This window comes from Equus przewalskii, chromosome 7 (assembly GCF_037783145.1).
Source record: "Equus przewalskii isolate Varuska chromosome 7, EquPr2, whole genome shotgun sequence".
Classification (NCBI taxonomy): Eukaryota; Metazoa; Chordata; class Mammalia; order Perissodactyla; family Equidae; genus Equus; species Equus przewalskii.
In genome coordinates, this window is record NC_091837.1 from 66226152 (window position 1) to 66651244 (window position 425093).

A 425093-nucleotide genomic window follows, 5' to 3' on the forward strand; every position below is an offset into this window, starting at 1 on the left:
TGTAGGAGCAATAGGGTAGGTAAAGAAAAACGGCTCTCACTAACTAGCTAAGGGACCATATGTAAATCTCTTCCCATCTTACCTGCCAAATGGTACAGTAATTCCCATCCCACCTCCTCACCCAAGTAATATAAGGCTCAAATGAGACAGATTTGAAAAGGATTTAAAAAATTGAAGTAGAGACTCAAATAGAAATTATTAAGACGATCCATTCTCCTTAAACTCTGGTGTCTTGCCATTCTTCCATGGCAGCTGCCACTACACTCTTGTGGCTTCTCTCCTACAGTGGTGGTGGTGTGCAATAGTGTAATAGTGTAGTGCCCTGGAAAGAACAAGGGTATAGATACTATAAGACTAGCCCTTCCTAAGTGAGTGACCATGGCAACCCATTTAACCTTATGGACACTGTCAGTATCTTCCAGCCAAAGACCACCAGAAACACACCTGTAGTTAACCAGGTTGAGTTTATTACTCTTTGCAGCAAAGGATGATGCACATCATGGGGAACTCTGGGTCATCTCAGTAATAAGGTGTTAGAAAGAACCTATTATAGAATTTGAGCCTTGGTTGGGTGATATGAGAGAGGGTCTAAAGAAATAAAGGTTGACTGTAGATTGGATGCTATCAGAAAGCAGGAAAGAGTCTATGATTGGGTATCTTAATAAATCTTATCTATAGTGGGAAGAAGGATAAATCTATAACTGATAAAGAAGTAGGACTCACTCATTTTCGGCAAGAGAGGGGCGTGTTTGGTATTTGTGGGTGGCATGGTGAACTTGTTTTTGTCTACATCTAGACAAAATTATGAAGTGGCCTTGCTTCGTCTCACTTTATCGTGATCTCAGAGCAGCCTTGCCTGAGGTTAGTATCCTTTGGGATTGTTAATGTCCATCAGGAGGATAATATGACCTAGCTGTGAGTGCCAGGCAGCTTTCAGATGTCAGAGGCTGCTCTTTTTTGGCTCTCAAAATTAGTTCAACTATTTGTTAACCTCCCTGAATCTCAGCTACGTCATTTAGAAAACAGAAATAACAGCTCTTCGCATTGTTGTCGTGGGTCAAAAGTGGTACTATTTGTGAAAACGTTTCGTCCAGCTCTGGTCTCCAGGACCTATGACCCCTTGACATTGTTGAGTTTTCCTGGGCTATTAGGCCATCACCTCTCAGAAGAGACATTTTACATAGAGCTTCACAGCTTGAGTCCTCTAAGGAGGCTGCTCTTGAACCCTTCTGATAAACCTCTCTCTGCTGCTGAAGCCAGCCAGTGTTCTGCACTTGTTAGACAGTGAGTTCTCTCTTCCAGCAGCTGGAGCTGGGCTCTCTGACAAGGCAGAACCTAGCAGAACCTAGCAGGCCTGAATCCATCTGCCCAAGTCATGCAGTTGGATAGTGACCCTTGGCACATATTTGGTTAATAAATAATTGCACTCTTCAAATTAAGACATCATCGGATGTTGGATTTGGAAGACATTAGACATATTCTTGACCAAGCTTCTTATTTTATAGTTAAGGAAATTAAAGATCAGAAAGGAAAGATCTCCTGAGTTTAGTTTTCTGTAGTCTCCTGACTACAGTCAGCCCAAACAGTACAAGCCATGAAGGCTCAGGACTGGATCTGATACATTCGCTTTGCTTTTAGATCCTGGCTTGAGCCAACTGAGGGCTTCAGCACTTGAGTAGATGCTTTATTTTTTTCTTTTTTGATGTATCTTGAGTGTAGCTCCTAGTGTTTCAATAATATGGACTATAAACCCCTCAAGGGGTATACTGGCTGGAGACAAAAATTGTGATTTCAACTCAATTCAAGCAAGTAATGTTTGGGAGTAATACTTGTGCTTGATGCTGGGGATATGGACAAGAATTAAATACAAGCTCTACCTTCAAAGAGCTTTCGCTTGTATAGGGAAACAGAGCCCACGGCAGGATGCATGGAGTACTATAATGGGGGTCAAGGGATTTCATCGTACCTGAAGCTGTAGGGGAAGACTTCATGCAAAACAGACATTTATGCTGGGCTTAGTCTATGCGGCTTGGTATGAAGTACATCTAGCTACCACCTTATGTCTTCCAGATTCTCCACAGTGCTTAACTCTCCACCTGACTTTTGTTACCTGGAGACCTAATGAATACATACCCTGAATTATAAGAAAGAACCATACAGCCTCATAGGTCAGAATGAGGTTAATTCAGGTGTCATTAGTCTCTGAAATATTTGCAGTTTAGGACTAATCTCTGTATAAAGAATTTATGAAAGTTCTAGGCACTTATTAAATACTTCTAATTGATTAAACGACACCAATATTTTCAGATGTCTCTTTTTACACTTTATGTAGCTCTGTTGAAAAGAGCTGGGAGATATCCACTTGTCCTATGACCATGGTGGTCTTGCATAATACATGGCAGAGAAAGGGTTTAGTTTAGAGCTGCCAATAACCTTTAACATTGCCTAGTCCAGTGATGGCAAACAGTTTTAATCTCAATAAAATCTCTATTTGGTTGATAGCAGTGTTTCAAATGCAGTGTTGAGAGGGACCCTGAGTCTAATTCAGTAGGAAAGAGCACTGTGACCTATTAGCAATATGTGCTATGGGCATAGACTGTCTGGCTTCATTTGTGATACACATTTGCCTTCTCTGATATATTCCAATGCCTATGTTTTACAGAAAAGCAAATTAAAAACTAGAATGTGATTTGTCCACGATCACACAATGCATTAGTGAGAAAAATAGAACCAAGACCCAGGTCTTCTGATTGCAAGTATACTGCTTTTCCCATAATACCATCAAGCTCCCAGAAGCACCTGGGAAGTTCTATGTAAGCTTTCTGTGGAAAATAGAAGAAATTGACCCATTGTATACTAATACAGCACAGCCCCAGGTAGAAAAATTCAGTGACCATATGGGCCATATGGTAGCTCCTTCAGCTCATAGAATCCCAGAGACTAAGAGTTGAAATGGGCTTAGCAGTCATCCAATAAAACTATCCAGCCAGTATAGGATTCTTTTCTACAGCTTCCTTGATGGTCCTAAACAAAATATTGATAGAGGCAAGATTTCTATTTGTTACACTTCCCCTCCCTTGCCTTCTCTACTTCTCCTCAGTCTCCTGGGGCTCCCTTCATGGGCCACCAGGTATTCAGACCCCCATGATGCCCTCGATCCAATTTAGACCTTTCACTCAGGCTTAATCTTGCCCCAAGTTGTTCCATAATTCAAAATGTCTAAACCACTATCCCAGCTAGATGTTATAGGAAAACAATCTGAAAAATATCCTTGGGTGGCTGCCGTGGGCTCTGCTTTCCTAGGTTTCCTTATTTCCTACACTTCTGAACCCATCTTTTCCCTCTCTTTTCCTCCTTGCAGCCCCCAAGAGGCCTCTGAAAGTGATGTGAGGTGAGAAGGATGAGTGAGGTTAATCTGAGATTCATTTACAGGATGGATTTGAGAAGGACCAATATCAAGAGTAAATCTCCAGACAAGGAGCAAGTTGAAAGAGCCAAGGAGAGTCCCTGGGTTGTGAAGTGGGGGAAGAGAATTGTTCTTATATACGTAAGACATGCTAGCGTAGGCACTACACAGGGAACTAGAGATTGGACATCAGTTACATTTGTTTGAAAATGAGAAAGCTGAGACTAGAAGCCTTTGCACTTTCTCTTAAACCACTGGGACCTTACCCACCGCACTGAAGAGGAGTAAGAGCTTGAGGGAGCCATATAGACCCTCTGCTCTACTGGTTGTGATGTGCTTTCTCCACCTCCAGCACTTGGTTTCACCTTCAAAAGGAAGAGCAGCATGGAACCTTCCCAGGACCAGCCTGGGAATCCATGTACAAATCCTCTTGCTGTAAAGTGAATGGATCAGAACTTTGCTCTCTAAAGGGCTTCGTGGCTGTAGGATTTTTTTGTGTTCCTAGGTGGGAATTAGCCCACAGGCTTCATAAAGGAAACATTCTCCACTTTCGTGGGGCTGCAGAGGATGCCCCAAAGTTACCCCCAACCTGCCTTGCCCTGTTTCTGAATAACGGGATGGATTTAGGATCGACTGTTAGGCGCTGCTGCCCTCTGCTGGGTGGTATGTAGCCAACTGCCCCCACAAAGTACTCTGTCCACCCCCTAGCTGCCCAGGCACTGCCCTTGTGTGTCCCTGTGGTGACCTGTCTGGCATCTCATGTTCAAGTGGAAAACCACAAGGAAACTGAGGACTCAGGAGGGTGTGTGTACATGTGTGTGCTGCAGGGAGGTGGGCATGTGAGTATAAACCCAAATGGCCCATTGTCCTCAGTTAAATGAATGCTACCCTATGACTTGAGGGAGACCTTAACCGAGGTCTCACTCAGCAGAAAACCACGCACTGGTTACCCATATAGTGGCACCTTCAAGCGAAGATGACCAGGGGGCTTTCAAGCTTCATCTGCCTTTTGTTGTCCATGAGCTAAAGCACAGAAGCAAAATGGGAATAATTGGACGGCAGGGGAACATCAGGATATTGTAACTGTTCTCCTTGGAGATGAAAAGGGAAGCGGAAAAACATCTGCATGCTGAAATCTGCTTCGACGTGCTAAGTGGGCCAGGAAAACCTGCAGCCACGAAGTGGGGCTAATTTACTGCTCTAATCACCAGCATCCAATCTGAAGCCAGACATTATCTTAGAGTACACACCAGTTCCAGGTGGCGCACAGCAAATGTTTGATTAGCGCTACCAAATTCCCTGCAACTTGATAACGCTTTCAAGTGTGCAGGAATCACAGGGCTGCGCCCCGATGGAGCTGGGCTGCTGCTGGCTCCGCAGCAAGCTGTTTGCCATTGGGTCACGACCTTCCTAAGATGCTGAGGTCCCAGGGTGCTGAGATGCTGGATTTGCACAGGCAAAGAAAGGAACTCAGCAGGGGTCAAGGGAGATGGATTTAGTCGATGAGGAAGAACCCAAATGTTTCCAGTGAGGCTTGAAAAATGGAAGAGGGGGAGAGTGGGAGATTAAAAACTCATGTAGTATCTGATAGGTGCCAGGTGCCAGATATTTTATATACCATTCATCCTCACATAATAGTACATGGTTACCATTACTATCTGCCCATTTTGCAGATGAGTGAACCGAGGTACAGACAGTTTAAGTGACTCACCCAAGATATCTTAGCTAGAAAATCATGGAGCCATAATTTGAACCCAAGACTGACTTAAAGGCCTTCAAAGTAAATGTCTCTGAAGAAATAGAGGTCAAATAAGGTAATACAGATGTTAGAGTGGTCTAGGTGTTTCACAGAAAAGTAACAGGAAGACTCTAAGTCAGTCAGTCGGTGGCTTCAGAAAAGATGGAAATAAATTGACTTAGGCAGCTGACAACTTCACTAAGCGCCTGCCACCTCCCCAGGACTGTCTTCAGAGCTGTGAGTGAAGCAGAGACATGGTGCCTGCCCTCAAGGTGCTCAGGGTCTGTTTGGAGAAGATGAGACTGTTTGGCCCAGATGTGAGGGGTGCTGCAGGGTTCAGAGTTGAGAGCTGCACTGACAAAGAAGGATGCTTCAAATCAGCAAAGACAAGTATAAGCCAAATTGTGGAGGCAAAAGTGATGGTGGCGAGTTGTTCTGGGGTAAATCAAGAGGCCCAGATGAGAAGTCACATCTGTGGAGCTGGAGTTGGTTCAAAAATTGCAGCTGGAAACTACTTCTGGCTGGCTCTTAAAACCCAAACTAAAGGATCAAAAGTCTCATGGAAATTTCATATCCAAAACTCATAGATGGGAGGGGAGATGGTATTAAAACTGAAGAGAGGACCAGGGTGGAGTGAGGATTGTTGACAAGGAACTCAGTTTTCGTGACACCTGGAGTTGGAGCTATTTCCTACAGTGTCTTCTAGAATTCAAGGACCTCAGGAGGGTCTTGGAAAACCAGGGCTAATCACAACCTCATAGTCTGAAGACACACCACACCCCCGAATGGACCCACACATTACATTGCGTCTATACCTGGCTTCTCCCTATTCTTCCTCCATTATATGTCACCTCTCTGGGTCCCACCCCAAAAAGGTGTGCTCCCTTCTCAGTGGCAGTGGGCACAGCTGCATTAACAGATAAACTGAGTCTTGCTAACACATAACCCATTCAGCTCCCTCTCCATTCAGCAACTACTAAGATGCCTGCTTTCAGAAGCAGAACGCCTCTGTGGTTGACAGCACGGACTCTGGGGTCAGGCTAGGATCTGAGGCTCTGCAGCAGTACCAACTGGCTGTGGGACCTTGAGCATGTTACTTGACCTCCTGAGACCTCAGTTTCCTCAACTGTAGAAATGGGATGATGACAATATCTACCTCCCAGGGACATTGTGAAGGTTGATGGCAATAATGAATGCAAACCCCTTCACACATAACCAGGCACATGGCGAGCATGTGCAATAAGTAGCAGCTTATTATTACTAATATGATTGTGATTCACTAACAATTTTTCTCTATGAACAGTCTATGAATGTCAACCCTCCCTCCCTCCAGACCTGGGCTCAAATTGTTTCTGGAATGCTGTTGTCTGAATTACTATTTTTCTCTAAACTGGGCGTGACCCGATTGCCACTTCTTCCACTGGACCTTCACTGATACTCTACACATTGTGGAATCCATGAGAATTTTGCTATCTCTCCCTTAGAACTTTCTTCCTTATATTATGGTCATTTATGTCCATGTCTTATTCCGGTCTTACAGGGATGAGCTTCCTGTATCAGTCAAAATAGACTAAGCTATGCTGCCGCATCAAATGACCCCCAATCTCAAAGGTTTTAAACAGTAAAAGCTTTCTCTCACTCATGCTACTGTCCATCCGCCGAGGGGCTCTGCTCATGGCAGTGACTTGGGGGCTAGGCTAATAGAGCAGCCACCGTCTCATACTTTGCTGGTCACTGTGCATAAGGGAAAAAGAGCCCTGGAGGCTCTCACACCAGCACTTAAATGCTCCAGCCTGGAAGTAACACACATGACTTCTTGCCACAACTCATTGGCAAACTAGTCTTATGCCCCGCCCCCAATACAAGGAGGCAGCAGATGCTACCCTACCACCTGCCTCCTCATCCCCAATTTGAGGAGAGCCAGATATTGGTGAGAATGAGTGATGACTACCACACTCCTGGGAAGCAGAGGCAATCTCTAATACCACTTTGTACCACCCTCCATGTGCACCCAGCAGTGTGCCTTATACACAGTAACAGGACAGTAGGAATCTTTGCGTGCATAACTGAATGACTATATTAGTTCACAATCATGTTCTCTCTCCTAATGAAGATCAATGCCTTAGATAAAAAATCTCTTAAACACGGCTGGTAGAAATTTCAGGTATCCTCAGGGCAAGTCAGAAGGGATGGTATTTGGGGACAAGCCACAATTTTGTTTCCCTCTTATTCACATCATATGTTTTTAAATGTAAAAAATTCTATGAATTGCTATGACAATCAGTAACTGAGAAGGATTATTTTCCTTCAGGAAACTGATTCACACATGAAAGGGCATTTACACACAACATAACTGGAAGACAAGCCACAGCTACTTGTAGAAATTGCACAAAAGCTGGTATATACTGTGTCCACAGGAGGAGCCGAAAAATAGGCAAATCCCCATGAGGTCAGGTTATGTGAAGGAGGTCATTCCTGACCTGATTTTTAAAGGCAGTGTGCAGCTTGGGAAGGCTCAGAGGAGGAAAAGATCTTCTGAAGCCCACCTCATTCATCCTTTGAAGAAACCATGAACCTGAAATAAGGCCTTACTTTATCACTGAAGGAGAATAGTTTCACTCCTTAGCTCTTGACAAGAGCTGTGATAATTATTTGAGAACTTCGTCCATTCATTTCTGGTGTGTTGACTTCAACGCCCCAAGGTTGGGAGTATCTGGAGTTGAAAATTTTTGTATGTTGAGACACAGAATCTCTAACCCTTCATCTCCACCTTCCCCTGTCATGTTACCCAAGAGAACGTGAAAAAGTAGGAATTTTACCCATTCCAGAAGCTAGCTAGAAAGAAGAGCATCCTGGCACTTGCATGAAGAAGAGCTGCAGATCACAAACTCCTCCACTACAATCTACGAATAGAGAGGGGCCATACAAGCCACAGGTGCACACAGATATGTGTTTGCGTGTGACAGGACTGTATAGCCAAGGGGTTCTTATACATCCAAATGTGGGTTGGCTCCTTCAAGGAAGGCATTCTGATGTGCTAGAAGCATCTAATGAAGATTTTTTAAATGTTGAATAAATAATTGAAGGAAGGCAGAAGTAACATATTCACATATATAAATGTGTGCATAGAAATAGACTCACAGTAATCTGGCATGAATGAGAAAAAGAGTGAACCCTTTGAGAGGTAAAACCTTTTGATTTCAAATCATTTTGATGGAAATCTTTCTAAAACATGAGATAAGTGTGAGCCCTGGTATTTGGAGGAAACTGACCATCATGAAGCTATTTGCTGGTGACAAAGATCGTCTTTCCGACTAATTATTGGCTGACTGCGGAAGTTTGTGGCTTGAGTGATGGGACAGAATGTGTGCCAACTCCAGGGCAGGCTTGCAACTTGTTTTCTTGGCTAAATTTTGATATTGGCTTGATGCTTTATAATTTTTCTTTCTCATGAATATGGGCTACAGATTCCATCTTCATCATTTCTTGAACCAAGGAATGTAGCTCTCTTTCTCCAAAAGTAATGGTCAACCCAGTGGCCCAACTAAGGTTTTCTAAAATGATCGTCTCATTTTTCATCAAGTCATACTATTCCTCATATTCAAGGACTGATCATTTTTGCAGTATAATAAGCATTGTTCTTACAGTTACTATCAGGTTCCCAAATCCACTTCAACCAGCGTTCTATTTCCCTTGGATTAAGTTAACGAGTAAACATTGCCAAATTATGACCTTTTAGGGTTTTGCTACAGAAGGTTTCTCAAACAGTTGTTCAACTCCAGAATTAAAAGTTGCTTTCTGTTTGAGGATATTTGTTTACAGGTGCCAGAGGGCAAGACAGGACTCAGGCAAAATAAGAAAATTGGCAAATTTCTTTTGAAATTTTTTTTGGTGAGGCACACCAAACAAAGAAAGTTTGGTGTGCCTCGCCTAATGGTTTTCTCCTTCTTTCTAGACTTCTAGACTTTTTCCTGAGCTTAGGGCCCCACGCTCATCTCCATTCCAAAAGATCTATGACTTAGATCCCACTCTCACTCTAAAGAGTAAAAATGTTGACCCTGCTAAAAGATCTTTGCATTTTGACAGATATCCAAACTTTAAGCTGAAAGAAGGTCATTGTAGCATGCAAAAGCCCTTTTGGTGTTTGGGAGAGAGTTTGAGAGGAGGAAAGGGGCTATAGGTCCTGGAGCTGCAGAACACGCATGGTCCCTTATTTTTCCCACACATGAGACTGCAGACAGGACAAGTGTGACAGGTGTGCTTGGAGAAATCCGAGTTCTGGGGCAGGCACTGACACGCCCAGGTGATGCTTAAGAGAGACCTCTGTTTGTCCTGCTTCCTCTGTTCCTACGTGCCATCCTCTGGCTGGCCTTCATGAGGCAGTGAGCAATCTCAGGCAGTACCTCATCATTGCCTCATGTGCTTGCAGGGCTCTCAGAGCGGGACAATCAGGATGCACTAAGTGAGCTTTCAGTCCACTAAGCTTCCTGGAGAGAATGGCACTCCTTCGTGCCATCCACCCCACACCCTCGTCAGCGAATTCACTCATTTATCATTAAACGAATGTGCACCTTCTAAATGTCTGGCATTGTTGGACAAAAATCCTGCTCTAATGGAGTTGACATTTTATTATCTGAGAGATAACAAAAAAAGATGCACAAATAAAATAGGGTATATATAGAATGTCAGGGAAGAGGGTTAGGAGGTGAGTGTGAATGAGGGGTGTTATTTTAGCTGGAGTGGTCAGGTCTGGAAGACCTAAAGGAAATGATAACAATTGCTACATGTCACAAATGGCCACTGGGGCCAGGCACTGAGCCGAGCACCTTTCACAGCTCAATGAATGCTCCCAATAACTCAGTGAAGCAGTCAATATTGCTATGCCCATTTTACAGATGCGATAGCAACATTCAGAGAGGTTGAATACATTGTCCTGGGACACACAGAAAGAATTGAAAGAGCAGGATCCAAATCCCAGAATCCTAACCACTGTGCTGATCACCAACGTGGAAGGAGTGAAGACACCCAAGGCCATTTGGTCCCCTCAGGACAAGCTCTCACCAACAACCTCCCCCCTTGACATACACATGCTTTTCACCTATACTTGCTGGTGTCGTACTCTTTATCCAAGGGTTTAATTTTGTTTGAGCTATATGAATTCTCCTTGCTAAATGTTTAGAAAAAGGAGAATTGAAAAACCACAGTTGACTGGCCCCAGGTAAAATTCGGGCCAATGAAAGCCTCATTGCCTCATAGCACAGCGTGATAATCAATGTGCATAATGTTGACCCAAGTTCACTGTAAAATGTCAGAATACATTTAATAGCTCTGTTTAAGATGGGCCAAAGTAGAATAACACATGTTTAAAAGACTTCCACTAATATGGTGGGTGTAGACAGTATTTGCTTTGACTGGAACATACCATGCTTACACGAAGAATTCACTTATCTAAAATGCTGAAATAAGGTATCATTTTGTGTGACTATACACTTTATATTTACACCTTGGAACATATGTACACACATTTATATGTAAATATGTGTGTATATAGTTTCTCTGTCTCTCTTTGAAATAAAAATACACAATTAGAAAATCAAATCTTTATTTAAATTATTAAGATTAAACCTGTTTTCTAAGAGCACATCTGCTTTCTAATAATGTGAATCAATTTATTTTCTCTTTAAGCAGTAAATTCTTGGCAAATGAAGGTAGAACGTGAAAAATTTCTCTTCACGTCTCCTTCAGTATTCTTTCTACAGCAATACTTGACTGGAAATCCTCTCCTTTCCCAATGTCTCTCCTTATACCTATGTGATAATATTACTTAATATCAATTTTATATGTTGATACATTCTAGGGATATTTTGTATGCATATAATCTCAATTTGTATTTGAAATAACTTAAGAGTCTAAGAAGGCTTAAACTCCTATGTATCTTGCCCTCTTCTGTCAACCCATGCCTGAAATGTTGATTCACTCTCTTGATTGAAGGCTTCTCCTCTGCAGCACAAATTTATGCATCTATGCTCTCTGCAAGAACTGGCACATCAGTTGCTTTAACAGGAAATCCTTTGCAAGTTCATTTTTCTCCACAGAAAAGGTTGTGACAATAGATTGTCCCTGTGCATCGTGGAAACCCAAGGTCTGAAAAAAGCAACACTCAGAAACTTTTGAAGGTTTGCTAACTCAAAAGAGGGGGAGAGAGCTTGAAGCTCTTGAGAGTGACACAAGCACTGGAAGTGGAGCTAGTTCATCCACTCTGACTCAGCCTCTTCCCAGTTGTCTAGAGAGCACCCAGCTCGCTCTCTGCCCCACCCATTCGTGCATAACTCTGGCCTGCTTTGCAGGCTGGATGCACAACACTCACCGTTTTTCTCCCAGTTATCCTTACCAGAGCACAGCCAAGACTCAGTGAGTTCTCACTACGGGCCTTGCACCTTATAAGCATTATGATCCTATCGCATCCTCCCCTAAGCTCTCTGTGGTGTCATCGTCCCTGACTTACAGAAAAGAAAATGGAGACCCAAGGTCTTCCTTTCAGTAAGTGATGGAGATGGGATCCAGACTCAGATCTAAATGGCTCCAGGCTCTTAGCCCCTCCTCACCCTGTCTCTCAGATGGTCTTATTTCATTCAAGTTTGCCTTCTTCGGGAAGTTCAGGATTTTATAATTTGCCTTCTTAAAGAAACCAGAAATATTATGCACATTAAATATTTTATTGTGCTGTGATGCAATGATACTGTCGTAGGTCCAAGTATTACATAGGGCCAATCAACTGTGAATTGAAAATCCTTGTACCTACTTCTTCTTGTCGCTCTGTTATGTACCAGGCTGTCAGGGATCACTTTACACTGTCATCAGTTTGCTACTTTGGACATCTCCCTTCCTCTTAATTGATTTCATATAATTTGTTAAGATGCTGGAAATCAAAGAATCATACTCCTTTAAATTGTGTGTAAATTGAAAGTAAAGAGACACTGAATTGAGTCCTCAGGCTTCACTACAAATAAAATATATATGAGATTTGTAGCATCCTTTGCAATTCACAGCGTTTTGGTTATTTCAAATTTAGAAACACAGACTGTCAAAGTAGAAATTACTTATAAGATATTATCTAAGTTTTTGATAATGACCATCCTAGCAGCTGTGAAGTGATATCTCATTGTGGTTTTGTTTGCATTTCTCTAATGAGTAGTGATTTTGAGCATCTTTTTATACACTTTGTGGCCATTATACATCTTTTTTTGTAGAAATGTCTATTTAAGTCCTTTGCTCATTTTTTAATTGGTTTATTTGTTTTTTTGTTCTTGAGTTCTAAGTGTTCCTTATATATTTAGGATATTAACTCCTTATCATATATAGAGTTTGCAAATATTTTCTCCCATTCCACAGTTGCCTTTTAACTCTGTTGATTGTTTTCTTTGCTCAAATCGGAAGCCTGTGCACCATTAGTGGGAATGTAAAATGGTACCACCATTAGGGCAGACAATACAGAGGGCTTTCAAAAAAATTAAAAATAAAATTACTATATGATCCAGCAATTCCACTTCTGGGTATTTATTCAAAAGGATTGAATTCAAGATCTCAAAGAAATATTTGCATCCCCATGTTCATTGCAGCATTATTCACAATAGCCAAAAGATGGAAACAACCTAAATATCCATCAACAGATGAATGGATAAAGAAAATGTGGCATACACATACAATGGAATATTATTCAGACTTAAGAAAGAAAGAAATCCTGTTATATGCTACAACATGCATGAACTTTGAGGATACTAGGCTAAGTGAAAAAAGTCACTTTTTTTTTTTGTTCTTAGAGAAGGACAAAAAACTGTATGATTCCACTTACAGGAAGTATCTAAAGTAGTCAGATTCTTAGAAGCAGAAAATAGTATGGTGGTTGCTAGGGCTGGGGGCAGGGAGAGATGGAAAGTTGCTCTTCAAGGGGTCTAGAGTTTCAGTCATACAAGATGAAAAAGTCCTAGAGACTTTCTGTACAACAATGTGCAAGTGGTTAACAATACTGTCATGTACACTTGAAAATTTGTTAAAAGGTAGATTTCCTGTGATGTGTTTTTTACCACAATTAAAAAAACAAGACAGAGAGATTATCTAATCCAGCCTGTTCTTTTACACATGAAAAACTTGAGGCTTAGAAAGAGTAGGTAGCTTTCTCAAATCACAAAGCTAGCTGGGAAAAGAACCAGATTTGAACCCACATTCTCAGAAACCTGCTCGTCTGTATGCCAGAATTCTCACCTCCCTGCATCCTCCTCCCCCTGGAGAAACCCAGGAGCTGCGGGCTCAGACTCATCAGATCTGGAGTTGGAAAGGATGTGTAGCCACAGCCGTTAAATCAAACCCACTTCCTGACAAAGACATGTCACCCCAGACGTCTCTGACAGCTAGTCCACCAACTTCTGCCTGAATAAAAAGATGCGCTGCTCAGCCTTGGCAAGGAGCTCGTTCCATTGTTGAACAGTGATGATTTTTAGGAAATTACTTCTTATGTGAAATTGCAATCTGACCCTTACATCTTTCATTCATTTGGTCCCATCTTACTTTATGGATTAGCAAGGAAGAAATTATTCCTTGTTTCCCAATATGGGAGCCTTTCAAATATTTGGAGACAAATACGTTATGTCTGTATAAGTCTTCTCCGCAAGTTGCATTGAGTCCCTCAACCCATAGGTCATGTGTGATGTGGTTTCCAGATCTCCTCTCACTCTAACCATTCTGATCACCCTCTTCCATGTCAATGCTACTTTGTTCAGGCCCTTCTCCAGGTGCTACTCTCAGCACTGAATGCATTGTTATGGATGTGATCAGACCAATGCAAGCGTCCCCATCTCCATCTGAATACCACACCACTAATTGCAGGCCCTATGGGAACATTAGATGTTTGGCAAGCGCATCTCACAACCGGAGCATGAAGCCAAATAAATCATTCTTAATCAATTTTTATCTAACTTCTGGCAAATCAGCTCACCTACATTCCAGTTGTGCAATTTTGATTTTTTTAACCTGATTTCATATCTTTATATTTATCCTTATTGAAATGTATGTTGTTTGTTCTGCATCTATCTCATATACAGAGAACTTCTTGTCATTCAGTAGCTGGCTTCCCCATGTGATTTTATAACCCTTCCTTCTACATTTCATACAAGCCATTAATAAAATAAAGCTGCTGATCATGTCAGGGACAGAGTCCTGTGGAACTCTGCTAGAGACTTTTCTCCGTCCTTATGCTGGTCCATTAACTGACACCTTTGAGGTCGATTATTTACTCAGATACGTATTCGTACAATACTACTACAACACTGTCACCCATGTTGCTCCCCCTGCTTGTCCACACACACTCACAAAAATGTCAGAATTCCTTCTGTTTTCTTTTGCTGCCCTATTATTTTTTGTTTTATTTTTATCTTTGCTTATCCATTTAATGAGTTATTTGTAGGAGCTGTGGAGTGTGAAGGTAAAGACTACAGTTCTGGAGTCAACGTGGTTAATTTGAATCCCGGTTCCATGTCTTACTAGCTGTGGGACCTCGAGCAGATTAGCGAATCTCTCCAAACCACAGTCTCCGTATCTCTAAATTATAGAGAACGATAGGACTTAACTCTTCAAAGAGATATTTAGAAAATTGAATAAACTAATTTATGTAAAAAATCTTAGTTCAATGCTTGGCCCATGGTAGGACTTCAAGAATTAGTGATGATGATGATGATGATGATGATATAAATAAATCACTAAATGCAAGTTTATATTACTTTTGACATAAATCCTAGCAGAGGCTTTAGGAAGTATCATTTATTGAGGGCCTACTGTATGCCAGGAGTTTGCATATATAATCTCAGTTAATTTTCAAGAAAAAAGAAGTAATATTCTATGCATAGAATTCATTTTATATATAGGAAAACGGAGGCTCATGGAGATTAAATGAACAGGGCAAGGCCCATGTAGATAAGATAACAGAACCAAGGATCTAGAGGAGTTCTTTCTGAGTCAAAGTCCTTGCCCACCTCATCAACCTCTCTGCTTCCTGCTTCTCTGCATTGAGTGTGTGGCTGAGATTAAGGCTGGATGTTAATTTCTGCCCTAACTCAGATGATGAAGGAATTAAGATGGCCATGCCACTCCCAGGCTGTCTCAGGGGTCAGACCAGCAGGATCTGATCACGAAGCAGCAGGGATTGGATGGGCAGACCTTCAGCATAAAACAATTGTGGAGTATCTCAAAAGAATTGAAAGCAGGGACTTGAACAAATATTTGTATACTAATGGTCATGGCAACTTTATTCACAAGAGCCAAAAGGTGGAAATAACCCACGTGTTCATGCAAAGATGAATGGATCAACAAAACATGGTGTATACATACAATGGAACATTATTCAGCCTTCAAAAGGAACGAAATTTGAACACATGCTACAACATGAATGAATCTTGAGGATATTGTGCTATGCAGAATAAGCCAGAGGCAAAAGGACAAATATTGCATGATTCTACTTATGTGCTGTACCTAGAGTAGTGAAACTCATAAAAACAGAATGGTGGTTGCTAGGGGCTGGGGGGAGGAGGGAGTGCAGAGTTAGTGTTTAATGGGTACAGAGTTTCAGTTGGGGTTGATGAAAAAGTCCTATAGGTGGACAGGTGGTACAACAGTGTGAGCGTACTTAATGCCACTGAACTCTACATTTAAAAATGGATAAAACTTTGTGTTGTATATATTTTACCATAATAAAAAGTATATTTAGACACCAAAAAATAGTATAATGACACTTATTAGGTGCTAAATCTCATCTCATTTAATCTTCACAACAATCTCAAGATGTAGGTCTCCTTACTGCTGTCAAGTTTGAGATAAGAGCACTGAGGCGGAAAGAGGTTAAAAAAACCAGCCCATGTTCACACAGCCTGTAAGAGCTAGAGTCAGGATTTAAACTCAGTCTGGCTTCTGAGTTTATGCTCTTACTCTCTGAGCTAAAACTGGCAAAACAAATTATTGTTCCAGACTCTAAGGAGAACCTTGGGCTTTAGGCAGATGGGAGTATTCACAGGGCCAGGGCCGAGGCCCCCCGGCAGGCAAGTGTGTGCTCCTGAGGCCAGTTGCCCAGGTTGTGAGCATCTGAGCTGGCCGAAAAGGAGCTGGCTGACCCACAGCCCTTGAAGCCATCACCACACTTCTCTGAGAGGCAGGGTTTGGAGTTAATCTCCAGTTCTGAACGCCTCCCCAAAGCCTCATAAATATCCCAGACGTGGGAGACCCAGCTGGGGTCCATCGTGGAGAAGTCCATGTGGGTGAAATGCCACTTCCTTGGCTTCTGCTGTTTTCTGGCACAGAAGAACTTGGGAGGTTTCCTCGTGGTGGCTGATTTTTGTTTTTTCTTTTCCTTCCATTATTCTGTTTGATGGGGTTGTACCGGGAGGAAGAAGAACATATATTTTGATGGGACTATTTTTTTCTATTTGCATCCATTTTTTTCTACTTTTTCAGATCTTTCTTCTATTTGCTGCCACCCACACACTCCCAACCACACAGGAAGACAACTGGTGAGATTATGTTGGAGTTATAAAGGTTTTGACTGTGCTACTACCGCTGCAGAGGAATTTGCAAATGAGAGCTGGTGGCAAGAGCCAAGTGACAAAGCTACTCCATCAATGCTTTCCTCCATCCTGCCTTCCTTCCTTCCTCCTCATCCTCATCAGAATTGGCTGCAGCCCCAAAGGTCCTGTGGACCTGAGGCAGTTGACTCTCCTGTCACCGTTCATGGCCGTATCCCAGTCAGTTACAATTTGTGTTGCAAGGAGCTTGTCACTAGCAGTAGTTGAAGTACGGAAGTTTAGGGTAAACTTTTTTAAATGTAATATTTTTTGAAACAAGTTAAAAATTACAAAAGTTGCAAGAATAATACCAGTGATTTCATATACTCTTCATCCAGAGACCCCAGTCAAATTACGCCAAATGCTCCTTTGTGTTGATGTCCTTTTTAGCAAAAGGAACCCATCCAGGATGTTGGGTTACGCCCAGTTGTCACACCTCTCTATTTCCCTCCATCTAGAATAGTCCTTCAGTCTTTTCTTGAGTCTGGTGCTCTTGATCTTTTTGAAATTACAAGGCAGTCATTTTGTAGAATGACGTTTAAATGGAGTTGGTCCATTCCTTACTCATAATTAGGCTCAGGTTATGCATTTTGTGCAGGAAATCCCAGAAGTAGAGCTCCATTCTTCTCACTGGCTTTCTCCCAGGTGGCTTGCAATGTCACTTTGCTGCATTCATGTTGATAAGATGGTCACTTGATTAAGATGTTGTCTTCCACATTTCTCCATTATAAAGTCAATTTTTCCCTTTTGTACTTAATAAGTATTTTGTGTGGCGATATTTTGAGACAATGCAAAGATCTCGTTCATAACCCAAGTTACACCCACTGGTTTCAGCATCCACTGATGTCTCTCGCCTGAGTTAATTGTCACTGTGATGATCACTAAATGGCGATTTCCTAATTCCGTCATTCCTTCTACATTTATTAATTGATATTCTCTTGTAACAAAAAACTTTAATTTCTCCCTATCTTTCTATTCACTTGTTTATATCAAAATTGACTCGTAGATTTCTATTTTATTCATTGGCTCATATCCATTCCTATCATAATTTATTTTGATGCTCAGCTTTCTCCTACATTTGGCCAGCAGGAGCCCCTTCGAGAAGGCTCCTGTGTTCTTTTCATCCAGTGGTATCATTCTTTGAGCAATTCATTTGAACTGTACTTCTCCTGCCCCAGCCCTGGAGTCAGCCATTTCTCTGAGGATTCCTTGCTCTTTCTGGTGGAGAATGGCGGTTAGAAGCTAAGTTCTGGGGCTATATGTTCTCAGACCTACTAGGATGTTGCTCCTCTGAAGACCTCTAAGTTGACAGAACTTACTTCCTGCCTCCTTCAGGCCTTTACTGAAATGTTATGTTCATGAGCCTTCCCTGTCTGTCTCATTTAAAATTTCATCCCCTGACACCATCCCTAGCCTCAGTCCTTTCCTTTCCTCTGCTTTAATTTCCCCATCCCTTATCATCATATAATAGTACAAGTATTTTTTGTATATTTACTTCATTATGCTCCCCCTCCAAAAAAAACTAATAAAACATTGACTCCATGAGAGTAAGCACTATTTTACGTGACCAAAACAGATGAAAATCCTTGTTCCCATTAATGAATGTGAAAGACATACAGGAATTACCCAAAAATAAAGTTGAGGCAGAGTGTGTATAATGGCCCTAAGTTTAGGAAAGCCACAGCCATGCAGGAAATGGCAGGATGCTGAGGCTAATGGCTGAGGAGGGGAGAGAAGGGTAAATGAGGGCAGAGCAGCCAGCTAAGCCCACGCCAGCCAGGGCTGTGTGGTTCAGCAAAAAGATTTGATGCATTTCCTCATAAGTGCAACAGGAAGCCCCTGCAGGGTTTAAATACAGGAGTGACCTAATCTAGCTTATATTTTTCGAAGATTTCACTGGCTACTTAATGGAGGAATAATTGAATAGGGGTAAGATTTTTAGCAGAGATACTTATATGGAGGTTGTTACAGTGGCTGAAGAAGAGATGATGGCCTAAGGTGGTGGCAGTAGAATGACAGTATAAAATTTAGGGAATGTTTTGGAGACAGACTCTCTAAGACCACTGATGATGGGTTAGATGTGATGGGTAAGGTAGAGGGAAGTGTCAGTAATGATCCCCAAGTTATAGTTTCAAAGATAGGGAATAGAATCTGTACTTGTCTGGCTTCAAAGTGGGTCATCGTAACTGCCTTGACATCCCCAGATGGCCAGAGACAAAGAATAAGGCTATGCAGGTGGATATTTGGATTGAGCGTTGCTTCACAAAATCTGTCCACATTTCCCTACCTACCAGGGAGCCATATCCTCTCTAGTCAAAGTGAGGATGTATGTCTTCAACGCCTATGACAGAGGCCTACAGTCTCTTTGGTGGTCTTACAGAGACTCAGGAGCTGGCAAAGGAACCCCCAGGAAAACCCACAAACGAGGAATCACATTCCAGCCTTCTCACTCAACACCCCTCCCTTCCTTTCCTCCCGCAAAAATGTTTCTCTTTGTAATTGTCTATAAAAGATTATTGTCTGCATTTTATTTAATTATTCCGTATGAAGTAATTATGAGAGAATAATCAGCCAGTTCGCCGATAATAGACGTTTCATAAAAGAACACAAAAGACGCTAATAAAGGCAGAGCCAGCCCTCATCGCTGTATTATTAGTTTCTCTACATCTTTAATTTTCATACATTTTTATTGTTTGCCTGAAATTAATTGTCCATTTCTTTCCCCAATCATGTTTATTGCAAGCGGGACACTTCTAGATAGCTATTCCATTGGTGTGTTTATCTGGTGAATGTCCCAATAGATCTTGTCAATATTGAAATAACTATCTAGGAGTCTAGAAAGAAAAGGATCATGAAATCATTGTGTCTTGGTAGTCCACAGGATGATGGTGCAAGAATTTAACCACTCCCCCACCACTCCACCCCCTCCCGCTATCCTCTTTTTACAAATGAGGAATCTGAATCATTGAGAGGAGCTGCACAGCTTGTTGGTGGCAGTGATGAGACCAGAACTGGGATCTCTTGGGTGAATCCAGAATAGTGAAGCTATAGCAGGATTTAACTAACTTCAGAAGCAACGTAGCTTCCCATTATAGGTGTGAACCCTTTCTGAGGGTGGTGTCTGGGGCTTCACCATCCCTGAGGACACTATTTGAAAGCTTCTTCCTTCGACTCCTCATTCCTAAAAAGTTCTTATTATGAATATTTTAGACACTTCAATATCACCCAATAGGATGTATTAGTCTGATCAGGCTGCCATAACAAAACACCACAGACTGGGTGGCTTAAACAGCAGAAGTTTATTTTCTCACAATTCTGGAGGCTGGAAGTCTAAGATCAGGGTGTCAGCAGGTTTGGTTTCTGTATGGCCTCTCTCCTTGGCTTACAGATGGTCATGGTCACTTTCTCTCTGTGTGCTCACATGACCTTACCTCTGTGTTTGCAGAAAGAGAGAGAGAGAGAGAGAGGGGGGAGAAGGGGGCCACAATTCAGTCCATAACACAGAATAATAATTCAATTCTATCACAGAATCTCTTTGTTTTTTTTAATTTTAAACTAGTAATGGTAATAGGTACTTGGAGGCAACAGTGGTACTCTGTGTCTGTTAGCCATGGACACAGAGGTGTTTTTCAAACTTTTGAGATGGGTTGCCCCTGAGCGCCCTGCATTCCTGTTCACTCCTCCCCATGTGAGCTGGCCGGAGGGCCTGTGCAGTGGGTGCAGACTGGGCATAGAAGCAGGCAGGAGCAGGACACTCCACAACCTAGTTCATGGCCTCAGCCTTATTCACCCTGTGCTCTGGGTAGGGACCCTGTTTTATCTGTTCTCTTTTGTATCTCCAATGTCAGACGCAGGTCCTGGCACAGAGTAACCACTCAGTCAGAATTTATGTAAGCCAAGTTTGATCAGCTAACTCCTCTGCTTAAAATGCTTCAGCGGCTCCCAGCACCCAGAGGGTGAAAGCCAAAGAGGACTTCCATAACTGGACCAGACTCTACTCCTCCAGCCCCAGCACTTCCCACTTGGGTACTTGCCCCTTTCTCTCCATATCTCCATCCATGCCAAGCTTCTTGCAGTTTGTAGAGTGCCTGAAACTCTTCCATACATCTATGTCTTTGTTCATGATGTCCCTGCTACCTGGAAGGACCCCTCCTTTATCTGGCTGACTGAGTTCACCATCAGGACTCTCTCACCTTCTCCCAGTTTGAGAGGTCCTCCCATGTAGGGGCTCCCATTGCCTTCTGTCCAAATCCTTACCAGTGTTATATGTGTCCATTAACTTGTCTGTCCCCTTCCTTTAGGTATCAGGTAACTCTTGTATCTGTGTATTCCTACTATCTAGCACAATGCCTGGTACACCCGGAACTAAGTAGCCTAATGAATTATGACATTAACTTTTGCATTGTGTAATAATAAGACTGGATTTCTAATCCATAAATCGAAAGCCAGTGCAGCATATACCGATGTAAGAAAGTTTATAGTCTTGGGAGCTCAGGGAATTTGGCTGACTCCTGATTTCCCTCTTTCGTTCCTTCTTCCCATCAGTTGGGAGGTGTCTCCCTTATGTTCCTTCACACCTGCTGGAAAGGCAGCTTGAAGGGTATGATGCATAATTCCCAAATCTGTCAGAATCTCCAGGGAAACTTATGGTTACATATTCCCAGGCCACAGTCTCCATTTCTAGTGAATTAGGCTCTCCAGGAGAAACCACAATTGTTTCTGTGATCAACCTGGTGGTAACCACTGGTATAATGGAAAGAAGACTGAAGCTGAAGTTTCCACCTGGTCTGGCCCCTGACGAGCTGAGTCTTCTTGGTAAGGTCCTTCATCTCTTTAGGTTTTAACCTTGTCTTCTATGCATGTAGAGAGTGCAACTGGATAGTGTTTGTCAATCTTGTTTTCTTAGCAATGGAACAAAATCTTACACAGAGCCCAACACATAAAACAGAAAAAAGCGGGGTTGTAACGGTCAAGGATAGAGCCAACTTCCCACTCAGCCTCACTTCCACCAGCACTGTCTTGCGAAGTCCTCAAGGCACTTCCATGTGGGACTTCCAGGGCTCTTTAGCATATAAATTGAAAAATCCTGAACCAGAAGATCTATGTCTCTGTCAGTTGTGGCATTTTGTGACCCCATCGTCACAATGTGCTTACTTGGAGATGAGCCCTCAGGTTGCTTTCTAGGCAAAGTCTGGGAAGTTGCAGAACATCCCCCAGGGCAGGAGACCAGTCTGAGAATGTGCAGGGAACAGCTCCAAGAAAAAATACAGAAGGACACCCGAGACCAGCGCTGGAACTCTGAGATCCAAAAGGTGCAGAGAGAAGGACACGGGTGAGCTGACCATGTCTGTGAGGTCTAAAGCTAGGAGAGGTACAAGTAGCAAAGGATTGACAGAGAAGAAGAGCCCAGTGTACCACAATAAGAAAGGATCTGATCGTGCTTATTGCTGAATCCGAGGTCAATATTAAGATTTGTTCCATCTAATTCTTCTACATGGAGGCAATATAACTCTAATAAGTCCTTCTGACCCATATGGCTCTGTCTCAGGACAGTGTCATATTCAAAGAAATAAAATTTAATGACCAAAGCCAATTAAAAAAATCTAATCTATGGTGTTATCTTTGAGATTCAAGTCATAACACATAGCAATACTTATCTAAAACCTCCTTTCCTTGCCTCTCCAGCTCTCTCCCAGCTCCACTGTTAGGATCTTGCCGTCCTGGAAGTTCTTTGTTTTCTCCTACACTCTCCTGATTCTGCCCAACACCCAGATGAAAACCTCCTCATCTTGTGAGGATCTTGACCAGTTTTCAAACATATGCATCTCCACCTCATGGCTCCATGTTCATGCCTAACCCAGGCTTATTCCTGAATTTCTCTCCTTTCAGTTGACTCCAACTTGTAATTTTAACCCAGGTGCTCATTTAGAAGAGATGCTTTTGAAGACTGACCCTAGCGCAGACCTCTTTCTTGATGCTGAGTTTTGCTGTTGGACTCTGCTTGGTTTGGACTGCCCCTTTTGCCCATCCCACATCCACCCTGTCACCTTCTGTCCTGATGCTGAGCAGACCCATCCAGGCCCTCAGGAGAAAACTCCAGATAGATCAGTCTTAAGAGGGGCAGAACCTGAGGAGCCAGGTACCACTGATTCTTACCTCTCACTCCAAAGACTCTTCTCATAAAAGTTGCACCTCTACAGTAACTTAACCGCTGGTTTCAAAGCAAAATATTTGCCCTCACTTAAGACAATAGCAATAGTTACTTGCTTCATGTCAACTTTGAAAATCCTGAGTTCTTTTAGCTGGCGTAAGACATAGACCTGGCCCTGATGTACACCACCACTCTCTGTTAATGACTCAACCAACACACCACATGCCTTCCAAAGGGGCAACTGCAAGCTCTAATTTGTGGGTCTGCTTGAAGGAACTCTGCCACAGAAACAAATCTTACCATTTTAGCTCACATAATAAGCAATTGCAATTATGAACCTCCCCACGTTGCTTGCTTAATTATTACCTAGGTCAGGTTGAAATACATTTGGTGGAAATCGAGCTGCCTTTCTTTGAACTGAAGCACGAATGTTTTTCTCTTCATTGTTAATATCATTTGCTGGGGAAATCAAGCTGGCATATGTTTTCAGAAACCACCACTGAGATCATTTTTCTCTCTCTCTGGGGTAATTCTGGGAAAGAAAAGCCTTCAAAATATTATATTTGCCATACCCTAGCACATTCATGTCATGTAGTGCCTACAATTAATGAATGGTACTTTTGAGGATGTGAGTCATTACAGCAAAGCATTTAATTCCATTCTTCTCCAACGCACAGATTTAATCCACCCTGAGTTAAACTGGAAATGTAATGTACCTTCCCTGAATAGAGCTCCATGAGATAACATGGTGTGTCCGAATGACAGTAATTTTGCACATGTACATAGCAGCTTCCAGGCTAGGGTCTCCAAGAGTTGCTTCACACGTGGTAATTGATGGCACCTCTAAGCGTTACATTAAACATTTAATTGAACAGTTAAATGTGGATTAATGAGGCCATTAATTAATACAGCGGGGAAGTCTGCAATTCTTATCTGCAGACCACAGAGAGGATTTCCCCACACCATGTATTTGAAGCTCCATGATGAAAATTCAAAATTGTGAAGCTGTTGGGAGAGGGAAAAAAGAATGTGAAGATAGTAGAAATAGCACTAGGATGGCAGGAAAAAGACCCAGAATTTGGAGACTTAAGTTCAAGACCAGGCTTTGCTACTAATTAGCTGTATGACTTTGTATAAATCACTTTACCTCTCTGTGACTTGGTTTCCTTATCTGAAAAATAGAGGATGTACAACATTATCCCTAAGATTTCTTTTATTTAACCAACGCTCTGAGTCTGTGAATTTAACCAAATGGATTCTGTGAGTGGTTCAGTCGCTCAGCTATTCAAGTATCTATTGACTTCTGCTCATCAAACATTTGGCTCAGAGCTCCAGCCCCTCCAGTTGCAGCCCCTCAAGGGGAGGTGGAAGAGCACTGGCCTTCGATTCACAAGTCTTACTTTTTAATTTGCTGCTAGAGGTGAGAGTCCAGTGCACACGGTTCTCCATTCCTCATTCTTAAAATATAGGTATGATCTACTGCAAGAAGTTGTTTTAAGGACTAAATCAGATACTTTATATGAGAGCTAAAAAGTCAAATGTATATGTGAGCTACTATTTCTGTTTTGTTATCATGGCCAGGGCCACTGACAGCTAGCTGGTGCTGGGAGTCATGTCAGGGCCTGTGGCCACTCCCTCATTTCTCTACCGCCCTTCCCTTCTTCTCCTTGTACCTTAATGTTCATTCTTGAGTTTCTCTTTTTTCCTAAATATAGAGCAAACTAGGTACTGTCAAGCCTTTTGACACCCATAATTACTCACTCAACAAACTATTATTAAACCCTTTTGTGACTGTGGTAGTGAAAATGAAGCAGAAAGAAAATCCTAAAGTTCCATATGGCTGCATTGCTTTTTCCAAAGTATACTTAACTCACTGAGCTTCAAGGCAAGATTACCCTCCATCTAACCCTTTCCCAGAGGAGTGTTGCAGGATTCTTTTTAGATGAAAATGAAGAAACAAAAGGATTAAGTAGAGAATTGTTTGTGCTTTTTTTCCCAAATCCAGATGAGCAGTATATTTTAGGGAAGTTAAATAACTTTAAGTGAACTTCATAAACTTTCATGGTCAAGTCATTTGAGATGGTCTTTATATGAATTTATGAGGCACAAAATTAAAAGATGAGGGAGGCAGCCCCATGGCTGAGTGATTAAGTTAGCATGGTCCACTTCAGTGGCCCGTGGGTGGCGGTTTCAAATCCCCGTGCCTACTCATCAGCCATGCTGTGGAGGCAACCCACATACAAAGTAGAGGAAGATTGGCATAGATGTTAGCTCAGGGACAATCTTCCTCAAGCAAAAACCAGAGGAAGATTGGCAATAGATGTTAGCTCAGGGCAAATCTTTCTCGCAAAAAAAATTAAATCAAAAGATGAAATTATGTTCTGTAGAATTTTATTACCACATATGCATTATTGTATTACCTCATACGATGTATATGAATTCTCTCCTAACTAAATGTTTTATTTTTGACTATATTAATAACATATCTTACTAACTAATTCATTAAAAATGTGTTTATTGACCCTTACTATATGCCAGATAATGCACTGAAGAATATACTTATGTATATATATTTCTATATATTATATATACGTTTGATCCTTATTTGCAGATTTCGCCTTTGCAAATTTACCTACTTACTGAAATTTTCTTGCAACCTCAAAATCAGTGCTCACAGTGTTTTCACAATCATTCAAGGACCTGTGCAGAGTGGGGAAAAATTTTGGGTCATCCAATTTGCACATTCCCAGCTGAGGTGACACAATGAGATGCTCTGCCTTCCTGTTTCAGCTCTCAGACTGCAAACAAGTGTCCTTTCTGTGGTTTATGTAGGGCCACATGTTTTTTTTGCATTTTTCTGCTTTTTTTTGGTGATTTTGCTGTTTAAAATGGCCACCAGCACAGTGGTGAAGTGCTGTCTAGTGTCCCTAAGTTCAAGAAATCTGTGATGTCCCTTACAGAGAACATATGTTGCAGATAAGCTTCATTCAGGTGTGAGTTATGGCGCTGTTGAGTTCAATGTTAATGCATTAACAAGATATATTATATAAGGTATCTCTAAACAGAACAGACATAAAACAGGATTATGAATTGTTTGGTTGACAGAAACGTGACCAGAGGCTCTCAGGAACCTAACTCTGAATTTTCCCTAGGAGCAATGGCTCAGTATACACTAATCCAGTGTTTGCAGAAACTTAATAGAACATAACTCCCTCAAATAATGAGAACTGACTGTGTATATACGTGTATGTGATTGAGTTAAGTACTAGGCACAGACTATAGAGAGTTTGATTGGCAAATTTATGTATTTATCCTGTTAATCTTACCAGAAATTGCTAATTTAAATGAGAAATTCTGTTTTTATTAGAATAAGTGAAAACCAGTCTTCTCAGTCTTAGAAAAGAGTCAGACTTCAACTAAACTTCACTGTATTAGAAGCTCTGATCAAGGAAAATGTACAACAGAAGCAGAGTGAAGGGGATGCTCATGGTTCATTTTTGTGAACATGAACCAAGTTTGAGACTTCTTCATAGCATACAGATTAGGTTTCTCACACCCATAATGTAAACTATGTCACCACTCTTCTCTCATACATCACCCATCCACTCCACAGCAAACATTCACCCAGGGTATATTAGGTCCTGAGTACCAGAGATGACAAGTCCTTGTCTTACAATTATCACGATGTGATGGGCTCATAGAGAAATGAGGGAAGACCGCTGAGGAGAACTCAGTCTGGGGTGGGGGGTGAATGTCAGTAAAGGCTGTCCAGAGGAGAAGATGCTTGAACTGAGAGATGAGGACCAGTTAGCATGATGGCCTTGGTGGGATTCCCTGGTGCAGAGGTCCACAGCACTTATTCTGTGTGAGGCACCAGAACAGGCATCATGGGTGACACATAGGTGGTTAAGTCTGCATCTCATAAGCCAGTTTCTCAAGGAAGCTTCCCCAGAGACACCTTCCCATCCGTGCACACATATCCTCCCAACCAAGACTAGATCCGGATGCTTCCATAGAATTCCTTTCTCCTTCATCCTGGTACCTATTTGATTAACATCTGTCTCCCCAAATAGAGTTTGAGCCCCTGAAAGCAGAGGCCAGGTATTTTTGTTGTTGTTGTTGTTCACTGTTGCATCTCCCACTGCCTTAAGCCTCGCCTGACACAAACTGCTAAACACCTGAATGAAGATTGCAGAGCGAGGCCAAGGTGTTATCCCAAGGGTGACAGCTTTGCCAGGAGGTTTGGCAAGGTCAAAATATTGAGGGAGGTTTCTTCTGTATGGAACAATGTTTTATTTTGGGAAATAAGTATACACCCCATAGGTATTTTTATTGATCATGTTCTAAGCTTTTGTTGCTTAACTCTTTGACCTCATAATGAGTAAATTAGCAGTAAAGAGAACTGCAAAGAGAGAAAACAGAAAGATTTCCGGTCTTCTAACTTACACTTCTAAATGCATAATTTGGTCCCAACAGGTTGGCCCATGTTCTCAGCTCACAGTGAAAACTGCCCACATGGGCAGGGGGCTGACGTGTCTGCTTTTATAATCTCTTATTTCTAGATTTGAGCTTGAGGATCAGCCCAGAATCCTATCCCCAGAAGAATTACTTGCTTCTCTTCAGTCTGCTTAAGTTTCCTTGCCGTGAAGACCCCTTGTCTCTGGCTATGAGAAGTGAGATAGAGCACATCCAAGGGGACAGCATTCATGGCACACATCACAGGTGATGGTCAGGGTCAGGATGGCCAGGACGGCCAATCCTGAGATAGTAGAAGAATGCTGTGAGGCTGCTGAGCCAGGAGGCTTTGTCCTTCTCCTGTTTCTCACTTCTTAGTTGTGAGGTTCTTAAACTCAACTGCTCATGTGCCAGACAGCTAATGTCAGGAAGTGGAGCTGGCCAAGTGGAACCGTGGCAAGCCCTATCTGAAGGGGGCTACTACTCAGCTCCATGCAAGAATCTGGGACAAGGGTTGCCAAATTTTTTGATTTTTCAGGAGAAAGCATAAATCTGGCATTTCATCCTCAGCTTGTCAGTTTTTGTTGTTCTTATTGTTTTCCTGAAGTGCCTTTTGTCAATCATTAGGGAGAAGATAAAAATAAATAGAATCACACGCCCGTCTAAAGAGCCTAAGATCCGGGAGAAAGCTAAAGCTCATGCATAAAAAGATAATTATACACAATAGCTTATGTTATCTAATGTTATGTACAGAGAAAGTGTGTTGGGAAGTTTTATTAGTCTTTTTTTTAAGAGAACCCCCCTCTCTTTAGTAACAAGAAACTCAATTGTTTCCACGCCCAGAAAAGGAAGCTTTTTCTGCCAATAGGGTTTCTTCACTGAGCTTGTAGAGTTCTACAACTGCTTGAAGAATTGTGTTGCAATGAAGTAAGAAGGCAAATGAAGGTGGTTGCATCAAAGACATACCTGGGTTAAAATAGATTCAAATAATCGTACGTGCTAGCATTCTTCAGCTCCTTTTCCTTTTTATTCTTCCTCAGACCCAAGTCCCTGACTTCCAGTAAGGCATTCTTTCCTCTCCTTGCTTTTGAAGGAACAATCAGAATTTTAAGGTAGTGGCAAGATTCAAAATTCCAATGCTTTTACAAAACATGGATGCTCTTTCTCCGACATTGTCATTCAACAAGTTGATCAGAGATTTTCTGTTTCTGCCAATGCTGAGCCACAGTAGTTAATATGTGGGGTTCTGGAGCAACAGTTCTGCAACCCAGTCCAATTACTTCCTCTTACTAGCTGTGTGATTTTGGACAAGGTACTTAGCTTGGCCCCTAAGCCACAGTTTTCTCTTCTATATGTAAGGTAATAGTAATACTTACTTCTGGGGTGTTTTGTGAGGATAAAATGAGGTCCTACAAGTAACTTCACAAGAGTGAAAAACCCTGCAGGTATCCAAGAGAGTAATGTAAGAAAGAAGATCATGCATAGCTCTGTATGTGAAGCACAGAGACCCAGCCTGGCACACACACAAAAAAACACTTAGTCAAAGAAGTCAAGGGGCCAGCCAAGTGGCATGGTGGTTGGGTTCACATGCTCCACTTTGGGGGCCTGGGCTTCATGGGTTCAGATCCTGGGCATGGACCTATACACTGCTTGTGAAGCCATGCTTTGGCAGCATCCCACATACAAAGTAGAGGAAGATTGGCACAGATGTTAGCTCAGGGACAATCTTCCTCACCAAAAAGAGAGAGAGAGAAAGTCAATATCATTATTATCAGATAGGGGCATGAAAATGTCCTTGCTGTGGAGTACTGTGAGTATAAGGATACATCTGCATAATTTCTAATTTACTGCAAATGGGGCAAGTCAGTTTAGGCAAACCCACGTTTAGTATTATGTGGATGATGGACTTGGCCTGGCTACTCCAGGTCATTAGTTTCATGCCCAGCAATCAGCATGCAACACTGCAGGACTGAGTTGAGGTATAATGCATGTGGTCCAAGCCCCTACCTAGCCATGGGAAGTTCTCAGTTGGAAAGTGGCCTTGTTAAATAATAAACAATGGCACACTCAGAATGTTCCAAGATTTTTGGAATTCTAGAATAATGATTATGGGCAGAGGAGTCTTCTGAAAGAACCCAACAGTTTAAGAATAAAATTCCTTCTTTCTTTCCCTCCTCCCTCTCTTCTTTCTTTCTTTCTACCTATCCGCCCATGTATCCAATGGGAAATGAATCAAAACATTTGGACACATAAGCAATTTACGTTTTCAGAGGAAAGTTCATCCTCTACAAAATTATATAATTGCATCAATTGTTCAAGGATGCATGAGCCTTTCCATGTGTCAGGCACTGTGCTAGACACTGAACATACAATAATTGGAAAATACAGTCCATATCCTCAAAGGTCACATGGTCTAGGAGGCAAGGTTATCTTTGTAAAGCCTCAGGCTTGCCTTTTCTCCTCTAGAGTTCCTCCCATCCTAGTGCCTAGTGTGTTTACTTGCTCTCAGAAAAAGACTCTGATCAACTTCTTTGCACTAAAGTCTACATGTTTAATCTCTTCAAATCACAACAATGTCTGCTTTTTAAAAGGAGATGATATGTCTTAAACCACAAAGGTTATCTCAAATGATAGAATTTTAGGCATTCTTGAAAAGGTGGTGGAGTGAATTTTTATAAATCGAGTATATACTTGTTGATTCTGAGGTGAACTGCCACGGCTACCAAATATGTCTTGGTCAGGATCCTCCTTGGTCCACCGTGTACATTAAGAATCCACACATCCTGTAGGTACCTTTATCACAGACTAGTAGAGAGACTTAAGCTTTGGCTCAGAATTGAGGTCCAGGGGCAGAGGATGTGTTTCTGTCATCATTCTCTCCAATTTTATACAACTGAGCACTTCTGGTGTCGCCCAAGCAAACACGTAGTTTCTTGCACTCTTTGGAATGCCCCAACATGCGTGTATACGCGGAGGCTTGATCACATCCTGAATTGCCCATCAAAGCTCTCTAACTGAGCTATCTCCACTGTTGGATGGCATAAGTCAAATATTAGCCTTAATTTGAACTAGACCATTAATATATTAGACTTGTCTGTCATTCTTGATAACTTCAGAGCCAATGGCTCTCGTGTTTCCAAGTGTTAAAGAATTGCCACTTCAAAGGGTTCAACTCTTTTCCAATTTTTATTTAGAAAACTGATAATGATTGAAATAAGCCACAGGGGTCAAAGAGCCAGGTGGCCAGAGAGCTTATACCTGAGATGAGAAAAGCCTTACTGCCTGCTGGTTTAATAGGCTGCCCTTATTTCTAATGGGGCTTGAGAGGAGCTGAAATCAAGGCTGAGGGACTATATCAGAGCGATCTTAACATCGAACCACCTGACATTGGGTCTGTGGGGGATATTTCATCATTGTCTGCTTGACCTTTGGCCTCTTAGACCTACAGCCCATCATTTCTGGGAAGCAGTGACTAAAAAGCCATTTGTTCCCCATCGAATGTACCTGTCCTGATGCGCTGTCAACAGCTGTTTGCATTGCTAACTCTGCCAGAGGAAAACAATTGATGCCAGCAAACTCCAGTTTCTAACCACCTCTTTATTTTTGTCACTCCTGGTGCTAATGATGACCTATATTCTCTACCATAATGATTATCTTAAAAGTCTTTTTGGCTTTGAAGAGAGCATTTGAGTTCTAAGTGCCCGTATTGTGAAAGAATATAATATGGAGCAGTCTATTATCTTAGAATTCATTTGCCCATTTTTTCTTTTTTTGAGGCAGTGCTGTAAATTAAACCGCTTGAGTTAGCTTTGTAGGTTTCTTTTTTTTTTTTTTTTTTTGCATACACAGCAAGGATAACTACACCTCAGATTTATGAGCATTGTGAACAGGTTGCCATAGCAACCACTCTGGCTGCTCTACACCAAATAACCTTGTCATGTGAGCGTTTATCACAGGAACATCAAGGACTGGATTGCACTGTACGCTCTTTGGCTAAACAGCAGGATTTTTCTGAATAATAATTGGTCGTGGCCTTTTATTCCACCAGTCAGAGTTAATCATCCTCAGAATCTGAAATTAACCATAATGCATTCAAGGCACAGAGTGCAGTCATTCAAAAATTCTTCTTTGGAGGAAGAAAACTTTCCAATGATCTTTGCTCTTTGTTGTATATGACCATTTTTTTATTGTTATTGTCATTATTATTATTGGGAATGCTTAACAAGAGAAGGATGAGGATTTGGGAATGGCATATAGAACTCATTACCATGATGTAAGCAAAATGGGCATTTTGACTAGCCTATTATTTATGAGAAATAAAAGATATTTTAAACTGCCATCAAAACCAGTAGTTTTTTTCCCCTCTCAAATTACCTTTACAGGACATTTGATCGTTCAAATGGATTTTACTAGGTTAATTTATTTTCCATAGATTCATGTTTTACTACACACCTAGAAATTTCAATGTGCTTCTGATGTTGTCATATTAGAAGGGGTGTGAAGGATCAGTGAGCCGTCTCTGTGCTGACACAGCATGCACGTGTGTATGCACACATGCGGGTGCTTGTGTGCATATACATGAACTCACAAGATGGACCCCAGAAAGAGAATAATTACATCACGGGGATACAGTTTGCTCTCTGTCGCAGGCAATTATGTTAGAACTAGGGGTGGGGGTCAAAAAATGTCAGGACTGTGGTTATTCATCGGCAGAAAGTTTCGGTCTCCGAAGAGTCGCCATGTAAACTTCCACTAAGGATGGGGCCAAACTTCAGCAAGTTCACCAAATTGTAGTTTGCTTGAGCTATTTAACACTTCCCATTTTCAGTAAATGTCTCTCCTACCCCTTCTCTTTGCACTTCCCTAGTCCCAGAATCTTATTCCTTACAGGTTCTCCATCATCATTATTGTTGATAATAATCATCACACCTTAAGTGTGGCCTCCCCCAAGGATAGTTACATAAAAAAACCTAAACATTGAACCTCAAATGGAAGAATTTAATAAAGCAGTAAATAGTTTTTTAAAGGCTGGATTGAAGGAAGAATGGGCATGTTTTTAAATTGCTGTCAAATTATACCTTCCAGGTAGCCACAAACACCATCAACTTCTAAGATTCTCTTTTATGAGAAAGACCTGCAGTCAGTTCAATTAAATGAAGTTAAATGATTGCATTTGGAGATGAAAAGTAGCTATATTGAAAGATTTTGGATAAAGCTATTTAGGGAAATGGCACTGTCCATCCAGTATCATATTCCTGCTGTTGTCTTTTTGTGGTTCTCCCTTTGAAATAAGTGTATACGTGGGGCAAGCAGTAAGGTGAGTTTTGGAAAAGCAAGAACATACAGCAGCAGTGGGAACACAGCAATTCATTTATTCATCAATCATATATTAAGTTCTTTATAAATGCCAAGGACACTGCTAGGTGCTGTGGGGGAAGCAGCAATGAATGAGACTTGGTTCCCATCCTCTAGGTCCTTCCAGCTCAGAGGGAAGATAAAACATGTGCAGAACTTGGATAGTTTCTGCATTGTTGAATGAGAAACCAATCTCTTGTAAGTGAGTGGCATAAAAGTCTGGAGGTGGCATTGTCATGGGAGGACTCCTGTAGTTTGTGGTGTTGAAAGTGCTGGACTCCAGTGATGTATGGAACGCTGGTGATTAGAAGAAGAGCATTCCAGAGAGAAAAGATGGCAGCAGGCACAGAAAGCAAGTGGCACAAAAGTGTTTGGGGTGTTCTGAGTATGGTTAGCATTTGTTGGGGCTCCAGATTCACATCCATGAGTTGTGGGTAGAGCTAAGACTGGAAAGTACCTCCGGGCTAGATTTGAAGCATGGTAAGTGAGGTCACTTACGTATCAACCCAGGTTGCTTGGACATTTATTTGAATGGCATTAGGGAGTCATTCCAGGTTCCTAAGCAGGATATTAATCTGATCAAAGCTGTAGGAAAATTTAAATGAGACTGGGTGAGGAGGAGGAAGGAAGGTATTTTGGAAGTTTTTGCCTCACTTGGAGAGGTGGATTTAACTCAAGTCCCCATTCAACTAGTCTTTTTTGCTTATCATTTTACTTCTGGGGAAAAGAGAAGACAATCCCCTTTAGATGATGGTTTTGAGGGGCTGTGTTAGAGGTGGGCACAAGATGCTCCCAGGTGAAGCATCAGATGCACGGCTTAGCAATTAGGTAGATGGACAGTTAGGAGACTGCAACTGGTCATATTTGGGCTGGGCAGGCTGAAGTACCAAAGACACAGCCAGAGTCTTATCATTTGACTTTTTAAGTTTTAACAGGAGTTTCATGAAGAGGAAATAAGTGATCAATTTTGTTGACCAGTGCTCAATAAGTTGTGACCGATTTACCAATGAGAATTGCTGCTATGGGACCCAAGGGTGCTATAGTTAGATGCTAACAAGAGAAACATGTTCACACTGTTTGGTGGAGAATTTTCACAGAATTGTGTCTGAAATCCAGGGCTCATGAAGCACACCCTGCCCTGGATGATCCCCGTGGTTCCTCATGGCTCCCTCTGACCCCATTAGGGGACTATGACGTGTGTAGGTGAGGTTTAAAGTAAGACTAGAAGGAGAAATGATTCTCTCTGGTTCCCCTTCACTCTGCCTCGGTCTTGACCATCAAACTAGTGAGCAAATTTATATTGTGTTGTGATTCTGTCCTAGAAACTGTTCAAAATGAATTTTTTATCCCTTCTCCTTTTTCATTTTATAAGATCCATGAGGGCACAAAGCAATGTGTCCTTTGTGCTCTCATAAGAGTGGGCATTCTTCTTGCTACTAGTGCTGAGTATCAGGCTCTCCCTGGTTAGAAATAGCAGCTGTTTGGGAAACTATTATCTAAAGCTGCATAACAAATCTCTCCAAAACATAATGGCTTAAAGCAATAACAATAATTTAATGTCTCTCACAATTTCTGAGTATCATAAATTAGGGGCAGCTTGGCTAGGCAGTCCTATCTTGGAGTTTCTCATGAGGTTACAGTCAAATGCCAGCAAAGACTACTGTCATCTGAAGATTTGACTAGAGCTAGAAGATACACTTCCAAGGTGGCTCATCCACGTGGCTGGCAAACTGATGTTGACTGTTGTTGAGAGTCTTCACTTCTTCGGCACAAGGGTCTCCACAGGGCTGCTTGGGCATCCTCACAACATGGTGGTAGGCTTTCCCCAATTCGAGTAAGTAATATAAGACACTGAGCTAGAAGCCCTTGTGACTCAGTCTTAGAAGTCACACACCATCACTTCTAATGTATTGTATCAGTCACGCAGGACAGCCTGATTGGATGAAGGTGGGGATTACACAGGTGTGAACTCCAGGAGGTAAAGGTCAGTGGGAGGGGTCTTGGAGGCTGCCTACCACAGAAGTGCTGCGTCTTTGCACCTCATAAGCGGATGTGCGAGCTTCTGGTATTCAAAAGAGAAGCTGCCCTGTTTCTATTCAAAAAACTGGGAAATTTTCAAGTTGAGTGATACTCATTGGAGAACTGCTTTAATCTGAGAAAGTCTGGAATAGTGGTTAATAATGAGTCAAATTATTTTAAACATACATAAAAACAGTAAGCTTTTTATTTTAGCTTAAACTTATAAATAAGTATTTGTTTACCAATCCCTTCATGTAGGACCAATAATTTTTCTTTGAATAAAGGTCATCTAATTAAGCTTCTGCATCATCTTTTCCCGCAAAACCATTCCCAGAATACACAATTTACATTATCTAATTTTGGTATCTTTAAAGTAAAACAAGAACCTAAAATGTATTTTCCAAGCAATCTGAATGCAGAATTCATCCAGACCTTTGTAATTTTTGGCTAATCTCTTAGAGTCGTGTCACCTACATTCAGTTCAACATCAATTCTTTTTTTTTTTTTTTATCAACTTGCCATTTACTGACTCTTTCCAAGCAATCAACTTAGTTTTTATCAAAACAACAACTCTCTTTGCATTCATATTTCACAGTTTTGCATTATATTTAAATAAATTACACCATTACTACTGCAACTAGCATGAAAAGGTTTGGGAACAAACAATTGATTCTTGGGAGGCATCCAGCATAACAGGTTACAGTAGAGGATACTGACCTCCTGGAGAGGAGCTAGCCCCAGAGTTTCATCAGAGTGTCCTGAAGATAGGATGGATGTCATCAGTTAAGTGGTCGTGTGTTAAGGCAACATTTATGGTCACTATTTTTACTTACTTACATTTTTTAAAATATACCTATTGAAATGACTCATCTTTGGTGCTCCTTCCTCAAAATTCAAATCTGTGCAAATAATTGAACTGGTCTTGTAGCTTGTCAGCTAATCAGGGACTATCAATGAACTCACAATACTCACCTCACCAAGCATGTAGAAGAGGCCTGAAGAAGACATCGAGGAATAGGAAGATGAATGCTTAAGAGTTAGTTACGTTTGGCCCCAAAGCTTAGGATGACAATGCAGATCAGCTTCTAACACAGTGCTGAGGCGACATCCGGGCAATGAGTGCATCAGGGTAGGCTGCCTGGAGAAGAGAGTCTTGACTTTGGCCTTGAATAGGATATGAAATATCCAGTGGGACAGGAGCTTGTACTATAGAAGTGAAAATGAGTAGGGACAGTAAGAATGTTTGTGGAATAGCAAGGACAACACGGAGAAAAAAAGCTGAAAATGTGATCTCTGAGGGAAAGAAGAGCCTAAAGATTCAGGAGTTTTGATTCCCTGTTGGAAGCAGGGAGCCATGGCAGGTTTCTGAGCAGAGGAATAGCGTGGCTAATAGGTATTTGAAGTCTATCAGACTGACAAAAGACATTGTGTAGATTCAAGTGGTAGGAAGTTGGAGCTAGGGCCAGTTTGTAGGAGCTGTTAGGGTGGTTGGAAATAATGTGTGGGAACATCCTGACAAATGTAGAGTTTGTGGGCATAGAGATTTCACTAGAAAAAAATGACTGAATTTGGGAGCTAGAAAATAGAAGATGTAAGTAGAAGAAATGTAAATGAGTCTAGGGAGATATGAGAAATAGTTGATGCTAGTTGGTGCTGCTGACATAGTATGAAAATTTGGGAGGAGGAGCCAGTGTGAGTAAGGAAATGATGAACATGGATTTAGGCTGAAGAGGAGATGGGAGGGGTAGTGGAAGAGGACTGGTGGAAGGTTAGAGACACAGAAGGACAGGACCCAGGGAGTGGGGACAGAGCTGAAGGGGTAGATTCAGGAATTGTCCACAGCGCAGCCTGTGAGAGGCCCCAACAGTACACAGGTCAAACCTCTGGAGTGGGCCCTGCAGAGACAGGGAAGGCCAATGTCCAGATTGAACCTTGGCCAAAGTCCTTGCTCCATCCACTGAGCCAGAGCTTTTCATGACACAGAAAAGGTGATTAGAGGTGCTGCTAAGATCTTACAGCCTAGCTTCCTGCTCTTCATTTCCCTGTTCTCCCCATTTTGCGAGTCTTGTCCTCTGTCTTTCCTCTCTGAGTCTACATTTAGACAATAGGCAATTAGACTTTGTATAAGCATGTGCTTACATTCGGTCCAGTTTTTATTTTACTATCACGTATAAACTGAGCCTGGCTCCCTCAGTCTCTCATTTCCACCCTTTCTTTGCTCTCCTTTCCTAACTTTTCTACTGACTCTATTGCCTGAAATTTCTCCCTTGTTAAGGATGGGAAGCTCTCCATTAGGGTGCACACTCCATTGTGTCACACCTCATTTAAATATCTTTATCACTTTCCCACTGGGAAAAACAATAATTGATGGTGTTTCCATTTATCTTCACTTTCTGTGCTCCATTTGGGGAAAAGATGACAGTTTCAAATAGCTTATTTATTTTCCATCCAGCTTCAAGTTGTTTTCTAGCACCATCCATATAGGGACCCAGACTTCCCACAATCCCGTAATGTTTTATAACCAGTTTTACCATCCAGACACTGTATTATCATGTCCTTCTGAAAGGTGGTTATGTGAATTGTCAGAAAACAGGAGCTGAAAAACAGGGTTGTCTGGCACTGTTCGACGGTTGTCTCACAATCTGCCCTGGTGAGAGCCGTTTGCTCCAGAGCTCCAGTGTGGAGGAGCCACTGCAGTAGGACCAAGGGATCACTGAGATTTAAAAAGTTCTCATGCTGTGGCCAGCCCGGTTAAGTTCGCGCATTCCGCTTCTCGGCGGCCCAGGGTTCGCTGGTTCGGATCCCGGGTGCGGACATGGCACTGCTTGGCATGCCATGCTGTGGTAGGCGTTCCACATATAAAGTAGAGGAAGATGAGCACAGATGTTAGCTCAGGGCCAGGCTTCCTCAGCAAAAAGAGGAGGATGGCAGTAGTTATCTCAGGGCTAAACTTCCTCAAAAAAAAAAAAAACAAAGAACAAGTTCTCATGCTGAACTACAGTGTGCATAAGCTGAGGAGCTGCACTGGAACATTCTAACCAGAGGATTCTTTAGTGAGCATCTAGGCTATCTCACCCATTTGATGGGCAAAGAAACTGAAGTTCAGACATGGGATATAATCAACCAGAGACACATACGATGACAACCTCAGGACTGAAAACCAAGCCTTCTGATCGTCAAAAAAAAAGCTTCTTAAAAAAATTGTTTTGCTAAATACATCACAAATATGACATCCAGTATATCTATTCAACTGTCCTAAGTAGAAACAAAAACCCAAAGATGATGACATGCAGTAATTCTAACTTGATGTTTTATGTTGAAAAAACAAAGTGAGCAGAAGTCCTGGTAATTGGCATGCCTTCATCTCTTCCCCAGAGCTGGTGCTCAAGTGCTCCATTTTTGATTTATCTTCTTAGACTGCATCATTTCACCCAAGATTTATTGAGTTGAGGTGGAGTTTTTTCCACCCCTTATTCATCTCTTTTGCTTTTCTGCAAGACAGAGAGATAACTGGAGCTGAGTGGAGCAGCTTCTCCCCATCGCATTGGGAACTCAGTAACCAATGCCACTCTCGGGGCTGGCTTTCAGAGAGATGCCTGAGACGGTAGGGGGAGGGAGGGCACAGATTTCACATAACAGCATCAACTATGAATCCAGCTGAACCCTTAGCAGATAGGATTTCTTGTAATAAAATGGGGCTGGGAAGTACAATGTTTAAAAGACCTGAGGTGATATGCATTAAAAAGAACCCTGGACTTGGACCCAGGTTCTGGTTCTGACGTTGCAACCAAATAGCTGTGTGACCTTTCGGAGCCTCCATATTCTCATGTATACTATAAGGGGTTAGTTTTGTAGACTCAGAGACCCCGTCCAGCTCTAACATTCTGGGATTCTACAGAGACTTTGCATCTGGGAGATGGTGAGCAATGATTGCAAGGAACACGGGCCGGAAGGGGAATGCAAAGGAAAGGCTAATGGGAAACACATGGTGTGGACGACTAGAGGCAGGAAGACAGGGGTAGGATCGGCAGGCTCAGGGGCTCCCCATAAAGGCCTCACTTCTCCAGGGGCAAACTGTTTCCAAATCGCAACAGAGCACAGGCATGAAAAGTTGGACACTCATAACTTAATTGTCATTGCTCGTCAGAGAAGAGCAATTCATAATCATCTCCATTGACTTTCAAAACACCCCGGTGAAGTAAACAGATTCTGTTATTGTGCGTTTACACATGAGATCATGGAGGCTCCAGGAAGGTAAAAGATTTATTGTTTATGGGCTGAGTTGGACGAGACCCAAAATTTTCTAGATCCTACTCACAGGCCTTTTCCAACTCAGTTTGCTATAGCAACCACTTGTATTTCTATAAGACTCTTTACTTTTAAAGTGTGTTGAAAAACCATTGCCTTATTTTCATTCCACCATGGCCCTGTCAGTTTGGGGTACTACAAGATATTTCTCTTGTTTTAGAGATGGGGAAACTGAGGTCCAGGGAAATTAAGTGATTTTCCCTGAGTTTCCCATTCATTCAATAAACCGACATGGAGCACCCATGGTCCAACAAGCACATCCCAGACACGGCTGCCTGATGTCAAAGCCCATATGATCTCTCAGTGCCTTGACTGCACATCCAGTGCCCTTTAGGAGCTAAGATTTTTAGTGTGAAAATACAAGCTCTCGAAACAAGCTTCCAAATATGGCACGGACAAAATGTCCCTGCAATAGTAATATCCCATCCAAAAGAGAGTCCTCTCTTGTCCCCTTTTATTTTAGGATGGCTTTTCAGGCCCAAAGTTAATGACCTAGGAGATACATAATAATTCTTAGAGATATGGCAGGGCAATAATAACAGCTAATGAGGACATCAGGACCAGCCTTCAACTTTGATTTGAAATAAGCAAAGCATGTACCAAAGCTTTCCAGCCTCCCTGTGCTGTCTCCTCTACCTGCGCAACACCATGATTCCATAGCCTCCTCCACCCGAGAGCTGTATCCTTAGTTCAGTCCCTGCTAACCCCCACTGATGGATCACCGCTACGTCAATGGAACAAGCCATCACAAGAACAGACACTGGAAGGCCAGCCCTTAGAGATGGCTGGGAAACAGATGTCTTTCCTAGGAGAAGGCACTAAGATTCTCTTCACCTTTAAGAACAGGTAACATACACTCACTGGAAGTCCTCCAAGTACCTCCTAATTATGTGGCCTCTCCTGGAATGTACTGCCTCAGTCAGGTCCTCAAATATAATAGTAAGTTGTCCAGAACTTTCTAGTTGACAAACATTACGTTAACCTTCCACAGATCCTCAAAGCAATCCCAGTTTCCCTATTTCCCTTACGCATTTTTCTCTAGGTAGGTAACACAGCCCTGGTACGTTGTTTTAAGAAGGAGGGATGGATTTTACTTGTCTGAAAAACTGTGTGCTATCTCTCCACTTCAGAAATGGTGCTTCTCAACCATTATCACCCAGGATGCTCTTTGAGCCTCTGGAAGTCGAGGCAAGTTTATCCTGAGCCACCCATACTCCATTGTGTAGTCCTTTGTGATTACAGGACAGCAAGTCCCTTGGCACAAAAGGGAAGTCGGTGTCTGGGAAAGTGAGCCAAGTCAACTCTCTGGCTTCCTCCACCTCCACCTCTCTTCTTGCCTTTGGCACCACCCCTCTAAAGACCCCGCCTATCCAGCAGCAATCCCGCAGTCATGACCCAGTTCCAGTCCCACCCCTCCTCTGATTCTATGTGGACCATACCATACCCCCAGACTTCTCCCTTTCCTGGGCTATCACAGTCAGTCTTTCTATTCCTCACTGAGTGCCACTTGTCATTATTATCCTCAAATTGCTCACTAACTTGTCAAGTGTGTAATCATGACTTTTCAACTGGAGTGTAGGCTCCCTGAAATCAGAAGACATACTTCCTTCATCTCTGTTCCTTGCTATGATTTATGTTAGCTAGTCACATAGAGTATGTTAGTTGGTTTAAAAAAGTGACTTCCAAGTGGAGCACATGCTGACTTTAGACCTGAAAACACAAAGCCGAGCAGAGTGAACTAAGCATATATATACTCAGCGGAATAACAGCTCTTGAACAAGATTAGACATTTTCTAAGGGAAGCACGGTGCTGTCCCGGGGTCCTGGCTCTGCCCCAGGGAACTTGCATTGGTCACACATGCCTGTGTGAGGAAGCCCCCTCTTTGCTAATTCTGGACCACCCATCACAACAGCAGGAAATCTATCCATCTGCTATCCTCCCTCAGGGAATGACCACATTGCAACCATCTCCTTTCACCTCTTAAGATGCCAAATTTTTTCATTCTTTCTTCAACACAGAGTTGGGGAAATATTAGTATTGGCTGCGTTGAAACTGTGGGTCATTTTACCCAGTTAATAGTGACCGAGTCATTCCAAAATACCTACTTAGGAGGGACATAAGTAGCATGGAAATGGACACTCCACCCCTTTCACTGAAAGATTGTGGGAGTGATTCTTTATATTTGTCATGGGGGAAACCAAATCCCTGATCTGACATTCACTTAATTTTTCTTCATGGTAAAAGCTGTTGACTTCTCTTATTAGTGGGATTAGAAAAAACAGCACTGGCCTGGAAATCAGGAGGCCAGGCTTCTCACCCTGGCTCCATGCCCAAGACCTCCTCCCGCTGGTTCTTTCCATGGGACCACACCACTTGCACACCTGCTTGTCACTTAGTACCAAGTGATGGGTTCATTTGGGTGGCATGTTTCCTTTGAAGACCACCCAGAAGTTCCTGCTGACACTCGTGCTTTCTACTTAAAATTATTGGCAGCAGGGAGACCGACCTCTGAGGAACACGATGTGTGTGCAGAAAGGTGTCAAAGTTCCACCTGGAGGGTCTGGGAACCAAATTCCCTCCTACCTCATCCACTGATCCACGTGTGACCAGGAAAGTCCCTTGAATCTCTGTGTTTGTTTCTCTGTCCGTAAGTGGGAAATAATGATGCAGATAACCCCAACCCAAGGGTTTTTCCCAGGGCTCTTGTGAGAATTAAACGGGATTGGAAATGTGACCATATTTTAGAAGCAAAACTATATAAGGAAACAGATGGTTGTCAGAGCATCATTGTGTGTATTGCCAAGAGGACAGTCCAGGCAGGAGACCTGGCATCTGATTCCAGCTGGGCTGCCAACTATGTGATCTTAGGCAAGTCATAAGGTCTCTCTAAGCTTCACTTTCTTCATCTGTCAAATGGGAATTAAAGTAACTTCCCTACCTTTCACACAAGGGTGTAGTGAAGATCTGAAATAATATGTATGAAAGAGCTTTCACGAGTATACAACATTGAATTCCAGTAAGAAAGAGTTCACTGTCTTTAGCAAGTCTATCTGGCCTGAAGTCCATTCATTTCATGTAAAAAACCCACTCTTCTAAGAGGGCACCCCAGAGGGAGGGATTATATGTAAATTACCCAGCTACTGTACCTGTCCTACTTCTAGAAGATGAGTTATTCAACACAACGAGCACCAGCCTGGGAATTAAAAATGGAAGCTAGACATTTACAAGGAAAACTCAGTCAGTCTCTTGGGATGGCATATATCTTAACAGTATTATAACCAACTCAAACAGAACAACACTTTTCAAGGGCGTGGTGTCACTTCTTCGGACTGTTAGATAGAAATGATCCATGTTTAAGAAGCTATAAAATGGCTACCACAGACCATAACTTTAAAATAAAAAACCAGCTTTGCAGAATTGTAACTAAAGAAATTGTACACAGTATTGTAAGTGTTCAGGAAAGATGGTGCTAACATGAATATAAAGCAGAGAGCAGTACCACAGTGGATGCCACAGTAGTGTCAGGCGAAGGAAATCCTGGAAGGCTGGAGAGGGAGCCATCCCAGTGCGCTAGAGGTCATGGGAGCCCCCAGGGCACATGCCACGTAAGTTGATCCAGAAACATGGATTCTGATTGGAAAAGCAGAAATCAGGGGGACTATGCCAAGGTGACATGGTAGGTCTGGGTAGGGAGATAAGCAGAAAGGAATAGCAGGTTTAGTGACACAATGGATCAATCTCTGACACCGGACTTAAAAAGACCCTGCTCCACTTACCACCCCAAGTCAAAAGAAGGAAAATTAAATAAAACTTGCATTCAGGCTCTATTTAATAAATATTAAGACACACAGAAATTCAGCACCTCTGAAGTCACTCAGGATAATGGCTGCTGGTTCTTAATGAATAGTGGTTCATCACTAGTGATAGATGGTGGTTCTTGAGGAGCCCCTCAACTTGTCCCCTACTATTGATTCTAGATTTCTGGGAAGAGATGAGCATCTGTTGCTTTCCTGGGAGGAATCCATGTACTTTTCCTGTAAGCACTGAGCCCACCCTCTCACAAGTGCCTAATGAATAAGAGGACTGAGTAGCAGGTGCATTACTGAACAAGGACAAGAGAGGATCTAAGGGCCAAAAGCAGAATTTACTCTTTTACATATTTGGAGGAACACTGGCCCTGACCACAAAGGAAGTTATGTAACGGAGGACAAGGAAGACAAAGACAAAGATGTTAGAGTGCTAAATTTCTTGACATGAAGAGATGTTCACAATACATCATTAAATTAAAAATTACCTTATAAAACAATATACGCTATATATTTTCATTTTTTGCAAAAAGAAAAATACTTACTGGATGAATAAACACTGTTACGTTTTTAAAGGCAAAATCCGTCAAGCCAGGAGGCTGTAGGGAGCCCATGCTCCTAGCAAGAACCTGCCTGTGACAGCAGGCTGGCCGGGGCTAAGGAGGGGGAGTTGCTCTTTGCACAGTATGATTTAAGAGGTGAGGACCTGTCTGAGCAGAAGGCATCCCATCTGCCCACTTTAAGGGGGTCTCATAATAGCACTGGGAAAGACTTGAGGGAACAAACCTGGCCCATCATTCAATTCTCTCTTGTCAAATCTCTGTGATATGAGCCACAGGCAGCTCCTAGGACCCCCACTCATAGCTAGAGAGGTCTCTCCAGCCTAGCCAATCTCAGAATAGAATTAGCTCATATTTTGCATACGTTTCAGCCTCACAAATAGAATGTAGTCTTTGGCAAGAGTTCAGAGGGAAAGGAAGACAGAGTGCTTGAGTTTGATCTTCCAACTCAAGCTAGGGGTTCTGGGGCACCTGGAAGTATCCTTCTGTGGCTCCCCTGGGGTCCCTGAGTTCTAATCTCCACAGTGGAAGGACCTGCCGTTGTAGCCGGGTCCAGTGAATGTCTGCAATTGAGAAACCTGATACTCTTCACTCCAGAAGTTCTTTTAATCATTCCCTAAAGAAGCAGAGGTGCTCAGGTTGCTTGGGCCCAGTGATTTTTTGCAGGCTTCATGGAAACTCAACAATCTGCCTTAATTAACTGGCTGTACCATCTCTTGCTCCTCCATTCATATATTTCACACTCAGCCTCCATTCTCAGACACTTGTATGTTAAGCAATTCAGGTTTTGGATGGGCCTTTCTCTGCAACTTCCTGTCCCGTCAAATGTTTAATCAGTTCATTAAAGTAGAGTTGCAACTTTGGAAAAGTTCTTAGAAGCCATTTCCTCAAACAGTGTCATCTTTGCAGTTGGGGAAAACAGTCTTTGAGAGTTAAATAATTTGCCCAAAATCAGATAGCTGGTTAATAGCAGAGCTGAAACAAAAGACAAATTTCCAAATTACTGATCCAGTGTTCTTTCTACCACTTCATTCTAGCAGTTATATTTGTTGGACATTTGCTACAAAGGGTTAGAGAAAAGCATAAGGCATGGTTCCTACCCTCAAGACTATAAATCAAATTGAATAGACAACATACACAAGGGAAATAAGAGGGCTGTTGTGATAACCCAGATAACACTGACTGAGGGATTTCAGAGAAGGGAGAGAGCAGCGTCGATTGGAGTCATTGGACTGGCTCCGCCTGTGGAAAGGAACTGTAACATCAGGAAGACAAGGAAGAGAGAAACTTGAGAAGGCAGGTTGGAAAGTGGAGGAACTCAGATATGGAGGGCTTGCCAAGGGGGATGGGTGGGCTTCACATGGTAATAAGAAGGAATCTGCTCACTGTCCACCAAGACAGCGAGATTTATGGATCAGCGGAACTGACAGGTGGAAGGGGCACCGAGAGAGACCTGTCTGCCCTCGCCCTGTGTGAGCCCCAGGTTTAAGGAGGCTTCTCTGGCTGGGCGTGGATGACTTTGCAGAAGCAGGAGGGAATGGTCGGGGAGGGAGTTGAGGACCCAGGCATAAGGTCTGAAAGGTTTGGAGAAGGGTGAAGACAGAGGGGAGGATCTTACGTAATCTACTTCAGATCTCTAACCTTTTATTTGGAAACAATCATAGAACATTTCATTTGGGTTGGTAATCAGACAAGGCTTAATGCTGACTAGGCAGAAGCAATAACTCTCTATATGGTATAATTTATGCTAAAGCCTAACAGTGACCATTAGACTCTCCTCTTAAGGGATTTCTGGAGACAGTATATTTTGAAAGAATTAAGATGTTATATAAAAAATAGATATATTACCTGCCTAGCAAGTGAATGAGTGTGTGGTGTATGTGTACGTGTATGCATGCAACATCTGATTAATGAATGAATACTGGCCCACTGCTAACTAGTTCAGTGACCTTAGGTAATTTACTAAACCTCTCTGTGCCTTAGCTTCTTTACAGTGAAATAAAGATCATAACACTTACCTTGCAGGATTATGATAGGAAGTAAAAAACATAAAAACACCTCACCCAGTGCCTAGCACATAGTATGCACCCAAGTAGCGTTAGTTCTCTTTCTTCTTTTCTATCTACAATTACTTAGTGAGGAGTTGGGCTTGGGGGACACAGAAGGCTGGCACTTAGGATGCTACGTCAGTACAGTTAGAAACTGAAAGTCATGGGCAAGCAAGGGAGCAATCGTGTGTGCTGTGTGCTTTAGGCAGAGGACACAAGCAGTACCACAGGTCAGTGGATATGGTCTAGAGGAATGGGCCGCCGCCATGGTCACTCACCCCTAGGTGTCCAGGGCTAGGCTTTGCAAGGGGCCCCAGGGAAATCACTAGAGGCAATGATTCCTTCAATAAGATGAAAGAAATGGGAAGGGTGATCCTGGAGAGAGGAAGAAACAAACTGCCCTGGGTAGAGCCCTTGGCCCCTGGAGGGTTCTTGTCCTGCCAGCAGAGTCTCTTTTGTTAGCTTACTTGACAATGGAAGGCAGTACAATGCTAGTAAATGAGGCCACGCAACCCTAGTTTATGCAGTCAAGCAGGGAGATGAAAACTGGGCACAAAGCTTCATTGTTGAATATCATTCCCCCAGCAAGACAATACCTCGTTTGAATATTTGTTCTTAGTCACTATTTGTTTTGATTCTGAGCAGCCATTAACCTCCTACTATGTCTCCATCTTTTATAATAAAAATAGCAGTGTTCAGAGGCTAGCAACACTCCCCAGCAGGCACCCTCCCTGTGCAGGGTTCCGCATGGCAACGAAGGAATGAAAATGACAGACACTCCTGTGCCCAATGATAAGGCCACAGCAACAGGCAGGACCCAGGTGACTGTTTGAAAGAAGCTTCTAATGGAGCTTTTGGGAAATTGCCATTATGAAACCCTCCTACAAAGAAAGTAGCTAGAAGAATAAAAGAGTTGTTAATTAACAAGTGGCCCAGAATACTGTCGCTGATCAGACCATCTCTCGAGGTACACAGGTTTTTACAACCTAGGCAGTCAGCTGGGGACAAGCATCCTAATCCAAGGGGCTGATTTCTGTGCTAGAAAAGAGCCAGCGTGATCTAGGGAAGGCAAAGCCCAAAAGAAGTCACCAACTCCAGATTTTCTGTTGTGACCTAATGCCCAGGGCTTGACCTTCCATCGGAACTTGGCCTTGTGAGTCGGCTGTGGTGTGTTCACGGTTCCATGTTCTTCTTCCTCTTCTCCTCTAACCCCTCCTCATCCTGCCTTCACTCTCTGGAGATGTGCTCCATCGACTCTTCTCTTTTGCTCCTTCGGAATAAATCTTTACCTCCCTTGGACGCTATCCTTGTCAGTGTGGATGAGATAGACATGGGCTTGAGTCCTGGCCATACATTTATTAGCTAAGGGACTGCAGGCAAGATCCTTAACCTACTCAAGCCTCAGTTTCCCCTCTTGTGCTGAAGGAGGGTTAAATGAAACAATGCCTATAAAGAGCATAATGTAGTGCCTATAACAGAGAGTGTGCAATAGGCATCATTTTATAGTTAATAAAATCCTATTATCAATATAGTTAGCCAAACAGAACTATTTGCTTGTCCTTGAATGCAGTGTCAGCTTGCCTATGTCCATGCGGTTGTCTGCACTATTCCCTTATCTTCCTAGGCCGCCTTCTGTGATGAAAAAAAAAGTTTCGGTCACTTTCAAAAGTCATCTCAAATGTATATAACTTGCTCTCGTTCTCCAAACACATGTGCTCTCTAGGAGCGCTCCATACAATTTCTGTGGCACTTACCTTATTCTATCACACTTCTCCACCTTGTACCTGCTGCAGGATTAAGAGGATCTGGAAGGCTGGGAATATGCAATGTCAGCCCCCGATACGAGATCAATAAATGCTTGTTGAGTTGCATTATCTTAGAGTTTCCTAATATCTGTATTTAGGACTGGGAAGAAGAAGTTTAACTTGATCTGATTTAAATCAAGAACATGTGCTTCTTGTTTAAGGTCGCAGGACATTCAAACCCTGGGGAACAATGAGACCAAGGCTATGGAAGGGACATGGAGGTCCCGAATGGGCACTGAAGATGACGTAGTTTAAAAAAGAAAAGTCTGGCTTTTCCTCCTCTGAGAGGAGACAGGGGTCAGTCTGGCCAACTTCTCACTGCCTTTGGCTCACCCCCACTCATAACACTTGTTCCCTAACACCAGATGGTCCCCTCCACCTAACAGATCCTTGTCTGCATCTCTGAGGGGCCTTCTTGGGTACTGGGGACCACTCCTTTACCCCCTTATTTCTTCCATCTCTGAATCACAGGTGATCCCATATCTGAACCTCTCCCTTTAGCTTTGTGAATCATCTCATACTGTTCTCTCTCTCGAGCATGAGCCCTCAGGGATAGACACTGTGTCTTCACTTCCTTTATTTGATTTATGGACAGCCAAGGGTGGGTCCTTAAGAAGTATTTGTTCTAAGACTGATGGACTGAGAACTCCTCTTACAAATAGAGGTTGCCCTCAGTGATATGCAGAGACTTTTCAGTCTGAGGAGACTCTGAGATGTCGACTGTTAATAAGTAAAGAAAAAAGTTGTAAGACCGATTTTACATTTCGTGGACTAAAAAGGCTGATAGTTCAACTTAATTTCATCAGGAAATTTTGCAGAGCTTTTTGTTGTTTTTATTTGTTTGTACAATTTTAAGTAAGTTTAATCCATTAAACTGTTTTTTACATGTAGTAGCAGCAATGGAAATCTGGAATTTCTTGGACAGAACCAAGAGCCAGTAGGGAAAACCCAGGAGCCAGGGCAGTCCCGGGAATTGTTACATTGTTCGTGAGTTTACTAACTGGCAGCCAGCAGGCGATCGATTTTATTAAGAGATTGAAAAATAGTTTGAAAAAAACCCGTATGTGAAGATTTCAATCAGAAATAAATGGGCACTTTTTAAACTGCAATTGGTTTCTAAAGAAGGGGCAAGATAAGAATTGATAGAGGTGAACAGCTATCAAAACGTGGGGTGAAAAAAAAGAAGCAAATTGCCACCTACTTGAAGTGAATAGCTCTTATAATGTAATGGGTTTTAAACTTTAAAATTGTTTTTTGCTATGACATACATAAGAGTGGAAGTCGGGATTGAGAGCATTTATTGGTTTTTTTCCAATGGAAGATTGCCTGTTTGGTATTTGAATAATAATCTCCATATAAAAATATGGTAATGTAATTATGCTAACTAGTATTTTCTATAATTCAAGACTGTGTTTATAATAATATATCATATTTTGCAGTCAGGTAGGAATCCATTTGTCCCCTCCACCTGGGCCTGGAGATACGAAGAGGAACTTTAATACACAGTTCTCTGCAATCCGGTCCTCTCTGGAGTTAGCATTTCCTGGAAGGGGATACAATAAATCTTACCACAAATACCTTCATTGACCACATGCTGCCAAGCGGAGAGGAAGCTGATTCTTCCAAATTTTGCAGATAAACTTGCTTTGACCAAACTCGCAGATGGAAACATGCCAGCATGAGGATATTAGCCAAACTCAAAGGCAAAAGAAGTGAGAGAGTGTTTTAAACTACTTTGGAGAAGACAAATAGAATAGGTCAACTACATCTGTTAGGACACAGTATGTTATTGAGAAATTTATATGTGAAAAGTGAGTACTTCATCAGCTGGTCTTATCACCCACACAAGAATATACAAATTGTGAAGTTGTGGGTAGGTATGCACTCGATCGAGTCCTCTTTTCATTTGGCACTGTACTAAGAGAGTTTTGACAAGCCTAGTTCATTGTTCTTACTTTTATGCTAAGAATGTTAACAATTGTGGAGCCCCTGGAACCTTCCAGTGTAAGTCTGACTTTGTTTTGGAAAGCAAACCCTGAAAATATTCATTAAGGGAGTAATAGTAACCCATCGGGTAGCGTCTAGTGGCTTGTCCTAGGCTTCTGAATCAACCCTGCTCAGGTCGATAGCCTTAATAACTGGGATGAGGGTACTGAAAGCTACACTGTAAGTACAAACGTAAATATATTGAGAGGTGTGTTGCAATCCAAACTAGTTTTCATGGCTAGTACAATGGGCCAAATTTAACATTAAAATTTATAAGGCTAAATATAAATTCCTATATATAGGTTTCTCAAAAACTCACAACCAAAGAAGCACATCACAGGGAGACTGAGGCTAAGCAGCAGCATATGACGTGCCAAAGAACCTCGAAAAGCATTGAGTTACATTAATAGTATTACCATACTCAGAGAGAGGCAGGTGTTTGCCTCTCACTAAGCATAACACCCTTGGAGTTTTGCGTTAAATTTGGGGGCACCACCTTTTCATAAAGAAGTTGTTAAATTGGAGTAAAATGTCCAGAATGATGAATGAGGAATGGTTGAAAGAAATAGGCTGTTTATGTTGAAAAAAGAAGTCTGTTTTCAAATACACTTGAAACCAGATAAATGAGGAAATGGACTTATTCTGGGCGTCTCCAGAAAGCGGATGCAGTTCCTATACCAGCCTGGATCTATAGACAAGCTTCTCTTTGCTCTGACGACCCCAAACCCTTTGTGTCTCAGCTTTATTGGGGTATGATTGACAAATAAAGATTGACCCCTAAGCCCTTGTACCACTTTGCATTTGTCCTCACATCTCTATAGAGGAAATAGTGAGGGGCGGCAATGACGGGGCTCCCTCTACAGAGGGGACAGCTGGGAAGGAGGGGAATTTAGGGAAAAATCAGGTAAACATTACAGCTCCCTCCTGATAGGAAAAGAGACAAAACCCTTCCAAACAATCTTCATTCCCTTTCCCTCCATCACTCTTTTCTCCTCTCCCCCCTCCCCCATAGCTTCCCCCTACAATTCTTTTCTTTGCATATAGGAGCCTTGAAAACAAGGAACTGACCAGGAGAAGTGTGTTGATTCCAACCTCTTGTAGCATCCTGGGCGCCTTCCTATTTTCGTTCAATTGCAGTGACAGGTGATTTGAGGTGATGATAAATCCGTGCATTTAAAGCCTTGATTGCCTGAATAAATAGGTTGGATAGGTTCAGTAATTGGATAATTAAAGCAAAATGGAGATGCCAGTGGGGCCAGAAGCTGAGAAAATCAGGATGGCTGGAAATTTCACTTTGGAAAAGTCAAAACCCAAAACTATGGTAGTAGAGCAGGTAAACCAAAAGGTCCATCTTCAGAGCAAAAAAAAAATAGATGCAAAGGAGGAGGGGGCTTGATTCAATTGAACTGAGATGCAAATGGAAAGGAAAGATGCACTTGACTTCTTGGTGTATTTTCTCCCAAAGCATGTTGATCCCATGCTCTAGATTCCAGGTTGGGGCAAGGAACAGACAACAGAGGGTGGAGTCCTCTTCTGAATAGGTGCATCTTGCTACCAGACCCTCCCTCCATCTCCACGTTTGGGTGTGCATAAGGATGCACATGTGTACACATACACTCACACACACTCACACCTCTGCTTTGCTCTTTCTTTTCATCTTCTTCCCATTTTCCTCCCTTCCTTCTGCCCGTTAAGCATGGTCCTTGAGAGTGGTAGTTAGAATCCAAAATCTGTAAAAAACCATCAGAGAGGGCACCCACCAAGACACGCTGATACCATCAGACCACAAGGGAGCAGAAGAGAAACCAGGGCCATAGGGATGGCCTCTTCTTGTTTCCAGATGGTGGAAACCCACCTCAGGGAGATCAGGGAAATAGAGTCATTCATCCAGGACCCCACTGCCAGACAAGGAAGTTATTTTCTCTGGCTGGTAGTCAGATGTGCTCCTCTCAAGGAGCCAAGCATGCCCACCATCACCAGAGCACTGAGAGGGTCCCCACCCCATTCAAGCCTCCTATCTGGGAGCGGACACATCTGCTCCAGCCCCTAGCCACGCTCATTTCACATGGCCCCTGCCTGTCTTTTCCCCGTGCACACCAACCTGCACTGGAGGTGAAAGGTTCACCATGAAAAAAGAACTTGACCGCCACCCTCCCAACCTCAGCAGCAGCAGCAATTGGGCATTGAGCACTCGCTATGCCAGACACTGTGCTAAGTACTGTGTTTAATCCTCAAAATCATCCATTGTTTCCCATTTTACTGATGAGAGGATTGAGACTTGAAAAGGATAATTAACCTCTTAGCAGATAATAACTCCCAGAAGGAGAATCCACACTCATACTGGGAGCAAAAGCCATGCTCTTAATGTATGTGACCCCCTGCTGCCTTCCAAGGGCCTGGGAATCTTGGGTTATAAATACCCTTACACGCTTGACGTCTTATTGCCCATCTGTCTTCAGTCATACATCCAACAAAACATTTATTGGGCACTTACTATATACAAGTGACTATGCTAGGCACCGAAACTGTAGAAGTGAATAGCAGCATGATGCCCTCAAAGACATGGAGAGACAAAAATAAAGACTTCTAGTAAACATATAGCGTAATAAGTTCTTTGCCTATGGTAGGTGCTCAACGCATATTTGATTAAATAAAATCACTTGAATTAAACCTCCAAAATCAGTCTCCGAAGAATAGATAGCAAATCAGCATTTCTCTACACAATGGGCTGAGGCAGGTTGCAGAGGGGTGGGGGGAGAGGGGGTGCTTCTATTATGATTGCAACCACAAGCCTGCCTGAAAAACACAAGGAAATATGTTTGACCCCACAGCTAAGAGAATTCACCTCCTGTTATCTGTTTCTACAAATACAAACTAGATGGACAGAGTTCACAGGCAAGTTTACAGAAAGGCTCCGTGTGTGTACATACATGTGTGCTCATGCATGTGTATGTCCAAGAGAAAAGGAGATTTTCATGAAAGACTGATTGTTTCAGATGACTTATAATAGCCAAAGCGACTGTTTTAAGCAGATCCATCCTGCTGGAGGCTAAAGAATACCATTTCCACTCAAACAAGCTATAAATGGCATCACTTAGATTGGAAACTGAGTAAAAATATCCTAATGATCTAGCAAGAAAGTCAAAATTAAAGGTTCTTATCAGTCCTGTGATAGGAAAATAGACAAGAAAACAAAGTTCTAATGCCAAGAAGGCAATCCAGTGCCAACGAAGTTACCTTCGGGTAAGAATTTTCAGCTCAGAGCTATAAGGGACACACTTGCAGTTCGTTACTGCCCATAGCAGGCATTGGGCACTGCCCGGACAATTCCTCCTTTAAGTTTCCCAGTGACCCTCTGTAACCCCAGTGTTAGCTAGGGCCTCTAGCATCTCAAGATCGGAGCAAGACATTGCAGACTGAGCATTGAAACAGTGAAGATTCCTGGTTTCTTGTCAGATTTCAGCATGTCGTTAACCCGAGTTAGAATAGGAATTTGCTGTTCAGCAAAGTCTTCAGGAAAGAAACTACCGATTCTCATGCTGTCTGTATTTTCTGGGATATTTCCTTTCTGTTTTCTCTTTGAATAAATGTCAATAAGCAGCTATTCCTGGAGCATCTACAATGTGCTTGGCGCTGTGGTTGATGCTGGGGTGCAAAGATGAACACGGTCAACCTGGTTCTTGCTCTTCTGAAGCTTAGAGCCTAGTGAGGAAGAGATGCCAATGAAATCATTGTGTGTAATTAGCTAAATCAGTATAGACTGTTCTCTGCTCTGCCCCGCTAAGGAAAAACACAGAAGAGAGTTTTGCCTACACTTGGCACAGAGTTTTAAAGGAGATGGCACCCTATCCACACTAGCAAATATTGGCAGGTGGGGGAGGCACAGGAATCACAGCGTGGGAGAACCCAAAAGAGAAGAGACCAACTCCTGGGAGAGAAGTGGCACCAGCTCACCCTTTACACCTTCAGCCTTGCCCAGGCTCTGCCATGCACAGAGCGGTCCTTGGAGACTCTGTGCTTTGTTCTCACAAGCAAGACCAGTCCCTCACAAGGGATTATATTCAGCTTTGGAAAGCTGATTTCAGTGCCCAGTGACTGGGTTAACTGAATGTTTCCCTTCTCGATGAATTGCTTTGGCATCGTTTAAGCCCAGTCATAATATTGTGGCTCACAGGAAGCTAAAGAGCGACCTTTGTAAGTTGATCAAATCATAAAGCTAATGAAAATGGATGGCTAGGGCTTCTGAAGGGGCATGAATATAGGCCTCCTCCAGGCAGCTCAGCCTGAGCTCCTTTCCATGCAAACACTGTTGTAAAGAATTTTTTTCGAAGTCTTACTTTTCTTTCTGTCAGTCATTAATTCATGCCAGCCTCGACTAAATCCAGGAGTGTTTTTCTAAGGCTTTTGATGACACATACATGTACTGAATCCCTTATGGTTGTTGCCTAACACTCCATCCACCTCCAGCTCCCACCCCAGCCAGGTCTGTCAATGGACGCTCACTCCGAGACCATACCAGCTGAGAAGTTGATAGTCTGGATTCCAGCATCAACTCCAGACCTGGCTTTCCTCTCAGTCTTCACCAGCAGAACTGTTTTAGCTTATTAGAAATGAAAAAGGTTCTCCGGGCATCAGACCACGTGGTCACATTCAGTAATTCAGTGGGAGGTGAACCTAGTAGCCTATTAAGCAGCAGCTGAACATATAAGAGGACAGGGTCTGAAGACCACAGCCTAGAAAGTGCTTTCCCTATGTGGTAGGCAGAATTCTAAAAGCAAAACACACCTAAATGGATCACTTACTAGTTGCATGATATTTGGCAAATAAGCCTCTGGAAGCCTCAACTTTTTCATCTGTAAATGAGGAGAGTAATGGAAGCTACATCAAAGATAAAGCCCTTGGATCAACCCAGGACACAGAGACACTGTGCGATAAAGGCAAACAGTTTTTGCTATTGAGTCCTACATGAGAATCTGCCATGAATCAAGAACGATGAACATCTTGAGTCCTTAAGTCTCAGACTGGCATTGCCCTGAGAATTGGGTATTGCTTCCTGCTGTCTCTGGGAGAATAAATAACTTCCTATCTGAGGAATATCAAGACCACCTTGTTGACGCTGCATTATTTTGATTTCGTATTGACCTCCTTCCCTGTTTCTGGTTGCCTGCTTTGCCTGGTCTCAAGACTGGACTCTTGTAAGCACCTGCCCTGCTTCTACCTGGACTGTCCCTTCTGATGGACAATGGTGCCCTCTCCACCTCCACTTTTGCTCTCTTGGTCTGCATCCTAGTCATGCCAATGTTCTAGCCCAATGGGTTGGAAAAGTTAAGAGGGTCCCTTTTTTCAAATATAGTTTCACATCAGTTGGGAAATGCTGAGGAGACACCCTTTCTTGCAGAGATTCCAAGGATAAGTGTGCAAGGACGCTCCTGCTGAGGGGCACTAGATTCATATGATTTTGAAACGGAATCAAATCCAAGCTGGCGGCCATTTTGCATTTCACCACCCGGGGGTTCTCCTTTGCTCCACTCAGTCAAAACCCTGAGACAGGGATGCCATAGCTGCTGAGGCAGGACCACCATGGATCTTGGCTTCAGGACAGACGGTGGGGGAAAGCTTCTGAAGGTGGAACCGCTAGTGCTTAGTGCTGGATGGACGGTAAGATGAGGAGGCCCTGGAGGAATCTGGTCTGTTTGGCTTCAGTAAAGGAGCCAAGTTCAACTTTTGGATGTGTGCATGTGTTTGAAGGCTGCATGGATGGATACCAGGCGGCGAGAGGTCCCCCTGACCACGGAGACCAGGAATGAGGGAGCATTTTAGTTTTAGACTTGACTTTCCTTCCCAATCCTGGTGAATTTAGGAATTCACCCTCTCAGAAACAGTATGACAGCACACACTGTATTTTGGGGCCTCCAGTGCCTTCCCAGGGCTAAACAAAAATAATAAAACAAAATAAAGAAAATAAGAAGATTGAAGTGAGAAAATTTATTTTTCTAATGGCAACCCTAGGCATCTGATTTGGGGTTCTGCTAATTGTTGAAGGAGAAGAAATGTGGAAAAAATAGAGGATGTACCTCAGGGTTCTGAGTTAGTGGTGGGAGTGTGCACTGGGAAAACTGGCTGCCCCTCCCAGGCTAAGAGAGAGGGTATGTTACATCTGGCTTGTCATGGAGAGAAAATTGGCCTGTTCTGTCCTTTACCAGCACAGACTCCCAAATAAAAGCAGCAGAGCATGCAGAAGTAAATTGAAATCCTAGCTCTGCCCCTTCCAGCTGTGTGACCACAGGCAAGTTATTTAACCTCTCTGAGCCTCAGCCTTCTTGTCCGTAAAATGAAGAAAATAGTGCTCAAAGGCCTTGTCTTAGTTTTCTAGGGCTGCCGTAACAAAGTACCACAGACTGGGTGACTTAAACAGATAATTATTGTCTCAAAGTTCTGGAGGCTGCACGTCTGAGATCAAGGGGTCAGCAAGGTTGGTTGCTTGTGAGGCTGTGAAGAAGAGTCTGTCCCAGGCCTCTCTCTTAGCTTCTAATGGTTTGCTGGCAATCTGTGCCAATCCTTTGTATGGAGAAGCATCACCCAGATCGCTACCTCACCTTCACATGGCCTTCTCCCTGTGAGCCTCTGTCCACATTTCCCCTTTTGTTAAGGACCATAGTCATTTTTGACTAGGGGTCCACTCTATTTCAGTGTGACCTCATCATAGCTAATTACATCAGCAACAACCCTATTTCTAAATAAGTCACATTCTGGGGTACTAGGGGTTAAGATTTCCGCATCTAAATTGGGAGGACACAATTCCATCCATAACAGGATTGTTGTAGCATGACAGATATATAAAGTTCTTAACAAAGTCCCCATTACAAAGTAAGTGTTCAATAAAGGAATCCATTGCTACTGTTATTTTTTGCTAAACCTTCATTTACTAAAGATTTATCTTTGGCTGGGCCAGATGGCTAGATAATGTCGCCTCCCGTATACATTAACCACGTCAGCTAAGTTACTCAGGGCGTGTGTGTGCACCGGAGGTGGGGGTGCTAGGCTGCAGGAACTTCTAGGTTGTGTCCACACAATGTCGATACATGGGCCGGCCGTACTGGCAACTGTATGGTTATATATGTGCATGTTTTTAAAAGTATATGGGAAAATCTTTGCTCCAAAATCTAAATCCCCTGAAATTTAACCATGAGATTCATCTTAGATTAGCTACCAGCCACTCAGATCTCATTCTGAATGAGGGTATAAGGCATCAATTCTCTTTGCTTGAAAGATAGGACTAGAGAAGGAGGAAAAAGAGATCTTTCCAGATCCTGGGCCCTGTGGAGAGAAAGCAGGGCTAGTCAGCGGTACGAAATGCCTGGGAACATATCTGGAGAGTGAGTCACCTAGAAAAGGCGAAGGGACCCAGAGGGAGGCAATGAAAGCAATAGAGTGATTGTCACCAAATTTACCTCTGTCACAAATAAAAAAGGTTGGGCTCCTCTGTGAAACTGTCAGTGATTTACCAGAAGGCAGGCTTCTGTGCATGTGCTGAAGAACCCTAGACCCTGTTCCAGGGTTTTCTGTGGTGCTAGCAGCAGTCCTGGCGATAAGATGAGTTGAGAGCCCTGGACTGAGAATCTGGAGGCCGCGGTGCTGCCCCCTGCTCTGGAGCAACTTTGCTGTGTGATCTTGAACAAGATTCTTCCCCTCTGTGGGCCTCAGTGGCCTCACTTATAAAATGAGTGGCTGGACTCCTTTCTCTCCATGAACCCTGCTGGCCCAAAATTCTTTAATGTTCTGATCATAGCCTAGGCCCAGACCCAAAGTCAGTGAGAACGAAATTCTGCTGAGTTTTAGTGTCATGAAGGATAACGCTATCCTCAACTTAGGTTCCTTCCTGGCTGAACTCCTGCTGTGCTTCTGGAGCAGGCTTTTGGAAGAGAGAAAAAAGAAGGACAGATCATCTGTCTGTGCTAAAAAAAAAAGAGAAAAGAGAGTAAAGTGTCACCTCATGGCAAGCCTGGATCCGGCTTGCTCGTGCTCATCTTTGAAGCGTGGAAAGACACTTTGCCCGAATAGTCTGAGTAAATATGATGAATGAGGCTATTTGATTAAGCAGGATGAAACTGGGGAGCCAGTGTTCTCTGTGTTCTATTTTGCCTAATGGCTGTAATCAGAAATCACGCAACCATCTTTTCAAAAGTGGGAACCCGTGGCGAGGCTGCAGGTCGTTGTGCCTCTGCAGGTCTTTCGAAGAGCTCACGTCTCTCCTGGAGCCTAAGGGAGATTGAAAATGTGGAGGCGTCTCTGATGAAGTCTCCACCAACACCAACGTAATTGGATTGCTTTGTCAATTCAGTCAACAGCCCATTGGCTCATTTTCCTTTTGGAAATTTAGATTACATAGCCAGTACCTAGGACAGTGGCTGTCACCAAGTAATATGCTTCAAAAATATTTATTAAATGAATTAATCAATGAGGGAATGCATGAATAATGGACGGGAACCTTGTAGGTAGGGAAAAAATGTACAGGTGAATTTTTAGCTTTTCATGTCAAGTTGACGTTGTTTTTGATAGGACACAAGAGACATTTGTGATGTAGGACCCAACTGTTTATTCCTTAGTGATAAAAACAAAGAGGCCTACTTTTGCGCCTAGGTCTTTCCCTCACTTGCTGTGTAAACTTAGGGAAGTTGCTCAGCCTATCTGTGCTTCAGTTTTCTCATCTCTAAAATGAGGGTAATAATAGTACAAACCTAGCTCATCGGAATGGTGTAAAAACAGACTGAGATTACACATGTGAACACTTACTGCAGTTTGCGGCCCAACAAACTACAGGTTAAGTTAGAACAGAATAGATGTGGTCCCATGTGTGTACCACAGATGCACTAGGCAGTTGCCTTTATGGCACGATTTCAAAAGGTCAATGGGGCCCTTTTCTCCCAAATATCATCCCGCTGACCTATAATGTGCCTAAAATTCCTGCTCTTAGAATTTCCCTTGGGCTCAAGAAATGCCCAGAGAAGTCTTGTTAATGACATAAATTATGTGAGAAGGTGAACACATTTAGCCATCAACCACTAGTTACTTCCCAAACTTCAATCTACCTTCAACAGACAGGGCAGTATGCATAGTCATTAAAGCCTTGGCTTTGGTGTCACTCAGTTCAAATCTAGGCTATGCTATTTACTAGCTGTGTGACCTTAGGTAAGTTACTTAACTTCCCTGAATATCAGTGTCCTTCATTGTAGATGGCTAATGATATTTACTTCTTGGTGTTACTACGGGGATAATATGAGGTAACGTACACGAAACTCTTGGCATACATTACTCATACTCAGTTAAAGGAAGTGATTATTATTAATATACTTTTCTTCCGTTGAAGATGTTCATTAGAACGTTGTTGTGCACTGGATGGTTTTGTCCCTCCAAAACTTATATGTTGAAGCCCTAACCCCCAATGCGATGGTGTTAGGAGGCAGGACCATTGGGAGGTATTTAGATACAGATGAGGTCATGATGGTGGAGCCTCCATGAGGAGATTAGTGTTCTTAGAAAAAGAGGAAGACACCAGAGCTCTCCCTCTCTCCATCACGTGAGGACATAGTGAGAAGGTGGCTATCTACAAGCCAGGAAGAGAACTCTTACCAAGGACCCAACCTTGCTGGCACCGGAATCTCAGACTTTGAGATTGGAAAGCACAGAGGATTAGCGGAGGTCAGTTGAAACAGACATCTCTAAATGGAGTTCAGAGAGATGAATAAGATGCGATGGGAAATGGGGAGAGAGAAGGTCGTTCCTGCTCCCTTATGACTGTCACCATCTTCATGAGCCCCTGGCTTCCTGTCTCCTCCTCCTCTCTTTCCCATCCTGCTTCCTATCCACCATCCCCACCTTGGGCCAAAGGTAGCCAAGGAGAGAGATTTCTCCTCCTCCTTCAAAAACCTCTGTTTTCAGTTGATTCATTTGCCCCCAGCATTTTGTAGCTTGGGAAGCTGGGAGGCTGTTCCACACATCTTGTTCCCACCTGATCACACTGGGGTCACTCACTTCCCCTGGGAGATACCCAGGCTCAAGGAGGAAGTACCAAGCTAGAGAATCTAAGGGCACACAAATTCTAGTCTTTTGCTGGTTTTAGAAATCGTCTTCTCTATTTTGACTGGAACCTTGACTTGCCTCTTTGCCCCAGGACAGAATCGAGGCTACCGCAAGGTCTACACATCCAGATAGCCCACCTTCACTTTTCCAGGAGGAAGGCGGAGGTCAGAGAGGAGCAGGGAAAGCGACGCACACAAAACAGCCACATGCAGTACTATGTTTGTGTTGCAGCAAACGGTTAAACAGAGATTTTCTTCTCGTATCTTATTGAGATCATTTTATGACTCCAATCTCCAGGGAAAACGAGCAGTTTGCACATTTACCGTTTCCTATCAGTCGACCATCTGTAGGAGGCACCTTTCACAAAGAGCTTATACATTAACTGGTCACTTTATCATTGTAATATATTTGAAAAATCAAAAACCAGCTGTTATAAAGCTATAAACTGGAGACTTTATTACATATTGTTTATCATTACTTTAGTATTTGGAGATTCATAATGCATGGACTTTGAGATCTATCCGTATTGCCAAGGAGGCCAAAGTTTATTTCTCTAATAATATGCAAACGGAGCCTTTATACCAGATAATGAATAATCACTTTAGATTAAAGGCTGAATTTTCTTTTAGTGGTACTGGCAGTGCAGCCTTTTGCATGCAGTTAATAATTAATTTAAAGAATTACCACTTCAGTGAGCCCTGCTTACATTATTTATTAAGTGTAATTAAAGTATTTATTAGTCAAGTAATAAATGAGGGACAACCCCCAACACCTTAACAGTGTTGTAAAACAGTCACAGACCATGTTTATCTGCAAAGCAAGACTGAGTGTGACTCAAGTGTGTTAGTAGATTCTTCATGATCATTCTGTGTGTTATTGGTGTACCTCAACAACGGGTGCGTGTCCAGCATGCCCACCTGCTTCCATTGCTTCGTTTATTCTACAGAAAATGAGTGCCTTAGCTTTTTCTCATTGGTGTTGATTTGTATGTGTTGATTTAGAAGCAAAATAAAGGGGATTTCTTTGTTGCAATCTAACACCCCCAGTCTACCATGTTGCTTGCAGCTCAAAATGGTTAATCCAATATCACCATCCTGGAATTTCTTGAAGAATTTTCTGAAAGCATTACCAATAATTAAGATGACTCTATAATTCGCTGTCCAAACCAGGACAATTTTGAGAATGGAAGAGGGTGTTATTAATAATATGTAAATTGAGAGGGTTTTAGGCAAACCAAGAATGAACCTCCAAAAATTAGCATAGTCTTTATCCACCTAGCTGGGTTGATTTTATCAGGCTGTGAATATAGGAATCACCTTCTACGCCTGACTGCCACTTATCACATAAGGTTTTAGATAAGACCCTGGACCTCTGCCTTCTCTCAATTTCAGGCAACTTTGGGTTGGGCTGCCCACAATCTTCCCCAGGAAACCTTTCTTGGCCCCCCTTCCAATCAGAAATGATCACTCCCTACTCTAACTCCCACCACATCGCTTACACATCTGTTGTTGCATATCTCACTGGCTTGCAGCAACTTCATTTATGTAATTATTTTTAACTCCACTCCATGAAGAGATTGCAAACTCTTTAAAGAAAGAGTCGTACCGTACTTGCATATTTTCAGTTCCTCCAGTATTCTTATCTTGGTGCCTCACTAAAAGCAGGAACACAGTATTCATTTACAAAATAGATTTTATAGATGGGAAGCCCCATCCCTTGTCTTTTTAATCAGGAGAGAGGGTAAAATTTCACTCCAAGATCACTGACCAGAATCCATAACTGAGCAGATGAGCCTACGGAGTGGACATAAGCAGAGGAAGGTGTGGCCAGCAGGCAACCATCCCAAGGGACATTCAAGTCTGCCATGGAAATCACTTGAGAGTAGGATTACTTGCAAATCAATAAACAAAATCTCAAGGCCCACTTGTTAGACCAGAGCCTCATTGACTCTAGAGTATCACACTCAGTCTTTGTTCTCTAGACCCTCTATCTGGAAAGTTCTCCATCCTATGCTCTCTAAAAGCAAGGATAAAACCTACCAGAGTGTATACAGGTTAAGAGACTTTCCTAAGCTGACCCAAATGATTGGTGCATCTCTGCAAATCCTCCCTCTTCATCTACATGAATCCCATCTACCTCATATTCCACCTCTTCTCTCAAGCCTTTTCCTGACCACCTCTCTGGCCATTTAAAAATCCGCATTGTCCGCATCTCTCACTTGGATTCTTTGCATCCTTGGGTTGCATAAACCTCTGGCTCTCCAGGAAAGGATGATGCATTCTCCTTTTCATACTTTCCCCACAGTGCTGGGCACCCAGGAGGTACTAGACAAGTGAGGAAATGGGAACCAGACCTCTCCCACTCTGCCCTGAACCCTTCCTTCTCCTGTCTGCCTGCCTCCACCCTCACTCACTTCCCAGAATCCCACCTGAAGGGGACTGTCACTTATCAAAAAATACTACCATATTAATAAAGAAAGGAAGTGATGTGAGGTCAAAGTTAAAGGGGCTGAGCGGCATTTGAGAAAGCAAACCTGAAGAGTCAAACTTCATGTTTTAATAATAGCCAACACTACTGGGCCCAAACTTGTGGGCTTGTAAATTGATTTGTCTTTGGACCCCTTTACAGAGCTGTTTCTAGGCGACCGACAGGTTGGCCATATATCATGTGTGCTCCGGCCTCGTGCTGTGGCAGCCTGCTCCTGACCTCTTCATCAAGCTGAGTGCTGGGGCACAGAGAGGAGATACGCGATCGCTTACGGAAACACCCAGCTGGCGGCGGTCCCACGAACCATCTGCCTGTCTCGCTATGGTCAGACTGACTGTCTGCTAATGCCCCCTTCTCCTATGAGCCATTTATATATTTCTCCAGCCTTTTTTTTTTAAGTGGGAAACAAATAGCATTATTGGACATGCTCTGCTTGGCTGCAGTTGTGAATCACAAAGTTGGAAATCAGTCCCAGACAGAGTTAGACAGCACATTCTCTGCTTGGCCGGGGAGAGGTCCAAACTGCTGATCCAGGCTCATTTGATCTCTGATATTTTATTTATCTATAAATTTGACATGGCCCTGTTAGGAAACATCTTGCCGTTGTGCATTTTCCCATTCTTTTTGAGTTTCCAAAGGGAAGGGGCCTTTGCTTTAGTAGTAACCCAGGGTCAATATTTCTTCTCGACCTTGTCAGGAGGTAATCGGTGTAAAGACAATACAACGAGAGAATCATATGCAGCTGGTAGCAGCAGGGATGGGAGAGGGGTAATGGAGGTTTGACATAATTCCCCTTGGCTCTTTGCTATTTACCAAAGTCAGTAATAGATCACAAATACAGAGCAGTAAGGAGATCTAGATGACCTGGGGTGGGACCCTTGCCCCTCATCATTGTTCCATTCAACTAGGATTGAATGAGTTCCACCGAAGAGGATAGCAAATGCCTTCTGAATAGAGAACGCACAACTCCTATATCTGAAAGGTAACACTCCTACAGTCGGCTAATCACCCAATCAGCAAGTCAGTATTGACTTATCCTCTATGCCTATCTTAGTTTGAGTTCCCTGAGAAGCAGACCCTGAAATAAGGATGTGAGTGCAAACCATTTAGTTGGGAATTGCAGGTAACGTTGGAAGAGAATTGGAGAAAGTAATGCAGGGAAGAAAAGGCCGTGAATAAAGGGGCATCATTTGTTTAGCCACCTACTGCTGTGGGCCACTAGAGTCTGACTCTCAAGGAAACTCTGGGAAATGGTGCAAAACACATGACAGAGAACCATTTAAAGAGATGAGAGAGCTGGGGTATTTATACACCAACTTCCAAGAGTCATTGGTTTGAGGGCTATTGTTAGAGGTGATAACTCTTTGAAACTCTGGCCTGCCATAAATACAAAGAGCAAGCTTTCCCCTACTGAGAAGGAAGTATGGAGCATCTTCAGGCACGGAGATGCAGACACTAGCAGTTGTAAGTTAGCTGGAGCCCAATGAGGGGTCCAAGGAATATAGGCGGGGCCCTGAAAGCATCTACTACAAAGTTGATCCCTAAGTGAGGGGCTTCCGGGGAAGCAAGAGTTGGAGATACCCTTTCTATGTTCTTCATGCAATCAATTTAGAAGTATAAAGCTATTAGAAAGCAATCTAATAATCAAACATTAGGTGCCATCACAAAGACTGAGAAAAACAGAAGTTCAGGGGAAGGAAAAGTAACTACCTAACTATTGGGAAACTTCCATGAAAAATTTAGGATTAAATTAGAACTTGAAGAATGAGTAAGATTTTTTATTTCCCAAATTGGGTATAAAAGTCAAGTTGAAAAATAAATAAATAATCAAATTGAGACCAATGAACTCTTCCTTCCTGTTCATGTTCCCATTATCATCTTAGAGATAGTTATCGATATCTACGATTACACTGCAATAATCCACTTTTGTTTAAGTTACTTGGCATCTCAGTTCAATAATCAAAGAGGTTTGGATTAGATGACCTCTAAATTCCTTTCCTATTAGAGATTTTAAGAATCATGGGTCATCACTAAACTATTCAAAAGACTAGTGACATTCTATTTTGAAAGATCATTTTGCTGGAGTTACATGAATAATTACCTCCTGATTTATCTGTTTGCGCATTCAGCAAGTCAAATCTCAGCTAACCAGAACATTTTAGGATGCAGGGGCAGTGGTCATATAAAACATAGGGACAGCTGGGGAGGTGTCTGGTCACATGTCCCTTTGACAGAGGACTGGAAACATGTGTAAGACATGTCCTCAGCTGCTGATTTGACCCTCGATGGGGAGAAAGGCAGTACGTTGGTTCAGCTGAGAGCTAGGACTCAGAGAAGCCTGGGTTTGAACCCCAGGTCTGCCATTTACCAACTTTGTGACCTCGGCACTTTGAGCCCTGTGGGCCTCAGTTTCTCAGCTCTAAAATGAAGGTAACGTCATCCACTGTCAGAGTTGTTATAGGGATTAAAGTTAAAAGGGACAGTGCCTGTAAAGTATGTAGCCCAGGGTCTGAAACACTAACAATTCAATCCACAATGATAATGAAAAACAAGTGCATTAAAAAAAAAAAAAAAAAAACACCAAGTGCATTATTTGCAATTGCAAAGGGTGCATGTCCTGCCGGTTTCGGCATTTCTTCTTGCTTGATTTTACATGCTACACACTAAATCCACTGTATTAGTTCATACCTTGTGTGAGTGAGGTGGGAATTTGGTATTTCTGCTGGGTACCTTGCATTTTAGTCCATACATCCATTTTAAGTTGAGGACACGCAATACAACAGAAAAGGAAATGAAGGTACAGTAATGCCATTGAAATAAAGGTTTCTTAAAAAAACTGACGTTAATTTCATGTATTAATCAATACATAATCAATACATATTTTTCTTGTCATTTGCAGTTTTCTCTCCAACACTGTGCTTCTTTGTGAGTGTTGCTCCCAGGGCAGCTGCTCTGTGGTGCTGGCAGCAGGTCACAAGTCAAGGCCATCAGGGGCTAGGTTTGGCAAGACAAGAGCAAGGTCAGACATGTGAAAAACAGCCACAGGGCAAAGGGTAAGAGCTATGAAGTGTAGTTAAGGTCTGAGACGGATCTGAGAATTTCTTCCAGCAGCATCAGACATCATCGGAGATCAGGTCTCCAGCGAAGGGCGGCATCTTTCTCCTGTGCGGTGGTCAGGGGAGGCCCACTGCAGCCATTGCTTGGCCGGCAACCTGCCCCAGGGTGCCCACAGACTCACAGCCCAACCCTGGGCACTTGAAAAAGAAGTGGAGGAATTGCTCTGAGACAATGGGGGCAACCAGGACTGTCCCAGTCAAACCAGGGCCTGCAGCGTCCCAGCCCTGGGCGTCTTTTCCCTTTCTCTTAGAATCAGAGCCATCTATTCAGTGCCATTCTGCCTAGGAAGCCCAGCTCTCAAATTCTAAGATCCCACCAGCTGTACCCAAAGCTCCCTCTCTCCCAGGTTCTCTTCCTTGGGGATGGATGTCAAGAGCTCCTCGCTGCTTCTAGACGCGTCCATTGCTTTCCAGCACCCCCATCTCAGGGCTGGGCCTGAGGGAGACAGCTACCTTGGGCACAAAATTGAAGGAGGTGATGAAAAGCCCAATAATCAGGACAAATCACATTTCAATGCAATATTTTTAAAAAATCAAAATTCATGAAAAAAAAAATTCATGATGAGCAAAGTATCAAAATTTTAAATAAAGACAGGATTGGTAGCAGTGCTGTGCTAAGCCGTATTGGAGCCTGAAGCGAAAGGAAACACCAATAATACGGATCTTGTCTTTAGTTAAGATTTTGAGGTTTCACTCATTGTGGATTTTTGCATTAATTTTCACTGTTTTAAATATTATTTATCTTGCTGGCTGCGTTTTCTGGCACCTCCGTCCATGCTGTGGCTGAGGCTAGTGCCTCACTTGCCTCACCCTAATCCTGGCCCTGAATTCTGTGTAAATTAGAGTAGCTGCATTCACTGTGCCCTTGGTGGGAACCCGGCCTTGGGCTAAGTGCTTTATTGTTTAATGCAGACACTATCTGCACGAGGTAGGGAGTCCATCACACAGGCTCCATCTTCACAGTGCTCCCTCACTGAAACCTGCCCTCTTGGTCATCCAAAATTCCCAAGTCAAGTTCCACTTCCTTATAGAATAAAAAAAAGCTTAAAGCTGAAAAGACCATGGAAACATTCTAATCCTCAGCTTTCTTTTCTTGTGTGAGAATCCTAATGCACGTTAGTGGTGAAGTGACTGGCCCAGGGTCGTCATGCAGCTGCTTGGAACTAGCGTCCCTTCATCCGTTAACTCAACAAATGTTCATTGAGCATCTGCCACTTCCTCTGTTGTAGACACTGGGAATAGAGTAAGGGACAAAAGAGACAATGTCCCTGCTCTCATGGAGCTTACATCCTAGTGTGGGAAGGCAGTTAATGAACAAACACAGACACACATGTGCATCTGTCAGACGAGGATAAGCGCTATGAACAAATTGAAGCAGGGCTGGGGGAAAAGAGTGGTGGAGTGAGATGTGGGGTTTGATTTTATGTAAGATGGTCATGAAGAGATTTCTGGTAGGTTGCTTTGAGCAAACGCCTAAATAAAGTGAACGAGAGAGGAAGTAAGTGGGAAGGGGGTGGTGGAAGCTGGTTCTAGGGCAGTCTCTCCACTTTGGGAGACTTTGGGACTGGATAATTCTTTACTGGAGGGAAGGGCTGAGCTGCACATTGTAGGACGTTTAGCAGCATCCCTGGCCTCTACCTACTTGACACTAGTAGCACCTCCCTCTCAATTGTGACAACCAAAAATGTCCCCAGACATTGCCAAACGTCCCCGGTGTGGGGATAAGATTGAACCCTGTTAGAACCATGAGTGTAGGCACAGAACGAGGCAAGTGCAAAAGGTCCAAATAAATCAGGCTTCCTACAGCTCAGAGCAGCATCCTCTGCAACCTGTCGATCCCAGCCAGCCCTGAGCACCTACCACCTGCAGAATCAGCGTCACCAGACACACTGCTTGTCTCTGATTCATTTCGCGCTGGCGGTTGGCCGCCTTTCATCCAAGAGAGCGAAAGATCCTTGGGGGCAGGAGTCCAGCCTTCATTTCTTCGTATCCTGTGGCGGCCTGGGCTCTGTGTGCAGTGACTGAGTGTCTGCACACTCCCACCTGCTCCTCCACGGTGGAGAGGCTCTCCAAGGATCCCGGGGACTCAGGGCCAGCTCTGGAGAACACTGTGTCCCCAAGCCACAGCCCAGCCCATGTGCTCCTGTGAGTTGCCCTCTCCACATATTTAAGGCTGTGCAGCTTTCACACAGGGACGGCATGCGATGAAAGTTCACCTTCCACTCAATTAACCTTGAGAGAGAAGGTTTTTTTTTTCCTTTTCTCCCCAAGAGACTTTTTTTTTTCGATGACCTTTTTGAAGCATCTTATTTTCTGGGCAAAGAGCCAAATGATACACTCTCTCCCCAGCTGCAGGGCTGTTGCAGATTTTCAAAGCTGAGGTAAAGACAGCCTTTGGAATAAATGCAAGGTAGGCAGTGGGGTTGAGGGAACACAAGGAAAGGCCTTATTACTGCAGCTGAGATCTGCCTGGAGGGCTGGAGCCTTCGTGGTGCATGAGCCTGCAGGACCCACGAGATGCAGGAACCTGGAGACCTCAGGGCTGCCAGGCGCTCCCCCCAATTAGGGAGCATGCATGAATATGAATCTAAGAAATCAATTCCACTTTGGGTGAAAGTTGAATATTAATAAGTCATAACAAAGCACCTCTTGCATAGTATTTTGCAATATTGGAGGAGTTTTTTTTCATATAGTTAATCTCTTTGAGTCTTAGATTCAGTTATCAAATAAGACTGAATCTTATTTAGGGTTGGATCAGTAAGGTAGAATAAATAGCAATAGCCCTTTTTCAATGGATTTGTTGGCAATGGTACCCAAAAGCGCCGCCCCCCTGCTGCCGTCCCAGATGTACAGCATCTCTGGTGGTGGATTTAGAAGGGAAGAGCACATGCTTGCCTCTCTTTCTTCCCCTAGGGAACCTCCAAAGTCAACTGCATATATGTGCAGAGAAGAAAATAAAAGAAAGCACCCAAGCCAGCTCCATTCCCTCATGGGGCCTCATCATTGGCAGCTCTGGGTGCAAAGGGAGTTGAATGAAAGTGCCCAGGTTTGCTTCAGTTTTGCCCCCACCTCTCTGAGGCTCAGAGGCAGTTGGGAGACTTCTAGAATCCTAGGAGCATTGTTTGAAAGCAACAGGTGGGAGAGGGTCACTGGATGGTGTCTTGTTCCATGGGACCAGGAAGTTATGGCTGGGAGTCAGGAAGGTTGCATAGGTGGAAAAAAGCAGAAAAAAACTCATGGTCAAGAGCACAGTCTCAGGAGCTGGACTGCTTGGGTTCCAATCTGGTTTTAAAACTTACCATCTGCATGACCTTGGCCAAGTCACTTTACCTCACTGTGCCTCCATTTTCCCACCTGTAATATGGAGATCATAAGTGTAGCTACCTCCCAGGGGTGGGAGGAGAAGGAGCGTCCTGGATTCAGATGCTCTCCAAAGGGGAACTGAGTATCAGGAATCAAACATCACTGAAAGATGTGGCAAGGAAGCTGAGGACATGCATGTGCCAGCTGTCCTGGGAGAATGGTTTTGAGAGAAGTGCTGAGGAGCCCACGCGACGTTGGGGGTTTGCTCTGGATGTAAGACAGCCAGAAAGAGCCTGGACTGGGGGTTTCAGGCTCAGCCATGAAGGAAGATAGATGTAGAAGAGATGGCTGCCAGGGCGAGGCACTGCTGCCTCACCTCTACCATCCTGCAGCCCCCAGGGTGAGGTCCTCAGGCCGGGAACCGAGCATCAGGAAGGAGCTTTCTGGAACAAGTTTGCGGCAACGGGCATTAACGTAAAGGCATCTCTTAAGTACCGGTTCCTATCATTAGTCTCCATTTGCTGTCACAGAATGAAGGATCAGTGATTTGTGTTCCGTGAAAATGTTCTTCCCGCAACATTAGGAAAGGAGAGTTGGATCACAGCAAAACTCAGAGTGGCCCCACAGCTGCTGGGCGGGGACCCCCCCCGCAGGGGTGACACTCAGGAAGAGAAGCCCTTCCCTTTGGGCTGTGGGGGCCCCACAACCCCAAATCTTTTCACTCCCCTGCTAAAGAGTCAACTTTTCTTCCTAACGTTGTGCTCAAAATAATTAACTAGCCACACATTGATTTCACCAACTCGGCTGGCCCATCAGCCATTCCCGCCTCAGTGAATTACATTAGAACTGGAAGAAAGCTTAGAATATTTCTAGCCCAGCTTCCTTCTTCTTCAAAAGAACAAGTTGAGACCCAGAGAGATTTCTAACTCGCCCAAGAGCAAATTTACTAGCCACGTGACTGTCTTTGAGCCCCAGTGTCCTCATAGGTTGTGGAACTGTGACGGCAGAGTGGGGATAGAGTCACGTCGCCCCAAGTCTGGGTGGTGTGTGAAGTTACCCTGCCTCATGACCCTTCACAGTTCTGGTAAAGTCAGAAAACCTACAAAACGTTTGGTGCAAGTGGATACACTGATGTGCAGAAAGCTATACTTTGGGGTACAAATGACAGTAAAATAGGACAATTATATAATGCTGTCTATAAAATGCTGTCTACATAATGGGGGAGCTGTCTATATAATGCGGGAAGATCCAGTGACTGGGGCATTCTCTGAGATCCGTCTACACCTTCACAGGACTTGGGCATATTTGACCTCCTGTTTCTCTAGAGAAGGATAAACACTCTGTCCTCGTGGTGCCTTCACCTCCTTGCTTCAGATAGCGTCCCAGTTGGCCAAACTGGGAGCTCTCCTTGTGATGCTGCACAAATGCCCTATGTGTCTTCTCTGCCTCAAAAAGCTGTGTGACCTTGAGTGCAGCTGCCTCCCAGCTGTGCCCAGGTCCCTTGACTGTGAGAAGAGGGTGGTGAGTGGCTGGACTGAGGGCATATGGAGGGCCGGGGCTGCAACTTGCAACCTTCTATCCCCAGAGCCTCACCTGGTACCTGGGACAGAAGGCTGCTCAGAAAACATTCAGGAATTCAGGAATCCACAGCTCTTTCCAGTTCTGACATTTGGGGACTAGATTTGTCAGGTAGATGCTCTCATGTCGTGACCTCTCTCATTTTTAGCAGATGATTTTGATCATGGTTTAGAGGGAGGAGCTCCCCTTTAGAAGAACCTGTAAATGTGTGGTGAAGGTCCGTCCTGACCTGGCCATAAGATAAGAAAACTGAGCTTGAAGAACTCAGCAGAGATCTGGAGATGGTTGCATTCAGCCCCGGCATCTCCAGCCTCCCCTCCACTGTGTCTCCTTTCTCTCACCCTTAGCCAGTCCCCTCCAGGAATCCAGTGCCCTGATGTGCTCCCATCCAAGTCCACCCTCTTTGGTGAGTAATTCTGGACACTTCCAGCTTCCTTTAATACTCAAAACTGCTCTCTAAGACAGAGCCATTGGGTTCTGAGGGGTTGGGAGGGCATTTTCATGAAGATGTGAGTGATCTGTTACCTTCTCAAGCGTATTCTCATCTGACAGGAAGTAATGCTGCCTTAAACCAATGATGGTTCCAACATGGCGCCATCTCAGGCAACCGCCAAAGTCAGGCATGGAAGAGAAGGCTGAGGATCCTCACTGAGGTCTCCACAAATCACACGCTGACTTTTCATCTGCTCTCCCCACACCACCTCCATCTGTACTCTCCTACCACCGTCTTCCTATCGGGGTGCTGTCCCCACGCATACACATGGGGTTGCCCACCTCACCTTCGGACAGGGCCAGCCCGGAATTTGTGACTTAAGGGCTTCCTGACTACTCCTAACAGCCCTCACAATAGGAGAATTTTCCTTTGTGAAAGGTCCAACTCATGGGAAAATAAGATTGGGAGGTGTAGGCTGTAAAAAAGTGAAGACAGCCCTAACGAAGTTTACTCAAATCAACAACAGAGAATATGCACCAAGGAAAATATCAATAACATTTCACATATCTTAAATTAGCAATAACGGGTACTAATGAGTTCTGTGCTATTAATTCCATTCACCATCCCGCCCTCCCTGGAAACTTTTCGCAGTCTCCCTCCCCTGCAGCTTTAATGAGATACTTGTAAATTCATTTTGCTTTGTTGCAGAAACTACTTACCCTAAGAAGCATTTGGAATGTGTGGGCCTGGTCCTTGGGTGTCTTTAAGATTTTATTGGCTCCTGCCTCCTGGGTCTCGCTGTGTGACTTGGAAGCTAGAGAGAGAAAAGGCTTTGGCTCGCCTTTATTTAAATTATTTGGAAGCCAAATGGATGTTTCTCAAACCCTCTCCCAATACCTAGTGTCATAGGCCCTGGGCACCTGCTCTGATCTTTCCAACCAGATTTCACCTCCCACCTCCCTCCCAAAGGCCATCTGAGGCCAGTGTTATTTTCCCCAGTTTTTCCTTTGTTTTTCATGAGGAAGACTGGCCTCGAGCTAACATCTGTCACCAATTTTCCTCTTTTTCCTTGAGGAAGATTGTCGCTGAGCTAACATCTATGCCAATCTTCCTCCATTTTGTATGTGGGATGCCATCTCAGCATGGCTTGATGAGCGGTGCATAAGTCTGCGCCCAGGATCTGAATCCGCGAACGCTGGGCCACAGAAGCAGAGCGAACAAACTTAACCACTATGCCACAGGGCTGGCCCAATTCTTCTTTATTGTCCCCCAAAAGTTCATCCCTCTCTTCCACCTACTTTACCTGTATTTTCTATTTTCTACTCCACTCTTCCCAAGTCCTTCTGTTTCCTATTATTCCTGACACTGACAACCTGCTCCCAAAGGCTCTTGGTTGCTGAGCAGACATGCAGAGGAAATTCGGAGTTTGCTAGAAGTTTTTATTGCCTTAAGGGAACTTGCACGGAGGACGGCATTGCTGTGGTCACTTCTCAGAGAGGCTCTCTTGCATTAAGGGACATTGGAGAATGTGAGGATGAATCTGAGTGACAGGGTCATCTCCAGGAACCACCCAGCTTGGATGTAATTGAACAATTTATTGACGGAACTGCATTTCTTCCTCCTCTGCCAGGAGCAGCATCCTGAGCCATCCTTCAGCAGCAGCACACTAATCCACTTTTTTTAGGACCTACTCTAATTTATTTTTGGCCCTGGGCCCTATCCCTCAACTCTGCTAGGAAGCCTCACACTGATATTTGAGATCAAAGTGTCTAGAATAATTTTGGCTCTGTAAAGAGGTAGTACTGAGGCAAAATCCATGTTTGTAGTCAGAGGCAGCCTCACGTTTAGGCAGAACCCACTGCTACTTATGCGACACAACATGAAGGGCAACGAAAAGACCTTCAGATTCCACCCGAACTTATTTCTCTCACAAGTGCCTAAAATTACACCATGTGAGTAAGAATATATTTCAGTTGGGTAGCATTACTCATCTTCAGCATTTTTTAAAAGGCGAAAATCCAAAAGAAATTGTGACCCATCCATTCTGCATAATTGCTGTGAATTCATGCAAGATTGTTTTTCTCTCTGGGAAAGTCCGAGGTGACACGGGACACTGGAGTCAGTGCAGGTGGGAATGAAACAGGGAACATGAGGTGGGAGGGATGCAGAGGATGGAGAAGAAAGTGCAAGAAAGGAACTTCACAATTTCCCCAGGCACCAGTCTTACCTGCCGGAAACTCGGCCCTCTGGAAGCCCCCCAGAACACCAAGTTATCATTAAAAGAGTGACAAACCCCAAGCAAAACAAATCAATATTTCTGTTTTCATAAATCTGTAGAAAACAACGTTTCTTTTTCCCTCTTCAGCAGTTTCAAACACAGGGCAAATATTTTCATGCTACTCCATAAATCTGGAGTCTTTTGAACCAGAGGGAATTTCCTCTTCAACTGTCCCCCATAACAGCATCAAAAGGAAAAATAAAACCTCAGTACCAAAGGCATAGACTTTTAGAGCCAGCTGACCGGCTGGAATGGGGACCCGGCTTCCAAGGAGAGTCTTCTCCCGCCCATGTCCTGCATTCCAAGCAGGTGAGGGCCGTGTAGGCGGTGTAGCAGGGCCCGTAAATTCCCCAGTTTTAGGGCCCCCTGGTGAATCTGCCAGGCAGGACATATATATCCTCCGCTAGGGGCTGAGGGTTCCCAGATATACGATTTGAAATGGAGCCAAGGGAGAGCGTAGTCAGAGAGGTTGTTCGGCCTCAGTGACTTTTCCAGGTAATTGAAACGTATCCCTTTAAGGACTGGGACCGTTCCGAAGTTTTAATTATTTAGTAGGAAAGCTTTCTAAAGAGGAGGGTGTGCTTCCTGGAGAGCAGGGTTCTGGAAAAGCATTGGAAGCAGGCGGCTTGACATTGGAATCCCAGTCCTACACTTAAAATGTGAATAAATCTGCAGAGGTTCTGTGGGGTTTTTGTTTGTGTTTAACGTCTACAGACTTGAATTTCCTCACCTGCAAAATGGGATAATGCCTAATTCGCAGATTTTTGTGAAAGATAAATGAGGCACAGAGCAAACTGCTTGTCACTCACTAGGTACTCAATACGCGGTCTCTATTATTATCGTTGACATCATTATGATTGTTCCTCACTCTTTAAAACGAAATGTGCTGAATGGTCATTCACTTTTGTTTGCCTCAGGGGGATTATATTTGATAAATGTGTGTTTTCATAATGCGCTGTGATACGGAATGTCCTTGGGACCCCAAGAAGTATCCAGGCAGGTTCAGCCCCACCCCCAAAATAAACAGCCAGACCGACCTGCTACTACTCACATAGCGGCTCTGCTCTCCCTTCCTTCCCATGAGCCACGGATCACGAATTCACTGCAGAAACCTCTGACCTGGGTTCCCTGTAAACAGGACACACTAGGAGGCTGCTGGGTGGAAGGGTGGTTAGAAAGCCTGAACTCAACACCTGAGTGGACAGCTGCGTGGCCTTGTCCTCCCTAAGCCCCAGTTAGGGAAATGGATGGCAACGATGGTCCCGACCTTTTTGGGTGGAGGCAAGGGTTAACAGAGATGGCAGTGTCTGGTGCATTGTAGATGCTCAATAAATGACAGCTCTTATTATTAACTAAAAGCCACAGGCATATGACCAAGGCCATTCAACCTGCAACTTTACCCTTGACCCAAGAGTGAGCCATGATTTGGTCATAGCCAGGTTGGTAGAGTATTCTAGAACCTTTAGTCATCCTTTTTGCATACTTGTATTTCCTCTTGGGGTTTCCCACTTGATGAGTGAGGCAGTGCCACAGTGCATACAGGTAAATTACTACTGTGAGGCTGGGGGCGAGAGTCAGTAAACTCCTGGCAGGAAGTTCTCCAAGAGAGAGCACGTGGGATGCAGCACTGTGCACGCAGCAGGTACAGGGTACCCTGCCATGCAGTGAACCAGCGAATCAGGGCCAGCCCTCAGCAAAAGGCTCGTTGAACATGAGGAAGCAGTTTATGATAGGGCTTAGCTTCAGTGTTGATGAAAGGAGCATCCATGCTCAGAACCAATGAAAAGGCACAAATCAGCCCAAGGTGATTAGCCCCACCAACCCTTTTCTCAATAGCTCTAATTACCAGGATGCCTCACGAGGTTAGTGGACTGGTTAGAAGGATACACTTTTAAATGAATGAGATATCGAAAGATATTGGAACTCTAACAACTAGTGACTGAGTGACCTGGGCAGAATCATTGGTCTTTCTGGAAGATCAGCTTCCTCCCTTATTAAAGGTTAATTACTCTACCGTGCCTACCGAGCAGGAGCGTTGGGGTGCAGAGTAAGAGGGGTGCTTTATCAGGAGCCTGAAAACCAGAGTTCTTATCTGGCCTTTGTTATCAATCAGCTGGCTCACTTCGGGTAACTTTCTTAGCCTCTCTGGACCACAGATTTCCTAGCTTGAAAATGAGGGGCTTGGCATAAATAGCTTCACAAGTCCCCATCAGCTCTGAAATCCCATTGACTTCTGAGCTAGAGAGTATCAGGTCCTAGCTGTGACTCAGTTTACAGAACTGCACAGCATTGTATAAATATAAGATCAGCTCCTAGCCTTGTGGTACCAGGCACACTGTCAACTTGCAGTGAAGTCGTGTGGATGAATTACAATATATCAAATAAGGTAAATTCAAATGCTACCCTTTAAAAAAAGAAGCAAAGAAATTAAAAATTGGAATGTATGCAATATTAAATGGGGGGGGGGCGAGGGTAGGGGCGCTCTGTACAATTTACAATTTCTATTTTTTGCTGTTCATTCCTCCCCTCTGTGAAATGCTAGAAAGTCTAGAGGGACATTTGCAAATCTGCCCAATGTCAATTCCACTCGTAGAGCATTCCATCTTCTTTGGAGTGTGTGTGACCTTTGCCGGTTGTCACATCCTGGGCACGGCACCAAGCGGTCCTCCAAGGGGGCTGGCGTGGAGAAACAGGCCCTGAGCCGCGGGGCGGTGCAAGCGGCAGTTTCCGGGCCCTGTGCCAACCTGCAGATAATTGCCAGGAGCAGGAGAGAGGTGGTCAAAGTTGGCGGAGCCTGCCTCTGGCAGATAGATGGTCCCCTTCTCACCACTGCAGCAACATGGCAGTGAGAAGGAGAGCCGGGAAGCCAAACCGCAGGCAGGAGGAGGGGAGCAGAGAGAGGGCAGGAAGAAAGGAGGGAAGGGTCAAAATGAGAGAGGCAGACAGAAACAGACAAAGAAGGGATAGCTGGAGAAGGACAGAAAAGCAAGAGATGGGGATCACAGAGATATCAGCTAAAGAGAGAAAAAAAACAGATACACAAAATGAGACAGACGGAGGAGAGCCAGAGACAGAGAAATGCAGAAACAAAGGAGAGAAGAAGAGGACCCTTTTGCTGGCGTAGAGCTTCCTCCCATTATAAGCCTCTGGAGCTATTTGGGGGTTCGGTCAGAGAAGTGGAGCCTCCAGAGTCAACTGCACAGATGTGCCAAGGGGAAAATAGACGAAAGCACCCAGATCTGCTCCATTTCCTCATGGGCCTCATTGTTGGCAGCTCTGATGGCAAAGGGAGTTAATGAAAGCAGCCAGGCTTGCTTCGCATCCCAGATTTGTCCCATCTCTCCCAGCCCAGGCAGGGCAGTGAGTGGGCAAGGGAGTCTGTGGTGGGGCTGATCTGCCCTTCCCTTCCCTTCCCTCCTCCTCTGGCCCAGGAGCTGGAGCAGCAGTGGTGACGGATTGGCTCCAATGGGGGAGAAGCTGGCTGCTTGGCTGGCTGAGAGGTAACAATGCAGGGGGATCCTTAAAGGGAGTAGACGTTTGGGAAGCCACGTTGGTAGGTATGAAATGGAGATAATTGTCAGGTTGTAAATATCCGAGACCTCGACTGAATGGGAAATGGAGAGAAAAGTATTCTCCTGGCTTTCTAGGTACCCAAGACCTATCAATAACAGTCAACATTTACTGAGCACTTAATTATGTGTCATACCCCGAGAAAGTCTGTAGTTTTATTAGCCCCATTTTGCAGATGAGCCATGTAGCCATGTAGCCTGACACCACACGCTTGTCCCAGTCAGGCCAGAGTTTACTGTTTTGCACCAACATGCACAGATTTACTCGTGTCTGATAATATTCACTGGACATCCTCTATGTGTGAGACTTTCTGCTAGGACCTGGTTGGTGGGGAAGTGTGGTAGGTGGTGGAGAAGACGTGGCAGAAGGGAAAGATGATGGACAAAGACAAAGAGAGACAGAAAGGCTGCACCCAGAGAGCCTGCAGTCGACTGGGAGGGAGAAGGCATGGGCATCGGTAGTCTTATCAATACAAGTTGCAGAGGGTGAAGGCCGAAAGAATGTGCTGCGAGGGTCCACCAGAGCGTGAGATTTTTTCTGAATGGGAGAGACAAGGCCAGCCACGTGGCATGAATGCCACAGGAGCTGGGCCTTGAGGCATTACTTCAAACATGAGATTGTGAAGTGCGGAGAGAAGGTACCATCTAGATGGAAGAAATTGCCCAAGCAAAAGCACAGAGGATGCAGAAGTAGGATGCAGTCAGGGTAGCTAATCTCCTCCTTCACACTGGGAGGCTCTTTGAACAGTTAGGGGAATAGTAAGAGACAAAGCTAGACAGACTGGTTGAAACTGGACTGAGGACAGGGTTAATTTTGGCACGCGGAGGGGAGTGACTGAAGATGTCTGAGCAGAAAAAGAAAGGCATCCCAGCCATCTGCTTGGCCCTGTGAATGAATGAATGGCCACAGTCACTGATTCATTCATTCAAATATCCACTGTGCATCCACTGTGTGCCTGGCCCTGTCCAGATAGATGGTACATTGGCAAACAAAGCAGGCAGAGTTCTCTGCCTCGTGGAGCTCTCATTCTTGCAGGGACTCATGCCTTTTGTGCCTTATCTACCGATGATGGGACAGTGTCCACTTGGGTGGGATTTTAGGGTTTGTAAGCAGCCAGGAATCAACCCCCTAAGAGTCTCTAGTGCTGCTGTGTAAGGCCACCTCATCTTGGGCAGCCGGGGACACTACAAGTCATCTGGGACCTGTGATGGGAGAAGTCCCAGACAGAAGGAGTTATATTAGCCAGGACTCTCTTGGTTGCAATTAACAAATTAAACTGGCTTAAGCAGTAAAAGGTGATTTACAGGCTCATGCAGTCAAACTCCTGAAAAACCAGGGGTGGGAGCTGGCCTCATGAATAATTAGAATTGGGAATTTTAATGCCACCCATCCCTCAATCTCAATTTATGTTTCTCTGTGCATGTTATGTCGTTTCCTCAAATTGGTTGTTGTTGAGAATTTGGCATCAGCCCCTACAGCTTCATATCCTGACAGTTCAATAGCCAGACGGGAAAGTTGGCTTCCTCTGCCCAGCTCCTCTCTGACACATCTAGGGATGGACTCCGGTTGGCCTAGCTTGGGTCACATGCCCATCCCTTGGGCCAATCTGATAGCCAAGGGGATGAGGTTCTATGTTGCACCCAGGCTGGGTTACTTGTTCCCTTTATGGGTAGCAGAGACAGAAGGAGGGATAAAAATGATAGATATTTGCTACTAGGGTTGTGACAACTTAAAACCCACTTTATTTGATGGACAGTTATCCTTAGGGGTGACCCCAGCATCTCTCCAAAATACGTAATAAGAGGTCACTCCTACTAAATTGGTCTGGGGTATAAATATTACTCTCCACACTCCACCTCCACAAAGTATAAAGTGATACTATTGAACAATTTAAAGAAAGGAAAAACAGTATGACTGAGCTCTCCTGGAGGACGGTAAAGTGGATCACTCTACAGACATGGTGTGGGGGGGGGTGTTGGGAGAGAGGGGGCTTTCAAAACAAAAGCAGGTACCAGCAAGTTCCAGGGCTCACCAGAGCTGCATTAACAGCCCTCTGCCTGCGATCCCAGAGCATCAAGGCAGGACTGCCACTTCCTCTCCCACGCACCACCATCCCCACCTCCCAGCAGGGTTGGGCAACTTGGTCAGGAACAGTGCCTTCAGCTACAGGCTCTTCATTAGCTGAGAAGGCCGACCCTGCAGGAAATCCCGAGCTGAGGCACAAGAACAATTTGAAAGGATGCGGGAGGCATTAAGCCAGAATGGTTCTCCAGGGGGTGGCAGGGCTAAGTGGAAACTCAGGCGAAGAGAACCAAAGAGGGGACCGAGTGAGGCCATCATTCAGGAAAGAAAAAAGAATGCTTCCCAACAGGGGAGAGGGCAGCATCTTCATGAGGAAGGAAAAATCAAAGCAAAATAGAGAGAGATTTTAGCAAAAATCAATGTTTTAAAAATACACATTCAGAGAGATGTTCTAGAAACTTGGGGAAGAGACATAGCTTGCTCTGATATAAAGGACATTGGACTGGAAGCAGAAGCTGGGGGTCTGGCCTCTCTTGTACCAGTGATCCACTGACTTTATTTCCCCATTTGTAAACTGAGCTGACAATCCCCACCTTACATACAACGTGGCATCAAGTGAAGGTCCATTGAGACGATGGGTAGGGAAGCAGTTTTTAAAATAGTAAGCAACTCCATTGTAATTAATTAGGCTAGGTGAATAATGAGAAAATGACCGTTAGAAATTGGGTCACTGTAACCCTGAAAGGGAGGAGGCAGTGAAGGAAGCTGTCTAAGGCTTAGGACTCAGGTGAGCTGGCATCCTGCTAAATGCCACAGACAGAAGGAGCAGATTCTGTATCTTTTTAAAAAGCACATATGATTGCTGAGCATCTACTATATTCTCAGCCCCTTGCAAGATGCCAAGGATAATGTAGAAGAAGCATAAGATATCAGTCCTGAGGCTTCCTATCTATCAAAAGAGATAAACATGTACAAATAAGTGCAGCTTAACCAAAAAAGCAAATTTGCTATTTTACCCTCAAAACAAGTTTATTCCGGAATAGCAAAAAGAATTGCAATTTGGGATATGCGTGCTATGGCAGACCATTGGCAAACCCAGAGAAACAAAGGAAGAGGCTGCTTTTATAGAGGAAAGGGGGGAGTTGGGAGGGGCTGATTAGAAGGAAAGTCCATTGGAGGAGAGCGAGAGTTCAGGGTGGTGGCGACTTCTCATTGGCTGGGCTGTTGCCCAGCAGGCAGAGAAATCTTCCTTTCTCCTGATCAGTAGTAAAGTCGTAAACACCTTCCTGCCAGACACAAGAAAACCCTCTTCCTGTTTAAGGCAATTGGTGATGTATGATAGGGTGTGAGAGCTCCCCCTACAGGCCTTCCTGACTTCAGTTTAGTTGAGGGGTCCTTTATTCATTTCACAAACTCACAGCATGAATTACAATAAAAGCCAAGCTGCGATGTTGATAATAAATGTCAAAAGAGCTCAGGGTAGAGATCCATGGGCTGGCGGACCAGGGAGGGGTGCCTGAGCGGTTGCTCTTGGAGTGGGATTTGGATAGATAGGCAGAAAAAAGGAGAGAGAACATGAAGATAGCTAAAGTGCAGATCATGAAGGCCATCCTGACGGCATGTGTGCCTGGCGTGGTTGGAGGGATTGTCAGTGTGCATGGAACAGTGTGTAAGATGGGAGTGATGGACAATCGTTTTGGAAAAGGCATCATGTCCACTTGTAGAAAGCTTTGACACAAATGAAGAAATTGATCAAAAAGAAAAGGAGCCCATTGGAGACTTTGGAGCAAAGAAGCTAGCTTGACCAAGTGGAGCTTTAGGAAGGTGGATTGCAGGTGCAGAATGCTGAATCAACAGGACAGAGCAAGGCTGGTGGCAAGATACTCGAAGAAGAGGAGCTCAGGAGTGCAGGGGGCGATGGTCAGGTGGTTGCAAAGGAAATGAAAAATAATAGGGGAAGAGATGGCAGACTTAGTACCTAATTTCGTGCGGGGAGTGAGAGACGGTATGAAATAAAGATATCTTGGTTGCCTCAATCCTAAAGAACTGATTCAGTGATAGTAAGGTGTATGTGTGTACTAATTGTTTCCTGTACCTGGGGGGTTTGGAGGCAAAGAAGGCTTCCCAGAAAAGCGACATGTTCATGAAGTCATAGGTTACATCCACCTGCAGTTGGAGGTAGTAAAGAGCACCCAGAAAGAGGAAACAGTATGGGCCAACACAAATGCAAGGAGATGTGGGAAAGAGAACCCCCAGTTGCGGATATGTCACCGAACACATGAAGAGTAGGAGAAGGCTAGAGAACTAGGCAGGGGCCAGATCCCAGAGGAACTCGAACTTTATGCAGCAGATATGGGGAGCTGTGGAAGGATTTATAGCAGGGGAGAGACACTGTCAGATTTTCTTGTAGCTGTTTGTACAAATACAGGGAGTTGAAAAGTATAGATAATTCCAAAATTAAGTGTAATGCAACTCCAAAAGCATTCTCTGATTACTTTGAACGAAGGGAATTGTATTACTGTGGTCCCTTCCTATTCGTGTGTCTCTGCCTTTATTTTTATATGTACTGCGTTTCAGCTTAATAAATGTTGCTGCTATATTTTTTGGTGCATCAATACTCATAATATTTAGAGCATCACTGTAGATTACAGTAAAGTTCCAGTCTTTGCGTCAGTTACTGTTGTGTGCCCTGAACTCAAGCTTGTCTGATGCATGTCTAAAGTAGGGATCTCTAGTGTTTCTTTTGGTTTTTGTTTTGTTGGCTTGTGTGCCTTTGCTGGTTAGGACTTTGCCCATCATTTTATTTTCAACTTTGTGGTCACTTTGTTTTAATTGTGTCTCTTGTACACAGTATATAATTGTTTTTTTGCTTTGTAATTTAAACTGAGAAACTATTTCTTTCGATTGATACATTTTTACTTTTGATATGATAGGTACTTGGACTTAGTCTTAATATCTTAGTCTTTCTGCTTTTATTTCACTTTATGCTTTGTGTTTTGTTTTTTAATTTGGTTTATGTGTTGGTTCATGGTGATAGTTTAGAAAATGTTAACATTTTTTGTTCTTTAAGTGTTATCTTTATAATAATATACTTAAGCTTCTATATCCTTAGTTGCTTTTGACTGTCAGCTCTGCAAGATGATGAAATTTACATACTTCCTCCTCTCATGCCTCTCATTTTCCTACTCTGCCCTATTTTAGTTGATGGTGATGATGAGGAGGAGGAGGAGATTTCTGCTAATTTTAATTTTATAATTTTTAAATACATTTCTTTCTAATACTTGATTCATTAGCCCTAAGTGGTAACTTCTGACTGTCGGCTCCCTCCCACCTTCTCTCTTCCCTTACCTTCTGAATTTTGCTGGTTTCAAAGTTTTCATGTTGTTGTAGTTCATTAAAATTTATATTATTTTCTTTAACCATAATTGCCCCAGGTTTTTGCTTTTTTTAGTTTTAATCCTCAAATAAATCATGAAAAATTCAGCACCAGTCTTTCTGCCATAGCTTCTCCATTCTCTACTGGTTGGTTAAAGTTCAGCCTCTAGTTTCTTCAAGACAAGAATAAATCCTGGTAACTACATATCCTGGGTTATTGGATGTTTAGTGCTGCATTTGTACTTGAAAAGTTTGAGCATAACTTTTTTGTTTTAATTCTTAATGAGGTTTTTGTAAGCCTGGTTCTACCGTCTTCTAGCAGGACATGTTGTTGTAGAAAACCCTAAAACCAGCTTAATTTTTCCCCCTTGGTAAAGGAATTTTGCTTTTGGTTTTGTTTCTTCTTGTCTGTTTTGGTTTCGTGTTCATTCGTTTGAATGGTAAAAGAGTCTTCCTTTACCTTTTGAGTTGATATTTCTATGTCAATTTTTCCTGAGACAGTTTATGTTTTGGTTTTGGTTTGGTTTGGTTTGGGTTTGCTTTGTCTGTCGATTTAAATGTTCTGGAAAATGTTTTATAATTATATTTCTCCGAATATATTTTCTATTTTGTTCTTTTCAGCACTCTTCATCAAGTACTGCATTTATGCCTATGCATAGGTCTATTTGTTCTAGCTCATCTTCCATAGCTATCACGTTCTTTTTCTAAGCCTTTTTAACTGTTCATTTTCATTTTTTAAATTCATTCTATCAATCTTGTTCTTAAGCTACTTTTGTATTTTCAACAGTGTCTGTTTTCCTTTTTGTTGCCTCTGATGGCCCTAATTTTTGTGATGACATTATATTTCTACCCTGCTTCTTTCCTTTGCTCTGTTAGCTCCTTTTTTGTCACTTTCAGTTGTCTTGACATTTCTTACTTGACCTCTTTTTTTACATAAGTGATCTTTTTAATTAAGATTTGTTATTTTTTTAATTTTTTTTGTTTGTCTATGCTCATTTGCTTGGCACAGTTTCCTTTAGCTCTATGGCAACACAACTTGATTATGGGTTCTTTGTCTATTTGTTTCCTCTAATCATTACCTTCCTTTCTTGCAGTATTTTTGTAGAGCTCTTCTGATGGTTTCTTTTTTATTCTGACTCATATTTAACTAAAATAAGCTCTTTCTTAACCAGCTATTTTGCAGAGAGTTTATGGGGCAGAGTCCAGACTATGATAGCATTCAGCAGAGAGTCTCTCTCATTTACTAGGATGCACCTTATGGCACATAGAGTTGTGTGTATGCACGTGTGTACACGTTGATGCAGCCTTTACTACCTCCTGGAAGAAAGAAGATATTGGAAGTTGCGACATCAGTTCGTGTTGAACCTTTCTCCAACCTGCCTCTCCAACAAACTGCTTCCTGCAGAGATGGCATGCCTAGGTGTTTCTTTACATCACTTCCCTGCTTCTTGAAGGAGTCAAACAGGGTCCAGAGATGCTCTCACAGACAGCCCATTCACTGTACACCAGTTGTTCCCCAAAGGTGGTGCTGGTTCTGCCCTCTTTGATGAACTCTGTGCTCTACCAGCCTTGTCTGAGGTCTTTGGTAGCAGACACCTTTCATCTACCTGCCCCTGGTTGGAACTTTATGGCATTTGGCAGCCCTTCCACAACAAAGGTCAAGATTGCATTTCTGTTTTTCATTTTCCTTGTTGTTTTGGAATGAACTCAGAAAGAAGCAGTTAGGTCTGTCTTAACACAGCCATCTTAAAAATAGAAGTCCCTTTTAAAAGGCTGTAAACCTCTGTCTTGTTTCCCCTGAATCTCCAGCACCTAATGCTATATCTGGAAAAGAGAAGATGCTCAATAAATACTGATTACATGAAAGGAATAAATAAAAGAATGAACAAACAACTCTTCAAATGTAATAGTTGAGACATAATTGTCTTTATGGCTTCTCTTCCAAAGAACTTCAGCAACTAATTCTCCTGGTTCCTTCTTGCAAATGCATAACAAGGCATATTTCCCAGGGCATTTCTAATGGTTCAGAAATCTCCTGCCCACTTTTCTCCCATTTTTCGTCGTATCTTATCAGCATCCTGCTCTTACTCCCTATCTGAGCCACAGCAGAGTACCTAGTACACATGAAATAGTGAATTCTACAGGAACACTTTATATATAGTGTTGGGGATTTTTTTATAGTCGGGCATCTAGCCTCAGTTTTTATGGCTGTGTTCTGAATTTGTTTCTCCTTGGCTTACTACTATACTTGGAAAAGTTCTGTATTTTCTTTACCATGAGTCATCAGAACACTGAAGACAGAATGATTCCATTCTGCACCCTGTTTGGGTAAGGAATGGAGATATTCGTTCACACTTCCCACAGCAACAGGCCCCTGGGTCCCACAGTGGTCTGCACTCCATCCATATGCAGCCAGGGAGGAAGGACCCTTTGAGAAATAGAAGACTATAAGATATGGACACTCATTTCAGCCCTTGTGAATTCCATAGGAGTGTTCAGTGTGGGTGCGATCCAAGAAGGGTTCAACCTGGCTCAGTCAGTGGAGCTACCAGAGTTTAGGTTTCTCTCTGATTCTCCTTTCAAAAGAAAGGAGTCTTTGACTCAAAGAATCTACTTCGTAAGACCCTGAGAACAAAAATTATGTCTCATCTCAGACTACTCTTATGCCTTTTGTATGGGATATAATAGGCATTTGAGAAATATACATATGTTAATTTCTGATTTTCCTTGGGTCTACAGGTAAAACCAAAAACTGTCTTACTTGCTCAAAATCCTTCAGTGTCTAATCCCAGACAAGATTCCTCATTCCTTTTAGAGATCTTCAGAAGATGATTTCCTTTCCCTTCTTCCTTTGCCTTGAGTCATTCAAACTCCTCCAAGCTGCTCATTCTCTGTACCCTTCTCACTGCTGAGCTGACTGCAATTGGTGGCCCACACTTGCCCATGTCGATAGACATCGAGGCGACAGACATGTTGACTGCTTATGTTGTGTCCATGCTGGCCTGCAAGACTAAAATGGATAGGACAGCAGGAAAGAGAGGGCCCAGGAGAGGCACACCCATAGTCCATATTAGTATTCCTAACAAAAGCACAATGACCAACCATTTCTACCCACAGCCAGGAGTTTCCATACTCTTTCTTCCAGATGCCCGTTGACATCACCCATATAGACCACATCACCAAAGCAGAACTCCCTTCACCTACCTGAAAACCTATGTCCATCCCCACCCTACTCCTGTCCTGGGGGCCTGGATGGGTTTTTGCTAGGGGCACCAAGAATCCTGGTTTGTCTGGAACAGTCTCAGCTTACGTCTGGTGTCCTGTCCAATGGAGAATTTGTCCCAGTCAAAAGTGATTTTTGTATGATAAATTATATGTTCTCCTTAGTTTAATTTAATGCTTAATTTTCAAAAGGCAGCATGAGTCAGAATGCCTCCAGTTATAAGAAAAGTTCTTCTCTTCTTCTCAACTTTTAAAAGAATATTAGGACTCAGCAAGAGAATGAGGCATGGAGGGACCTGAAGTCCAGGCACACAAATGACCTGGAGTAGGTGATTGGAAAAAAGTTGACACTAGCAGCAAGTCCAGACAGGCTCAGAGAAGTTTCGTGTGAGGCTGCAGGAACAATCTATCCCAAAGATTAGGAGGGAGGGGCAGGACTCCAGGCTCAGAGGAGATATTTTGGGATAATGCAATCCCCAGGTCAGAAAGAAAGGCATTTATAGAAAATAGGCATTTTGAGTGGCCCTCTTTCGTTCTTCTTCGTGCCTGCACATTTCAGCCAACAATGCAGCAGTGGTTTCTCTCTGTTACTTCTTTCATGGCAACAACTCCAAGTCTTGTCTCTGGTCATAATGGTGATCTATGTATGCCATCTACCGTGGGCACGGATAATGAATCCTATTTTATTTCTTAATTAAGAATTTTAAAGTATCGCAAATTACTGCAATTAACATGGATTTTCTTCCTCATTTATTTACTTATTTAGATGCCTGAAATTGCACCCTTAGCTTAAAGCAACTGCAGGGTTCAGGGGCTGTTAAAATATATAGCATTCATTAAAATATTTATTCTTCCCCAACAGTGAAGTTGCAATTTGGAAATGGTGGTGATATCTATGTATGCAAAATGCTTCCAGAAAAACATATCTTTTGAATTCAGTCCATCCAGTTTGGTAATTCAAAAAGTTGAATTTATTGACAATGCTTTGTGTGACTGAAATAAACTAAGATTTTCAAAATATCCCATTGTTACATTGACTTCAACCAGTGTTCTTGCTTTCCTTCTCAAAGTTCTTGGGGCTCTGAGCACAATCATATTTTCAGAAGTTCAGTGCTCACTGAAAGATAACAATAGCAATTTGAGGGTGGTTGAATTGATCTGACTGATTTCAAAACAATAGTACTTTGAATAAACTGTTTAGCATCAAATTATCTAGTAGTTTTGAAGATTCAATCTTATTTCTTCATTCTTGGGATTTTTTATTTGGTTTTGGTTTTGTTTCTAACCAGTTTGCATGAAGACACAGCTCAAGACAGAGTGGTTGAAATTAACCAAAAATATGCTTCAGAAATGGAAACCCTTTGGTGTGGGCCAGCGGCCACTTGAAACGCCAGCCAGCAGGGGTGTAAATGGGTACGATCCCACGAAAATGCAACTGGGAAATAGCATCTCAAAAGCCTTAAAAGATGGAAACCTTTGAAATCCAGCTATTCCACTTCAAGGAACTTATCCTTAGGAAACAATGAAGGATATGTACCAACATTTAGCTATGATGACATTCATTGCAGTCCTGTTTATAATAGAAAAACAAAGAAAATACCAAAATCTGCAGCAAGAAAAGATTGAGTAAATTATGTTACAACCTTACATTAGAATAATAAACAATTATTGAGAACTATGTGGTTTGTATTAGTTGTCTATGGCTACATTACCCCAAAACTTAGCAGTTTAAAACAACAAACCTATATTATCCCACAGTTTCTGTGGGTCAGGAGTCTGTGGGCACAGCTGAACTGGGTCCTCTGACTCAAGGCCTTTCATAAGGCTGCAATCAAGGTGTGCTAATCATCTCAAGGCTTAACTTGGAAAGGATCCACTTTCAAGCTCACTCAAGTGGTTGTTGGCAGGATTCAGTTCCTCCAGGCCTGCTGGTTGGTGGCCTCCCTCAGTTCCTTGCCTCTGTTCCACTGCCCTCCTTTCTGTATGGCAGTTCACAACATAGCAGTTGGCTTCATCATAGTATGTAAGCCAGAGAGCAGGAGAGGGTGAGCAAGACCACAGCCAGATTCTTTTTGTAACCTAATCTCAGAACTGATATCCCACCGCTTTTGCCATATTCTATTGGTTAGAAGTAAGTCAGAGATCCAGCCCATACTCTGGTGGGAGTGGATTACACAAGTGTGAGGATGCAAGAGGGTGGGATCATTGGGAAACATCTTAGAAGCTGTCTGCCACATAGCTGAAGTTTATTTATTGGCAAAAGATATTCATAACATCTTATTCAATGAAAGAAAAGCAGATCACAAAACAGTATGTACAGAATGATCCCAGTTTTGTAAACTAAAAACAATAGCAAAATATATATATCCATATATATATAAATAGTCATGAAACAATCTATAAGGGTTCCATGGGTTAATAGTGGTTAGAGCTAATGGTGGGATGACAGATGAGTTTTATATCCTATTTCCTAATCTGTATTTTCTATTTTTTCTAGAACAAACATGTATTGCTTACAATTTTAAAATGAGTAAATGTTATTAAATTAAAAGACAAAGCAATTTAAATCCTCTACATATCTTTCTGACCTCCACTGTCTGTCTTTACAGGATTGTTCTTTGCTTACTACTTGAAGTCAACTAAATAGAAGTTCATCAGACCCTTTTAGAACACTTTGATCCCACCGCAACCAAGGAAATTGTGAGTATGTTCTAGAACTTGCGGGTGTGTTTGTGTCTTCTAAAACAACTGTTACCACCAATAATGCTACCATGGAAAACTACAATTATTTTTCCCCTCTGAGGTCATTAAGACCACATGGGAACTACGATTGACTTGAGAGAACCGGGTCCTATGAAGATCTTCTTCCCTTGAATCAGTGTCTTCCCAACTCAATTCTAGCTACTTCCAGACATGAGGTAGCATGACCATGTGTCCATCTTCTCTGCAAAATTCCAAAGGGATAGGTTCTACTTATATGCCAAAAATATATGAACAGATCTGACACTGCTGAACATATTTGCAAGTTTGAAAAATGAGAGTGGATGGGTGAGAAGATAAAATCATTAATAATCCCCACACTTTGTTTTCCTGCCTTGTGTCACAAGGAGGGCCTGAGTTGGGATGCTGCTGGTTCAGGGTTGGAATGACTTCTCCAGCAATGTAAATGTTATCTTAAGGTCACTTACTGATGAAAACTACTATTTTGCCAAACATAAAGTTACTGATTTTTTGACAGCAGACCAGCTGCTCTACACCTGTATAGAGCACAAAGAAAGCAGCTTAGTATGGGCAAACTGGTATCCATGCAGAGCAAAGGCAATGGTATCTAAGATGGCAGGGAATTAGAACCAGTTCTGAAATACTGGTAGGTCTCTTTTCATCAGGATCTATTGTGCAATAGCTGATATAACAGATAACACCCACATCATGGTGGTTTAACACAGTAGATCATTTTTCCTTCATATAAGACCCAAATGGATGTTTGTCAAAACAATGATTCAGAAACCCAGGTGCCTCCTTTCTTGTGGTTTCACTGTCTTCTAGGGCCTCTGAGTTTTATGCTAGATCTTTTGCATCTACCTGGTTGACAGGGAAGGAGAAAGTAAAGATGGCGCCCCCACTTCCTACCCACCTTGGCTTACAATTGACACACATCATATCCCATTGGTGAGAACTATTCATACAGGCCTCACTTTGATGAAAGAGGCCTTGGGTTAGTCCCTGGCTAGCAGTGACTTCCCAAAAATTCCACTCTGTGCTAGGGGAGCAGATATCATGGGCTCCACTAGGAAAATCATGGAGTTAGAAAATTCTCACTGAGGAAATTCTTAGTGGGCATTCATATATTGACCAGAGAGCAGGGATTAGTTGACCTAACAATGATTCCTTGAGTAGTGAATTGTTCTGCCCTATACGAAGGAACTTCTAATACTAACCACATACCTCCTTCTCACAATGAAGGGAACAAGCCACCGATAACCAGACTCTAAAGATTCAAGGGTGTTCTACACTGGAAATGCTAGGTGTGCCTGCCAATGCTGGAAGTCCACGGAAGCCAATGGGGTCTCAAGATATCAACTTTAAAACTGCCTGTCTCTCTCTCTAAGCCTTAGTTTCTTGTGTAAAATGACAATAAGAGGATCTACCTCTTAGAGTTGGTATAAAGCCTCAAGGAAATAATTCAAGAAAGGGCATGGTACACATTATCTCAACACAAGTGACTTCCTCAGCAAGTATCCACCATGAAAAATCTCAGAAGTACCTTACCAGCACTACCACAACTGCTGATTCTTGTAATATTGTTGCTACTATTAGGCTAAAATTGCAATGATTAGCACTACCACCAATAATAAAACCATCACCAAAACCATCTCTTCTCTGCAGTGCTTCACATTTGGGTATTTGACTCTCATTACAACCTTATAAAGTGGAAAGGAGACTCACTATTATCACACCCATTTCTTAGGGGAGAGAACTGAGCCTCATGGAGGCTAAGTGATAATGACCAAGATCACACTATAGCCCCATCAGAGCTACCACACGGCTCTCAAACTCAGGTCTTTTAAGTCAAAATTATACTATGACGCCAAATGTAAAACGGGATCTTGTTGGAATAAACAGAACCATTGAAGAGATCTGGTCTCACCCCCTCATTGTTCAGATGAGTTGGGGATGCCTCTGAGGATTGTTCCTCTTTGTGCCGCTGGCCTCAGATTGTCTTATCTCCTTCAAGATGAGTTACACTAATTGCACCTGGGTCTGGTGGTGGGGGTAGTGGTAAGTAGCATTGGTGTTGGTGATGACATTTTACAGAGGCCATCAGTACATGGCTTCTGGAAATTGCTCCAAGATACATGAGTGGGGTCCCAGGAAGGAGGAAAATGTGTCCACTCTGGCACATATGGAGACATCTCTAGCCAGTATCACAAACCCTAGTGGGGCAGGTGACAGACTGGAATCCACTTCTAGGTTTCTTAATGCTTTCTTTCTCCTTCATTCAACTCTTTGGCATTCTCCCATCTAACTTCAATGACTAATTCTTTCGTGACTTCATTCTTTCTATTGAGAGCATTTCCAGTAGCCTTAGGCCTGCAGTGTAAGGTCTTTGGAGACAATGTTTGACCGCGAGTTGGATCACTCCAACTGTAGGGAGCAGCAAGCTACAGTAAACATGGATCCCCATGTGGAGAGCAGCCCCCAGGCTCAGAGCTGCTGCTGGCCACTGCGATGATACAAGGGTCATTTAGACTCTGTAGGCCACAATTTCCTCATCTGTCAAATCAGGTGGAAGATGTCCACCCTCTCCTGCTCCCACACCTTCTTATGGAAATTCTGAGAACTTGGGGCTCAAACACATGAATAGACAGAAAGTGCTTTGAAAAGCATAACGTGCTAGATAAATGTAGCAGAGAGTCGTCATTATCACTGTGCTATTGCCATTATTATTTTGTGGTCAGCTCAACTTTTCCTAACAGAGCAGTTAATGAAGTGGCAGCTGTATTGGTTTCCCACTAGGAGGGTGAGCAGGCCAAATGAGTCTCTATTTTTATCCCGTTTGTGTCCAGTTGTTTTTTTTTTTTCCACAACCACTCTGTCTGGTGGGTTTATAAGTATTTTAATTACAGCAGCCTTTTATTATTCTTACTCCTAACAAAATTCAGGCTAAGGACATTTTCTAAAAATCCTAAAAATGGTGGATTTCCTAAAGACTGAGTTAACTTTCACCAGCAGCCACAGCACTACTACCTTTGATCCCATCTCTAAGTACTAACGAATTTTCACGAATTATTTTCAGCATAGCCAAAAAAAAATTTTTAATTATACCTGCAGGTCCACTAGTAGAGAGAAAAATGACAAAATCCGTTAGTCACTAAGCTTTGGTTCATAAATTGGTCACCAGCTGAGATGCATTTTTCCTGTGATCATTCATGAAGGAGGATCTAAGCAATCACAGCTTCTATTAGCATACCTATTCCTAAGTTTCATATCCATATTTTTAAAAAGTAATAATAATAAAATCAACTGTGGTCTATGTGGAATGAGACCTGATTGACAGTTTTCACATTGTCCTAGACTCAGAACTTAGGAAACAGAAGGAAAAGAGTCATGTGCTTCATCTTCACTGTAAAGCTAGACAAGACAGGGTCTGGAAGGAGTCAAACCCTTGATGTTGTGTGAACATGGGAGCAAAGCGAGCAGAGATCACATGGGGATATGAGGCTGAGATTGAGTCAGAAATGGTGTGGACCCAAGAGGAAAGGACAGACAGATCATGAATTCTGGGAACTAAGATCTAAACCCAGGTCAAAAATCCAGGGCTCCACCAAAACCATAGCCAAGATTTGGCCATTGGCAGAGGCTGAGGGCAGAGGTGGTAAGGCTGATATTGGTTTAGAAAGATTCCAGCAACGTCCAGCAGAGACTGGTGTTCAAAACGGTACAGTCCAACATCAGCCACGGAGGTGGCTGGAGAATAGGGAAGAAATCCTGTTTCAACAGAACTGAGGAAAAAGCAAGAAAGTAATTACCAAGGAAAAGGGCATTCTGTATTAGGTCAAGCCAGTGGGCTACAGTCTCGTGTCATCCTGCCCGTGATGTCATTTGGCCCAAGCCCAAGTCTGATCCTGGCACAGGAGCAACAGATGCACCCGTCATCTGAGTAGCAAAGTTAGAAAGATGCAGGGGCACTGCCGTATGCTCCTTCCAGAGAAAGTCCTTTCACACAACATCAGGACTGACATTTATGTTTGTTTTAACTGAGTGATATCTGCCAGGGGAGAACAAAGACTGAGTTGTTCCCACTCGTCAACCCCCGAGCCTCTCACCCCTCAAGTCAGTGCTGAGCTCACCATCTGCGTAAGGATAGCTCAGTCTGTTTGTCCAGACAGACATCATGGACTCCCAACCATCTCCACTCCTCCACACATCCAACCTGCAAAGTTTAAAGGAAAGGGTATTTAAGAAAAGGACTTCTGCATCTTCTAGAAAACTATGTAGACACTGTACTTGGTCAACCATACTTGTAGACAAAATGGGTTTGATTCTCCTACATGCCTAGACTCTAGTAGCGAGAGGAAAGCACTTCAACACAGTAAGATCCTTGCCTTTCGGTAAGTTCTTTTTCACATGTAAATATCAGCAAGAACACTAATAATAACACCTTCTGATTCTTCTCAGGGTTCACTTTTACCAAGCACTTTCACCTATATTATTTCTTTTGAATTTCACAATGCTATTTTTGGAGGGAATTATTATGCCCCTTGTAAATGTGGATAAATTGAAATTCAATGAGTTTGAGTGACTTACCTTAAGTCACAAAGTTAGAGTCTGAAATTGGACCCAGGCCTTATGAATTCAAGTTGCCTCTAAAACATTATCATGATAAGTCTACCTACCCCCGATAGAAGATCTTTGTGTCTCACAACCCTGGAAGTTTAATAGAAAGGAGAGTCAGGGAGGGTAGAGAAAGAAGAAAGCTGAGGAAAAAATGCCTGACTTTTCAGATTTTGTCTCAGGCCAGTCCTGAGATTCTTGTTCTTAACTCTTTTGGACTTCACCTTAGTGTTTTTAACCCTTCAAAGACGTCTCACAGCTTTATCTCCTTTGATCGGCTCAACAACCCTGTGAGGTAGGCAGAGCAGATATGACGGATGAGGGAATTCACACCCAGAGAGGTTAGGTGACTTGCCAAGAACAGATGGCCATTTGGTGGCAGAGTTGGAGCTGGAACCCCGATCTTTGGAATTGGAATGGGGACGGGATGGAAGAAAAGTACCTACTGAAAGAGGTGGGAAAAAGGTGTTTCATTAAAAGATTAATCAAAGGTCATATGAAAATAAAAGGGGCCAAGAATAGCGAAAAGAATTTTGAGAAATAACAAAAAGAAGAGGGACTTATACCACAGACATCAAACTTGATAAGACAATGTGGCAGAGGTGGAGAGATACAGGGACCAATGGACTAACCTAGAAATGCAGAAAGAGACCCACGCATTTTTGGAAACTTGGTACATGACGGGGGTGATTACAAATAAGTAGGCAAAGTATGGGCTGTTTGATACATACTGTCACAATAATTGGCTCATCGTATTGGAAAATTAACATTAGAACTCTATTTTATACACAAAATATTGCAGATAAACTCCAGATGGATTTAAGGCTAAAAGTTTACAAACTAAAACTTTTTAACTATTAGAAGAATAGGAAGAACAGGAAGATATTTTTATGTAAAATCAAGAAAGTGTTACTTAAGATTCAAAAAGAAGCTCAAAAGAAAAAGGGAAATAAATAGAATTACATTAAAGTCTAAGACTTCTATATGACCAAAGACACCATGAGCAAAGCCAAAAGACAAGTGAGAAATTTGGAGGAGGAGTCTGCAATGTATTTGACGCACAAAGAATTAATATCTAAAACACACGAGGAAAACACTACGATAAGTAAAAGACAAACAGCCCAATAGAAAAACAGGCAAAATATAAAAATAGACAGTTCCAAGAAATGTAAATCAAAATGGCCTATAAAAATATGAAAAGATGCCCTACCTCATTAATAATCAGAGAAATGCCAATTAAAACAAAAAGATACCCTTTCACACCTATCCAATTGTCAAAAACTAAGGGGTTCCACAATGCCAAGTTTTTGTGGGATATGGGCAGTGCCCTTCTGGAACAAGTGCAAATTGTTTTAACCCCTTTAGATGGTAATTTGGAAATATCTTGTAAAAGGGAAGATACGCATCTCTAAGACATCTGGTTTTACGTCTAGATATATGCTCTAGAAAAACTGATTCCCGTGTGTAATATGACATGTAAAAGGACGTTTATTATCGCACTATTTGTAATACTGAAAACTTGGAAGCAATCTAAATGCTTATCGATGGGACAATGGAAAAGCAGTGCATATTTCATAGCAGTGAGTGAGCCTCAGTGAGCTAGACACATGTATCAAGAAGGATGATTTTGGAAAACTCAAGTTGCAGGAAAAAAGATCAAATCATATTAATATGTCACTTACATCCATATTTAAAACATACCAAATAATACTCCCTATTACTTGTAGATTCGAATATATGTGTAGCGCTATAACACAGAGAAGGATCCATGCAAATTTAGGAGAATGGCTTCTTGGAGGAAGAGGGAGAATACCAGGATCAAAGACAGAGAGCACACGAGAGTTGAACTGAACCTATAATGTTTCATTTCTTTAATTTAAGGAAAACTATACCCAATTCAGCCAGATGTTAACATCATAACATTCTGTGCTGTGGATAGTGACTGTTTGATATAGTAAACAATTTGGGAAAGAAAAAGTTATTCACCAGCAGCCTCTCTTTCCTCTGGTGGAAATGAGAAGGCAGTGGGGAGCATGATTCTGCAGGAAACAGAGCTGACAGCTTTGAAAATTATTTTGGCTTTGGATTTGCACGCGTGCACACACACAGAGACAGTTCCACTCACGGGAACAGTGGGGTCATGGAAGAAGAGCTGCCAAGCATGATAGTTAAGGCAAAAAAGGGGCCCCGGGTCGTCCCAGTTCCGTCAAGGCAGGCTAGGAATTCTGTGGCTAGGAATAGGACCCAAGAATGACAATGACTTAAATACAAACAGAGGGTATTTCTCTCAACTTAAAAGAATTCAGAGGTAGGTAGTCTGGGGCTAATATGGGCGCTGCAAGATGTCACCGGGACTCAGGCTCTCTCTATCTTTCTTCTGTGCCATCCCTAGATACAAGAGTTCCATTTCCAAGTTTACTTCATGATCTGAGATGGGCATTGTTGCTCCAAGACATCCAGGAGGGAAGCAGGAAAAAGTGAGGATGGGAAGGGCAAAATAGTTCCTATTGGATCTCTGTACTCCTTTAAAAATTCTTTCCTGAAAGTCCTTAACTTGCATGGGCATTTTATCAGTCATCCCTAACCCCAAGGGAGGCTAAAAAGTGTTTTCTTTGATTCAATCAACAAGGAGCTCAGCTACAAAGTTGGGAGCTAAGGAAGGAGGAATGGCTAGTTGGTTAGCAGCTAGCAGTTGCTGCTACAGCCAGTAGTAACTCCTTGTGTGCCCATGAATGAGACCTTGTCTCCTCTGGACATTGCTTTCCTGTCCATGCAAGAAAGGGCATGGACTTGCTGATGGTTCCTCAGTGGAGACAATCATCTTTGCTGTTCACTGCTTCATACTTTGGCCAGACTTCTACTTGGGACAGTTATATTTGAAGCCCCAGTCTGTCCATTCACCTTCCACCACCATAGGGATAGATCTTAATTGAGCTGTTAACCTTTTCCTTCCTCCATAGTTCTGGTTCTGCGTTTATGCATCACACTTCCTACTCTTCAGGAATTGCAACTTTTCTTTTAGGTTTAGCAACTGCTAGAAACACCCAGATTTTAACTTTCCATCTCACCTCTATCAAGGCGCCCTCTTTTCTTGTGGCAGCCTCCTCTGAGACATCAATTAGTTAAACCTTGCAATAACCCAAAGTCACTCAGAGAGTCAAGACCAGCGTCAGGATTTGAGCTGGCGTTCTGATGCCAGAGAACCACTGTGCTATAAGCAGTAAACCACAGTGCTTGAATAAGAATTCTAGTCTTCCGATTCTTGGCCAAAATTCTCCTCTTTCAACTGCTTTATACCAGTTTCTTAGTTATAAATTCTGAGCGCATCTCCTTATCTTAACTTTCCTCTGTGCCTCATATCTATTTTTTCCCTGAACACATTAGGTACTTGATGAAGGTTTTTGATAGAGTATCTGAGCTCAGTGAGCAGGGACCAGCTTCCCCTCGTATGAGGCTTTGATGAGATTTGACTTGGCCCAATAAGGCCACCGCCTAAGAACTAAATGGAAACATCAAGCTGCCTCCTTGATCATCTGATTGGAAAGCCATGTTCCCGCCAAATTATGTCTGCAGAGAAGAAAGGCGAGTAGTTCTACGTACTCTCACTTTTTAAGTCAAGCCCTGGCAAGGCAGAAAGTGGGTGTACCTTGTCAGTGTCCTGTACTTTTTTCCCTAAAGTAGTAGTATGGAAAAGCTATCCAGGGACCAGGAAAGAGAGGGCTGGGTGACCCCTTGTAAAGCCAAAGTCAGCCACGTCCACTCTTCCATCAGGCAGAGTGAACTCTGCAGGAGAAATTACACACTCCCCAAGTCGGTGCCACTATGCATTCATGCTCCTACCCTCAGATTTGTTTGCTGTCCTTTCATGTGTTCACAGGCATACATCATCAACTCCACCAAAAATCAAACTACTACCTGCTCCTCTTTCAGATACCAACATCATCTACTCATTTGACCAAGCCAAAACTCAGGATTATCTCTGACTCCTCTTTCTCCCTCCTCACCATCACTGAAACAGTTACTAAACTGTATTGTTCCTATTCCCGTCACATTTCTCCAATCTGTCCACTGCCCTCTTTAAGTCTTGGCTTTAATTTGTTTCCAAGCTGACACCCTCCAACCAGTCTTGGCATAACAGAGCTGGAGCTTTCAAAACCATAATTGGATCATGTCACACACATAGCCTTTCTTAATGGTTCTCTATAAACTTTGGGATACAGTCAAAACTCCTAAAATAGAAAGCCAGGCCCTTCAATATCTGACCACTGCTTTCCTCCCAACTTCACTTTTCATCCCTTTGATTGCATGTTCCAGCCATGCTCAAACCCTGGGTTTCCCAAAATGCTTCATGAGCTCCCTAAATTGTGGACCTTTGCATGTGCTGCTTCCTCTGTCTGATGCCCTCCCTGTCCCCACCTCTCAGTCAATATTTGTCAAATGCATGAGTGAGTTTGGGTTCGGGGGAGCAGAAAGAAATGAATGACAGACAGAGGAAGGAGAGACAAAAGTGACAAAGAACCCAGGCATGTGGAAGGAGGAAGAAATTTTGACCAAAGTAAAAAATTTTTTTAAAAAATCAAAGACAGAAGTCTAAAAGCATTACTTCTAAGACCCTGTTGGCACATTTCTATTTTAAACCAAACTGAAGGCTACAAACTGCACTTGACTGATCCCTAGTAACTATTATAGAACCCAAAACACCACCCAGCCATTTGGTAACCCTACAGAACACAGTGAGGAGTTGAAGACTTGAGGACAGGTCAGAGGAGCAGTGATTAAAGTCAAGGCCAGGTCTGCACTCCAGCCTTGGGATTCCACCCATGTGTATTTCTGCTGGGACAGAGACCAACTTGCCTTCTTACTGAAGTGAGTCATTTCCACTTCTTCTCTCATCCTCTCCACAATACTCTGGGAAAGACACACTCATTAATAACTTTAACTCCAGCTCTTGAGGGATTTTGATCACTTATGTATCATGATTCATAAGACATGCCAATCAAATTCAGAACTCTACTGGTAGAATAATTAATATCTTCAATGTGGCAGCCAAGAGTCCAGAGAAAAGAATGGAATGGACATGTAATGCCTACGACATGAGACCAAGTGCAGCCCTCCCAGAATCTGGAAAAGCTCCAACTTACAAGTCTGACCCACTTGCAGAAATCTCAAAGGCCACCCAAAGGCTTTTTATCAACTAATATGAGCAAAGGCCAGGTGAGGCTCCCTGTGACACATCAGTTTCCTGAGGGGCCGTGCTTCGTGCCCATTAATGTTGTGATCTATTTCTAAGCCAGACAGCTGAAGTGGGAAAGATGAATGAGCAGAGGCCATTCCCATCCCTGAGGACAACCTGATCCCTAACAGTAGCAGCAGATGTGAACAAACCCAATTCTTCACACATATTTATTCAGTGCTCAGAGCCCTCTATGAGAGAAGTCTTACCCTTATTATATGAAAAGGTTGGAAACTCACAGAAGTTAAGTGACATCCCCAAAATCACCTATCTAGGGGTAGAACCAGAAGGTAAATCCACACTGAATATTAACAAAGGCTATGTCCTCTCCTACACTTCCCTTATTTTCAAACATCCACAGAACATCAATGTTGCGAGGGGTTTCAGGGGCTAGCTCACCTTACAGATGGTAGGAGTGAGGTATGTGGTGGCTGATGACAGAGGCGGAAGGTGAACCTGGATTTCTTGACTTCTAGTTCAGCTCTTTCCTGGCTACACCTCACTGCTTCTCAGACTCAAACAAGTATTAGCCTGATCGCCACAGCCATTCAACAATTTATTGAACAAATATGTCTTGAGCTTTCACGAAGGGCCAGGTGCTGTGCAAGCCAGTGGGGATACAGCAGGTTGAAAACAGAAAACATCTCGGTTCCCATGGAGCTCACATTCAACTGAAAAGACAAACATAAGCATAAATAATCTGTCAGGTGAGGGAGAGGTGTCCTATGAGGAATGATAAAGCAGAGTGAGAGAGAACAGCGAGGCAAGAGGGAGGTATATGATTTTTAAAAGGATACTCAGGGAATCTTTGAGCTTCCCAAACAAGATCCATTCTAACTTGACCTACATCTTGCTCTTGTAGGCACGTGTGGAACTGGGCTGACAATGAGCAGGTTAGACACACAGAACAGTAGGCCGGAGGTCCCCAAGGGAAAAGGAGGATTCAAAAGTAATCCCCAGCATGGCCCCAGTCTTGCCATGGGACAGTCCTCACACCTAGGGTAGTGGCTGCCACTTACCTTGGGAAGCAGAAAAGATTTTTAGATGTGGCCCTGTTCCCAGAGAAAATGGTCCAGTGGCTCAGGAGCTTAAGGAATATATCTTCACACTCTGAGAATAGCCAACCTTCGAAAGCCTCTGAACATCTTCTCTTAGGAAGGGAAATTGGAGGTGAATTTAATACTTGGAGAATTTTAGTGGGAGGGAAAAGGCCTTTGGATATGTGTTAGGATTTCATTGAAATGTTTCTTCATAGACTTAGGAGATTGTGTCTCTGGGAAAGGCACTAAAAGTACAATAATAGGAAGACTCTGATTGCACCTTAGAAACAATTTGGAATTCCATTCCTGTCCAAGGCCCAGGAAAAAAGCTCTATAAAGAAATTGCAAAATATAATCTATTTTATAACTATAAAGTGATGTATCTGTGCACTATGTAGTACAAGTTTTCCAAAAGGTTTAGCAATCAAATAAATCAACAACAACAAAAAAACCCATTGCCCTAATACATTTCTGTATTTTACTGCTGAAATCCACCCCTAGGAGAATTCCGTGTAGCTGGGGGCTTGAGGAAAGGCCACAGGGAACAGCTGGAGAAGCCCCTGGACAGCATCAATGCCAGTCGCTGGGAGACGGAGAGACTCAGAACAAGCTGGGAAGGGCAGTGAGAAGCTGCCAGATGCCCAGAGCCAAGAGCCCTTGTGCCTGGAGGTGACAGGAACAGCCTGACTGGATGGTGTAGCTTGCTGCTTGCTGTAGTGCCATAAGTAGTCTGCAGATGAAATTGGCAGGCAATGTGCGAGGAGCTAACACTTTCTCTGTATCCTCACCTCTCCCTCCCATCACCACTCCTGCTTCAGGAGAGTCACAAATCTATTCTAAAGTTAACCCTCCATCTCAGCTTGGGATTCACCCCCTCCTGTCTCCTAATTAGGCTCCTGCATTCTCACCTGGTCTCTCCCTTTCAGTTCGATTCTTCCTCCACAAACACATCATCACCCATTTTTAAGGGGAATAAAAAAAGAGAGAGAGAACTTTCCTTGGTCCTGCTTTTCCCCCAAGCTAACATGCCATTTCTCCACTTTCCTTAATTGCCAGATTTTAAAGAAGTGCTTCCATACGCTCTGTCTTCCTTTCCTCATCTTCACCTTCTTTAACACCTCCCAGTCTACTGTCTGGTCCCACAATTCCACGGAAACTTCTCTGACTGCCAGATACACCAATTTGTCAAGCCTTTGGTCTCAGCAGGATTTGTCACTGTGTCTCCATTGTCTGGACCCAACACCTTAAAACACTCACGTCCTTTGGGCTCGATGACCCTGTTCCCCTGGTCTCCTCTGAAGCCTTCTCACCTCCGTCCCAGTCCTGAGCCCCCCAGCACACCCTTAGTCTTCCATTGCTGGAGAAGAGACCAGAATCATCTAACTCACTGGATGTTTGGGGGTCACACACTGTAGAAAATCTGATGGAAGTTTGAAAAAATCTCCCCAAAATATGCTTTATATATACATATACATGCTATGCATATACATATACATACTGAAACATTATTTTGGGAGAAGGCTCATGGACTCCCTAAATTACAAGCCTCATACCCAGAGAATAGCCTTTTGTACAAAATGTAATATGATGTCATGTGATTATTCTGTGTTGCTTTTAAACCACATGTTTCTAGTAAGTTCTTGGCTTCCAGGCATACTATAATGGAGTAAAGCACTTTATCAGAAGGCAGAAGCCCAGGATTCCTATCCCAGTTTTCATACCTTAAAGGCCTGGGCAAGCAGCCTCTAAACCAAAGTTTCCTCCTCTGTAAAAATGGGCATTGGCATTTCTTCTCTGCCTCACAGGATTGTTGTAAAGATCAAATGAGATCAGGGATTTGAAAACATTTCGCAAACTTCAAAGCATAGCACAATGATTACCATTAAAATCAATTATTCATATCCCTAGAGATGCACCAGCAGGGTGCCAATATGGGTTTTAATCCTATCTTGAGCACCATGTCATGATTTGACCTGGGTCCGTTTCCCAGTTTATATACTGGAGACAATAATAGCTATTCTGGCTCCCTCATAGAGCTAGTATGAGTATCAAGTGAAATAATGAATGTGGAGGCACTTCGCAACTCAGCAAGACTGAGCCTCCTGCCATTTCTCATCCCCTTCTTTGTCCCTCTCCATGTGCATTAACTGAGTTCCACGAGCTCAACAGAATGAAGCTGTGCTCGCAGGAGTCCCACCGTGCCCAATGATGGAGCGTTCCTACAAAATAACTCTAGAGTCAAATTAGACCCCAGCGAGTTAATCACAGATAATGTAATTATAAGAAGCAGCAAATAAATTGATAATAATTAGCTACCTATTATTTTTAAAAGTGGAACTTGGAGAGGAAGAATATAGTGTGTGAGAAAGATTATCCTTTGTAGAAATAATCAATCCTCCTGGCCACTTGGCCTATATTTGAACCTGCCCCGAGGAGCACGAGTGTCTCTTCGGTATGCTGGGTCGCTATAAAACACTTTCTGACCTGAAATCCTGGCTTTATCCTGATTCATGAGTGTTTATAGCCTCTGGTAGGTGTGTCCAGGTTTCCAGCTCCCCAAGAAAGAGCATGGTTGATGGAACCACTGTCCCTTCCTTGTTCCCAGCCCTTTCTTCTGTATTCTACTGTGCCCAGCTGAGGTTCAGAGTAGTAAGGTTCAGGGGCAAAGGCATACAAACTTTCAAACTCAAGGTGGAGCCATCTCTGCCTTTTTACCAGGTTCTAACTGGTTTCAGAAAGAGGTGGAGGAGCCGGCCCTGTGGCGCAGCGGTTAAGTTTGCACGTTCCGCTTCAGTGGCCCTGGGTTCACCGGTTCGGATCCCGGGTGTGGACATGGCACCACTTGGCAAGCCATGCTGGGGTAGGCATCCCATGTATAAAGTAGAGGAAGATGGGCATGGATGATAGCTCAGGGCCAGTCTTCCTCCACAAAAAAAGAGGAGTATTGGCAGCAGTTAGCTCAGGGCTAATCTTCCTCAAAAAAAAAAGAAAAAGAAAGAGGTGGGATTTCCAAGGTGCTGTTGGGAGGGAGGGATAAGCTCAGGTGAGGACAAGCCAGGTCACTATTGGAGTCAGCTAACACAGCAAGAAGCATTCCTCACCGGTCTCTAGGCCTTGGAAGGTATGCAACTGGTCTTTCATTGCAGAAGTGAGGAGTGATGAGCATCTTGGGCTCCACGTGCACTGGGAGGAGAAGAAGAAAATAGGAAGGAAGCTAACATTTATTAAGCCAAGGACATTGTCCACATTATTTCATTCAACCCAATCAATAATACTCTCTGGTATGGGTTATTGTACCATTTTACGAGCAAAGAACCTGAGGGTCAGAAAGGCTAAAACTTGCCCAAGATCATACAGAGAGTAAGGGACAGAGGGACTCCAAAAGCCATGCTATTTCCTGTCTGGCAAACTGGTTCACCAAAGGCATCAGAGGCCATTGCAAGTAATGCACACTTAGAAAAAGACAGAGAATGACTCTCCAGTTGTGTCCCATTCAGTCATTCCTCCTGATAAAAGACTTTGATTATTCTATAATAGACGTATCCTATAGTTGAGCATGACGACTCCAATCTGAGGCTTGGGTCTGCCACCTCTCAGCTTTGTGAGCTTAACCAAGGCCCTAAAACTTATCTATAAAGTAGACATAACATTATCTCTCTGGGAAATGTGTAAGATGCTGTGTAATTGAAATGCAATAGCATTTGTGAAAGTGCTTTGTCTTCTGCCTATGCCATGCCACATCACCAGATAGAGAAAGTAGTACTGCCTCCATTAACAGGGCTGCAGGTGAAGACCATGTCCCTGGCATAGACACAGAAAAGCAAGGGCCGTAGAGGTCCCAGAATACTGGATAAGGATGAAGCAGGAGCTCAGAACACAGCTGATGTCTGATAATGAGTTATAAGGTCAGAGCAGGACTGGCAGTGACAATGAACCCACACAAACTGCTTAACACCTTCCTAGGATCAGAATGGTACCAGAGTTTTAGGCAGAGTAAAGTCTCCTATGGTTGGTTGGTCGGTCAAATGGCTTCTGCTCTGGGGAAAACAGAGTCACAGGGGGAGAAAGCTGGCACATCACTGCAGCTGGCCAGGGCAAGACTATCATGAGGGACGAGCTCCAACTCCGCTTTTTTTTCCTCATCCTTGGATCTCATACCCTGGTTTTATGGCTCTAGAAAAAAGTATAGGCTGTAAGTTCCTGGAGGGAATGGATTCTATCTTGAACATTATTGGATTTCCCGTAGAGCCTAGAAGAGCGCAGAGCTCAAATAAGCGGTCCACAAAGGCAGGATGCTGTGCCATCCTTCTGTGAGTTCCCACAGCTAACTTTTCCCACGATGAACTTTTGTTTCAGGCAGAAGACCCTGAAGGGCTTTTTACACAGGCAGATTCTCAAGTTCTACCCCTAAGATTCAGATTCGGATGGTGGGAGTCAGGCAAAAATGTACAGTTTATCAACCTTCCAGGTTGTTTCCAATGCAGGTGAAAAAAAATTTTATTGGGGAAAAAACTTTCAGAAACTCTCTGAAAGTCTATTATTTCACACACCTTCTTGTACTGAAATAACCTGTTTATGCATCTAACTCTCCCCACCAGATCATAAGCTCCTCCAGGGCGGGGTCTGTGCCTTCTCATCCTTGTACCTCAGAGACTAGCAGAGCACCTGGCACACAGTAGGTGTTTGGTTGGGCTCATCAGACCTGAAAGATGAACCATAAAATACATCTCATTCCTATAGGAACAGTTTCCTGTCTAAGGTTTTTGTGGTTGACAAGGGTCACTGAATGCCCATATATCACAAATATGGGCAAGAATATTGAATCATGGGATGCTAGAGTGATAGAGCTGAAAAGTACCCACATGCATTCTTCAACATCCATAAAGCAAAGGCACAACGCTGGATCTCTGCAATCGCTTGAATCTGAGAAACATTTTATTGAAGATCATCTGATCAATGTAATGCAGTGTACCTTACAGTCACTTCGTAGTGGAGAGGACTGAGGCCTAAAGAAGTTAACTGACATGCACAAGGTTGCACCACGAGTCAGTGTCAGACTCGGGACTCAGACCCAGGTCTCTGGATTTTCTGGGGAGTGCCTCCGTAAAACCACAGGATTCTGAGATGGACCTGTGTTTTTGGTTTACTTTTTAAAGAATCATCAACAAAATCTTTGCTTTTTTTAGTGACTCTACTGCTTGCTACAGGGACACTTATCACAAGAAGAAGGCATCATTTTAAAGTTCCCTGGACAGCTCTTACCAGGGACCTGGGCCATGGAAAGTCTTCCCCAGAGTCCCTTGGAATTCAAAGAAGGAAACAAAATTAGAGTTAATGAAATGTGTATTTACTGTTGACTGTGGCAAGCGTGCTTCTTTTAGGTCAGATTTACGATGCAGGGCCGTGATAATGTTTGTGACTGTTCTGTATGTTTTTAGGATTTGAGACCCTTGACTCAGTCCTGGGATTATTACTTAGAGGCAGGTTTTATAGGATTAGGGGTCAGGCTGCAATGGATTTCATGGAACAAGCTCTGAAAAGGGTGTCTCCATGTTATGTGCATTAACCAGAATGGAACTGGCCTGACCTCTGTGCTCACTGAGGGGGCTTCCCTTCCTCAATGCCACCTCCCTTCCCAGCCAAATGCTTAGCAAATAACACTCATGTGACTAACTCAATGTTTCGTTCTAATATGTCCTCTTTCCCTTTCTGTTCCTTCTATTTCAGTAGTTTGTCGTCATAACTCTCCTGTCTTAATGTTCTCCTGACTCCTCAGGTATTCCTGCTACTATATCAGGCTCTCTATGAGATGCATTCCTTTTAGTCAGTTCTCAGGCCTCATCTCTAGATTTTTCCCCTTATACAAACTCCCATACACTCTTTCTTGCAACTCTGCTTAAAATGCTGAATTACAGAGATGGGCAGACCCCATCGATAGTAAATCCAATGAGAGAGGCTGTGCCCCTTTCTTCCTTGTCCACCTGTGCCAACAATTTGAAAATCAATCTCTCTGATAACTAACCTGCTGATCTGCTGCAGCATAGTCAGCCTCATAGATTCAGAGTAATCTTCCCCATCAAAGACCCTTTGCCCAAGATGCTCCCCACACCATTGGGAAGTGGGTAGGACAGAAAGGATTGTGACTGTTTTGCAGGTTCTGAAGGTAAGGATCAGGGATCAAGCCGACTTACCCAAAGTTAGTTAGTAATAGAGCCCCTTTGAGAGCCATGGTTTCCTGTCTCCTGGTTTAATGGTCTTCAGTCCTTATTTCTCTCTGATCACACTCTTGCCATAGCTCAAGTGTGCTCACAAGGTTGGCTGATGTGTCCTCAGTAGGATGGAAGGGAAAGAGGAGGCAATCTTTGTTTTTATCTCCTGGAATGTTCCAATGGTTCCAGCTGTGGCTACAGTTCATGACTGCGGGGATTTTTTGCCTGTTTGTTTTCTTTTGAAAGATTCTATCTCTATTCCAGCAAACTTTCCAGCAAACAGTACTTTGGGGCAGCTGGGGAAGGGAGGGCTGTTCCTTCCCTGTCATATGTCCTTAAAATAACACAACGGGGGAGGCAAGCCCTCAGGGTCCCCTTGGGGTACCAAGGATAGCATAATGAATTGGCTAATCATAAACCATCCGCTCCTGAGTTCCAAGCGATATGGTAATGAATTGCCAACGCTCCATTCGCCAGACTGCAGCCATATGGTGAGGGATGGGACCCTGGCACATTGTAGCCATACTGTGGGTTTGTCTGCATAATTGTTCCCATCCTGGACCTTCCCATCTCTATGGCTGCTAATTAACATCCTGTTTAAGCTTCTGTTGTCAAAACTAATCATTTGTTTGTTTTATGCAATTCGACCTTTCTCTTATCTGGTTAGTAATAGTGACCATGAAGAAATGAAAATGCGTATTGAGTTCGTTTCACATCTTGCATTATCCAGTGGGTACTCATGTCTAGCAGTTCTGGCCTAGGGTAGCAACTTGATCCAGGAGCATATTAAAACCAACAAATTATCATCTTTCCCTACAGAAACGCAAATGAGGGTTCAATTCATTAATTTCCCCATTGTTCTTCCTGTCTGTGGACATTACTCTAGTTGGATTTTTTGCTATAAAATGTGGACTTTATGATAATAGTGATGATAATAAAATTAATTAGGACAAGAAGGAGATTCATTTATCCGAATAAGGCACCCTTTCAAATACACTATCCCTGTTGGTTGGAGGAGACGGTGAAATTTTGGAAACAGCAATGTTGGTTTCCTTTCTACTCCTCTGCCATTTTGTTCCCTTGCCTCTTTGATTGGTTTCCTGAGTAATTACCCATCTGGGGCTAGGAAGAGAGTTTGGGGAAAAACAAAACAAACCCACCCTGGGAGGACAGCGGAAGAGGATCTACCAGCGACAAACAGCAAAGCCAATTTGATTGGAATGATTTGATTAAGGGTTTAGGAGAACAGCTAAGACTGCCTGTTATTACTGGAAACTGATTTTCCTTTTATCACAACGTTGAAGAATAAGAGAAACTGGAGGTGAAGAGGAAAGACGATGAAGTGAGGAAGCTCCCAGGGTAATACTCCCCGAGAATGCTCCTGAGTCCCCCACTTCCTATAGGACTCAGTGGGAACAATCGTTCTGTTTCACAACTTTCTGAGTTTTCCCTGCATCCGTATACCACACCCTAGAAACAGACAATGTGTTAATTGCAAGGTCAGGCCGGTGTCTTATGTGGCATCTGGGACCTGGTATAATGCAAACAGATTTCCATATGTGGTCCCTTCCAGTAGTCCTCGGCCCCCGAGCACCCATACCACGTGAGAACTCGTCTTCTTGGGAGATGCTGACATTTTAATTGGAAGCATCTGTTGCCTTCTCTGTTATTTTTGGCCAGGTTTGGTTTATTTGTATGAGCCGCTGTTTGTGTACAGACCCGCCTACGTGTTTCACAGGAGGCAGAACGCAGAGCCTAGCTTTGCCTCCTCTCTCATTTTCTTCTCAAGTAGCCGACTGGGACATGTGACAGGGCCACTTGCCTTCACCCCAGTCTGTTCTCTGCTAGGCTTCTCTTAGCAGAATTGGGGGTGGGGAGAGCCAAGCTGAGAACAGAAAATCACCTTCCTGAGAAAATGGAGGTTTGGGGAAGAGAAACCTACCTCTTCACACTCTCAACAAAGGACAGTTCATCAGCCTGATGTGAAGCAGGAGCCCAGACTATGGCAGGACCTCTCCCACTGCTGGGCCCAACCAGTGCTCCTTGCAGCTCTGACTCACACACTAGCTGAAGCCACCATCCTCAAGTCTCCCACAAGCCTTGTTCCCACTAGCCTCTGACACCTTGCCCCTCACCCAGAAAACTCACGGTTCTTCTCTTCATCAAAACCCCAATCACCTGGGCCAGCCCGGTGGTGCAGTGGTTAAGTGCGCACATTCCTCTTTGGCGGCCTGGTGTTCACCGGTTCGGATCCCGGGTGCAGACATGGCACCACTTGGCAAGCTATGCTGTGGTAGGCGTCCTACGTATAACATAGAGGAAGATGGGCACTGATATTAGCTCAGGGCCAGTCTTCCTCAGCAAAAAGAGGAGGATTGGCAGCAGATGTTAGCTCAGGGCTAATCTTCCTGAAAAAAAAAAAAACAAAAAAACCTAATAACCTCCACAGAACCTTCCTATAGTTGGCTAACTGGCCTGGTTATACACTCAGCAGTGCTACCATCCGTCAAGAATGAGCATGTACTACTGTGTTTTTGCTGTATTTCGCGCTCTAGTGGGTTGAATGGTGGTTCCCCAAAGATATGTCCACCCAAAACCTTAGAATGTGAACTTATTTTGAATAAAGGTCTTTGCAGATGTAAATAAGGTAAAGATTCGGAGCTGAAACCATCTGGACTAGAGTGGGTCCTAAATCCAATGATGGAGGAGACAGAAAAAGGGATGACAGACAGAGACGAAGCTCATGTGAAGACAGAGGCAGAGGTTTGGAGTTAGGCTGCCACAAACAGAAGAATGCCAGGAACCATCAGGTGCTGGCAGAGGCAAGAGAAGATTCTTCCCTATGCCTCCAGAGGGAGCGTGACCTTGCCAACATCTTGACTTTGAACTTTTAGCCTCTAGAACTGTGAGAGAATAAATTCTTGTTGTTTTAAGGTAGCAAGTTTGTGGTAATTTATTAAAGCAGCCCTGGCCTAGGGTGGCATACTGTATAAAATTCTAAGAATGAGGGAGAATTGGAATCAGCCCTGGACTTGAAGCTAGGAACCTGACTTTTCTTCTCTGATCTGCTGCATCCCCCGGTGAAGGTCACCTAAGCCCCCTGGGCCTCAATATCCTAGCCTGCACATTGAAGGAGGCAGACAGGAGAATGTATCTACAATCCCTTGTAGCTCTAACATTGCATGTTTGTGTAAGAAAGAAAGGTTATAACTACATAGGAAGATGACATTGTAAGCCCAAGTGCCCACTGTGAAAAGCAGACTAAAAAGGCCATCATGGATCAGAGGAGAGGGAAGTTCAAGTGCAGTAGAGTCAGGGAAGGCCCCACGGAGGAAGCAGTCTCTGAGCTCTAGGACAGATTGGTGAAGGAGAGGAGCAGAGAGAGCACTAGAGACAAGGCACAGAGCAGCGAGTGTGAGGAGGTTGGATGGGTGGGTGACAGTGAGGAAGTGGGCCAGAAAGGACTGCAGGAGCACCACATCCCCACTCACCCAGAAGTCAGCCTTTGGTACTCTCTTCCCCACAGATAAGGTGCTAGCACCAAGGCACATACTTTTCTCTGTGGGAGAGATCGGGCTGCCCCTCAGTTCCCACACATCCATGCATTAAGCAAACATATATTGAACACTCATTGTGCACCCAGCAGTGTCCCGGGCTGTGGTGAGCCCAACCTCTGCCCTCAGTGAATGTGCAATTATATGTCGCAGGTAGATCATTGGCATGTCACTATATTCAGGGTGGTAGGTATTTTAGTCAAGAATGTACACAAGGGGTACCTCAGACTGAGTCCCACCTCAGTTTGGGAGGCTTGGAAATCTTCCCAGAAGAAACGATTTTAAGCTACCTGAGAAATGAATAAAAGTTGGCTAGCTGACAGGAACGAGCTTCCCCTTAGCTCTCCCTTGTCTGAGTATATATAAAATAAGGAAGCAGAAATATGCAACAAATAGGAACAGATAGGAACAGTAAGAAAATGCAAGAGGAATGATTGATTTGAAAAACATGTCCATCTGGGACCATTGGGCACAGGGGCAAATATTCCTGCACAAACAAGAGCCTTCCAGGTCCCACTCTGAACCTACAAGACAGGCTTAAAACAGGTTCACTGTACCCTGCTTTTCTCAGAGGTAAGACTGGAATGTTTTCCAGAAACACCATCATCCAACACGGTCAACAGAGGCATTTCAGCTCTCTGGAAAATTGATTTGGGTAGATCTTCTGTTCTGAGCTGGGGCTCTCCTCCCGAGTCTTCCTATGTTGACCTGTTGACAAGCCAGCCTTCATCTATGTTCTTGGTGTGAGTTTTCTCTCTCTCTCTCAGGCTTTGGAAGAGGGTCCTAAGTTCCTCAAAGGCAGGGCCTCCATCTTTTCTTTGCTTCCAGCCCACTCATAGGTGCCTAACCATCTACAGAGTTTTCCTCTAGAAATAGCCAGTGTTTATTTGGCGACTCTCCCTCCAACCTTCTGGCATCTGTCCATTGAAAGCTATCTGAAGGTACAGGCCTAGTAATTCAACAAGACTTCATTAGGACCTATTAGGTTCAAGGCATTATGCTCACACAAAAATGCCTATCCTCAAGAAGTTTACCATCTGTTTGTAGAAACAAGACATAAACACGTAAATGCAAACAGATTCACAAAATGTGAAGATATTTTGGGGATCACACATGACCTTTGAGTTCATTTCATGGGTAGCAATGCCAGCATCCTCAAAATCATTGTCTTCAGATCCATCCAAGGCCAAATGCTAGGATGGAGGACCCTTGGCCTTGGCTTTGGGACTGCAGATAGTCTTGACTCTATCCTGGAGCCTCCAGTATAGCCAGTGCTCTTGCAATCTCTTTAAAAAAAAAAAACAAGAAATAGAAGAAATAGAAAGAAAATGAAGACTCCACCTGCCCCTTCATGGAATACCTGCCCCAGTATTACCCGTTTCATCTGTGGAGTTGGCAGTGTCCATTGCATCCCTCTTAGTAGATAGAGACACAAAGAGGAGATGGACCATCTCCCCATCTCTGCCTAAATTCATCTCTGTCATGTCCTCCCCATCTCTCTCTCTATCTTTCAAGCTGTCAATACCTGCTCATCTGTCTCTCTCTCAAATTTTCCACAAGTTTCCTTTCTGTGTTTTTCTTCTTCACTCTTTCTCTCTTTTTGTCTCTCAATCTCTATCTCTTTCTGTTACATACGCACGACTATATTTTTTCAGGGAAACCCACTATGCTGGTCACAGTAAGCCCCAGTTCTAGTTTATTAGCATGGAGGAGATCAAGGTTTAAAAAAAGAGAAAAGAACATTTACAGGAAAGCCAAGATAAGGTTGTGACTGCATTTCAGGTCATTGAGGGGACAGAGAAGGAAAAATAAATTAGACAGAATGGAAAAGTTAAGACAAGGAAAGCTGGCAATCTGTTGCTCTAACAGCCACTCCTCTGCATTCTGGGCCCTCACCCCTGCCTCCCTTGGATTGTTCTCATAGAAGATGTCAGAGCCTAAAGCCTTCGAGAAGTTCCATTGAGACACATTCTCTTTGTAGAGGTGTCTGACTCCGGATCCCACGTAGTTGCTTCTCCTGGAACTCAGGGCATTATGGGTCATGGGCTGAGCCTCTGCTGCACAGAGGAATGAGCAATGCTCCTTCAATGTCGAGATGGAGGGGGCCTTAGAGAGGACCAGCCCCATCCTCTGCTTAACAAAGAAGGAACCTGATGCCTGGAAGGTAAGGTTGTCCAAAATTTCACAGTTAGTTGGGAGCAGAGCTGAACCCAGAACATTTATCCCCCACTTCCTCGCTATATTTCCAAGGTCCCTGCCCCACTCCTGTTGTTGATGGGTGACTTTGGGTGAGGCACTTAACGTCTCTGTGCCTCAGAGTTTTTATCTGTAAAATTAGGGAGCATGGAAGAGAGCGTTTCTGAGGGCTTCTTATAGAACATCAAGTGTTGTTTACAATTATTCTCACATTGAAACATACACAGGTCTGCATTTTACAGTAGTATAAAAATTCCTATGTTATAGAGCAAAAAAATGAGTCTTAGTGAGATTAAGAAAACTCCTTAACATCATGCAACTCATCAAGTTGGAATTTGAATCCTGATCCCAAAGATTTATCTAGTGCTCCCCCTACTGTACTTAGGATAGGCTTAGAGGAAAATAAGGAGGAGTATGGAACTGAGACCCAAGCTCTCTCACACTCCCAGGCCGCTTCATGTTGCTCTTGCCAGTGGAGGCAGGGAGCTGCCCCATGACCCCAGACCTCACCACCAATGGAGTGCAAAAGCAGGTTGCCTTGCCCACAGGAGAACAGCCTTACCCACTCTTTCATGGAATATCACAATGTCACATTCCCTTTTGCATGCTGGTCAGGGTCCTGCCTCCAGAAAGTGACCCAGGCTAGTGCTCCAACCAGCTGCAGAATGAAGAGGCATTCAGCCATGCTCCCCACCCTCAGGTGTCTGCCCCACCAAGAGACAGACATCGAGATGCCCAAAGCCCTTCTCAGAACAGGCAGATGATCTCCTGAAGCCAAAGAAGAAACTTATTTGGAAAGATGACAGCTCACTAGCTCATTCTCATCCTCCTTGTACAGCACAGCAGAATTTCCAGCTGGCATTTGCAAAGGCCATTCCCCCCACTTTGAATTCAGGACACTTCTCCACCAGCCAGTGCTCAGAGATGGCAGCAGCGTTAGAAATTTCTCTGGACACACACCTGCACACCAAGGCCTGTTATTTTTAAAGAGACTTCTTTTTTTTCCCCCTTGTCTCCTGGAAATCCAGTAGAGTCCTCTGCAGGGCAGAGGCCCAGAAGACAGCCCCCCACACCATATGATCTTACAGACAGCAGAAAGGTCCCTATTCCTGGCTCATGTTTTAATTCCCCTTTAATTGTTTACTGAGTCACTCCAAGCCAGCAGCCTCGCTCTTTCTCCTAGCCTTCTGCAGGGGACATTACCTGGGCCAGTCTGGCACCTGACACATCCTGGGCACTTGTTCATATCCAAAGTAGCACTTCATTATGTAGAACTTTGCATTCTTCTTTGACTGTTTGCTGCGTGAAGAACTTTTTTCAACAAGGATTTAGCTTCTGTGGAGCAAGAAGTATATTTGCGGCAGTAGATCTCTGAAACTCTAGGATTTATATAGCAGTTTAAAAATCATTTTTCAGACTCTCCTATGTCACTCATAGTGGTGGATCCTTTCCAGGTAACTTTTCCCTAGAAGATCATTGTCCACCATATCAACTCCTACCCTCTTTTAAGGTTCACGTCAAATATTTCTTCAGGACGTCCCTGGTCCCACGTCCTACTCCAAGTGGAATAAGTAACTCCCTCCTGTGCTTGCTCCCAGGGTCCTTTATATACATTTCTACTATTGCCTGATCACAGTGGTTCATATTTATCAGTTAGATATCTAGCTGTCTCTCCATCCAGAAGGTGAACCCCAAGTGGGTGAGTGCCATAACCAGGAGGAGCTTGCAGGACAAGCTGCTATCTTAGACATATGTGGTTGGGGGAAGAAGGAAGTTGGAACTAGGTGGGAAAGGAAAGGGAGTCTGATCCAAGTGTACCATATTCTCCCAATAAAAATTCTCTTATTTGTGGCAAGTACTGGCCCCTTGAAAGACTCTCCAATAAAAAGCTCTGCCTGGAAGATGAATACAGATCTCAAGGGGCTTGATGACATCACACAAGGGTCAGACCTCCATTACTATATCAAGGGTTCACTTTGGTAGACAAAGCGACACCACGGGAAATGCCCAGGGTATGCATAGTATTTGAAGACAGGTAGGCTGTGGCATCAAGGCACTGAGTCATCAATCTATTCATGGCAAAGCCTCATAGGAAGAAGGAGGTAGAAAAATGGGCTCTCAGCTCACAGGGAAGGAGCCTAGCAAGAGCCCAGTCTAGTAGATTAAGTTTGAGATGTTGTTCCAAGCCCAAAGGGAATTAGAAGGTTAGAAAGGTAATTTGAGGCAGGAGCCTGGATGCATGTATGGGAGCACATTTCAGGGGAAAGAGCAATGTTTAGAGACTATATATCAGGCCCATGGAGCGTCCTGGGCAACAGACTAATTCCAGTTCCCATCAGATGTTGAAGGTGAGGCTCCCAAATGAGTTCTTTTCCTCGTCAGGTGTAGCTCAGGAATTGGGGTGAACTGGACAAGCATGGAAGGAGTGGAGAACAGGGAAGCAAAGTCAGATGAGAAAGGGTCCTTTTTCAGTTTTACACCTCCAACACCCAGCAAACTGCCTGATCCATACTAAACAGTCAAGAGAAATTTGCTGGAGTGCAGTTTAGGAGTGAGAGAGGTTTCCAGATACCTTTCCATCATTTTGGCAGGTAACTCCCAGCTTTCCTCGCCAGGCCCTGCTTACTGGAACCCTTCGTCCAGTGCCACGGAGAAAGTGCAATTCCCCCTCTGCACTATTGCTCATTACCAAGAAAAATGACGGCTTGATAGTCTTCCAGCAAGAGAGAACCATCTATTTCATTTGGAAGTTTGGTAATTGATTAGGGCAATAGATTTTCTTCAGGGCAGCCTCTCTGGGAGAGTCTGGCTCAGGCACAAGATTTACATACATCAGGCTCACTCTGCCTTCAGAGTTTGTCTCAGAGGATGAGATCACAAGGCCATTACTGGAGTGGGTGGTGGGCTGGAAGGGTGGGGAGGGCTGAGTGGAATTCCCAGACATCATTTCTCAACAGTGAAGGCTGTGTCTAGTTCAGAATGCTTTCAAGTACTTTTCTGTCCGTAACTTTTAGGTAAATCCATTACCAATGGTTTTTCTACTCTGGGCGGTGATCCGAGCAGGTGCTTCTTTGAGGGTCTCTGCTGACCAAGCTTCAGTGTGGATAGGTCCTGGAAACTTACCATGAGCCTGCGTGGTGCCTAGTCAGAGAGGTGACCAATGATGGCTACACTATTCTGTGGCTGCACCACAACCTCAGTGAAGCGATATCCTGAGAGTTGTTGACCTTAAACAAATAGACAGCCAGTTATCTCTCCAGCAAAATTGAGTTTATTCGGGATCAGCAAAGAATTGCAATTAGGGACGTGCAAATCATAGGCAAATTCGGAGAGCCAAAGGGAGGTGCTTGCTTTTATAGAGCAAAGGGGAGTAGGGAGGGGCTGTTCTAAACGAAAGTCTGTTGGAGGAAAGAACAGTTCAGGATGGTAACGGCTTCTCATTGGCTGAGCTACAGCACTTCTCATTGGCTGGGCTGTTGGCCAGGAGGGGAGAGAGGTTTTCCTTCAATAATAAAATGGTTGTACTTCCTGCAGGATACCAAGCTTACTCTCTTCCTGTTTGGAGTAATCGACATGTATGACAGAGCGTGAGAGCTCCCCCTGCAGGCCTTCCCAACTCCAATTTGGTCCAGGTTTCTTCTATTAATTTCCACAGAGTGATATCATAGGAGTACTGTAGGGGTCAGTGGGGCCAACTTTAGCAAACACATGCTCTCCATTACAAACACCATATGGGGCGCATCCTGATCTTATATACCACCCCCAACCTTGACTTCTAACTCTCTCTGTGTGTTTCTGGGTCAAAACCTGCTCTTGCAAAAACTTTCAAACTTGTCATTTATCCCCCAAAATAAATCATTATGTTCTCTTTCCCAGCAGAAATTTCATGTTAAGCCTTATCATTAACTCTCTGATAAAGAAATTTCCAACATCATTGCATTAATAACATGGGGGAGGGGCCATAGGGAGGATGTATACCAGGGACAGAGCACATTTTGTAATACCATTGTGTAAGGATACTGCCTTGCTTTGAGTTACAACACCATCCTCTAAATTAGTTGGGGCCTATAGGACTCAGATACAAAGTTAACTATGATACATTTAATTATAGTAACGGTAGTTTGAATTTATCCCCAAATGCAAAGGTTGAAGAGTAAAAGAGTTTAGATCTTACCTATATATATATGTAAAGAATTGCTGGATGACTTGGGGCTATATTGACTGGCCCTAGATGTCTGAGCATTCTTCATAAGAGTCATGTCTGCACCCTCAAGACTGTGGCCCTGTAAATAGTAGGGACACAAAGGTGTATCTCTGGAGTTATCTGAAAAAATGAGATACTCATCTGGTCTGTGCCATTCTCACTGTACCTACTCAGACTCAGGATGGAAAAAGTTTCTCCTTTGACCAACTGAGGATGGACTCAACTTCCATGAGGACCCCACAGACTAAGAGAACATCTCCAACCCCCTTCTCTACCCAACACACACAGTGGTCTGCCTGGAGTGCTGAGAAACTGTAACCCTTTGTGTCCCTCCCTGGGTAGGTAGCCTACCCTTTCTACCTTATAGCTCCTAGTTTCTGCTAAAAAGTTGGTCCTAATCAGACTAATAGCATCAACCACAGATGAAAAAGATGAAAAAGAATTCCCCGAGGATGATACCATGGAAGTAGACATCTATTCTAATAAAATGTAAATTTGGCCTTGCTAGAAAAGTGCTATAGATGCCTTAGATGAGAGTTCTAAGGTGGACCTGACCTATATTACTTGTTGAGCAAATGGTGATATTGGGAAGTGTACCAGTCAGTCAGCAAATTTTATTGAGTATCTATGATGTGCAAGGCTAGATTCTATAAGAGATACAAAGATGAATAAAGCCCAACCCATGCCCTCAAGATTTAGGTGGAAAAACACACATAAAGTAATTACTGCAAATTCCCTATTGCTTACAGGGCGCTGAGGTAGCTACTAACATATCCATTAATATCCATTAACATGTTAATTGATATATTAATCAATGGATTTATTCCTACCCATCACAGCTACCTTCTTTCCTCTGTTCCCCAATTTATCAAAAATAGAAATGCAAGTAGCAGATTCAGTGATTCTCTTGAAACTCAATAAGAAAGCAATAAGAACCCCATTAAGCATCATTACAGCTTTTTCCTGGGGTAGGTTGAGGGGAACATGTTGACCAAACAGGGTTAGCACTCCATTCACAGATGTGTTAAGTTACCATGTGGTGTGTGCCCAGCACCACAACAGAGTGTGGCACTAAGAATTTCTCAATAAATATTTGTTCAATGAATGAATGATGAATTGAACGTGGAAGAGTTTTCAAGTGCTCTTAATACAACTAGAGATTCTGAGTATTATGGTTTTAAAGTAACTGCCTTAACATTCTGACTGTAGCATCACTGAGTTAAAATGAAATTTAAGGAATGATTATGGATAGTGTAAAAAGAGTGTAAATTTGCTTTCCAAAGACCTGGGTACTAGGCTTGATTAATACTAACTAGCCAGGTTGGCCTTGTGAGGGTCCTCTAATCTTTCTGCACCTCTGTTTCCTCATGAAGTAGACTGGGAAATGGAGAATAAGCAGAATCAAGAAGGGGTGTCGAGGAAGAAACTACGCAGGAACATCCCGCCATTGATGGCGGACACATGGGGCCCGAGAGCGCACTGGGTGAGATCACTGGGCTCGAAAAACAGCACATCGTAGGAAACAGGACCCAGAGAAAGGAGGATTTCAGACAGACTGTTCTTGGAAATGAAGCAGGGCGTGCTCTACATTCCTCTCTTTTAAGTTATCTAAGGATGAGCAGCCTCGCACACCAAAGTTACCCTGGCAACAGTAGGAAGGGATTCCCCGTTGTAAAAATTCAAAGTTGACAGGCAGGGTGAAATCTTAATAAGTAATTGAAATTAATCATTGATATTTTCCCTTAAATGCCCTTTTTGAAGATTCTCTTTATAAAACCTAGTATCTGGACTTTTGGGGGATGCAGGAGGCCCACCATACCAAATAGAAGGCTGTGTTGATGTTGGGGTCTGAGAGGAGAACACTAAATTAAACTCATCCAAAATATATTGAATTTCCCTTTTTTTCTTTATTTCCCTTTTCTCTCCCCACTACTTTCCTTTCTTCCTTCCTTTTTCTTTCAGCCAAAAGTCAGGCAGTATCGTAAAACAGAAAGGTCACTTGGGCAATACTTTGGAGAACTTGGTTCTCCTCCCAAATTTATCACTAAGATAAGTGTGAACCGGGTGAGGTCACTTTATTTCTCTGGCCCTCAGCATCTTCATTTGTAAAATGTAGAGTCTGAACAGATCCGTGAGAATCTGAACAGATCCATGATTTTTCAGACACTGCCTCCGGGACCAGAGCGGGGGAAAGAAAGATAAGAGATGGGATTTCTAACCCTTTATATTCACTGCTTATCTGTTTTACACAGGGGAGGAGACTCTATAATGGTTCATTTGAAAAGAACAAAGTGTTCTGTTTGCTTTTTAAAAACAAAATATTAGAAACCTACTGGGCTAGTTGATCCCAAAGGTCCTTTCTCACTCTAGGGCCATGGGTTGTACTGTTTATTGAGTTTCTGTCATGTAAAAGACGTGCTTGATGCTGTAAAGTAAAAACAGGAGATGTATAAGACAGAGTCCGTGGCTCCAAGGAGCTCACACAGCTCTGAGATTAACCATGGAGGTTAAATGAGTGTTGAGGGCAGTGAGGGACACCGTGCTCTGAGAAGAAAGAGATCAGCAAAGGCTGTTGTGAGCAGAGGGGTGGAATTCAAGTCGAGTCTTGAAAGATGGGCATATCTAGAAGAGAAGGGAGAACACGTTACAGACAGGAAGGGCTGTCCCTTCCCTCCACGGTCCTCACTGCATGCTATCTATGAGCTGGTACAGGGACACAGAAGTGAACAAGATCGGCAAGGTCCCTGCTCTCCTGGAATTTACCATTTGGGGACATGTGGATAACTCACCAAAGGACACAGTAGGCTTGGGGCCCAGCCCCATTTGGTGGGCTTGATGGTGACGACAGAGCTTTTCCCACGAGTTCATCTGACTCTAGTTAGCTGGGGGAAGGCCGCCTGAGTCAGCAGCAGGGCAGACAAAATTACCTCCCAAAGGAACTTCTCATGAGAGGCAGCCCAGGCTGATTTGGGTTGGCTGGGTTTCCGAGACATTCCAATATCTGCACAAAGGGCAGGCCCTCACCCCAGCCAGACTGACCTCTGCCTCGCCTCTCCCAATAGATAATTATGCCTTTAGGTCTCCAAAGCAAGCCCCGTTGTGGGTAACCCTTGGAAGTGACATGCTGTTTTCTGATGGGAATTAAAGGGTCTGGAGTAGCCAAAAGGCTTCTCAGCAGGAGGGTTTGTTATTATTTTAATTGTGGCATTAAACCTCAGGCTAGCATTACACAAACATGCGTGCTGCTCTCCAAGTTGCCGAATTAGCTTCCTTTGACGGGCTTTATCATGGCCACTGCCAGTCTCACCCGGAGGTGAGGGTGGCCACCAGTTCTTGGCTAGGAGTTGTAAATCCTGGAATTCGAGGAACTCCCTACCCTGACCTTCCCTCTCAGAGATTTCTTGCCTTTTGACTGATGCCTGAAATTCTATCTTTGGGATTTGGGGCTTTCTACCGAAGACTGTAATCCCTCTTTTCCCTGGAAGGGAATATTACTTAGGTTCATAGGGGTGCAAAAAATAGTTCACTGGTAACAGAGGACAGTTAGAGAACAAGCTGCTTGCTCAACAGGGCGGCTGCTATAAGAGTGACGTGCTTTGTTGTAATCGTCGTAGAAGATTGTTGAACTGAACGTCCAAATTAATAGCATATCTTAATATTGACATCTTCAAATGGATATCTTAACTCTAAAATAATAATAATAATAATAATAATAATAATAATAATAAAGAACACAGCATCTAGGTTTAATGTGCTTTCTACTCTATAATATAGAATAAGGAATAAGATGTATAACATTTTCCCAACTGCAATGCCATGCTTTAAAAGAGCTGTCACCCGCCACAGCAGAGATCACTGCTCTGGGTGACTACAGCATTTCTGAGACATCTTTGAGATACTCCATCTCATTTCACAGCTGATACAAATTGGATCCTTGTTCACCACATGCTACACACTTTAGCTTACGTATTTTATTAAATATTGTAAATTTTTTTAAAAAGTCTATAATAATCCTTTAAAAAAATTATACATCCATTGTTTGCATGTACCCAGTGTTAAATTCCAAGGTAACTCCTCTGCAATGGCATTTGTCTTAGTCATTTGTCATTCATTTGATCTATTTAACGACTCTCAAGTACAGTTCTAGACACCAGGATTAGGGGTGGAAAGAAAAGATCGCAGCCCACATTTGCAGAGTGGAGGTGAAATAGATGTATTAGTAAGTAAAACAGCCCTATAACTGGTGAGATTGAGTAGTAACAGTGAGAAACCGGAGGAAGGAACTCAAACTTCCTGGGGCCCCAGGAGAAGCTCCCCAGGGGAGTGGTTCAAGTTGATGCTGTCTGAACTCAGTCACTGATGGTCGGGGATTAAGACATTGTGACCAAAGCTCACCTTCCTTTGTGCTTTCACAAAAAAGATGGACAGTCCAGAGGACTAGAGCTGAAATTGTTTTCTAGCCCTTTTCTTAAGAAAAAAGAGCAAGCAGAGGGATCTCGGGTTGTTGGACACCTCTTCAGCAGAGTGCCACCTTTTCTCCTCTCAGGAGAGCAAAGCCACGGGCAGGCAAGCTGGTTTGCACAGGTGTCAGGGAAAATGAGATGCGTCCACCGTGCTTCTGGCAAACGGAGAGCCCCAGCTGGCAGGGAGCCAGCCCAGTGGCATGCAAGTAATATAATACACAATCTAAATGCAAACGTTTGGGGCCTGTTTGGGGAATCAATTAACAATAAGCATATACATCCATTTACAAAATAGCAGTGTGCTAGAGTATATCCACATTGTAATTGGAAACTAAAATAATACCAGGAGGAATAATCATTAAAAACTCTTCTCCAAAAAGCCAAGAATAATATTAAGAAAGTAAAAAATGTCGTCCATCTGCAGAGTTATATCCTTAGGGAGGCAGTGCAGAGAACACTAACAAGCAACTGAATCCATGTATAAATGAATTGAAATCCACGAAGGCGAAGAGAGGCGAGGTGGGGCACAGACTAAAAAAAATCTCCCTTGCAGATTAGTTACCCCCGAACCAGGCATAGTTCCATTTGATTGCTTCTTGTAGGAGATAGAATGTTCTGAGGCTGGGCATGACCCTCAGGGGAAATTATCTGCCCATTCACAGAGTCCCCAGTGTTAGTTCTGAACTTGGATCATCCTCTCCCACTTCCACACCCGCATGCCCACACATGAGCACATGCAGGCACATACACCTCACTCGTTAGCCCCCCATGGGGAATCCAAGACACATAATTCGCTGTTAGCCATTAGCTGGGGAAGTCTCTGGCAGAGAACTAATTGGGATAAAGAGACAGAGATGAAGACAAAGAAGGAGAAGAGAGATTATAAACCACAACCTGAGCACTTGGCAATCGAAAAGATGCCAAGCCACATATCTTCTGGCTAATGACTAAGAAATTAAGCTAAAGGCTCAGAGAAACCTCACTACATTGGGGTTTGCTCCAGGACCCGCTGGCCCTCAGTGGCCTGTGGTCTGGAAGCCCTACAGCTGAGAGAACACTTTGGGTTCTACCCTAAGGTGAGGTCTCTGAGTGAAGACTGAGTCCGGTGGAGTCCTGAGCTAGTAATGAGCACATTGGTGCCACCAAATACCTGGCAGTGGCATCAAGCTACTCGCCCAGCTCCCCTGGGCTTTAGCAGAGCTTTGCATACATGGATAGGGTCTGGCAGCTGCTGCCACCTTCACACACCGGAAATCACACCTGTGGAATGCTTAGAGCTCTTTGGGCCGATTGGCATGCCTTGTAGGCACCACATGGTTTAAGTTCCCAGAGGGTGGGAACTATATTTGATATGTCTATGGAGACTAAAAAGATGCTTTAACCATACTGTTAGAATGAGTCATTCAGACCTGCTGGACTCTGCCTAGCACTTCTCTCTCCATCAATGTGGATAATCGAGATGTGTTTGTTTGTAGAAGCCAAAGTCTGTCATCAAATAGGAATTGAGTCCCTACCAGGTGTAAAGCCCCAAGTGAAATCTCAAAAACTGTCTTCAGGGGCTGGCCTGGTGGCGCAGTGGTTGAGTTCACATGCTCTGCTTCGGCGGCCCGGGGTTGGCCGGTTCAGATCCCAGGTGCAGACATGGCACCGCTTGGCAAGCCATGCTGTGGTAGGCGTCCCACATATAAAGTGGAGGAAGATGGGCACAGATGTTAGCTCAGGGCCAGTCCTCCTCAGCAAAAAAAGGAGGATTGGCAGCAGATGTTAGCTCAGGGCTAATCTTCCTCAAAAAAAAAAGAAAAGAAAAGAAAAACTCTCTTCAAAAATATGAGCGTACTACATACCATTGTTGACAGATCATGTGATAGAGAGCCAGTGTGACAGGTGGTCCAGGTTGTGGGTCAGGGGGCATGCCTTAAACATACCCCTATATGCCCCACAGTGCCTGGCACAATGCTTTTACATAGTACTAAAGGCTGTGTTAGTACCTTTTAAATGATTGATTAAATGTATTTAAAATAGCATTTCTTTCTATTCTTTTTGATCAAAATTTATGGAATAAACTCTGCATGGGTGAAATGGGTGAAGGAGGTCAAAGGGTACAAACTTCCAGCTATAAAATAAATGTCATGGGGATGTGACACAGCATGGTGACTGGAGTTAATGATACTGTATTGTACATTTGGAAGGTGTTAAGAGAGTAGATCTTGAAAGTTCTCATCACAAGAAAAAAATTGTGCAACTATGTACGGCGACACATGTTAACTAGACTTATTGTGGCGATCATTTCGCAAGATATACAAATATCAGATCATTATGTTGTACACCTGAAACTAATATAATGTTACAGGTCAATTATATCTCCAAAAAACTCTGCATGTAAAATGAGTTAGATCTTTATAGAAAAGTGTTTTTCTGGGAGTATACGTCCTAAAGAGGTGTGGCCCAGCACACAAGAAGCAACGTGGCATCCTGGGAAGACCATGACATTTCAGCATCAGGGAAATTTAGATTCTAACATATCTAACTGTCCCAGGGCAATTCACTTAATCTCTGGGAACATCCATTTCCTCCCCCCTAAACCCAGAAGTAACAATTTACCTAATCTGTAGGTGACTGTGAAAATATTAGGGAAAAGTTTTAGTGAATGGCCAAGCCCCAGCAAATATAAACTGTTATTATCACAATTATGACTATTGCAGGAGGTCTGCTCCATTCATTTGAAAAGGTGACTTTCTCTTGCCCTGCATGAGTAAGGCCGCCATGTTTGAGTGCTTCTTCCAGGAGCTGTGAGGGCCCGCTCCTTCTCCCCACCTCTCCTCCGAGATCCTCTGGGAGCTGAACAGCTGGCCCAAGCAAGAGTGATGTCTACAACCAACAGACCCACCTGTGGGCTGGACCCACACCCTGCACCTCCCATCACCCCAGTACTTTATCAGGTGGCCCATCAACAATCATGTGTAGTACACCCATATTTTCGAGTCCCCATATTTTTTATTGATGTATAACATCATATTAGTTTCAGGTATACAACATAATAATTTAATATTTGTGTATATTTTGAATTGATCACCACAATAAGTCTAGTTAACATCCATCTGTATGCATAGTTACAGAAAATTTTATTTTGTGATGAGGACTTTTAAGATCTACTCTTAGCAACTTTCACATATACAGTACAGTTTTATTAACTATAGTCACCATGTTGTACATTACATCCCTGTGGCTTATTTATTTTATAACAGAAAGTTTGAATCTTTTTGACCCCCTTCACCCACTTCTCCCACCTACCACCCTCTACTTCTGGCAACCACCAATCTGTTCTCCGTATCTATGAGCTTGGCTTTCATGTGTGTTTGCCTCTTTTTTTTTCTAAGATGCCACTTATAAGTGAGATCATACACTATTTGTCTTTCTCTGTCTGACTCATGTCACTTACCATAAGGCCTCCAGGGTCCATCCATGTTGTCACAAATGACAAGATTTCATTCTTTCTTTGTGGCTGAATAACATTGCATGGTATATATATATGTACAGCATCTTCTTTATCCATTTATCCTTCAGTGGACGCTTAGGTTGTTTCCATATCTTGGCTATTGTAAATAATGCTGCAATGAACATGAGGTTGCGTATATCTTGTCAAAGTAGTGTTTTGTTTTCTTTGGACAAATACCCAGAAGTCGAATTGCTGCATCATACAGTACCTGCATTTTTAACTTTTTGAAGAGCCTCTATACTGTTTTCCATAGTGGCTGCACGGTTACATTCCCACCAACAGTGCACAAGGGTTCCCTTCTCTCCACATCCTCGTCAACACCTCTTATGTCTAAGTCCCCATATTTTTTAAGAGAGTTTTTGAGACTTTAGCCAGGGCTTTACAACTGGTAAGGACTCAATGCCTATTTGATGATGGGCTTTGCTTCTGCAGCAGCAGTGTCTGGATTGTCCACATCAACGGAAGGAGTAGTGCTAGGCAGAGTCCAACAGAGTTAAATGGCTCGTTACAAAAATATGGCTAAAGTATCTCTTTAGTCTCCAGTGTTGTGCCAAGGACTCTTGGGGATGCAGAAGACTCACCCTCAGAGAGTACCTAGGGTTCGGGACGGAGCACCACAAAGGCAGACTCACAGAGACTTCGTAGTGAGGTAAGTATGACCCAGCTCAAGAACCAGAGACTAGTGCAGGGAGAGGGTCAGAAAAGCTTGGAAGATTGGGGGAAGCAGGAAAGAAGAGAGGGGCCGTTGAAGGCAGGAATAGCAACCTTGAAAAAGACCACCGAAGAAGAAGCCGGTTTCTTTTTTTCTTTTTCTTTTTCTTTTTTTTTTTCTTTAACTTACTTTTCAAGGTAATAGATTTATGTGTGACATTACGTCTGGCTCAAGTGATTTTCAAAATTCATTGTATCCCCTAAACCAGCAAGTTGCAAAGTTTAACATGCATCAGAATCAGTGCGAGAGTGTGTTAAAAAGATAGATTCCTACAGAATCAGAATCTCTGGGCTTGGGGCCCCAAATTTGCATTTGTACCAAACAGTGAAGTGATTCGGGGGACTCAGGCTGAGGGAGACAGGAGAGGAGTGTGAGCGTGCTGATAATGAGGGGGAGGAGCATCACCAGACAGCAAGAGCATTCACCCAGAGCCCTATGGGGGAACTGGCCTTAAGCATCTCATGCACTCATTGAGCACATGTCTCCTTTGGGGGCCACGTGTCATGGAGGAAAGAGTGCTGGGCTGGAGCCAAGAGATGCGGGTTCTGATCCTGCCTTGACTGTTTCTCCCCTGAGTAATGTTAAAGCAGTTATTTACCTTTTCTGACCCTCAGTTTGCACATCTTATCACCAGAGATAACAATCCCCCTCATTGGGTTATTGTGGATTTCACATGGGAGTATGAATGCTAAAGCACCTTCAAAATGTAAAGAGCCGTAGGAACGCTGGCATCATGTTATGGGTATGATGTGCTGTGAAAAGGAAGCATCTCTTACCATTCGTCTTGTTATCCAAAGCAGCTAAGCCCTAGAAGCATAAACACCAGAGCCCATGAGGAAATGTCTAGCTTGCAGTGATAAACTTGAGAAGGTAGCCCTGGCAGGCCTGCCCTTAACATTTCAGCCCAGGGTGAGTTTTAACCCTGCCATCTTAGGTGCACAGCTTCCCAGCAGCATCCCTCAGTCCTTGTCTCTCATTCTACTTGAGATGGCCAGGACCTCGGGGCGGGAACAGTCCTACAGAACTCACTACCCAGAATGAAAATGCCACCAAGCACACTTAATTCCACACTGACAGTTCCCGGGAAACAAGCCTAGTCGTCCATCGTCCACTAAAAGAAACGGATGGTTTTGGTAATAGGACTTTCTTCAGGAAATTCCATTCACGTATTCTTTCATTCATTCTAGACCACAAATATTTATTGATTTTTTCAGTGTGTTTGTTGTTGCTGCTGTTTTGGTGCTGGTTCGGCTGAGTGAGGAGTTTTGTTTGCTTGCTTGCTTTCCTCGGGCTCTCATCTGATTTCCCAATTCTCATTGACGTGTGGGTCACCGGAAAATCATATAACCCAATGGCTACACCCCATTGCCTTGGGCAATGGAAGTCAGAGAAGCTTTCTAAAGAAAGACACCTGGTTTAGACAATCTGGATTGCTTGGGGTTCCCATCACTGCTAAATTCCAGTGCAGAACAGACCATGGCTTTGCACACATGCAGCCAAAAAGCTATTTAGAGTTCAAGTCAGGAGCAGTCCAAGCATCTTACCAGGACCCCATCAATGGTCTGCAGCAGGCTGTGGTCTACATGAGTCACTAAGGTAATGGGAAATGAGAGGTCTCCACTTTCCAAGTTGGCGAGGATTGTAGCTGACACTCAGTTAGAGGAAGGATTAAATAAATAAAGGGAGGAAATGCCCAGAAAGTCCCTCTAGCCTCCAACAGTACACTGGGTCTGGATACCTGGCCCAGACACCCTGCAGTATAGGGAAGCATCACAAAAGCAGGTCCCTCAGGGCAGCAGCCACCAGAGCCCCTCAGTGGCCACCTTTCTCTTTCCCCACCAAATCTTCCCTGTCTTTAGAGATCTGGCTCAAATGATGCATCCTGCCTGTGACCCGCTCCAACCCATGGCTGCCTCTGTCCTGCCATGGCAGGTTGCCTGGACCTCCGCTGAGGGCTTCCCTTGAGGATGTTGCTCCTCTTTTCCTGGAGCATCTGGGTCTCTGGTCCCATTTGTCAAGTGCTTACCCAACACTGGGCCCTTTGTACGTATTTTATCATTTAATCCTCACATCCACCATATGAAAAAGTCCTATTATCCTCATTTTGCAGATGAGAGATGCAGAGAAGTTAAGTATCTTGCCCAAAGCCACATAATTTGTAAGGGGTGGAGTTGGAATTTAGCCTCAGGACTGATTACAAAATTGGAGCTCTTTTGAGGACACTGGGCTGCATCTGACACATGTATTTCCTGGCCTTGGAAGGATTGGCAGTAACAAATATAAAGTGCCTGGGATGGACTCTGGTAATTTATAGGTGCTCAATAAGTGATCCTTATGACTAGAACTCTCAGCCTTGGGCTACGGGTCTTGATTGTTTACAGATCTGTCTTCCTCTAGAGCCTTGAACAGAGAATGTGTTTTATTCACTTTGTGTCCTCAACACCCCTGGTAAGTGTCTGGCTACACAATGCCTTGTGTTCATGAGGTCCTCAGTAAATGTCTGTTGAATCACAGTGCATTGCTCTGAACTCAACTTGGCCTTGAAGACCCTGCAGGGTTTGAATAGGGTGAGAAGAAGAGAAGACAAAGGCATTAAGAAGGATGTGTACTTGACCCAGTGTGGGAGCAGCCTAGCTGTAACCCAAGTGAGATGAAAGGTTGGACAAGACCTTGAAGAAGCTCAGAGAAGCCTGATCACCCAGGGTAGACAGGCACACAGACTCACTTCTTCATCCAGCCCATGGGAGAGTAGCAGGGAATAGAAGTATATGAAACATTGGCCTGTCATTCTTCTTAATTTGGGGGTCACTTAGAGAGTAGGTAAGTGATGTCCTGGTGGCAAAAACGAAGGTCTAGAAACGAAAACACACAGGTGTAGACCTAATTCTGCTAAGCCCTTAAATGACTCACCTGCCTTCACTGGCCTCAGTCTCTCCATCTGTAAAATGAGATGCATGCACCATGGCCCTGCCAGCTCCTGCATTCCATGATTCTGGGACTCCAAGTGAAATTTAAAATCAGAGTGCCTTTCCCTATGACTCTCCACAACAGTTGTTCTACAACAGTGCCAATTAGCATTCCATCAACTAGCAAATAACACCCACCCTGTGCTCAGATTGGTGTGAGTCACCATGGAAAATACAAAGCCCCTGTCCTCAAGGAGTCTACGTCTGGTAGGGAGACCAGAAGAACACCCCTGCAACCAGTGAGGAAGAGCAAGGTGGGGGCACTCCGTGCTCACCTTCAGGCTCCAGGTTTAGCAATCCCTGACTCCCCAGCTGTACATCCCTCTGAGCCCTGTACTGCAGTGAGGCTGGAGAGATTGGGGCCCCAGCCAGGCTCTCACAAAGGGGCTGCTAAAGCTTGACACAGGTACGACACGTGAGGGCAGCACGGCTCATAGGCCAAGACAGGCAAACAACTACCCGTGGTTCTTTCCTGAGGCATTCGCCTGGTCCCCAGTCATTCCTAAATTGGAAGGTGCCCATCCAACTGGCTTTCTAGCTGGTTCTTCAGGATGGCAAGGGCACTCCCTTCCCAGAGTCATCAAGAAAGCTCATTTTCTTCGATGGCCACTTCAGGGACAGGCTGGGTGACCCTTGGCTTCCACATCCATGGATTCTGTCTGTCTTCAGTCTCACCTACTGAAATGTCCCTGGTGATGCCTAGGCTGGTTCCTGAGAGTCAATGGGAAGTGCCTGGCTCTGGCCATTTTGCCTGTTCTCAAACATCTCCTGGGACTATTCCTGCCTTTCTAGACTTCAGCTCTCCCCACCTGCCCTACCTTGCACTCTGTGCTTCTAGGTACCAAATCTCTCCTGTCCTGTTTTTCGTCCCTGAGAGACCCTGTCACATCTACTGTGTCGTCTGCTACTCCTCCGTCTCCCTGCAAAACTCCAGTTTTAGCATAATGCCTGGCCATTGTTGGGACTCAGTAAATATTTGTTTAGTAAATTAATTAAGTAAATAAGTCTAGAACATTCAAAACAGATGGGACAGATGACTGAGGAGGTCAGGGGCTGTGTCTGGCTTTGCCATAATTATCAGAGAGCTCGGAGTCCTCTCTCTCACTCTGGCCCCCTCCCCACCTGCTCCAGACTTCAGGTACTTACATTTCCTCTTACATTAGCATAAGTTTTCATACATCCAAAGAGCTCCCATAGCCATTATCCCATGTGAAGGTGCAGTGTACAGTGAAAATAGCACAAGACTTAGATTGGAATCCTAGCTTCTGCCACTTACCAAACCTCATACCTAGAGCAAGTTACTTAACCTCTTTGCATTCCAGTCCCTCACACATAAAACAGGGGTAATATTTACTTCAAAGAGCTGTTGTCAGAATCAAACAGGAGAAAGCATTAACATGCCTACCCCAGAAATGGGTGCCCATGAATCCCTACACCTTCCCTGGGAGTCACAGGGTGAGCGCGACTGCCCCCCGCCCTTCACCCCCACCAATTAACAGATGAAGAATCCTGAACTGAGAGAGCCAGTGAATCCCTTGTCCAAATATGTGGCAGAACCAAGAAGAGATTGTGGCCTCAGATTCCGTCTGCTACCCCATCTGGTTTCCCAGGAACTCCCAGAGCCACAGCATATGCCACGAGGTCATGCTGTCTGGCTTGGAGCAGTGCACAGCATCAAAGAATCAGTGTCTGGTACAAGGACTGCCACCCATGAGGTGTATTTGGGCAAACCACCTGATTCATTCATCTGACTTTCAGAATTTTCTGTTTTTCAAATGGAGAGCAATGAACCCAGCCCAAGCATACGGGATGTTTTCAATGACCCAATTAGAAGATAAATGTAAAGTGTCTTAAATCATGCAAAATACCAGGCATCTATGCAGTATGGTTAATGTCATTTCTCGGCCTCCTGAAGCTGGAAGTCTTTTCCCCACATTTTGCCTTGCCCCACCCTCCAAGCCCAACCTTTCGATGAGAGACCTCTGCCCTTTTTTCCCACCCTGGCACTTGGGGTTGAAGGAGAGGTTTCTTCAGAATTTAGTGAGATTTCTAGTAGGACTAAATCAGGAGATTTACAGCATTCTGCCCATCTTATGACCACATGTGGTCACCACAGATGGAATAATTTGGAAATCCCCTGTCAGATGACTGTGTGTGTGTGAGAGAGAGACAATGTGAAAAAGAGAGAGAGAGAGAGAAGAGCTTCCTTATTATCAGGGGAAACCTAAGCTAGCCCCCTCCTGCCCCTGCCTGTCCTTTAAACTCTCCCTCCCACCTACCCAGCGGTTCTTTAAATGCAGTTTCTCTTAGTAATGGGGCAAACAGAAGAACTTGCAGTTAATCATAGAAATAAGCAAATAAGGACCTCGTGGGATCAGCCCTGGCCTCCATCTCCCCAGCTCCCTCTCCCAGGGAGGGTGGAGTGGATTGACTTGAAATGAATGAGTACAGCACCACTGGTGTAGCCGCCCTGCTTGTCTTGAGGAATGTCCCTTCTCCTACCACTTCCAAGCTTCCTAAGGATATGCAGCTTAGATATTCCTTGATTCCATTTCCCTTTATTACTAGTTATTAACTCCTTTGACTTACACTGAACATATGCCAACACCCTCGGCCCAGACCAAGACTTTTATTAAACACTAGTGATAAAAATAGGCTTATATCACCCATGATAATTTCAAAATGCTCACAAACTTAACTGACCCATTTGCTGTGCATTTCAATTAGTGGTTTGTAAATCTGCTGAATAATTATTTTCACATTTTAGATGAGACTCCTAAGACCGGGAGTGTATTTTCTGATAGTGTCCTAGATGAACTGTGGCCAATGAACACACCAAATGCAATAGCAACTCCAAATTTACAATTGTGCAAATTCAAATTGATGACAGATGTGCCATTTTTTATATCGTTGGTGGCAGCCATTTTGTTTCTAGGTGTTTGCCGAGGCACAATGGAATTCAAGCTGCATCTTGGGGCTGTTTAATATTGCAACAAGTCTCATCAAAATCAATCCACTAGTTCAAAGGATATTGTAAGCAAAAAGGAAAATCAAAAATGCTAAATGGTCAATAAAAGCATAATTTTACTTGGTTAAATGAAGAAAGAAGGCATAAGTTATCCAGATGTTCTTCACATGAGAGACAGCTTCAGAGAAAATGAACTAATGTTGTTGCTGTAAGGATTTGGGTTATACAGAGAGGATCTTTGGTGTGGCACACCTTAGCCTGCACAACCATTCTCTTCCCAACAGTGACCCCTCATGGTTCATAGTCACTGAGATTCCCTGTCCAGCTGAAGGGAATAAAAATTCCTCTTTGCTGGCGTAATCTGAGAGAACTGTATGTGACATGGCCAGCAGTCATTGTCTGGATGCTTTGACCCTGCGGTGAAATGTTCATTCCTAATTCTGGTGCCTAAGTGGGAGGCAGGCTCTTCTAACCAGTAGGTTGATGCCATCAGACAACCCCACCAATCAATAGACCCAGACTAACTGTACTTGCCACTGTGGGGACGCAGAGGGAAGAATCACATGTTATCTGAGTCAAGTAGCTTGTAGTCTACTTGGAAAGATAAAGAAACTAGCCAGAGAATCGAGTATGGGAAGCAGTGGGGCCAAACTAGAGCTTCAGATGAGAAGTGACATGGGAGTGAACTTGAGAGGTCATCTAAAAGTCACAGGTGGATAATATTAGAGAACTGAGCCATAAAGACGGGGAGGTGGGTTGAATATCTGACTGAGCAACAAGAGAAAGTTTGCGCAGAAGAGAGAAGAGAAATACATTGTGGACAGGCAGACTGGAACAAGTTTGCAATGGCCATATTGGTCAGACTAAGGGGGCCAGATTTTAACTTTCTCAATCTTTTGTGGTAATCTGGAGCAGGCACTTTATAGGCAAGGAAGGAGCTGCTGTGAAATTCCCATGACCCCATACAGAACACAAATAGAGGAAGTGTAATTAAAGAAAGAGGAATTGGACAGGAAGGAGATTCTTCAAAATCAGAGTAATAGATACTGGCTAGATAACAATGGAAAGTTATAAACATAAAATAAAAGCTACAAGAATCTCAAGGATGATCTGCCAAAGGCTTCACTTTATAAGTCGGGAAACTAAGGCCCAGGGAGGGGCATGTCTTGCCCAAGGTCACACAGCTGGTGAATGACAGAGCTGAGTTCTTTCAGTATCTTTTCCTAAGAATCCCCCAAGAAAAGAAAGGTTGGCTTTCTGGCCTGAAGTGGTAGATTTATCAAAGTTCTTTTGAGCAATAGGATCCTGAGTCTCTAGATGGCACCTCTGTGCTAATGAGATGCCACTGGCAAATCCAAGACTTGAGCTAATTAGGAGTAAAGTCACCTCTTGATCTCATTTTCCATCTTAAAAATCTTAACAGCACACCCACTTAGATGCCTTAGATGTTGTAGATGATGTTGGTGAGTTGTAGAAAATAGCTTAAGAGAAAAACAGGAAGACAAGGTTTCCATGAAAACTAGCAGTAGCAGTAGAATTACATAAATTGCCCAATTCAGACCTTAACCTATTCAACAATTTTGCAAGGAATAAGACAACATTTAGAGAAAAAAAATATAAATCTTAATCTTTTCTACAGACCCAAGGTATAGAAAGGACATGACATTTGGTGTCTGAAACCCAAGGCTCAGGTCTAACCCAGAAGTCACTTGTTGTCTCTAAGTCTGTTTTTTCAACTGTAAAATGGAGACAGCAATATCTGAATCACAGGATTGTGAGGATTAAGTGCAGTAACATATTTGAAAGTGCTTTGAAAAACTGCGAATTGATGTACAAATGTGAATGATTACAGTTCATGACTCTTCTCCACCACCCATAGCTTTCTCTCCTAAAAAGCTATTCTTGTGGCCAAATCAATAGCTCTTTCCAAGGAAAGAAGGTTTGCTTATTGAGATAGAGTCTCGACACCACCTCCAGGGAACATTGTCTTGTAATTAAGGCAGAAAACTCCGCGCACGCGTGTGTGTGTGCGCGCGCATGTAGACACACTTCCTCAGTCTCTCTGTGTCTATATGCAAAGACATTCTGATTTCAAGACATTCTGATTTCAAAAGCATCTCAGGAATTCCTCCCTTTTATCTGAAAAGCACAGAGGCCCACTGGCATCCTGACATCTTAGGACCATACTTGTTGCCTTATGTGGGTTGAGAACCTTGTAGCATCCACACTGTCCAGGAGCACTTACCCCACAGGGTCATAAATCACATACAGCTAACTGTATTCTATTTCAGGTCACTTCATTAATGAATTAATCATTCAGCCCCTAGGAACACCTTCCCTCCACTCCCAATTAAAATTCACACGCACACACGTACCCCAGACACATTTGGTTCTGTCAAAACCTGATTGGTTCAGTATGAACCAGAACCATGGAAGATATTGAAGATGCAAAGATGAGCAAGCCCTGGTCTTGGCACTCAAGTTACTCAGAGCCTCAAATCTATTCAGTTAATTGGAAGACAGATTCAATCTATGCTAGACATCATCCAAGGATGACCACCATCCTCTTTCCCTGTGTGCTTCTTTCATCAAGAAGTGAAGGCTATTTCATCTCCTCTGAGGCTGGTATGGTGACTTTCTTTGACCAAAACTGAGGCAAATTCTTGTGTCAATTCCAGGCCTAGGCTAGAAGCTTCCACTTTTGTTGTTTTCTGGGAAAGCCAGCCATCATGCTATAAATAACTTTAGGCTAGCCTTCTGAATGACTAGGTACCACCAATCACTAATTACTCTCTCCCTTGGAGAAAAAGAGACCACATGAAGGAGAACCAAGATACCAAACATGAGAATAAAGCCTTCTTGTACCTTCCAATTCAGCTATCAGTTGAATACAGCTAAGTGAGTCACTCCAGCTGACAACAGGGAACAAAAGAGCTGCCCAGCCCAGCCCTGCTCAAATTACTGACCCATAGAATCATGAGAAATAATAAATCTTTGTTTTATATTGTTTGTTACATAGCAATAGATAACTGAAACAGAATCAGTGGTAGGAAGATGAACATAGTCAAAATGGCTCTTTAGCCTTGTGCACTAAAAGTTTTTTTAAAAAGAAAATATCTCAGGGGGAAGGGGGGTAGGGGGTGGGCACAAAGGGGGAAGGAGTGCACCTATAAAATGACTGACAAATAATAATGTACAACCAAAATTTCACAATGTTCTAAACTATCATGACTTCAATTAAAAAAAAAAAAGAAAAGAAAATATCTCACTATGATCCAATACTCACTGATCATTTGACCATATACCAATACAAGTATTGAGTATATAACCCTTTATGAGGAAGCGTGGGGATTGAGGTAAATCCAAGAAACAGAAGTTGTGGTTCCTACAACCCAGCCTGGTACTTCCTCAGCCCTTAGATGGTTTTCCTTAAGAAAAAGTCTAAGTCTTCTATTTCTTTAGCCCCTTCCTAGTAAAGACATACATATTGTCCTGGGCACATAGAAGGTCATCAATAAATATGAATGGACTGATTTTCTAAAGTTTAACCCAAATGTCAATCCCTAGCTTATTCCACCCTCTCCTTCTGAAATCTTTGGCCCTGCCACATTGAGGCCTAAGACTTAAGGTTGAATTGGAGTAAATCAGCCAGCAAGAGAAAAGTAATTTTGATTTAACAGAAGAACCCAAAGTATAGAAGAGTAGGGTGAAATAACCACCTCATGTGTTATCTTCAGCACACCAATCCTGCGTGAGATTCCCTCTCCAAAGTTCTTTGGCTGTCTTGTGTCTGAGTGTTTGAAATAAAAGAGTTTCTGGAATGGACTTCCATAAGGACTTCAGTTTCTCCACATAGGCATAAAACCTTGCCAGGGTGCCAAAGTACACCCAACCTTCACAGCCAGGCATCATGGTTCACACTTACTGTTGCACAGAGCTGTCATCGATCCAGCACCATTCTCTAAGAAGGAAGACCCTGCCTGCTTACTTGGTAGGTTCCCATAAAGATTTTTGTTCAGTGAATCACTGGAAAACATGATATTGTACCTAAGTGAATTTTCCAGAATTTACAAAACACAACCCTTCAAAACATATTTTCTTTTCATTTATCAAATGTTTATTGAGCATCTGCTGTATACTAGGCAATGTGGGGACAAGGCAATACTGGGGACACCGAGATACAAATCAAATTCCCTGAGCTCCAATGAATCTCATCAATAATACATTTTTTGGACAATTTTTGTTGGCAATCTTCCTGACAAAAATTATTTCCCCCCTACTTTCTTATAAAGCAAATGTTGAAATCAAATGTAACCTCTTCTCCATAACCCATTCAACAGTGCAAAAATTTCATGAGTTACTGAGTTACATGAGGCTACCTGCCCTAGTATAAAAACATCCCTCTATTGCTATGTTTTCATGTTGGGTCTAGATAGTTTTTCTTTTTCACCCCAAACTATCAGTTTTATGTCTTCCTAATGCCAACGGCTCTCATAACCCACTTTCAGTTCTGATTCTCCATATCTAATCTTCTGTAAGCCTGGGCAACCATCTATGATTAAACATGTTGGAACCATGTACCAGACCAGAGTGAATAAAGTGCTGCAGGAAAGCCCGAGAAGAAAGGTACATGGGCTTCACTTGCTGCAAAAATTCTGTGGGAAGCAATTTCAACCATTTGGAAGGTTTTTGTACTTGCACACAGAGTCCAAGATTCGAGTTGCTACTAGTCTGGCCTCTGAATAAATAGGGTGCTGAGATATCATTTTGGCATTATTCTTAGTCAGATAAAGCGTTCAGGTTAACTGCAGCCAGAAGAGCGCCAAGTATTCTACTGCATAAAAGTTCCTGCAAGACTGGAGCCATTTCAAGTTCAGATGTGTCCTTTGAAAACTGATGGCTCTACTCATTTTCTGTGATCAACTTCAAAGTGTGTGTGCATTCCTGCATTTGACTGTTGTACCACCCTCCTTGGTGGGGGAAGGTTCATTAGAAATCACCACCCTTTTGTTTAGAGTCCAGAGGCCAAGGTCAGAGACCTGTTTCTGGAGAGGTCAAATGATGCCAACTGGCGAGCTGGAGCAGTGAGTTAATCTTACCCAGGGGTTTGCATTTGAGGCCCACTTTTTCTAATGACTAAATCTGACTCAGCAGTTTTATAAAGCCAAACATTCCAGACTCAAGAACTCAAATCAGGAAGAAGCTGGAAAAGGAAGAAACATCCTTGTTCAGGGTCTTCAGCTGTCATGGGCTCTTGGGTTTCCCATCAAGGGAAGAGAGAGGTGTGGTGAAATTGTGACTTTGCTCAGGGAGGCATTGTGAGTCTAAGGAAGCAAAGCTGCAAGTTTGGAGCTGGAAAAGACCTTAAGAGTTCATTCTGTATGCATTCCCTCTACAAATTCCACTGTCCGCTCCTCATCACTGCAGATTATTTCCTTACAAGACCTTGCTGAAGTTGGAGGAGTAATTCTACAGCAGAGAGGCAAGTGTTAGAAACAGGGAGCTAGAAAGGGCCCAAAGACTAACTAGTTCAAGTATCTAAATTTATAGATGGAAAAAATATCTGGAGAGATGCATTAACTTACCTAGGACAGCAAAGTCGGTTAGCAGAACTCAAACTCCAACCCAGTGGTTTTTCCACCATACCGTGTGTCTTAGTCAGCTTAGGTTGCTATAACAGAATACCATAGACTGAGTGGCTTAAACAGCAAACATTTATATTTCACGGTTCTGAAGGCTGGAAGTCTGACATCAGGGTGCCAGCATGGCCGGCTTCTTGGTGAAGGCTAACTTCCTGGCTTATGGATGGGCATCTTCTCATTGTGTCCTCGTATCTTACATGGTGGAGAGAAAGATCATCTCTCTTGTGTCTTTTCTTATAAGACACTAATTTCATTCATGAGGGCTCCACCCTCGTGACCTAATTACCTCCCAAAGGCCCCGCCTCCTAATACCATCACATTGGGGGTTAGGATTTCAACATGAATTTGGGGGGGACACAGACGTTCAGTCTATAACACCATGTAATACAGTTTTATGACCTTCTTCACTTTATTTCACCCCAAATACCTAAGATGAAGGCCTTGTAACTTTAATCTTTGAATTAACAATAATAACAATAACAATAATAAGTGTGCCCTTAAAACAATAGCATGTCAAGTCTCAAAAGAACTTTAGAGTTTATCTGATCCAACTCTCACATTTTACAGATAGTTGTTCAAGAACAAGCAAGGGAAAAGTTGGGTCTTCATGGAGGATGTGGACCTGGGTAAAGGGTTGAAAATTGAGTAGAAATACATAAAATTATAGATTTTAAAACCTCAGAGATCATTAGTCCTACCCTGCATTAGATGAAGGCGGACCCTAAGATTAGACAGGGGAACTGACTAGTTCATGATCAGTTAGTGGTAGAGCTGGTTCCTGAATCCTGGAATCATTATTCTCAGCCCTTTATGCTGTTCACTGTCCCACAGGGCATCTTTGTAGCCATTGATGGAAAGAAAAAATACATCCTTCAAACATTAGCATATTGTAAAATCTCAGTTCACTAGAATTCTCAGGAAATGAGGCATTCTGGTTAAATGAATTAGCTGGTTAATGAGACCCAAGATCTGTTCTTTGTCTGCAATTCTTGCTCATTTTCCCATCTGCTATGATATCTGATCCTTGGCCAAGGGGCAACCAGAAAGCTCTTCCTGTTTCTGCTCTGGTTTTTGGAAATCTTTCTAAAATGTCAGATTCTCACTTTCATTTTATACTCAGTTGAGTCTAGTGAACATCACTGGGCCATTGTTTGCTCATGAAGGATCTTGCTAACACTATATAACACTTGATGTTAATGACAAGACTGGGATAGATTATTTAATGTACTTCCGTTATTTCTGACAACTTTTCCAACTTGAGCTGAATGTGACAAATAGACAAAGACTCTGTTGAAAATGTAATTTGTTTCTACCTTTTTCTAGTCTGGAGTTTATGTGATGAGAATAAAAGTTAAGAAATTAAGATTCATTGAGTTCTCACAGTACACAGGCTCCCTTCATCAGTGACCATCTCGCTGAATGCCCCTCGCCACTCTGTGAGGTTGGTATTTCCATCCTTGCTTGTCAGTTGAGGAATCTGAGGCTTGGGGAACTTAAATAACTTGCTTGAGATTGTAAACATAAAGTGATGGGGCTGGAACTTGAACCTAACTCTGAGTTCATGGTTAGCAATGACTGTGCAAGGGACTGGGGTATATTTCTAACTGTTTGACTTTGAACAAAAGCCCCACTGTTAACAATCCTATATGGAGGCAAAATGGAAACATTTGGCGGTTCCTTATCTTTTGGAGGTCACTTTTCCTGCCTGAGCCTCAGTTTCCTCATTTATAAAATATGCAAGAAGTGAAACAGGTCTCTACTTACTAAACAGTCCTTATCCACAAGCATGAGTGCCTTTTCTTTACCTTAGTTGGACTTGGAAATATAGGCAGTGAAGGAGACAGATCAGTTTCTTGTCATCTGAGGACACTTAATCAAAGAGACAACATGGCAATGAATGAGTAAGTCAAGAACAAAAGGAGAAGATGGACTGTCTACATTTTCTCAAACCAATAAAATGCACATTAACTGTAAGTAAAGAAGCCAGATATTCCAGAGTTAAACCTTCAAATACAGGGATGCTAAGAGCATTGACTCCCTTCTTCTTAAGCTGTCCAAGAGGACTTCCTGGAGGAGGTGAGATTCATTGTATTGTGTGTGAGAGAGAAAACACTCTGAAGAGAGTCATAGGTGGTGTGTTCTAACAGTCTTCTAATGCTAAGGGAAGTCTCTGAGGCAAGAGTGGGATGGTCTTGAAGAAGAAGGCATGAAGCCCATGTTCATTTCCCAGGGCTGCCATAACAAAGTGCCACAAACTAGGTAGCTTAAAACAACAGAATTTTATTCTTTCACAGTTTGGGAAGCTAAACATCTGAAATCAAGGTGTGGGCAGGGTTGTTTCCTTCTGACGGCTCTGAGAGAGAATCTATTCCATGCTTCTCTCCAAGCTTCTAGTGATTGCTAGCAATCCTCAGTATTCCTTGACTTGTAGACGCATCACTTTAATCTCTGCCTCTGTCCTCTCATAGTGCTTTTCCCTGTGTGTCTCTGTCTTCTTCTTAAGAAGACAGTCAGTCATATTGGAATAACAGCCCACCCTTCTTCAGCATGACTTCCTCTTAACTTAATTACATCTGCCACAGTCCTATTTCCAAACAAGGTCACTTTCTAAGATACTGAGAGGTTGAGACTTCAACATATCTTTTTGGGGGACACAATCCAACTCATGACAAAATGAATAAAGCAGAGAGGCTGGATGTGAATAGTAGCAAAAGACCAGAGAAGTGAAAATACCCAGGTTTGCTGGATTATGCGGGCAGCGAACCTGAGGTATTCCTGGGCTGCCAAAGGCAGATCAATCAAATACATTCCCTGAGCCCTGGTCTCAGTAGGGCCTGTCACTGGATGCTGTGGGCAGGCCATCCTCTCATGTCTTCAAAGACCTTACAGTCTAGACCTTACAAAGAGAGGAACTGCATCCGCTCACAGCTATTCAGATCACAGCTCACCACAAAAGGGCTCTCCTAGGGTAGTCCTTCCTCCCTCCATCTACTGTCTACATCCTGCTCTCTGGCCATCTATCCCGCTCTGTCTCCCTCCCTCCCTTCGTTCCATCCTTCCTTCCTTCCTTTTTTCAACAAATATTTATTGATTACCATTATGTGCCAGGCATATAGTTCTAGGTATTCCGTTCTACTGGAGATACCACAATGAACAAAATAGAGAATAACAACAAAAAATCCCCACGCTCATGCAGCTTACATACTAGCAGAAATCGACAATAAGCAGTAAGCATAATAAGTAAATCAGGTAATACTTTCAAAGGTTTTAAGTTCTTTGTAAAGGGCGGGTGGGGCAGAGTAATGAGGCATGGGAGTTCAGGAGGTTGGGCTGCACATTTTCTTTCAGAGTGTGATGAGCTGACTTACATTTGATTGAGTTCACTGGCTGCTAGGTAGAGAGTAGACTGAGTGGCCATGGGAGGAGACTGGAAGCAAGTAGGAGGCCATAGCTAGCATCTGGGTAAGAGTTGCCACCAGCTGAGATGGGAAAACCTGTGGAGGAAGCAGGTTGAGAGAATGATCAGAGATCAGTTTGGAATGTAGGGCAGAGAGATAAAGGACACAGTTGGATATACAGTTCTGGAGTTCAGCAGAGAGGTCTGAGTTGGAAATAAAAATTTGGTGTCATCAACATATAGATGGTGTTTGCATTTGTTATCCATGGCTGTGTGACACATTATTCCAAAGCTTAGCAAACTAAAATCGTATTCATTTCCTTACACATTTTCTGAGGTCAGGAATCTGGGAGCAGCTTAGTGAAATGGCAGTCCCGGGGTGCCCTGGGAGCCCAGAGGAAGGAGCAGTGAACTCCAGGTGATTGCAGAGATTCAAGGAAACTTCATGGCAGAATATGGAGCCACTGAAGGGTGACCATGGGGGCGTCTAGAACAGCTGGAAACAGCTTCAGGGAGAAAGTTTGAGACCAAGAATAAGAGAAGCATTGTACCTGTGGGGAGGGTGAAACCAAGGCCTTCTCCCCCATCCTGGGCTTGGGCTCTATCTGTGAAGTGGGGTTATTCCCTGCTTCTAGAAACCCTCCTGCCAGGACACGCATGCTCACTGCCATAAGAGGTGGAGCCTCAGCAGGCCCAGCTGAAGGAGTTTATGAGGCCAAGAGCTGGGTGCACCTCCACACAGGTGGGAACTGCAATGGCGTGGTCTCCAAGCTGAGGATCAGATCAAATCCAGACCCTGCCTTTATCCTCACATCAGCCAGCCCTGCTGGAGCCAAGCCAGGCAGCCCCATCGATCCCAGACCTTGCAGGAGAGCCTTTGAAATATGACTGCCTCTTCCTGGGCCTGCTCCCCGCGCCCCCATGGTGTCATTTCCAAATCCATTACATTCCGATGGCTTTGGGATCTTTTAATTACATGTGACGAAGCCTCGCCGTTGCTGGAATTAGACGACCTGTGTTGACGATTTATAGGCCTCAGCTTTCACGCAAGCAGGGTAATAAATAACATGAAATGGGCCCTTCAGTATTAAAAACTTCAGAGCTACCCACTAAGCCATGACAGAAAGAAAAAAAAAAAAGGGTAAAAAAATTTAAAAAACAGTAATGTCTGTGTCTCACGTGTTTAAAATACTGTATGTGAAACAGAGAATGTCAAAAATACGGGGTGCTGAGCAATAGGCAACTCATAAAATTTTATCTCTGGTATGAGGATTTCCAACCACATAATGAGGACTTTCCTTTTTTTTTTTTTTTCTTTTTTTAATTCTGGGCAATTCATGCCCGATGAGGTGACTGACAGGGCAGGTTGGCTGGCACACCCATTTTGCTTCCCCAGATTTAATGACAGGGTCAGGACTAGAGGGGTAAGCCATCCCCAGCCCCAGGTCCCCATTTGATCTCTCCTCCTGGCCCCCTTGACCAGCCTTGTTCCCTTCCTCAGACCTTTGCTCATGATGGGCTCTGTAACTGGGATGATGTCCCCACTCCTTTCCTTGCAACCACATTTTCGAACTCCCCCCCAAACTCTCCTCCCAATGCCCAGAGGCCTCCTCTGACCTCACACGGCACCTACCCCAAACACACCACATTCAGGGTCAGTCAGATGCTGCCTCAGGCAGTTACCAAGCCCAGTGGTGCTCGTGGGCCTTATCTGTCTTGTCAGAGTGGAGGCTCTGTAAGGGCTGGGCCTGGGTGTCTTCCTTCCTTTCTTTTCCATCTTGGCACCTGGCACAGGGCTCAGCACATAGCAGAAACTCCACGAAGCTTTGTTCTTGCAATAAAGAAGCCAAGAATCAGGAATTCAGCTTGCTTCCAGTCCAAAGAGTCAAGAAATAGCCTGTGAAAGAGGATGCTGGAGGGAAGCGATGGGGCTAGAGGAGACGAGGAAATGCTTCATCTCGGCCCTTTGGACTGGGAGGAACAGGAGCCCAGGATACCTCAAGCACAGCGGGGCCTGCGCATAGGGCAGCAATACAAATGAGAGTTGAAGACTATTGGGGTTCAAGGCTGTTCTGGAAGCAGGGATATTTTGTGCCCCTCGGCAGCAGAGTCTTTGATCTTCTTGTCAGTATTCTGCCTCTCCCATGATCCCACTGTATGTATGTGTCCCAATCTGCTCCCAATACGTTATGAGCCCAATTCTGAGAACAGATTGGTCCACTGAAGTCACATTGCCCCTTTAGCCAAATCTCTCAAAGCAATACCCCTCATAGGTACCTGGCCAGCCTAGAGATAGGCTGTCCCTGGATGACGTACCCACCCCAGTCCAATCATCCACCTGGAAGGAACAGGCTTCCAGACACCAGCTTAGCTGCTCAGGTCAAGGAATGGACCAGGCTTGTGTCTATCAGGGAGCTGAGGAAAGACAGGCTTTCTTGGGGCTTCAAATACAGAACAGTTCACAGAAGAGGAATAACTTGATTTGAACCTTAAAAGTTGGTCCAAGTTTAGGTAGAGGTAATTCTAGACCTGAGAGTGTCTAAGAACCAGTTCTAGCACCGTCTAATGGCCGTTAGATGTCCAAGCTTCATAGATAAGATAATTTACATTTTCCAATCTGAAAGAAGAGAGAGAATTGGAAGAGGGCACAGAGGTACATGATGTGTGAGGTCATTGGGCTATCTACTTTGCCAATGGCTGATGCTTCTTGATGAAACATAGTCTCCTTAAGGACAGCAATCACGGCCATCGCATTTACTACTGTGTTCCCAGTGCTTAGAACAGAGTCTACACAAAATAGGTACTTACTTGTTGAATGAATTAATCACGATGAAAGGCAGAGACCTCTTCCTTGTAGGAGGGTAACTTCTTTGACAGATGGTAGGAGGTGCACCTATCCTAGGGGCTTGTTAGATGAAAGAGAAAAGGGCCTTTTGTTTCTGAGTCCCCCAGGCATCAACAGGCAGAAAGCCTGGCTTAAGTTTTCGGCTCTCTTGCCTGAAATAGCCTCCAGGACAACTCCAAAGGTATATTTCCCTTCTTAATAGTAACTTTCTAATCCCTGGGCTTGGAATTCCCCAAGGGCATGCCTGAGAACTGCAAGCAGGGGCTTTGGAAGTCCCAGGAGAACCCAGAGTGGATGGTCAGGGTCAAAAACGTTGTTACCAAAGACTGCCCCTCTTGAAAGATGGCCAAGGGGAAAAGAGAATCAGGCTAACTCAGCAACGCCAGTGTCTCAAGTGTAAAAGGTAGTAGAGTGGAATTTTGGGGAAGAATGGGGAAATGGGGAAATTTGATTTAAGACACAGAAAGCAATGTGCCACAGGACGATTCTGTGTGATTTGCGATTCTTCTTTTCTCCATGAACTTCCTGCAATGGATGAACAATGATAGTATCCATAAAGATGCATCCTGTTTCATATAAGAAAAAAAAGAGTTCTTGAAATATTAAGTAAAATATTTTTACTTTTTTTATTTTTACTAAAACAAAATGAATTCCCTTTCCCGTTGACTTATGTTACTAGATCTCATAGAATCAGTGAAGTAGTAGGTGTGGAAGGTATCCTAGAGAGTTAGGTTAAATCTCTTACTTTATGGATGAAGCACATGAAACTGGGAGCATCCATAAAAACAGTAAAAACATGATAGTGAGGTTTCTGCAGTGGGAGGGAGAGTTGGGGTGACCAGCATCCGCCATTTGCTCACTGTAGTGCCCTCAGAGGTTGGACATGGCCTCTGACCCCTGGGCTGTTATCTATTTAATATTTAATGTTATTTAATATTTGTTATTTAATATTTATTATTTAATATTATTTATTATTTAATATTTGTCTTTAAATTGACCCACATTTTTCTTAAAATTAGCCTTACCCTAATAATAACTATAGTATCAGGGTTTTACAAAGATGATAGCTAGCTAGATAGCTGTAGATACATACACATATATATATACATAATATCTATAGTATATTATAAAATATATTATTTATTTTATATCATATATATAACTGCACATCAAAATAAATATATAAACATTAAAATAGGAAATATTCATCCATAGATGGCCTAAAATCATCTTGTATACCACTAGTGGTATATGCTTGCCCTTTGGAGAGTACTAGACTAGATGATTATTATGACCTCTTCCAAAGTTTTGAGATTCTCTCTTTTCTGAAAACAAGTTTGGTTTTACGAATATTGGCTGTGCCTAGTGCATTTTCCCTTTTTCTCTCTACCTTCCTGAATCATGGCCCTGCTCAGATCTCACCTCCCCCGAAGGCTTCTATGCAGAAAAGAGAAAACATAGCAGACTTGAGATTGCCGTCTTTAGGAAGTCCTGCTTACAAGGTTAGCCTTTGGCTGGTGTCTGGGAACTTGGATTTTAGGCATGTTCCCACCATTCCCTAACTGATAAGCGTGGCTCCCTGCACCTAAACTCTATGTACAAACAATGTGGTTTATGCTGAACACCTGCTTCCTTCTGGGAGTCAGGAATTTTGGTATGTGCTAGGCAGAGGGTGTCTATGTGACCAGCCTCCAGTAAAAACCCTGGGCACTGCATCTCTAATGAGCTTCCCTGATAGAGGACCCTTCACGTGTGTTGCCACAATTTGTTGCTGGAGGAATCAATCATGTCCTGTGTGATTCTATTGGGAGAGGACTCTTGGAAGCTTGTTCCGATTCCCTTCAGACTTTCCCCATGCACCTTTTTCCTTTGCTGATTTTGTTTTGTATCCTTTCACTGTAATAAATCTTAGCTATGAGAACAACTATATGCTGTGTCCTGAACCGCTGAGGCTGGGAGCGGTCTTGGGGACCCCACCTACAGCTTGCTTCCATGGCCACTCCACCCTCCAATTCTCTTCCTGTTCTGAACCCCTTAAGCAACTTAGAGATAAGTGCAATCATGCAACTCTCCCCCTTGTTTTGTCAATTAACTTACCACTGTAATATCTGTTGTCTCTCTCCCATTCATTAATAAGCTTCTATAAAATCAGGAAGAGTTTCTTACACCACTTAAATTCGTATTTGTGTTTGTGTCTAATGATGTCTTATTCACAGTGATTATTCTAAGTTTCTCTTTTTAAAAAGAATACAAAACAGAACAATAAATGTTTTGGATACAATATGTGGTTACTGTAAAAATAACTTAGAAAATACAGAGAAGCAAAAAAGAAGAAAATTATAATCATCCATGATTCCCTACCCAGAAATAATCATTTTAACTGTTTGGTTATATATCCTTTGTAGTCTTCTTGCTAACCATAAATAGCTTTTATAAAAATGATATCAGGATTTTTGCTAGTTACCTTTTTTTACTTAATATATGTGTTCATGTGATTACATGTTTATCAGTAATGTCATTTTTAATGATTACCTAATAACTCATTATGTGTCCCAAACTGGTGACTCTCGAGCAAAGCATCACCTATAGACATGTTTTTTATGTGTGCAGCATAGTATTGACCTGCCCAATATTTATAAATAATACGTTAGAATTAGTTGCCCGTATCTGAATATTGGGAGACTCCACATAAAAGTCTGTATTTTCTGCTTTAAAAAAAAAATGGTAATGCCACATTCCCATAGGGCCACATGGATGGAGCTGAGTGGAAGCTGCCCTCTTTACATGGAGCTTGTGCTCTCTGTTTGCCTCAATCCCCACTGTGCCCTGTGGCCTCTCTGAAACTGAGGCTGAAGATCAGTTGCTATTTATCATCCTCTTGGGCTGATTTTCTTTTGCCACAGTCGGGAGAGAAGTGAAATATTTCTTGTACTCATATATCTATCAAAAGCTAGACCAAAAGGGACAAATAAAGAAGGCAGTTTGTTTCAACAAAATTGAAGAGAACATATTTTTGCAGTCCCCAAACTGTGTGCCAAGGAACTCCAGGGTGCCACAGTGAACCCATGAGGGCATTGCAAGATATTTTTAATTACCACGGAACTCACCATGAAACTCAATACTGTCAGTTACTGTGCAAACTACCAGCTTGAGGGAATTCAAAGTTTCAACGTTAGATCACACTGCATATGATATCATTGTGTCTTTACAAAGCTGGGTTTTCATTGGTTGCTGTGTTAAAAAGAAAGTACTATACAAAAACCAATGTGAAACAGGAAATGAGAGTGGAAATGTCTAATCTAATTCCAAGATGCAATTAATTGAACAATGTTCAACAGGTGCACACATCCCATTAGTAAATAATTATGATTATTTAAGAATTAAATGTAAATATTGTTTTTTCTTTCAATTTATGTGTAAGATTTTTTCAAACAGCTACTAAGTTGTTAGGATATAACTACTTGTTAATTTATTTAGACCGACATGCTTAAACCTAATTGAGGCACTTGTTTTGGCCCAGGGATGCTCTAAAAAATGTTACTGAGACAAAGTTTGGGGACCTTGGGCATATTTCTGTGGAACTAAAGGTATTGCGCTGACTGGTTTCACTCCTGCCTGACTGGTCTCAACCCACATGGCCACTATGTTACTAGAGCTTGTAACACCTGTCTGAGATACATCTAATGCCTATCCCCTGTCCCTAAGACATTTGTATTGCTTTTTACCATTTAATAAACAAAGAAGAGTATCTTCATAGCTAACATTCCCATACATTCAAGATTGTGTTCTTAGAGTAAGCTCCTAGGAAAAGAATTGCTGAATTAGATTAACCAAACTTTTAAGGCTTTCAAAAATTACTTCTGGATGGACTCAGCTTCATTTGAGAATCCCCAAGGCAGAGAAAACTGCCTGACACACAGGTGGTGCTGAATACGGGGAACTGAGTTGAATTGAATTGAATTGCATTGAAGCGAATCAAATCAAATTGAATCTCTAAAAGCACTGGGCTATGCTCTTACTTTTGTTTGCCTATAGTTGCCTCCACCTGCAACACGGGCCCTGGAAGCAGCAGTCAACCACACTGGAACAGGAGAGCTCTTGCTGTGAAGACGAAGCCTGTGACAGGTTCTTTAACAAAGAACCTCTCTGAGCCCTGAAAGGCTTAATAGTTAAGTCTGGCTTTGAAGCCAGCCCCATTTCAAATCCACCGCTGACTAGTTGTTGACTTTGAGCACATTACTTAAACTTCTGTGACTCAGTTTCCTCATCTGTATAATGGGAATAATGATAAAACCTATGTCTGAAGTTGTAATGAAGATAAAAATGAGATAATCTGTGTAAAGACTTTGCACAGTACCTGACACATTTTAAGCTCTCAATGATAGTCGTTAATTTTATTTCTTCTCCTGGATGCTTTTGGATGTCCTCAAACCAAGACCTCCCTGGATTTCCATTCCTTCCTACAGGCTGGCTGCTCTTTCTGTTGGTTGAAAATGTGGGGAAGACACACCAGACCATGGCCAGCCTTCTCAACCCAGGAACTAATCGATTTCCTATCATGGTCCCTGGACCATTTGGAGGCAACCTAAGCAGGAGGCACTTTCTAACCCCTTTCTGGTTTGGACACAGGCCAGGAGGTCCAGGGCTCCTTGTCCTGGGTAGAGGCAGCTAGCTACCAGAGCAAATAGTTCTTATAGGTACAAAGCCAGGAATACTGCCATCTGAGCTAAGCAAAAGGAAAAAGAAAAGAAAAATTGTTATCGATTTTGGCTTAAGAAGCGTGAAGGGTTTCTTTCTGATCTTCATCATGTTACGGACCCATTGCTTTGATCATTAGAGGGCCAAATCCACACCTGTAACTTGTCCTCTCAGGGATGATTTTTCTCGGGATATTTAAAGCCTGAATTTGTGTCCCTGAAATGCCTGTGCCCCTTGCCTCCAGTCCCCTCCTAGTCTGTCTCAGCCTGTAGTGATTCCTTCTCTGACTCCTTGGGTATCTTCAGCCAACAGAGAGTGGTGGAACGGGAATCAAGCTGCTCTAGAATAAACTAAGCCAGACAAAGGGAATGCCTGCAAGCCCCCATGGATGCTTGAATTCCACAGCCTACGTTGCAACTGATAGAGGTCTTTGTCTGAAACCCAGGAGCTGCCTCTGAGTCCCTGTCCTGCCCCTTGTGGGCCTTCTGGTGACAGCCTTGACCCTCAGTTTACTGACCTTTGTTAAGATGGGGATGATAACGTCTGTGAGATGATAAAATGAGATGACCTCCATGAAAGTGCTTTGTAAAATACTTATATAACTATGAGGAATTTTTAACTAAGAAAAGAAATTGAAGCCCATTGTTATTGATCTGGCCCAGATGACTTCTTGTAGAAGAGGGACTTTGGACAACAGAAGGACAGCATAGCAGACGGATCATGAGAAAGTCTCTGAGGGCCAGAAGGCCCTGGATGAGGTGGAAGAACAAAATGGTGGGTCTGGGGTGGACAGAGGAGGGTAAGACAGAAAGGTGAACAGGGTAGGAAAATGGATTCAAATAAGACTTTGTAGCCCAGAAATTGGAGACTTTTCCAATTAATTAATTATTCAAAGTATTATTGAGACACTTCCAAGGGCTCAGGCTGGTGCCAACTTGATTTCAGGTGTCAAGGAACACTATATTCTATGGGGAGCGGGATCGTCAAAGTCAGAATAACCAAAGAATGATCCAGTAGTGTAGTGAATGCAGGGACAGGCGTCCAGTGGGAGCTCTCGAGAAGAAGGAGGCACGCCTGACATGTGCTGTCATCCTAGGCTCAGGCTGAGAATGGGGGTGGGAGGTGGGGCATGAAGCTCCCAGAAGAAACTTTTGTGCCCCGTTAGCTTTTCCCAAGAGCGTATGAACAAGATTTCCTTCAGTGAGGGACAAGACCCCAAGGAAGAGTGATTGTAGATCAGGGGAGAAGAGTAGCAGAGGAAGCAGGCGAAAGAATCACAAATTTCAGAGCTAGATGGGGTGTGTTCACCCCCAATCCAGCACCCCAACTGTACACAGCTGAGGCTTACACAGCTGATGTCACCTAACCTGGAAGTGGAAAGGAGATCTCCAGTCTCATCATTCAGTGATCTTTCAACTCTTTATGATGAACTAGATGGAGCCAGGCTCAGGAACCTGGACTAGGGGGACAGGCTTGGATGGCATGCTGGGGCATCTGCAGTGGGTATTATAAAGGCCCTATACACCTTGACTAAGGTGAAAAGGGACCCCAGAGAGTGGAGAGAGAGGGCATTCTTGATCAGTCCCATAATGGTGCCAAATGTTGGCTTCTCCCATCTTTCTTCCTATGCTCCCAATTCTCCTTGCTTCACAGCCCGGATATGGGGTATATGTTGCAGCCTGAGTGGAAGTAAAATGGACCAAGGGCTGGGAATATGACCACAAGAGGCTCCTTCATCGTTCTCTAGATTGGAGTAAAATCGGAACTTGACTTCTGGTCTATCGAAGCTCTGCCTCCAATGGATACCTGGTGCCGGTAAACTCGGGCATCTCAAATGGAAGGCTAGGACATGCTGGGCTTGCAATTCATACAAACAACTGATATTCAGATGTGCTACAAGCATGACAGGGCCAGAGCCAGTCGAGCTGTGGGAAGCATTTGGGAAGAAGAGTGGAGCATCTGCCTTCTCAAGTCTCGCACACCACTTCTGCACGGCTTCGGCTCTGCCTTCCCCAGACGGGAGACAGCTTGTTCTGGAGACACTTGTAAACATGAAAAGGAAGAAGCAGGGAAGCAGAGGGGAAGAAATCTATTCTACCTCGCAGCTTTCTGTCTATACCCCAACGGAGCGAGAGTAATTTGTTATACCTAATGAGCAAGTGCCGGCTTATGTGGAAGCAAAAATGCCAGTGGGATGATAGGGCAAGTTGCTGTGGGAGACCAAGACCTCAGAGAAGTTTGTACAGCCTGGCAAGGGAGTCTTCACAGGAGGAAGGAGCGACTGTCTCCTTCCATCAGGGTGATAAGCACTTGCATTTGCACTGAGTTTTTTGTGTTTCGAGGCTCTTTAGCATCTATTGTTATAGCTGAGCTTCACAACCACCCCGTGAAGTGGGTAGTCTACTGCTCTTTTCTCTATTTTTCGGGTGAAAAGACTGAATCTCAGAGGAGTTAAAGAAATTGTCCAAAGTCATGAAGGTAGTAGATAGATATATCTCCAGACGTCTAGTTTCCAAATGCTTGTTCATATGCGTCTTATCACTCAACTGAGGGCAATGGGGGAGACTGAGGGATATCAACTATACAGAACCCTATAGAAAGAGGAAAATGGACAATTTAAGGTGAATCAAAGTCTCACTTCACATAGAGGAGGACAAACCGTAGACCTTGTTACCAAAGAGAAGTTTAAATAAATGCATGCATTGCAATTGGAGCACATGACCAAGGAAACCTGGGATGGGAGTCCCTAGGTGAGCAGGATAGGGGTCCTGCCCTGGCCCTTCTATCTTTCCAGGCCGACCTCTCAGCACTGCCCTCATCTCCTATGCCCCAGCCACAAGAACCACAGGTGCTCCCTGAACCCATCAGATTTTTCCTATTTCCATGCCTTTGGGTATCTTCTTCCTGAAACTTTAAGTTCAAATGTTAAGATTTTAAAAATCCTGTAATCAGTTCATTGCTCCCTCCTCTGAAGTCACATTGAAATGCTGGCGTGTCCCCCCATGTATCTCCTCCACTAGACTGTGAGCTCGTTGAAGGTAGGGACTGTGGTCTCTTCATCACTCAGTCCCCAGCACCTGCCAAAGGGCCTGGTACTTATTAGGATCCTAACAGATGTTTACTAATTGAATGGTTCCATCATCATCACCATCTTAATTTAAAGCACATTCTTGAGCACCTCCTTGGGCTGGTCATTATGTAGGCAATGGGGTGTGAGATATTAGCCTCATACTCAGGACTCATGGAGACCTTTGGCAAAGCAGAAAGAACATGTGCACTATATTGAATTCAGAAGATTTAATTAATACTATAGGACTCCAAGTATGGTGAAAATCTGAGCTGTTCAAAGAAGGATCTGAAGAGCCTTGAAGGAAGAAAAGAAGTTACAGGACATTCCAAGACTTTATTGAGGGCCGTTCTGGGCTGGGTTCTGTGGCAGCTGCAAGATTAACATGAGGCACAGTCCCAGTTGTCACAGAGCTGAGAGGTACCAAGCCAACACAGCTGAGGCAAATAGAAGTAAATGAAGGACTATGTGCTAAGGAGCTGTCCGTTTCTGCCATGGAGTTGTCAGAGAAATGAGAGCAGGAGTAATTAGGAAGACTTCCTGGAGGAGGTGACATGAGCTGGGCTTTGGATTATATTTAGATACAAGAAGATAGACATTCCTGGAATCAAAAACAGTCATGGGCCTAGAACAAATAATTAATCAATACGCCTTGGAACAAGCAACAAGGAGCCCTCAATCTATCCTCTAACCTGGGACAGGTTCCATGGCAGGCAGATAAGACATGAAGACATGACGGCTTCCTTTGCACTAAGACACTAACTTTTTTTTAAATATGGAAAATTAAAAAAAAAAGAATTCCAGATGGATTTTAAACACAGTGGGGAATTGGGCGGTGTGACGGCAGATGGCTATTTCAGCTGCACGTGGGTAAAAATAATTTCAACTCCCCAATACCCAGAACTGCTCTGAACTTGTGAAAACCTCTTAAAGAAAAGCTGCACTGTGATGCTCCAAGCACAGAGCTGCAACAGATGGGGTCCGAGGGCTTGGAGCTCACCAACAAGAAAATATCTACCGTGGCTAGAACAACAGTGCCAAGACCATTGTGGGGAAGCTCCTTTCTCACCAGATTCTGTCAGGGCTGACTCTTGATTTTAGCCCAGGCTAAGGAAAATTCTCTGGAATTTCTTCCTCTAGGTTGGGAGAGAGGAGAAGAGAAATGAGTCAACTTGAGGGCTATGTGTAGGGGCTGTGAGATGAAGACATCAGGGAAGCAGAAAACATCCAGAAGGGGATAGTGGTGAGTGTGTGCTCACAGGAGGGAAGGTGGCCCCAGATGGGGGCAGGGTGATGGCTGTGAAAGTTGACACTTCTGGGTGTCTGATGGGCTTTACCATGGTAGGCTTGGTTTTCCTACATTTACTGTTATCTACACTACATCCAGAGATGGAATAGGGGACCTATGTGGAAGCTCACTTTGTCCATTTGATGGCCACCTCTGGAACACTGATCTTTTGTCACACTCTGCTGTAGGGCTACAAGAGTGAACTGATCACAGGAGTGAGGGAGTCAGCCAGGACACTAGCGGTACTATGAATCAGGCATTCTAGAGGTCCAGTGCCAGGGAGCAGACAGAGATACTAGGTAAGGACCAGGAGGGCCGTATATCTACATCCCCTAGGAGATTAAATTCCAAAGGAATCATCTAGAACAGGAGTGGTTGACAGGAGCTGTGGGCTAGTTGGTCTCTGGTCCAAGGTCCAGGAGGTCAAAAGTGCAGGTGGGAGACCTTGAGGTGAGTTCTGATCCTAAACAGAAGCAGTCCTTTCTGCTTCGTCTAACAGGTCCTGGTGGTTAGCAACAGCATCCACTCATGATATGCATCATGGTTTCCTGGACAGTGTGGCTGGGCGGTGTGTTGGGTGCACATTAGCTAGAGGGGGAAACAAGTCACAACAACACAACAGAAAGGATGGGAACACACTGTGACATCAGGGGAAACTGAGTTCTGGAAAGGAATAATTTACTGTGTCTCACCCAGGTTGGCCTCCCTGAATGAGGTGGGATGAGGCGGGCAGGGCCACGGTTTATATACAACAATGATTCTCAATTACAAACAGAATAGGAAGGTCACTCCAAATGGATTCAAGGGAACCAAGGTCAAGACCAACCAACCTCAAAGAGGAACAAGTGACGGGATCTGGTTTAGAGTCTGGCTTATGGACTGGACTGGGGCTCAAGGGCCAATGCTAGCCCAAGAAAAAGGAGAGTGTGCTTTTCTTTTGTATTAAACTATTCAGGTCAAGGCAGAGAAACATTGACAAAGGATACTTCTGCTTTATTGGTTCAGAAAGAGACTCAAATGGCTACTTGTGTTTACATACAGTGGGAGGAAGGATGGTGCGGGCCTGAGGTGAGGGTTACTGCCCACCAAGCCAGCTCTCATATAGCCAGAGTCTGTGCCCACCTCATTCTTATCAACCTCCTCAATACTGCTCTTCCCTTCTCTTGCTCTCCTCATCCTTGTCTGTCATGTCCAGGTGAGCCTAACTTCCTCAAGAGGGCTCATGTGACCCACTCTGCTCCTTCTCACTCCCATTTCTTCACTCTATCTCCATAGCAACTGCCAACACCAATGATGTGTCATTGATTTCCCCCTATGGTCAGGATCAGCCACCAACAGGAGGCAGTGCTTTCTGCCCACAAATGGCAGTTAGGTGGATTACTGGGGACAGAGGAGGCTATGAGGTGAATGGGGAGAGACTCATGGTAATGTTGGTTGTGGGGTCAGCCTCCTCCTAAAGGCAAGTGAGAACGAGCAGTGCTGACGCGACCCAACGTGAAAAGTCAGGGAAAGATGCAGAGGGCGTGGCTGGAGCCTCCAGGCAGGCTCTGGGGAGAAGCAGGGCCTTATATGGCTTGTGCACGAAGTGGGGGCCTTCAGGCAGTGAGGAAAGGGGAGTACAGTCACAGGTCTGGAAATTGAGATTTTCTCAAGAGCCCCTGAGACTGCAGTAAGTATTATTGCATAGTATTCTTATAAGGGTTTGGAGTTAATTTGCATCTCATATTCCTTTTCATAATAGAATCAAGCACTTCGATTTTGAGATTTTTCTAGACAAATCCCTTCATCCTGTAGATTTAAAAATAAGACCCAGAGAAGTGAAATAATTTGTTAATGGCAGATCTGTGACCCATATAGGGCTCCCAGTACCGGGCTCTTGTCCATATATGTTCTTTATTATTAGTCCAGCCTTTCCTTGGACTTGAAAGATACAACAGAGGAGAGTGAAATGGGCCTGAGCAAATGCTCCATGCAACCCTGTCAGGTCAGGAAGGAGGGACATCCTCTTAACAGCACCCTTACCACAAAGCCAGGAGGGAGCATGGCTGGGCTCGTCCATCCCCCAGGCTCCTCTCCTCCCTGCATTTGTTTGGCTTTCCCTCCTCTTTTCTAGTCCCCCAGTGTACCCTGGAACTGGGGCACTCGCTCATGTCATACACACTGTGTGCCCATCACGCACTCTGGATTCAGCAGTGGACACCCCAGACTAAGGTCCTATTCTTAAGGAGCTGATATCCTGATGGGGAGACACAGACAAGCGCAAATAAATATGCAGTCAGGTGGTGTTGAGTGCTGTGGGGGAAAATAAGGCAGGGAGAAGGATCCAGAGTGCTGGGGGCAGACAGTGGCTGTTAGACGAGGTGGGGAGGGAAGGTGGCTCAGATGAGGTGAAGTGTGAGCAGTGACCTGGAAGGGAGAAGGAGACTAGCCATCAGAACAGCTGGGACAGGTGCCTTCTGGGCACAGGGTAGCAGCAAGTGCAAAAGAAGTGATGTGGTAGCTTGCCCGACCCATTTGAGGAGCGGCTGGGGGCCGGTGGCTGGGATGAAGTGAGCAAAGGAAAGAATAATAGCAGATGAGGCCAGAGCAGGAGGCCATGGCAAGGACTTGACTTTGACTCAAAGCGAGGTGGCAACCATGAGACTATTTAAGTGTAAGAGGACCTGGTGTCCTAAAAGGACCACCCTGGCTGCAGTGCTGGGGAGAGACATGAGGGAGCAACAGGGAGAAGTGTGCTCAGGCCATGATAGTGATCAAAGTGAGAGGCGATGGTGACCTGGATCAGTGTAGCAGACCAGGGGCTCCCAAACTTCCCAGCTCAAAGACCCTACTTTTGCATTAAATAACCTGCCAGCATGATAACAGTTACCATTTTAGTATCTGTTGAATGGGCAAACATTTAATGTCCATATTTCTAAATGAATCTACCTTGCTCACATTGCAACAAAATTTGCATACGTTCAATAAAGAGTCGTAGGAGGATGCATGCAAGTTGCATCGTTTGTTAGGTCTGCAGACTACACGTTCAATGAGTAGATCATTTTCAGACCCTCTCCCCCCATTGTGGCCCCAAAAATAGGCCCGTGATACTTTGCTTCTCTCACCTTTTCCGTTACATTGGCCAGCCTAAGCCCTATTTCCTCAAGCCTCTTTGCTAGAAGGGTCTGACAAGCTCCTGTGGGCTAGGGTGTCAATGCGCGATGATGGTAACTGAGCAGGGATTCATAACTTGGAACTGAACCATAGTTGAGATTTGAAAGATCCAAGCACAGCCCGAAATTGCAGGTAAAATACGGTGTGAGTGTATGCAATATGAGGTCAACTTCCATTAGATTCTCAAGGGTCCCTCACTAAGAAAAAGAAGGTGGAGGGGGGTAAGAGCCACAGTTTAAAGAGTTAGTCCTCCCAGTTACTATATATGTTTTAACAAACACTTTCAACGCTCAGCCCCAGCAGTGAGCACCACATGGAGGAGGGCAGACATTTTGAATCCGTAAGGCTTCAATTCCCCCCAGCAGAAAGATCTGCACAATCTGTAGATAAAAATGTAACATCTCTGATTTCAGAAAAATAACTTTCTTTCCCTCCTAAAGCTGGTCTTGGACCCTGCTTCTGACACGCTCAATATGAATTTGTGTAATGAAAAAACTGTAGTCATGCGTCGCTTAATGACAGCTTACATTCTGAGAAACGCATCATTAGGCGATTTCATCGTGGTGCAAACATCACAGAGTGCACTTACACAAACCTAGGTTGTATAGCCTACTACACACCTAGGCTGTATGGTACTAATCTTACGGGTCCACAGTGTATATGCAGTCTGTTGTTGATGGAAATGCCATTACGCAGTGCATGACTGTACAAGTGTTCCCATTTGAGAAACAAGAGGAAGACAAGATCATTCCAAAGGAACTTATGTATTTGGAGCAATAAATAAATAAATAAATAAATGATTCAAAGCCTGTATGCTACCTTTGGATAAATCATGCTTGATTTGAAGGTCAAGTACGTTAAAATGCCCTGCTTCACTGAGATGCATGAAGGCTGAAGCTTGTGGTACGGTAGAAGTATTTGCAGGGTATAATTATGCACCCCTTCACCATCCCCACTGCCTTCCACGTGATGTGAAACAATGTGTCACAGTCCCCTACAGTCAAAGCAGTAATTTACAAGAGTCAGCAATTCCGCAGGGCAGGTAGGCCGTATTTCAAAACTGGAAAGGGGGTTGGGGGGACTAAGAGGGGGAGCCAGCCGATCAATTTACAAAGATCCTGTTTCTCTGCCACTCTGTTGACCTTTCAGGCAAGACCTAATGCCAATTAGCTCAGTTATAAAGTCCATAATTCTTGTGGGGAAGGCCCTGTGTAGCACATGATCATTTTACAACGTTTGCCCTAATTTGCAGCCCCCAAACACGGACTCCTGGGGCTGCAGGGTGGGGGTGGGGGGAGTTTGTTGGCAAGCGATGGGAGCAGCTGGAAGGGATCACAGAGCACAATTACTGTCTGCGCATGGCCACATCTGGAAAACAGCTCCATGTTGGCTTTAAAACAGTATTAATGAAGAATGGAACCTTGTGCTGGGGAGGATGGGGCTGGGGGGAGGGGGCGGTGGGAGGAAGTAAAGGGGGGCGCCCTTCTGGCCAACTTGGTGGGGATGAAAAGACAACAAAGAAAACAGCAGGCAGGGTATAAGACCAAATCCAGGGAGAAGAGGGTGTTGACAGGAGAGGGGCAGCAGGGAGATGCTGTTACTTTAGGCAGAGGTCTCTAAACCTCATTTTTGCCATCTTCAAAGCTGGGCGTCCATGCAGGACTGGCTCTCTTTGCATTAACTGAGCAGACATTTGTCCATAGTGTGAGATTTTAGTGGTGTCCGGAAGATTCCCAGCTAAAAGAATATACCACACCAGGACCTAAATTCTACCACCAAGCATTTAGTCCTTCGGTCAGGGGTCCCTTCTTCTGAGAAGGACTTGAAAATGCAGATACACCTGCTCCTTTTATGATACCAGGCACATAGTAGTTGCTCAATAAAAATTTGTTGACTAGAACTGAATCGAATGAGCTAAATAAGTTGTTTTGTGACAATGACCAAATTAACTTGTATCTCTGATTTATCAGCTATAAGGGTTACACTAGACCAATGATTCTGAATTGTGAGGGCACAGGGTGGCATGTCTTTCCAAGGAGTATATCAAATTCCATGGGGAGGGGAGAAGGTAGCATTCACGGTTTGAGAAAGAACATGCAATAGTATGACATAATTTTACATCTGGAAAACCAGAGTCTGCCCCTAATACGAGAGACCTCTCTAATGCAATGTACAGAAAGAGATGCTCAGCAGAATCTTCCTGGCTGGTGAAGATTCATAAACTGATCTTAGAATTCAAAATGGGCACTTCCCACACCACCAAAAATTCAAGCATCTCTAGATGCCCCAGGGAAGCAGGGAAATCTATTTTATCATGGGTGGAACAAGACTGAGAAATTCAGAGCGGCTGAATTTGCGGCCTCCATTGAGTTTAATGGTCCTCCATCCAGACAGATCAGCCGCTTGGGTTCCCAAGAGCTAGGTACTTCTAAAGGGACAGCAAGGACAAATTGCAAAGAAAACAGGGAGTCAGGGAGGTGTAAACAAACTCGCCCGCTTGCTTTGTGCCTGTTCCTCTGCCTGCCCAATAACGCATCTTTGGCATTGCTTAGGGATATGGAGCACACGGCCCACCTTAGCATATGGTTTAGCATTTCCCTGAAAACCCAAGGGGAGACACAGACCTGTCGAGATGGAAGGATCTTATCCACCTCTACACCTGAGGCAGAAATTCTCTGTCAGTGTCCCTGACAGGGCACCCTTCATCCTCCATTTAGATACCCCCTGGAGATTACAGAAACTAAGACCTTTCATGCAGACCTGGGTTCAAGTCCGACCTTTGAGAGTTCACATAATCTTTTTATACCTTGATGTCCTTTTCCATAAAATGAAAATAATAGCACTCACTTCATGGGATTATCATGAGTATTAAATGAGATAATACATCTTGCTATGAATTCCCTGCTGCTTGGAATTCTAAATTTCTATTTGTGCAATGCAATCTATACGCATTTACGTCTGACCTTACATGCAACCTGTGTGTAGCCAGATTCAGGGTGGGTTGAGCATGTGTGCCAAAAATGATGTAGGCAGTTGTTTCTGCCAAGAGTTGACCCCTCACACGAAGCACCCATAGAGAGGGATGCTTGTCTCACTTTCCCGCTCCTGAGAGCACACTACTCCTACACCCTATTGCCAATATTAAGCATAAAAAGTTTACGCATTTAAGAATTCTTTGGATTGCTCCTACTGAAAGAAAGCATTCCTCACATATTCCAAATAAGCCCAAAATGATGTATGTGCAAACCTGAGGACAACCGGCTTCCTGCTACAATGCAGTAGAGCATCAGGCCCCACCCACAAGAAGGGCTCAGATAAGAGTAAGCAATGCTAGTGCAGGCAGCACCTTCACTGAAAGAACAATCCTCCTGGGTTAGGAAACCCTTATGCTCTAAATTCTCAGTTTTGCCCCCATGGAAGCACTACTCACAGAGTTGAACCTCTCACCCAAGTGACCATCCATCAGGTATTTGACGATGCTATTTTGTACCCTCCATCACTCTTACCCTCTTTCTTTACCCTACGCTTCTTTCTCCTTCCCTAACAGTTCCTGATGTAGGTCCCCTCAAGCCCTGCCACCCTGGTCTGGATGTTCTCTGTGCCACTGTCTCTCGTAAAAAGGAGGTGCATGCTCAGGCCAGGCTGCTGAGCCCCACGAATGTGTCTAAATTTTCATTAATTTTCCTGACAGCCCTGTCACACTGTGGGCTCAGGGACCATGGCTATGCACTCTTGAACTTCCTAAGGAAAAGACATTTGGAAGTAGCCTGGAGCAGCTGGGTTTGACTCACGCTCTCCTCTCATGTCCAAAAAATGTCCCCAACCCTACCTCTTTCAGGGTCCCAATTCCCAGCTTCCCTGGACTTGGATCATGGCCATGAGAAGGTCTTGCCTTCATAGGACACGTCAGAGGCCCCACATGTTGGGCCTGGGGTGTGTGAGTCAGCATCCTCCCAGTGCGGTTTCCTCCCCCAGCTTTGCTTGTTCTGTCTGGTGGACCAGCTTTCTCTCTGGAGTGCAAGGAGCCTCACCCACTTAATTAATCTAACCTGGAGACTATTCCCACTCTTACAGCAGGTTAGGCACTTAGGAGAGACCATCTCTAGACCCACATGAGTGCGACCCAAGAGGATGCCCTCCCCCCAACTCCCAGTTGGCTGTAAAAGAGTAAATTCACCCTGTGCCTGAGGATTTCGGTATTTCTATGTGTGACACAGGCATGAGCCAATCTGATTGTCCCTGGCCCAGCACAAGGTGGGCATTCATCAACACTCAGAAACACTTCAAGTATAAATATTTGTGTCATTCTGGATAACTCCCATTCCTGGCCCATCATCTACCTTTCTGCTTCATCTCCTATAGTCCCTCCTTTCTAGCCACTCTGTTTACTCACTTTTACCCAACACTCTTTGCCCTCTTGCTTCCACATCTGTCTTTCTCCTTTGCCAATCCAAATACTGTCCGTCTTCAAGGTTCAATTCGAGTGCCACCTGCTCTGTGAACCCCTGAGGATCCCGCCTTGAAGTGAGCTCACCCTCTCTGGACAACCATGTCTTATGACACTAGTATGCCCCTGCCTCAGATGGTATTAATCTCAGATGGTGTAAACTGCAAATCTGGTTTACCCCACCCCACCCCACCCCAATGGAGCCACAGGAGCTCCAATACTAGGCACAAGGCAGAGAAGGTGGAAACGAGAAAGGAATGATGCTGAGGAAGATAGCCTCTGGGGGACCACACTGGGCTAGGAACTTGTTTCTCATGAGCAGGAAGAGAATTTTTAGGAATTGAGGAGGTGTAGAACAGAGAAGAAATCAGAAAAGCAGCATCAGCACAGCAGGATTGCACAGGCTCTGCATACCTTCTAGGGAATAATAATGTCTAACCTCCTCAGTGAGGGCATATGGAGGGGGGAGCCGAAGCCAGGTGCTGATCACCTGTTAATGCTTGCACCTCAGCAAGCATAAAAAGTTCTAATTCTCCACGAGTGCTCATCTGGCCAGAGATACCAAGGGACAAAGTGTTACTTGGTCTCTAATGACTCCATCTTCCCAACCACTCAACAGATATGTTTGGGTTCTCCATGTGCCCAGCACTGTGCTGGGCAGATTAGGGAACACAAGAAATTATAAGCCAAACACAATCAGTGCCCTCAGAGAACTCACAGTGTAAAAGAAAAGATGAGACACCTAAACAGCCATGAGGCTAGGCCAGGAAGCCTGAGTCAGATGGAGGGTAGAGGCACCAAGCATTTGGGAGGTTAGAAATGGAAGCATGGTGAAGACCAAAAGGTATAGTTGAAGTTGAAACCCTTAATCCAGTGGGAAGATAAGATTTGAGTGGGGCCCTGATGACAGGGTAGAGTGGGCTAGAAAGCGAAGAATAAGATGTTAAAATGGGTTGGTATGCTCAGCTCTGCTCAGCAGAGAGAAGGTTCATGCAAGCCAGCCAAAGTGGGAGAGAACACCAGAAAGACCACCTGGTCAGTTTGTGGAAGGCTCCAGTGTCCAAATAGGATGTTCAGATTTTATCTCTCAGGGAAGCAGGAAGTTAGACATCTCAGACGGACAAAGGCCTATGGTATAAAATACATATGGTTCTCACTTTCTCCTCCAAAGCCTTTCCATCCTGGACTTGCGTCAGGGTCTCCCCTAATTACTTTACAATGATATTTTCATTTTCTAAAGAGGTGGTCATGGCACTCTGGGTGCCATTTGACCAGATTACTAACATCTAAGGGACTGCTTTGTTTCCCATCTCCTCCTTGGAATAGACTCAATTCTGGGCTCTGATTGGGGTACCAAAACCCACAGGATCCTTCATTTGCTGCAAGCATCAGCCCAAGGGCTCTTCCCTGGGGAAGAAGATGTTTGACCAGGCTCTCTGGCCTTCAGGGGATAAGGAATCAACCACATTGAGGTCACAGGTGGCCTCTGGACCACCTGTGAGCTCACGTCTTCTAGTTCATTCCTTCATCCATTCACTCACTCATTCATTTGCCTATTCATTCTGACTGGCCAACATTTATCTGGCATCTATTATGTTAGCCACAGTGATAGCATATTATTTGTATAGCACTTAAGAGCTGACAAACTCCTTCACACATTCTATTTATTTAAACCTCAGCAGCCCAGAAAATTTGTATCATCCCTTTTCTAAAAATAAGGAAGCTGAGAGTCAGGGAGGCTATATGGCTTTGTCCAAAGCCCACAGGTCCATAACTGGCCATTGCTACACCACTGGTGAGGACCCCATCCCTGCCACCAGGACCTCCTCTCTATCCTGGGCTGTCCCACCACCACCTCCTTTCTACCCATAAACCTCAGGTGTTTAGCCCAGTTACCTCTCTCCCTCCCAGCCATGACCTCTGATTCTCCTTCCTGAGCCTTCTCCTCCCCAGGACTGACTGAGGAATAGAATGCTGATTCCTGATGTCTCCTCCACCTTCCTGGCTGCTTCTGAAACAAACAATACAATTGCATTCTATGGGATCTCATCGGGAGACCCTACAGAAGAACCAGAAGTAAAAGCAAGTGATGTTAAGAAACCCTGGCTGGAGGTAGCCTGATCTCTGAAATGAGAATGAAACTCAGCCTCAGGTTCAGAGCCCTCTTCCTCAAAATCTCCTTATAGAGGGCCTCCAAGCTCTGTTCTCTCTTACAGTCCCGGGGTGCATTCCCACATGCCCCCACCCCTCTCCAGGAAGGATCTCTTTGACCTCAACTCTGGAAATTCTGAACAATGTGTTGTAAACCCATCACAGAGGATACCAGATTACTCTGTTGTTCTCACCCCCCTGCTTAGCACTGAAAAAGTCAACCTAGGTCCTTCTCAGACAGAGAGATACAAAGATATAGCATTGTCACTGTCACCAAGATATAAGCTACAGCACAGGGCAGTGTGTGGATAAAGTCAAGAGAAGAGTACAGATAAGAGTTCTGAGAACTAAAAGGGAATAGGGAGTCAGTGGGGGACGTGGATTCACCTGGGACAGTGGCTGGGGCCAGGCAGAAAGTTTTACGAGTGAGTCTGTGCTATAAAATTGAGTGCTGTAGGGAGGACATCCCAGGTGGGGAGCAGGTCAGGAATGAGCAAGGTGTGTTTTGGGGACAGTGAGGAGGCTGGCCACCATGAATCAATGGGCAAAGTGCCTGTGTAGGAACCAGCCAGCAATCTGAGACTTCACCTTCAACTGTAGACAGCAGAAGGCCCCTGGACTTTTCTCAGAGGTCATGCTTCCCTCCTCATGTTCCCTACCATCCAACTTAGTCTGGAGAAGCTCCCTGGGGAGGGTAACAGCAAAATCAATGGCTGGTTTACCTACTTCCAGGGCTGCTGATCCAGGCCAGCTGTTCCAGGGGCCAGGCTAGAGGTGGCGTCTATTACTCCCGCCCACATGCCCGCTTCCCTGGCCAGGCTGAGGTCACACGGCTGCAACTCACTACAGAGGAGGCTGGGAGATGGGGTCTGGGGTGGGCCAGGAGGAGGGGCATCCTGCCAATCCCTACCTCACAGACAGCCATGGACTCACCAAGCAGAATTAGCAAATGTTAACATTCTCTTACTTGCTTCAGATTTTTATAATGAGAAGAAAAAGTATCCAGAAGAAGTTAAAGAGTCTTGGGTCCCATTCCCCATTCCCTTCCCTCTCTCCCGAGAGGCAAGCCCCGGCACAAATTACATGTATTTCTTTCTCATCCCTGTGTTCACACATGGATGTATTCATATGGATCCATAAAGCGATATGTAGTATTTGTTTACATGGTAGTGAATCTTCCTAAATTGTATCTTAACAAACATATTGTTCTGCAATTTACCTTTTTCACTCAGCAGTTCTGTTTTGGGAATCTACATATATTGATAATTCACCTCATTTCCTTTATTTTAACTGCTTTAGAGCATGTCATCATATTCCACATTCTCTTTATCCATTCCCCATCAATGGACATTTAACTCAAGTCTTTTTTATTTTTTTGTCCTTTGTTTCTGTGCAAACAATGCTGCATTGAAGTCCTTGTACCTATTTCTGGAGGCGTGCAATTTATCCTCATGTTGTAGAGAAAATGTTGAGACCCTCCATTCTAGTCGAAATGCAATGACTCAGCTTCTGTCACATGCAGAACACCAAACTCAACAGAGTAGATAATGCAAAGGATGCATCCAGAGGGGGTCATGCCTTGGAGGAGCTTGCAGCCTAGACATCACTATAAGCCTGTGAGAAGCCTGCATGCTGCAAGCTCTAGGACAGTGCCCGGACAGCCCATATTGCAATTAAGAGATAACGTGCAGTTGAGTCAACAGAGAGGCGTTGAAGGCAGTGAGATGAAGTGGAAAATCTACATGAATATGACCTTGATAGGGGCCTCAAAGAAAATACAAGATTTAAGTGCTCAGTGGTAAGTGTTCAATGAACAGAGGAGAGGGCATTCCTCCTGGCAGGGGGAACAGCAGGAACAAGTACCCTGGGGCAGGACTAAGCATGGAATGTGAGCTGTCTAGTCTGGCTGGAGTGCCTGGCTGCGATGAGCTGGGAGCCGTTCTTCCATTTGCAAAGTTGAGCTCAGCCCCACATACGGGATGATGTCCATGTGGCCTGTTGCCCTGGGCAGCCAGCCCGGGTGGTATTTTTCCATTACTCTGAACAGAAAAGAAGTTCAGTCACTTGTTGATAGCAATGTGACCATTCAAGGAGAAAACAATTAGGGATGCTGACCTCTGGCCCCTCAAGAGGAGGGAGGGAAGGAAAAAATTCTCCCCAGGGGGAAGAGGCCGGGTGGGAAACATCCAAGAGGGTAATTGGTAAATATTATTGTTTCAGTCCGTGTTTGCCTGCTCTGCTCGGGTCCCTCTGCAAGTGGTGCCTTTAAATCACACTGTCTGACTTTGGCAGGTTTAATTGAGTCGCCACTGAAAAAGAAATTATCCCTGTGCTATTAATTTTTATAGTTCCTCGGGGCTTTTAAAACGTGTTTGGATTTTCTAGGTCTTTGAAAATGAAAACATTAAATTTTATTAAAAGGAAACACAGAGGGGCTGACAGGACCCAGCCAGGCCCTGACGAGACTCTGGGTAGAAAGGTTTGGACCCTCACAGGCGGTGCGACAGAAGTTTTGCCCCTTTTAGAATAAAAGTCAGGTGGTCTCCAAGGAGGTATGATGTCAACTAGACCCACATTCCCCACCAGCTCATGGTGGGTGCTGTTGTCAGTGCCATCCAGACCCTGTCCTCATGTCCAAACCATCTGCTGCCAGCTACAGGCCAAGGGAGCTCTCTGCAGGGCCAGGGGCTACGTGGGGAAGACCCAGCTTATGGGAGTCAGAAACTTTCACAGTTTAGGGGACCCTCCGGTAGAAAAAGAATTCAAAATTCAAAATATACAATCATGTTTGAAAGTGAAATTGTATTTACAGAGAGAAAAGAAGTCATAACATATTACAAATTTTGAAAAGCTGACAAATTCCACAAGCACCACAAAATCTAAAATAATTGTCTGACATGCATCTGTAATACTTTTTTCCTGTATTTTTTTTTTTGGCTGCAAACTCTTTGATCATCTCTTTGAATGACTATCATTTTTGAATATCATTTTTATAGAGAGAATACAAAGATGATTCAGTCTCTCCTCTAAGAAGTTGATCCAACTTTGTATTTTATTATTCACGGTTTGGAAAGGTTTCTTTCAGTCTCATAATTTGTCACTCGTAATGCCATGTGAATTTTCAGGATTGTTATCAACTCTGGGAAAACCTTTGTCAAGTATCTTTCATATATGAGCTATGAGATTTCAGGGCATTTCAACTTCTCTTTTACAGCGACAAATCTAAAATAGTCTTTGAATTTATGAAACTTACTAACCAGATTGTCATCGATGTCCTCATTGTGGTGGCACATAATGAGTTTTATGTTATCTCTGTCAACATCAGTATTTCCTGTCAAATCAGCAAGACATTTAAACATGGGGATTCTGATAAATTCTGTGTCGGTAATTCCCATCAAAAAAGAAACAAAATGAGTAGTGCATTTATAATTGTATTACTTTGCGTGATCGAGTATAATCCTGACAAGAGAGCACTTTCATTTTGACTAGGTGGTGACGAGTGCAGAATCCTCTGCTTTCAATTTCACTCACCAGATGATTGGATGAATTTCCCACCAACAGGCTTCTGGCTCTGCAGGTTATAGACCTTGTTTTTCTTCCACTCTCCCTGGACTTCCAGTTCCGAGCAGCAGAGACACGTCCGCTCAGGTCTCCATACAGCTTCGAAGGGGCTCTCGTGGGATGACACAGAATATGTCTGTGCAGTGAGCAGCAGGGCATTCCTGAAAGCTTGGCTCCACAGTGACAACTAGCAAAAAGTGAATTACACAGAGAAGCAACTACACTCCATACAAATACATCTCTACTAAATCCAAACCAAACACAGCCTCAACTCAACTGCCCCTTAGCTAGTTTCCAAAGTGGCCATTCCGATGCCACCAAAATGAGGGAAATATGACAGGGGGCAAGTCAGAGGTGAAAGAAACAGCGATTTTAACAGGTTATAGTTAAAGTCTCTTACATTTGCCAACCATATGAAAACACATGAGCATGTAAACACATTACACTGATGAGGGACCCTGAAGCGTAAGTGTCACTAGCATCATGGAAAATTCACTTCTGCACCCTGTGAAGGATCTGGGCGGGGAGAGGACCCAGGGCCTGGGGCTGTCATGGAATTAACTGCATCTGGAGAGATTAAAACAGCACAGAACTACACACACCCAAACTTGACAAGCAAATTGAAGGCTGACTCTGCGTAGAGCTGCCATTGAAGTTCAGACAAGCAGGTGCTGAGGGTGGGATGTGAAGGCCCAGGCAGGCTGGAGGTAGAACTTGAACTGGGTCTGATTCAGATGGTTGAGGAGGAGCTCATGTGTGTTCAGGTGTGTGTGTTTGTGCGCATATGCACATGCTTCTGTGGTGCACTGTGTGCATGTGTGTACTTGTGTGCCTCTATGTGCGCATGTATGTGTGCATATGTTGTTTGCACATGTGCAAGTGTGAGTGCATGTAGGGGGCAATTAAGGGATCAGCATGAAGTCTGCAGGAGAAATGGGCTGGCATCACTGTCGACATCCATCTGAGAAATGAGGATGATACAGGCCCAGGAAGGCGAGGTGACTTGCCCCAAGTTCCATAGGTGATCAGTGGCAGAACACAGAGCCATCTGCAGGCCTGCCAACACTTTGTCCAAGATGTCCTCCGCTGCACCACACACAATTCCAGTTTCTCTCCAGGGCTGTATCAGTGCACCCTGACCTGCTCTCCACAGGCAGAGCGCCCTTCTAGACACTGGGAGGAACGCAATTAAACCTGAGGGCTGTCCTGCCTTCTGAGGGTCACTCTGTTGCTACAAATCACCCAGCCAGCCCTGACTCCAAGAAGAAAGTCGCCTCACCCCCTTACCCCGATGCCTCAGCTCCAGCTCTGTCTCCATTTAAAGCCTCAGGCACTGGGTGTCAGGCGGGGAGATGAGGTCAGGGGAGATGCGCCCTTCGCTGCAGTGGCAGCGTGGTGGCAGTTGGTGTTCCACTTCCTTAAGGAACCGAAGTAGGTGCGGGTCATTTCAGTCGCAGAAGTAAGAACTCTAGATGGTTTATGCATTATTTCAGATGAGGAAATAAGAACGCAGAATAACTCAAACATCAGTTCAGGTAGAAATCAAGGAACAATAATAGTGACTTTGGACCTCCAGCCCGTACTAGGCACTCAGCAGTCTCAACTCTCTAAGGTCAATTTTCTAATCATGCCCATTTTATAGACAAGGAAACAGGCTTAGAGAAGTGAAGGAGTTTGCCCACGTCACACAGGTAGAAGTAGAAGGGCCAGGATTTAGATTCAGATAGTCTGATTCCAGAGCTGTGTCTTAACCACTATGACATGCTGCCTTCAATGGAAAAAGGCGGGTAATTCTCCCATAAGCATGGAACCTTGACCAGACCCCCGAAAACGTGTAAATGGGAACATTTTTAAACCCTCTAAATAGAAAGCTGGTGCCAGCCCTCTCCCTGCTCTCACCTCTCACACACACACACACAGATACACACACACACAAACACACCACATGCACCCAAAACATACATACATACAACACACACATACATACCCCCCTACACATACACATACATCAAACATACACACATACCACACACACACACTACACACATATAGACTACACATACACACACCACATACACCACACACACATACACCACACACGCATCACACACATATGCCACACACATATAGACCACACATACATACACCCATACCACACAACACACACACACGCCACACACATACACCGCACACACACATACACACACACAGCTCACCTACACACATATACCACATACACCTCACACATCCACATCGTTGCCTCCTTGACCCGGCCAGACTTCCTTCCTTGTGACTGTCCCTCCACCGACAATTAAGGCTCCAGCCAGTTGGTTGCTGGTCTTTGGCTCCTGTTTAATTTCCCTGAACCTTCACTACTTACAGCTTTTGCCTCTCGATATTTCAGAGGACTCAGGGAGGACTCTCGGGGGCGGAAGAGTAGATCTGCACTAACAGATAAGCACAGGGCAGTGCCGCCAGAGAGCACCAGCAGCTTTGCACAGAAGGTCAGGTTGGTGAGAGGTGCTGGTAAGGGCTCGGGGACAAGGTGAAAGGTTTTCAAAATGTGTGTGTGCGTGTGTGTGTGTAAGGTATTTTCAAATGACAACTAAGGTTGCCACCTTATGTGATCCGTGGGAGTCTGGTGATTTATTTCGGTGAGTATTTGAAGAGATCTAGAAGTGAACCATTCTATCGCTCCATCTCATTTTACAGCTGAGCATGTGTGCACATAGCATGTATGTGTGTGTGTGTGTGTACAACTCACAAGGAGAGGAAGGACCAGAGAGTTAGCCTGACACAGACTGAGGGGTACTTCTTCCAAATTCTCTTCGTAGCTTTGTTTACCATTGTTCATGCCAAGAAGTAAAGGCCAACGTCCCCCTCCCAGACTGAAGTCATAAATCTCAGGCGTGTGGGAACAGGGCCCACCCTTCCCAGGCAGAGATAGACAGAGACGCTGGCCCAGACACACGGAGTGTGGAAACTTCCACTGGCCTGCATTTGACCTCCCTATCTCCAAATTCTCACATCTTAAAGGGACCCCGGCTGAGAGAGCAAGCTGGCTGGAGAACCCAGATCTGTCAGCTCGTTTTGAGCTATTGCCCCTAAACAGAGAGAAGCTTCTCTAATTCAATAACTAGGATGCCTTAAAACTTGAGAAGGAGTCAGAATATCCCTTAAGTTCATAAGCCTGAGGTGATTTTCACTCTATTTCTAAAAAAGTTAACCCCCGTCTGGGGATTAGCCGGGTGAGTGTGTGGCACAGGGGGGATGTGGTGGGGGCAGCACTCCTAGTCATTAGCTGCCCTGCCTGGAGCCAGCCCCCTGCCTCTCTGGGCCTCCAACTTTGTTGACCACTGCATTGGAGAGTGTTGGGTTCAAAGTCAAAAAGGTCAGTTACCTCAACAGGAGGGCTATAATAAATGGTAAAACAAAACAAAAAAAAGCAAGTGCAGGTCATTTCATGAAAACAAGACCCACCCCAGGACTTCAGGAGAAGACCATGAAGATGTGGGAAAGGGCAGCCATGGTGTCTCACAACTGCCACTCAATATCACAGGTTTTGACCCAGGCTGGTCTTTCCAGTGTTCTTACGCTTAATTCACTGCTATCCAGCCAGCGTGAGTGTTGAGCTGTCCTTATCCATTCATCCAGATACTCATGGATATTCCCTGCACTGGGGGACTGGACCACTCAAGATGGCAGCATCAGTACCCCAATCACTATGAGCAGCCTCCTTTCTGTGTCTTACTACTTGTTCCTTATGTCCCTGTGATCCTTCACTTCCACTGCCACCCTCAACAAGGCCTTGCCTCACCCCGTCCCTGCCTGGTCTGCCCCAGGAGCTTTGTGGCCTGTGGCTACAGGGCTGTGCCTAGCTGGTGAGCTCTATGGGTGTAGCCAGTACATTGCTGTCTTGTGCCTGGGGCTGTGGCTGCTCAATATGGCACCTGTGCCAGAGAAGCAGGAGGCCCTGTCCGGCCTTGCCTTCAGAGAGTGTGCTGTCTGACTAGAGGAGTATGGCAGTCATTAGTACAGTTGGCTAAATCTTTATGATCCTTCCCCATTCAAGGCACATGTTATGATTACACCTCCTGCTCATTGTGGTGGGTGGTGCCACAAGAATGTTTCTGACCAATGAGTTGTGAGCAGAAGTGTCCTGTCACTTCCAAGCCAGAACATCTAATTGCTGAGGCAAGACTTCACAAAGCTTTCTTTTATCTTTGGCACAAGGACCAGGTACTTCAACAAGGCAGCTGTTTTGTCAGCCTGCGTCCCTCAAAGACAACATTGAGCAGAATCCAACCCCCACCTCCAACAGATCATGTCAGACATTTAGTATGAGCAAGAAATAAACCTAGGTTATTTTAATACACACAGATTTGAGGGGTTGTTACTGCAGCACAACCTAACCTACTCTGACTGACACAGAGATGTAAGCTGTACAGGTCTTGGACAAGATGAGAGTAATACGGGGCTGTTGATGGTAATATTCTGAATGTTATGCAATTGGTGGTAAATGCTGGATGCAGTAAAAGAAGAGGAATTTATTGTAAGCTGGCATGGCCTGAGAGCACTTCCAGAGTCTGAGTAGGATTTAAATGAGGTTGATGGGAGTGAGAGGAAATGCCCGCCTATCCCATTTCTCCCTAAACTTTGGGCATTTATCCCAGCCTAAATTGTACTTCCAACATTTCATTAGTTAGGAGGACATCAGGCTTCAATTGCACCCCCAGTGACCCCTTCTCTCATCCTAAGTGCGTTTTAACACACACCTTCAATCTTCTGTTTATTTCCATCTTCACCCACCCTTACTTCCAGTCTGAAGTACCCTCTTCCTGCCCAAATCCAATCCACCCCACCAGCTCTCAGGGACTTCACTCTCTCAATGATCCACCCTTCCCCTCTCTTGTGTTTATACCTCCCTCTCCACTGGGTCCTTACCGACAGCCTGTAAATGCTCTCAAATGCCCCCCTATTTGAAGAAAAATCATCTCTTAACCTTGAACGAACCACTCTAGTCTAAATGATCCATTAATGTACCAATTCTACACTTTCTTATTCCTTTAGAATACACAATGAGCTTCTTCCTTATAAAATAAAATTCAAGATTTAGGGATCAGATGCTATGAAAAGCAACTCAAGGTATATTTAATCCAGACTTCATATCTCATCCCTGACCAGTGTTAGCCATCTCACAAGATATCTGGGAATTCAATATTCTATAAAATAGGGATTTCAAGAGGAAAGTTCACCCTTGCTGGCTACATGTGGGTAATTAGGGATGCTGGAGGGACAATGGACCTGATTTACTGTGAAATGTGCATGGCATTATGGTAAAATAATCTGGTTTATTAAATAATCTGTCTGCAAAGAGTGCTGATCCACACCAATATCAACTCTAAATGATGGTGGGAGACAGAGCCCTGGGCTAGAAGTCGGGAGTTCCTGGCTTCCCGTCCCTGTCATCAACTAACCAGCTATGTGACCTGAGACAGTCACATTCCTTCTTCTGGCTTCAGTGTGCAGCCCACCCACCTCTACCCTTAATCAAGAGAATTTGACTAAAAGCCCTGCAATGGCCTTTAAAACTGCAAAATTCTTTGATTCTTTCTCCCTGTTCTTCTCTGTGCTAAATTATAGAGTTGTCAAGAATGAAGAAAGAATTGGAACTGTATCCATTTGTTCCAGATAAGCAGGAAAAAGTTTCTTTCATCTTATAGCAAATGTGTCCCATTGAGGAGGACCAGCTGGTGAGGGATTGATATGGGCTGGTGTGTGGTTAGCATCTCTTAACAGAGAGGAATTATAGAAAGAGCACAGCCCTCTGTTCTCGACCCAGCAACAATCCTTAGTAGCTGTGTGATCTTGAACCTGTCACTTAACCACTCTGGTAGCCCAGAGTCTAAACCTTTGGCTCTAAAATTCCATGGTAACCCTGTGGTCCCAAAATTCCGTGACATCTTACATGTTCTTAAAGACCCCATCTGCAGTCTCCTCCAACCCTCACTGCCCCCACCTTGAAATCAAGCCCTTCTTGGATTATATCGTTGGCACCTCACCTAAATGATGGATTCTAAAGCATCACAGCAGAGGTTCTTCCTTGCATCTCCCAAAGCTGACTGCCTGAGCATCCCACTCTAAGACCATCCATGCCTACATGTACCTACATGTACCTGAGAGTGACATGAGAGTAAGACAACAATTTAGAGAATTCATAGCTTACAAGCACTGAGTCCACCATATTATGGCATACAGTACATTAGTAACTTGGAATTATAAAAGTCTTAAAAATCATAGTCATCCTTTATATTTACATCCTTTACATTACCTTTACATTTCATCATTTACATAGTGTGTTGAAGGCTTCAAGTGGTGTGACTTCCATCAATTTCTTTGATCCTCACAACAGTCCTGTTCTGACCTCTCCCATTTGGGACCACGTGCCTTCAGCAGTGTAGCGCAGAAAGCCAGGGGCCTGGACCGGGCACTTCCTCCTTGAGCATCATTTGACACCAAGACCATGAACAAGAGCAGAGAGGGTGTTAAGGAACTTGAAGTTGTAAATAAGGTTTTCTTGTTTCTATACTAAACGAACATATAAATTCCAGAGTTTATTGTGTCTCTCGCCACTAGAATGGAAGCAACATGAGACTAGGGTCTTTTTTATTGTTGTTGTTCTTCATTGAGTTCCAAATGCATAGAATAGTGCCAGGCACATAGTAGACACTCAGTAAAATTTAGGTGAATGAATGAAACCACGTTGTATGTGAATTTTTAAGCTAAAACTTGAGACTTAGGGGAAACAACATGTCATCAAAGGCATGCCACTTTAAGCTCTAATCCTAGACTCCTTAGAGTTTATCAATTCATTTGTCTGTGCCTTTGGGACAATTCCTGAAGACCAGAAGTTAGGATATGATTTACCCCACTTTACAGAGGAGGAAGTGGGACATTCGACAAATAAAGAACATACTCAAGGATACACAACCCAGAAGGAATGGAGCCCAGAACTAGAACACAAGTCAATTTGACAAACATTTGTTTAATAAATTCTGTGTGCTGGGTATTGGGTTAGTTACACTTTTAAATACGATGGAGCCACAGGGACTCCTGCTCCCAGCTGGCTTTCTTTCCTGGCATCCCTGCTTTCTTTTCTCTTGAAAGCTGTCCATACCCAGGCCTGGCCCGGGGGTTCCCTCCCACCAAGACACTATGCCACAAAGCCCTCCATGTTTCCTTTCAGACTCTGATAACAAGCTTGCTGTCCTTTTTCAATTCCAAAGTTTTACTGGTAGTTTCTATGGGGCTAGAAGGGAGTATAAAAGATGAGTGAGGGTTATAAAGTCTAAGAAATCAGACAATGTTTTTACAGTTATGGTCCTGATCTTTAGTTCCTAACTCCTTGCTGGGCATTATGCAGAAGTGTTCAGATGCCCGCACTAAGAGTTCTTTCTACTCGATGGGGCCCACACCTTACGTTGTCTTTCCTGGGTCCATATTTTCTAATATGCCAGCGAAGATCACTCATGCCTGCCAGGCTCCCCAGCCTGCCAAGACCATGGCAATCTGCTCCATTATTTGAAGAGCCACCAAAAATCAGAGACAACTGACATCTGAAACAGCAGAAACATTTCCTGGTTGGGCAGAAAGTGATACAAGTTGTTGACATTGGTTGAACTTTATCTAAGACCTACAATTATATCTGCTGGACCCTCCAGGGGCAGCAGTTCGCAACCTTGGCTGCACGTCAGAATCATCTGGGGAGCTTTTAAAACATAGCCATGCATGGACCCCGCCTCCTCCACTAATTAAATCAAAATCTCTGGAGTAATGTCCAGATATAGATTTTTTTAAAACTCTCCAGTGGTTCTAATATGTAGCCAGGATTGAGAACTACCGCTATGATGAACTTGCTGCCTTTCCTCTGGGGTATCTGAAACTTTGTGGTGAAGCTAGTCTTCAAAGCTGTTAAGAGTTAATTAACACATACGCAGTTAGACTGGCTCCATTGAGCCAGCCAAGGCAGTTCCTGAGATGGGTTTCAAGGGTTCAGGCCTCAGACTTCCCTCTTCTTTCCTGAAAGCATGTGATCAGAAGCCCTCAACACATCACCAAGAGAATATCCCACTGACTTTAGAGAAATCTAAAACATGACCAGCAACACCTTGTGCTAGTTTTCTCACTTGGAGTTTCCATAGTCCATTGCCTACCATAAAGACCCTCTATACCTGGCCCCAACACTCTTTTCAAACTTTCTTCCACTATGTCCATCAACAACACCCAACTGCCAATAATTGGTCAACTCACTGTCTCCTTCTGCACCCCCATTTCAGTCTGTGTATCTAATCCTAGCATTCACCTACATGGGATGAGTAGGTGTGCCCTTCCCCACTATCCATCTCTCCCTAGCCTATCTTTAAGTCCCAACTCAAAACCCATCTTTGATATGCAGCCTTCTCTGTGTGACCACTCCAGCTCTTAGAAGGTGCCTCTTTTTCTGAGTTTATTGTCCATCACATATACCATTTATTCAGATACTTCAAATACACTGTATGGGAAAGTGTTTGTGCATTCCCCAAGGGGCCATAACACCTACATATGGCAGAAACCCAGATTTCTTGATTGTGCAATCCAGTGTAAAATAATAAGAACATGGGCTCCCTTGAGAATTCTGAGAGATTTGAAAAAGAATCCTGTAAGGATATGCATGCAGTGAATTATTTGATCTTTAGAACAACCTTGTGAAGTAAATATCATTGTGATTTTCACCATGTTGCAAGTCAAAAAGCTAAAAGGAGGGTGGTCCTTCTTTATCCCCAAAGATATCAAGACAGACAGAAAAACTGGCATGAGGGAAGTGAGACTTAGAATGAGTCACATAGCCTTTTAATAAAGAGCCAGAGCCAAAATTCAGGGTCTACACTGCCAGCTCAATGTTCTTTCAACTAATAGAGTGGTTCTCAAACTTTAGCATGCATCAGAATCACATGGAGGGCTTGTTCAAATAACAGATCTGGGCTGAGTTCTAGTAATTGCATTTCTAACAAGTTTCCAGGTGATGCTGATGGTACTGACCCAAGGACCCCAGGTGAGAACCATCGTTCTAAAATGCAAAGCATTTCCTTAAAGAAAAAAGATAGAAACAGGGATTTCAGACCTACTAGAAGAGATGTTAGAAAAACAAACCAAAGTCATACGGAAATAATAAGGAATAACAAATGACCAAACCTATTTATTTCAACATATGCTTGTCTATAAGAGTAATTTGTTATAAATTACAAATAAAAACTCAAATTTGTAACAAAGAAATCATTCTGATTAAGACTTCAAGCCAAAATATCAATATGTTTAGAAGGGTTGAAATAAATTCAGCCATGATAGATGCATAATGGATTAGAAATACTCCAATGGAATGATAAAAAAATGCCAAGGAGAGAATAGAAGCTGGACCACCTGAGCTCTTTGCAAATTCCTTTATGCAGGAGGGGATTTGGCTGCAAATCAGTTTGTTCCCTCCATCATTCTGCCCATCACTTAATCAGTGGGTCTTTACCGCATATCACTCTATACCATTAAACTCTGTTGGCCAACAACTGGAGTATGAAAGTAGCCCAACAGAGCATTCCTACTCACAAGAAACATGTCATCTAGTTTTAGATACAAAATCTGCAACTAAGAAAATTTGGAGAGCAAAATTGAAATTTTGTTAAAATTTAGTAGTAAGGAGGTTATATGAAGTAGAAATTAGGAAAATCAAGATCAGGGTGAGTTGGAGTAGAAGAAAATATGTCTTCATGGCCGTAATCCAGGAATTGGTACATGCCAGGGTTTCACTGATTAGTCATTGAACGACTGAGTTCAATTAGTCATTGAAAGAATGAATGAGTAAACAAAGTTTAAGTTCAACTTGAACTAGATCTTTAAAAATGAGTAGGATCTGGATGGATGGGAAAGCGGAGGAAACATACTTGAGACAGAATAAGTGTCATGAAGAACTTGAGAGGCAGGAACCTGCTCACTCGGGGTATGTGTGTGTGTATGTGTTTGTGTGTGAGTGTATGTGTGTAGGGTGAAGGGGAGTAGGAAAGAACAGTGAAAAAGTTTATGCTACCACACAGAAGGTTCATGGAGGGGAAGAGGATAATGGTGGGAGTCCGGTTTAGAACAACAGTTTGGGTCCAGAATTTTCCATGTCCTCAGGGCTCTTTCTGTAGATAAGAACTGCCATTGCTGGCTCATGAGCTGAGCAGGTTTTCGAGAGAAGCTAAGTTGAAAGCAATACCATCCCACTCTCAAAGGAGAAGCCTGGAGAAAGGCTGAGATCACTCCTGCTGACACAACAGACCAACGGCACACTCTGCCTCTGCCCTTTGCACAGACCAGCTCCTAACATTTGCAGGCCCGGGGCAAGAGTACATATGGAGGCCCACAGGAGCCATATGGCTGCATATGCCAGAGTTATAAATCAAGATAACAAATGTCAGAAACAATATGCTCCCGGGGCCGGCCCAGTGGCGCAGCGGTTAACTTCACACGTTCTGCTTCTCGGCAGCCCAGGGATCGCCGGTTCAGATCCCGGTGCGCACATGGCACCACTTGGCATGTCATGCTGTGGTAGGCGTCCCACATAGAAAGTAGAGGAAGATGGGCAGAGATATTAGCTCAGGGCCGGGCTTCCTCAGCAAAAAGAGGACTGGCAGTAGTTAGCTCAGGGCTAATCTTCCTCAAAAAGAAAACAATATGCTCCCTCCTCCTCTATTGATATATATATCTTTATATCAACCTGGGAAGCCAAGTTTGAATTTAGAATTCTCAGCTTTCTGTACTGAAGCTGAAGGTCTGGGGATGTGTACATTCCAGCCTCTGGCCTATGTGTCTCTTCTTTTCCCATCTTTGTCTCCATCCCACATTTTGAGGGCCTTGTGCACATGCACGTGAACATCCCAGACTATGTGTCCAAGCCCCTCCACAGCCTCCTGTAAATAGCCACCACTTGGCCATCCCTCAAGTCTTGGGATGTGCATAGCACCAGTGTGGTCTGTCCTCAGAATGATGCACCAAGGGGGAGGCCCATGTACCCCTGGAAGTGGGCTTGGGGACATTTGGTCAGAGAATTACAGATCCCAGGAACTCATGGTGAAGTCTAGAAGAGGACAGTGGGCTCCAAGTGAGCACATCTTCTTGGTCTCATGGGTTTCTTGCCCATGTGGAAGGCGTGGCTGGAGGAGAGTCAGAGTAGGGAGCTGGATCAGGAGCTCCTCTTGCTTGGTCTAAAGACTATTCAGCCCCCGAGGCACTGTGAGTCTGGATTCTACTATCACAGCCACCTCCAGCCAGACCCCTCCCTCCACACCCCTATCATTCTCTCCATGTTAGAAGTTTATGCCTTCCAGTTGGTGATGGAAGCGTCACTAAATCAAAATGCCAGCCCAGGCTCTCAGATGCACCTTTTGATGGAGAGCGCAGTGTAAGGCAAGCCAAGCCAAACAAAGCGTCCTGCAGGGTTTCACCTGCAGAGATTGTAGCCCATCCTTCACAGGCTCCCCTCCCCGCACTGCCAGGCATCCACAGATCTAGGGGCTCAGAAGCACATCTCATCACCTCCTTTTTAATCTCCATGTTAGCACTTGTGCCCTCCTTCAAGTGCTCCAAGGTAACTTTAAAGAATACCTCATTTTGCTTTCATTTTGCTCTGGCCTGGCCTTCCCATAAATCAGCACTGAGGCAGAACCTGAGAGGACTGGGCTAATCAAGGCTTCAATCTCGAGAAATGTTTAAATATAAATCAAAATAGTTGAAGGCTCTCCAGATCTTCAATTTTCTTTGAAAGCCTAGTTTGTCTTGTTTTCTTTTTTTCTCCCTCCTTTTTTTTTTTTTTTTTTTCTGATTGGCCATGCTTAGCTCTGAATTTCATCCTAGCGCCCCTAGAAATATTTCTAAATAGTTTTCTTTGGACACTGCACCAGGTGATACAGGAGGGACATTACTGGTCCTCTGGGTAGGCAGTACAAGCAGTCTACAAAGTCTTGCTAGAACTGGGGAAATTTCAAATTTCAGGTGTTAAATGATCCTAAAAAGGCATAAATGGCGATTTGGCAGTCAAAAGGAAGAAATTAGCAGAACCATAACTTGGATCATCCCTCCTGTTTCAGGTACCTATGTCTCTGTAACAAATCATCCAAACTTAGTGTGACAAAATGAGAGTCATTTGCTATGATTATCCCTCATGGTTCTAAGGGTTGACTGGCGGTTCTTGCCTGGGATCTTCCATGAGGTTGCAGTCAGAAGGTGGCTGCAGGAAGGGTCTTCTCAAAGGCTCCCTCACATATCTGGCAGCTAGGCTGAGGGGGCTGCAACATCTAAGGCTCCTCCGGCATCTCCCCCTCTCTCTCTGTCCTCTCTTCACATAGTCCCATTAGCATGGCAGCTTCAGGGTATCCAGATATCTTACATGATGTCTTAAAATGTAGGTTTTATTGTTATTCAGTATAGTGAGGCCAACAGGTCAGGAGACAATTGCCATTGAAAAGACAGTTTGTTATATTTACAGATCCCAAGAGGAGGGGGCATGCCATGCCATGGGGAGCCATCTGGGGAAGCACCAGCGTTGGTCAGGGGCTGGGAGAGGGGTGGAATGTAGCCAAAAGCCTTTATTGTATTTATCTGAGAAGGAATGGGTGAGGCAGAGTACACAGCTTTAGGATTGGCTAGTTTAAATAATTTCAGCAGACTCTGGAACATAGGGGCTGTCCCTAGTTTTATGAGACCTGGCCCTGGGTTGATTAGGGCAGGTGGATTGTGGCCCAGAATGTGAGAGCCCAATAAAGGGGGCAGTTGGACATATGGGTTCTGTATTGGTTAGTTTGCATATAAAAAATGCACTCCCAGGTGAGTTGTTTGCTATCCCTAGAAAGTGGCTAATCCTGGGAGAGGCAATCCCTCCAGGGTCAGCAAGGTGCCAAGTGTCAAAGCATCAAAATATAGAAAATAGAAAACATGGTTAATACACATGTTGGCTCAGGGCTCCAAAGGCATAATTCCAAAGCTACAGAGAGCCAGGTAGAAGCTGTATTACCTTTTATGAGCAGGCTTCAAAAGTCATGCAGTATCATTTATTTTATATTTGTAAAAAGCAAGTCACTAATGCCAGCCCATATCAAGAGGAAGGGAATCGAACTCCCTTTTTGATGGAAGGAGTGGCAAAGAACTTGTGAATCTGTTTTAAAACCAACATACCTTCCATAATGTCTCCACAACCTGTCATTAATGACTCATGGGCCCCTTTGCCATCCCTTAAAACTCAGAGGCCTTAGACTGGAAAGCTGCTAACTGCAATTGGCCATCTGTTAGCACCACATTTCCAAGCCAAAATGCTAGACAGGGTGTTGGGGTCAGAATAATCTTCAGGACCTCCCTAAATGGCAGGAGTCGAGGAGAGGAACTGTGATCCCAATGCCGTGAGTTACAGGAACCTGTCACAGCGAGGCTCATCGTTCAGTCAATGTACACATGTCAGACTCTCTTACACGTCCAACTGCAAGGATGACATAAAGAAAGGAGGAAACCAGCTCCGCTATCCAAGAACATGCACTCTGGTGGAGGAGAAAAGTCAAGAGACACTTAATGCAGGACATGGAGTTCAGACAAATGATAAACTAGGCTTTGGGAAGGAACCAGGGTAGTCTTCATGGAGAACATGCACTTAAAGGACCCCTCTGATATTGTCCCACGTGGTGGCAGCTCACGTCCACTTTCATGGTTAGCTCACTCCCTTCCAAGGCCCAGAAGCCTCTTTAACCCTGTGGGCCTAATCTCCTGATCTTTCCCACAAAATAATGATTCTCCTCCATTCCCTTGGACCATGCCATTCTCCTCCCTAGAAGCCTCTTCTCTTTCTCCTTTACCCCTTAAAATCTTGTCCTGATTTTAGGTCTTCTTTTTCCATGACCTCTTTTCTGACTATTCCCAATCAACCACTACCATCTCAACCACACCCTTAGGACATAGAACTTCTACCACAAATCTCATCACTGGCTTACATGTCACCACTTTTATGTTGTTTGTCATTATTTCAGACTTGTTGACCTGTTTTTCCCCCACTAGACTGAGACCATAAGCCACACATTCTGCTTTCCCTGAATGCCACCAACTATCTCAAGGCCCACCTTCAGCATACGGTACCTACTCTATGTATATTTTGGGAGCAGATGAGTGATGATGTAAGTGTAGTGGTTATCCAACTGTGTTCCTCTAGGAGTCCCCTCAGGGGCTACCATGCAGAGAAGAGCCAAGGAGGAAGAAAGGTATTGGGCTCTAGGCCCTGTGCCAGCCCCAATGGAAAGAGTGCTCTTTCAAGTGGTTTTCCATATTGGGACTCCTTACAATTTTGTTTGAAGAAAGGACTCGGTGACCAACCAATTATTGAAAACTGCTGTTCTTGTGGAAATGGCATTGAATCAGGAACTGAAGCTTTGGCTCATCAAGCCTCTGACTCCTCACCTATAAAATGGGAATAACTGCCATTTCTGGTCTACTTCTTTCACAGGGAGTATATCAGTTAGCTAGTGCTGCATAAGAAACCACCCTAAACTTAGAGGCTTAAAAAACAATTTATTTATCTCATAAACTAAAGATTGGCTGGGGACTGGCTTATGAGGATGGCCTTGCTCTTGTGTCTGCTGGCATCTGGAAGGTCAACTACCAGGTGACTTCGCTGAGTTTGCTCATGTGTCAGGGGTCTTGGCTGGGAGGAATCAGATGACTCAGGGTGAATCTTCCTCTGTGAAAAAAACCCAAAACAACAAAAAAAGTGGTGGAGGAAGGAAAGAGACTAAAGTCTGTACTTTAAGGGGAACAATGGGCAAGGAACTGACTTTCAAGATGAGAGAAGCAGGAAATTTGGAGGTCAAGAGAAAATTGCTGCTAGAGAGAGATTAAAGGCAGAGGAGAGGGGATAATTAGGCAGCACCAGGCCGGGAAGGAGGCAGGAGCTGGGGCCGTTCTGCAGGGCAGATGGGAGGAAGAGGCAAGTTGAGAAAGACAGCTGCCTTCCTTTGTCACAGCAGAGAGGCAAGGAGGCCCATCAGGACGATGGATGGAGTCCAGAGCCTTGGGGGGGGGAAAGGATGTGGACATTCTCTCCAGCTCCAAGCAGAGTGAGTTGATCATTCTGCCACTTGACAGCCTTTAAATTGTTTGCAAACAGCTATCACCATGTCTGTCCACCACCCCACGTCTTTCCTTCTTTTTTTTAACTAAGCATGCTCAGTTCCCAACAGGTCCATGCCCAATTTTTCCAGCTTATATGTTTGTTAGAGAATAGCTTGAGGGGAACATCACTGGAACCACTGTTGTGACGCTTAATCAATCCATCAGCAAGCACTCACGGAAGGGTACCAAAAGTGCAAGAGGCTGCAGGGGCACCCCAGTTCCACCTACTCCGTGGTTGTTTACTAAGCCCTTCAACTCCTATTATCTGTTGTCCAATTTGATTCTCAAAAAGTCTTGGTGAAGGAGGATAGGCAATATTATCCCCATCTTATGGACAAAGCAGTTAAGGTTGCCAAAGAGCTGAAATAACCCAGTGTCATGTGGCCCATTTGCGGGAGGGCGGCCATCACATCCTGCTCCTCCACCTACAGAATCCCTGCCCTCCCAGAGGTAGTACCTGTTTTAGAAGACAAGGTACAGATAGGAGGGACTAAGAGAGGCCCCCCAGCAAGTGCTTGTAGACACTCAGAGGGTGTCCAGGCTAGAGACTAATGAGAACCTTCACAGAGAAGAGGGAACTTTCAGAGTATTGAAGGACTTGAGGTGGCAGAAAGGAAACTGGAGGTGTCTCTAGAGCTGTGGTGGGTGTAGGTGATCAAGTCATCAAGGTGAGCAGAAGGAGGAGTCTTGGGGGCAGTTTGGAGGATAGATACAGAAAAGCAAAGCTGGAAAAATGAAGTGGAGGCCAGCTCCGGAGAGCCTCACTCACCCAGTGGAAGTGTGTGCTCTGTGCTCTGTCTGTCCCAAGAAGCCACTGGTGGTTCCAGGACAGAAAAAAAAAAAAAAAAAAAAGCAAGACAAAAGCTGTCATTTAGCAGCACTTTCTGACAGAGGTGGACAGTGGCCTGAAGAGTGAGCTACAGATGAAAAGGAAAATGGTCAAATAGAACGTGCAAGACGCCATCCAATTCAGAAAACCTTTGCTCTTGGCCCACTGATTTCTCAAGCAGCAAGAACCCCCCAGCCACAGAGGGATGATGAAAGGTGGGTTCACCATGGGCATTTGATCCAGGCAGCTAAGCCTCCACCTCCAGCATCTAAAAAGCACAATCCTTGATCTCAGAATGGACTGAAGTGATATTGAACCAGAGATACTAGCAAACCCCCGTGCTCCTGGTTTAGAAATTCTGCACTTTAGGTCTTAGTATCGTCAGTCATATCAGAACAAGAGTGTCAAGTACAGAGATGAGAAAGCTTTTATTTTTCCATTTGTCATACTGATCAAAGCCACATCAATAAAAAATAAACTTGTTTAAGGCTTATTTTATGAGAAATAGAAACTTTTCTAGTCACATGTTTAAAACTTAAGAAGATAAAACGTAAAATAATCAACAAATATAATAAACATTGAAACACATCGAATTTAGTCCAACTTGCTCGTTTTAGAGATGAGGAAACTGAGGTGCAGAGAAGGGCGGATTTTCCCAGGTCTCACAGTGAGCCTCTGGCCATGTACTCTTTCTACCTCCCTTTGCTGTAACATCAGCGTGCCGCTCCCAGCCTACTCTTGGCAACAACAGGCAGAGATCTTATTTCCTCACCACTCCGCCTCTCCCGTGAGACATAACCCTGGGAATTTCCTCCCCCCTTAGGGACACTCCAAATCATAAAATGGAGCCCCCAAGCTCCACACATGGAGTTTCCAAGGCCGTCTTCCTCCTGGCCCTTGGGAGGAGTGTCCAGTCTGATTTCCTCGCCACCCACCAAGGGCTGGCATCCAAACCACGGTCTCCTGCATGAAATTCCTAAGCCTGATAGATAAGGCTTTAAAGGTTAGATACTCTACGTTCTAATTTTCCAGTATTGGGACGAGACATTGGGAAGGGGAGAAGGAAGAAGAAGAGAAAATATGTAAGTAAGGCTTTTTAGCAAGTTATACAAAGCCTTCCTTGTTATGTTCCAAAATCCTCTTCCAGGCTTCTCTAACATCACTCCACTTTCCTGTCTCCCATGCTGTGGCAACCCCAAGCTACCTGGCAACTCCATTCTACCTGGAATGATCTTTCCCAGCTCCTTTTCTGACAAACTCCTATTCATCCTTAAAGACCCAGCTAAGCCCTTCCTCTCTGAAGACTTTCCTGTGCCTGCTACTCACCCCTGTCCAGGCTGTGCAGGTTGTCCTATTCATTGCACCCCATCTTTACCACGGCCACAGTAGTTTACCCCAACCTCTGTTCTATCACAGCTGTCACTCCCACTAGATCCTGAGTGCCACAAGAGCAGGATTGTGATTTGTTTATAGTAAATCTCATGGTCTAGAACAGTACCTTCTTACACATAGTACTTACTCAATGACTGTGGATGAACGAATAAATAAATAAATGAAACAATGCAAGTGCTAGGGGATGAAGACAGAAGAAAACACACAAAACTGCACTCTCAATCTGCACATCCAGGAAAGAAATCTTGGGAAACAAAACATCTAGAATAGAATGAGTGAGAAATACAGTGTGAGGAGTGGTGTGTTGGTAAACCATCTGTCAAAAAAAAAAAAAAAAAAAAGCCCTAATCTGTACCAATCTGTAGCACTTGCCAATTTCCATGGTGTAAAAACTTCCACTATGGCTGATTTCAAGCAACCAACCTAAACACAGAGCTGGGAAGAAAGATACACAATTGGCTCTCCTGAGCCACTTCCAGCATACTGTTGAATGCAAGCCATGTGTGTAATTTTAAATTTCAATTCTATGGTAGTCCCAGTAAAATTGTAAAAAGAAATAGCCAAAATTAATCTTAATAATATTTTAGGTTAACATATGCAAAATATTACTTCAACATCTAATCCTTATAAAAGATTATTAATGAGATATTTTACATTCTTGTTCTCATAGTAAGTCCTTGAAATGCCAGTGTGTATTTTACACCACAGCCCATTTCCACTTGGACTAGCTCCATGTGGCTAGTGGTTACCAGGATTGGACAGCACAGATCCAGAATCACAGAGCCAGAGCCACAAAGAAACAGAGTCACATAGCCATCCCGTCATTTTTAAGATTTTGTCAATGATGATTTTTAAAGTGGTGTTGCCTTTTTACAACTTCAGGCAGAAAGAGTGCTTGTCCCACAGGCTAGATGAGTTTAAGAGGAGGCCAGATCTGTTGTACCTTAACAAGACCTCATGCCTCCTCTCACCCATATCTGCTCCGTCAGGCTCCTGAGAGCTTATTAATTACCACACATTCTTTCCAGCTTTCAATATGTGAGATTGAAGGCAGCTAATGAACACCCAGCTGCACTCTTCCCTTGGCTCCACATGCCAATTTAGGTTCAGAAATTTCCCCCCATTCCAGGACTGCTCCTCCCATCACGTGACTCTGGAGAGTGTGGGGGAGCACAGGTAATGAGGCTTGATCTTTCAGAAGCTGGATGTGAATGGAAAGTGTTCAGAAAATCACCAGCTGATTAGCCAAGGAGGTGAGTTGCTGTGAGGAGCCTTGGGGAGGAGAATGTAAGGCCTTATTTTTGAAAGGAGAGTTCTGCAACTCTGAAGCAGTGCCCTGGGCATGAAAAGCCGTGGGATCCAGCTCTGGTGCTGTGTAAATTTCAGAAAATCCCTTAATGTCTATATGTACACACCAAGCTTGGTGTATGACAAGCTTGGTTTGCTTCTGTAATCTGGCGCTGAGAATCAGACAGCAGGTTTCTGAATGTAGAACACAATGATGTTTATGAAAATGCCCTGGAAAATGTTAAATGCTGGAATACTGAGATCAAAAGCAACCGACCTTCCTTAGTGAGAGATGCACAGACTGGAAACAGGAAGATCTGTGTTCTTTTCTTGGTGCTGTCAAAAATAGGCTATGGACAAGTCATTTTACCTCTCTGGGCCCTTTCCTTATCATTAGAATGAAACGGCCAGTCTAGGTGGCCAGTGTAAGTTCATTCATGTCATCCTCTACTAACACCCCCCCCATGACATCTCATCTCCATGACAGTCAAGCTCCCCCCACCCCCACCCCCGACACCATCCCCTCCCGTCTTCTTCTTGCTCTTGACTTCAGCCATTCCACCTTCTTGTTCCTTTGACCTTCACTTCTCACTCAAGTGATACCTTCCAGTGAGGTGATCCCTGACCTATTTAAATTGTAACCCCCTCCTTTATCTTATTTCCTTCATAGTAATTATCACTTCCTAGCATGATATATAATTTACTTATATCTCACCTCCCTAGAATATAGATTCAATAAAAATAAGGAATTTGTGTCTATTTTCTTAACTTGATATATCTCCAGTGTCTAAAACAGCACATAATAGCTACTCGAAAAATATCAGTTGAAGGAATGAATGAACTGGGACCACGCCAGCTCTAACGTTCTAAGAATACAACCAATTGATGAGCAGAGGGCAGTAGTATCTGAGATATAGAAGCTTCCAGGGCCTCGGCTCCAGCTGGCATCCACACCTGCCCTTGTGAGTCTGTTGAACTAGAGGGGATCTTGGAAGTCCTTTAATCCAGCTCTCTGATTTCCCAGAGAAAGAAATCAATCCCCAGAGAGGTGAAGTGGCTGGCCTAGGGCCACACAGCTAGGAAAAGCAGGTACAGATAGTGAAGATGAGAAGCTGTGGGAGATGGTCTCCACTCTCACCTGCCAATGCTAGTACTGTGTCAGTGCTGAAGACAACATGCAGAAGGAACAAACGTCCATCTCTTTGCAATCCTCACAGCCATTCTAGACAATAGGAACAAATGGCAGAAATATCCCCTTTCATAGGTAGATTCTGCTGAGTGGCCTAAGGGATACATTGAATGGCCGGGGAGTCAGGGGGAGAGGGGGGTTTGGGGGTATGGTGGAGTGGTCATTGAAAAAGCTGGATTGAGCCTTTTTTAATCTTTGGAAAGGGAAAAGTTGGGATGAATATGATATGGATGTGATAATTACATGAAATACATATAATTTGAATATGATAATCAATGACTGTCATTCAGAGGGATTTGAATTCTTCTACAGAGCTCCAGAAAATAAAATGGGGACCAGCAAAAGCTAGGAACAAGAGCGTGGTTCTGGACTCAACAGATTTCTGATCACTAGGGCTCTCTGAAAGTAGAGGGAACTGGCTGGGGAGATGGTGGGCTTGGGAGGACCTTGGCCCATGCTAGACTTCAGCCAGTCAGGGGCACTATTGAGGGGACCCCAGCTCTTCAGGGACAGTTGGATTGGATGACCACTGAGGGCCCTTCTAAGCCTGATATTCAGCAACTCCTTGTACAAGGAACTTGGCATTGAGTTCCCTCACTTTGAAACCAGAAAGAGTTTCCCCGTCCACTTGGCTGGAGGCATTCTCCCCAATGAAGTCATCCCAAAGGAAAACATCTAAAAGTCTTCCATCCCCCAAGGATGGGATGAGGATAAATGGCCTTAAATCATGTGACTTCTATAGGAACTGTGAAAGACTTTCCATATTGTAACTTGGAGGTGGGCTTCAGTTGCTAGAGGATTTTCTAGAAATTCCTCTCTGGGTGATCTCTGAGGAAAACGTGGATAGCCATGGACCTCAATGCTGTAGATAAAGCAGCGTGGAGGCAGGAAGATGGACTTCATGACCTCTCAAATTCCTCCCAGCCCATTCCAGCTTTAATTCTATGATAAAACCATTAGAGGGCCCAGAGGTGGTTTAGCCTCATTTCTCCCATTCTGGTGATTGAACACATTCTTTGAAACCCTATAAACCCGAAACCGTAATTCTTTTACAGCAGAGGGAAAGACAGGACAGTCATGCATGGTTTGGAGCAAGGGAGTTGCGGGGAGAGGTTAAAGGGACAGGAAGGTTTGTTTAGATTGTGGTTGTCTTTTTTCATTTGGGGTCGATGGGGGGGCGGGATGTTAAATGTGAAGTTTGATGACTGAACAAAAGCAGAGCGAAAGAGAAAAAAGAACGTGCAAAACTCGAACCTGCAGTTTTTCGATACACAGAAGGGAAACCTAAACTCCGCTTATTATGGCGCATATTTATGGCAGATCATAACATTAAATTACAACTCCGCAGCCTCGGCCAGGACTGTGAAGTTCTTCCCATGTGCTTCCAATTAAGCGCGTTTGAAGTTACTCTGGATATTTATTTGTAGGGGATTTACTGAGCAGAACGATTAAAGTTTGCTCTTGTTAGGAGTTTGGGGCTAGTTTTGGGGGCGGGGGAGATGGAAAGGGAGAGCATTAGCCAAAGAGAGAAAGGGGGGCTGCAAGGGCACCCCGAATGAATATATGTACATGTTTTAAAGTGCACACAAACACACACACACAAGAGCCCTTTGTTTTCAACAGGGTGCGAGTCCAACCTCTCTGACCGTGATTTTGTTTGTAGGAAATCCTTTATAATGCACGTTTAGTGTTTCCATATGGAATTCTCATAGGACATTTCCCCACACCACCCTCAGCCCTCCCCTTTTTTTATTTGGATAAGGCAAGAGAAAAGGGACTGTACATTCCAAAGATTCATAGTCATTCCGGATCAAATTCAATGGATTTTGGCAAGAGTTGAAAAACCCAGATGCAGGGCTTCAGCCTCCCGCTGAGCCGCCTCCAGCTGCGAGTGTCTGGTGGAGGCACTTTGTAAAATCATGAAAACACTATTAAATTCATGAAATATGATATACTGTCGTTTCAGACTAACTTTCCATTGAACTGTCCACGAAGAGAGAATTTGGTTAACTTGCCGAAGAAGGGGAAGTGGCAAGACCGAGGCAGGGTGGGGAGGCGGGAGATGCTATTGAGGAAAGAGGGGCTGGGAGTTCTTAAGGGATTGCAAATTTCCCGTGTCTGAGTATGAGCGCTCCTTCAGACCCCAGCAGCACCAGCCTTCCTCGAGGTTTGCCTTTTGTTAGAAAAGAAAGTGGTTACCATGGTTCATCTTCCTGTCAAGTTGCTGAGTATCTAACTGTGACCCGTCAGCTGCTGGGATGGTTCGTTTCAGAGCACAGGAGACTCCAGCAATCCCCGGGGGATCTTTAGGTTCTGCCCTCTTGTTTTGTAGCTGAGTGGCCAAGGGCAGAGGGAGAGAACCTGACTCACCCAAAGTCCAGCCGATGGAAACCCAGGGCTCCTGAGTCTCAATTTAATTCTTTCCACCAAAACTTGGCACTTCCCTGGATAACCGAGGTAGAGATGTTCATCGTGGGCACCGGCTGTCTCTGCCTCAGATCACAGCTGCTCATGACATTGTTTTTTGCATGAACTCATAGGCCCAGACTCCCTCCAGCTATGAAATGGCCCATCCTGAAGAAGTTGAATGCTCTTCGTTCATTTCCTATTGGACTATAATTCACATCATAAAACGATTGCATGTTTATTTTCAAACAGAACAGAGCGAGGACTCCCTGGAGGTGAATCGGTTTTGTTTTCTGGAAACCGCCAGAGGACTGGGCAATCGCAGGAGCTCACGTGTGTGTGCAGAGCTCGCCGTGCAGGAAGCCAAGTGGGGCCCTCCTTCCCCATATGTCTTGGCACCCTAGAGATCCCAAGCCCAGAGCTCTGGAATGGAAGGGTGCACCTGTCATCCATGCAGTGATCCCTGAAATAGGAATGCCACACCCTGCAGGCAGCAGCCTCTCTCACCCGGCCATGAGGGGCAGCTTCATGCATGAAAAACAACCAGAATAAAAGCTGACTTTGATTGAGTGCTTACAGTGTGCTAAGGTGCTGTTCTAAGGGCTTGGCAAGAGTTAAACCATTTCATCCTAATGACAACCCCACGGTGTAGTAATACCATTATCCCCATTTTGCAGATGAGAAAACTGAGACGGGTTGCCTAAGGTCTCCTAACCAACTAAGATCACATTCTTGACGAAAGTGACTGAGCCAGTATTTGAACCTCAGCAATCAGGCTCCAGAGCCTGAGCTCTCACACTGTCCAACACCCTCCCCACCCCTGAACACACAGACCTAAGTATCAGAGTCAGACACTGAGCTCTTAACTCTGCCCCTCTCACTCCCATTGGAGGTGTACTTTTTGAATTAAATGTTCCACATTCTCTCCTTACCCTTTTGATATGCAAATACCCCAAGTGTGGCAAAGGCATGAAGTCACTAATACTCCAAGCCAGGGCTTCTCCAAACTGTAATGGGCATGCAAATTCCCTAGCAATCTTGTGGAAATGTGGATTCTCATTCTGCAAGTCTGTGGAGGTGCCTGAGGTTCTGCATTTCTACCAAGCTCACACGTGCTGTTCTGAGCCACGGAGAACACTTGAGTAGCAAGGCCATTTTACCTGATTGCTTTCCTCCACCAAAAGAGGCACCCACAAGAAGGCATCTGCACAAGAATGCCGCTGGGAGGGCCAAAGACACTTTATGAACTCCACAGCAGTGACCCAGACCAGCCCTCCCGCTGCTCAGCAGTAGAGCCGCCAGATTTCCAAGCTTCAAGTCTCAGGCAGTGGGAGACCTGGGGAAGGTGCAGAGTCTTTGGGGCCAAAGGAAGTGCTTGATTGAAATCTTTGCAGCAGCTGGCAACAGCCAGGCACCACAGGAAGAGAGTCTAGAATCTCCACATCCCCGGCAGGGGCAGTAATGCGTGTACGGTGACCACTGGGGTCAAGAACAGTCAGCACCAATGCCTCTCTTACATGTTGGGGGGCAGGCTGCTGACCAAGAGGAGCTGACCCAGTGTGGCATTTTCCACCTTCTTGCTGGCGAGTTGGGGCAGACATTTAACCTTTCCGTTTCCATTTGTTTGACATGTAAAATGAGAAGATGACACTAGGTAATCTTTCAATCTCTCTCCTCCTTCCCATCCCAATCTACGAGTCTATAAATGCCTGTACAGTAAATAAACCTTCAGCCAACTGTCTGCACGTCTAAATATTCTGATGTGCTGTTGCCTACTCCACACATCAGGATATCAGACAGAACCCGTTTCCTTTCCAGCTGGAGGCAGAGCACCGTAAACAGAGCTCTCCCATGAAGCTGGGCGCCCCGTTCCCAGCCTACATCTTGGGAAGCAGAGGCAGGAGGTTGATTCCCCGCGGTCGCCAAGCATGCTGCCCGAGACTGGAAGGCGGGAGCATGGTCCCCAGGGCTCTGCTTCACAGCCAAAACACACCATGTTGTGTTCCTACCAGCTCTGAAGGCCTTACACGGCCAAGAGAAACAGGCGTTTGAGAGCGGGAAGGGGCAGCACTTGACCCCTGGCCTCCTCCGTCTGGCTCTCTCTAGCAAGAGGAGGCAAAGTGCTATGGCCTAGTAGGGGGCAGGGAGGCCCAGTAGACGGTGGTGCAACAGGGCAAGGCTCAAATCCTAGCTCCCACAGGTCTGAGTTGCCGATTCTCAACCTCTGTGACCTTGAATGTTACCGCGAGCATCATTCCTTGTGAGCGCTAGGAACAGAGTAGGCGGGTGATCAGGTGAAGCTCTTCCTTTGAGTGACTGTTGGTAATAAATCAGATGCTCCCCAGATCTGTTCTCCAATCTGACAGAGTCCAAAGGGACCCTTGGAAACTGCATTGCCAAACAACTAAAGATCCAGGATTCTAGACCAGCACTGTCCAATAGAAATGTAATGTAAGCCATCAGTATGTGTCACGTACGTAATTTTAAATTTTGGGGGAAAAAAAGTAAGCATATTACATTTAATAAGTAAAAAGTAACAAGTCCAATTAATTTTAAGAATTCACTTAATTTAGCCTGATATAACCAAATTAGTATCATTTGGACATGCAGTCAAAATTAAAAATTATTAATGATATGTTTTACCTTTTGTTTTGTACCAAGTCTTTGGAATTCGGTGTGTATTTTACATTTGCAGCACATCTCAGATTGGATTAGCCATATTTCAAGTGCTCAACAGCTTCACGTGGCTAGTGATGACCGTACCAAATAGTGGGATATAGAACAGAAGCCACCAGTGGGCACCATGCCAGCAGCAGCAACAAAAGCTGGCTGGGAGGTAGATGGGGTTTAGCCCTCCTATCATCTCCAACACCAGTCCCCAGCCATCCCGAAGAATAATACTGTTAATAACAATAAAATCCTAAGAATGATGTTCTTCTATATGGTGACTAGGTATTTCCTTAATCTTACGTAAGGGATGAAGAAAACTTCGCTCTTTTTATTGATCTTTGGCACTCGAGCTAAGTAAAAACTATGGGCTTGTTATGAACATGCAACTTTAAGACATTAACACTGCCCCCTTCCAGCCAGACTGTTGTCCCTAAGCTCCTTCGATAAAAAATTTCTGGAACTATGACTGACCAGTGGAGAAGCATCGGGCAGCAAGAAAGGCACCTGCAGGAGTCCCTCAACAAATGAAGTGTTCGGTGCTCTTGACTTTTTAAAAATGTGATTTGAATGACACAGGGCATGGGACACTGATAGAATAGACTGCATGGATGCAGGGTTTAGAACACAGAGTCGAGACATTAGGAGGCAGAGAGAATGGTTAATGCATATGACGTGGATTATTCACTACCAGAGCAGAGCTTTGAGAAGCACCGAGGTACAGACAGTACAGGCAACTCAAGCACAGGGTACCAGGCTAGAGGGCACAAGGATACAGAGTATTCGGAGCAGCACTCTAGCAATAGGGGATTTAAGTAGAAGATATGTCACAGGATATTGGACATTCCATACGACGTTCAAGGGAACCAGGGCATGGGGAGAGAGGAAGCAGCATTTGAAGAATCCATGGCCTCCTCCTGTCAGAAAATAGTACTGCAGGCTGTCTCCACTAGCTTCATGGCTTGTCCACCAAGCTTTCTTTGCAAGTTGCCGCTTGTCCCTCCCCTCCCCCCCCCGACACCCTCCTTTCCTCTGTCTTCTGAATTGATTATTGCCTCTGCTAACAGAAGGAGTCAGGACAGAGGGGGAGACCAGGGAGAGTGGGTTGGTGACACCAGGTCCCCACAAATCTTGGCACCTTACTAGTCTCTTCCTTGAAAAACTTGGGATAATATTTACTAGCCTGACAGACTGGAAACTGAGACAGACGTCTTCTAGCCCTAAATTCTGGAAATCTAGGAAACATGCCAAGAACTCTACAGCCTAAGTCTCACTATGACAGTCAGACTCACACACATGGACCTCATGGCTCACCACTACCGCCACTCCACCGCCCTTAGCAATGGTCACACCCCATCAGAACAGGCTCCTTCCAGGCAACCACTCATCCCTCTCCGTGCCATACACACACACGCACACAGACACACACATACCCAGACACACACACATAGACACACATGACTTCCTCCCACCTGTGTGAGATTTTACCACCCTCCAGAAATGAATGCTTCTTTCTCCAAAATATAACTGTTTCCTCTTTCCAAACGTTGCCCAAACTTTTAGTCTTCCATGAAAGCTTTCTGAATTTAATCACTCCAAAATCAGACCACTTCATTTATTCAACCATCTACTCAACAATTTTACCTACTTGCACAACCACGTTTTTAAACTACTTTCTTGCATTATAAAAATAACAGTATGCTTTACACTCTTTCAATGTGTTTTCATATCTTTTGTGTACTCAACATAACGTTATGCAAAAAGCATGATCTCATTAAAAATGAGCTGAAAAAATGATCTCCACAATGTCTCTATGAGGAATTAATGACAGTTAACATTTAGTTAGCATTTAACAATGTGGCTGGCACTGTGCTAAGCACTTTATATGTAATATCTCATTTCATCAATAACTCTATAAGGTAGGTATTACAGATTTAAAAAAAAAAAGGTGCGTCATAGAAAGTTCTAGAACACAAGGCAATCTAATTTCAAACCTCACACTTTTGCCACTGCACTAAACTATCTTTCCATTTAACTATTAACTAAACTGAAGCACTGGGTCATTAAGTGAATTACCCAAAGTCACAGGGTTGGGGCTAGAAACAGGGTCCTCTCCACTTCCTTCCATGTGAGAGACTCTGCTTATACAGGAAACAGCAAAGACTTTAAAGCCGGGCAGAGCCTCAGTTTCCCCTTCTGTAAAAAGAAAATAGTATCAAGTACATAGCAGGATTGCCGTGAGGATTAGGACCACGAAAGACTCTCACACATTTCCTGGCGTGGAACCAGGTATGCAGTTGGTGGCAGCCTCCAGCCTCTTCTCTCCCTCCCAGCCTCCCTCCCTCCCACACACCCTGCAGCCTGGCAGGCAGCATCCTTCTTCAATTCACCTGATTCAGTCCTTGGGAGCCAGCATCAGACTGAGCCGGCTGCCCCCAGCACATTCATGAAGGAGGTTTTTGCCCCCAAACAATCATGAAGACAGTGCAGAAATGGCATCACAAGGCCTGTGTTGCTTCTGCTTCATGAAGGTTCTCCTGCTGAGTGGTGCAGATTTCATCCAAGAAAAAGAAAACCACTCATTTGGAGGGGAGGGAAGCATCTGCTCCATGAGGACCTCCCCTACCCCTGTTCACAGGGACCCTCTCCCCTCCAGTGTTCCTCTAAACTCTACCTATGCACCCTAGTTGCACTCTCCTATCTCGCCGTGGTGGCATGAGGCTAAATTAATTAATGTGGGTAAACCATGTGGAAATGTTTGGCTCGCCAAGTGCTCTCGATAGGTTGGAAATACTATTGGAAGCAGTGGAAGTTGGCACGGCTATCTGGAACGAAATGGATCTCACCCCCAGGACTCTTGAGATTGATTTTGGTTAATGGAGGCATATGCAGATAGAGCAGGATCTGTGTTAAAAACATGGTGGATATATTTCAAACCCTTATTGGGGAGCAAGGGGATATTAGAATTAAAAGGAAAGAAAGACAGCCAGAATGGGCATTCTCCCGGGATGTGTTAAACCCAAAGGGAATTGCCCAGCAGTTGGACAAGAGAAAGAGGGTAACTTATAAAGTGAGGCGCATCGTGCTGGATTGGTTTGGATCTCTCTGCAAGGCAAGAATCAGTCCTATTGCAAGTGCGTGTATTTACGGGCACACACAAAGTGCACATATACATGCCTTCCTTCCCCAGACAGACTCACCTTTGCTACCTGCTATGGCGCTAGGCTCCTGATAAAGTAGGCAAGGGAAGAGGCCCCTTGCCTGGGGAGTGACATGGCTGGAGGAAACCAAGAGGCCTGCCTCAGGCAAGGGGCGGGGTTTGGTCCCCATCATTGCTATTGTATCAGTCAGGGGTCAACCAGAAACGCAGAACCGGTAGGAGATATATGCACATATATTAAGAGATTTATTACAAGGAACTGGCTTATGTGATTGTGGAGGCTGGCTTGGCAAGTCCAAAATCCGGAGGGCAAGCTGGGACTCTCAGGCAGAGGCAAAACTCTCAGGCAGAGAGTTCTTTTTTCTCAGGAAAGCTTCAGTTCTGCTTTTAAGGCCTTTCAACTGATTGAGTCAGGCCCACCCAGGTCATCTAGGATAATCCCCTTACTTAAAGACAACTGATTATGTACCTTAATCACATCTTCGAAGTACCCTCACACCAACATCCAGATTAGTGTTTGATTGAATAACTGAAGACTGTAGCCCAGTCAAGCTGACACATTAAACTAACTGTCACAGCTGCTCTGCCCTCCTCACCACTCAGCCCCCCACCTCCTCTACTGTCAGACCCAACTGCCACCCCCTGAAGTTTCCCCTCCTCCAGTGGCTCTCTATGGTCTCAGTCTCCAGGAATGGCCTGTGAGCTGTCTGCCAAACAAGCCCATCTAAACCTCAAACAGATCTCCAGGATAGGTTGCTTGCACATCACTGTTCACCACTTCTCAAGTGAGTTCCTGAAATGACCTTCTGACTGGTCTCCTCACCTCCAAATCCACATTGCCAAGACGCTATCTCTAAGCTACACACCCAGGCCAGCCCTTTCTGCGCTAAGACTCTTCAGCAGCTGCCCACAGGCTTTCTGGTGAATCGTGCACTCCTCAGAACAGCATCCAGCCTGCCTCCTCAATTGTCCACCTCATCCTCTTGGCTGCATTCGTCCTCTGACTTTACAGTTCCTGGAACTGGCCACACAGGCTCAATCCTCATCACCAAGGCCCACATTTTCCTCTGACTTTCACCCAAGTCTTTGTCTCACCACCTCTTACTCCCCATTGAGACTAGCTCAGAGCACGTGGCTCCCTGGTGTGGGAGGCCCCCTCTCTGGCCTCCCTCCCATGCTTCCCTCTGTGGGGACACTCAACACTCTGTGTCATAACCACCTGCCTCCTGTCTGCCCCGACCAGGAACTGATGAGCATCGCACCTCTGCCCGCCCCAGCACCCATCCTGACACCCGTCTGGCTCACAACGCGTGTCCCATAAATGCTGGCTGAATTCATGGACCAAATGTTTGCCAGTAAAATGATCCCGGCCCCCCCATGCTGTGTCACCAGCTCTGTCAACCATGCTCCTCATTTCTTCCTCTTCCCATCGTGGAGGGTGGAGGAGGGCTCTGTTTCTTCTCCTCCTCCCTTCTCTGTCAAGTTGAGAACTGTGTTGAGCAATAATAACGTCATGATAACTTACAGCGTACAAAAGTTATGGCTGAGGCAGCGGGGCCAGCTTCACGGACTGCACAGTCCAGAGGGTAGGGCCGGCGGGTGAGAAGGGAGGCTGGAGCCCTTCTGAGGAAGGAGCCGTTCACTCTGCAGGCTGCAGGCGGCCTCTGCAGGGTTCTCAGTGGAGGAGGGACAGGCTCAACTTACATCTTAGAAATGCCCTCCATTGGCAACACACGAGGAGGCGCCGCCGGGAGACCAGCTACCCAGCTGTTTCTGGGAAGCACTTGAGATGAGGGATGGAAAGAGTCAGGGACCCAGGGGAGATGAGGAAGAATCAACAAGGTCTAAGGATCCAAATCTGGGATGAAAGTGCAAAACCTGCCCATCCAGGCAGATGTTCAGACATTTTTAAAGAATAAACTAATTTATAGCCCCAGTTTTTATCCACCATTCAACAAATGTTATTTGAACTTGTGATTTGTTATGAGCCTAGAGATATGACAGTGAGTAAGATTCTGTCCCTGCCCTAGGGGCTTCATCCCAGTGGGAGGGATGGGCAGGAAATAAACGGGGATATGTGAGAATGTCAGGGGGTGCTGAATGCACTGAGGAAAGTGAGGAACGTCATAGGTAAAGGGGTGGAAAATCAGGGTGGGGGTGCTGTAGTTGAGAGGTGGCTGGAGAATGCCTTCCTAAGGAGGAGCCATGGCTAACCAGGGGAGGGAGTTCTAAGCAGAGGGAATGACACATGCTAAGGTCCTGGAACAGGAGTGGGTTTGACATGCTCTAAGCAGGGCAGGAGGCAAGGAGGAGGGCATGACATCAGAGATGTAGCCAGAGGCTAGAATGTGGAGGCCAAGTGGATGGCAGAAGGACTTTGGCTTGTGTCTGAGTGAGCTGAGATGTCTCTGGAGGGATCTTAAGCAGGGGAAGAGACTCATACTACATATTCAAAGGACCCAAAAGATTGCTCAGGCTGCTTAGGCTGGACTGAAGGCAGGCACAGGAGGAAGCAGAGACTGGTCCCACTCTGGAGGCTGCTCACATAACCCAGGAGAGACAATGATGCCTTAGGCTCAGCCACCTATAGGTGAAGGTGATGAGAAAAGTCAGTTCCAGATGCAACTTAGAGGTGGAGCTATTAGGAATTGCTGGTGCATTGCGGGCGGTGAAGGGTGAGAGAAAGAAGGGCTCAGGCAATTGCGTGAATGTCTTAGTCTGTTCGGGCTGCTGTAATGAAATACCACAGACCAGGTGGCTTATAAACAACAAACATTTATTTCTCACAGTTCTGGAAGCCGGGAAGTTCAAGATCAAGGTGCCAGTAGATTCAGTGTCTGGTGAGAATTCACTTCCTGATTCATACAGAGCCGTCTCCTCACTGTGTGCTCACATGGAAGAAGGGGGCATGGGAGCTCTCTGAGGTCTCTTTTATAAGGGCACTAATCCCATTCATGAGGGCTCCATCCTCATGACCTAAATCACCTCCCACAGGCCCCACCTCATAATACCATCACTTTGGGAGTTAGGTTTCAACACACGAATTTTGGGGGGACACAAACATTCAGTCTATAGCAGTAAGTGATAGTGTCTTTTACTGAGACTGAGGAGCCCCGTGGGGTTCAGAGTTCAGTCTTCAGAGAGGTGTGGGCCAATCAATATACGCTCAACCAGAGGTTCTGAACACATTTACATTTTACTAAATAGAACATTCTAGAAATGGACCATCCACACATTTGCACAGCAGTTTTCACTCATGTGTACCATGGAGACCATGATGCCAGGAACACTCCCAAGTGCCTTCTGATCAAAACTGACTTAGCAGGAGTTTGCTGTTCAGTGTGTATTTGCTCACATAGGTGACCTCTGTCACACCTTACCCATCATAACGTATTACTTAGAACCCCGTCTTCCCTGTTGAAATGATCTTTTGAGATAAACAAAAAGACATTTGAGACAAGGGAGCTTCAAAAGGAGTGGGGATAGGGAGGGAGCGAGCCTCAGCATCCTGGGATGAGGGTGACTCAGGAGGCTATCCCCTCCACCACATTTCTCTCCCGGCTCTCTTGGGTAGTTTCTATCAGCAGGGCCACATTATGATTTGTGGGGTCCCTAGGCACTTGGCTTTCATATGTCCCTTCCTCCATAAAAAAATATTAAAAATTATATTTTATGACTGCATCGGTATTGAGATGAATATAATGCAGTCTGGCTTATATGCATTTTCTCTTCTGATTTTAAAAGAAATTAAAGCGTTTTTGTGGGCCCTTAAAAGTGTCATGGGATCTAGGCACTGTGCCCGCTGTGCCCAATGGAAAGCCATCCTGTATATAAGAAGGAAAAGAAGGTGGGTCTGGAGTAGCAACGGGCATCAGGAGAGCTGAGCCCTGGTCATGACTTCTGAACAATAAACCAGGAGACCTCTGATCAGTGTCTCCACCTCTCAAGGCCTCTACCTCCTCCTCATTCCAAGGAGAGGCGAACTGGACCATCTCTCGGCTGCCTTCTAGGCAATAACTCCCAAGATTGTAACTAAAGCATACAGACCTCAAGCTTCATTTTTTAACTTTCTGACCCCAAGGGAATGCTCTTCCCCCCGACTATGATATTAAACTTGTTTTCCTTTTCTGGATCTCCTTCTCTCGTCAAATCCTGTGCTGGCATGTGCAGTCACTGATTTCCAAAAAGCGGCCATAAAACCATAATGAGTATGGAGATACCAACGTGAAAATGACAGAGAGAAAGCCATAAACACTCAAATAAATATATAAATATACACAAGTCTATAAACCAAACCCTGGAGGTATTTTAAACGCATAATGTAGCATTTATATCTCTTGCTTTGCACAGCAGAACTTTCAAAGGAAATTCATTTAATTCTATTGCTTACACCCCTAACCCCCATCCAGGAGCAATCACTAATAACCAGCACCATTACCGCCTCCCTCCTGATGGAGAGTTCATTTCAGAAACTCGTTCTTGAATTCATTAGCATGCTGGAAATGAGCTGAATCGCAGTGGATGTGACCACATGACAATCCCCCTGCTCCCTTCCAATTGGGTTCAGCGAGATGCCTGCCACAGCTCTGGCCCCGACCTGCCCTGACTATTGCAAAAGGGTTTACTTCTCAGTATCTGGCCCAATTTAAGGAAGTACATCAGGAGTTAGGAAGAGAGCAGATCATTGTTTTGTTATGAGCTTGCTGGATGGAGGGATCCCCTCCACAGAACATGACCGTGGCCCCCCTTTTCCAAAGGAACAGAAGCTAACAGCCACTCTGCACCTGCCACTGGGAAATGGACCAGAGCGCCAAGCACGGCCTACCACCTGGCTGTTCTAAGCGTTCTCAGGTGCTAACTCATCTAATCCTCCCCACAGCCCCGAGCTCCACTGGGGGCCGGCTACAGAATTTGTGAGGCCTAGTGCAAAATGAAAATGCAGGCCCTCATTCAAAAAGCAGGGGGAAAGTGAGTTAAAGGTCTTAAATATAAAACTTTTTAATTCTTCCTTGGGTGGTTCTCTCGCGCTCTCTCTCTCTCTGTCTCATTTTCTTGACTGGTCATGATTTTTTATCTGCTATTCAGTGATGCACTTCCTGGGGCTCAGAGATACTCGCCAGATGAGTGCAGACCCTCACAGGCACCCAGGGGCCCCACGCTGAGACTCAGCACACAGATAAAAGACCCACTGGCTGCCAGATTCTGTCCCATCAGCCATCAGAGTGACCAGATTGATGCTCCATGCCCGAGTCAGAGTGGAAGAGTTGTGTCAGGCATGTCCCCTTCCCACAAGCCCTCCACCCCAACCCACTGTGCATGGGTGACCTCCAAGAAATCGCAACCTCTGCACCAAGATGCACTTGGTACCAGGAATGGGCCGAGATGTTGCTGGATGCATCACCCAACTCTGACCCTCCCCATTGGTGCACAGGCATCTGGGTACACCTGTGCACAGAGGGTAGTAGCAGTCCCCAGATGGAGGGCAAGGAGGGAGAGGATAGACAGGGCCCTGGGCACCAAGAGGTAGGGAGTAGGTGGTCCAGAACAGGGGGAAGCAGTGGGAGGCAGGACTGAGAGTGAGCCCAGGATCCAAGCCTCCCCACTCATGATCCACTGTCCTATCAGACTTTACTTACAAGACAGAAACTCACAATTCTGAATAATTGAAGATATTTGAATTATTAAGAATTTCAAGATGGTGATCGTAGAGCATCAAATCGCAAGCCAGGGCCCTTGTGAGCACCGGCCATATGCAATTGCACTGGTCGAATGCCCAGGAAGCCAGCTTTGGGCAGATATTACCACTGACCTTGTTTTGCAGATGAGAGAACTCAGGCCCTGTAATTTGCCCAAGGTCATGATGCTGGGAAGTGAGGGCAGGGACACTAGGACTCGGACACAGTCATCTGGCTCCTGAGCCTCATTCTTTACCACTTTCCTATATGTCCCTTGTTTCACCAAACCTGGCTGCCTCCCCTCAGAGTGAACAGCACAATACAAAGTGATCTGGTAGTAAAAGCAGAAGAGAATACAGGCCCCAACCTGCACCATCATGCTGACTCAGCCATCCACTAGCTGTGTGACCTTGGGCAAGTCACTTAACCTGTCTGAGCTTTAGCCCAACCTGCCACATGGAGGCACTGAGAAGAAAAAAAAAAAAAATCATGGGATCATAAAGGTAGATTTATATAGAAACACCAGTGCCACCTAACATAGAGTACAAGTGACCAGAACCGTCTCCTTCCCCAGGCTTTCCCCCACCCCTTTCTAGGCAACTGACCCTGGCCCTGAATATCCAAAGAGGACAGTGTGCATGCTTTGCAGTGTAACTGCTCTGTGGCCACACAGTAAGAGAGGGACAGAGAGGGACAAGGTTGGACCAGTCCACCACTCAGGCCTCTTGGGGCTGTAATCTTTTCTGGGTCTAGGTACAATTGCTTTGATTTCATCGTCTTAATTTCAGGGTGGGGGGGTCCCTATATCTGTTCAGTCCAGTGGGCTAGCTCTCTCCATTAGTGATCCAGAAGGACCCCACAACCTGGCCTGACATCTGCACTACAGAGCAGATGTTTGCTGAATGAATGTCATCGGGGAAAAAGTCTGCATGATGTTTATTCTCAGATGAACTCATCAGACGGACCCAATAATAAGCATTTCCTTGAGGGACCCAAATCTACAGTAAGATGAGACAAAGTTGGTGACCCTCAAGCTTTAAAGTTTTTTCTGCTGAACTAGAGTGACGTATGCTTCCTTGCCCTTACCAAAAAAGCTTCTACTTTGGTGGGCCTAGCTGAAAGATCTGAACAGTCAGAGCCTTTGGCATCAGCCCCTGCAGCAACTCACACCAGGTGAGGGTACACACGGCCATACATGATACCCAAAGGTCTCCATCTTTCTGGAATCAGGGCCTGCTCTAGGGCTGCCAGTTCACTGCCCAGATCAAGCCAAACACATCCAGAAAATCGCCAGAACTTCAGCCAAGGAAGGTAATTTCATGAACTATCAAAAAGCCATAGAGGAGCTATAAGACCGTCGGTGGTTGTTACAAACATGAAACGAGGTAACATGTAAAGTGCTCAGCACAGTGCCTGGTGTATAGTAAGTGTTCAATTAAAATGTCAGTCCCTGATGAAATGTCGTCTCTCTTGGGAAGAGTTAGCGAGCCGAGCGATGTGTCACTCATTCCCTAGGGGGATTGGAGGATATTTGCCCCGGGGTGGGACAGTATAGGAGCATTGGACACTCTGATGAAGGGAGGAGGGAGATGGATGAAGAGTTTGAGGCAGGGCAGGGTGGCGGGAGCATAGGTGACCAAAAACTGGAGACCTGTCTTACCTACAGCATGGCTGTTCCATGATCTGGCTTTGGACACCTCAAGGACAGAGTTAGTGTAAGGTCCCCAGAGATTTAAAACACACAACTATAATAGGGCATAACTTGCTCTCTTCTGGAGAAACTCAGGTCCTTGCAAGAGACCAGAAGACATGAAAAATCACTCAGGTTCTTTCAAACACTTCTCCTCTTGGATCAGCTTTTTGTTTCTTGAGGCCAAACAGCTTGCACTTCCTTGTTGTAAAGTGCAGACACTTGAGCGCTTTCTCCAGAGCAAAAATCGGTTGACGTTCCCTGCTGATGGATTCAAACATTTTGACTGAACTCATTCAAATTCCCGTCAGTTTAGTCAATTGATGTCATGTCAAATATCTGTCAGCACAACCAGCCAAGTCGATTAGACACCTGGTCTTTTTAGTTAGCTAAACTTGTTATTTCCGAAAGCAAAAAACAAAAAATCAAGATAAAAATAATCTATCAATTTAGTTAGCAACTGACTAATAACTTCTATCCAAAAAGTACATTTTTGTAAATGACTTTGATTCTTTTTTCAGTGAATCTCCTAGATCAATCTGTGGTGCGTGGAGGGTGGGGGGTATTGAACAGATGTGTCAGCATGCTGAACAAGCAGGGAGGTGAACAGCAGAAATGAAATCATTGAAAAGATTCCATCAGAATGGCCACTGCGCAGCCATCGGCAGTAACAACGAGGAATGGGATCCTGCAAAAAGGCCCACAGGTAGTCCCTAAACACAATGATTTTGTGCATTGAAGACCATTTATCTATTCTTCCTTGAAATTCACCTTCTTGTCTTTTGTTTGTCCATGACTGAAAAGAAAATGGGGGGCTGGCCCAGTGGCATAGTGGTTAAGTCCAAGGCTCCTCTTTGGCCGCCCAACGTTTGCCGGTTCAGATCCCAGACACAGACCTACTCACAGCTCATCGAGCCATGCTGTGGCTGCATCCCACGTACAAAAAAATAGGGGAAGATTGCCATTGATGTCAGCTCAGTGACAATCTTCCTCAAGCAAAAAAGAGGAAGATTGGCCACACATGTTAGTTCAGGGCCAGTCTTCCTCACTAAAAAAGAAAAAGAAAAAAAAAGAAAATGGCTGTGATTGCCCAGAGAGCACTCTGATTTCTGCCCCACCTTGCCCAGCAACAATCAACAAGCTGATGGCAGGTTCACTGAACCATGAGGGTTGACGGTGTTTCTTGGGATAACTTGAATATTGACTTCTGCTGAATTAATTCTGAAAGCTGTGATTCCTATCCTACTCCAGAGGGTTACAATAAATTCAGTGTTTGCCACAGTCTATTTTAGACCTGAACTACAGGGTTAAAATGAGGTTCTTTCTTTGTCAAAACTGAAACCATTGACGCTGGCCACTGACACTCTTCTTCTCTGCCTTAACTCATTTCCCCAGCCTCAGCAGCTCACCACCTCCTTGCACACCCCCTCCCGGGAGGCCCAGGGCCCTAACACTGTCCCAGAGCTCTCCCTGCAAGGGGGATCTTTTAACAGACCAAGATTACTAAGGATATTTGACTCAAGGTGCTAACACTTTCCAAGGGTGCTTGTTTTCTAAAAGAATACCTGAAGAAGTCTGTGCTTAAGCCCAAAGGAATGAATGACTAATGGTATAATTTCAGATGCCAGGTAACTAGAGAGAGTTCAAGTGTCAGCAGACATGGTTTTAACAAAACGAGGCATTGTGAAGAGCCATCTTGCTTAGAGAATCAGACGTATTCACTCTCGAATGTATTCAAGGAGAATTAAGTGGCCCACTTTTGTCTGATTCAGATTTTCCTCTGGTCAGGTTTTCTCCTGGTCACAGACAGTTCCACAATGGGAAAAAGCTGATTATTTATTACTAGTCACTCACCACCTACAATTCACTTTTCCAATTTTCCTCTGTTGCCTATACAGTGCCACTTTGTCAGTCCCGGCAGTTTATTGACTGTGTTCTGATGGCTGTGGTAAACAAACGACTTCAAGAACGACCGTGGTGCAGAAAGGGCATCGCTTGCTGGGTTCTAAATGGTGGAATTGGTGTGTGATCCAATCGGTCCTAATGTCAGGAGGCAATGCACCATCTCGAGGGTGCAGGTTGTCATAACCTATCCTGTCAGTGACATAATTTTATAGATTTACCATTTTTTTTAATTCTGAGTAAATATCGGACAATATCCATATCAAATGATTTTGCATATAAAGTACTCCAAATTTTAAAGTCTGCTTCTTTAAAGCCTACTGAAAAATACATTGCACAGTAACAACTCTGCTTTATGAAGCCATTAAAAGCCTCGATAACCAAGGAGTCCACACACCTGCACTGGGCCAGAGAACAGATAAGGGATCTAGCCCGAGTCTATGCCCAGCTCAGTGGTCTACAAATTTCTTTATCGTGCAGTTCTACCAGAAAAATATTTTTGAGCAGGCACCTTCAATAAAGCACAATACACACTTAGGTAAACATCAGTAAATGTAAATCCTTTTTAAAGTAAACATCATAATTTCGACATTTAGGGGGGCCTAATTTGACATTTTTTGGCTAATTAGGTTGGCATTGCCTTTATTTCCTCGTATGGCTGGTGATGAGCTCACCATCAGAAGTGAGGAAGCGACAGCCCCACCACTTTCTTGTGACTTATTTGGGCTTATATTAGTCAATCTGTCTCTATAATCTGAAGTTTCTTTGCAGGAATCTTATTGACACACTTGTCCATTTTGTGTAAATCCTTTTGCACCATGGGAGTTCTAGAATGATAATAATGATATTAACAACCAATAAAAAGCACTTATCCAGGAAGTCTGGCTCCAGAACCTGCACAGCCGGCTACCAACCACTTAACCTTGCAATGCTGACCTTCACACATGGTACAAAAGTCCATATGTGACAAGTGACAACTTGAAAGACGATCTGAGCCAGGACACCTTATGTTAAATGGTGGTAATGCTTAATTTCCTTCTTAATTTTTTGATAAAAATGTACATAGAAGTTGTAATATTTTCTACCTGCACCCCAATGGACTATCTTATGTACCCCTCAGGATGAACACCTCACTTTGGGAATCACTGGTTCTAGCTTACTTTAAAATACAGCCCCTTCTGGAGAGGAGAGTAGAGAGGCCCATTGAGACCAAATCAGACTTTATGTCCTGCTCAGAAATTTTGACATCCCAAGGGCACTGGGAAGCATTAAAGAGTCTTAAAGAAGAGGTGATATGACCTGATTCGCCTTCTTACAAGATTATTCTGGATGCACCAAGAAGAATGGGTCGTGGAGCATGCATAGATAACAGGAGTTACAGCAGGAGGAATGATAATGGTCTGGGTTAAGGTTGCAGCCTTTAAAATGGGAAGAAGTGGGCAAATGCACAAGATAGTAAAGATTTGGTTATTAATTTAACTTGCCAAAGGTTAAACAGATGGTAGGCAGCAGAGCTAAATTTAGATTCCAGGCCTCCTTGCTTCAAATACAGTGATTTTTCTTCTGATTTACCATGTCGGAGAACACCTGGTCTCTCTGTTTTATCCTCCCCCAGGGAGACAGGTGATTGGGAGCTGAGTCTGGACAGCAGCCTGCAGTTTCCAGCAGGGCAATAAAGGAAGGCAACAGGAAAGGAAAAGCACAGCCTTCTCCAGATGTATTTATCTTTTCAGGATCCATGAGGGGGGCTCCATGAGAATCTGTTTTCTGAATATTGAATCCCATGGTGAAATAACACACTTCCCAGTGACAACAAACAGAAAGTCCAGGTAACTATTCATTCAAGTCTAGGCCTTAATGAAACCCATAACCCATCCAGCTGAAGGAGGGAAGGTGACAGGGAGGCACCAACTTGGGGCAAAGAGAAACAGGTTCTTGTAGCCACTTCCATAAAAGAGCCCTCATCTCTCTCCTCTGGGCTGTTTGAAATCCTGATTCCTTTACGCTAAAAAATTACCTCTTCCAAAAATCCCTTTCTAATTACCCCTTCCCTCCTGTACCCTGCCCCAATCTCCTAACTCTGGTTCCTTTCTAATGGCATCCATCAGTTAGGGTTCAGTACAGGAAACAGAAATTGCTACAGGTGTTTTAAGCAGAAAGTATTTAATACAGGGATTTAGGGGCTTACAAAATTTGGGGCAGAGTTGTAGGATGGAGCACTTTAGGTTTGGCCTTAATTACTCCTGAAACACTATAAAACTGATTTACCATGGGAGCTACCACCTCTGAAGCCACCACAGAAGCTATTAAGAACCCGTCACTGTATTCCAGGAATCAGGAAGCCAGAATCATGAAGTCACTGTAGCTATTGCCTCTCAGACTCCACAAAGCTGGTGGCTGAGCAGTGAGTGGCAGAAAATATCATATGTTCATGACCTTACTTTCATCAACAGCTAAAAGAGCAGGAAGTCTTCTGCTTCACTTTCACCTTCTAAATTTTTCATAAATGACTCTAGCTGACAAAGCCTGATTTTCTTCTAAAGCCCTAACTGTAAGTGATGCTGAGAAATTTGACTTTTAACTTTCCAGCCTGTCGGGTATAGTAAGGTACTCCAGAAAGAGGATTGGGCAAGCCAAGCTACAGGTTCCACCATGGGAATTTTCCAAATAATACATCCTATGTCATTTTTATGTGTCCAACCACCCCTCAGCTCCCAGAGGACAGGGATCATGTATTTCACATCCTTCAAGGCTACAAGCCTTGCAAATGAGAGGTCTTTGCTAAGGACACCCAAATAATTAAATGATGGAGCACTTTAACTTGTTCATACCTTCTTACTTTGCTTTCTGATTCTGTTCCTTCATTTAAGTGTTGTCTCTGTGTTAAACATCCTTGACAGGTTAGTACTTCTCAGGTATGTCCCCACAGAATGAGCCACAGGGCTGGGTATATACATTCCTCAATTAGTGGGTTGGTTTTGTTTCACAATTGATGCCCAGACAGAGTTTTTTTCCCCAAGAGATATTTCTGCCCCAAGAGGTTCAACCAATATGGAAACTAATTTCCTGCAAAAGTGTGAGGCCAAAAGATCTTTCTTAGATGCCCTGTCATCCCATTTCGGCAACAGACTATCTCCAAATTAGTAAGCAAGTACCTTCTACACTATTCTACGTGGTTGCTATGAGGATTAAATAATGTAACATAGGTAAGAGTACCTACCACATAGTGGGTGTCCAATAAGTACTGGTTCCTGTCTTCTCCCCAAGAACTTTTTCCTACATAAAAAATTATGCCTTTATGGGCTCCTGCTAAGAGACTGGCTAATCAGATCTTTGAAGAGGTATTAATGGCTAGTGTATTAGTTATCTATTGATGTGTAACAAACTTCCCAAAACTTAGCAGCTTAAAACGACCATAAACATTTATCATCCTCACAATGTCTTTGTTCAGGAGTCCAGGAGCAGCATAGCTAGGTCGTTCTGGCTTAGAGTCTCCAATAAGATAGCAGTCAAGATGTCAACCAGGGCTGCTGTCATCTGAAGGCTTGACTGGGTCTGGAGGAGCCACTCTGAAGGTGGCTGACTCACACAGCTGGTGAGTTGATGCTGGTTGTCAGTAAGAGGTCTCAGTTCCTCTCTATGGGGAACTCCCAAGGCTGCTTGTGTGTCACCATGACATGGCAGCAGTTTCCCCCGGAGCAAGTGACCCAAGAGTGCAAGGCTGAAGTGGCAAGGTCTTTTACAGCCTAGCATCAGAAGTCACAGACCTTCATTTCTACAATGTCCTACTGGTTACACAGGTCAGCTCTGTGAGTACCAGGAGGCGAGGATCATTGAGGCTGCCACACCTAATAACAGCCTGATATATTAGCTCTTCCAGTTACTGTAATTGTGACTTAGGAGAGATTTTGAATGTCACTATGCAACTTTGTGAGATATCCTTAGAGACATTTTCTCTCTGTCAACATTTTAGCTCTGGAGTGCATTCATTAAACACTCAGGAAATACGTGAAGAATGAATAAATGTGTCCTTCAAGCAATATATAGACATTCCTAGACATAGAGCAACTCAAGAGATAGATCTTCTAAGGGCATTTCTTTTCATATATGTGTATATAAATCATGTACTATGTGTAGTATTAGTGTGCATGATAAATGTCACTCATAAAATAAAATACAATAGAGAATTAGGAATGTAGAAGCTATGATGAAAGAAGTAGTGATGATCATTGAACTCCTTTATATATATACATATATATATATATATATTCTACATATTCTTTTTTCTCCTGATAGATAAACAGAGATAGAGATAGATGACAACTGTGAATTACAGTTAAAGAATAGAATGAAATGGTATAAACCTTGACAAAGCAAAAGTAATAATAGTAATAAAATTAATAAAAACTGATACAAGTATAAGAAAACCAATTTCCTATTTTTCTTAGTGAAGAGGCAATCAATACTACCTAAACATGAACGTGGAATCTTTTAAATGATACTGAGTTCTTAATTTTTTTCCAAAAAGTTTTTCTGTTTTCTTAGCCTTAAAGGATTATAAAGACTAAAAATATTTCCTGTGATGAATAAACATTTATCTGAAGTTTAGCAGCTTCTTTAGTTTCACTTTAATTCACTTTTCTTTTGTTAAAGTCACATAAAATTAAATGTCATACTTTTAATTTTAAAAAGTTAAGGCATGATCGTATTTCTAGAAAATTATTTTTGTCTGTCCATTTCTCTTGCCGCTTGTGAGTATGAGCAGAGACGTCTGGAAGGATAGTTCCCCAATGTTTATGATGGCCAATTCTGTATTTGGGAAATGACACTAAGTTTTGCTCTCTTCTTGTGCTCCTCACTAGTTGAAGTTTTCACAATGAATATATACAATCTTATAAACATGATAATGAGGAGCTTAAAATTAAAAGAATATGATTCTTGGGTGAGCATTACTGTCATCTCATTTTTAATGCCTATTCCCTAAAATGTCTCTAAGTTAGAACCTCAGAAGCCCTTGAGGATGTTATAGATGGGTCATCAGCACATTAGAGATGTGCTCTACCTGCCTCTTAGCCGAGTGGGTTAGAGTATAGACGATGCAGCCAAAGACCACAGGGTTCAGATCCCCACGTGAGCCATCTGTCTTCTCCCATATCTGTGATCTCAATCTGCACTCCTAACCAGAGCTGGACTCCTAGCAGAGACAAATCGCTGATCAAGGGGGTCTGCAAGTTCTGGCATCCTGATCGAATCCCACTTCTCAGCTCACAGTCGGCTGCATCAACCCGTGCATGACAGAATTAGGAAAATAACCCAAATATCAGCACAATCAGTATATGGAAGGAAAGGCCCTAGGAGAAGAGAGGTGGGCCTGTAAAGTCTGAAAAACAGAAAGAAACAGGGCTCAGGACCCCTTAACACCCAATTCAAAGATCTCCTGCAAGCTGACCTTAGGAAAATGAGGATACTAAAAATCTTCCTACCAACTGGCAACTTTTTGGTTTGCATGACTTTTTTCCCTAGTCCACCAGGGTTTCTTACTGAGCATTTTGAATGGGACAATCCCTGTCGTATAGGCTTGTCCTGAATATTGTTGGATATTTCACCTCCCTGGCCTCTGACAATAAATACTAGGGGCACCCCTCAGTCATTGAGACAATCAAAATATGTTCCCCTCATTTCCACCTCCATTCCCTACCTCTCAAGTGGGAACCAAGGCAATCCCACCACTGGGCACTTACAGTTTACCTTCTGGTTTCCATTAGGACAAGAAGAGCTTTTTCTTGCGCCAGTGACTGGCACATAGTAGGTACTTTTGAATGAATGAATAATATCCAATATAGGATCTGCTATGGAGATATTGGCATCTTAGGAAGATTAACGTTTCTAAATATTTATATCAGCAAATCCACTTTCATCAAATCCCTGGTGGTTGGAGTATTTTGGGCTTGTGAACAACCCCAGAGAAGATGGGAGGATAGATGCAGAAGCTGACACATGTTGACATCTACTGCATGTTAGGCAGTGCACTAGGCCCTTTGCATGCTGCCTTATGAGGTGGTTCTCACCATCCTGCTTCATAGATGAGGAGGAATCTGTGCCCCATGTGGCACCATGGTCAGTGGCAGCGCTGGAATGTGGCTGGACTCCCAAGCCCATGCTCTTTTGGTTCCATCCCATCTGACCGTCCAGTGGAGTTTGCTCATCAACACTCACCCTCCTTTCACTTGCTCTCGAGAAAACACATCTTCAGAGATTTCACAACAAGCTCAATTTATTTTCCAGTCTTGTCCAGACAAATTCCATGTCTTCAGAGTCTTGGCTGTTTAAATACAGCCAGCTTATCTCTTCCATTACCTCAGTCAAGCCACAGGGGCTTCAGAGGACAAGCATCTTGGCAAATGCCTTCAGCCACTTCCAAAATGCATACATTCCTTAGCACTCAACTGATGCAACCCCAAGTGGCTTCTTTGGGGATCTGAAGAAAGCTCATTTTGTAAATCTGATTAGGCATGAGGGCGGAGAAAGGATGGGATAAAACTGGAATTAAGTTCCCGTCTCCGTGCCAGGTTCCCTCTGGTTTTCCTTCTTCGAAAGCTAGTCCAGGGGTTGTCTATTTCTAAGTCCATGTTATGTGTCAGGAGCCACGCCCAGGGCAATGAAAAAATCTTCCCCGGTTCCTCTTCTGGGGAAGATTGTTGCTCCATCCTTCACAGGATTCCTGGAAAAGGAGAGGTGGTCGAGGGAGGCCTCACTAGGGAATCTGGCAGCTTGAAGGCTGTTTCCCCTTCAGAGCAGGAACAAATGGCTCAGGAGCCTCCATCTGTCTCCTCGGCCCCATCTCCTCTTCAGCTTGGTTTTGCTTCCTTCTCAGCACATCCTTTACCACCAGCACTTCAGGCGGTCCTACTGCGTTATGACTCTTCATTTTCTTTTCTCTCCTCTCCTCTTCTATCCATTTCTCCGTCCTCTTCCTCCCTCTTTCTTGTGTCTATCTATAATTCTCCAATCCTTCTACTTTCTCCTTCCTTTCTGCCAATCCCAACTATATTTCTCTTTGCATTATTTCCATGAACCAACCTTTTCCACTGCAGATGGGGCTTTCTCTGTTCATTCCTCTTTGATGTTGCACAAACTTATCATTTGATAACTTATAGTTTTTACTAGCACTCTCCATTCCTGCATCCTGCACCCCACTAGTCCCACCAGAGTTTATAGCAAGACTACGTGAGGACACCGTAACCAAAGTCGCCTATCTTCGGCTCACCCCAAAGTGGGTCCTGGCCTCTGTCCTCTTCAGGGCTGGGCAAATCACAACCCATGTGTGCCTCCTCTTTATAGGCTTGTATGGGCTTACAAGGCAAAGGTGAATATTCGATTCAGATATTTTAACAACTGGATGAGCCTCCGTCTCCATAGGTGGTGCATTTTTATTTCTGGAATTGTCCACCCCCTACATCTAGCTTCTTCAGGAGGATGCCGTGGCTACAATCCCTGAGCAGGGATTTAGCTTCCCTAGGCCAAGGCTCATGCTGGAAAAGACCAGGGCGTTTGCCACCTCCTTTCATCTGGAGATAGAAGATGTAAACGATATTTAATTGAAGTCATAAATCTAGGTTTTGTTTCATTCCGGGTTTGCTGTTGCTGAATCTAACCTGGGTTTGCTTCTTTACTGAATGCTTTGACCACTAAGTGAAAGTTGGGAAATGAATAAAGATTGTTCCCAGGCCCTCTCCCACCACACCGTCCCTCCCTTCTCTCAGCCTTCGTCACCCACAGCCCACCTCTCCGCAAACAGCACTGCCCCCTTAGACACCGCACCTTTGCTCCTCAGACCTGAATAAGCAGAAAAGCCACCTGGGGGGCTTGTTCAAATGCAGTTTCTGCTTCTGGGGGGTGGGGCTGAGATCTTGCCTTTGGAAATACAACCAATCCTCAACCTTCACCTTGAGTAGCAAGGGAGTAAAATGTGTGCAGCAAGAACAGAGACACAAAGATCTAGGTTAGTGCTTCTCACTCTGGGCTGCACATTAGCATCACCTGGGGAGCTTTTAACAATTCCAATGCCCAGGCTGCGTCCCAGACCACTTAGTTCAGAATCTCCGGAGGAGGATCTCAGACATCAGCATTTTTTAAAGCTCCCCAGATGAAGATGACCACGTGCCGCCAAGGTTGAGGAACTCTGCTCTCGGAGTTTAAAGGAAGGAGCAGTCACATCTGGCTGAAGGGAAAGGGGAAGGTGCTCTGAAAATAGCTTTGCCTCCCACTCACCCCATCGATTTTCCACCAGGCCAGGCTAAAAGGGTGGCTTGGGTTCATCATGTGCGAAAAACAGGTTATAAGGCCATATACAGTTTGGAAAACTATAGGAACCAGGGGAAAGCCACTGCTTGTGATGACTCCTAAGCATGTTACGGCATGCTGAGAAGCGATATCTAAAGACATGGAGGGTGGCGCATGCTGGATGCTGCGCCAGGAGATGCCAGCCCCCAGGGCCCCCTCTCTGGTGCTTAAGAAGGACCTAAGCTTTAACAGCAGCTCATTAACTGCCTCAGCTAACTCCCACTCAAGACCCCCATCCCCTCCAAACGCCCTCACTCTGTCTGCAGAAGGCCTTCGAAATTCACCTGACTCTGAGTTTTACCTGAATCAGAGGCTTCAGGGACAGCCGGATGGGATCTGTCCCAATTTCCGCACCCTCCCAGGGACAGCCCTGCCTCCTCACTCTACTCGGTGTAGCTTAGAGAAAATAAACATCTGTGCAGGGAGAAAAATTATCAAAGTTTCATTTAAAAGGAAGGGGATGGCTCAAGGGCCTAAAGGACATGTCAAACTAAATCCTGAGGGAGGTCAAGTGCAGAAGAACTATAGCCCTGACACAGGAAGGAGGGGTATATGCCACCCAGGCCACACACAGAAAGTCCCAGCGTTACGCCATGGTCCAGTTCCTAAAAGGAGTCACATGTTTGTACACCTCAAATCCAGAGGCCAAAATCCTAAACTACAGAAAGCCAGGCCCCTGGGAGAATCGAGGACGGGCTAGCCCACAGTCCCTGAGTGACAGGAGAGAGACGTCCTCGGGCCAGAGTCCAGGACCTGCAGTGGGGTCCGTGAGGCTGTTGTGGGAAGAGCCCAGGCCCAAGCATTAGGAGGCAGGGTCAGTCCCGCTCCTGTGTCAACTCCCTGTGTGACTTCGGGCAGGCACCCTCACATCTCTGGGCCTGCAAAACAAGAAGAATAGCTCCACTCTACCCCTCTCCCTGCACTGTGGGATCGTTCAAGCAAATAAATGCAGTTATAGAAAGGAGAGTGCTTTGTAAAGTATGATATATTATGGGCATGAAGGTTTAAAGCAGTGCAGAATTTGCAGAGTTCATAGGGTGGTATGTGTGCATGTGTGTGTGTGTGTGTGTGTGCACATGTGTGTATGAGTGCCTGTGTATAAGTGGGTATGTGTATGAGTGTGTGTGAGTATTGTATGAGTGTGTATATGCATGTGTCTGTGTATGTGTGTGTATGTGTTTGCATGTGTATGAGTTGGGGGGAGGGGGGGAATACTGCTCTGTGAAATAAATCCTAACGACCACCTGGGTCACAGGGGAGGTTGGAGAGCCCCCGGGCAGTCAGGAGGACACCATGGCAATGCTAGGGCTGGGCAGGGGGCAGCAGTGGGGTGGATAATGGAGAACAACAGACATGGAAGCAGAGTGGAGCTTGAGGTAGCCGTGGGGCCAGAGGAGACGGCCCGCCCAGAACAGGGGTGCACGGGTCAGAGAAGGTGGAATCGGCTGGGGCTCAGGTGCAGCCCCTAACCTGTGGGGGAGCGAGAAGAGTTGCTGCCTTCAGTGCCGATTAACTGCTCCCCCAAGTAGTCCCCACTTATGGGGAGACTCCACACATGGCCCCCAGGTGGTTTGGGGACACACCTGAAGCAGCCACCTACAGACTCAAAATGTCTTCCCAGAAATTTTTGTTTTAAAAATAAAAAGATTTGCATTCTACTCTTTTATAAGCCATATTTGCTTAAATATACAGCTAGCATTCTATATGATTTCCCATCAAGTAGAATTGGCATTCCAGAACACTGTGCTTCACTGTGCTCTGGGCCTTGGCCTCCCCCCGGCCCAGAGTGTCATACCCAGGGGTAATGTGCCCAGTTCTAATAGCGACCACTCAGGTGCTCGTGGAGCACCTCAGAAGCTTTCTGAGCTGTGGCGTGACCAAGTAGTGTTCTCAGTTAATTTATCCATCACCGATGGCAAGGTGAAGAGGAACTGGAGAGTCGGAGGTCGGGGAGACCAGCTAGGGGCTTACCTGGCCAGGGGAGGGCCTGGCCCAGAGGGGGAAAATAGACTGGGCCAGACCCAGGCCCTTGAAGGAAAATTTGCCTGCTTAGGATTGCTGTTGTTGGGATGTGGTGAGGCAGGGGCTCAATATATGGAACATCGAAGGGTCATCCCACTTTAAATGTGTCAGCTGAGAAGGGTGTGGCAAGACCCTCCGAATATCCTTCCAACTGCAAGCTACTGTCTAAGGAGGAGATTGGAGGAGGTCTGCTCTCTTGTCCTCACCCTCTCTCTCCACACAGGCTTCTAAGCCTTTAGCTGAGGCCCTGGTTAGACTCCCAGCTGCAGGCCCCAGCCCTGGGTTCTGCAGGAGAACCCAGAAAGATAGAGCCCCAGACACGCTGGCCACCGACCGTCTCTAACCCCAGACAGTCTGCAGATGGCCCAGGGGAGGCTGTGCTGCCTCCTGACTGCTGTCCCACCCAACCTGACCTCTGGCCCCAGTGAGTCAGACTCCTCTCAGCCCACATCAGACTCATTGGGCTGGGGCTGCCAACGAAAGCTCTGAACCTCCCCTAATAAGAGGCAGCACTCAGCCAACCTCTTACACAACCCAGCCCTGAGAGAGGCACCTCTCACCTTAGCCCAGCCGCCAGCAGGGCCCCTTTCCACTGTTCTCTTGCTCTATCTGTCTAGTGACCGGCCCTCTCCTGGCTTCATCCCCTCCCTGGCCTCCCTGGGGTATGATCCATTAGCCCACAACCTTATTCTGTCCCGATTCCAGCATCCACTTAGCCCCACACAGCTGATCATTCCCTTGCAGCAGTTGTCCAGCCAGGTCAGGGATGAGCAGAGCCCCTGGCCCTGGGACCCAGCCTGACTCAGCAAGGTCCTTTTGGAGTAATGTCTCTGCCTTTGATCCTGCTGTCACTGTGATCCAGTAGCAAGATAGCAGAGAGTCTGGGGGCTTTGTCTGGTGAGCCAAATTGAAGGAAAATCAAGAGGTCTGCCCAAGAGAAAGAAAGGCTTAGGATCAATCTCCCAAGTGCTCTCCTGTGAGAAAGGGACTCCATGTGTCTGTGCAGACGTGATGGACAGAACTAGAACCAGCAATGGGTAAAAGTCCTGGGGACTCGATGTCAGCTCCTTAGATCCAACGGTTTCTAGTAATCTGAGCTGTTCCCAATGAGAACAGCCTGCCTCATGGGGTCATGGGACCCCAGCCAACAGTCAGAGGTGCTAAAAAATGGATTCCGTCATTGTTTGAGAAAGGCAGAGAATCTCTCTTTTGGTCCTAACATTGTAGAAATTTGTGGGAACTCTCCTTTTCCATAATTGCATCCATTGCAAAGTCTTGCATAAAATTAATCAATTCAACAAATATTTTGGAAAACTTGATAATCACTTTTTCTGTTCCAGAACCGCTGTGACCTCAATAACTCAATTGGTTGGAAGATGACATAAATGAGGCCATTAAAGATGACCCCCGGATGACAGGGTCACTGGCCTACTTAAACCCAACAGGCCACAGGGAGGGAGAGAGGTTTGTCTCTGCACTAATTCACATGAACAACTCAAGAAAGCCCTCCAGTCAAAGGCCCCTTTGCACCCATGGCCACAGGAACATGCTAGAGAGGACACAGCCTCTCCCCATTGGGCATGAGCATGTTTTTGCATTGCTATTGTCTTCTAGAGAAAAGGAGAAGACTTTCAAAGTTGGTACAATAGAGTGGAAGTCATGTTTTCTAAATGTTGGAAGAAGAGTTGAGATCCAAATTTAGGCACTGAGAACTCTTCAAAGTCTAGCTTTGTCTTTCATTCCCTGCTGACACCTGACCCCATTGCCCTAGCAGGGTCCACAAGGAATTGGCTGGCACAAACCATGTATGTATTTTCCTAGGTTTCCTTGGCCTGGTGTGTTCTCCTCCCTCTTGTCTGCTCAGCCAAGTCCCAACTGGCCGTGAAAGCCTGGCCCCTTCTCTCCAAGGCTGGGAGGTTAGGGAGATGCTCTGTGCTCCTATAGCTGCCCCTGCTTGCCCTCTGCCATTGCACTTTCCCTCCTACTGCAAGTCTGTTCACTCCTCTCTCCCTGCCACTCAAACGTGAGCTCTCTGCATGTAGCTCTGTTCCTCCCCAGGAGTAGTCCAAGCGCATACAGTAGGTACTCAACAGAGAGCATTCTTACAAAGAGGATGGAAGAGCTAGTCTGTTTTGGGAGCCCCCTTGCAGGAACATTCCAGACCTGGCTTTTTGGAGAGATATGAGGCTGATCCAACCAGCCCTTTCTGTCCATATTTCTGAGGGAGAAGAGGAGGTGTGGGCAGCCAAAAAGAGCGTTTGCACGCCAAGCAGATAATTATGTGTTCTTGGAAGCAAGTTTAATGGACTGGCTCAGAGCTCAGCTGGAAACGGGCTCTGAGGCCTGCCGCCTTCAGACGGGACGTGGCTGGGGCAGGGATTTCACCATCCAGTTCTAACAAGTGGCCGACGCCTTATGGAAACTTTTGAAAGGCGTTCTGTTTCAGACCAGCCAGCTTGCCCTTCATCTGGTTGCTCTAGCCATCTTTCCCTTCAGTTTGGGAGCTCTAGCAGAGAGGAAACTAAAAATCACTGAGCGCCTACCTATGGGCCAAGAACCAAGTCAGCAATTTCACTGTCCTAAGAATCCTGCGTTGCTCTTTAAAGAGCGAGGAACTGAAGCCCACGCAGCCCCTCGTGGCAGAGAAAAGCGTGAAGCCGGGCATCTCAGCAGCCGCAGCCTGTGCTCTTTCCGGACACAGCGACCTTCTCTTTACAAGACCATTTTTGCTGCACGTCTCACCCCTGCACCGAAGCCAAAATTCCCCCATTTGAACAGGATAAACATTCCCATGGCAAAGGAACGCTGTGTTCCCCAGAGCAGATGCAATCACGTTGTTGCTGCCGAGGCTGTAGGCTTATGAAATAGAACACTAGGCTGAGGGCCTGGATGGGGCTCCAGGGCAGCCAGCCCTCCCCTCCATCCCCTAGCTGTGCCCGGAGAGACAGTTGGAGTAGCAGAAGGAACCCAGGACATGAAACTGGGGCTAATCTAGACTGTGCAGGAAAGCAAACCACTGCTTTCCCTGGGGCTCTGCTTCCTGTGGCCGTCACAAGGCAGGGAGCCCGCTTCAGAAAGTGCAGAGTTACATCATGTGAGAAACGGATTCTTGTCTTGCTTTCCTGGGCCTTAATTTCTCCAGCCATAACTGGGAATATTGTCTGCTTGCAGGAGGGACTCAAAGATAGAGAAGAAAGTGCGTTTTTGGAGATGGCTCTGGAGAGCACTTCCCTTACGCAATCACTCATTCTTTCCGTAATTCATTGAATACTGATTGAGGACTTTGTGTGGTTCAGGGTGTCTGCCAGGCAATGCAAATACAGAAACCAACAAGACAACAGGTCCTGTTCTTAAAGGGCTCATAATGCATACACGCTTTTCTCATCAAAAGAAATATAAAAATGTTTGAAGTCTCATCGTCAGAAAATAATTCCTGAATGCTGTATACCCACTCTCAGCAGCTGTATACTTGAACCGCATCACTGAAACATCATGTTTCCTTGATTATAAAATACACATTGTTCTCATATTTTAACATTTCTTAAATCAGGATGCATCTTACCCTTTTGATTGGCAGCATTTTCTTCTTTCTTAGTGATCCACAAAACAATGATACATCTTACAGTCGACAACAATGAAAAGCATTTGGAAAAAAACGTTATTTTTCAATTGACACTTTCCATGGAATTCACAGCAATTGAATTTAACACAAGATCTTTGCAGAACATTTCTAGTTCATCTAGATGTATGGTGTCACACACAGCATGTGTCTACATATCTGATTGCCCCTCACTTTTTGTCTGAATGGCTTGGAAGGAATCTGATACCAACGGCCAGGATGCTGTATCACCTCTTGGCCACCAGAGGGAGAGAGTGCATCAGAGAGAGACAGGTTCTCGGGCTGCTGGTTTTCACGCTCCTAAACTTTTCAGGCAGTCTGAAACTCCCTGAAACTCCACCTGCAGGGTCAGAGTAGAGGAAAAGGCTCCCCTCCAGAGCGGAGGCAGCGTCAGAAGGAGGAGTTGATTGGATCTGAATGATGTTTGCAGACCCATGCTAAAAATCAGCCATGGTTTAAATGCTCTTCTCCTGGGAATAAGGAGAGATGATGGACATGGCCGAGTTCTGCCTGAAAATGTAGGGCTGGTGGGCGGCCCCACACCCTTCTTAAACCATTCAGGACTCGAGACCCACAGTGATTGTCAAGTTCTCCAAGGAACTATTCCTACTCTAGCAGTTACCGTAGCCTTTCATCCTTCCTTCCATCTTTCCTTCTTTCCCTCTCTTCCCTCCTTCCTTTCCTCCTTTCTTCCCTCATGTAAATATTTATTTACTGAACACCTACTGTGTGCCAGACACTGTGCTAGGAGCTGTGAGATACAGCAGCAAACAGAACAGAGAAGGTCATTGTCCTTATGAATATTAAGTTCAGCTGGAGAAATAGATACTATGCAAGTAAATATACAAATACGTCTATCATTGCTTGGTGTAAAAAACGCTATAAGGAAAAACACTGGGTCCCGTGAGAGCGTGTGATAGGAGGACGTGGTCAGGAGTGGATCTGGGAAGGCTTCTCTGGCAAGTGATAATTCAGACAAAGCCTGAAGAAGAGTAGGAATTGCCCAGGTAAAGAGCGAGGGAGAGCCTTCCAGGCAGAGGCACCAGCATTTGCAAAGGCCCTGAGGTGGAAAGCATTCAATGTCTTCCGGGTTCTAAAAGGAGGCCAGCAGGGAGCCCAGAGACAAGGGGCGACAGAAGCATCCGACCGACTGACTAAGGTATAACAGGAGCTCGGTGATGCAGAACCTTACATGCATGTCAAAGACATATTTTTCCACCTGTAGCCATTGAAGGGGTTTAAGCAGGGAACAGACATGACTGGAACTGAGCAATACTATGACCATTCTGACTGCCCTGTACAGTATGGCTTGGAAGAAAAATCTGAGAAGTAGGAGTGTCCAATTGGGAATTATTGGAGATGTGGCAGGAGGTGATGGCAGCTAAATGGTGACAGGGAACATGAAGATGTATTTTAGAGATAGATTTACTGGCTTTGGAGAGTGGAAGAGAAAGGGAGTATTAAGTTTGACTCCTGAGATTTCTGAAGGAGCAGCTTGGAAGGGGGAGGAGCTTTTACTGGGATGGGCACCTTTGAGGGGGGAGGACAGAATTTGGGAAAGGAACATTATGAGTTGTTTTGCATATTAATTTTAAGCTACTTCAGAATATTCACATGCAAGTGGTGTATAGATAATTAAATCTTTGAATCCAATGCTGAAAACTAGGCTTGAAATATTAGATTTGGGAGTCATAGGCATATAGATGGAAAATAAAGCCACGGTGAGAGTTGAGATCACCTGGCCAGGAGCGTTGGTAAAGCTAAGATGGCCCAGAACAGAGCCTTGCAGAACACCTGTATTTAGAGAAGGAGCCAGCCAGGGAGAGCATGAAGGAGCAGCGAGAGAGAGGATCAAGTGTAAAAGCTACAGAGAGGAGAGTGTGTCAACTCTATTGAATATCACTGAGCGATCTAGTTTGGTTTTGCCAATGTGGAGGTCTTACCGCCAGGGCAGTAGTATCAGAAATTACTCCTGGGGGGCAAAAGAGAGAAAGGGACGTGCCAAGTGTTCATCTGAGGATGGCAAGCACAAATTTAAAGTGACAGCAGTCTACCCAGTTATGCAATTTTTCTCTAGCAAAGTTCAGTTGCTTGATGAAAGCATGGAAAAGATGGAAGGTTGGGTTTAACCTGGCTGGTATTTCACCACACGAGCATGAGAGTGGGAAGGAGGAAGGAGTTAAAACAAGTAAAATGATGTGCCATGAAATCTAAGTTGGTTAAGGAAAGAAGGGAAGATAGGGGGCTGGTGGAGCTAAGGGATTGAAGGCCTCCAGGAGGTGAAAGGGCTGTGTCAGAGGGTGCACTTGAGCAGGTGAGCTGAAAGTCCGGGAGATGGTGACCAGAGGAGAAAATCAGAATTTTGAGTTTTCATAGTTTGTGTGATATCAAGTCCATGTGGTGACCATGGAAATCCGTGGCTGAAAAGAAGAGGTGGAGAGGGGCACAGGAGATGAGGAAGATGAGGGTCTGCAAAGTCAGAGAACAGAATGATGAGTTAATGTCAGCGAGGCCGATGTCAATGCCTGGATATTGAAGTTGCTGAAAATTATTGGAGCAGAGATGAAAGTGACCCTTAGGAGCCCCTAACATCTTCACTGAATGAGAGTGACCAGAAAGTCAGCAACCCATCAGAGAGCAATGAAAGAGATGGTAGAAGTCTCAAAGAAGAGGGATTTCTACACAAGCAAGGTGAGTGGCGATTTGGAAGCAACAGTGAAGAACAAGAATTCCTCTTGTTGAAAGTAGGAGAGGAAAGAGCCGAGGGAAATGGTACTAATGTAGGGAACTTCAACTCCTTTGGAAGAGAATTCTGCAATCCTTTAGCCATGTTTGCAATTGTATCTGTAAGGAATGATGGTACCCATGCTAGGGATCTGCAATCACTGTCCTAAGATATTGTGTCCTGAAACTCAGGGGAGGAAGCATGGAGCAATGGGGAAAACTCTAGACCGTATTGAGAGGAGACTGTGTGCAGGTCCAAAACCTCCTCTCGAAGAAACAATAAAGTAAATGAAAACATAACTGGGCTGGAGGAGGCAAGCTCTCCAAGAAGAACGGCTAAGATAAGTGATAGGAAGGAGAGAAGTAGAGGATTACCAGGGGGCAGCCAGACTAAACCAGGAAACAGAGGACCTTGGGCAGAGGTTGTTCCAAAAGCAAGTCATGGCATAAACCCTGGCCCTGGGAGTGAAGCGAACAGGAGTCCCACATGGAGGGGGAAAGACCTCCAGCCTGGTGCACCCAGCTTCCAGTAGAATATACCAGACCTTATTACTGTTCCTGGAGAAGGAAAAGGCAGAATGAGTTGGAAAGAGCACTGAGGGCAGAGGGGAGAGAAGGGAGGCTAGAGGTCAACTGTAAGCAATATAGGCTCCATGGCAATTAAGAAAACAAGTTTCTCTTAGACTCCCACTCAGTTGGGAGACCTGTTCTGTGTATACACATGAAAAGGAAAATATACATACAACTAACTAGCACAGTAAGATAGTACAATGAACAATATGAAAGGTAGAGAAAAAATATTCAGTGACCAGGAAAAAAAGAGACATCTATTCTAATTGGATGGTCAGGGAAATCTTTATAACACAAATGGGCTTTCTTCTGGACTTGGAAGAATGGGCCCATTTTGAAAGTAAGGTCACATGGGTGGAGGAATGGCCCCAGACCTCTCTGGCGGCACAAGCTACTGGAACAGTAGGTCCTGGTGTCAAGACAGACCTCCTGCCTCCTGAGGCCTCCATCTAGCCTCAGCCGAGTGAGTCCCTTTGGGTCCTATCCTGACTCACCTGTTCTTTCCCTTTCCTCTCAGCAGTTACGTAACTGATGAACGACTACCCGCTGAAGGAGATGTCTGACACTCACAGCAGCCCTCTGCTGGGAGAGCCTCTTTCCAGCAGATACAAACTCTACGAGTCAGAGTTTACCAGCACTAGCTGTCCCTCAAGCCCCCAGGATACACACCCAGCCCTGCCCCTCCTGGAAATGCCTGAAGAAAAGGTGAGGAATGTCTCCAGGATGCCTCCCAGGTTGGGAAATGGGAGGAAGGATGGCGAAAGATGCTGCTTTCCCAGCTTCCCAATGCATGTGTTACATAATGCCGTGGAGGGGCCACTGCCCAGGGAGATTCTGCCCTCAGTCAATACCTGGTTATACCCGTGATCAGTCCTACTTGGCCTTAGATAGAAAATGTGGCTCTGTGTGCAACATGGTTTTAAGGTCAAGTAGGGAATGCACACACTCACACACCAGTCTTCCAACCAGTCCCCAAAATCTTTCCCCTTAGACTTGCCCGCTTGAATTACCCTATTGTCCCCAAAAGAAAGGGGCCTTCTTTCAAATGTAGGCTCTCAGCACTCCTTGAACACAATAACACAGAGGTAGCCTGGCTATAGCTCTTGATACAGTGGAGAGGGGTACAAGACTGCTAAGATTTCTTTTTACTGAGATGTAATTCACATACCATAAAATTCACCCCTTTAAAGTATATATTTCACTAGTTTTCAACATATTTACAAAGTTGTGCAAACATCACCATTATCTAATTCCGGAATATTTTCATCACCTCAAAAAGAAACTCAGTACTTGTTAGCAGTCATTCCTCATTCCACCCTCTCCTCAGCCCCTGGCATCCACCAATCTTACTTTCTGTCCCTATGGATTTGTCTATTCTGTACATTTCATATAAATGGAATCATATAATATGTCGTCTTTTTTGATTGGCTTCTTTCATTTAGCATAATGTTTTCAAGTTCATCCATACTGTAGCATGAATCAGTACATCATTCCTTTTTATGACCAAATAATATTTCGTTGTATGAATCTACCATATTTTGTTTATCCATTCATCAGTTGATGGACATTTGGGTCTTTCTGCTTTTTGACTGTAATAAATAATGCTACTGTGAACATTTATATAGAAATTTTTGTGTGGACATATATTTTTATTTTTCTTGGGTATATACCTAGAAGTGGAATTTCTGGATCATATGGTAACTCTATGTTTGACATTTTAAGGAAGTGCCGAACTGTTTTCTAAAGCAGCTGCATCAGTGTATATTCTCACCAGCAATGTATGAGGCTCCAATTTCTCCAGATCCTTGCCAAAACTTGTTATTGTCTGTCTTTTTTATTATAGCCTAGGTGAATGTGAAGTGACATCTCATTGTGGTTGTTATTAGCATTTCCCTAATGACAAATGATGTCGAACATCTTTTCATGTGGTTATTGGCCACTTCTATATTTTCTTTGGAAAAAATATCCTTTCAAATCCTTTGCCCATTTTTTAATTAGGTTATTTGTCTTTTTATTGTGGAGTTATAAATAATTCTGTATATATTCTGGATTCTAGAACATTACCAGAAATACAATTTGCAAATTATTCCTCCCACTCTGTAGGTTGCCTTTTCGCTTTCTTGATAATGTCTTTAGAAATGCAAAATTTTTAATTTTGATTGAGTCCAATTTATCTGTTTTTTCTTTGGTTTCTTATACTTTCAGTGTCAAACCTAAGAAACAATTTTCTTGAGCAAAGTCATGAAGATTTATGCCAATGTTTTTATCTAAGAGTTTTATAGTTTTAGCACCTACTCCATTTAAGTATTTTATCCACTTTGAGTTAATTTTTTTTTCATGTGGTATTAGGTAGGATCTAACTTCAATCTTTTACAAGTGGATATCCAGTTGTCCCAGAATCATTTGTTAAAAAGACTATTCTTTCTCCATTAAATTGTCTTGACATTGTTATCAAAAATCAATTGACCATATGTATTTATAGGGTTTATTTCTGGACTCTCAATTCTATTTAACTGATTTTTATGTTTATCCTTATACTAGTACCACACCATCTTGACTACTGTAGTCTTGCAGCAAGTTTTGAAATCAAAAGGTGTGAGTCTTCCAACTTTGTTCTTTTTTTCACGACTGTTTTATCTATTCTGAAACACTTTCATTTCCACATGAATTTTATAATCTGATGTTCAATTTCTGCAAAGAAAAGGCAACTGGAATTTTTATAGGGATTGTTTTAAATCAATAGATAAATCTGGGGAGTATTGCCATCTTAAGATTAAGTTTTCCAAGCCTCTCCACTTATTTAGGTCTTTAATTTCTTTCAAGGATGTTTTGTAGTTTTTAGTGTACAACTCTTACAGCTCTTTTGTTAAATTTCTTCTAAAATATTTTATTCTTTTTCATGCTATGATAAGTAAATTGTTTTCTTTATTTTATTTTTGTATTATTCATTGCCAATATATAAAACAAAATTGGTTTTTGTATATTGATCTTCTATCCTGCAACCTTGCTTAATTCATCCATTAGCTCTAATAACTTTTTGTGGATTCCTTAAGAATTTTCTATATAAAAAGATGTGACATCTGTGAGTAGAGATAGTTTAAATTCTTTCTTTCCCATCTGGTTCCCTTTTGTTTCTTTTTCTTACCTAATTGCTCTAGCTGGAACTTGCAGTACAATGTTGAATAGAAGTGACAAGAGCAGACATCTTTGTCTTGTTCCTGATCTTAGGGGGAAAGCACCTCATCTTTCACCATTAAGTATGATATTGTGTGATATTAGCTGTGGGTTTTTAGTAGATATTCTTTATTAGGTTGAGGAATTTCCCTTTTATTCTTAGTTTGTTGAGTGTTTTTATCAGAAAGATCATTGAATTTTTCAAATTCTTCTTCTGTGTCTATTGAGATAATTATGTGATTTTTGTCCTTTATTCCTTTAGTATTAACATACATTGACTGATTTGTATATGTTGAACCTGTCTTGAATTTCTAGAATACATCTCACTTGGTCATAATTGTTTTTATTTGTTGCTGTATTTGTTTTGCTGGCATTTAGTTAAAGATTTTCGCATCTATATTTGTAAAGTATATTGATCTGTAGTTTTCTTTCTTGTCATGTCTTTGTCTGGTTGTGGTATCAGGGTAATACTACCTCAGAATGTATTAAGAAAGTTTCCCTTCTCTCCTACTTTTTGGAAGATATTGGTATTGATTCTTTAAATGTTTGGTATAATTCACCAGAGAAGCCATTTGGACTTGAGTTTTTCTGTGTGGGGAGTGTTTTTGTTATTATTATTAGTAATTCAATCTCTTAACTTGTTACAAATCAACCGAGATTCTCTATTTCTTCTTAAATCAGTTTTGGTGGTTTGTATCTTTCTAGGTATTGATCCAGTTCATCTAGATTATCTAGTTTGTTAGAAGACAATTATTCATTTCCTTATAATCCCTTTCCTTATAGTCTTTTTTATTTCTTTAAGGCTGGTAGTAATGTCTCCCCTTTCATTTCTGATTCTAGTAATTTCAATGTTCTCTTTTTTTCTTCTTGGCCAATCCAGCTAAAAGTTTCTCAATTTTGATCTTTTCAAAGAACCAACTTTTAGTTTCATTGATGTTCTCTATTGTTTTTCTATTCTCTATTTCATTTTATTCCACTTTAATCTTTATATTTCCTTCCTTCTATTCGCTTTGGGTTTAATTTGCTGTGGTTTTTTTTATTATCTTAAAGTGAAAGGTTAAGTTGTTGATTTGAGTTATTTCTCTTTTCTTTAGCATAGGCATTTACACCTATAAACTTTCCCCTCAGCACTGCTTTAGCTGTATCCCATAAGTTTTGGTATGTTGTGTTTTTGTTTTCATTCATTTCAAAGTACTTTCTAATTTCTCTTCTAATTTCCAATATGATCCATTGATTATTTAGGAGTGTGTTTAATTTTCTCATATTTCCCAAGTTTCCCTTCTGTTTTTGATTTCTAATTTCACTCTATTGTGGTCAGAGAACATACTTTGTATGATTTCAGTCCATTTAAATTTACTGATACTTTTTACCAGTAAATTTTTTAAATTATTTTATGGTCTAATATACGGTCTATATTACAGAAGGTTCCATATGCACTAGAAAAGAATGTGTATTCTGCCATTGTTGGATGGAGTGGTCTATAAATATCTACTAGATCTGGTTGGTTTATAATGTTGTTCAAGTCTTCTATTTCCTTGTTGATCTTCTGTCTAGTTATTCTATCCATTTTTGAAAGTTGAGTATGGAAGTTTCCAATTATTATTGTTGAATTGTCTTTTTCTCCCTTCAATTCTGCCAGTTTCTGTTTCATATATTTTGAGGCACATATTTGTTGCTAGGCAAATATGTGATTATAAGTGGTATATCTTCTTAATGGATTGATCTTTTTTTATTATAAATTGTCTCTCCTATTCTATAGTAATTTTTTTCTTAAAGTCTATTTTGTTCTTCTTAGTATAGCCACTCCAGCTTTCTTTTGGGGGGTGGGGAGGTTACTGTTTGCATAATATACCTTTTCCAATCTTTACAATCTATTTGTATATTTAAATAGAAAGTAGGGGGTTAGTTTCTTTTTATTTTTATTTATTTTTGATTTTGGTAACACTGGCTTATAACATTATATAAATTTTGGTTATACATCATTATATTTCAATTTCTATGTAGATTACATCATGTTCACCACCCAAAGACTAATTCCAATCCATCACCACACACATGTGCCTAATCGTCTCCCTCCCTCCCCCTTCTCTCTGGTAAGCACCAGTCCAATATCTGTCTCTGTATGATTGTTTGTTGTTGTTTTCATCTTCTACTTGTGACTGAGATATTATGGTATTTTACTTTCTCCATCTGACTTATTTTGCTTAGCATAATACCCTCAAGTTCCATCCATGTTGCCAGAAATGGCCAGATTCCATCATTGTTTATGGCTGAGGAGTATTCCATTGTGTATATATACCACGTATTCTTTATCCATTCATCCCATGATGGGCACCTAGGTTGCTTCCAAGTCTTGGCTATTATGAACAATGCTGCAATTAACATAGGGGTGGTATATCTTTACACATTCGTCTTTTCACATTCTTTGGATAAATACCCAACAGTGGAATAGCTGGATTGTTTGTTAGTTCTATTCTTAATTTTTTGAGGAACCTCCATACTATTTTCCATAGTGGTTGCCAAAGTTTGCAGTCCCATCAGCAGTGTATGAGAGTTCCCTTTTCTCCACATCCTTTCCAACGCTTGTTGTTTCCTGTCTTGTTAATTATAGCCATTCTCACAGTTGTGAGGTGATAGCTCATTGTAGTTTTGATTTGCCTTTCCATGATAGTTAGTGTTATTGAACATCTTTAAATGTGCCTTTTGGCCATCTGCATATCTTCTTTGAAGAAATGTCTGTTCAGAATTTTTGCTCATTTTTTAATTGAGATGTTAGTTTTTTTGTTGTTGAGATGTATGAGTTCTTTATATATTTTAGATATTAACCCCTTATCAGATATATGGTTTGCAAATATCTTCTCCTAATTGGTGGGTTGTCCTTTCATTTTGTTGATGGTTTCCTTTGCTGTGCAGCTTTTTAGTTTGAGGTAGTTGCATCTGCTTATTCTTTTTATTGTTGCCCTTACCCAGATAGACATGGTATTTGAAAATATACTGCTAAGACTGATGTTGAAGATTGTGCTGTCTATGTTTTCTTCTGGAAGTTTAATGGTTTCAGGTCTAACATTCAAGTCTTTAATCCATTTTGAGTTTATTTTTGTGTATGGTGTAAGATAATGGTCTGCTATCATTCTTTTGCATGCGATTGTCCAGTTTACACAAGACTATTTATTGAAGAGACTTTCTTTTCTCCATTGTGTGTTCTTGGCTCCCTTGTCAAAAGTTAGCTGTTCCATAGATGTGTGAGTTTATGTCTGGGCCCTCAGTTCTGTTGCACTGATCTGTGTGGCTATTTTTGTGCCAGTACCATGCTGTTTTGATTATAGCTTTGTAGTATATTTTGAAATCAGGAAGTGTGAAACCTCCAGCTTTGTTCTTTTTTCTCAGGATTCCTTTGGCTATTGGGGTCTTGCATTGTTCCATATAAATTTTAGGATTCTTTGTTCTGTTTCTGTGAAAAATGTCATTGCAACATTTATAGGGATTACATTGAATCTGTAGATTGCTTTAAGAAATATGGACATTTTAACTATGTTAATTCTTCCATTCCAAGAGCACAGAATATCTTTCCATTTTTTTGTGTCTTCTATGTCTTTCAACAATGTTTTATAGTTTTCAGTATACAAGTCTTTCACCTCTTTGGTTAAGTTTATTCCTAGGTATTTTCTTCTTTTTGTTGCAATTGTAAATAGAATTGTACTTTTAGTTTCTCTTTCTATCACTTCATTGTTAGTGTATAGAAATGCAACTGATTTTTGTATGATGATTTTGTATTCTGCAACTTTACCATATTCATTTATTATTTCTAAAAGTTTTTTGATGGATTCCTTGGGGTTTCCTATTTATAAAATCACATCATCTGCAAATAGTGACAGTTTCACTTCTTCCTTTCCAATTTGGATCCTTTTTATTTCTTTTTCTGGTCTAATTGCACTGGCTAGGACTTCCAATACTATGTTAAATAAGAGTGGTGAAAGTGGGCATTCTTGTTTGGTTCCTGTTCTTAGAGGGATATCTTTCAGTTTTTCTCCATTGAGAATGATGTTAGCTGAGGGTTTGTCATATATGGTCTTTATTATGTTGAGGTACTTTTCTCCTACACCCATTTTATTCAAAGTTTTTGTCATAAATGGATGCTGTATCTTATCAAATTCTTTCTCTGCATCTATTTGAGATGATCATGTGATTTTTATTCTTCATTTTGTTAATGTGATGTATCATGTTGATTGATTTGCAGATGTTGAACCATCCCTGCATCCCTGGAATAAATCTCACTTGATCATGGTAGATGATCTTTTTAATGAATTGTATTTTATTTTCTAATATTTTGTTGAGGGTTTTTGCATCTATGTTCATCAGTGATATTGACCTATAATTTTCTTTTTTTGTATTGTCCTTGTCTAGTTTTGGTATCAGGGTAATTTTGGCTTCATAGAATGAGTTAGGGAGCTTCCCCTCTTTTTCAAATTTTTAGAAGAGTTTGAGAAGGATAGGTATTAAGTCTTCTTTGAATGTTTGGTAGAATTCACCAGGGAAGCCATCTGGTCCTGGACTTCTATTTTGGAGGAGGTTTTTGATTACTGTTTCAATTTCCTTACAGGTGATTGGTCTATTCAAATTCTCTATTTCTTCTTGATTCAGTTTTGGAAGGTTGTATGTTTCTAAGAATTTATCCCTTTCTTCTAGATTATCCAGTTTGTTGGTGTATAGCTTTTTGTAGTATTCTCTTATAATCTTTTGTCTTTTGGGGTGTCCATTGTAATTTCTCCTCTTTATTTCTGATTTTATTTATTTGAGCCTTCTCTCTTGTTTTATTGGTGAGTCTAGCTAAAGGTTTGTCAATTTTGTTTATCTTTTCAGAGAACCAGCTCTTAGTTTCACTGATGTTTTTCTATTTTTTTCATAGTCTCTATTTCATTTATTTCTGCTCTGATTTTTATTATTTCCATCCTTCTACTGATTTGCAGCTTTGTTTGTCCTTCTTTTTCCAATTCCTTTAGGTGCACTGTTAGATTGCTTATTTGAGATTTTTCTTATTTGTTTAGGCATGCCTGTACTGCTATAACATTGCCTCTTAGAATCACTTTTGCTGTATCCCATACATTTTGGCATGTCATATTTTCATTTTCATTTGTCTCCGTGTATTTTTTTATTTCTCCTTTGACTTCTCCATTGACACAGCATTATGGAGTAGCATCTTGTTTAATCTCCACATATTGGTGGCTTCTCGGATTTTCTTTCTGTAGTTGATTTCTAGTTTCATACCATTGTGGTCAGAAAGGATGCTTGGTATTATTTCAGTCTTCTTAAATTAATTGAGACTTGTTTTGTGACCTAATATGTGATCTGTCCTGGAGAATGTTCCATGTGTATTTGAAAAGAATCTGTATTCTGCAGATTTTGGATGGACTGTTCTATATATATCTACTAAGTCTATCTGGTCTAATGTGTCATTTAAGGCTAATGTTTCTTTATTTATCTTCTGTTTGGATGATCTATCCACTGGTGTAAGTGGAGTGTTAACGTTCCCTACTATTATTGTGTTGCCGTGTATTTCTCCTTTTATGTTTATTAATAATTGGTTTATACATTTAGGTGCCCCTATGTTGGGTGCATAGATATTTACAAGAGTTATATCCTCTTGTTGGATTGTTCATTTCATCATTATGTAGTTCCCTTCTTTGTCTCTTGTTACGGTTTTTGTTTTACAGTCTATTTTGTCTGATATAAATATTGTTACCTCAGCTTTCTTTTCTTTGTCATTTGCATGGAGTATCTTTTTCCATCCTTTCACTTTCAGTTTGTTAGTGTCTTTAGGTTTGAAGTGTGTCTTTCGTATGCAGCATATATAGGAGTCTTGTTTTTTTATCCAATCGGCCACCCTATGTCTTTTGATTGGAGCATTTAATCCATTGACATTTAAAGTAGCTACTGATAAGAATGTACTTATTGCCATTTTGTTATTTTTTTCTGGGTGTTTTAGTAGTTCTTCTCTGTTCTTTTCTTCTTCTCTTGCTCTCTTCCCTTGTGGTTTAATGGCTTTCTTTAGTATTACTTTTGGATTCCTTTCTCTTAATTTTTTGTGTATTTATTATAAGTTTCTGGTTTGTGATTGCCGTGAGGTTCATATATAATAACCTACATATAAAGCAGATTATATTAAATTGATGGTCTCTTTAATTTGACCTCTTGGTAAAAGCCTTACCCTTTTACTCCTCTCCTCCCACATTTTATGTTTTTGATATCATATCTAACCTCTTTTTTGTGCATTTGTATCTATTGCCCTCATATAATGGAAATAGATAATTTTAGTACTTTCACCTTTTGACCTTCATGTTAGCTTCATAGATGGTTGATCTGCTACCTTTATTGTATATTTGCCTTTACCAGTGATCTCATTGCTTTTCGTAATATAATTTTCTTATTCCTATTTGAAGTCTTCTCTTTTCCACTTAAATAAGTCCTTTTAAAATTTCTTGTGAGGCTGGTTTCTTCGTGACAATCTCCTTTAGTTTTCGCTTGTCTGGGAAACTCTTTACCTTTCCTTCCACACTGAATGTTAACCTTGTCGGGTACAGTATTCTTGGCTATAGGTTTTTTTCTATCAGCAATTTAAATATATCATGCCACTCCCTTCTGGCCTGTAAGGTTCTGCTGAGAAGTCAGCTGATAGCCTTATGGGGTTTCCTTTGTATCTAACTTATTGCCTTTCTCTTGTGGCTTTTAGGATTTTCTCTCTTTATCTTTAATTCTTGATATTTTAATTATATGTGACTTGGTGTGGGCCTCTTTGGGTTTATCTTGTTTGGTGCTCTCTGTGCTTCCTGTACATGGAAGCCTGTTTTCTTCCTTAGGTTAAGAAAGTTTTCAGCTATTAGTTTTTCAAATAGGTTTTCTATTCCTTTGTCTCTCTCTTCTTCTTCTGGGACACCTATAATATGGATGTTAGTACACTTGATGTTGTTCCATAGGTCCCTTAGACTGTCCTCATTCTCTCTTTTGAATTTTGGAAATTTTCAGCCATTATTTTTCAAATATTTTCTGCCCTTTTCTCTCTCCTGCCCTTATATAATTTCCATTAAGCATATGGTGATACACTTGATGGTGTCCCATAGGTCTATGAGGCTATGTTCATTTTTTCATCATTTTGTTCTCTTTCTGTTCCTCAGACTAGATAATCTCAATTGACTTATCTTTAAGTTTTCTGATTCTTTCTTCAGACTGTTCTAATCCTCTGTTGATCCCCTCTAGCAAGTTTCTTGTTTCCATTATTGTACTTTTCAATTTCAGAATTTCTATTTGTTTGTTTTTTATAACTTCCTCTCTATTTGTATTCCCTATTTGGTGAGATGTTATTTTCATACTTTCCTTTAGTTCTTTAGACATGGTTTTCTTTTAGTCCTTGATCATATTTAAGGTGATTTAAAGCCTTTGTCTAATAACTCCAATGTCTTGGCTTCCTCAAGGACAGTTTATATTGACTTCTTTATTTCCGTTGTTCTATATAATGTTCTTTGCATATCTCATAATTATTTGTTGAAAATTGGGTGTTTTAAATAACATAATGTGGCAACTCTGGAAATAAGATTCTTCCTTCTCCCTAGGCTTTGCTGTTGCTTGCTTGTTTGTTTGTTTAATGGCCTTTCAGAACTAATTCTGTATTGAATGTCATTTGTAGCCACTGAAATCTCTGCTTAGTTAGCTTGGTGGTGAGCTAATGATTAGACAGAGATTTCCTTAGATGCCTGGAATTGATAAGCCTCTCAGTCTTTGTTAAGGAGATCTGTGTGCATTGTGGAGAATATCTTCTACACTCAACCACGCAGTTTCCAACTCCACCTTAGTCTTTACTTCCTGCTTGCCTAAAGATTCAAACTCAGCCAGAGGTGAGCACTTAGGGACTTCTCAGGTCTTTCTTGAGCATCCACATCATCCTGGGCATATGCCAGCCCTGTGCATGCATGAAGTCTTCTAGATTCATGGGAATATGTCCAAGCTTTTTAAAGCCCCCTTTGGATATCTCATTCCCCAGTTTTTCCTTTTAAGCTTTTTTATTAGCCTATTGTTTTCCCCAACTGTTGTCTACCGCCTCAGGCACAATTTTTTCCAGTGCTCTCATTGCTTTTACAGAAGAGAAAATTTGGGGAGGTCATTACTCCATCATTTTCACTGACATCCTCAAAACATTTAAGTTTTGATGCAGGGAGGAGGTTGGAGAAATCCGTAGACTAGCAGTGTGCAATAGAAATATAGTGTGAACCACATATCTGAGTTAAAATTTTCTATTAACAATGTTTTAAAAAAGTAAAAGGAAGTAGGTGAAATGAATTTTAATAATATGTTTTATTTAGATTAATTCATATAAAATATATAATATTATAATTTCAATATGTAAGCAATATAAAATATCATTGAGCTATTTTACATTGTCTTTTCATACTAAGTCCTCAATATCCACTTAGAGCACATCTTAACTCATTAATTCACTAATTAATTCTCTAGCCACATTCCAAGTGCTCAATGGCCACACGTTCTATTGGCTACTAATTGGACAGGACAGCTTTAAAGCAAGGAGTCCTGACTAAAGTGTCCATTGATAGAAATGAAGGGGGTATGAACTTACATGGGGAAAATAATTTATCTTTATTTCACTAACCTCCGGTGAACTTTAGCATTTACTTCAATTATAAATATAGACAATGAACAACAGCCATATTAGTAGTACCTGAGATTTTTGTCATTATCACAGATTGGGTTCCCCTAAAAAGTTGACTTTGAAATGGAAATTTGCATTTAAGAAGTTTACTGGTGTATGCCCTTGGGGTCAATACTTGTAGAGGAATAAAAGTGGCAGGATTAGGCAGATGGAGAAGTTGGGCTGTGATGCAGTCATAATAAAGGCCTTAGGTGATCTGATGGTGAGTTCTGGAGCTTGGATGGCTCTATAGAGTTGTCCTGAGTTGGGGTGAGGAGGCCCTACATATTCACTTATTGCTACTTTGAAATTATAATTGCTATTGGGTCTACACGCCAATATGTATATTAAAGTTTTTTAAAATATTGTGGTAACTACTTTTCAATATAATTGGTTTTCTTTGTAATCTTATTTACTTTATTCACTTACAAAGATTACTCTGGAAAGAAGTCCACAGGCTTACGAAGCTGCCAAAATGGATATGTGACACAAAAGTCTAAGAAACCCTTCTGTGAAGAATGTGGAGTTGTCCTGGGAAGAGCAGGCCTGTGTAGGGCACTCGGAACAGCATTAGACAATAGATATGTGTCTTATGACCCTTTATCTTTATCAAAAAACCTAATAACCTTCCTTATCCCCAAATACCTCTGCTCTCAAAAAGCTATATTAATTGACATTTTGTCATGACCTCTCCTGAAAGAATCTCCGACCATCCAATGAAGATAGCCACATTGTGAAAATTGAAAAATCCAATGAAAAGAACAAAAGGAGAGAAAGAGAGGCAGCCGATCGGGGCTTTGCAGGCCAGGAGGGCATCAGCCTCTTCCAAGCAGTGGGCTGCATCACTGGTGAGATGAAGGAGTACAGGAGCTGGCTGAAAGGTAGGCAAATGCCTGGGGAAGAAGAAGCAGGCCAGCCAAAGAGACGGCCCTCCCTCTGGCTTGGACTGAGGAAGCTGCTGCCTCACTCACCCATGATGAGGGCTTTCCCAGTTGGGGTGTTCCAGCTCTGTGTTGACTCCAGTGGGCATAATGTACTCTGCTAACCTGGAATTCCCAGTTTCAGAATTCAATGAATTTCACTGATTTGGGTTGTTTGCAAATTCTTGACTTCCACATGCCATAGCTATAGGACAATCACATTAGCAACATATAAACCATTTCCCAAATAAGCTGAATGGTCATTCCTCCACTTGTTCCACAGCCATTTATTATCTGCCAAGAAAATATTGGCATCGCACTCCCCAGTGTTCCAGGGTTCTTTCCTTTTAACTAATTCTTTCTCTTGTGTTCCCTAAACTAAATGCTCCAACAAACACCCCTACTCTGGCCACCTCCACTCGCCCCCCACCTGTATAGGTTATCCTGGAAACTAAACCAGAGAACGAGGCAGAATGTATGGCTTCCCCCCGGGTCCTGACTTATTTCACAGCTGGGCTAAAATCATTTCTTTCTCAGCTTCCTTTCTCCAGACTGCTTTCTTTACTTCTCAGATACCAGCCCTCAATTGAGTCATACAGCACTACACAAAAAGAGAGTTTCCTTCCCTCCTCACCTCTTCCCTTGGACTAATAAATTTCCCCTGGAATGCCCCTGGGGCTTCCTAGCCAACCAAGCCAATGGCTGGAACGGCGTTAAATTGGTCTAGGCATGGTGTCTCAATCTGTATGGCAAAAACTAACACCCACTGAGGACTAATTGCTGGGCCACTCAGAGATTTGGGCTGGGCGCCAGGCTGAATGAGGAGAAATGAGTTGGTTCCTGCATCCTTGTTTGCCTTGGTTGCCACACCAACCACTGGCCCAGCAGGGAAGCGCAGGCTGGATCCTGCTGATGGCTCTGCCTGTCTCTTTCAGATAAGTCCTTGGCCCTCCAGTTTGTAGACTGGGTCCTGAGGGGGACTGCTCAGGTGATGTTGGTCAACAACCCTCTCAGCGGGCTCATCATCTTCATTGGACTCCTGATCCAGAATCCCTGGTGGACGATTGCTGGGTGTCTGGGGACCGTGGTCTCGACCTTAACTGCCCTCACCTTGAGCCAAGACAGGTGGGTCCCTCTGTATGAGGAGTCTTGGGATCTTGGGGCAGACAGGTGGAGAGACATTTACTTGAGTGATCAGCCAACCTCATCCTACGAACCAGCCCAAAGACTCCTGAGTACGGACTTTGAATAGGTCACTGGAGGTCCTTAGAGAATTAAACTACTTCTATGCTCACAACAAGTGATAGCACCAGGCTCCATTTGACTGTAGAGCCTTCTGGAAACACTCCTTCTGAGGCAGGTGTAGAGGAACACTTAAGTTGTTCTTCCCTCATGGAGCCTACCATGTAGTCGAGGGAGATGAGACTAACAAGCAAAAAATGTCTCAGAATGATACAAGACAATATACAATGGGAGTTCAGAGAGGGCAGATCACTAACTGTTGGGAAGATTACAGAGGGATGTCTTTGAGCTAGAAACATGAGATATGGGAGAGAGGAGGGTAGTGTGGGAGGCCGCATGGAGGAAAGGGAACAAACCTGAGCTCTGGGAGGCAAGGAGGCAGGCCCGGGGGAGGGGCCAGCTCTCCCACAGTCCAGTGACAATAACAACTAGCGTTTCATAGAAGTTGACCATTTCTTCAGACTGTGCTGTGTATTATTCCAACGGTTCCAAAATTTTCCTGGTGGCCAGAACTGATCACCTGGGGTGATGGTTAAGAAATATAGTTTCCCAGCCCCATGCACCCCTCCCTCCCTGGGATAGTCTCATTCAGCGGATCTGGGAGGAGGTGTTTTTAACAAGATCCTCCCAGGTGCTTTTGATGCTCAGAGAAGTTTGGGAATGCCCATATTCTTAGTGTTTTTCAATTTGGGGGTTGCAACCCATTTGTGGGTCATGAATTAATTACCAACAGCATTTTAAAAAAATTAAAACAATAGAATAAAATAAAACAGATTAGAGTAATTCATGTGTAGTAAAAGTAAATATTATTTTGTGAAATTTTTGTTTCATTCATATAGGGGTGTGTGTGTGTGAGAAAGAGAGAGAGAACTGGGGCATACTATAAAATATATTCCCTCCTTACTGTGGGTTATTATGAGAAGATTGGAAAGCACCATTGTGCCTTGTTTCACGTAATTCTTACTGCCACTTCACAAAGCAGACAGTGAAAATAATAGGGTCTACATTTTACAAGGGAGAGAAAAGAGACTGGGAGGGGTAAGGTGCTCACCCACGGTGCCACAGCCAGGGAGTGGCAGGGCTCAAGTTCAGACCCATGACCTACATCTTCTAGGCTGAAGGTCAGTGCTCTCCTTGTACACGGATGGAGTGGCCAGTGCGGCCAGAGGCCCCTTGGTGAGCCCAGAGCACTAGGCGTAATTAGAGTTGGTTGTGCTGTAACCAGCGTTGCACTTCCTCCAGGCCCCCCTGACCTTCCCAGATCCCATCGAGGTAAATCCGTGTGTCACCTTGTCTCTATGAGAAGCTGTTCATGCATCTCTAAGGAGGCCTTGGTGGACCACTTTGATTCTAGCAAGCTGGGAGGCCATTCAAGGTCAGATGGATGAGAAGCTGAATTCTTTCGGGTGCAGGTCTGGTGGGTGAGATGAAAAATGGGCTCTAGCCAGGATTTTGTGTCTCTGTTTCAACCAGTGGGTTCCCCACTCCTTGCTCCCCTTACCTACAGTCTCATGGGCAGCTGGCATAGAACTGGTCCCCCTCACAGGATCAACTCTAGTCTTACTGCTTCATCGCTATTTGCTAAAACTCACCTGGGGTGAACTCTGTCCAGCCCTCTGACTCCTTAGCTTTGAGACCTCAGGCAAGCCCTTCCCCCCTCGGCCCCCTTGTCCTCACCTTCAGTGAGCCAAGTTCCCTCCCACGCTGACAGTCTGATTCTCTGATTTTCCGCCCGACCATAATCTACTAGTAAACTTGCCAAGCCCTTCAAACAGTCGCTTCACAGACTTCAGTTTTACTAGGGAGATGCACAGCATGCCTGCCTAATCCTTCCAAACATCCTGATTAAGAATTCAAGACAAATATGCATCAAATAAAAACCCAACCCCTCAGCTTGGCTTCCAAAGCCTTCTCTGATGGGCCCCACCCCACCTACCACTCAGCATCACACTCAGCACTTTTGCTTCTGCCTGTCTAATCCTACCATTCCTTCAAATCCCTCCTCCTCCAGGGAGCCACCCCAGAATGCCCCAGTGCACTCTGATGCCTCCTTTCTCTCTGAACAACCACAGAACATACTCAGTACTGTACTGGATGATTCTCTAATTGCTTTCTGAGTCTTCTCTCCCTGGCTAGGTTCTAAGCATGTTCAGGACAGGGAGTCCATTTCACATGTTCCATATTCCACCATGGTGCCCAGAAAAGATTCAAGCTTCAGTCCTGATAGATCAGTACCATGTTCTACATCACAGGCTCAAAACTCTAGGCACCCTATACAACATTCATACACACACGTTCTTCCAAGGAGCCCCGACTTCACCACTATCGCCAACAAACCACTGACACGGCTGCATATCTTAGTCATAACCTCTGCCCCTCCTACTCCCCCACTCCCACTCCCCCTCCAGCACTCCCTCATTCTCCATCCCTACCCCTAGTAGCCCAACCCCACCCCACTAGCCCAAAGACTGGACTTTACAGATAGTAACTCAAGGTCAACAACACTGATACTTCAGTGTCCTAACGGAAGGTGGTCCTGATGAAGATTTTCTAGGTATCGGGTTGAACCTAATTTTCTATTTTTGTTGGCCAGGGCAGAGATGTAAGGTCATGAGTTTCCTTTTGATAGCCAAGCCCAGAAGCTACCAAAGTTTTGGAAGAGAAGAATCCTGAGAGGGGACTCTCCACGGAAGGGGCAACCGTGGAGCAGCCCTTAGACGTCCCCCTAATTTCACCTCCCCTGGGTTCCCTCATTTTGAACCCTGTACCCCTGTTACACCCAGCCACTGGGGCTGCAGGGCCTCCCCAGGATGGACCGACTGTCTTTGCTCAGTTCACCTGAAGCAGCTTCTATTAAAACCAAAAAGGTACTAAATTCTAACACCGAACACAATGGGAAAATATACAGAAAATGCAAACCACTTAAAAATAATGATTTTCCCAAAACACGAGTTTCTGCTCCTCAGGTAGTTACTCTAGTCCTGAGGAGATTCTGAACCTCAGCGGTCTTCCCCGCAGACCCTGTTCCCTCTCAGCCCCGTGCCTGTCTCAAGCTGCCCCATACCTTCCTGGCCTCCGGAACAGCTGAAGACCAGCTTGTCCTGAGCCCAGTACAAGCGTCTTCTCACAAGTGCCCCGTGCTCAGCTTTTCTTGTCGGAAACCATGTGGAGACTCTGTCTCTCCCACCCTCTCCCCGCCTCCCACTCTCCCTCATCCAGGTGAGCTGACCTCCTGGTCACTCCAGAGGTGAAACATCCCCACACTCCAGATCTAAGTCATGGCCTCTCCTCGGCAGGAACCCTCCTCTAGCCAGAGCTCCCTTCCTCCATCACAGGGCACCCATGATCCTGTTGCCTCTACCTTGCAAGAACAGTGAGTACGTGATAATATTTAATATGCACACACATTCATTCAACAACCCCTCACCCAGCACCTTCCATGCACCAGACGCTGTTGACCCTTGTCACACTGATGTCAAATGGACAAGCTTCAGCCCATGCAACGTACAGTCAAGGGCAGGAGGATAGACCACAGAACACAAAGTTCATTCTCCGGCAGGGGCCTTGCAGTTGGACTTGCCCAGTCCCTCCTTCATCTCACTCCTCTCTCCCCACAGCCAGCAGAGCTATTGGAAAGGCCAAGGGCAAGGTTTATTAGGAGCAGGGAGAGAAGTTTAGGTGCACAAAGGCTTCCCTGATGAAACGGAAAGAGGCCACAGACTCAAGCTTGGATCCCGCCACGCCTCTGGGCGGCCCCCTGCTGTACTGAGGGGAGGGGCAGCTGCGCATCCACAGCTGACTCAGCTCGTCCATGCTGGGCAGACATCAGAGGGAGAGAGAGCTAAAGTGCAGCGATTACAGAGGGCTGCACATAATGCAGCCAGAACACACTCTCTGTCTGCCTCCTCCTTCCGCTTCCTTCCTCCCTTCCTCCCCTCCTCTCAGTCTCTTTCACACATGCACACTTACACACACACACACACACACAACTTCAGATTTCTATTAGATTTCCATCTATACCTAGCAGTCTGAGACTCCTCTGAGAAGCAAAGGAGAGGTTAGACATGGAGAAAGCAAAAGTGTATAATTAATTCTAGACCATCAAGGGTAATCAGATGTGTGTGTGTGATCTAGAAAGGTGCTGCCAGCCTCATGACTACCCAGCATTCGTCAAATAAGCTGTCTATTTCCTGTGAGTACCAGGAAGGAGGGGATCAATGAGCACCACCAAATTCAAAGGTAAAGTGACTGTCTGTCACCCCCAGGTCCGCGATTGCCTCAGGACTCCATGGGTACAACGGGATGTTGGTAGGAATGCTGATAGCTGTGTTCTCCCAGAAGTTAGACTATTACTGGTGGCTTCTGCTTCCTGTGACCTTCACAGCCATGGCCTGGTGAGTTGCCTCATTCTCTCTGCCCACAGACCCACAGGGCCCTGAGGTGCTTGCGTCTTACACTGGGTGGGGACATGCACTGTCATGGGTCCCAGTGTCTTTATAGTCAGACTGATCTGTCTCACAAGACACTATGAAAATCCAAGAGTTCCATTGCAACAAAGGGGATCACTTTCAAATTTGGAATAACAGGGCCCCTTTAAAGCAGCCAAGGACCACATTTTTTTTAATTGTGCTGATAATCTTCCTTAATTGATAAGCCTCATAATAAAGGCTAACATTTATTGAGTATTTCCTCCATGCCAGGTACAGTGCTTAACAAGGTAGGGTTATTATTGTCCCCAGTTTCCAGAAGGGAAGACCAAGGCCTGCAGAGGTTCAGTAACTTGCCCCAGGTCATATCTGTAAAAGTGTTTGATGCCAGCATTCAGAACCCAGAGTCTGCACTATTAAACCCAGGCTCATGGGAATCAGCTATCCTGTGGCCTAAGCAAGACCCAAAAGCAGAAAACTCTCCTGTAATTGAATCAGAGAGATTTCTTGGAACAGCACGTCTACATTTAAAGCACAGACTCTTTCAGTGAGAAGCATCCATTGAGATCTGGCTGTGCAATCACCTCATCTTGAAAAGGAATAAAGAAGTCAAGATATTAGGAACAGATGTTCATTGAGTGCAGGGGTGTGCTAGCCTTTCACACATGGGAGCCTTGAACCCGCAGCAGGTCTGTAGAGTGTCCCAGTGGCAGGAAGCCTGAGGTGAACCCGTGTCCCCCAACCCCTGTACCCCACAACTCTCAGACACACTGAGTGATTTTTAACATCTCTAAGAAGTAAATGTCTTTCTTCAGTTTCAAAGTCTGGAGTTACTAAAAACAGTTAGTTTAATTTAGTTTAAGTACTGTTCCGTTACTTTTTAGTAGTGCTTGCAAATAAATTACTACATTAAGCATTCTGGGCTATTTATGTTTCTTCTTAGGGTTCCTGTCTTTTTTAATCCATTGGGACAAAAAGCTACAGCAGTCAGTTCTGTGGGGATTTCCTTAATGTCCCCCACATCCCAGGCAGGAGGAGTGGGGGAACTTGTCTTCATTTGCACACATTTGGTTTATAACTACATAGATTAAGTCCCTCGGCACAGCCTCAGCCTCATTGCACCAGCTGGCAGTTTGTCTACAGTGCCCCACCCCCACTTCCCAGTTTAAAAGACAAAAAACCATAGAGAATCTCACTGGGCTGAAGCCTGAGCTACCACTCCAGCAGTTCACTACTCCACTCATGTAGTCCTTGGAATCTCATCCATAAGGTAGGTATCAGTGGTGCCATTTTCCAGATTATCAAACAAACAAGCATTTGCTGAGTGCCTGCCATGTGCAGGGACTATTCTAGATGCTGGGGATACTTGTGAACAAGAGAGGGTCTCCGTATTCTTGGAGCTTATGTTCTTCTTGGCAAAGATGGAAATAAACTCATTAATTAATTAAAAAGTTCATTTTAAGAAGTGATCATTGTTTTGAGGAAAGCAAAATGGGACAGAGATTGGTTCCAGATGTGGGTGATCAGAGAAGGACACTTTGCAGAGGCAACATTCGAGCTGTCACCTAAATGATAAGAGGGCACCTGCCATCCAAAGACCTGGGTGAAGGATGTTGCAGGCTGAAGCAGCAGCTCGTGCAAAGACCCCAACTGGAGAAGTGGAGTGTATTCAAAAAACAAGACCAGTGGGCTGAAGCCCTGAATGAAGGAGCAGTGGCAGGGGTGAGGGCAGAAGTAGACGAGGGCCAGACCCTGTATGCCTTATAGATCCAGTAAGTCTTTTTGATTTTTATTACAATTGTGTTGAGGAGCAGTTAAAGGGTTTTAAGCAGAAGAGTGATAGGATATGGTTTAAATTTAAACAAATCGCTCTGCTTGCAATGTGGAGCGCAGATTTTAACTGGAGCAAGAGTGGATGCTGAAAGCACAGTTAGGGGTCTGCTGTAATAACCCACAGAGGGATGAGAGTGGTTTAGACCAGTGTGACATCCACTGGGGTGGTGAGAAGTGGTTGGACTTGAGGTATATTTTAAGGAAAGTAGAGGCAACAGAACTTTCTAGGAGATTGTGGAGTATGAGGGGGGAAAAGGAAAGAAGATTCAGTACACTCTTATAATTTGCCTGAATGCCTGGCTTCATGGAAAAGACTACGAGAAAAAGCAGGTCGGCAGTGGAAGACAGGATGCAAATCAAGAGTTCTGTTGGACAGATTAAACTTTAGACTTCCAGGCAGAGATGTTGAGAAGGTGATTTGGTATACAAATCTGGAAATTAGTGATATGTCAAGATTTGGAAGGCAGAAGCTTAAGGAAGATATTTTGTCCATGAGATTAAAGGACATCACTCAGGAAGAGAAGGTACAAAAAAGAGAAGACCCACGACAGAGCTGTAGGATCTTGTAGTATTTAGATGTCTGGCAGAGATGGGAAGAACCACCAAAGGAGACTTGAGAAGGAGCATAGAGGAAGCAGGAAGGAAATAAGAAGGTGTAGTGTCATGGTAGCCCAGAAAGAAAGTGTTTCAGTCCAGTGGAGGGGTCCAACTGTCAAATGAAGGGGGCAGGGAATGGCCACGGATTTGAAAAGACAGATGTCACTGGTGAACTGGACAGGAGCCATTTCCATGGCGTGGGGAGGACACACACCAGACCCACACTGATAGAGTAGGTTTAGGAAAGAATAGGAGCAGAAAGATGGGGATAGCAAGGATAGACAATACTTTTGAGAAGTGTTGCTGTGAAGGAGAGCAGAGAAATGGGGCAGTAGCTGAAGGGGACCTCATCTTAAAGGGGGAGGATTTTTAAAGGTAGAAGATACTGCAACATGTTGGATACTTATGAGAATGATCTGGAGAAAAGGAGAGATCGAAGCTGCAGGAGAGGAAGGAGAGAATTGCAGGAGTGAAATCTCTGAGACAGATTGGATCCCGAAGTACAAGAATTGGCCTGACAAAGGTGCAGGACATTTCCATTGTATGATAAAGGCAGAGGCAGAGGCAGAGTTTTGGGGAACCAAGCAGTCAGAGTGTGGATCTTATGGTTGGGTAAACAAAGCATTTCTCATCTTGTCATTTCTTAATGATGTAAAGCAAGGTGGTTAGCTGAAACTAAAGGGAAGCAGACAGCAAAGATTTAAAGAGAAAGGAGAAAATGTAAAATAGTTGTCTCAGCAAGTTGGAGACCTAATTTGCTGGGGATGTGTAGTAGGCTTTTCAGGCAGTCTTAAATGCCTGTTTGAGATTCATGGTCATTAATTAAAGGTAGACCAATCAACCAGATCATGTGATTTCATGTTTTGTCCTGCAGCTCACTGAGTGTGGGAGACGAAGGGTGTTAGGTTTCTAGGGTGGCAGGTCCCTTCCAGAAGAAACTGAAGCTAAGGGAGATTAATTACCTAATGTTGCTCACTCAGCCTGTAAGTGTAGGACTTAGGACTTGCACCTAGCTGCATCCATCTCCAAAATCCATGCTGTTTCCAGGAAGAGGGCAAGAAGAGAGAGGACACAAACAATGGAAGGTTCCATTTTCACGTGGCAGTTCCCAGAGTAGCTCAAATTTAGCTGAATCCAAGCCCACACAATACCTATGTGCCAGCCTCCTCCTAGAAGGTCAGATTTCTAAAGTGTTATCACAGCCCAGGACAATAGCTATTGTACATCTTGATGATGCAAAGGCAATACATGATATTTTATAAGGATTACATTTTGTTTCGTTTTCTTGATTTAAGAAACAAGGAAATGCTTAAATTATTTTATAAAGTTTTCTATTCAAAACAAGTTATAATACTTTTAAAATCTGTTTCTCAAAGCTGTAGCTTTAAACACCTTATTCTCAATCCCACATCAATGGACCACTAGAGTCTCAAGGGAGCCAGGAATGGTTGTGCCAAGGAGAGGAGACAATGGATGGCACAGTGGCCAGAGCTGATGAGATGGTGTAGACCTAAGGGTGATCACAGTGATTAACTCTTTGTCTCTTCCGTCTTCAGTCCAGTTCTTTCCAGTGCCTTGAATTCCATCTTCAGCAAGTGGGACCTCCCGATCTTCACGCTGCCCTTCAACCTTGCTCTGACTCTGTACCTGGCAGCCACAGGCCACTACAACCTCTTCTTCCCCACAACACTGGTGGAGCCTCCATCTTCAGTGCCCAACATCACCTGGACAGAGATTGAGATGCCCTTGGTAAGCTATCCAAGGGCAGATGAGTTGGGACCCCCTGATTCCACTGCAGACATTCTCAGTAACCAGCTTGTGGATTACCCAGGCTCTCAGCTTCCCTAGATGCATCTCCACCAGATTATGGGTCCTAGCAGAGGACGGAAAAGGGTCACTGCCACCTCCATATGTTCCTTCAAAAAACCTTTACTGAAGACCCAATGTGTGCTGGGCACTTTCTCAGACACTGGGAATACGCAGGGAATAAGACCACATCCCTGCCTTCGTGAAGCCTACACTCCACACAAGGAAACAGAATAATAACTGTACAGACAAGTGTTAAGCTGACAGTACAGAATGATGGGATTGAGGGAAAAATATTAGATAAGATGAATAGTTAAATGAAGGGGCAAAGCACTAAAATAAATATTTAAACTTAGGATTTTAAAGATATCATCAATCGAAGATGGTGAATTTTCATGTACTTTCCATATCAGTGGTTCCCAAGCAAGGGTGATTTTCCTTCCTGGGGAGGGCAAACAACTGCAGACATTTTTTAATTGTCAGACTGTGGGGGAAAGGGTGCTACTGGCATCTAGTGGGTACAGGCCACTGATGCTGCTAAGCTTCTACAATGCACAGGACAGCCCCTTCCCCATAACAAAGAATTATCCAGTCCAAAATGTCAATAATGCCAAAGTCGAGAAGCCCTGCTTTATAACCTATTATCACAAATGTACATATTCATTGATTCTACTGATCTCTAGGCATCAGAGATAAGGAGGTATAATAAAAATCTAACATAGGATTAAATATATAGAATTGTAAAATTTTGGCCCTGTTAATGAACATAGAACTAACAGCTAACACTAAAGCAAGTTTGTTACGTCTCACAGACTGTTGCAAGCCACCCTCATAATAACCCAATACTATAAGTACCATCATTATCCCCATTTCACAGATGAGAAGACTAAGACGCAGAGAGGCTTAGTTGCCCAAGGTCAAACTGCAGCTAGTGCCTCAAGTATTGTTTGTGAGATCAGACTCCCAAGCCCTCACCGCCCCTGTTGTCTAGATGTGCTTAAACCTCCACGTGGCCCTGCTCCTGGGGGCTCAGTTCCAGGGCCACCGCCCAGGTTGGGAGGACATCACAGGCCCTCCAGGGACAGCCACACTCTGAACCTGAACCTACCAAAAAAGGCTCCCCTGCCCCTAGCGGCAAATGCTGCCTCCAACAATGCAAAACCTTCATCAAGTTTTTGTCTTTTTCAAAGCTTTGTCTGGGGCTGGGGCTGGAGTGGGATTGGAGACAGGCTTAGGGCCTAAATCCAAGAAAGCGAAAAGACAGAGCTGTGCGTTCAAGGGAAAGCCCATCCTCTCAGATGGAAAACAGCTGGGAGCAGAGACAAAACTCTTCCTTTGATAGACTCATCAGTGATCAGTCATCTGGCAATTAGGCTCACTGCCTCAGGAACCCAGTCCGGCTGAGCCTGAGCCCTAGCCATGAGGCATGCTCCAAGTGACAGCTTCAGGGGCATGTGGCACTGCCAGAGAGAAAGGCCCACCGAGGCCCCCCACCCTCCCTGCACTGTGAGGCTATCCAGTGTGGTGTTGAGGAGACCAAAGTGGAGAGGGCCACAAAGAAGGGGCGCCTTTTGTTCATCTTCAAAATCAACAGTAGGAAACTGGTAGGACCCAAATCCATGTACCCTGAGGTCCAAGCTCACCCTCTGAGCTCTCCACCACACCACCGCTCTGACAACAGGCTCCTTTTCTTCCACCCATCCAGATCTGAGTTTTGAAGAATCAACACCATTTTGCTCCTTCTCTTTAAAACAATGGGGAGAGTGACTTTCTTTTTGTTTAACCAGCTTGTTGTTGTTACATGGGGATTATCCGGAGTGTGGAAGAGACTGGTGCTCAGTAAATTTCCACCGCACACCTGACTGCCTTTCACACCAGGGTGTCAGCTGTGGCCTGTAGAGCAGCGTGGTGGGGAGGGCAGGCCGCCCTGGGGTCACAGTTCACCAGGCTGAAATATGGGTCCCAGCGGAAGAGGCTTCATGCTAAACCCAGGCTCCATTCCAAAGCAGCTTGTTCCCTCATTCCTCTCATTCTTGACTGCTTGGGCTTAAAACCTTGTTCCCAGGTGGGAAGGTGGGAGTTGGGTTCCCCTCAGCATCCTGCATTCCTCAGACTTTGGGAAGTCATGGAATATTTACTGAGTAGATTTCCAACCTGTTCCCAACACTTAAGCTGAGTTCCCTGGACTGGTACAAAGTGTTTTCAGGGTTCCTTTAAATAAGATGGGGCCTCCATCGTGTCATTCCTTGCATAAGTCTATAAACTCTGGCCCAGCCAATGCCTGAGACAAGGGTGGAAAAAGCTTAGAAGCTCTCTAGGACTCCTCAAACACTATTCTCTAAAAAAATCAGACTGACTCCAGAATTACATTAAGTTGTTCAGAAGTACAAAATTTCATCCAAATGGAGAAAAGCAATTAACTCCCAACATCTACAGTAGATTCTCTGTAATCTACTGGTCCCCAAACTCTGTTGCACATTGGAATGCCCTGAGGCCCCAGCCATGCCCCATACCAATTAAATCAGAATGTCTGGGGAGGATCCAGGTATCATTTTTTTTTTCTAGACCTTTAAATCACTACGGTGATTCCCACGTACAGTGGCGTTTGGAAACCACTGAGCTCATCAATACATATTTATTAAGCTCCTATTATGTACCCAGTCGTAGAGGAGCTCTGTCCTCGAAGAGGTCATGTGACCTGGTAATGGAGAAAAGAGTTAGCAGAATTTTAAAGCTGGAAGATCATCTGCAAGGGCAGCCTCATCATGTTACATAGAAGGGCATCAGAGCCCAGAATGAGGAAGTGACATACCATGGTCACACAATGAAATTGTGCTGGAGCCCTCGACTTCAAGGCCAGTGTTCTCCCTACCTTGCCGATCTCCCTCTTTTCCTTTTTGCCCTCAAAGGACTACCAAAATGTGTCAACTCAGCTTGGGCAGAAAATCATCTGACATCACTGCCAATTTAATCATCTCCAATTCCAACACTGCCAAATGATGCTCATGCTCAGGGATGTTTGCACTTCGTGCTGTTCTCCAGATGTTCCATACACTACCTTTCTGCAATGCTAAGTGCCCCTCAAGAGCAGAGAAAGTGCCTCCTCCTCCTTCCCTGGGCCCCACAATCCCCAGGGTGGCCCTGAATGTCCAGCCACCACCAATAGACTAGGGGTCAAGCTCAGAGGCTGTAGCCTGGGCTTGACCACCAACGAACTAGGTGATATTTGGTCAAATCATTCATCAAAATAGCCTAGACTATTTCCAATATTCCTGAAATATTTCTAGGCTTTCAGAAGGTCTAGAGGAAATCTGATGCCCTGAAACCCCCAATGGCAGTCTAGGGACAAAGTGCCCTCTGGTCCCCTCAAAGCAGAAGCCATGTGTCCCTCAGAAGCACCCATGTTCAGCCCCTGTGTTGAGAACCCCTGCCCAGTTTTGCATGAGGGATGCTCAGATGCCTGCTAGGTGGTGGAGTGAGAAGCTATTTGTTCCAGCACATGCCTTCCCATGCTCTCTCACACGCTGGAGGTCACAGCCATCCTCCTGTTCCGCCCCATTACCCACCCAGGAATGGCTCAATCCTGGCCCTGAGGCCTGGTCTTTACATTATCAGCCCACACTCCAGTGACCTGGATTCTGTTGACTTTGCAGCTGCTACAAGCCATCCCCATTGGGGTTGGCCAGGTGTACGGCTGCGACAATCCCTGGACAGGCGGCTTGATCCTGGTGGCTCTGTTTATCTCCTCGCCACTCATCTGTTTGCATGCAGCCTTTGGCTCAATCGTGGGAATACTAGCAGGTAGGACAGCGCCCCCCACCCCTGCAGTGAGGACTTTGTGATAATTTTCCTGGGGTCATCTCACCCCACCATGGCAAATATTCTAGACTTATTATCTTTACTGGAGCTTTTAAACACTGTCAGGTCTAGGGACTTAATTTTCTCTTGCTTGAGTCTCTGAAGGGAGCAGATTACAGTAGCAGAGCATGCGGAGGGGTGCAAGGAGACTGACGACCTGGTTGGCCTGCAAACTGAACCCCTGAGAGCTGAGGTGTGGGGAGGAAGAGGGAACCCTGTGGTGATAGACAGCAGTAGCAGACCAACCAGGGGCATAAGTGACCCAGACGTTAGAAATTTGGGGTAAGCTAAAAGAAAAAACTTGTCTCAAAAGTTGAATTGCCATTTGACAATTGTAATTTAATATTTCTACACATACGAATATGTATGTATATGTATTTGCATATTTATATGCAGGTAGTAGAGTCAGAAATTGGAGTTGGGGGCATTGGGAATAGGAGCCTGTTGACTTATCCCAATGTTTTCCAAATACTTCTTGGAAGTACAACTTTAAAAACCGTTTTTATTTGGAAATAATTTCAAACATCTAAAAATAGTACAAGAGGCATCTATAAATTCTTTATCCAGACTCACCTGTTATTCACATCCCACCGCCTTTCTGTATCATTCTTCTATCTCCACATGTCTATACGTGTACATACGTACTTTTCCTCAACCATTTGAAACAGAAGTTTTTCAATTGAAATCTTTCTTGCTAAAAATGTAGCTGCTCTGGGCAAAGGAGTTGGGAAGGCCCGGAGTCCCTGGAAACAGTCACACCTCTGTGTGAGTTTGGAAACCACTCCTCTCTTCTCATTGTTGGTTTCTGAAGACTAGATGCCATTTGTAGAGGCTCCTTTGATGGGCAGGGCTAAGGGTGTGGGGGGAACAGCAGAAGGGAGGCCACCCTGAGTCCTGGCCCCAGCCACGGGGTCGTCTTTGTGCTGTGACCCAGAACCAACCAGAAACACCACATCTTGTCCCACAGCCCTGACAGTGGCCATGCCCTTCGAGACGATCTACATGGGCCTCTGGAGCTACAACTGCGTCCTCTCCTGCATTGCCATCGGGGGCATGTTCTACGCCCTCACCTGGCAGACCCACCTGCTGGCCCTCGTCTGTGGTGGGTATTTGGGACAGCTGACAACCAAGTCACTCTGCTCTTCCTTCCCCCCTCCCTTGGTTATGTGAAACCCCTGGTGACCACTAATCAGAACCGAGCAGCAGTGATAGAAGGACCAGTGGCTTAGGTCCTTAACCATTGAAGGATTTGAGATTCCTCCTCTATCAAATGGAATCACAACCACTATTAATGCAATTATATTTACACAGTGTTGTAAAGTTCACAAGGAAATCACACGTGCATTTCCTCATGTGCTAGTGGCAGCATTCTTGTTCTCAATAGCTCTTCATTCAACAGCTATTTGGAGGGCACCCTAAGTGCCAGGTCCTAGGGTAGGCACCGAAGATACAGTGGTGACCACACCTTCATGAAGCCACAGTCTAGCAGAAGAAGAAGTAATTATTAAGGCTGTGGTGTCTAAAAAGATTGTTAGAAAGATCCAGTGAGATGATGTACCTGGGAGAACTGAGGTCTCAGAAAATCATAGCACACCGCTATAGAAGTTTGATTTCCATTGAGTAACTAGAGAATGCGGTGTCCGAGAAGAAATCGGCCACAGTCCTTAGTGTAGCTGCTCCAGCACCACACTCTGTGCTTTATAAACATAGGGACTCACTTAATCCTCCCAAGATCACTACCTGCACAGACTGTCAGCCCCATTTTACAGATGGGGAAATGAGATTCAGAGGGGTGAATGAACTTGCCCTAGAAAACAGCTAGGTGTTCTATTAATTTCAGAAGCAAGATGCCCGTCCCTGCCCAAGAGTTTCTTCTATTCTCTGGAAACAGCAAGACTTTAATAAGCAAAACTAGAGACAAGAGAAGAATAGCATCCAGGAGAGATTTTCTTTTGTTTTTTCCCACTTATGTGTGGAGACTCTAAATGACTTCCATGTCCCTTGTATCCCCCTCAGCAGCCAGCCTGAGGCTGGGTGTGGAGACAGTGGCCTTAGTAAATATTTGTTAAGTCAAAAGGGCCAGATATTTTGAGGTTCAGACTGTAACTGTCTTTGCTCTTCAGAGAAGTGGCAGATTCCTGTGGCTAGAACCATCTTGGAAGGCTTCAAAGGGAGGCTGGGGTTTATCTCAACACTTTTTGGGTAGGATTTGGATAGGCAAAGTGAGGGGGAGAAGGTATTCTGGACAGAGAAACAGAAAGAGCAAAGTTCATGGGCAGAAGGAGCTTGTCTAAAGGGACCACGGATGTGGACGAGCTCCCCTAACTGTCCTGGGTGCCCACATCATGTAGTTGAACCCAGATGTCTGGCTCCTAAGGACCAGGTCGGGGACCCAATAAGGTCCAGCCCTAATGGAACTAGGTGAGAGTCCAACTGCATCATGGTCGCTCAGGATCTTGGACAGGAGGGGCCCTATCTGGAGCTCATGTAGTCTGACCACTCACTCGCCAGACAATCATCCAGCCATCCAGCCTGTGCTAAACCATCCCAAAGGTCAGTGTGGACAAACAAAAGATGCCTATTGACCCATGACTCTATGCAAGGGCACCATGGAAGTGGGGAGGGGATAAAAGGATAGGTAACCTTTAATCTCTGCCTTCAGAGAACACACAGTCTGGTGGCAGATGGGCTACACCTAACTGTAAAGATAACTAATCATGTCAGGAGAACATGCCAAATGTCAGAGTGTGGTACAGACCCTGAGGCTGCTGGAGAAAGGGTGCAACCCTGCTTTTGGGGAGGACTGGAGCTGGGCTCTGGAAACTGACTCTCAATGGTCCTTTTTCCTCCACAGCCCTGTTCTGTGCATACATGGGAGCAGCCTGCACCAACATAATGTCAGTGGTGAGTTTGGGTTCTCTGGAATACTGCCCTAAAGTGCCTTTCCCCACCCAGGGTTCAGGACATCTGGAGTCTTGTGGAAGAATCATGAGTGGGTTATGGTAGCTGGCACTCCACACAACACTTTTGTCAAGGTTTATCCAGGGTTTGTCCAAAGAAGGACTGACAACTGCATATATGTGCCTCGGGGGGAGGGTGGAGAGGGGTAGGGGGTAGCTGAAAGAGAGAGATGTAACCAGCAGTGGAGAACACGGATGGACAGATGGAGGTACCTGTGTTTGGCTGGATGTGGGAGATTATCCTTAGGCTGATTTTCATCTCCATCACTAAAAGATTCTCATTGTTCCCAGAGGTACCAACATCTCAAATTCTCAGACCAACCACTCTGATGTTATGAATCCAGAAACAAATGCCATCACTAGGGGAGGATATCTATCCTCAACCCCTATCACATCCTCCTCCCCAAGATTCCCCAGAGCCTGGGAACATTTTCAGACCCCAATGCTTGTGTTTCCAGGTTGGCGTGCCACCAGGCACCTGGCCCTTCTGCCTCTCCACCCTCATCTTCCTGCTCCTGACAACCAACAACCCCGACATCTACAAGCTCCCACTCAGCAAAGTCACCTACCCAGAGGCCAACCGCATCTACTACCTGACAGTGAAAAGCAGTGAAGAAGAGAAGTCCTCCAGCGGTGACTAACCAAGTCCAGGCAGATGTGTTCTTTGCCTGGACCTGGTGTCTGCTCCCTGTGGTCTCAACTCTGGGTCAATCAGCTGCAGCACTTACCTTCTTTGCCTCTCATTGCACCTGTGTGGAACCAAACACACCTGTAACTCTCCTTCCCTCGTGCTGATTTTCTCTCTCTGCCCAGACTGCCATAACTATCCATTGTGCGACATTAGAGGAAGTTGGTAATGGGCTTGCTGGAGTTAGAAGTAAGGCATGTGTTTTAAATGTCATCGACTTAAAACAAAACTATTATTTATATTTAGTTTTTTGGGAAGGTGATTAAGAGATGATCTTCTTGGCTTGGTTAACTAAATGAGAGATGCTGTAAAATTGAATTTGCTGAGTGGTTCCTAGGCAGACATGGAGGGGGTGAAAATTCAGGGGACACATGCAAAGAATTGAAGGTGCCATGCTGCACAGAGCTAGTGGCTGATGGGCACATATAGCTTTACATAAAAGAAAGGAATTTCATACTGATAGAGTTTTAAAGTCAAAACAAGGACAATTAGGACACTGAAAGTGTCTAAATAGGGAGTCTTGAACATTCAATGGTAAGAGTACAGGGCAAAATGATATTCCATAGCAGGAAGGAATTAATTAATTAGAACCCTATATAAGACTTTTATCATGAAAGATAAGCATTTCTCAGTGAAGGTCAAACCAGCAACTTTGAGCGGAGATTTCAGTTGAGGAAAGTACCTGAGCTCAGTGTGTGAGAAGCTGGAGAAATGTATTTCATTTTCCTACTTGCTTGTGGGCGTTGGAGGCCTTATGAGGTCTGTGCTACTTCAAACAAATGGTCAGCCCTCATGCTGGAAGAACAAACAGTGACCCATGAGTTTCATAACTTGGGTTCCCAAGCATGCTCATTAGCTTGCTTTCAGCCTTGAGTTATATGTAGATCAGGAATCGGCCAGCTTTTTCTGGAAAGGCTCAAATAGTAGGTATTTTTGGCTCTGGAGGCCTTACAGTCTCTTTTGCAAATACTCAACTCTGTCATTGTAGTGACAGTATGTAGAACTGACAGTATCTGAAAATAGCCTTAGACAGTATGTAAATGAATGAGCGAGGCTGTGTTCCAATAAGACTTTATTAAACAAGCAGCAAGCTAGATTTGGGCCACAAGCTATAATTTGCCATTCCCTGATACAGACATCAATATAATAACACTTAGGAGCTGGTGATCAACCTAATAACAGTTAGGAGCTGGTGGGCAATGGGCAGGCCCAAAAGACACCCCCAGTTTCTTTACAACGAACATAGCCACAAAGGCATTTACAAGCTGGGGATAGTGTGAAGATTCTTAGGAAAGCAAGAGTAATGTGACCCAAATCAGGAAGATCTGATCTGAGGCTCTTCCGGAGAATTGAAAGACCCAGTGATGTGCACTAGGGGGCGCAGTTTTAAACCAGGCCCTCCTTCCACATAAGCGTCTGGAAACCACTCCCAAGGTTCACCCTGCCCTGCCTCCTCACTCTGTTTTCCCGGCTGCCAGCAGGCACACCACCAAGGGAGAAAGAAAAAATTATGACCCTTCAGTGCAAGAGTTTACAGCAGGAAGAGCAGGGAGACCCAAAGAATTTCAGGATTGGAAGAGTACAAAGGCCAGGTGGTCCCGCCATCCTATGATAAGTGAATCAATCTCTTGTATGGAGGATGGGGGCTTCAGTTCCATGACAGGCTTACAGATGGGGCTCAATTACCCAAAATGGAGGGGAGACCCCAAGGTATTAACAAGAGATAACAGAACCAGAGATAACCCCGTTCATTCCTTATGGGCAAATGGCCCTAGGAAGTCCCCTCTCCTCTCCATTAGCCCTTGAGAATCTCCACCCAAGAATTGGATCTGGTGGGAACTATCTTCTAGCCATGCTTTGTATTGAATTTCCAGGAGAGGAGAACTATTTGGATTTGAAAAATCCTTTCAGCTCACCTAGACAAGATTCTCTCTCCCCATCTCTTCTCTTCCCACCCTACTTCATAGTTTGTCATTTACCAGGAACCACTTTGGTTACAGGTATCTGGGGGGTTTTTTTCCCTCCCAAGCTCCCACTTTAATCCCCATAGAAATTAGAAGTTAACTGTATTACAAGCTGCCAAACTCATTTGAAGACCAATGGATAAAATCTAAGTTATTCAGAAAACAGAAAAAATACATCCAGCAACTCTGGAAAAACTACAGGGCTCCAGAAACTCTATAATACACTGTGATCAAGATGGCCAGATATTTATGTACAAATAGGAAAACAAATGATCTACTAGTGTGGTATAAGAAAGAACTGCCTGGATGAAATACTGTTAATCACTGAATTATCTTGGCAACAGAAGTCATATAGGAGCGATGAAATGTTTAAAAATACATCTTTTTAGGCTCAGAGGCAGAAAATCAATGGTGTTTCCCAAATGTGGTCAAACAAGCTCCTCCTGGAGGTAGAACATATCTAATTAAGCCAGGCTGGTGGACAGATGTGTCTTTCTTGTGGGCATGGGTAAGGCTGGGACAGAAATGAAAATCCCCACCCCTCTAAGAAAAGTCTGCCCAGTGCAGATCACCCTGCCCACAGGTCATGGACGGATGCCCAGAGGGCCTGTGAAGTAGCCCAGATAGTCTTATGGGACTGGAGAGCTCCCTGGAGTGATCTTGACACACCTTTACCAGCACCTCCCCATCCCACTGACCCCCTGAATGAGTAGAGGCAGGAGCCCTAAACTTACAGATCCTCACCACCAACATGAGGTCGCATGGGAGCAGGGCACCAGGAGGGAAGAAGGACTTTGGGGCCCACATTCATCTGTTTTTCTACTATCACCCCAAACTACAGGCAGCTCTTAGTTGTACAAATGATAGTTGAACATAAATATTTACAGCTGAATATAAATAAGCAGTCATTAAGGAAAGTAGGAATATAAGTGTGGGGTTGGCGAGGAGGGGGCTCCAGAAAGGAAGTGCTATCTTAAACCCTGTCCCTATCACGCCTCCCCTCTCCCTCTCTCCACTGTCTCCTCCCCAAATCTTATCTTTTCTCCCTCTGGTGTCACCACCTTCCCCTCCCATTTTCATCTTCTTTCTACAACACTGAGGAGTTCTACTGTCAGGGTGAAACAGTGTTGTCCTGCTGCATCTTTAAATGATCAATCTTGAATCATCTTTCCAATCTCTTCTACGATAATTGACAGTCAATTTTCTACGTCTTGGTCAAACTTGGGTGTTTGCTAGGAAATAATCCATTTTCTTTAGTATTAAAATTTTGTTCCCATACTGTTATTCTTAATGTTCTCACAATAATTTTAATCTCTCCTGTTTCTGCGGCTTTGTCTCCTTTCTCATTTCTATTCTTATGTAATTTTGCTATCTCTTTTCCTTATCAGGCTTGTGAGGGGTTTGTTCATTTTATTGGCTTTTTCAAAGACGCAGTTTGGGATTTACTTGTCCTTTCTACATGTTTTGGGTTGTTTCCTATTTTATTGATTTCCTTTTCTTGTTTTCTCATGATTTATTTAAATTTTCATTTTTTTCTAACATTTTAAAATTGATGCAAATTTCTTTCATTTTAGATCTTTCTCCTTTAACAACAAACGAATGTAAGGCTATTAATCTTCCCCTGAGTACAGCTTTAGCTGTGTACTGTAATTTTTGGAATAAAGTATTCTACTTTCATCAGTTTTTAAATAGCTTGAAATTTTAGTTTTGATTTCTCTTTGATCCAAAGATTATTTAAGAATGTTTCTTAATTTCCAGCACGTAGGGTCTTTGGGTATTTTTTAACTTTCTATATCTAGTTTTATTGGATTATGAGCACAGACTATGACCTGTAAAATCTCTATTTTATGAATTTTTCTTCATAGCCAAGTACTTGATTGATGTTGGACATACGGAATGCAAAATTTTGATTTGAAGGAAATATATATTAAATTGATTGATTAATTTCATCATTCAATTCTATGTGCTTATTTATTTTTTGTCTATGAGATCTTAATTCTGAAAAGGGTTTATTGAAATTCAACTGTAATTGTATAGTTTTAGTAAATTCTCTTTACATTTCTAAAACATTTGTCATATATTTAGCAGCTACATTGTTTGGTGCTTACTCTGACTGTCTTTGATTCTTCATAACCTTTATCTTTTAATATTACAAGCTACACATTTTTATTCTTCTTAGTCCTTTTAACATCATTCCAATTTATCTGACACTAATGTTGCCACACCCACTTTCTTTCTGGAACTTTCTTATGCCTTTGTTTTAACATTTATCATTTCCTTTTAACTGTATCATTTTCTTTTAACTGTATTTCTTAAAAATAGCATAAAGCAATGTTTTATATTTAGCCTAATCTTAGTGTTTCTGTAATTTAATAACTTAACTTCTTCATATTTAGTGTAACAATCAATATACTTGTTTTATTTCTTCCGTCTTACTTTACTTTATACTCTTTACTTTTCATTCCTGCATTTGCTTTTTCACTTTCTTGATTACCAGTTTGATCATGTTACTATCTTTTTCCTTCCTCCCTTTGTTTATTTGGAAGGTCCACTATTCTTTTCCATTCCACTAGTGATTACTACTCCTTTCCCAACACTCATATCAAAAGTCTATTTCTCTATTATTATATAAAAACAAGATGCCAAATAGTTTACCCTGACAAGATGCCCCATTTCTCCAATGCTCCTTCCCCACCCTGAGGAATGAAAGCCTTTACACTACTTTCGCCATTCTCCTCCCCAGGGCCCCCAGCCTTAACATGCTTTTACTTCTCCAGTATCTCCCACTCCTAGATTTTGCTGAGATCATTTATCATTTTTAATTTTTTTCCCTTGCAATATGCCTGTTCTTTTTACAAGATTCCTTATGTAGCCCCTATGGCACACATTGCCAGTAATTTTATCATTGTATATTTGGAGTTTACTATTTATATTGGACATGTTACCTCTATTCTTCACCTCCTCCTGTTGTGCAATCTTTGCTCTGATTCATTTATCACTTTGTTCTGATTCATTTACTTATTTAGAACACTTTCTTGAGTATTTTTTTCAAGTACTATATGAGAGAATATGGGTGACATATTCTCTGACTCTTTGCATGTCCACAAAGTCTCTTTCTCCTGGCAAGTGGATGGGATTTTGGCTGGTTGTGGGGTCCCTGAGCTGCAGCCTTTCCTCTCAGTTGTCTGCAGGTGTTGTCCCTTCATTTTCTGGCTTCCAAGTGTTACAAATGAGAAATATGATATCTATCTCATTCTTTTTCCTTTGTAAATAACCTATTCTTTCTTTCTAGAAGATTGTAAATTTTCTTTTATCTTTAGAGTTTTGGAATTTTATGAAGCTAAGCCGAAGTGTGTGTCTTTTCTCATCAATTCTGCCTTTCAATCTGCAAACTCAGCTCTTTCTTCAGCTCAGGACCTTTTTTCTAATGTTTATTACTGCTTTTCTTCCGTCTCTTCCTTTTTCTCTGTCTGGAATGCCTATTATACACATGTTAAGTCTCCTTGATCTCTGCTCCAAGTTGCTTATCTCCTTCACAGTTTTTACCATTTGTATTTTTGCTATACTTTGAGATATTTCTTCCATTTGATCTTCCAGGCCACTGATTCAGATCCCAAGAGTAACCTTTCTTTCCTTCAATTCAACAGATAAGTTTAAATTTTTACTTCAAAACTCATATTTTTCATTTCAGAAAGTCTTTTGGATGAGGGCCAAAATTGAATCTTCATGTGTGCTTATATTATTCTTTTTGTTGTTGTCTATATCCTCTTGCTCCAGAAATCTGATACAGCTTCTGGTAACTTGTGGCCCCAAACTTCTACCCATTCCCCTTATTCCATGACTGATGGGCCCCTGTGTTGGTTGGCCAGGGCCACTTGCCAACTTTCATGAGCTAAGTCCCTACAAACTCTGCCTTGTGACTTGACCTCATTCACTCATTCATCCAGAAGACATGTATGAGGAACTATTAATATGTTACCCAGACCCCCACTTGACAACAATCCAGGAAAGAATCAGACCAGTTCCTGCCTTCAAGGAATTCATTTTGTGGGGATTTGCCTGGCCAGGTGAGTAGTCTCATCTGAGGTGAAGACAAGGATGGGACCATAGATTGCCTGAATCACGTAAGTCTTTCATGGTACCAGTTTCATTATTTTGAGTGAATTACATGGTTGGGTTGCTCTTCTGTTCAGGAAAAGTATCAAGCATGATCTTGAGGGTCCCAGGAAAATTTCTTTTCCTCTTCTCCTCTTGACCTCTATCTTGCCATTACCTGCTGCCGGTCATTCCCAGCTATCTTTTCAGTTTAAGGCTTTGGACCTGTTAAAATATAAACAGTCCCAGGAAGGCACACAGTAAGCATGATCAATCATTTGCATCTTAGGTTGAAGGGGTCATTTCTGAGAATAAGTTGGAAAAAAAGAAAGGAGAATACAAAGAAAAAAAATGGGTAGCACATTTTGAGAGTCTTTGGCAAGGGAGAGCATGCTGAGATGAGGCCAAACTGGGTGAATGAGGTCTGGAAGTTTCACCAGGAATGATTGTGAAGCTGTTGTGTTTAGCTTGGAGAAGAGAAGAAATGGCTGGAGCCATGGCTATCTGCAGTATGAGGTAACACATGTGGAAGAAGTCAATTTACTCAACATTAGTTCAGAGCACAGAACAAGGACCATTAAGTGGGAGTGATAAGCAGGCAGCCTTTGAATCAGTAGAGAATGGTGCTTTTTAACAATGGAAGTTGTCTGAGAAATAGTTGTCCTTTGAGACCCTGAGTTTCCTGCTCTGGCAGTGCAGGAGGAGGGGCTAGAGGCCTGTTGGGGAAGCTTTCTTTGGATGGAGGTAGACCAGATGGACCAGATGACCACTGTAGCCTCTCTCTTCCAATTCCAAGTTTCTGTGATTCTTTGGCCCTGAGTGCCTACATAGGAATGAGGGGGAGGCATCTCTGAGGTGGCAAAAAGTTAAAAACGTGGAGATAAAATGTACCAAAAATATACCATTGTTGCCTTTACAACTTTTCCTATAGCTTGACGAGTTAGCCATTTGGTCACTTTACCAAACTGCTCAACATGGGTGCTTATGTGGATGCAAGCTGAGGGGCCAACCTCATGTAACTGTGCCTTGTCCTTGATCTTCTCCTCCTTATCGTTCTCTCCTCTCACGGACTTCTTCTTCTCATCAGTCCTCTAAGATCTGCCCATTGAGAAAATTGATCTTCCTGGCTTGTATTAGTGGTTACATCAAACCCATGTGCCCCAGTTTGTTTGTGCTTCCTGTCTGAGTCTGAGCTTCATTTCCTTGGATCATAAAGGTTATGAGAGCTTGGGGATAGCTATAATCTAAAACCACTTAGGGGCTAGCAGTTTCACTGTGGGTATGAGTTCTACCCAATAAACCACAGTCTCATTTGGCAACTTTAAAGGCATTTACTTTTTTTTTTATTTAAGTTCGTAATAGTTTACATCATTGTGAAATTTCAGTTGTACATTATTTCTTGTGTGTCACCACATAGGTGCTCCCCTCCACCCCCTGTGCCCGCCCCCCACTCCCCTTCCCCTGGTAACCACTGAACTGTTTTCTTTGTCCATGTGCTTGCATTTACATTCTATGTGAGATTTTTTGACTTGCCTGTCTTTTCCTGCCTCCTGCCATTCATAGAAGATAGAAGAATCCATAGGGAACACTTCTGTCCCTAGTGGGACTAGGATTCCAAGGCCCCAAGGAGGGAAGCAGGGAGATTGCTAGAAAAGTCCTTTTTACCCTCTGTAAATTGATAACTGGGAGCCTCCAGCACCCTCCTACCGCTGCACAGTTGGCTGGAACAGAATGAAGGAAGAGAAGTAGGTCTTTGGAGAACTTATAGATCAGCTTGAATTTATGCCACATGAACTCTGGTCTTTTCCCTGGAGGAATCTAACCTCTCCAAGTTTAGCCCCCAGTGGTCAATGCAGTCCTCTTCCCTCTACAAGGCTGGAGAGGTAGAGTGGAAGGGAGCTATGAGCATTGGGAAGAAATTTAGTTCTGCAATGAATTCTGATTGACCCAGCCTTCAAAGAAATAGTCTGTAGGCATAGACAGATCTCCTGGGGAGCCATTGGTGTCTGAGCTGCAGCCCTCAGTAGGACCTGTCAGGGACAAGATTCGATATTGGTCTTCTGCCTTCCAGGATAGCACTTTATTGCCCCACCCTACATCTTGAGTGTGTGAAAGATACTACACTTCTAAGCACCATGGTTCCATTTGGCTCATGGAACATGTGTGAACTTCCTGGAGGCTCCTCAGGGTTAATCAATTCCTGTCTTTTCAAATTGGTTCCATGCTGTGTGCAGGTAACATCTCCCTGTTATTTCTAGGGTGGATGGATGCTTAGGGACCTGGAGGGAGCATGCTACAAGAAGTTGAGGATCCCTGAGGAAAGGCTAGAGCAAGAGGACAAGGGATGGGCATGCAGGGCTGAGCCAAGAGCCAGCCAGCCAGAAGACAAGGAAATGTGTTGTCAGCAGACAGCCATGGGCCCTAAATCAGCAACACCAGGGGAGGCCCACTGTCCAGCGAGCTGGTCTGTAGTCAGTTCCCCTCCTCCTCCTGGAATGTGGGCCCGCCTGTTCCTCCTCAGCATTGTTTGCTTTCCTTCTTCGGAAGGCCCTCCATGATCAAGACTCCTCTTTGGCAGTTCTGAAACACCTGGCATGGGGAAGGGGGCCTTTGACGTCAGCAGGGAGTTTGTCTACTCGGGTGTAGCTAATTTCCTTAGTGTGCAGTTTTGTTTCTGAACCTGGGTAGGCCACCTCATACCCCGTCACTGAGCTTGTGTGGAGGGGGGTGAGCAGGGAGGGTGGATATTTGGCCCATCATACTCACAAAGCCAAGCAAAACATGTTTGAATTTGGCCCCCTCCCCAAACTCCAGCCCACCAGACCCCATGGCCTCATGGGACTTGGGAGGGCCAATTTCCCTAATATATAGTGCTCAGAGTCCTTTCTGGAGGCGGGGGTTAGGTCATGCCCTTCTTGCTCTGAGAGGGTCCCGTGGTGAATCCCCAGAACCCTAGTCAGCAGAAGTCAGAAGGAGGAAAGATCTGAAAAATTCCACAGAACCAGAAAGACAGCATCTAGTATTGGGATTGTGCAGAAATTTCCATGGAGATGCTGATGGCAATACTGTTCCCCAATCTGTGCCCTGCCTGGAGGGAGAATTAAGGGAGTTTATTGAATTTGGGAGGTAAATTGGTCCCCTGAGGAGACAACACTTAGATGCTTGCTTTAAAGGCAAATACTGGAGCAAGAAGTCTAATGAGAGGAGTAACTGGCAGGTAGTGTCTGAGGGAGGACAGTGAAGCTACTACTAGACAGGTCTTGGCTCTGCCCCTTTAAAGGGCAAACCAGGTTGGGGAACCATGGTAGCTAAAGCCAGCCTTCCTGGGGGAGTTTAGCAAGTAATCTTTCTTTCACCAGAAAGGCCGGGGAGAGTGTGAGCAAAAAAGCATTTGTCTTTCCTCTCCTTCCTTCTCCATGGTACTCTTCCTCAACTGGAAGACGTGCACTGGGCATAGGGTTAGGGAATGCAAAATAAATTTGCAGAAATTCAGCAAGAGAATGGGCTGGAGGGCATGGAGAAGTGAAGGAGTTCAGGTGTAAGGAGAAGTCCAGTGCCTGGAATTGAGGACCAGAGACACCGCCCAAGGAAAGAAGCTTCTTGCAAAATCCTGATGGTCTAGTTTCCTCCAGCTCTGTGCAGGAAATCAAAAGAAGTCCAGGTAAGAGGTCCTGGGGGAAACAAATGAACTAGGTAGACCCCCTAGGCAAGAGGACCATCTGACTTTTCAAAGAAAGAGATAAAAGAAAGGCTGCTCTTTTTCTGTTCCTTTCTTCTGTTGAGCTATGGTGTCTTTGGAAGCCAATCTTGGGGCAGGAAAGCTTACTAAGAACTCCAGAGAGTTTAGACCCTGGAAGCTTAAAGCTGGAAGAGCTGTTAAATAGTTATAGTTCAAACCCCTCACTTTATACATGGGGAAATCACAGCTTGTCTAGGGACCTGTCAAAGTGATAAAAGAGCCTGGACAAAAGTCCAGGTGTCCTAACTCACAACCCTGAGCTCTTCCTGCTCATCTGGTGATGGAACCAGATAAATCTATCAGCCCTCAAAACCCCTTACCACCCTACCTGCCCACTGGAAGAGCCTTCATATTATTTGTCATCCTTTTCACAACTTGGAAACCCACAGCTCTAACACCAGCATGGTTTCCAGGGCAGCACTGTGTTAAGTTGAGCCATGGGAATGCTAATAAGGTAGATTTGAATACCTTCTTCCCAGGATTCATTACCTGCTGCTTCCTGGGTGGAGGCACCTGGTCCAAGCATCTTGGCCTCTCTCCTCAGGTTCTGTACCCCTTCGGCCAACATGCCAATAGAATTAATCCGTCTCAGTATCCACAAACATCTTAACATCCCAGCTTAACAACCTATCTCCCTGGAGCCCCTCTCTTACATAGCCATCTTAGATTACTGTAGACATATTCTGCATAGCTACAGAGAGTGGATGTTTCTGGAAGACAGATAGCTGTGCCATAAGGAACAACATTTCAGGATATTGACGTGATCTGATGAGAGAAGGGACAACCTTGTAAGGTATTTGGTCTCCTCCGAAAGTGGCACCAAAGGATATGAGCCTTGGTGAACTTGCGGAGGGAAGGCTATTCTGAGAGGTTTAGAAGTGCCTGTGGCCAGGCCTCTGCCTGCTATCAACACCCTGGCCTTGATATATCCCTTCTCTCAAACTTGTACAGCATCTACACCCCCCTTTAAAGTTAAAGGGAAAACATAAGTTTACTCTCAAGTGCCAACTCTGACTAATTGGTTTTGGTTTTCTGGAGCATGGTGTTAGGAATTCGGAGGCTGGATTGAAACTTATTGGGAAAGAGTGCTGTGATCAATTGGCTGTGTTTGCCATCGATAATGAGAGAGAGGTGCGGCAGGGAAGAGGATGTGGGGAAAAGGAGCATGGAATGTTGCCATAAGAGAAGAAGGCGGTGTACAATGGCCTAGATCTTTCCTTGACCTTTCATTGGGTGTCACAAATGTAATGATACACAGGTGTGTGGGGCTTTTTTTTTTTTTTGGTAACTTGTTACCCCTTTTGGGATATGATATAATTCATAATTTTTTAAATAAAAAAGTCACAAGTCCACTGGTATCATTAGGAAGGCTCCAACTGTCTATAAAACACCTACATTACAGGAGTGAAAAATCAAAACCAGGAGGTCAAAATCCTGGCTCCATAACTGACTAGCTGTGTGGCCTCAAGTAAGCCACTTCTCTCTGGGCCTCGGTTTCCTCCTGCCAGTGCCTAGACTCAAAGGTCACTTGATTATCAAGGGTTGATAATTCCAAGTCCTTTCATTGGGCTGGAAAGTCTTCATTGCATACTTTTCATGTGCATTGTAATTATCAATAGAGAACTCCACCATGGCTCTAACTTCAAAAGCTCTAGTCTAGAGTGCCTTCTGCAAATGAAATAGGAATTCAAAGAATGGAATAATCCATATGGCCAAATACTCAAAAGATGGCTTCACGAAGGAAGTGGAACATAAATCTGACCTTGAAGGGTGTATAGTACTTAGGCAAGAAGAAGAAGGAAGCACAGAGGGCCAGCGATAATGCCAGAGTGCCAAGGCAAGGTGTGTGTTGGGAAGGGAAAGGATGAGCTGGGTGACGAAGCTGGCCGTATTGTGGAACATCTGGGAAGCCAGGCAGAGGAGTTTGAGCATTCTACTCCTGACAATGGGGTGCCATGTAGATTGTTATGTAAGAGAGTGACAGAATGATATGGTCTAGCAGTTGAAACACAGAATGGATTGAAAAGGAAGGATTCAAAATCAGGGATATTGACAATATAGACACACAATTCTGAGGGTGTGGGCTGGAGTGGGAGCAGGCGGGGGAGAGTACAACTCTTTCTGGAGGAATGTCAGTCAGGTGTTACTCCCAGTGCAGATGAGGTGCTCTGCCATTTGCACTCTCTTTAACCTCATTTATAAGATTATCATGTGGTATCCGAGGCTAAATGAGGCACAACTCATTTGTGCTTAGTAATGTCTTCTCCACAGAGTGAGCCAAAGACACCAAAACAAAGCAAAACAAAACACAATCTTGGCAAGTCCATTGGCCAGCTGGTGAGCTGTGTCAAAAAGAAGAGAAAGTTTAAAGGATTCACTGTGGGCATGAGGACTCGCTTATCTCAGGATTACAGTGACCCATACCCCACTTCTTAAAAAATAAAAAAATTGGCTAATTAAGAAGTTGGGGCTTCCAAATAATTTATCTCCAAGTGCTGCCATGGACCTGGCCACCATCTTTTCTCTATCCATCTCTCCTACATCTCACCTTCCAGTCCAGATATATTAGGAAGGCTCAGGAAGACTTTTGAGTTTTTCTTGAATTCCCCGAAGGAAAAGGAGCCATTGCTTAAAGAGAAATGGATTCTAGAATACCTAATTAGGACCTTACATACAAAAGCAGAATTGAATTGATAGACCAAAAATAAATCCCTTGTGGGAAGTGAGGTTTAGAGAAATAAATCTGAGACTAGAAGGCAAGAGACGGAATATACCTGTATAATATCTACTCCTGGCTCTGCCAATAGCGGTGTGGTCTCCGGTAAGTCATTCCATTTCTCTAAGCCTCAGTTTCCCCATCTGTAAAATGAGAGGGCTGAACTGGATAACCTCAAAAGCCTGTTCTCATTCTAACATTCAATGCCTCTGAGAGTTTACAGAATGATCTTTGAAGATGTCAACTAAACACAACTTGACAGAAAAAGATAACACATTTACCACTCATAGGTATCCACATCACACACACTAATAAACATGCACACAGAGTAGCCTGGAAATTACCAATCACAGGAAAGCTCAACTCCAACATGGGGAGACATATACCCAAATTGTGGCCAAAGCGTAATCATGTAGAACTTGAAAAAAAATCATATTATACGCAATGTGTCACTTCAAAAAAGCAATTCTGGCTTGGTAGCTAGGAAATTGCCTTGTGATATGTTGGTGTGTCCACAAACAGTAGGTTGGAGGGATAAGAGACCCAAGGAGCTGGAGAGGGATGACAAATGGGTCTTGAGGGTAGGCTCCAGATGCTCCATTTGTTGGACATATGTTGCTCAAGTGATGTATGGACAGCATTGATCCACCTTCAGGAGACGTTAAAACCTGTTCGAAACCTGAGAAAGACAACTTGTAGAAAGTATATAGACGTGGACCTGTTTGAGTAAAGGTTGGCTTTCAGTAAAATAGACTAGATCATTTTTTTGCTTCTGAAAGATGTCATCTACAGTTTGGTTTGGTTTGGTTAGGTTTCCTTCAAAGAAATTGCAGTAAGCTTCAAAATTGTATTTGGCTCGTGGGTTCCTCTACAAAATCTTTTTTACCCCTGATGTTTGAGCAGTCGGCATTTTCTGTAAGTTAGAAGTCAATAGAGTCATGTGTTTTATGAGACACTACTCTCCAGAAAAAGTGTTTTTGAATATATCACTGGGCTCATGACTGTTCTTCCTTCTCTGAGTCAATGGGAGGAAAGCTTGCTGGATTCTTGCCTATTAAAACACAGACGGTGGCAATCCTGGAGGGCAGGGACCGTGCCCCTCAAATGGTCCTGAACGGCCCCCAGTGTGAAGCTACATGCACTGGGACACTTAATAAGGCTTGTTAGAGAAGGAGAGAGCAGTTCCTACATCAGGCGGGCATGCCGAGGGGTTACTCAGCTGCTAAGGTTTGCCCACAGATTATCAAGGGCAGAACATCCCAGCCCCCGTGCCACGGTGCACGCATAGCCTGGCCGAGGGCACAAGCCCCTTGGCCTGCTAAACAGCCAGCTGGGGCCTGGTGGGGCCAGAGTCCCTGGGCCCGGGCCCTCTGGCCATAAATGACACCATGTGTTTACTGCACCATGCCACACGCACAATTTTCTATGTGTGCCATGATGTTAGGGGGGAAAAAGTTGGAAAGAACACAAAAACATGACTTATCATGAACAAAATTTACTCTTGGGCTATAGAACACCCAGCCCCACCCCTTAGCAGCTTAGGGTTTTCTGGCCACACGGAATGAACCTACGTGATATCTTAGTAACCTAACCAAATCACATCAAGCAAGATCTCCATCTTCAACAGCTTACTTTCTTTTCTCTCATTCACTGAGTGCTTCTAGACACTTTTGCAGGATTTCTGGGTATCTGATTGGTTGGTAATAGATGGCCAAGCATTTTATCACCATCTATAAACATCCCGTCTTTTATTTAAGTGATACTGGAAATAATCACCTCTTACTCTACAACTCAGCTGTTACCCTTGTTAACCTATGAAAGACTATCACCTTTATTTCAATATTTATCAAGCATTTAACATTTACAATGAAATATCTTATTTTTTTAAATGTTTCATACCCTGAAATATCCAATGACTATTTGATTCAGAACTTAAAATCAGTAGTATAATGATCCCTCATTAATTTATTCAACAAATATTTCTGAGCACCTACAGTGTACCAGGCTCATGCTAGGTCCTGGGCGTGCCAAGGCAAACCGGTATAATCCAGGCTGTCAAGGACCCCACCACACTGTGAAGGTGACAGACAAGAACACATAACTGACACTTGGCTAGGTAAGAGTCACTGCAAGTGTAAAATGCCAGATGTGCACTGAAATAAGGAGCCATCCTGCCTGGGACAGAGGGGCACGTTCCATAGAGGGAAGTGGCCTCCCCAGGGAGGTACCTGATATGTGAGCACTGCAAAATTATTTTCTAGGGCATTCTACAAGCATCATCTCATCTTCATAACAATATGAGAAAGAAATGGGAGGTATCTCTCTGAGATATCTGTCATCGTTCTATAGGTTGAGTTTGCAAGGTCAGCCTTACAGGGTCTGTGTATTTCTTTCTGGGAACCATGCCTATAAGGGAGGAAACTGTCAATAAAATTACATGACTTGCCATGCAGAAATTAGTGACTTCTGATTCCCAGCCAGTGTTGTTGTTGTTTTCTTTTTCTCCTACCACACCAATGGAACATCTATTTCTAGAACATTTGATAGATGTGTTCATGATATTCCTGAAATTGCCTTTATCCATTTTGAAAGGCCTGAGAATCCGTCCCAAGGGTAGCACTAAATTGCTATCACCTTAGCTTTAAGTATTTTCACAGCCTCAGGAAATGTGTCACTTTATTCTCCAATCTTCTTCGTGGCATCTGTTCCCAACTTTCATTCTCAACTCTTGGCCAGCACATGCTGAGGGGCTACTCTCCTCCCGGGGGGTCTGCAGCCCAGCACTGCAGTATCACCCACGTGACACCCAGAACCAATACTTTGCCGCCTCTTCAACTCACCCCAAATAAGGACAAAAATGTCTTCAAGGGAAAGAAACTTTTAGTTTTTGTTTTTTGTGGCTGGGACATCAACTCTAACAACACATAGTAAGGTGGGCCCTGCCGCACGTTCCTGGGCTCTGAGCAGGCAGGAGAATGTGGGGTGCTAAAAGTGAAGGGCCAGGGCACGAATGGTGGGCCAGGCCTTCTGCAGCCAACTAGACAGCAGGAGCCCTGGGTGCAACTCCTGTGTGCCACGATCAATGAACTGTGTGTCCTGGGAGAGTTGATTTCTCTGGACATGAGAGGTGGAATGTGATCTTGAAGCTCCAAGCAGTTCTGAGTCTATGATACTAAGGTCAAAATACTGCTCTGCCCAGGGGGTGCCCGGGGTAGCACTTGACATATGAGGAACAAGAAGCAGCGGGCCAGCAGAGGCACCCTTCCAGCATGGCAGATGTGCACTAGGGATTGGCGTTACGGGAGAACACTCTGTTTTGTCAGATGATGCAATGATACCCCCTTGGTCCTTGTCCCCCTGGACAAAAACTGTCTGCAAATGTATCCTAGGGCAGGCTGAGATTTCTAGTGTCTCTGAAGCGTAGGGTCAAGGGGGCTTCTCCAGCCTTGGGAGGTATGGCTCAATGCTGACCCACAGAGAGGATGCTGAAACAGGAGCCTCTTCCCCATCTGGAGCCTAGAGGGAAGGGACATAGACACTTCTTTTGCCTTTCAACCTAAGAGTACAGACAAAACCCCTTTCCCTGCTCATACACGTCCCACACTCTCTGGCTTTTGGTCTTGCTATATTCTGAGCTTTGCTCAAGTCCCTTCTGCACGAGCAATGCGATCTACACCGGTTCTTTCAAACTCTAATGTGCACACAAGTCATCTGGGGATCTTGTTAAAAACACAGATTCCAGTTCGGTCCATCTGGGATAGGACCTGACAGTCCACCTCTCTAACAAGCTCCCTTTGACGTCTGTGAAGCTGGTCCAGGAACCAGATTCTGAGCAGCAAAGATGCAGAGAAAAGAATTGGGGGCTGAGAGGCACATGGTTCGCTGCTTGTAGGATGCTTCTGAAATCTTTCTGAGCCTCGATTTTCCATCTTTTGAAGATAACGATGCACAAATGAGTGAACTAAGAAAGTGTGCAAATGTAATAATAGTGTGAATGTTCTCCACTATTCCAGGTAGCCACTAAATCATCTAATTCCAGAGTGCACTGGAACTCCAAACAGAAAGTGTTAAAACTGCATACCTCGGGGACCACCAAATACTCCAATTAATTGACCTAGGTGGGCATAGGCGCATGCATTTTAAGGAGCCACCAAAGTGATCTGATGCTGTCGGTTCTCAGACCACACTTTGAGAAACCCAGTCCCAAGTGATGAGTGCTCTGCTCTCCCCTGTGTGGAAATTTAAGATAACAAGGTATAGCAGAGGGTTTCTTGTAGCTGATCACAGCTTCAGGACTCTTACTTCCCCTTGGATTGGTGCTTGTCAAACTTAATGTGCACAGAAATCACCCAGGGAATCCTGTTGAAACACACATTCTGATTCTGTCAGTGTGGGTGGAACCTGAGATTCTGCATTTCTAACAAGCTCCCAGATGAGGCTGAGGCTGCTGGCCCAGAGACCTTGAGTAGCAAGAACCTAGATCAGTGGTTCTCAGCCCAAGCTGAACATTAGAGCCGTCTTTTAAATGTTACAGGCATTAGAAAATTTTAATTTTTAAAATTGGTCTTGGGTAGGGTTCAAGCATTTTTTAATGCACTCATGTGATTCTAACGTGTAGCCAGCATTGAGGACCCCCACACACACACTCCCTGCCCCAGATGGAGGCCAAGGCAGTGACTGAAGAACAGGAATGGGCAGCCAGCTAGGGTCCACCATGCATGCCAGTCCCAAGTCCGGTTAAGTGGGTCTTAGAGTAGTTCCTTTCCGGTGAAATAAGGCAGCCTGGCTCATCCATCTCTTGACACTGATGGGAGTCTGTGATACGGTTTCTGCAGGAAAAGGGAGTGCAAGTTTTAGCAGGAGAAATAAAGAAGCTGGATGTTTTATGCAGACCCCGATGCAATTGCTACTGCAGCTTCAGACCACACAGCTCTTTCCTTTCCGACTTCCGCCTGTGATTTTTCCCGCACTCTCTGCTTGGCTCTCACAGGGTGCAGGCCAGGGTGGAACACTGACCTGTCTCATTTTGCCCCTGGCCAGGAGGCAGTGGGGAGCAGCCAGCTGCGACGAGCCCAAAGGCTGATGAGGGCTCGGAGGCCATGCTCCCCAAGCCCAGGAGCGTGTTCCACATCGAGTCATCATCCATTCAGAGGAGGAGCAAAGGTGTGCACTTCCTCCCCGTCTCTCTCGGGTCCTTGATTTACTCATGTCTAAAATGGGGACAATGGCAGTACCTACTTCACAGAGTGGTGGGGATACCCATGAAGCTCAGGCTCATTCTTATCACACCTGACCTCTGACCACAGCCACAGGTCCCAGTGTCTAGACTCTCCCTGGGTGGAGGGAGACTGGAGCCAGGACAGGCCATGGGCTGTGTAGGTCTAGGCCAGCAGGTCTCAAACTTGGCAGCACATTGGAATCACCTGCATCCCATTCCTGGAGACTCTAATCTAATTCTTCTGGGAAGAAACCTGGGTGGGCATAAGGACCTTTAAAACTCTCCATGAAATTCTAATTTGCTTCCAAGTCACAAACCACTGGTCTTGGAGGCAGAGATGAGAAGTTCCCACCTACAGCAGAGGTGGACATGTCAAGACCAAGGGGACAGTTGGAGAGCCATGGAGAGGAGGGGACTCCCAAAGGCCAAGAAGGGAGTTGAGAAGGCAGCCAAAGCTGAGCAGGTGGGGAAGCCAGAAACTTGCTTGGATTTGGAAGCTGAGCACATCCTGTGGCAAACAGGGAGGAGCCGGGGCAGGGGTCTCCCCAACCAGCTGCAAGGCTGGAGCAGCCTCGTGAAAAGCCAGGGCAGAGGAGCAATCTAATTCTGCCCTCAGACTCCAGAGAGGAGAGCCAACTTGCCCAGAGTCACACAGCTGGCAGTGGGCACTGCAGGGGATAAAACTGATCCCCGAGTTAGTGTCCTTTTTACAACAGCACTTGCTTCCCTGAAGACGCATTAGTGACTTGATTCCTTCAGTTCCTCTGAGCCTCGTCATTTCGTACCAAAAGCAGTCAACCCGGTGAAACGGGCCTCATGCAAGGTGGAGATAACTCAAGGGCAAATCTAGTCCTGGAGTTTGTCTTTGACAGAGGCCCCTGGGCGTGGTGAGGAAGAGAGCATGATTTGCCTCAAAAGGTTAACAGTCTCCTCCAAACATGCTCTTATGACAGTGATTGGGGGCTGGGATGGGGGAGGGCAGAGTAGAGAGCCCCATGCAAAGGAGCCTGGTGTGGAGGTTAGTTGGAATTGCTGAAGAGCTGGCAGGCAGAGAGGAGCTTCAGACATAGGCACCCGGTCTATCAGGATATCACACACCAGCCTCGAACTCTAGAGGAATCGTCTTTGCTTCCTAGTCTTCCTTTCAAAGCTTCCAAAATGTATTTGTTCTCCTGCATAGTGTAACTTCCCAACCACAGTGGCGCTTGCAGTCCATGCTTCTTCAAAAGCGGGAACACAGTGCCTTTGATGCATCCTTTCCAGTGCTTATGTACCATAAAATGCATGAATGCAAACTGGGAACGGCCAATTCAGGCTGAACCTTCAGGACTTCAGCACCAGCCTGACATTCTCACATTGACCACAAGAGGGAACCAGAGCATCAAGACCGAAACCTCCAAGGGCTCTCACTTTTACGTTGCATAAAACTGTACTGAAATTGTTCACCTTTAAAAGTAAACTATCCGGTAATAATGAAAAATATGTTTAGAGCCACGTTACAATAGTTTTTTAGAATTACAAAAACATGCCAAAATCTGTCTTAAGTAACGACACGGATATCACTTGTCTTACTCCAACCAGGGGCTGCTACTAAAATACCTAACATTCAAGAGACAAACATCCAAAAAAGAGACCAAAGCAGCCTGAAATCATCCAGATGGAAAGAGTCATAGTCAAACGCAAACAGGCCTTGCCCAGCTCAGTCGCTTAATACTTTACAAGCAGTAGGGTCCAAGCTCTTTTCTTTGCATACCTACCAGTTCTCTGAGAACTTGGAGAAAGAACCTTGAATTCAGGGATCATGGACAAGTCACTGCTTCCTCATCTGAAAAATATAGGGGTTGGGCTAAATCAGAGCTTCTTACCTCAGGTCAGTCAAGTTTCTGAACTCTCTAAGTTCTTGTAAAATGTCCTGTTTACATGAGGATGTGCACTTTTTTCCCCAAAGAGAGAGCCCAAATGGATTTGTGATGAGTAAAAGAAAAAGAGAGCCTTCAAGCCACAGGATGCCATGGTTCTGTGCTTCCTCAAGTGGAAAAGGAAATACTGAATATTCCAACAATAGCCTTGCAAGAAATTTGCTGCTAAGGTGCCCAGGTAGAGGTGTCCTCATTGATGATGTTCTTTTCTTCCACCTCCAGTGTTTGAAAAAGACAAGCACCAGGAGAGACAAACCAAAGACCCTTTTCCCTGTCAGTACCAGAAGCCCACGTTGGAGCTGCTGGTGAGTACTGAGCGGCCCAAAGCAGGGCAGCGCCCCCGAGTCATGAAGCCCGAGCAGATTAGAAGCTGAGTCTGGAAAAGACATCCACTGATTTAGGCAAACTCTTCTTGAATTCATACTTCCAGAAACAGAATTACGTGGGATAAAAATGTCCATTTTTCACAGTTAACTTTATAAAGTTTCATTTTCCTTTTATTTGAACTATTTATTATCTGTCTTCCTCTGAATCCCACATTCAAGCATTTAGGAGATGCGCTTATTTTCAAAAACAGAATCTTTGCATGTTTAATTTTATGCACAGATAAATTTTAAACACTAGACATGCTGGGGAGGGGGGGGTAATTTCTTCAGAAACGAGTGTGGTACAGTGGAAGTAATGGTTTGAAAAAAGAATCCAAAGATCTGTGGTTAAATCTCAATTCTACTATTTGACCTTGACCTTTGCAAATGAGACCCTCTCCATCCTTGCCTGAGCTTTCATCTGCAGGATGAGGATAAAGATATTGCCTTGTTTACTGCAAGGTTGTTGCCCAAATTAAATGAGGTAACATGTCCAACTAAAGATATTGTAGTCATTAGAAACACAGAGATGAGTAAATAGCAATTTCACTAAATACCAAATGAAAATCTTAGCTTGGTCCCTGAGCGAGCACAAACGTCACTTCTCAGTGTGAGAAGCACAGAATGTGGGAGGTTCTTGCCTGTCTCTTGTCCCGGGACAGGATCTGGACACCATGGAGGAGAGCTCTGAAATAAAGGTGGAAACGGACACTTCCAAGACCTCCTGGATTCGGAGTTCCATGGTTGCGAGTGGGAAAAGGATCAGCAAAGCCTTCAGTTACATCACAGGAGAGATGAAGGAGTGCGGAGAAGGACTTAAAGGTAGAGGTCCCGTGAGAGCAGCCCCTGACCCCCTAGAAAGGTCACATCCCATTGTCCCTCAGGAAACACATTGCCAGAGTTCTCTGCAGACCAGACTGAATTCTGCTTCAATGGTCTTTCAAAGATAGGAGTTTCGCTGTTAAGACAGACATACAGTCTCTTGGGATGTAAATATGATATGTGTAAGTGTGTGGGCTCTCGTTTCTGAACGTAACAGTTTGCTTTCTCAAAAATCCATCAGAGCGTTGCAGTCAGGCATTTTAGCCCTGGAATTCTAGAGCCAGTGTTCTAGAAAAGAATGCCTGCCTGTGAATGGCTTGTGGGAGAACTGAGTCTACTATTCCGGGAAATTCTCTTTAGCAATCTCTCCAGAGCTCAGGTCATGGGTGTGAATGCCCTCTACACAGCAAGAGGGTTTTCTTTCTGGATCCACCTTCTAGAAAATTCACGCCACTCTCATGAGGGCACAGACAGCTCAGGTTTGAAAAACAACCTAAAGACCACAACGAGCTGGCAATGGATCTGAAGAGTTTTCTGGGCAGTCAAATGCCCTCTCAGTTCTTGGTTTACCCTCTTCTGTGGCAGGTGGCAGCAGGGGGCTGGCTTCCTGCAAAACCACCTCGGATGTGGACATTCCCTCACACCTCAGGCCGGCCCACAGGGGCATCACCTGGGGCCATTGCCCCTGAGCACTGACTGACTCCCTGCCCCCGCTCCCTTTCAGACAAATCCCCAGTGTTCCAGTTCCTCGACTGGGTCCTCCGGGGCACATCCCAGGTGATGTTTGTGAACAACCCCCTCAGCGGCATCCTCATCGTCCTCGGCCTCTTCATCCAGAACCCCTGGTGGGCCATCTCGGGCTGCTTGGGCACTGTTGTGTCCACTTTGACAGCCCTCATCCTGAGTCAGGACAAGTAAGTGCCAGGAGACCCAGCGTCTGAGTGTGAGGCCAGAGGTCACTCCCTGTGAGGACCCATCGCCACCTTCCCAATCCTCTCCCTGCTTGGCTCCCACCTCAGAAACTCCTCCAAATAAGGACACATAACTAAAAGCAACCATTCCCTAATTATTTTGTAATAGCTCCATATTGTCTCCGGGAATATGACAGGTTGACGTCTTTGCTCCCCATGCCCAGAGGGGCCATCTGTTTGAAGGTGTGTGTAGTCAGGACCCTGTTGAGAAAAGTCTGACTCAGAAGGAAAATCAAGAAGGCAGCGCCCCTGCATTAGGCCAAGGGGAAGCCCCCACTTCACCAGCCCACCCGCCTCTCCCCCCAGGTCAGCCATCGCGGCAGGACTTCATGGCTACAACGGGGTGCTGGTGGGGCTGCTGATGGCTGTGTTCTCAGACAAAGGCGACTATTACTGGTGGCTTTTGCTCCCCGTCATCATTATGTCCATGTCGTGGTAAGTTTGCTTCTGAGGCTGTGGGTGCAGATCAAGGGCTGCCAATCTTTCTATCCCAGCTCCATGGCTGTCTGTCTAAACTCGAATTTAAGGGGGCATTTACTTAGCTTGCACAACAGAAATATCCACTGGAAATAATTACTCAGGTTATACAGTGACAGCACCATGCCAGGTGATATATATACTGTATCTCGTTACCTACCATCCTTGACTCTTCATTTTTAACATCTGAAAGGGTTTCTGGTCCTACCCTGCTGGAGCACAGGGACAGACATGGAGGCCCACATAGGTTAAGAGCCACACCACGGGGTCATATGGGTTTCTGGAAATCTCATTCCTCCTGCCCCCCGGTCCCAGCTTTTCCTTGTCCTTGGGACCCCTGACCAGACCAGGACAACCTCCCAGTGTAGGCTGAAGGCCCAGCCACCGGGCAGAGCCCTCAGCGTGCCAGGGCCCCGCTCCTCCCTCACCTCCAGACATTGTGGGGCGCCCTGGCCGTGAGGCTCGGGGCTCTCGGCTTGCTCAACAAACACTTGTTGAATGAATGGATGTGACTCCCTCCCCATCACTCCCCCAACCCGTCCTCTCTCCTCATGCCTGGGGATGAAGCTATATGACTCTTCAAGGGAGTTCTGACTCCCTGCCTTACAACTCCCCCCAGAAAGCCCGCCTTCTGAAGTTCTGAGCCTGGGCATTGACCCTGTCGCCATGCTGGGCACAGGCGGGAGAGCCAGAGAAAGACCTGCTCAGGCCAGGCAGGCTCGGAGAGGGTGCCCGGTGGGCCACTTTTCCCCAGGAGGGTACAGGGAACCCCCTGTTCCCACTCAGTCTAGTGTCAGGGCCAGGGGGCTCTTAAACAACATCTCTGTGCTTCTGCCTCAGCCCCATCCTCTCCAGTGCCCTGGGCACCATCTTCAGCAAGTGGGACCTCCCGGTCTTCACACTGCCCTTCAACATCGCTGTGACCCTATACCTGGCGGCCACAGGCCACTACAACCTCTTCTTCCCCACGACACTGCTGCAGCCTGCATCCTCCGTGCCCAACATCACCTGGTCGGAGGTCCAGGTGCCCTTGGTAGGTATCATGGAAGGTGGAAGGGCAGCGTCTGTCCAAACTCCATGTTTTAAGGTGGCATTTATTTATTTTGCACATCAGAAACACCCAAGAGTAATAACTACTAACTATTATATAGTGCAAGGAACTCTATGCACAGCACCACGTGAACCACCATCCTTTTCTCTTTCTAAGAGCTAAAAGGGCCATTTCTGGTCCCCTCATCATAGCACAGAGGAAGAAACCGAGGCCAGGTTGAGAAATGTTCCTGAGGTCACAGAGCCATCAGCGGAGAGCAAAATTAAGCCTAAAACTCCAGCTTCCTGACTTCTAACCTGGGTTCTTTCTCTTTTCCTTCTTTTTTTAAAGTCTTTTTGATGCTTTCTTCCAGTTTCAATCCAGTTTATGCTGTGTATTTTCTTTCATTCAGTCTCACTAAAGCATTAAAGACACACACATCACACTACCATCTCCTGGCTTGAGAAGTCTCTGCTCCAACCTCCATAGCTTTCCATTCCCCTGGCTGAGGCATGCTCACACTTTAAAGCACAGGTGTTCCTCCATTAAGAAATACATATATGACAGAGCTTTTAAAGTTTTTTACAAGTATTCTGTATAGAATGCTGGCCTCTGGAAATCTGCCAAGATACTTAATAAGAAGCTAGACTAAAAGCATTAAACCGGCATGGAGAAACGTGCCCATTAGCTGTCTTATCTAAGGGGACACGTTCTCTCTGAGGCCCTCCTCCTTTCCGTTACACTGAACGACCCCACGGGCCTCACTCTGAAACTTCATTATCGACGATTCATCATCTAACCACAAAGCCACTTGGGCTTATTGAAGGAACTTTCAGAAATAATGATGCCCGGTTTCTCTCAGCATTGCGTAGTATGCAACAGCATGGCAGAGTAGAAAGAGGCCTGCATTTGACTAAGAAGCATTACTATTTAGGAAGAGAAATATTGGCGTTAGCCCCTTCCTTGTTGATTTATGTGTGTGTGTGAGGACCTGGAAGAGCCAGAGGCAAGAAGAGGGGCCGCATTGGCAGTTCAGCTCCTTAGGGCTCCCTTTCACGGTATTTATCCAATCAATATCTTTCAAAGGCAAAATTGCTCTAATTGGTACACTATGGGGAGATGATATTAGAAAAGGCAAGTTTAAGATGTTTTGCATTCTCCATGCTACATTTTCCATTGAAAAGTTATCTAGGAATTTTGTAGAAATTAAAAAAAAATTGGAGAATCCTGTACAAATATTTCAGCACCCAGAGTTTCAGGAAAGAAAAATTCAATTTCTGGTGGTTGTCCTTTAAGAAATAATTTTCTGGCTAATTGAATGGATTATGGTAATGATTAATAAGTTTTGTCTTTTTGACCATCGTAATTAGAGCTTTAAGTTTGGGGGAAACAGGTGGTAACTGTCAGAGAGAGGGTCAAAAAATCTCAACAATTTTGAGTCTCCGTGTGTTCCTCTGCCGTTGTGGTCACTGAAGGGCCCCCCTTGGAGGACGGGGCCAGCAGGGGACTAACTTACTGAGCACCACTGCCTCTATATAAAACTCACTCGCTGGGGTTGGCCCAGTGGTGTAGTGGTTGGGTTCGCGTGATCCGCTTTGGCGGCCCAGGGTTCACAGGTTCGGATCCTGGGCATGGACCTACACACCATTCATCATGCCATGCTGTGGCAGCGTCCCACATGCAAAAATGGAGGAAGATTGGCGCAGATGTTAGCTCAGTGACAATCTTCCTCAAGCAAAAAGAGGAAGATTGGCAATAGATGTTGGCTCAGGGCCAATCTCCCTCACCGGAAAAAAAAAAAAAAAAAACTCACTCACCTGTCCTATCTTTCCCCCACATGGTGACACCAGAGTGCCCATCCTGTTCTCTGTCCTGGGGTCACAAGAGACTGAGCCCAGAGGGTTAGCCCACTAGACCCACCCACCAGCTTCTATAGGGTCCTCCTGGCCCGCACACTCTCACCACAGCGTGAGGGCCCTTGAGCTCCAGGATCTCCTTCCCTTGACACCCTCAGGGAACCGAGTCCTCTCAGAGGATGTGGGCTGAGAGGAGAACTGCCTTATCCTAATATATGCACACACTGGCCCCAGGACTCTGCTTCTCCTCAGCTCTCTGCCCAAAGGGTGAGACGACCCCAGTGCATCCCAGGACCACCCAGAGCTGCCTCCCTGGAGCAGTTTCCTAGCTCAAGGGCCTCTGGCCAGGCTTCCAAACCACAGGGCCCAACCCCAGTCACGGGGGAAGCCTGCACGCGCAGGATCCTTTTCCCAAACTCCAGAGCACGCGTGCAAGTGCCCACAGGACATTGGACCCTGGCTCCTCACCGCCTTCTTCTCTCATGGTCAGGCCGCTGCTCCTGAGATGCATGGAGGCCTGGCTCAGGCCGTGCTCATCCATCAGTCACCATTTGCTGGGTTTATCCACCAAAAGGCAGATGTGATGATGACACCACCTTTTCAGGGGCTTTTCTGCAGATTCTAGTTCAATTGCTCAACCAGACCGGACTCACATGACCACAGCCCAGACACGTTGTTCTTGCAAATGCAAAGGACCATGCCTCCATCTGATATTTAGCCTCCCAGTTATCTTTTCAGCCTTTCAAAAGATGTTACAAGAACGTTTTCAAAGCCCAACTTTGGTCAGACATCTATTACTTTCCTAACGAATAACACCCTCATTTGAAGAGTTTTCAGTTTCTCTTCACTGGGGGTTTCGTGCCTCACATTCACGCTTCCAATAAAGGAAACTTAACAGCCCAAGCCCTTAGGGTTCTAAGAACTCAAGATTAAAACAATAAAGCTTGTCTACCTTTTAGAGTCAACTTATTTGAATAAAAATATCTTGGAAACCGGTAGCAAAATGTTAGCGTGGACCGGTTGGCACCACATCGTTTCCAGTCAAGGTTCAAGTTGTCTCTCTTGCCTTTATAATCACGTGTGATCCTGTTGTACCTACAGCTTTTGCGAGCCATCCCTGTTGGAATCGGCCAAGTGTATGGCTGCGATAACCCCTGGACTGGAGGCATTTTCCTCTTAGCTTTGCTCATATCTTCACCTCTTATTTGCTTGCACGCTGCAGTCGGATCCACCATAGGGATGTTAGCAGGTTAGTGTCATCACTGCTCCCTTATTAATGAGCCGTAAGGATGTTAGTGCCTGGGGCCAGCTCCAAAGAAAATATCGTCCTGTGTCTTCAATGCTCCACCTGCTTATTCCTGTAAACTTTCCCTCCTTCCCTTGTACCGTGTTTTTCCATTTTTGATGCCAGTGCCCTCAGGCTCCCCTGAGCAAAAGCAGTCCTGAAGACAGGCTTTGATATTAGTCATTTACACTTTAGTATAAATTTAAAGTTGAGGAGGGGTTTCTTCTATGCATGTTTGTATTTTGAGTCTCATCTCTAATCGTGATAAGAAGGATTTGGTCTCCATTAGAGAACATTAAGATATCCATGAAGAAGGAGAGGTCCTCCTTATCTAACAGGGGAAAGACCTTCCCTGGACCGTTTAAATCAGACTTCAGATACCTTACTCAAAGGGTCTCTTCTACCCATAACAGCTTAGCCCCTAACATTCATGTGGCTCTGTGGCCATTTGATTCCTTCAGGTGTTTTTTCACTGAATTGAATCAGAAGTGCTCTAGTATAAACACCTAACAGGGTAACTAGTCTGGGCTTTGAGGACCGGGGCGGGTTTCAGCGCTGACGCCTGCCTCTCTCGCAGCGCTCGCTATCGCCACGCCTTTCGACTCCATCTACTTCGGCCTGTGCGGCTTCAACAGCACGCTGGCCTGCATCGCCATCGGAGGCATGTACTACGTCATCACCTGGCAGACGCACCTCCTCGCCATCGCCTGCGGTAGGTGCTGCCCGCGGAATTCTCGTCCTGCCTCGGGTGATGCCGGTGTCTGTCCCCGCAAGGACAACCATCCTGAGAAAATTCTGCTGATCCTCCAAAGACAAATATGAGGAATTGCTTGCTTTATAAAAGGGCTTTTATTTAAAACTGTTCTGAATGGTTGTTTAGTGATTAGTACATTAAAAACCATTTTTAAGTGTTCGGCCACATGAAACAGATCTTTTAGATGGTGGTTGGTTGGTGTTCGTGGGCTGTCTCTGTGATTGCTAATTTCCCCGTGATTGAAACTAACTGGTAGAGTAACCCTCATGCAAATTGATCTTTATATCTGGAATTGGGCGATTTACATCAGATGTCCCAATTAACCTTAAGCACCCAGACATTGACCATAGGCCCTTCAAATAGTACTTACGTTGAAGGAATGCTGAGAGATGCTGGGACTACCACCAGCTGTGCGCTCAGTAACTCTCTAATAAAAGCTTGCAGTTGTTAATATGCTGGGGACAGTCAGGCTGCTTTCAGTTGAGAAATTGAGGGTTCAGAAGCAAAGCCCACTTACACTGGCCCGTTTTCACAGAACCTCCAGGCTGCACTTGGCTCTTCCCAGGGGCCAGCCTGATCAGTGCCTTCCGCACGCAGAGCCTAGAAGACCAGGCAGTAGGCATCTTTGGTCTTCCTCAAGCATACAGAACATTGCTCCTCCCTGGAAACTCATATTATGTTAATAAGTTGTGATGAAATATTCCAGCGGGGGGTCTGGGATTCACTTGCCTTGGCTGTATAGTAAAATTTTCATTTATGGTTTATGCTGCTAAATGTTCCTTTGCTAGAATGCAAGGTGGTGGGACCCAAGAGAACTGTTACCACTCGATTCTGGCCCTTTTTAACTGAGTTCATCTGCTGCCTTAGCTGTGCCGGCATTTGCATGGAATGTCACACTTTCCAAAACTGCCAAGCAATGGAAACATATTTCAATTTTTTTTTAAATCTAAGAGATAGCGTTTCTGGCATAAAATCTCTGGGGAGAGAAGTTGTAGATGAAGATTGAGATGCTGTTAGTCACTGGGCTGTTTCTTGGTTCTTTTTCCAGCACTGTTTGCAGCCTACCTGGGTGCTGCCCTGGCCAACATGCTATCTGTGGTGAGTCAACATGGGCTAAGAACATTCCACAGCACCCTTCCTGGTGTTCTCTCAGCTCCCCGAAGCCGACACATACCCCTCCTCCAGGAAGCCTTCCCCGATTCACCCCTCTTGTCTCAAATCACACTTCTCACCTCAGCACCCACTAGACTGAAGGAGCTGGGACTCAAACATTTAAATGTCAACTGTTGGTCAATCAAATCTCATTCTCAGTGGGCAAATGGCGCTCCTCATAGAAAGACAATTTGAAGAGCATTACCTTGTAAATCAAACTCCTGTCAACTGTATCATCCTCTAGAACTAGTTTTAAGTCTTTATTATTTACTATTTTTTGTATGTTTATAGATTGTCTGCCCAACAAGCTTGTGGGCAGGTGTACATCTTCGTTTGTCCCATAGCAAGTAGCACAGAGTCAGGAGTCACGAGGGAAGGCTCCAGGGAAGACAGGGAGCTAAGCCCCAGCTGTGCCAGAGGGAAGCCAGAGCTGGCGGCTGTGGGCATGTGCAGTAGTCGGAGAACTCCTTCTTTGTCTGAGCCCCAGTGTGGGGTGGGTTGTAAGGTCGGAAGGAGCTGTATGGCCACTCCCAGCCCCCCACATACACTGAGAGGGGCCCAGGCCCCAGCAAAGAGCACTCAGGGCTCAGCCTGCAGCCCATGCCTCCCCTTGGAGATGGGTTCAAGGGCACATCTCATACTCACATAGGCAGCCAGGAAAAGTCCCGCTGGTCTGGCAGGTGCGGATGGAGTCGGGCCTTCAACTCACCGCAGTCTAAATCCCTCCTTCACTCCTAGTGAAATTGAACAGTTTAGACTTAGCGTAGGAAGGAATTTTCTAAGCAATAGAATTGGCATCCCCTGATGCCATCAGGTGTCCCCCGATGGACCAAGTCGCTCCTCTGGGCCCCATCACATTTTGCACGTGCATCTGCTGCAACACTTATCATACAATATTGTAATGAGTCTAGGACACGTCGGTCCTCTTCCACCTTCAGCCCACCTTCAGAACAGGGGCCCAGTTGTATTCTTATCTTTATCTCTAGTACCTATTACAGCATCCAGCACATAGGAGGTGCTCAAGAAATGCTAAATGAATGAAACCCTAAGGCAATGAGCACCCCCTCCCCTACCATGGGGAATATTAGAGCTGGGGCTGAACAGCCCCATCAGAAGCACTGCCAGGAGACAAGAGTATGCAGCATGGCTGCTGTGGCTCCTGTCTGCCCTGGGCTTTCCCATCTCTTCTTGCACCCATCCTCTCACCCAGTCATCCAGCCGATCAATACGTGTCGCGTGCCTTCCTTCGACAAGGTCCTGGAAGGGCTATGAAACAGGAGGCTTTGGTTCCTGATCACAGGCATTCACAGGGTGACCGGCCCTTTCCTCTGTGCACAGAGAAGTTACAGGTTATACCACTCAAGTTACACATTTTTCAAACCAAATTAAGTTTGCTTTCTGTGTGCCTACTATGTTTAAGACACTGTGCTGGCCACTCTCAGGGAGACGAAAAGTACAGGCTCTTAACTCACTCTGAAGGAATTTCCAATCTCCTTGAGGAACAGGATATAAAAATGTTGACTGATGCCTGTGAGACCATCCCAGCTGTCCACAGAAGACAGCACTTAGGGGCTGCACTCTTTCGCTTTCTGACTGGCACACGTGTGTGCAGCCCCATGTCTTCAACAATGCCACCCTCTACTTGACGATGATGACCACGTACTGAGGACCATTGACTGAGCACTCAGCACTCAGTAGGCACTAGCCACTAACTCTCTGAGTAGGTATTACTATCCCTGTTTTGCTGTTAAGGAAATAGATCTCAGAAAGATGGAACAACTACAACAAGGGGATCAGAGCTGAGACTGGGAACTGGGTCTGTGGAACTCCAGAGCCACATCTGTTCCACTACAGGACTGGAAAGGGATATTTCCCGAATCACCTTGTTTGGTCTTAGCAGGGCTTTGGAGAGTCTCACTGAGTGGAATTCATCATTCATGTGTATTCCTTACAGCACAGTTCTGATGCTAGTCTGTCACTGTTCTTCCCCACGTCCCGTCCCACCCAACAGTGCCATTGTGAAGGCACATGACTGGCATCGTTGCCTCCATGGTATTACCTGAGATTTTTACTACTTATAATAAAATGATGTTTGGTGGTGAGGGGGCATGACTGATTCTGCCTGGGAGCTGAATTTGCAGGCTCTTTGCTAACAAGCTATCCACTTATCTCAAATGAAGAGTGTAGAGGGGTATTAAAAAAAACCCCAGGGCATCTTAAGGAATAAAAAACAGGGCAACAACATGAGAAAAGGAGCTGGGAATGGGGAAGCTCTTGAGAAGAGAGGTAGCCACTCTCCACCTCCAGCTCCATGGGTCTAGGATTCACATCTCCGCCTCTCTCCAGACGTCTGCTCTATTTCCCTGCGACCCTCTGTGACGGGTTCCTTCTGCTGCACACAGCCACCAAATGGCCAGCCAGCGCTCATTGGCTCTCTAGTCCTTTCAAATCAAGAGCCTCTGGCTGCAGTCTTTGCACCTCTGAGTTCAAATTCTCCAGAGATGGATTCTATTCCTGGGTCATCTCCCTATGGGAAGCTGCATTTGAGTCAGGGGCCTCACTCTAGTCCAGTCAGCTGTGACTGAAGGAAAAAAGGGAACTTGAACTACAAAATGGCTGGCAAAGCCATCCCTTTAATAGGAGCTATGGGAGACGGCAGGGAATGGCCATAGTTCCTAGAGCTGGAGGTGAAGCCTGGCCAGACACCCCAAGAAAAAACATGTCTCCTACATAAAGGGATATTATAATAGGGTTCCAATGGCTGCATTTGAAGATTGTGTGTTCACCCATTACAATGCATGCTGATAACGCTGGCAAGATTTTATTTACATTGGTCATGAATTCAGTGTTATTCCTACCAATGCCCGCAAAGAGCCCCCTCCTCTCTCCAGGGCTGATAAAAGAGCCAATGAAACAGGCACAAGCATCTGGTGACCAAGGCTTCTCTTGTGTTCTCCCTTCCCCCCAGTTTGGACTACCACCCTGCACCTGGCCCTTCTGCCTCTCAGCACTCACCTTCCTGCTCCTGACAACCAACAACTCCGCCATGTACAAGCTTCCACTCAGCAAAGTCACCTACCCAGAAGCCAACCGAACCTACTACCTGTCCCAGGAGAAAAACAGAAGACCATCGACCATAGCGAAGTACCAGGCCTACGATGTCTCCTAAGTTGCCCTTTCCAAAATATGTCACTGTAAACTCAGCCTTCAATAGGTTATCCAGGTCACCAGGCTGAAGGCCACTTAACCTCTCCTTCTATCTATTCTGTGATTCTCCCTCTAAACAAGCTTACACCCTAGTTACTCCCACGCACAGGGAAATTTGTGTGTAGTCACCACTTAGGAACCTCTCTGTTCTAAGATACACAATACTTGTCAAAGATAGGCTTAGTTGAGACTTGATACCTATAGCTCACTCCATAAGAGCTCCCTTTGCGGGAAACTTGCCCCCTTCTGCAAACTAAGCCACATCCCTAGAGAGAACCCACCAAAGAGGGGAGAGAGATTGCTGACATGGTCATGCAACTCAGTCATTTAATGTAGCAATGCCCAGCATCCTGAAATGTGCATTAGCTTGAAAAGCAACAGGCTGGTCTGCCCCAGCTCTGCCAATAATGAATTCCCACCACTCAGTTGAGTCCGTCCCTGCTCCCAGCCTCAATTCGTTATTGGTTTCACGACGGGGAGGGACTCTGTGGTCCCTTCTACCTCAGAAGTGCTGATTCTTCGCTCTTTCCTGGAAACTGACAAAATCAGCATGGCCAACAAGTAACTACTCTGAGTTAAGTAAAAGATGGAAAGGTTACCTGAAGAAGAGGCAGGACAATTTTAATGTTCTATGGAGATTGATTCTGGAATCATGAGAAGATGTTCTCCAGACTTGGGGTTAGAAGCCTAAATTCACTGGAAATGCCACATGCCTTCTTTTACATAACAGAAATATCTCTGGAAATGTCATAAGATGACAAATGATCTTTTTCAACATTCAAATCGTATTTTAAACAAATGTATCTGCTTTTGTAGTATTCATAAACGTACTCTCATTAAACAGTTAAGTTTGCAAGTTGGTGTCAGGGTTTTCTTAAAATGGGGCTCACCTGCATTGTTCACACATGGCCCACTGGAGGGGTTTTCCACAGCCAAGCTTGTGTCTGAAAAGAGATGTGCATGGGTTAAAAATTATCAGAAGAGGGTTTGATTTGCTGACGACGGGAATAATACAGAAATAACCAGGGTCGTTGTTTTCTGTTTGAGTTGAAATGCAGGCTGTCGACAACCCATCTCACTTTTTAGGGGATAGTCTTGCACCCCAAAATTACAAATCCAGTCTGTCTTGAATGGCCAATAACTCTTATTATTTGGTTACTCTGGTTATAGCATTGAGCTCCTAAACCACAGGACCCCTTTGTGGGAAGCCACGTGGCTCAGCCTTCCCACCCTTACCCCAGAGGAGGGCGAATGAACCTCTTACAGAGCCTTGATGGGGCCCATCCCCTCTCACACTCTTCCAGTTTAGCCTGACGGGGTGAGGACAGGAGACAGGGGAAGGAGGACAGACCCTCTATAAACACAGCTTCAAGGAAAGAATTCTATTGGACCAAAATCCATCATTTAGAAAAAGTTAGTGTCTGCTTTTATCTTTTCCTTTCTCTGTCTGGCCTGAGATCCTAGCCATCCTCTGCCAGCCCCAGAGCCTTGGGCTGCTCTCTCTCTCCCAGATCCAGGTCATATCTAGCCAATTATGACTTCTCCAGGAAAATGAACACTTCTCGCTGGAAACAAATCCCCCCCATCAGAAAGGGAACGAGTCACACTCCAGAGGCTACCTCTGAGTTTGTGATCACACCTGGAGGCCAAGAAGGTCTCAGGCTGTATTTTAATGACCATGGAGTTAAGGGTCTCTGAAGATTAAGCATCCAGGAGTTTCACCAGAAAGCTGTTTATGCTCACAGCTCACTCAGCTGCCCCAGAACCTCTAAGTGATGACATAGAACTATTAAAATACCGCTTTTCGTGCATTTTCCACCGAAGTGTTATAATCTGGTTTTATTAAGAGCAGGAAACCCTCTACGGACATGCCGTTCTGATTATTGACCATTAACAAATCCCTTCAGCTGTTCTAAGTATTTCAATATCCTCACCTGTAAAGCAAATTGAGTTGGCGCAGGACACCAAGCAAGGAGGAAATAGATGGGATAAAAGAATTTGACTTATGAAAATGTACAATGTCCATAGGATTTCAAAGTAGTCAGTCTACTCCAGCACTTCAATTAGGTGTCAACAGAGGAGAGAGGGAGCAGCTCACACCAGCTCCTGAGAAGTGATCATGCAAGTGAGCACGTCTCTCCCAGCACCTTTCAGTGACATCTCACTGATAGCTTGAAATCAGCCACGGTGGCAGTATTTACACCACAGAAATCAGCAAACTACAAATATGGGCTTTTTTTTCCCCTCCAGACAAACAGCTTACCAGCGCACCACTGCCAAATTAATTTGGTGGAAGAAAAGAAAACCATTTCAGGACTCCTAGCCAATGACTCAGAAACTAGGGCCAAAATATTCAATCCAGCAATGCTCCATGGATGCCATTCCACATCCAAAAGGCATTTGAGAGAATAACAAACTGTTCTCAGGCATAAAAAAAGAACTTAGAGATTTACCCGCAGAGTCCTACATTGAAAATACTCTAAGTGGAAGGACCCAAATAAGAAGATAAACGAATCTAGGAAATGCAGCAAGGGACACAGAAGTATAGGGGTGATCAAATACCTTGGTAATGTTTATAATTTATTAGGACCAAAGGGGAAAAAATAGAAGAAATACACCATTGCAACCTAGAGCTGGAGTATTAAATGATGGTGGAGGCACCAAGCCAGGGCAGAATGGGGAGATGTGGGAATGGTGACAAAAGAAAGATGAAAGCCTGTTCAAGTACTGAGCTTGTACAAAAATTGATAAGTTTAAAGAAGTCTACAGGGGGGCTGGCCCAGTGGCGTAGTGGTTGAGTTCATGTGCTCTGATTCAGTGGCCCAAGATTTGTGGGTTCGGATCCCAGGCATGGACCTACAACTGCTCATCAACCCATGCTGTGGTGACATGCCACATATAAAATGGAGGAAGACTGGCACAGATGTTAGCTCAGGGACAATCTTCCTCAAGCAAAAAGAGGAAGATAGGCAACAGATGTTAGCTCAGGGGCAATCTTCTTCACCAAAAAAAAACAAAAAAGGCTACAGGGAGGAATAAACATGGGTGATAAGGGCAACCACCACGAGAACAAAATTAGAATTATAATTTTTGAACTAGAAGAAAATTCCATCTTTCCAATGGAAAGCGGAAAAGGAGAAAAATATTATAGAAAGTCCCCCTAAAAACATCGCAAGTATGAAAAATAAATAAATGGCAGAAACTAGTCATAATATGACAGTAATTGACCAAAAGAAAGGTTAATTATTAAATTTACTGCTGGAAGACAGAGACTCTTGGGTTGTATTTTTCAGAAAGACCTAACGGGAGCTGCTGGGAAGACAGCAGTACAGGAAGACTCTGAAGTCACCTCCTGCTATGAACACAACAAATCCACAACCCCCTGTGGAAAAACTTCCTCTGAGAGATATCTGGAAACTGGATAAAAAGAACCGCCACAACAAGGGATGACACTGATGGGGGTGGAAGAGGCAGAAATACACCCCGCTGAGGAAAAAACCACATCCTAGCAGCAGGGGTTCACAGCTGGGAACAATCTCAAAGGTGTGAGGCTTTTCCCAGGGCAGTGGGAGGATCCCAGCAGGGGATCTATGCCACATGAGGCATCCCAGCCTTTCAATCAGCACAACCCAGAAGAGATCCCATAATACCAGGCTTTGCTAGCTTTGAAAACTGATGGGGAATACCTCCAGAAAAACTATCAGACTTCAGTGAGAGAAACACCTGCTCTTAAAGGGCCTACACACAGATTCACTCATGCTGGAAACCAACACAGAAACACCAGAAAAAAGTGCATAGTCCATTGGTAAAATGACTCACTTACTAACCTCTGAGCACATCTCAGCGAGGCAAGAGGCAGCTGGGCCCACCTCCTTAATGTTCGACATCACTAATTATTAGGGAAATGCAAATCAAAACCACAGTAAGACATCACCTCACACCTGTCAGAACGGCTATAATTAAGAAGACAGGAAATAACAAGTGTTGGAGACGATGTGGAGAGAAGGGAACCCTCACACACTGCTGGTGGGAGTGCAAACTGGTGCAGCCATTAGGGAAAACAGTATGGAGATTCCTCAAAAAGTTAAGAATAGAAATACCATATGATCCAGCTATTCCACTATTGAGTATTTACCCAAAAAACACAAAAACACTAAGTTGAAAAGATATTTACACCCCTATGTTCACTGCAGCGTTATTCACAATAGCCAAGACTTGGAAACAAGCTAAGTGTCCATCAATGGATGAACAGATAAAGAAGATGTGGTATAAATATACAATGGAATATTACTCGGCCATAAAAAAGAGAAAATCGTGCCAGTTGTGACTCCAGGGATGGACCTTGAGGGTATTATGCTAAGTGAGTGTTATACGGGGAAAAATCAAATACTGTATGATTTCACTCATATGTGGAAGCTAAAAACAACAACAAACAAACACATAGACACAGAGATTAGATTGGTGGTTACCAGAGGGGAAGGTTCCTCAAAAAATTAAAAATAGAACTAGCATATGACCCAGCTATTCCACTTCTGGGTATTTATCCAAAAGAAAACAAAACACTAACTCAAAAAGATATATGGGGGCCAGCCCAGTGGTGTATTGGTTAAGTTTGCACACTCCGCTTCGGCAGCCCAGGATTTGTGGGTTCATTCCCACGTGTGGACCTATACACCACTCATCAAGCCACGCTGTGATGGAGTCCCACATACAAAAATAGAGGAAGACTGGCACAGATGTTAGCTCAGGAAGAATCTTCCTCAAGTAAAAAAAAGGAAAGAGGAGGATCGGCAACAGATGTTACTTCAGGGCCAATCTTCCTCACCAGAAAAAAAAAAGGTATATGCACTGCCATGTTCATTGCAGCATTGTTTACAATAGCCAAGATATGGAAACAATCTAAGTGTCCACTGATAGATGAATGAAAAAAGAATGAAAAAATCTATATATGTATGTATATATATATATACAATGAAATATTATTCATCCATAAAAAAGAATGAAATCTTGCCATTTGCAACAACATGGATGGATCTCAAGGGCATTATGCTAAGTGAAATAAGTCAGACAGAAAAAGACAAATACCATATTATCTCTCTTATATGTGGCATCTAAAAAAATAATTTTTTTTTTTTAAAAAAAAGCTCATAGATACAGAGAACAGATTGGTGGTTTTCAGAAGCAGGGGATAGGAGGTGGGAGAAATGTGTGATCAGTTTTTGTTTTTGTTTAAACAAATTGAACAACAACAAAAAAGAATGATGTAAAAAGGACAAAAACATGTAATCATCATAAACACATATGTATGTAAACAATCAGCCACAAAATACGTCAAGCAACAATTGACTGAACTAGAGGGAGAAATAAATCAATAATTATAGATAAGATTTTACCAAAACCTCAGAACTTGAAACATCAAGACAACAAAAAATGAGCAGAGATATCAGAGATATAAACAATAGAATTACGAAGTATGAACTATCGCATGCGTGTAGGATTCTGAACCCTCTCAATCAATACCTCCCCCAAAAAAACCAAGTCAAGAGCACACATTCTTTTCAAGCACTGGTAGAACATTTACAAAATAGACCACGTATTATGCCATCAGACAAGCTTGGGCTCCTCATGCGATGCTGATGGGAATTGACCAGTGCAGCCACTTGGAGAGCAAGTCTTCAGGATCAACGTTAAGCATACACACCCCCTGTGACCCAGAAATTCCCCTCTAGAGTATGTGCTGGTCCCAGGAAGACTGCTCAGCATAGCAATCACTGGGACACACAGAGCTGGAGGAGAATGCAGAGGCAAAGCAGGGGAGCAGGCCAGAGAGTCCTACACAGCCGGTGGAAGCCCAGGACCACAGACGTAACAACGTGGATAGATCTTAAAACCTAGCGCTGGGTCAAAAATAAGAAAATGCCATTTATGATCAATACTATTTGCATAAGTTCAAAATGCCTGCACTCCAAACAGTACGTATTTTGCAAGGGCACAAAAAAAAGGTGCACTGGAATGCAGGAGGGAAAAGAGAGTGGAGAATAAAACTGAAAAGACGTACACACTTTCATACACAGAAGAAAGGTCGTTGCACGGACCAGTGAAAAGAATATGCAGGAACTAAGCCTCATGGTGAACTCCACTCTGCCAGAAAAAAATTAAAATGAGTGGGTCATGGTGTGAGCTCTGCTCAGCCGTGTCAGAGCCTCTGGTTGTCAGTGTCAGAGTGACCTCAGAATTGGGGCAAGGTCAAGCTGCAAAGCCCCCAGCCCTCCTTTCTGCCTCCACTAGCGTTCGGAAGCATTCTGGCCACGCTACAAAGTGCTACATACATTGAAAAAAAAAGGTTTCTGCACTTTGCCTCCAAATTAGAGGAACATTTTGATCCCTAGAGTAAAAAATAGTAATGAACATGTGTATTGATTTCCGCTTTTAGAATGTTTTAGAATCTCTGACGAAATGTGGAAATAAGGGGAATTTTTTTGTTGTTGAGATTGCAGACAGATGGGAAAGAAAAGACATTCCTGAAAATGAGAGATGTAGGAACTGAGGCTGCGAAATGAGTTCACAGAGAGCATGGACCTAGGATAAAAAGAATAAATTCACATAACCTCCCACAGTCTTCAAAACGAATTGGTGATTCAAACAGGAGGTGGGTGTGGAAAGGTCCCAGCTCTAAAGACAAAGCTGGTTTTGAATCCAGCCCTATTCCGTTACTTACTGGCTGGGGGGTTAATCGCTCAGAGCCTGCAGTTTATTATCTACAAAAGAAGGACCATACCTGCCTAAGAGCAGTGTTCACGTGGAGGCTAACCAAGAACCCCTGGAACGGAACCAGTCCATGCCGGGGCCCATCGGCACTGAAGGGATAGAGGAGGGCACCCTCTTGCCCACAATTCCCAGGCAGCCCCAGTGACCAGAGACCCTCAGCAGAGCCTGGGCATCATCTCATGGATTTTCTTTAAAACGTGGGTGTCCAGGGCCAGAGGGGCCAGATCAGAACCCTTTCTTAGCTGTAAGATGCTACGGAAAGGAATAGCTGGACATCAAAGTGGGGATGCACTGTCCCCTCATTTCGCCATTTGAACCATCCTTCCTCTTCCCACCTTCCCAGAGCAGAGCACAACCTGTTTTAGGAAAACTTCCTCAAAACAAACTCCTCAGAGGCCCCCTAGTCTCCTATTCCCTTAAAGTCACGACCATGGAGGGTGCTGCACCATTGTTCTCCACTTTAATTATGTGCATCTTTTCTCTCCAATTAGATTACAAATCCTGTGAGGATAGTGGTTGTAATATACACACCCAAATATACATACAACACACACACTCATACACATACATACACACATGGATATGTACACACATGCTATATACACAGGAGTGCGTACGTATGTGCATGCATACAGAAAGATATGCACATGTATGTATACACATGTGTTTATGTATTCATATATATATATCGCCACATAAATAAGTACAGCTACATACACACACACACACACAGTCGTTTTTGTTGTCTCTTTCCTTTACAGAACTAGCCCACTGATGGGCACATAGTAGCCCCCAAAATTAATTGAATAATTGCCTGAAACACCCTCCCACTCCCACTCTCTCTCCCTCCAGAGAGTCTGTTCACTCATACTGGCTGGAACTCGACATCTGTTTCACACACACAACCACACATGCACAATAAACACGCAGAATCTCCTCCAGCCAGCTGACTGGAATCTCATCTCCAACACTTCCTGCCTGTAGCCTCCTCCCAACATGGATTCCTAAATAGTGTCAGGGAAAGAACTCTCCAGAACGATACACACCATTGAACCCATTTCATCATTTTTAGGGTAATAACTTCAAGCCTCTACAAGCGTCCTTTTGCACCATCCTTTCCTTACAGAGCCTCCACAGTTGGAACCTGAATCAAGTAACTGTCTCGGGTGAGGCAGGTAGATGGTAGACCAGCAGCTCCCAAACTTGAGCAAGCATCAGAATCACCCAGAGAGCTCGTCAAACACAGCTTGCTGAACCCCTGCCCCAGAGTTTCGCATTCGGTAGGTCTGGGGCAGGCCCTGAGAATTTGCATTCCTAACAAGTTGCCAGGTGAAGTTGATGTTGTGGATCCAGTGACCACACTTGGAAAGCCACTGGCGTAGACTTAGAAATAGGATGGTGCCTCCAGTCATGCCTTCCTCCTTCTTGGCATGGTGTAATGCACTGGTTGACAAACTCTTGCCCATACAAGAATCATCTGTAGCACTAATTAAAACACAGATCCCTGGGCCTCAATCCCAAAGATTTTGCTTTAGTAGATCTGGGTGGAGCTGAGAATCTGAACTTCTAACAAACTCTTGGCTTATGTGGATGCTGCTGGTTCAAGGTCCAGCCTTTGAGATCATTGCATAGGTACTTAGGCCTGGGTAGATTAGAGTCACCTGATTCTGATGCCCAGGCCCTACTCTAGACCAACTAAGTCAGCAGTGGGCCTGGGCACTGGGGATTTTTTAAAAGCTCCTGGAGTGATTCCAGCATGCAGCAGGGTTGAAAACAACTGTAGTGTCTGTTTCCTGGGCCCCAACCTTTCTCCAATCAGAGTTTCTCCTAGAGGCTGCTAAGCCCGCACCATCCTCAGTCCCCAGGTAGATTTTGATAAGGGGCATTGGGCCCAACATGGGTGCAGTGAGAAGGCCTGGGTGCCTGGAAGCAGGAGGGGCATGCTCAGGATGCACAGACAATCCTCTGTGAAGTGACGTTAGCCTCTTTCTCACTGTTGTTGGGTCCCAGCCCTGCCCCCTAAAGGAGACTAGATAAAGAAAAATGAAACCGCTAACAGGAAACATCCAGCCCAGTAGGCTGAGCAGACAAGCAAGGTTTTGCATTGGCCCCGGAAGCCTGCAGGGTGAGCAGCCTTGACCCTGGAAAGGAAGAGTCGAGCAGCGGGATTGTCAGCAGCACCTCCGCCCACGCTTCTCTCAGTCAGAGGTCCATCTCTCTGGCCCTGTGGGCACAGGCAGCGCTGGTCTGGTGGAGAGGTGTGCCTAGAGGTGAGAAGCTGCAGGTGTGCTGTGTGAACAGGTATGGGATGGGGGTCGAGGTCTGCCCTGGGGGTGGGCACAGAAAGTAGAAGGGATGGGGAGGCCTATGCTCTGCAGGTGCACAGGAATGTGGGCATGTGGTGCGACTGGAAAGGGAGCTCCATCAAGACCTGCATGCAAGAAACCCTGGGCAGGTAGACATCTGAGATAAGGTTCAAGAAGACGGAGAAAAGCAGAACACAGAGAGGTGCGGAGAGCAAGTGCTGGTGGGCCGAGTGGTCCTTAACCGGAAGAGGGCAAACAGCAGGCCGGTTTTGGTAATAAGACGAGGCTCCACTCCTCTGTGAATGGCCTGGTGGGGCCAGGATGGGACAGGGATAGGGGTGGCTCTCACTCCTTTCCTCACCACTTGCTTGTTGAGGAGTCATTTTGAGTCAAGAGGACCCACCAGAATGTTGGAGAGAGACTGTCATCTACAGTGCGGCCTGAGTGGACAAGGAGGGTTACAGGAGGGGCACGTGAGTAAATCGGGAAGCAGAGCATTTGAACATCCCGCTCGCCAGGCCACAGCCCAGACCAGCTCCATCAGAATCTCTAGGGTGGACCCGGGTAGGAGTAGTTTTCAAAGTTCCCCAGGAGATGCTGGCCTACAACCAAGAATGAACCCCCCTGCAGTGGAAGGTGTGGTGGGGCACTCAGTGCTGTGTCTGTGCTGGGCTGTGGGCCAGTGCCCTGGAAGATAGGCATGAGGGAGGCAGGTTACAGGGAGAAGATTCTCTAAAGAGTCATCAGCCAGGAGGAGGCACAGGCATCATTATTTGGTCAAGGGAGAGCTGTCATGCAGTTCTTAACCTCTGGAGCTGGACGCATTTAAGCTGTGCTCCTGGCCCCACTAAAGATCTGGCGAATCCTATTCTGCTCATCTGACTGTTTTTGTTTTTGAACTCCCTGAGAGACAGTGGTGCCCAGCTCGTTTCTGGCAACCCTAGCATGGAGCACAACAGAGAACGCAGGGCCCAGATTGAGGTGAGGGTCTGGAAGGCAGGAAGGGGGCTGGGGCTGGAGTGCCCACCACCATTCCTGAGCTGCAAGCTTCCCGTGCTCCTGGGACCCCACCTTGGCTCCCTGGCCTTGGTCGAAGCTCTCAACAGGAACATACTGTGAGCCCCTTGCAGACAGGGATGGAGATTCGTACGTCCTGGAGCCCCCACATTCTCGGCCCAGGCACAGTGAGAGAGTGACAGACACGGTTACACTAAAGTAAATCCTCTAAGCTATGTCCGGAAAATGTGGCATTCCCTCCTCCGTTTTCTTCTATCCTCCAGTTCTACCTCCTTTCCTCTCCTCCATAGATCGCTCAATCCTCTGACAGGCAAGTTATTTGCAAGTTAAAATGATGTGCCGTCTGTCCTGTTTCCTGTGAGTAGGTGGCCTCATGGGCATGGGACCCATGCATCACATGGGCCTCAGATTTGGCTTAATGCTCTTCTGTCACCATCTCGAAACTCTGAATAATTTTTGAGCGAGTGGATCCACATTTACATTTTGCACTGGACCCTGCGAATTATGTAGCCTGTTCTGCACTGGGCTCTTGCTGGAGATTGGAGCTCTCTCCCATGGCAACAGCACCAAAACTCCCCCTATGCTTTTCAAATTCGCTCCTCATCTGTGACAGCATGAGACAACAACATGACACTCCAGTATACACAAAGGGACCTCAAGAAGAGAAGGGCGAGTACCCAAGGGAAGAGGGAAATGCAGAGAGAGGTGGCACCTGCCACCTGGGCTCCATGGTGCAGGGACTGGAACAAGCCAGGAGGACACCCAATGACCAAAATGTTCATGAATTTCCTGGCTGGAGCAAATCAAAAACCTAGACAGTCCCCTACTCATAGCCAACCAGCAAAACACTCTACTGTAGAAAGGCAAAAGGGCAACCGAACTTCCCCCTGCCTCTCACACTCCCTGGAATAGATGCTGAGCAGGACTCCACCCAAACAGGAGGGTGTGTGAGCAGGGAACCCATCCATGACTTGGCTTCCTGTGCGTGCATCGCCACAACCAACTTGTCCAGTAATCTGTGTTCCCTGCACACCATAAGCTCTGTTAGGGCCAGATCATGCATTTCTCGTTGCCCACTCCTGCAGTGGTAAATGCTTTATAATTTAGCAATTAATTCCAGAAGGTGTATATTTAAGCAAGGTACTGTTGGTTCAAAATGCAGATTCTGGGGCCCCACCCTTGGAAATGGGATTCAGTAGGTTGGGGGGACAGGAATCTGCATTTTTACAAGCATCCCAAGTAATTTGAGAAGGCCAATGCTTCTGAGTGTCTGAAGGACCGAGGGAGGTGGGTGGGGAGAGGAGGTCTCAGGGTGGGACACAGGTGGGATTCACATAGAGGCCTATGAGTGGCCATGTGCCGGTGGGTAGCTGGCTTACCATTGGGTGCAAATCCTAGGCCTGTAAAGTCTGACCTGGGAGCTGCCATCCTGCCAAGAGCAGCAGCAGCCTTGCAGATGACTCCATGCCCTCTGAAGCCCTCGCCCACCCTCCTTCCCCACCATCACAGTGTCACGTTTGCCCACGTGACTCAGAGAGGTGCTTGTGGGGGCCACGGTTACTGCTGACCCTGGAGCGAAAGGATCAAAATATGGTTTGGTATAATTTAAGGAAAACATAAATAGTCTGTGCATTTCTCACCTTAAAAGCCTCAATTTATCTTCAGCACAGATTTCTTAATAGAGTCCATATATTTTAAGAAAACTGTAGTTTTAACGTAAAATGTGACCTTGAGCACCTAACACTTAATTTAACACTTAATTTTATATTGTCTGGTATCATTTGTTTTATCTGGGTGGGTCTTATTTCCTCTAGGAGGTGGTAACTTCTGAGGCCAGCTACTTCATCTTTGTAATTACGTGGACACGGCATACTCTTGGGACAGAGCACATCTCAGGGTACAGGATATGCTTGTTGCTGGGTGCCGTTAATGTTTGGACCTCCTAGGAATATTGTCTGAGGGAAGAGAGCGGGTGCAGGTTGGGCTTCCATGGAGAGAGGGGAGCAGTGTCTAAGTGTTAAAGGGCGAGGGCTGGAGGTGTCCACAGCCTATTACAGCGCCACCTCTGCTGCTGGCCATGTCCACGCCATGACTTTGCATCAGGTGAGCTCTCTCGGCTGCCTTCTATTTCCTCATCGATGAAATGGCAGTAACAAGAGCAACTGGTTCCCAGGTTTGTTGGGAGGATCAAATGAACTAAACTGTGAGGCTCCCCACTCTTTAATGTGCCCTCAGATCTCCCAGGGATCTTGTTAAACTGCTGGCGTCAGCATATCCCCAGTGGGGCCTGAGATGGTACAAATTTACAAGTTCCCAGGTGATGCTGAGGTGCTGTCTCCAGGCCAAACTTCTACGGAGACAATGTGCAGCCCCCAGACCAGCAGCTTCAGCATCACCTGGGAGCTTGTCAGAGATGCAATTCCCGGGCCCCAACTCAGATTTCCTAAATCAGAGACTCTGGGAGTGGGGCCGAGGAATCTGTTTTGACAAGCCTTCCAGGGGATTCTGATGCAGGTGGAGCTCGAGAACTACTAAGCTGAGCATGGTACTTTCTTTTCAATCACACAAGCCCTGATATAAGAACCTATTAGGTGCCCAAAACTGTGCTAAGTAATGCGGTGGGAGCAAAGACCCTGTAACCTCTTCTGGCCTCAAGAAGCTTAGAATTTAGTTCAGTGGGTCCCAGCTACCATGTATATAAGAATGAGATGTGATGGAGGAGGGAGTGCTCATGAAAAATGTAAATCTATGGTTTTCTACCGTTACCACCCCCAAGGGATTTTGAGTCAGTAGGTCTGGATTTTTAAAATAGAATCCTAGCTTTTTCTGACCCTTATTCTGTATTCCAGGACCACACTCTGACAAATAGTGATTTAGAAGATGAGAGATGACAAAGACCAGAAAATTCATTGGAAAATAACCAGGTGCCAAATTGTGTGATGCAGACCCTTGTGTACTATAAGCAGCTTTTAGAAGGGGATGAGGTTAAAAAGTCCTGGCAAGCAAAGCAAGGTACCTCAGATCTAATGCAGTGTCAAGAAGTGGGATCAGGTGAGACAGATATGGCCAAAAGTTGGGCACTTTACGTAATATCTCAGTTAAATCTCACAAATCCCCTAGGGTTGATCATCTCATTCCCATTTTACAGATCAAATACCTGCGGATCTAATAAGTTCAGGGGCATATTCACAGATACCCAACTCGTAAATCCCATAGCCAGAATTCACACCCAATGCCCCATGGCTGCCCTTGGAGGCTCTTGAGTGAGGGTGGGACTTGAGGACAGTGAGAATTTGGGAACGTTGGTTTGTTAAAGGCAGGCAAGGTAGACTGGAGACGGATGGGAGTAACCAGCCTTGATTGGGGTCTTCTGGCCAAGGAAATTAAACAAAAGAGGCTCAGAGCTATCGAACGTCATTAATGGGCCCGGACGCCTGCGGAGGGGCAGTCATGACAACTGGAGGAAACCACAGTGCTATAAACAAAGCATCGGACACAGAGTCCAAAGACCTCAGTCTGTGTCCCATTTCTTTCTCATTGTGACCCTGAGCAAGACATTTCCTGTCCTTGAAACCTTTTTTTCACCAGTAAAATATAGATAATAATCCCTGCCCTGCCTTCCTGGGAGGTCACAGTGAGGATCACATGTGGTTAAATGTTCTGGAAGCTGCAACGTGAAATGCTGTGAATGCTCTCAGCTAAGCTCCCTTCAGTGTTACTTGGCACACTGGTAGGCTTAGTCCAAGGAGCGTGTCTTCCCCTCTTTTCTCCAGGAATATATTTTCAAAAACTTTACATCCTTGTCACCATTTCAGATCGGGTAGCTAGAGCTCTTCTTCTAGTTTGAAACTTCAATTTAAAAATAAAGATTCCTTTTCATATATAATTCTCAGGATCTTTCCACTGTCTCCATGGAGTAAGGAAGCTTATAAGATTTTTTTCTAGCATCTTTATTGAGACATAATTCAAATACTATGCAATTCACTCACTTAAAGCATATAATTCCACGGTTTTTAGAATATCCACAGAATCGTGCAAGTCTCACCACCATCAATTTTAGAACATTTTTGTCACCCCAAAATTGGCAGTGACTCCCCACTTACCCCCAACCTTCCAGCCCTATGTAAATGCTAATCTACTGTCTATCTCTATAGATTTGCCTGTTCAGGACAGTTCACACATAGGCAACCAAATAATATGTGATCTTTTGTGACTGGCTTCTTTTACTTAGCATAATGTTTTCAAAGTTCGTCATGCTAAAGCATGAACCAGTACTCCATTCCCTTTTGTTGCTGAATAATGTTTCATTATATTGTTTTACTACATTTTGTCTATCCATTCATCAGTTAGTGGATATTTATATTGTTTCTACTTTTTCACTATTGTGAATAATGCTGCTGTGAACATTCTTGTACAAGTTTTCGTGTGTTTTCATTTCATTTTGGTATATACCTAGGAGTGGAATTACTGAGTTATATGGTAAATATATATTTAACTTTTTGAGGGAATGTCAGACTGTTTTCCAAAGTGGCTGTGCCATTTTACATTGCCACCATCGGGAATGTATGAGGATTCCAATTTTCTCTATGACCTTATCAGCACTTATATTATCTATCCTTTTTTTTTTTTTTTGGTGAGGAAGATTGTCCCTGAGCTAACATCTGTGCCAATGTTCCTCTATTTTGCATGTGGGACGCCGCCTCAGTATGGCTCGACGAGCAGTGTGTATGTCTGTGCCAGGGACCCAAACCTGTGAACCTTGGGCCCCTGGAAGCAGAGCATATAAACTTAACCCCTACACCACCGGGCTGGCCCCTTACTTGTCTTTTTTGATCCTAGCTGTCCTAGGGGGTGTGAAGTGGTATCCCACTAAGATTTTGATTTGCATTTTCTTGATGGCTAACGACGTTGAGCATGTTTTCACATCCTTATTGGCCATTTGTAAATCTTCTTTGGGGACATGTCTATCCGTCTCTTGCCCATTTTTCAGTTAGATTGTCTTTTTATTATTGTTTGAGAGTTCTTCATATATTCTGAATACGAATCTCTTAGATAGATGACTTGCAAATATTTTCTACCAGTCTATGAGCTGTCTTTTCACTTTCTTTGCGATGTTCTTTGAAACACAAAAGGTTTTAATTTTGTTGAACTCTGATTCATCTGATTTTTCTTTTGTTGCTTGTGCTTTTGGCATCGTATCTATGAAACCATAGTCTAATCCAAGGTCACAAAAATTCTTCTTCTAAGAGCTTCATAGAGCTAACTCTCATATTTAGGTCTTTGATCCATTCTGAGTTAGTTTTTGAATATGGTATTAGGTAAGGGTCCTCAATCTGTTGCATGTGAACATGCAGTGGTCCCAGTATCATTTATTGAAAAGACTATTCTTGCCCACTTAGAGGGGTATTTTTCAGAACACAGAAAAATCTTCAGTTTACATTCCTGTTGTTCTAGGGTGATTATTTCCCAAACTGGTCTATCATAAACCTTAATAAACGTGTGACCAAAATCAAGAGAAATCGTAAGAAAAAAGTCACATGATCCAAAAAGATCCAGGTACCTTTAGCTAAATAGAGTTAAACATCTTTCCTTACTCTAGGTGTCTCAGACTTTCATGCCAGGTGCTTCAATGAATCTCTCATCCTTACTTTATCAGAGAAGTTTTTTTATTCGGCCACATATGAGCATCTCTGGAAGCACACTTCCAAGGAACTCAAACTTTGGATCCACTCTTTGGGGGGATAGACATTAATTTGAATGCTATTAAAATGTCTTAACTTTAGTCTTTGAGAATTAAGCCACCAGGATGGCTGGGTTTTGCATGCTTTGTAGAGAGGTGCCTTTCATCTTTAAACAGGTCAGAGAAGAAATAAGACAGTAACTCATGAATTCCTCTGGATTCCTCTCTGCAACTGGTTTAGGTCCCCCATTTTTAGTTTCCTACTGAAGTGTCCATCTTTTTAAAGCTAAATATTAAGCGATGTGGTTTTTTGAAAGTGCGGTCCAGGACCCACCTGCATCAGCATCACCTGGATGTGGTTTAAAAATGCAGATCACTGGGCCCCCTTCAGACCTAATAATCAAAGGCTCTGGAGCTGGGGCCCAGATCCTATGCTCCCAAGTGCTCTGGTGTTTCCTGTGCACACCGAAGGTTGAGAACCACTGCTCCTCCTTGAATTAAGGGACAGAGCCAAGTTGTCTGTAGACAGATGGGGGACAGAAGCTGACAGGTACTTAGGAGCAAGATGTGCCTTTTTCCCTTCCCTTCCCCATCTCCACTGCCCAATTCTGTGCCCTTTTGCAGGTTGACACATCCTGTGTATGTGATCACTGAACTCAGGTACACTAAGCGCTCCTTGGCTTATGATACCTTCAGATTGTCACTAGAGGGCGCCAGAGCACCTCCAAAAGCCATGCAAGTGTCCGCCGCCTTTCTCCCTGCTCTCCTTTTCTGTCGCAGGCTCTCCACTCGGGTCTTGTCTCCCAGGCTCAGGCCTGTCCCCAACCTCACTGATTCTCACAAGGACATCAGATCACAAAAGAATGAACAGCTGCTTAAAAAAAAAGTACTCATTAGGTGTAAGGCCCTGGGGAACTTACCTAAGACCTTTGAGTCCAAGTTTCTCATGCTAACAAGGAAAAATATGAACCTGTTATTGCAGTTCTTTTAATGGTTAAAGGAGGTAAGAGAGGTAACGCTCCTTGGTCAGCTCCTGGCTACTATTATTCTACCACAGGCAGTGATTTGCATGACCAGAAAACCATAAACTTTGAATTGCAAAAGTAATTTTTTTTAAATTTTATTACTAACAAATTATGAACAAATCTAAGTTCTGTCTTGGCTGTCTTTCATCCATATACACAGAAGCCTTTCCATCTCCTCTACAATCTTCAGTGTGGCTCTTGTAATTTTGCTTGCAGCACAGTCCATGACACCAATGGTGAGCAGAAGAGTGCAGGTTAGCCAAGCGGAGCATCCCTCCCACCAAGGAGCTCAGCTCCATGCTCCACGATCACTCAGCTTTCTTCCCCAGGCGATGCCAGGTAGTTAAAAATAGGTGTCATTTAAGCATTGTCCCCTAATTTATCATGCTATAATTAGCATTATGATAATTCCTTCTGTGGAAACAATTATTGTGGTAGGTAGGCTGGTAATAGAGGTGGAGGTGGTGGTGGTGGAGGTGGAAGTGATGAAGGTGGTCATGAAGGGAGTACTGGAGAGGGAGGTGACAGTGAAGGTGGTGATTGTGGTGAAGTTGATAGTGGCAGTGGAGGTGATGGTGCAGTTAGTGGTCATGAAAGTGCTGAAGTTGGGGGTGTTGGAGTTGGGGTGGTGGAGGAAGTGGAAGTTGTGGTGAAGTTGGTGCTGTACTCGCCTCCTTAGCGTCCTGCAGAGATTCCACCTGCCTGAAGGGTAAATCCCAAACTCCTGAGCTTGGCAGACAAAGCGCTTCATGGTCCAGCTGCTGCTTACTTCTTTAGCCTCACTTCTCACCAGCTGCACTCACACACTCCCGCACTCACACATACTCACACTCACTAAGCGCTTCCACATTAGAAGACTTTCTGAGCCCGAGACCCAGCACACCTTAAAGTGATTCTGTCTTTGTTCATACTATTCTTGTCATCCCTTTCTTCCATTTTCCACCAAAGAACACTCCTATCCAGACTTTAATACCCAGTTCAAACGTCACTAGCATCGTTTGTGAGGAGTTCTCTGATTCTCAAGGCAAAGTTAAGTTTTCTTCCTCAACGCTTCCGTAGTATTTTGTGCATACCTCAACTCTAACATTTTTTGTTTGTTTGTTTGTTTGTTTGTGGGGTTTTTTGGTGAGGAAGATTGGCCCTGAGCTAACATCTGTTGCCAATCTTCCTCTTTTTTTTTTCTCCAAAGCCCCAGTACATAGTTGTATGTCCTAGCTGTACATCATCCTAGTTCTTCTAGGTGGGACGCTGCCACAGCACGGCTTGATGAGCAGCGTGTAGGTCCATGCCCAGAATCCAAAACAGCAAACCCAGGGCCACCAAAGCAGAGCATGTGAACCCAACCACTTGGCCATGGGGCCAGCCCCAACTCTAAGGTTTTTGATCTAGCTTGTAACGGGCTGATGGGGTCTTCTTTCCTGCCAGAGATGGCCTTAAAATTGACCTATTCAAGGATCCCTTTAGACTGATCTGAGAACTCTGACCCAGTGCCCTCATGCTGTCCTCGCAGCCACTCTGTTACAGTCTCGAATGCCTACTATGAGGTCAAGTGGCAGAGCTCGGACAGCCTGTAACAAATCTATTTTTAATATATATCCAGAAAAAGTGAAAAAAACATAAAGTGAAGACTTCATAAATGAATTTCCAATAAATGAGCATATTCATGTAACCGGCACCCAGATCAAGAAACAAAGTATTACCAGCATTCAGAAGCCCCTCAACAATTATGTTTAAAACACGTTTCTAACAATGTAAACTGATGATTTTAAAAACGAGCTATCAAATTCCAAATAGACAAGTAGTTATTAGATTTTCAAAGACAATTTAGAAGTTACAGAAGACAAATATCCCTGAGGAAGTCATTCAAAGATCTGGAGACACTGTGTTCCTTTCCATAGCAAAACCCAAGCCCTCAGCTAACACAAGCCCCACAGTGGGCTCCCCCAAGCCTTGGAGCTGAGCCAGGATGAAAGGAGACAGGTACACCATCTAACTGAGTGAAACCCCTAGCGATGTTAAGAGAGCAAGTTCACGTTGGCCGTAAGGACATTCCAGGCAGGGGTCATTGGAAGTGAGAGGACAACTACTATTTGTTGCCTGCCAACTCTGTGCTGGTCTCTCTGCTAAGGGTTTCCCATGGACTAACCCAGTGATACTAGTGAGAGAGTTGTCCCCATCTTAAAGAAGAGGAAGCTGAGGAGAGCAAACAGGACTTGCCCCAAATCTACATAGTATGATGCTCAGAAGCCCCAGAACGAGGATTTCTATCCATCTGACTCCCAAGAACATCTTTCTAGAAGGAACAGCATAGGCAAAGGCACTGGGGTAGGAATGAGGACCGTTTGTCCTGGGGCACTTCTCCTCTGGGGCAGCTGACACACTGAGGAAAAATGAGAATTAAGGATGCAGGGGTGGGGTAGCACCGCACTACAGAGAGAGGGCCCTGAAAACAAGTAGAGGAGATTTGATGGAGGGCTGCTTTCTCTTGCCCCAACCAGCTACTTTGTCCCTCCTGCCTTCCGTGTATGATGGTTAAGAGTTCATGGTGGGGACCTTGGTAGGCGGGAGGGGGGAGGAATATATGTGTGTAACATCTTGATATATATTTTTATTATGCATTTACGCAGATGCTTTGATCCTTCATGGGGGTGTGTTGATAGTCCCTACTGCCCTGTTATTTTCCACTAGAGGAAATGTACTAGCTCTGCTGTTGACATATCACCTCAGCCTCCAGCATCACACAGGTGTTTGGGATGGTACCCTCACCTTCTGATCTAATGTGCTTATAGGAAAAGCACAAGCCCAGCAGCCCACATGAGGTGGTGGGACAATAAGGCTGTGTCACTGCTTTGTGTGTGTGCACAGGCTGACCTTCAAGGCCCTTCCGTGGGGCCTGCCAGCCTACCCATCTGCCCAGGTGCCTCAATGCCCCCTGCTGTTGGCAGCAACTGTGTCAAAGGCATCACATGCTGCCTCACCCTACCACTCACCAGCTCTCGACTGCTTGCCTCGCCAACTCTCTCTTTCTGCAGCTTTTAAAGGGACGATGATGCCACATGAAGGAATGAAGGAACATCTGCCCTCCACCCCATCAAAATATGAGTCCCAAAGGATAGAAATCATGGCTAGCAGAGCGAAGCAGAGGGTCCTGATGCAGGGAAGTGCTGAATAGGCTTCTGAGAAATGACTTTGCTCACTCCTCATCTTCCTCTCGCCTTCTGATGGGACCTAATAAATACTGGCTCTATCCACTCCCCTACTGTCCCAGAAGACAGACCCATGCTGTCGTCTTCCCTGTCACTTCTGTGTAAACAGTCCCCAAGTTCAATGTTGCCAGCCCTGGGTTTTTGCCCAGACCAGAGTCCCACATCTCCAACTTCATCCTAGTCATTTCCACTTCCTGTCTAGACATCTCAAACATGTCACAAAATGGGCTCTCAATTGCCTTTACTCTACTTCGTATTGTCATTTCAAAATGTTTATTACAGTGTAATAGCCTTGCATTAAAATGCACATATCATAAGTACACAGCGTGGTGAATTTTCACAAACTAACACACCCAGGTAACCGTGACACGGAAGGTTATCAGCGCCTCAGAAGTCCCTCTTGTGCCCCATCCCAAAGGAGAGTAATATCCTGACTTCTCTCAGTTTAGCCTGTTTTGAACTTTGTATAAATGGAATCACAGTCTCTACTCTTTTGTGCCTGGCTTCTCTCACTCGACACTGTGAGGTGCATTCATACCATCGCATGTTGTTGTAGGTCACCATTCTCTTGCTGTGCAAATATATCATTATTTATTCACTCTACTGTTGGTGGGCAATTGGGTTATTTCCTATTTTTGGCCGTTATGAGTAGTGCTGTATTGGATTTTGTCGGGCATGTCTTTGGTTGTGATGGTATGTACGCATTTCTTTTGCATGTGTTCCTAGGAAGGCATTGCTGGCCTGAGGGGTGCTCAGACACCCCCTCTAGTAGATACCACCATGCACTTTTCTAAAGTGGGTGTATGCATGTACATTTCCCCCAGGAGCACATGTGAGTTCTGGTTGCTCCACTTCCTCACCAACACTTGACACCATTTTTTATTTACCCATCCTTCACCCCATGTCTCTCAGTATTTCTTTTTCTTCCCAAATTCTCTCCTGTTTGCAGCCCATTCTCTTTGGTACTGCCCTGCTGCAGGCTCCATGAGCTCAGGGCGAGCCTCCCTGGCTTCGGCCTTCAGGCCACCCCATTGAACTGCTCCCAGATAATCTCCGTGAATGCTGCTTTCATCATCGCCCTGTTCTCTCTACAGAACTTCCACGACTCTTGATCTCTAATTACTTTAGAGGAATATCTGTTAGCCTGATTTTTGACCCTCTGAGCGAGTCTAGTCAGTGATCCAGCAGACCTCATCTTTCCTTCCAGCCTCAATGCTGCCTTTGTAATTCCCACATGTTGTTTTCCAAGCCTTAATCCCTCTCCCGTAAGTCTCGGACAACAGCTTGTTTGGCAGGAAAACTGTCTCCTCTGCTGGCCGTTCTACAAGAAATCCCCAAGCTGAGAGGTTTGGTGTTGGCAGAGCCTTAAAGAGGCTGTTCCAACACTCTCATTTCCAAAGAAGCCTCAAGCTATAAAGCACTTTAAAAAAATTCTAATGACTTGCCGGGTGTTTCATGGCTTTCTTAAAGTAACAACTATCACTTATTTGCTGGTGGCCTTTATTTGATCTGAAGGCAGGCAGTGCTTGGGATATTAACTGGATGGGGAGAAAAGTGAATAACAAAGAAATTTCAAGTCAGCTCTGCTTTTAAAACTGCTTCTCAGTGAGAGAAACATATTCTCAGCTACAGTTCTTCAGCATCTGCCACAGTGAAGGAGATTTGGGGCCAGTAGAAAGTTTTTGAAACCTCTTCTCGTTACAGAGAATCATAGAAATAAATGCACAGGAAATAGAAAGCAGGCAAATTTCACTTACTCCTCCCAAATTTTAAGGAGACAAATAAAACTATGTGTTTAATGTTTGCTTGCAGTTTATTATCATTATTGCTTGAATGTAAACTTTGCATAAGGAACCTCAATACACTAGTTTATATTGCCCATATTTAGAACTTAAAGCAGAATTTTGCTATTTTAAATGGCCTTAGAGTTTCATAGTTCCACCTTCTCTTTTCCAGTGTAGTATTTTTCTCACCTATACTTTCTTTGATGCTGAGTCATTTGGTAGGGGGTCAATGCCTGGTTAGCGTATCGTATCAGAGGAAGCGAGTGTCAGAGTGCATCATCAATTCAGATGCCTGACTCGAACATGATGGAGCATCGCATTCATTGTGTCCCCAAGCTGGAGCTGGATTGTGACTCACAACACACACCCTTCAGTGTAATCACAAGACTGTTGGCAGCCCACAAACCTGCCGTGCTTCTCTCAGCTGACACAAGTTCCTTCTTGAAAGGCTGTTCCCTCTTTTCCTGCCTTCACTAAATTCTGCTCAAATGTTGAGGGCCTTATGAGGCCCGTATCTTCAGGAAACCTCCCTCTGCCTACTCCAAACACTGCTGATGTTACCCAAACGCTTTTAGCCCTAAATCATGTCTGCTCACAACTTAGTGCTTAATTGCACATTTCTCATATCGTTGGAGAGCCTCAAAATCTAGCAGTTCTTTTTTCTTTCTTTTTTTTTCTTTTTTTTTTACTTAAACAACAGACAATTATTTCTCATATTTCTAGAGACCAGGAAGTCTAAGACCTAGGTGTCTGCCGCTTCCATTCTGGCGGGGGTCTTCTTCCTGGCTTGTAGACAGCCACCTTCTCGTCTTCTTCTTGTGCACTGATATGGCCTTTCCTCTGTGTGTGCATGGAGAAACAGAGAGAGCCCTGGTCTCTCTTCCTCTTCTTATAAGGACACTAATCCCAGGATGCGTGCTCCACCTTCATGACTTCATCTGAACCTAATTACCTACCTAATGTTCTATCTCCAAGTTCCATCACATCAGGGGTTAAGTCTTCAACATATGAATTTTTTTTTATTGCTGTAACATTGGATTATAACATTGTATAACTTTCAGGTGTACATCGTAATGTATTTTGAATTCTGTGTAGATTATACCATGTTCACCACCAAAAGACTAACTACAATCTATCACCACACATGTGCATAATCACCCCTTTCACCCTCCCCCCTTCCCCCTTCCCCTCTGGTAACCACCAATCCAATCTCTGTTGCTATGTGTTTGTTTGTCATTGTTTTTGTCTTCTACGTATGCGTGAGATCATCCAGTATTTGACTTTTTCCCTCTGACTTATTTCACTTAGCATAATACCCTCAAGGTCCACCCATGTTGTCACAAATGGCCGGATTTCATTGTTCCTTATGGCTGAGTAGTATTCCATCATGTAGAAATATCACATCTTCTTTATCCATTCATCCCTTGATGGGCACCTAGTTTGCTTCCAAGTCTTGGCTATTGTGTATAATGCTGCAATGAACATAGGGGTGCATGTATCTTTGTGTTTTCAAGATCTTTGGACAAATACCCAGCAGTGGGATAGCTGGATCATATGGTAGATCTATTCCTAATTTTCTGAGGAAACTCCAAACTGCTTTCCGTAGTGGCTGCACCAGTTTGCACTCCCACCAGCAGTGCATGAGAGTTCCCTTCTCTCCACATCCTCTCCGACACTTGTTGTTTCCTGTCTTGTTAATTATAGCCATTCTGAAGGGAGTGAGATGATATCTCATTGTAGTTTTGATTTGCGTTTCCCTGATAGTTAATGATGATGAACATCTTTTCATGTTCCTGTTGGCCATCCGTATATTTTCTTTGGAGAAATCTCTCTTCAGATCTTTTGCCCATTTTTTAATCGGGTTGTTGGTTTTTTTGTTGTTAGGACATACGATTTCTTTGTATATTTTGGATATCAACCCCTTATCTGATATGTGGTTTGCAAATATCTTCTCCAAATTGTTAGGTTGTCTTTTTGTTTTCTTGATGGTTTCATTTGCTGTGCAAAAGCTTTTTAGTTTGATGTAGTCCCATTTGTTTATTATCTCTACTATTTCCCTTGCCTGAATCAAACATGGTATTTGAAAAAATGCTGCAAAGAGCATACTGCCTATGTTTTCTTCTAGAAGTTTCATGGTTTCAGGTATTACCAGCAGTTCTCGATTAAACTTGACAGGCATCTCTCCCTCCCTGGAAGACTACATCATGGGCTCCCTCTTAGGCCAATGAATTATAAATCCCTTCTGTGCTAAGGAAAAAGCGCTAGCATGACCATTGATCGTATACAGTCTTGACCTTGACATCAATGTTCCCTTTGTCTTCTTGCTCCACCAGGATGCAAGAACTGTCTTATACCTCATGCCATCCTCCAGAGTCCTGAGGACTTACCTAGATACACAGTAGGATGAGAAATCAGGGATGAACAATGGCAGCTTGGAGCATGGCCTACAGCCTGAGAAAAGATGCTGGGTCCCAGGTCAGCAGGAGGGTGGTGAGCTAGCCAAGGCATCATGAGTTTACAGCCTAAGACCTGGGATGTAAAGGGAAGAGGAGCCAGCCATACCCCACACCCAATCTTTGGAGAGCCCAGGCCCCCTGGGTTTGGCAGTTGGGATTGGCACTGTCCTGTATCATCCACATTAATCTCCACCAAGGAGACCCTGAAGATGCAGGCTTCCTTTCTGCTTGGCCAACTTCAGGATGGCTCTGGTACCCCCAGAACAGGCCAGCCTGCACACCAGGAGCTGAGGCCCAGTCCTCCTCGGTTTCAGGACAGTCCTAGAGGCAAGCCAAAGCCTCTAACCATGGAGGTTGATCTGCAAGCAGGAGTACCAGGTGTGTGGTGCCTCAGACTGACTGACCTGTGGCAGGAGCAGATGAGAAAGGGTCATCTATGTGTGTTCTGCATGCAGGGGCACTGTCCCCTGGACTACATGTCCCAGTCATAATGCTATGCCCTGCTCTGAGGGCTATGTTTGGGGAAAATCTACCCCCACTCCCTTGCCGTACCAAAGACACACACACACCCCTATCTCATTATGGCGCAAGAACTCATCCTAGCCTTTCATGTTCCCAGAGCCCCAAAGTTATTCTCCCATTTAGTCATCCATATACTCAACGAACAGCTACTGAGAATCTCTACAAGCCAGACATTGAGCCTGAAATTGGGGCCACAGCAGTGAACAAAACCAGCCCAGACTCTCCCCTCAGGAAGCTTGCAGTCTAGTGGGCAAACTTAATGAAGCAAATATTCACACGATTATGTAATTACAAATAATGACCAATGGGGAGATACATGCCAATCATTGCAGCCATGGCCTAAAGTGTTACCTTTCCTCAAACAGTGAGTCTTAATGAGGGACATTTACCCACCCCTGCCCTGGGGTAGGAGAGAAAGCAAAGGGGAGGGCAGGTATAGTTTGGAAAGTGTATTTAAAATGTCTATTGTTGTAATTTAGGCTATAGAGAGTACAGCTCCACACAGATTTTTTGCCTTTACGAGTGAGAGGAATCATTGCAGGGCCCCAGGGTAAAAAGGCAAGGAATTCAAGATGGAGAACCAAGGGGTCGGGGCTACCCAGGAAAATGATAAAGGAAGATCCCTGACACCTGGGGAGGGGAGTGGGGCAGGAGTTGCTCCTTCAGTGCAAGGGGTGTTGGACCTGTGGGTGGGCAGGATGCAGAGGCCTCTGGCTGGACCATAGGAGCCACTGCCAGGCTCCCCGAGCAGGAGGAGGTCTGCCCCTATGCATGCAGGCCTCACCCTCCTGTGACCTGAGATGATCTGGTGACTGATGGCTGTGTGGCACTCACCAAGCCTATGTAAAGCAATTAGCACCAGACAGAGGGTGGGACCTGATGGAGTGGCTTGACGGACTCTAATGGGATGATGAGGTTTCACCTAGAGCCCTGCCTTCTGGTGTGGCCCAGCATGTGACAGAACGCTCTAGGCTGCTAGTTGGAATGCACCCATGACCCACTTGGGCTCACTATGGTGTCTACAACCAAGACACTGGAATTTGTAAACTGTCGCCACTCCAGGAACTTGAATTCCTCCCTTTTCACCAAGTCTCAAGGACAGTGATGCTTGAGAGCAGTGCTTCCCAAACCTTAATGTGCATGAAAATCCCCTGGGGATCTGGTTAAAATGCAGATTCTGATTCCAAGGGTCTGGGCAGGGCTGAGATTCCTCATTCGGAACAAGTTCCCAGGAATGTCGACGCTGCTGGTCTGTGGACCACACTTTGAAGACTTGAGAACATTAACAAGGGCGAATGAAATTAAACCTTCTCCTCTCCTTCACGAGTGAGGATCGTCAGATCCACCATCCTTTACTCACCCATCACACATTTGTTGAGCGTAAGAACTGGGATGATGATGGCACCATTAGCAGAAATAAGGAAGTCAGAGGTAGGAACTGTTTTAGGGGGAATAATAATACAGGTTGCCTTTGCTTGAATGCCTATCATGTGCCATGATCTTGCATAATCTTTACATTTTGCAAGATAGGTATGATTAACCTCCATTAATTTCATAATGGATTTAAGGCTTGAAGAGGTAGAAGTAATTTCCCCTGGGGTGTTATAACTGCTGGAATTTGAACCTGGTCTGTCAAACTCCATCTGAACCCACTATGAGACACTTCCTTGTTTGGGAGAGTAAGGAATTAGGATTAGATTCAATCCAGTGGTCCTTAATCTTGCCTGCATGTTAAAATCACCAAGAGGACTTTTAAAACTCCTACACCCCAAACCAATTACGTCAGACTCTCAAGGAGAAGGACCCACTATCAGCATTTTTTAAAAGCCCCCCAGCTAATTCCAATGTGCAGACAAGACTAAGAATCACTGATTTCATTCAACTCCTCTTTTATTAAGTGAGGTAATTAAGAAGCTGATGGGTGAAATGCCAATCTTGTCAACAGTAGGACCTCTCAGTTCCTACTCTGGGACTCCTCCCGATAAGCCAGCGAAAGATAAACCAGGCTGGGGGAGGAAGCAGGATGGAGGTGCTTGCTCAGGGAAAATACATGGAGAAGAGCAGAGAATTTCAGCCAACACTAGAGACATTACACATTTAGAAGCTAAGGGGAAGATAGAAAACTCGCCAGATCCTTGAAATTAGAACAACATCTTGTTCATCTATGCATACTCTTGTACTTAGCATACATTAGACAATGGATAGATGAATGAATGGATGGAACAGGAAAGAAAGTGTGGGTCCAATGGAGAAGAAAGACCAGAAGTCAAGTTGAGTCGAGAAATGGGGAGCCACACTGGGATTGAGGGAAAAAACAATGATAGGAGAAAATACTTTACCTAGGATGAAGCTACCAACACAAAAGTAAATGGTCATCATTAGGAAATCATGTTTTGGGGTTTTATTTTTAGGATTGGGATTATTTTTTAATAGTAGGATGGAATGCCCCAAGTGGAAAGATAAATGGAGCAATCTATTTGAAGCAAAAAAGTCTTGAGGCTCCTGTAGAGACTTCATTGCGTCATCTCTTGCCATAATCAAGGTGAAAAGCTGAGGCTGCCCATCATCTCCTCAAATAGAAATCACAGATTCTCCACTGAGCAAAGCGCTGGATCCTCCACCTGTCCCCAAGGCAGCCTTTGGGTAACTTTTTTTCTCCCTTCAAGACTGTAATGGAAATTAGTTTAAGGCTAGTTTCTCCTTGTAAATTGTTGGGGATAAAAAGCTATTGAGAAATTGGTTGTCAGACTTACATGGCAGTTGAATTTCTCTGTAAGATTCTGTAAGCCCCAGACTCTGCAAAAATGTGAGTCAGGAGGAGCCAAAACTCTGAATGATGTTGGGCATTAAGAGTCCACACTGAAGTATTGTTTTGCTCATCCCTTATCATTATGTTTGTTTAAATTTCCTACTGGATTCGTCCCCTCACTCCATAGTGTTTAATTCATTGTCACTGTCAGAGGTGGGTTTAATTATGAGCCCACAGACCCTTGTCTTCAAAAATGACACCCCCTGAGGGGCTGGCCCCATGGCCGAGTGGTTAAGTTCGCGCGCTCTGCTGCAGGCGGCCCAGTGTTTCGTTGGTTCGAATCCTGGGCGCGGACATGGCACTGCTCATCAAACCACGCTGAGGCAGCGTCCCACATGCCACAACTAGAAGGACCCACAACGAAGAATATACAACTATGCACCAGGGGGCTTTGGGGAGAAAAAAGGAAAAAATAAAATCTTTAAAAAAAAAAATGCTTTAAAAAAAAAAAAATGACACCCCCTGAGCTGTGTCTTAGGTGCTCTTCTGTAAGGAGGAAGGACTTTTCTTCATCCATCCACACTCCCGTGGCCTACTTTGTGACCTCATCTGGCACATGGGCATGGCAGGCCAGTATGTCATGCATTTGAGGGCTAGAGAGCTAACCAACCTGCTCAGAAATAAACACTGAATTCACTCACACCAGATCTGGGACTCTGACCTGTCCCCATGGATGACTATGTCCCCATCACAGTGACAGTGACATGCCATCGATGCTCTGATAGCACTTACCATCCTGTGCCTTGGGACAGAGAAAGGCGGATCTTAAGATCTATGACTAATAAATTCTTCCCAATCAGAGATACTCTACTATGTGTTTATTTATTGGAGGTAGGAACAGGGGAGTTGCTCTTTGTAAAAAAGAAAACAGCCTAGGGAGCTTGGGGTCCTGAAATCAGAATTCAAACATATTATGATGATCAGCCATTGTGCCATCTTGTAAGAGGAAGCTGAAGATCACAGACAGGTTGACAAAGATTTGAGGCAGACTATCGGGGACAACAGGAACCATATCTGTCCTGTTCCCTGCATACCCCAGAACCTCCCACAGTGAATGTATACAGGATGGGCTTAATTATTCAGCGACTGAGTGGAGGAGCTAATGAATTACTATTTCCCAAACCAGTACTGAGCACCCAGGAGCACAGCCTCTTTGAAGAAGCCCTGATGTTGATACCCCTGAAAAGTAGATTCATTAAGAGCGGCCTGGGAGGTAAACCAGCTCCGCCACAGCAATGCCTCAGCCTTCTGTTTCTTCACATGCCAAAGCGAGATAACTTGTCTTGTAGGAATCATGATAGTTACAGTGAAAAACACCCAATAGCCAAGTGTGCTCTCTTCTTTATTTGAATTTTAACACAAGGGTAGGAACATGTCCCCAACTCCTGCCCCCAATTCAAGCTATTCCATTCTGAATGGACTATGGAATTTGTATACTGACTACTTTCCTACCATGAAAGCACAGTGTACAAAGAAAAACCAAACACACTTTTTATGTTCTTATGTTAAAGATAATTTAACTGATCTGGACATTTTTGATTTTCACAAGTAACATTTATAATTCAATATCTAACCAGTTAATTTTACCCACTACTGTAGCATTGTTTAGAAGACTAAATATGGTCTTAAGCGACTTTCAAAAGGAAATTGAACACAAACGAACACCAGTTAAAAATGATGAAAACTGAATAACGTCTGTAACCTACTTAGCCACATTGTATCACTGTCAGTATACTGGCTTTCATAATGGACTATTGCTATATAAGATGTCACCACTGTGGTAGCTGGGCGAGGGCTCCATAAGACTCTGTACGAGTCTCCCCTTTTGGGAGATTCTAGTATAACACATGTCAAGTGCCACCTGCAGAGGACACATATCATTTTTCTTTTTATTAGGCATTATTTCTCACCTGAATGGTATCCCGTGGAAAAACAATTTTTAAAAATGTACGTCAAAATACATACACAATAAAGGCCTTAGAAAATAAAGATTACAGGGGCTGGCCCAGTGGCGCAGTGGTTAAGTTCGCACGTTCTGCTTCTTGGTTCGCCGGTTCTGATCCCGTGTGAGGACATGGCACCACTTGGCAAAAGCCATGCTGTGGTAGGCGTCCCATGTATAAAGTAGAGGAAGATGGGCACGGATGTGAGCTCAGGGCCAGTCTTCCTCAGCAAAAAGAGGAGGATTGGCAGTAGTTAGCTCAGGGCTTGGCTTCCTCAAAAAAAAAAAAAAAGAAAAGAAAGATTACAGAGCACTGAGAAGCCGTAGAGAGGAAATGGGGGATAATTTTACCAGGAACCACGATCCATACTGCAATTGACGTAAGGATTAAATACATATAAAATGCTTAGAACTTGGCTGATGCTCAGTCAGCACTCAAAAAACATCCATTATTAGCTATTAATATGGGTTATTTTGCTCTCATAAAGTAAAAGAAGCCAATCAGCTCTTCTGGTGAAAGAGACATTCCATACCACGAAGAAGGGGTCACAGGATCCTTTATAGCAGGGGCTTTGATTAACATCCAAGACACTGTCATTGGGCATGGTTTACTCACAAAAGAGAGAGGATTTTAAGTGACTATTGTTTCTTTAGCTGACGTGGGTGGGTAGGGCCCAAGTGTGCATCTGGGGAGAAGCACAGTAGAACAGAATTCTCTTTCTAGGGGGGTCACGTGTGTGCTTATTTTCATTGAGACATAATATTCTTCCATTTCTTTGGTGGTGACTTCTTGACTCCTTTTATGCCATTCCTTTGCGAATCAGTATTTTAGTGTATGGAGAAGGCATATTTTTGACAAGCAGCACTCTGCACTGCTTGAAGACAGATATGGCCCGTGAGGCCCTTTGGGATGACCACACTGAGAGTCCAGAAACCTGGGACCAAATTCACATTCCGGCTACTAACTCACAAGGAAAAAGGCCTGGATAGCGACCAATAAATGTTGGCAGGCCGTGTCATATCTCTATGTCCTTTTCAGTCAGAAGTGGAATAGAATGTGTGTAGAATAACAGTAATTTAAAAGCAATAATAATATTAACAATAATGGCTATCATTTCTCATGTGTATCATGTGCCATGCCCTGGGCTAAGTCCTTCACGTGTCTTATTTCATTTGACTTTCCCAGCAACCCTGTGATGTGGGGACTATTTCCCTCCCTGTTTTATGAATGGGGAACTTGAGGTTCAGAGATGTTAAGTAATTTGCCCAAAAGCAAGCAGATAAGAAGTGGCAGAGCCAGGATTAGAAGCAGGTCTATAGGACTCTAGAGCCAGAGCTCCATGGACTACCTCAAAATTATATTAACACCACAGAGAACAGTATATTTATTATCATCTGGTTTCGTAGAAACCTTGTTTTCCAGGGTCTGCAGTTCTGTTTTTAAATCTGGGCATTGTAGCAGTTTACAAAACATTAACCTAACCCCAAAGATGACGGTTCAGGAGAGACAGACAGAGGAACGCTAGGTGAAAGTGTGAGGGTTGCGTCTGGCTCTTTGCTCCCATCGTGCCATCTGACGGCTCTGGTCTTGGAGTCAAACCAAACTCTGGGCGCTGCGGGCCACGTTCCTGAGCACGGGCTGTGTGACTGGTAGCACCATTCTCTGAATTAGATAGAGGCCCTGATTACCTCAACCTTGAAGAAAATCTTCCCTTCAGCCAATCCATACTGAGGCCAGCACCAGGGTGCCTTTCTGTCTAAACATTAATTATATGCAGGACTACGAACAGGAGAAGAGTAGCAGATAAGGTGGTTTGGGCATCTGCATTCTTAGCATTCATAAAATGCTGCCGGGAGGAAAAGAAATATTTTTGGCCCATAGAGTTTTGGCTAAGAAGAATACATTAGAGTTAGCAGCTCCCTTGTTTTTCCCTAGTTTAGTTTGTGCTTCTAGACTTTAAGAAGCAGAGCCCTTCATTCCCCACCCGAAGGGGAGAGAGAGTATCCGAAGAGAGAGGAGTGTCGCTTTTTGTAGTGGCTCCAGGAGAAATCCACTGGCCACAATCACAATCAAGACAATGACAGCAGAGAGAATGCCAGTGATCTGTGAAGATGAAAACGTTCTCATCACAAAGTCAACTTGCGCCCTGGCTCGGATCGCTGGGATGGCCTTCGAAGCAAAGATCCTGAAATACCTGTCTTTTGCCGGTCAATAATTGTTGGGCAAATCACTAAATGAATGCAATCTAGGCTGAGTTGTGCTTCACTCTGATTTTTGTTATTTCCTTCCTTTTACTAACTTTGGGGTTATTAGTGCTTCTATCATGATGTCTCTGGGAGCCTGAGACAGGACTTGCTCCAAATTGGAATCAACACTCACTCATCCAGAGCTATTCCAGAAGTGGAGTGTTATAGGAGCAATTTGGGATCTAGTTTGGGCCTGCTTGAGCTGTCTGGATCCCACGAATATGGGATCCAACTGGCTTTTAGAATTAAGATTATGCACAGTTCACAGTTAGCCAGGGAACTAATTTCCAAAAGTGACACAGAGAGTAAACTAAGAAATGTGAAGGTTCTTAACCTAAAAAAGGCCAAGAATTAAGGGGACACATGCTAAGAAAAACTATCAGGGATCAGAAGTTATTTCCTAGACAGAGCAATAGTGATCATCATGAAATACAAAACAATGGCCAAAGAGACCTAACAGCAGAAGAGACTGGTTGTAAAAATGTGAAAAGTATCCAAGAAAATTTGACACTAGCCAAAGAGATTCTCAGCAAAAATGCTAAAAGCAACCCTAAACCTTGTGGGAAGGACCTTACTTTTTTTTTTTGATGCAATATCTCTTATTAGAACTTAAAAAAATCAACTAAGCATTATACCACCATTATTCCTATACATAGCTATTTGGAAATTTAAAATTTTCAATTTCTTAGTTAGAATTAAGACGTAAAAATGGTGATAGAACTAGAAGAAAGCAAGAAAGCAATTAATCACAAATCCTTACTTTAAAATAAAACATAGCAATTCTCAACACCGTTGTAATCCTTAGTTAGAGGAATCACCCCCATTGACTTTGTTTCCAAATGGAAGGAGCTGGGTTAGAACTCAGCTTCTTGGAACTAGTGGTGCCTTTTCCCAAGTGAGGTGTCAGTTCTGGGTCTTGGAGAAATAGAAATGTGGGAAGACGTAAGGTACAGACAGGGAAGGACTGATTTTTCCATTGCTTTATCCACTTCCCCTACTTGCAGTTTTTTCTCTCTCAGCGCTGGTGGTTGTTTATTTTCTCCCAACACCTGGATCAAGGGATGTATTTGAATAGAGGGCTAGTATTTAGTTATGTCATGTGGCCCCCTTGTTCAGAAAGCCCCAGTCCCAATGGTGGTATCAGGCCACCCCACCTTCTCTTCTCAGTCCAATTATAAAATAAAGCTCAACTCCCTAAACTTGGGGTGGATATCACAATATCTCTAATGGTGAGGGAACAATCTAAGGAGTTGTAAATTACTCTCAAGACAGGGCCAGGGAAACAGGGCCATGCCAGTCCCCAATCTCATTTTTCCCAACACTCCAATCCCTTCCTCAACCTAGTCTAAAGAGACTGACAAGATTGTCCTCCTACCCCTTTGTCTATTGTCCCTCATTGGGAAATTGGTTTTTTTAATCCTAAAGAAACAAAGGCAGCAGCAGCACCATTGTTAGCTGATAAGTCCCCTTTGTGCAAAAGCACCCTAGCACCCCTTTCCTCAAGATATTTTAGGGTCATCTGCCGGAGTTTTGTTACAACAAATATATAAATGTCTAGGATGTTAATGAAGCCTCTCCTTAGACATGGTGCACTTGTGCAATACACAACCTGCACACCTTTAGGACTGGCAGTGGACACCAGAGACCTACACGATGGGCCTTACCCTGGCCTGAGTTTAATTTAAAAGCTGGAAAGAAGGTGATGCATGGAAAGAAGGCATCTGATAAAAGTCATGGTAGGGATGGAGATTCCCTCACCCTTCTGTGTGTGGGAGGAACAACCAGCTATTGAATGGAGCTGAATAATTGTCCAACTGCATTGAAGAGCAAAATCATAGGTGCCTCAGTGCCTCCTGCCATCACCCATCCCCACATCCCTTGGCAAGGGCAGGCAGTGGAGGTTTGAGAGAGATGCTTGCGCTGTGCTCCTGCTTGCATCTTGGCTCCACACCTGGGGAAGGCCCATGACAAGGGTGCCCCCTGAGTGGTGTTCTGGGTCAGTGGGAGTTTGGGATCTCATCTGGTGCCTTTTCATCTGACTGCTTACCTAACCAAATGTTGTGGGCTCAGAACACACTGCAGAGGAACATTCTGTTCCAGACTGGCCATCTTTGCTTCTCTCTTTGTCAGGAGTGGGAAGAGAGAAAGAGAAGAATGAGAATGTTTTTTCCTTAACACTCTCTGTTCCATTTAGCAAAGCCCTGCTCACGAGGCAGAGGAGCCTTCTAGAGAAATCCTCTCCTGTACAATTCCTGAGTGCGGACATTGCCCTGTTAACGCTTGTGGTGCAAATTAGAAAGTTAAGCTGCCTATAGATAAATTGGTATCAAGTAGCGGTCAAAATGAAATAGTGTTGGAATAATTTCCAAGTCAAACAATACGTGTTTAGAAATAGCTATGAATACAAGCGATTGCAGAAAAATATATTTAAATCTTATCATTATCCATAGTTTTGTTCTCCCTTCTTCACCATTTCTTGATTTAGATCTTATCACCCCTTACGCATATTTTATGAACTCCCTCAAAACCTTTCTAGGAAGAAAGAGAGCTGATATGGATAAAGAGATCCTGACCTTGTCATCCAATGCCTACCAGCCCACGTGGGACTGTGCAGCATAAAAGATTTTTTTAAATAAAAGACAATAGCAGAGCTGTTTCAGGGCCAGGGGCTATGGTCACTTGTCCAGGGAAGAATATGTACACAAATTGCTTTCAGTTCCCAGAAGTGCAGGATGGGTGAAAGTCTGCTGGGAAATCCAAATAAATAGAGGAGGAAAGAAAGCTGGATGTGAATGTTTGGGCAGAGTAGGTAGGGAGAGAGGAGACAGAGAACTTTCTAGAAGCAGAAAGTCTATGGAGAAACTCAAAGAGGAGGGAAAGCTTTACATTTCTTCAATTGCGATTAAGCCAGACAGAGGGGTGGCAGACGAGTTCAGAGAACCAGGAGAGGAGGGGGCACACGTGGAGGAGAAGCACGGGGAAGACTCGGGGAGGTTGGGAAAGGAAAACAGTGTCAGGGCTTAAATGCTCAGCAGATGATGCTCCATAAATGACGCCAGAAGGTGCTGGAGAAAGAACTGAGAGAAAGTCATCGAAGTGTGTAATAGGAGTGTTTAAAAACACCTAGGAATCTATGTAAGCACCTGTTACTGGGTGCCCGATTGTCCCTCTGATCTCCAGCTCAAGGGTTCTCTCCAAAGCCACTGCAACTGGGCAGCAGCAGACCCTGGCATCTTGGCATCTTGCAGTAGGAGAACTTGGCAAGCAGTGTCGGCCGCCTGGTTTAGGATTCTTGCTGAATAGTTGTCTGCAGGTTCGTAACTATGACCTCTCCGATGTGGGAGCCAGAAAGAAACTTTTCCCCTGGCTGAAGCTGGGAGGAGGGACTCTTTCAGGAATCCTCTAAGGTAAACCAACGCTGACTGAAAGGGGCAGACGTCGGAATGGTGGCAACTCCCCATGTCAGATACAGAGCTCTACGTACATCATTGCCAAACCTCATTGCAACCTTATAAGGAAAATAAACCTACTGCACTTTCCAGTGAGGGATCTGAGGTTCAGAGACGATGAGTAACAGACCGAAGTTTACACAGCTAGTAAGGGACAAGGCAAGGATGCAAACAGGCCTGTCTGACTCAGATTCCACTTGCTTTGCTCTACCTTGTGGATACCATATAGCAAGGCTGTATTTTGTGAGTGGCACTTAAGGTGTGGCTTTACAGGGAACGGGGAAGAGGCCAGGGAGGGTGGAGGAGGTGGCTCTGCCAAGAAGACTTGAGACTCAATACACACCCTCAGTCCGTGCCCAGGGCCACTGAAGCAGAAGGCTGCCCGGGTGCCGTGCGGAGACGGCTGCAGGATGAGGTTTATAAATGTGTGTTGATGGCTGAGTTCATCAAGTTAATTAATAAATTAATGAAAGGCAAACACTGGGCAGAGGTTGGAAATATTGCATGGTGCTAGAGTTCACCAAAGTACAAAGTTTGATGTTAGACTTTTTGGACAAGTTATTTCAAGTGTGTGAACCTCAGCTTCCTCATCTGCAAAATGAGGATAATGGCATTTACCTCGTAGGATTTTTGTGATGGTTAAATGACTGATGTGGATAAAATGCTCAGCAGAGTGCCCAGCACGTAGAGTGAATGCTCATCCGTTCGTGCAATAGAGTGAATGGTCATCCGTTTGTGCAATTCTTATCAGCATCAACGTTATTACTATGAGGGATTGTAACCGATCTGCATAAGGAACTCATAGGAACACTGGCATGATTCCCTTCATTCCTACAGCAGGCCCTCAGACTCTTCTCCTGTGGATTGTTTTTCTCCTTGAGGGCAGCCGTAAGAGTTGATTCTCCTCATTGTACCAGGAAAAAAATGTTGGGAGGAGATTTGCCTGAACCTCAAAAATTGAATCATGAACCTGGACCTATGATCTCCCTCCCAGGCCCCAGATACACACACCCTTAGCTGCAGCGGGCCCCTGGAGGGAGGGCATCCGCAAAAGGACAAGGAACCTTGTGGTTTGGCGGGTGTCCAGTGGGTGGAGCCAGAGAGTTGCCTGGCTGCCTTGCTGACCCCCGACAAGAGCTATCAGCTCACCCAGGATAGGGGGAGGCCCAGACGAGAGAAAGACCAACGGTGTCTGCACAGCTTTCTGTGGGTTGTTTGTTTGTTTGAATTCTGTGCTCATAGAAGTGCAACTGAGTTAGTTGTATTTCCGAACAAGCCACGAAACTGAAATTTAAGAAGAATGGGGAAGAAAGGGATTTTTCACTTGATATATGCATTCCTCTGCTATGGAAGTTTTGCCTCTTAACTTTTAAAAAGCAGCAGTTTGTCCCAGGATTCTCACCTGGAAAAAGGTGCATTCCTGGGAACATTTATATTTTTGTTTTCTCCTCACTGGAGAAAAGGGCAGGTTGGTTTCCAGAAAACCAACTGTATACCCCTGTCCTCCCAACTCTCGCACCACGCCCCTTAGGACTTGGCTGGATTCTTACACCTGTGTAGAAGCTGTGACAAGTATGAGAAAATTCCTCTCCAGGAGTAGTCACTTAGCTCCAGAGTTCACTGTCTAACAACCCATCCCTCAGTTTTTAGCGTAAGAGACACTCTGTTGATCCTTTTCAGTTACAAATCTTCCCCAAAATATTTCAGGGTGAGGGTAGGAGCTGGAGGGAAGAGCGTGGAGAAGAAAAAGATGAGCTTGAATAGGATAATTGCTGGGCAAAGACCTCGGAAACCGGCGGGAACTACGGCAAAGCTGTTGGCATGGAATCAAGAACAGAGAGAGAGACAGACATCAGGTACAGCCCAGGGGACCAGTTCCTCGGCAGTGCTTTGGCGTTGGTGCCTACAGTGGGCGGAGAAAGCAGAGTGCTCTGATATGCAGAGTGGGGCTGTGAGTATAAAACTGTAGGTGCCTCTCCAGGCACTATCTCCTCGTAAGCAGCCTCTCTTCCAATAGAGCCCAGAGTGGCTTTATCAGCCAGTGCCTTCTGCCACTGGGAAGCCAGCTGGAGTGTGAGTACCCTCCTTATACCTATTTGTTTCCAACTGTTCCTTCTTGGGGGGTTGTCCTTCTAATTTTGGCTCTTTTTCCCTTTTCTTTTTTTAATGGAGAAGTATGTTGCAGATGGTCGGAACTGAGCAGAAGCAGCAAAGTCAGAGTTCTGGTAGACTAGAAAGCAATTTACCAAAGCCCCGGGCTTCTTCCCAGAAGCTTGAAAGCAATGTCTTTGTTTATGGTTGAAGCCAAGTGGAAGCTGAGGCTGAGCTCCATGTACAAGACAGATTCCAGCAAGGACTCCACTTGATGTGCTAAACGACTCTGAGTTCATCAGTGCTGTATAGTTTTGAGCTGTGTTCTTGAAATAGTTAAGTAAAGTTGGAGACTTCAAAAACAAGTGGCGTACTGGGAATGGTCCTTTCCCATTACGGTTTAATGGACCTTTTTGCATGTGCTGTCATGCTGAAGGGAGTGTACATGATAACCATCTGGAGAACTGGTCGGCCACGCTGAAGCCACAATTGGGCAGCTGTTTGCAGCTGCTTTTTCTGGTGTGGAATTCAGACCTCGAGGCTTCTAGGAGTAGTGTGTTCCGAGAAGTGTTTTAATCAGGAGACAGGAATATCTGACAGCATTTTCTTTGTTTCTGATTACAGCTTTAAAGAAAACTGAGTACCTCCCACCACTTAAAATCAAAAACTACCTAAAATTAAGATTATTGTAAGTACCAAATAAATGTCAGTGCTGAAAGTCTCTTTATTATGATAGAACATGAATGTTAAAATGCTTTCTTCTGTGTCAATGTCCAAAACTTTGTACTATTTTTAAAAGTGATACTTGAGACATAGAAAATTAAAGACTTTCAGGTTTCTCCAATTGCACAAATTTCTACTATATGCTGACAATAGAATGAGTCTTATTTCATGCAATAAAATAAGGAATGTTGGTTGAATTGAAATCTCGATATTGCCTCACATTAGAATGATGAGTACTGCTTGTTTCACTAGTGATCTGGGCTACCAAAAGTGCTTTCTGACTCCTGCTGGAAAGCTCATCAGGTGCAGCTCCCAGAATATTCTTAGGATGTTAACTTCAACACACACAGGCCCTGGTGTGAATGTGTCAGCCACACAGGAGAGTGAGGCTCACTTTGAGGCATGGGAATATGTTTTACTGCTTCTGGTAAAAATTAAATAGAGGAGGGAGAAAAGAAGAAATATCACACACACAACTTTTCTGGAACTTCTGAAGGGAGAATGATATCCTTGGATGCAATGGAAGTTTAAAAAAAGAAAAAGAAAACATAAAAAGTTATCACACTCGTTGAATTCAACTAAGAATTGTTTATTATTAACAAGGTGATATCCAATATTTAACAATTCTTATTCACATACAAGAAAAAATGCCACTTAGCAGTCTCTTAGACTGGGCTTTGGCTGTGCATTAAAAGTGTGGCAGTATCTTATTGCAGAAAAAAGACCCCACACTGTGCCTTCTTCTCCTCGCATTTGTTAAGAATGAAGCTGAAGGAAACTGCTGCATTAGCGCTGGTGCCCAAGATGGAGCCCCAATAGTTAGCCTGAAGCATTTCAGAGCCTGAAGCCCAGCCCCCTCCTCTGGAAGAGGCTTCAGATCTGTCAACCTCCTACTAGTGGAGATGCGCAGCAGAACTAAATCTGTGCGTTGGTCTCAGTGTGGGATGGTTTGCCACCATTTTTTGTTTTGTTTAAGCAAAGTAAAATAACACTCAATGTGTGTAGTCAGCTGGTTGTCCCTCTTTGCTGATGGAGCTCTTTGCTGATGGAGAAGGCTGCCTTCTCTGTTAGAGGTCTTCGTCTGGGGCCACATCTCCTATCCCCAGGAACCCACTGAGTGCGCTGCGGCATCCCTCCGTCTTGCATTTCACGCGCTCCTCAGAGCCAGGGCGCGCGTCCTGCTGATTCATGTATTTCTGCCCTTTGTCATGTATGGAGAGAAAGGAAGGATGAATGGACGGTCTTTGATTGGCGGCGCTGATGATGCCCCTCCTGGTCCTCTTTGGACAGACCCTTTTGGAAATAAAGCTGTTGAGGCAGCGCATGAAGGCTTCGCCCGGCTAAACTTGACCCTGGCCCATGGGCCACCAGAACAGGTACGCTTCCTTCGTGCAGCCTCTGTCTCGGGAACCTCGTGGCCTGCGCTCCAAGCTCTGGTGTGTCTTTTCTGAATAGAGCATGGGATTAGGGGTGCTCAAGCTCTGCTGAGTGGTGAGGCTTGGGCTGAGCTGGATGCACAGGGGCCCTGGTCCAGAAAGTCATGTGGCACTCATCTTGGTTTAAATGGTGGACTGTTGAGCTGCAGCTAGGAAAACGTGGTCTAGGGTTTTTAATGCATCCTGCTTCTATTTTATTAGACTTTCTTCCTTTTATTTTATTACCCTGTCTTCTTAGTTGAAATTTAATGGCCTCCTGAGTCAGGTTTGAGAAGTTTGAGCATCAGTGGAAGGTCCCTGCTCCACTGCCTTGCACTGCAGTCCCAGTGAGGATGTGTGAATACTTATAAATTCCCCAAAGAAATGCAAATAGTCTAGTGTGACAAAACTCTAGAGTAAACTACAACTTTAAATTACTGGTTTCTCAGAACCAGTTCTCATGTCTGAGTTCTGGAACAAGTAGTCAGGGCTTCCAGGCTGCAAAGGGTTCAGCACTTCAGCATAAATGGTTCCTGGGGGCTCAGCAACAGCAGCAAAGGTCCACATGACTTATCTCAATAGGCGGATATTGGAGAGACAAATCGCAACAAGCCTTCTATATGTTGGGCTGTGGTTTCAGACTAAAATACTTCAATCTTTATTTACCTTTGGGTGGCTCGGCAGGGAACTCTGGCCATTCAGGTTCTCAGTCACGTCTGGCCAGTTGTATTAATCAGGTTTCATATCTGTATCTCCAAAATCTCTGAGGTGATGATGTATTTAAAACCCTCTAAAATAAATGCTGGAAAATTTGAGAATATGAGTTTTTCACTCTGGAATAACCCATATACCTAATTGTTTCTGTAGTTGGTGGAAAATGCCACTTTAATGTTTTCGTTTGCTGCTGCCTCTGTAGGACTTAAGCTACCTAGTTATGGAAACTCAATGCAATTGTGTGTATCTGAGCTGCTTGCCCTTGCCCCAGCTGAAGCCTGATGCCTCTCCTAAGTTGGTACGGCTTTGAAAATGAGTCACCGCACTGAGGAAAGGGCTTACGAGCAATATTTTCAGTGATGAGATTTAAAGAGGGACATATCTGAAAATAAATGATAGCCATCGTTTAGATTATGAAATAAAAGGCAATTTTTCATCATTGCTTAATAATTCAGTTTAACTATGGGCCAGCTGAGCTCCATATGGACTTAATTTTGGTGTCTGACCTCCAGCAGTTTTCAATTTAAGAATTTCTTAGTTCTGGCAGAGAGCATGGCGAGAAGCAGAGCGCGGCCTTCTCTCCCGCGGTCCTCCAGGCGCTCAGGCCGCAGGCCAGCGGGTGAGCTGGGGGGCCTTGGAGACAGACGGTGGGCTGTGCCCTGCAGAGACCCAGAGCTTTCACCGCACTGCCTACTGGCCAGGCCCAGACCTTGAAGCAGCAACAGCGAACCTCTCCCCCCATCCCCACCTCTGTGGCCTAATGGCAGCCATGTCGCCAAGCCCAGAGCCTGCCAACCACCTGGTATCGGAAGAGACATGGTAGAAAAATAGACCACATGTGGCCAAGAGGAAGTGCCCACCACCCTTTGGGAAGGTTTTCTGGCCCTTTATAGAAAGCCTGTGTATATACTTTTAAAAAGCTGCTCTCAACTTGCCCCTCGACCTTTCAAAAGAAAACCTTTGCCACATCTAAGCCTTCTAGATGTAAAGAGGCTGCCAACATAGGATGAAGTAGAGTTAGAGAATCACACATCTTGCAAATGCTTATTTGTTTTCCTAAAAATCGTAGAAAAGAAATGGCTTCTAGAAATGACTGTTTGAAATGGAATTGTTAGGCCACGACTAGAAGTGACGTCAGGAGTGACACACATCCAAGTTTCTTCAGTGGGTTAGAGGACACAGAATAGAGGACCTTGAGGAGGAAGAAAGGAAGGTTCTATGCCAGAGTGGCCATGGTTAGAAGGCATTTTCGTATTATGACCATTGTTTTGTGTGCGCATTTTATTCCTCACTACTATATATATAGTTGACAATGCTAAGTACTTTTTTGAAATATCTCATCTTTCTAGGTGTTCTGAAGTGCCTGATATAGGTTAAAACTAGAGGGAGTAAAAAGACATTTTGTAAATATCTTTTTGTCAAAATTCATGTGAAATATTGCTTCTTTTGAGGGGAATGGCCAAACCCCCTCTTCGAACAGTACACAAGTGTTTGTGCACTGGCTCAGGGGAGAAGGAAGTGGAAAGAGCTTTATGCCAGTGTGTTTACAGTGAGGCCAGATTAACCGTTGTCCCTTATGTTTCTGCGTTTGGTTACCTTGCTGTGTAGGTAGTGTATATCGTAAACCAATGAGTCCTAATTTTGCAATGTCTAGTCTCTAGATGTTAAAAGAGGTTGCCAGTGTATGACAAAGTACTTAGTAAAATTAGCCCATTTTGTACACTTTGTATTGAAATTCATAGGAAAGCTTGTCTCCTGCAAACGACTTTTGGATATGAATTTGTGAAACCACCTCTAAGCATTATATGTACTTGCACTTGTCCACTGGATTGGTGGTGGAGAGAAGGAGGGAGGGAGGGAATGATTCAGGCCCAAATGGTCATATTTAGAGGATATCTCAGATTATAACCATTGTTACGTGTGCAATTTTATTGAACAGTGCTGTGTACATAGTGGGCAAGTAAGTTCTTATGTGAAATATCTAGACTTTCTACATGTTTAGAAAGGCACAAAGTAGGTTAAAAGGAGAGTTAGTCAAATACATTTTGTAGATACCCTTTTGTTAAATTCATTTGAAATACTGTCTTTTAGAAATGCAATGATCAAAATGATCAAACTGCCTCACTGAGCAGTACACATTATTACATTTGTGCTGGTTCGGGGAGGAAGGAAAGAAAGTGCAAAGGGCTTTATACCAGTAGGTTTATAGTTAGGCAGATTAACCATTGTCCCATATGTCTGTGCATTTTGTTTTACTTAGCTGTGTATATAGTGTATAAAAGACAAACGTCTTAATTTACAACATCTAATCCTTCTAGATGCTAAAGAGCTTGCCAGTGGATGACAAAAGTAGAGTTAGAAAACAAATATTGTGTACACTTTGTGTTAAAATTTATGGGAAAGACTGTGTTCTGAAAGCAACTTGAGGAAGAGAAATTGTTGAAATCCCCTCTAAGCATTACAAATGCTTATTATGCTTGTCCACAGGGTTGGTAGAGATGAGACGGCGAGGGCTTCTAGGCTAGATATTCCTATTTAGAAGATACTTTCAGATTATAGCGTTTGTGTGCAGTTTGTTCAATGCTGCTGTTGTCTGGTGGACAAACTTAAATCCTTATTTGAAACAGGTAATCTTTCTAGATGTTTAAAAGGATACAACATATGTTAAAAGTAGAGAGTTAAAGGAACACCGTTTAAGCATTTTTTCAGTTAATTATAGGAATGGTTGTATTTCAGGAAGGGGATTGTTAAACCTGATGTCTTGGAGAGTATGCTGACTGTTCACTGGGTGGTGGGGGAGTGGCACAGGAAAGGAAGTGTCTAGAGAAGCGTTGTGTGCCCGTGAGTCTTTAGACAAATTCAGATTATCTAACCATTGTTCTATATGTGCATTTTAGTTAAGATTTCTGTGTATTAAAGGATAAACAAGTCCTAATGCCCAAAGTTTATTAAAAGTAGAGGTAGTAAAGTAATCCTTTTCTAAGTGCCCCTTTGTTAGCTTTTAGGAAGGGCTATCTCCTAGGTGTGTCTTTGTTAATCCACCTCTTGGAGCTAGATGTTATCCTACACTTAGTCTTTGAAATGGCGGAGGAGGGCGATGAGAAAGGATGGAGGGAAAGGCTCTTTGCTTGCATCTCCATATCTAGAAGACAGTTTTAGGTTATAACCGTAGGTCTATATGTGCGTTTTTGTAAAGTACTGTATTTATTGTGGACAAGGTTCAATATTTTGCAACATCTAAGCTTAGTAGATGTCCCGAGGTGACAATGTGTGATAAAAAGTAGAGCTAGTGAATTAATCAATTTATAAATATCTTTTTGTTATAATTGATAGAAAAGAAGCATCTTGGACATGGAATTGTTAAACTGTCTCTGAGCAATGTCCCTCAGGACTGGCTCATTAGGTTGGCAGCAGAGGGGCTGAAGGAAGTACAGAGGAAGGGATGTGTGCGGATGTGTTCACATTTATACTTGGATGATAACCATTGATGTGTGTGGCCTCTTTTGGCTGTACTGTAGGAATATATTGTTAGGTAATTCAATGGAAACATAACTCCTTGCTAATATTTTAATAGTGTAGATCAGATAAATTCTCTTAAAAGTATTATATTTTGTATACTCTGCTGCTTTATGTCTCTCTTTTTCCATCTGTAGACTGTGGTAATCAGGTGCTTTCATTGCTGTGCTTTTGTCTCACTTTTAATTGAACTTTAAGGGAATGCAGTATTTTAATTGTTAATTCTGCCAACATCTTTATCTAGAGGACTGTTGCCATTTTTGTCTCCAAGAAAGGCAAGATTACATTTTTTTTCTTCCAGTTTGAGTTGGTGTGGTGTATTCTTGGTTATCAAAATACTCATAAAGCTTTGGGACTTTGAAATGGTAAATATTCATAATGTCTGAAAAAGCATGATACGTAACTGTGCAATCTTAATTACATAAAAATGGATGTTTAGTTGTGCAGATAAACACACAGGACCTAGAAGGACATATCAAACTGTAAACTTCTTATGATTAGGGATGACTTTGTTCATTGCTTCTCGTGTTTTTCAGTTTCCTATTATGCACATGTTAACTTTTAAAAAAAATAAATATTACTTTAAAAACAAACAAAAAAAAGAATTTCTTAATGCAAAGGTTCATTGGAAGCCTCCCAAAAGCTGGTGTCTAACACTATTTTGCCAAAAATAAATGAGCTTGGTCTAGAATACGTTGCATAAATAGCTTCTGCTTTGTGTAATGATTAATGGTTTGCCATTGTTTAAAAGCAGGATGGTTAGTTGGGCAGTAAAATAATACAGCTGAAGTGTAATTGTTACTCAATTAAAAAATCAGTTACCCACAGTGATTTCTGAACCAGGATTAACGGAAGCCAAAACTAGAGTCAAGGTTGAAAAAAAAAATAAGACATAACTTTATTATCTATTAATAGCTATTTGTTGGCTCTGTTAAAAGGAATCATGATGGAGCCAAAAATAGCCATTAGAACTCCTTATTCACAGCCTGTCCAGAGGGAGAAGATGAGCTGGTTAATCTTCGAGGGCTCTGGGTATTTCCTTGGTCATGTCTTATGTGCCCGTAGCTTCAACATTTCAGAATTATGCCTTCTGGGGTCTGACGGTTTTGTTGTTCCCCTTTGTCACACTTACTTGGCTATGCTCTTGGCTTTTCTTGCACACTCAAGGTGGTTTTGCCATTGTCTTTCATCCTTCGTCTACCTCTGGGATTACATCATTGGTCTTCTTTTGTATCTACCATCAGCACCATGAAACCTTCATTTTTGTCTCCAGGGTGCCACATTCTGGTGATGTTGGTGCTTTCCTATTACATACTTCTCGTAAGAAGAGAAGGGGCTCGTAGTGAACACAAGTCATGGTTCTATTGTTAGCATTTTCCCAAGGCATGCTTACTATAGTTATGCCCTGTACTTTCTTATATCATACTATCCTTAGATCTCAACTCTTTGGTTTTCAACAGCTTTGTGCACTTCTACCTTTCCCAGTTTCTACACCTTTGTGGAATATTATTCTTGCCTGTTTTTAAACATGTAAATAACAAATTCCAAAAATAAAGAATATCTGAGACAGTTGCCTAATGTGAGGACATATTCAAGCAATCTTTGAGTTGGAGAGTGTGGATGAGGGGGTTTCTTAGGTTGTCTTGACACACAAACTTTTTAAAATTTTTCTTTGCTTTCAAACTTTTAAAACCAAAACCTTTTATTTTAAAATAAAAGCTTAATTTCAGGAGGCTGCTTGTCTTGGAAAGTAGCTGATCAGTTTGCGTTCATGAGCAGGCCATTTTGTAACCTTATGTCTGGCTCCTTGAATTGATGGCACGAAGCTTAAGGAGTTGATCTTAGCTCTGTCTATATTATTATTTGACTCATTATGTTAAAATTAACTATTTTTCAATCTTTTCCACTAGACTGAGCTCTTGGAGCGCAGGATTTGGTGCTCAATAAATGTTTGTTGAACTAGAAACTGAACCTTATGAAATTGAAAACCGGAAACTTCTCATGGTAGCAGTAAAGACAGTGACGGCAAAAGTAGTAGGGGATTTGGGTAATAATCTCCACGGTGTTATTTCAAGAGGAAAATGTGCTTTCTTAGTCCCATGGGATGTCAGGGTCCAGATGAAGTGCCTTTAGACCTATCATCTATGGCTACTGCGACCAGGCCCACAGCTGACCAGTTTGGAATGTCCTATATTACGGTGTTTATGAGCTCTGTTCTTTCCTCTAGGAATCAGAGGAAGAGATGGCCATGGAGGACAGACCCACTATGATTAAAATGGACCAAAGTGAAAACCAGGGTTCACCATGTCGAGGGAGCAGGTGCCTCCCCAAAGCGCTTGGCTATGTCATGGGTGATATGAAAACATTTGCCAACTGGCTTAAAGGTATTTATGCTTCCTTTCCAGGAGATGGGAGAAGTGGCTTTGGGGGAAATGGTTTGCTGGCTCTTCTACTCATATCTTTAGTTATATTTTTATATATACTTAGTTATATATATAAAATATATATAAATATATATTATATATATTTAGTTATATATACCTTTTATCTATCTCTTTCCTTTCCACTTTTTAACTTTCTACTTTCTGACAGGCAATCCTCTTCAAGTGTTTTTATGTAGATGGGGTCAGGGCCAGGGTCCTCCTCATATCAGAGGAAGGTACTTAGTTCCATTCTGTAATTTCAGTACTTAAAAACTGAAATTTTACTATTGGTAATCCATTGGTTTAGTTTAAGCATCTGTACCTCTGAACATGATAAATAAGTGCCTTCGATGCTTTCTGGAGCTGAAGTTCTAATACAGGCAGTGTGGGCTGAGCGTAAAGAAACTGGGTGCCACTAAAGGGGCAAAGTGTACAGAGAGCTTCAAGGAATATCAAAAATAAGTTGATCCCTTCATCAGAAGGGATTTTGATGATTTTGCTCTGGGCCGGGGGGCGGGGGGCCTAGACTTGGGAAGGAGTACCATTTGCCTTGCCACTTCCTTAGCTCTGCCCATCTCATCTCTTCCAGACAAACCCCAGGTACTCCAGTTTGTTGACTGGGTTCTTAGGGGCATGTCCCAAGTGGTGTTTGTCAGCAACCCCATCAGCGGAATCCTGATTGTGGTGGGACTCCTGGTCCAGAACCCCTGGTGGGCTCTCAATGGCTGTGTGGGAACGGTGGTCTCCACCCTGACGGCCCTGTTGCTCAGTCAGGACAGGTAGGCACATCCATCCAGGCCTGCTCTTCTCTCTTCTGAGAACACAGGAGCCAACCAGTGAGTGTGGGCAGCCGCGATAAAGCCCCGACCTTCCAGGAGAAACAACCTTTATTCCACAGAATTCTTTATATTTGCCTTTAGTGAGAGGTCAGGGAATCGTTTATGGTCTCTTATTCATGGTATCTAAATAAGTGGCTAGTCCGAATGTTGCCAGATTCTCATGGCAGTACGTGGTAACCAGAACTAAGCTATAAATAATCCCCAAGAGAAGTTCAAAAGGGCTCTTCTTTAATAATTAATCAATTATTTATCATCAGCATTTTGTTTGTTTGGGCGAAAGTGCATATGAGTTCATGAAATGCCTCAGAGGGTTAAAAATGCCCCAATCCCACTGTATTTTGTCTGCATGCTTAGTTTAGCAAATTCATTCTTCATAGCATAGACAGTGCAAAGGTTAGGTCAGCTTCTAGAGAGCTGAATAACCACAAATTCCCAGTTAGCAAGTGCTGACTTAAGAAGTGTTAGTGTTTCTTCTGAAATATGTGTTAGGTTAAAAATAGGCTGAACTTGGGGCCAACCCCATGGCTGAGTGGTTAAGTTCACACTCTCTGCTTTGGCTCCTTAGGGTTTCCCTGGTTCGGATCCTGGGTATGGAGTTAGCACTGCTCATCAGGCCGTGATGAGGTGGCATCCCACATAGCACAACCAGAAGGACCTACAACTAGAATATACAACTATACTAGGGAGCTTTGGGGAGAAGAATAAAAAATAAATAATAAATAAATAAAAAGATTGGCAACAGATGTTAGCTTAGGTGCCAATCTTAAAAAAAAAAAAATAGTGTGTACTTTATAAATTGAATATCAGCTGTCATTGAAGAAGTGATGAACTGACTCCCACCAGGGTCTAGCCAGCTCCTGACTAACTGGTTCCTTCAGGGAGGCTGCTGGTCTTCTATGTGTCCAGGATCAATGCATAATCCCCAGTGAAGGGTCATTATACAACTAAGCTCTTGTCGCTCTTACTGTGAGTTGCTAAGGAGCTTCTTGGAGAGTCAGGAAGTGCCCCACTTTCCATCAAGTCCAAGGAGGCTGATTTGATCTCTATGGAAGGTGATTTTGTATCTTAGCTTAAACTCTATTCCAATGTACATCAAGAAACGGGATTTCCAGTTTGAAGGTGTGGTCCAGAATTGTGCCATATCGAATATTCCTTTATTGTTTTGCTCCGGTGAGAACTGACCCATTTTCCTTATCAGTATTTTTTAAAAGACAAGTCATATTTGTATGTATTAGTTTTCAAATCTCTTTTGCTTTCCTTGGTCCTAAAGCACTATTAAAATGGCAATCTTCTGTTTTAAGTGAATCCACATCTTCCTGTTGTTTTAACTGTGACATTCCACAACTTGTAGATGTTGCCATTAATTTTTTGTTGATCGAACCCAAGCAGTAAATCGGAAAGTCAGTAGCAGAGAGGACAAATCTTTGCATAGTTCTCCACTGTCATCATAAACGGTCCCAATTTCTGGAGAGCATTATTACTTCCTGGGTTAAACCAATACAAATTGTGTCACCTCCCACATGTCCCAAAGGATTATTTAAGGGAGAGAAAGGACTTTTGAACAGGGGGTCCCACACTAATGTTCTCACCCAGATGAATATAAGCGATATTACGTTGCTGTGGCACTATGTGCCCCCTGCTCCAGTTAAAAACAAGCCAAGGAGAAGCTTCCACACATTCCTGTATGACTCCCGTGGTGTGGCCCACTGGCTGCATCACCTTCCTCGCAGGCCCTGCATTCGCACTCACCCACTCGCTTCACCATCTTTACACCGCATGGCTCCCACACACTTCATCCTTTAGTGCTGGGCCTTTCCTGGTGCCAGATGTTGCCAACTCTCAGAGCCCAGGCGAGCCTGGCTTGTCAGCCTGGGGGCTCATTCTACAGGAGTCACTTGGGGCTTCCAGTTCCCAATTATGAAATGGGAACCATTTTGGCCAGGAGTACAAACTTACCCATAGGACAACTTTTAGAAGTGAGGTTAAATACTGAGAAGCAAAAAGGAACCCAAGAACGAATTAAGTGCTAAATATGCACCTAATCAAATGGAATACTTTGCCAAGTAAAAGAAAAGTAATTGTTTACCTTTGCAATAACTTGGAAATGTATATTTGGAGAAAATAAAATGGAAAGACAGGAAGATGAAAATGTATGCTGAGTTGGAAGATTGATGTTTATAAGGTCACAGACACTATGAAAGTGAAATTACATTTCAAGAATCATATACTTCTCACCAAGAAATCACACTTAGGAAACAGTTTCATAACACTAAAAATGCTATTCAAGTCAGAAGCCCTTAATGAGTTAAAAGAAATAATAATTTTCCAAATCAAGGGCTAAAAGGAAGCAGAACGGGGTAGCTTGCTGATTTTTGTTTCCTCTTCTAGATGCCATAATTCTATCTTTAGAATTTCGAATTCTATCTTTAGCTATGATGCCTCTGTAGGGCGTTGTTCTGCATGCACATTTGTATTTTATCTATGTATTTTTTTTCATGTTTTTATTAGTATTTGGCTTCTGTAGACTTTGAAATAAATGTCTAAATATAGTCTCATTTTCTAATGTGAATGTGATCTGGAAGTTACAAGTGTCATTTATGTGCCAGTCTAGCCAATGTCCACGTGGGAAATGTCCATGCTGTGCTCTTGCCCACAGGTCAGCAATTGCCGCAGGGCTCCAGGGCTACAACGCCACCCTGGTGGGAATACTCATGGCTGTCTTTTCAGACAAGGGTAACTACTTCTGGTGGCTGTTAGTCCCTGTATGTGTTATGTCCATGACTTGGTAAGTTGTACCTGGTTTGCAAAATGCCCTTAAAAAAATTTATAGGGGGGAGGAGGGAATGCGGAGCTACTGTTTAACGGGCGCAGAGTTTCAGCTTTGCAAGACGAAAAATGTTCCACGAATGGATGGCAGTGACGGTTGTACGACAATGTGAACGTACTTAATGCCGCTGAACTGCACACTTTCAAATGGTTAAAATGGCAAATTTTGTATTATGTTGATAACACAATTTTTATAAAAATAATTTCTTAAAATTTAGATTCAGGTTATGTCTATTGGAAACAGGAAGCACTGAAACACACTGATGCATGTGGCCCTCCACACACACCTCACCACCCATGATTCTGATGTATTTGGTCTGGGGTGCTGCCTGGGCACTGGGAGTTTTAAGGGCTCTCCGGGGATTCTAAAGCGCAACCAAAGTTGCGAACTAGCCCCTACATCAGTGGTCCTCAGACTTGCACACCGTCAGGATCACCTGCAGGGCTTGTTAAAACAGACCGCTGCTCCCCTCCCCAGGGTTTCTGACTCAGTCTGTCTGGGTTGGGGCCTGAAATGTGCATTTCTAACACATTCTCAGGTGATGCTGACGCGGCTGATCCAGAGACCACACTTTGAGAACCACTGTATCTATATGGACTCCCCTTACCCACCTGGCCTGCCCCTTCAAAAGAATTCTTTACTGCATTCAATTCAGTTGTTGTTTTGGTTTTTTTTTACCCTAAATCCTTTTAAATCTTTTTTTTGGAAGCAAACATTTCCTTCTTACTATAGCAAATTTAGAATATAAAGTACTAATATCCACACAAATGAGAAGAACAGCCCACTGTGGATGGTGTCTGCAGGAGGGCAGCTCACCCTGGCTGCTCCCATGGGTGTGTGGAGGAGAACCTACCGGCAGAGCCAACCGCCTCAGGAAGTAACTTCCGACCTGTCCTGAAGAACAGGCTCAGGGCAGGAGGTTTTTCCTGCAGGTGCTCACCACAGCCCCTCCCACAATCCAGGAAATCTGGTGTTCTGATCGTAAAATGATGGCTCCTTGATTAGGTCAACAGGTGAGAGCACAAAAGGAACCCAGAGACCATCTAATCCAATCCCCCAGGTTACAGACAAGGAAACTGAGGAATGGTACCTTGCCCAATGTCCCAGAGTTCATCGACACTAAAAACTATGCCCCCCTGAGTTTAAGATCTTTTTCCTCTAGCCCACACCGCCTGCATCCTCCCTTGGACAATTGTTTCTCTTTGTCAAAAATAGATATGCTGAATACTCATGGAGATGATATACAAGTTCAAGAACACAGTTGTCTCTGGTGGGGAAGGAGGGGCATATGATCAAGTGGGTTACACAGAGCTCTTTAACTGTGTTGTTAGTATTTTATCTCATATATCTTAAATACTTCAAACATATTTTTAACCCCCAGATACATAACTCACTGTGAGCAGCCCCAGGGTATAATCTTTTTAAAACCAAATAAGCTAAGCGTTTATTTTGGACTTTATTCTCTCTATGACACAATTTGTCCCAGGTTGCTTTTGGGGGGTTTTGTTTTGTTTTGTTTTTTCTGTGAAAAATTTGCCAACACAGCATTTTAGGGACTTTTGTCAATGACAGAAAACCTTTCATAGTACAGAGATTTCGTTTGTCAACCTGGCTTGTCACATGCACATTCTTACATTCTGTTCTGTTGTTGTTGTTAGCCCAATTTTCTCAAGTGCACTGAACTCCGTGTTCTGCAAATGGGACCTCCCTGTCTTCACCCTGCCCTTCAACATGGCGTTGTCAATGTACCTTTCGGCCACAGGACATTATAATTTGTTCTTCCCAAGCAAATTGTTCACACCTGTAACCTCAGTTGCCAATGTCACCTGGTCTGACCTCAATGCCCTGCAGGTAAGATGCACTATCTTCTCACATGCTCCTGGCTCTGGAAGATACCCAGCATCCTCCTTGTTAATTGTTCATGGGCGTCAGAGACTTATAGAGACTCAGTTTGAGGGTGGCCTTGCTGCCTCCATCTTGTCATCTAAAGCATTTGTTCTCCTCTAAAACTTTGGGCTCTAAGGGATTTTTTAAATGAATATTTGGTCACAGCTAACTTTTTGTAAAATCTGCTGTGCTAACTCCAGAGTATAGCTCCGTTGGAAATTAGATACCGTATTTCAAACTTGGCCCTTGTTTGGGTGAGCGTGACAGGGCCAGCACTTGAGGCAGGGCCCTCCAGCCTGGGGTTAAGTCCTCCATGACCTACCTCCTCCAACAAAAGAACTGGCTGCTTACTGTTAGATCCCATTACGGAACCTCTCTATTCTGCTGTTTCTTATGGTAGATCTCATAGTATATGTGCAATAATTCAGGGTTCTCAAGCTTTGGTAGGCATGCAAACCACTCTTTTTTAAATACCAATACAAGCTCCATCTCAGACTGCCTAAATTATAATATAATGTCTGGGGCTGGGGCCTGGGAACCTGTATTAACAAGCTCCCAAAATAATAGTGGTGTGGGACAGAGTTTGAGAACCACTATCATAGGATGTATACGATGTATCTTTTCACAGATGTGCATAGACAGAGCACTCATTCTTAAAAACCTGGTTAAACCAAATCAAATTCCAGCTCTTCCTACTGGTGTTTATTTAATAAGTCTGTTTAAAGTTTCTCGATTATTAAAAACAAGAGAACACTTGATATCAGAAGAAAACCAAAGACCTTATCTTTTTTAAAGTGCAAAAGACTGGCTTTCCCATTATCAGGTTATGAAACACCTTTTACTGCCCTCTTCTCTGAGCGATCAAAACATGGGAAGAGTTTTTTCTTTAGCTTCATTTCCAGAAAATGAATGGGAGCATTTGGAAATACCTCAGAAGAAAACTCAAAGATTTATTAGAGCTACCCATGAAAAATAACATTATAAAATAATATTAATTTATCTATCTAAAACTGCACCATCCAATACAGTAGCTATTAGCCCCATGTGGCTATTTGAACTTAAAGGTAAATTAGTTGAAATTAAATAAAATTTAAAATCCAGTTTCTTAGCCTCACTAGTCACATTTCAGGTGAACAGCACAGACGTAGAATATTCCATCATCACAGAAAGTTCTACTTGACAGTGCTGATCTGGGGACGTGGCGGTCTTGTCCTTCCCACTCTGAACTACCACCCCATCATCAGCATACTTATTTCCCATCTCACCCAACTCCCCACCTCTGTGGTTACCTGAGGGAAGTTCTGCTGTCCAGTTCTAAGATAAAAGCCTATGCAGTCTTTGCTTGTGTCAAGTTCCCTGGTCTAGAAGAAACAGGAAATGGTCTTGTATGTACATGAAGATCCACCAGGGGCCAGAAGAATTTAGGGCCTATCCTAGAGTAGGCTCAAACTCACAGTATGGTCTGGTGTGCTGAGCAAGGACTAAATCAGCGTTTGGAAGCCAGCATTAGACCCAGCCTAATGCAAGAAGAGAGAGGGCCCTCCTTCGTGCCCAAGCTGGACCTCACCCATCAGACTCACTGCTTCTCAAAGGTCCTTGCCAGAAGGTACACATGTGACCTAGAGAAGGTGGAGGGAGCGAGATGGGAGCTGGGGAAGGCAACTTTCAGTAAGTGGCCTTGGTCAAAAGGGAACTAACATGGCTAATTTTGCCTATCCTGCCTCTACCAGAAGGGTTGCTAGAAAGAATTTTCGTTTGTTAGCTTGAGTCAAACTCTGTACCATTCGGAGAACTGCCATTCTGTGAACACATTAGCTGAATTCAGGCCTCAGCCAGAAAGTAGAATTGTGGCATTTACATGTATTTTGTGTTTTGAGGACTATCTGACGTTTGTTAATAAGTTAAGGATATCCTAGTTTAAATTAATATACGTTCTTGTTAACAACAGAAGGGTAAATATGGTCCTGATTCATGAACTTGCCAATAATTGTTTCTGAATTGTGGATAAAATAACCTGACTTCAGGTCTCTGGCGTCAGTATTAACAACCAAATTGCATGGGAGTAATAGCATTTCTGTTGACTATAGGAATGTGTTGATGTATTGGCATCAGCACTGACAGACAGTTGAAAGTGCTAGAAGTGTAAGCTGTGGTCCCTGCCATCCTCTCTGGGAGGCATGGCAGATCCTCACAGTAGTGGGTAGTGATACTGGGAGCTCAGCAGCAGCCAAGGCCAAGTGTCTGTGCCAGCAGTAGAGCCAGTGAGTGAAGGGGAGTTGAGAAGGCATGCTCAGCATGCACCACGGAAGAGCTGATGTGTCTCAGGGGATAAAGCAGAAGAATGACTGAGATTTTTCTGTAGTTAGAGAGAATTTTAAAAATTAATAACAACGATCTTGAAAGATAAGACATGCTAAATCTATAATTACATTGTATGTGTTGGTGGATGTCCTGTGGGTTTCTGTTCAATAATTTTAATGACCTCATTTTCTAAATTGTTTTTGCAGTTATTGAAATCCCTGCCTGTGGGTGTTGGTCAGATATATGGCTGTGATAATCCATGGACAGGGGGCATTTTCCTATGTGCCATCCTGCTCTCCTCCCCACTCATGTGCCTACATGCTGCGATCGGATCATTGGTGGGGGTAATAGCAGGTAATCATAAGACTCGTTACCAGATATTGAACATCTCCTCCATCCCGTGCATTGTCTCAGGCATCTTCTATGCTCCAGACCTTTCTTGAGGGCTTTGCTTCTAAGGGACCAACGGGAGTTCTCGGATGCTTCCCCCACCCCCAGACTCCCTCCAGAGCATCCCACCTTTAGTCCACAGCTCTGACCCCTCCTGCCTTGCCTAACAGGAATCAGTCTTTCGGCTCCATTTGAGGACATCTACGCTGGACTCTGGGGTTTGAACAGCTCTCTGGCCTGCATTGCAATTGGAGGAATGTTCATGGCACTCACCTGGCAAACCCACCTCCTGGCTCTTGCCTGCGGTAAGTATCCCATGTGTCTGGGGGAAGGGTTGCTCATGATTATGGGATAAAAATCAAGGAGAAACAGTAAAGAAGGACAGAGTGAGAAACTAGGGTTGGGGTTCTAGTTTGTGTCCCCTGGTATCTAAGTTATCTAAAGTGCATGACCAGGGCAAGTGACATCCCCTCTCTGGGAGGAGTCAAGTCTGCTCTGCCTACCTCACTGGTTACCATGAAGACAGGAGAGCCTATTGAGTTGTATTAACCATTTTAGAATATGTATATGTTGGGGGATAGAAACTTGACATGCCCTAAGTTCTTCTTACTAATTCTTTGACACAAGAATGTAGACTCAAGCTAAACACAGAGTCATTTCCCCAGCTGAATCAGGTGGGATTACATGTGACCCTTTGAGAATCACATTCATCCAGCTGTTCCCAAACTTGAGCGTACATCAAAATCACCTGGAAGGCTTGTTAAAGCCCAGATTGCTGGGCCCCACCCCTAGTCCCCGATTCATTGTCGGAGGTGCGGGAAGGGGTTTGCATTTCTAACAAGGTGCCAGATGGTGCTGATGGTGTTGCTCTGGGGACCACATTTTGACAACTACTGTATTAATCCTTTCTTTAAATCCCCATATTCTACCCAGACTCAGACTGTCAGAGCTAGAAGAGGTTCTGGAGATCTCCACTCCATCCTTCTCATTTCACTATTAGGGTACTGAGGCCAGAGAGGTAAAGTGATGTGCTGAAAGGCATCCAGTCAGTTAGGGGCCAATGCAAACCCAGAATTCACATTTGCTAACAACCTCCAGACTTATTCCTGCTACACTTCTCTGCTCCGTTTGGTAGCATTCATGCCTTTAGGTGAAAACAGACCTCAAGTGATTTGGATTTGAAAAGCTAATAGATTTCTCAGGCCATTATAAGGGGAGGCTTGTTCACCCACAGCCTCTGGCACCACTAATTCAATAGAAGTGAAAGTATTTAAGGGGCCGGCCCTGTGGCCTAGTGGTTGAGCTCCCTGCACTCCGCTTCAGTGGCCCAGGTTCCGTTCCCAGGATGCAGACCTACACCACTCATAGCAGCCATGCTGAGGCAGCAACTCACACACAAAAGAGAGGAAGATTGGCATGGATGTTAGCTCAGGGCAAATCTTCCTCAACAACAACAACACAATGTATTTAAGATAATGTGCTAGAGTGAAGGGAATGACACTCCCTGGGGAACAAAGGAGCAGAGGAATAGGGGAATGTGCAGAAATTATTTCTAATGTTATGGATTAGAGTTGGTTTTTGACCAGATTAATCAATCCAAGCTATCTAAATCATTATTAAAATGGTGGACTACATGTCAGGCAGGATTTAGAGAGGACTCCTTGATTGTGCAGGAGGTAGGATAGGACCAAGGATTTCTAAGGCGTCATTCAGTTTTGCTTTTCCAATGCTTTAGCAAGGTTAACAAAACCTGGTTATAGGGTGTTTCCATTTACCCATCATTTTGTCAATTTCTTTATAGTTACAGGGCTATTTCACCTAAGAGCCCTGTCAAAACCTTTTGCTCGTTTTCCCATATTTGTTTATAAGCTTAGGGCACAGGAGAAGTTATGGACAGATTCTGTGGCCACTTGAGTTCAGCTGGATTAGACTCTTTTATCCTACAACCTTCTATCTTTATTCAAAGATTGGTTTGAAGTTTCAAACCTTTATTTGATGGGCATACCTTTGTGTTGACTGTAGCAGCAAATTTGTATTAAATCCTCGTGTTGCCACCTTGACAGTACTAGGCAGAGCTGGGGGTTTAGAAGCTTTAGATGCCATGCGGTTCCTGCATACAGAGGATGACATAGTGGAAGGCATAGACGAGGTGAGTCAGAAAGGGAGCCCACAGGAGACCATACGATGTTTGTAGCAGAACAAGGAGACACGTACAGCACACGATTCTTTGGGAACACTACAGCTCAGAATCATCAAGAAGTACCTCCTGGAGAAGGTGGCTTTTCTATAAGTCCTAAAAATTGAAAGGAGGAATTCTAACTGGTGGAGAGAATGGTCTAGACCAGCATGGGGACAGCCTGAGTATATCCTTAAAGACCAAGCAGAAACTATTTTTGGTCACAAGAGTTGTTGATGAGGTCTTGACAGACCACGGAGAGGGATGAAACCAAAGATGTTTACAGGTGTTTCCCCAAAGCGGGAATATCTTTGTTATTTTCATTTTTATAGAAATCATACATTTATTGTACAAAGTGGAACAAACAAAAGATCAGTACAGGAAAGTATAAAGCAAGAAGTTAAAATATTCCATCCTACTCCCTAGATATAATTTTTTGCCTCCCTCTTATAAGGATCCTGTGATTACTTTGGGCCCACTTGGGTAATCCAGGATAATCCTATCTCAAGATATTTAACTTAATCACATCTGCAAAGTCCCTTTTGCCATTTAAGGTGACATTCACAGGTTCTGGGCGTTGGCATGTGGACATCTTTGGGGGCCATTATTCTGCCTAGCATGCCTTGCTTCCTTTGGATAGATCAGATTTTCTTTCTTAGTGTAGCATAATGGTTAAGGCAGTATATTGAATTAGTTAAGAGCCCGACCCTGGTCCCAAAATCCCAGCTCTGCCAATTTTAGTTTCAATAAATGCCAAATTCACCCACACAAAGGCCATACCAGTCTCCCTTGCCACCAACAGTGTGTGAGAGTACCTATTACTATCAGTCTTTTTCATCTTTGGACATAAAGTTTTGAGACAGACCTCCAGCCCCTCTCGTAAAGCAAATCTCACATGTAAAATGTCACAGCGAGTTTCACCTTGCTTGCATCACCCTGATACTGCCAGTCAAAAGACCAGCCTTGTCAGCCAAGGTAAATAAATAATAGACATTTATTACAGAGTTGCTCTTCCATTAGTTCAAATGGCTTTATCAGGAAGAAACCTTGGGAAACTCTGATAGAAACTATCAATGCTTCCTTCCCTGCCTGTAAACTAGAAACTGCATAGCCAGGAAATTCCTCATTTTTATTTTATCAGTGCAAATTGTAAACACATTTTGTATTTCTTTTTCATGGTTGGGGTGTCATAGTAGGACTCACATGTGGTGGTCTGTTGGAAGGGATGTTGTCTATGAAGAGCTAAAATCCAATCTTCCCTTGAGAGCTGAAGGGCCTCTGCTCTCCCTCAGTTACCCAGCACACTGGCAGGGTCATCACCTCCAAGCCATAGTGGGCAGATTCCACTTCTAACGTGAGGCTTTCCCAGGCCTACTCAGCAAGTCTTAATTGGTGGGCAGCTACTATTAAATTGTGTGACACTCATTCTGGGAAGAGAAAAACAACCTGGGATTGAATATCACTTCAAAACAGCATAACAATATGAGACTTGGGTGCCAAAAGCATGCCTTAGAAGTACAATAGGTATTAAAAAGAGAAAAATGGCAATAAGTTCTCATGTGCTAAGGGAAAGTGTTGTAAGAAGAACTGGTACTCAAGAAAGTAGGGACAGAGTGTCCCTGGTGCTTAGCCAAGGGCCAGTGAATATTTGTTGGATGAATGAATGAATGAATGAAATGGAAAAAATAAATGAAATTAGCAAACCCAAGCAAAGAAACTCTTCCAACCCAAGCTATTGCACCCTTCCGCTCACAGCAGTATCTCAGTCCCATGGTGACAGGCATGAGTTTACAGCTGCTGTTTGTGGAAATACATGAGTTCATTCAAGATACATCATCTCCCTGTAAAGCATGTCTTCAAGTTGCCTTTTTACAGACAACGAACCCAGATTCCAAGAAGTTCAGTGATTTGTCATCAACAAACAAAATGGCAGAGCTGGGATTTGAAGCCAGGACTGTTTCCAAAGACGAACCTTTCCCACTAGCATGAGACAATTCACATGTGAAAGAATTAGGTATACTGTTGAGCAAGAAATACCAGGACACAAAGACGAAATATTGATGAAAGGACAGAAGTCTATAGTAAAGTAAATGAGGATCACAGAGTCTCTCCCATCACTTCCTGTCCTGCCCCCCAACATAGCTGATGCAATTTCTCACTGGACTTGAAGACTAGATGGTGAGTGTGTCTAACAGTGAATGCTGGTGGCCCAAGTGGCTGTGTGGCCATTGTGTGGAGGTCATTCTTCAGACTGTCTCTGTGAACCCTAAGGGCTTCCCTGAGCCATCTTCAGCCCACTCTTCAACCAAAATGCACGAATTGATGATTTGCTAGTTGAGAACTTTCTTTTCATTATTTTACATAGAAAGGCACACATACACTCAAATTAACCACTCTAAGATTCGTGCTTACTCGAAGTAAATTAAAACATAGCATGTTTATACATTGACCTGTATGACAACTTTAATGGTATTTAGAAAAATGTTATTGTGGGAAGGAATCTCAATTTTGTGTTCAGTTTCTGCTGATCTCTGAGTTACTGCCTTCTTATTTTTTTATACCATGATTTTTTGTAGTGAATTTTAACCAATAATATGAGAATCCTAGATGCAGTGAGATTGTATAGAAACTATGTATATCAAGAAACATTCATAATTTTCATTTTAATTCACCTGTGCTTGGATAAAATAACAGGGAAGTTTATTTACCATGGAAGGCCTTAAGTATTAGCAATAGCAGCAATAAAATAGTAACAATGGAAAAGCTACCTTTATTGAGTACTTAATATGTGAGCACAAGCTTTATGTCCGTTCGTACTCACACCTACCCCATGAGACAGATATTCCTATTACCTGCATTGTACAGGTGAGGAAATGGAGGCCACCAAGCTCCCAAGTGGTGGAGTCCAGATTTGAACCCAGAGCTGCTGACTCTATGCTCATACTTATAACCAGAGTGCTGGGCTAGCTGGTGAAATATGGAAGTTTACATTCCAGGGGATTTACACCAGAAGACAGTCTTTCCTGTGATGAAAAATGTGCCTACAATCATTGTTCTTTCCTCTCTTTTTTTGTTTTTGTAGCCCTGTTCACTGCCTACCTCGGAAGCAGCATGTCAAACCTGATGGCTGTGGTGAGTTTGCTTTAATCTCACTTTATCATCAGCGTGATTGATCAGATTTCAATGATATGGGAACCCTCTTGAAGTCTACCTGGGTGGGCTCCCAGGGCAGGATCTGTGACTGTGATGGCCACTAATTTCCCATCTCCTGGACCTTCCTGTCCTCACTCACCTTCCAGCATCATAGTAAATTTTAGCCCAAACTACAATCACCAGGCTCGTTAAGAATATCAGATTCCTTGATTTAAAAAAGTGGAACTTAGTTTGCATAGCATATTATCAAGTTCATAGCCTAACTCTGAGTGTCAAGAAGTTGACTTTACAATACCTTTTACTTAAACAGAAAGGCAAGATTACGTAGTAGTTGAGAAGTCAGGAAAGGGAGGAAAAGGATAATTGGCTAAAGACAGATACTTTTTAATGAAGTCAATAGTTTTTCATATCCCTTTTTTTAAAATCCCCAGTCAGTCATTAAGACTTATTCAGACCCACGTCCTGGCTGAATTATTTAATAGGCAAAATCCTTGCCCATTAAGTACCTCCTGCCACTCCTTCTCCTTCCTTTTCAGCACTGTCCTACCCGTTGACCTCCTCCTTCCCCTCCCCTGAGGAGCCCAGTGTCCCCTGACTGTTCCAGGACCCTCCACCTCCCAGTGCTCTGAACTTTTTTCTCTTACCCACCATTGCTGGTGATGCAGGGCCGGTTTCTGATAGCTCAATCCACGTTGATGTGGTCATGGCTGCTAATGGGTCAGGACAGTATCTAGCCCTCTCAACAGCAGCATAGAGAGTTTGTCTGGGAGAGTCCTTCTGGAGACACAATATCTTTCTGGTAGAAAGTCAAAGCTCCCATCCATGATGGAAAGTTCATTAGAGCATTGTGGGGCCCTTTGCGTCCCAACAGAGGTTCACAGACATCAGTCCATGGATCAGAATTGGGCAGGCTGCACAACAGAGTCAGCTAGGGAGATTTTGAAAGATACAGACCCTTAGGCCCTGTTCCTTGGCATTTCTGATAGAGCAGATCTTGTATGGTGCTTGGGCATCTGTGGTTTTTTAACTCTTGTTCCCCATGATTCTGACGTGCAGTCAGGTTTGGGTACCATCACACCCAAGGGGGGGGTCGATGCATTGGGCCAGACCTAACCAACTGCATGATGTATGCTCAGAATTGCATGAGTTGCCATGGACAGCACAGAAGAAGGACTTACCCACAAGGAGTTTAGAGCCTATTTGGGAGATGGAATGAAAAGAAGTAAAGCAAGTAGAGTCTAAGACCTGGTCTGGATGGAAGTCAAGGAGAGAGAGGTCATGAATGATGACATTTCAACTGCTAAATGCTCTAAGATCTTAGACTCAGTCTCCATGGACATAAGCAGAGTCCAGAACAATACCCCAGTGACTCATTCCCCCTGGGTTGAATAAGAATAGAGTGACAGGTAGTGCTTTGTGAACATGCGCTTTCTGATGGGATCTCAAAGGAACATGTGGCTTGTCTCTTCTTCTCAGGTTGGATTACCATCTGGTACCTGGCCCTTCTGTTTGGCCACACTGTTGTTCCTCTTGCTGACCACGAAAAACCCCAACATCTACAAGATGCCCCTCAGTAAAGCCACTTATCCTGAAGAAAACCGCATCTTCTACCTACAAGCCAAGAAAAAGATGGTTCAAAGCCCTTTGTGAGAGCTACCCCCGTCCACGTTCATGGTCACAAGTCATTTCCAGGGTCTCAGCAAACCTGTTTTTCACTAGTAACAACTTTCATTCTAAACCATCAGTTATCTGTTCTTATGCTTATTTTGTATTTTTCTTTTAGACTCCAGGAACATCCCCAAAGATGTAAGAGACACATCCAGATGATGTGCCCTGGCTACGGAATTTTAAACCCTAGTGGGACATTGGCGCTAAGACTGTAATATATTTATAAAGTCAAAATACTCCAACGGAAAGAGGGAGTGAGACTGGACTAATTATTAATATTTATTAATATTCTTGGTGTTTGGTTGGTTACATAATATTAACAGTATTAAAAATTAAGCTCTATAAACCAATCAAGACTTAAGTGAATGGAATTCAAGGTCATGAAATCAAAGTCAACTCAGAATTCTCAGATAAGCAGTTCAGCTTATGAAAAATCAATGCAAGTTACACATTACAGCTCTGGTCAACATCACAGGGGTGCAGGCTGATCACGCAGCTGGCTCCCCAGTGACTCACCAGAATGGCCTGGATGCTGTCCACTGTGTTTGTGGCATTCTCTTACAGGAGATCATTGGTTTTTCTCAAGCTGACAGAGTTGCAGAAAGGAAAAAGGGATTTTGTCAGTCAGAATTATTCTATACTGTCACGTTTTTCTTGGAGATTGCAAAGGATTTTTTAGGTAGAATTTATTATTTTTTTCTTATGAGAATGGATTTGTTTTCAATAAGATAAAATAAGAGAAGATCCTGGCTTTACCAGTTCCTGGATATTAAAGAAAAGTTACATTTTTATAAATACTCCTCAAGGCTATTTTTATTTTAAGCCCCAAGTTGATTTTGTAAATGCTATGATTGCATAGAATCAAGTCGTCAACATCCGAGAGCCCTTTAAGGTCACATTTTCAATTCATCTGAGCATGTCTTACATGTTATAAAGACTGAAAGTTAAGGTCAGCTTGTTCCTGGGTGCTTAGAAGTTGTTGAATTTCTTACTTTAAAAGAATTCATTATTTTCTACACACAATATTCTTGCTCAGAAACCAATGGCATTTGAACCTCCAAAAAGAAATACAGATAACGGGTTCTCTTGTTTTTCTTTTTTTTAATTTAAAAGTTATCCGTCCTATAAAGATTCTATGACTAAACATGCTGAAGATGGAGGTGGAAAGTTATCATCATTACTATCCACTTCGGTGTGTATCAATTGAGTATTTTGGAGGATTCAAAAAGTGAAACAGTGGAAGCCTAAAGATTTTCTTTTCTCTTTGGGTTTGCAGTGATCCGTGCAAAGCACACAGTTTGCTGAATGAATAAACAAAAGGGAAGTAAACCTAGAAACATTTTAGGGAGAAGTTCAGTTCTTCCTTATCTCAGGAAAACAAACATTGTTCTGATTGAAAAACCCTGTGACCAAAGCCTTTTGAAACCATGAATTTGCAACTGTCATAGAGTCCTGGATATTCCTGTGGGAAAATGAAATTTTCAGTGTTTGAACTGAAATCTCCCTTGTTAGGGATTTTGTGAAACAAGAGTTGGGTGGGGGGACAAAAAAGCAAGCATAACCAAAGAGAACCAGGAGTGAGGAACCCGGGCCATGGCGAGTGAACCTGAGGCCTCTAGAACATCTCCAAGTCCGCCTTCAGAATGGAGCTCCAGTGTGCTAACTACACACCTTCTTCCCCGTGCTCACACAGCCTTGTAAATAGGAACATTTAAAAGCCTTGTACATTGTCTAATTTAAATAATACTAATTTTCTCAAACCATTTTTGTTACTAAATATTATCCTAAAATTAAGTGAGTATTTTATTAGTTTTCTTGGGGAGCATTTGTATTTTTCCTATTGTCTGTAGAACAAATTTCTGTGTAAGAATATGAATAAATTATATTCACAGGTCAGTTGTGTGTAAGTGCTGTTTAAAGGCCATGTATGCCTTTTATAGCTATTGTGTATATTAAAAGTCCCATGCATAAGTATGTATGGCTTCCATCTCAATGTGCCAGACTCCTTATTCCTTTCTTATACTTGGTAATGGCACCAGATGTATAGCTGAGCAAAGCCTGTTCAGTTTCAGATTTATGAGCCCATCCCCTCCGGTATCATCTCAACTATCCATTGTTCTCCTCACTCAGGGATGAGAATGATTACTGAGGGCAGGTACAGCCGTTCAGAGCATGCTCCTCGCACTTTGAGATGAATATCTTGAGAGCCAGTTTCCACACATTCCCAGACAGGCCCTGGGTACCCCACCAGGGCTGACCCTGGGCCATGGTATGCCTCATGGGTCAGCTCTCTACAACAAGCCACTTCTCAGAATGTTATCCCCTGAGGGTGAAGTCCCCTGAGGGTGAAGCCACCAGCTGTGCTTGTCTCTACCGCCTGAAATGCTTCTCTTCCACCTCCTTTCCTCCATAGTTAGCATAGTTGAAAGAAAACATAGTAAGAATGGAAACATACTCCAACAAGCTTCAAAAGCAGCCCAAAGAAGAAACAAGAGGCCACCATGGATTGGTTGCATCGGAGTGCTGTATGTCAAAACAAAACCTCTCCTACCTATTGTTTCAAAAGAATAAGTTTATGAGAGTGATCTGGTCATTAAATCCCCACTTTGGTCTGAGGTAGAAAACAGAGGTTTTGAGGCTCTTTTGCTAAAGATTCCAGATACTATTTATCTTTAGGAGCTACAGGTGTCTGCTTGTTATCCATGACACCTGATTAGCATGGAACACGTTGAGATCAAAGGTTAAATTCCATAGGAGATCAGGAATTTCCAAAGGAGCTTCTTACAGACAACCTTGCAAGAATGTTTTTGTGGTTTTTAAGTACAGAACAAGGTTTTATACAGATGAATGTTTTCAGTCTTATCTAACGCTATGGAACAACTCCTTCCAAAACACTTGAACTTTAGAGTTACATCTCCTTCTTGAACGTGCATGGACAACCCCCAGACCATTAGAAGTCTTGTAGCTTCAAGGCTACAGAGTTCTATTTACTAAAACAATCAGGAGATTCTGAAGGAATCTAAACAATACAGTAAATAAAAGAGTTTTAAAGAAGTGAATATAAGTCCTATAATAGCCTGCCTTCACAGCTTGTAAAATTGAACTATAACATACATAGACTGGATCAGAGAAGACATATGCAAAATCATCTGAAAGAAAATATTGCTCCCAGGCCTGACCTTAACATTATTAACCAGGTAAGTGTTAACAGAACTAAAGCGAACTTACAGCTGATGGGGTAGCAGCTCAACCCCTGAAGTTTAGGAGTTGGAGGCAAAAGCGAGGCAGGGGGTCTTTAGCACTGGGGATGGTGGCCCAGGAACAGGTGTCAAGGGAGATCTCTGCGGTGAAACGAGTGCAGTGGTGTATCATGGTTTCACCAATTTAGTTATTTAGATCAAGCAGCTTATGCCTGTTGTCTGATCCTGTACTTACAAGCTATTGACTTCCTGTGTAGATTTGCCTTCTAGGGGAGAAAATGTACTTGTCCAACATGAGTTTCTGATCCTGGATAGTTACATTTCTCATTTGAATTAATAATTTAACTTCGATTCATATGTCTTTTGAAGTTTTATTTTCCTGTATGTGTCACCAAAAGCCAAATCACCCCACCGTGTTCCAAGACAGTTAATTCTGAGGCTACAAAGGTTGGGGTGCAGTCATGGAAGGCCTCCCCAAGTATGTGACATTTAGGTTGATACCTAAAGAATAGACCACAGATAGGCAGGTGGAGAAAGGCAGAGGTTGGAGGGAGCGGTGTTCTTGGTGGAGAGAACCTTGTGGATAAGGGCCATGAGACAAGAAGGAGGTTGGTGCGTTCAAGGAGTGAGAGAAGACTGACATGGCAGGAATACAGTGAGTGAAAGGGCATTGGAGTGGACGTGGGAAACCAATTAGAAGGCCATTGCAGTAGTACAAGAGAGAGGTGGTTGGCTTGGACTCCAGCGGTGGCTGCCAGGGATGGAGAGAAGTTTACAGATGTGAGAGACAGGACCTGAAATCCTCAGTACCTAGTGATGGATTGATGTGGAAGGTGAGGGAGAGGGAAGTGCAGAGGATTTCCAGCTTGGGCAACAAGGTGGACAGTGGTGCCACACAATGAGATGTGAGCACTGAAGAATCCCTGTTCTCATGCTACACATTCTTCCTGGCCCATCCTTCTCAAGCTTCAATCCAGACTTTATGTTCAACTGTCTAAAGGGACTACTCCAAAAACACCTCCTGAGTTTCAGTACATCCAGAACAAAACTCATGTTCTTCAACTATTCTGCTCTCCGTCCCATGTAGACTCACGGGGGAAGGTGGCACACTCTAGCCAACCACATAAGCCAGAAACAGTGAGCCATTCTTGACTTCATCCTCTCACCTCTAGGCAATAACCAAATTCTAGGGATTCTACCTCCTTGATAACCCCATTCATTCATTCATTGGCAATGAATGACTATTTATTACATAACAGGAACTGGAACTGCAATAGTGAACCAAACAGTCATGGACTTTACCCTCACAAGAGCTTTATGAGGTGAACTGATAAGTAAATGGAGTAGTTTGGTGATGAGGATAAGTAAGAGGTAGCCAGGTGACAAGGTTGAAGGAAGAGTTATTCCAATGCCTTTTTCCTTCTAAGAAACAGAAGACAAGAATATAGCATTAAATACTAGGCATCTGTACCATTTAGAATGCTTTTGGCAGCAAGTAACAGAATACCTGTCTAATGGTGGTTTAAATAACAGTAGTTTCATTCCTAAAAGTAGGAAGTTCTGGAAGTTCTATTCCAGATTTGGTGCAGCTGTCCACTGATGTCGTCAAGGATGCAAGCTCTTTCCATCCTCCTCATGATTCTCAGCATCCTCAGAAGACTCCACTTTCATCCTCAGGCTTGTTGCCTCATGGTCCCAAAATGGCTTCCTTGGTTACGAACATCACAACCACATCAGGAAGAAGGAAGCAACCAGAGTCACAACAGAGTCATTCTCTCATCACTCTCTTTTTATCAGGGAGCAAAGTCTTTCCCAGGAGCTCCCCCAAAATAATTTCACTGGTGTCTTTTAGGCAGAACTGGGTCATATGGCCATTCCTGACTGCAAAGGAGTCTGGGGAAGCATGTATCTGTCATTGTCAGCCTCTATTGTAGCAGGCACCATATCGTAGCGGGTGAGCACTGCCATATTACAGCAAAAGCAAGAGGAACAGCTATTTGACAGGCAGCCAACATGTCTGCCACAGTGGTGTATAGTGCCACCATATAGTATACAGTACCTATGTGCCCAGACCACACTGGAAAGAGCTATGTGGAGACAGACAAGATCGTCTATTGTGGGATTCACAAAAAAGTTTGGGATAGAGACCTAGACCAAGACTTTTTACACAGAGATACTTTGTGGAATACTTCCTGGGATATTCCCAGAGTACATTAGGATACCCCAGCTTCATACAAGGTTTTGCAGTTTCTGACAGACAAGATTCTCAGCAAAGGGTGAGACAGCCAGTGATAATGATTAAAGCAAGGAAAGCTTAGGGTCAATTCATGTTCTAATTAGTCCTCTTGATCTAACAGTTGAAGCCTCTAAATCATTCCATGTCAGAAGGCCCCACTGGAAATAGCTGTGTTTCAATTCAGTTCCAGCTCAATGAAGCACTAAAAACAAGTGTCGGACATTTTCTGCTTCATGGTTCCAAATAAACAAGGAGAAAGCCAGTTTCCTGCTTGGGTTGGGTCTGTTGGATCCTAGCCCACAGAAGCTTTGAATTATATCACAGTGACATGCAAGGACATGAAGGGGAAAAAATGACGCATAGAGGAAAGGTGGCACAGTGCCAGGAAACTTGGTTAAAGTTAATTCCCTCAGAACACAAGAAACAATGGCCACTAGGACGTGAGTTAGTGGCCCAAGAGCGAGCACATCTTGGGGCAACAAGAGCACACACAGGCGGGTCATGGGAGTGGCCACTCCAACAAGGAGGCCTTTCCATATTCTGAGACCCCACGTTGGCCTTTCCACCAGAGGCTAGATCTTTGGTAGCAATAGCCACATGCAGCACTTGAAATAAAGCTAGCCCAACTTGAGGTGTGCTATAGGTATAAAGCATACTGGATTTCAAATAGAAGGACAAGAAAAATGTAAAATATCTCAATAATTTTTATATTGATTAAATGTTGAGATGACAATACTTAGGATACATTGGGTTAAACACAACGTATCATTAAATTAACTTCACCTTTTAAAAATGTTTTAATGTGGCCATTAGAAAATTTTAAATTACATATATGACTTGCATTTGTGGCTCACATTCTATTTCTATTGGACAGTGTTGGGCTAGACAGTGCCCAAGACCTAGGCTCTTAATGGTTTAGTAAGTCTTTATGGCAACTCAGATGGCACTGGGCTGTTGGAACTCACTCTTCTGGAGACGTCATTCTTCCCTTTGAAAGAATGATGGGTAAGAAGCCTTTCCTCTGTTACATTGTGGAGACAGAGCTAGCTAATTCTGGAGACTTTATCTCAAATCTATGAGTTCAAAGATTATAAATGTAATTTCACGTAAAATTTTACACCTTTCCAGGAATACCCTGTGCACCTTGAAGGTGTAATTTTCTAAAAAATAATTATTACATGACTATAGAGTAAGGAGACTGATTTTCTTGAGGGTGGTATAAAGTTATTCTGAAGTACCTGAAAAGGAGCCTCAGAAACATTCAGATCTACGGCAGCACCATTGGGATAAGTGGGCTGCATCCCAAAGCACCCATGTGAAGGATGCCATCACCCAGATGTACAAGTGGTCATCAATCAGAGGCAATGAGAAAAGTGAAGCACTTGGTTATAATACAATAGGGAATAGCGGGGACTGTGGCAAGTTGAAGACTGCACATCCCCACCTAAAAGTGTTCACATTCAGATTTTTTTAACACTTTGCTAGCCAAACAAAGCCCATTCTGGAAGTAGATTTCTTCTGTGGGCTCCATTTTGCAACTTCTATTCCCAGACACATCTTACAAATGCTCTACAATGTTTCTCAACCAAGGGCATTTACCAGAATAATGCATAAGAGCAAAAAATGCAGTTATTCCCATCCCATCCTGGGCCTCCTGAATCTTTAAAAGCTCTACAGATTATTGTAATGTGATCTTCTACATAAAAGCAACTGCAAGTTCAGAAAACTCAGAAAGCCATGGAAGCTGGAGTAACTGAGAATGGCTTCCTGGAAGAGGTATGATTCTGCCGTTGTTCTGGCACATTCTCTTCCTGGCTCACCTGGACATGGCTTTGGAAGCCCATTTGGGTTCCTCCTGGATCCCCTGACTACTGCCCTTTCCAGAACCACTGCTACAGTCCAAAGAAATGATGCTCTTACCAACGGGCCATTGTTTGGTGGGCCCTGAGATTAACAGTGTAGACATGTATATAGATGGTAGCCAGAGGCAGAAGGAAGTGCCTATGACAGAGAATCTATTTTCCTCAAGTGCCCAAAGCTTACTTACATTGTCAGCCCATCATAGCCATCATTTCCCATCTCGCTCCTACCCTGTCCCGTGGCCAGGGCAATGGCATTGAATTCATCTTACCCACCCTCATGGACTTCTTTTCATCTGTAAGGATGACCTAGAAATAGCTAACCAGATTTTGCATAGACACGAAAAAGCCAAAAGAAAAGGCTGACTTTGTGATTCCCCAGGCTGTCCCTTGACTCCACCTCCACCTCTCCACTCACTGTGCAAGAAAGGTCTGTGATTCCCTTTCCTTCTCCTGAGGACTTCTTTCAACGTCTGCACCTGTCTCATTTGTCCTACTTCTGACCTTCATGTTCCTTACGGACAGTACCCTTCACCTGCAGCCCTGCCCCTCACTGCTCATCACAGGATCCTCAAAGGCTCCCAGATACAGGCCCAGAGTAGCCTGAGGAGCCCCTTCCTCAGCATCCTGGATCTGACTGCTCAGCACCCTTGCCAGACCGGTTAAAGTTTTTGAATATCACCCTGGTATACATTTGCTCAAACAATCCAATGCAGACAGACTTGGTATGCCTAATGCTGGTTGCAATTTACTGCAAAGCATTATTTCTTCCCAGGCTGCAAGGTGGGGTCTGAAGACCCAGGATTCAGTGTTAGGTGCATGAGGCATCAGGATCGGCACAGTCACACCTGGACCAGATCAGGCCAATACCGGCATGATCTGAGAGGTACCAAAGCTCTGAGATGCCTTCACCAGCAGCCCCCCATGGAGCCTAAAATTTCTCCCGTGAATTCTCAGTAAAAGAGCATTATGCTGTGACAGCAGCAACTCATTAAGATCTCAGATAGTAAAACCCTGGTGGAATTAGTTTATCTTATCCTTTCTGATAGTCTTATCTTGGCTGATAGTCAGCAAGAGTAAATCCTATAGGAGAGGGATTCTAGAAAGATTAGCTTTGTTGGGCAAATCCAAGGAAGATGGTCATCCAGAACCAGGGCAGTGGTAATGCAAAAGAAAATAAAGAGAAGGAGCAGGGACATACAAGAGGAAACCAAGGACAAAGCATGATTAAAACATGGTCCCTGTGAGCACATCACAGCGAAGACAGAAGCCAGCAGGGGAGGACCAAGGAGTCCAATCAGGCGTGTCCCTTTGCCAGCAGGACAGTCTGTGGGGTCCATGCAGGTTAAGAAGCTTCCCACCTCTGTGTAATTTACAATGTGGTTACTTTCTCTCCTCATAATCTTGGAATCCCAGCTTGCCTTCCCTAATGGCCATTTGTTGCTTTTATCTTCCCAACATGCTCCCCACCTTCTTCTGGTAACAGCACCTCCCTTTTCTTAAAGAATCTGATCCTTCCCCATCCATGGGGTTCTCTTGGGGTTGCCAGCCTCAATACCCTACTCCTAGACACAGTGGAGTCAAATGGCTCAGACCTGGTCAGTTACAGTGCTCCAACCACCTGACCACAGGGATTGGCCCAAGGAATAGCAGCCTGACCCAAATTGAGCCAAGCAGATTCTGAGTCTGACACCAGCAGTCTAGAGGAAAGGCTTTGAAATACCAGAAACACCATGGCTTCTTCTCCTCATCCCACCCTGCAAGACCAGGACAGTATCGCTTTCATGTAGTGAACGATCCCCATATCTTACCAACAAACTCAATTGGTATCTAAGTGAGTCAGAATCTGTTTCTGTTGTTGCAACTAACAACCAAAACTGATATAGAATATTACAAGTGACCTACCTAGAAGATCAAATAGGCTGGGTCAAGACGAGACGGGGTGGGGACTCATTCTCTCATCCCAGGGTGGGAATCTGATAGTCCTTGCTACATGGCGTTAAACTACTAACTGATGTATATTGTGACCCAAACCATGTGTCCCCGTGATTAAAGCTTTAGAAAAGGCATGGCAGGAAAATGTCAGGATATTGGAGTGCTGTGGCTACTTTTTTTGGCTTACATTACAGCAGGATGCATGGGCATGTTGAGATTCTTTTTCTGCCTTTAGCAAATGCAACAGACCCCTGGGCATTGAATAATTGTGCACTCTGCCTGTGCAGGTTATTAAGCTCTTGTCCCCAGCTCCAAATGTACCCTCGGGCTCTGCAACCCACATTCTCCTTTGCCTGTTGGCTTTTGCAAATAGAGTGAACCAGAGGGAGACTGGGAGGCAGGGTGGGGGAGAGGAATTTGTCACTTTCAGCAGTGGTCTCCAGTTTCTTGTAACTCTCCCATAACCTGATCCACCACGCCCCCTTGGAGGCCCCAGCACCAGTTGGGACCAGCTCAGAGGTTCCTTCCTCAGCTGAATTCTGTCCCTGTGCTAAAATTATGGCCTGATAGGAAACAGCTACTTGGATGGATGAAGAGAAATGGGGAATTCTGATCCCCAGGTCCTTCCCAACTACCTCTTATTATAAATTCACTCCTTGTCAAAAACGGTTAGCAATTTCTGGCTATGATTCAGTGTCACTTACTGGGGAGCAGCCTGGGGACAGAGGCAGTACTGGCTTTTGATCTGGGCAAGAAGGGCCCTATCCTGACAGCCCCATGCTTTAAAATGTCCTAATCTGAACTTCCTTTGGCCATGCCCTTCCCCACAGGACAAGAAGCTCATGAGTCCCAGGGGATATGTCCACCTAGAGCCTGGACTCCCTTCTAGACCATGCTTCAAGCACCCAAGATCACAGAATGTTCCACCCAAATGGCCCAGAGCCTGTTTCCTGGGCCCATGAGGGTCCTTTCCCTGAGTCATTCTTCTCAGTGGACCCTGTCCTTCCAGGTTACACACCCCTTGGCCCATGGTGCTAATGGAGGGTGGGGTGAAAAGAGCTTGGAAGCACCCACTGAGTTATCTACATGCGTACATGAGGCCCCATTGTGCAGGACAGAGCCACGTGGGAAGAAAAGGAGGTGCTAGGGACCTCTTTTTGTGCTCTTGCCCTAGCCCCAGAAATGTTAGAGGAGGGCCTAACAGGAAGCAAATCAGCTCTGGTCCCAGAATCTAAGGCAAAGGCCAGACAAAGCCAGTAAGCTGAGGTCTGAGCAGATGAGCTAAGAGACAGAACTGGAGTCTGTCTGCAAGGCTGGGGTCCAGATTCGAAGCCCATGACCTACCAGTCAACAAAGCTCCCCTAGATGTCATCAGTGAGAATTTTGTTCAGCTTTGTTGCCAGACACACTCTAGGCTGGACAAGCAGGACCTTATGACTGTCAACCCCAAGGCAAACCCGGGCCTCAGAGCTCATGCCAGGAGGGAGTGGGCCTCATAGGCCCTGCGGCAGAATCCTGCCCAGCGCCCTTCAGGCGTGGCCAAGGTGAACCCTGGATGGAGGCTCTGGCAAGGAGCACAGGGAAGCCACAGTGACCCACAGAGGACTCACCCACAGCCGGGGCAGTGAGTCGACAAACATGCTGCCTGCTTACTCACTGCTCCTGGCCAGCAGGAAACGCTGTCCTCTGGGCTAGTGGCTATCGTCTCCTGTTCCCTTTCCCCTTTTTTAAATGGCAGCTTTTATTGTTACCCTGTTCCCTTCTCATAATGGTTATATATTGGGTGTGTTGGGGGTGACGACACATTGATCCCTTTGCAAGGCCATGAGGAGAATATCAGATCTGAGGGGGAAAGATTCAGTAGACTTCTTGTTGTCTCCCAGGGGAAAGGAGGTGGTTTATCTTATGTGTGGTTTTTATCTAACAGGGAGATTTTTGAAATTGTGTATATGGGAAGAAGGAGGAGTGTGAGCTGGGCAGCAAAGTGACTGTTGTCTTTGTCCAGCCTGTGCCCACCTCCCACCCCTGACCTTTCTGGTCACAGATCTTGAACCCCTGACTTCAGAGGGAGGTCCACGAGCAGGTTAGAACGATGGCTACACTGGACCACAGTGATTGATTCAGGAAGGTCACGTGACAGCCACTGCCAATCTCGATTCTTCTGGCTGAAGCTGGTGGGAAAAAACTCCTTTCTTTCTTGGTGACACAGCTGCTAGAATGTGAGTCCAAGGCTGTCAGTGGCCATGTTCCCCACGGTGTGGAGAAAGACCATCAGCAGTAGGACAGGAGGCCACAGGCCAAGAGAGTGTGTGTGTTCTAGAAAGCTCACATCTCTGATTCCAGTCCCTGAAGTCCCCTTAAATTCCCTGATTCCTGCATGTCTTCCTCACCTGTTGATTATGTGAGCATCCTCAGCTTTTCTGCTTAAGCTAGCACAGAAAGTATAACTGTCTCTTTCAACTAAGCTTTGCAACTAATCAACCAACCCTGAACATTTGAGTCAAATTTTTTTTTTTGAGGAAGATTAGCCCTGAGCTAACATCTGCTGCCAATCCTCCTCTTTTTGCTGAGGAAAACTGGCCTGGAGCTAACATCCGTGCCCATCTTCCTCTACTTTATATGTGGGACGTCTACCACAGCATGGCTTGCAAAGCGGTGCCATGTCTGCACCCGGGATCCGAATCGTCGAACCCTGGGCCACCGAAGCAGAACATGCGCACTCAACCACTGCACCACTGGGCTGGCCTCGAGTCAAACTTTCTTAAACACAGGCTCTTTAAAATATTCTCTCATTCTGTTTGTATATCCTTGCTTACCAAGTACATTGTATTGAGATTTATTTTCAATTGTTTGTATTTTTAAAAGAAAAACAAACAACTGAATGAATTAGAATTAAGTATGACGAAGTAGCATAGACTCAAAATAACAGTGGCTTAAAGTAAAGGGATATTTATCTCTCCTACATGGAAAAGTCTGGAGATAGGCTGTCATGGCTATGTGACAGCTGTGTTCCACCAAGTACCCAGGGACCCAGGCTCCTTGTATCATTCCCAAGGGTACCTCCTGGTCTCAGATGACTGTTCTAGCTCAGTGGTTCTCAATCAACAGCATTTTTCCCCCAGAGGACAACAGACAATATCTGGAGACATTTTTGATCACCACAACCTGGAGTGAGGGAGAAGGGAGTGGTGCCACTCACACGTGGAGAGTAGAAGCCAAGGATGCTGCTAACTGTCCTACAGCAGCACCTCGCAAAGAATTATCCAAGCCCAAAATGTAAATAGTCTCAAGGGTGAGAAAGCCTGTTCTAGATCCACCCATCACACCTGTGATCCAAGAAGCAGGTAAGCAGACAGAAGAAGGTGGCAAAAGGCATATGCCAGTTATCTTTTAAGGAAAGTTTCTAGAAGCTGCCACACAATTCCACTTAGACCCATTCACCAGAACTTAGCCACATGGCCACATATAGCTGCAAGAGAGGCTGGAAAATGTAGTCCTTATTCTCAGCAGCATGTGCTCATTAAAAATTGGGGGCCAACTATCAGTCTTTGACACAGTAATTATATTGAACATGATTTTTTTCAAAGTATATTTGCCTTCCTCCCCCTTGCTGCCTTTCCCATGACTGACCCCACAACCATATCATTCATCCTCCCTGCCAAGGAACAGGTGCTTCCCCTATCTCTGCTTTGAGAACTGCTGCCATAGGAAAAAAGAATATTGTCTTGGACCATAAACTCAAAACCAGTTGGGATTCTCTCTTGCTTCACTGACTTCACACAACAAATATTGACTGAGAGCCTGTAATGTGCCATGTACTGTGCTGAAGCCATAGGACCAGTTCAGACACAGGCATGGGGCCAAGCAAGCCCCTATTTGCTAAAATAATCATCCTCAGTGAATTGGCCACAGGATGTAGAGAGGCACCCTCTGCATCTTCCCCCATCACCAAGCAAGCTATGCCAGAGCTTGGGCCCAGGACAACTTGGTTTATTGAAGTATACCTACAAGGCTTGGAAGCAGTGAAGTTAATAGTCAGCGGTACTCAAATTAAAATTGACAGCAAATGAAAGCCTTTTATAGGTCTCTGCCTCTTGAGTTCCTACATTCTCATATCTCATTGCCATAAAAATAATCAAAGTACAATGAGGTCCCAAGTTTGAGAGATCTAAAACATAAAGATGCTCACAAGGTGGAATAAGAGTAGAGGCTCTGAGAAGGACAGTGAAGCTGAGTCCTGAAGGCTTAATAGGTGTTGTCACAAAAGAGGTGAAGGAGTTTGTGATTACCGGTCAGGAGAACCCACACACAACAAGGCCGGGAAGTCAGGTATCCAATGAAGTGCGTGAACTGCAAGAGTTCAGTTGTCTGGAGCCTAGCAGGGAGCGGCAAGAGGTGAGGCTGGAAATATAAGCAAGACCGAGCATGAGAGCCTTGTACTGTGAACACACAAAGGAGTGAGGGCTTTGTTTGGAGGCAGTGGTGAGCCACTGGATGGCATGGGGCTGAGTAGTAACTCCAGCAGTGTGCAGACAACAGCCTGGAGCCCAGCAGTACTCCAACCAGGGAAACTAGTTAGAAAGCCAGTGCAGTAATCCAGGTAAGAGATAGATGATGGAGGCCTGACCCACGAGAATGGCACTGGAGTAGAGAAAAGTAAGAGATTATAAAGCACTTTGATAGATGGAATTAGGACATCAAATGGGGAACAAGACAAAGGGCGTAGTCAAGGACTACTGTCTTGGGAAACTGAGGTGGTGGTGACCCTCACTGAAAAGTGAAACACAGAAAAGAAGCAAGTTGCAAGGGCTGGGGCAGGGGAACCCGTGTAGATGCTCCTAGGGGGCAGCTGACCACAGTCACCTGGGACTTTGGAAAGTGATTTGGGCTGCAGATGATAATTCAAACTGCCATGACCCCAGAAGAGCATAGAAGGTGAGGCGAAGATGAACGCAGGACCCGAGAGACAGTCTTTAAGCTGAAACAGAAGAAAAAGGGCATGAGAGAGGCTGAGAAGGAGTAGCCGGAGAGGTTGGAGGCAAACCAGGAGAGTGGGCACCACAGAATCCAAAGGAAGAACAGATTTCGATAAGAATGGAGTGCTCACAGAGGCTACTGCTTCCAAGATGTTGTCTGTGAGGTTCCACAACAGGGAGGTCCCTGATGACCTTGGGAAGCAGAGCGTGGCGTGGTGGGAAGAAAAGCTGGAGAGTCTTGGATTTAGGAAAGAATAGGAGGTAGGAAGTGGAGACAGTGAGTTGGAAAACCTTTGGTAATCTGAAAAGAGCTAAAAAAAAATAGAGCGCAGCAACCAAAGCTGTGTGGGAGATGGGAGGGTGATTATTTTAAAGACGGGAGACACTTGGGATAATTTAAATGACTTAGATGTTATTGAGTACCCATCTGTAATCTCATTTGGACCTCATAATAACCCTATGAGGAAGTTTTCCCATGCGACAGGTGTGGAAACCAGAGCTTGGGCTAAATGACTATTAGAAGTACAGGAGAAATGGATAGTAGGGTTTTAGAAGAGGAGACACAGCCATTCCTGCCTTCTCTGTCCTCCTGCAGCCACTGCATCAAGCTCAAGGCAGGAGGCAGGGAGGCATAGAGAGAAAGAAGGAAAAGAGGATTGGGAAGGAAGACTCACACTCCCTAAGTCTCTGTTAGATGCAGGAACTGTTAGACACTTTATGGACCTGATCTCCTTTAATCAAATCCCACCAACCTGCTGAGGTAGGCATTGTTATGGTTTCATTGTACTGAAGAGGAAGGGCCCTGAGGGTGAGAAAGGTTACACCTTCACCAGGTAACACAGCTAGTACGTGACAGCATCTGCATTTGAACTGGGATTTGAACTGCAGAAGTTGAGGTGTCTGTTCTCACCACCTCCAGTGAGCCCTCATTTCAAGCTCCTGAGCCCTCTCCTCCAACAACTACCACCTGATCTCTCCAGGCCTCCCACATTAGGCTGCTTATGAGCATTGCTTTCATTCCAGTCTGTGCCCACGCAAATCCCACTTGGCCCCATTTCTCACCCCAGGGTCAGCGTCTCCAGAGCAGGGTGAGATGATGTGCCTGGAGGAAGGGAAGATGAATGATAACACACCAGGTCCTTCCCTTTTACTCAATGATAAGTAATTTAAAAGATCATTTTTATATTAAAAATAAACATGGAGGCATTATTAAGTAGAACACAAAAATCACATGAATTTCCAAGATAAAATATGAGACTTCCAAGAAATGTCTTGCTTGCAATTGCTGCTTTGGACTCCACCAGCTCCTGTTTAGAATATTTCAGAAGAAAACTATGAGAAACAATTGGCAAATAGGATAAAGGGCTTAAGACGGAATTTCAGAACTTCCAGTCTTTCCACTCACCTTCCGGGCTTAGTTAACCCCACTGCTCCACAAGAACCTTACTTGAAACCTCCTCTACATCCCTTCAGCTTTCCCTCCTCATCTCCTTTGCTTCCCCTGCAGCCTAGAACGTCCTCCTTCTTCCACCCATTTATCTGAAACACGCTCACCTGCCATGAGATCCTCTAAGATAACAGTATCTCCCCTCTGCTAAGCTCTCGGACTAAGCCAGCACTTGTCACAGCCACTGTGCATTATTATATTATCTTTCTGTGGTGCAGTGCTTGTCTCACTCAGCTGCTTGAGAATAGGGATTGCATCTGCTACATTGTTGTGCCCTCACACATGGAGCAAGATATCTTTCCCAGCGAAATAAAAACAACAGTAGCAGCAGCAACAACTTGGCTTTAATGAGCACTCAAACATGTGATCTCAATAGAATATCATAATAACCCCAAGAGGAAATTTTTCTATTCTGTAGACGTGACAACTGACATCTAAGAGAGGCTAAGCAATTCTTACAAAGCCACATAGGTGGGAAGAGACCGTGCCATTCCCACTCCAGAGTTAGTGCTCGTAACTCCTGTTTTAAATAGGTGCTCAATAAATGTTTACTAGCTGACTTTTTCTTTTTCTTCTTCCTCTTAAAATGGCAGCAGAGCACCATTGCATGACCTTCACAGACTCCACGAAGAACAGAAGAAACACACAACAGAGCCCCACCCTCATTTCTAACTCACAAAAATCATTACATATAATAAAATAGTTTTGGATTTAAGCCACTAAGTTTTGGAGTAGCTTGTTAGGCAGCAACACAAAGCTGGGATACCCTCACCAGGTCTGAAACAGCCTCCTCCTCATGGCTAGCACTTAACACTTTTTTGTATTATTATCACTGACTGCACATTAGGCAAAGTTTCTGTCAAATGCCCTCCTGGCTCCTTGTCAATGCCTTTTCCCAACACCCAGGGCTCTTCAAGCTCCTCTGCCACACGCAAGTGTCTTCCTGAAGCTCCCCTCCCAGAACTCCCTCCCCCAAGATGCCCCAAACCTCAGAATGCCCTTGTGCCTGTCCCCCTTATCTCCGCTCCTCACTCTCCCATCATCCTTCCCCTCACCCCATTAAGGAGTTCCACGTGTGTTGGCATTTTAAAGGATGAATTTGGAAATCCCAAAGAAGCTCCAAGGTGAAAATCAGAAAAAGATAAATGAAAACAGCATCTTTGGGGGAGGCTCTGGAGGAAAGAGCCTGAGCATTCAGCAGTCTCCCTGGTGTTTCTTCCCCACGGCCTCCTACAGGCACCAGAAGAAGGCCATCAATTTTACACCAAAAGTGAGAAGATGCCTACTCCCACCCCCTCCCCCAGCAGTAGGTTCTCATTAATACTTACCACCTTCTAAATCTAAAAATGACTTGACATTTCTTTTCTTTTGAAGCTACAGTATTACACGTTTCGTTATCTTTTCAGGGAGAAAAAGTCTGTTAGGATTAAGGAAACATTAGTATATATAAGCATTTTTCAGAGCCTCTCATAAACATCAGTTCTCCCCTGGGAATCCTCTCTTCTGCTCTGCTCTGCTCACCACATCCTGTCCTTCTCTTCCAGCCCTGCTCTGATTACTAACTAGGAACCCATGGAAAGTGAGATTTCCTTCAGGCCTAACTGGGTTTGAATAAGCCATTACCAGTGTCTAAACCAGCCTTCTTAATCAGAAACACGCTGAAAGACAAGTGTCACTCTCCTATTTTGTGGTTGCCCATAAAACCCCAAACAGCTTCCTGCTTCCAGGGTTTGGATCTCATGCACCTGCCCAGGTCATGTGCCATTTCCCCAGTGGCTCTGACTGAAGCAGAAAAGCCAGAGCCCAAAGAATTGCATTACTCAGTCTCTGCCCTAGGTCTCAGGTGTCACATCCTGTGGCCTCACCAAGGTGGCTGGTCACTTGAAATATAAAGGTAGGACAATATCTACTGGAGGAGAGGAGGTTTCACATGTCAACATACACCTCCCACTTGTGTGAGACCCCACACTTCAGCCCCACCTTGGTCATATCATTCCTCCTACTCCAGTCCCAACCAGGAAAGGCCCCTTTTCTTCTGTCCACCCAGTTAATGGTTACCTATCCCTCCAAAGTCAACTTTAAGCCGCACCTCCCCTCTGAAGCCTCCACTGACTACTGCAGTGACCTTTTCTTCTAACACTCATACCTCAGATGGCAGGATGTGTTCAGTTTATGTCATTCCTGGAAGCACCTCCAAAACAGTGGAGTAGAATAGTTTGTGGACTCTGCTTTGTGGTACTTGTCTTCTAACATTATCTTTAAGTTCCTGGAAGGCAGAAAGTGTGTGCTACCCTGCTTGAATGTCCCACAACGCCTAGCAAAGGACAATGTAAACGGCAGGCCCTGAAAAAATCAGAGAAAGGACATGACATCGTTCAGTCGTTTGTTAATAACATAACTAATAATATGACTTGCTATTATTAAGCTTGTCATAGGCTGCAGAGAACAAGACAGACACGGGAATTGCGTTCCAAACTGCAAGACTCAGAGAACTCAGCAAGAGTAAGGAATCCCTCTTGGGAAAGATACTCTGGTTGTATGGGAGGTTGGAAGACCCCCAGGTGAAAACCTGGAGGCGGGCGGAACTGTCGGACTGCTGGCAGCCGGGAAGGGTTTCCCCAACGCTCTGGGCTGGCCCAGCGGAAGTAGGGGGAGGCGGGGGGCGGTGCACCGGGCTGCCAGGAGCCTGTCACGCGACGTCCTCTTCTTGTCGCCGACAACAATCCCAGCCTCCTCTGGAAGTCGCTTTTGCGCCAAAGGACTGAAGTCCTGCGGTGCCTGCGCCCGCGCTTCGCTGTGCGGACCGGGCGGCGCCGGAAAGCGGCGCGGGGAGGGAAGGGCGGCTTCGGAAGCCGGGGATCCCGCCCGCCTACCGGGCTTTGGGCCACTTTGCAGCCGGCGACGGGCACGCGCAGACCCGTTCTCCCGGCCGAGGTGCCCCCCGTCTGCAGAGCGGGGTTTTCTGATGGAGATGGGGCTGTGTGCAGGCGTGTGGGGAGCCCTGGGCGGTGCCTGTCTGAAAATCGGCTGTTAAAGTGACAAATCAAAATGGCAAGTAATAGGATATATTGGAGTGTATGAGGAAGCCATTTGGTGTAAACCTAATTCGGCCTGACCTTGTCTTTCCAAAAGGGCCTGACCTAGGCCGTTGAGCATGCATTGTATATCTGCTTTAGATATTCCCTATGGCAAGAGCAAAAGGCCCTTGAGATAAAGGTGCGACTTCTCTCCCCTTCCCAACGTTGGCATCTCTTTAAGGATTAAGTATCTTTCCTTAGGCTAGAAGCTGATTGCTGCGCTCACCTGTGACCTCCCAGCTGGAGACAATAGACTTGCCTCCTGCTACGCCCACCAAGGTAGCAGACCCACTACCTGCTGTGTCCATCAAGTGCTGTGCCGACAGGGCAATCTTGTGACTATTGTGGGAGGGACATTTCAATCATATGTGAAACACCCTCTTTGAGGGTATATAACCACCCTGTGTACCCCCACTTCTTTGGAGTGCTCTGTTCCTTTGTGGAAAGACTCTCCTGGGTTATAATCCTAAAGTTTAAGCTCAGAATAAACTCACCCAAATTTTCATCTATAGATTGGTTATGGATTATTTTTGTCGACAAAAGATGCACTGGCTCAGGTTAAAGCCAGCCCTGCCCGTTGGGTGGTTAAGATTCAGGGCTCTCATCGCTGCAATCTGGGCTCGTTTCCCTAGTCAGGGAACCACACCACCTGTCTGTGGGGTGTCATACTGTGGCGGCTGCATGTTGCTGTGATGCTGAAAGCTATGCCACCGGGATTTCAAATACCAGCAGTGTCATCCATAGTGGACAGGTTTCAGCAGAGCTTCCAGACTAAGAGAGACTAGGAAGGACCTGGCCACCCACTTCGGAAAAAATTGGCCATGAAAACCCTATGAACAGCAGTGGAGCATTGTCTGATACTGCACCGGAAGTTGAGAGGATGGTGCAAAAAGACCGGGTAGGGTTCAGCCCCGGAGTATACAGGATCGCTAGGAGTGGACTCCGTTCCTAAAACATTGCCTTCTTTAGGGACCTTTTTAAAAGTGAATTTTAGTCTAAATTGGGACAACCAGTGTCTTTCCCTTAGTGATGGCTGAAAGCAGATCACTGACAGGGTAGGATGCTTGAGTGGGAGGGAGGGAGGTAAGGCTATTTAAGGTCCAGGAGGGGAGGAGCTCAGGCTGTGAGAGGGGAGAGGAGGAGAGGGTGATACCTCTGGTCGTTTGGCTAGTTTGCCTTACTCAGCTGTGTGACCTTCATTAATGCACTTCCCCTCTAGGTCTGAGCTTGTTCATCTGGAAGAAAAGAAGGCTGGACTAGAGCAGTGGTTCTCAAACTGGTCCCCAGACCAGCAACATCAGCATCACTGGGAACTTGTCAGAAATGTAGATTATCAGGCCCCCCTTAGACCTAGTAAATCAGAAACTCAGTGGTGAGCCCAGCAATCTGTCTCTTAACAAGCCCTCCACGAGATTCTGATTTATGCTCAAGTTTGAGAACTGCTGGACTAGATGGTCTGGAGAATCTCTCGGAAAAAAGAGCGCTCATACTTCTTAGCTGGCTCATAAGGTCCTCACTAATCTGGTGCCCCTCTAACTGCCCAGTCTCTTAAGTCAACAGGCCTCTGCATCTGCATAAAACTACAAAAATGTCCTTACAGAGACTTGCTCTTTGAAACTCTGTGTCTTTACATGTGCTGTTCCTTCTTCCTGAAATAACCTTTTTCTTCCACTACCTGTCTGTCTCCTATCTGTCCTTCAAGACTTGTTTGAGTGGTCACCTCTTCTAGGAAGACCTTCTAATACCTCCCTTCTCAGGTCAGGTGTCTCCCCTCTGTGCTCTTCTAGCACTTTATAAACGTCTCTGTTATATCGTTTGCCACCTTTATCTGGTGCCCCACCGGACAGAGCTAGGTGTGGCCAGAAACTATTTTATTTCTGAACACTCAGGGCCTGCCACAATGCCAGCCACATAGTATGTCCTCAGTAAACGTCATGGCATGAGTGATTGAGTGGATGACTTGCATCCTCGTGTCAACTACCTGAAGGCTCAGATGATGACTTTTGATTCTTGTTCATCATCTCGTAATCATTGATAGTTAATGTTTTTCATATTATAAATCCCAATGATTGTCTGATCATCAATGCTTACTACTGTTAGTAATGCTTTATAGCATATTGCATAATCCAAGTTCTGTCAGATCTGTTAGTCCACTTGAGCCTGTCAGCAATCTAGTGAACTAGGTTAGAGCAGGTATTATTTTCATGATTTTAACAGCTGAGAAAACCACTCACAGATACTAAATGGCTTTCCTTGATTATCTATTTCTGCTAACATTATTTTGTATGTCCTCTGTGCAAGGCATTGTGATAGAAAATGAGAAATACAAAAGCTAGTAAGGACATAATCCTTGTCCTCCAGAAACCTATATTCTAGGAAAAATTAAAACTTATCCTCCAAGGGGCCAGCCCTGTGGCAGAGTGGTTGGGTTCCTGTGCTCTGCTTCAGCGGCCCAGGGTTTGCCAGTTCAGATCTTGGTCGTGGACCTACACACCACTCATCAGACCATGCTGTGCCAGCATCCCAGATGGAAGAGCTAGAATGGCCTGCAACTGGGATATACAACTATGTACTGGGGATTTGGAGAGAAGAAAAAAAGAAGAAGAAGATTGGCAACAGATGTTATCTCAAGGCCAATCTTCCTCACCAAAAAAAAAAAAAACATAAAAAAAGGACAGCTGCCACTGACATAATGTGGAATTTAAAAAAAAAAACAAAATCTCCAAATAAACCACAGTACAAAGCAGTGTATAATAAATCCAATCTTGGGTGAATCAGTCCACTAAGGTCTAGGGGTTTGGTGGACAGAGGAGTCATGGGTGGCAGAGTGGCTAGTGGAGACATCACTGTGGCAGAGACAGAAACTGCATGAAGACTAGTCAGAAGAGGATTTGAAAACTTATGAGAAGAGGGCCTCCCAGGAGAAGGGGCCAGATTAATAAATGAACAGAGACAGAAACACTCAGCATAGTTAGGGACAGCAAGTAGATCTGATAAATGGATAAATGTAGCAAAGATCTCATGAAGGAGAGCTGTAGAAAGTCAAAGAGTAAGTGGTGTGGCCACTACACGTGCCACTGAAGGTGGGCTGGATGGCATTTCTTGTTTGCTTGATTATTTTTTATTGTGTGTTGGACGTTACTTTTGAAAAATTATCTGTAGAGATAATTTCAGACCTAGGATGATATCTTCTTCCAGACAGGATTTTCACTTGCTCAGCCAGGCACCTAGGGACACCAGCGTTCCGAGGTCGGTTTAATCCAAAGTCAAGGCTTCAGACTTTTTGGGCCCCCTCCCCACATGAATCAGCTAGGCTGCCCTTCATGGGAGGGCGGTTTACTTCTGGTTGATCTTAGTCCTACAGTCCCTTTGGGGCCCCAACTCCAAGTGCCAAGTAGTTTGCCAGGACCTGCACTCTGGGAAAGAAAGTAAGCAACAGATTCCAACTTTTGGAGCCCTAGCCACTTAGAATTTTCAAAAGCATTTCTCAGCCTCCTTTTTGGATCAGCCAATTCCCCCCAGGTAAAGGTAGCCCTAAATGCCAGGCTCACCTCTCTGTATTTCCATCTTCTAGATTTTGGCTTGCTAATTCCTCACTATCCTATTAGTTTTGTGATGTTTTAGGAAAAATTTTTTTAATGTTTCATCATATTTTTTTAGTTGTTTTCAGAAGGAAGATTGGTCCAGATTACCTAATCTGCCTCTACTAGAAGTAGAAGTCTGATGTGGGCTCTGGATAGATAGAAGGATCAGAATTTTTGATCAGTGGAGTGACGTGAGTGGAGAAATTAATCAGAAGGTGGCGTGTAGATTGTTTGAGGGGGCTGTTGCAGGGGTCGGTCGAGAGAGAAGAGCAGAAGAAAAAGATTCTTTTTATTGATTTCCTTCCCTCGTTCCAGCCAGCATAAAAGATCAAAGAATTTATTGGGTTGATGCCCACATCGATACTTCTAATCCTAGTTAAACCCATGGGATTTCAAAAACAGGCAGCATTGTCTAGTTTACTTAATTGCTTCCTTGTTGGGGAGCCTTCAATTCCAACTGCAAACTCTGCCAAGAGGAAGGGAAAACCTAAGCCACAGATAGATTAATCCCCACTCCAGGAGCGCTGAACCCTGTCCCTGCTCTCAGAGAACCACCTTGAGTGAGCCAAGCTGGGGAAGTGGGTGAGCTCAGGGAGTCGAGGCTACACCACTGAGGCAGACGCACCAGTCATGGTATGGGGGTCCTGTGTGTGGCCTCTGGCTGCCCGCCTTCCAGGGCTGTAGGTGCTGGAGCCTTTGCTGAATAGGGACAGTGACAGACCCTGCTGCTCAGCCAGCATGGCCTCTGTCCTCCACCTCCTTCCCCTTTGCTCTTTCCACTATGGAGGCTAGAATAGCCAAATATTCCCTTACCAGTCTCCCTTCCTCTTAGAGTGGTCTTGTGATACAGTTCTGGCCAATGAGATGTAATCAGAAGTTTGGTGGGAGGGTTCTGGGAAATCTTTTTTTCCTAATAGGAGAGATAGATGGGGCTGGCACTGATTCCAGACTTGAATGCGGATGTGTTGCCCAGAGTTGGAGCGGCCATCCTTTGAGGAGACAGGCAGGAAGGAAGGGGCTAGAAAATCCCTGACACCAGCCGTGACATTGCTTTCTTCTTCAGTGAGGAAAAGAAACCTCTATTTGTTCAAGCCATAGATTTTCTATAATTTGCAAATGCAGTGCTCCTAACTAATGTAGGCAGATTTCAAATGCCAAGACCCAGCATCAAAGCAAAATCATCTCTGGCTTTAGAATGAAAAAGCGATCAAACAGCAAATGTTGATTGGAGCTTCTGTGAGCCCAGCGCTGAGCTAGTTGGCACTGTGGAAATCACCATGGTAGCAGGCATTGAAGGCACTCACACCTAATTGAGAGATAGAGTCAATACAAATGAAATCTCATTATCAAATGTTAGAAAAACCTTTAAGATAATCTAATAGCTTTTGACATTTTTTCTCCATAGTACCCTCCCTACAAACCACCATACAGAAACTCAAAGTATAAAACAGAAAATCTGCTTCGTTTTAAGAATTGGCACCTAGAAACCTACCTGATTGGCCTCTCCATATCTTTTATGATACATGGTTGAAAATTTCTGATCTAGCACCGTGTCTGATTTGACAAGTGAGGAAACTGGGGTCTCCTGGCAGAATGGAAACCTACATCTCCAGGACCATTTTCAGGACGGTCTCCTCACAGAGCTCAAAAGAGGGGAATAGAAGATTCCATGCTAAATTGCATTGCAGCAGCAATCATTGGTACAGGAGACCAAAGAAAGGAGAAATCCACGTGAGCAGAAGAAGCCAAAGCAAGCTTCATGGAAGAGGTGGGACTTGAGCCAGGTTGTGAAATATGGATAAACTCAAAGTGGATCAATGGCTTCTTTGCCCCCCAAGGAATATTTGGCAATGTTTAAGACATTTTGGATGTCACAACCTCGAGGGTGGAGGGTTGGCAGGGGGTGGCCTCTAGTGGGTAAAGGCCACCCTGCTGAAAATTCTACAGTGCACAGGACAGTCCCTCGCAAGAAAGAATTATCCAGCCCAAAGTGGCAGTAGTGGTGAAGATGAGAAACCCTGGAATAGAAGGAAAGGAGGAGGAGAAAAGGCTAGGGAGAGGGAGTGGAGTGAGCAAAGGCACAGAGGTAGGAATGAGCAGTGAGGTACTTGAGAACTGAGACTGTCTTCTCGGTAACCCCAACACACATCAATAGTTGCCAGATGGGTAATTATTTGTTGGATAAATAAATGAACACTGGCCATCCTTGAATTTTCCCTGGCTCTTTGGCAGCAAAGTCTTCAGTTCAGAATAAAGACAGAAGTCAGCCTGGTTAACGCTTCTTTTCCTGATTTCTCCTGCCCCACCTTTTTCCTCATTCCAAATCTGCAGAAAAGGTCACCTCTTTTACCCACCTACTCATCCTCCTAAAATCACTTACATTCTTACACCCAGCCTGCTCCCAATACTTACCAAACCTGTTATCTGGTGTCATCCTGCAGAGTCGCAGAAACTAGAGAAGGTGCCAGCCCTCACCCTCAGTGGCCAGGCAGATAGGGGGTGCTGGGAAACTGTGTGTCCACTTATATTTGTCAACCATCAGCCCTGTGTGACTCCCAGCAGCTCTGCTCAACCTCCCAGCTATCACACTCATAAGTGTTCTGAGTATCAGCATGTCCCCAGGATGGAACCTCGGCCCCGAGAATCCCACCCTCTTCTGGAGGACTCTTTCAGTAACTGATAAGCGTCCAGTGGGCCCAGGTCCATTGCACATCTTTTTATGCATATCCTGATAGGAGATGTCGCCTTGAAATATAATTGCTTCCTAGACCTCAATACTATCCATTTTATTGTGTACAAAGAGTAGCCAGTGAGACTGCTCAGAACAAAAAACCTAGGCATGGGTGAGCCACGCCTCAAGGTATCTGGCTCAGTACGCAACGTGTCCAAGAAACAACAAAGGGAACCAGCCCTGATGGCCTAGTGGTTAAAGTTCGGCGCTCACTGCTTTGGCGGCCCAGGTTTGTTTCCTAGTCATGGAACCACACCACCCGCCTGTCGGTTGCCATACTGTGGTGGCGGCTCACACAGAAGAACTAGAACTACTTACAACTAGGATATACAACCATGCACTGGTGCTTTGGGGAGGGGGGAAAAAAGAGGAAGAGTGGCAACAGATGTTAGCTCAGGGCGAATCTTTCCCTGCAGAAAAAAAAAAGAAACAGCCAAGGATTAAACAACCGTCAGAGCACCCAGAGCCAGGACGCTGTATACGGCCCGCCTCCACCCTGCCCTCTGATTCTCCCACCCCTACTCCTTCTTCAGACCTCACTGCCCTCAAGATCTCTCTCTTGCTCCTTTACTCCTTATCAAAACGCACTTTCATTAGATTTGCTATCAGTCACTGACCCTCAGTCTAGTATAGCTCCAAGAGGCTGTTGTCCTTATCTCTGGTTCTAGAAGAAAGAAAGAAAAAGTTTACCCTCCACAAAATTCATGTCAGGCTCTGGGACACAGGAGACGGTGGCATTTTGTATGGTGTTTGTGATGGGGTGTGAGGGGATTCCTCCCTGGGATTCCTGAGATAACTGAGCATTATGGCCTCCTTCAAGGAAGCCCAAGTCTGACACTTTCAGACAAACTTATCCCCATTCCTTAAATGAGCAATACCAGATCCAGAAGGCTAAATAACTTGTTCAGGGTCACGTAACCAAGACAGTGCCAAAAACAGTATTTAAATCCAGATGTGTTCCACCCCTAAAGACTGCAGCCATAACACTCCTAAGCCAGAGGAGTGGGAAGGGGCACCAAAGAGCACAAAGTACGCACACAGATGAGATCTATTCACCTGAACAGGCCTGGCATTTCAGTGAGGGTAAATGGAGAGACAGACATGCACTCGTGCCAGAAATACACACACACACAAACACACCCAGCCAGATCTAAGGCCTGGCATTTCCTCCCCCGATAGACATCATAAACCCAGATGCAGCAGGCTAGTTGATGGGGTGAGAGAGAGCTGCCTCCACAAGGAGCCAAGTTCTGCTAAAATCACGGTACCAGAGAAGGTATTGCCTTGCCTCTCTGACAATTTTAAGTTAGAAAAGAGAGGCAATAACAAGAGGAAGTGGTATGGCTTCTAATACTTACATCTGGGCAAAAGGAAATAACTGTCCAAGGCCATGAAAGTAACAGAAACCCTGGGAGACAGATGTCTCTCCTACTGTTGAAAGTGGATTTTAAGATACTGTGGATACACAGACAGGTCTGGACAAAATGAGAAGACCACAAAAATATTAACAATACTTTTCTTTGGGTGTGAGAATTAAACTATTTTATTGTTTTTACAGTATTTTATGATTTTTCTCTTTTGGCCATTTCTGGATTTTCATGTTTCTTATACTAAATGTTTATTAATTTTATAAATATATATGTATATATACAGAGAAAGAGAGAAATTAGTGATAATAAATCTGAAAAATGGAAGGAGAGGCTTTAAAAGTTTAGGCTGAAATTCTGTGAGTACTATAAAAATATCCAAAGTCCAAAAAGCACAGGGTTTATGAAAATTGCTAAGGATTTCAATGGTTCAGTAAAGTTACACTCAGAGAAAGCAGAAAAGCATGGAAAGAGAAGGCCCATGGCCTGGAGAAGGGGCTGTGATATTAAGGAATAACAGAGAGCAGAACTCATCAACACCTCTTTTTGCACAGATCTTCACCAAAGAACATTATTCTCAAATTGGAAAAGGCCAAATAGACACCATAAAGAAAGGATTCAAGCCTAACATGGTCTATTAGTGAGGACTCTTGGATGCAAGTGACATAAACCCAACTCATATGAGCTGATAAAGAAGAGGGGGGGATTTTGGAGAGGATGGTGGCTGGTGCCACTCTGAGTCAGAAGAATTACAGGACGTAGGGCTCCTGGCCAGGATTGCCTATCTGTCGCCATCTCATTACTTCAGTCTCTCACTGTCTGGTCCTGTCCCTCCGCGTTACTCTCTGTGGATCTTTGTCATCTCTACTTGTCTCTCTAAGCTTCATTCTGCAGAGACTCTCCCCACAGGGCAACACAAGAGGAAACACCTAGAGATACTGGCAATGCAACAGTCTACCAAGATTATCCTACAATAAAGACCCAAACAGGCAAGCCCCACCCACACAATTGGAGCTTTAAATTCACTTTTTAGTTTCACTTTTAAATACCAGCCAACAACCAAGCATCACTAGATTTTTCAGGATATTATCTATTATGAAAGACAGACACCAAACAAATATTTTTAAAAAAGGAATACAGAGGAAACAGAAAGCTATGCAAGGAGGAGAAAACTTAAAACAAAATGCTATCATTGATATCCTCAGAGAGATTTGAAAAAAGATAGAGCAATCATGAAACAAGAACAGGAAGCTACGAAAAAAGCTATTTGGGCGGTAAAACAATAAAAAGGTTTTAGAAATGAAAAATACAATTGCAGAATTGAAAATTTTAATATAAAGTTTGGAAGATATTGTTGAACTCTCCCAGAAAGTAAATCAAAATGACAAAGATGAAAAATAGCACAGAAAGATAATAAAATTAGAAGATGAGCTTAGGAAGTCCAACATCTGTATAACAGGAATTCCAGAGCAAGAAAACAGAAAGTTATCGATGAAATAATTCCAGAAAATTTCCAGAATTGGAAGACATAGTTTCCAGATTGAATGGGTTTACCAAATGCCCAAAGTAATATGTGATAAGAGATCCACAATAAGTCACAACATTCAGGACACTGAGGGCAAAGAGAAGACACATGGGGAGTGGGTGGGGAGATGGGAAACCAGTTACTTACAAACTGACAACAAGTAGAATAGCATCAGGATTCTCAGCTAGAAGCTAGAGGACAATGGCAGAATTCCTTCAAAATTATTAAGTTTGTGTTTGCAGGAGGTTAGATCCCAAGGATATTAAATTAAAGGTGGTTTTTTTCCCAGTGTAGTAGAGGAGTCCCCAGGGCCTGCAGCCTGAACCTTGAAATTGGGACAGAAGCAGCAGTTTCCCAAAGTCTCTGCCTGAATCAGAATTATGACAAGATCTGGCAAATCAAAACCGCAATGAGATGTCACCTCACACCTGTTAAAATGGCAATTATCAAAAAGACTAGAACTAACAAGTGTTGGCGAGGATGTGGAGAAAAGAGAACCCTTAAGCACTGTTGGTGGGAATGTAAATTGGTGCAGTCACTATGGAAAACAGTAGGAGGTTCCTGAAAAAATTAAAAATAGAACTACCATATGACCCAGCAAGTCCACTTTGGGGTGTATATCTGAAGGAAATGAAATCACCATCTCAAAGAGATAGCTACACCCCCATGTTCATTGCAGCATTAGTCACAATAGTCAAGATATGGAAACCAGCTAAGTGTCTCTTGGCAGATGGATAGATGAAGAAAATGTGGTGTATCTATGTGCGCAATGAAATATTATTTGACCACAAAAAAACAAGGAAATCTTGCCATTTGTGACAACACGGGTAAACCTTGAGAGCATTATGCTAAGTGAAATGTCAGAGAAAGTCATTACTGTATGATCTCACTTATATATGGAATCTTAGAAAACCAAACTCACAGAAACAGAGAGTAGATTGTTGGTTGCCAGGGATGGGGGGTGATGACATGGGTGACAGTAGTCAAAGAATACAAACTTCCAGTTAGAAGATAAGTTCTGGGGATGTGACGTACAGCATGGTGACTAGTTAACGATACTGTATTGTATATTTGAAAGTTGCTCAGAGAGTAGATGTGAGGTGATAGATGTGTTAACTAACCTATTATGGTGATCATTTTGTACTATATACATATATAAAATCACTACGTTGTACACCTTAAATTTACACAATGTTATATAACAATAAAGCTGGGGGGAAAAGAACTGTGACAAGATCTTTCGTTTCAGAGACACAACCTTGAGCAGACATTCCTCAGCCACCTATTGGCTTCGATCCTAGTGACAGGTGACTCAGGTGGTGAGGCCAAAACCACAAGTGAAACCAAAATCTGGGCAATCCTACCCCATGCTCACTCCTGACTCCCAAACCCTGAGAAAGCCCAGCCTCAGCATTCGGCCACAAGTTCTCTCCCCTTTTCTTTGATGCCCTGTAGTGTGCAGCAAGAACAGACAACAGGATTCCACACCTCCCTCTGCCTCTCACCACCTGTGTGCCCTTGGGTAAATTCCTTATCTTCTCTCAACCTCTGCTTCTTCATCCATAAAATGAGAAGGTCATTATCTCTCAGGGTTGTTGTGAGGATTAGATTATACACAGAAAACACTCAGAACAAAGTTGGCACTTACTAAAGAGTTGTTGAGTCTCTTGAGATAGTTAACATTGTCATTATTTTGGGGATAGGTCTGGGGACAGCCCTGATGGGTAGATCAGGATGTGTAACTTTCCTTGTGATCAAAGCAACCTAAGAGTTTTTCCAGTTTGCAAATGACCTCTCAAAATAACCTGGATGTCCATCAAGTGGGAATGTGAACTGGTGCAAACTTTGGGAAAGTAATGAGGTGGAATATAGTAACTGACTTAAGAATGGGCCTGAAGCTAGTAATGGGGTGGAAGGAATGGAGGTTGGGAAAGGCTCCACCTGACTAGGATTAAAGGAAACCGGTCCTTCTGGTCATCCCAGTCCTGGGAATCTGTCCTAAAGAACTTCATGCATGTTTATTTCAGATTTACTCATAATGATTTAAAAGTGGAAACACCTTGAATTTCCAAAAAGTAGGCCAATTTGTGGAGTAAAATAGTCACATACATTTAACAAGATGTTATAAAGCCATTCAAAATTATACCTACAAAGAGTTTTGATGTCACAGGAAAATCCTACTGTCATAGGGTTACATTTTAAAAGCAGTATAGAAAAGAATATATACCCTTTGATCTCAACTATATAAAGAAAAATTGGATGTAAAAAGAAAGAACTGAAAGGGAATGTGTCAAAACGTTACCAGTGGGTGGTAAGCTTACAGATGATTTTCTTCAACATCTTTATCATTTTTTTTGATTTTCTAAAATTTCTACAACGGGCACGCAGCCCCATGATGACTGGGGAGGAAAAGCTATAATTTAAAAAATAAAACAAAAGCTCGTAAGACTCTTCATTGAACAGTAGCAGAATGTTGTTGTTGGAAGTCCTATCTCTTGACAAATGTGTAACCCTTCTCATGCTCTGATCTTGGAGCTGAATCCTTCCGCACTGCCTTTTCTGCCTGGGGGAAAGAGGCATCCTCATGCCAGACCATCTAGGACTCAGGTGGGACCCTGGACATCCCAGAGGAGGGAGGGCTTGGGCTGTGGGCAGTAGCTGCTGCGAGCTGAGGCCAAACACGTTCAGGGAACACTCAGAGTCCCCTCCTCCGAGCAGGGAAATCCTCTTAGAAGGGGGAAGTATTGATAGCTGTTTGGAAGGAGGGGAAATTGATTGTGGGGAAATCAGAGAAGCGATTTTAAAAAGAGGGAGCAAATTGAATCCAAAGCATCATCCTCCTGGTTTTTTAAGTTTGATGGAGCGTGCTGGCAAGCGAAAACATGACAGTAAATAAAGAGGAGACTGCAAACAGAGGACCTACCCAGATATGGAGGAGGGGATGGTGCAAGGGGAATGGGGTCACCACTGAGCTGAGTGAAATCTACAGCAATGAACTGGTGACATTTGGCCTCCGCACCCTCTGCCCGTCTCTTTCGGTTTTACTTCCTTCCTTTAACCGCCCCCCTCCTCCCCTTCGCCCATCGTTGTAATCCACCTGGAGTCCCGCCCCCAGGAGGGAAGAGGTAGTGAGAAGGATCATGTGTTTCCCCTTTCAAGGTTGCTGTCAGCAGCTGAAGCCAGGCTTAGGCCAGTGAAAGGAAGGTTTTTTCAGGTATGACCACTAGGGGAGGACTTTGACACCCATGCCCTTCTAAGCTATCCTGGGAGGTGAGGGCAGTGCCCACTGCAGAGAAAGCTGAGCTTTATCACCCTCACTGTGGGGTTCTGAGCCCTGCCCACTCCCACCCTCAGCTCTATGGTGGACTTGGTGGAAGGATTAACAGGAAGAGGTAAGAATGTCTCTGGACTCTGGCACCTCATCCTCCAGTGTCCTCTCCCTCCTGCCCCCAACCTCTCCTGTCTTGACTTTCGATCCCATAATCCCCCCTCTGATGAGTGCACATAAGATGGAGACACCCTTCCCTGGAGATTCCTGGAACCAGAGGAGTCCTTCAAGCACATCTAATCCATGGCCACAGTTTTCTAGAGGAGAAAAGGGAGGTTACTTTATGGAGCCCTTCCAACTACCCTGAAAGCTCTTAAGTCACAGAGGGCCAGATCTATAACAAATGCTGGCGCTGATCTTTCAGCATCAGATCCTTCCCTCCACTCCCAAACCTGCAACCCCCACCCCAGTACCCATGGAAGGAAGGAGGAGGAGGTGACTAAGCAGGCAAGTTGTGCCCGACGCCTCTAACCTTTCCCCGTGGTCCTAGTGCCTCCTCTCACCTTCTACCCCAAAACTCCTCTGCATGACTGAATGACTCAATACAAATTGCATTTATTTGCTCATTTCTAATCACATCCTAAGATCTCATGCCCTCTTGATGGTAAATAAAAGAGAACAGAAGATGCCTCCTAATGACCTGGAAAATCAAGTTCATGCTTTTTCCAAATCAGAATCAATTTCCTCTAAATCTAGTCAGTCAGAACCAAGCATTAGCAAATGGCCTGCCCACTTGACCATTTCCCCCAGTCTCTTAGGCATAGTGAGTCACTCTCAGAGGCTGGCTTAGCCCTTAATGTGTCAGTATCTGTTATTTGTGTACATGGTCATTACTTTCTCCTCAGAAAAAAAAAGCCCTTGTCTATAGATGGACAGAGTATTGCAATTTGAAAAGCATTGACAAAAATTCCTCTTCTCCAAAAGACATCACCAGCCTTATACAGTGTCTGAAAACCCACCATTTGAGACATTTCTCAGAGCAATGACTCTTTATAGAACTCTTGATGAGATCAGAATAACATTTTACTACCTGACTAAAATTACATCTCAGTGGTTAAGAATCCGGTTTCTGAATTGAGTTCCACTTCTGGTAGGATGAATAAGCTCTTACTGTACCAAATTTCCTGAAGATAAACTATAAACTATAAACTTTGGACCGAAACAAAACATACCTGAAGGCCCTGGAGAATACACAAAAGCTGCAGATTTTAGAGGAAAGTTGATACTGGGAAGAAGACAATAGTATGAGGTGAGTCCCTGTTTTTATGACTTTTAGCCTGAGGGCAAGCTGCAGTGTCCTGTGCTAAAACTGATGGAAAGCCCAGTCTTTCTGGAGGAATCAGGGGACAGAGTTTGGGGCAAGCATAGCTTCTGGAAAGGGAGGGGGAATCCTGGAAAGGAGAGAAACAGAAAGAAAGAGTCTCAACTTTCATGTGTAAACTCTGCCCCAATTTCTGCCTGATGCCTAATCACTCACATACAGGACAGATTTTAAGCAGCACAGCTAAAGATAAGACAACTGAACTGAGATTTGAGATGTCACCCAAAAAACAGAGTTTACAGTTTGAACCCAACCAAGTTAATCATTTGCTAAAGCAAAAATTCAAAACTCTTTGAAGGAATACAACAGATCCAGTCTCCACAACATAACAATCATGATGTCTGGGGTACAATCCAAAATCTCTTGACATATGAAGAAACAGGAAATTGTGACCCATTTCCAAGAGAAAAGATAATTTAAAAAACCAAGCTCAAGATGATGACATAGATGTTGAAATTAGCAGAAAATGATTTTAAAGTAGCAATTTTGACTATGCTAAATGATGTCAAGGAAAATGGCAAAGTAATGATGAGAATACAGTAAGTCTCAGCAGATAAATAAAAACTATTTTTTAAAAAAGAATTACATGGAAATTCTATAACTGAAAAACAGAATATCCAAAACTAAAAAAATTAATTGGATAGGCTAAATGTAAAAGTGAATCCCAAAAAACACCAACGTAAAATATCCAATCTGAAGAACACAGACAAAAATGATAGAGCCGTAGGATAATGTCAAAAGATATGTATAATATAGATACAGTTGAAGTCTTAGAAGAAGGAGAAGAGACATGAAATGGGGTAGAAAAAATTATTTGAAGAAATAAAGGCCAAAATCTCCAACTTTGACAAAAGACGTAAATTTACAGACCTAGAAGTTCAGCAAGCTTCAAGCAGGTTAAATAAAAGAAAACCAGGTCTAGGCACGTTAGAGTCAAACTGCTGAAGCAATGATAAAGGGAAAATCTTGAAAGCATGCAGAGAAAAGCAACATACTGCAAAGAGGCCAATAATGATTCAAATGACTGCTGATTTCTCATGTCAGAAACAATGGAGGACAGACGACAGTGAATCAACATCTTGGAAGTGTTGATAGAGAAGAAGAAACTGTCTGCCCAGAATTCTATATCCAGCAAAAAATATCCATCAAGTATGAAGGCAAAATAAAGATTTTTCAGATAAAAGAAATCTCAAAGAATTTGTCACCAGCAGACCTGCGCTACAAGAAATGCTAAAGGAAGTTCTTCAGGCCAAAGAAAAATGATACCAGATGAAAACATAGATCTTTTTTTCTTGCTTTTTTTAAAGTATGCTTTTTTTGTTTTTTGAAGAGGAAGAGTGGCCCTGAGCTAACATCTATTGCCAATCTTCCTCTTTTTTTTTTTTTCCCTCCCCAAAGCCCGAGTACATAATCATATATCCTAATTGTAGATCATTCTAGTTCTTCTACACAGGATGCTACCACAGTGTGGCTTGATGAGCGGTGCGGTGCATAGGTCCATGCCCAGGATCCAAACTGGCAAATTCTGGGCCGCCAAAGCAGAACATGCAAGCATAACCACTTGGCCACAGGGCCAGCCCCACAAAACATGGATCTTTATGAAGGTATGATGAGCATCCAAAATGGTAAGTATCTGGTAATATAAAAGACTGTTTTTACATCTTATTTTCTTTCAAACATACGTGACTATTCAAAGCAAAAATTATAACACTGTCTTGGATTTATAAGATATGTAAATGTCATATGTTATATAAAGAAAATGTCATATGTCAGATGTCATATAAAGGAAATAGAGGAATATGGTTGCAAGGTATCTATATTTTATGTGAAATGGGACAATACGAACTCTAATTAGACTGTGAAAAGTTAAAAATGTATATTGTGATTCTTAGAGCAGTCACTGGGAAAAAATGCAATGATATATATCCAAAACACCAACATATAAATTAAAATGGAATTCTAAAAAATGTTCAAATAATAATTTTCTTTTTTTGTGTGGTGAGGAAGATCAGCCCTGAGCTAACATCAGTGCCAATATTCCTCTATTTTGTTTGTGGGATGCCACCACAGCATGGCTTGGTGAGTGGTGTGTAGGTCTGCTCCCAGAATCTTAACCCACAAACCCCGGGCCTCCATAGCAGAGCACGTGAACTTAACCAATACACCACTGGGCCAGGCCCCAAAAAATAATTTTTAAAAGGCACTAAATGCAACGTAGCATCTTGGGTTGGCTTCTGGAACAGAAAACATATATTTGCGCAGAAACTAGTGAAATCCAAATAAAGCCTGGCATTTAGTTAATAGTAATGTACCAACACTGGTTTCTGAGTTTTGATAAATGTTCCATGATAATGTAAGAGGTTACTGTTAGTAGGAACTGGGTCAGGAGTATACAGGAACTCTCTGTACTATCTTTGCAAGTTCTCTGTTGTCTAAAATTATTCAAAAATGAAGATCTTATTTTTTAAAAACGACAGGAAAGAAGCAACAAAAGACTAAAAATCAGAGGGAAAAACAAATAATAAAACAATACATCAAAATATATCTATATCAATAATTATGGTTAAATGTTAATTGACAAAACACTCCAACAAAAAGGTAGATATTGCCAGAATTGATTAAAAACAGAAGCAAAACCTAACTGTATGCTTTGAATAAAAGACATGCTTTAAATATAAAGACATATACGAGTTGAAAGTTAATAGATGCAGAAGTATATACCAAAGAAACAAAAAACTAGATAATTTAAAACAAGAGTATACCAGAGATAAAAAGAGGAATTTCATGACGCTAAAAGGGTCACTGGGGGAAATTCAGTCTAATATGTGTATGCACCTAGTAACAGAGCTTCAGAATACATGAAGCAAAAAATGGATAGAACTAAAAGAAGAAATAGACAATTCTACAACCATAAATTATTATAGAGTTTTGGAGATTTTGGCACCCCTCTCTTCAGCAGTTGATAGAAAAATTAAGACAAAAATTCAAGAGACATGGATGATCTTAACAACACCATCAACCACCGTTTTCATCTGTAAAATGAAAACAATAATAACTCCACGGTTCTGAGATCCTATAAGAATTAAATAAGTAAAGGTTTGGTCATTCCAGGCACCTAGTAAATCATTTGTTATTAGCTATTATTAGCTACTTATCTAGGAAGGGAAAAGTTATCATCCCAATAGTGTCCCATTAGCATGGATTAATTTGCCAAATTAGCTGGCTTTGGTCTAGTGGAGAGCAGACCTGTAAAGAGATGATTATTCAGGACAATTTTATTTTTATCATAAAATTAATGTATCCAAATGGTAGAAAAATGCAAGAGTACAGAAGAATAGAAAAGTTAAAAATTAAAATCTCCTCCCCTTTCTTTCCTCTACCATCACTTCTACCTCTGTATTAGTTATCTATCACTACATTATAAATTACACAAAACTTGATGGCTTAAATCAACAAATGTTTATTTTACAGATTCTGTGAGTCAGGAATTCAGGAGCAGCATAGCCAAATGGTTCAGGCTCAGGGTCTTTCCTGAGGTGGCAGCTAAGCTGTCATCCAGAGCTGCAGTCACCTGAATGCACAACCAGGGCTGGAAGGTCCACTTTGAAGTTGTTTTGCTCACAGGGCTGTGTCAGGAGCCTCGGGTCCCCACTGGCTCTTGCTAAGAGGGCTCAGTTCTTTGCCACATGGGCCTTTCCGTAGTTCTGCTTGAGCGTTCTCAAACCAGGCCACAGAGTGAGCGATCAACAAGAGAGAGCAGGGAGGAAGGCACAGTGACTTTTATGATATAGTTTCGGAAGTCTCACACTATCACTTTTGCCACGTTCTGTTAATTAGAGTCAATAAGTCCAGCCACAGAGGAATTGGGCTCCAAATTTTGAAGGATATTTGTGGACACATATTTAAATCAGTGCAACTCCCAGAAGCAATCATCTTTAATTGTTTCTCCTGAGGTTTCCCCAAAAATTATCCACACATACCCAAGCTGACAGCCCTTTTTCCTCTTAACATAGGTAAGATCTCACTACAAATACTCTTCCACACCTTGCTTTTCCATACAATAATGTATCTTGAAAATCTTCCTAAACCAGCACATTAGATCTCTCCTAATCTGTTTAATAGATTCAAAGCATATGGATATCTTAAATACTTAAGTGGCCCTTGCTGGTGGTCATATAGGTTGTTTACTATAGCAAAACAATGCTGCAAAGAAGATTCTTGTATGTGTATTTTTGCCAATTTATGTAAGGACATCTAGAAAATAAAGTCTTTGGAATATAACTGCTGGATAACAGCATATGTACATTTGCAATCTTGACTGATTATGTCAAATTGTCTTCCAAAGAGATGACTGGTTGGTACATCCACCTGTGTTCCTGAAAATCCATTTCCCCACCCTCAGTAACTCAAAGGTTTAAACTAGCTTTAAAATGTTTGCCAATCTGATAGGTGAAGCGTGGTATTTCATTGTTGATTTAATTTGCTGTTCTTTAATTACCATTAAGTAAGTTTACCAGCACTTCTCATCTCTTTCTATGAACTATCCTATGTCTTATTAATGTGTGAAAGAAAGGAAACTAGTCTTTATCTATCATATGTGCTGCAAATATCTTCCCTCTCTTTATCACTTGCCTTTTGACCTTAATTGGTTTTTTTCATACAAAATTTTTAACTAGTAAAGTTTAAAGTAAAATTTTAAGAGGTCAACTTATCAAAACTTCATTTTATGGTTTCTGGTTTTTCTCCAAACTTAGGAAGATCTCCACTTCATGATTCATTTTAAAAGCCATGTTTTCTCCTAGCATTTTTTATTTCAATTTTTACCTTTAAGTAATTGTGCCATCTGGAATATAGGTTAAGAAGTACGGGCTGGCCCCATGGCCAAGTGGTTAAGTTCACGCGTTCCACTTTGGCAGCCCAGAGTTTCGCTGGTTCAAATCCTGGGCATGGACATGGCACCGCTCATCAGGCTATGCTGAGGCAGCATCCCACATAGCACAGCTAGAGACACATCACAACTAGAATATACAACTATGTACTGGGGGGCTTAGGGGAGAAGAAGAAGGAAAAAAAAAGAATTAAGGAGGATATCTAGCATTATTTTTATTTATTTATTTGCTGAGGAAGATTCACCCTGACCTAAAATCCACTGCCAATCTTCCTTTTTTTATTTTTGCTTGAGGGAGATTAGCCCTGAGCTAACATTTGTGCCAATCTTCCTCTTTGTATGTGGGATGCCTCCACAGCATGGCCGACAAGTGGAGTAGGTCCATGCCCAGGATCCAAACCCACAAACGCAGCCTGCCAAAGCAGAGTGCATGGAACTTTAAGCACTTGACCACGGGGCAGCCCCTCTAGCATTATTTTTTGCATCCAAATGACTAACTGGTTTTCCCAACATCAGTTATTAAAGAATCCATTTCTCTCCAGTGATTTGAAATGCTGTTTTATTATCTATACTCTGTTTGCTCTGCTTTTCCTGTGTGAACTCTCTTCTTTGTTTCATAAATCTGCAGCTTCTCTCTGAGGAAGGGCAGTCTTAGAAGCATAGAGAGAAGACAGGTCTGGAGCTTTGGAATTCAAGGCCAGGGAGGAAGCACAGCTGTGAGGGGCATGGGGTGCTCTCCCAGCAGCTGGGAAGAGAGAGCAGAAGGAGAGGGAGAATTTGGGGAGCACAGGTGTGTGGAAAAGAGAGATGTCTGACTTAAATAATCGTATTTTGAAAAGCAACCATATTGCTTCCCAAAACAACTAAAACCAGCAATGAACAATTGTCCAGGTCCTCAAAGGAGCTGTTTTAATGAACAGAAGTTGAGTTTATTAATTAACTCACCAAATGTTAAAGTGCTTGAAATCATTTTGACCTCTTCTCTATTTTCCACCTCTATCTTTTGTCTAACTCTTAAACTCATGCTGGTTTTTTTCAGAATCTGAGTCTATGTGTATTCCACGCAAGTGGGATCCAAAAATAAAAAGATTATACTGCACCTTTCTGAAGATTGAGTTCTTACTAGGAGCCAGGCAGTGGACGTTATCCCTCGTAAACATCACCCGGGTGTCCTCACAGCAGCAGCATCAAGATGCTGTTATTGTTCTCATTTACATAGAAAATAAGTAGTTGCCCAAAGTCACACTGTAGTTAGTGACAAAACTGGGACCTAACTGCAGCATCATCTGATGCAGAAGCTGAGCCCTGCCAGGTTCCACATTGCCTTTCTCATGTGATCTGTAGTGTGGAAGGGGGAAATGACAGAGACATCTGAAAATAACTAGGTTTTCCAGAGAAGAGGAAATGGAGAAAACACATGGAAAGGAAGGACCACACCCCATCTTCATTCAGAACTGGCATGAGAGCGACATCAGCACCATGGCACAATGAGTTAACCCCTTTGTCTCTCCCCTCTAAGTTACAACCAATCGGGCATCCGTTGACCACCAAAGGACTCCCTACAGAGCACAACAGGACACCTAAGAGATCTGTGTATCTATACATCTGAAGGTGGGTGGACTGGAGCCCCAGGAAGCAGTGGAACTAGGGAAACAGCCCCCTCCCCCTTGCCAGGCAGCAGCAATCCAAGGCACTGGCACAGGCCTGAGAACAGAGACTGCAGGGGCAGAAACAACAGGCACAGCTTAGTCCCTGCCCATCTGCCAGCAGATCCAGCACATGCCTGCAAACACAAACTGCAAGGACAGAAACAGCAGGCATGGCCTAGTCCTTGCCCCTCCCCCAGTGGACCTGGCACATGCCTGCAAACAGAGACTGTAGGGGCAGAAAGAGTAGGTGCTGCTTAGCTCCTGCCCTCCACCTACCCAGCAGTGGCAGGTGGTGCACACTCCCTGAGAATTCAGAACACAGAGCAGAACTGGTCACAAAGCCTCCTCTCTTCCCCCGGCAATGACCTAGTCTTTCCAACAGTGCAGAGAGCATACAAACTTGGATTTTCACAGCTAGGGCAAAAGGTCTGCCCTGACCTGAGTTTTCAAAACACACCAGATAGCACCAGAGACCAGAGGCTGCATGAGCAAGCAGCAATAACAACCTCTCCCTGCTTAGTCCCTGCTCCCCCACAGAAGCAGCAGGTAAAACCTGTGATGAGACACTTCCAGAACCACAGCAGAACCAGTGACTCAGCCTCCAGTGGTGGCACCCCTGACACCAGCTCTACCAACAGCAGGGGCCGCATACAAGTCCCCTGGTCCCTGGGCCCTGGGCAGCAACAGTGACACCCCTGATCCCAGCACCCCTGGCACTGGTGCAACCAGAACCCCCAGACAACCCAGGAGCAGCAGAGCAGGTGGTACGTGGGGCAGCAGCATCCAACCCCATGGAGACCCTGCAGGGAGCCAATGGAGAAACACAAGACCTAGCAACCTCAGAAACAGCAAAAGTGCTCACAGCCTAGTGACACTGGGGGCAATACTTGAGACTGCTGTAATCTTATAAGCAGCAAGGAAGAAACCACTTCAGAGGAACAAGCAGCACAAGGAGGGCACTGATGACGTCTCTAGCAGAGGCAGTGGAGGGTGGAAAGTGCAGGCTCTCAAATACAACCAGAAGCAACTCAGAACCAAGGTAAACAAAGCCTTCCCCAAATAAGAAAGGTGGTTACTACAACAAATGCACCACAGAGGACCATCAAGTACGATGAAGAACTACAGTAATATGGCAGGAAAGAAATAAAATGACAACTCTCCAGAAACCAAACTTGAAGTCACAGAATATATCAATCTAACTGACAGAGATTTCAAAATAACCGTCATGAAGAAACTCAGAGTTACAAGAAAACTCAGAAAGACAGTTCAATGAGCTCAGGAATAAAATTAATGAACAGAAGGAGTACTTCACCAGAGATTGAAGCTCTAAAAAACAACAACAACAACAGAAATTCTGTACATGAAGAACACAATTAATCAGCTAAGAAATAAAGTAGAAAGCTTAAAAATAGAGCAGACTATATAGAAGAGAGAATCAGTGAGCTTGAGGATAGAAATCTGGAAATGGTTCAAGTGGAAGAGGAGTGAGAACTAGGATTATTTAACAATGAAGAAACTCTATGAGAAATATCTGACTCACTTAGGAAAAGTAAAATAGGGATAATAGGTATCCCAGAAGGAGAAGAGAGGGAGAAACGATGAGAGAGCTTATTCAAAGAAAAAATAGCTAAGAACTTCCCAAACCTGGGGAAGCAACTGGAAATGCAAGTACGTGAAGCTAATAGGATTCCTTATTCCCTCAATGCAAAAAGACCTTCTTGGGGCCAGCCCCATTGGTACTGGTTAAGTGTGGCACACTCCACTTTGGTGGCCTAGGTTTGCAGCTTCAGATACCAGATGTGGTCCTATACTGCTCCTCAGCCATGCTGTGGTGGCAGCAACCCACAAACAAAATAGAGGAAGATTGGCACAGATGTTAGCTCAGGGCTAATCTTCCTCAAGCAAAAAAAAAGAAGAAGAAGAAGAAGAAGAAAAGAGGAAGATTGGAAACAGATGTTAGCTCAGCACAAATCTTCCTCAGAAATAAAAAAAGACCTTCTCCAAGACATATAATATTAAAACTGTCAAAAGTCAATGACCAAGAAAGATTATTAAGGGCAATCAGAGAGAAGAAAATAACTTACAAAGAAACCCCAATCAGGCTTCCAGCAGATTTCTCAGTAGGAACCCTACAGGCTGTGAGACTGGAATGATATATTCAAGATACTGAAAGACAAAACTATCATCCAAAAGTACTCTATCCAGCAAAATTATCCTTCAGATATGAAGGACAAATAAACATTTTCCCAGACAAATGAAAGCTGAGAGACTTCACCACCACTAGACCTGCCTTACAAGAAATATTGAAAGGAGCCCCCTAACTGAAACAAAAATGCAAAGATTTACAAAAATTTGAGCAAGGAGATAGACAGACTGAATCCGAAAATTGCAGCTCTATATCAGAACAGGTTAGCAAACACTTAATTATAAAATGAAGATAAAGGGAAGAAAGCATCAAAAATAACTATAACAACTTCAATTTGGTCACAAACTTAAAAAGCAAAAAAAGAATACTGTGACAACAAAAAAGTAGAAAGGGATGGAACCCATATTGGCTAATGAAGAAAAGATTATATCAGCAGAAAAAAGGACTATCTCGTCTATGAGATCTTTTTTACAAACCCCATGGTAATCACAAAATTGATAATCAGAGCAGAGGCACAAATCACAAATAAAGAGAAAATTGAGAACAACATCATCACAGAAAACCACTAAACTGAAATAGTAGATGGGAATACTAGGAAAAGGAAAGAATGGGAATCTAGAACAACCAGAAAACAAAAGATAAAATGGCAATATTAAACCCTTATATATCAATAAGCACCCTAAATGTAAATGGATTGAATTCACCAATTTAAAGACACAGAGTGGCTGTATGTATTAAAAAACATGACCCAACAATATGCTGCCTCCAGGACTCACATCTCAGCTCTAAAGACAAACATAGGCTCAGAGTGAAGGGATGGTAGATGATACTCCAAGCAAACAGCAAGCAAAAGAAAGTGGTGTAGCCATACCTATATCAGACAAAAAAGATAAGAAACAAAATGAAGATTATATACTGATAAAAGGGACACTTCACCAAAAATATGTAACACTTATCAACATAAATGCACATAACACAGGAGCACCAAAGTTTATAAAGCAGCTATTAACAGACCTAAAGGGAGAAATTGACAGCAGCACTATAACAGTAGGGGACTTTAACACCCCTTTAATAATAGATAGATCATCCAGACATAAAGCCAACAAGGAAACAGTCTTAAATGAAATGCTAGACCAGATGGACTTAATAGATATATAGAGAACATTCCATTCAAAAAAAGCAGAATATACGTTCTTCTCAACTGCATATGGAACATTCTCAAAGACAGACCATATGTTTGGAGACAAAGCAAGCCTCAATAAGTTTAAGAAGATAGAAATCATATCAAGCATCTTTTCAACCACAATAGTATGAAACCAGAAAGCAACTACAAGAAAAAAGCTGAAAAAGTCACAAATATGTGGAGCATAAACAACATGCTACTGAACAACTATTGGATCAATACAAAAATCAAAAAATACCTAGAGACAAATGAAAAAGAAAACACAACATCCCAAAACTGATGGGAAGCAACAAAAGTGGTAATAAGAGGGAAGTTTATAGCATTATAGGTCGGCCTCACCAAACAAGAAAAATCTCAAATAAACAACCTAACAGTATACCTAAAAGAACTAGAAAAAAGAAGAACAAATAAAGCCCAGAGTCAGTGGAAGAAATGAAATAATAAAAATCAGAGCAGAAATAAATGAACTAGAAACAGTAGAAAGGATCAGTGAAGCTAAGAGCTGGTTCTTTGAAAGGATAAACAAAATTGAAACACCCTTAGCCAGACTCAAGAGAAAAAAAAGAGAAGGCTCAAATAAATAAAATCAGAAATGAAAGAAGAGAAATTACAATGGACACCACAAAAATACAAAGGATTCTAAGAGAATACTATGAAAAGCTAAAAACCAATAATTTGGATAACCTGGAAGAAATGAATAAATTCTTAGAATCCTACAACCTCCCAAAACTAAATCAAGAAAAAATATAGAATCTGAATAGACCAATCACGAAAGACTGAAACAGTAGTGAAAAACCTCCCAAAAAAACAAAAGTCCAGGACCAGATAGCTTCTCTGGTGAATTCTACCAAATATTCAAACAAGATTTAATACCAATCCTTCTCAAACTCTGCCAAAAAATTGAAGAGAATGAGATGCTTCCTAACTCGTTTATGAGGCTAACATCACCCTGATACCAAAACAAGACAAGGACAACACAAAAAAATGAAAATTACAGACCAATATTGCTGATGACACAGATGCAAAAATCCTCAACGAAATATTAACGAATCTAATATAACAATACATTAAAAGGATCATACACCATGATCACATGGGATTTATTCCAGGGATGCAGGGATGTTTCAACATCCACAAATTAATCAATGTGTTACACCACTTTAACAAAATGAAGAATAAAAATCATATGATCATCTCAATAGATATAGAGAAAGCATTTGACAAGATCCAACATCCATGTGATTAACAAAAAAAAAAAAACCTCTGGATAAAATGAGTATAGAAGGAAATTGACTCAATATAGCAAAGGCCATATATGACAAACCCAGAGCCTACATCATATTCAATAGTGAAAACTTGAAAGCCATTCCTCTGAGAACAGGAACAAGACAAGGGTGCCCATTCTGGCCATTCTTACTCAACATAGTACTGGAAGTTTCAGCTAGACCAATTAGGCAAGAAAAAGAAATAAAAGGCATCCAAACTGGAAAAGGAGAAGTAAAACTGTCACCGTTTGCAGATGAAATGATTCTATATATAGAAAACCCTAAAGAATCCACAAAAGAACTATCAGAAATAATTAACAAATGCAGTAAAGTTTCAGGGTACAAAATCAATATACAGCAATCAGTTGCATTTCTATACACTGATAAGGAACTACTAGAAAGTGAAATCAAGAATACAATCTCATTTACAATAGCAACAAAAAGAATAAAATATCTAGGAATAAATTTAACCGAGATGGTAAAAGATTTATACACTGAAAACTATAAGACATTATTGAAAGAAATCAAAGAAGACATAAAGAAATGGAAAAGTATTCCATACTCATGGATTGGAAAAATAAACATAGTTAAAATGTCCATATAGGCTAAAGCAATCTATGGATTCAATGCAATCCCAATCAGAATCCCAATGACATTCTTCATGGAAATAGAACAAAGAATTCTAAACAACCAGATGGAAAAACAAAAGACCCCAAATAGCCAAAGCAACCCTAAGAAAAAAGAAAAAACCTGATTGGAAGTATCACAATCCCTGAATTCAAAATACACTGCAAAGCTATAGTAATCAAAACAGTATGGTACTGGCATGAAAACAGACACACAGACCAAAGGAACAGAATTGAAAGCCCAGAAATAAAACCAAACGTCTATGGCCAGCTAATCTTTGACAAAAGAGCCAAGAATATACAATGGAGAAAGGAAAGTCTTTTCAATAAATGTTGGGAAAATTGGACAGCCACATCCAAAAGAATGAAAGTAGACCATTATCTCACACCATACACAAAAATTAACTCAAAATAAATTAAACACTTGGATGTAAGACCTAAAACCATAAAACCCCTAGAAGAAAACATAGGCAGTATGCTCTTTGACATCAGTTGGTCACAGCATTATCTTTTTGAATACCATGTCTCCTCAGGCAAGGGAAACAAGAGAAAAATAAACAAATGGGATTACATCAGACTAAAAGCCTTCTGCAAGGCAAAGGCAACCATCAACAAAACAAAAAGACAACTCACCAACTGGGAGAAAATATTTGCAAATCATTTACCTGACAAAGGGTTAATTTCCAAAATATATAAAGAACTCGTACAAGTTAAGAACAAAAAAACCCAAACAACTCAATCAAAAAATGGACAGAGGATATGAACATTTTCCCAAAGTAGATATACAGATGGCCAACAGGTACATGAAAAGATGTTCAATATCATTAATCACTAGGGAAATGCAAATCAAAACTACAGTGAGATATTGCCTCACACCCATAAGAATGGCTATAATTAACTACACAAGAAATAACAAGCGTTGGAAAGGATGTGAAGAAAAGGGAACCCTCATACACTGCTGGTGAGAATGCAAACTTGTGCAGCCACTATGGAAAACAGTATGGAGTTTTCTCAAAAAATTAAAAATAGAAATACTATATGATGCAGCAACTCCACTACAAGTATTTATCCAAAGAACATGACATCAACAACTCAAAGAGGTTTATTCATCCCTGATAATAATGTTCATCACAGCATTATTCACAATAGCCAAGACATGGAAGCATCCAAGTGCCCATAAACAGATGAATGGATAAAAAATATATGGTATATATATATATACACAATGGCATACTACTCAACCATAAAATGTGCCATTTGTGGCAACATGGATGGACCTTGAGGGCATTATGCTAAGCGAAATAAGCCAGACAAAGACAGACAAACACTGTATGATTTCACTCACGTTTGGAAGATAAACAAACACATGGATAAGGAGAACAGATTAATGGTTACCAGAAGGGAAGGGGTGTGGGGGAAGGCCAAAGGGGTAAAGGGGCACATATGTTTGGTAACCAATAAAAACTAGACTGTTGGTGGTGAACATGATGCAGTCTATACAGAAAATAATACATAATAATGTTCACCGGAAATTACACAATGTTATAAGCCAATATGACCTCAATAAAACAATTAAATTAAAAAAAGATAGATGAGGGAAAAAAAGAATAAAATACCTAGGAATAAATTTAACCACGGAGGTGAAAGACCTATACACTGAAAAGTATAAGACATTACTGAAAGAAATCGAAGAAAACATAAAGAAATGGAAAAGTATTCCATACTCAGGGATTGGAAGAATAAACATAGTTAAACTGTCCATATTACCTAAAGCAATCTACAGATTCAATGCAATCCCAATCAGAATCCCAATGACATTCTTCACAGAAATAGAGCAAAGAATCCTAAAACTTATATGGAACAACAAAAGATTCCAAATAGCCAAAGCTATTCTGAGAAAAAAGAACAAACCTGGAGGTATCACATTCCCTGATTTCAAAATATACTACAAAGATATAGTAATCAAAACAGCATGGTACTGGCAGAAGAAGAGACATACAGATCAATGGAACTGAACTGAAAGCCCACAAACAAAACCACACATCTATGGACAGCTAATCTTTGACAAAGGAGCCAAAAACACACAATGGAGAAAAGAAAATCTCTTCGATAAATTTTGTTGGGAAAACTGGACAGCCACATCCAAAAGAATGAAAGTAGACCATTATCTTACAACAAACAAAAATTAATTCAAAATGGATTGAAGACTTGAATGTAAGACCTGAAAACATTAAACTCCTAGAAGAAAACACAGGCAGGACACTCTTCAACATCAGTCTTACCGGTATTTTTTTGAATACCATGTCTTCTCGGGCAAGGGAAACAAAAGAAAAAATAAACAAATGGGACTACATCAGACTAAAAACTTCTGCAAGGCAAAGGAAACCATCAAAAAAATGAAAAGACAACCCACAAACTGAGAGAAAATACTTGCAAATCATATAAACTACAAGGGGTTAATTTCCAAATATATGAAGAACTCATACAACTTAACAACAAAAAAACAAACAACGTAATCAAAAACTGGGCAGAGGATATGAACAGACATTTTTCCGAAGAAGATATACAGGTGGTCAACAGGCACATGAAAAGATGTCCAATATCATTAATCATTAGGGAAATGCAAATCAAAACTACAATGAGATATCACCTCACACCTGTTAGAATGGCTGTGATTAACAAGACAAGAAGTAGCAAGCGTTGGAGAGGATGTAGAGAAAAGGGAACCCTCATACACTGCTGGTGGGAATGCAAACTGGTGCAGCCACTATAGAAAATAGTATGGAGATTTCTCAAAAACTTAAAAATAGAAATACCATATGATCCAGAAATTCCTCTACTGAGTATTTATGCAAAGAGCATGAAATCGACAATTCAAAGAGATTTATGCATCCCTAATAATATTCATCACAGAACATTCACAATAGCTGAGACATGGAAGCAACCCAAGTGCCAGTCAACTGATGAATGTATAAAAAAGATGTGGTGAATATATACAATGGAATACTACTCAGCCATAAAAACAGACAAAATCGTGCCATTTGCAATGATATCAATGGACCTTGAGGATATTATGCTAAGCAAAATTAGTCAGACAGAGAAAGACAAATACCATGTGATTTCACTCATATGTGGAAGATAAATAAACAAACACATAGATAAGGAGAACAGATTGGCAGTTACCAGAGAGGAAGAGAGTGGAGCGAAGGCAAAAGGAGTAAAGGGGCACATGTGTATGGTGATGGCTTAAAACTAAACTGTCGGTGGTGAACACAATGCAGGCTATACAGAAGCTGAAATATAATAATGCACACCTGAAATTTACACAATGCTATAAGCCGATATGACCCCAATAAAATAATTTAAAATAAAAAAAGGCAGCATAGTACTGGCAGAAAAGTAGACACATGGATCAATGGAACAGAATTGAAAGCCCAGAAATAAAACGACACATCTATGGACAGTTAGTCCTTGACAAAGGAACCAAGAGTGTACAATGGAGAAAGGAAAGTCTCTTCAATAGATAGTGTTGGGAAAACTGGAAAGCCTCATGCAAAAGAATGAAAGTAGACCATTATCTTACACCATACACAAAAATTAACACAAAGTGGATTAAAGACTGCAATGTAAGATCTGAAACCATAAAACTTCTAGAAGAAAATATAGGCAGTACTCTTTTTGACATCAGTCTTAGCAGTATCTTTTTGAATACCACGTCTCCTCAGGCATGGGAAACAAAAGAAAAAAAAAAAAAATGGGACTACATCAGACTAAAGAGCTTCTGCAAGGCAAAGGAAACCAGGAACAAAATGCAAAGACAACCCACCAACTGGGAGAAAATATTTACAAATCATATATCCCACAAGGGGTTAATCTCCAAAATATATAAAGAACTCTTACAACTCAACAAAAAAAGAAACAAACAACCTGACCAAAAAACGGGAGGTGATTTGAACAAATATTTTTCCAAAGATATACAGAAAGTCAATAGGCACATGAAAAGATGTTCAATATCATTAATCATTAGGGAAATGCAAATCAAAACTACAATGACATATCACCTCACACCTATCAGAATGGCTCTAATTACCAAGACAAGCAATAACAAGTGTTGGAGAGGATGTAGAGAAAAGGGAACCTTCACACACTGTTGGTGGGAATGCAAACTGGTGCAGCCACTACGGAAAACGGTAGGAAGATTTCTCAAAATATTAAAAACAGAAATACAATATGACCCAGCTATCCCACTACTGGGTATTTATGCAAAGAGCATGAAATTGACAATTCAAAGAGATTTACACATCCCTAGTAGTAATGTTCATCACAGCATTATTCACAATAGCCAAGACTTAGAAGCAATCCAAGTGCCCATCGACTGATGATTGGATAAAGAAGATGTGGTATATATACTACGAAATACTAATCAGCCATAAAAACAGACAAAATCATGCCATTTGCAACAACATCGATGGACTTTGAGGGTATTATGCTAAGCAAAATTAGTCAGACAGAGAAAGACAAATACCATGTGATTTCACTCATATGTAGAAGATAAACAAACACATAGATAAAGAGAACAGATTAGTGGTTACCAGAGAGGAAGGGGTGTGGGGGCGGGCAAAAAGGGTAAAGGGGCACATATCTATGGTGACGAATGAAAACTAGGCTATTGGTTGAGAACACGATGCAGTCTATACAGAAGCTGAACTGTAATAGTGCACACCTGAAATTTACACAATGTTAAAGCCAATATGACCCCAATAAAATAATTTGAAAAAGAAAAAAAAGAACTAGCAAGAAAACATGGCCTCATTTAACCTGACAGGATGACTTGGGAAAACTGAGCTTTCTGTCCCTCTTCCTAGCCTAAAGATGACGTGAGCTGATGTCCCACTGGCCCACACCAGTGCTCAAGATCCTCATGGCGTGTCATGGGGAACACCCTCCTCTCCAGAAGACTCTAGGCAGAGATCTGATTTCACCTCCCCAGCTTCCTGGCCACCCAAGCACTGCAGCTGACCCTGTCCCTGGGGCCCTCTGATTCGGACATCCCCTTACCCAGCTGGGAGTAGAAGTGGAATCAGCAGGTGCTAAGGAATGAGAAATTTGTATCAGCCTGTAACCCTGAGCCCTCCAATTGGAAATTCCCACAGGACCCTTCTGACATTCTTCCTTGATGCCACATTTCCACCCACTGCCACTCCCGAGGTTTACACCATGTTTCCATTGACATAGGCCAGCTGAGGGTTCACTTTCACCGGATTAAACCTGATTAAGAGTGTCAGGTGTCAGAAAGAGGCCCTAAAGCTCCCCAGAAACATCCTTGTTTCATGTTCCAACCCTTCCTTACCTTCTCCCGGGCATTCAAATGAGGTGACCGCATATGATTGTATAGATTTTATACTGCACAATCTTACAGGGCATATAAAGCATGAGAGTTGCTGATTCACATACACTCACTGTTTCCTCAACTATGAGGATGCTGGCTTTGAGTGGCAGCTCAGCCTCAGAGACCTGTGCACACATGTCCCAATGCCCTTGGATGGTGACTCCCAGGAAAACTGAGGCAATGGAACTCAGAAGGAAAGGGCAAAATTCTGCCTTCGATAACTGGGATTACCAATGCCTTCGCCCACCCTCCACTCCCACCCCCTCCCCCAGTATCCGTATATAGATCCATAAAGTCTCTGTGACATTCTGCCAAGAAATTCACAGTGCAGGATTTTTCTAGGAGAGTGACCACATGTTTGCTTTGCCCAGGACAGACTCAGTGTTTGACTCTTGTGCTTGTGGTCCCAACAATTTAGCATTTGTCCCAGACAAAAGTGTCCCAGTTCAGAAAATAAATTATGCAGTCACCCTACTTATAAGCCACAAATGGGCCAGCACAGAGAGACTAGGAAAAGGCAGCATCAACTTATTGTCCAATAAGACAAATATAATCACTAAGAAACATTTAATTGAGCAGCCACTATGTATATGTACAAATATATGTATAGATGCATATATGTATCTGTTATTTTTATATATGTATGCATATATATGTGTGTGTATATATGTATCCATACGCATATATAGTTGCCATTTGTTGAGTGTTAGACACAGTTCAACCTCCTGCCAGCCGTCTGCACTAAGAGTTGTGGGCTCTGTATCTACCTGTGTACGTATTTTTAAACCATGATTTCATACTGAGACTTTCGATTCCGATCCAGTCACAAGATTCATTCTAGCCTTTCTGCTTTTTCTATTGTAATTTTTTTCTCCCACGGTGAGAAATTTGGCTCTCATCATCTGCATCGTATCTATTTATTTGTTCAAGCCTCGTGTATACTTAAGTAGTATCAGAATCTCTAACTTGTATCCATATGGGAAGCAAATTTACTAACCAGAGTTCAGTATCTATGTACAGTTTGCTGTCTTTGGCTTGAGTATGCAGTCAAAAAGATTTTCCTAAGTAATTTAGGCTAGTTCTTTATTCTCTCCAGTGGGTGAAGTTATTCCCTTGTAATACATTTAGATATTTTGTTACCATTTGCATTCCATTTGGGGTTCCCCTCACATCCCGGTTGATTTTTTTTAATTACATATAGTAAAATTCATTCTTTGCAGTGTATAATTCTATGCATTTCGACAGTGTATACTCACATGTTCACTACCACAGTCATGATACAAAACAGTTCCATCACACCCAAATCCCTCAGATTGCTGCATGGCAGTCAACCCCTTCCGGAACCCCTGCCCTTGGCAACACTGATTTGTTTTCCATCCTTATAGTTTTGCCTATTCCAGAATGTCATATAAATGGAATCATACAATATGTACCCTGTTGCTCTGTCTTCTTTCACTTAGCAAATTGCATTTAATTCATCCAAGCTGCCGTGTGAATCAGGAGTCTGTTCCTTGTTCCTTGTCATCACTGAGTGGTGCTCTGTTGCATGCATGTGCATAGTTTATCATTCACTGGTTGAAGGATATTTGTTGTTTCCAGCTTAAGGTGAGTATCAATACAGGTGTTATAAACATTCCCACACAGACATTTTGTAAGCATAAATTTTGTTTCAGTGGGATAAATACCTAGGAATGGGATTGCTGGGCCGTATGGTTAAGAACTTTTTAACTTCTCTAACTTTTCAAGACACTGACAAACTGTTTGCCAAAGTGGAGAGTACCATTTTGCATTCCCATCCACGATGTATGAGAGCTTCAGTTGTTCTGGTGCTTGTCAGCATTTGGTATTGTCGGTTTTGTTTATTTTAACCATTCTAATATGTGTATAGTGGTATCTCATTGTAAATTCAATTTCCATTTTCCTAATCACTAATAATGTTGAGCATGCTTTCATGTGCTTATTGGCCATCTGTATATCTTCTTTGGTGACGCGTCTGTTCAAATCTCCTGATTTTTATTATTATTATTATTTTCTTATTGTTGGTATTTGAGAGTTCTCTGTGTATTTTGGATGTAGATCATCTGTCAGAGACGTGATTTACAAATATTTTCTCCCAGTCTGTGGCTTATCTTTTCATTTTCTTAACAGTGTCTTTTAGAAAGTAAACATTTTTAATTTCAACAAAATCCAATTTATCCATTTTTTAATGAATCACCCTTTTGGTGTCACCTAAGTACTCTTTACCTAACCCAATCTTAAAGATTTTTTTCCTATGTTTTCTCCTAGAAGTTTTACAGTTTTACATTTTACATTTAGGTCTACGATATATTTTGAGTTAATTTTTGTATAAAGTGTAAGTTATGGGTCAAATTTCTTTTTTATTTTATTGTATTTATTAATTTTTAATTATTTTGTTTTGGTTTTGGTATGTGGACATCCAATTGTTCCAACACCATTTATTGAAAAACCCATCCTTTCTCCACTGAATTGCCTTTGACCTTTGTCAAAAGTCAGGGTTTTGTGACTGTATTTGTGTACTTCTGGACTCTATTCTGTTTCATTGATCTTTGTGCCTGTCATCTCATAAATATCACATTACCTCAGTTTTTGCAGCTTTATAGTAAATCTTGAGATTAGATAATTATAGCCCTCCCAATTTATTCTTCTTTTTCAAAAAAAAAATGTGGCTATTCTAGTTCTTTTGTCTTTCCACGTAAATTTTAGAATCTTGTTTGCAGAGATCTATTTTTTAAAAGCCTAGTGATATTTTGACTAAGATTGTGTTGAATTTATAGATTAATCTGGGGAGAATTGACCTTTAATAATAATGAATCTTATGATCCATGAACACTGTATCTCTCCACTTATTTAAGTCTTATTTGAAACACACTCATCAGTGTTTCACAAGTTTTAGCCTGCAGATCTGGCACGTGTATTTTCAGATTTATATCTAAGTATTTCTTGGGTTTTTTTATGTTATTGTAAATGGTTCTGGGATTTCGTAACTTAAAATTCCAATTATTCATTGTTAGTATATAGAAATACAATTGATTTCAGTATACTGACCTTTCTAAACTCACTTATTAGTTCTGGGAGATTTTTGTCAGCTTTCAGGGGGATTTTCTATGTAAGGAATCATGTTGTTTGCTAACGGAGACAATTTTATTTCTTCCTTTCCAATTTGTATATCTTTTATTTCCTTTCCCTGTCTTATTGCACTGTCTAGTACTTAATGTTGAGTAGGAATGGCTAGAGTAGACAAACTTGCCTTCTTCCCAATCTCTGAGGAAAACATTCACTCTTTCACTATTAAGTATGATGTCAGCCTTTTTTTTTTTTTTTTTTTTGGTAGATACCCTTTATCTAGTTAAGGAAGTTTCCTTCCAATCCTGGTTTGCTGAAAGTTGTTCTTATGAATCAATGTTGAATTTTGTCAAAAGCTTTTTCTGCATTTATTGAGATAAACATAAGGTTTTTCTTTAATCTGTTAATACAGTAGATTACATTGATTGATTTTTCAAAGTTGAACCAGTCTTGCATTTCTAAGATAAACCACACTTGGTTGTGGTGTATTACTCCTTTTATATGTTCCTGGGTTCAATTTGCTAACACTTTGTTGAAAAGTTTTCAACTATGTTCATGAGGGATATTGATCTGTAGTTTTTGTTTCTCCTTTGTCTGGTTTGGGCATTAGAGTAGTGCTGGCCTCATAAAATGAGTTGGGAAATATATCCTCCTCTGCTATTTTCTGAAAGAGATTACAAATTGTATTATACTTTTGTTAAATATTTGGTAGAATTCATCAGTCGAAACATCTCTGCCTAGACTTTTCTTTGCTGGAAAATTTTAAATTATGAATTCAATTAGTTTGACATAGTACTATTCAGATTATTTATTTCTTCTAGAATGAGTTTTAATAGTTTGCATATTTCAAGGAATTGGTCCATTTCATCTAAGTTGTTGAATTTATGGGCATAGAAGTATTCATATTTCTTTATTGTCCTTTTAGTATCTGTGGGCTCTGTAGTAATATCCCCTCTTTCATTCCTGAATTAACCAAACAGTACTTTAAATAGCTCAAATTCAAATAATTCTGAACTTGTATCACATTCCAGGTACTATGCTAGACACTGCAGATATACAGAGGAACAGCCTCCAAGAAGGTTTTATGGTCTAATAGGGCATGCTGGGTATTTACGTCTTGGCTCTCAGCCCCAAGCGCACCTTTCTACACTCTGCTGTAGATGCTGAGGCTGGGACTCTGCAAACTATATTTCTCAGACACACTTGCTCATCAATGGAAGGCACTAGAGAGAGATTGGAAGGTGGGAGGAGGGCTTCCAATTCCTGTTAGCATTGTTCCAGCAGCTGATGAAAGCTCTAGGTCCAGCCTCCAGCTTCTTTTGGCAATCTTAGCCTGCTGAATTCCCTCAGAGGCATAGCATCAGCCAGTCATGTGTCTCCTCCTCCCCCATCCCATTGTCTGAGCATTAGTTACACAGTGCTGCCTTCATAGATATGACCACCAGCCATGCAGAGACCCTCCCTCTAAGCTCCTAGGCCTCAGTAATCTTACCTCTTCCCTTCTATCCCCCAAGCCCTAAGAGTGGCAGCTGCTTTCTATAGTTACTAATATCTGGGCTATTTCAGAATCTCCTGTTTTCTTTTTCATCCTTCAATTATCTGTGTAGCCAGTTACCTATATCCAATCCCCTCTGTTTGAAACACTTTGCAAAGCTTCAATTTTTCTGACTGGATCCGTACACTAAGAAAACTGTATGTACACAGGAAGCCACAAGAAGCCATGAAAGGAGGAATGTCTTGGCTGTTCAGAAGATAGTCAAGATGATAAGAGAGGGAAGCAGAGGAGAGTCCCCCAAAAAGGACCTGCTCCCCCCATGAGCCTCTCATTTCAATCTGTGCTACTATTAACATTCTTTGCCTCTTTTTAAATCCGGGCATAAGCATGGACATTCCTCTTTTCTATGGTTCCTCTTAGCATAGGGAAGACAGGCTGGCCCCTCTGAAGAGCCTTGTCTTATCGAGAATATATTAACAAAAAATATGAACAGCTAAAATCTATATTTTATAAATTCTACAGTGTTTTTCACATTTTAACATTTCTGAAAGCAGAATACACGTTACTGTCAATGACACCTTGCAATTATAAAAAGGTAGAAATTTTTTCTTTCTTGGTAGCATATAAAATAAGAGTGCATCTTTCAATGACATCTTAGAATTTATGGAATAGATTATTCTCCAAAGTTTCATTTTCCGGAGTTACAGCAAACATTTTTGGCAAAGACAGGTAACCATCCATCAACATCTTTTCCTTTCTCCCATGGTGATAGAATTTTAACTTGACCATACTGTTACCTTGCTAATGACCACACTTTCAAGCCTCCTTTGTGATGCGGGGTCAGTGAGCCGAGGAGTCGAAAGAAAGATTTCTTAGGCTCTCAAGATCTGGCAGGAGTGCTCTTTTATTTAGAGAATAGTGTGGAATAGCATGGGGACAGGACCCATGGGCAGTCAGAGCTTCTGCTGCCGCTTCTGCAGACCCCGCTGGCATGGGGACAGGACCCATGGGCAGGCAGAGAAGGTGTGTGGGGACAAGACCCACGGGCAGTCAGAGCTCCTGCTGCTGCCCCGAGTTGAGGGTTAGGGCTAAATTTAAGGCATAGGTATGTGAGTCATCTCTTTACGAAGACAAAGGAAAGAACATGAAAAAAAATTAAAATGGTATCAGTGCAGGTAGGGTCTGGTGGTTGGGTGATCCCATGACTTTTAGACAAGAATCAAATCGGATTAAGTAAAGGTCAGAAGCCACCACCCTAAATCAGTTACATGAGATTGCCAGACAGCAAACAACTTAAGTTCTTGCCTTCCCCATTAAGAGTTTCTAGGGATAAGGTCATCTCTCTTCTTCCTGGTACAGAGAGGGAGGCACCTTTTACAGATAGAGATTTACCTTACAAATGTAAATGTGTCCCAACAAGGGCAAGTTCCATTCCCCAGAGCCTCCTTCCCTGTCCCAGTTTGTCAAAAGCAATCAGCCCAAAACAATCCCGATGCCAAAGAGTCATATCTTGGGGTGGTCAACTTCAGGTCCCTACAAGCTCATCCCCGCCCTTCCTTCACAAATGCAAATGTCTCTCAAAAGGGCAAGCAAAATTCCAGTCCTCAGAGCCTGCTTCTCATCTGTAGTCTTAAAAGTAACCAGCCTAAAATCCTCATCATTTTGCAGTTGGGGTCATTGTATAATTAAGTTTGAGCCAATGGGAGGTGAGTAGATGTGATGCATAAAACTTTTGGACCATGGAAAAATCACAAAGACAGGCCAATTGACAAAGAAATTCTACCTTTCCCCTTCACACAAGCAAGAAGTTGAATAAGCCTGACACCCAGCCTTAGCCTTGAAGGTATTAGTTAGCAAAGCCCTGGGGGCAGTAGGCAAGGCAGAGTAACAGGATGATGCAACCTGGATCCCAGAATGACCAGAAGAAGCAAGGCACCTGCCAACATAAACGACTTACTCCAAGACCTATATATTAGAGAGAAATCACTTTCTATTTTTTTAATCCATTGTATTTGTGAGTCTTCCTCCCTCTCCCTCTCTCTCTCTCTCTTTCTAACTTTCTTTCTCTCTTTTTTTTTGCAACAGATTAGCCTTTGTCCTAGCTAAAAACCTCTCTCTACCAAGCATTGGCTCATCCTTTCTAACCCCTTTCTTGGCTGTTTTTCTGCCCAGCTTTCTGACTATCTCCTTGCAAGAGTTATTGAGATTCTGCCCCCAGAGAAGGATATTTTGAACTGGCATTTTGATGTTCTGAGCATTTTGACATGTTTGTCTCAATAAAGTTGCTTAATTATTGCACTATTTCCCTTTTATGCTGCTTAATAATGTAACTTCAGTCAATGATGACTACATTTTGGAAACAATTGTTCTTCCATCAAAAATCACCACATGAAATTCTATATGGCCACAGTAAAATAGTTTCATCAGAAAATATTCACCAATTAAATAGCTTGTTCCCACACGTGCTTCATGTTGGGTTCCCTGGAAGCAGATGTAGAGAAAAGGACTTGAGTACAGGTAGCTTCTTTTGGAAGTGATCCCTGGAAGTAAGAGAAAAGGAGTTGGAGCAGGACCAGTACCAAGTTCCCATTGGCAGCACCACCAACACCAGCTCCACCAGCAGCAAGGACTGCATACAAGTCTCTGGGTCCCTGGGCCCCCAGTAATGACAGAATGAATGCAGAACCCCTGGAAACAATGGAGCCAGTACCTGCAGACAACCTGGCAACAGAAGCACAGGTGGCGCATGGAGCAGCAGCATCTCAACCCATAGAGAACCTGTGGAAAACCAGTAGGGGAACACAAGGCCCAGACAACCCCAGAAAGATTAGATGTGCTCACAGCCTGGTGACCCCAGTGGTAACACCTGAGACTGCAGTGACATTGTAAGCAGCAAGAGACCAGCAACCTCAGAAGAACAAGCAGCACAAGGAGGGCACTGACAATGCCTCTAGAAGACGTAGTGGAGGGTGGAAAGTGCAGCTTCTCAAATACAAACAGAAGCAGCTCAGAATTAAAGTAACTAAAGTCTTACGCAAATAAGGAAGGTGGGTACTACCACAAATGCCCCAGCAGAGGATCAACCCATCAAGTATCATGAAGAACTACAGTAACATGGCAGAAAAGAAAGAAAACGACAACTCTCCAGAAACCAAATGTGAAGTCACAGAAGATTACAATCTAACTGACAGAGAATTCAAAATACCTGTCATGGAGAAACTCAAAGAATTACAAGAAAACTCAGAAAGACAGTTTGACGAGCTCAGGAATAAAATTAATGAATAGTAGTACTTCATTAAAGAGATTGAAACTTAAGAAAAAAATACCAAACAGAAATTCTGGAGATGAAAAACACAATTAATGAGATGAAAAATAAGGTAGAAAGTGTTAAAAATAAGCAGACCATATAGAAGAGAGAATTAACGAGCCCGAAAGTAGAAATCTAGAAATGACTCAGGTGAAACAGGAGAGAGAACTAAGTTTTTTTTTTACAGATTTTATTTTTTTCCTTTTTCTCCCCAAAGCCCCCTAGTACATAGTTGTATATTCTTAGTTGTTGATCCTTCTAGCTGTGGCATGTGGGATGCTGCCTCAGTGTGGCTCGATGAGAGGTGCCAAGTCCACGCCCAGGATTCGAACCTACAAAACACTGGGCCGCCTGCAGCAGAGCACATGAACTTAACCACTCAGCCACGGGGCTGGCCCCTAAGATTTTCTTAAATGAAGAAATTCTACAAGAAATATCTGACTCAATTAGGAAAAGTAATATAAGGATAATAGGTATCCCAGAAAGAGAAGAGAGGGAGAAATGAGCAAAGAGCTTATTCAAAGAAATAATAGCTAGGAACTTCCCAAACCTAGGGAAGAAACTTGAAATGCAAGTACATGAAACTAATATAACTCCTAATTATCTCAATGCAAAAAGATCTTCTCCAAGGCAGATAATATTAAAACTGACAAATTTAATGACCAAGAAATAATAATAAGGGCAGCCAGAGAGAAGAAAATAACCTACAAAGGAACCTGCATCAGGCTTCCAGAGATTTCTCAGCAGAAACCCTACAGGCTAGGAGAGAGTGGAATGATATACTCAAAATACTGAAAGACAAAAACTATTAGCTAAGAATACTCTATCCAGTAAAATCATCCTTCAGATATAAAAGAGAAATAAAATCTTTCCCAGACAAACAAATGCTGAGAGAGTTCATCACCACTAGACCTGCCTTACATGAAACATGGAAAGGAGCCCTTCTACCTGAAACAAAAAGACAAAGCTTTACAAAGATTTGAGTAAGGAGCTAGATAGACAGAATCAGAAAACTGCAGCTCTGTACCAGAATAGATTAGTAAGCACTTAATAATAACATAAAGGATAAAGGGAAATAAAACATCAAAAATAACTATAACCACTTCAATTTGGTCACAAACTCACAACACATAAAAGAATAATTCATGACAACAAAAACGTAGTAAGGAAAGAGGGAAAGGACAGAACTTACATGGCTAATGGATATAAGATGCTATTAGCAGAAAAAGCACTAGTTCATCCAAGACATATATTATACAAACTTCATGGTAACCACTAAACAAAAAATCTGAGCAGAGTCACAAGTCATAAATAAAGAAAAAATTGAGAAAAACATCACATAAAACCACCAAATTGAAATGGCAGACAGAAATACAAGGAAAAAGAAACCATGGAAATATAAAACAACCAGAAAACAAGTGATAAAATGGCAATATTAAGCCCTCATATATCAATAATCACTCTAAATATAAATGGATTGAATTCACCAATCTAAAGACAGAGTGGCTGGATGTATTAAAAAATAAGACTGAACAATATGCTGCCTCCAGGAAACATATCAAATCTACAGACAAACATAGACTCAGAATGAAGGAATGGAAGATGCTTCTCCAAGAAAATGGCAAGCAAAAGAAAGCAGGTGTAGCCATACTTATATCAGATAAAGCAGACTTCAAGACAAAGAAGATAACAAGAGACAAAGATGGGCATTATTTATTGATTAAAGGGACATTCCACCAAAGAGACATTACATTTATTAATATATATGCACCTAACACAGGACCACCAAAGAATATAAAGCAACTACTAACAGATCTCAAGAGAGAAACTTACAGCAACACGAGAATAGTAGGGGAGCATAACACTCCACTTACATCAACGGATAGATCACACAGACAGAAAGTCAACAAGGAAACAGTGGCCTTAAATGAAACACAAGAATGATGGACTTAATAGATATATACAGAACTTTCCATAGAAAAACAGCAAAATACATATTCTTCTCAACTGTGCATGGAACATCCTCAAAGATAAAGCATATGTTGGGAGACAAAGCAAATCCCAATAAATTTAAGAAGATTGAAATCATATCAAGCATCCTTTCCAACTACAATGGTATGAAACTAGGAATCAACTACCCAAAAAAAGTTGGAAAAGTTACAAGTATGTGGAGACTAAACAACACGCTACTAAACAACTAATGGATCCATGAAGAAATCAAAGGAGAAATCAAAAATACCTAGAGACAAATGAAAATGAAAACCCAACATACCAAAACTTATGAGATGGAGCAAAAGCAGCACCAATACAGAAGTTTATAGCATTACAGGCACATCTCAAAAAAAGAGAAAAATCTCAAATAAACAATATATTCCTAAAAGAATTAGAAAAAGAAGAGCAAGAGACAGTGTCAAGATGGCAGTGTAGGCAGACTCTGAACTCACCTCCTCCCACAGACACAACAAATTTACAACTACTCTTGGAATAATTACACCTGAGAAAGAACTGAAAACTAGATAAAAAGAACCCCTACAACAAGTGACAGTGCTGACTAAGGTGGAAGAGGCAGAAATTCCTTTCTGGAGAGAAAAAATGCCATCTTTGTGAGCCACAACACTTCACAGGGAGCCAAGAGCAACCCTAAGGTATGAAGCCTTCACTGGAGGAGCAAGGGATCTGAGCAGGGGAGCATTATTACTATAAGCAGCTTTTGGACTCAACACAACTGAGACAAGTGTCATAATGCTTGGCTCTGCTGGCTATTAACTACAACAGGGAATACCCCATGAAAAGCTATTGGACATAAGAGAAAAAAGCCTGCTCTATAAGGGCCCATGCACAAATTCACCCATTTCGGAAAGCAACCTAAAATCACCAGAAAGAAAGGTGCACAGTCCTTTGGTGAAAACAGACTCACTTGGTAGGCTCTGGGTGCATGTCAGTGACAGGTGGGACCTCTATAGGGACTGAGACATTGGCAGCAGCCATTATTGTGACCTAGTACAGGCATGCTAACACAGGCCCTGGCAGACACCATTGGAGTTCTTCCCCTGGCCCATAGTGCAGGGGTCTGCTGGACCCACTAGAGTACTGATTTAATCCAGCTCAGCCAGGGCAGGCAGCCCACCCTAGGGACTGGCCTCACCCAACAGCAGCCCTTGGGCAACTGGTGGGCCCACATAGGTAGGGTGCCTGAAACCTCTGCAGCCTGGTGAGTGGGTCAGCCTCTGTGGAGCAGGGAATGCATGAGGAGTTGGCATTCATTGGTGGAGTGTGTGGAGCCTCTGTAGTCTGGTGACTGGGTCTGCTTCAGTGCTTCAGGGTGCATGCATGGGGCAGGACTGTGTTGACATGGTGTGTGGCCCTGCAGGTGGTGGGGCTTGTCAGCTGCAGCAGAGCTGTTCTTCTCAAATAGCCACATAGGGGATCAGCCCAACCTTCCAAAGCCTGAAACAATTGGGTGTTCCCATGCCTGGGGCAAGCCCAACTCAGCTCAATCCTGATACCTGACAATAGCCATGCATGCGAGAGGCCCACAGGAATTGTAAGCCTCTGAGCCTAGCACCCAGCCACGCTGGGGACCTACTCACTTAACAGAAAAACTGCAACAAGAATGCAGTATTAGACATTGCAGCCAATTGTGCTGCAGCTTCCCACACCCAATAAAGTGACCGAAGGGTCTGTAGCAGCCACATGTAGCTGAGCATTTCAACTAACTGGCCAGGGGGACAGCCTATCCTTCCCAGAACCTGCAGCAAGAGCAACCCTCCCACAACAGAAGGACACATGTAGCCCACACAGGGGGCACTCCTGGCACATTTTGGACTAGTGACAAGAGGGAAGCATGCTGCTGGACCTCAGAAGGCATCTCTTACTTAAGGCCAACTCTCCAAGATCGGGAGATGTAGCTGACCTCCCTAATACGTAGACATAAGCACAGAGAAAGAGGAAAAGTGAGGAGACAAAGGAATATGTTCCAAGTAAGGAAACAAGACAAAACCCTAGAAAAAGAACTAAATTAAACAAAAGATAAACAAACTACCTGACAAAGATACAAACTAAAAGTCATAAAGATACTCACTGATCTTGTGAGAAGAATGGACGGACTCAGAACTTCAACAAAGAATAGGAAAATATAAAAAAGAACCAATTAGAAAAGAAAAATATAATACTGGTAATGAAACATTCACTAGAGGGACTCAATAGCAGAGTAGATGATACAGAAGAACAGATCAGCTAGCTGGATGAAAGACTAGAAGAACTCACCCAAGCCGAACAGATAAAAGAAAAAAAGAATTAAAAAGAATAAGGACAGTCTAAGGGACCTTTGGAACAACATCAAGCAAACTAACATCTGTGTTATGGGTGGCCCAGAAGGAGAAGAGAGAGACAAAGGGACAGAAAACCTATGTGAAGAAATAACAGTTGAAAACTTTCCTAACCTAAGAAAGGAAACAGACATCTAGGTATAGGAAGCACAGATAGCACTAAACAAGATAAACCCAAAGAGGCCCACACCAAGACACATTATAATTTAAATGTTGTGAATTAAAGATAAAGAGAGCATTCTAAAGGCCACAAGAGAAAGACAATAAGTTACATACAAAGGAAACCCCATATGGCTATCAGATGACTTCTCAGCAGAAAACTTACAGGCTAGAAGGGAGTCGCATGCTATATTTAAAGTTCTGAAAGGAAAAAACCTACAGCCAAGAATACTCTACCCGGCAATGTTAACATTCGGAACAGAAGGAGAGATAGAGTTTCCAAGACAAGCAAAAACTAAAGGATTTTATCACCAAGAAACCAGCCTCACAAGAAATGCTAAAGGGATTTATTTAAGTGGAAAAGAGAAGACCACAAATATGAATAAGAAAAGTACTTTTTAAAAGGAGCAATAAATTAACAGGTAAAGGTAAATATACAGTAAAGGTGGCAGATCAACCACCTATGAAGCAAATATGAAGGTCAAAAGACAAAAGTACTAAAATTACCCACTTCCATGATAAAAGGGTAATGGATACACATGCACAGAAAAAGAGGTTACATATGATGTCAAAAGACAAAATGTGGGAGGAAGGGAGTAAAAGAGTAGAGCTCTTAGCAAGAGGTCAAACTGAAACGACTATCAAGTTAATATAGACTGCTATGTGTATAGGTTATTATGCATGAACCTCATCATAATCACAAACTAGAAACCTATAATAAAGACACAAAAAATTAAGAGAAAGGAACCTAAACACAATACTAAAGAGAGCCATCAAACCACAAGGAAAGAGAGCAAGAGAAGAAGAAAGGAACAGAGAAGAACTACTAAAACACCCAGAAAAAAAAATAACAAAATGGCAATAAGTACATTCTTATCAATAGCTACTTTAAGTGTCAATGGACTAAATGCTCCAGTCAAAAGGTATAGGGTGGCCAATTGGATAAAAACACAAGACCCATATATGCGCTGCACACAAGAGACAAACTTCAAACCTAAAGACACTCACAAACTGAAAGTGAAGAGATGGAAAAAGATATTCCATGCAAATGCAATGAAAAGAAAGCTGGGGTAGCAATACTTATATCAGACAAAATAGACTTTAAAACGAAAACAGTAACAAGAGACAAAGATGGGCACTACATACTGATAAAAGGAACAATCCAACAAGAGGATATAACACTTGTAAATATCTATGCACCCAACAAAGGAGCACATATATATATAAAGCAATTATTAACAGACATAAAAGGAGAAATAGAGATCAACACAATAATAGTAGGGGACTTTAACACTCCTCTTACACCAACGGATAGATCATCCAAATGGAAGATCAATAAGGAAACATTGGCCTTACATGACACATTAGACCAGATGGACTTAGTAGCTACATAGAGAACATTCTATCCCAAAACTGCAGACTAGACACTCTTTTCAAATGCACATGGAATAATCTCCAGTATAGATTACATATTAGACCACAAAACAAGTCTCAGTAAATTTAAGAAGATTGAAATAATATCAAGCATCTTTCCTGATGACATTGGTCTGAAACTAGAAATCAACTATAGGAAGAAAATCATAAAAGCCACAAAAATGTGGAGATTAAACAAAATGTTACTGCACAACGATTGGGTCAATGAAGAAATCAAATGAGAAATTAAAAAATTCCTGAAGACAAACCCCACCACTTTCTGTGTCAAATCTTTCAAGGCCTTTCATAGATAACTCTTCTGCCATATAGTTTTTCTCTTCTCCTTCGGGAAGATAAAATGTTTCTTCAGGTACTTGGTGTACTTTGTAGGGACCTATGTTCTAGAAAAGAATACATAATTCATTATAGTGAATTCCACAAATATTTATTAAGGCATTTTGTCAGGCCCTGGGAAGATAAGTATAAGAAGATAAAGTCCTTTATTGTTAAAGATTTGGGGAAAGACTGATATGCAAACAAGTAATTAACAGAGTGATACAGTAAAATAAAATACAAAGATAAATTTTCACATTTTTCACTCTTTCCTTTCTAGTTTGGAAGTTTTGTGAAAACAGAGATGGGGTGTCTTATATCCCTCACTGGATCTAGCATAATGTTTTGTGCAAAATTGTCGCCAGATAAATATTTATTGAATGGCAAAATGAATGGCTCAAATGGAGAAAAAGAACAAAATAATTTAGTACCCAGAAAGACTTTTGATGAAGTAGTGGAAGGAAGAAAATGGTTTTCAAGGCATTTGTAAAACTGATGTCAAAAATTTGCAAAGCCTTTCTTAAAAGCAAATTTCTTATTTAAGTAATTAGAAAAGGTTCAAACACTATATCATTTAACCTTTCATTTGCCATTTTAACAGAACATTACTTTGGATCAACTTTTATTTGCTTTGCTTTTGTACATTTTAAGGTGACTATTACACTAGAGGTAGAAGAGGGTTGGACTCTAGACATGTGCTGTCCAGTACAGTAGGCCACTAGCCACCAGTGGCTATTGAGCCACTTGAAATGTAGCTGGTCCAAACTGAGATCTGCTGTAAGTATAAAATAAACCCTGGATTTCAAAGACTTTGTATGGAAAAAAGAATGTAAAATATCAATTTTTTGTATTGATTGCATATTGAAATAACATTTTTCATATATTGAGTTAAATAAAATGTAATAAAATTAATTTCCCCTATTTATCCATTATTTTAATGTGGCTACTGGTAAATTTTAAATTACATAGGACAGCACGGTTCTAGACTTGATGAATATCTCCAAGCATATAGAATACCTGTAAAAATTAAGCATGTTATTACTTTCTCCCCATGAAATTTGTTGTGACTTTAGGACTTGGGTTATTTAGCTAAAATTCAAGATGGCTAAAGTATAGCTAGAGGCCAATGGGTAAAAGGGTAAAATGTAATGTCTTCAATCAACTTGTTCTCAAGTACCCAAGATATACTCAGTACTTTGCAAAACGTACTGTGTAAAAACTATGTTTCCAGAAAGAAGTAGGTTAGATCTGGGTGCCAAGTTGGCACTCATAGTTAAATTGATTATTTAAAGTAGTCTCTAACATTTAGGACCTATAGCTTCATATTTTTCTCAAATGTTCTGTATTTTTTGGTTTACAGACGTACATGAACCTCAAAAAGTAAAATAATTTCAGTTATTAAATATACAAAAAAAAAAAATTCCTGAAGACAAATGAAAATGAAAACACAATATGCCAAAATCTATGGGATACAGCAAAAGTGGTTCTAAGAGGGAAGTTTATAGCAATACAGGCCTACCTCAACAAACAAGAAAAATCTCAAACAATCTAACAAGGCACCTAAAGGAATTGGAAAAAGAAGAACAAACAAAGCCCAAAGTCAGTAGAAGGAAATAAATAATAAAATTCAGAGCAGAAATAAGTGAAATAGAGGCTAAAAAAAATAGAAAAAGATCAATGAAACTAAGAACTGATTCATTGAAAAGATAAACAAAATTGGCAAGCTTTTAGCTAGACCCACTAAGAAAAAAAGAGAGAAGTTTCAAATAAATAAAATCAGAAAAGAAAGAGGAGAAACTACAGTGGACACCTCAGAAATACAAAAGATTATAAGAGAATACTATGAAAAGCTATATGCCAACAAATTGGATAATCTAGAAGAAATTGATAAATTCTTAGAATCACACAATCTCCCAAAACTGAATCAAGAAGAAATAGAGAATTTGAATAGATGAATCACCAGTAAGGAAATCGAAATAGTAATCAAGAACCTCCCAAAAAATAAAAGTCCAGGACCAGACAGCTTCCCTGGTGAATTCTATCAAACTTTAAAGAAGACTTCATACCTATCTTTCTCAAACTCTCCCAAAAAATCGAAGAGGATGAGATGCTTCCTAACTCATTCTACAAAGCCAGCATACCCTTATATCAAAACCAGACAAGGACAACACAAAAAAAGAAAATTACAGGCCAATATCACTGATTAACATAGACGCAAAAATCCTCAGCAAAATACTAGCAAATTGAACACAACAATATATTAAAAAGATCATACACCATGGACTTATTCCAGGGATGCAGGGATGGTTCAACATCCACAAATCAATCAACATGCTACATCACATTAACAAAATGAAGAATAAAAATCACACGATCACCTCAATAGATGCAGAGGAAGCATTTGACAAGATACAACATCCGTTTATCATAAAAACTCTGAATAAAATACGTATAGAAGGAAAGTATCTCAACATAATAAAGACCATATATGACAAACCCACAGCTAATATCGTTCTCAATGGAGAAAAACTGAAAGCTATCCCTCTAAGAACGGGAACCAGACAAGGATGCCCACTATCACCACTCTTATTTAACATAGTATTGGAAGTCCTAGCCAGAGCAATCAGGCAAGGAAAAGAAATAGAAGGGATCCAAGTTGGAAAGGAAGAATTGAAACTCACTGTTTGCAGATGACATGATTTTACATATAGAAAACCCTAAAGAATCCACAAAAAAATTCTAGAAATAATAAATTAAAAAAATAGTTAAAAATCAACATGCAAAAATCAGTTGTGTTTCTATACACTAACAATGAAGTAGCAGAAAGAGAAATTAAGAATACAATCCCATTTACCATTGCAACAAAAAGAATAAAATACCCAGGAATAAACCTAACCAAAGAAGTGAAAGATCTATACACTGAAAACTATAAAACATTGCTGAAAGAAATTGAGGAAAAAACAAAGAAATGGAAAGATATTCCGTGCTCTTCATTTGGAAGAATAAACAGTTAAAATGTCTATACTTTTAAGGCAATCTACAGATTCGATGCAATCCCAATCAGAATCCCAATGACATTCTTCACAGAAATAGAACAAAGAATCCTAAAATTTATACTGAATAAAAGACTCTGAATAGCCAAAGAAATCCTGAGAGAAAAGGAAAAAGCTGGAGGTATCACACTCCCTGAATTCAAAATATACTACAAATCTATAGCAATCACAACAGCATGGTACTGGCAGAAAAAGAGACACACAAATCAATGGAACAGAATAGGGAGCCCAGAAGTAAAACCACACACCTATGGACAGTTAGTGTTTGACAAAGGAGCCAAGAACATACAATGAAGAAGGCAAAATCTCTTTAATAAATGGTGTTGGGAAACTGGACAGCCACATGCAAAAGAATGAAAGTAGACCATTATCTAACACCTACGTAAAAATTAACTCAAGATGGATTAAAGACTTGAATGTAAACATGAAAGCATAAAAGTCCTAGAAGAAAACATAGGGAATTTGCTCTTTGACATCAGTCTTATCAGTATCTTTTTGAATACCATGTCTCCTCAAGCAAGGGGAACAAAACAAAAAATAAACAAATGGGACTACCTCAGACTAAAAAGCTTCTGCAAGGCAAAGGAAACCATCAACAAAATGAAAAGACAACCCAACAAATGGGAGAAAATATTTGCAAATTATATATCTGACAAGGGGTTAAATCCCAAATATATAAAGAACTCATACAACTCAACAACAAAAAAATGAACAACCTGATCAAAAATGGACAGAAGATATGAACAGACATTTTTCCAAAGAAGATATACAGATGGCCAACAGGCACATGAAAAGGTATTCATCATCACTAATTATTAGAGAAATGCAAATCAAAACTACAAGGAGATATCACCTCACATCTGTCAGAATGGCTATTTTTTTTCCTTTTTCTCTCCAAAGCCCCCCAGTACATAGTTGTATATTCTTCGTTGTGGGTCCTTCTAGTTGTGGCATGTGGGACGCTGCCTCAGCGTGGTTTGATGAGCAGTGCCATGTCCGCGCCCAGGATTCAAACCAACGAAACACTGGGCCACCTGCAGTGGAGTGCATGAACTTAACCACTCGGCCACGGGGCCAACCCCGGAATGGTTATTATTAAAAAGGCAAGAAATAACAAGTGTTGAACAGGATGTGGAGAAAAGGGAACCCTCATACACTGTTAGTGGGAACACAGACTGGTGCAGCCACTATGGAAAATATTATGGAGATTTCTCAAAAAGTTAAAAATAGGAATACTATATGATTCAGCTATTCCACTAGCAGGTATTTGTCCAAAGAACAAGAAATCACTAATTCAAAAAGATATATGCACACCTATGCAACTTGTGACATTAGTCACAATAGCCAAGACTTGGAAGCAACCCAAGTGCCCGTCAATGGATGAATAGATAAAGAAGATGTGTGTGTGTGTGTGTGTGTGTGTGTGTGTGTGTACATGTATGGAATCAGTGCACGATGACCCAAGTTCAACAAGAGTCTTTGGAGTCCCTATAGGATGGTGCTTTCCACCAGCAGGGATAGCAGCTCTAGTCAGGGCCGTGAAAGGCAGGAAGGATGAGTCTATAGATACAGCCTGTGCTGGGACCTGAGGCAGAGAGGGTCCAGGAGGAGGATTCTGAAGGGGATGAAACACCCACCAGAGCAAGCTGGAATGCCAGTGTGAATCTATCTATGCATTGAGAACGCCACCCTGTGACATTTGGAAAGGACCCATCCACTGAATCATGAAACCTAGAAGTTGGAGGATAAGAGGAGGCAGAGGGAGTGTAATGACAGGTTTTGTGGACACATTCTGGTAGAGAAGTCCATAAGCAACTGAATAAATTGGTCTGGCTCTTGAAAATTGAAGCTCATAGCTGAGTTGGAGATAAGGGTTCGGGAGACTATGAGGCCCCCAAATACTGGGGGTGGGAAGGACAGAGGGGCAATAGAGCAGTTAGGTGGCTAGGAGGGGTGTCAGGTCACCGTCAAAGGGAGAAACTGGCCAAGAAGCCACTCCACAGTTGAGTCAACTGCTCAAAGAACAAACATCTGCACGTGTGCCCTCTACATCATTGACCCGGCCCAAGCTTTGAGAACAGCAGATTCCTGACGATCTGATTAGCCTGCCAGGTAAAACATCTACTCCATTCACTTATCCTCCCTCAAGACTGGTTGGTGTAAACCAGAGCCTGCCTGCTTGCCCTCTGAGCTTCCTGGCCCCACCAAGGGCCCTCACCAGTTCCAGGGCCTCAGAGGGAGGTTTCCATTTGTGATAAGAGAAGCCCTGGGGCCTGGAGCAGGTGGTTCCTAAGAGAGGAGCATGTGCACAGCTGTAAAGCCCTAGGGGTACAGACGGCTCACCCCCCAAGGTCTTCGAGCCCTCCCTCCACCCCAGGCCTCAAGCAGCATCCCAGGTTGGCCTTGCAAACCAACTCTGCAAGTTCCCAACCTTCAGCTCCCTTGGAACTCGGATTTGGAGCAAGAATCTATGCACTGAAGGGCACCTCAGGGATAGATGATGCAAATGAGATCCAGAGAGGAGCGAATTGGCCAAGTTGCACAGTCACTTAGGGTCAGTGCAAGGAAGGCTGTAGTATCCTGGCTCTCACCAATAAACTTCAAGACACAGGGGCTCCTACTTGCTGTTGGAGAAACTAAACCACTACTCCTGCAATCTCTTGGGAGCCTAATCGGAGCATAATAATTAAAAAGCAAAATGTGCATACCCTATCACCCAGAAATCCCACTTCTGAGAATTATCTGATGAAAATGTAAGTACTAGTATATAAAGACACGTGTGCATAGAATCCTCCCGCAGCTTTGCTTGTAATTTCAACATTCATTAACAGTGAATGGTTAAATAATTTATGCTACATAAAAAATATGCCGTGGGATACAATAGAGCTATTTGAAAGAATGGGAAAGGATATCCCTGATTCACTTCTTGGAGGAAAGAAGTAAGTTGGAGCCGAGTGTGTGCACTGTCACGGATCCTGTTCCTCCATCGAGGCGCTGAGGAAGGAGCTCCAGGCAGGCAGAACGGAGCTGGGACCCAGCTGTGCCTGAGCTGGGGAAGTGCTCTAGCCAAGAACAGAAGGTTCTTCTTCAGTCTCGAGGACTCTGGGACCCCGGGATCTGACCCTCTTCTCCTCCAACGTGGCCACGCTACCCAAGCGAACCCACCTTGTGGGGGGTGCCAGGTAGGGAGGGGCCTCCCGAGTGGGGCGGGGCTGGTTCTCCCACCTCTGAGAGATTGAGAGGTTACAAGGGGAGGAGCCGGTGATGGACAATGAGCAAACCAGCTTGGCAGACGAATTTCCTCCACTACTTTGATAGGAAGAGCGTCCTTGCTAATGTAACCTCTGCACCCGGCTAAAGGGCTTGAGTCCAATGCATTAACGGAAAAGAAATCAGACCGTCCGAATCCAATCCAGCCTAGAAGACAGAGCAAACAGCTCTCTAGTCCCCACGGAGGTCCTCTATCAGTCCCGGAAGAGTACCGCATAAGCATCCGGGAGACACTCCTCTCCTCCCCCGGGGTCTTGACTTCCACCTGGTATTCCACCCAGTCGTCGCCTGGATGGGGGCAGGGAAGTTCACTTGCTGGCAGAAGTGTGGCTCGTGGACTAGCAGCAGCAGCATCCCCTGGGACTGGTTAGCGTCACAATCTGCATTTTAACAAGATCGCCAGGGGATTCTTAAGACATCGGAGTCTGAGAGTGCAGTTCTGGGATCCAGGCCCTCTGGAGGGGACTCTGGTCATGAAAGTGAATTGTCTAAAAAGTCTTTTTCTTGCGAGTACTGACAGCTTTCCATGACCTTCCTTCAGTGAGTTAGCATGTTGGCAGGCTCCGCCTCTCTGTCTCTTTCCCAGTCTTGCCAAAACTCCTCTCCAGAAAGGGATGGGGGAAGGGGAGAAAAGAAGAGAAGGAAGGGAGAGGAAACCCATCCTGGCACACTAAAACCTGTAGGAACGGAAAGGGAAAGGGAAGGAAAGAAAGAAGGAGGGGAAAAAAGGAGGGAGAACAGCAGTTTTTTCAAAGGGACCTGTGGCCACAGGAAAAGGTCCTGCATCTTCCCCATCCACTTCTCTGTTTCCTGTCCTGGAATGTCATCCTAGTGGTTCCTCTCTAGGTTTTCCACATGACTAAACCCCACGGGTCTCAACTAATCATACCCCAGCCGCCTGGCTGCCTCTCTCCAGTTCCTCCACTGCCTGCAGAGCCCGGCAGAGGTATAGATCTGGGCACACCGCCCAACCCCCTCCCACCATCGTTCCCCCACACGACGCCAAGGAGGGTTCTCACTGGTGGCCTGGCCGAGTGTGGGGCTGGCCTGGGATCTCCTGATGCTCACAACATGGAAGGGTCCCTCCGACTCCTGGCTTGCTTGGTGTGCGTCGTCCCGATGGGTGAGTTTCCCACAGTTCTCTTTGGCCCATGCTTGGAACAGAATAGATGCTTATAAAATCCTAGGTAGTCATCTCTCCTTGAAGTAGGAGCAGCTGAATTTACCCAGACTCTCCAGGCCTGTGGAGGAGGATGAGGAGGTATGCTTTGGGAGGCTGTGGTGACAGAAGCCAGAAGTTCTTCTCAATGACTTGAGGCAATCCTCTTTCTTCTCTGGGCCTCAGTGTCCTCTCCTGCCCCACCCATTGCTGTGAGGATCCAGAGGGAAAATGTGCAAGCTTTGGGGAGGACAATACAGACTCTGATCAGACTTTGCTGTCATCCAAGTGCCTTATGTTGTGATGAGCACTGCCCAAGAGGAGGGGAAGAGAGCACATGGTTGTTTGGGGTAAGGGTGGGGATGATTTCACGTGGGGAATAGGATAAGTGACAGAGAGCACCCTGAGCACCCAGCAGGAACCTCAAGGGGTGAGTGGGAATTTTTTGTGTCAGGCTTAAGTAACAATGTCCTCAGCCACTTAGCTCAGTCAATTACTTCAGAACACTTACCTCAGGGAACAGTGTTTCTCCAAGGGTTGTCACAGACCATCTGCATCAGAATCCCAGGGGAGGGGGCATTTGTTTAAATGTAGATCCTTTGGCTCTACCCTAAGCCTGCAGAATCAGAATATCAGGCAGCCAGGCCCAGGAACCTGCATTTTCAAGCATCTTCTTGGGTGATTCAGATGCAGTTGAGGGCAACAAGGATAAGTGGCAAAGGCCATCCTCATGAGCCCTTTGCCCAGGCCCCAGTCCTTTCCTCAGCCCCAGGCTGAGACATCCCTCCCATGACTGTGCTCCTGGACTCAGCGTCCACGCCTCCATGCCTCGGTGTGCATGGCCACTGGCTGTCACATGCCACATGGTGACATCACTGACATCATGGTGTTCTGAGCTGTTAGTCAATATTCCTCGTATGGAGTTCTGTCTCCACAACTGGATTACAAGCTCCCACTCCTCAGGCTCCTTTCCCTTCCTCTCTAGCATTCAACACGGAGCGGAGTCCAGTTGAGTACAGTTTGGATAGTAACAGCAAGTATCAAGGTTGCTCTGACTAAGTGCTGGGCACTTTAACTAGAACTCAAACTATTATATTCTTTTTTCACAGATGAGGAAACTGAGGCACAGAGAGGTTCAGAGAGTAGTGTGGGGTGGAGCTGGAGTTTGAACCCAGGTGTTTGTGGCCCTAGACTGGACCCCCCCACCCCCCACCCCATTGTTCTGTGGGAGCCCTGTAGTGGGAGCTGTTAGGGAAGGGGCTTTCTTTTCCTAAGTTGACCAAACTTATCCATCTTTTGGGGATGATTTAGGGTTGGGTTCCACTTAGAGGGTGAAGGCTGGAGGAGATGAGCCTGCCCAGACCTGGGGCAGATAGGAGAGCAGTTCAGGATGCAACAGTTGACATCAGATGCAGCTTTGAATCCTGGCTCTACTATTTTCTAATTGTGTGGCCCTGGGTGGGTTGCCTAACTTCTCTGAGCCTTGGTAAAGTGGGTCCCTGCCACCTCATAGGGGTGTTGTGAAGGATAATTAGATCATAGATGAATGGCACCCGCACAGCAGTGAAGCATTACTGAAATCACATAACTCCAAGAAAGGCTAAGTTTGGGGGATTTTTGGTTTTGGTTTGGTTTTTTTCTGCTGCTGAGGGTCAGCTGCTATGAATCACTTAAAGACATAAAGACTTAGAGGAAGCAGGAGCAGTCACATGGTCAAGAGCAAAACCCAAACCACACACACGCTCTAGCTGTGTGTTGAGATTACCCAGGGAGGCTGAGCCACCCACATGAGCTGCCTCGGTGAGGAGACTCTTTTTCTTTTCACACTGGCAGCTGCTTCACTGCTAAAATCACAGGGTCTGTGAACCAAAGTGGGGTCCCACTTTCTGAAACCCCTCTGGTGCCATTCACTTGTGAACCTCTCCATGTGGCAGCAGGCCTGGGCAAGGGGCCAGAGGACCAGGCTGGGCTCGGCTATGATGTGGGAGCCCAAGGGGGTCCGTGCTAACATGGGCACGTAGGTCACAGGCACATCCCTGTCCACATCTCTGACCATGTGGCCCAGGGCAGGCCCCTGGCAAAAGCAAAGTGGGAGGAATTTGTCCCGGGAACCCACCTTCCACTTTCCATGCCCTTCTTCTTCATGCTCGTGCCACCTGCCCCAGTAGCCAGTGCCCTGGGCAACCCCTAACCTCTCAGGGACTCCCCACACACGCTGCCCTAAATATTATTTTAGAAAGTTGGACATGCCAAGGAACATGAGGGGATGGGAAGAACAGTGGTCTGGGAGATCTGACTGCTTGGGTGACCTTGGACAAGACCTCAATTGGTCCACAAATCTCTGATAAGCAGGGGTAGCAATGACAGTAGCTGTCATCCTCAAGGACTTCTGTGCCAGCCCTTGACGAGCAGCTCATGTTCTCTTCGCCACAACCCTGCAGGGTGAGGACCCTTGTCCCTATTTTAGGAAGGTCAGGTGACTTTTTGTTGGGGGTCACAGCCTGGAGATGAACTGGAGTCTTCTGAGCGCAAGTCCCCGCTCCTTGACACCAACCACAGCAGCGGTAGTGAGCCTGAGGGGCAAAGCTTGGCGCTCAGAGAAATTCACTTTACTAGCTCTGAATCACTGCAGACAAATAAACCAAAAAGGCGAGACAAATGGCAGCTGTCACCCAAGGAGGTGGGGATGCTTGTTTGGAACTCAGGGAGAGGTCAGGGAGGAGCTGGGCTGATGTCATGGCTCCAGGAGGACATAGGAGGGTTGGATGAGCCAGTGCACTTCTGCTCCTGTGGCTTTGACTGAGAAGTCCCAGCTCAGGGGCTGAGGCGGGGGAGTGGTGGGGCGTGAGGCTGGGGGAGCACAGCAGGGACAGGCTAGATGGGAACTGTGAAGAGCAACGCCCTGTGGCTGACACTGGCCCCAGGGCTGGGTCAGCTCAGGTGAGCAGGTCCACATCCACAGCCAGGTGGCCAGGGAGGCAAGGGTTAACGAGGGAGCCAATGTAACCCCAAGGCAGGAGAACAGCCAGGCCTTTCCTCACAGGTCCCTGTACCTCATCGCTTCCTAGGACCTTCTGGGTCGGGGTCACACTGAAGGGTGGAATCCCTGTTTCTATTCCCTCCTCTCCCGTCTGCTCTCTACCCCTTTCTCACCTTTTCTCCACTGATAACCTATCAGGACAGTGTGCAGGCCCAGAAAGAAGAATGGCTGGGAGCAAAATGAGGGGCAGGAGGGAAGCGGATGAAAGGCCATGTACCCCAGCTGAACCCACACACTAACTGGTGAGGTCTGGTGGCCAAGATGTAGATCTCTCCTTGCCCCCCAAAACACCCTCTCCTGACCCGCCAGCTGCCACAATGCCCAAGAGGCCACCCCTGGAGTCACTCCCTAAGAACACCCCTGATAACACACCAGGATGTTCCCGAGGAGGGTAGTCCCCTTACAAATAGTCGGGCTCATCAGATTGGCTGCCTGTCAACTTGTAATGTCCTCCATCGTGGGCATGAGGGAGGGACAGCAGCACAGCAGATCTCAGAGGGACGCCAGCTCTGAGTGCCACAAAGCTATCCCTCCAGAAGGCACAGTCTGTCCATGGGGACTGCCCACCTGGTGTCATCCTCCCCCTCCTCAAAGTCCATAACTTGTTTCCTCCAGAAAACGTGTCACATAAAGCCCATCCCAGCAGGTCTAATTCTTATTAAAGCACCGTTCTGTGAGGACACCGCCCCCCCCAGCCATTGTCCTACCATGACCACCTCGGGGCTTGCCTTCCTGTCTGTGATCCACGGACGATGACTGACCCACACTCTGTGACAAAACCGATAAGCAATTTTCTCTATAGACAGCATAAGCGTGACTGCACAGAACAGGCTGTGAACGGCTGCAGAGCGGGTCCCGTGCACATTCCTGCTGCCCTCCTCACCAAGGACCTGCTGGAAATCTTTGGCCAGCTGTGGCCAAAACCGAGGTTCCTATTTCTGCCCATCCAGTTTCTGCAGATATGTTTCCATCTCCCACAATTTCTCATCCCAGCCTGGCACCACTGGCACGGGGCTTCGGGAGAACACGTCCAGGGTGAATCAACCACCCCTGAGCTGAGTCATGACTATGATTACTCGGGAACTGGTGCCCAAAGCTGCAGCTCCAGCCCCTCCCCGCCGAGCACCAGTCCCCAAGGGGAAGTGTAGGGGAATCCTGTGGAGAGTTTCGTAAATGGCTGCCAGGAATCATCAAGGCTGGGATGCAGCTTTCCAAGTAGCTAAGTTTTCTGGATAGCTAATGGCTTATTTTTATGTACCTAAAAGTCTTTCCATTTATTTTAGATAGGCATATTTCTAAAATGCTTTATGGACCTCCTCGTCATTTTTATCCAACTATCATTTTCAGACATAGACTTTTAGACTTAAAAGTCACTTTAGCAAACATCTAGAGACATCATTTCACAGATGAGCCCACAGAGGCTAGAGAGCTGTGGGGACTTGCCTAAGGTCACAAAGTCAGGATCAATCTAACCAGGGCTGGAGCCCCAGACAGACCCCTGACCCTCCACCTGAGGGGCACACCTGTCATGGCAGTGAACCTGCCCAAGGTGCCCTAGGTCGTCACTGTGAGCATATTATACCAGCCTGCTGCAGGGTCGTGATATTTCAAGGCCCCCCAGGCTGGCTCCTTCTCTAAATGGTCCCTTTTGTGCTGTACTTTTCTTATTTCTGTCCTAAGTCACCTTTTCATTGTTTTTCCTGAACCCTTCCTCCCTGGCTGAATGCCAGTTGTCTTTTCTTGCTGCTTTTTAATTGGCCTATAAACAGAAACCACTCTCTGACTTCTCTGTTTGTATTTCCCTACGCTAGGAAGCTAGTTAAACAAACTCGTTAGAATTGTGTATAAACTATATACAAAAACAAACAGTGGTTGAGCAAGGGCCAGGTTGTAAACATACTGAGGAGGGCCACCAATTGTCACTGTGACTGTATCCCCAACACCCAGCACGGTGTCTGGCACACAACAGACCCTCAATAAACGTCTACTGAATGAATCAATACGTGAATAAATGACTAGCTTTCAGGTGAGTTAAGGGCAAGGACCGGGCTATGGAGTTCACATGGTCCAAGGTGCCAAATTGAGTTGCAAATGATGCGGGGTGGGGAGGGAGAGGGTGGGGTTGGGGGTGGTATCAGTGTCTTAACTCCCTGCTGTGTCATCTTGAGTTATGTATCCAGGGCACTTCTCCACCGCTGGTTAGCATACCCCACCCTACTCCATTCCATTCCCATTCCCTCTGAAAGAAGGGAACTAACATGCATTGGGCATCTTCTGAGTGTCAGCCCAGTCTGGGTGATCCACATAGGTGACTTCATTCAACCTTCATTGCTATAAGGAAAGTTATGGCTCCCATTTGGCAGCAGACGAGCCTGAGATCTGGGACATTTAATAACTTGCCCAAAGACCTGGTAAGTGAATGAACCTAGGACAGGGCCAGGCACAGGTCAGGTGCTTGATACAAGTCTGATGAAGGAACAACCACAAATGAGATTTTCACCCAGGTCCAGCTGTGCCAAAGCTAGAATGCTCTCCACTGTGCCCTGTGGCCCACGATTGAGTGGAGGCATTTTGGACAACGGGAAGAATGTGAGGCTCCTGTTGACCCTGGGAGGTTGACAGACATGAAGCAGGGAGATTAGAGACCCTACAATAAGAAGCCGTGGTTCCAGTTCAGGAGCCATCCCTTCCCTGTCATGAGAGGTCATGCGTGAGCTGCCAGAGGAAATGGCAAATGACATAGGATGATGGGGAGCTTGAATTTCTGCCAAAGCAAATGCATTTGTTCCCTGGGCAATTCCTGCTGGGCCTTCCCACCCTCACCTTGATTCCCCTGGGCGGATTCATCCAAAGGTCTCTGTGTGAGAGTGAGTCCAGGTGTCCGCCTCTTGGAACACCGTCCAGTGGGTGAACAGAAAACACAAATCTCCCCCTAATGGGAGCCAAGATCGTAAGGCTTGGTGAAAGGGCCTCTGTGTGCCCTCTCTGCTCCTGGAGCAAACCCCACCCCCCCACAGAGATGGAGGGGCCCTGGCCTGCTATCTGTATCACACTTCAGGACATTTCCAAACTAGACTGTCATCCTTGAGCAGCTTAGCATATGGGATGAGGTAAGAACATGAACCATTGAAGGTAAAGCCTTGGCTGTGCTCCTGGTTGGTCAGACAACCTTGCCAAGTCATTTGGGCTCTCTGAACCCCAGGTCCCCCTTCTCTAAAAGGGGGCTAATGACAGCACCTCGTGGGGTTGTTGTGCATATGAAATGAGATGAGCAATGCCAAACACTGCATACTGTGGCCCCCCTATCCCATTATGCCCTGCAACTTCTCTGCTGATGTTCAAATGCCTGTGGTTTTGCCCTCCTATCCCCTGTGCCTAGAATGCCTTCAATCCACCTCAAAGCTTAGTAAAATCCTACTCCTTTCTCAAGTCTCTACTGAAATGACAGCTCCTCTCTCATGGGTCCTCCAAACACTCCCCGCCTGCCTAATACCTGCATGCCTCCTTCCCCCACACACCCCCACCCTCTCCTGCCATCCTGATCACCCTCCCTTCTGCTCTCTCACAGCACTTCAATTCATCCTTAATTACTATGTGCCAGGCACTGTGCTGGGCATTCGCAGCACAAATACGACCACACGCATGTGGTCCCTGCCTTCTCAGATCCCTGGGTGTCTGGGCAAAACACGCAGTTAACAGGCAATGCCCATTCTGAGGAAGCACCTCTGCCAGCCCTGAGGCACAAGGGAGGGGCACCAGACCCAGGCTTAGGGCTCAAGGAAGGCCTCCCACTGTAGTGAAGACCAGGAGATGACTAGGAGGGAGCTGGTGAATGAAATGGGCCAGGAACCACGTTCAGACAGAGGACACATTGTTCGTGTCCCTCATTAGAGCACCTGGCAGGCTGTAGTGTAACTGTGTGTTTGCAGATCTGCCTCCCTTTCTGAGCTGTGAGCTCCAGCAAGCTGATAAGTTATTCTGTTGATATTTGTAACCCTGGCTTGTATCCCAAAGCCAGGCTTAGAGTAAGGACGTGTCCAATAAAGGTTTGCTAATTGATGAATGCACAGTAGCAAATAATACCTGGGGAATCAATGCCTGGCTCTGTGTTGCTTGAGAGATGCAGGAGGTCAAAGGACACTGAGGTTATAGAAAGTGGGAAGTGCAGGGAAACTGAGGCACAGGCTGAATCTCAAGATCAAAGAGATTCTCTCTGAAGCTAGAAGTACTGACTAAACCAGCAAAATCTTCAGAAAATGTTTCTCAAATTTAGAACGAGGCCTTCAGATTATTAACAACTGAGCAAACAAACTCTTACCAGAGGTAAATGTCAAGGTCTCCCTTTGGGTTCAAAAGCAGAATTCCACTTCTCCAGAAGAAGAGAGATCTGGCTTAGAAGCAGATTGTGCGAAAAAAGAACTTGTGGTTTTACTTGAGTGCAACATCAGCACAAGTGCCAAGTGAGATTTTATACGAGGCACAGCTCACACAACCCAATTCGTACCCCACTCTGCGGTCCAGCAGTACTGGAACACACACCTGAAGCCCCCAGGTCAGAACACTGCATTGCAGAGGAGTACTGAGTGGGTGGGCAGTGAGGATGGGGAGGGGCAGATGAGGGACCAGGACTTCCACCAGAGAAGGGAAGACTTAGGCTTCCAGCATAGCCATGATGGTATCCTGGAAGGGCCATCACAGGGAGGGGACATGCATGCTCCAAAGAGCAGTGGTGGTCACGTGGGTGGTGGAAGACATGGGTTCTGTGCAGGAAGGATGTGCTGATCTATAGTTTATTCATAGATGGGATAGGCTCCCTGGAGAATGGTCTGCCCATTGTGGGCTGAGGGGATTCCTGCCCAACGCATGAGTTGGGCTACCCCAAAGAGCAAAGAGCCCTGGACTTGAAGTCAGCAAAGCTGGATTTCTCCCACCTTCTGCCTATGTGACTCTAGACCGTCATTCTCTCATCCATAACAGTATCTGCCCTGCTTGTCCCCACTGAGTGTTTTAAGGGTCATGTGACATGATATATGTGAAAGAACTGTGTAAACTGCAAAACCCTTTGGAAATATAAGGCTTGCTATATTATTTCCTCTAAACATCCCTTTTGCGAACTGCACGCAGGGCACTCGCTGCTAAGCCTGCCTTCTCCCTGTGGGGAGGCACCACTCCTGCCTGATCCTCCCAGGCCCAGCACAGACCCCCACCCACACACCCTGTTCCTTACTCTCTCAAAGCAGCACACACATATGCAACAACACAGGCAGTGGCTCACCAACCCTGTGTGAACTGGAGGCAGAGCCCAGCTTCCAGCCCTTAGCTCAACCATACTTCAGAGGCTCACAGTGTAGGAGGTGAGGAAACTGAGTCCAGAGGCACTTGCACAGAGCAGGCAGGCAGCTTAAAGCCCACCACTCTTGGTCTCTCAGCCCCCTGTCTGGGCACTAGCATCTTGGGAAGCCCACTTAGATTAACCTGGATTCTGGAGGAATCTCACCCACCAACCCAACACATTAGCTTCTGTGGGGGATCAAAATTTGCAACCCCAAAACATGTCTCTTTGGCTTGATTATTTTTAAGAATGAAACACCCAAAAAGAAACTTTGACCTTCCCCTTAAATGCCTAAACAAATTTAAGATAGAAGGCCTGTTTCAGGAAGGAACTAATACTATAGATAACTATAGTATAATATGAACTAGGTGTGTTAGACAGGGAGGAACCTAGCAAGGCCCATTTGATCAAAGTCCTCTCCACGTCTCATTGTGATTGCAAGGCAATGGCATACATTTGTTTACCAAACATTTGCTTTTCTGTCTCCATGTGAATTGCCTTCCTCCTCTCTGAAGTCCCAAACCACTACCCACAACATCCTCCTTTGTCTTTAGCTGAAGATGGTGTTTAAGGTGGTGGCTTCAGCCATTTTGGTGAGTTACTCAGTTTTCCTGGGTTTCTCCCATGTATACATGTTATTAAATTTGTTGGATTTTCTCCTGTTATTCTGTCTCACGTCAATTTAATTCTTAGACTAGCCAGAAGAACCTAGAGGGTAGAGGAATATTTCTTCCTCCCCTAAGGTTGGCGATAAGGATGGTATAAAATTTAACTGGCTGGACACTGCTTGCTCTGGGACTACTGCAGCTGAGAGATCCTGGACCTCTGAAAAGAGCTGGCAGGAGGTAAGAGTTCTTACCACGTCAGTCTCCCGGATCTCTGCCTGCAGGGTCCAGTGGAAGTGAGAGTGGTGAGTTTTTTTCCCTTTCTAAATTTAGATTAGCAGGAGAAAATATTTGTGAAGCTAGTTTCTTGGACTCAGAAACTCTGGGAAATTTGGTTTGAGTACTCTTTGGTTTATGGATCCTTCTCCTAGAGATGGTTACTGTTCTTCCTTGTCTCTGCATTTTGTGTCATTTGTCATAAAAAGGAAAAATCATAGGACAGGATGTAGGCATAGGTCCTATAAGCCTGTTGCCCAAGCCAGCCTAACAGTCTAGGGCTGGGTTAATCTGAAGATGATATAAAAGCTATTCCTAAGGAACATCTTGGAAGCCAAAAAGACCAGAAAATTGGTGGGCACAGGTCGAGCATTTAGAGCCATTAGGGCGCTTGAAAGAAGACTCCTGTGATAGGATAAGTTGGTCACAGAAGAGGGTAGATGACACAGGTCACCTGCCAACCTTGGAAATTTCCTTGCAACAAGGTACTCTGTAAAACAACACACAATCCCCAACCCTACGGCCCATCCTTCTTAGGTATTAGTTTGGCTCCAAGACACCCAAGGCTTAGCTAAAGCTGTTAATGTGCATGTAAGATGAGACTTTTTCCTTTGTCTTGTTCTGTGTCTTGAGAGCGTAGCTTTATGACCTCTCTGGTCTCCACCAAATGGAGGATGCACATACCCAAGTGCATCCTGGCAGCCAGTCAAATAGACTGAGGTTCTGAGATGGAATCTCTTTGTCCAGCTGTGTCAGCTCTCAGGGGAGTTTATCATAAAGGGTCCCAGACCACAAGGGGCCTTTGTCATCTCAACCTTCATTGCTTGTTAGTGTTGGAAAAATCCCATTCCAATAGCACCTGCCCAGTGTCACAGATTGGTGGGTTTGTGGCTGGAGGCATCCCACATTCCTATGGGGGATTGGAGATACCATTTTCACTACACCATCCTTACTGCCTGTGCAAAAAAGACCTTTGCTTTCTTAGACTATTTTGGGGAATGAACTTTCTGGATCTTGTGAGGGCTGCTTCTTTTGTACTCTCTTTTGAGGATGGCTCTTACGTCTGTGGTTAAGTCATAAAAGGTTTATTGGTTTGAATCACTATTAAGATCCTACTCATCAATGGCCAGACAATGGATCCTTTCAACTGGAAAAACTTCTAAAATGGAAAAATTTTTAGAGAGCTCTCATCATAAACAGCTATGTTATTGGTACCTATGGAGAGATGAAATTAGAAGAAATACAAAGAAATAACAACTAGCCTTAAGAACTTAATCTTATTTGGGGTCTTCCTCTCATGGTCTTAGAAATGCTAATAAAATCATTAAGTTAATTAACAAGTGAATAAAAAGAAACTAAGGGGAAGGTCAAGGGACTCTTCTCAACTAGGTGGAAATTTTTAAAAGGATTATTAGGAAATTAGGTAAATATAACAAATATTGAAAGCAAAAACAAAGAGGAATCAGAAAGGGAAGATACAGGACTCATCCCATCAGGAGGGAAATCTTTAGCTGATTGTTTTTAAAAATGTGGTGAGTAAGACTGAACATTGATGGGGTTAAAACAAAGGTTTTAATACAGTGCTACTTAAGATTTGGCAAGCCACAGGGATCCCCTACTACCCTGCCTCCCCCTCCCCCCCCCCCCCCCCCCCCCCACCATTACAGGGCCCCAGAGAAGTCTGCTCTATTTACCCTCTGCCAGAAGGCAGAGATCACAATGAGAAACCTGACCAAACATTTCTTGGGGCAACAGTGAGACCAGTCAAACAAGTTAAAGATTGTCAAAAGGGCCAGGGTCCTGGGCTCCATCTCTTGCTGGGGACTCAAAGCCTTTTGCACAGGAATGGATGAAAGGACTGGGAGATGGAGAGGAAATTTTAGGGACTTCCTGATGCAGGAACCCCATGAACTATGGTACCAAAATTCATTGGTGGTACCCTGACTCAGGTACAATGAAACTGAGAAAATGCAAAGTGCAAGGGTTGATAGGATTATAAAGGTTGGAATGTTTGAGCTAATATTATATGAAGAGGTTATGTTCTGCCAACTTTGCCCGAGTGTTTTACGGGAATGGATGTTATGTCTGGCCAGGAATGCTTCCTAGTATTATACCTAGTATTGTAAGACCAAGACTTGGTGATGAAGTCCTATTAGAAGCTATGGTTGGAGGTATAAGAGTTGATGGAATTAAGATGAAGTTCTGTAGGAGAATTGTTGTATTTAAATGTGGTTTATGTAATGTGATTGCATCCCTTTTTGCCTGATTGTATTATGGGTTGTATTATGAGGGTGGACATTATGTCTCACTGGGGAATGTTTCCCTTGTCTGAGAAACAGAGAGCATATAAATCTGCCCTTCAGGCATCGTTAATTAAACATGCTAAAAGGAGTCGGTAGAGTTGCCTGAGCACACACAATGTGAGATGAAACCTGGAGGCTGATCTGTGGAGCTAATAGAAGAGCTAATGGGGGCTGGCCCCATGGCTGAGTGGTTAAGGTCGTGCGCTCTGCTGCAGGCGGCCCAGTGTTTCGTTGGTTCGAGTCCTGGGCGCGGACATGGCACAGCTCATCAAACCACGCTGAGGCAGCGTCACACATGCCACAACTAGAAGGACCCACAATGAAGAATATACAACTATGTACCGGGGGGCTTTGGGGAGAAAAAGGAAAAAAATAAAATCTTTAAAAAAAAAAAAAGAAAGAAAGAAAAGGTAATGGAAGTCCCTCCCCAGGGTAAATTAGTCTAGGGTTGAATTGTGCACTCAGAAAGAGGGTTTTTGTTAAAGACTTTCTGGAGAATTTTTAAAGATGTGGTACATTTTCCCTGAAGTTTTAGAACATAAAAATCTTTTGATTTACGTCTTAGTTAAAAATCTCCCCGATATAAAGAAGCAAATTAAAGAGAATGTAGTTGGATGAGCAGGTCAGCCTTTTGACATCACACAGGTGACAAGCAAAGTGTTTGAGAAATTAAAAGCAACTATCTTTGTCTTGCAAATCTCTTCAGAATCATAAATGTAAACACAGTCCACAATCACCTGAGACTGGTTCTGGTTAGCTCAATTGATACAACCTAAAAAAAAGAGGAAATATTTGGAAATTTGGAAAATAAAAAAATTGTGAAATGTCCTCTTCACAAATATTAATTAAAAGATTTAGCAGATGAACTTAATTCTTTCCAACTGCTAAAATAAAATTTGGATCCTTCTATTCCTTTGCAAACTAGTGAGTTTTTTATTGTACCTGATTCATAGCAAAAACTTAATGGAAGCCATAGGGTCTCTGTGTCTGTGTGTTTATGTATGTATATGTATATATACATATATACACACACACACACATATATACAACATATATATATATATATGTTGTAAATATGAGAT

The 425093-nt window shown here is 43.8% G+C and overlaps 2 protein-coding genes and 3 long non-coding RNA genes across 16 annotated transcripts; 2 read left to right on the plus strand and 3 right to left on the minus strand.

Annotated features, from left to right (window-relative positions):
- The first annotated feature begins 86938 nt into the window (after positions 1 to 86938).
- LOC103544320 (urea transporter 2) lies at positions 86939 to 280494 on the plus strand. Of its 2 annotated transcripts, XM_070627584.1 has the most exons (19): positions 218550 to 218723; positions 230588 to 230768; positions 231743 to 231932; positions 236315 to 236443; positions 240463 to 240655; positions 244366 to 244513; positions 245538 to 245672; positions 247425 to 247474; positions 247989 to 248163; positions 265773 to 265895; positions 268092 to 268174; positions 268897 to 269056; positions 269781 to 269970; positions 270334 to 270462; positions 271345 to 271537; positions 274492 to 274639; positions 275253 to 275387; positions 276478 to 276527; positions 279550 to 280494. In XM_070627584.1, the coding sequence occupies exons 1-19, from the start codon at positions 218550 to 218552 to the stop codon at positions 279748 to 279750; spliced, it is 2787 nt and encodes a 928-aa protein (XP_070483685.1). In that variant the 3' UTR covers positions 279751 to 280494. The 2 variants fall into 2 exon arrangements, with proteins under 2 accessions (XP_070483686.1, XP_070483685.1); XM_070627585.1 differs by lacking the exons at positions 265773 to 265895; positions 268092 to 268174; positions 268897 to 269056; ... (5 more) ...; positions 276478 to 276527; positions 279550 to 280494 and adding exons at positions 86939 to 87015; positions 87315 to 87405 and having other exon boundaries at positions 218539 to 218723; positions 247989 to 252134.
- Positions 90471 to 109331, minus strand: LOC139084556 (uncharacterized). Of its 2 annotated transcripts, none has more exons than XR_011542031.1 (4): positions 106701 to 109331; positions 101415 to 101496; positions 97673 to 97944; positions 90471 to 91639 (listed from the first exon to the last, which is right to left on the minus strand). It is a non-coding gene; the product is annotated as an uncharacterized lncRNA (long non-coding RNA). The 2 variants fall into 2 exon arrangements; XR_011542032.1 differs by lacking the exon at positions 106701 to 109331 and adding an exon at positions 104505 to 104644.
- Positions 136493 to 163503, minus strand: LOC139084557 (uncharacterized). 3 transcript variants are annotated; one of them, XR_011542033.1, is made up of 3 exons: positions 163301 to 163503; positions 138092 to 138217; positions 136493 to 136592 (listed from the first exon to the last, which is right to left on the minus strand). It is a non-coding gene; the product is annotated as an uncharacterized lncRNA (long non-coding RNA). The 3 variants fall into 3 exon arrangements; XR_011542035.1 differs by lacking the exons at positions 136493 to 136592; positions 138092 to 138217 and adding exons at positions 139762 to 139951; positions 140929 to 141025; XR_011542034.1 differs by lacking the exons at positions 136493 to 136592; positions 138092 to 138217 and adding exons at positions 139762 to 139951; positions 140929 to 141531.
- An 8122-nt stretch (positions 280495 to 288616) lies between the features above and the next one.
- Positions 288617 to 343115, plus strand: LOC103567384 (urea transporter 1). 8 transcript variants are annotated; one of them, XM_070630064.1, is made up of 11 exons: positions 316937 to 317072; positions 317715 to 317778; positions 319034 to 319189; positions 325686 to 325842; positions 326471 to 326660; positions 329377 to 329505; positions 331206 to 331398; positions 333942 to 334089; positions 334296 to 334430; positions 339384 to 339433; positions 340931 to 343115. In XM_070630064.1, exons 3-11 carry the CDS (start codon positions 319043 to 319045, stop codon positions 341102 to 341104), a joined length of 1323 nt encoding a protein of 440 aa, XP_070486165.1. In that variant the 5' UTR covers positions 316937 to 317072; positions 317715 to 317778; positions 319034 to 319042; the 3' UTR covers positions 341105 to 343115. The 8 variants fall into 8 exon arrangements, with proteins under 8 accessions (XP_070486168.1, XP_070486167.1, XP_008542253.1 ...); XM_070630065.1 differs by having other exon boundaries at positions 319038 to 319189; XM_008544028.2 differs by having other exon boundaries at positions 319104 to 319189.
- A 13381-nt stretch (positions 343116 to 356496) lies between these two features.
- Positions 356497 to 359044, minus strand: LOC139084861 (uncharacterized). The gene is made up of 3 exons (XR_011542695.1): positions 358922 to 359044; positions 358104 to 358192; positions 356497 to 356635 (listed from the first exon to the last, which is right to left on the minus strand). It is a non-coding gene; the product is annotated as an uncharacterized lncRNA (long non-coding RNA).
- Positions 359045 to 425093: the final 66049 nt, after the last annotated feature.

Bases quoted from the DNA above. Each gene is read 5' to 3' on its own strand.
- LOC103544320 (XM_070627584.1), top strand. From the start codon at position 218,550: ATGAACGACTACCCGCTGAAGGAGATGTCTGACACTCACAGCAGCCCT. The intron at 244,514-245,537 runs GTAGGACAGCGC...CTTGTCCCACAG, and splicing joins AATCGTGGGAATACTAGCAG to CCCTGACAGTGGCCATGCCC. The intron at 269,971-270,333 runs GTAAGTGCCAGG...CTCTCCCCCCAG, and splicing joins CTCATCCTGAGTCAGGACAA to GTCAGCCATCGCGGCAGGAC.
- LOC103567384 (XM_070630064.1), top strand. From the start codon at position 319,043: ATGAATGGACGGTCTTTGATTGGCGGCGCTGATGATGCCCCTCCTGGT. The intron at 331,399-333,941 runs GTAAGATGCACT...TTGTTTTTGCAG, and splicing joins CTGACCTCAATGCCCTGCAG to TTATTGAAATCCCTGCCTGT. The intron at 334,090-334,295 runs GTAATCATAAGA...CTTGCCTAACAG, and splicing joins ATTGGTGGGGGTAATAGCAG to GAATCAGTCTTTCGGCTCCA.